At 40.1% G+C, this 576,716-nt stretch overlaps 1 protein-coding gene and 1 long non-coding RNA gene across 6 annotated transcripts; both read left to right on the forward strand.

The window, feature by feature from the left end:
- Positions 1-15,381: 15,381 nt before the first annotated feature.
- On the forward strand, positions 15,382-363,189 carry ZMAT4 (zinc finger matrin-type 4). 5 transcript variants are annotated; one of them, XM_058720583.1, is made up of 7 exons: positions 15,382-15,574; positions 84,821-84,926; positions 136,972-137,061; positions 206,191-206,347; positions 233,189-233,416; positions 311,505-311,601; positions 340,384-350,293. In XM_058720583.1, exons 2-7 carry the CDS (start codon positions 84,825-84,827, stop codon positions 340,712-340,714), a joined length of 1,005 nt encoding a protein of 334 aa, XP_058576566.1. In that variant the 5' UTR covers positions 15,382-15,574; positions 84,821-84,824; the 3' UTR covers positions 340,715-350,293. The 5 variants fall into 5 exon arrangements, with proteins under 5 accessions (XP_058576566.1, XP_058576568.1, XP_058576569.1 ...); XM_058720586.1 differs by lacking the exon at positions 340,384-350,293 and adding an exon at positions 309,906-309,950 and having other exon boundaries at positions 15,391-15,574; positions 311,505-311,605; XM_058720584.1 differs by lacking the exon at positions 340,384-350,293 and adding an exon at positions 358,616-363,189 and having other exon boundaries at positions 15,392-15,574.
- A 78,547-nt stretch (positions 363,190-441,736) lies between these two features.
- LOC131506702 (uncharacterized) lies at positions 441,737-488,341 on the forward strand. Its single transcript, XR_009259100.1, has 3 exons — positions 441,737-441,975; positions 453,947-454,087; positions 485,857-488,341. It is a non-coding gene; the product is annotated as an uncharacterized LOC131506702 (long non-coding RNA).
- Positions 488,342-576,716: the final 88,375 nt, after the last annotated feature.

A 576,716-nucleotide genomic window follows, 5' to 3' on the forward strand; every position in this document is an offset into this window, starting at 1 on the left:
CTCCTGAACTCCTGCCTTACCGGCTCTGGGTCATTTCCTCTTGGGTATATTGCATGGGGTCCATTCCTTAGCACCCTTCACATTCCACCCACCCTCTGCATCCGTGTTCACAGACAGCCACTGAAAGAAATAAACAACCACAATGCCTACCACACACTGAGTGCTGATGTCATGAGGGGGACCTTGCCATGTAGTGACATTAGACAATGTTTGTTGAGCTCCTACAGTTTTCCAGACAGTGTGTAAGTGCTTAAGTCCATTTAACCCTTGGGACAACACTGTGAGTCAGGACCTACTAACATGTCCATCTTATTGACATGGAAACTGAAGTTCAGTGTGGTTAAATAACAGTAGTCCATGTTTTCATGCCCCCATACTAATATATATTATGGAACACATATCACATATTATATATGTGCAATACATACTGTACATGTTACATATATTATCTATTTTATGTACTATGTCTGTTTTACCATCTCTTCCAGAACCTTACAAGGTGGGTGTTACTATTTTCATGTTATGAATAAGAAAGTAGAGGCTCTGACAGCCTGGGGAATGTATGTTTTGTTACTATGTCACAACTAACAAGTTGTTCAACAGGGATTTGAACTGCGGTCATTTGCAAAAAGGCTATGCTCCAAAACATATTTTGGTCAAGTGGCTTAAGTAACTCTCTCTCGAGCTTATCACTAAAGCAGAAAATAGGACACCAGTGTTTTACCAGAAATTACCAAAAGGCAGAGTCAAGTAGGAATAAGGAAAAAGGGCCCAAGTTGATGAGTAATGTCCTGCTGGCTAAATTATCCCCTGCAAAACAGACCCACTTTTTAGAAACCCCTCTGGTGAGGGATGGATGGGCCTGGTTCCAGAAGGGAAGCATGTCCTGGGCCCCACGTGCCTTTCAGAAAAGAGAGCAGAGGATCTTTCTGCAAATCACTTAAGTTAACAGGAGGTGAACAATTCTTTCCTGAGCACTGTCTTGTCTTTTAAAAAAACCTATAAGGGGAAACTACTTTATATCTCCAGTTTAGACATAAATTTTGCTATATTTTAAGTTTCAGTTAGACATAGTTTGAACCAGAAGGAATACTGGCTTTTAGAAAACAGAAAATGGTATAAAGTATATAAATACAAGCTTTGTTAATTAAAAAGAGAGAGACAGAGTCTGTTTGGATAAACTTGGCTTTAAGAGAAAGGTTGATGAGGGAGCCATTTTACTTAAATGAAGAAGAAGTTTCAAGCAATAGTTAGCAGCTGGTAATCCCTAATTTGTGGGCTAATGTTGAAGCAAGTAAATAAAATGACCTTAGGGAAAGATCAGAGTGAGTTTTATAGAATTCTGGAGCTAGAGGGAAGTATCTAGTCCAATGATCTCATTATAAAAACGCAGGTCCCGAGTCTGAGAGAGGAGGTGCACCCTCCCTACAGTCATGAAGATATAGTTGTTATGCACAGAGCTCTCTGCATATTTTGAATAGTTGTGTGGATAGAAGGAAGAAAAGGCAAAGAACATTTGCGTTTCTAGTCTTGGGCCATATCTCTCTAGTAGTATTTGTCTTTTAAACCCTGTTTTCTCCCTATATCAAACTTTTTTTTTTAAAGTTTATTTATTTATTTTGAGAGAGAGAGAGGTAGAGAGCAAGCAGGACTAGGGCAGAGAGAGGTGGGGAGAGAGACTCCCAACCATGCTCCACACTGTCAGTGCAGAGCCTGATGGGGGATTGATCATGACCTGAGCTGAAATCAAGAGTTGGACACTTAACCAACTGAGCCACCCTAAACTTTTCTTTTGATTAGTTGTAAACAGTAAGGTCTTCTTACAAGAACAAAGCCAAGGACTTCAAATATTATTTTATTTTTTATTAAAGTTTTTATTTATTTATTTTGAAAGAGAGAGAGCAGGGGAGGGGCAGAGAAAGAGGGAGAGAGAGAATCCCAAGCAGGATGGGAGGCTCGAACCCATGAAGTTTGAGATCATGACCTGAGCTGAAATCAGGAGCTGGATGTTTAGCTGACTGAGCCACTCAGCTGCCCCTATTTATTTTTTAAAACCATATGTGCATAGGGTACAAAATCAAAAAGTTATAAAAGGTAAAGATTTAGAAAACAATCTCCCACTTATTCTTGGCTTTAGCCAGGCAGCTCTCCATCCTTGAGGGGCTCACTGGCAACAGGTCCCCTAAGTGCCTCTCAGGGAATTCTACCCATGGACAAGCACATATGTAAGTATGCACTTTTCTTTTTCTTTCTGGTTTATGCAAATGAAAGCACACACCTCATCATGTCCTTCATCTTGCTTTTATTACTTAGCAATGATGGTGCTCAGGGCAGGCTGCCCCTAAATATGCCAAAGTTGCATATTGATTATTTTGAATTAAAGTCTCTTTAGAAACAGGCGGTACAAGGAGGACACTCTGACCCTCCTGTCTGTCCCCCTGAAAGCAGGAAATAAATCTCCATGTGAAAGGTACCCTCCTAGAACCAGACATTCTTATCACAAGAGATAGAGAAAGGGCTGAGAAAGAAGGCTGTGTAAACAAATTCTGCTTAGGTTTTTCACTGAAGCCTAAGTTTCTTTGTCTTCTCAGTTCTTCACAAATGTATTGTTTCTTTGTTTAAAAGGTATATAAACAGCCTGCTCTGGTCACTTTTAGGTGTTCTACTATGAGACCCCTATACATATGAAATAAATTTTTTCCCTCCTATTAATGTGTCTTGCATCAGTTTACTTAGACCAGCCACAAGAATCTAGATGAGTAGGGAAAATTTGCTCCTCCCCAGTAGCGACATACTTTGGGGAGTGCTAACATGTCAGATTCTATCCAGTACTTCTTTCTTTTTAAATGGCTACATAGTCTTTCATTGTCTGGAAATACCAGGATTTTTTTTTTTTTTTTAACACAGTTGAAGGTTGTGTCCTCTCTGCTCTTACAAACAGCGCTGTGATGAGTATCTTTATACATACATCATTTTATACAGGCAGGAATAAATCTGTAGTATAAAATCCTAGAAGTTATGGGGACAAAAGGGATATGTCCTGCATTTTGTTGGTTTTCCCGACTTTCTATAGCACTAGAAGAATGGGATACCTGTTTCCTCACCCCATGGCCAACACATAGACCTTTCAAGCTGCTGCTTCTGTTTTGTTTGTTTGTTTTTACTTTTAGGCTATGAGAAATTATGGTAGGTGTAAAGTATCTGGTAGTATTTTTCATTTGCATTCAGAGTCAGGTCCAACATCCTTATGTTTAAGTCTTTGCAGAAATAAATATTCTGTTTATTATTGCTCATTTTCCTACTGGTTGCTAGCCTTTTACTAATTCATTAGAAATCTCTCTATATTAAGAAAATTAGTTGCTCATCTGTACTATTATTTGTAAATATCCACTTTATTACTTGCCTTTGATCTTGTCCCACTCCACCCCACCCCACCCCACTGGCCATGCAGAAGCTTTCTTTATTGTGAGCAAACGTGTGGATCTTTCTCTTTATTTGTGTTTGGATTTTGTGTCATATTTACTAAGATTTTCTCCACGAAAACTATAATATCAAATCTCATAGTATACTTTAAGTACTTTTAGTATTCTCATTATTATATTTAAAGTTTCGATCCACCTGAACTTCTTTTTTTATGGAAAATATGGACTAAAGAATATGTCTGTGTTCTTTCAGATGGTAACACAGCTCTCCCAATACCATTTCTATAAAATAACCCATGGTTAGTGCACTACTTTGAAATACTACTTTATTACATGAGTTCAAATCTATTTCTAGTCTGTTTGGAGTCCTTAATTGGTCTGTCTAGTCAAGCTTACAATACATTTTGATAGTTGGTAGGGTTCTACTTTTTAAAAACATTGCTCACTCTTTTTGCTTGTTTATTTGTTATTATGAAGAAGAAAACCCACTTACCTGTTACCCCTCTCCTTCCAAAAGTACTATGGGTTGCATTATTTTATGATTAATTTAGGGGGAATTGACATCTTAACGATGCTGAATGTTTCTGCTCAGGAACACAGCATACCTTTTATTCATTAAATTTTTCATTTGTGTCCTTCACTGTACTTTAAAGTTTTAATGACTTAGATATTGCACATTTTTTATGTATCTTCCCAAGAATTTTAACTTTACTAGTACTTAACTATTATTTAATTATATATTCCAACTAACTTTTATTTTTATTTATATAAAAATTATTTAGTTTGGTATATTAATTTTATACTCAGACATAGACTATTTATCAATATTTTTATTTGTATTATTTGTAAGTTTATTCTCTTATGTGTTCTAAGTATTCAATTATATCATATACACATAATAATAGTTGTATTTCATTTCCTTCAAAATTCATATCTCTTCTTTCTTTATGTAATTGCATAGGCTAGTGCCTCCAGGTCTATCTTAAATAAAAATTATGATAATGTGTATAATTATTTCGTTTTTTATTTTAATGGGAATGCTTGTTATATTTCTACAGTATGCCTCACACAGGCTTTGTGGTGATATCTATATCCAGACACATGCAAATACATACATAAGAGTCTTATACTTTTTAATGAGGGGTCTGTTTATTTCTACTTCATAAAAATTACCAATAATTGATTTAGTTTCATCAAGTACTTTTTGGAATCTATGGCAATTATTATATGATACTTTCTCAAGCATTTGATTTATTCAACATATGAGCACCTACTGTGCCCCAGAGAATATTGTAATTACAGGGATTATCCTAACAGAAAAGACAGGTCTCTACTTGCTTATGGTCTAATAGTAATTTCTTTTGATATAATAACATGGTAAATTATGTTAATCAATTTTATAATATCAAATCACTCTGATTCTACAGTAAGTCTCATGCAGTCATGTACTAATTGATATTGTTTGTCTTGTATTCTATTTAAGATTGTTGCTTTGGCTCATAAGTAAAAGTAGCCTATAATTTCTGGATGCACCATCTTTTTCAGATTTTGGTATCAGTATTACCTTTTTTCTTTATAGAAAGATTTAGATGATTTCTTTCTGTTTAATGTGCTTTGAGTCAGTTTTAATAATATCAGATTTATCTTTTTCTTAGGTTTGTGGCAGGATTCTTCTGCAAAATCAGCTGGGCCTGCTGTCTCTTGGGGGCATAGTTCTTTGACAATTTTCTCTATTTCTTTTATGTTAACTGGTCTGTTTGGATTTACTATCTCATTTATATTAATTTTAGCCTCTTGTATTTTCCATTGTGTCTGGGTTTTCAAATTTATCTGCATAAAAGTGAACAAATTATTCTCTTTAGATAGCTTCTACTATATTTGAGGTTATTTCCTCCTTATCATTTCTTATTTGGAGCAATTATCCTTCTCTCTTTTGCTTCATTGGGTGAGTTAGCAGTTTCCTTTTGTTTGCTTTTGTCAAAGAACCATTTAATTGTGTATTAATCTTTCTATTTTTAGTTTCCTAATTTATTAATTTCTGGTTTTTGTTTAATTAACCATTACTTCTGTTTTTTTTTTAATGTTTTATTTATTTTTGACAGAGAGAGAGAGACAGAGCATGAGCAGGTGAGGGTCAGAGAGAGAGGCAGACACAGATCCGAAGCAGGCTCCAGGCTCTGAGCCGTCAGCACAGAGCCCCAATGCGGGGCTCAAACTCACAGACCGTGAGATCATGACCTAAGCCGAAGTCCGATGCTCAACCGACTGAGCCACCCAGGCGACCTGCTTCTGTTTCTTTTAGGCATATTTTTCTTTCTTTTAAAAGTTCATTTATTTTAGAGAGACAGAGACAGTGTGAGTGCTGCTGTCACAGAGCCTGATGTGGTGCTCAAACTCACAAACCTGAGATCATGACCTGAGTGGAAACCAAGAGTCCAATGCTTAAACTGATTGAGCCACCCAGGTGCCCCAGCATATTTTACTTTTAATTTCTAACTTACTTCTAGTTTGTTTAATTAGTTTTCTCAGTCTTGATTATTAATATAAGCATTTAAAGCTTTTTTTTTTATTGATACATTATTTAAAAAATTTCTTCAAAACACTATTTTGCTGTTTTCTGTAGTTTCTACTGCATAGTATTTTCATAGCTAAGGACTATTGATGCTGAATTGGCCTATATCCCCACAATGCTAGAGTCAGTACCGTGATCTTGAAGACTTTTGATTAGAGGAGTAAAGATTAAGACTTATAAACTTATTTGAAATAGTTTTCCACTGAAATATTTGGGAGTATAAAATCAGGTCACATTAAAATAAGTGTGATAATTGTTAAAAGTGCCAAACTATCTTTATTATTTGATTTTCTTAATACATTGTCCCCAAATACAATATTTTGAATTAATATCCATGTCTAAAAGGATTAACATATTTTTTTCACTAGGTTACTAGGGGGAAAGAAAAGGAAATTACTATTATCTTTAGTTTCCCAAAGTCCTTTTTAGAACCATTTTAAGAAGAGCTGAGTATTTTATAATATTCATGTCCATAAGGAAGAAACCATAATTTACTTTGTAGCAGTGTACTTCAATCAAGGAGAACTGACTTAAGAGATGTAAATACTCTAGCAAACTTCTATGTGTACCTTAACAAGAAGTAGTGCATTGTTTTCTTGTGACATTATTCAGACTTGAAATACATTTATTGAGAACTATTTCATATCCAGTACTGTGCTGATGGATTCAGATGCATTAGCTCATGTAATAATCCTCCTACCTGTAAGATAGGCATCAATATACCTTTTAATGTTATGGAGAAGGTTGTTTGCTTTGGGTAGGAAAGGACGTAGCTGAGAATTAACACCAGATCCTCTGATTCCTCATCCAGCTCTTGCCAAATTAAAAAGAATGTGCCAAATGTTGATCAAGTATTATATCTTTTTTCTAGTCTGCTCTGAAAATAGCAATTATGTCAGACCAACAAATGTTTCATTCCTTCTATAAGCATTTGTTGAACACCTACTTTCTACAAGACCCTCACTGCACAGAGATCTCCTAGTGGACAAGCTGCTCTGCCACCCAGAACATTTGCTTATGCAAAGGGACAGGTTGTAGGGCTTGGGAGAGTTGAGGTCACCAGGAATCAGAGGAGGAGATCACTCAAGAAGAACTCAGACCCAGGTTTCTGAGGACGCTCCAAAGTTTGAAGGAGCTTGGAGGCCATGGAAGGGAGGAATATAGCAGGCTGGAAGAAAGGTTGCAAATAGTGTAGGACACCATTTATTGTAATGTAAAAATAGTGGGATTTTTGTTTTCTTATGTTTTTTAAAGGTTCTAATATTTAAAATTAGTCAATTTAATAATAATAAGAACAAGAAGAGAAAGAGAAGAGGCAAAATAAAAAGAAAGGGAAAGAAGTTCCCAGCAGCCCCAAAAAATTACAATTTGGGAGGTGTAAGATGTTGGGTTGTCATCCATTCCGTTCCTTTATCTTCAGGCAGAATTAAACTGGCCCAATAAGATGAAAGAACATAACTACAGACTAAATTGTGTCTTCCCAAAATTCATATGTTGAATCCCTAGTGCCCAATGTGACTGTAGGAGATAGGGTTTTGAGGGAAGTAATTAAAGTTAAATGAGGTCATGGAGCATGGCTTTGGTCTGATAGGATAAGTGTTCTTATAAGAAGAGACACCAGTGATCTCTCTCTTCACTCTGTGGGGACACAGTGAGAAGATGGCCATCTGCAAACCAGAAAGAGAGCCCTCACCATAACTCAACCCTGCCAGAACGTGACCTGGGACTTCCAGCCTCCAGAGCTGTGAGAAAATAAAATTTTGATATTTGATCCCGCCCTAATGCAAATATTATATTATATTATATTATATTATATTATATTATATTAGAATAATTCCCTAAACTCAAACTCCTCACCCTTCATTAGCATCTGTGACCTTGACAGTGATCAGCTATAAATAAAGTGTTAGCAATGAGGTGGGGAGGCTTCCAGAGCAACTTAAGAAAGTTTTATTAATCACATATACCCTGCCATCCAGAGGTAATTTTAGACAGTGTTAGGGAGCCCTCAAAACTTGGCGAAGATGTTTGGCAAATAAATTGGAAAAGGTAAGGGTAGTTTTGTGTAGAGCTAGTTGTGTGTAGAGGAACTCACAAGAAAGTGATGGTTAAGGGGCATTCCTAATCTTTAAATGTGAAGTCCAGAAAGGAAATCATTCTCTCCTACAAACATATAATTTGTTACTGCAGAAGATGAAAATCATGGTAAATGGGCCCAAGGTTTAAGCCAGTGATATAATTCATTCATCCACTCATCCATTCTTCAAAAAATGCTTATGGAGCTGTAGTGTGTATCAGACGCTGTGCTCTGGTCAGGTCAGGAAGATACTCTTGGATTTCCTCAACTTCCACTATCATTACATTTTGAACAACAAATATTCCTTTCGTTGATTTTGGCTTTTAAAATGTTTTATTGGTCAGGCCTCTTTGATAAATGTTTGTTTTTGACTCTCCCCTCCCTGTTTCTTTCTTTTTTTTTTTTAAATTTGTTTATTTTTGAGAGAGATAGAGAGACAGAATGTAAGCAGGGGAGGGGCAGAGAGAGGGAGACACAGAATCTGAAGCAGTCTCTAGGCCCTGAGCTGTTAGCACAGAGCCTGAACCAGGTCTCAAACTCACAAGCAGTGAGATCATGACCTGAGCCCAAGTCGGCCACTTAACCTACTGAGCCACCCCTGAGCCACCCAGGTGCACCCCTGCCCCCCATCCTGCTTCTTAACATCTTCAGTATCAGAGTGAGGAGTCCAACAGAATTTTCCCAGCCTAGTTTTGGAGAAGCTTTACATTTACTTCATAACATCAAGAAATATTTTTTTAAACTGTCAAGATGGAGAATCCCAGCTGGGCCTTTCTGTACAACTGATTATTAGCTTCATTAAAACTTCCACTTATGAATCTGCAACATTTGTGCCCTTTTGCTCATGGACTGGGTCATTGCACTGTGCCTATTTACACAGGCAGAAGGGCCATATTTCCTTACAGAAACGCTGCCCTCCATGGAGCCAGGAGGGAAGAACAATGAAAGGAACACCAATTCATAGAAGCTGTAGATCACAGAAGCCCAGTAGTGCCTTGAAAGTTGGGGAAAAAACATTAAAGGCCACTCCTAATCATGGCAGTGACATTGCTATAAATACATTGGCATATCTATTCTTTTCTAGCCCTTCAATGTCTTGAGCTATGGAAACTGTCTTAAGGAGCTTGTGTCGATTTCAAAGCTTTCCTCTGGAAGCTTAAGACTTTCTTAACGGTTCTTTAATAGCTAAAAGTCAGAGTTGGATTCTGAAACTCTATCACCCAGACATTTTGTAAAACCAATGTTAAGAAGATTTAAGCTAAAATGGCGCCATCATTCTTTCCTTCCTCATCTGCCACCCTGCTCAATACTCCAACCCCCTCAGACATTCATGCTGCATGCTTAGAAATGGGGCTGAATGTAGTGAATTTGCTGATTTTAGAGTCATTTGCTGAGGTTACCTGAGAATAATCCCCCAACCCAACTCCTGAGCAAAATCAGTAACATGCTCAATATGATATTATGTCACTCTGCCCTCACAAATACCTTGTAGACTATAATATTTTAAGAACTAAACACTTGTTCTTCTTTTTTTTCCCCCTTTAGGCAATCTATGCAAAGAGAGGGAATCTTATTTATTCCATTTGGTTAGATTTTCATGTCTTCTTTTCTCTAAATGGCTCAATGATCAGTAGAGGTTGGCTGTAAGAGGAAGAAGACAATTTGGGGAATATTCATCCTGAGGGGCTAAGATTAGAAATTAAAAAGGAAAGCAGGAGTCCTAAGGAAAGGAAGAGGGGACAGAAAGAGGCATGAGAGAAAGGAAGGAGGGGATGAGAAGAAATCCACCACTGGAGTTCAGAGATAAGAGGGAAACTTGAGGGATGTGTGGCCCTCACTTTCAGGAGGACTTTCACTGAAACTCTTACAACAAGAGGAGGCTCTTCCTGTTTCCTAAGATTCAGTAAGAGCTAGCACTGTTCTCTAGTCTGGATCCCAAGCCCATCTTTTCATAGCTAGCCCATCTGTCTTGTAACATGGGACAAAGCCAGGCCCTCTGCCCTGGTCTCAGTGGGAATCAGTAATAATTGGTCTCTTCCTTACTCTTCACACAAGTGAAGAGACCTTGTTTAAAATAGGCCTTGATCATCTTACGAACCTAAAATAAAGTCAAAAGAGAAAGTGTCTGGTTCCCTTAATAAACTAGGTGGTAAAATAGAAGTATTCCTCATTGAAGAGATTATTTTTTGTTGTTGTTGGGAGGTGGTAACTAAGAGGAACCTGATGGAATCTTATTGGCTCCCTTTTAAGAGCAGTCAGAGCCTTCAAAGACATAGGATAGAAAGCTCAGAGCTCTGCCAGCAAACCAGTGAGGGTCTTGGTGGGGAGAAGCCAAGGGAAGCTGGTGTTCTGGGAGTTGCTCGAGAGGAAACCAGCACCTGTCTTCTGCAGAGTAGCCCAGAAGGGGAAATTGAAACAGCCAAGTGGACAGGAGCTGAGGTAAGGAGAGATGTTCCTGGCTCTTGAAGGCTGGCTGTGTGTGGTCTCACGAGGAGGCGGCAGGGTGCGAGGAGCAGCCAGGGGATGGTCGGGGGTGGGGGGTGGTTGAGCCTGCTCATGGGAGGGGGCTGTGAAGGGCCTGGGGTACATCAGGATGAGGGTGGAATAGGTTAGATGGGTGGGATCGTACCCTACTTCAGAAGCCAGACAGAGGGCAGGCTGGGAACTATCGGCCTATGTTTCTCAAACCCCAGGCTACTCCTACGTGTGAAGCATCTTCCTGGAAACTCAGTGTTACACAGATACGTGGGGGCAGATCATTCTTTAATTCACATAGTAAAACAAACATGGATATATTTTGCAGTGGAATACAAAATTGGCGTGACTTTAATAATAAAATATGTATATGGGGCGCCTGGGTGGCTCAGTCGGTTAAGTGTCTGACTTCAGCTCAGGTCGTGATCTCACAGTCTGTGAGTTCAAGCCCCACGTTGGGCTCTGTGCTGACAGCTCAGAGCCTGGAGCCTGCTTCAGATTCTGTGTGTCCCTCTCTCTCTGTCCCTCCCCTGCTCATGCTCTGTCTTTCTCTGCCTCAAAAATAAATAAAAACATTAAAAAAATTTTAATTAAAAAAATAATAAAATATGTATATTTATTTTTTTCAATGTTTATTTTTGAGAGATAGAGATGGAGAGAGAGAGAGAGAGGGAGAGGGAGAGAGAGAGCAAGAGAGAGCGCATGCAGGGGAGGGGCAGAGAGAGAGGGAGACAGAGGATTAGAAGACAGCTCTTGCTGAGAGCGGAGTTTCAGATGTGGGGCTTAAACTCACAAACCTTGAGATCATGACCTAAGCAGAAATCAGACACCCCACTGACTGAGCCCCGCCCTCCCACCCTGCTGGTGCCCCATAAAATATGCATATTTAAATATTTGTGGCTTGTAGCAGATCACTCGGGTGACACCCTCTTAGCCTTGTGAATTTCCTTAGGCAGGAGGAAGTAAAGCCTCATTGCCCAAAGCTGTGCCCTGTGCCTGGAGCATGGTTTCTGCCCCTCTGCACATCTATCTACTGGTCCCACTCCAAGAGCTGATCTGACATCCCAGACCAGTGGAGCGAAGTAGTTGTGCATCGCAGTAATAGTAGCCCATGCCAAGACATCACTGCTTTAATACCAAGTGGCAGGACATCTCTGTGGTCCTTTGTAGGTTGCCTTGCCATCCTTTTCTCAGCAGCCCTAGAAATAATTACTATTACTCTGATTTACAAAAGAGAAAATGATGTGTGGCAGGTATTGTGAGCATGTTCAAGGGGTCCTTTCCAGAAGATTTCTATGTTAGGACATGGGTCCTGGCAGGCAGGGGGTCCAACGGTTGTATTCATGTGTGCAGACCCGTATTCTGGAAGGGGGTTTCATGCCACATGTGATCAGCCAGCCTCGCAGAAGGCATGCTGACCTTCTTAATTCAGTTCTCCAACTTCTGTCAATTGGTGCACTGCTGGACAATATTTAATGACAGCTTTCAGCTCCATATTTCTTACAAAGAATTTAACTGAAGCCAAACAGAATTTCGGTGGGCGATTTAATCTTCCAAATCTCTTTCTCTCTCTTTCCTTCAGGTGATTTACACCTCTGTCTAGCTAGTAAATACAATCATGATTTGAGCCACCAGAACCACCTGCTTTTATTTAGCAGGGTATTTTAAATAATCAAGGATTCCTTACTGTCTTCAAACCTCATGGTGCCCTGTCTATTTTAATACCAACTTTCTGAAGACTCATTAGTAATTAATGAAATCATTAAGAATGGCTCATGGTGACTGACACCTTCTTGGCAGCCACAGTCCCCTCTCATACTTAGTGGAAATGTCACTGGCTCCACAGGTTTGATTTGGGGGGTGGAGGGGGCGGGTGGAGAGAGAAGGGATTAGATTACATAAAGTTTCACAACTGCCATCAGCTGGAGGAGAAAGCTGTGAGCCTGTTCCTCCAAGTTTCTCTACTCAGGGAGGTGTGCTGGGAGAAGTTTTCTGAGAAACCTTTCCTTCCTCCAATGCTGGTTTTAAGAAATCCCGCTAATATCATGTTTTCACTAAAATGATATTGTGTGGCTCAATTCGATTAGCAAAGATGTAGTGTTGAAAGTCACCCTCTTTTTTTTTTCTCCTGTTTTCACACATTTCCTTCTTTCTTGGCATTGCCTAGATTTATTCTCCTCTCTTCCCTTTTAGGAACAGAATTTGGCATAAATAAATGATAACCGAGAAAATGGTACAAACACAAGCGTAAACGCAGAGTTTCTCCAGCCTCCCACGGAAGGTCAGGGTGATTTGTTGTAGGAAGTGGTTACCCGCAAGAAAAATGGTAGTTCCAGTGGCTGCTGTTTAATTTGCGTTTTAATAAGGAAACCCACATTCTTTCCTTAATTACTCAAAGTGGAACATGAACCCCTCAAAGCCTTTCAGACGGCTAACGCACCGAAACTGTTCAGTCAAAAATGGACTGCTTTGCCAGAGTACTGGCCACAAAATGGAATTCGGTACATTTCATACCCCAATGCATTTAAATTGTATGAAGCTGATATTTAATACAAATGCAAGTACCAGTGGAAACTGCATACTTAATATGCATTCTCTAACTCTCAGAATTAAGCAGTTGATCTATGGGACACAAAGGGATCATCCTTCTCTCAAAGAGAATATTTTATGACCAGGCAGTTTAAAAGGCACTGACATAAACAACTGTTTGCAGCTCTCTCTCTCATCTTCAAAAGGCAAATAGTACATGTAAGGACAAGTTGTTTTAGACAAAGCATTTTAGAAAATCACTTGGAATGTTTTCCTTTTCCTTTAAGGACAACTGAACTTTTGATAGAGGCCCAGGAGAGTTCTCATAATTTAGTTTATTTCTCGTATTTCTTTTTAGGGGGGACAGAGGCAAAGTGTGAGGGAACAAGTCTGAAGCCTGCTTTTTCTTGGACGTGGAAATCTTACTGCTTAAATCATAAAGGTGTTATTTACGGTTTTTACACCATGACAGAACATGCCAGATTTTCTGGGGCAGTGTCAATGTTAAATGAACAGCTAAGTTTAATTTCATCACTGTGTCTTCATAAGAATTTCACCTAGACAAATGAATAAAATGGAAAACAAGTATTTCGCTATATCCCCTGTCCTAGTTTTTTTAATTCTTAATATTTGGTCACCCTCCTTTTAGCTATACTGATATTCAGAAAGCCATTATGGAAATGACTTAATTTTTGTAGGTATCTGTCTCACAAATAAAATGTGCATCCCATATCTCATTTCCCTCCAATGCTTGAGGGAGAAGGAAGGCATTGATGAAGAGCTGCCTCATTTTCCAGAGAGAACAGAGGCACCGAGAGCTTGCAGGGACTTTCTAGCTGCAGTGGCCACAGTGTCAGTCCTGAATTTTTACCTCCTGGGCTTCAGGTCGGGCCCCCTCCCCATCTGCCCAGCTGGATGAGTACTCACAGTGGAATGACGATTCCAAGAGGCTGGTGCCATGCACACTTTTTGTTTTGAATTGGGTTTTATTAGTCTGTCCACTCACTGAGTGCTAGGTGCTGTCTGTGGAGTTATAAAGATATATACATGATGCTGTCTCTGCTCTTACAGATGATATATTTACTGAAGCCAGGCATGCATGCACTGGACAAGGCAGGGGGAACATGCCATTTGCTTCTGAGGATGCAGATGGTGATAAGGGTGGCTGTTGTTCAAGGCCATGGGGAAGGAACCAGACGGCAGCCTGGGCTCAAAGAGGTGCAGAACCCAGAAGAATGGGGAAGGGTTAGTCTCTAACTAATCTGAAACTGGACATTCTAGGAGCTTTCTTTAAAAGACCCCTTAAATTTTTTTTTTCTTCTTAAAAAAACTCACCTACCAAATAATGTCCTTCCCATATAGTAAAAAAATACGTTAGGGAAATAAATGCCAAAATGTCCGCTTTATGATTTTTTCTTGAATAAGGGGAAGCATTTATGCCGTTCCCACCCCTTGAGTTCTTTTTCCCCCTCTCTCCTTGCTTTGCCTGATGCCACAAGTCTAAGCCATTAACTGAAGCCCGGTCAGAATAAGCAAAAGTGAGGGTTCTGAATGGTTACCTCTGGAATGCCTGTCTCTTTGGACCTCCCAGTGAGAACAGTGAAGAATTCCAGACTTTCACTGACTTTTAGAACAGCTCTTCTGAGACTCTGAATAGGCTGCCAGGGAAATTATCTCCCAGGTTGGGGGCTTCGGTGAACCACTAGGTAAAGAACTGATGGATAAAGTCCAGTGAAGATGCATAGTATTTCCCCCCAATAATCGAAAATGACCTTCACATGCCCTCCAGGGTGGCCCGGGAAAACCAGCACTATATTCTTTCAGCCCTTACCTGCTCCGCTTTCCAGAGCCTGTCTGACACAGGCAGAAACCCCACTGTTACATTTCTCTCTGCCCTCAGGAACATTCACCAGTTGGGGGAAAAAGAAGGCCAGAAAATTGTTGCTATGGGCTCTGTTTTGTGGAAGTTAAAATGCTGGAGCAAGAATCTGATTGCTTGATAGCTCCCTCTCTCTCTCCCTCTCTCTCTCTCTCTTTCCCTCTCACCCCCACCCCTTCTCGAGCTCTCTTTCTCCCCCACCCCCTACTTTTTCTACTCTCCCCTCCTCCCTCCACTGGACTCCCAGTCCTGACTGCGACCCCCCCACCCCCACCCCCGCCAGGCTCGGGGAGAGCCTTACAGGTTGTCAATGAAACATGGAATTATTTCCTTTGATGGCTTAGATAATAGTAGGAGCCAAGGCAATGAGTGAGGTCGGCTGAAACCAATGCAGTCCTGCCCGGGACTGGAGAGCCAATCGCAGGAGCAGAGGGCGGGGCGTCGGCGCCAGCAGATAATTGCTAAGTGCATCGCTAGCACAGTTGGGCCGAGCTGCTGAAAGGTCTGGTCGCAGAGACGGGAACGCGTAATCCTCAGCGTGCTCCATCCCGACAGCATCGTTCCACGGCTCGGCAGGGCAGCGAGCCTCTGGCCACCAGCCCCTCTGCTCCGCGGAAAAGGTACTCCTGTCTGCGTCCCGGGGGGTGCGGCTCCTGCTCTCCCCTTCTCAGTGGCTTGCAGTTTAGCTTATGTGTAGAGGGATTGCAGAAAGAGAAAAGTTTAGGCGAGGAAACGTGACAGATATAGGAAATCACCATCTTTTGTTGGGATGAAACAAGCTGACAATTTGGAAAACTTCTGCGCTGTCTACAACTGGCTTTGTTTACTACTTTCGCAATTAGCTGCACCCAGGTCTGTGGAAATAGGTCTGGTCTTGGGCTAGGGTGACTGCACGGTTGGGGTGTAAATTCAGGTTTGCTGGGTGAAGGGAATTGGACTCCTGGATGTGCCGCTTCCTGGCGGACCCATCGTTGGAAAGCTGACACTGAGAAACATGACTGGTGGTTGGGTTTTCTCCATAGGGTCTGCCCCCTCTCCATTACCTTGACCTGCCTTCCCCCAACGATATGACCTTCAACTTGAGCCCTTCCTCAAACTTCTGCGACCTTCCTCCCTCCTACTCCTTGCCCATTCTGTCTCAGTTCATTTTGCTTGGTGGGAAAAAAAATTTCCTGGGGGTGTGGGAGGCTGTCCTGTTTGACCTGATGGGCATCCGTGTGACAAACAACTTGGGGAAAAACCAACGAAACAGTTGTCAGAGGAGAAGAAATAACTTAATTGATTAGCTCCCGAAAACTGGAAGACTTTCCAGGCTTGGTGTGTCCTGAAATAGAGGGGTTGGAGCTAAATTGTATCCCGTGTGAAGGTTACACCCTTACCAGAGAAGGGCTGTCCAGTGCTAAGCGTGGTAAGGGCTCTGGGAGGTGGAGGCTGGTGGGAGGGGCAGGCTCTGAGGGGTTGGGTCTGTTTAGGTGTGCAGGTCCATCTGTGCCCCAGAGGGTGCTGGAGCCACCGTCTACACTGCTTCTGATCATTGCTATTCGAGCAAAAATGCACGCCATGGTCAGCGGCTGGTTCAGCCTCGAAGCACCCTTGTGCATTCTAAATTGTGGGACCACAAGGGCCTCACTTGTTCTGAGACCCAGTTTTGCGTGTGTGGAAAACTCCTTTCCCAGAGTTTCTGCAAATGGGAGATGTTAGGTAGGTAGGCCTCCCCTAGGAAGTATGGAGAGAAGGTGATGAGCTTGGTCTTGAACTTCCTGCCTGCTTTGGCGCAGGCAGCTCCTATTTGAATGCCCTACAGCACTTCACCAGGTCTGTCCTCTGACCTCCTGGATGCTCTGAAGCTGCGGGTCCGGGACTGATCTTACAAGTCCTTGGGGCTTTAGCGGGGGTCAGGTGCATTGCTTCACCCTGATTTCTATCCTAGACCTGAAGCTGAGGAGTTCGATTCCCAGTCCTGGGAAGGATCCTCCAGCAACCCCTTGTCCCTATGACACCCTTGCTGCTGAGGTGCAGATGACAGTCCCCCTTCTCAGGCTCTCCAAATCACTTTCAGTATTTAATTCTTCTTTTCTTTAATTGCCACAACAGGTCCCCCACCTCCATTAAGCAGCTATTTCGGGTGGCTGCTGTTATTGTGGAAGCTCTACTCACAATGGTTAAAAAAAAAAAAAACAAAAAAAAAACGGCTGCCTGACTTTTTTTTTTTTTTTTTTTTTTTTGGTCAGGATACAGTCAGCTTTCTCTTCTGCACATGTTGTCTGACAGTAAACACAACAAACTTGCAGCCCTGCAAATTATGCCTTTGTGTTTGGGAGCCTGGAGTAAACTCAGAGCTTTTATCTGCTGTTTGGGGCATATTTGGCCACACACCCTCACCCCAGTGGTCTGTCTAGGGCACGTGAGCCCCAGAGAGCCCTGGAGAGGCAGCACCTAGCAGGTGGGGGGGGGGAGTTCGAAAGGGGGCACTTTGGTTTTCAAGAAGGCAGTCATAAAACTGGAAAATGCTTTTGAGTTCAAGGGGGTGCCTGGAACCAAAAAACCGGCAGCAAAATTGAGGGTCCTTTCAATTGATGCTGAGCTGCTAGATTTCTATCATGGTAGAGGACATTAAAAGTAAGGCTTTTAAACCAGCTCCTGAATGGTGACTCATGCAGGGAGAGGAAAAAGGCAGGGTGGGGGAAGGGGGCAGAGGGAGCTTGGAAAGTGCAAGTGGGACACATTGGAACACTTGCCTTCTTCCTCCTCCTCATCCCTCTTCCTTGTAGTTCCCCATTTGGAACAAAGATTATTAAAATAACAACTCTAGACTAAAAAAAGCATAATAGGAGCTGAAGAATAATTGATGAAATGCAAAACACCATCCCTGCAACTTCACCTTGGAAGGGGCATGAAATCCAGGATCCAGCCACACCGCTGTGATCCACTTTGGAGAATTCATTCTCTGGTATCAGGTTGATTAGTTCCTTGGGAAGCCTGGCCCAGGTTTATGTGTGAAGGGACTGATTGGTGCTCAGAAAATTGCATTTGTTACTCATTATTTCATCAAACATGGTAGCTGTAGCCAGAATCCTGGGCAAGCGCCATCCATAGGTCTAGCATTTTCTCCTCTCCCCAATTGGGCAACAAGGTTTTCTCTCTTTTAACTACTGTGCTAAGCAGGGGTTGTCTCTTTGTGTGCCTTTGCAAGCCCTGGGTGACTTACCTGGCAAGTCAAATCCCTTCCTTACTTTTCTGTTCCTCTTTCCTGTCATCTCTTTTCATCATGAACACATCAGTAAATAATCTCTTTGCCAACCTACTTTGATCTCGTCATTTTGTGCCAATTTTGCTGTTAAAGAAACCTGTCCCCTGAAACCCTGAAAAAAGGATTGAAAACATATGAAAATTTTTATCAGAGAAGAGCCTTTTAGTCTTCCTATTTGAACATTTAATTTTGTTGTTTTGGGGAAATCAAATAAGCACGTTTATTGTGTTAGGCGTTTTTGTAAGGGGCCGTTGAGATGTCTTCTTTTTTTTCTTGGGTAGTTGCGTGAACTCCCCGGTTACCCTGGGGGTGTGTGCGTCTGGAGGTTTGAAATAATCTGGAGCATCCCCTGAAAGGTGAGGAGATTGGAGCATGATGGTTCTGTTTATTCATCATGGGGTGAAGGCTGTTTGGAAACCTGGGCTCTGAAATGTACGCACCACACACGGTTATTTTCTCCCGTTATTCTTCACTTTGGAAGATTTCGTGGCCCCAAATGATTAGTAATAGTTCACCTGACTTACTTTTCCTTATGCACATGCGCCCTACCTCCCTCCCCATTATGGAGTTGTTGCACAATTGCTGAACAATCTTACTTAATCTGGTATATGCCTCTCTTTCTTCCTTCCCTTATGATTCTTCCTTCCCATCACTTAAGGGCACCCTAGAGGTTGAGATTTAATTTTAGACACCCTGCTCACCTCACTGCTGGAACACTTAACCAGGGGAAGTCAAGAGTTCTGGGATGCACATGGAGTTGCCCTGCGGGAGCAGTGAGGCAATCCTTCACCACGTTCGATTCCATGCAGACCTTACAAGAACGCCTGTGGTGGTGCAGCCACCCCTTGGGAGGCAGGTGGGGCAGATGTACTGAGCACAGACCTGTTAGACGCATAGGGATTCCACCAGGCATGACCCTCACTGTTCCACTATCCTGCGGCTCGCCCACCCGCAGTCCCCATGCATTGGACTGACCTTGGAGACATTAGCCAGCAGTGATATGTGCCTGTCATTCTCCCAATTTCTTTGTTCCTTGTTCTCTTCTCACCCCTAAATTTCTCTATCAAGAGTGAGAAAGGATCAAATCTACTTATTCATACTAAGGTGTAAATAGTTAAGAGTGGTGCCACTTATGCAGGTATTTGAGTTCTAAATGGAAATCCAAGATGTTTAGAGTGGAGTTGCAGACATCTGCCTTGGGATTTGGAAGATGGAGTTTGGATAGGGAGTGTCTGGGCAGTTGTGAGCCTTTGCTTTTTGGTTAAGGCTGGTCCTGCTCTTACCATGTCAAGGACACGCTACAGGCACTCATAGCCCCGTGCTGGCACTATTTGGGGTCTGGCACCGGGAGCTTGATCCCTCAGACTTGACCTTGGGTGCTGCACTTATTTTCCCTCTCTGACCTCAGTTTCCTTGTATATAAAGTCAGGGGCTTGGCCTATGTCCTCATGATCTCTTTCTGCTCTGACCTTCTCTCTGGATTTTGCCATTGGAGTCCTACATCCAGCTGAGGATGTTATGGCTCTGGGAGGACTTGGAGCTTGCAGAGCATCCTCCAATGTGGGCCACGGTGCTCAGTGATGCTTTCAGAGCCAGAATCCGTGGAGGCAGGTCGGAGGGACGGTGGGTGCTCTGCCACAAGAAAAACAGGCTGAGGGTGATGTAATAACTGATTTTGGTTTAGGAGGGGATGTTATATGGAGGATGGCGACCAGCTGTTCTCCATCTCCAGTAGGATTGAACGAGAGAAAATAGACAGAAATTGCAGCAGATGGACTTAGATTAGGTATGAGGAAGAATTTTCCGTCAGCAAGAGTTGTTAAAAAGGGAAGGTTGTGGAGCCTCCGTGATGATCTTTAGGAAATGGATAAGCAGAAGATTCAGCTGGAGGAGGAGGCGGAAGAAGGGACCCGTCTGGCCCAGGGATCCTGGCCCTTTCCCGAGGGGGGGCCCTTTGTGGTTGCTCAGAAGCCTCACCTTTGCTCTGGGGCTATCAGAGTGGCTGAGAGCCGAAGTCCTTGGGCCAGCAGGGCTGGCCAGGTGCTGCCTTGACTGGCAGATCCTGTCTACTGCTTGAGGCCCTCTCTTCAAGTCTAATCTTTCACTTCCAGGTGTGGCAAATGAGGCCTAGAGAGCCTCGGTGGCCTCCTCACACACTGACCAATGGCAGAGCCAGAACCAGAATCAGCTCCCCCTTGCTTCCAAATTGAATAGCCCATTTACTTTTTCTGGGCTCCTGATTTTTCTCTAAGCAAATGGTGGAGACAGGGGCACCTGCAGTTAAGCAGTATTTATTGAGTGCCTGTTACTAGCATGGTGTACTTACTCAACTCCACCTTCCCTGATTTATACAGCAAACCGTTCAGCTCCAGTCGGTGATCGGGCAGCACTACCATGAGCCCAGGGCTGGACAAATGCCTGCCAGAAACTGCAGCAGAAAAGAGGGAATGAGGGTGCAGCGGGAGGATGAGGAGGAGTGATATGAAAAAAAAAAAATATTTACTCTGCATCTTACGGAGGTGAGAAACTTTAGATGTCTAGTTCAAGCTCCTTGTTGGATGAATGAAATGAGACGTCCCCAGCACACATAAGATCTGGATAAGACCCTTATATCATCAGTTACCTTTATAAAACGAAACAGAATTTGGAATTTCATGCAGATTGTCATTTCTAAGAGAAGCTTCTACAACGTGGGGCTGCAATTCCACATTTCTTCCAGCCAGACTTGATTTGTTTCTGGGCACGTACATCTCTGGGGCATGCTTGGAGCCCCTCCAGGGAGGCCCAGGGCCAGAGCCTACAGCGGCGAGGGGGTGGGCGGTCTCAAGGCCCAGAGGCAGGCTCCCTCTGGTGTCAGGGGAGGAACAGGACGCTGCTGTCCAGCCGGCAGCCTCGGGATGAAAACAGCCTCAAGCTCTCAAGAATCAGGCAGAGAGGCTGTGTGGGCTTTGCCTTGCAGTGGTTTGAGCCTTGTAGGAAGCAAGATGAATTGAAGTGGGCACCACAAAGTAAATTCATAGTTAAGTGCACGTGCGTAGTCGCTGAGTAAAAGGAAGGAAACACGGAGGTCTGTGCTGGGCCAGCTAGGGGCCGGCAGGGGGTGTTCAGGGCATGTCTCTGTGCTAACCAATGCATTCCGAGCGCTCTGCCCAGCACTCAGGCAGGCACTAGGGAGTCTATCAGGAACGACATAAGTGTGTGTGATCCCTGTCCTGTGGGAAGTTGCCTGGGAAGACCAGCAGCCCCTGAGGCAGCCCAGCAGGACATGTGTCTGAGGAACTGCCAAGACAGAAGGTGCAGGGGGAAACGAAGGGGAAGAGAGGACAGCAGGTGCCAGGGGCCAGGCTGCCCAGGTTGTGAGACAGGCCTGAAGGGTGGAAAGAGCTGGGGTAGCTGAGGGAGAGGAGCGGATAGGTAGCACAAGAAACGACAGAAAGCCAAGGGATGTCAGAGCCTGTCTTCAGAAGGTGAAAGTGCCTACAGCCACAGAGAACCTCGAGAGATTCATCAGAGGAGTGGGCTAACCCAGGGCAACCTTGTCTCAATCCCACTGCCATTGTCCCTTTCCATCCAGAATGACACTCAGCTGACTTCACATTTCTGCCCTCAACTTTGGTGCCATAGACTGCACTAGGACACAGCAAGTTGTTGTGGGCGTGATGGTAGTAGGTCCTGGATGCAGGGTACACATGGTTAGCCTTACTTGGCATGGTCAGAGGATTCCTCTTGGGGAGAGGAACACCTGAGAAATAAATAGGATCCCACCAGGTGGATGGAGAGGTGAGAAGGAGGGCAGCCACATTTTCAAGACTCAGAAGCATGAAACAGCACAGTGTGTCAGAGCCCTATGAGTAATACTTGGGTGTTGCTACATCTTGAGCACATGAGGTTTGTTTTTGGGGGTGCGGGAGAGAGAGGGGGTGGAAGTGTCCCCAGGTAGGGAAGGACCAGCTGGCCAGACTGAGGAGCAGAAGGGTTTTAGGCAGGGAAAGGCAGTCACATTTGCATTTAGGACAAAGGAATTGTGGAATGGAGGGTGGGGGTGAGTTTTGGGAGAGGCAAGGCTGGGCTAGAGAGGCTGGTCCTGAAGTCATTTGCTGCAGTTTGGGTGAACAATGATGAGGGCCTGAAGGGAGACTGTGGCAATGGAAGAAGAGAAGGGGACAGCATCAAAGGGTGATGCTTTGACTTCTTAAGTTATACTTGATCAGGCAAAAATGAAGAGGAATTTTTCATCCCTTAGAGGAGACGCTGACAGGTGACAAGGAAAGGTCACATGGGTCGATGACAGAGAGAGCAGTGCTCCCCACTGAAGACAGGACAGGAGCAAATGGGCTTCAACAACAGGAAAAGGATATAAGCTAGACTTTAATGCCTTAATGGAGGGATTGTTAAACACGGGGACAGAGTCAGCAAAGACGGCTATGGACTAATTCTCTTCTCTGTAGAGTATTCAAAAATCAGTCTGTCCCCTGACAGAAAAGTGAGCAAAGGGTGTGAATAGGTAGCACAAACAAAGAGAAAACAAACACAAATGTCCAGAAAAAAGACGTACAGGTATCCAACCTCCCTAATAACTAAAATATTACTTTAAAAACAAGGTATCCTTATCCACCTACCAGCTGAGCAAAAATGAAAATGAAATGCCCCGTGTTGTTGAGATGCCAGGAAGTGGACATTGGCAGACGTAGCTGATGGGAAGATCATTTGCAAACACGGGAGTCATGTCTCAAAAAGATACCCTTTAAACCAGTAAGCAGTTCGTCTTCTAGGAATTTTTCCTACGGAAATAATCAGAGCTGTGCAAAATAGTTCTAATCAAGGATATTCCTTTCAGCATTATTCATTATAACAAAACATTGTATGGGGGGATTAATTAAATCTAATATGGCTCATCCATAAAATGGAAATCAAGGAAGCCATTAAAGTTACATTGAATAATATATAAGGATATGGGGAAATGCTAATAATGTGCATCAAGTAAATATAGGCTTAAAAGTAAATAGAGTAGAAATGCAATTTTGTAAAAAAACAAAAAACAAAAACGCATGCAGTCCTGAAAAATAGAATGGAATGCAATATATCAGAGTGATAACAGTGGGTATCTCTGGGTTTTAGGAAACACGTGATTCTTTTATTAAACTATTCTATATTTTCCAAATTTCTTAGAGTAAATAAATGTGTTATCTTACACACCAGACAAACTTGCTTTTTAAATCAGTTACTCAAACCACAAATGCTCTGGCAGGGACTATATATGTAGCAATGTGTCAGGCACTATGCTGCCCACTAAAAGTCCTAACATGGGGCGCCTGGGTGGCTCAGTCCTTTAAGCATTTGACTTTGGCTCAGGTCATGATCTCACGGTTTGTGAGTTTCAGCCCTGCATCCAGCTCTCTGCTGTCAGCAGGGAGCCCGCTCAGGATCCTCTGTCCCCCTCTACCTCTCTCTGTCCCTCCCTACCCCTCTATCTCAAAAATAAATAAACATTAAAAAAAAAAGTCATGCCAGCCAGGTGTCCTCAATCCATTTGGTGAGATCAGATAAATGCACCTGCTAGTCACATGCTACCCTGCGAAAAGTCTGCTTCAGATGTTGAGGGTGCAGCATCTCCGTGCAGGGAATGGTGCCCACGGGCAGTGGCGACCTTCCGCCTTCTTCTTCACCTCCTCCCCCTTCCACACACGTCCCCAGCCTGTCCCTTACAGTGGTCAGACCTAGCTTAGCCCGCAGCGGGTGTGTTTACATGCATCTGCAGATGTCCTAGGTGGACAAGTTGAGGCTCAGAGAGGCTATGACTGTGTCAGGGTCGCCCATCTCACGGGTGGCAGAGCTTGGCGGCAGGGAGCCCGTGTACCCTTTCTTGAGGGGGCCGTTTTGTAGGGCTTCTTGTGTTATTGGGGACAGCTGGCAGATTTCCAGCGGGAAGGTGTGGAGCCGCCCTCCCCCCTTCCCAGAAGCCATGCCTTGTGCTTGATTCACTTATTAATTGAGACTGAGTGAATGCATCGACGGCTGTCATGCTTAGAGGAGGGACTCTGGGTGCAGGGGTGTCCGGCGGTGCCCTCATGGTTCTGCATCCTGCCCCTCATTTGCTGCTGTTTTTCCAGACCGCCTTTGCCTCCTGAGCTGCTTTCCTTTGTTACATAAACTCTGGGCAGCCCGAGAGTCCCCCTCTCTGTGGCAGTCACAGCCGGCTGGCCCTGCGGTGTGTGCCCGGGCTGCATGGGGGGTGACTCCAAGGGACACATCCTTGGGGCTTTCACAGGCTTCACTGGGAAAAGGGGAGAAGCCTGCTAGAAGGTGGGGCTGGGTGAGGAGTGGTGTGGGCCCGGCTGATTTGCTGCTCTATTTATTTTGATAATAACGCACGTTTGTATGGTGTTTTGTGCACGCAAGCCTCAGAGGCGGATGGGGCAGGCATCCTCATCCTCATTGTGCACAGGGGGGATTGATACTGGGAAGGGCAGAGCCACTTGCCTCGGTTTGGGTGGCAGAAGAGCTGGCATGGAAGGAGCCTGCAGACACCCCCCTACCTCCTGACGGACAGGGGCTTCTTGCTGGCCTGCATGTCCTGGGTGCAGTGATGGGGGGACACAGTACCCTGTGGGGCCCTGGCAGATACTTGATGAGTTGATGGTGGCACACACATGAGGTGACTTCCAAAACATGGGTGCATCTGGCTGAGTCCTGCCCTGAGGCCCAGTCCCGGAGGTGCCAAGAGAAGTGGATGCCAGTGAGAGAACGTGTGTGGTCACCAAAGTCTGGTGGAGGCAGGGGGGCCTGCGCCCTGAAGGATGAAGACAATTTGGACAGAAGGAGGCACATTCTGGGTGTGAGTGGCCATCTGAGGCCAAGAGCCAGCATGCGACATTGGGAGCTGCTGAGGGGTCATGTGGCTCAGTCAGGGGGTGATTGGGAGAGTGCCTTGGCATCCCTCATCCCAGGCTTTGCTTTATTTTTGGGACTCCCTCCTATGTAATAAGCTGGGCACAGTGCCACTGGGCGGGAGGAGGAAATGAGTCGGGGTTCTCATGTGGATTCCCTCCTTCTCGCTGCCTCTCTTGGTTTTGCTCCTGCTGAACATGAAATTTACCTGTAGGGTTCTGGGAAGACAGGAAGGGGGATCGAGATGGTTCCTATTCTGCCAGGCCTCCCCTGCCTACCTGGAACTTCGTTTTTCCAGAATGGGAGAAGGGGAAGGAAAAGTTATGAGCCAACAGGGAAAGCAAGAAAAAGGAAGCAGGGTCGGGGAGTAGGTGGGGAACTTGAGAGGGACGTTTGGAAGTGAGGTAGAATTTCTAGCACACTGAAAAGCAGAAGCATAGCCTCTGTCTAAATTGTAGATTTTTAAGTGTGATAAGACACAAATAAGACAGGAAAAAGAGTCTGAGAGTACCCTTTCAGATTTTTAAATGTTTGTTTGTTTGTTTGTTTATTTATTTATTTATTTTGAGAGAGAGAAAGAAAGAGAACGTGAGCAGGGGAGGGGCAGAAAGAGAGGGACAGAGAATCTGAAGCAGGCTGTGCGCTGTCAGTGTAGAGCTGATATGGGGCTCGATATCATGAACCTGAGCTGAAACCAAGAGTCAGATGCTTATCTGTCTGAGCCACCCAGAGGCCCCTATTTTCAAATTGTTAAGCACTTGGTCCTCAGACTCATTTTGCAGAGGAAACTGGGGCATGGTGTGGCCAGCAGTCAGTGGGTAACCCTGGTGGTGGATTGCAGCCTGATGCCTCTGTCTGCTGTGCCACCCCCTCTGGGCCCAGACCTGGTGACCATGGGGGTCTGTGGGAGAGCAGGAACAGGACTCCCTCTGCCTGCAGAGCGGCCCTTCTCCATTTCTGCATTCTGCTTTCTCTCCATTTCCAGGAGGCTCTGCAGAGAGGTGCTGGGAGCAGCAGGAGGGCAGGCTGCTTGTCGCTGGGGACCAGGGTGCCTGTCCATTCCCTGGGACAGGTCAGTGAGGGATGCCACAGGCTACCGGGCTGGGAGAGCTTGAGGCCATGGCCCTGTTCTTTGATTTCACCATGATGGAAATGATGTGCTTCTCTCTCTCATCCTTCAGTTACCTTAACAGGGACGTGAGCTCCTGAAATGTTATGTGTTCATTTATTCATTGCTCAGAACATTGAGAACTGACAATCACAGTTTTCTAAGCTTTTAGAATGAGTAGTGGACAGAACTGACCCAGTCCCCATCTACTCAGAGCTTATATTCCAGTGGAGAAGACAGATAGCAAACAAGTAAGTATATGTAGGGAGGCCGATATGTGAAAGGGGGGAAAATGAATCAGAGCAAGGGGATGGAGTGTGTGTGTGTGGAAAGGGTATGTCCAGGAGGGTCTCAGTAATAAAGTGACACTGGAGCAGAGACCCAGGGCCGTGGAGGGTGATCCATGCAGATATTTGGGGGAAGGGCAGTCCACGCCAGGAGAGGCCCTGAAGCTGGAGACACTTGTAGTGTCAGATGTAGCATTGAGGTCGAGGTGAGCTTCATTGAACCCCTGGAAAGTTTTGAGCAAAGGAGTAACATAGTGTAGGATTCAAAGGGATCAGTCTGGCTGTCTGGTACATGCCCTGAGAGCATACTATAGGAGAGCTATGTGGAGGCAATGATCCTGGCAGAGTGGGTGGTGGCTTGGATTAGTAGTAGCAGTGGGGAGTGAGGAGCCTCCCCTCACTTCTGGATATATTTTGAAGGTGGAACCAGCTGGATTTCCTGATGGGCTGGTTGAGAGAAGGAGGATTCAAAGATGACTTCCAAGACTTTTGGCATGAGATGGAAAAGTTTGTGGAAGGAACACATTGGGGGAAACAGGAGGTGAGACATTTGTGTTAGGGAGATGTTAAATATCTAAATGAAATGCCTGCTAGTCAGTTGGGTTATGTGTCTAGAGTTCAGAGAAGTTTATGCTAGAGAAAAATCTTGGGAGTTGTCAGTGTATTGATAATATTTAAAATATGGGACCAAAGGAGATAACCTTGAGAGTGAGTATAGATAGAGAGGAGGTATAAAGACTGAATTCTGGGAACCCCAATATTTACAGATCTAGAATAGGAGTTGGCAAACTTTTTGCTGAAGAGCCAGATAGGATTTTAAACTTTGTGGGGCCATGTGGTCTTTGCTGCAACTAGTGCCCTTTGCCTTTGTAGCACAAAAGCAGCCACAGACAACATATAAATGAATGAGTGTGGCTGTGTTCAGTGAAACTTTGTTTACAGAATCAGGCAGTTGGCCCGCGGGCTGTGTTTGCTGACCTTTGTTCTAGGACTCGACGATGAACCAGCAGATGAGACTGAGAAGGAGCAGCCTATGGGATAATGTTGCCTCTGAAACAAAGTGAAGCATTTTCGAGGGGGACTGGTCATCTGATCACAGACTGCTGGTGCGCGAAGTAGGTGGGGACTGAGAATTGAACACAAGTGTGGAAGCCATCAGTATGCTGATGGTACGTGAGGGGAGGCCCTGTCGGTGCTGGTTGGTGGAGAGGCATTGGAGATAGCACATGTAAACAACCTTCTGGAAGAGTGGGGTTGTGAGGGGTGCAAGGAGATGGAAGATGAACTGTAGAGGTGTGTGGGGTCAAAGTAAGGATTACGCCCTTAAAATGGGGAAAATATCAGGGTGTTTGTATGCTGGTGGAAACCATCCAGTCAAGAGCATGAAGGTGACACAGGAGAAGGCGGGGAGGACTGCTGGGAGATGGTCCCGAGGGAGGAAGGGAGGGGCTGGGATCCAGTGAATGGGGCGGGCATGGCCTGGCTGCTGAGGGGACAGCCAAGGGAGGGAAGGACAGCCATGGTCAGAAGGCAGTTGGGTGTGTGGGTGGACGTGGGGTGTGGTGGGGTGGGTGGAGATCAGAGTGGTGACTCTCTCCTGTTGCTTCATTCTGTCAGTGAGTAGGAAGGAACATCAAGGGCTGGGAGGTGGGGAGGGGACCTCGGCCAAGAGCCCTGGAAACAGATGTCCCCTGAGCACAAGGGAAGTGGGACGTGAGATAGTGACAGAGGGTCTGAGTCTCTAAATCAAAATTAAAAGCTTTGTGCCGATGCCATCACTTGAGCTTTTCACTGTAAAAGGGGCCCTGTAAATTCTGAAGAGTTATGACTGAATTAATAAGGCCAAGATGAGGTTGTGGATGGAAAGTCCTCAAAAAATAGTCTCAGATTCCCATGGGCCTGGAGCTGCCTACCCAGGTAGCTCTTGTGTGGCTGTATTTTTTTTTTTAATTGAGCTATAATTGACATATAACATTATGTTAGTTTCAGGTGTACAACATAATGGTTGATATATGAATATATTGTAACATCACTATAATAAGTCAAGTTAAATCCATCATTATGCATAGTTTTTCTTTCTTTCTTTCTTTCTTTCTTTCTTTCTTTCTTTCTTTCTTTCTTTCTTTCTTTCTTTCTTTCTCTCTCTCACAATTGTATTCTCAGAAAATGGAATTGCTTATTGGGGTTTCTGTAACTCCTCCTCTGAAATCAGACAGTTGTGTGAGGTGAGAGAGATCGCTGGCCTGGGGTTAGGGAGAGTTAGGGGAGGCTCTCTGCACTTTTTTCCCTTTTTCCTCCTAAAGATTTTTTATTTGAGACTTCTTATTTTTTTTTATATATATATCTTTTTATGAGGCAGAAGAGAGAGGGAAGGAGAGGAAAATTCTTTCTCTAATTTTTACCTGCAGACATTATTCTGGGGAGAAAGGGACCTACTGAAGGTCCTTGATCTAAACGTGGAGAAGAACCCATAAGGTGGGGGCTGAGCCCTCTGGTGTCTTCTTCTCAGACGCCCTAGGACAAGGGGAGAAGTCCTTGCAGTTTGAGAAGAAACCCCTCATGTAAACTAGGAAGAAATCGAACATCTCCTTAGTGCTAGTTAGATGCCTGAAGGAAGAGAAGCAGGAAAACAGCCCAGGGGGCAAGCGGGATTGGTGGAAGGAAACGGATGTTGGGGGCTTTAGAAAAGAGAAGAATCTAAGATCACAGACCCAGCAGAAAAGCAGGGTGGGTGACTTACCTCCCAGACTGTTCTGTGTGCAGGACGGAAGGGGTAACTTCAGTTTGAGGGCAGCGGGGGGTTGCTCGGGGGACTTCCGGAAGTGTACCAAGGGACCAGGTTTGCCTCTATGTGCTGTCAGGACAGTCCAGGAAGGTGTGTGGCCTTGTACAAAACCTGGCACATATAGGACACACACCTGCCCCCGGGCCCATCTGTGTTTCGGAGATGGCACTTTTCTTGGACGGCCAAAGGTCCAAACACTGTGCACACTTAGGATGTGAGGTTGTTTGTGTGAGTGATAAAGGCAGCAAAGAGTATGTGATTCAGGGCTGACCGAGGAAGAGGACACATTCATCTTTTCTCCAAATCTTATTTATGATGGTCTTTCTGAGATAAGGTAGAGAATATGGAAACACAGAGGTGTAGGTACCCAGAGTCCACCTAAACCCAAGTTATTTCCACAGGCCTGGCTCAAGGAAGTCCGTGTGGCTGTTCCAAACCCTAGTTTCCCCCGTCTCAAATACCTAATGATACCCATCTCATAGATGGGTTGTAGGGATTAAGTGGAATAGCAGTCATCGAGTATCCCACCTAGTGCCTAGAATATAGCAAGGTTGCAGGAATCTGTGGGAATGCGGGGTGACAATGGTGTGGGTGGGAGGGGTGCCTTCTCTCTAAGGCTGGGCCAGGATGGTCCCGGCTAACGGGCTGTGGTGAGCAGCAGCCAGATCACGGATTCCATGTGGTTCTACTAGAGCAGCCATCCCAGGATGGTTAGTTAAAAGGTCGGAATCCCTGTTTCTGGGTTTCAGAGCTCAGATGCTTCTTCCCAACATTGCTGGTCAAGGTACCAGAGAGGAACAATATAGAATTGCCAAATAGTGCAGTGCCTTCAAAAAATAAATCTTGGGGAAGAAACTCTGAAAGCTGCAAGAACCATAATATTGAGAGAGATTTAAAGGGAACCAAAATCCCTGCAACGCTTAGAACAGCAGGAACATAGATTTCTCACACTAATCAAGTGATTTGTGGGAAAATCCTATCCATCTCCCAAACCTGAACTGAATCAAGCAAATGATGGCTGCGAGTTGCAGAGTGAGCTCTGAGGCAGGCTCAAGGCTGGTTTATGACCCTGCAGAACTTTCCTGCGGCATGAATTCTAGGGCAAGCAGGTACCTCCCAAGGAGGGAGCCTCCCCCCTTAGCTGGCTCCCTTCCAGCTGTCAGCGTGAGGCAGTTTGGGGGGTAGGAGGGTGTTCCCCAACCTGCCCGTGGCAGAGCATCTGGGGCTCTCATCCTTCGAGAGGTTTTTGCCTGTGTGGGGGGGATGGGTCCCCGAGGAGTGACGGTGGTGGACAGGTACCGGCCTGTGCACTTAAACGTGGCACTGACTTAGGAGCTGTCAGGAGATACTCCTGTCTCTGTCCGGAGAGAACACTTCTTGCTCTGCCTCCTGCACATAAAGGAGTGGATGCCCCAGTAGAATGGGCCCTTACGAGAGCTGCGTTTTCTGGCCCTTCCATGTTGTCTGGCCCCATGGAGTTGATATTAAGTATCACTTTTTTGACTGTGGATATTTCCCAGTCTGGGTTTAGTTAAACTCCAGGGCGTTGGGAGCAATCTCAAGCGGGTTTAGGTGAGGCCAGTTTAAACTTTTTGCAACATGGAGAAGAGACATTTGATGTGTCACACTTGATGTGCAGGGAGATGGGTGGGTGGTTGGGCTGGGCTGAGGAAGGAGGGGCTGGGGGGTGATGTGTGAATCTTGGCGCAAGCCGGTAGTGTCAAAACATCCAAAATGCTGAGGGCTGTTTTTCTACACAGAAAAATAACATTCATTAGAGTTCAGAGAAAGAGAAATACAGTGGCTAGAAACACAAGAAAAATGTGTGACTCTAGCACTAATCAGCAGAGTCGAACAGATAGACAGATAGGGCTTTCAGGCTTCAATCCTAGCTCTGAAAGTTAGCTGTTCGAGCTTGTGAAAATCACTCAGGTGGGCCTCAGTTTCTCCTCCTGTAGTGCCTGGCTGAGGGGGCCTACCTTGCACAGGGATGCCATGTGGTGGTGACAGAAGGTCCAGGCGACCCTTACCGCTGATAACAATTCCAATAATAACAATAATAAAAGTGCTAATTAACATGGAAACGAGACGTCATTTTTCCAGCTATAAAATTACCGAAGGTTAAAAATGACATTCAGTAATGTTCAGTGTCATGGAGATATGATAGAATGGTATCAGGCCCTATTATTAGAACTGTAGTTGGTGAGGCCTTTCTGGTAAGCATGACTTTGGGGAGTTCTGTGCTTTTGATTTACCTCTAAGGTTCTATCCGAAGGAGATAATCAGAGATGTGAAGATATATGAGTGTATAAAATTGTACACTATGGTGCTATTTTTCTGAAAAACTGGGATCGGCTCCCTCCCATCACAGGAACTAGTTAAATAAATTATGGTACATTAGGGGCGCCTGGGTGGCTTGGTTGGTTAAGCGTCCGACTTTGGCTCAGGTCATGAGCTCGCGGTCCGTAAGTTCGAGCCCCGCGTCGGGCTCTGTGCTGACAGCTCAGAGCCTGGAGCCTGTTTCAGATTCTGTGTCTCCCTCTCTCTCTGCTCCTCACCTGTTCATGCTCTGTCTCTCTCTGTCTCAAAAATAAATAAACGTTAAAAAAAAAAAAAAATAAATAAATAAATTATGGTACATCCATACAGTGGAGTAGTAGGCAGCAAAATAAAAATATGTGAAGAATGTTAGTGACATGAGACAGTGTCCATAAAGCTGTAGGTTAAATATCTTCTAAACTTGCCTAATGAAATACATACCTGTGTGCATAAACGTGAATACAGTGCCCCAGGAGGCTAATAGAGATTCTCTCCAGATGTTAAGACTATGGATGATTTTTGTTTTCCTTTTGATATTTTCTTATGCAGTTCCAAACATCTTACAGTGAGCCTTTATGAATTTTTATAGTAAAAGTAATAAAAATTACAGAGAGAACGTGAACTCCAGCACCGCGAGTGGATCAGGTTCTTGGCCTCTTTGGGAAGTGGTTCTCTGTGGATCCCGCCTGGTGTGGATTCCCCCGGAAGCCTGTTGGGAGGCTGTGTATGGATCCTTCTCTGCCCCCTCCCTGACCAATGTGGAAGAAACAAATGTTGTAGAGATAAAAACAGACATTTAGAAATGAAGAGGCAGAAGTGGGTATGTTGTGAAGACAGAATCAAGCAGAGTGGAAGCCTGCCCTCATGTGCTGTCAGCCCTGAAATCCAGTAGGTTCCCGGGAGCCACAGATGGTAACAACCCACGTGTATAGTCACTACCAAAGCCATAGCCAGACTGAAACCTGCTGCCCTCTTTCCTTACGGTTGTCACTAGGAAACCAGAGAGAGGTTCTCTTTTTTTGAAAAAAAAAAAAAAAATTAACGTTTTAGTTTTTGAGAGACAGAGAGAGCATGAGCTGGGGAGGGGCAGAGAGAGAGGGAGACACAGAATCCAAAGCAGGCTTCAGGCTCTGAGCTGTTAGCACAGAGCCCGATGCAGGGATCAAACCCACTAACCTGAGATCGTGACCTGAGCTGAAGTTGGATGCTCAACCGGCTGAGCCACCCATATACCCTGGGAAAAGGTTATCTTAAAACAGCAGCCCTGCCCACATCATGCTCACAGAATGTGGGGGCTGGACATGCCAGGGGTGACATAGGAAGGGGCAGGGGTGTCTCACAGGACACAGCTGTCCCCAAGCCTGGGCCATGTTCCAGAGGTGTCTTACCTCCTGCATCATGTGTGTTGAAGGATGGAGCAACTGAACAGAACGTTTGCAAATTTTAGAATTCATCAAGTGCACTCATGGAGCTGGCTGTTTAACAAAAATAATTATTTTATTCAACAAATACCTTTAGAGGACACGTCATGTGCCGGGTCTTGGGTTAGGTGCTGGGTATCCCCTGGTGTGTAAAGCAGAGCCTTCAATCCTTGTGGAATTTACTCTTTGCTTTTTTTTTTTTTTTTTTTTTTTTTTATGTTGGACAATTTAGCTCTGATATAGATCTTTAAAAATCCAGAATTTTTAAAATATATTGGTTTTTCTTAAAGTAGGACACACTTGCTTTAGGTCTGCGAAATATTGTAGAAATAGTGAGTTTTTTTTCTCTTAGTGCAGATGTCCCAAGTGTTATATAAGTTTAAATATTTTTCTTTAATTCATCCTTATGACATCTCTGAGAGATGGGGCAGGAACGGGGAGCTGCCTGCCTTCAAGTGAGGTGCAGGAAGGGACATTTTTGGCTCTAACTCTGGCCCTGCTGAAAACATTCCAGGGCAGCTGCTGACTTCAGTTCAACAAGGCTGTCTGTCTTGATTGACTGTCCATGGCCACTGGCCACTTGGAGGCCCTTTGCTGAGGAGATGCTGTGTGTTCTCTGCCCTCTGAAAACCATTCATTCATTCACCTCAGAACTTTTTTGTTTTGTTTGTTTTTTTAAAGTTTTATTTATTTTGAGAGAGAGCGCATGAACAAGCAGAAAGAGGCAGAGAGAGAGAGAGAGAAGGAAGAGAGAATCCCAAGCAGGCTGCCGGTGTCAGGGTGTCAGCAGGGATCACCTGCGAACTTTTTTAAACTTGAAATACACAATGGTTATTGTGTTATTTTTTCATTCCACTCAGCACCAGAATCAGGTTCCCGGAGATCTTCTGAGGAACAGGATTATGTTTAGCAAATGTAAATTGTAACTTTTATAAAGATGCGGCCTTCCTCTGTACAAGGTGTTGTGACTTAGGTTTTTCCTGTCTGATTTGGAATGCACCCAGATGTTTTGCTTCTTTTAAGGATCTGACATGGCCATGGCCGGCTCTATAAATAGTACCAAACATCAGCTATAATGCTGGCGTGATGCTGATATTTTTTCCTGCCACCCACGGAAAGTCTTGGGAGAAAATTCTCTCTCTCTTTCTCTCTCTCTCTTTCTCTACACACACACACACTCACACTCACACACACACACACAACTATAATTATAGTTTATTTTAATATTTATTTATTTATTTATTTATTTATTTATTTATTTATTTATTTTTGAGAGAGAGAGCATAAGCAAGGGACGGGCAGAGAGAGAGGAAGACACAGGATCCAAAGTAGGTTCCAGGCTCTGAGATGTCAGTACAGAGCCTGACATGGGGCTCGAATCCACAAACTGTGAGATTGTGACCTGAGCTGAAGTTGGATGCTCAACTGACTAAGCCACCCAGGCACCCCTAATGATAGTTATATTTAGACATGAGTAAAAACCTGAATGTGTTCAAACACTATGTAATTTTTTCTTTCTTTTTTTTAGGAATTGGGTACAAAGGACTTACAGAGCTTTCAACAACAACAGAAAACAAAATGACTCTCCCTAGTATCTCCGATGTCCAGGCAGAGTACTCCATTAACTTGCTCCCTGTCATCAAAATTCATAGTCCAACAAAAGGACAGTTTTATTAGTAACTAATCCTGCCAGGCTTCCTGGGCATAATATATAAACAATTCCTTTTATTAATTCCTGGAGATTCTGTCTCCTTTCTCACTCATGGCTTGCCTCCCTACAGCCTGACCAGTGGGATCTTATAAGCAATGTGTTGGAGGAGGTCCTGTCCTTCTCCAGCTGGGCGACCCTGAACACTGTGGGTGGACTTCTGGCCTCTGGGGGTAGGAGGGGAGCTCATCTGCATGCGGCTCCCAGCCTAGCTGTTTTCTGGGGCCCAAGCCCTGACTGCCGCCCCCTCTCACGCCCTCTTCCACACCTGGTAAAGACACCACATATCACACACAGCACCTGTTTCTCCATTGTTCTTCTTAAGTTGGACATCCCATAGTTAATAACTAGTATTGTCACTGCCAGGGGGTGCTGCAAACGCCACTATGCTGCATTGTAGTTAATACTTTGCAGACACATGCTCATTCATTTCTTTTTCTAATGGGCTGCAAGCACTAGTGTGCTGTATTGTGTTTAATACTTTTCAGACACATTAGCTGTTTCTTTTTAACCGACCCCCTTGTCTAGACCAAGTTTACATGCTCCTTATTCTCCTCGCTCAGTGTTTCATGTTCTTATAATCACACTCATCCCATCGAAGAGGATGGTGTTGGGCAGAGGCAAGACTGAGACTCAGCGATAGCTTTGTATTAAGTATACCCACCTGGACACCAGATTTTATGTGCATTCCCATAGGTGACATTTGGACAGGGAGCCAAGGGGTGGGATATGTTTGCTGAGGGAGAATCAGGGAGAGCTAGAAACCCGAAGGACAGGCATAGAGACTGGTGTAACAGAGAGGAAAGAATTTAGTTTTGTTCCTGGCTGTCCTGATACCTTCCTAAATGCTGCAGGGGAATATAGTGGCCAGTTCCAGAGACAGATACAGAGTCAATGCACTGATGATCAGCAGGTGCATGTTCTTTCTCTTGGTGCTTTCATCTGCCCTGCTCCTGACATTCTGAGTGGTACAGATGGGAAGTCCAGTAGGAAAATGTGAAGAAGGGGAGACATTTTTCTTCTGTTGAATTATGAATACAGACACCACCACCTTCTTGGGTTTTGCTACTAGGATAAGCCATGTCAGAAGCCACACCTGCCGCAGCCAGTCAGGACAGTTGGGAGTTATAATTAGGGAGGGCCTTGGGCCACTGATCAGATACAAGCACTGAAAAAAGTTCCAGTAGCCAAAAGACATTCATGTGCAAAAGTGTAACCATTAAGAAATTGTGTTTAAATTAAGTATGCTTAGCTGCCCTGGGAAGGGTGTGGGAGGAACAATGCCAATGTAAAGCTGACTTGATGGTTTTCACCTGGGAGTGGGAGTGAAGGGAATGCTCAGAAAAGCTGTATCTTGTCAGCTTGAGGGGGGCATTCTTCTCTGGGGGTGTCAGCCATGGCTGTGGGTCCCTAGTTGTAATATTTAGTGGATAGATCATTCCAACAACACAGTAGGAAACTGCTAGGTGAATGCTGGAGTTTTTTCCTTGGGTCTTCCCAGTAATTTTTTTTAATGTTTATTTATTTTTGAGGGGGGGGGAGGATAGGGGAGGGGCAGAGAGGCAAGAGAGACACAGAAGTCAAAGCGAGCTCTAGGTTCTGCATTGTCAGCACAGAGCCCGACGTGGGGCTTGAAATCCGAACTGTGAGATCATGACCTGAGCCGAAGTCGGATGCTTAACTGACTGAGCCACCCAGGTGCCTCATTCCCAGTACATGTTATTTGTTATGTCTGTTTATTTAAAAACAAATAAAAACAAACACACTTTACCAGTACTTTCCACCCCTATCATCTCAAGGTGAGGTCAGAATGTAACTCTCCCTCTCTCAGAGGTTCTTTTCTTCAAGAGAATGGCAAGCGTTGATGATCTGAGCAGCTGGGTGTTATGGGTGCACTGTTACAAATGCCACAATGGCCTGGATTAATTGTGCTTCGAGAAGAGCACTTGGGCACAGACCTTTAATGCAGCACCTCCTGAGTGTTTAGGAGTGTGCCAAAGCCACGAGAGGCTAAGGCATTGGCCCTGCCCAAAAGCTGAATGTAGATGAGGAGACAGACATACATCAAAAGGCCAGAGAACAAGGAAGGGTTCAGTGGGTACCAGAGGATGCAGTGAACATGAAGAAGAGGGTGACCATTGGGTGGTCAGAGAAGGCTGCAAGTGCAAGTACAAGGAAGAGTTGAGCTGGGGCTTAGTCTTAGGAATAAAGGAGGGGGAAGAAGCCAGGGCCTTGACTGGGAAGGTGGCACGAGCAAAGGCCCCTAGACAGGCATGAATGTGGTAGGTGAGATGAAAAAGAGAATGACCTTAGAGGTCTCTTGGCCCCCAGCCTGTTGAAGGTTGATGATGTTTTGCAGGACAGTCCTAGTTCATGTATCTATAAAGTAGAGTGGTGAAGAGAAGCGACACCCCCAGCTCCTCGCAGGATCCCTAGCAACTGCCATCAGTAAGCCCTTTTCCTGGCCGGCAAGGCTGTGGCTTCTTTTCAGCCCAATTCTCCACCACCTACTTGCCCACCACTTGCTATACGCCTAATTGAACCACCGACTCTTCTCTAGAGGCCCTCTGTTGGCCCACTGCACACTGGCCCCCTCTATCTGAACACTTCCACTCAACTCTACAGGTTCAAATCCTACTCCATCCTTCAAGGTTCAGTTCAAATGTCATGTCCTCCATGGAAACTGCCCTGATCTCTCCTGTTCTCTCCCTGGCTCTAAAGGATACTCATAGTCACTTTCGTATACTTCTCTTAAATGTTCTTGCTACTTACTAGTAAATATTGAGTATTTACTATATACCAGGCACTATTCTCCATACCTTGGATAAATCAATGAATAAATCATAGACTTCTCTCATTGAGTTTACATTCTAGCTGAAGAAAACAGATAATGGATAATACAAATGATACATAAGTAAATTACATGAAATGTTAGACACTGTTAATATTTATGGAAAAAAGAAAAAGGAAAGCAGAATAAAGGGGGTGGGAGCTGGGAATGCTGAGCTAGTGGCATCAGGTTATGATTTCAAAGAGGGTGGTCTACAAATAGGCCTCCTGAAGAGGGTTACCTGGTACAGACTTGGGCAAAGGCCCTGAGGTGGAAGTGTGCCTGATGTGTTCAAGCAACAAGGAGGCCAGTATTGTTGTATAGGCTGAGAAAGGGAGAGAGAATCAGGGAAGGTCCAAGAAGAGTGGGGGCAGGGAAGTCACATAGGGCCTTGTAGCCCAATTTAAGGACTGACAGAGACAAGCAGGATTTTGAACAGAAGAGTGATATAAGATTTATTGTTTAAAAGACTCACCCTGAATGCTGTGTTCAGAATAGACCAAAGGCAGGGAAACGTGGAAGCAGGAGATTAGTAGAGAGGATATAGTAGGCAGTGGTGCAGGTGGCTTGTGCTAGGGGCAATGAGAAAGTGGTCAGATACTGTATGTATTTTGAATTTTATTTTTATTTATTTATTTTAAAACTTTATGAGAGAGCACATGCACATGAGTGGGGGATGGGCAGGAAGAAATGGAGGGAGAGAGAGAATCCTAAGCAGGTTCTGCACTGTCAGTGCGGAACCTGCCTTGGGGTTCAATCCCATGAATCATGATATCGTGGCCTGAGCTGAGATCAGGAGTTGGACGCTTAACTGACTGAACCACCCAGGTGCCTCTTGAATTTTATTTTTAATGAGTAGCTTGTGATAAATGGAAGAAGGAAAGCAACAAACAAAGATCACAAGGGCTTTGGCTAGAACAGTTGGAAGGCTGGGGTTGCCAATGCTGGGTGACAGGACAGGCTGTGAGAGGGGCAGTTGGCAAGTGAGAAGTGTTTGAACTGGTCCCCATTGACTGGAAATGACGTAGGAACAGGTAGGCCATATGATGCATTTTCCTGGTCTCCATAGGGACTTAGGAATTGTAACTGAATGGCGTGTCATATTCTGGGGCTGTTAGGATTGCAAAGAATTCCTGCTTTGGGAGGACATCTATTACTTTCTCAATGATTGTTTAGAGTAGATCTGTATGTCTGGCAGCTTCCCCAGATGGGCATTTTTGCTTCTTTGACATCATCCAGAGGTTTAGTGACAGGTCCAGCAGAGCAGGGGTAGTTTGATGAGGCTTTGATCTTAGGTGGGTTAATCTCATGAGCCACCAGGACACTTGATATAGGCACAGACTATTTTGTTGGAACTAATCTTTTCTCTCCCAGTCATTATCACACCTAATGAAGATGATTAATTGGTGTTAATTAGTATGCCAACAGAGTGTGAGTACTGTTAAAAACTAAATGTTCCTTTTGGATTCTGGAGAGACTAGAATGGGGGTGGGGAGGGAAGGGAGGGTACATTTGGCTTTCTGTATAGCCCCATGCTGCAGAGATTTCTGGGCAGAATCCCACTTCGTGGTATAGAGATTTGGCTGGAAGCATACCCAGGCTAACACTGGGGTGTTCCAGGGTTCCCAGTGGGTTGTACCAGTGATTAGAATTGTTGACATTTAACCTGCTTATGTTTATGTCCTTGCAAGAGCAGACTTTTCACCCACAGGTACTTATGGAACATCTACTCTGTGCCAGCCATCATTCCAGGCATGGGGGAAGATAAGGAGACCTGGCACACTGTCCCTGTCTTTAAATCTCTATTAGAAAAGGCAGATGTGTAAACAGGGGTAGGTAGAGTTGAGTCTCAGAAGAGATAGAGATCAGTTACTCAGCCAAACCCAGAGGAGCTTTTTAGAGAAGATGGCAGTTGAGCTGTGGGGAGAAGGGTGTCCAGAGGTTCTGGCAGATGAAATGGAAAGGCTATTTCAGGCAGATGGGAGCAGTGTGAGAGGAAGTGAAGCTGAAGAGCCAGGCCCAGCCGTGAAGAGCTTTCTAGGCCATAACAAGCAGTTTGGACTTTATCAAATAAGCAACAGATAGATATTAATGGTTTTCAAGCAGAGGGATGATGTAAATTAATGAACTGGGTCCCTAGAGTGTCATGAAAGAGGAATTGGAGAGGTGAGATTCAAGAGTTAGAGAGATGAAAGGCTTTGACAATAGTCTAGGCAAGGAGTGATGGTGTCCTGGATTAGAGCATTAATGGTGGTGTCTAAGTGGAGAGGCACTGGTACCTTGCTGCACCTAGGTTCTTAAAACTTTTGGTTCTTAAAACTCCTCTATAATGATAATAATGGAATTTACTAAGAGCTGGGCACTTTCCTCACTTAATTTTTCCAACCACTGTAAGGTAGATACTATTAAGAACTCATGTGAAGGAAACTGAGGCACAAATTTGGATAAGCTGCCCAAGGTCTCACATAACCAGGGATTTCACAATCTATGCCCTTAATCATGTCACTGTTACTACCCCCAGGACAGGTAAAATCATCCTATGAAAAGAATGAAGAAGAGAGAGTGGTCTTTGGGGAATGAGGAGAGGGAAGAGTCTAGGATGGCTCTCAGTTTGAGGATTCTCAGATCTAGGGAAATATGAAAATTCTGCTACCAAGTCCGAGTGTTCCATAGGGGTAGTGTTTGGGGTGGCTGCTGAAAAGAAGAAAAGTCATGTGAATGTGTTCCTTTGGGGAAAAAAATCTTCTCTATGAGAAAATACAGTTTGGTGGTCATGCTGGCACCAACTTGCTTCACCTGTTTCTCCTCTGAAGTGGGAGCAGTCGGTGTGTGGTGGGAGTGGAATGCCCTCCTGCAAGCCTAGCTTACTCGGTTAATAGTAACCACTTTGACTCTTCGAGTGTCTAAGGGTGGAATCAGGTTGTCCAAGTGGAACTGATATCATCAGAAACAACAGAAGTCGAAAATGGGGGAGGGCTCCACAAGGTTGCATGCCCTCACTCGCAGTGCTGTTAACTAGTTTCAGAGCTTTGGGACTACTTTGTTGGGGGGACCTTGTGTGACTGGTTTGTGTGTGTCCGGATCTCCCAAATGACAGATGGCTCTCTGTGTGGGCCTTCCTTTGTCATTACTCGCCAGACGACTTGGCTTTCTCATGGAGGCCGGAAAGCTGAGGAAACAACCTCTTGAGGAGACAGCATTTTGTCTCCTACGGCTGCAGGGACTTCCTCTTCGAGGATATGTGGACGATCTGGAGATCTGTCACTCCCCAGAGCAAAGGCTAGGGGTCTAGCCGTTGGTGTTCCTCGGCTCCATCATGGAATGCCAGCACTGAGGTATGCCACTTGGAAGAGGGCTATTGATTTGGAAACATCTACCCAGTGACAGGGAAAGGTCAGAGCGACAGCTTTCAGTGACTCATTTGCATCTTGAATGATGTTCTAAAATAGCTTATTTCTGAGAGCCATTAAATACTGATAAGTGGGCATTTTTGCAGACAGAAAAACAAATAAGGAGCGACATTAACATTATCTTTTCTGTGCACATGTGCCTATGTGTCCTGGGAAGACTGATTTGGGGCTTGGGTTGCCAGTCAGGTGACACCGGGGGTTTCTCGGATGGGCCGAAGTCAACACATCCCTCCAGGCTGTGGCTGCCCCCTTCTTTTCCCCAAGGATTCTTCATCTAAATCTCTTTGTCGCCTTGCATGTAGGATTTTTTTTAACCTCTTGGGGCTTCAGAGACTGAGGTTTATTGGTACTGACAGTCCCTGATTATTTAGAATCCTGGAGGCCACGATTTCTGCTGTGCTGGTCCATAGAGAGTTCAGCTGGCCGGCCCCCGCTGACCGCCCTGGTAGTTCACGCTCTAAGGGCCACATGGAATAGCAAACTTCCCTTTAAATTCTAAAACAGGTAACAAGCACAAAAATCAAGGTGTCCCCTGCACACCTCCCTGCCACTGTCAACCGTCAGTACCTCTCTCCTCAAATTCAAACCTAGGTCTCTGATGATCATCTGACAACCTGCAGTGCCAGAAATGTTACAAGCAGTTTACTCTGGGCATTATCCAGGGTGGGGGGGCAGGGACGGAGGGCAGGGTAAGGGGCTGCTGGAGGGAGTGCCATGCTGTCACCACCACCTGTGCATCCCTGCTAGCTCACTGAGGCGGGGCCGGGGGCCTGCCTTCCCAGGAGGGGGCTTGGAAAACACACTGGAGGCATTTACCAGGTTGTTCATGCTCCTGTCCAGGGTGGGAAGGCAGAAGGTGTGGGGGGGAGTCCTTGTTACCTAGCAACAGCCACATCCTGTGACAGGACTTGTGTTTGAAGGAAACATGTTTTCACTGGCACCTGGAGAGGCTCCCTGCACCTCTCCCCGCACTGGCTGGGGAGACCTTCGGTTGCTCTGTGGGGCACCCCTTTCAGAGTTTTCCACTATAGGTGCCTTTCCTGCCCTGAACAGAGGCCTCCCTGCTGAGGTGTGAGGTGTGTATGAGCATGTGTATGCATGAGCATGTGTATGTGTGTGCATGTGTATGCATTAGCATGTATGTGTGGGAGCATATCCATGCATGAGTATCCATGTGCACATGTATGTGTGTGAGCGTGTGTGATCATGTGTGTGCATGTGTATACATGAGCATGTGTATGCATGAGCATGTATGTGTGTGTGCATATGCATGCATGAGCATCCATGTGCACATGTGCACATGTGTATGTGTGTGTGTATGTGAGCATGTGCAATCATGAGCATGGTGGCCGTGCTGAGGAATGGAATGCAAGCACCAGCTCAGTTGGGGTGATTCCAGAGGGCTTGGAGTTGCCCTCGACTTTCAAATAGAAGCCTCCCCCTTGGACCACACTTCCCAAATTTGCCCAAATTGGCCCTAATTTCATATATCCCATTCTTCTTGGAAATCATGTCACATGGGTTTCCCTGAAAGCCCAAAATTGAGATGATTCTTTCACATTAGGCTTTAATCTGAGCTGAAAAACACATATATTTAGGAGTGGTAATTCATGAGTTCTTATTATCATTATACACTCAACAGGAAGCAGTTTATCAAATCCATTCCTGAAAGCACTTCTTTTTTTTTTTTTTTAAGTTTATTTATTTATTTTGAGAGAGAGAAAGAGAGTATGCACACACAAGCAGGTGAGGTGCAGAGAGAAGGAGAGACAGAATCCCAAGCAAGCTCTGCGCCATCATCTCAGAGCCTGATGCAGGACTCCAATTCATAGGACATGAGATCATGACCTAAGCTCAGGTCAAGAGTCAGATGTTTAACCAACTGAGCCACCCAGGCACCATCTGAGAGCACTTCTTTTTTTAAATTTTTTTTTTCCAACGTTTTTTATTTATTTTTGGGACACAGAGAGACAGACAGAGCATGAACGGGGGAGGGGCAGAGAGAGGGAGACACAGAATCGGAAACAGGCTCCAGGCTCCGAGCCATCAGCCCAGAGCCCGACGTGGGGCTCGAACTCACGGACCGCGAGATCGTGACCTGGCTGAAGTCTGACGCTTAACCGACTGCGCCACCCAGGCGCCCCCTGAGAGCACTTCTTTAATGGAGGAGAAAAGAGCACAAGGGAGCTGGGCCACCCAACAGAAAGGCAGGATAGGCTTCTGTCACAGAGGCAGAGAAATGCTTAGTAGAAAACAGGGTGGGTGTAGAGGATGGCCAGGTTCACATCTCAGCATTGTCCCAGGCTGGCTGATGGATCCCACTCATCCTTGGGAAGACTGGTTCACTATGGTGATGTTGTCATTCGCCTCATGTTCAGGTGGGGAATCTCTCCTTTGTGGCTTTTTCCCACCATCCCCTTGCTTCCACTCCTCCCTAACCTTCTCTGAAGTGCCATGGAAGTTTTGAGAATTCTCTTTCCATTACAGCCTAATGCTCTTGATATTTCTGGAGAAATATGGTGGTCTTTTCTCCACTGCCCCTAGTTAACTCTAGTTGTGTTTCCATTCTCATAGATGAGGGAGGAGTAGGCTCTTTTACGAATTCCTCTTCATTTTCACACTCTTTACCTGCCCTGCATCACTCTTAAGCAGATGGTGTAGCAACTCTTATAAAACAGAAATTCTTGCCTGCTATCTCTGTGGGGCAGTCAGACATAAGCTCCATCCTCACCTGACAGTGGAGTAAAAACATACTTCCTTTGAAGCATTCCCATTCTCCTGGGGTTGGAGAAGGTTTCAAGTAAACTGTCTCACTCATCAACTAACCTCTTTGGAAGGTCATGGAAAGCTGATGGGACTTGTTTTACAAATAGGGGAGCTGGTGAAGGGAAGTAGGGGTTGACATAGGTATCCGGATAACTATGCATAATAGGCAGGTGGCCCAACAAACAAAAGCTCCTTAGCAGAGAGAGTGCCTCTTAAGACCATGGCTGCACTAGTATCCTTTCCCTTAGACTGGAAAGAAAGTTTCTGCTTTATTTGTAAGACTGTAGTCTAGACTCATTTCTGCCATTTATTTCTAAGGTCCACAGTTGCAAAATTGGCTTTACTTAATCAATTGGTGCATTCATTCAATTGCTCAACACTTATTTTTTTTCAGCATCTATTATGTATGTGATGTTTGATGGACAAATATGTGCCAGAACTATTGTGTAGCTCTACAAGTCCATCCTCAGTCTGGGAGGAGAACACAGAACATGGAAGGTTAATACAGAGGTCTTTGGTAACACGAGGAAGACAAGGGTGAAATAAATAACTTCTGGGAAGGATAATCTTCCCTTCCAGAATTAGCTAGACTTCTTAATTTTTATCTTGTGTGAAATTAGAAAGATCCTCAAAGATGGGGATGAAAAGATTAGGGAATGAGATCAATGATAAGGAGCTAATGGGTCTGTACTGCCTCATCCAGAGAAAGGTAGAAAGGACCTGCTGATGGCTGCCAGGTGCATGGAAGATTTCTTTAGGAAGAGGTCATGCATTATTCTAAATTTGCTATCAGTCAGTGATAGCTCTGTTTTTTTTTTTTTAATTATCTACCACTCACCAGATTATGTGAGGAATTTTATGCACATTATTCACTCACGGTTTTTATTACTGAGGAGAGCTGTGTGTCAGTTACCATCCTGGACAAGGAGGTGACTAAGGCAAAGTCCCTGCCCTAATAGAGTTTGGGGACCATCTCATTTTGTCCCTATAATAACCTTGGGAGGCATATATTTTTATTCATCTTTTACAAAGGATGAAATTGAGATTAAAGAAGTTAAATCTGTAAGTACTGTGCCAAATTTGGGCATAGAAAGTGGCAGGCTGGAGGTTTAAATCCAAGTCTGCCTGACACTGAAGCCCAGTGTTATGCTCCTTACCCACAGGCAAGGAATAATCCTCTAGATATCAGTACAAAGGCAGTAGGCACCAGTCAGTTGGTAAATATTTATGGGAGGCTTATATATATCCAACTAATAGCATATTATGTAAGACAGTGGTGTCATGCAGACCAAACCAAATATGTTATAAAGTTGTAGGAGAGGAATACATTTCCTTGGTGAAGATGAAGTTTGAGCTGAGTCTTCTAGAAGCACGAGTCGTACTTGTATGGCTAAAGGGAAGGTCTTCCAGTGAAAGGCAATAACACAAACATAAGTGAGGAGAGGTGGGGATAAGCATGAGGTGTGTAAGGTAGGCCAGAATGAAGAATGGTGTCTGAACCAGATGGTTCAGGTGGGGGTGCTGTGGCAAATGGGGTTGGACAGGTGGAACAAAGCCCATCTTGCAGGACTGTGAGGTAGACAAGGAGAGCTTCAGTTTAGTGTAATAGGCAAAACTGTGGACTTTTTATAAGGTGGCTCCATTAGAGTGATGGTGTTTAAAGTTATGAATCTGGTGGTGTGCACAAGAGACAGGATGAGCAGAGCCTGAAGTCAGGGAGGCTGACTGGTGTACCTGCCTTTGGTAGCAATGGAGAGGGATGGACAGATGTTCCTTAAGAGCTTGTTAAAGTAGGAATTCAACCTTAGGTCTCACCCAGTCAGCTTTAGGAAAAGGAGGGGATTGTGATGATCTTTGCTTGAAGATGGGGTGGTGTGGGGGGAAGGTCGGTGACCTTGGCCTCTTTTCTGCCTTAAAAATTCTAACCCAACCTTTTCTTTCCTTTGGCTTTCTTGTCCTGACCCTGGTTGAGCCCTGATAATGTCCACATACAGTCTGTGATTAACAGGCTTTCTTGACCCTGGTCTCAGGGCAGGGAGGCATTGTGTCCTGAGAAAGCCATTGTAGTAAAAAGGCTTCAGATAGTGCAGGGCAGGAGGTGTGGCAGATTGAATTCTGTATCCATGTTTCTATAGCAGAGCATAGCTGTTCCTGCAGGTGGTGTCCTAGAGCGGCTGGGAACGGCAGGTACAGAGGAGGACGACTTGGTCCCCTCACAGAGCTTTCCGAGTTGCTCTGGCCATGGTCGCTTTGCCCACTGGTCTCCTGATGTACCGTGGCTCTCTTGATTTTGTCCAGCTTTATTATTTTCAACATAGGAGATTTATAAATATAAACTTCATGGAATTAAATATGTTTATACAAATACACCTACAAATCAGAACAAAACATTTGTTGATTCTTTATTCAACACATATATTCATAATATATTATTATGCATATTACACAACTATGTTAATATGGTTGACTTTTTTTAATGTTTAGTTTTGAGAGACAGAAACACAGAGCACAAGCAGGGGAGGGGCAGGAGAGAGAGAGGGAGACACAGAATCTGAAGCAGGCTCCAGGCCCCAAGCTGTCAGCAAAGAGCCCGACTTGGGGTTGAACCCATGAACCATGAAATCATGACCTGAGCCAAAGTCAGACATTTAACAGACTGAGCCACCTAGGCATCCCAATATGGTTGACCTTTGAACAACGCCGTGGTTAGGGGCACTGACACTTGCGTGGTCAAAAACCCCAACTTTTGACTCTCCCCAAATTTAACTATTAATAGGCTATTGTTGAGTGGAATGTTGCTGGTAATATAAATTAACACAAATAGTTGATTAACCCATATTTTATTATACACCATATTTATTATATACTGTGTTGTTGCAAGAAAGTAAGCTAGAGAAAAGATGTTTTAAGAGCATCATAAGGAAGAGAAACACATTTATAGTACTGTACTGTATTTATTGCTACCACATTTATATATTTATTGAAAAAAATTGGTGTGTAAGTGGGCTTGTGCAGTTCCCACTTGCAGGGCTCAACTTATTTGTGCCAGACCCTGTGATAGCCTCCAGGGTATAGCTGGGGTGGCCATCCCTGGCTCTCGTGAAGCTCACAGCCTGCTAGGTGGAGACAAATGAGAAAAATAAATAGGCAAATTCCTTAGTACTTTACAAGACGGTGGGTTCAGGGTGGAAAATAAAACAGCATGGGAGGAATTGGAAATGCTGGGGGCAGGGTAGCAGGAGACCGATGGAATTCTACATAGGATGGTTAGGTGACATTTGAACAAAGACACAAAAGAAGTGAGTGAGCCACATGGGTACCTGAGAAGAACCTTCCAGACAGATGAAACAGCAAGTGCAAAGGCCCTGAGGTAGAACTTGCCTGGCATATTTGAGAAGCAGTAAGGAGGTCAGTGTGGCCAGAACTAAGGAGCAATGGGTAACTCAGACTAATGGGCAAAGAGGGAGGAAGGGTGCAGACCAAACACCTAATTCAGGGCCCTGAGCCCCTGTAAGGATTTTGGCTTTTGCTCTGAGAGAAATGAGAAGCCGTTGGGGAGGCTTGAGCAAAATGATCATAGGATCTGATGTATGTTGATCAGGATTACTCTGGTTGCTCCTTTGAGAATAGAATAAGGGGCAGGAGAGGACATGGAGGGATCTGGGATAAGAATATGGTACCAACGTAAATGAGAGATGATGGTGCCTTCTGACAGCATACCTGTAGAGATGGTGAAGAGCTGGGTGTATTTTGAAGTTAGGGTAGAAGAAAGAAGAGTTAAGGATCACTTTGTGAGCACATCTGTTCCAATCTAGTGCTTGCAAACCACAGTCATTCTGTGGGTAGCCGTTGGGCTTACTGTGCACTGAAAGTGCTGCTTAAATGAAGACCAGTAGAAAAAAGTATAAAATTGTTCCTCCATTTGTGTGCCCTATGTGTGTGGATATCTGTGCATGTGTATGTGTGCATGTGTACCTGTGTGTGTGCATGCATATGTGTGCATGTGCGTGTGTGGTGTCTTTCCCGTTGGACACTCACATTCACAGCACTGGATCCATTAACAGACGTCATTATCTCTAGACTCCCAGGCTCTCGCCAGCTATTCACCCACCAGAGAGAAGCGAAAACTTCCCCTTGCCATGGGTAGAAGATGGCTGCACATCTTGCAGGTGTTGCCTTCCTCTTAATTATCCATCTACTTCCTTTCTCAACCCCCTCCTTTCTGGAAGTTATAAAAAAAAACCCACATAAAACAGCCAGATGTGAGCCCAGTCTCATCAGTAATCCATAAAACACCAAACACACCCCACTCATCTCTCATGCTTTATGAAAAGTTAAAATTAAATCAGGGCAGCGTTATTAAGCTAAGTGATTTTTGCTGGATTCGGATGAATTCCTGTGTGTGCCACATCATTTGTTGGAAATGTGCCTGAGGTGCCTGTGGGCTCAGAATGCACATCTACCAGCTATTAGTGGAAATGGATCTGCTTACAGTGGGGCACTTGAGGTGTCCCAGCCCTGGGACATCGGCACTGTGTGTAGAGCCCTCATGCTCAGCCCTGGATGCTCCAGTGCCCACCAACCCTTACAAGTGGGCAAGGAGAGAGGGCACAAACAAAGAGGCGCAGCAGCAGGCATCATGCCTGTGCAGTGATGGATTCAGATTCCAGAGGGAGAACTGCAGGAATCCCCTTCTTTCTAGGGGCCCTGGAAGGTCAGGAACAGCAGCACAATGTTCAGAGAATGCTGCTGTGTTCTGTGGATGCTGTGAAACAGAATTGTTGATCCAAGCTCTCAGCCAGGAGACATTTGGGAACACCACACTGGTTTGGAGCTTGGCATGTATATCCGAGGTGCTCCTGGAGCTGAGGGTTTCGCATACCCCTTTACTTGCTTCACGGCTCTCTTTCTTTTGGAGAAGGTGGAAAGGTAGTTGCTTTGGCATCCTATAATCCAAACATTTGTTGGGAAAATCAGATTGATGCTCAGCAAATGGCAGGAGAAGGGAGGCCATCTTTTAGGACTTGGACTTTCGCGTCCTGATTGGTGCATTGAAAATAGCGAAAGATGGAATCACAGAGTCTGGGTTTGAGGCTTTGCTTTATAAACTGAGGCTGTGGACTTTAGGTGACTAAAGTCACCTAAACTTTCCAAGTTCCAGTTTCCTTCTGGTTCCAGTAAAACAATAATGATGTAATCCCTCCTAGGCTGTTGCTGGGAGAGACAAACTATGTACTTAAATCACCTAGCTGGGGGTTAGCATGGACAGATGCTGGGTCAGTGTTCATTGCTCATCCTTTGTGGACCTGGGAGTAGAGAGCTCTGGGGTCACTGGGAGGTCGCCCTGAGGGCCAGATCGTGTTCTGCCTGAAAGGTCCTCTCTGCCACTAGGCAGTGCACACACAGCTCTCCACCCGTTCTGATGGCAGTGCCAGCAGAGTTGTGTGTGAGATTTTGTTTGAAGCAAACATTTTCTGAGGGATATCCGTTGTGGCATGTATTGGCACATTTGATTCTGCATTCACGACTTCCTTTTTGTCTTGGACCTTGTAGTGCAAAACACTATGTGAAGCTCAGAAGTGGGATAAAGTAGCATTTGTCACTCTTGCCACGAGTCATTGAGAACTTGTGAATTCAGAAAAAGGTTGATTCTTTCAACCCTCGCCTTTGCTGAGAGATAGCCACACTCGCACACAAAGCGACGTTTTTAGGGGAATCTTGAATCAGAATTTGCCAATACAATTTAATCTCGCAGTTTTGCCTGACCCTGTTCAGATTTCATTCAGTAAAATTCTGTGCTGTGTGCAGTGTCGCTCTTTTATTCAAAGAACCAACTTCCTAAATAGAGAAAGAATTTCAGTAAGTGTTTCAATAAAAGTGCTCAGGATTTTATATTTTTAGGAGCTTGGAACTTCATAAATATCGGAATTTCATATAATCCAAATCAGCTTCAGTGCATTTTCAATTTTTGATATGTGGTGACATAGAGTTCAGTTTTTGAGAAATGTAATTTGGTAGACTTTTTATAACCATCTCCTGATGTGCTAGAGGCTGTCTCTATATTTGCTCAGTTCAACTTATACCATCATAGTGCATAAAAATACCAGTCCCTTGGGCAAGTCATGACCCCACTGAGGTCAGAGACCAAGGATTTAGAATTGAGACATTGTGCCACCTGAATGACCCAGAATCATGATGCTGTCACCAGTCACAGCTGCCATCAACTGTGGCAGGTACCCACATGACATAGGGTAAGTGTGGCACTGTCTCTTTTGCCTTTGCCACTAAGATGCCTCAGCCATCAGAGTCGTCCTTTCCTGCCTATGTGGGAGGACTTGAGGTGTGCCAGCATGGCTAACCATCCTAGGTCACCTAGGGCCATCTATTCTAGGGTCACCTCACCATTACAGACGTGTAATTTTTTCTCAATTTTCCTCCAAATTCTTTTGAAATACAAACACTATAAGGTAAGTGATGTCTTAGTGTTATGTTTGATCTGTGTGCATATATCCAGTGTAGTAAGGGGAGAAAAGCAAACTCTCAAAGGGAACATGCAACTTGACATAGCCGATTTGCTGCTGATATCAGGACACTGGCAGCTGGACTGGCCTTTCTGTCCAAGGTGAAGTGGGCCAAATTTCCTGAGCCTGGGACAACACAACTCAGCTATATTTCTATCCAAGCCAAAGTCAGATGCATTCACTTATTGGGGAAGGGGTTTTTCATTTAATCAAGGCATACAATTCCACGCCATGTGCAAACATTGCTTGTGTCCCTTCTATATTTTGGATGTTGTGCAAGGCATAAGAAATACAGAGATGAATAAAATATGAATACAAATATATTCCAGTATTCCAGGATTTTATGATCTTGTTACTGAGCAAGGAATAATGTGTGATAATTATTTTATATAGGTAAATGCTGCAATAAAATTGTGTGTGTAAGCTTTAAATGAATACTTGATCATGAGTACTCGTGATAGATAGCTTTACTTTGGTTTCTGACATAAATTAATGATTTTCACAAGGTCTTCTATAATTGGTATCTCATAAAAGTATACTGTCCTGATTAACTTTGGGAGGAATTTCATCTATTCCCATTTCAGTGACTGCCACTCTATGGATTTCTCTCAAATTTGTTCTCCAGACTAGTTCTTATTCTGAGTTGCTTTACTGTGGTACGTTCAGTTACCTATTGGGCATTTCTATTGAAGTCGGAAGTTCCATAAGAGTTATAAACTTAACCCTCCTCCCAGCCTCACCTTCCACCTACCCCTGGGTTTTTCTCTGCCCCAGTGAGTGGCACCACCGTTCAAGCCAATGTCACATAGCCTAGGTCTAGACTTTTCCTTTTCTTCAACCATTTTCAAAGGATCCTCAAAGCATGCAAATTATGCTTCTTACTTATTTCCTTTGTACCTCAGTTTTCTCAAAATTCTCTTTCAAGGGGTGCCTGGGTGGCTCTGTCAGTTAAGTGTCCAACTCCTGATTTCAGCTTAGGTCATGATCTTATGGTTTGTTGGATCGAAACCAGCATTGATCTCTGTGCTGACAACATGGAGCCTGCTTGGGATGCTCTCTCTCTCCCTCTCTCTCCCTCTCTCTCCACATCTCCCCCTAGTCACATGCACACTCTCTCTCATTCTCTCTCAAAAAAATTCTCTTTCAATTCTAGAGTGGCCCACCATAATCTTTCACATAGTTTTATACATATGTTCTTAACGAGTTTTCTCTTGGGTCTTGGTTCTTTCTAAACATTTTCTACCCCATAGTAAGAGAAATGCCAATCTGATCTCCTCTCTTCCCTACTTAAAGTTATTCCAAACTCCACCTTGTCCTTGTGATAGATTCCAAGATCTTTCATAAGGCTTACATGGCACTGTCTGGTTTGCTCACTGCTTTCTTTTCCTTTCCAGACTCCTCTCTTGCTACTATGCTTGTCCTCCAAAAGATCCCTGGATCACTTGAATGGCTTTCTGTTCTCTGAATGCATCATCTGTTCCCAACCCTCAATCCTTTGCACAGCTCATGCTTCCTGACTAGGACAGCTTTTCAGTCCTAATTCATCCACACATACATGCTGAGCACTTAGCAGGTGCCAGGTCCTGTACTGAGGGCTGGTGAACAAAATAGATATGGTCCCTCCTTTCATGGCATTTTTGATTAGTCAGGGAGGCCGGTGTTAAATATGAATATGCACTGTTGGTGGGAATGCAAATTGCTGCAGCCACTCTGGAAAACAGTGTGGAGGTTCCTCAAAAAATTGAAAAGAGACCTACCCTATGACCCAGCAATAGCACTGCTAGGAATTTACCCAAGGGATACAGGAGTACTGATGCATAGGGGCACTTGTACCCCAATGTTTATAGCAGCACTCTCAACAATAGCCAAATTATGGAAAGAGCCTAAATGTCTATCAACTGATGAATGGATAAAGAAATTGTGGTTTATATACACAATGCAGTACTACGTGGCAATGAGAAAGAACGAAATATGGCCCTTTGTAGCAACATGGATGGAACTGGAGAGTGTTATGCTAAGTGAAATAACCATACAGAGAAAGACAGATACCATATGTTTTCACTCTTATGTGGATCCTGAGAAACTTAACAGAAACCCATGGGGGGAGGGGAAGGGGAAAAAAAAAAAGGAGGTTAGAGTGGGAGAGAGCCAAAGCATAAGAGACTCTTAAAAACTGAGAACAGACTGAGGGTTGATGGGGGGTGGGAGGGAGGAGAGGGTGGGTGATGGGTATTGAGGAGGGCACCTTTTGGGATGAGCACTGGGTGTTGTATGGAAACCAATTTGACAATAAACTTCATATATTGAAAAAAAAATAAAAAAATATAAATATGCAAATGGTGATAAGTCAGGGAAGGGACAGGGCTATATGAGAGTGTGAGAAGAGCCTCATTTGGATTGGGAGGAGAGGTCAGGGAGGGCTTCCTTGAGGCAGTGATGAAATCTGAGACTTGCTCTTCTTCCACATCTTTCCTCCAGGAAGCTTCTCCTGGCCTTCCCAACTGTGTTTAGTGGCCTCCATAGGGCTCATATGGCACCATACACTTCCCTGTTAGATTTTTTGTTCTATTATATTGCAATCACCGGCTCATCTTCAGACTGTAAGCTCCATGAGAGCCTGACTTGCTGTATCTCCAAATTCCAGCACACAAGTGAATGCTCATGAATGTCTGTTGACAGTTTTAGGTAAAGTTGGAAGCTCTTCCCAATAATGGGAGAGACACTGTCATATATGGTCTGTGTTCCCTGCCAAAATTCTCCATGGGCCGAAAAGATTTGGGAGCTATTATTCTAATGTCCAAGGTGGCCAACCTGCATCTCTTGGGCTGTGTGTTACTCTCAACCGTGGCTCTTCTGAGCTTCATGTATGACCCTGGAAGCAAGCTGGAAGTGATATTGCCATTGTCCAAAATAACAATATCATGATCAAAAGAAATAACCTATCCTTTTCAAGGACCTATGAAGATCGTGGATATTCTAATAAGTGAAAATATGTTCTAATCAATAAATCACTTATGCCTATAAGTTCTGAGGGACAAACTGTGACAGTGGCTCTGGTGAATACTGACTCATATCTGGGTTCAGTTTGCTGCCACTCATCTGATGAATCCCCTGTGTCATCTGAGACTAGTACTAAAACCATGCCAATGATCATTTTGTTTGATTGTTCTTATCAACAAGGGGGGATGTTTTGTGGCTAGGGTCATTACCAAACACTGTATATAAACAAATATTATTATCCATATTTTCAGATGTGGAACTGAGCCGAAACAATCTGTGACTTGCCCCAGGCACTGATCCCAGAGGTGGGTTTAATCCTTGATCCAACTGGCCACAAAGTCCTGATTCCTTTCGCTATGCCACATAGAATTATATCGCTTCTCAGTCAGATTTCACGATGTCGTGCTCCAGACTAACCTCGGCATCCTTTTCTGTATTTTAAAGTTGTTTGAGTAGTAAGGATGAAAAGTAGATGTGGGAGATGTTGAAGAGAGTATACGTGTGCCATCCCTACAGAGAACTGTGAAATTCTGTGAGCCTTCCTACCCTCTTCCTCCACTTAACCCTCATGACTTAACTCAGCCGTTCCCAGTTATAGAGGAGCTTGGTTATACTGTTGGTAACTAATATTCACCACTTCAATTGCATGGGTCTTTGCCATTCACCTGCTCTGGGGGACAAAAGGTGGCCACAAAGGATAGCCATGTTTATGACCAATGATAAAGCGTGTTATGTCCTGGCATCTTATCACTAAGATGCCTTTGGCTTGCATGTAACTAAATTGAGGCAGGGTCTCCTGGGGTCGAATGAAAGCCTTTGTAATTGCCCTTAACAATCAACACCTCTCACATGAACACACAGCATGTGCTTTGACACTGGCTGGGGTGTGTGTGGACTCGTGGCAAACTTGTTGCATCTTCCCTTGAGCTTCTTTCTGCTCTTAATCAGAGTTGTCTTGCTTATGTGAAAAGCCCACTGAAGCCAATAGCTGGCCTATAATTCTCCTGATCTGCCAATTAACTCAGAATCCTTAAAATATATGTATGTGTGTGTCACTAGATCCTCCAACTGCCACTGTCAGGGAATTTAGGACATTAAAGATTTGGGTTTCCATGCATGTTCTGCTGCTTGTGGGGACAGGAGGGAGAAAGGAGGAAAAGGAAGGAGTGTCAGTTTTCTCTCTGTGGATTTGTTTTGCTGGTTAAGGCTCTCCATCCTCTGATGAGGGTGGGGTCCACCATCCCGGTCAGGGAGAGCTACGTGGGATTGCTTCCTTACAGCTTCTGAGGCAGAAGGGAAGCAGGGAGGCCTTGAAGGCAGGCATGTGACTTCCCTGGGTATTTTGCATAAATCTAATTTCCCTGGAAAACACAATCCTTCTGAAGTTGCTGAGGTCAGGAAGGCAAGGCGGTCATTGGCAGCCTGGCCCAGCTGGGGAGGAAACGACATTTACAGAGTGTTTATTCTGTGGTCAAGGGCAATTACAAAGGCTTTCTTTGAACCCCAGGAGACCCTGCCTCAATTTAGTTACATGCAAGCCAAATTCATCTTAATGATAAGAAGATGCCAGGACACAACACACTTTGCCCTTGGTCATAATGGCACCTTTTGTCTCCCAGGTAGGTGAATGGCAAAGACCCACGGATAGCGTGGGTGATTGATTTCACATGTTTGATCATGTTGACAAGGACGACAATGGCAAGCAGATTGAAGATGGTGGAAAAGAGCAGGAGAGCTGTGAGGAGAAGGAATGAGAAGGGTTTGCCAGTACCTGGAAAACTCAGGTGAAATCTTCATGGGTGGAGTGGGCAATATGAGCTGAGGGGTCAGGAGAACTTCTTCATGCATTTGCTGATGGCCTATACTCTTCCAGTTAGTTGTTCCTCTAGATCAAGGCATGAGTCTGGACCCACAGAAGTGAAGCCAATTTCTCGGGCACATGTAACACTTTGACCTGTTGTCCGTCATAAATGCTTCCATGTGCTCACTTACTAAACCTGTCGATCCAGAGGAAAGAGACAAAATCACCATCTGATCTCAGTGCCCAGGCAGCACTTAGTAACTGAGGGGCTGTTCTGCCCAATACCTTGTATTGAGGAGATCCCAGGGAGCTTGTGATCTAATAGAAGGTGAAAGACAAAAACCAAATATTGCAAATTATGAAGAGTATGTTTCAAAGGAGGTGAAAATGAGCATCATCTTACCCCTTCATTGATTTCCGTGTTTTATTAGTGGCAAGTTTCTTCTTCCTGTCTGTCCTTTTGAGCTTTCTCTCTCTCTCTCTCTCTTTTTTTTAAAGTTTATTATTTATTTTGAGAGAGACAGAGACAGTGCAAGTGGGGGAGGGGCAAAGAGAGAGGGATAGGGAATCCCAAGCAAGCCAGAGCCTGCCAGTGCAGAGCCTGATGTGGGGCTTGAACTCACAAAACTGTGAGATCATGACCTGAACCAAAACCAAGAGTTGGACGCTTAACCAACTGAGCCACCCAGGCACCCCTCCATTGAACTCTTGAGTCACTTTTTACTTTTCCTTTCTCCAAATTCCTCATGTGAAAGAAAATATCATTGAAGCATATTTTGAAGCATATAGTAAAATGCAAAGATCTTAAGCACACAGAGTTAAGCACAATGTATTTTGGCAAGTGTTTACATTGTATAATTCTCAGCCAAATAAAAATATACTATGTGTCCCTTACCCCTGAAAGTTTGCCCCTGCCCCTTTTTAGTCAATAGCTCTCCCTCCCTAGAGGCAACTATTGTTCTGATTTGTCTCATACAGAGTAGTCTTGTCTGTTTTTGAACCTCATATAAATGGCATCATACATTACATACTTTTTTATTCCTAGTTTTTTTGCTTGCATAATATTTTTCGAGATTGTTCGTTATATCGGTGGTTCATTCCTGTTTATTGTCAAGTTGTATTCCATTGTATGAATATACTAAAATTTGGTTATTCTTTTTCCTGCCAATGGGCATATGAAATATTTCTAGTTTTTTACTTTTATGAGCAAAGTTATTATGTATATTCTTACATGGGTCTTTTCAGGGACATATGTTTTCATTTTTCTTGGGTAAATATTTAGGAGTGAAATAACTAGGTTATAGACCAAGTGAATATTTTATGTTAACAAAAACTGCTAAGCAGTTTTCCAAAGTGGATGTGTAATTTTTCACTTCCACCAGGAATGCATGAGAGTTTGAAAGATTCTATCTCTTCCCCAATACTCGGTATTGTTAGCTTTTTGTTGTAATCATTTTAGTAGATGCACAGTGAATTGTTGTGTTTCCTCATGTAAAATTAACCATCAAGTCCCAGTAAATATTTTGTTAACATTGTCTTTTAGATGTATCTTTTCTTTCTTTCTTTCTTTCTTTCTTTCTTTCTTTCTTTCTTTCTTTCTTTCTTTCTTTCTTCCTTCCTTCCTTCCTTCCTTCCTTCCTTCCTTCCTTCCTTCCTTCCTTCCTTCCTTCCTTCCTTCCTTCCTCTCTTTCTTGCATAGCTGTAGCTCAGTCTTGATCATCTCTCATCTGAACTGAGCGGTGATCTCTTCACTTGCCTCCTTTTCTGAAGGCATCCAGGCTGCTGATATTGCCCTGGTGGCCTCCTGATCACTTCAGGTCTTTGCTGCTGAAAGCCTTTAATGACTAATGCTGATATCACTTTCAAACTTTGGATTAAGTATAATTGTGTTAAAAAAAACTTCAGAACAGAGCTCGTCTGGTTAAAAGGGAATGGGGACCTACTTACTCATGATCTCCATTTGTACTCGCTGCCCAGTCATGGCTCCTGAGGATCCTTTGTGCATCCATTGTGTTCTCTGCAGTATGTGCTGGGAACCTCCAGCTGACCAGACACTCCCTGACCTGCTACATGGCCACATTTGGAGCACTGGCTCCCGCATCTCCCTTACACTCCCTTGCAGCCATGTATCAGTGCTTCTAGTCTTCTGAATGCAAATGCAGTTCCAAGCCATAAGGCCTTGGCCTCTGCCATTCCCTGTCTTTGGAAAGGGCTTCTCTGCCCCTCTCCCAGTGTATGCCCAAGGAAATATGGCGTCCTTTGTGCCAAGATGCTCAAATATCCTTCCTTCGTGAGGTCTGTAGTGTTGATGGCTCCCTGCTCTGTGCTGCTACCTTCCCTTGTGCATACACCCCTGCTGGGCCGCAGCGGTCTTGATCATCTTTGCTTCCCCAGTGCCCAGCCGCCCCACATTCCATTTTCTTTACGTTATGGTCTCAACCTACTTTTCTTAGATTACGTTCACTAATTTCCATACTTTAACCTTGCACTTTAGCCTGAGTACTGCACATACTACATACACTGTGCATAAACATCTCTCTCCACACATTTGCCTGCAATGTCCTTCCTCACCTGGAATACCCTGTTCCCTTTGTCTTCTTTTTCCAACCCTTCCCCCCTTCTGTTGGCCCCTTAATTCTACTTCCTCTGTAAGCTATCCCCAAATTCCTGATCTAGCATAGCAGTGAACTCTTTTTCCTCTGAATTATACTTAGTATTTCTAAATTTCTTTATCACTTATCGTACCCTTCCTAAAGGCCTACCATCTCTTTGGGAGTTGGGACAAAGGCAGAGGAAGAGATAGTAACAGCATGATTTGGACTTTATTGAACCGCCCCCCTGGCTCACCTCGCCTGAGTGGACAATGACTTCCTGCCGCTCGTGAACTGTCCAGAGTGCTAGGGTCTTGCGAGAGGTGATCACTGGGTGGGACCCCTCTTTAAAAAGCTGTGGTGAGCCTCATGATTGCACCCAGTGCCAGAAGGATAGAGCCATTCCTGTAAGTGGTTGAGAGACCTGAAGACAAGTTTTACTGTCATTGATGTTTGTCATTGGTCAATTCTCTTTGGGAAAATGCTCCAGTCTCCATGAGAATTGGCTCTGATTCTACCGCGTGCCATTGGCTCTGTGGTGGAGGGCTGCAGCTCCCTACCCCTACTGAGCCTGTGGATTTGCTGGGAGAGCAGCAGTTTTTATCTCTGCTGAAGGTGTCTCTAGCCCTCTGCTTGGAATCATTAGAACTTAGCAACTGAGAGCCTGAGGGGTTTTGAGTCATTTGGCACCAGGGCCATCAAAGCAGCCAGCAGAAAAGCCCATAACCACCTCTGATGGGCTCTAGTAGGCTCCATTAGGATTCAGGACATGCTGGCTTTGCAGGGTAAAAGACCACAGCTTGTCAGAAAAATAATGCAGGCTCAAATAGCTTCTGGTCTGGACAAACCATTTACAAAGAGCCTAAGTTAAGTGGGCAGGTGGCCAATTTTGAAATCTAGTGTCATTTGAAATGAATACAAACAGCGGGGGATGGAGGCAAACCGTGAAAACCACTGTGTTCAGATTAGCTGTGGGAGTTTCAGATATTGTTGGTGTACAGCATTCATCTGCTATAAACTTCATCTCAAAAATGTCCTACCTGTCCTTGGGTTTTGATCTCCCATTAAACAAACTCTGTGTGTCATTTTGTTTTGTTTTCCCTCAAAAATTAGCCCATTTGGAACATCCTCTAATATGTCCTATCCTTTTTTCTTTCTTTTACCTAAATGTGGAAATTGACCACCACTGGTATCTGGCCAGGCTCTTTTGCTTTTCTGTACCGTTGTAACTTCCAAAAGCCATTCTCACACATCCTTCTGCTGTCCTTCCTCCCTGCCTGTGTTGGTTTCAGTTCCACCTGCCATCTTTGGGCTGAGGCCATGGTCTTCAGAACGCATGTTAGGTTGACTGCTGGAGTGAGGTGTAGGAGAAATCCGGAAGCCTGAGCTAACTGTGCCAGAAGACTGACCTGGAATCCCTACCTACCTAATCCACCTGAGTCTTTCAGCTCCACAGTCTACACTGCCTTAGCACTTTGAATTCTCATTGTAATTTCTATTTTATTATCACAGACATTCCTCAGGGAATATCACTGTTGTTTATATAACTATGATTTAGACTCCCAGGGAAGGGACTTTATATTCATTTCTTTTGTGGTGTCCTAGCCTTGATGTCCACAGATGTTTAGAGCTGTGTCTGCATAGAGCTAGTGCTCCATAAATGTTTGCATTTTGAGGTATCTTACTGGTAAATCATTTAGAACACTGGTTTACAAAATGTGATTCCAAAGACCACTGGGATTTCCTAAGATCCTTTCAGGAATTCTGTGATGTCAGTATTAGTTTCATAATAATAGTAAGGGGTTATTTGCCTTTTCCATTTAGACTGATGAGGCAGAAGAGAAGGTGGGTAAAATTGCTGTTGCCTGCTCAAATTTGGGCGATGGAACCAAACTATACTAGAAGTCAGTGTGACTGCCACAGACTTGCAGTAGTAAACAAAAACAAAAAACAAAAATGCCAGTTTCACTAAAGAATGTCCTAGTTGAGGTTTTAGAAATGATTATTGTACTGTAAATGCCAAGTCTTGAGCATCCATCTTTTAAATATTCTATGTGATCAAGTGAGGATGGTGTATAAGAGATTCCTGTTCCATACCTATGTACAAAGTTGTCTTATGGGTAGGAACCTGTGCAGTTCTTTGGGTTGTGAACTGACTTAAAATTCTTTTCATGCACACTATTTTTGCTTAAAAAAATGGCTGGAAGACAAATTGTGGCTATTCAGATTTAAATATTTGGGGAACATCTTCTTTAAAGTGAATGAAACAAGCCTGTCATTTCAAGACATGCACCAGAATTTTTTTTTCCAGTGATACAATTTAAGCATTCAAGCAAAAATTAGAATTTTGGAAACTTTATGTCTCTCAACAGTGAACTTGACAGCTTTCTAAACCTTAAAGACTTTTCTGATGAGATGGTTGATGTTAATGAATGTTCTTTTTTGACATTATATAATGAAATTTGTCAACATTTTGAAGATCTATACAACTCAGTGATTGTTTCCCAGATGATCAGTGCATGTTGTTACAAAATCATTGAGGGAAAAAAGATCTGTCCAAAATGCAAGATAGGCCAACAGAGTTTAATAAAATGCAGTACAAAAAACTCACCGATCATTGTTTCGTATTTCGCATTGCAATTAACACTTAACCCTTGTCAAATTTTAGTGCAGTATCAAAGAAAAGTACTCATAATGATCTGATAAGGCTAATATATCTTCCATTTCCAACTATATATCTGTGTGAACTGGATTTTCTCCATATACTCAACTAAAAGAACACATCACAACATAGATACTAGAAACCAACTCTCTTCAAATAAGCTAGACATAACAGAGATTTGCAAAAATATAAAACAATGCCACTCTTCACACTAATATTTATAAATAGTTGTAAAAAATAAACCTTTTATTGTGAAATAAATTTACATTTATAGATAAGTTTAAAACATAGTCCAAAGAGTTTCTATGTATTCTTCACTTAGTTTCCCTTAATATTAACATTTTACATTAACATAGGGTATTTTGTCAAAACTGGGAAATTAATATTGATACACAACTATTAACTAAACTATAGACTTTATTTGGATTTCTCTCACTTCCCTACCAATGTCCTTTTTATGCTGTTGGGTCCAAACTAGGATACCATGTTGCATTTAGAATATGATTAATTGTATATAAATATATATGTGAAACTATAATGGTTATTATTTTAAAATACGTTAATAAATATTTTTTAAAAAATCAGTATTAATTTCTAACACAATAAATGCTGATAAATGTGAGCCACCAAAGCCCTTTTGGATTCCCAACAGTTTTTAAGTGGGTAAAGGGGTCCTGAGAACAAAATGCTTGAGAATATACTGTAAGAGAAGAATAATCTTATTTGCAAACAGCTAGCCATAAGGATAGTCATAAGGTTGAGGGTTTATATATCTCAGGAGAGTTTATTCCCTGTTCCCCTTTCCCAGTGCAATCTATAACTACACATGAGTGTACAAAACTAAATTCAGTAAGCAAGAACCTGGATACTGGAGACAACATGAGATCAAGCCACTTAGTTTGGTCAACCCACAAATCTTTACTGAGCATCAACTATGTACCTGGTGGCATTGCAGGCCCTTGGGATACAGCTATCTAAGACAGAGGGAGTCTCTATCTAAAGAGCTTAACTTTCCTCTTTTGAGGAAAGTTAAACAAACATAAATGAAAAAATAACATCACTTTATGTACTTGTCTGTGCTCTAAAGCAGAGAAAATAGGCTGATGTGATAGACAGTGATGTCAGTAGGAAAGGGTTGGTTGGTGCATATGTTGGGCTTGGTCATGTTTGGAGGAAGGCAGCCAGGTGAAGATCTGGTGAATGAACATTCTAAGTATGAGCTTGTCACTTTCCACTGGGTCGAGGGAAGGCCAGTGCAGCTGGAGGGTGGTAAGTGAGGAAGAGATGGGGAAGATGTGGCTACAGGCAGGCAGCAAGCATCCAGCTCAAGTAGGTCTCATGGCCCAGATAGGGGATTTGATGTTATTCTCCGTGCCTGGGAAGCTTTACCAGGCTTTAAGCAGGAGAGTGAGAGTGTCTGGCCAGTGAACTCAGCCCAGGGGAGAGATGCTGATGGCTCCGGCTCCAGGTGTGCTGCCGATGATAGTAAGACATTATCAGATTCAGAATCCAGTTTTGAGTTAGAAGCAGTGTGTCTTGCTAATAGATTGGATGTGGGCAGGAAGGAAAGAGCAATCATAGAGGGATCTTAAGTTTCTGTCTTGAGCAGCTGGGGGAATGGTTGTACCATTTACTCAGATAGGGAAACCTTGAGAGCAGTGAGTTTGCAGATGACTTTCAGTAGTTGTCTTTGGATTCAGGTTGGGTTTGAGCCCTGTTGACTATACAGGTGTATACAGTACAATCTGAGCAAATATTGGTCCAAGATCTACTCCGTACAAGTCATTGATCTGGGTGTTGAAGGAGATCTTCATGAGTCACACACAGAAACACACACATCATGTTTATTTATCTCACTCATTGTAATACTTTGGAAGCAGAGGAGATGGAGTGAGTAATGCCATCTGGGTGAATTCTCCTCTCTTCCCACCCCATAGCAGGGATATGTTGACCAAGGTACAAGTATAGGGGTACCTCTAGAAATCAGGGTATTGTGTGTTCTTCAGGAGACAGGTGGCATATTTGGGCAGGCATTTTGTAATTTTTTGGAACCCAAGAGATATCAGTATAATGTCTTTTATCTCTTTCTCCTTAGAAGCTGAGAGCATTTCATCTTCCTCCTCCTTCCTGTATCTGTGGGAGAGAGGTGGGTGGAAGAATGCCATTACTTATAAATATATTATGAGTAAATAATGAAAGTACTCAGAAAATCAGAAAAGAAGACTGTTCCTTGTGGAGCATCTGGTCATGTTTGTCTGATTTAAAGATGGTTAAATCAGGGCAGTTGTGTGTTGGGAGTGGCATGGGGTCAGCCATGGTGAGTGCAGATCAGGGAAGAGGCTGATAGGCTTAGCTTCTTCCTCACCCACCTCCTCCCTGCCCACATATCCTTTCTAGATTTGCAGGTTGGGTTCTCTGGCTCTTCCTAGACAGCTGTGCTGGTCTGGCCTGGCAACCTGTGATGCTAACATGGGGTGGCATCTGTCAACCAGACAGTAGCTTGTCCTCCCTGCATGACTTGCCATCTGCCAGGAACAGAGAGCACTGACCTCCTGGGGGCCTCTGAGCACCTCTCCCTGGTGCCAGGTTTGGAGTCCTCTCTAAAACAGATTCCTTGGGGATAGCTGGAATGATGTGAGTGCTGACTTTGTGTTTATGATCAGGAAGCCTAGTGAAGGGAGTTTTGAACTGAGGAAGGGATTCCCCTGCCAAAGCAATGACATTATTGGTAGTAATAAAGATAATAGCTACCATTTATTTAATCCCTAATATGCACCAAGAGATTTTAGGTTTATTTTCTTTGTTCTCCTCACCACAATGACATGATGTAGTTGTTAATATCCCTATTTTATTGATGAGTAAACTGAGGGTCAGAGAGTAAATGACCCCCCCAAAGTCATACAACTAGCAAATGGCCAAGGCAGCCATCACACCCTGATGTAAATGTCCCGGTGCTTTTCCTTCTCCATTATATTCTTCTGCCTGACTTGTGCCTAACTCACCTCCTGCTTTTTTTCCAAAAAGTTAAATTGCCTTAGATTCCTCCAAAGAACTACAAATAAATACTATCTTTTTGGGTGGTGGTTTTGGTGGGGGTCTTTATTTAAACACCTTATTGCATTTCTGGGACTGCTCAGTAGAACACCTGACATGATGGATACTGGCCACGGGCATAGAGTCTAGAGTCCTGGAGAGGAAAGTGTGACTTCCATATAGAGATGTTTCACTTTCAGGGTGGCCTTGTTTCTCGCGATCTGATGTTGCTTTGGGACAGAATCGTTTCCCTCTAAAGATCACTGTTTACCATTCAAAGACCTTTCCCCTTGTTTCTCTAGTCTGCTGGATCTCATTTTCCTCTGTTTGGATTAACATTGATTTCCCAGGATAGCTGATGGCATGAAGAGGTAGATGAGAAGGGGCATCTAATCCAGCAGATAAACCTCTCCTCATTGTCAAAATTACACACCGCTAGAAGGTTGCCTGGTCCCTGTTGTTCTGAGGAAAAGTCTGGGGCTTAAATTAGAGGCCATATAGTATGTGCTTTTGAAATAGATTTCTCATGATCCTTGGATAGGTTAGTGCTCTCTGGAGGCCAAGAAGGGCTGACCTCAGGTTTTCTTGTCAGAACCCTGCAGGCACAAGACTTGATTGAAGGGGGTCCAGCCTGCACCTGGTGATGGACTTTCCCTACTACGTACAGGTGATGCCAGGGAACACTCCCAGGACAGGAGTCACCTCTGCAGCTGCCTTCACTTGCCTCACAACCCAATTACAGAGACCATGTAAGTTATTAGAGGAAGGACATTTTTCTTGCAGTTGCCAATAGAGTGGAGCTCCTTGAGAGAGCAGCCTGTGGGATGTGAGGCCAGCCAGATGCCCTGGGTCTAAAGGATCACCTTTTAGAAGTGTACAGGCAGGATGGTCACTTCTCCTGTTACAGAGAGGAAGGTGTGGAAATTGCCCTGGAATGTCCTTTGCTTTCCCACCTCCTCCCCTTCCCTGTCCTTCTTCAGTGCCTGGGCATTAACTAGAGGCACTTCATTGCTTTGGAAACCAGCCAAGCTCTCTGTTTGTGCACTGAGTGTCATGGGGAGGCAAGAATAATGCAAGGAACTTACTGATGTCACAGAGAGCTCTGTGGTTTCTGTGGCACTTTCATGGATAACATGTTATTCAGTCCTCATTACACCTTAGTGTGATCAGCAGGGCAAATTTGATGATGCCCGTTTTCTAGACGGAGACTGGAACAGGCTGCTTTCTCCAGGGTGACTGAATGGCCCCATTTCTCTTTTAAAAGGGGTTGAGGAAGGGGAATGCATTTAAAAGCCAAACAATAGCCTGAACTTATACTTTTAGTTTTCCTTCTGGAACAAAGACCTACCTGGACCCTTTCTATCCTTAAAAGGTTGAAGGGATAGAGCTGGCTCTCCCTGAGGGGCCATCCTGAAACCTGTTCCCAGCAGCTGGTCAGATCCATCCCGCAGAGTCCCTGTTCCTGCGTTCCCACCTCAGTCCCCACCCAGAGGGAAGCAGGGCACACAAGCAGGACACCTGTATGAATGAGGAAGCCAGAATGAGGGAGGCTGAACATAGCTGCTTTTGCTCATCAACACTTTCACAATTTGTCAAAGGAAATGAAAAACAAACAGTGCAGCAATTTTAATTACTCTGCATCAAGGAGGTGATCAAACACCCAGTGACTTTAATTATGGAATCTAGAGGCAGGCAGCTCAGAGGTAGCCCTCACAGAGTTCCATGGCTGCTGCAACCTTGCCTAGGGAACTCTCTCCCTTGCAGAACAGACCTCCATGGTCTCCAGACCTAAGCTTCTCTGGGACCCCTGTTCTCCCTTCATGTCTGAGAAGGACACAGGGAAACATGGGGAATCTTTCTTCCTCGGGGGCTGGAGATTGATTGGGTTGAGTGTGAGGGTCAGGGCAATGGTGGAATGGATTGAGGGGAGAGAAATACATGATGCTCAGGCTGATGGATAAAACAGCAAGTGTTATTTGGGGAGCTGTTGGGAAGGGAGCTCGTGAATAGTTGCTGGCTCCCAAGTCTCAGCCAGAGCCGGCTGGTCTACAGCCTACTTAGGGCAACCTTGGCAGGTCCATTCTCCAATGCTTCAAGAAGGCTATTGTGAAGCTGCTCTCTCCGGGATTTGAACAAGGCTGAAGTCCGAAATTTGGAATTCCGGGATTCACAAAGGAGGAGAGGTCCTGCCTCTTCTCTGCATGGAGCCCATATGTCAGCTGGCTGCTCCCTTCTTTTGACATCTTGCTTCCTTTTGGGGTTTATCCTAATTGATGCCTGGTTCTATCTTGTTAAATACATTTTCACCCTCACTGCCCCCTCCAACCTTAGTTTTCTTCCTTCCTTCCTTCCTTCCTTCCTTCCTTCCTTCCTTCCTTCCTTCCTTCCTTCCTTTCTCTCTCTCTCTCTCTCTCTCTTTCTTTCTTTCTTTCTTTCTTTCTTTCTTTCTCCATGAACTAGCAAGTACATTTAGCCTGTGAGGTCAAAACATTTCAGAACAGCCTCTTTGTGATTCCTCTGCACAGCGAACACAGGTTTTCACCATGTTCTCCCAGCGGTCTCATGGGGTTCTTGCCATGTCAAGACTATCTTGCCTGAACATGAGCAATTGTCTTGCCTTCAGTCAAATTAAAGGATGCTGCTATTTTTTCAGAAGCTGCTCCAACCTGCAGGTCTGTTAGAGCATCTGAGCAATGGCAGCAGAGGCTGCATTATCTCTCAGAAACAGCAGAGTCGCCCAACTGGCACATGGCATCTGGGCAGACCAGAAACCTGAGTGAGGGCACTGTGTTTGTAATTGCCTGGAGACAGCCATTAATAACTTTAAACGTTTTGTCTCCTTCCCTGGGCAATCAGCAGTGTTGAGTCTTGAAACGAGAATATCCTCTCTGGAGAACCAAAGCTTTTAAAAGTAGTAATGAAGATGCTTAAAATGTTCTATTTGATGCTGTTCAGCCATATTGATCTGGGAATAGGTCCAGGGTGTCCACACACTTTCAGGAGAAGATCCAAGTTACAGGGAAATGAGGGAGCCGAACTAATTGAAGATAGGGCTCTAATCACTGGAAGATGTGATCTTTCTTGGTGGTTGATACACAGTCCACAGCCTCATTCAGCATGTGCATTCAGGATAAGTGGGATTGCTTCTAACATAGCCCCTCTCGGAGCCTGGGTGGCTCAGTCGGTTAAGCATCCAGCTTCAACTCAGGTCATGATCTCACGGTTCATGAGTTCAAACTCCATGTCAGGCTCTCTGCTGTCAGTGCAGAGCCCACTTCAGATCCTCTGTCCTCCTGCGTCTCTGCCTTTCCTCTTCCCGTGCATGTGCACTTGTATTCTCTCTCTCTCTCTTTCTCTCTCAAAAATAAATGAGTATTTAAGTAGCCCCTTTCCCAGTGTATAGGGCATTCCGTATCTTTGCTTTTGTTCCATTGACACACAGTCCACAGTACCGAGGTCACCCTGTGCACTTCCTCCCTAAAGAACCTGTGATTTCTGCTCACATCACTGCCACAAATGCCTGAGTGCATACCCTAAACTTGCCACAATCCATGTGACATGAGGCAAGTCATTTAATTTCTCTAGGCTTCAGTTTCTGCTCTGTCAGATGTGAAATGAAGATAATTTTACTACCCCAAGTGAATTTAAAATGTGATGAGGGTATGTGGACTCACTTTGGAAAGTTAGATTTGTTGCTAATTCAAGACAAACTATTATTTCTTTAACTCCTATGTGCATGTATGCTTTTGTTTGCTTGCTGTTTGCTAATGTCCCTTTCTTCATCATTTTTCAGTTGTGAGGCCTACAGGTTATATCCTTGGGTATTTTTCAGAGGCCACGGGTTGGGCTGAAAAAGGTGTTCAGTGTCTATTGGTTGGGCTTTTGCTGAATTGTTCCAATTTTGGTAGTTTGAATCTTGGATTTTTTTGGGGTGCATTGTATACACAGCTTGTAAAACTGAGAGGAAAGAAAGAAGGGATAGATACTGAGAATGAATGCATTGCCCAGCTGGATTCATTTTCCAGTTTTATTCCACATTGCCCAACCACCCCAAAATCATACTTGGCAACAGATCCATTCGACTGATCCTCATTTCACTGGTACCTCTTAAGGGGGGTCTTCATTGGAGCCTCTCCTATCGCCAGGATGTGTTGGTGAGTTGAAGGCACAAATTGCCCAGAAAGAAGACTAGGAACAGTCTCATGTATGACACTTGAGTACATAGAACTGGCAGCTGTTGAATAAATAATGTGCTTTCATGGAATAACCACCGTGGGTGTTGAAGGCTGGAGAAGAGCTAGGGACCTGGAAATAAAAGCCTGAAATATCTCAAACTGCTAATGCTGCTGCTTTGGGAAGGTCAGAGGAGAGTTTTTAGTCCAGCATGTGGAGGGAATGTCCATGCCCTTGGAAAGCCTTCTGCTCCCTGGAAAAACAGGGATTGCATTAGTCTGTTCCTCAGTTTCCATCGTGGTTCTATGCCCTTTTCCAGCATATAAATGCTATCTTGCAGTGAGCTGGACACCAGGGTACTGAAATTATGCTGGGTCTCTGATCCAGCAGAACGTGGTAAATTATATATATGGACCTTTGTCATGGTGCTGTGGAGCTGAGTGGTGATGGGGTAGGTCACCCACATGACATATGGGATGAAGGATCTAGTTTGTATTCATAATCAAGATCCTGGCAGTGGGGGACTTTGAGACAGTGCAGCTTAATGCAGAGGGAAAAGGTAGAGGTAAACCTAATTGTTTCCTGGCCATGACTTCCTGCACAAGACTCGAATTCAGGGCCTCAGATGCTTTGGATAAGTCTTTAGGAAATGTATTTTCTAATATTCTGTAGTACTTTGGTTGACTGAAGACTGACTAAGGACCAGCCAGATTGGAGCTCCATAATTATTACCTTCCTCTTGCAGAGATTTGAAGTGGATTAAGTGATTAGAAGTGCCTAATTGCTTATGGACTCCCTTTATGACACTGGCAGGTGAAGACAGCTTGTAAATTACTGCTTTCTCCTGACCCCCAAATCAAGTGCAGCAACCCAGTCAGGATCTCTGACAAAACTGGGCAGGCAGGAGCTGCAACTGGCTTCGACTTTCCTGCCCATGAGATCTGGAATTCCACAAGAGCCTCAAATTGTTCTCCTTTTGGCAGGTTGGAATTAATGAAGAGAGCTGGAATGTTTTAATAACGATTGGAAGATCCTTAAAACAAATGCCGAAACAACAATTTGATTTAAAAGCTTTGGAAAGATGGCTGGATTTGGAGTCAGGAGACATGGGGTTGAGTCCTTGCTCTATTTATGCTAGTTATAAAGACCTTATATTGGCATTTCCTTGGGCAGGTCACATGGGCTTTCTGGGCCTCAGTAACTACCTTCCAGCATAATTGTGAGGTTTGTGTAAAATCACTGTGTGAGACTACCAAATAGGGCATAAAATGGTTGGTTACCGTATTAGTTCCCAAGAAATTGAGGGGTGGGCAGGAACCTGCTCTCTCTGAAGGCTCTAGGGGAGAAACTTTCCTTATTTATTCTAGCTGATGGTAGTTTCTGATGATCCTTGGGATTCATTGGCTTGTTGATGTATTAGTCCAATCTCTGCTTTTGTTTTCACATGGCATTCCCCCCATTTGTTTGTCCAAGTTCCCCTCTTGTTATAAGGACACTAATTAGGACCAGTCTTCATTCAACATGACCTCATCTGAACTTCATTACATCTGCAAAGACCCTATTTCCAAATAAGGTCACATTCACAAGTCCTGGGAGTTAGGATTTCAACATACCTTTCTTGAGAGGCACAATTCAACCCATAAGTTAGTAAATGTTGGCTATGAAGATGAGTATCTAGTAGCATTTTTCCAGATATCCCACAGATGTGGTCTGATTAGTGGATCAGGCTCAATTTAAGGCCATGAGATGATATGCCTTAGAGATGCACTTGGTGGGAAGAGGAAGAGTTGGTGAACTCACTTGGTCGTTCTGGGATGCCACTGTCATCTGAAGACACATTTGTTTATTTCTCTCAGTGTTACCTCCTGTTCCAGCTAAGACCCAGTGTGAAGGAGGGGCTAGTGATGGTGGAGGGAAGACATTATACTGACCTCTCCTTCCAGACCTATTTCTAATCATAGAACCTCAATTTATACATAGAGAGTGGAGCCCTACATGAAAGTACTAAAACATCTGCACAAGTAGATGTGTGCTGCCTAGGTCTCCCTGGAGAAGGCCCTGTCTGGGACAGCCCGGACATGCCCCGGAGGTGCTTCTGGAGTTGTTCCCTTTGGGACCACCCTCTGGGTTCTTAATAATTTTCTGGATCAAAGAATAGAAACAGAAAGTGCAATTTAGACATGGTTGGCTACAACAGTGCATCTTAGTTTTGCTACTGCAACACTATCTGAAGTGCCTACAATGGTGCTGGGTACTGAGGACAGGGAAGAGCGAGTTCTGCCTCTAAAGGCTCCCAGTGAGTGAGGGAGCACACAGTTACAGGGGCACATTGTATCTGCTATGTGCGGGTGTACGCAGGGAGCTGGGAAAACCTAGAAAGGGGCCCTGGCCCAGCCTGGATGAGGGCAGGAGGAAGTGTCCCAGGGAAGGAACACCCAACACATGGCTGAGTGGGGTGATAAACAGGTGAAAACACAGCATAGCATTGCACATGATATGGAGGGAAGAACAAGCAGGGTGTGCTGTCAGCAAGGCGTGGCAAACCTTGGGAATGGCTGGAATCAGTTGGCAGTGCAGCTGGACAGGAGGGTTGCCTGGTCCCCAGATGCATTTACATTTCAGTGGGAGTTCACAGTTGTTCAGATTTCAAATGGCTTCTCATCAGAAACTGTAAGAGCAGCTAAGGTCCTGGAGGAAAGCCAGCCAGTAACTGGGGCCAGCTCCAATTTGGTGTGTTCCCTGCAAAAACACATAGTAATGTACTGTTTCCCCTAGGGTCACAGTGACTGTGGGTCTAATGACATCTCCAAAGAACATCTCTTACTGTAGGACAAAATAACCTATATTTTTGCTGCTCTTCTTGCCCTCTAACACCAGCATCCAATTGGATTCTATTGTATACGGCTTCCATTTTGTGGGGTTCCATAGAAGATTAGCCAGGGAATTCCCCTGGGTTCCAAGTGGCTTGAAATGTCTCATTAGGAATAACTGTGTGGGAAGAAACAATATTTTTTGTAGTGGGTAGGAAGTGTTACTGAAATATGACTTATTTGACATTACGGAACTTAGAATCAGTTCAAGTCTGATGGTATGATAGTAACTGTAACCACATTGGAGACCGCGAATCAAAAGAATGAGGAAATGGGATTCAACATTAGCCTATCTCTCTTCTTTGTGTATTATTAAATAATGTGGAGCCTGTCTCAGGATACAACATTACCAGAAACAATTCTTTGCCTACTATTGCACAAATGATATACTGGGATTACATTTATGGACTCCTGATGAAGTTCTGGGGCTTTGGGAATTGATTGGGTCTCTGAATTTCTGATGGGGTGAGGTCCATAGTGGAGCCACCATGTGAGGTTTGCTTCACAAGGAGGCAAGTGTGAAGAAATACTCATCCACTGAGGGTTTTCCAGGAGATAGACCCTACAGAGTTAAGTGCTGGGGATGTTAGCTAAGGATGGCTCCGGGGACAGATGCTCAGGGAAGGGAGGAGCAGAAGCAGATCGGACAGCTGGGCTTTGGTGCAGATGCAGTAGTCTCAGCCAGCTTGTGAGGAGTTCTAGGGCTACAGAGGCCTGTCTGGGTTGTCCCATGCTGGGCTTTTCATCCTTGAATTCATCAGCTACTGGGTTCGGGCCACCCTGGGTAGGAGTGTGACCTTGGGTGAGACAGCTGTCCACAACAGAGGCCATTCCTGAAGGGGCAGACAGGTGAAGCCTGAACGCCAATTCCATTGCAGCAGTTAGGACAAGTTCTTCCTCAAAAGGGCATCTGCGCCACATGGGTCCCTGTCCGCCATAAGAAATTCCAAGTACTTACCTTGATGTGGGTCCAGACCACTCCGTCAGTAAGGAAGTCACAGCCCATTGACTTGGGAGGATGGTCTATTACTTTTTGCATGGTGAGAAGTAGAAATTGCTGCTTCAGGTAAGAATTGCTAGGGCTCAGTTTTATGTGAAATCAGTACTGAAATTTACTTCCTGCTCCGACCCTAACATCTTCACATGTCACAGATCTCTGGGCTTTATCATTCTTGACGAAATGCTTGCCTGTAAAATCTGAGGATGTGGCAGAAGAAGTGAGCCTACCCCTACTCAGATGCTCCTCCTCATCTCAGCCCCTCTCCATGACCCTCCTGGGATCTGACCTGCAGATGGTTTTTGTTGAGTATCTCTCCATGACTGGCCCCCACTGGTCAAAGTCACAAATGTCTGGATTTACCCAGGTTTAAATGGTGTCTTTGATTTCCTCCTGGACCAAAATGATTCCTAAAGTAAGAGTGTAAATATTCTGGACCTGGCAGTAAGGTATGAGGAAAGAATGTCATTTTAGGAGTTAGGTACCCCCATTTTGCCTTTGCCTTACAAGGAAAATATGATTAACTCCCATAATCTTCCTGGGTATCTTTTCTGAGTCTCTGTGCATGTGAAGGATGAGGTTTGGTGATCCTTAAGGCCCTTCCTAGTGCTGTGATTTCTTTATACACATCTCCATTGTGGGATGTGGACTCATCCCCTTTCTGGATCTACTCAGTTCTGGATTGCCTGAATTCCATGCCTCTTTACTTTTTTCCTGCCTCAACTTCTAGCTCCATCTGAAGTGTCCATGTTCCATGACACCGATCTGCAGTTGTGCTGAGCAGTCCCTTCCCACTCCCGGCAAGTAGGGCAGATGGGGAGGAGGGAGCAGGGGTGGTGGCATTGATTTAGGGTCAGTCTGGCTATCACAGAATAGCGAGGAGTGCTTTCAAAGGGCATCACCCAGCCTGTACTTGATATGCTTGCTCTTCTCCCTGAAGCCAGAAACTGCCCAGCCAGGTGATGAATCTATATCAATATGGTTTCTTTCATTACCTGGAAACTGCCCAATCTGTTCTCACCTCAGCTGAGAAGAAGAGAAGAATTGATCTGGGGCAGGAATTTGGAAGGATGACCACATTAGGAGCTGGAGTGGTGTGATGGTGTGCTTCCTCCCAACATCAGGGCTGTTGCCAGACAGCCAAGCTGTCATTTCTGGCTGGGTGACAAGACCCCAATACTCTGATGTGAGGCACTTGCTCATTACCTGGCATCCCAGTGGTCATGACCATCTGCTCGGTTTGCCCCCTCACAAGATGGCAAAGCAGATTTTGCAAGACACCAGCACCAACATGCCAGGGGATGGGTAAGTGAAATATGCTCAAAACTAGAGAGAAATGGAGCATCCTTCCTAGAAGGTGCCACTGGTATTTGAAAAGGTACTCCTAGTTCAAATACCTAAAAAGGGGCTCCCAGTCAATGCATCAGCACAAAGGCCATGCCCTGAAATGATGTATGCTTTCTGATAAATCGCTTGGTTGTAGAGTCCCTGTTTTTACATCATATTCCCTTCAAATGAGGAATAGGTTGGTACTGTCCTGAATGAACATTCTCAGTGAGGTCTGGGCTGTTTAATGCCATGACCCGGGGCCCTGAGCAGAAGAGTCAGTGTTAAAATCTTATCCTTAAAATTTCTGAGCTTTGAAAGTCTTTGGCTTCTTCCAGCTGCCTCACAAAGAACGTGAGCTGTAACTAGGTGAAAAGTACACTTGTGTGTAATTGTTGTCCAGATAGTCAAGCTATTAATGTTTGGGTTGAGTTAGTGAAGGCAATGCTAGATAAACGCTGGAATCACTAACCCTGGCTTAGTGCACTAGATGTTTATTTCCCAGTCACATAAAGTCCCTTGCACACCAGGGCTTGGGGACGCGGGGCTCTACTCTGCTTAGTCATTCAAGAGCTCTGGCTTTCAGAGAGCCTGCCTTGTTTACATGGGGCTTCCCATGTTGACCAAGACACCAGTTATCTAACCCACAGAAGAGAGAGCAGTTAGAAGACCATGCAGCAGGCTTTTTTTTTTTTACTTTTTTAAAAAAGTTTATTCTATTTATTGAGAGAGAGAGAGAGAGAGAGAGAGAGAGAGAGAGAGAGAATGAATATATGTGTGAGAGAGTCAGAGAGAATCCCAAGCAGGCTCTGCACTGCCAGTGTGGTCCCCGATGTGGAGCTCGAGCTCACAAACCGTGAGATCATGACCTGAGCTGAAATTAACTGAGCTTAACTAACTGAGCCAGCCAGGCACTCCCCTCCTCTCCTGCCATGCCCCATGCAGCAGGCTCTTAAGGGCCAGGCCTAGATGTGTGCATAGCACGTTTGCCTATATTCCATTGGTCAGAACTCAGTGACCTGGTATACTAACTATAAGGGAAGATGAGAATCGCAGCCTAATGTTTTGGGGCTGGGGAAAAGGGGGAAAAATGTCTCTGTTAGAGTGGAGGATTCGTTTCCAGAAAATCTTCTCTCATCATTGGTGCATACTTGGTATCTATCTTTCTACCTACCTACCTACCTATCCATCATCATCTATCTGGTTATCCTTTACCATCTTTAAAAACAGAATGAGTGCCCCTATGACATTTTCCAAAGCAAAGTTAAAATCTGGCAAGAACTTGTAGTTAGTCAAATGAATTTCTCTCATCCTGCCCTTCCGAGGTAATCATTATCCTGAATCCTGTCTATAAATATTATATATATATAATATATATATTATAATATATATTTTAAAAGTTTTTAAATATATATATTTATATATATATTTAAATATATATATAAATATATATTTAAATATATATATATAATAATATATATATATATATATATTTGCCAAACATTTTTAGAGTTGTATCTTACCTACATGTGTCCCAAGATGTCTATATTTGTATTTTACTTGTTTTGATTTTATGAAAAGGATTTGGTGTATGTGCTCTTTGACTTACTTTTCTCATGTAAACATTCAGTTGCTACAATTTATCCACATTCTGATGTGTTGCTCTGCTTCATTCCTGTTGTAACTCTACCTCCATCTATTTGTCTATGCTCCCGTAGATATGCATTTGGGCTTATGGCACCTTTTGCTATTTGAGCAATGCTACTATCATTATCCTTTACACGCCTGGTGTTGTATGTGAGCAACAGTTTTTTCTTGCCTGTAAACTAGGGACATAGTTGCTGGGTTGTTTAACTTGATGACAATAGTCTCTCTTGTCAAGAAATGTGTAAAAAAATCCTGTGTGTCCATGCCCTTCCTAACACTTGATACAGTAAGATATTTTAGTTTTTACTAATGCCTTTATTTTTTATTGAGCATAATACACATACTTTTAGATGCTTAGCTTCCCCTGACAGTTGAGTTTCCTAAGTTCTCATTGTTTCTACTACTTCTTGCTGCATCCCAATGCAAGAGATGGCACAAGATCTCAAGTATCTCTCTGATTGGAAAATAAATTCTGACCGAGAGATTTCAGGGAAGGGACAGTCCTGCATGCAGGCTTTTGGCAATTTATGGATGGGTAGTCCTTAACTTGGCAACATATGAATTCCTGTGTCTTCCCATCTTGGCCGCTCCAGACGCTTATATGTGGACTCTATAATTTTGCTGATTTTAGGAAAAGCAGCAGACAAATGGAGGCCAAACAGGATTCCTCAGAGAAGCCAAGTCAAGTCTGTATGCTGTAGTGGAGAATGGAGCTGAAAATGTCCGCTGGCTGACTGACAGCCAATGCAGCAGCCTCAAAGTACAGATTGCAATAAGACTAATAGTTTTCCCAGCAGCTTGGTCTGTCTCATCTGTGCCCTCCTCTTAAGTTGGATACAGGTGCAGAACTGTGCCTCTGAGCCCTGGATGTGATAGCTGCATTTAAATCTGCCCTCAATCTGTCTGGTTCAGTAGGGGCAGCCTTGTGAAGATAAATCATGTAAACAAGTTATAGTAATGGAATACTTATTTATGAACGGTATTTTCGAAGGCTTGTAACCACCATTAAAAAGAAAGGCCTTGTTGTCTTTTAGCTTGTTAAGAAAATCAGCCCGTTTTGAGTATGCACCTTCTTCAAACAGGAAGCTAATGTATCAGAAAGTGAGCAATCCAGGTTGCTTTCCTCCTCTGAGTGGTGGGGGAGGGCAGGAGCCTAGTTTTTCAAATATGAGTGGCTTTTCCACACGGGTACACAACCCTTTAGTCTGATGGGATGAGCGACAGAGAACATAAGTGTGCTCTACTCCCTCGTGTTTTCTCCTCCCCTCCTCTCCTTCTCTCTTTGGGCTGGTGATCTTTTTTGTTTCTCTCTGCCTCTGACTTTCGTCCTCTGGTAGGGGTTCTGGTTTTACTTTGGCTTGAAGTGACAAACCAGCAGAAAATCTAAACTCTCCGTGCACAACCTATGTCTCCCCTCTGAAAGTATCAAAAAAAAAAAAATGCTTCTGACCCACTGACCGGCAGAGGTGCTCATGTTTCCCCATTAATATCCTACAAAAACAAATGATGTTTTCCCTGACGAGAGTGCCCTGTCATGCTGCCCAGACTTGTCGGCTGTGTGGAGTTATTGCCAGACACCTCAGGCCCTCCCCCAGAGGCCTTTGAAAAGGCCTTTTGGAAACCCATATAGAATGGCTCTCATCATTTGGAATACCTGCTGGCTCCAGCTGCCTCTGTGCACATCCTCAGCCTCTACTGTTAGGTGGAAGCAAAGGTCCTACACTGGAATCTTAGCAAGGATGTTGAGCCGTGCAGCGAGTGGAGATTCTAGGAGTGGGAGAGCAAGAGCCATTGTCTACCAGCAAAGGCATGAATATTTTATTTATGTGTAGATGGAGACAGATATCCTGTTTGTATTTATGTAGAATGGTGTATGCTGGATCTCACGATGTGAGCCTTTTCCATAAGATCACCCTTGTGGGTGTTGTTCACTGCTGCAAACCTAGTGTCTAGACAGCACCATGCATAGTAAATGCTCTATAAAAATCTATGATGAATGAGGGAGGAATCCCAGGGGCCTGTATGATGTGCAGGACTTGGGTAGAGGCCACTTGGTGAGTTGCCTCACAAAATCTGAGGGGCTAGAGTGGGTCTGAAGCCCTGGACTCTTCATGGCCCTGGGAGCCTACTACTCAGACTTGCACATTCAGACAAAGGACAGGGGGCCATATGGGGAGAAGCGGCAAGGACCCAGGCATTCATGCCTCCTCAGATGCGGCAGAGGCACACGTGCATGCCCATAGGACTGGCCCAGGCTGGAGACATTGCTGTTCTCCTTCCCAGATGTCATCGGGCTAGCCTGTGCCACATGTAAATGAGACCGACAGATTCAGTTCCCTGGCCCCCGGGGCCGAGGGTGACACTTGTGTGCCCAGCAGTGGCAGATGCCTCTGAGTCAGGAATCACAGAGCCTGGTTTTACAAGTGAAGAAAATGGTGCCATTAAAAGGCAATTATTCAAGTGATGTGAGTCAGCGATGCAGCTTCTGGCAATTCGAGGGAAGGGAAAGAAGTGGTGTGAGGAGTTTTCCCTCTCTCACTCTTTTTTAAACAAAGCTCAAGCTAGATAGCAGAGCTTGCACACGCAGGTGCGTGTGGATGATGTACGGGAAGGGCTGTACTGCCAGATTCCTTTATGTGAACAACATCAGCAATCGACCAGAAAGGTCTCCATCCACAGAAAGGGGGGATCCAAAGATTCTTTGGGCTGGTTGTGTCTTTGACCTTTACTGGATCTCAGCTTCTCAGGAGGTTCCAGGTTCCCCTGTCTGGCCATCTGTAGGGTGTGTGGAAATTAAAGGAAAGGGTGTGATGGAGTCTGCAAGCCCTGTGAGCTGGGTTGGGGCATCTGTTTCTTTTGTGCTGCGCTGTGCTTTTCCCTGCCCCCTTTCTCTAGTGTCATTTCACTGAAGACCAGTACACTTTTATTTCTGGAGTATGTTCATGTCTGTTTTCCTTCTAAGGCTGCTTGGTCTGCTGCCGTGGCAGCTAGCCCTGCATTACCCCCTTCTCATGGAGAGAGGTGTGAAGGGGACAGGACAGACCCTGCTCCCACCTCATCATCTGGGTTCCTGGGCCTGAGTGGTGGTGGTTGGTCACTGTAGAGATGTCGACTGAAGCCACAAGTTTGTCTCACAAATCTTTGTCCTTTTATTGTCAGGAAGGCTAGAGGGAAAGGACAGTGGCAGGTTCTGAAACAGGAACAGAGTAGAGACCAGGCTGCAGCCACAAGGTGGCTTCTGGTTCTGGGGCCCTTTTACAAGTGGAGTAAAAACTCAGAAAGATCACAAAGGCTTATCTGTTTCGCGCTGAAAATGGGCCGGCTCTCGTTCTCCTATCTTTCCCCTTTCTGAGCAGAGTGGAATCCCCTCCAGTATTGATAAAACAAAGCAGGAACAATTTTCATACCCTTTGGATATTAGTCATTTTAAAATATGGCTGCATTTAAATAGCAGTGGCATGGCTCATGTCTGTTTCACGTTCCTAACCAGGGGAGGTTTCATTTTAATTGGTGACATTTTGTCTACTGTTCAACTTAATGAAAGTTGAAAGAAGACAGGTCCAGTGTCTCTGCATTAGGCACAAGAAGCAGAGGGTCAGAGCTGCCAGAGTGGTGGCCTTGTGAGGGGTGGGCATGTGAGGATCTTGGACTGGGTGAAGAGGAGTCAGCCAGACTGGACAGAAGGGAGTGGTGTTTTTTTTTTTTTTTCAGGGTATCAGGGTGAGAGGAAAGAAGCAGGTACTAGATGTGTGGGTGAGTTGGGCTGCAGAGGCACAGACTCTCTGGATGTACAGACAGAAGCAGAGTAGAGTGTCTGGGAAGATGAGAAGGTTGATAATGCATCCCAGCTTGGTTCAGATAAACACAGGGAAGAGAGTTTGGGCCCTAAGGAGTTACAGTTTGCATGGCTCCACCTGGACAGTTGGGGATCTCTAGGCCACAGCATGTTAATTCTGAGGAGGATGTCTGCCCTCTATTTTCACGTTAAGTGCTTTTTATGATGCTCCCTAGACTGGCAGTAAGGGAACCAACTGAAGGGCTCACTGCACTGAGTTCTGTCCCAGAGAGTCAGCAGAAGTTGAGGAGGGTTAAGCCAGTGGGCTTGGTCAGCCCCGGCTTGGCAACCTGGTTGCCACTTAGGAGCCTTGCGACCTTTGGGTAATCACTCAACTCTTAAGCCTCAGCTTCCTCATATAGAAAATGAGGCCAATGACTCTACCTGCCTCACTTGATGGGAATTAAATCAGGTGTTAAGGCCATTAACACTAAGCCTGGCTCAGGAGCAACCCTTCCTATGTTTACAATAGTAAAATAAAATATTTATGCCTTCTGGGGCCAGAGCTTTCATGAGGGTCAAGTGCTATTGGGAGCATCTTTAAAGGAGCCACAGTCCCTGATACTAAAGAGTCCACAAAGTCATATGGAGTGGCAGTTTGGAAATTCAGAACTCTGTCCCTATAGGCAAGAGTAGATCTTTGGTTGAAATTGCCACGGGTCTGAAATACTACTTTTTTTTTTTTTTAATTTTTTTTTTCAACGTTTTTTATTTTATTTTTGGGACAGAGAGAGACAGAGCATGAACGGGGGAGGGGCAGAGAGAGAGGGAGACACAGAATCGGAAACAGGCTCCAGGCTCCCAGCCATCAGCCCAGAGCCTGACGCGGGGCTCGAACTCACGGACCGCGAGATCGTGACCTGGCTGAAGTCGGATGCTTAACCGACTGCGCCACCCAGGCGCCCCTGAAATACTACTTTTAAAAAGGCTAGTGTGGTGAGAAAATGGGTGGAAAGTAGGTTGTTATAGATTAGTTTTCTTTTAATATTTTGTAAATGTTATTTTATTCTTAGAGAGAGAGAGAGAGAGAGAGAGAGAGAGAGAGAGAGAGAATATGAGTGGGGGAGGGGCAGGGAAATGGGGGACAGAGGATTTGAAGCGGGTTTCTTACTGACAGCAGTGAGCCTGATGCAGGACATGAACTCACAGACTATGGGATCATGACCTGAGCCAAAGTTGGATGCTCAACCACCTGAGTCACCCAGGCTCCCCCTTATGGATGAGTTTTATAGTTAAAATGCCCAAACCTATGGCAGGACACCCACGGGTGGTGATCACCAAGCCAAGGACTCCTCTCAACATGGGACTGGGGTGAAGGATGCCACATGGGCAGCAGGACTGCTGTGGCCACTTCAGAGCGACCACAGTCAGTGGCTGTGGGTCCAGAAAGCTGGTCTAATTCAGATTTTGGATGGCATGTGCTTTCCTTTGTGTCCCACAGGGGGCAAGTCACAGCCATAAGAGCTCTGGGTGGGTGACAGAGAAGGTGGGAGAGTTCTCATCAAACTGCTCCATCTGCCAGTATCGACACCTACTGGCAACAAAATGGATTTAAATGTTTATGAAGTATGGAGTCCTCATGGGCATATGGCCTGAGTATCAGCTGGCAGTGGAATTTAGTGGAAGTGAGCCATTTTTGTGGAGACTATTGTTAATACAAAAGAGGAGGCTGGTGATGACAATCAAAGTTATTATTTCCACACACCAATTCTCCCTTTAGTCTTTAATGTGGTTCTATTTATTTCTTTACTTAAATATTGACAGAATCCCTCCTGAAAATAAGAATGATGATAACACAAAATTAATAATATTCATTATAATGGTGGTAATATCCAGTTTTCAGTGTCTGCCATATACTGCAGTCTTTGTTAGATGCTCTCTAATCCTCACAATGAACCTGTGAGCATGTTTCCCCTGTTACACAAATGAGGAAATGGTGGCTCAGGGAGGATGTGTAACTTTGCACTCAAAAATCTAGTTGGCAAGCAACGAAACATGGATTTGAACTAATTTCTTTTTCCTCTGAAGAGCCCTGCATGGGTTTTAGGACCTTTGAGTCAGAAGCTATTTTAGCATGATTGGAAACAGAATGGAATGAAGAATATTACTCTTGGCCATGAAACCTCAGGTGTCTCTAGCTTTTCAGGCTGTGTCCCTGAAATCTGTGCTTGAGAAGCAGAAGGAAGCAGAGGGGAAGGCTTCATGTCTGCATCTAAAGATCCTAAAAAAGGCCATTCCTTGTACCTTGAGAAATGTTTTGGGACCTGCTGTTTTCCCTCAGTCTCTCCTCCTTCCATCTGGGTCTTGAGCTTTGTGTACCCTTCTTTCCCTTGAATTTCGCTGCCTCCTTCCCTTATGTTGCATTCCCAGGTAAGTTCCACTGAAGCCCCTTGTATATATCTTCTCATGCCAACTAGTAATATTTTTCTCCATGCCAGCAAAAAGAATTGCAACCTATTGGGTTTAAACCCATTTCCTACTCCTCTACTCTAATCCTATTCATTCTTAAATGTTTAACTCTTATAGAGCCTTCTTAAAGAGTTCCTTATAATCGCCTTGTCTTCTCCAATCCTCTATCGCTTTTTACCAGCCAAATTACGCTTGCTGCCTGTGCCTTAGATATTCTGTGTGCATCTATCTCTTCTCACTCAATAGCTCATAAAGATTTGGAAGACAGGAGTTGTGCCCTCTGTTATTCTTGTGCTTCACACATAGTGGATGCTCAGTAATAATTATTGAACAAACAAAAGCTCTCTCCCTCTATATTTCTTTTGTTTATACGCCTAGCTATACCTCTGAGCCTTACACTTGTCACTGCTACCAGATGTAAATAGATTTATTACTGTATAGAGACCTAGGACAGCAAATGAGAATCTGATCAGACTCCTGTTCTACTACTGCCTCCAACTTCCCTCTGGGCTTCTTTAGTAAAATAAAGGTAGCACTGTCCTCTGTGAATACTGAAGAGTGATAGGTTATTCAAATCATCAATGTTTGCTTTGGAACGTGCCTGGGTGGGGAACACTGAGGAAATTTTCATTCAGATCAGTTTCAAATCCAGGAAATCAAACCGCTTCCTTCCCCTGCTCTTCTATCCCTCCTCAGAATGTTCCAGGGCCTCAGAATGTAGTATAGTCAGCATGTCCTCAGGTTGGAGGTCACTACACCTTGGCTCTGATGAGACAGTGGGTCTGACTGGTTACTAACTGATCAACAGCCCAGCTGTCTCTGCTCTAGCTGCTGATTCAGGACCATGGACAAGGCTAAAGAAAGGTAGTCTGGTTTTCCCTCCTTGTCCTTAACAGTTCATCTGTACTTTTGAAGCCCAGAGAAGCTGAGAATTCTATTCTAAACAAGCGAGAGGAAGGAACAAATGGCAACCCTCTTCCTGGGGAATTCCACTCTTTGAATCGTAAATCAGGCTCTTTAGTTGTCTAAAGTGACCTACACAGAGAGAGTTCTCTTTTCTTAGGGAAAAGGCCTTATACACAAACCAGTCTGACACTTGCCTACTAATTGCTTCCCACTGGAATTTAACTTATTCAGGTTTTCCATTTGGGCTTCCTATGTTTCAGAGGGGTCTTTATTGCCATTTTACTGCATATGGGCTTCTTCAAATCGATATTCTTATATAAAACAGTGGAAAAAGCCATGATATTCTCTTCTTCCTTTGAATTTTTTTTTTAGTATACACATTTTTATATTCTGCCTTTAAAGCTATTTCTGCTGCACAGCTGCTTTACCGAGACTCAGACTCCTACGGGCCCTACTCGGTCCGACACGTACCTTGAATATTCTTTCACAGTGTTTGATTTCTGCAGTCGGTTGTATAATGAGGAAGGAGTGTGCAGTGAGTTTGGAGATTCCTATTAACCAGGTCACCCATGAATCTATTTTTGTGCACTTCTTTATTAGAAATAGCAGGGAACATGATGATATTTAAACACAACTACTTATAGAAGCTTGGCTTAAAAAATACACCTTAGTAAGTTTTCTTTTCCCATTTGACATTTCAAAATGTTGTACTACATTTTCCCATCATCAAAATACCTCTTCTCCATTTGCATTCTGGGATGTGAATAGAGACCGTTATACATGATGATGGATATTTTGGATGGTCATTTGGACTTGTGATCCTCTGCCTGATTTAGACCATCTTTGAAATGGTCATTCTGTTCTTGGCACTGCCTCTGAAGATGGACCATAAAGAAATAGACACAGACCAAGATGGTAAGTCAGGACGGGTTCAGAGTAGATAGAAGAGAGCTATCTTTAGGTACTTGAGAGAGGATATCTCATGAAAAAGGATAGTAGAATTTTTGTATGTTGTACCCAAAGACAGGATCAGTGAGTGAAAGCTTCAGTGGGACAGATTTTGATTCAACCTGAAAAATACCTAACTGCTAGAGTTGCCAGACTCTTTGGAACAGGTTGCCATGTTAGGTAGTGAGTCTCCAGGCACTGCAGGTGCTAGACTCCAGGCTGACTGAGTTTTCTGCCAGGAATGAGCCTTCCAGAAATAACAATCCACTTCAACTATGAGAGTCTATAGTCCTTACTACCTGGCATTACTGTTGGTACTCAGGGCATTGAAAAAGCAGAGTCACCATCATCTCTTAGGAGCAAAATCTGTGAATCTTCTTGAATTTTGGAAATCAAATGCCCCTAATGGGCCACTACAGCCAAGGACAAGGATAGAAAGTGAGTTTGCAGTTGTTGAGTCAGGAAGCTTTTTATTCAGGCAGATACTTTATTTTGTAGTCCAGCTACAAAATTAGATGATTTCAAAAATCACTTAAAACAAACCACTGTCCTTTATTTTGTTGCATTGGTTAAGACCTGGCCAGCATCTAATTAACATTAGGATATTATTAAAAATGTACTGATGATCCCTTTCAAATGAAGAGAGTTTTACAGTTTATATAGTACCTTCTTCTATATTTCTCCTTCTAAGTTTCACCACGGTTCTCTAAAAAGGCATGGATAATATTTTATCTTAATTTGTGTAGGGGGAAACTAAGACTGGAAGGTTTAGTGACTCATCCAACATCACATGGTTGGCAAGTAGCATGAGACCTGGACTGGACCTGGCATGGATTTGTAGTGTGGAAATTGGAGTCATGCAAACCAGACAGAAAATATGGCCATGCCAATGATCAACTATGTGACTTCAAACACTCTCATATATCAAATGAGGGCATGGGAGCAAGATAAGCTCCAAGGTGCTCACCACATCCCTGTTGTCTGAAATCCTCTTGCCTCTCCATACACCTTGCTCTCTGGCATAGTCCTTACATTTTACCTGGCAGGTAGGAGGTAAAATGAAATGGAGTTTCTGTGTTGGAGGAAAGCATTCTGATGCGTCTCTACGGTGGTAACTTCACACTATAGCTGCTATGAGATACCTTTGTGACAGATCACTTTCACAAGTGTGAGACCCTTGGCTGCACTTTGATTCAGGATTGGGGATTCGACAATATGTTTATTTACCTTTGTGGGCTCAATTGTGGTGTGTAATGGCCTAGGTGGCTTTTATGAATATCAGTAACCCTAAATGTGGAAGAGTCAGCATGGATGATAAGAGCTTCTCACTTTACAGGGTATAGGCTTGCAAGAAAAGTTACAGTTTATCCTGATTTTATTTTTTAATTCTGTAATATAGCTATCGAACTCAAAACTAAATTTTATATTGCCTATAAGTTTCTTGACAAAGCTAACTTTTTTCCATGACTACAAAAATAATATATGTTCATTGTAGGAAAAAAATAAAATTACATAAGTAATTACCTATAATCTCTGAAAGATAACTGCTGTTAACACTTTATTAAAACTTCTTGGGATGCTTTCCTATGCACTTATACATATTTTAAAACAAATTTAGTATAATACTGTACATACTGTGTTGTAAACGGTTTTGTTGTTAATGGTAAACTTTGTCCTATTTCATTAAACATTCCTTTAAAGAAGAATTTGATTTCGGGGTGCCTTGGTGGCTCAGTCAGTTGAGCGACCGACTTCGGCTCAGGTCATGATCTCACGGTTCATGGGTTTGAGCCCTGTGTAGGGCTCTGGGCTGACAGCTCAGAGCCTGGAACCTGCTTCAGATTTTGTGTCTCCCTCTCTCTCTGCCTCTTCCCCACTCGTGCTCTGTCTCTCTCTTTCTCAGAAATAAATAAACATTGAAAAATTTAAAAAAAAGAATTCAATTTGCATTTGGATTTGGAAGGCACATCGTATTCTAGAATGTGGATGTCTCAGAATTCATTCAACTTCTTTCTTACGTTGCATGTATTGAATACTTACAATGGTTTGTTAATATAAATCACATATGAAAATATCCTCTCATGTAAATCCTTGGCAGTGCACTAGATAGAAATCTGATTTGTCAGAAAGAGAAAATTAAAGGTGCATTTCCATTTTGTAGGGTACCAGCAGTCTTGCTGGGCATTTATGAGAAAATTATAAACTCTACACTTATTGTGGTTAACTGACATGGTATCACCTAAGGTGTAGGGTGGTCTCCCCCACTGCTACGATTATGGGGTCTGTTACTATGCTCCTAGCTTTTGCACAAAGTTAATGTCCTGCATAAACATCAAGGCAGTGGACTCATTTTTCTTCTGTTGATTCTCCTTTAGCCTGATGAAGTCCTCCGATATCGATCAGGATTTATTTACAGACAGTTACTGCAAAGTGTGCAGTGCACAACTGATATCCGAATCTCAGCGCGTGGCTCATTACGAGGTAAGGACGGCTTTTTCCATTTGATGTTTTCAGTGGAAGAAAGAGTGGTGCAGACTTGGTGTGGGACTTGAGGACAGATCCTTTTGGTCTCAGGGCATGTTTCAAGAGCCACAGGGCTTGAGCCTTTACAGTCTGAGATCAGGCTGGGGCAAATGTGCATGTGTGGGGTGGGGACAGAGGCCTAGGGACATCAGTCTCAGACTCTGGCTGCTTCCCAGATTCTGTCTTTTTATTTTTACTTTTTTTTTTGTGCCTCAGCCCCTGGAGACTCAGTGGGCTTTCTCTACTTGTTAAATCTGTCATTGCTCATCCCTGAAGTTCCTTTCAGGGACACAGGGCAGGATGCATTAGTGCCAGCTTCTCTTTCCTTCTATGACCCTGAAGATAAGCTCAGAGGCCTTTTGTTAATCACTGTCCAGAGAGATGGCAGCATCAGTGATTCAGCATCAAATTCCTTCCACACGATGGCTGCTGCCCTACATGTGTTTATCAGCATAAGGACTTTGCCTGTAAACTTGTAGCAAAGTTTTAAAATCCAAATACTTTTGAAGGACATGATTCAGTGGCTTTGGCTTTTTAGGGTGGAAGAACAAATAGTTGCCTTTTAATCTTCTACTGAGAACAGAGAATGAGAGAAGAAGGGCTGGCCAATGTTCTGGGTGGGGACCAGGTGCCGCACATGGGGACAAGGGGACGCTGGGTGCCCCCAGATGCTGAGTGCTGCCCAGGGCATATTCACCTTCTGAGAGAACATATACCAGTGGGAACACGAGTTTTCAAGTGTAATAACTTGTGAGTAATTTTAGATTGGAGGGCTTAGCCAGCAATTTTCTTTTTGTCTGACAAGTCTGACAAATGCCAGTTGTCACTGTCACTCACCAGACTCCTCTGAGCCTCCGGTTCCTCTGTGCACGATAAAAAAATAAAATTAAATAAAAAATAAAATTAACATGCACATGCACACGCCCAGAAACACAATAAACTGACCCCATGTACTTCCTGGGGTTTTGTGGTGACCAAATGAGACCTATTGAAATAGTATTTGTGAAAATGCTTTGGAAGCTGTAAAGTGTGCTGAACATACAAAATTATATTGCTTTTCATTATTAACTCCATTGCAGCAATATTCTGATGCAGGCAAATAAAGCATGCTTTTCTGAGAAAACTTTTAAAAATCAGAATCTGTGAAAAAAAGTTAGCATATTCTTTTGTCAGTAGGCAATCAAGTGTTACAAGTAAATGTGAGCTCAAAAGATGATCTAAAATGGAAGATATCCATCTTCTGATATTAAGAACTTTCTAATTTTGGTGGGTATTGCTTTATAAACACACATGGTTTTTATTAATATGATTTCCTCAGTTAAGGAAAATCAGGGAGTTCATTCCTACTCTCAAATTCCATAGCTTCCTATTAGCCCTTTATGTTCTCCCTTTATTAGACTTTTTGTGTTCAGTTTTAATCTTCTTACTAGATTCTTGAGGGCAGAAGCAGAGTTTTATTCATTTGCTCTTCCATAATTCCTGGAATAGTGCCTGCACATCACAGATGTATAGTTAGGGCTTGTTGACAAAAATACCTTGGTGACACAGTCCAGCACTGCTTTATTGTTACCTGAACTAGAAAAGTAATGCCAGAAAATTGAAAAAAAAATTTTTTTAAAGAAAAAGATCTTAGCTGCTCAATTAAGGGTTTAGTTATTTGAACACAGGTTTTCCTGTTACCACTCTGTATCCTTGCTGTGGCACAATTTAATTGTTTAGAGAATGGGTTAATATTTGTTGCATGTAGCATAGATGAGATAGAGAAAAGAAAGCAATCAAAATAGATCTGCAATTAACAGTGTTACACATCATCAAAACAACATTAAACACACTTCCATTAAGCATGGATGGGGACTCTAAGTGATGGTTCACTCCCTGCTTCCAGGCAGAGGTGGGGTACTTCTTTCCAAGACAAACAGCACTACACATGGTTGTTGCAAAGCTGCTGGGGATGTGAACAGGGTTCACACCTCCTGAGCAATCCGGTCTTACCAGCTTCCGTTAGGAGGCTTCCCCAATTTTTCATCTCTAAGAGGATGATGGCTTCCATCCGATGATCTTGAAGGCCATTTGAGAATTGATAATCTGACCCTGTTCATCTTCCCCCTCCCGCCACATACACTCTCTCTGCTGAAATTGCATGAAGAGTGGGTCTCTATGAGTGTGAAATCCCACTCAGGTCATTGAAAATGTTATCACACTGAGTCTCAATGCTCTATCACTGATGTATTGCTTTAGCTTGATTTTACTCAACTAGAAAATATTCCCAGCTTCCCTACGGGGCAAATCAAAAAGAATCCACTGTGTACTTTCTGCTGTGTCCAGCACTATTAGTATTAGTTATTACAGGGAATTCTGAAGCTCTATGAGAAACAGTCTTTGCCCCCAAGAAGCTCATAAACTTTGTTGGGCGGAAAAGCCATGGGTGGTTCAATGTGGTATAAATAGGTGTGTGATACTGAGGATGTGATCTGTAGAATTCTGCTGCCTGCTTTGAAGGAGCTGCTGATCTGATGTGATTTAAACAGAGTGTTAATTCTTCTGCCCCTTTGACTTTCTGATATATGCTATGTAGTGCTGTTAACTTTTTAGGTTTTTTCATATTCCAAATTCTAAAGAGCAGGTCACCACTAAGAGCTATTATGGCCAAGAAAGATTTGTTGGGAATGTCATGAATTATCTAGGCCTTGATGGATGGGTTAAGTTTAGGGGTTGCTAGAATGAGAGGCATCTCCAAGGAGCTATGAGGAGGATTTGTGTTAGGGAAGGGAGGTGAACTGTAGTATGTAAGGGTCACGTGGGGTCAGAAGGTAAAGGAAAGGGGACTTCGTACTTTCCTGTGGCTCTTAAGCATTTGGTAACTTGACAGCATTTCTGAACGACAGTCCATTGGTGGTGGTCAAGGCATATTGTTAGGAAACAAACAGCTTTGGTATGACTTTTGCTATGGAACTAGTGTGCCAGCCTTTTGAAGTAAAAGAGAAAAACACAACAGATGGGTTAATGCTTAATAGCTGCATGCCCCATTTAAAAGGCTGAACCTTTGTATAGGAGGACAGAAAAACCTAATATATGTCTAATGGACCAAAAACACTTCCATGCTATACTTTTAAAATCTCTTTTTGCATATGAAATCCTGAAGTGGAAAAAATGGGAAATATAAAGACATTATTATTTTTCTTACTTGCTAAGCATTAATAACATGTTAATCTTTGGGTGGAAAATATAATTAGATGTTGTCTCTGCTCACTGAGTCAATAGAACAAGTAAGCACAGAAACAGAGGGGGAAGAGAAAGCTTTCACGTGTGCCTTTCAACATGCCTGGATGTTATAGAGGTTAGCAATAATTTTCTAGTGAGGCCACTTGAGCAGTTGGTTGTAGTTTTAAGTGGCTAAGGAATAATTTTCTGCAAAAGGAAAGAGTTGCTTGCATGAGTGAAGGAGTGAGTAGTTTTCTGGCGTGTAGGAAGAAGAGGATTTGTATACGGAAGGCCATGAGAAATGAACTAAAAAAGACAGGGAATTTTTTTTTTTCTTGAGTAAAGCTAAAGGAAAAATATGAATGAGTGATCTAGAAGGAAAGAGAGAACTCTTGTCAGGCAGAATCAATGAAGTCAGCATAAATGGGCCAGTTCCTGCTGCTTGTCTCTTCCTGTGTAATTAATTGTTCCTTGCAAAATCAATGACTCAGGTATACTGGCACCTTCAAACAAGATTGTATGCTTCCTGAAGACAGGCAAGAGTCATGCACTGAGTTTCTTCATTTACTTCTACAGTGTCAACCCTAGAGTTTGACCCATTGTGGCTTGTAGGCACTTGTAGGTTGATGAAGAGGCTGAAGTTGGGGACTGGTAGAGGGAAGCAGTGGGTTAAGTTTAATGGAAGCATTGATGGGTGTGGCAGAAGAGGCATTGGTATACATTGGGAGTCAACCTGTACTCAGGAGCTGGCCTCAAGGTATAGGTGATGGCTTTGTAGTTCTAAGAAAGACAATTCTCTAAATTGATGAAAAACCTTTCAAACATTTCTGAGTCTTGAAGTAACGTCAGTCTTGATAAATGAACCCCATTAAGCCACCCAGGAGTGGCAGAGTCCAGGACTGTTCTCTAGTCAGGGAAACAGCAGGCACATAGAGCCTACAGAGGCACACAAACCAATTTTTCTTATTTCACTTTTTTTCAGTGTCATCCAAGAGAACTTTGGCCTTCCCTAACTTCTACTTAATCCAGGGGAATAACCAAAGGATGACCTTTTGGTCTCTGTAAGTCTGGTAGTAGGTGGGATGTAAATGCTTTGTGGTTAGTGATAACAAGGTAAAAACTGAGGTTCTTCATATGTGCTGATTAAAGCAGCATGATTTTTTTTCTACTACTAAGCCTTTAATGACTTTTCTCCCTTCATCTCTCATAGCTTCTCAACTTTGCTTTTTCCTTTTCTTTTTTTCTGAGTAAGCATGCAGGCTGGGCAACTCCTTTTCTATGTATGAGAGTAGTTGGTCAGTATCATGTTATGTTTCTGCAACCCATCAGCCATACTAACTGGACTTGAGTTCTGTCTGGGTTCACTGGGTCAACAGCCATCCTGGGTATTGCAGGTGATATGCTCCTGGAGATGCAAATGCTACCTGGGTGAGGACAATAAAAGATCTTTATAGCAAGATTCCCTTGGAGATGCTTCTTTGCACTGTGCATTGAGAATCACTGCTTCAGTCTCTACAAACCTCTTACAGTCATGACATGCTTAATTTCTCCCAGATGCTGTTAATACCATTATTGGCTCATTTGCCGAGGCTAACACTATTTTTGTTACCCTCTGTAATGTCAGAGGACTTCAATCTGTTCCCCATTGCCTAATGGTCTTTACCTCTGTTTCTTGACCATTTCATTGAAGACTCTGGAGCTTCTGTAAAGTTTCTAACTATTCTCATATTTTTCCATTGTTTTTATTCCAGCAAGTCCAGTCATTTTATCTTTTATCAATTATTACTAGTCAAAATAGTTCACTGGAACACAAAATAAATGGTTAATAGAGAGGCTACCATGAAGCAAACAACAGTAGACTGAAGAACACTCTCAACTCAGGGCAACACACACATTGGCTATGAAATGTTGTCAGATGGTGTGTGCTTAATGCTCATTGGTTAAGGGTTGGTAGAGTGTGCTCTGTAGCATGAGTGCTCATTTGCTGAGAGCATATGATATCGCTTGGTGGATTTTAGGAGCCAGGCTGTCTTCCATTGGCTAGAACTCAATCACATGGTCTCACCTAGCTACAGGGGAAGTTGGGAAAAAGAATTTAAATGTGTAAGAAAATGAAATGAGTTCAACAAACACATAGGATTATCTCTGTTACAGTCTACTCCTCTAGTCACTAGAAATCCATTCCATTTTTCTTTTAACACATAGAGTACATGTCCCTTCCCCATGGAAACACCCGCAAGCCCTACCTAGTCACTTTGTTCAGCTCAAATTTCAGAGTCTCCAGGGAGGGAGTAAATCTCTCCCTCAGATACGATGTGATTCCTCTGGGCTCAGCAGCCTGTGAGGAAAACAGGAAGGTCACCCCTCCTCCTCCTACTTTAGAGTGGTGAGGACAGTGGTAACATTTCTGATTCAGAAAAAGGAAGAAAAGAAGCCAGACTGATCACTGGCCCATAGCAGAGCTGGCATCCTGCAGGGAAGGCATTAAGAAGTGTCTTTTTTCAAGGAGTGGGGGGAGTTCCCTGAATAGATTCTGATCTTCCTTTGTGAGAAGGACTTTCTTGTCCATTTTTCTTAATGACCCCTATATCTACCCTCCACAGTTCTTTCACCATCCATTGTCATCACCACATCTGAAATGGATCTCGGGTCCTATACTATCTTTGGGAACTGCCAGCATTCATAGCCCACTTCCTTCCTGAGACTGATTTAAGGCATGTGGAATATTCAAAGCTTTTCTAATTCAAGATAATAATTGCTTTAGTAATACAATTCTCTCAGTGATATAGAAGACTTCTGATTTATTTTCTTTCAGAAAGTTTCATGTTTTGTCACCACACAGTTCTTCCCTAGACACAATTTCAAGGAGTCTTCTTTGTTTTATTCCTTCCTTGTCTCTGTGCCTGTTTCTATTCTTCAGTTTAATAGTGGCCATCTTGAGGTTATCTGAAAGTAGGTAGAAAGATCACATCCTCAGTCCAGTTTTTGCCAAAGTCCTGAGTCACAATGTGCGACTGAGAAGTCTCACTGGGTCTTCAGCACACAATGTCTTTTAATAGGACATCTTTCATTTCTTGGTGACTGGAAGCAATTAGCAAATAAATGACTTTTCTAAGTAAGTCCATAATTTCTAGAATAACTCTTTTTTTATTTCTATCTGCTAATGTGCCAGTTACACATTACAGTTCTTATAATTTTATGATTCTTTCATAAAAAACCTGACCCGCAATCAATAACAGACAATTAGTAGCCAACAACATATATGCAAGCATTCTGTTTTTCCATCATCTTCTGGTTCTTTTAGAATTGTAACGATCTCCTAGCACAGAACCATCTAGTTCCCCAAGAACTGTAAGCTCAGTAAGCAGGTAGTCTACATTCCACAGTGTTGTAGTCAATAGTTTTTGCCAGTGTTTTGCCACTGAATAACCTGGATCTGCTATATCTTTACCCTCCCTACTTACCATCCATCTCATCTAAGTCAGTGTCAAATATTTAAGTTTTTTGTTATGGGAGAGCCTCCATTTCTATGTTGGCCAAGGTAGGCTAATGGTAGTAATAAAGAAATAAAAATGATTTGTTGCTCACATTATAGCCCACTGTGGGTTGCCAGAGGGGGATTTTGTACTGTGTAATCATTTAAGACTCAAGCTAACAGAAGTTCCACCATCTTTGCTTCTGACATTGCCCTGAGTATCAAAATCCAGCTCGCACCTGAGGAAACGATGGGCAATGTCAGTGATTTGTGCAGGACATTTTTGGGGGCCAGGCCTGGAAGAGGCATCATGTCCACACACATTCCACTAGCCAGAACTTAATTGTGTTTTCTTCTGACTATATGGGAGCTGGCAAATGAGCTTAGCTATGTGCCCAGGAGGAAATGGGAGCCAGTTTGGTGAGCACATAGCATTGTCTCAGTGCACTATATTATGTGTATGACACTACAGGGGATGTGGTGGTTAGAACCTGCTTTGGGGATATTGAGGATGATGTGGGGGTGGAGAAGAAAGAGGAAGAGGGGAAGTCCCATGCATCCCAAAGGGGGTAGGCTTGGCAAGGAAACAGGAATGATTCTGGAAATAAAGTGGCTGGGGGCTGCGATGAAGATGGTGCCTATTCATCACAGTGCTTTGTAGGAGACAGAAACAAACATGTTGTTTGTCTAAAAGACAAGGGAATAAGGGGCACCTGGGTGGCTCAGTTGGTTAAGCATCCGACTTCGGCTCATGTCATGATGTCACAGTTAGTGGGTCTGAGCCCCACATAGGGCTCTGTGCTGACAGCTCAGAGCCTGGATCCTGCTTCGGAATCTGTGTCTCCCTCTCTCTGACCCTCCCCTGCTCGCACTCTGTCTCTCTCTCAAAAATAAATATTTAAAAAAACGAATAAAAGACAGGGGCTAAAATGCTATCAGATAAGGATTTTCTCTCCAATTCCTCTGACTTAATTGGTCAAGCACAGAGATTTTCCATTTGGAATTTGGGACCTGTGTACTGAGTGTCATGTCAGAAGAGTAGGATTTCTTTTCTGCTCTACCATTTTGGGCCTAGGGCACTGGTCCCCCAGGCCCTGAATTCTGCATCCCTCAGCTGTCTGAAGGCCTGCCCTCTCCACACACAGGTGATCCAGGAGCAGCCTCTGCAGGGCTCCAGTTGTGTGCTGAGGCTGAGGACATAATGCGTGGTATCTCAGTGTCTTCTAAAAGATGGATGTTTGAGAGAAATTTCCATGTTCTCTCTCTTGTAGGAAAGGTCATTCCTCTGCTCAGAGGCTAGTTTATTATTGGTACTGGACTCTTTGATCTTGTTTCCTGCTTTGCTTTTGTCACAAAATTCATGGCCATGTCCAGCAACTAGACAGGATTCTTTTTTTTTAAGTTTATTTATTTATTTTGAGAGAGAGAGAGAGAAAGCATTAGCAGGGGATGAGCAGAGAGAGATAGGGAGAGAGGATCCCAAGCAGGCTATGCGCTGTTGGCAAGGAGTCTGATGTGGGGCTTGATCTTAGGAATTGGGAGGTCACGACCTAAGCCAAAAAATCAAGAGTCAGATGCTTAACCGACTGAATCACTCAGGTGCCTCTAGACAGTATTCTATATAGGATTTTTCTGGATTCTATTCTTTTCTTTTCCTTGTTTTACTTTAATCTGTATCTCTTAGTTATTTACTCTTTTGCATTAGATGTAGATGTTACTTGATCTGTATTCTTAAAGTCTTAATAAAGACAAAAATAGTGGGGTATAAACATATAAATATTTAATCTTTTTATTTTAGCATTTTATTCATTTTTTGAAGCGGCAATAAATTCACAAGATTCAAAATTGAAGAAGCATGAAAGAGTGTGTAATGTGAAAAGTCTCCCACCTGTTCCTTAGCTCCCCAATTATCCTTCTCAGTTGAAAAGTGTGCCAATTTTCTTTGAAATATTCTATGCATATAGATAAAACTTAATTTTTCCTTTGATATATTTTCTGCAAATGGCGACATGCTAGACCCTCCGTTTTTTTTTTTTATTTGTTTTAATTGGGGCATAGATATCCATTACATGAATGTGTCATAACTTGTACAGAAATATTTACTGAATTGACTGATGACTCCTTGGTAGCACTGATAAAACTGGTATAAAAAAGACTTTCTCCCTGTGAATGCTCTTTGAGTGAGGCACTTACATGTCTGTTGATTTTCAGATCCCAGTCTGTACTAGTTTGTTATTGACAGTGAGAGTTTTTCCTCCAGCTTTCCATCCCAGCATTCACTTGGAAACATACGCATTCCTGACCTCCTCATCACCAAGCAATCTGGTCTTGTTAATTTTTTTTTTTTAAAGACATTAGCAGACAGAGGATTCTTAAAGGCTAATGACCTAAGTAAGTGGGCTTGAGTGTTGATCTAAGCCTTGTGTCTTTGTCTGTATTTCTTCTCATGATGGGAGAGGGTGTTGAGGACAGCATGCTTTCCTCCTTCTCTGTGATTTTGAGAATTTAATTAGTTTTCTTAGGCTTTTACTAAGATGACTTAATTTGGGGTAGAGTTTTTCTAACTTTGATTTCCATCACTTTCTCTGAGGATCGTATAAAGATGTAAATGCATCTCATCAGGAAATGCCCATGCCACCTCCAAATCGCTCCCTCCTGTGACTATGGCTCCTGTCTCCTTGCTCAATCCTTCAGGTCTCCTTGGTCTCTGGGAGGCCTGGCTGCTGAAAGGGATCTTATGTCCACTCTCTACTGATTCAAATATAGAAACACTCCTTCCTTCACTGTGCAAAACCTACAGGCAGTTTTTAGATTTTACTAAGAAAATAGGAAAACTAGAACAAAACTCTTTTCTATCTGTGCTGCTCATCTTCCTCCGGGCCTCAAGAGGACCTCTTCCAGCCTTGCAGTCACAAACCTTACCCCTGACCTCAGATGTTGCCCTGCATTCTGATCCAAGAAATCCTACTCATTTCGTGTTTGTATCAATTCTTTGGGGCTCTGCGCTTAGTGTTAATAAGTCTATCTTCTGGAAACTAAGCTTCTCCAGTTTCTGCCTAAACAATACCTCCTGATATTACTCCCCGGTGTTCTATGGCCCTAAAGCCAGCCCCCACATTTAACCTCAGAGCCCTTTGGGGTGCCGCCACTTGCTTTAAGCCCCAGAGAAATACCTTCACCTTTTTTCAACTTTATGGAAAAGTTCACCCTCCTTTTTGGCTCACCTGCTACACTCTTTATTTTCTGCCTGTGGAGTAAATTCACTCTCAGCTTTTCCTCAGAGTAGGCAAAGCAGGGCTGAGTTATAAAAAGAGCTTCTGCTGTATTCAAGGTCAGAAGCCTACGTTGTAAGTACAATCTTGGCAAAGTAACTTAACCCTTCTAGAATATAGCTCCTTCTTCTGTAACATGAGAACGTTCAGTGTCTTCTCTCATTTTATCTCCATGCCTCATGCCCATCTCCACAGGTAACCCTTTTATTAGGATTGATGTGTTTTTTACTTATATGTGTTCTTTAAAATATATATTGCTTTGTGGGCATGTATACTTTAATTTTCATTTTAGATTAGTTTTAGGTATACAGAAAAGTTGCAAACATAGTATGGAACATTCCTGTAAACCTTGACCCAGTGTCCCCTAAACATCTTGCATTACTATGGCATATTTGTCACAGCTATTAACATATGTAATGTATAATAATATTTATTATTACTATTATTATTATATAACCTACATTATAAAGTGTGAAGTTCATGCTTTATTTAGATTTCCCTAGTTTTTACCAAATGTCCTTTTTCTGTTCCAGGATTCCACCCTACATGTGGGATCCCAGAGACTGACAGGTTCTCAAACTTTCCTTGTGTTTGATGGCCTTGATAATTTTGAAGACTACTGGTCAGGTAGTCGAATGACCCTCAGTGGAGATTTTTTCTCACTATTCGTATGGGGTTCTGTGTTCTTGGTGAGGAAGCTGTCAGAGGTGAAGTGCCATTCTCGTCACGTCTCATCAAGGGTAGTATTATCAACATGACTTACCACTGTTGATGTTCACCTTGATCTTTTAGCTCAAGGTAGTGTTTGCCAGATTAATCCACTGTAAATTTACTCTTTTTTCTCTTTGGAAGCAAGTCATTATACACAGAGTAGGCATGTATTTTTAATGTATACAAAAGGCATTGTGATGTGAATCTCATTCTTACCTGGCTATTTCAGTCAATGGTGTGTTTCTGAGATGCCATGTTCCTACACGGTGTCAATCCTCTTGCTGTTAATTGCTGTAAGACATTCCATTCATCATATTTTGATTTCTCATTCCTTCAGGGATGGACACTCAGATTGCTTCTGGTGCCCCCTTATAAAAACAATGCTGTGAAAAACATCCTTAAAAATGTTTCCCAAAGAACCTGTGTGAGAATTTATGTGAGATGGATGTAAGGCAAGAGTAGAACTTGTGCATCAAAAGCCATATTATTACTTGCTTGTCTAAGCCTTGTTTAGTAGTGGTGGGTCAGTACATAAGGGCTCCCATATCCTCGTCTCCGCCGGTAATTGGCTGTGTTCAGCTTTCTCATTTTTTTTCTAATCTGCTTGATATTTGATATCTTGTTATTTGAAATCACCATTCTCTAATTATTAGGAAGTTTGAACAGCTTTTGGTATACTTTCTAGTCCTTTTGTTTTCCTTTTCTTGTGATTTCTGTTCATATCTTGTATCAATTTTTCTATTGGTATTCTAGTATTTTTCTTTTTGATTTCCTCATATATTCCTTGTTGGGTTTAGGCATGGTAAATATCTTCTAGTCGGTCCTCTTATTAAAAGTGTTCATGATATCCTTTTTAAATTTTGTTTGTTTAGCTTGTTAATTAATATATATATATATATATATATATATATATATATATATATATATAATCTTTATTTATTTTAGAGAGAGAGACAGAGTGTGAGTGGGGGAGGAACAGAAAGAGAGGAAGACACAGTATCCGAAGCAGGTTCCAGGTTCTGAGCTGTCAGCATAAAGCCTGACGTGGGGCTCGAAGTCACGTACGGTAACCTGAGCTGAAGTTGGATGCTTAACTGACTGAGCCACCCAGGCACCCCAGCTTGGCAAGTTTTATGTGATAAATTTAACAAACTTTTTGCTTTACATGTTGTTTAAGAAGTTCTTCCCATCAATAGATCACAAAAACATTACATATTCTAGCTCCTATTAATTTGACACTTCTATTTATTATATTCACATCTTTAATTGTATTTGGAGCCTGCATTTATGTATCATATAAGGTAGAAATCTACTTTGATTCTTCTGTGTACAGTTCACCAGATTTCCTACCACCATCTACAACCCCTTCTTTCTCATAATTTGTGGTGTCAACTTTACCATATGTTAGTTTTCTTCACGTACTTGACCCCAAATCAGACCTTTCAATACTGTTCTGTGGTTCTATTTATCTTCATCTGGGCCCACCCATGCTATACTTAATTACCATCCCTTGGTGTTATGTCTTAATATCTGAGAGTGACAAGTCCTATCTTTCCTCTTCTGTTGCAGAGTTGACTTAGCTTTTTACACAGTGTATAATTTTGTTGTTTGTATAGATGCTTGAACAAATTCACAAACTCAGTTGAAATTTGTATCGAAAGTCCATCAAATGTAAGAATTAATTTGAAGAGAATTGGTATCTTTATAGTATTGGGTCATTTTGAAGCAGGGATATCTATCCATTTCATTTTAAGTCAATTTCCATATTAAATTTCAGAAAAAACTCTAACATCTAGCACATGAGCACATATATAATTGTGCAATTTAGTTCTTAATAATATATATATATATATTTAGTCCTATTCTTTTGCTAAGGTTTGATCATCGCTCTTCAACTAAACTGTAATTATGTTGAAGACAAGCACCATGTTATTTATTTATTTATTTATTTATTTATTTACTTATTTTTGATAGAGAGAGAGAACAAGCAAGCAGGGGAGGGGACAGAGAGAGAGGGGGACAGAGGATCTGAAGTGGGCTCTGTGCTGACAGCAGAGAGCCCAGTGCAGGACTTGAACTCAGGAACTTGTGAGATCATCACCTGAGCTGAAGTCGGATGCTAAATCCTGACTGAGCTATCCAGGCACCCCACAGGGCCATGCTTTTAATTTCTTTTTTTTCCTTCACTGTATTTCAACCTAGAGGGGTATAATGAATACTGGGGTTGTTTGTTTGTTTCCCCTCTGACTTTTTTTTCCCCTTCTTTCCCTTCCTCTTTACTGATTTGGTTGCCCCTTCCATCTGCTTCCCCTGAGTCAAAATGCCTAATGTGGCTGTGTAACAGTAGCTCATACTTACCTCCATTTATCGAGTGAGGCTAAGCACTTTTTTTTTGCAGTGTGGTGCATTTCCTCTGGGGATGAGCAGTGTAAGTTAAAACTCTGCTGTGTCAATAAGTCAAGGTGAGTTTTCAGCTTTATACAACTGCATTCCCAACCATTAGAAAGATGTTAACATTTATTGCCAAGCTGTCTCTTAAATATCCTGTAATAAAAAGCCAAAATATGCTATCTTTTTTTTTCCAATTTCACCCTTAAGCTGCATTTTCATTACCACATTTTCTTTGTAAAGTGCTCTAACATTCTTCATTGAAATTTTTATTGTTTCAGGTGATCCCTTAATAGTCTCCTTTGAACTAAAGGAAAAAAAAAATATTTTCTTAAAGGAAAGTATCATAGTGGATCCTCTTTATTTTGCTAGTGACCTACCTAACCCCCACCCTTTTGACTATTACTGCCTTGTGTCTGCTTTTCAGTCTACATAAATCTCATGATCCAGAGACATGATTTGACCCGTACCCTATCCAAATGCATATAGGAATAAGCTATATGATAATGAGGTTTTCCTAGCTTAAAAGCTGTTTTAATCTGATTGTGTCATTGTGCAAGGAATTAATCAAGTCAGTGTGCTTTGAGACTTGTGTGCAGTGAGAAGGCAAGACTACGTTGGAAAGAAATCATTAAAAGTCTAATGCTGAATAAGTTGAAGCCACTAAAGAAGCATGAGATCCCTTAGCTCTGGTACTTGAAGAACGCAAATGTCTTTGGACTGGCTTGGCATGCTTGAGATAAGACACTGGTGGGTGATATTTATGGGCTAATCAATATTCTGATTCAGTTGAGGAGGAAACGCAGTTTTGAAGTTAATCTGATGTCGCTTGGTCTTTATGGCATTTAGAATTTTTCATGAAATGATTTCTGATAAAGGAATACAAAGTCATGTTTACTACACTAGCACCTTAAAGACCAAAGCAAGTTTGCTCAGAAAAGCAATCTTCTAGCTAAATATTAATGTGGCAGAGATACACATGCCCTTTTTAATAAAGAGTAGCGCTGAGTCCTGAGGTCCAGGGCCATCCCCTGAATCTTTGAATGATAGGAAGCACCTGGGGTGACCCTGTTCCCCTCTTTCAGCACACTCAGCCTTTTAGGTTCGACTCTGGAATTCAGAAGGGTCTTATCCTGCCCTCTGGGGATGTTCATGTGGGAAACTGCAAGGGTCTCCAGCTTGTGCTGTGACAGTGGTGTGTGCAGAAGGACATACTGGTTAATGTGCTTATATGTAGGTCAGCCAACTAGTGCCGGCTTCTGAGGTGCTGACTTGCAGCTATTTCTGAATGTTTTCTTCTGAGTTAGGAGCGGTGATGAACATCCCTGATGTTTGCCTGCGTTTATTCTCCCAACATATTTTCCTGAACACGTACACTCTGTGAATGCCCCATAATAGATCCCATTTTCTTCTTCTATGGGGATCCCCAGATGAAAAAGACAAAGAGATTGCACTTATTTCGGGTAGGGAGTTAAGGCAGGCACGGAAATGACAGCCATACAAATGAGAAGGGGGTGAGCCGCAAGAGAGAAGCATAGGTGTGTTATTCATCACAGAGATTTAAGATGACTTGGTTAGAAAGAAAAGACAACTTGACTTATTTGTCTCTATTTAATGAAATGTGAAAATAATAAAAATGACTGCCTGTGTCTTGTCTGTAGACTAGATAGGTATTATATTAAATAATTAAAACGGGCAAATGTGATTGCTTCGCATATAGAACAAACCCCTGGTTACAGCAGCACATCTCTAAAAGTTAAGGCCACCCAAGGTCACACTTCAGGAAATCTTGCTTTTTTTTTTTTTTTTTTTTTTTTTAACTTGGACATTTGTCCTGTGTGTGATCATAAGGAACTACTTATCCATGTCTTTAGGAAATAAAGTCATTTCTAATGCCCTGAGTTAAAAAAAAAGAAAGAAGGAAAGAAAGACAGAAAGACAGAAAGACAGAAAGACAGAAAGAAAGAAAGAAAGAAAGAAAGAAAGAAAGAAAGAAAGAAAGAAAGAAAGAAAGAAAAAGAAAAAGAAACAAAACACAACCCTTACAGTGATAATCAGTGTTTGAAGTGTTTGGTTCCCTAGAGTTTTAGGTTGTAGCTCCGAGGATCATCCATGTGTAAGACCTTGGGAGTGGTGTTTCTCAAACTGGGCATACACACACATGGATGTAATCTTGAGATTCTGCATATTCTTTTAGACTTCAAAAATTTTTAATGATATTTTTAATGCCTACATATGACCAGATATAAAGCTGAAACATTCCTCTTTTCTGGGATAACAATTAAAAGACGTTCTCATAAAATAGGACTTTAGATTGTGAAGTGATTGTTTCTCAGACAGGAGTCATCAGATCCTTGAGAATTTTATTCTTGTCCACACTTGAGAATTATCTTTTATTACTTATAGTTGAGAAAGATTGACTTAAATCATATTGCATAGTGGAGTTCACTATTTGATCATTCCTTTTGGGGCTTAATATTTTTACATTGCTTCTGTGCCAATGATTGCCAAAGCTGGTCAGGCAATGATTTATATTATTAAAATGATTACTGGATTGATTCATTTTAATGATCACTATATTAATTTTCTATATATGTTGATGATGTTTTGAAAATTTTTATACTTAAAATTTTTGAATAGCTGCCCTTTTGTGTATTCAAACTGAAAATCATTTAGGAAAGCTCTCAGGAGAAAACTCCACTGTGAAGGGGACAAATCTGTATATTTGGAATAAAGGAAAAAACTGTTTCCCTTCTTGTCTGACTCTTTCTTTTTCTCTCTGTCCATATGTATTAGAGATGTAATATATACCTGTCTCTCTCCATATATTAGAGTAACAGAGTTTTTGATTATCTATCCATCAATCCATCCATCCATCTGTCCATCCATCTGTCCGTCCATCCGTCCATGCATACATCCATCCATCCATCCATGCATGCATCCATCCATCCGTCTGTCCATCCATCCATCCATCCATCCATCCATCCATCCATCCATCCATCATCTACTTTCTATCTATCTGAGAGACAGATGCAGACAGACAGACACAAGAAGAGATAAGCTGGAGTAGATGCTAAGGGAGACAGAGCAGGGGTATGTCCTATTCACATTCAGTTGAAGAGGCTTTGGTCTGAGAAAAAAAAACAAAAAAACCCCGCTCCATGGTAGAGAGTGTTCTGAAGCCTGGGCTGGAGGAGGGGGCAGGGGGTGGAGGAAGGTCCTTTCACTAAAACTGCCTATAATTTTAGTCACTGTTTGGTTCGTTGGTGAAACATTGTGTTGGCCCGGGATGAAGCCCTGGGAAGTAAAGTTGAGAAATTGCCACCACAGCAGTAAAGGTAAGAGGAGATTAATCTCCACCAAGTGCTGCTTTGGGAAAGCAAGTACGCATTATCTCCTTTATCAGGGAAGTTTTCCCGTGTCAGAGTCCACCGAAGTTAGAGGTGATTAGGACTGTGAGGAGCATCTGCAGGGACCTCTGTGGCTCTAAAATAGGGTAGATTTATGCAGCATATGGAAAGTCAAGGCAGCTCTTCAAGTAGAATCGGTCAGGGGGTAGAGAGGTTTATTGGTTTCTAAGTGTTCTTTTCTGCTTTTCAGAACATCTTTTTTCATCTGGCTCACAAGCAGGGTTTGAAAAATAAGATGTCCTGCCCACTGCAGCTTGTCATACATTAACAGCCTGGTGTTAGGACCTTGGAACACAGCCACACAGGTTGGCAAGAACAGATCCCACTATGGGGTTTCATAAATATTTGCAAGGGGAGGAGGAAGAGAACACCAGAAAGTTCTTCCTGAGGAGTGAGGGGGTTGGCATTAACTTGCAGATCAGGTCTCTGGGCACAGCTGCTTTGGTTCATGCTTGGATTTAAAGTTCTTTGAAGACTTGCCCAGACTGAGTGGAGGCAGGGGATGAGCAGCCGATCCCTCAGCCTGTAGTAGAGGCTTATTTGGTGTGTACTGTGTCCTCCTGCAGCCCTGCTATGAAGCCAGGTGGCCATCAAGGCCATGACGCTGCCTCTCTTGGGACCTGCTAGTGCCCTTGATACCCTTGTGTTCACCCATGGAGGGCTTTGGCCTGGACTTAGGGGTCTTACCCCATGTCCAAAGTGCCTGTTCTAGTGTATTTACCAACCAAGCAATCTCAACATGGAGGATGTTGCAGGTGAGGAGGAGTGTGTGACTGGCCAGCTGACTCTCTGCCAGGTGTGCTCTCCTCCTCAGACTTTATTTTATGGCAACAGTTTCATTTACCGGGAACCAGCCCTGTGCCAGTCTTCATAGGCATCATGTCATGTCATTCTCTCACTGACTCTCAAGGTAGGTATGATTTTACACTTGCCCTTTGAAGAAATTGCAGTAAAAGTTACATGATTTGTGCAGCTGTGATACCCAGGCCCTACTATTTAGGCAGTTTCCCCAATACTACCTTGTCTGGTCCTGTCACACTCCCCCTTTCCTCTGTCTGAGAAGGGACAGGTGACAATGCAGTTGAATCCAGCAAACTTGTACTGTCCCTTCAGAATGTGCTAGGCCCTGAGCCCAGGGCCCAAGAACACAGAATGAATGGTGCTGTCTCCATCACTGCATGAGCTCCCTAGAGGGCTGGGGCGAGTGTGTGCCCAATGTCAGATACCTCAGGTCGCCGCCCAGTGTTAGGTCAGAGCCACCCTGGTGTCCCGACAGTTGGCTGGCACTATGTTTTGGTGGGGCTGGCAGCAGAGCGTGGGAGATCATCAGGCTGGATTCACAGAGGAGGGCTGAGCAAGGCTCTGAAGAGTGAGGAAAGTTCCAGTAGTGAGATGGGAAAAGGAGCCTCCACGCCGGTGGCACAGAGCTCCAAAAGCAGAGTTGCGTGGGAATGGTGTGCGTTGTGGCTCTGCTGGAGCCCAAAGTGAGAAGCGTGACCTAGCATGGCCCCAGTACCTGCCTGTCCCTGCCACGCAGGTGGAGGTCCGCTCCAGAGGAGATGGGACGTGGAGCTGGAAGGGTCTGCACTGAAGCTAATCCTGCCTGGGTATCGGTCAGCTCTCCAAACACGGCAAGTGGCTATGTGGCCTAGAACTTCATGAAGCTTGCCTGACACCCAAAAGGAAGAGAGAAAACAAGGTGACTTGTGGCTGAAGGGGGAAAGAATTCCAGCTTGGATTTGATGTAGAGGCGGAAGGAAATGCTGTGAAAATTGCTTCAGGCTTGCAAACCCAGGCACCTTCACCTCTAGGTCTGTGTAGCAGCTACATGGGGTGGGGCCCGGGAGGGAAGGAGATATTCTAATTAGTGCACGGAAGGCAGAACCATAGGTCTGCAGTTTTGAAAGTTTGTTTTGTTTTGTTTTTTAAATACCACAGAGACAATGATAAAGAGCCGGGTGAAATTCACGGGTTGTGGTTAGCGGACAACTGTGTGAATTGCTTTGTGAATTGCTGACTTAAGCACTTTTCTTTGACTTCCTTTCTTCCTCCTGTCCTCCTTGCCAAATGGTACAAAAAGAAACATCCTGAGATGGAATATCAATTTCTTACTTGCATTTTCAGTGCTGATAAGAGTAAACTCATGCAGGGAACATTTCTCTGAAGGGCAAGGTGGGGAGGATTGAGGCTGGTGTAACTTTGGGGCAGGACAGCAGTGGTCGGCCCCACATTTCTCTCAAGCACTGCACCCTGAAGCCTCTGGTAGGTATGTGTGCTCCCCTATAGATACACACCTTCTGCTCAGACCAAACTTCAAGGCAGGTTAAATATGGCCTAAGACTTCCATCTCCATAGAGCCACCCCTACCCCTGACAGCCAGAGAGGGAGGGAGTGAGGTTGTTCTGATACACAGGGATCACAGCATAAACCTCCCCATCTCCTTGCACAGTTCCGGTTGCTATTTAAGACTGAGTGAAAAAGAGAGGTGGGGGGTGCAGGGACAGAGAAAAAGAAAATGTGGAAAATTCAAAAGTCACAGCTGTATTTTTAAGCACTTCTTTTGCTTTTCAGGTTCATTTTGTGATAGGAAGGGACAAAATTCCGTGTAAGTGCCATCTTGTATAAACCCTAAGATACTTGTAGTGATAGTGAATGGAATATCAAACATCACTTTGGGTGCTCGAGAATGCCATCGGTTGGCAATTTGCAGAATGGAAAATGTTTATTGTAAAGTATGGGGAAAGTTTTATATGCGACATTAATGAAATGGGTTATATAAAATAAATCTGGGGGGGAAGGTTTATACCCTGAGTCCCAGAGCCTCAGACCTTTAAATCGATACTCCACTGATGAGAACAGTTTCCCAATTGATGTATCAGTGCAGCCAGTCAAAGCAAATACTGAGCCCCCGGGGAGGAAACAGGTGTGACACTAAATTCTCCCCTCAGCCTAGGGACAGCCGAGACTCTGAATCGAATTTCTGTAACTGTAAATTCTAGAGTTAACTATGTTGGCTAGAAATTGCACTAAAAAAGCAGTCTCATGGTCTGGTGATCATGGTATTTCATAAGGATACCTTGCAGCTTTCAGTTCCTGCCTTTGAATGCCAATAGGTCAGATGCAGTGGCACTTCTGTCTTTGTATTTGGGAATCAGGTGCATAAAGGCCTCTCTGCAGGAGGGCACAGTAGGGGTGTTCAAGTCATTAGCTCTGACTGCACATGGAGGTCCACCCCCAAGTCAGGTGGTGTGACGGGAGGCATGACCATAAATATAGGCTCAAGGTTAGGGCTTTCAAGGCCAAGTCCAGAGTAGATATGTGATTGGACAAGGGTCTCAGAAGTGATGACCATTATGATAGGGCCATAAAATAAAATTGCAGATGAGACCTTAGTGAGCAGATTAGGAAGCAGAGGCCCAGAGGGGGCTTTGGATGGCTTTGTCTTGAGTTTCTAAGCTGAGACCAAGTATTTCTGCTTTTGTTACTCTTCTTCTGAGCTTCCACAACCTTATTTCTGCTCTGCCATCAGGAGGATGAGGTTCCATTTGCCACTATCCCCCAGTTTCCCTCCTGCTCCATCTGTAGGTTCTTGACCCCCACTAATATAACCTTGTCACACAATAGCACCACACCTATGTGATAACTGCTGGCCATGGTACCCAGCTGAGACAGAGTCCCAAGGAGGAGGGGACTGAAGCTACAAGGTTGGGATATACCTGGTGCAGGAACACCTGTGTCCACAAGGTAAGGGAATTGGAAGGGCAGGGTACAGCGAGTATCTGAACCCTGTCACCATGTGCCTTCCTGGTCCAAACCACACACCCTGCTGAAGGGCCTGTTGCTTCTCCCTTAGTTGTGTTTCTCCTATCACTTAGCTGGTCCACAGTGAGGGAGTAAAAAGCCCAAGTAAACACCTCAAGAAGAAGCTTGAAGACAGCTTAACTATCGGACTTCCTTATAAACAGTGCCTGGGGTCGTTTGGTTGGTGAAATACTTTATGAAATGCAACACAGTCTGCGTGTATTTCCTCTCTAGGTGTTCCAGGTCTGAGTTAATATCCACAGTGTAGACATGTAGTGCTCTGTATGTGTTGAACAAGAACGTTTGTTAAGCACTCAGTGTCTCAGGGCAGATCCCAGTGCCTCTCAATGCCAGTGAAGTTTCCTCAGGTGATGGTGCAGGCAAGCAAGCTAGTTCTCATCCATGCCATGGATGATTCCCTCCTTAACGTATCCTGGTCTCTGGAGAAAGCTGGCCAGTTGCATTACCCCAGTACTATGCCATGCTATATACCAATAGGAATAGACCAATGGGATTTATTTAATGATATTCATATTTTAGTTTGAATAATTCTCTTAAAGCTAAAAATAAAAATCCCCTTTTAACCTCTCCTAGATCAGCCCACAGATCACGAATTCCAAGGGAAATTCTTTTTTCAGTGAAAGTGGACATTCTGTTTAACTGAATGAGAACACAGGAGAATGGGGAGAAATAAACATGTTTTGTTTTCCATGGATGGAAGTTTGCAGATGTCCTTGCAGATCCGGAGCAGAACATACACAAATATGTGCTTCTACCAAGATAGCAAAGAGGAGGGGCAAATCTGTCACCCTTTTCCTAAAGAAAGTAACGAGAGGAATCTAGATGGATTGTAATTACAGATGTCACATCTCGGGGGACCCCTCAACCTTGAAAAACCTCAGGGCCAGAATAATGAGGTAGATAAAAATGAGCAGCTTCCGTCCCTGCAAGACTTGCAGGTTTAAAAACATTGAGACTCCGTTTGTCACGAGCTATTCATTTTACTTGGAAATGGTTGCAAGTGTTGGACTTTGAAGCATGACCTGGAGATAAGATGAAACATCGCCAGGGCTTTAGAAACACCCCCCAATGGAAAATTTGTAATGCTCGAAAGGAACCAGCAAATTCGCAAAAGGATTTTAAGGGGGTTGTTAAGTCCTCTTATTAGGAAAGAAAGGTCAGCCTTAGGCAGATTGGAAAATTGATGGAGCGTGTCTTTAGGACTTGCGTGAGCTCCTCGAGGGCCCCTTCTGCGGACACTGATAAACATGTACATTGAACAGAGAGTACAGACTATTCCTATATACTCCCTTACCTCCTGGCTTCTCCTATTATCATCTTGCATTGGTATGGTACACTTGTTACAATCGATGAACATGCATTGACACATCATTATCACCAGAAGCCCGTAGTTTCCTGTTTGTGTTGTACATTCTATGGGTTTTCACAAATGCTTAGAGCCATGTATCCACCGCTATAGAACTACACAGAATGGTTTCACTGCCCTGAACACCCCTTGTGCTCCACCTGTTTATCCCTCCCTCCACTTAAGCCCTGGGCATCCACTGGTCTTTTCACTGTGTCTTTTTCCAGAATGTCAGATAGTTGGAATTGTAGAGTATTTGGCCATTTCAGATTGGCTTCTTTCTCTTAGCAATATGCATTTAAGTTTCCTCCCTGTGTTTTCATGGCTTGGTAGCTCATTTCTTGTTTTCTTTGAATAATGTTCTGTTGTCTGGATGTACCATAGTCTGTTTATCTGTTCACCTATGGAAGTGTATCTTGGTGGTTGATGGTGAGGTTTTTAATCCTTAGATTATATTAGAATGGCTAAAACTGATAGGAGAAAGTGATGAATTCAGGAAAAATATAAATGTTGCAGTCTGCTGTTTTTAATTTTTTTTTAATGTTTATTTATTTATTCTTTAAAAAAAATTTTTTTTAACGTTTATTTATTTTTGAGACAGAGAGAGACAGAGCATGAACGGGGGAGGGGCAGAGAGAGAGGGAGACACAGAATCGGAAGCAGGCTCCAGGCTCTGAGCCATCAGCCCAGAGCCCGACGTGGGGCTCGAACTCACGGACCGTGAGATCGTGACCTGAGCTGAAGTCGGACGCTTAACCGACTGAGCCACCCAGGCGCCCCTTTAATGTTTATTTTTGAGAGAGACAGAGACAGAGCATGAGTAGGGGAGGGGCAGAGAGAGAGGGAGACACAGAATCTGAAGCAGGTTCCAGGTTCTGAGCTATCAGCACAGAGGCTGATGTGGGGCTCAAACTCACAGACCGTGAGATCATGACCTGAGCCCAAAGTCAGTCACTTAACCGACTGAGCCACCCAGGCGCTCCAACAGTCTGCTGTTTTTAAAGACCGTTTTGAAGAATAGTTTTAGATTTACAACAAAATTGAGAGGAAGGTACAGAGATTTCCCACCTACCACTTTGCTCTCTACACGTGCGTACCTCCCCCATTATCAACATCATTCACCAGAACGGTACTTTTTGTTTTCAATGCCAGGATGAACCTACATTGACATATCAGAACCACCTAAAGTCCATAGTTCACGTTAGTAAACCTAGTTTTACCTCTCATGGTTTTACACATTCCATGGCTTGGGACAAATGTATAAGGACATATATCCATCATTAGCATCCCATACAGAGTACTTTCACTGCCCTAAATATCCTGTGTGCTCTGCTCATTCATCCCTTCCTCCACCTCCACCCCTGGCCACCACTGAATTTTTTATTGTCTCCATTATGTCTTTTCCAGAATGATGATATGTCATCTTGGTGGGATCATACTGTATGTAGTCTTTTCTCATTGACTTTTTTCACTCAGTAATAAGTTTCCTGCATATCCTGTTTTTGCATACCTAGATAATTCATTCACTTTTAGCACTAATACTCCATTGTCTGGTTGTATCATGGGCTATTTATCCACTCACCTACTGAAGGACATCTTGGTTGCCTCCAGATTTTGATAATTATGAATAAAGCTGCTTTAAACATCTGTGTATAGATTTTTGTGTGGACATAAGTTTTCAGTTTTTTTTTTTAAATCAATATTTTTTTTCCTGATCATCAAATAAATATAAAATTGAGCCATATGAAATTGCCAGTATTTGACCTTTCTCACTTACAGAGATGGCAGTTTAACATGGTTTCACATAATATATGCTCATAGGATATAGCTCAAATATGGAAGTGTAGACAATTGAAAGTAGAACAGGATTTTTATTATAGGTGAAGGGATATAAAATTATAGAAAGAGTATATTATGTCTCAGGGTCCATCTAGACTTGTCTCACACAGAGAAACCTCATTCAAGCCTGAACCTTCTCTCTAATCCCAGAAGAGGTGAACTCACTGAACATCTTGGCTGGGCAGGAACACTACTGTGTTTTGAAGCCACTTCCTCCACATGGAGATGTCATCTCTCTGCTGTGCCATGACCCTCCCGCTAAGTCTGCTGATGTTCACGGTGATCTCATAGGTGAGATGGCCAGGAGGCACTAAGACACAGGCCTGGCCTTCTACAGTTTCTCTGTATATAGCATATGAAGCAGGGCATAGACTACTCAGGCTGAGACAAAACCTTGTAGGACATACTGTTCAGTGTCATGAAAGGTACACTGGCCTCAGAGTCAATCATTGGTCAACAAATATTAAAAGCCTTTATGTGCCAGGTGTTATTTTGAGTTCTAGAGAGTCAATGAATGACTCCGACTAGCTCTTACCCTCGAGGAGCTTACTCTGAGGAGGTCTGGATGTAGGAGAGGGGAGAGGGGAGCAGGTGTCCTGATTCAGCCTGAGCCACTATGAGGGGCCTATGTGACCTTGGCAGGCTACTCAGCCTCTCTGAGCCTCAGTGTTCTTAGAGGATCAGAGGAGATGGGCTAGTGTATTTGGAATTACTCTGTAAATTATGCATTGCTCTCTCTGGGTCATTTCTGTGGTTATAGGCTTTTAAACTCTGTCTTCTGCTTTGGAAAGGCTGGGCTTTCCTAGGCCAAGGCCCATAGGAACTCCTAATGCCTTTTAGCTTCCATGCTACCTTTAATTCCGTTGTATGGTTTTAGAAACTATCAAATCTGTACTTCTTCCATGCTCTCTGGATATCATCCTGTATTCTTCCTCTCCCCTTCTTGTGCATCCATTTACTCACAGGGTTCTGGCAGGGTCCAGCCAGGCTGCAGACAGGGAACCCAGAAGGTTTGGCTGAAAAGATGATTCACAAAGGCTAGGTAAGAGTTTAGGAAAACCAGCAAGGAGCAGTGAACCTCCCTGGGGTTTACAACTTCAATTTACCACCCCAGGAGACCGAGGAACTGTGTGGTCCTTGGAACCTGGGGGATCTAGAGCTGGGCCAGGTGGCAGGAGATGTGGCCTTTAATGGCAGAACAAAGGAATGCCCTGGAAAAGCATGGCCTAGTAGGAAGATAGTGGGTAGTGAGGAATAGATACCCTGAATTCTTTCTCTCCTGCTCTTCCGTGTAGGACCAGCTACACAATACAATGTATGAGACAGTATTAAAAAATTATTAAGAATTTCAAAATGGTGACAGCAGAGTATTAAACCAAGTGCAAGGCCTTTCTAAGTGCCATGGCCTTTGTGACTGTGTGGGCTGCACTGTGCTATGTTTCTAGTTTCTATAGACTTCATGCTTTAACATCTGCCCTGCATGTATAGGCTGGACATGCTTTGCTCTGGACAACCTAAGAATATGCCCGAGTCACCTTGTCTTGGCCCCCCACCTCCCTCCTCTCCTCCCCTGACCTCAGGAGGGCTCCTCTTCCTGGGGCGCACTTTTCAAATACAAACCATCCAATTTGGAGTCCACATACCTGACACCTCCTGTATTGGGTTCTACCCCGGACTAGTATACACCTGTCCTAATCATCCCAGGGCCAGGTACTAGACAACTAGGGGTAGCTTCTGTGCCCCAGAGCATACTGAAATTAGTCAAACAAGCCAACTCTAAATTTGCTTACTCTGCCTCACCCATTCCTTCTTGTGGAAACCACAATCAAGTCTCTAGCCCCCAGTTGCCCTCCCTCTACATCATGACTGCCCAGGGGATTCCTTGTGTGGTTCCTGAAGGTTTCCTGGTCTAAGAGCTGCTGGCAGGAGAGGGCACAAAACCCTAGGCTTCAAGGCCTGCAGGCTTCCCTACATTTCTACCCAGAAGGACTCAGGAGGGCACTGAGAGAGCATGAGGGTGTAGATGTGGTTGGACCTCAAGCTATAATAAATTAAGACATTGCTCCCCAATCTGCAAAAAAAAAAAAAACAAAAAAAAAAAACAAAAAAAAAAACCCCAAAACCCTAAATACCCCTTTGGTGTACTGTGCCCTCTCCTCCTGGAAACTGTGAATAATAGACTATCTTTCAAAAGTAGTTGTCTCCTGATCTGTTGGCCTTACTATACTCACATCTTCTACTAATAGGCTATATTTAGAACACATACCCAGGAAGCTGGACTGCCTGCATGCTTCCCAGAGGCTGAACCTGACCAAAGGCCAGAGGGCAAGAAGCCTTTCAGGAGAAATTTACACAGATCAGCATCTTGGGGCCCACAGAATAGTGGGGGTGAGGGGAAAGTGGATTTGGTGGGTAAAGTATGTCCAGCACATGCCTCATCTTTCCATGAGGTAGCATGGATTGACATTGGTTTAATAAATGAATAAAGGGTCTACACGTTTCTTATAGAATTTTTACTAGTAATCACTTGGGGACAATTCTGATAAAGGTGTGTCATTTCTTGCCTGACATGGAAATTTTTTTTCAACAGTTTTATTGACGTATAACTGACATACTGTAAAGTGTATATATATATTTTTTTTTTTTAATTTTTTTTTCAACATTTTTTATTTATTTTTGGGACAGAGAGAGACAGAGCATGAATGGGGGAGGGGCAGAGATAGAGGGAGACACAGAATCGGAAACAGGCTCCAGGCTCCGAGCCATCAGCCCAGAGCCTGACGCGGGGCTCGAACTCACGGACCGCGAGATCGTGACCTGGCTGAAGTCGGACGCTTAACCGACTGCGCCACCCAGGCGCCCCAAAGTGTATATTTTTAACATGTATATTTTGATAAGCTTGGACATATGTATACACTTGTGAAACTATCAGCACAATTAAGGTAGAGGCACATATCTGTCTGTCCCAAAAGTTTGCTGTGTCTCTTTAGAATTCCTTCTTCCCAACTATCACTACCCTCAGCTGCATCAGGAAATAATTGATCTGCTCTGTCATAATGCACTTGTTTACATTGTTGGAAATTTTATATAAATGGAATCAAATAATATATAATCTTTCTCCTCTTGTGTCTTTTACTTTAGAATCTTATGTATTGTTATGAATATCAAAAGTTCAGTCTTTTTTATATCGGAATAGTATTCTATTTTGTGAATGTATTACAATCTGTTTACCCATTTACTTGCTGGTGGACATTTGGTTTGCTTCTAGTTTCTAGTTATTACACATAAAGCTGCTATGAACTTCATGTATAAGTCTTTGTATGGACATATGCTCCAATACTGTTGGGTAAATACCTAGGAGTGGAATAGTTTGATTATATGGCAGGTGTTAAGGACTGAATTGTGTCTTCCTAAAATTTACAGATTGAAGTCTTAGCCCCTCGTGTTGTAGAATGTATTTGTAGATAGCGCCTTTAAGAGATCATTAAGTTAGAGTGGTTTCATTAGAGTGGGCCCTAATCTAATATGACTGGTGTCTTTTTTTTTTTTTTTTTTTTTTTTTTTTTTTTTTTTTTTAAGAGAGAGCATGCACGAGTCGGGGAGAAGGGCAGAGGGACTCTTAAGTTCCATGCTCAGTATGGAGACTGACACAAGGCTCGATTCCATGACCCTGGGAACAAGACCTGAGCCAAAATCGAGAGTCAGATGCTCAACCAACTGAGCCACCCAGGTGCCCAAACTGGTGTCCTTATAAGAATAGGAGATTAAGACACAGTATAGACAGAGGGATGACCATGTGTGACATGGGGAGAAGGCAGCCTCCCCCAAAGCTGCCAACATGCCAGTCTTAGAGTTCTAGCCTCTGGAATTGTGGGGAAATAAATGTATGGCGTTTAAGTCATCCAGTCTGGAATACTGGTTATGGCAGCCTTGATGAAGTAGCACAGTGGTACATGTTTAACTTTTTAAGAAATTCCCAAACTCTTTTCCCAAGTTGTTGTACCATTTTGCATTTCCATCAGCAGTATAGGAAAGTTCCAGTTGCTGTACATCCTTGTGAACACTGGCGTGGTCAATCACTATAATTTTAGCATCCTATTAGGTATGTGTAGTGGTGTCTTGTCATGGTTTAAGTTGACATTTTCCTTATGGTGTCAACTGAGCATCTTTTCCTGCCTTTTTTTGACATTTGGAGAAATGTCTGTTCAAATCCTTGGCTTCGTTTGAAAAATCAGATTGTTTTCTTATTGAGTTTTGAAAATTCTTTGCATATTTGTATACAAGTCTTTTATCAGATATGTGATTTGCAGATATTTTTTTTTCTCAGCTGATGACTGCACTTTTAAATTTCTTAACTACATCTTTTGAAAGCAGTACTTCTTAATTCTAATTAAGTCCAACTTTAATTAATTAGTCAATTAACTAAGTCCATTTGTTCACATCCTATGGATTACACTTTTTGTGTCATATGTATAAAATCTTTGCCTCATCCATGGTTTCAAAATTTTCTCCTTGTTTTCCCCAGAAATTTTGTTGTTTTAGGTTTCACAGTTAGATCTATGGTCCATTTTGAGTTAATGTTTTTAATATGGTGTTAAGTATGGATCAAAGTTCTCTTTGTTTCTTTCTTTCTTATTCCTTCCTTCCTTCACCTATGGATATCCAATTTTTCCAGTACCTTTTGTTGAAAAGATATCCTTTTTCTATTGATTGATTTTGCATCTTTGTCAAGAATCAATTGCCCATGTGTATGTGAGTTTATTTCTTTCTACCACTCTATTCTGTCCCATTGAACTATTTTTTTATATTGCTACCAATGCCACACTCTCTTGATTACTGTAGCTTTATGATAAGTCTTGATAGGATAGTGTAAGTCCTCTAACTCTGCCCTTTGTTTTCAAAATTATTTTTGACTATTCTAAGTACATTGCAAATCATATGCATTATAATCAGTTCAACAGTATTTATAAATAAAAAGACTGCACAGAATTTGGCTGGAATTGTGCTGAATGTACAGATCACTTACAGGAGGACTGACATCTTAACAATGTTGAGTTTTATAACCTATGCACATAGTACATCTCTTGATTTATTTGTCTTCTTTAATTTCTCAGTGTGTTATAATTTTTAGTGTATGGGTCCTACACATATTTTGTCAGATTTATCCCAGATATTTCATGCTTTTGATCTGTTATAGTGAATGAAAAAAAATCAATTCTTGATTTCTTAGTTGTAGTATATATACAAGTGACTTTTAAATATCAGTCTTCTATCCTGAAACATTGCCTAACTTGGTTCTAAGAGCTTTTTAAAAAAGATTCTAGGGGCGCCTGGGTGGCTCAGTCGGTTAAGTGACCGACTTCGGCTCAGGTCACGATCTCGCGGTCCATGGGTTCCAGCCCCGCGTCGGGCTCTGGGCTGATGGCTCAGAGCCTGGAGCCTGCTTCCGATTCTGTGTCTCCCTCTCTCTCTGCCCCTCCCCCGTTCATGCTCTGTCTCTCTCTGTCTCAAAAATAAATAAACATTAAAAATTTTTTTTTAAAAAATAAAAAAGATTCTATAGTTTTTTCTACACATACAATCATGTTTTTTTGTGAATAAAAACAGTTTTATTTCTTCATTATGCAGAAATAAATGAAGACCACTCAAGAACAAGCAAAGGCTATTTTTTTTTTCAACGTTTTTTATTTATTTTGCCTATGAGTATGCCCTAATTGGAGGCTCTTGGCAATGGGAAGCTATAAGTGGGTTAACCAGAATTGGGCATTCTATTCTATGTGATTGGTTTGGGACACGTATTTGTCTTTCTCCAGTTGATCTTAAGCTGTAAACAGGGGAAACTATTAGGGAAGCTTCAGTTATTAATCATGTTCTGACAGTTTGGGGCTATTGCTACAGGAATTGCTGTTTGGCTTCTTATACTGGTTGCTACAAATAGAATTTTGACTTTGTGGACCAGTGATGGTGGGTAGTAGGTTGACTTTCAGAACTGGTTGCTACTCTTGTGTATTAGAGATCTATACTTAACATCCAGTCTGGCCATTGTCCATTTGTAGATTTAGTGTTTCACTTTATAATCTGGATTCATTTTATTTTATTTTTTTCCTCACTTTGTACTTTTTCTCACCTCTAGTACAATATTGCATAGAATAGGTGAGAGTGGACATCCTTGCCTAATCCATCTTGGGGAAACCATTCAGTTTTTCACATTAAGTATAATGGTAGCATTAGGGATTTTTTTTTATAGATGCTTTTTTTTTTTATCAAATTGAAGAAGTTCCCTTCTATTCCTAGTTTGCTAAAAGTTTTTATCAGGAATTGATGTCAGATTTTCTCAAATGCTTTTTCTGCTTCTCTTGTGATGTTCATATGAGTTTTCTTCTTTTTCTCTCTCTTTTTTTACTTATTGATTTTTTTTTTAAGGTGTGGTGATTCCATTGACTAATTTTCACATGTGAAACCTACTTTGCATTCCTGGTCATGATGTATTACCCATTTCATACATTGTTGGATTTGATTTGCTAAAAAATTGTTAAGAATTCTTACATCTATGTTTATGAGAAATACTAGTTGAGTTTTCTTTCCTTATAATATTTTTGGTTTTGGTGTCAGAATAATGCTGGCCTCATAGGATGAGTTGTAAAATATTCTCTCCTCTTCAATATTCTGGATATGTTTGTGTACAGTTGTGTGATTTTTTCTTAAATGTTTGGTAGAACTTACTACTACAACCATCTGCATGTGATGTTGCCTTTGTGGGAAGGTTTTTAACTACAAATTCAATGTCTTTAATGGATACAATATTTGGGTTATTTCTTCTTGAGTGAGCTTTGGCTGTTTGTATTTCTCAAGGATTTTTTTTTTGTTTTATGTAAGTTGTAGAATTAATTGGCATAACATTCTAATATTATTTTATTATTTTAGTTATCTGTAGACTCTGTAATGATGTTACCTCTCTCATTCTTGATATTGGTGATTTGTGTCTTTTATCTCTTTTTTGGCTGATCAGTCTGACTAGAGGCTTATCAATTTTACTGGTCACCTCAAAAAACAGCCTTTGCGGGGCGCCTGGGTGGCGCAGTCGGTTAAGCGTCCGACTTCAGCCAGGTCACGATCTCGCGGTCCGTGAGTTTGAGCCCCGCGTCAGGCTCTGGGCTGATGGCTCGGAGCCTGGAGCCTGTTTCCCATTCTGTGTCTCCCTCTCTCTCTGCCCCTCCCCCGTTCATGCTCTGTCTCTCTCTGTCCCAAAAAATAAATAAAAAACATTGAAAAAAAAAAAATTAAAAAAAAAAAAAAAACAAACAGCCTTTGCTTTTATTTATTTTTCTCTTTTGTTTGTGTTTTCTACTTTCTTGATTTCCATTTTGATAGTTATCTTTTCCTGTGTTCTACTTTCATTAGGATTAATTTACTCTTACTTTTCTAGTTTTTTAAAGTAGAAGTTGAAGTTGAAGTCCTTGATTTGAGACCTTTCTTCTTCTTCTTCTTTTTTAATATAAGCATTTAGTGCTCTAAAGTTACAATGGCATTTTCAAATTCTCTATATCATGAATCACAGTGTTAGCGTTGATTGGCATATTAAAAATGGTCATGTTCTACCTTTGCATTTTATAGTTAAGGAATCATAAATTAATGTTGGTGCCCTATTCACTTTCTAGTTTTCTTTTGCTAGATTAAATCAACTCTACACACACATACATACACACACACTCACTCACATACACAAAATCCTGTGGCATAAGGAAAAATAAAATCATAACCATCATCTCAAAGTTAATGTGTGTTGCTCCATTAGTGTTTAAACAATTCAAAAACATTCTCTTGTGAAACCAGTTTTGGAATGTTAACCTATCTTTATGCTCGGGAACAAACTTTAAATTTCTATTCTGTTTTAATCTTTATAAAAGATTTTAAAAGTACATTCTACCTACTCATTCTTGGACCTGGAGTAGCCTTTGCTAAAATGCAGCTCCAATTTTCTTCTGTTACCATGACCTGTGTTTGTATACATCCCTGCTGGGGCCTAGACCCTCGAGGAAGGGGAGTGTCATTAGACATACCAAAGCCAAAACAAGGACAAAAAAAACATCAGGCTGAAGAAGAGTGGCTGAGTGAATTCTGGCCAATAGGTTGAGAGGCACAAGGACTGAATGGGGAGGATAAATAAATGGATGTTCATGGAAGGTGATGTTGAGATTTCACAAGAGAATAACTAGATGGTGAGTGCTGGCTGTACTTTCATTTGGTAGCAATAACTCAACCAAAAATAATCCACATGACAGAAGACTTATGCTGATTTTTGACCCTTGTCTGAATATAATATGCATCAAGGTTTTGGAGAATAAATAAATGAATGGATGATTTTCATGTAATTGTACACACTATTTGCCTGTATCAGTCCATGGCCATTTAACTCCTCTCGTAGCCAAAATTCCACAGGATTTTGTGTATGTGAGTGAGTGTGTGTGTATGTATGTGTGTGTAGAGTTGATTTAATCTAGCAAAAGAAAACTAGAAAGTGAATAGGGCACCAACATTAGTTAATTTCCTCTCTCCTGTTGGCCCAATTTCATAAATGCACTCTAAGCTGAGAGGAATAATATTTGAAATACCAGGAATTGAATTTAAACATGACTTAGAATCAACATATCACCCCTTGTTGAATTCCAGAAGAAAGGACTACATGGAGGAGAAGAGATGGTTGTGTTTAAGGCATTAATTTCTGCTGTATTCCTAATTCAGCAAACAAGAAAGGAACCAGTAGTCACAGCCTTGCCTTGGCTGCTGTGCTTTGTCATATAAACCAGAAACAACTGCATTGGGCTGCTGAGGAGCTGAAGACAGCTGAACCCTCTACCCCTGCCTTTTAAAAAATAATAGTCATAAAAATATATCCTTATTCATAAGTTCTCAAAATTTTGGTACATTTATATGAAAAAGCAATTCAGTTAGCAGGTGAAAAGAAGTGGGGCAGGCTTACTTGAAATCTAGTTAAGAGCAGGGGGCAGGAGGGAAGGGGCTATGATGGTGCTGCATAATCGTGTGGTACCCAATAACGTTACAATGAAGACACTGTTATTTTCCTTGGATGAGAATATGTCCAGCCTGAATGCATGATTACACTGGTTACACACTTCTCAGTAGTCTTGGTCTAGCTTTATATATGCATATTTATCTATGGGTTGACTTTTGAGAAGAGATTCTGGATCAAATTGGATTGTCAAGAATGATGAGGGTAAGGCAGAAATTATATACTAGTATCTGTTTGAGGAAGACAAGCAGAACTGAATTTGACAGTTCTGTTTGCTTTAATTTCAGCCTTAAGCCTGCAAGACTAATTAATACACTGTATTAATCGATTCAAATCAAGAAACATTGGACTGTATATCCTGCCTTGTGAGAATCTAGAAGATTCATATATTGCCCTTTGCAGGTGGTTGTGGTTTGGGGCCACATGAACTATGTGCGAGATAGGCATCAGATATACTGGGGAGTATTTTATGAATTGCTTAAATGAAAATAATAAAGAAGCTAAAATATATGATAAAGACAATGAGAGCTGTGAGGGGTTAGAATAGGATGCAATTAGTGTCTGGAGCAACTGGGAAGGAGTTCATAGAGGGATCGGTCTTGGGACAGGTATAAAAGGGTTGTTACATGTGAGTGTGCAGTGGGAAGTATTGTGTATCTCAGGAATTGGGAAGACAATCAACAAACACAGAAACAGGAATGTACATTTTGTGGTCTTACAATAAATAGTAAGGGGAAATTATCCTGGTGGTATGGCATTGTAGTTAAGACTTAGTCTCTGGAATCACAAAACCTAGTCTCAAATCCCTGCTCTCCAATGAATGTGCACTACCCACTAGTTGTGTGTAACCTTGTACTAGCTAAATTTAATTTAGCATCATGCACGGAGGGATAAGTGAATCAATCACATTTAACATTCTTAATGCATTCTCAAAATTGGTCTATGCAAGATGCCTCTCCTTTTTTTTTTTTTTTTTTTTTTTACTTATTTATGTACTTTTATGCCCATACACTGGGAAGGACTTAACCTTCAGCAAGGCAGTTCTCTGTTGCTGACATGATCACCAAAAGGATTGACAGCTGAGGGCTGTGTGCTGACAGCACTCCCAGTAGCAGGAGCAACAAATTCTCCATTGAAGGTGACCTGAGTGGCATCTCCATGTCCATCAACATGACTAAGCTCTCCTGTGAGTTCTAATGCTCTAATTGATTGCTTCACATTTTTTAAATAAATGTTTTTATTAATATTTTCAAACAATGAATTTTAGCTCTTTCCTTCATATTCTTAGATCTCTTTTTATTTCTTTCTTTCCTTTTTTTCCCCAGTGGTATTAGTTAGGACCTCCAGTGCTATGTTCATCAGCAACAGTGACAGTGATCATATTTTTTGTTGTTACTAGTCTTTAAAGGAATATAATCAGAATTTTTTTAAATTAAGTATAATGGCTGTTGTAGGTTCTTCATATAACCTATTGGAAAAAAGAATATTCCTATCTTTCCCAAGTTTAGTAAGCTTTTTATTTTTATTTTTTATTTATTTAAAAATTTTTTTAATGTTTTTATTTATTTTTGATACAGAGACAGAACGTGAGCGGGGGTGGGGGGGGGTAGAGAGAGAGGGAGACACAGAATCTGAAGCAGTGTCCTGGCTCTGAGCTGTCAGCACAGAGCCTGATGCAGGGCTTGAACTCACAGACTGTGAGATCATGACCTGAGCTGAAGTCAGACACTTAACTGGCTGAGCCACCCAGGTGCCCCAGTAAGCTTTTTAAAAAGTATAACTGGGTGTTGGATTTTATTACATGATTTTTCTGCATTGGTTGAGGTATGATTTTTTTCTTCCTTCAGTCTATTAATGTGGTAAATAACATCGATTTTTTTTAAATGTTGTGCCATGCTTGCACTTCTTAGATAATCCATGATTGATCATGACACATTACCTTTTAAAAAACACAGTGTTGTACTCAGTTCATTAATTTTACCTAAAGGTTTAATAGACTTTGTCTTTTTGGAGCAGTTTTAGGTTCACAGCAAAACTGAGAGGGAGGTCCAGAATTCCCAATATGTACCCTGTCTCAAACAAGCATAGCCTCCCTCATTATCAACATCCCCCACAATATTGGTGCATCTGTTAAAATTGATAAATCTACACTGATATACCATAATCACCCAAAAAGCATAGTTTACCTTAGTGTATCACCATTGGTGTTGTATATTCAACGGGTTTGGACAAATGTATAATGACATATATCCATTATTATAATATCATAGAGTTTTTTCACTGTCCTAAAAATCCTTTGTGCCTTGCCTATTCATTCCTCTCTCTCTCCCTAGCCTCTGGCAAGTGCTGATCTTTTTAGTTTCTCCATGGTTTTTCCTTCCCCAGAATGTCATATAGTTGGAATCATACAGTGTGTAGCCTTTTCAGATTGGCTTCTTTCATTTAGTAAAATGCATTTAAGTTTCCTCCCTGTCTTCATGGCTTGATAGCCCATTTCTTTCTAGAACTAAATAATATTCCATTGTCTGGATGTACAACAATTTATCCATTTATCTACTAAAGGACATCTCAAAACTTGCTTCCAAATTTTGACAATTATGAATAAAGCTTCTATAAACATCTATATGCAGATTTTCGTGTGGACATAAGTTTTCAATTTTTTTTTCTGATTAACCAAGGAAAAAAAAGTTGATCCATATGAAACCACCAATATTTGGTCATTAATATTTTTTTCATTTTATTTATTTTAAAGCTAGAGTGAGTGGGGGAGAGGGACAGAAGGGGGTTGGAGAGAGAGAGAGAGAGAGAAAGAGAGAAAGAGAAGGAAATCCCAAGCAGGCTCTACTCCCAGTGAGGAGCCCAATGCAGGTCTTGATCCCCTGACCCTGGGATAATGACCTGAGCTGAAATCAAGAATCAGTCGCTCAACTGACTCAGCCACCCAGGTACCCCTGGTCATTTTTTTTTTTTTTACTTACAAGAACATCAGTTTCACATGGCTTAGTGTTTGTGAACAAGGTATATTACTTTGGTGGATCTTCATTTGTTACACCAACATACCTCACATGGTCATGGTATATAATCCTCCTATCTCACAGTTCTGCTTTTTATTTTTTATGATTTTGTGTTTTTGTCTCATATTGGTAATATCTTCTCAACCCATTAAAAATATTTATCATTCTTATTTAAAATTTTTGGTTTGTGTATTCCAATATTTTTTCTTCACTTTGTTTTGTGTCTGCCTGCAAGAGTGCTGGTGTTCCAGACAAAGATTGGAACTTGTAAAGGGAACTAGACCCAGGAGAAAAGTTGATGACTTCTCTTGGGAAGTATTGAGTTTGAGTAGGATAATAATGTAGCTAAGGAGAACATTCTGAATGCAGTTAGGAAGACAGTGGATGTTGGGAGAGAGAAGGAATGAGGAGATTATGAGAAATGAAAACTGGCAGTCAGAATCTGAGAGCTGAGAGATGTCAGAGCATTGCATCTGCCCCAAACAGCCTTCTTTCCAGCTCTTGAAAGAAGATTGGCCTTGAGACTGGTTCTTCTTGAGTTTGTCACCCATAGAAGTGAAATCCAGCTGAAGGTGGAGATAGCTTTTCAGTCTGTTTTCTTTTTCTTTCAAGGTGGGCTTAGCAGCCATAGAAGGGGAGGGGAGAAGAGAAGATGAGAAATATGGAAAGTGAAGATGTGGGTTTCAAAAATTCACTTGCTTTCTAAGCATCTGGGGAGCAGATGAAAACCCTAATTTCAGTTTCCCACCCCTAGCAAATTCTTATAAGGTCTGAAACTTTCTTCAAAAACAAAACCGAAAACAAACTCTCTACAATTCTGAATCAGGTGACCCAAAGACCAAATTTTGAGAAAGATTGGAAGGGAAATGACTACTTCAGGTTTACTCCCTATGCAGATGGGTAGGCAATGAGGTGGGACCTAGGAATTCCTGCACTCTCCTCTTTGTTATCCCCAAGAGGGGGCACTCTGCATTCCACAATGTCTAGAAATGTAAACTCCTGCTGTGTGCCTCTCTTGCCCCTCTAGCTGAGGGCAAGGAGTGACAATAAGACTCTGGGAACATCTGGGGAGTATTTATTGAGTAAAATGATCTTCAACTGAACACATGTATCTCTCTGAACCACCCATCTAGAGAGGATGGATTATCTGAGAAATTTCCAATTTTTCTTTAATCATGCTATCAGTTCAAAACAACCAGAAAACAGACTAAAATCAGGGATTTAGAATAAGCAAACTGAAAATCAGGTGGTGGTGGAGCAGCAGGTGAGAGCAGAGTTGCAGCTGGTGGACACGTGCATGTTTCCCCTTAGGGTCTGCAGAGTGGTATTACACAAAACAACTGTTGCTGGAAAAATGAAATATGCTTCTGGTACTTGACTCTGTTTGTGGATTCTAACACAACTTCTGTTTCCTGGTCATTAGGTGAAACAAAGCTACCAGCCACTAGCTGCACAGCTGGACCCTTCCAAATTCAGCAGTAGTGAGGATTTCCACCCCTCCCCCACTTCAGTGGGCTAATTTCATGTGCAAAACTTTAGCCAAACATGGTGGGAAACACTAGGGTGGGGAGAAGTGGATATGCTATTCTGTGAATATTATGTTACTCTGAGAAATGTTCCTAATAAATTTGCTGATTACTTTTTTTTGACATTATATAAAGTCATATTTCAAGTGTACCAGAGGAACCTGACTTTGTTTATTGATTTAATTTATTTATTTTGAGAGAGAGAAAGAAAGAGAGAGAGAGGCAGAAAGAGGGAGAGAGAAAATCCCAAGCAGGTTCCTCACTGTAAGTGCAGAACCCAATATGGAGTTCTAGCTCAGGAACCATGAGATCATGACCTGAGCTGAAATAAAGAGTCAGAAGTTTAACTGACTGAGCCACCCAGGCGCCTCCCCACCCCCCGACTTTAAAATATAAAACTTTTGTAAGTTAAGGGATCTCTTAGGCAGATATTTTACTGTTTTGTTATTTGTTTGTTTATTTATTTTACTGTGTTTACATTGAGACCTAATTGAGTTCACGTTATATAGTCTGAGTCACCTATTTATTTCAGCTTGAGGTAAAATTGACAAATTTATAAGATATTTAAAGTGTATATCATGGTGTTTTGATATACATTGTGAAATGATTTTCCCCACCTAGTTAATAATCTAACACCTTACATATTATATATATAATTAATAATGCATTATATATAAATATAATATACAAAAGTATATTATGTGAATATACATATAAGTATAATATATACATATAATACATATGAAAACATTTAAATTCTACTCCATTATCAAATTTCAGTTATACCATACATTCTTATAAACTTTAGTCACAGTGCTTTAGTTTAGATAGATTCTTAGACCGTATTCATCTTATAGCTGAGCGTTTTTACCCTTTCTCCAACTTCTCATAATTTTCCCTACCAGCCCCCCCCCCCCCACCTACCCAGGCCCTAGCAACCACTCTTCTTTCTGTTTCTATGAGTTCGGGTTTTTATTTATGTATTTATTTTAGATTCCACATATAAGTGATACCATACAATAGTTATTTTCCTCTGTCTGGCTTTTCTCACTTAGCATAATACCCTCAAGGTCCATTAATGTGTCACAAATTGCAGAATTTCCTTCATTTTCATGGCTGAATAATATTCCATTATATACATATACCACATCTACTTTATCCATTCCTTCATTGATGGACATTTAAGTTGTTTCAGTATTTTGGCTATTGTGAATAAGGAGATTATATCACTAATCAAAAACCTCCCAACAAGGAACAACTCAGGGCCAGAGAGCTTCACTGGTGAATTCTACCAAATGTTTAGAGAAGAGTTAATACCAATTCTTCTCAAGTTCTTCTAAAAAATAAAAGAGAAGGAAACAATTCCAAACCTGTTTTATGAGGCCAGCATTTCCCTAATATTGAAACCACACAAGGACACTACAAGAAAATTACAGTCTAATATCCTTCATGAACACAGGTGCAAATATCCTCAACAAAATATTAGCAAACCTAACTTAACAGTACATTATAGAGATCACATATCATGATCAAGTGGAAATTATTCCAGGGATGCATGGATGGTTTAACATCTAAAAATCAATCAATGTGATACCATGTTAACAGAATGAATGATAAGAATCATATGATTATCTCAATAAATATAGAAAAAGCATTAGACAAATTCAACATTCATTTATGATAAAACCTCTCAACAAACTGAGTATTGAGGAAATGTATTTCAACATAATAAAGGCGATATATGACAAGCCCATAGCTTCAATGGTAAGAAACTGAAGTTTTTCTTTTAAGATCAGGAATAAGACAAAGATGCCCACTCTCAACACTTTTATTCAACATAGTACTGGAAGTCCTAGCCACAGCAATCAGACAAGAAAAATAAATAAAATACATCCAAATTGGAAAAGAAGAAATAAAATTGCCTTGATTTACAGATGACATGATATATGTAGAAAGCCCTAAAGACACTACCAAAAAAACTGGTAGAACTAATAAAGGTATTCAAAGTTGCAGGATGCAAAAATCAATATACAGAAATCTGTTGAATTTCTATACATTAATTACAAACTATCAAAAAGAAGTAAAAAAAAAATATTTACAATTGCATTGAAAAAAACAAAATACCTAAGGATAAATTTAACCAACATGTGAAAGATCTGCATACTGAAAACTACAAGACATTGATGAAAGAAATCAAAGAAGACACCAAAAAAAAAAATTAGAAAGGTATTCTGGGCTTGTGGATTGGAAAAACTAATATTGCTGAAATGTCCATGCTACACAAAGCAATCTACAGATTCAATGTGAATGCTATCAAAATTCCAATGGTATTTTTCACAGAAAAAAGAACAGTCCTAAAGTTTATATGGAACCACAAAAGACCCTGAATAGCTGAAGCAGTCTTGAGAAAGAAAACAAATATGGAGGCATCACACTTCCTAATTAAAAAATATACTACAAAGCTGTAGTAATCAAAACAGTGTGATACAGGTATGAAAATAGACCCATAAATCAATAGAACAGAATAGAGAGCCCAGAAATAAACACACAACTGTATGATTATTTAATTTATGACAAAGAAGTGAAGAATATACAGTGAAGACAGGATAATCCCTTTAATAAATGGTGTTGGGTAAACTGGACAGCCACATGCAAGAGAATGAAACTGGATCTCTATCTTACACCATACACAAAAATCAACTCAAAATGGAGTAAAGGTTTGAAGAAGACATGATACCATAGAACTCCTAGAAGAAAACATAGGCAAAAAGCTCCTTGATACTGGTCTTGGCAATGATTTTATTTTGGACAACAAAAAGAAAGGCAACAAAAGCAAAAATAAGCAAGTGAGACTAAAGAACAAAAAAGCTTCTCTTTACCTGACTATGTAAATAGTTAATGAGCATTTGTAGAGGAACTCTTCTGTGCAGGATTTTTAAAGGTGCATTGTGGGGATGGATCAGAGCTATAAAAATAACAAGAAATTAAGGATTCAGTCATAAAAACAGAGTTCTATTTGAGAGTAATTATATGGTACACGCCTAGGAGTATAAAATAATAGGGTAAAAAGAGAATCTAATGTGAAAATGTTTGAGTAAAGAGGCCAGATGTGAGCCTTCCTGCTGCTGTCCTTATTGTGGTTGTCTGAGTGATTGTCCTGCCTTGCTCAGCTAGTCATCCCTTTCATGAGGGCAGGGACTCTAATTTAACTTGGTTAAGTTAAGGCTAAACCTCACTCCAAATAAATAGGTGGGGACTACACTAGTGTATGTCCATGGTAGTGGTAGGGTTAATCTTGGAAGACTTTTCACAGTGATGTTTATATAAAGTGCTAAATTTTTTCTTATTCCAAACATGAATTTTATATGAGAAACCAAAAGACCTTGGGAAATGATAGTCCAAGATCGGCTCATGTTGCTTAAGCTTTCACATTTCACAAGGATTTTATAGCTTTGTTGCTGCAAATCACCCAGTCTTCCTTGACTTTAATTACTGATCACACTGGCTTTATTTTTCTCCTTATCTCTAACTTTAATTTCTTTAAAAAGGGCTTGTGGGTAAATATCATTTTTTCCCCAAACAGCAAAAAAGAGGTCTAGATAAGGTATGCCGTATTATTTATCCTCCAGTGTTTTCTTACTTTTCATGCGATTCTGCTTAAAATGCGCAGACACAATGGAGACATATTTAGCTCTATCCTCACACTACAGAAAAATGGTTCCTGTGCACTTTGGTGGTAATATAATTTTTTGAGTTGCAAGACTTTGATTTAAAATTGTAATGCATTGATGTAGTCACTTGTGTAGGCAGATAAAAGTACAGATTTAATGCAAACATGTTTTTACAGTCATGTATATTGCACATCCGACTATATACATTTTTCTCCAACAAAAATTAATTTTTCCTAATACTGGTTTAAGATAAGCATTCTCATTTCAAATGCTTTCCAAAAAAATTTCAGAAAAATTGAAATTACCTAATTCTAGAAACTTTGCTTTTGAAAAATGGACTGATTACTGTATACAAGAAGAAAGACTCCAAGAGAACATCTGGTTGAAAGGGAGACACATGTCTTACCTCAAGTTACTATAACAAAATCCCACAGAATGGTGGCTTAAACAACAGGTATTTTTTTTTTTTTCTCACAGTTCTCGAGACTAGAAGTTTGAGAGTGAGGTGCCAGCAGGGTTATTTTTTGGTGGTGTCTCTTCTTAGCCTGCAGAAAGGCTGCCCTCTTGGTGTGTCCTCACATGGCCTTTACTCTGTGCATATGGAAAGAAGAAGAGATCTCTGGTGTCTCTTCCTCATCTTAAAAGGATACCAGTTCTATTGAATTAGGGCCCCACCTTTTCTGAACCTGTTCAATCTTAATTAACTCTTTAAGGAGTCTATCTCCAACATAGAGTAACATTGAGGATTAGACCTTCAATATGAATTTCGGGAGAGACACAGTTCAGTCTATACAGAATAAATGCCCAAGATTCTATAATTAAAAATTAAGAGAATATTATCCTAGATCATAACATCTTACATATCTGACCACAGGTTAAAGGAGACTTTACCAAGGCAGCATCTGGTGAGTGGGAAATTCTTAGAAATAGTGGAGGAATTGACTGTGTCCTGTCCCAAACCTCCTCTACCTGAACAAGCTGGATCTATATGTGCCATGGTGTTGTTGGCCATATGACTTACTCTGAATCTTGACTTTTTGACCAGTTGTAGCAATTCCTCAGTTGCTTTAGCATTTATGCTTCATGCACAATCTTCATCAATTCACCTGCTGAGAGTTTTTCCTCCAATGTGCACACTCTGCAAAATGCCTGCAGGAGTTGTTACTTAGAACGCTTTCTGGTCTGCAGGCTCCCTGCTTCTTTCTGACCTACACTGCAGCAGTGGGGTACAGAGATGAAAACAGATGAGTAATGGGTTTGATTTCATTTTAGAATAGAGGGAATCTATAACAATGATGTACACACCACTTTCAAACTATTGTTTTGATTAATCAAGGGTCTTTGACTCTTGTTCTGGGATTGTCTCATTTTTTCATTCATGCCTTTAGTCACTCAGCTGACAAACCTTTTCTGAGCACTGACTATGTGTGATGGTTGATAAGAATACAACAATGAATAAAACACATATAATTCCTATTCTCTGAGAATTTATAAGTTGTCGGATCTTGAGCAAGTCCCTTGATCTTTTGAGACTTATTATACTTATCTTAAGGTAAGACTATTAGAATGATAAATCATCAATGCTGGACTGAATCTTTAAAACTGTGATTCCCCCCTCCCTCTAATTACTGGAATGATTGGGTTCCTTAAAGAATTTGGAAAATTAAAAAAAACACATATTAAAAAATTAACAAAATTAAAAGGCTACCTACTGAATGGGAGAAGATATTTGCAAATGATATACCCAATAAGGGATTAATATCCAAAATATATAAAGAAGTTCTACAAGTCAACACACACAAAACCCCGCAAATAATCCAATTAAAAAATGGGCAGAAGACATATTTATGACATTATTCCAAAGAAGATGTACAGATAGCAGACACACAAAAAGATGGCTCAACATCACTTATCATCAGGGAAATGCAAATTCAAGTCACAATGAGATATCATTTTACACCTGTCAGAATGGGATTAAAAAAAGACAAGAAATAACAAGACTTGATAAAGATGTCTTGGGAATGTAAGTTGATGTAGTCACTGTGGAAAACAGTATAGAGTTTCCTCAAAAAATTAAAAATGGAAGTATCATACGATCCAGTAATTCCACTACTGGGTATGTATCCAAAGAAAATGAAATCACTAATTCAAAAAGGTGTATGCCCCCTATGTTTATTGCAGCATCATTTATAACAGCCAACATATGGAAGCAACACAATTGTCTATCGATAGATAAATAGGTAAAGAAAATGTGGTATACTATAACAGATAGGCAAAAAATAAACAGAAAGGAATCCACATATGTCCTTAAAGAAAGCCATCAAGCTACAAGGGAAGAGAGCAAGAGAGGAAAGGAACAGAGAAGAACTACAAAAACAACCATAAAACAAGTAACAAAATGGCAATCAATAAATACTTTACCTATCTACCTACTTTACCTTTACCTACTTACCTATCAATAAATACTTTACATATAAGGGGCCTAAATGCTCCAATCAAGACATAGGGTGACTAAATGGATAAGAAAACAAGGCCTACTACTTTATGATAAGGAGAACAATCCAAAAGAGACAAAACAATTGTAAGTATTTTTGCACCCAACAAAGCAACACCTAAGTATATAAAACAATGATTAACAGAGGTAAGGAAGCAATTCAGTAATATTGGGGGGACTTTAACACCTCACTTATATCAATGGATAGATCATACAGACAGAAAATAAAAAAAGGAAACAATGGCTTTAAATGACACATTGGACCAGATAGACTTAATAGATATATTCAAAATATTTAATCCCAAAACAGCAGAATACACATTCTTTTCAAGTACACATGGAACATTCTCCAGAACAGATCACATGTTTGGCTGAAAATCAAGTCTCAATAAATTTAAAAAGATTGGCATAATTTCATGCATCTTTTCTGACCATGATGGTATGAAACTAGAAATCAATCACAAGGAAAAGTCTGGAAAGAATACAACTACACAGAGGTTAAATAACATGCTACTAAACAATGAATGGGTTGACCAAGAAATTAAAGAGGAAATTAAATAATACATGCATACAAATGGAAATGAAAACACAAGGATCCAAAATCTTTGGGATGCAGAAAAAGCTGTTGTAAGAATGAAGATTGTAGTAACACAGGACTACCTCAAGAAGCAAGAAAAAAGTCAAACAACCTAAACTTACACATAAAGGAGCTAGAAAAAGAACAAACAAGAGCAAGAGAAGAAAGGAAATAATAAGGATTAAGACAGAAATAAATGAAATAGAAATTAAGAAACAATAGAACAGATCAATGAAACCAGGCTTGTTCTTTGAAAAGATCAGTGAAATTGATAAACTTTTAGCCAGACTCATCAAAAAAATAAGAGAGAAAATGCAAGTAAATAAAATCAGAAATGAAGGAGGAGAAATAACAACTGACACCACACAGGTAAAAATGATTATGAGAATATAATGAAAATTATATGCCTACAAATTGGACAACCTAGAAGAAATGGACTAAATTCCTAGAAACATATAACTTTACAAAACTGAATTGAGAAGAAATAGGACAGTTGAACAGACCAATTACTAGCAATGAAATTGAATCAGTAATAAAATACTCAAAAAGTCCAGGACCAGATGGCTTCACAGGTGAATTCTACCAAACATTTAAAGAAGAGTTAATACCTATTCTTCTCAGATTATTCCAAAAAATAGAAGAGGAAAGATGGTTTATGAGTCCAGCATTACTGATACCAAAACCAGATAAAGACTACACAAAAGGAAAACTATAGGCCAATAATCCTGTTGAACATTGGTGCAAAAATCCTCAACAAAATGTTAGCAAACACTAATTTGAACAATTACAAGCACCCCTGTTTATTGCAGTACTTTTTACAATAAGATAGGGGAGCAACCCAAGTGTCCACTGATAGATGAATAGATAAAGGAGGTGTGGCATTTATACACACACACACATAATAAAAAAGATAAAGAGGATTAGGAGTGCACTTATTTTGGTGAGCACTGAGAAATGTATACAACTTTTGAATTATTGTACATCTGAAACTAATATAATTTTCTATGTTAATTATATGTGAATTAAAAAATGGAAAATGTGGGGTGTGTGTGTGTGCATGTGTGTGTGTGTAATAGAATATTACTCAGCCAAAAAAAAGAATGAGAAGCTTGCCATTTCAACCACATAGATGGAAGTAGAGGATAAAATACTAAGTGAAATAAGAGAAAAACAAGTATCATATGATTTCTTTATATGTGGGTTCTGGAAAAAAAAATGAACAAACAAAAAAGCAGAAACAGACACATAAATACAGAGAAGAAATTGGTGGTTTCCAGAGTGGAAGGGGACAGTGTGATGGGCAAGATGGGTGAAGAGAGTGGGAGATACAGGCTTCCAGGTATGGGATAAATAAGTCATGCAGATAAAAGGCATAGCATAGAGAATATAGTCAATTGTATTGTAATAGTGTTGTATGGTAAAAGGAAAAAAAAAAAAGTGTGTATAAGAACAATTGAAATCACTTGTGATCCATGATAAACAATGTTAATCCTTTGGTATGTTTCTCCCTAGACTTTTCCTATGTCTATGCTAAATACACACACACACACACACACACACACACACACATCTATCTATCTATCTATCTATCTATCTATCTATCTATCTATCTCAATATGTATGTAGATAGATTCTATTGTTAAAAAACTTGGCATCATTTATATTCTGGTTTCAGAGGGACCTTTTTTCTTAGTATGATTTCATAGATTTTTTAAAAATGTCATCGATATTATTACAATAATTTCTTGATGGCAGTTTGGTAATCTATCACACAGACAAAATGTTTATCCCTCTCACTTAGGATACGTAATTTATTTTCCCGCTTTCACTTATAAATAAATGGCAAAACATAACTCTGCTTTCTTAAAATAAATTCATAGAAGTAGAATTGTTGGATTGAACAATTTTTTTCCCTTATGAATACATATTGCAAAATTTCCATCCTGGAATCTTATATTAGTTTACATGCTTAATAACTCTGTATAAGAAGTTTCATTTTTCTGTATCTTCATAAATATAGATATGTTTGTTTTGTAAGTATTTGTCAATTTAATGGTGAAAAAGATACATTTTTTAGTTTAAAAGTTATAAGGTAGAATTTGGGTGAACTTTTTATAAGTCTTTTTTAGCTGTTTGCTTTTCTGCAATTCCTATCTTTTGCCTATTTTAAGCTATTTTTCTTATAAATTTGTTAGAGTGCTCTATCTTAGGTACTAAACCATTTTATTTTACTTTTGCAAATATTTTTCCTACTTTATGGTTTGCCTCTTACATGTATTTCAGATTAAAACACCTATTTTTTATGCTCCATCAGTCCTTCTTTTTCTTCATTGTTCACAAAACTTTCCAATTACAAAGTTTATATATATATATATATATATATATATATATATATACACACACACACGTATACACATGTACATATACACACATATGTATATATATACACATATATATGTATATACGTATACATATATATATATATATATATTTCTAATTTTCTTTTTGTTCCAAATTATTTGTTCTATTCTTGGACTTTTTATTCTATTTGTTCTGATCTTTCATATGTAAGATCTCCAGTATTGCTATTTTCCACTCCTTTATTCTATCCCTCTGCATTCTAAGAAGTGTCTCTATATTGAATAACACACTGATCTGCAGTGTTGATTCTGCTCCTGTTGCTGTGAAAAGACTTTCAAAATGAAACCATGATATTTTTAATGTTCTTTCTTTATTAACGCAGGCAGTACATCTTTATTTCAATCAGCTGTCTTATCTCATCTTTTAGCTTTTACCCTCAGCATTAAACAGCACAAAGACTGTGCCATTTAAAATGTACTTCTATTTATTGTGGGAAATGTTTTGCAAATAATTTCTTGATGTCTTTTCCTTGGGAGTTTTTCCAAAGTCTTCTTTTTCCAATACAGAATTATTTCCTAGGTGCTACTGATCCTTGGTGAACAGAGGTTATGAGGGCCTGTCACTTGTCTCTAGTGTGTGAGGATTGGCCTTTGATCCTTTCATGGTATGTCTGAAAGCTTTCAGGATCTTCTGATCTGATTCCGTTTGCAGGACCATTTCAGTGGCCTGTGTAGGAGGCCTGAAACCCGGGTCCTTGGGCAGTTCCAGCAGAGAACATTTATTTCTTATTTATTTCTTCTGAGAATTTTAGTTGGTTCACTCTAGGTACAGGGAGTTTCTGTATCCAGCCTCCTTTCTGTGATAATAAGGAAAGATGCATCACTCTAGGAAAGAGTCCCAGTCATCAGAGGGAATCTTGCACACTTGTGGTTTTCTCTGTACTGAACCTTGACTTCCCAGTGAAGTTGTGCTCCAGCTTTTCCAGGGCTCAGCCCTGGGGCCCTCAACCTGGGAATGTTAAGTGGGGTTCTGCCAGGGTGCCTTCTTTTTCCTGAGAGATGGAGCCCATCTCACATCAGCCAGTCATTCTTGGGTAGCTGGGGAGTTAGACCCTTGGTATTTGTCGTCCTTCCCTTAAGTGGCTCTTCTTCACCCTAGAATGAGTAGAAACAGCTTAAAATTGGTGGCATGTGAGTATCACTCCTCTGTAATTATCAGTCTGTTCCAGGTTTTCCCTTTTTCTTTTAGGAAAAGGCTTATTTTAGCTGGTTTTTGGAAGAGGTATAATTAGATACCTATGATGAAATAAAATGGTGAAGACTTAACTAGGGAATCAGGAATGGATCTTAAAGCTTATTTGAAATAACACCTCTCCTGCCAGCCTCACAACTGTGATTTGAGGATAAAATGAAATGGTAAATGTCAAAGGGCTTTGAAGGCTGTTTGGAGCATTATGCAAATACTAAGTTGCTTTGTTATCTTCACATTTTATGAGACCAAAAATCAGTAGCCTTGCTGGAAGCAAATTTGAGTTGTGAATTTTTTAAGGGTATGTGATAATGGGAGATGGCTATTTAGGTGAAGCACAAAGCCATTCTATTTCCATGTGGTCCACCCCCTTCTTTCACACAATACATCGGAAATAGAGGTTTGTCTTGTTCTTTATCCCCCCAAAGAGAAGGCTAGCCTGAATTTCCACTTTAGATGATTTCTTTGAGTGCCAAGAGATTGTTTCAGCCAAAGAAACTAATCTGCAGATAGGTCTGCCCCCTGCACAATGCCCAGCATCAGGGGCAAAGGCTTTAATTAAAATGGAAGAGTTGGTAATTTCTGACCTCTCTGGGAAGCTTAAAGTTGATGTGGTTTGAATGAAAGTAATGACTTTTACTTAAAATGCAAATATTAATGCGAGAACCAGGGACTGACTTTTGGTGCAAGCAAAAGAGATTGTAATTTCGTTTTCATGTCTTTTCCCTTAAAGAAATGGCCCTTTTCTTCCCTGACACTCTGTCATATGTACATTTAACATGTAAGGTCCTTTTGTCTCCTTGCATTTCCTTGCAGTTGGCAATTTGTCTTTTTAAACTCTTAAAAGCAGTGCATGTATGAGGTATTAATAAATTTGAAAAAGTCATAAGGATTTGCTTTTGTTGTTCATATTACTTGGATGACATAAATCTGTTTCAGAAGTCGCTTTCCTTCCAGGTTGGTTGTCTGGATGGCATTTGTGCCCTGTCTCCGTAGAGACTCCATTTGTACACAGGAAGTGGAAATGATCGCATTGTGAAAAGGACACATATTTACCATAACATTTGTATGTTCCCAGAGAAAGTTTCAATATTTAAAGTAATGCGTATTGCTCTTGGGCTAAGTAGTCTCATCTAATCAGCAAGTATTGCAGTGAAAAAAATCATGCATTTGAATGTTGATAAGATGTTAACGGGTAGCTGGAAATGTGGTCAATTATGCCAGTATATGAATATATGAGTATAAAAGCATTTCAGATCAGTGTGCTTTTTACTAATTACAATCATTGTGAGTAGAAAGTATACTTATTGAGAAATTACAATGGCTTGAGCATTGTGAAGTTATTACTTTTATGTTAAGGGAAAATTGGTTGTAAAAATAAAAAAATGAAAACCATCCATACTTTCTCTACCCATGCTTGGTTTTCCACCTCTTAGTTGTATACTTACAAATATTTATATCATCTTAATCACAGTACACAAACAATTTTCAGTTTAGCATTTTCCGTTCAACATTCAGTATGTAGGAAGCACTTTTTCAATCTCCAACTGAACATAAGGGCATCGCGTGGCTACTTTAACCAGCCTCTTGTCCAACATGTAGCTACCTCCCTGAGTTGTTGTTTCTAGCTCAATGCTGCAATGAACATCTTTGCTCAAATCTAAGTTTAACATTTTGTGGAAATATTTTTGTTTGCTTGGTTTTAGAATAAATTGAAAGGAGTGAGGTTATGATGTCAACTTTCAACCAATTTCTGTGGGTAAGGGGTTGAGAGGAGCCAAGTGGGGGAAGACGCTGTGGGTTACTCGGTATGCCCCACCTTGAGGTAGAGGTGAGTATGCCAGGAAAAAAGGAGAGGACTCACTAGCAGGGCTAGACCCTGAGCTGAGGCAGAGGAATTATAGGGGGCCTGAGAGCATTCTGGCAGCTGCCTCTTTCTCTTTCTCAACCAACATCATTTGGAAGTGGTGTTGGGTTTGAATCAGTCTAACTGGAAGGGTGGCTCCACACTCTTCTCACTGAGAAGTGGACTGCCTTTGGAGCTTTTACTGTCTGCCTGAAGCTAGGGTTGGCTTGTGGGTGGGAAAGGCATTGGACCCCGTTCAGGCAGCCCAGGAAAAGCTGCAGGAGGGCAGAGGCAATAAGGAAGACCAGGCAATAGAGAAACAGAGAAATGATGAACTAGGATGTCTCTGCCATCATTCCTGAATGAGGTGGGATTTTCCAAAACACTGTTTTTCTTCACCCATACACAAGGACAAAGACAGTACCTGGAGGGCAGTCAGTCCTTCTGTCAAAATTAGAGGCTGGCAGAGCTGAGGAGAAAAACTGGCCTTTAATGAAGAAAATTGCTAATAAGACTCAAATCCCAACATCTCTCATCACTAATGGCTTTACAGCAGACTTATCATTTGCTTCCCTTTTCTTTTTAGCTAATGGGCTCTTACTAGTTTTGTCAAGCTGCAATTAAATAATCCAGTGAGCTCTGCCTTTGCTGGGAAGAATCTTTTGGAAAGAAATGTAGTATTTTAGCAAAGAGAAGAACTCCAACCATGAAACAGGCCACATTATGAGATTTCCAATTTGGCTGTGATTTTGTTGTCTGGGAATCCAGGGCTTTGAGTAGATTGATGGTGGTAGGTAATGTGATACATTCTTCTAAGGGAAAAAATGAAACTTTGAAAGCCCACTTCCACTGGCTTTGAGCTCACACTGGTACTGCTTTGTCTTTTCACTAATTACCTGTCTGTTGTGCTTTTCTCCAGCCCAGGCTCTGTGTCCACATTCAGCATCCTGCAGGTGTTTAATTGTTCTTTTTTTTCTCTTGTTGACTGTAGCAGTATTCTTAACTTTACCACTACTCCTTACCTCCAAAAAACTAACAAAACTGGAAACTGTATACAGATTTTAGTAATCAACATATTTATCTGCAAAAAACTGTACCAGTCTGCACTGCATCATTCTCAGAACCGTGCAGCAGCTGAACAATGCTGTTGAAATCATCTGGCACAGGTCCACATAGGTCTCTATTTCACTGTCCTACCAATCTCCCAGGCAAACAAGACTCCGGGTAACCCGTGATTAAAACTTATAATACAACCTGGAAATGGCTACAAATGTATTTCAAAATCACACTCCAGTACCTTTATATGTCTGTAATATCATTCATGTTCCATTAACAATTTTAAACCCATTTAAAGGCCTTGAAATTGTTCAAGGACTGTTTTAGAAGCATGGTTTTCTTGCTTTGGGCACAATAAGGGGATGAAAAATGTGATAAAGAAGGAAAATGTGACAGAGGGATTTATATCATATCCTGTAAACAAGTTGCAATTTGCCTTGCATTCTCCAAAAATCATTTTGCCTTTGTGGCTAATCCATGAAGGCAAACCATCATTGCAGGAGCTTGGCTGGGCCCCAACTGTAAGTAAAGGCAAAGCAGAACCAATGCCTGGAGAAGAAAGAAATCAGCCCTGAGCAAAGGAAAGGGATAGGTGATGGGAATTAGGTAGTGATAGATTCAAGGAGAATGCACATCAGAGCGGTACAGATTCAGAGTTCAGGATTGGTGCACTTGCTGGTGAGACACGTTAAGCATTATATGGACTGCAGTTTTTCATAGGCGCTGCCTCATTTGATTCTCACAGCAACCCTAATAAATATCACGTTCATTTTGTACACCGAGAAAAAGAAACTCATTTTAGCTATAAACAAATTAGACTGACTTGCTCAATATCACACAGCCAGATGGTGGTGGCTGCACTTGGGATCTGAACTTGTGACTGGTGGTGCTCTTTTCACTCTACCATCCTGCCACAGGTAGCGACTTGGGAGTTAAAACTGTAGGGTTCTTTAAAGGTGTGGGAAGTTCAGGTGGGCTCCCTGTTGAGCAAAGTAGTAGAAGAAAGATAGAACGAAGACGAGCTCAATTCTCCACGCTGGGTGTGGACCATTCAATACAGGCAGCAACCCATAGTCCTGCTGATCCTACAGGATGTGGAGCTTTATTTGTTCAACTGCTTTGCCTGCTTGCATGCAACTTGGGCTCTGATCAGTCCTCAGGCTTGCATATGATATCTTTTGTTTGCTTATGATATCTGACTTGGGAAGATCTCTTTTGATAGCTTATTAAGGAGGCTCTATCTAGCATGGGAGAACCAGAGATAAAGCCTTCTGTTGGAGATACTACGAGTGCCAACTCCCAGGAGGGGGTGGGGGGGGCACTGTCCCAAGATCCTCATGTCAGGGAAGTGGGAGGGTGAGACAAGGCAGGGGATCTAAGATTTCCATCACAGTTGATCCTTGTATTGTTCTCTCTGCTGACCCATTCTTATTTTGAGGACAATTAAATATATTACGCACCCTACGCTTCAAGATCCCAGCGTTTTAACTTTAACTTTCTTCTTTAACTGTGTTTTCTAATCCTGAAATTATGTTGGCTTTGTAACTTTGGGCAAGTCACTAAACCTATGTGAAATTTCACCCCACGTAATTCTCAGGAGCGTGGGGAAGTGTTTTTAATGAAAGTACTACTTTGCACTTACGGTCACTGGCTAAGTTTCCAAGGGCTTAAAATGCTTTCTCTTTCATAGTATTTGCTTCTGCTTTTCCTTCCCAGAGTCGAAAACATGCAAGCAAAGTCCGACTGTATTACATGCTTCACCCCAGGGATGGCGGGTGTCCTGCCAAGAGGCTCCGGTCAGAAAATGTGAGTATCTGGCACTGTCCGATAACCTTAGATGATTTGTTCCATTTGCTAAGAACTTTGCAAGTCTAGGAAGTATAGTCATGTCCACCTTAGCAGAAAAGCTAAGTGAGTAGAAATTATTCTCATTAAATACTATAGAAAATGTTACATGTAAGCAAGTGTTTTCCCTTTTTCCCGCCCAAACTTGCCAGTATGGTGTTGGAGAACTTTGTGATGATTCCACACTAGGGCAGAGCCAAGAAAGAATGTACAGAAGGAACAGAGAGCAGCTGGCTGAGGGAAGGCAGGAGCCATCAGAAGATAAACAAAAGTAGGAAGGATGGCCTAAGGAGAAAACCTGCCAGAAATATCAGATACTTTGCTATTAACATATTTTATTTTTTCTTTGGTGTCTAAAACTGAATGCCAATTTGTTCCTTTGTAAATACTGTGCATATCTTGCAAATAAAAATACTGAGGGTTTTGATCAGTGCCCCTCTCCCTGAGGGAACATTTACTTGGGAATAAAATGACAATTAGGAAGTTGCTTTGAGGATGTAAGGTCAGAGCAAACGGTTTACTTCAGCCAGGCCAAAGCAGGGACTGATAAAATAAATATTCCTTCCTCCCGGTAGGGCTTACTTTTTCTAATGAGTGGAATATTCATATCTGTCCATTGCAGAGGTCCTTTGTGATAAACACTGCAGATGAAACAGAAATCGCTTGTCCTTTGAGCACTGAGGAGGCTGCAGGCATAGAATTTATGCCCTACACTCTTGCTTATGCTTGTGATTCCTTTCTCCTTCTGCTGCCTTATAGATGACAGTCTTCTTTTCTTATTAAAAATTAATATATGATCATTGAAGACACTTGACAAGAACCACACTTGTGTGTTCTTCACAAGAGAAAAAGAGAGAACAAGAGAACTGTGGATGACCATGAGTAGTGAGCATCAGGGCTGGTGTTAACGAATTCCAAGCACGCCTCTTACATCGCACACGAGCTATTCATGCGCAGGCTAATCTGGAACACTGTGGAGTTGTCTTTACTGCCTTGGTGAAGCAGCATTTAGAGCTTATTAGAGGGAAAAGATGTCACAAAAACTTTTCAAGCTGCTAAGAAGTGGGACAGAGACTGGTTCTGTCAGCTCTTAGCCTTATGACCTTGGGCAAATAATTGATCTCTCTCAACCTGTTTCCTCAATGAGACTATAATAATCACCCTTTCCTCACTGGGCTTCTGTGAGGTGTACTGTTATATGCAAAGTACTGAGGAAAGAGAGATGAATAAGGCCCAGATTTGCCTTAAAGAAACTCAGAGTGGAGTGAGGGAGATCAACATTGTATAAAAAAATTCCTGTAATTGCACAATGTAGGTGTTTAAGATTCTACACAAAATCCCATGGAGACAAAGGGCAAGTTATCCATGCCAGGACGAGTTGCTCAGGGATGGTGTTACTGAGAGTTGGCATTTGAGGTGGGGACCTTGGGCTTGAATGGATGGTACCAGTTGGAGGAGGGGTGGGGGAGGAGACAGATGCATTCTTGGGTGTATTCCTATCAAAATAACTTATTAAACCTCAGGAGAGTTGACCTGAGCCGGCTTTCATGAAGTCTAAGAATCTTGTAGCTACAGCAGAGTCCTGATTTCCATCTTTCCATTATTGGAGAGGACAGAATTAGTTCCTTTCTCTGAAATTATTCAGCAATGATGCCCGTGTCACTTCATTCAGTAGCTTTTTCATGTCTTATCATAATAGTCAAAAACAATAGGGTTCATATACATTTGACAATTAGGTCTTGGAACACAGATTATTTTCTATCTGCTCAAGTTCTAATCATGAATGTTGTACTTACTTATGTCTGAGCTCCTAGGGAGGGCTTGACTGGGCAGACAGAAGGGGGACACTGGGACTCAACTGGTGTTACTTGAGGACATGGTCTTTGCCATTCTGGTCAGACCCATGATTTACCCACTCAGGCCCTGGTTCTTCCAGTAGCACTGGGAATGATTTATGGAGGGGAAGATGTTTGGGTTTTTAGAGCAGGAATTATTTGCAAAGATTCTTTACCAAAGACCCCTTTGAGAACTTTTTCCTCTGGTGTATGCTGAGTTTTGAAAACTTGGATCTACTAATGGTCTATTTTTTTTAAATGTTTATTTATTTATTTTGCAAGAGTGGACGGAAGAGGCAGAGAGAGCGTATGTGTGGGTGTAAGCAGGGGAGGGAAGAGAGAGAAGGAGAGAAAGAATCTCAAGCAGGCTCTGTGCTGTCAGTGCAGAGCCCAACATGGAGCTCTAACTCACAAACCATGAGATCATGACCTGAGCTGAAATCAAGAGTCAGACACTTCATCAACTGAGCCACCCAGCCATTCCTGCCAACGATTTATTTATTAAATCATATTCTATAGCTTTCTGTAATCATAGTATAAGACCAAATCAGTAAGCAGGAAAAGCAACATACTGACTCTTTTTGAAAGAGATTGTTGATGATTTTATGAGGGTGTGTTTGTGCATACATTTCATAGGTAAATACATCATTTACCTTAGGCATTTTGACATGCTGGATATAGCATGGAAGCCACCCCAGTCCCTCACTGGGGCTGTGAAAGTTGAAACTGGTAATTATTTGGCCAACTTTCTTTTGTACAGACTCATACCTTAGGGTTGAAAGGCTTAATAGGCAAATAAACAATGGCCAGCCATATGGAAATAGAACTTTGATACACCTGAAACTAATATAACATTGGGTTTCAACTATACTTTAACTAAAATAAATAAATAAATAAACAAACAAACAAACAAATAAATAAATAAATAAATGAAAATAGAACTTTGAACCATAACCTGTAGCAACCATCCTGGGAGTCCAACCCATTAGTATATAGAAACCAGCCCCAGAAGCCTGCCTAGGTTAAACTTATAGGAAGTCAGACCATTATCTCTAGTAACAATCCAGGAAGCCAAACCATAACCCCTGTAACAATAGGCCCCAAATGGTCTGGACTTGATTAATACTTGATAGCTTTCCTAATTTTTGTCCCTGCTCCCTGTTTGGAACCAGCCAGAGAAAGCCAAATAGGCACTCCTAAACAATCACATAGGATGTCCACCTCTAGTTCGCCTACCTACAGCTTCTGCACACAAGCAGTTTCCAATCAGGGCATACCTGAGTCCTCCCCTTTATTCCATTACAAAGTTTTCCCACTTATCCGTTTGCCTTGGAGTCTTCTCCAAGGCAAGTGATGGTGACTGACATCCTTGCTCTAGTAAGCTCTAAATAAATAGCCTTTCTTTTTCTCATTTGGTTGGTCTTGTTTATTTCCACAGGGCTATAAAATGGGGATAAAAATAGCATCAGTGTACAGGTTTAGCATAAGGCCCAAATAAGATAACTTATGTATTCAGCACTTTATTTTCAAAGCTCTTTCTACCTGCATTATTATTATTGATTCCCTCTCCACAAATACCCTGTGTCTTACAAGAATGTAACACTCTGTTCCACCTGCCTCTCCATCCTTGCACATCCTCCCCACTGCCCTGCTTCCTGGGGCTGTGACAGGTTTGTAGCCCAGTCTTGGCTGGAAATAGTTTCATGGCCACCCTGACTACCCAACAAAGTGAGTGACTTCCAAAAACAGAGAAAACTTGTTTCTGAGTCTCCAATCCCTGAATGCACCTGAACCTTGGCCCCACAGTGATCCTTAAAACTGATAGGGCTGATAAGTAATGGCAGCCATCCCTCCCTCCCTACTTCTTAGCCCTCTGGGAATATGCAGTAACTCCAAATCTACATACAGATGAACACAAGTGCCTATGATTATTCCCAGGGTCAATTGACATTTCTACTCCAGGTTATTTGACTTTGTTGTTGCTTTTCAAAAACTTAAAATTCATTTCTGCCTCCTAACCTGGTACTTCCAGCTTTTTAAATTCCCCCTTCGTGTGCTTCAAATGCTCATTCGGATCTTCTATGTTTTTTTTTTTTTCCCTGAAATCTTAGAGCAAGACATTTTCCTCCTGAGGCCACAGAGTAAAATTAAATGCGAAATAAATTGTTATAGTTGATTGCCTTAGAGAAATTTTCTGTAATCCTGTGAGCATTAGAGCCAAAAAGGAACGTAGAGCACATCTAGTTCATTGAGAGTCTCAGGTTTTCAAGATACTTTTTAGTATCTTCTCACTTGCTTTGGAAAAAAAATGTCTACTTAAGAAACAACATTTTTAAGTAAAAGGATGATTTCATTTTACCTTTAATTTTATTCTGTAAGGATAAGTAACTGCCAACAAAAACCACCAGTCAGTATTAAGTACATAGTGTTTTTACATCGAGTTAATAGAATTCCTCCTAAGTGGAAAAACTTGACATTTGGTTGGTGTAATCAAGCTTCTCACTTTTAAACACTTACATGATTTCCTATAGGTCTGGAATATTCAGCAGAGCTGGAGCACCTCCAGGATCAGTTTCATGGGTCCCTAAAATCCTGGGTTCCAGGTCAGGAGGACTATCTAATCTGACTGTTTTGTGATGAAGGTGAAAAAAAGGTCCAAAGAAGTACCATGACTTGCCCAAATTGGTCAGGCCTGAGGCTGAGACCCTCCCTGCTTCCCTAAGTTCTATTCCTAGGCTTCTCCCACATATCTTGAAATTCTGTCTTATATTTAGACATTGAAGCCATTGCTGGGTCCAGAGCCAGAGAGCACTGCTGTTCTGGGGCAAAGTAATAATAGCTGGTGCTTAGCAGGTACCTCCTACTTATATTCTAAATGCTTTACATACATTAACACATTTAATCCTCACTCCTGTATAGGGTGGAAACTATCATTATCCCCACTTTACAGAAAAGTAAACTGAAATAGAGAAATTAAGTCACTTGACTCTGGTCATACCGCTGGCAAGTGGCAAAGACAAGGCTGGGGAAACACAAAACAAAATGAAAGAAAATTCCTCTGGTTCTGCAAACTAGCTCACCATGCCACTTCCTGAGATAGGTGGTAATCAGCTAGTAAGGACATGGGCCCTTCTCCAGGAGAGATCAGGATCTAGTTCAGGTTGGGGGTGATCCAATGTGTGGTCATGTTTTGTAAGACAGTGTGGTGGCTGTGCAGGTGCTCCCATGGATACGGGTGCTCCCACAGACATATCCCAGGGTGTCATCTAGCACACTGGAGGGGTCCCCAACCTTTCCTGGTGGGATGGGGCAGGACAGAGTTGCCTGGAAAAAGTGACGCTGAACTGATTCTTGAGGGATACACGTGGGTGAGCCCAGTGAATGGGGGGGCAAAGTGCTCTTCTGAGTGTGGAGCCAAAATGAGTAATGTCTTCAGCGAAGCAAAATTCAAAGGTATTTCTAGAGTATAAAATGCCGGTGGGAGGCTGTGTTACTTTCCCAGGATGGCTGTAACAAATTACCACAAACTGGGTGGCTAAAAACAACAGAAATTTATTTTCTCACAGTCCTTGAGGCTCCAAGTCTGAATCAAGGTGTAGGCAGGGCCTCTCTCTGGAGGGTCTGATTGAAAATCGGTTCTGTGCTTCTCACCTCACTGCTGGTGGTTGCTGGCAGCCTTCGGTGTTCCTTGGCTCGAGCTGCAACATGCCTGCCCACTTTTGTCATCACCTGGTCTCCTTCTTGCATGTATCTTCATGTGTTCTCTTCTCTTCTTATAAGAACGACAGTCATCCGAGTGACAGCTGCTATAATAATCCAGTGTGACCTCATTGTAACTAATCTGCAAAGACCCTATTTTCAAATGTCTCCTGTTGGAGGTGGACAAGAATTTGGGGGACACAGAATGCACTCAGTAGAGCCGTGGAGACCAAAGTGAAGCGTGGGGTGGTGGGGAAAGGCCCGCACATCTGCTGTGTACAATATTAACATTTACTTTGTCAACATTTTCTGCTTTGTCAAGTGGTCTGCAGCTAAATTCATGAGCAGTTCGCAAAGATAGGTGCATTTACCCATCAAAGCTGTGTGCTTTGGCCTCCAGCTGTGTGTTTAGAGCTACAAGTGGGGATTTTGTCCCTGGCTCAGCTACATATATTAGTTTTACAACTTTGTTTTGGACTTTCTAAACCTTAATTGCCGTGGTTATAATCAGGGCCTATAAACGCTGCCATGCCTACCTCTCAGAGTTGTTCAGGGACTCAAATAAAAGCTTCCTGTTTGTGGAGCCGCATGATAAATGGTAAAGTGTGTGTGTGTGTGTGTGTGTGTGTGTGTGTGTGTAGTATTCATTAATAGAGTTTTACATGTTTTGTCTATTGGTTCTGATCATTAGTCTCTTGTGCGATATACAACTTCTCTAGTCCAGTTAGGGGCAGGCCTGCTGTGTTCATGGAGAACACCTGAGGAAAGATTAGGGCACCAATAAGTGTGAGGTGGTGTTTATTGATGTGTCTTAAAACAAGAGTCAGAAAATAGCTGCTGGCCAAAGGTAGCCATGGCCTATTCTTGTAAAGTTTGTGAACTAAGAACGGTTTTTACATTCTTAAATGTTTTGGGGAAAAAACAAAAGAAGAATATACTGTCAAGTGAAAAATACATGAACTTCACCTTTTAATGTCCATAGACATAAGCTTAGGAACATGACCACGCTCAGTCCTTTACAGCTTTATGCACAGGGCAGCGGCAGAGCTGGGCGGTTGCGATAGACTGTATGTCCCACAAGCCTAAACTGTTTCCCCTGTGTCCCTTCACAGAAAGTGTTTGCTGGCCCCCATATGAAGTGGACAGATTTGGTGAAGGAAGGGGGGCATTATCACTCCTCTTTTTGTGCATCTGTCTACTCACAGGGATGACACATTTTGGTCATTCCTTACTCTTTTTTTTTTAATAATTTTTTTTAATGTTTATTTATTTTTCAGAGAGAGGGCAGCGGGGGTGGGGGGCGGTGGGCAGAGAGAGAGGGAGACACAGAATCTGAAGCAGGCTTCAGGCTCCGAACTGTCAGCATAGAACATGATGCGGGGCTCAGACCCACAAACTGCAGGATCATGACCTGAGCTGAACACAGATGGTCAACTGACCGAGCCACCTAGGCTCGGAATGACCTATGTCATTCCAGACTCTTCAAGCTGCCTTGCCCTCTGTTCCTTTTGAGTTTTGGTTTATTAGGGGCCAGAAAGTTGAAGGTTTTGGCCAGTAGGAAGTATCATTCCAAACTCCTGAGCGAGAACTGACACTCTTGCTGTTCTGCTTTGGTTTTTTTTCAGTGCAGATCGCTTGAAATTTAGGAAGGGGTTACGTTATAAGAATTTGTTTGAAGTCTGCAACACTGTGGACACAATGAGGACACCTGGTTTTTTTATGCCATCGGCACAGTAGCACCAGCTTATGGTAACCCAAGACTCTGGACTTTTTTGAGATAACCCTGATTTAGAATACTTGTTCTTGTCACTACAAATCAGTGGTATGTCCTGGAAAGTCCAATAATTCCTCTCCAAACTGTACCCAAAAGTGGAATCGAGATTCCAAATACACAGATAATAATTTAAAGGAAGAAAACAACAACCCAGAACTGCTCATTAATGTGAATGTTCAGTATGGCACTTGGCTCTACATGACTCTCTGGGCCCTATACTAGGTCTCCAGCTTGGCACTGTGCTTCTGAAACTCATTTATGCTAAAATATATACATAGTTACTACTTCTATCTAAAATCTGATCCAGAGGGGAGGAAAAAAAGGATTCCCCCAAAGGCAGCTATGAAAATAATTTTTCCCCCACAACAGAGGTAGTGTAGTCGGTCTTTGATTTTACTGTTAACACATCATTGGATATATTCTCTTGTTAGCTGGCCACGAATGAAGCCCTCTTTATGTGTCAAGCCCGATACTAAATACTTGATAGATATTTCATTTGAACTTTACAAATGCAAGTAGGAATCTTTACTGCCTCTATTTTAAAAGGGGTGAAGCCTGAAGCTTAGGTCAAATATCTTACGTAAACTCATAGACCTTGTTGTGAATGATACAGCCAAGGTTCGAACACAATACGATTTGGCTCTAGAACTCCGTATTACTATGTATTCTTCATTTATTCCCTTTTTAAAAGAAATGTTAATTGACTTCCTACTAAGAGTCAGGTACTTTGTTGATTGCGAGAATTTAATGGTGAAGGAAACACATGCAGTTGGTATTGACAGAATTTACAGGGTAGTGGGGGAAACGGCCATTGTTTTTTTTAAAAAATCATACAAATACACAAATACACAAAAGCACAAAATGGGGAGATCGTAGGCCTTTGGGATCAGAGAAACCCTCCCTGAACAAATGATGCTTCAGCTGTGTCTGAAAGGTGAGAATGGTTTAACTAGTCAAAGAGGCAACGGGAGGCCGAAGAATGCCAGGCGGAGGGGACGGCATGGTCAAAGGCCCTGCAGTCAAAGAAATCACGGCACACTTAAGGAAGAAAATGAAAGCCAGCGTTGCTGGTGTTCAGAGATGGAAGCAGGCAGTGATGTCAGATGCAGAGAATGGATTAATGGAAAAAGGAGCAGAGGTGAATGGTTGAGCATCAGGCTTTCAATAGGCCACCGAGAGTATGGCTGAGGATGAAGCTAATGACAGCAGCAAACAATGAGAAATACATAAATTCGAGGGATAATTAAGTCAGTAAAAATGGATCAATTGGATAATAGATGTGAAGCAGAAGAAGGTTTCCAAATGGCTTCCAGTTCAGAACTTGCACTGGGTGGCTGTTGCCTCTCCTGCAGCCACAGTAGTCTTCTTCCTCCTTAAGGGCCAGAGAGCAGGGAGACCTGAGCATGGGGAAAAGATGTGAGGAAAACCCTTTCTCGAGGTTGTTCCATATTAATCCAGGCTGAGCGGAACTGAAGTTGCATAGAGGTAAATTTGCCTCCAGTGCAGGGGTAGAGGACAGCAAGTGACTGGTGGACTTTTGTCTTCAGAGTTTCTTCCCAGTGGAGGTTTTCTACATTTCTAATGGGGAGGGTGAAGCCATGCCAGTGGCCAGGCCAGGAGTTGGATCCCACAGAGGCACAGGCTAGAGGTTCTCTACAGGTGGTTCTCTACAGGTGTTGTCCAGTGTCAGGACAGTGTGCTGAATGAATTCAAGGCTGTCACCAAGTGCCAGGGCTGGGGAGAGGATAGTATCAGTACCCTGGAGGACTTCTAGAGAGAGATGCCGAAGTTGTTGGTGGTTAAACCATGTGCATCCAGTAGGAAGACCGGGGCTATTTAAGGAGATGGAACAGCTCAGATGTGGTCTTAAGACCTAGATCCAGTGACTCCCAGTGGGTCCGTCCTATTCCTCCTTAGTTGGAAAGGCAGAGATGGTAAGACCCACAGTTTTAGACTTTATGAGGGCAGGGGCCTTAACTTATTAATCTTTATACCCCTTCCCACAGGGGCATTCCATAAATTACTGTTCATATTTTCATGATAAGATATTATCTTATTTTTTTCTTTAAAATAATTATGATTAAAAAATAGTTTTAATTAAAAAAACTATCATTTGTATGGAAAATCATACAGAGTATTACCATGAAATTATATTTTGGTTATATCCGTATAAAAGTGCCTTTGTTAAAAGAAGATTTTGTGAAATTGGGTTTAAGAAAATCTGAGAACTATGGACACTGTTTCAATGAGAATCTTCTCCAGGTTCTTGGTCTCATGTGGGTGATCTTCAAACAGGAAACACGTAAGGAAAGGGGGAGGATTTGGGAGATCATGCTGTCATAGCACAGGCTGGTCTCCCCAGCAGGTGCTTCTGGTGGGGACCCACATGTTCAGGCTCCATCTGGCCAGTCTGTAACCACCCTGCCCTGGCAGACTTGCTCACTTATTTAGCTTCCTTCTCACTGGCTGCTCTGAGATGAGCTGTTGTCTGTCTTTTCTTGTCTGCCCTTGAGGCTTGACCCTATTTTACCACATATCAAGTCTGTTTGTGCAGAAGTTGAGGCGTAGCTAATGGAGGTAAATGTCCTTCCCGGATCCCCACCCAATTTCAGCCATAAGAAAAAAGGAAACTGATAGGAAGTTCTTCTCTGTAGGATATTTTGGTGTTGCCTCCAGAGTAAACAGGTGGATCATACTTACTGGATGATGCAAAACATGGAAGAGTAGAGGTCAAATGCCTTAACATGTCTTTCACTTTGCACACCAAATGGGCTCTTGAACACAAATCAAAGTATGTTTTTGTTTAGGGTAGTTAATAAAGGAATTCTGGGGATGACAGACCTCTCTAATGTCAGCTCTGAGATGTCAGCCTATATGTTGGGTTTCCTTTCAGAGGGCCAGCAGGGGTTTCCAGAAGCCTCTACCCAGCTTAATGCAGCTTGATGCCTCACGAACATGTGGCAGCTGGGTTCTTGGGCTCTTTGCCCTGTCTGCTGTGTTTCCTCTTTTCAGGTGTCTGCCTCTCAAGCTATCTTTCCTGTGTCAGTATTTTCCCCCGATACATAGATTTCCTTGATTCACATCCTAGAGTCTCACAAAACCTAAGTTTGTTCTTCTCTGAAATCCCAACTCTTTCCTGAAAATTTTTACCACCCACTTTTAATCATTTTAAAATGGGGCCCATTTATCTCCATCTCTTCCCTGGCTACAGGGAGGGGTGTGAGAGGGTGTTCCCTCCCTTCTTTCCTTTGTCCTACACAGCACAGTGAGTCTTTACTCTCTAAGGCTATGTCATAAATCATGCCTGCTGTCTTCCCATTAGGCGACCCCACGTGCCCTCTCTGTTTCTCCTTAGTCACCTATGGGCATTCCTCATGCTCAGAATATTATTCTTGCAGAACAAAGAAGTCTGTTTCCTTCACTACATTCTGGTTTGTGACTGTTTGGCTTTGTTTGGGTTGATATGTTCTTTTAGAAATATATATTTTTTCTTCTTGCCCTAGAAGCAGCCAAGGGTTGTGCCGTTAGAATACAAGATACATTTATAACTTCATGTGACCTGGATTTGGTGCAGGTAATGCTGAGACAATGATGAATGTCCCCTGATACACACCAGAAAGCCTAGAGAAAATACATTTGAAAAATAGGGATGATGCCCTGAGTTCTACTAATTTGAAGTAAAATGTCTTTTTGGACTTGGATCCGGCAAATCTTTCTCATGTACCTGCCCCCGATCACAGACGATATTGGGAGCTCTGCCTATGTGGTCTTAGGTAATTCTCAGAGAATTTTATTGTGTGAGCATTACCAATGCCCACTTTGTAAATGAGATAAAGAACGTTCAGAGAGGAATAGAAGCATACAAAACTAGAGGTCATCTAACTCTAGGGCCTTTTCCACCCAGCCACATCTCTGTGGCTGCCTTTGGTGCATTTCACTTCTGGCTCAGCCATTTCACATATCAGTGACATTAGTAGTTCTAGGTTCCTATAGGACACTCTTTATGGGAGTGGCTCAATGAATTCTTCTGCTCAGGGCTCCAGTGAGCTAGGACAATATTCACTGGGCCATCCTAATCCTGTTCATTTCTTCTCAGGTTCCTACTGAGGGCTGATGGCCTTACAGACATATTGAAAATCTGAGAGGTGGTTACTATGGTGCCACCCAATTCAGTGTCATGTAAAGGAATAGTGCAGGCATTGGGGACTGCCCTGGGATTGAATATGGCCTCCAATTCCTGCTAGTGGGGTAGGCTTTGTCAAGTTCCTTGATCTTTCTAAGACTTAGTTTTGTCATCTGAAAAATGGTGGCAATAGCCCGTTTATCCATGACTACTGTGAAGGATGAAAGTGATCATGTAAATGCAAAGCAGGGAGCACAGGGCCTGGGAGGTGGGTGCCCAACAACTGTCACTCGTTCCTCCTTTCCTTTTTTTATGTTTATTTATTTTTGAGAGAGACAGAGAGAGACAGAGAGAGAGGGAGACATAGAATCTGAAGCAGGCTCCAGACTTTGACCTGTCAGCACAGAGCCTCATGCGGGGCTTGAACTCACAAAACGTGAGATCATGACTTGAGTCAAAGTCAGACACTTCATTGAGCCACCCAGGCACCCTACACTCCTTCCTCCTTTCTAATGCACTGGGTAAGGGTTGTATTTCCTTCTGATACTATATTTGACTGGGAGAAAACACAACAAGCTGATTAGAATGAGCTGGCGGGGGAAATTCATAGGTCTGTATTCTAGGACTAAATAAATGCTGTTGAAAGAGATGTTTTCAATAGAAGCCCTAAGTAATTGCCAAGGAGCCAGAGAAACTGAAAATATTACAGTGTTCAATAACATTCTTGTTTTAAAGAACCTAAACTAATACAAAGAGGGAAAAATATGGTGTTGGCATTAGCACATTGGAGTGTTGCTTGGAGGAATGCGTACGTCTTGTCATTACTTGGCTGTTATCCAATGCCAATATTTCAGTCTGGCTGGAAGAGAGTCAGATATTTGGAGCAGCTCCGGGTGATAGAACGTACTCCCCTCGGCCACATGCACGGTGCTGTTGCTCATATTCCCCTCCCTCCTGCTCACAGGTGGCATCATGCAGTCATGGCACAGTGACTTTAATAGATATTAAAAATGTGGCTGTTTGAGCGTGTCATTCTCTAAACCCTATCGAAACTCTCTATGGAGCATATGTGAGTGACTGTGGACCAGGGCCATTACTTGCTTGCAACAGGAACCGTTCCTCTTGATCTGTGACATTGAATAGCCAAATAGTCTTGTAATCATGTCTAATTTGTCTATTAGTTTTGTCTTTTTGCCAAGTGTAGTTAAAATTGTGTAGAGAAGGAGATGATTTTTATTGTGAATTCCTGGTGGGAAAAAGGCATTTTTCTTCAGAGTTATTAACTCGGTTTTACAGCTGACCTTTAAAGGAATGTCTATGACTTTAGATACTCAAGAGCTCAGCAAATGTTATCATCCATATAGTCATTATAGTTTGGGCTATAAGCACTGAATGTATATCATAAGATACGATGTTGGTTTTCTTTTTTAATTTTTGAGATTTTATTGTAAAGGAAAAAAATCTTGTTTTATTGGTATACTGAGTGATGGTTGACCTTTTTTAATTAAATTTCCTCTTCACATTTCAGCTGTACATAACCCTAGAAGGTCACTGATTGGCATTAGCAACCCCAGAAATGAATGGTCATGATGTCATGTCCTAGAATTGACAAATTAGTTTGTTTGATTTCTCATTATCCATTGTATCCATTGTTGTAATGGGGGATGGAAACATTCAAGATGGATTTATGACCTGAAATTTTCTGGAGACTAAGAAATAAGGGTCTTTAATGTATTTTTTCCTGCCCATCCCTTTCTCCATACAGATTTTTTATTTTTATATATTTTTTGCATTGTGACATAGTGTCCTGGACAGCAGTTCTCTGCTTTCATAGCTAATTATGCAAAAAGGAGAGAAGGAGAAGGAAAGGGAAGAGAAAAAGAAGAAAAAAAAGGCTATCAAGGCAAAAGTAAATTGTAACCAAATATCTGAGCTTGGAAGGGATTTTAAGTCTTCTCAATGCAAGTCTTGTCACCTAGAAATAAAGCAGAAAACTGTTAGTCCTGTCTGCATTTCACTTGGACTTCAAGAAAGTGAAATCCAAGAAAGTTAGTCCTCCTCTGGACTAAGTGATCACTTGCTGCTTTCCAATTTTAATTAACTGTGATTTAAATATTTTCTGGGAACCGATATTTATGATTCATAAATGAGATGAGTGGATTGTTTATAATTTCAAATATTTCTTTTATTTTCTAATGTAGTAATATTTTAGGCATGTAATCCATTAATAATTGCTTTGTGTATATTCCAGACATAGAGTAAGTGGTGAGCAAAGCCAGACCCAGAGTCCTTGCCTTCAGTTGAAATGGCAATTCTGATAAATACTATGGTCAAGAGGGTATGGAGCTGAGAGAGATTGTTCAGAAGAGGTGACTTGTATGGGAATTGAGGGAGGATTTCTCTGGGCAGTGATTCCTAAGTAGCATCTGAAGGGTGCACAGGCATTAACTGGACAAAGAGGTAAGGGAAGACTATTCCAGGGGAGGGAACAGCCTTTGGGGATAGACAGAAGGTGAGCAGGACTCGTGCAGAACACAGCAGGTGTGATGGTAGAAGAGGCTAGAAGGGTCCTGAAGTAAGGGCAGACCCCTTTTTAGGGGGAGGGTGACAATGTAATTTATCATCCAAACCAGGACGTAACAGTGAAAGGGCACTTTCACAGTAATGAAACTGAACAACAGGTGAACTCAATATGTAGGGTGGAGGATTATTTACAAGCCATTTTAAGAAGTTTGAGTTTTTATTTTAAGTGCAACCAAAGTCTATTGAAAGGTTTTAAGCCAGAAGACTAAAATAATCAGATTTGGCTTTCAATAATTATTCTGACCCCTATGTTCTTGCGTATTATTTACAGTAGCCAAAATATGGACGCAATCTAAGTGTCCATCAATGATGGATGAAGGGATAAAGATGTCACACACACACACACACACACACACACACACACACACACACAAAACCATAAAAAAGAATAAAATCTTATCATTTTTGATAATACGGATGGACCTTGAGGCCAGACAGAAAAGACAAATATTGCATGATTTCACTTCTATGTGAAATCTAAACAAAGCAAAACCCTGACTGATAGATACAGAGAATAAACTGGTGATTACCAGAAGGGAGGGGTGGGAGTGGGCAAAATGATTGAAAGTGATCAAGAGGTACGGAGTTCCACAGTTTAGAAATAAATAAGTCATGCAGCTGTAAGTACAGCATGGGGAATACAGTCAATAATATTGTATTAACTTTGTATGGTGACAGATGGTCACTAGACTTACTGTGGTGATCAGTTTGTAGTATATGCAAATGTTGAATCACTTTTCTGTACACCTGAAACTCATATTAAATTATATGTCAGTTTTTCTTCAATGAAAATAAATATGAAAATAAAAAGTACTCTGTTGCCATGTATAGAAAAGTCTAAAGGAAGCCCCAGAATGGAGTGGGTGGACCTGTTAGGTGTCTGTTGTAGAGATTTAGGGAAATAAGAAGTTAGCAGAGATCAGAAGGGAGCAGACATGAGATAATTTAAAGTTAACATCATCAATGGAGAACTGATTGCACTACAGGCCCTAATCTGTTTCCACCTCTTTTGGGTTTAATTTTTTTTAACGTTTATTCATTTTTGAGAGAGAGAGAGAGAGAGAGAGAGAGAGAGAGAGAGAGAGAGAGACAGAGCATGGGTGGGGGAGGGGCAGAGAAAGAGAGACAGAGACACAGAGTCTGAAGTAGGCTCCAGGCTCTGAGCTGTCAGCACAGAGCCTGATGCAGGGCTTAAACCCAAGGACCGCGAGATCATGACCTGAGCTGAAGTCAGATGCTTGACCAACTGAGCCACCCAGGTGCCCCTGTTTCCACCTCTGTGTCCAGACCCTTTAGTATTATCCTCCTAGCCTGACTCAGGGCTTAGCCAGGCACTTTGCTTTCACTGGTGGGCTAGCAGCAAACCCATCACAAGCAGAGCTTTGAAAAACATGTGGGCCTTGCACTTAGGCTCTTGATACACTTGGACTCTTGCAACCAGTCTGGGCTAGCTGAGAGAACATGTGGAGAGAGTAAGCATCATAAATCTCGAAACCTAGCCAACGTCGGCCAAGTGAACAGCTGACTGCAAACGTGGAGAGCAGGCGAGCCTGGCTCGGACCTGGAGAACCACTCAGCTGAGCCCTGCCTGCCTTGCCGACCTGCTGAGTCATGGAGTTAAACAAACAGTTGTGGTTTTAGACCATTAAGTTTTGGCGTGGTTTGTTACATAGCAGTAGATACAAGAGCTGTTCATTGAGAGGAGACTGTGGAAGAGAGCCTGTTTAGTTTAGACATGTTGACTTGGAGAAGCAGTTAGGACAGTTAGAAGATGACATGAAACAGGAGTGTGTTATGTAAGGGAAGCTTAGTTGATTATTATCAAAGTAGTGAATGGGGATAAAACTAGCTATAAAACAAAATTTTGCACATTTTACTATATTATGTTCAATACCACAATAATGAATGGTCTATTTTTGTTTCCCAAGAGGGGAGTTGAGTGATGAGAACTAACAAATATCAAATGTCCCTTGGCTTTCTTACTTTCTGACACATGGGGTTGAGGGAGAGTGGTTCTGGTGACCTTAGAGACAGCATAGGATAAACCCATTCTCTAGCTGGAAGTGGGGCAATGTTGTCTAGCAGCTCATGCTCTGGGCTCAGTTGGATAGTCAGAAGTCTTTTTTCAGTACCTTTATTTCCTCTCAGGGCCACTGTGTTTGACTCTTAGACACTCTCTTCACCTCTCCTCCAAAGCCTTTGTTTGGGAAAGGACCTTATAAGCTAATTCATACTAAGGTGTGAATGACTGATAAGCCTAAGTCTTTTGTTTTGCTCAGAACACTAAATATTTTTTTGTACTTTTTAAAAATTGGGGTATAATAGACATAGACTATTGTATTAGTTTCAGATGTATAATGATAATTCAAAATTTATTACAAAATAACCACTATAATAAATCTGGTTAACATCTGTCACTGCACACATAGTTACAATTTTTTTTCTCTTGTGGTAACAACCTTAAAGATTTATTGTTTTAGCAACTTTTAAATATACAATACAGTATTATTAACTATGATCACCACACTGTACCTTGTATCCCCATGATTTTATTTTATAACTGGAAGTTTGCACTTCTTCACAACCTTTACCCATTTCATCTATCTCCCCCACTCCCTCCACCTCTGGAAACCACCAATCTGTTCTGTGTATCTACAATCATGTTTTGTATGTTTTTTTTTTTTTAGATTCACAAGTGAGATCATATAGTGTTTGTCCTTCTTTAATTTGTTTCACTTAGCATAATGCCTTCAGCGTTCACCCATGTTGTCACAAACAGCAAAATTTATTCCTTTATGGCAAAGTAATATTCCTCTGAGTGTTTTGTGTGTGTGTGTGTGTGTGTGTGTGTGTGTGTGTGTATGCATCTTAATCTTAAGCAAGAAATCTTAAACATTAAATCTTAAATGAGAAATCTCTCTCTGTTCTGGAATATGCAATTGTTTTTAAGTGTATTTATTTTGATAGAGCACAAGCAGGGGATGGGCAGAGAGAGGGAGAGAGAGAGGGTGGAAAATACAATTATATGAGTGTAGGGAGGATGTTTTCATATGCCACTTAGTTGGATTACTACTCTGCAGTTTGCTCTTATATATTGAAAATAGAGCCTATGGACCCAGAATTGTGGACTTTTAGGTGTTTTCAATCCAGAATAACCACACTTCAGTGGACTTATCTTTTATCCCCACAAAAACCTGTTTCCCTTCTTATATGTCTTTTTAAGATTTCATAATACCAAACTTCCTCCATTTCCTCAGGCTGAAAACTATTGAATTACATTTGGCTCTACTCACCTGCTACATCCTGATCCTGGGATTCTGCCCTGTCTGACCCTGTTCACCTCATCTTTGTCCCTTCTTGCTATTTCAGAAGTAGATCAAGCCTTCATCAACTCCCACTTGGCTTGAGGCCTCTGCCTCCTGACCCTTGTTCTAAATCTCTCTTGTCTTCTATCTAGCCTAGAAGTTTTGTTACCGGAATTACCTTTCTTGTATCTAGATCTGATCTTGTCCCCATCCTCTTTATACAGCTTTGATGATGCACTTTCTTATAAGATAAAACCCAAACTTCATGACAGAGCACCCATGGCCTCTTCTGAGGGCTTGCCTTACTTGTTATTTTTGCTTAAGTTAGATAGGAATTGCAGGATACCGAGGGCAAAGACTGGCCCAAGGATTTCCCAGCCGCGTGTTGTGTCCGTAGTTTTTTGTGTCTGTCTGAAGATGCCGTTCTGGAACTGTGCAGGGGACCTATATCCAGGGCTGGTGTTGCTCAGTATCTCAATTTGAGGGACGCTTGTGAGTTAGAATGAAGCAGTTCTAGGTGACTACACAACAGAGGGTGTTGGAAGTGGCAAAGAACCCATGTATTCTTTTACTTAGGACAGAAATGGCAGACCCTTGGATATATCTGATCACATTGATTTTACCTCCCTTGGGACACTGATGAGCAGGGTGTCCCTGTGTTTTACAGAAACATAAAAGAAATCAAGCATTATGATTCAACCAGCTGGGAGCTACAGATAGGTCATGCCCCATGGCCTTTCCTCTATGTCTCTACCCCACTACCCAGTTCCCACCCTTGGGCAGGGCTGTCTTCTATGTCTGCTGGCCAGGGGCCCAGAGTTCTTGGAGAATCTGGGCAAAGAACCCAGGACGATAGACACAATCTGTGAATCAATCCCTTTGACTTCCCTCAAGAGACATCTAATATGCAGTGCCAGGGAACCTTCGGTCCCAGGTATGTGATTTTCTCCAAAGACTCCCTTTATAGGCCTTCATTATTCCATCCCAGTGAACCTTGTGGACTCCATTCCTGGCATTTACTCAGATGGGCCCTAAGATCATGTCAAATCAGATACTCCCCATCCCTGGAAAGATTCACCATTAACCTTGTTTCATTTTGTTAAAGCTCTTCACCCTCCCACAACGAATGCCTGTTCTTCCCTTTCTATACCTTGAGAAGCCCACCTCTCATTCATGGTCCGGCTTGAATAGCACCTGCATCATGAAGACCACCATGACCTATGACCCCTTCTCAGCGTTCTGTTTTGCATTATGTATGTATGTGTGCTTCCTGTATACCAAGGGCTCCCCTCTCTCCATGATAAGATCCAGAGGGCAAGGATTGTATTAGTCCTTTTTCGTGGAGGTACTTAGTGCATGCAGGGTGGGTGAATCTATGAACAACAGAATGGCCCTTGAGTTGCAGCCAGACATCTGTCGGTGTAGAATGTCATTACTTTTAAAGTGGACTTTTTGGTTCTTAGGAAATGCATAGCGGGCAACCTCGAATCAGCTGTCTGGGGTTCCTGCCTGACATCGTGGGACTGTTAGGAAATAATCAGGATGAAAGCTCCCTGCTCAGCTGTCATCTTGGGTTACTGCTTTCAGGTGTTAACTGAAATGACCCAATTAAGCAAGTGTTTTAAAGCCCTGAATTCTTGTGGAATAGAGAAAAAGCTCAATTATTCAAAGGCTCCTTTCAAACAAGTCTCCCTTTTGCAGACGCAGAAACCAGGTTACCATTTTGTCAAACAGAACTATTTAGTTATTTCCATTTCTGATTACAAAATGATATACAATGATTATTATTTCCTATATTGTTTTATTTTAGTTAAAAATGAAAATCTCTTTCTTGAGAGATATCATTGTTAACAGTGTGGTAGAGATCCTTTCTGGTTTTTTTACTTGGATCATACCTGCATATATATGTATATGTTGCATATATATAACATTTCGATCATTATGTTTCTATACGTATGTATACATATATAACATTTAGATATAAGTTATATATAATATTTATATATTAACTATATACATATATACGTATTGGCAGAAATGGGATCACACCATAATAATGTTCTGTGTAATAAAATAGTTTAGTCAAGTTCAATACCAACACTTAATATGTACATCTTATCATTTTTAATCCTTTATCTTTTTAAAATTTTTTTTATTTATTTTATTTTTTTATTTTTTTTATTTATTTTTTATTTTTAACATTTATTTATTTTTGAGACAGAGAGAGACAGAGCATGAACGGGAGAGGGTCAGAGAGAGAGGGAGACACAGAATCTGAATCAGGCTACGGGCTCTGAGCTGTCAGCACAGAGCCCGACGCGGGGCTCGAACTCACAGACTGTGAGATCATGACCCGAGCTGAAGTCGGACGCTCAACCGACTGAGCCACCCAGGCGCCCCAATCCTTTATCTTTTTAATACTATATTGAATGAATATTCTGCAACTTACTTGACCAATCTCTTATTAATAGTTATGTATGTTATGTGAACTTTTTAATTATGTTTTCATCCACTTGTACAGGTATTTATTTAGAATAAAGTCCTACTGGTGGTATTGTTATGTTAAAGTGGATGAACATTTTGCCTTTTGATATATATATATATATATATATATATATATATATATATAATCATATTGCCTTTGATATATATATAATCATTGCCTTGTGATATATATATGTAAATCATATAATATAAATATATATAATAAATAATATATACAAATTATAATATATATAAATATATATATAAATAATATGTATAAATAATATAATAAATATGATATAATAAAATCATATTGCCCACCAAAAAGATTGTACTGATATCTCACTATCAATGTATGAAAATGTCCATTTTAACTCATCCTCAAAAATACTAGATATTATTAACATTTATTTTTTAAAGTTTTAAAAAATGTTTATGGATTTATTTTGAGAGACAGAGAGAGAGAGCACGCACACGTAAGTACACGTGAGGGGGGGAGGGGCAGAGAGAGCTTCAGAAAGAGAATCCCAGGCAGGCTCTGCACTGTCAGCACAGGGCTCAGTCCCAGAACCCTGGGATCATGACCTGAACTGAAATCAAGAGTTGGATGCTGAACTGACTGAGTCACCCAGGCACCCCTAGATATTAATCTTTTTAATCTTTGCTAATTTGGTAGGTATTAATTAATAAGATTTCATTATTTTGTGGATCCAGCTTTAAATAGTAGCAAGGTTGATTATCATGTGCTGTGCATGTTTATCTTTTCTAAAAATTCATCCTTTTCCAATTTTTATATTATATCATTTATCCTTAATTACTGACTTACTTTTGTTCTTTGTCTCCCTCCCTCCCCACCATTTAGGAAATTATCTTCTAACTTTGAGGGGTGTGTGTGTGTGTGCATGTGTATGTGTATTTGTCAAAGGCCAGTACAGTTTGGATGAGGCTTTGCTAAAATAGATGAAACCAAAACCAACTGAAACAGACTTTGCCAGAATGTACGAAGTAGATGAGAAAGGGGAAATGGAAGTTTCAGGGAGTGCCTTTGAATTTGAGGTCCCTGTGAGTCAGCTGGCATGTTTCTGCTCCTGCTCCTCATTTGCTCTGTTCATTTGATTTACAGAAGGGCTAAAGTGTTTTCTTTTTGTTTTTTTTGTTTTAATTTTTTAATGTTTATTTTTGAGAGAGAGAGAGAGAGAGACAGAGACAGAACATGAGCAGGGGAGGGGCAGAGAGAGAGGGAAACATAGAATCAGAGGCTCTGAGCTGACAGCACAGAGCCTGACACAGGGCTGAACCCACAAACCGTGAGATCATGACCTGAGCTGAAGTCAGACACTTAACCGACTGAGCCACCCAGGTGCCCCAAGGGCTAAAGTTTGGGTTCCATGAACTTCCAAGGGATTTACAGGTGGAATTATAGAGATTTGTAAACTTAGATAGAAAAAAATTATGACTTTATGTGCAGTGATGTCTTGAAATTTAGTATTTCTTTCAACTATAAATGTGAGCAACAAACCGTAGTAATTTTAGCAGCTCCTGACAGCTGACAGCAGTAAAAACCACCACTACTTTAAAATTACATGCTATTATTGAATGTGGGAGGGAGGGGCAAGTGGGTGATGGGCACTGAGGAGGGCACCTGTTGGGATGAGCACTGGGTGTTGTATGGAAACCAATTTGACAATACATTTCATATTAAAAAAATAAATTAAAATCACACGCTGTTATTGAAGAGATCCTGCAATATCGTTTATGCAGATCACTATTATGAAATGAAACCCGTCTTGTTATTTTATAAAAAAGCATATATATTACTCTTTTTTTAATCACAAACACATTAAATATTTTGCTAGTTGTGTTTTACTGCAGTTGGTTTCCTTTGTAATCCTGTGTGTTTTGTTTTATACACTTAAAAACATAATTTTGAGAAGGGGTCTCTAGGCTTCATCAGACTATTGAAGGTATCCAAGGCACATATAGTTTAAGAATCTCTGAGCTGGAGAGAGTGGTAAAGTTACTAGAAAATTCTAACGTATTCCTTGATGAAAATTTAGGGTTCCTGACTCCTACTTTCTGGCATCCTTCCTCTCTCTCCGGGGTACCTGTTGTGGGCCCCTGGAAGCTTTTCAAATGTTCTATCAAATATATTAGCATCCACCCATATTCCACATTAAATTCATTTTTGTTATAAACATTCGAAAGAATTACAGTAATTTTACTTTTTAAATTACTTGATTATAAGAAGCTAATTTAATTTACAACTGACTGCGATTTCTTGACAGCCATTGTGCTTACTCAGGGGTTCTTGCAAAGCAGGAAAATCCAACATACAAATTGTTTTCTACACGAAATGAAATTTTTATGAGCACTAAATTTAACAATTAATGAAGTTGACATAATGATACGTTTTATGTACATTTAATTAAACATTTAGTAATATCAATTTTGCCCTTTTGTTTTCCTATTTCAGAGCCGATTTTTTCAAGTCTGTTTTGTAAGTGGTGGAAGGACCTAGGCCCTGAGGCCTGCCTGTACAGCCAGTGGGGTCCTGTGCTGCCCCAAGCGAGCCTTCAGCCTTTACACTCAGCCTTTGCAGAGAACACTTCCTCCACTGCCTTCGCTCAACTGAAAACTCCCTCTCCATGTGGAAGGCACTTTCTGGCCACTGTCTGAAGGAGCAGATGCTGCTGGTTCCCCCATCCGGGGGCCTACAAGCAGTTCAGCCCATTCCTAGCACCTAACTTCTTCCGTTTATCCTGCAAAACCCCTTCCTCCTTCCAAGTTCTTTCCAGCCACACACCATCAGCCTCTAGCTCTCCTTTAGCCATCCTGTAAGGTCTTCTCAATGAATGATCTTGGTCTCCATTCCAGTTCAGCCCCCCATTGCCTTTCTCACCACTCCTTTGTTATTATCCAGCACAGAACCTCTTCTGAAGTGTTAAAAATGCAACATGGGAACTTCTAGTCACAACTTCCCATTCCTCTCACTCTCCAGCTCCTAACTGCAGAGTCACCTTCTCTTACCTTCTCTTTACCTCACCCAGATTTCCAGCCCCTTCGCTCTTTCCTTTCCAACCCATCCAGCACTTACCCTTAGCTTTGTTTTTTTCAGTGTTCTCCCAGACCTGCAGTGTCCTAGCTACAGTAGTGACAGTGGTAGTGACGTTGTGACCAGCTTTACCGAGTACAGCCAGGGTGCCAGACTCTCAACTGAATGTTTTACATGCATTCTTTCTTGTGACTTTTTGAAGTGGGTACTATTATTCTGTCCATTAAAAAAGTTAACCTGAGGATAAAATAGATGAAATAAAAAGTTAAAGAGTTGACATTTTGTCATTCTCCATAATCTGTATCTAGATAGAGATTTCTAGAGAAATCTATGCGTATCCATAGCTATGCTTATAAATATATAGATAACAATCAGATCTCCCCTCGACTTCACTTCCTTCCCTAGAGCAAGTTTACAATGGCTTCTCACCTCATTTACCTCCCACCCATGCGTGGACAACAGGCAATGTTGGCCAAGGTTAGCAGTGGCCTGTTAATGGCCACTGCCAGTGGGACTTCTTAGTTCTTTTCTCACCTGATTTGAGCATATGACAGCAATGACTTCTAATATTACTAAAACAAACTTGTTCCCAGATTCTGTGACTTTTCTTTCATTTCCTATTTCTTTTCTTTCTTTTTCTTTTTTCATTCTCCTCTGATGACTTGCCTTTCATGAAGTTGTTGAATTCTGATATACTTAGAGGTCCCAGCCTCGGCTCCCATGTCTTCTCTTTCTGAACATTCTATCTGTGTTCTTTCACTTGCTTCCATGAATTCAGTCACCACCCTGCCTACTCATGTTCAGCCCTCCCTCCTACTTCCAGATCTCTATATCCACACGCTTCATGGATTTCTCCATATGGGACATCTGGAAGTCCCAGAGCCATGGCTTATGTTCAGTCAGAAATAAACCCATTCCCTGCATTTCCAGTCTTGGTAAATGAGGCTCCAAGCTTGATAACCTGGGGTCGTTGTTTTCATCGCTGCTTTCAGTGCATAAGTAAGTCCCATCTGTGTACCCCGTAAGCCTCTCTGACCTGTTTCCTCCAACCACTGTAATTCTGGTTTCTGCATCCCTCCTTGCTTCACCCCTACTCACCTTTCACATAGCTGGTAGAGGACCTTTCCAAATTAAAAACCCATTCCTTCATGACCTTTTCCTTTGTCCTACTATTTCCTCCAGTCTTACCCTGTTCTCCTCCTTGGGGACTGCTTCCTTTTCCTCTTCAATAACTTGTCATGTACTTACAAAATATTTCGAGCACTTTGGTGGCTCTTTGTTCTTACTGTTTTTCTCTAGTTTTGACTACATTCCTCCTAAGCAGCTGCTATGCCTTTTTGCTCTGTATCCCCAGTGCTTGCACTCTACTTCTCTCATAGTTGGTGCTCAATAAATATTTACTGAATGAATATCACAGGATGCTACTTTGAGATTGTTAGCTAACACTTAGTGCTGGAAGATATAAACATAGCAATGCCAGGAAAGCAAAGCCTTCTGGGTAATATCCAAATTTGAGGGAAAGTGCCTGCCATTTTCTGACTGATGTTGGCTCCTTGTTATTGGTATAACATGGTCCAGAGGGTCCCTCCCTCTATGCATTTTCACTGTGGGCCCCTTGCAATAGACCAGAAAAGGTTAGAGGAGCCATCATCATTTTTACGAGTAGGCTTTATATGTGTTCTTAGACTCAGGCCCCCAGCCCACCAATGAACTCCTCTGATGGCATTCTTCCCCCATATTACTGAGACCATTGTGCAGCCCTAGCACACAGGTGGATGAGTCAGGCTCTTCCTCATTCCACCCAGTGGGCTGTAGGTTTGAACAGTCAGAAGGTGCACAGCTTGTCGTGTTTCTCCTGCTCTGCATTGAGAGGTGATGTTTTTATCAACTTTCTCTTTTTTGTTCTCTGTAATTCATCTGGGATTCTTAGCTATTACGAAGAGCTGACTCCTAGTCTCATCTCAGCTACCAACTTACTATGTGGCCTGGAACAAGTCCCTCAGACTCTCTGTGCCTGTTTCTTTTTCTGTAAAAGAAAGATGCCTTCCAAGCTTGTATCCTGGCACACTGTTCTGGGATTTTAGATACTTTGGTGGTTCCTGTAGTTAAATGCCCATATGCCTTTGTTTGCAGTGTCTTAACAGAGAGATGCTTAGCTCACTGCTTTAAGAGCACTGTTGCCTGCACTGAGCATCACACTTTGCCAGTGATGGTAGCTGGCTTCTCAAATGTCCATTCTCTGTGAGGAGAGTTTGAAAAGTGGCTGAAATAAAAATATATTTCCTCAGGCTTTAGAGTGAGTTAACTCCTTAAAACCAGTTCTAAACATTTTTATCAAGTTTCTCACTCATATCCTGTATTTTAATAATTAAAAAAAAATCTGACACTCTCCTGTAGCCACTTCTGTCTAAATATGTCTCCTGAGGCAAGGGAAACAAAAACAAAAATAAACTATTGGGATTGCATCAAAGTAAAAACTTCTGTACAGCAAAGGAAACAGTCAACAAAACTAAAAGACAACCTTCAGAAGGGGAGAAGATATTTGCAAATGATATAGCTGATAAAGGTCTAGTATCCAAAATTTAGAAAAAAAAACTTATAAAACTTAACACCCCCAAAATGAAGAAACTAATTAAAAATAGGCAGAAGACATGAATAGACATTTTTCCAAGGAAGGCATATGGATGACCAACAGACATATGAAAAGATGCTCAACATCACTCATCATCAGAGAAATGCAAAGCAAAAACTGCAATGAGATACCACCTCACACCTGTCAGAATGGCAAAATCAACAAACATGAAACAACAGGTGTTGGCAAGGATGTGGAGAAAGGGTAACCCTCATGCACTGTTGGTGAGAATACAAACTGGTGCAGTCACTCTAGGAAACAGTATGGAGGTTCCTCAAAAAGTTAAAAATAGAACTACCCTATGACCCAGCAAGAGCACTACTAGGTATTTATCCAAAGGATACAAAAATACAGATTCGAAAGTGTACATACACCCTGATGTTTATAGCAGCATTATCCACTATAGCTAAATCATGGAAACAGCCCGAGTGTCCATTGACTGATGAATGGAAAAGAAGTTGTATACACATACAATGGAATAATACTCAACCATCAAAAAGAATGAAATCTTGCCATTTTCAATGGCATAGATGGAGCTAGAGTGCATTATGGTAAGCAAAATAAGTCGGAGAAAGACGAATACCATATGATTTCACTCATTTAACTGGAATTTAAGAAACAAAACAAATGAGCAAAGGGAAAAAAAGAGAGACAAACTAAGAAACAGACTTTTTTAATGTTTATTTTTGAGAGAGACAGAGAGACAGAGAGAGTGTGAGTGGGGGAGGGGCAGAGAGAGAGGGAGACAGAATGTGAAACAGGTCCATGCTCTGAGCTGTCAGCACAGAGACCGACGCGAGGCTTGAACCCACAAACTGCGAGATCAGGACCTGAGCTGAAATCAGATGCTTAACTGACCGAGCCAGCCAGGGGCACCTAGGAAACAGACTCTTAAGTGTAGAGAATAAATTGATGGTTATCAGAGGGGTGGTGGTGGGGGGGGGAATGGGGGAAATAGATAAAGGGGATTAAGGAGTGCAGTTGTTATGATGAGCACTGGGTGTTGTATGTAAGTGTTGCGTCACTGGATTGTACACCTGAAATGAATATTACACTGTATATTCACTAACTGGGATTTAAATAGAATCTTTAAAAAATCTGGCACTGTCTAGAAATGGACTATGCTAGATGAAAATCATTTTCAGATAATTGAGTATTATCCTTGTGAGCACTAGAAATATTTAACCATGTTGGTGGAAATCCTTATAAAATGTATGTAATATTATCTTATCCTCTATAAACAGAAAATGTTGATTAGACCTTAAATTTCCTGTGTGACTAAGGTCATCTCTTTCATTCCCTTATTTGGCAAATATTTATTGAACTCCAAATATGTGCCAAGCACAGTGTTAAGTGTCAGGGATTTAGTATCTTCATGCACAGATTTATCGCCACCAGGGGTTCCTTGCTATTATGGCTCCACTTATACATCTTGACTATTGTGCTGTGATGTATGAAATCTGGAGTTTTGAGTAATGATAAAGTAGAGTCTCTGCCTAGAACATCCAATTTGGCGAGCAGTTCAGATTGTCACATGCTCCATCAGTTAAAGTGGCGTCAGCGGTGCCTCAGACCAGTCTTTTCAGGCATCTAGTCGTGGACGTTCTCCCAAGAAAGAGCTAGAAATAGTTTATGTTGTTAAAAACCCAAACTCAACCAGCCCTGTAATTATTAGCTCAACATAGATGCTGATTTTATTGTATTATTTGCAATAAAAAGTGATATAGAGCCCATATGATACATTTAGGGTATTTTTCCTTTTTAAAAAAGTTTTAAAATGTTTTTATATTATTTGTTTATTTTGAGAGAGAGAGAGAGAGAGCGAGCGAGCAGGGGAGGGACAGAGAAAAAGAGAGTGAGTGAGAGAGAATCCCAAGCAGGATCTGTGCTGTCAGCCCAGAGCCTGATGTGGGGCTCAAACCCCTGAACTATGAGATCATGATCTGAGCTGACATCAAGAGTCCAGCACTTAGCCAAGTGAGCCACCCAGGTACCCCAGGGTATTTTTCAAATCCTTGTACATTTATTTAATTCTAAAGCCAAAAATATTTGTTGCAAAATTCAAATAAGAAGGCATTATTGCAAAAACATAATTTCTGTGTTAATGTCTTTAGAGACATTAATGTTTTAAATTTTGGACAATTTAGATTCCTTTTGATAGGGGACTTTCAAGGTTGGCCTCTGGAGTAGCTATCTGTAGTCCTATGGAATTGTGTTCTGGAAAAGTTGCTGAATGATGTAAAGTGAATCCTACTTCCCCTTTGACTTTAATTATAAACCTCAAAATGCTTTTCCATAGATAGTGAGGAGTAGACGAATGAATATTTTCTTCTGAGATAGGGTGCTTGCCAGGGTCTTCCTGAATGTAAGACATGCTATCATGCTAGCAGGTCACTCCTGCTTTTTTGTATCTCCACTTGGTAGTACCTTTCTAATTCAGAATCTGGGATGCTGGGTGCTTTCTTAGCAGGAGGTATTTTTCTTTCATATGGAAATCATCAAAGTCTACTCCCAAATGTTCCATATTTTGTTTCCTTTAATTTTTCAGAGTCTCATGAAATTGGTTGTGGTTCATAGACAGATGCCAGTCATTAATTACACATTTCACATATTGGATCTTAAATTGGAACCAGTACCTCCTAGCAAGAGTCAGTTGAAAATGTGGGAGGGTGTTTTGGGTTGTCACAGTGGAGTCTAATGGCATTGAAAGGGAGATGGCCAGTGATCCTGTGTCTTGCGATGTGCAACGCACTATTCGCAGGTGAGAACAATCCCATCTAAGATGACAGAAATGTGTCTGCTAAGAAATAAAAATTTAACTTTGATATTTATTTATTGATTGATTCAGAAAATATTTACTGAACACCTACTGTATGCCAGACAGTGTTGTAGCCATTGAGGATACAATAAATAAAGTCTCTGTCCTTGTGAAATGGAGTAATTTAGTAATCTAGTGGCCTGGTGTTCCCTTGGTTTCAAGAGCTTGTTTAGGTGTGTTTTATTTTATTTTTGAATGCAGAGGTGAAAAACAATTGCACAGATGGCCTTAAGTTCAAGGGACATGGGTGGGCTGCCTTGCAGTATGAAGCACTTTATAAATTGTTTCTAGAGGGACTTAATGTCATTAACTCCAATGGTCAGCACATCTAGGGGACAATGGGGGTGAAAAATCCATAAGACAGAAAAACAAAACATGTCTTAATCCTTAGAATTAGAATTTAGTTCTGTGTTTTCAAATGTCATAAACACCAACAATGTTTCGCAAATTATGGATTCTTAATTTGTGATCAAAAGCACACCTGAAGCTCAGAATGTCTTAAGACATCCCACCTCTATTAAAGATTAAGTTGCTAGCAATTGTTGCATCCAAAAATTTGTGTCATAATGATAGTATTATCTCAAGAAAAGTATTGACTAATCCAAGAGTGAGGAACATACAAGAACAATACAATTCCTTAAAAATAGTTGGTTTTTTACTTACTACTCTAAGATGTATAAAAGGAATTTAAATTTAATATCAAATATGCTATTAAGGTAATTAAAGGTGTGTCTCATTTTAAACTTTTGAGAAAGTTCTAGAAAGTTATACATGTGAATAATTTGCTCCAAGAGTATCTTTTTATTGGTTTGTAATTTATTTTGAGAAATGTTTGATCTTGTGTCCTAAACTTTCTGCTGGTCTTTCATCCTGTCTTCCCAGTGCCTGCATCTTGCTCTGGATTACCCCAACTCAGCATGTTCTCAACTGAAATGATCATCTTAACCAAATAATTTCCCCTTCCTTCTTGCCTGTCATCTGACTGAGAGTATCACTGTTCTCCCAGTCACCCAAGCTCAAACATCCAGTCATACTCGCTCCTCTCCCTCATGTATCCAAGCCTCAAGCCATAACTTCTTGTTCTCCCCTCCAAACATATGTTCTCTGACACAGGAATCCTGGCTTTAAATTTGAGAAGGGTCCTAGTGTGGTCATTCCTCTTGGTACTCTGCAGCCCTGACAAGAGGGTGCCATCTATACACCCAAGAGGAGTAATATTTGGTTTTCTGGATAGCTTTACATGCAACAAAGCATAAGAGTAGACAGTGGATTTTCAGACCAGTCTGCAGTTCCTCCTTCATAAAGAATTGATGAGTAACCTTCACTGGCAAATCCAAGGAAATCGTTTCCAAGCTGATCTTCTCTGAGGCTCCCACTGCTCTTGCCCCAAAGAGTCTGGTCTGCTCTGGAATGTTCAGTACTTGCTTCAGACCCTCATCAATAAGTTGGTCATGGTTTGGTCCGGTGCATCTGCACTACAGTTCTATCTCTCTAACCTGGTGTGTGAGTGTATGTGTGTGTGTGTGTATGTGTGTGCGCGCGCACAGAATCTTCTCAAGGGTAGTTGATGATGGGGCCACTGAAAAACTCTTCTGGCAGGAAGAGCCTTCTTCTCTTTGAAGTCTCAACTAAAAATCTGTACTCAGTACTCAATTTTGTCAGCTCTGTGACATGTCTTGTGTAGCACAATGGAACATCCTCCAGGCAACAGTTCATGTGACATTACTGCTTAAACACACTGAGTGGATAACACTATGAGAGCTCGGGCCCCTATCACTTCTCTACCAAACTCTCGTGACATATTTTTATCTGATATTGCTGCTCTCAATCTTCTGTCCCTATAGAAGATGCACAGCATCTCAGAAGCAAATGTTGTTCTCATTAAAGAAGCATTAATTCTGTTCTTTCTCTTCACAAAAAGCTTAGCGGCTTTTGATTGCTGAACAGAATCCATCACACATTCCTTTCCCTGGCATTTATGGCTCTTCTTGATTCAGCTTCAACTTACCTTTACAATTCTAATTCCCACTCTTGGTCAAAATCCACACTCAAATAGATCTCTTTGCCATGCTTCACACATGCCTTGGAGCTTCCGGTTCTCATTCTTTGCTCACTCCTTTATGCATGTTTAACTTGCTCATCTTTTCTACCTGCAATCGCTAACAGTTAATATCCTGCTATCTTTGAGTCTCTCCCATCTTCTTTGCAAAGCCTTCCTTGAATTTCCTGCTGGAAATGGCCTCTCTTATTTTTTTTAACGTTTTTTTAATGTTTTTTTTTTAACGTTTATTTATTTTTGAGACAGAGAGCATGAATGGGGGACGGTCAGAGAGAGGGAGACACAGAATCCCAAACAGGCTCCAGGCTCTGAGCTGTCAGCACAGAGCCCGACGCAGGGCTCGAACCCACGGACCACGAGATCATGACCTGAGCCGAAGTCGACCGCTTAACCGACTGAGCCACCCAGGGGCCCCTGGCTTCTCTTATTTTAATGTTCAGACCATCTTGTTTATACCTGGTACCTCCTGGATGTAGCTAATTGTTAATATCTGCCTTCAGGGGTGAGAGCTTCTTCAGGGCAGGGATCGTGTCTTACTCATAGCATATCACTCACGGGAAGGCTCTGCATTTATTGGATGAACGAACAAATGGATGGATGGTTTTTGCTGATTAAATAGAAACTCCTTTATTGAAGCAAATAACTTCTTGCTAATTTAGACATTTTATAAGGCTGCCTTTCATAACTAGTATTTCTTAAGATGAAGCCCACCTATAATGGTTATCTGGAATCCATGGATATGTCCTTCTTAATGAAATTCAAAAGCAGTGCCTAAGGCTTTGCAGAGAGTAGCAATTCTTTTTTGCCTGCCCCTGGAGTTGGCTTGACACAACTTGTAATAGGCTGTGACTTCCCAACAAACCCATAAGCTTCTGAATTTCACTAACTTGTTAACAGGCGCCTGAACCACTCCAGTTAATGCTGTAGAATATACAGGATTCACTTTGAAGTGTATAATATTATTAATACTAGTCCTGAGAATTAACATTATGACTAGGCATGCATTACAAATTAGACACAGTTACCATCTTTCTGGCAAAGACTTTTGAAAATGTAGAACATAAGAGAGTTCCAAGGCATTTTGGAACTGAAATATACCAGAGCTTCTGATGTTTGGAAAGACATTAGCAGCGCTAATGGAGGTCCAAGGATGGAGTCTATTCTGCCCACTGAACTCCTGTGATAACTTTCTTCCTGCAAAGGTAGACTCGGGCTCCTATGAAAGAATGTCAATTTCTTTCAACTGTGTTAAGATGTTTTAAAACATTTTTTAATGTTTATTTTTGAGAGAGAGAGAGAGAGAGAGAGAGAGAGAGACAGTGAGAGTGGGAGGAGGGGCAGAGAGAGAGAGGGAGACACAGAATCTGAAGCAGGCTCCAAGCTCTAAGCTATTAGTATAGAGCCTGACGCAGTGCTTGAACTCACGAATGGGGAGATCATGACCTGAGCCAAAGTCCGGCACTTAACCGACTGAGCCACAACGGTGCCCCAAGATTTTTCTTTTTTCTTTTTTTTAATCTTTATTTATTTTTGAGAGAGAGAGAGAGAGAGAGAGAGAGCGAGCGAGCATGGGGGGAGGGGCAGAGAGAGAGGGAGACACAGAATCCAAAGCAGGCTCCAGGCTCTGAGCTATCAGCACAGAGCCCAAAGCAGGGCTTGAACTCACAAACTGGGAGATCATGACCTGAGCTGAAGTCAGATGTTTAACCGACTGAGCCACCCAGGTGCCCCATGATTTTTCTTTTTTAAAACAAAAGGTCACACCCAGCTTGTGGCTTCTGGGTGTCCCTGGTTCCCAAATTCTACATTCCTTTCCTTCCCACAGCTGGGGTGACTGAGTGAGACATGCAAGCCTCAGAACCCTTTTGGGGAAGGGATGATGAATGTCTGTCCCATGACTCTTGAAATCAGCATCAGTCATGCCTGCTCCAAGATTTATCCTGATCTCATGGGCCACTTGGATACTTTAGATAGGTGTTACGTTGTCCTTCCTCCTTTACTTGAGTCCCGTCTTGGTAGCTTAGCTGCTATTCTGAGGCAGGAACCCATTCCTGTCAGTATCCATGCCTCCTGGGCAAAAGGATTTCTGGACACAAATCCAGCCCAATGGCTTGGACCTTGCTTCCACTGATCTACCATCTTAATGGCAGGTGCCTCTCTGCCACCCAGGCCTCTAAGCGCTGCATCCCCCCGTATCTTTGTTGTGTGTGCTGCAGCTCTCTAAAGCCAACTGATGCCTAAGCCTGCTCTCCCTTGCGTGCTGGGCCTTCCTGCCTCCCAGTGCCTGCCGCTGGCTGACCTTCCTCCTTCAGACACACTTATCAGGACTCTTCATCTTTGAGCCAGACCCTTCCTTCAGCGGGTGCTATTTCCCCAGGACTTCCTAGATCTTTATGAGACTCTTGCCAGGCCTACGCCCATCGGACCTTCTATGTACATACTTAGGTCTGAACTATTGTATGGCGCACAGGTTGGAGACATTTAAAAAAATCACTTACATAGAAATATACAATGTGTACAAATCAACTATCTGAAAGTCAATAAAGGATGAAATGTTGTGAATAGGTTAGGGTAGGTAACTCAAAAGTGATCACCATATGATGGCATATTCATGCAAATATGTAAAAAAAATGTCTATTTTTATATGATGCGATAGATATGCTCATCTTTTGAAATGAGGGATATATTTATATCGAGTCATCTTTAATCACAGTTTTATGTACTTTTATTTTTTGTGTATGTTATTCATTAGTAAAAATAAAGCAGAGAATGCTGGTCTGTTTTACTTTTCAGCATTCCTCAAGCAGAAAAGACTACTGTGTTTTCTCACTGTTTTTAGGGTCCCAGCCCTTTTGGTCTGGGAAAGATTTTGTTCTGAAAATATTTATGAAATCATGAATATGTGCTTCCATTCATAGTTAACTATGATAAATATTCAATTTACATTTCTATTATTATGGACATCTTTTTTCTTTTAATTTAAAACAAATATATGAAATTCAAGTTGAGGCTTCTGTGTATCACAGGTCTGTAGATTTTAAACATAATATGGTTATTCAAATATACTACTATTTATACTTTGTCAATCATGTTCTATTCGAGAACAATTTATTTTTAAAATATTGAGCCTTCAAGAAAAAAAGTACAAGAAAGCATTCATATGCATTAGCTGAAAGTTCTCTGTTGCTTTGGATATTGATTGGTTATTTAGTATTTGGTTAGAACTGGTGAATAATTAACTACAATATGAGTTTATCTTGTTACTTAGCATGGTTGACTAGTAAAATGTTTCCAGAGCCGATAGTTTTTTAGAGTGTATTTCAAAACTTACTATCTATGTCATGCTAGAACTTCTAGTAGGTTTTACCTCTTCTAGCCTAAAGGCCAGAAAGCCATACACAGATCTCCCATTTGGATGCTAGATATGACAGAGATAATTAACTGTCCTACAAGATTTATGTTCCAGCTTTCAGAGGACAGAATTGTCACTGACAAGTGTCTGCCCAGTAAAGACGTCGCTTCCCAGGGTTTGTTACATTCAGATAGGTTATAATACTATTTCTCACCAATGAATTGTGAACAGAAGTGACACACATCACTTTTAGGAAAAAATTGTTTAAAAAAGAAAGTGTGCAGCAGTTAGATTAAACACATTTGTGGCATTGCCATACAGTAGAAGACTACTTAGCAGTATGAAGGAAAGAACTCTTGATTCATGCAATAACATGCGTGAGTTTCAGAATACTGTTTTGAGCAAAAGAAGCCAAACACAAAAGAATGCATATTTTGTAATTCTATTTATATTATGGCCGAGAATAAACAAAACTAATCTACGGTGATTGAAATCAGAAAGTAGTTGCCTGAGAGAGGATGATGGATTAACTGGACAAGGGAATTTTCTGGGTATGGGAAATGATTGACATCTTGTTTTGGCTGGTGATTATTATAAAGATGTAACAATTGTCAAAACTCGTTGAACTGAACACTTAAGATCTGATCATGTGTGTGTGTATAATTAATACACCAATAAAAAGGAGATATGTTTTCCCTACTCTTTTTTTATTCAAATTTTTTATTTTTATTTTTTTAAATTTACATTCAAGTTAGTTATCATATAGTGCAACAATGATTTCACAAGTAGATTCCTTAATGCCTCTTACCAGTTTAGCCCATCCCCCCTCCCACAATCCCTCCAGTAACCCTCTGTTTGTTCTCCATATTTAAGAGTCTCTTATGCTTTGTCCCCCTCCCTATTTTTATATTATTTTTGCTTCCCTTCCCTTATGCTCATCTATTTTGTACCTTAATGTCCTCATATGAGTGAAGTCATATGATATATCTTTCTCTGACTAATTTCACTTAGCATAATATCCTCTAGTTCCATCCATATAGTTGCAAATGGCAAGATTTCATTCTTTTCGATTGCCGAGTAATACTCCATTGTGTATGTGTGTGTATGTATATGTATATATATATATACACACACCACATCTTCTTTATCCACTCATCCATCAGTGGACATTTGGGCTCTTTCCATACTTTGACTATTGTTGATAGTGCTGCTATAAACATTGGGGTGCATGTGCGCCTTTGAAACAGCACACCTGTATTCCTTGGATAAACATCTAGTAGTGCAATTACTGGGTCCTAGGGTAGTTCTATTTTTAATGGTTTGAAGAACCTCCATACTGTCTTGCAGAATAGCTGCACCAGTTTGCATTCCCACCAGCAGTGCAAAAGGGATCCTCTTTCTCCGCATCCTCGCCAACATCTGTTGTTGCCTGAGTTTTTAATGCTAGCCATTCTGACTGGTGTGAGGTAATATCTCATTGTGGTTTTGATTTGTATTTCTCTGATGATGAGTGATGTTAAGCATTTTTTCATGTGTCGGTTGAGTCTCTACTCTTTCTTTATCCAAACTCTAAGTCACAAGTCCCCAGCCAGTCCCCCAGAGGACATTTGACAGTATTAGCAGGCATTTTTGATTGTCACGCTCCTGGTATCTAGTTGGTAGTAGCCCAAGATGCTTCTAAACACTCTCCAATGCATAGGACAGCCCTCCACAACAGAACGTTGTTCTAAAATGCCAATAGTGCCAAAATTGAGCAACTCTGCTTTAGCTAAGTGCAGATGGCTCTGAGTCCCTAGAGAAGGGTGAACGGATAATATGGAAAGAAGTGGCTACCCACCAGCCTGAAACACTAGCACTGAATGTTAAATGAGCAAGAAATAATTTTTTACTGTGTTAAGGTATTGAAATACTAGAGTTTGTTGGTTTCAGTGGGTAGCATTACTTTAATATATCATACTTTGAAATGTTGATACTAAGAACAATATTTATTGCAATGTCCTCTTTATTAGGAATATGAATGAAATTTGTCTGAAGTCTTAATATCAAGAAAATCTGAGCTGCCTCTAAACTATTATTGTGATTTTATTTTGTGGATGTTGTCAGTTTTATAACTCACTGTGTTTCCCTTCTTGTTTTAAATTATAGAGAACTTAGAACTCAATTTTTAGGTGACTTTTCCAGTAACTCTCCAGGAACATATGGTTTGCATTTCTGCATGCTCTCCTTACCTCTGTCTTTAATGTTTTCCTTTCCTTATTTTCTGCCAGCACCAATTCCCAAGACTAGTTATGTTCCCTTTTGGTATTTAGGTTTTTTAAGGTTAGCTCCTACTCTTTGTGTAAAAATACAGCTTATAAATACAAAAAACATATAAATAAAATATTTATTCAAATACACAGTGTTCCTTTATTCAAGATTTTGAATTAATAATGGTTTTTGTAGCCCAGACCTTGAAGAGACTTTCATCTTGTCTTAACCTCTTAAGATCCAGAGAGATAAAATGATGTACTCAAGTTCATGGTGATAGTTCATGGAACAGTTTTTATCTTTAAGATAGAAAATATTCTCTACTGTGTATATATAGTTCTGTACTTTATACTTGGCGCACAACTTGTTTGTCACTAATTGGACGTACTGTGTGAGTTATTCTTCTAGTGGTGGAAAGGGACTCATGCCGTTCTATAGCTGACACTGTTGGTTGCCTACCCAACATCCATCTTCCCTTTTCTTTTTCCTTCTGGCATAGCCCACCGTTTCACATGCCCACCGTTGTCGCTAAGCCATCAGCTTCAGGGGAGAGAGATATCCATCTCACCTCCAAGGGCTCAATCTTGATTGGAGTAAGCAGTGACCTGTGTTCTTGTCAGTCATCAGTTTAATATGGTAGCCTGTGATATTGTGCTGGCTACTGAGATACAAAGCAAGAAAGCTAGAGGGTAGGGATGGCAGTTATGAGAATAGTTTCACTCACTCTTAAAAATAGCCTCAAGAAGATTGTTTTATAGCTGCTGGACGTTGCTGTGTCAGCATGAGATGACTGGAACTCTGACAGCCACCTTAGGGCCTTTAAGAAGAGGTACCCTGAAGCACAAATCAGACAGGCTAAGCATGGAAAGTCAGAAAGATCAAAATAAACTGGGTACTTGTTGAGCTGCTAAGCCACTCACAAAACAAACCCAGGTGCTTGACTTATTATATGAGAAAAAAAATCCCTTAGAATAAAAAATTCCTTGATTTAGTGTTTTCTTTTACTTGCAGTTAAAAATATCCTTCCAAAATATCTTTTTCCACATTTTTTCTTTTAATGTTTATTTATTTATTTTGAGAGAGAGAGAAAGAGAGAGAGAGAGAGAGAGAGAGAGAGAGAGAGAGAGAGAGGAAGAAAGAGAGAGAATGCAGGAGAGGGGCAGAGACAGAGAGGGAGAGAGAGAACCCCAAGCAGGCTCCTCACTGTCAGCATAGAGCCTAACGCGGGGCTCGATCTTATGAACTGTGAGATCATGGCCTGAGCTGAAATCAAGAGTTGGATGCTTAACCAACTGAGCCACCCAGGTGTCCCTTTTTTTTTCACATTTCTGTTGGGCCTTAACATTTACAATATTCCTATCAGGGGCCAGTGTGAAATCCAGAAAATGGACTAGAGAATGGAAGGCTTTACTTTAATCACAGCATGCTCTAAGAAACTGAACTCACCAGTCCAAGCAGCTAAAACAAGGTTAGCAAACTGCTTCTCTAAAGGGCCAAGTGTTTGAAGCTTTGAGAGCCATATGACTTCTGTTGCAGTTACTCAGCATTGCTGTTGTAGTCCAAAACGCAGCCGTAGACAACACAAGCAAATGAGTGTGGTCGTGCTCCAATTAAACTTTGTTTACAAAAGCAGGCAGTGGGCCAGATTTGGGCTGAGGGCCATAGTCTGTCAATCTCTGATCTAATGTACATTCTCAACTGGCCACGGAAGATCAGAGCTGATGCGGCCCTGAGCAGCTAACTATGAGACTGCCTGCCTGAGTCCCATCTTCTCTTTGTTCACTTGCATTATCTGTTCTCTGGGAAAGAGCCATCTACAGTAAGATGGTAGAAAGGCTAAAAGTCAAGAGAGAGAAAATTGAGAAATAAGAGATTCATATAATTGACAGTCTATTTAATCAGTTACTGAATAATTGATGGTTGGCTACATTTTTTGAAACCGTTTGCCTAGAAAAGCCCATGAACTTGATGGCACTGAATGAATGAAAAAAATACATCTGGAACAGCTTTGCTCCAGTCCATCACCTTTAACACGCAACCTCTTTGACCAAATAAAGGGAACATGATTAGCCTTCAGAGTTTGCACAAGGGCAGGTGCATCTGGGTAGTCTGCAAGAATGTTGTTCTAATTAGGGAAATAGGAAATATTTTATTTCTGAAAGTACTTGTCTGTCACATTTAGCCAGCATACTACTTGAGGTAATAATGAACTCTGTCAAAACCAATATGGGGTAGTGGAAATCAGATAAAAGGTTTATCTAAGACAGTTCCAAGATGGGTATCTGTTGAAAACAAAGACAAAGAAGAATGGATATTCTTACGTGGCATAATGATAAACATTATCAAAATTATATGATTATAAGGGCACCTGAGTGGCTCAGTCGGTTGAGCATTAGACTCGATTTTGCCTCAGGTCATGATCTCATGGTTCATTGATTCGTGGCCCACATCAGGCTCCATGCTGACAATACGGAGACAACTTGAGATTCTCTCTCTTTTGTCTCTCTCTCTCTGCCGCTTGCTCTCTGTCTCTCTATTTTGAGAGAAACCTTTAAAAAATTATGTGATTATATAATTGTATGTTCAGAAGAATGTTCATTGATTTTATAAAGTCCTTCTCTTATCTCTCATTCTCTCTGTTTCTTTAAATGCAGACCTGTCTCTGACAGTAGGTAGAAATGAAATCATGATTTTAAAGGAGTTCCTTAGTGTACACAGCCCCAGAGCAAGAGCCTCCCAATGGATGGTTGGATGGGTCCTTCCCTGTGATTGCCACTCAGGATCAGTGAAGTCTGAACATTTCTAAATAAGCATTGTGCTTTCAAGCAATGGCTCCTTGAGCCCCATTTAGAAGAGCAGTGTATGTTGTGTCACACTAATACATGCTAACATGAGTTATTCATATCTAGCCCCTTAGTGGATCCTGATGAATACAAACACACACAAGAAGAAAACAACAAAAGAAACTGCCCCGTGAGAAGCACTTTAGGAAAGGTGTTAAGTTAGCTTTGTTTCTAATTAGGTCCTCTTTGCCTCTTTGGGGATTGAGTGAACACAGCCCCTACAAGACATGAATCCCTCTAACTCTTCCATATCGCTCTCCCCACAGCCTGATTGCCACTTTACAATTAATTGAAAAACCTATGCTTTTAAGTTGCTGCCAGGTGACTGAGCAGGAATAAACACACGTACAGGTGTCTCAGGAAGTGCAACTCTAATGCCTCGTGATTCTGAAATGACTTCCCTCTTGAGTGTGCTCCCCGCAGCCTGGCTCCTAGCTAGGCAGCCAGTCTCTTGCAAAGTGGCTCACTTGCAAGTCAGGTGAAGATGGGAAAACAGTTGTTATGCCAGCTTTATTAGTGGGAATATGGATGGATTAAACAAGAAGTGCAGTCTTGACTTGTGATCCTTCAGTGAGAACAGCTATTTTACAGATGAGCATGGAGGGCTGTGAGTACCATCTTCTCATCCTAGGTCTTGAGCCTCTCTTTGTCCTGGCTCCTGTCTACCTGTCCACCTCATTTTCTCCCTTGAGGACCCAGCTCTGCATTTCTTCTCTTTTCCAGATGGTGCCATCTCCTTTCTCATCTCCACATTTTGCATATTTGGCAAAGTCTTATCCATTCTCCAAAATGCATTTTATTTTATTATTTTATTTTATATTAAAATTTATTTTTATTCTTATTTTTATTTCAGACACCCAACCAAAATGCATTTTAAATATTTCTTCCTCTAGGAAAGCCCCAGCTCTCTTTTTTTTTTTTTTAATTTTTTTTTTCAACATTTTAAATTTATTTTTGGGACAGAGAGAGACAGAGCATGAACGGGGGAGGGGCAGAGAGAGAGGGAGACATACAGAATCGGAAACAGGCTCCAGGCTCGGAGCCATCAGCCCAGAGCCTGACGCGGGGCTCGAACTCACGGACGAGAGACAGAGCATGAACGGGGGAGGGGCAGAGAGAGAGGGAGACATACAGAATCGGAAACAGGCTCCAGGCTCCGAGCCATCAGCCCAGAGCCTGACGCGGGGCTCGAACTCACGGACGGCGAGATCGTGACCTGGCTGAAGTCGGACGCTTAACCGACTGCGCCACCCAGGCGCCCCGCCCCAGCTGTCTTAAGCAGAGTTATTCTGTCTGCCATGCCTCCCCTTGCCTATGATAGAACATATCGCATTTTGAAATCAACTGATCCAGTTATGTGTCATTCTCTCTCCTTTCCTGTCAGTTTTCTGAAGGTCAGAGCCTATATCTTATTCATCTTTGATGCCTAGCAATAGTAGAAAATTAATAAATAGCTGCAAATATGTCAGACAACTGAAAAGTTAGATGCCATCTTAAAACTTTGTCCAATGATCTACAAAACAGGTTAGGACAAAATCAAACTTTTTTTCTTTTTCTTTTTCCTAGAAGGCTGACAGAGTACATCACCTGTGTGCAAGATAATAAGCTTTAAATCCTACTCAAAGCCAATGAAGTAATTTTACATCCTGACTTCCTGTGAGACTTAGACCCACCAAAGATATGGCACCTGGCTTTGTCATCCGTTCTTCTCCTGTCCTAATTGGATTACATCACCAAGGGAAATCCCAGAGTGTGGTCACTCTACTTGTTTTCATGTGGTTCTTTATCCCAGGGTGATTCAACTGGGCAGAGAACTGAGACGGAGAGGAAGTGGCTTTTGTATTCAGAAGTTGAAACGCAGAACAGAGAAAACTGAAATATAAACTAAGCAGGGTAGCTAGCCTAGCCTTTGGGAAACAATCTTAGCTGGGTGCAAAGTGAAGGGGCACCTACCACAGGGGCTTTAGGAAGCTGCTCTGCATGTGGGAGGGTGAGAGGCATTTATCACATGGCATTTTAGGATGTTTCACTGCCCACACAGAGCATACCCCCCCCCTTCTCCACCAGTAGTGCCTTTCTTCAAGACAAAGGGGAGAAATCAAGCCCCTGCCCTGCCCCTCCTCAGTAGTCGCCAAAGCACAAATGTATTGTGCTTCAACAATTCCTTTGTGAATCTGTTGTGTGGAGTTTGGAAACTTTTCTCCATAGAAATAATACTCTAAAAGCTGGTTAGATTTCCACCTGGTTCATTAATCCATGATATACCTGAGGCAGAGAATCAATAGAACCTTTCCAACTATACCTAACCCATCTCTACAGTATGATTTCCATGAGAAAGCACAGCTAGGGACTCACAGAGGGAGGCTCATTCTCCCCTCCTTTTCTGTCCTGACTCAGAGGCTTCTAGGCCCTTGGTATTCACAGGAAATGCTCTGCGGGCCATGGTCTGGAACATCAAATGGTTTCCCATGATTTTGACAAGACACACTTGTGCTATTGCATTCAGAGGAGACCCTTCTCCATCTCTATCTTCTCCCACAGCGAAAATGAACTTGCAGGGTCAGTCAGATGGGGGAAGAAATGGCCTTGTCCCAGTGGTGGAGTGGGGCCTCCAACTCTGGAAAACCTGTTCTTCTATGTGGGCCATTCTTGGGTTGAGAGTGTGTATGTTGAGGGCTGGGAGGACTAGCTTATGAGTATATGAGTGTGCAAGTGTGTGTGCATGTGTCTGTGTGTATGCATGGGCTCACAGGTAGAGCTGGGTGGAAACAGTGTTTGCCTCCATTTGCCAGTTTGTTTCTACATGCAGATTCCCACATTCCATTGGTACTTCCTTCAGTCTATGACATTTCTCCCTAGTTTTCTCAGGCCGCTCTTGGCCAGGGAGGGCTGTTTGTTGGTGTTCCAAGTCTGGCTTTTCCTCTTGGGGTTTCATCACATAGTTTTATTTTGGGGTACTACAGAAAATAAAGGAAATATTATTAAATTTTTGAGAATAATCTGCATATGACTTTATTATATCTGATGACATTTTACTTATGGACTCATTTAGGGCTTTTTATAAAGAAAAGCAGAGAGTGCTACCAAAACATTCCAAGCATATGAAGAGAGATGGGGAAGTGGCATTAAAATATTTGTGATCTGACTGTGTACTTACCGGGTTATAAACACAAATTTCCTACCCCCTAAAATGCTTCTGGATAATAGTTCTAAAATGCAGACACATGGTTTGGCTTTAAGATAAAGCTCTATACTTCAGGAAACCTCTACCCTCAATGTCACCTTAAGGCTTAAAAATAGCTTTCTCATGACATTTGCTATTCTGCCTCTAAGTCTGTCTCTCCACCCCCTTCCCCTCATTCAGATTGTGCTGTCAGGAGACAGGGACTTCTAAAAGAGTCTACCCAATGATTCTGAAATTTTATCTGCCCCGTGACCTAGCTGGCCATTGATGTCACACTCCCTGTCATCCTTTTCCTGTGACTCAAATAGATGATGGCAACAGGGGTGGGAGATGATGCAAGTGCTTCTGACCTCAGACGAATGTTTGTATTCATACAAAACAATCATAGCACTTTCTAGAAAATTAAAAAAAAATTATATTAGGGAAAGTTTGGGGACACTTTCCCCAAATGTTGCACTAATCCTAGTGCCATTCATATTCAACAATGCTGATTGACACCATCCATAATAACAACAATCACCCAAATGAGATTGCTTTCATTTGGACCATTAATGGTACTGCTGTTTTCAAACAACTTTTTGAAGCTAAATAATATGGCCAAGAAGCTGATAAGTATGTTCAGATGCAGACATTCCTCCTTACTTTGGAATTATGGAAAGGCGAATCCATTGTTGACCTAAACTCATGAGAGGCAGAGGATTACAGAGATGGTGCTTGGTCTTGCTATTGGAAGACATACCAGAACTGTCTCCAAGGTTTGACACCTGGCCAGAAATAGCCTTGAGGAAGGATATGGCTGCTGAGGAGTGTGGGGGTTTGTGCTCCTTGGGTCATGGAAAAACAGTACATAAGAAGGCTTTGAGTATCTTGCTATGTGTTCAATTGCATTTTTTTCATTGCTTTCTCTAATGTGTTTTCATTGAATTCTTGTGCCAACTTATTCATTTAAAAAAGAAAAAATGAAAAACATCACTTTGGAATAATGCATTTAAGAAGGGCCCTCCAGGCTTATTTCTGTTCCCCACCCCATTTCTCACCTGGGTGGTCAGTACTGAGTGCCTCCAAGAATTAGACCTGAGTATTTGTGGGGTTTTCCCCCTCCATTTCTAAGGGTCCCAGAGATTCTGCTTCAATGCCACAGTTGAACCTTAGGAAGTGTGTGTATGTCAGAGACTTAGAGGAAGAATATCATTAGAAATTAGAACTTGAATTAACAGGAATGTGGAGACTAATGCTTCTGCTCAGGAAGCTGTTATCTTAGACCCCCAGAAACCATATCTTTAGAGCTGCCTTAAGGACCGTGGTGTGGGTCTGCTAACTTCACTTTTGACTAAACTCTTGTTTGTTTGTTTTTCTCTGCATGTGTCTCTTATTCCCTCCTTGTTGTAGAGGTGAATCCACTGAGGAAATGGTGTAGGAGGCCAGTGAGGAGGTAACTTCACAGTAACTGTTGTCAAGAGGGTCCTATCTAAGGCATCATGGGTGATTTTTTTCCCCACCTTGACCCAGGTCTTTGTCATACTGTAGACTTTGAATAAACTGGGAATTACTAAAAAAAAATCTATCCTCTCCTAAACCATTTGTCATTGTACTCATTCTGGGAGTATTGTTACAAAGAATTGCCCTCCCAATAAACTGGCTTACTTTTGTCTTCAAGGATAGGAATCAGTAGGGGTTGGTTACATTGTCCAGTTTATGTGGGCCCAAAATAGATTTCTTGCTCCAATCCCAGGCATAGCTAGGAGGGTGCCAAAGTCTGGGTAAGGCCAGCTGAACCTCTGAGGCAGGCTCGTGATGCTGCGCGATGGGGTCGTCTCATGTGTAGGGCAGAATTGCAACCAGTTATGAAACACGGGGTGCTGTGTTAGTAATTAACAGCTATTTATAAGTGGCTATTCTATATGAAGTTCCAATCCAGGAGCTGGCAGGAAGAAGTAAAAGAGAACTAAAAAGCAACATGCTAAGTGCAATGTGGTATCCTGGACTGGATCCTGCAACAGAAAAAGAACATGAGAGGAAAAACTGGTGAATGCCGAATTAAGTCTAGAGTTGAGGTCATAGTAATGTACCAGTGCTAATTTCTTCATTTTGAAAAATGTATCATGGTTATATAAGATATTAACATAAGGGGAAGCTGAGTGAAGGGTATATAGGAACTTGCTATACTATCTCATCTCAACTTTTCTGTGGATTTAAAACTATTCCAAAATAAAAAGTTTCTTTAAAAATAAAACAAAAAGACACATACCACCCAAGCTCACAGTAACCTTACTTTGCTAAACTCGGTCTCTGGCTGGTGGTGAAAGATTCTCCGAAATGATGACTACATAATTTACATAAGTTTTTTCAAGGAATACACATTTTTACTGAATGTTTTCTTTTGGATATTTCCTGTTAGAAAGGTATTTCCTTTGGATGGCTTGCTTAGTTGAACTGACACGGAAAGGAGTATGTGATTTGTTCTGACCTTTTTGTACGGTCTGCATCAGAGACCAAGTATATATTAAATGGTAAATGAGAATCTCAGAATACCTTCCACCTGGCCCCTTCACATGGGGCCTTAAGGACCTTCAGCGTGTGCAAGGTTTAATAGCAAAGACATGATGCCACCCTGCTGGGAAAAGAAGGTATTACTGAGCAATCAAAGATAAAATTACAGGATTATAAAAGAGATACAGAATGTTTCAGCGAGTCTCCTTATTAAAAGAAAGTGCCTAGAACGTTTTGTAAGAGGACAGTGTGTATTATCCAGAGAGATTAACTTATCAGTGAAACAAATTCAATGATAGATATGCTAGAAGTTGAGGGAATAAAGGGAAAAAAGTAGAGCTGCATGTGGTCTCTTCATGCTGCATTAGAGAAGGTGTTGATGACTCAACTCCAGCCCAGTCAAACTAGCTAAGAAAGTAAATGGGCCTTGGTAGGTGTTGATATCTTGAGGAGATCCTGCTTTTAGAAACCTTCATAGAGGGGGTGCCTGGGTGGCTCAGTTGGTTAAGTGTCCAACTCTTGACTTGGTCTCAGGTCACAGTCTCATGGTCTCATTGTTCGTGAGTTTGAGCCCTTGCATCAAGCTCTGTGCTGACAGCATGGAGCCTGCTGGGGATTCTCTCTTCTCTCTCTGCTCCTACCACTCTCATTCTCTCTCTCTCTCTCTCAAAATAAATAAACTTAAAAAATTAAAAAGAAAAAAAAAAGAAATCCCCACAGAGCAAAAAGCAGTAATGAAGAGCTCCTAATGGAAAACTAGACATTCTGAACCCCCATTCAAACTGTCTTTCCCTTCAGTAAAGGGCAGGAGAGTCTGAGAAAACAATTCCTGCCGAGGACTCAGAGCATTCTGTAGATAGAACAGAATCACCCGAGCTTGGTCCCACTGGCAGAATTATTGATGCAGCAGGTCTGGGGTGGGACCCTGGGAATTTATAATTCCAGCCTGTTCTCCAGCGATGTTGATGCTGTAGATCTGGCTACCACAATTTGAAAATGTAGACTTTCTTTCTGAGTATTCATAGTGAATCCAGTTGATATATTTATTTATTTTTGTTTTAAAACCCTCCATTATATATTTTTTTCTTTTCTTTAGGATCCTTTTACTTCTTTCCCCCGGTGCTGTAGCAATAAAGATAGCAACAGAAATTGGAGTCCATGTGTCTGTTTCTGATTGTCCTCTCTAGAGATACTGAAGATGGGAAGTGGCATTTAGGGAGGTAAAGATTACAAACCATGGGTATTTTAGATTTGGGCACCCCACATCTTGTTGCCTTGGCATTTTCCCTCAGGGCTTGTAGGGTGAGGGTGCTGCAGACCCTACAATGTGTTCAGAAGTCTGCATGGGTAAGTCATTTGACCCACACGGGAACCTGTTGGACAAGGGGCCATGGGTAGGGGACCCAGGTATTAGAGTGTGTCATACTGTGGATGACAGCAGAGACATCCCTGAAGATCTGCTCCATCCAGTGTTCGATTTCCTCCCAAAGAACTGAAAGAGAATGTCATCTAAACATGCGTGATCGTTCCATTTATGAACTTCCAGGATGGTGGGAATCAAGATTTGCTCACTCTTTCTTTTAAAATTTTTTTTTAAAAAATTTTGTTTCTTTTTCAAGATAAAAAAGGAGCACGTGGTTGATAGGGAATGTCTAGATAATTTATAAAGGGCAAAGAAAAAAACACATTTTATGTAATCATATAAGTATAATCTTTTCAATATTTAAAGGCACATCTTTCTAGTTTTTTATTTTTGCTTTTTTTCTCCCCCATCTTATGTACATAAGATAAATAAAATCTAAGCATGCATATACAAATGCCACTTTTTGTTTTGTGGTAGCATGTGGACCATGCCGATTGTTGTCTCTAGATGACTGTGCATCTCATTCAGCTTGGAGGCCAATGAATGTCTTTACTCTGACCTGTGATTTGCACTAGGCCCACTCCCACCTGTCCCCCACTCCCTGAGCTCATTGTCTCTCCTGTAACTCTGCTCAGCTACATGGGGTTGGCAGGAGACACATGGGCTCCCCTCATGCTCAGTCCTTTTCTCCATGCTGTTCCCCTTTGCTCCTAGCACTATTCCTCCAGATACCTGCATGACCAGTTCCTCATGTCTTTCAGGTTGTTAATCAAGAGTCCTCTCAACAGTGAGGTCTTCTTGGCCCACTTCTTCCAGGGTGCCTGGGTGTCTCAGTTGGTTAAGCATACAACTCTTGATTTGGGCTCAGGTCATGATCTCACGGTACGTGGGTTTGAGCCCTGTGTTGAGTGGCATCCATCAGCACAGAGCCTGCTTGAGATTCTCTCTCTCCTTCTCTCTCTGCCCCTCCCCTGCTGGTGCATTCTCTCTCTCTCAAGATAAATAAATAAACATTTTAAAAAACTATCACATACTTCTTCCACAAAGCTCATTTTCCCCTTATTTTTTTCTCCTCCTGAGCAATTGTGACTAAAATACTATGTATTTTACTTATTTATCTTAATTGTTATCAGCTTCCCCAACTAGAATATAAGCTCCATGACAGGAACTGTCATCTCCATTGTTCCCTGCACTGTCCCCAGTCCAGGATTGACACTCCGTGAATACTTGTTTTAACATGTGGAAGGAAGGAATTTAGCAATGCATCGGGAATCATGTTCCATGTCCATTAATATCTTCTATCATGATTTGAATACCCTTGTTTTCATTTAATAACTTTTCTTTCCATTACACCAATATGTAATACACTACAGTTTATTAAACATCAGTTGAATAACTAATATACCATCATTTGAATATTATCCTCAATTCAGTATATAAATTTTTACTTATTTGGCTGCAATAATCAGGGCTTTACCAAACAACTTTGTATATATTTACTCAAATCTTTAATAATTTCCTTAGGATAAATTTCCAGAAAATAAATTTCTGGTCAAGAAGAAAGTGTCTTTAAGTTTTTAAATGCACATTCTCAATTCACTCTCCACAAAGGCTGTATCTTTTTCAAAGCAGTGATCTACAAAGCTCATTTCTCCTCACCTTTGATAATACTATATATTTAAAAAAATATTCCCAACTTTATTGGTAAAATAGTAACATTAAAAAATTTATATTTCTTTCATTACCAGTATAATTGATCTTTTTTTCATATTTTCGTTGGACATGTACATTTCCTTTATACATTTTCAGTTTGTGTTCTCTGCTTAAATTGAGGTAGGTGAGCTTTCTTTTACAGCTTTGCTGGTGCTCTTTATATAAATAAGCATTTTTAAAATGCATATGGTTAATATTGTTTGCCATTTTCTTTTTATTCATTTATTTAAATTTAAGTTAGTTAACATACAGTGTAGTATTGGTTTTAGGAGTAGAACCCAGTGATTCATCACTTACATATATCACCCAGGACTCATCCCAACAAGTGCCCTCCTTAATGCCCATCACCCATTTAGCCCATAACCCATTCTCCTCCCCTCCAAAAACCCTCAGTTTGTTCACAGTATTTAAGAATCTCTTTTGGTTTGCCTCTTTAAATGTCTTCATGGTACTTTTTGATGTGCAGAACATTTTAATGTTCATGGAATGGGATATGTATATCTTTGTTTCAAACTATTGTTTATGTTTAAAATGCTTAACTCATCCTGAGATTATCTGAATATTTCTATTTCTTCTAGTTGTTTTATGGCTTTAACATTCCCTAAATTGTTGTAAATCTTCCATTTCCATTTATTTGATAATGTCATTTCCCTTGCTGACTGGAAATTTCCCTGTATTACATAGTATTTTGAATGTATTCTTTGGTTGTTCCTGCTTTTATTTTGTTTTATAAACCTGCACCTTTCTGTAGCAGAAACCCACCTTAAAGTTTATTAGTTTTATAATATGTTTTTGATATCTGAGGCTAAATTACTTTTAATTTTTAAAATTATATCAACTTTTTACTGTTTTTTTTTCTTCTTTTTTTTGGCTTGCAGAAGAAATTCAGGATTATTTTGCCATTTTTTTTCATTTTTTTCATTTTTCAAATTCTTATATTGAATTTGTAGATAAATTTGAGAAGAAATGACTTCTCTTGGTGTCCAGTTAGCTAACTATCTAAACCATTTTTTTTTAGCCATTATTAAATGTGACTCAGTGTGCAATTCGTAGTTTCTGCAGATTCTTCAAGTTCACAGTAACTCTCTGTCTGTCTGAGCAGCACCTTTTCCTACCCTAGCTGCCTGGTTTTCCAACATTAGAAGTCAATGCCTCACATCACAGCTGTGGTTCCCAAGATGCTGAGTCACTGTGGCCTCCCTGGGGCTGCCTCTGTAGCCCATCTTTGTGCTGGTAAGGTGGGAACCTGTGTCCACCAGTGTCTATGTGTGAGTTTGCATTTCCTCCCCAGCTGGTAGCTAGGAATGAATGCCACCGAATAGATGCAGAAGGACGACAACCAGTAAATGGTTTATCAGTTCAAGAAACCACATGATAAAGGATAGCTGTTCGATGACTTTTTTGTTGGTACAGATCTGAGTTTTGGAGGACAGTGGGGTGCAGACAGTGTCTTTTTTTAGGGGTTTATTTCTTATGAGATGCAACTCTGGATAGGTTTATAATAAAAAATAGCTTATTTCTAAATATAGCTTTTGCTCTAGGTCAGGCACCATTCTAAGTACTTTCCACATATAAATTCATTTAATCCTCACTAGTACCTTATGAAGGAAATCTTATTATTATTCTAGTTTTATAGCTTATCTCAATTGAACTCCTTATGCCTTACAGAAGGCAGAAATTCACTTTAAATCCTGGCATCAGGTGGTCTATCAAATTAATTTTTAGTGTGTGTTCCATCTTTTTCAGCCTTCATTAATATTTTAGAATTTTACTTAGGGAAACACTTAGGGCTGCCAGCTAGGTGCATTTTAAACTGGGATTCATATTTTTTTGTATTAAAAATAAAGCAGAGATACCAAATTCTATGAAAGAAGGATGTATTACTTAATAAATTCTAAGGCAAACACCCTTGTACCACCACCAAGTCAAGAAATAGATGTTAGCCTGTCTTCCCACGGCTTCTCTGTTTGTCTCATCCCTATCTTGAATCTTTTTGTCCCACAAAAAGTAACTGCTATCCTGACTTTTCCAGAACCATTTTCACAGGTTTTTGTATAGTTAGATTGCAAATTGTGCCTTCCTAATTACCAACGTTTTATCTTGCCCAATTTTTAAAAGTTTGATGTATTTTTTCACTTATCTGAGTTTATAGGTTTTTTTCTACATTTGCTTTTTTCCTTGTAAATTACCCCTAAGAGAACACAAGGTCATTTGACCCATAGACTTTTCTAAAGTGCAGGTTTTGGGGTGCCTGTGTGGCTTAGTTGGTTAAACATCTGACTTTGGCTCAGGTCATGATATCAGGGTTCGTGGGTTCAAGCCCCATGTCAGGCTCTGTGCTGACAATTAGAGCCAGGGACCTGCTTCAGATTCTATGTCTCCCTCTCTCTTTCTCTCTCTGCCCCTCTCCTGCTCATGCTCTGTCTTTCTCTCTCTCAAAAACAAATAAACATAAAAAAAATCTAAAGTGCAGGTTGTGCTGATTGTGTATTTGTGGTTTCATTTAATACTTTATTCTTTCTATTCCTTACCAGTTGGCAGGTGGATCCAGAGACTTGATAGGGTTTAGGATAGACGCATTTGGCAAGAGTTTAAATGGTGTAGAGTTCTCTCATCAAAAGGTGCATAGTATCTTAATTTCTCTCTCTCTGTGATGAAAGCAGCTGTTGATACTCAATGTCTAGATCCATTAATTCACTGAAGGTTGCAAAATTGTTTTCTTTTATCATTTCTTTTTCATTGATTCATTGAAGTAATTTTAAACAAGCAGTTTTTCTCATTTACTGTTTGATACTCTGTGCTATAGTTCTTTTAGAAAAGGCAGAAAAATTGCTTTAGTCTGTCCTTTTATTTACCAATTTTCCAATTAAGGGATTGATTTCCTGTCTTTCTGCAAAGGTGACCAAATAGGCTTTTAAGAAATGCTGTTATGAATGTGGAGATTTAACATATTTGATAGGTTTTGATCAATTGCAATTACTACCTAGTTTCAAGTTCAAATTGTCTCATGTTTTGCCAGTGGGAGCCTCTTCAAGTTGCCCCCAGACTTTGTGTCACAACTGTAGTAGTGATCTTTGATAGCTTCCTTGTTAGCTAGTATGACAGGATACCGCAGGCTCATTTGACATACTTCCTGGAATTACCTATTTCTCCCTAAAAGACAGAATCTCTTTTAGTGTGATGGTATTTCAGGATTGCTAGGATTTCTACATGCTAGGGGTGTTGTATTGAGTTTGTAATCATTTTTAGTCTTTTTGATGGGTAGAACTGAGAACTATATATACATTTACACACTACCTCATGAGTAAATACTGATTTTTCCAATTCAATCATGATTACACTTTTGTGCTTACTCTCCCATATTCTTCTGTTTACTCTTTTTCCACGTTGAACATCTTGATTGTCAAAGACTCAGGAAATGACAAAATTGGAATATCCCAAAAGTACTCACTTACTCTATCTAATATTACACATCTAACATCCTACAAAATAACCATATTAATACTAACTGATAAATCTATTTTCACAGCACACACTCTCTCTATTTTTAAATTGTAAAACTATATCTACATTATCTGAGCATATAGGGATTACGTACTATATACCAACGTTCATTTATATATATGAACCTCCAGAGATGCCTGGGTGGCTCAGTCTGTTGGGCATCTGACTCTTGATCTTGGCTCAGATCTTGGCTCAGTTTCCTGAGGTCAAGGCCCACATTGGGCTCTGAGCTGATGGTGAGGACTCTGCTTGGAATTCACTCTCTCCATCTCTGTCTGCCTCTATCCTGCTTGCACTCTCCCTCTCTCTCTCTCAAAATAAATAAATTAATTAAACAAAATTATATATACGAACCTCCATTCATCTTGGTTCTTTCAGTCATTATATATCTATCACCCTATCATTAATTCTTTTTTTTTTTTTTTTTTTAAAGGTATCTATTTTTTTTTAATTTTTTTTTTCAATGTTTTTTATTTATTTTTGGGACAGAGAGAGACAGAGCATGAACGGGGGAAGGGCAGAGAGAGAGGGAGACACAGAACCGGAAACAGGCTCCAGGCTCCGAGCCATCAGCCCAGAGCCCGACGCGGGGCTCGAACTCACGGACCGCGAGATCGTGACCTGGCTGAAGTCGGACGCTTAACCGACTGCGCCACCCAGGCGCCCCCATTAATTCTTATATTGATGTCTCTCTAGTCATTTTGGTTATTTGAATCATATTCCAATGGGCACAACAACAAGAAAGGCTCATTAAAACAATGTTACCTGAGTTCTTGTCTGTTTTCACTTTGGCCTTTTATATTTAAATGTCAGTTTTGCTGGATATAAAAACTTAGGCTCACATTTCTTTTCTTGAGAATGTAAAATATATTACCCCATTTGTTTTTGGAATAAAACATTGCAGTTGAAAAGTCTGAGGGTGACTGAATTTTATTTTTCTATGAATAAGTAATTTTCTCTGAGGCTCAACTAAACTTTAAAAATGTTACTCTAAAATTCAATAGTCATTCTGAATCAACCTTCAGGTATGCTCTTTTAATGTATACTTTTCTTAATTTTAATTTTAGGAAATACCAGTGTACTTGCTTTCTCCCTTTTCTTTGGCTTTCTTTTTCAAGGATTTTTATTATTGATATATTGAATGATGTTTGTCTTTCTTTAATTTGTGATTTACTATAGAATCTCATTATATCTCCTCTTTAAAAATTTTAAATATTTTCCTCAATTTTGCCTTCTATTTCTCTTAGAGAATTATTCATTATGTGTATTCATATTCTGTTTCTTCTTGTTTAGTCTTTATTTCTCAAATGATTTATTCTTTTATTTCCAATTGTTTTTGTGGTTCTTATACTGCCCTTGTGAATTTTCTCATTCATCTCTTTCATCTCTCGTATTCTTTTCTGGAAGTTTACTAATTTTCTTTGAAATAAGCAATGGAAGGTGACTTTGTTATGAGCACTTACTGGCTATTAGAGGTTTTAGTGCTCTGAGGTCCATCAGGTGCCCCATTGCTTCACTTTATGTTCTTGCACACAGGCCAGTATCCTACAATGTCTTTATAACTTTTGTTGGTTTCTATTTTACCCTTGCATTTTGAGGTTTATAGAAATATCTTGTCACCTAGTTTTGTAATGAATATTTTTGTGGGATTCTTCTTTGTCTATCCAGTTCTGTTTTTATTGGGGGATTTAGAGAAATTAAAAAAAAAAACTGCCAACATCTCAAAATCCTCATTTTATTTTGTTTGCATATATATTTTCATCAATCATCAGATATTTATTAAATGACCTATGACAGGTCCCTTTACAGACCCTGAGGATATACCTCTGAAGAAAACAAAATTCCTGCCCTCAAGAAGCATATATTATAATGAATAAAGATAGGCATTACACATGTTCACCAGTAAAAAAGTGAGAAAATTGTCAGGTATAATTAAGCTCCATCAAGAAGATACAAAAAGGTAATATGTACTCAATTTTTAGTCCATTTCAATACATATATATATATATGTTGTATCACTAGACTATATATATGTATATATACATATATATATGTGTATATATATATGTATATCATTAGAATAGTACTTTCTAAACGACAAAGCATGTTTTCATATATTGCATTCTTTTATTCTGACTTTTACCTCACAGATAGGGTAGATTTTGTTTCCCATATAACAGGGAGACATTTCAGACTCAGTAATTGTAAGTGACATGCAGTACATTTAAAGACAGGGCTTCAACTGGTATCTTTTTAAAAATGTTTATTTATTTTTGAGAGAGAGAGAGAGAGATAGAACATGAATGCGGGAGGGACAGAGAGAGGGAGACACAGAACCCAAAGAAGGCTCCAGGCTCCAAGCTGTCAGCACAGAGCTCCACGTGGGGCTTAAACTCAAGAACCATGAGATCATGACCTGAGCTGAAGTTGGCCTCTTAACCGACTGAGCCACCCAGGTGCCCCTAATCTGGTGTCTTTTGAAACCATCTGCTCCTCTCCAATTTAATATTTTATGTATTTCATACCACATGCCACAAAACACTGTGCTGGAGGCTTGGGATGAGACATTTTTAGCCAAAGGAATTAATATTCCATAAGAGATAATAAGATGTATGCTAATGGTATTAGTGTGTGGGGAGAGGGTTAAATGAAGTTCTGCAGGCATGGAGGAAGAATGAGGTCTCCCTTTCTGTGGTGGGGAGTACTGGTGAAGCCTTTATGAAGGAGATGGTGTTTGAATAACATTTACCTGTGGAGAAAGTGGGGGATTTCTGGGTGGGATGAGCCGTATGAACAAGGACACATAGGGATGTACTCAATATAATTGGAGGATAACTAGAGTTCATTTATTGGCTTATTTTTTCCATCATATACTTATTCAACAATTTTGGTAGCTACTAAGTGCCAGGTGCTGTGCTGGGGGAGAGATATAAGGAGAGATAAGAAAGGAGCTTAGTCTAGTAAGCAAGAGTATTGCTCTTTAACCTGATACAAAAATGAGACCTGATGGATCAAATCTTCACTCACTTGCAGTGCGCAACATGGGCAAGCAGCTATGAGCTGAGGAGCAGAGAAATTTAAAGCTGAGATTTTGAGCTACCCTCCTGGCAAGATCCTTTGTGTTCCTGACCTTGAAGAAATCAGTTTTCTTGGAGCATATTATGTGTGAAAAGCAGTGCTGGGGAGAAAGACTAGAAAAGTGTATTGAGAGTTATTTGGTAGTGTGCTTTAAATGTCATGATAAGGAATTTATTTTTCTTTAGTAAAGAGCTCTTGAAAGTTTTTGATGAGAAGACAGACCCAAGATGCCAGTGCAGTATGATGGAAATAGTACCACTTTGAATTTAGCCAGGCAAGAATTCAAAAGTCAGCTCTCCCACATTCTAAAAGTATCACAGATTGGCAAATTTCATTTTCCTGATCTGTAAAAATGGGAATTTATTCATTTATTTATTCACTAACCCTTTACTTCATGTATTCATTCATTTTTAAATTCAAATAATATTTAATAATTACTATATTCTAGAGCTACTCTGTCCAATCTAGTAGCTCCTATCCCATGAAGCCAATGGACATTTGAAATGTTGATAATTTGAATTGATATGTGCTGTAAGTATAAAATATATGCCAGATTTTAAAATCTTAGTACAAGAAAAAGAATATGAAATACCTCATTAATAATTTTTATGTTGAATGAAAACCCAAAAGACTCCACCAAAAAGCTGCTAGAACTGATATATAAATTCAGCAAAGTCACAGGATACAAAATCAATGTACAAAAATCGGTTATATTTCTCTACACCAATAATGAAGCAACAGAAAGAGAAATCAAGAAATCTATTCCTTTTATAATTTCACCAGGAACCATAAAATACCTAGGAATAAACCTAACCAAATATGTAAAAGATCTATATGGTGAAAACTATAGAAAAGTTATGAGAAATTGAAGACACAAAGAAATGGAAAAGCATTCCATGCTCATGGATTGGAAGAACAAATATTGTTAAAATGTCAATACCACCCAAAGAAATCTACACATTCAGTGTAATTCCAATCAAAACTGCACCAGCATTCTTCTCAGAGCTAGAACAAACAATCCTAAAATTTTTATGGAACCACAAAAGACCCCAAATAGCCAAAGTAATGCTGAAAAAGAAAACCAAAGCAGGAGGCGTCACAATCCTGGACTTTAGCCTCCGCCACAAAGCTGTAATCATAAAGGCAGTTTGGTACTGGCACAGAAACAGACACATAGACCAATGGTATAGAATACAGAACCCAGAATTGGACCCACAAATGTATGGCCAACTAATCTTTGACAAAGCAGGAAAGAGTATCCATAGAAAAAGACAGTCTCTGTAGCAAATGGTGCTGGGAGAACTGGACATCAACATGTAGAAGAATGAAACTGGATCACTTTCTCACATCATACACAAAAATAAACTCAAAATGGATGAAAGACCTAAATGTGAGACAGGAAACCATCAAAACCCTAGAGGAGAAAACAGGCAACAACCTCTTTGACCTCAGCCACAGCAACTTCTTAGTCAACATGTCTCCAAAGACAAGGGAAAAAAAAGCAAAAATCAACTATTGGGACCTCATCAAAATAAAAAGCTTCTGCACTGCAAAGGAAACAATCAACAAAACTAAAAGGCAACCAACAGAATGGGAGAAGATATTTGCAAATGACATATTGGATCAAGGGTTAGTATCCAAAATCTATAAAGAACTACCAAACTCAACACCTGAAAAACAAATAATCCAGTGAAGAAATGGGCAGAAGACATGAAGAGAAACTTTTCCCAAGAAGACATCCAGATGGCCAACAGATACATGAAAAACATGCTCAACATCACTCATCATCAGGGAAATACAAATCAAAACTACATTGAGATACCATCTCACACCAGCCAGAATGGCTAAAATTAACAACTCAGCAAACAAAAGATGCTGGCAAGGATGTGGAGAAACAGGAACCCACTTGGACTGTTGGCAGGCATACAAACTGGTGCAGCCATTCTAGAAAACAGTGTGGAGATTCCTCAAAAATTTTAAAATAGAACTACTCTATGACCCAGCAATAGTACTACTAGGAATTTATCCAAAGGGTATAGGAGTGCTGATTCATAGGGGCACATGTACCCCAATGTTTATAGCAGCACTTTCAACAGTAACCAAATTATGGAAAGAACCCACATGTTCATCAACTGATGAATGGATAAAGAAGATGTGGTTTATATAAACAATGGACTACTACTTGACAATGAGAAAGAATGAAATCCTGTCATTTGCAGCACCATGGATAGAACTGGATTACGCTAAGTGAAATAAGTAAGTCAGAGAAAGACAGATGTCATATGTTTTCACTCATACATGAAATTTGAGAAACTTAACAGAAAACCACAGGAGAAGGGAAGGGGAGAAATAGTTTCAAACAAAAAGGGAGACAAACCATAAGTGACTCTTAAAAACAGAGAAGAAACTGAGGGTTGATGAGGGTGAAGAACAGGGGAGGGGAAAATAGTGATGGGCAGTGAGTAGGACACTTGTTGGGATGAGCACTGGGTGTTGTGTATAAGTGATGAATCACAGGGATCTACCCCTGAAACCAGAGAACACTGTATACACTATATGTTAGCTAACTTTACAATAGATTATATTTAAAAACAAATAAACAAATAAATAAAATAATAAATTAAAAAAATTAATATTTATTTATTTTTGAGACAGAGAGGGACAGAGCATGAGTGGGGGAGGGGCAGAGAAAGAGGGAGACACAGAATCTGAAGCAGGCTCCAGGCTCTGAGCTGTCAGCACAGAGCCTGACGCGGGGCTCGAACACATCAACTGTGAGATCATGACGTGAGCCATAGTCAGATGGTCAACTGACTGAGCCACCCAGGCACCCCAAATAAAAAAATTTTTATGTTGAATACATGTTGAAAGAAAAAGAATTTGGATATATTGGACTAAATAAAAATATATTTAAAAATAATTTCAGTAGTTTTTAAATTTTTTTTAATATGGCTATTAGAAAATTTAAATATGACCATATTTATGGCTTAAACTATATACTCTATGACAGTGCTGTTCTAGATACTGGGCATATAGCATTGAATAATTTAGTGGTAGGAGACAGATAATAAATAAGAGATTTTAAATATCAAAACCATATAATCTTAGAATGCAAAATAGGTGTTGTGAAGAGTGTAAAAGAGGGGCATGCAGTGGAGAGGCACTCAGGCTTGAACAGAAAAAAGGGGAAAAGAACATAAAAGTGGGTTGAGAGACAGTTTGGGGATGTAATTTGGAGGACAAGGTTACCAGATTTGGGGATACATTATGTTTAGGAGATGAGGGAAAAGGAGAGAGGAATAAATCTTAAACTTATCTGGGGATGATTATGAAAGCTACATGTGACACAGTTTATAAGGCACCCAATATAATGCTTGCAACATATGACTCTCAGAAAATGGCAGCTGTGCTGATGTTTGGAGTCTGAGGGTGTTCATGATGATGGTGAATAGTGCCGCCATGAAGGACATCTCTCTGGCATGGATTCGATTACAATTTTAAGGTTGCTTCATCACCATCTAAATCTTAAAGTGATGTCCCAAACAGGCAATAAAACTTTTCATTTGGTAGATTTTGATATGTCCAGTGTTTTTAGACATTTGTCTTCTCGTCTTCCCAACTGCCTCTCACGCCATCTTTGTTCTCTCTGGCACATCTGTTGATTGGTAACAATTTTGTTAGCTACTTCTCTTTGTTAGTGGGGCTTATCTAACATGTATTTATCCTCTCTCAGGAGCCCTGGCTAATTTCTCCCCTTTGGGGTCTTATAAGTACTGTTACCATCTGTTTAAATATTTCTTCAGTGACTGAAAAACAAACCAATGCCTTCCAAATACCAAACGCACACAGCGAATTCTATATCCCTCCTGAGTAGAAATCTTCCTTCTCTCTTTCTTTTATTGCCAAAATGACCATTTCCCACCAGTACCATGGAAATGGAGGATTTTTATCCACTGAGTGGGTGGTTTCTATCCAAGTGACAGGGTATGTATCTTTCTAGTTAATGGTGGATGGTGGAAAACAACACTCATGCTGGCTTTAAAGTGGACTCTGCAGATGTAGACATTGCACCTTTTCCATGGGCTATCCCGACACCACCCACTTTTAGCCAGCAGAACACATCCTTATGTGGGCAGAGTCACACTATAACATGTCATTTCCACTATATACATATCAGTATTGGGTATGAACTTTATGCCCAGTGACATTTGTCTTTTCCTGAGACAAAGCAATAATGTTGATAAAAGAGCAAAGGGAAGGTTATTTTATGTGGGATACAGATTTGCATGACTGAGGTAGAATTGGTTAATGGATGGTCACTTCAAATCATTCTTCAGCAACTTGAGAATGTCTTGTTTATCAAGTCTCCTGTATGTATCCAGACCCATGGCAGACAATGGATATGGAAGGAAGTATAATTCCTAAATTAATCTTGTCTGCAAGATGTTTTTGGAGAGATGATTCTAAAAAACACTAATAAGGGGCGCACCTGGGTGGCTTAGTCAGGTAAGCATTGGACCATGGCTCAGGTCATGATCTCATGGTTTGTGAGTTTGAGCCCTGCATTGGACTTTCAGCTCTCAGCACAGAGCCCACTTCAAATCCTCTGTCTCCTTCTCTCTCTGCCCATCCCCCACCCATACTCTCTTTTTCTCTCCCTCTCTCTCAAAAATAAATAAACATTAAAAAAAGAAAAAAATACTCAAAAAACAAAGACCAAGATCTAATCAAAATTTACAGCACAGATAATAAGGATGGGGAGACGTCAACAGTGAAGATGTAGGCGAAGTTCACAGAAATCTTGAAAGGGCTCCTGGATAAAATGGACCTTGACGTCTGGATGTGATTGAAATAGACTGGGAGGAGAGAGAACAGCATGACCTAAATGGAGTAGAACAGGACACATGGGAGAGACAGGGGAAGACAAGAATGCTCAAGACCCTGCAGTCAGGCAAGAAGCATGACTGCTGGGTCTTTAGGTCCCCATAAAGGAGGAGAGAAGGGAAAGAGACATTCTTCCTATTCCTGCCTCTTTTCAAAGTTAAATATCAGAGTATATGCAACAACATGCATCACACTGGAAATATCTTCATGTGTTAGACATTTCATCATACTACAGGGCATGCACTGAGAAGTTCACTTACTTCTGCCTCTAGCAGGGGCTTTCGGATGGCTCTTGCCTGAAGGTGTAGCTTCGTAGCAGCTGCAGGTAGAGTTCCATGATAGCCTTAAAATGCCTTTAGCCAAAATAAACATCAATGACCAGCATTCCAAGGGTAGCCAGCTAGTACTCAGAGGAATTCCAAGTATTACAAAGGGAGCCCACATGAACAAAATGATTCACATTTTTTCCTTTCTCAATGGATCTTCCTCCAAGCAGAAAATGCCCAGAAAAAAAAAAAGTTAGGTTTCTAGTGTCATTTCTTTAGGCTTTTGAAATCATTTAAATGACATCTCTTAGGGTTTTTTTTTCTATAACAGCTTTATTAAGATATAATTCATATATCATAGAATTCACCTATTTAAAGTGTGCAATTCAAGGGTTTTTGTATATTCAGTAGTATAACTATCACCAAATAAAGTTGAGCATCATCATCACTAGAAAGAAACCCCCTTAGTGTTTACTCCCAATCTTCCCTAACATCTCCCTCCCTGCTCTCCTACTCCTTGACAGTCACTAATCTACTTTCTGAATTCTAGATCTTTCTATTCTGAAAATTTCACATAAAGGGAATCATACAATATATGATCTTTTGTGATTGGCTTTTTTCACTTAGCATACTGTTTTCAAGGTTCATGTGTTGGGGGCATGTGTCAGCACTCAAAATTTTTTTTTCCTGTTAATATGCCATTGTATGGATACAGCACATTTTATTTACCTGTTCTTCAGTTGATGGCCACATGGGCTGTTTCCACTTCTGGGCTATTATAAAGTATACTGCTATGAATATTTATGTACAAATTTTTAGGTAGACATGTATTTTTATTTCTCTTGAATGGAATATACATTCATTTCTCATTTTTCATGGTAGTTATGCTGTATAAAGTCACCAACTCGGAATGAGTAAATACTGAGTCATTGCTTCTAGAGGGAATACAGGGTTAAGTGCCTGCAAGTTGCTGGTCACAAGACTTTTGTCCACGGATCAATACATAAAGTTGTTTTATGTGTGTTTCTATTTAAAGATGCCTTATTTAATATATTCCTTACAAATGATTGATTATGCGTACTATTTCTTTGCAATAAAACCCTAGCTGAGAAGACTCTTACACTTTCCTGACTCTGAGTAAGATGGTAAATCCCATTGGCTTTTAGCTTTATAACAATGCTGTCAATTATGCTTTCACTATCCATTATTAGTTCATGAATCCACAAATTTAGCCACTTTTCCATCTTTCCTATAGCTTTGTCATAGAACTTTCTGGAGTGGTTTTACATTCACATCAGCAAATTTCCTCTTCCTTATTCTGGATGTACAGTATTATCAATTAACGTGGAACTCACAGCCAGCATCACCATTACTCATGCCTGAATGAAACTTATTTAACACATGTGTTTACTCTGTAAAGCACACCATGATCTTCCTGTGCTTCTGAACACTAGACAGCACTTCAGCATTACTCTTGGGGATCATTTTAGGCAGTGAAATCACCAACAAAAAGCACGAAAATGCAAAAAATGTGGCACTAAATAGACCATGAAAATAACACTTGTTTATCATATAAAAGATAAGAAGGCAGAACATTGCCTTGTTCAACCTCAGCTGGGATCATGCATGTCAGGTGACTCAAACTTTTGGTCTCTCCACACATGCCCGTGAATGATGACAAAAAAGCCATTAAGTATTGATTTGTGTAACCACACATAAGTATTTGCAAGTAGGTAAATTAACAAATGCCTATGTGTGAATGACAAAGGTTGACTATACCTAGAAATGGAGTTGTTGGGTCATATGGTAACTCTATGTCTCAACTTTTGAAGATGGTTTTCCAGTGTGGGCTGCTGAATTTTACATTCTTGCCAGCTGTGTGAGGGCTCCTAATTCTCCATGTCCGTGCTAATGCTTTTTATTACCTGCCTTTTTCATTCTCACCATCCTGGTGGTTGTGAAGTGATGTCTCCTTCTGGTTTGATTTGCATTTTCCTGATGGTGAATGATGTCAAGCATATTGTTATGTTGTACTGGTCATTTGTATATCTTCTTTGTAGAAATGTCTATTCAGATCCTTTGCAAACTTTTAAATTTGTATTATTTTCAAATAAAGTAAGGAGACCAGTACCACACTTTCAATAATGGGCAGAATGACTAGGCAGAAAATTAATAAGGGAATAGAAGGACTGAAAAGACATAAAACAACTTGACCTAACAAACATGTATAGAATTGTCTAGCTCTCCCTTTGTTTCTGTCAGTTTTTGCTTCCTGAATTTTCTGTGTTGTTATATGCATGCATATATATATATAATTATTGCATCTTCCTGATGGCTCAGCACTCTAATCATTACACAATGTCCCTCTTTATCGCTAGTATAAATTTTGTTTTAAAGTTATACTTTGTTTGATAGTATAGCTGCTACAACTTTCTTGTGGATGCTGTTTGCCTGATATAGCTTTTAAATCTTTTAACTTTTATCCATCTGTATCATTGAAGTTAAAGTGTTATCTCCCCTAGAAAACATATAGATTAGTTATATTTTCCTTTTTATCCAATCTTATCATCACTATATTTTGATTAAATTTATATTATTTTCAAATATAGTGTTATTTTTGCTGCAGTTGGATTTATGTCTATCATTTTACTTTTCATTTTTATGTAGTAATCGTGTCTTTTTTGTTCTCTTATTTCTTCTTTACTACTTTCTTTTGCCTGAAGAAAATATTTTGTACTGCCACATTTTAACTGTTTTAGTGACTATTCCATATATTATTTTGGACTTTTTCTTTAGTGGTTGCTTTAAGGCTTACCCTATACATCTTGACTTATCGGAAATTTATCCTAGCTTAATTGTACCCAGATATAGAAATGTTACTCCTGTATTGCTGTTTTTTCTGTTCCCCCTTTTTGTGCTATTATTATTATGCAAATTAGATCTAGTTCTATTATAAACCCAACATTATATTGTAATATTGTTAATCTATGCAATTTTATATGTTTCAAAGAAGCTGAGAAAAACAACATGAGCAAGATATATTTCAGCGTTTGTTATATTAACCTTCTTATTTATCCTTTCTGATTCTCATCATTTGTTCCTGTGGATTTGAGAATTTCAATATGGTGTCATTGCCTTGCTCTGGCACAGCTTTGCTTCCACCTACTCTCTTTAGTGTTGCTATTATCAATACATTATATTTGTATATGTTATTGGCCCAAATATAAAAAAATAAATATTTTGCATATATACTCTTCAATTAGTTAATAAAAGAAAGAAGAGATTTGCATTTATACTGTTTTTTTTATAACTACATAGTTGCCTTTCTTTTCTTTTCATAAGAATTTAAATTGTTTTCTGATGTCACTTGTTTTTAGCCTGAAGAACTTGATTTAGTATTTCCCATAAAGTGGATCTGTTAATAACAAATTCTCTTAGTTAAAAAAAAAAATTTCTAAATGTCTTTATTTCACCTAAGTTTTTGAAAGTTTTTTTTTTGTTGTTTGTTTGATGGATTTCTTTTTCTTTCAGTGCTATGAATATGCTACCCTTCTGACTTCTGGCCTAGTGTTTCTGATATGAAATTAGCTGCTATTCTTATTGTGGTTCCCTTGTATGTGATGAGTTCTCTTACTCTGATACTTCAGACTTTCCCCTTAGTATTGACTTTCAGCATTTTTACTGTGATGTTTTTGGGTATAGATAATTTTGTACTTATTCTGCTTGAATTTTGTTGCATTTCTTCGACGTGTATATGGATGTTTTTCTTCAAATTTTGGAGGGTTTCAGTCATTATTTCTATCAATATTTTTTTTCTGTTATTTTCTCTTTCTCTTCTTCTGGTATTACTATTTTATGCACATGTTGGTATACTTAATAGTGTTGCACATTTCTCTGAAGATGTATTCAATTTTCTTTATTTTTTTCTCTCTCCTCTTGGATTTCATAATCTCTATTGATATATCTTCAAGTTCACCAATTCTTTCTTCTGTAAGTTCACATCTATTACAAAACCCCTGTAGTGAATTTTTCATTTTATTTACTGTACTTTTTAACTCTAGAATTTCTATATGATTCTTTGATGTAATTTCTGTTTCTTCATTGATATTCTTTTACTAAAATTTTTTAAATGTTTATTTATTTTTGACAGAGAGAGAGAGATAGAGCGCAAGCTAGGGAGGGGGCAGAGAGAGGGAGACACAGAATCTGAAGCAGGATCCAGGCTCCAAGCTATCAGCACAGAGCCTGATATGGGGTTCAAACTCACGAACTGTGAAATCATGACCTGAGCCAAAGTTGGACACTTAATCAACTGAGCCACCCAGGTGCCCCATTCGTTGATATTCTGTATTTGATGACACATCGTCATCACACCTTCCATTACTTCCTTAAGCATGATGTCCTGTAATTTTTTGAACACATTTGTAATTGTTTCATATCTTTGAAGTCTCTGCCAGTTAAATTTAACATCTGAGCCCTTACCATTGTTTTCATGTGTGTAGGTTTCTTGCATTTTTTATAATCGTTGCTATTGTCAAGAACTGAATATTTTAGTTTATATATTTGTAGTAATGCTGGATACTGATTCATTCCCGTTCCAGGGTTTGTTTTTGTTGTTGTTTGCTTATTTATTTGTCCGATGTCTTGGCTAGACTATTTTAATAGTGTATACTTTCCCATGATATGCAGCCATTACTGTCACTGCTCAGAGGCTCAGCCTTAAGAATGAGACAGTCACTGTGGGATGGCAGTGATTTGTATAGGACTCTCTTTGACTGTTTCTTTCTCTGATCTCTATTAAGCTGCCTGCCACTACTGGAATCATACTCCATCTTTTAGGCTGTGCTAATTGCTGGATGATTGCTCTATTGTTTTTGTCAATGCCCTGGAGTGTAAATGCTGCACACTGTGATCTAATTAAATATTGTATTTTTTGTGAGGCTAGTTTTTGAGTCAAGTCTTTGAAGTTTGTTCTGACTCCAGAAAGCCTCCCCTGAGGTATCTCCCTGGTTCTCTCTGGTAAGTTAGTGAGCCTATGGTTTAGCTTGTTGCTCTAATGGAGCTATCAGCTTTCTCTTAATTGCTTACCACCAAAGTCTCCATTATTTTTGAGAGCAACCTTAGGCCTAAACCTTTCAATACTCTATTTCAAACAAAGTCAGTTCCTTTGGAGAGGGTTTAGGAACTTTCTGTTCTTATGGAAAAATTTCTGAGCCTTTGCTGCAGAGTAGGGAACAGGGACAGTGGCTTATTTGTACCAGAATGACAACCTTGCTTTATTAGCTAGGCAGAAATGGCAGGGTCTAGTCTTATCAGTTTGTCTCTCCTGACATTGAACCCCTGTCCTACAAGCAAGTTGAAGCAATTGTAGTCAGGGTCCCAAAATTCTTGGTCTGCTATGCCTAGTAGAGAACTTCTGTCCTAGGAATGAGGGTGGGTAGGGGGAAGAAAATATCTGATCTCTTGGCTACATTGCGAAGAATTTATCTTCTGCATCTTGGAACTAAAGGGTATTAATGTTGGTGTTCTGCCTTCCTGATATGGCCTAACTGGAAGCTGATAGGAGAGGCAGCCCTATTTTCTTGACCACAGTCAGTCAGAATGGAGCTTCTATCATGCTTACCTGAATGGTTGGTAGGGAGGGAGAGGGTTATTTCTAAAGTGCCATAGACTCTTGCTATTCTTACATATTTTTTGAATAAATATTTCTTAATTTTCTGTTTGCTCTTGGTATAATTTCCAGAGACTTCAACAATGTTTTTATTTTTATTTTTTAAAATAATCTTTAGCATTTATGGTTGTTTTGCTGAGAGTAATTGTACAGAATTTCTCACTCTGACATTCTGGAGGTGAAAGTCCTTCTGTTAAGATTTTGCGTGCACCCGAAGGAGAATGAAGACAGTTATCTGAATTAAGTCAAAAAAACTTATAAAACATAAAAAGGACTTTCAAGACTTGAGTTTTGGCCACAGGCAGCCAGGGTTTTCCACCTTGATTGAATCCTCCTGAAAACTTCTAACCTTTGCAAAATGCTTTAACTATGCAGGCTTAGGATACTCCACAAACTTTTTTTTTCTTTCAGCAATATAGACATTACATTGAAAAAAGTCTGAAATTTGCCTCCAGTTTGAAACCCATAATTTAGGACAATATTAGATTCCCCTTCATTTATTTGATAGCTTGGGGCCAATTCTTTAATTCTTTAAGCTAGAAACTCTAAATGTATTCATTGAGGTCATTTCATCAAACTTTATGGAATTTCTGCCCTGAGTCATATATCCATATTGCTCAGAGTGCAATGGGAGACTCCAGTAAAGATGATATGATCTGTACCTGTAAGAAGCCATTAATTTGGGATTTAGATAGCCAAGAATACACAATTAAATTCTAGCACTTTGCAGACATTTATTTGGTTAGTACTGAGATTCTTTCTGGGTAGTTGTGTCTCCACCAGAGTCATTAGAATAGTCAGAGTTGGTGGTCTTTATGGTTGCTTTATGTGAGGTATATTGGATCCTTCAGTAAATATCCAATAAACATGTCCTTCTGGCCTCAAAGGCTGCTTAACTTCTCAGGGTACTATTACAGTTTCTCTGTTGTCAGACACTTACCCTTTCTTGGTCCTTCTTCTACAACTATGGCATAGCTACATTTCCTGATATTTTCTTGCCTAACCATTGGTTCTTCTCTTCTATTATTCTTATTTGATTCTACTATATGATTATGTGAATGAGATTTCCCAGGAGAGCAGAAAGCTAGGAATATATATTAAAACTATGATGAAACTAACAAATTTTAGGACACAATGTTCCCCTACTTGAACCCACAAGTTACTTTATAAATTGCTGATTCCTCTGGTTCTTTTTATGGCCATCTTCCTGACAGTCTGAAAGTTTCTGGCTCACAACGTGACATCCTTGCATTATCTGTCTCCTCTTCTGATCTTCACATCATGCAAATTATTAATCCTACAAACCAACACTCAGTCCTGCTTATTCAGTAAACATCTGTAGGTGCCCCTGGGTGTCAAGTATTGTGCCAGGTGCTGGGGCTTCAGTACCTTCAGAGATGATTTCCTTGATCTTAAAGAAGTTTTGTAGGCTTGTAAGGAGATCAAATATGAAAAAAGACACATGTAATAATTTAGTGTTTTATTATAAAAGAAGTGCGTACAGGACACACAGAGGACTCTAAGGTCGTGCTCAATTTTGCAGGACAACAGAGGGAGGCAGAAAAAGCTTCATCTCAAGGAAGTGATGATTAAACTGAGCCATGAAGCAGATTCTAGAAAGACTGGATTAGACAAGAAGTGATGAGAAAAAGCATTCCAGGCATGAGAAAGGCTTGTTGATGAAAATCTACACAAATAGGCTTAATTTTTGTTAGTGCTTTTTTTTAATTTTGTTTTGTTTTTTGTTTTGTTTTGTTTCGTTTTGTTTTACTTTACAATTGGGAGAGTGTGAGTCTAATAGGAGACTATATTTTCTTGAGTATACTATTTTCCTTTTTATTTTCTGAGTACCTTCTTCAATTCTCCTGGTCTCAACCTCCTTAAGAAGAGAGAAGAGAGTCATATTCATATAGCACAGCATCTTACATATATGGCAGGTCCTTAAAAATGTGTTGAATGAAGGAATATCATAAATTGATTGATCATTATCCAATTTAAATTCAGCTCTTTGCCCTAGAAACTATTTCTGAGTACACTTCACATACTGACACCAGCCACTTTTTTGGGTTTCTAGCATTTCTGTGGAAATGTCTACATCTTAGAACTACAGGGAGAAAGGCTAGGCTTGGCTGACACTTTTGATAGAAACGCAGAAGGGATGCACAGATTGTAAATAGGTGTAAAGTGTAGGTTAAGTTTTGGCTTATGATCTTGTTCCTAATTTTAAGAATAATGATGTGCTTTGACTTATGTGCAAGAAGGTGAAAAATGAGTAATTTAAGTATCCACTTTCACTTTGACAACCTTTCTCCCTTTCTCTCTTTCTTTCTTTCTTTCTTTCTTTCTTTCTTTCTTTCTTTCTTTCTTCTTTTTTTTTTTATATGCAAGGCCAATATCCTCTAACATATAATGTCAAGTACCAGTTGGGTCTTTCAGCCCTCATGAGGTATCCACTCCTTATTTACTGGGCTCAAACCCTTCAGTAATTTCCTGATTTGTAATTTCCTGATATTCCTGGGCTTTACCCCCTGCATGGGTGCTGTGGCATCTCCTAGGCCTGGTTGCAGAAGTAGGTGATGAAAAACCAACTCTTCCTGTACTGCTTAGTCCAATTAGTTCCCACAGTATACACCACAAAGGTGTAAAAATGTTGGTGATTTTTTTAATTTTAACTGAGTGTAAGGGGAAAACTCAAAGTAACTCAAAACTTTAAATCATCAGCAAGGATCACTCAATGGACACAGCCTCATGCCTTACCCAGGTTTCTTGCCCTAAGTGTTTTCTCTGTCCAGGAAAGGACCTTTAGGGGAGCTCCTCGTCTGTATACAGGATCTATTTCCTCAATGGCCCCCCACCTCCGAACGGAACATTTCTTAAATCTCACCCATTAACTCTGATAAAAGGGTTGGGGAGACACACTAAGATTTAATAATCTGAGGTCAAGAGAATAAATGGCAGTAGGTGCCCCCCACGTCCCAAAGACGAACATTAATTATGAGAGCTATTACCGATGAATGCCATAAGGAGGAAGGAGTTAGTTTTCTGACTGCCACTTAATTTGCAAGGCAACATCTCTCTAGCAGTCTGGACATCTTACTGTTCTGCAGAAAATATATAATTCCCTTTTCCCATCCTAGCCCCACCTTCATCCTCTCCTCATGCTATTTTACATTGCATTCTTTGAGCCTGCTTGGAATAAGAGAAGGGGCTATTGTGGGGCCAGATCCTCATCCAAGGCTGCTCTTTAACAAAAAGATGCTTTGCTATGACTGTTCCACTGAGGATTAGATTAACTCCTTATCTGAGTCTGCCTTTCTCTCAGTCTCTAGACAGGAGGAGAGCCCAAATTTTAATTTTCCCCTTGTATAATATAGGCAATTGGTGATCTTTGTGCACAATAACCAGGTCACATGATCTGACAAAGGATTTATTTTTTCTGAATCATGATTCGTTTCCATTGTCTTATAAAAGAATAAAAATCAAGCTGGATTTAAGTATTCTGTGCCATATTTAACTAATCACCTTTCCCAAAGAAAAGGAAATTACACACACTCTCCCAGAAAATTCAGCCAGCATGGTCATCATAGCTTTATGATATACACTCAAGTTAATTATGAAAAATGTTCAACTTCCTAAAGAAATCTTAAAAAAGAAAATCTTGAACATGTGGCCATGTATCCTGGTGAGGCTAAAATTGGTGAAAGACAGAGCTGAATGCCAAATGATAATTTCTGCTAAATAATTCAGGTCATCTGAACTCTGATATTTTACTTACTTTAATGAGCATAATGGGTGCAATTAGAGACCATTTCCCTCATGGTGCCAGACACAATGCGCTCTCACCTAATTGTGGGCCCTGTTTTTCTTTGGACAACTCATCTCTGCGCATGTGTCTTACATTCCCTGTGTCTGGCAAGAGTAGCCACCAAATAAATGTAGGTTGAAGTCAGTAACTGAAAATGTTTGATAATGATTATCATGAACAAAAAAAGGTTGCAGAGCAAAAACTAGACATTTCAATAAGAAAGTTTTTGGTACATCTCATTTGCAACAGAATGGAATGGGGAAAAAAAGAAATTTTAAGATTTCAGGTTCTCGCTAATGTTTTTTTTCTCTCTCTCTTCTTTGCAGGGAAATGATGCTGATATGGTGGATAAGAATAAGTGCTGTACACTCTGTAACATGTCCTTTACTTCGGCAGTGGTGGCTGACTCACATTATCAAGGCAAAATCCATGCCAAAAGGTTAAAACTGTTGCTAGGAGAGAAAACCCCATTAAAGACCACAGGTATGTGTATGAGAATGATCATGGGAGATACTGAAGTCCAGGAACCATGCCTGTCCCATTAATTGTGCTTCTTCTTCAGAAGAGGCTGCCTGAATAGAACCTAATGGTAGATGTCCTTCAAAACCTAAAGGGGTGGGACAGCAGACTTTGCTGTCATCAGAGGGTTATATATAATTGCACATTCTCATTCTCTCACCCTGGCTCCTTCAGATTAATAATTCAGCAGCTGGCATCTTTTGCAAGGCTGTTTACATCCTGCAAGATGTTGTCTATCATATTTATCATATATTATATAAGATACTATACCTATTATGTAAGGAATGCTATTCTTCTTAGCTTCAGTGTGTAATCCGTATGGAATGGGTAGTGTATTGTGTAGAGTGGGTATATTCACTGTCTGTTCCAGTATGATGCAGGATATCATCCTGCTCTTATCTTGGTGAGGGTGTGGAGGAGGAAAACTGTGGTCTTTAAAATGCTTCTTTGCAGACAACTAAGGTATTCCCACCCCACCCACCCCCACCCCCCTGCCGAGGTGACATACATTTTGTTTATGATTCCAGCCTATTAACTTCGACAAGAAGAAGCTTAATTATTGATAAAAGATCATTTGACCCTGTAATTGCTTAACTAAAATAATTCTTCGTAAGTGTATCAAATTATGAAACTAAACTACTGTTGATGTTGAATCAAGTTAGACTATTTGGACAAGGTTTAAATTATGGTGAGGATGTTACTAGCCTGGGTTATAATCCTAAGAAGCTGGAGATATATTTCATGATGTCTACTCATCCAATGCAATTAAATTTTAGCAGTGCATTTTATCTTTTTGTCTAATGAATCATGCATAAATCGTAGGAGTAATTATTTTTTAAATGGTATTTTGGAGATTGGAGAGAGCCTAAAACAATACTTGGCTTTTATTCTCGCCAGTGTTTTCCTTAAGAAAAATATCTTCTTTCACCTAGAGAATAGCAAGGAATCTTTTCACTATATTTTTCTACTTAGTTTAACTGAAGGATATTGTTTTTGTGAAGGTGGCTATGACATTCAGATACAGGACGGGGTTGCGAAACACCTGAAATCTGGAGCCGAACTCAGCTTGTTCCTGGGCACACTCCGTGTGTTAGCATTGTATAAGCAGCCACTCAGTTGAAACTCCTTATTCTTGCTCTCTAAAAGGTTGGATATTCACCTTGTAACCTACTCCCCAACAAATTTCTTAAAATAGACACCTCAAAGAAACCGTCACTGGAAAATTTCTACCTGTTTTCCACGAATGAGTAACTAGCCCATTTGTTCTTTCTGCCTAAGCAGAGAATTGCTGTTAAATTTAATTTTGGAGGTAGTGATGGGAGAGGAGAAGCTGGATCTTTGTTTATCATGTCAATTAGCAAGGGGGAGAGTTATTCTTTCTGTAAGGAAAAAAAAAAAACACCACATGGCACAAATGGTTCTTTGTGAATTTAAATACATCCTCCAGATAAGCAAGTACCAGTTTGTTTTTCTGAATTCAAATACCCTCCGAGCTGGTAAATATAACTTGGGGGTAATTTGTTAGTTCCCAACAGTATATTCCCAAGGAAAAATCAGGAGCACTTAAACTGCACCCTTTACTCAATGACTTTGTCTTGGTGTCCAGAGCTGGCCCAATCCTCAGTATGAGCAAAATCACATTGCCAGTTAGGGAAGAAGGGGAGGGAGGGAGGGTGGGGGGTAAGTAGCTTGATCCACTTGTGGCTTGGGGCTGAGGAAACAGATTTCAGTTGCCTTATGCCTGCATCTCCCTTTCTCAACTAGCTCATGGTTCTCAGGCTGCACATCCCCTTCTGTAGCTCAGGCTCTCACCCATTCTCTCAGAAGCTGCTTACAGCAGAAAGGGTCTTGGAAGATGGCAACACCAAACATAATTAGAGGGTCTGGGAGGCTAAATTGGTCCCTAGGCTTGGGTTAGTGTCAACCGAGCTGCTGGCAGGGAGCAGAGGAAGCAGTGTATCCTTCTAGAGCCAGATGAGTCATTAGGTACAAGTATAAGCAGAGAGTAGGCATTGGGAGGTGTGGCACAGGATAAGGATTTGAGGGCTTAATAGGAGAGTGGAACCTAGCAACAGAGAATCTGGATACAGAGATCCTGCAAGCTGGATACCAGCATCGGGAAAGTCTGGCAGGTGGTAGCAGGGCCCTGGCTGCAGGCTGGTGAAAGTAAAGGCTGTTGAGAGAGTGACAGGACACCATTATTTAAGACAAGAGTACTGAGCTGGAAGTCAAGTATAAGGAACAAATCAGGAACCTGGTTTCCAGACCAAGGATATATAGGTTGAGGCTTGGTCTTACACACAAATTCAGTTACTGCAAGTAAGGATAAGGACCTAGAGGCACCAGAAAAGAATATCCAGTCATGGGCTTCCTGAGCTACTAAGCTCAATCCCTCCAGTTTGTGAATAGAGTCAGGATTGCCTGACGTTTTTTCTTGCTGCTGGAGGCCAAGCCCAGTGGCCATTCTTGAAGGACATCACCCTCGAAGCTGTGGCTGCCCGATGCACATCTAAGAACTTCTCTGCCTACTCCATCAGATTGGCTTGAAATTATTTCTGTAATGAAAATGAAAGGAAAAAAAAAGAACACATAAAACCCAACCAACTGAATTAAGGTGCTAGAGAGAAGCAAGTCCCCTGCTCAGGGATGCTGTGTAAGCTACCCCTCCAAGAATAACAGGCTCTTGAACCAGAGCGATTTCTGGGTAGGGATAATTGAAGCACAAGTCACTGCTTCCCCCAGCTACTCCGTCTGATGAGGGTGAGCAATCGGTATCTGTGAATCATTACCTTTCCGCCTACGCAAGATGTGCTTTGATCAAGCATCAACTGGATATCCTGCAGAATTATTGCAGTTTGAGTTGTCTTCTCCAGATGGGAGCATGTTTACTAGAATTTCTGAAAAGCTTGACAGACCTGCTGGGACAAATACCAGTTCCCATTCTTGTTGCTTAGTGCGTTTCAGAATCTCTTTTCCTGTTCATGCTTTTCTAGGTCCTGCTGCAAGATGAAAGCTTGAGGAGAATTCTAGGCCCACCCTGTTCTCATAGGGTCAGTGGACCTCAGCATGGAGGTCTTGGCCAAATCAGAGGCTGACTACCTGCTGTAGTCAGGTCATTTGCCACACTGTGAGAAGGATTTAGAGGAGGTGTAGGTCAGAGGCCAAAACAGTGAAGGTCATGAAAATCCTCTCTTTAGGGGGAGAATAAAGGAAACAGGGGTGGTTTACCATGGAAAACAGATTAATCAGGGGCAAATCTTTGGAAAGTCATCATGGGAAAAAAGAGATTTCTGGTGTGTGTGTGTGTGTGTGTGTGTGTGTGTGTGAGAGAGAGAGAGAGAGAGAGAGAGAGAAAGAGAGAGAGAGAGAATGTGTGAAAACATGTGACTGTGTATGAGAATATGAGTGTGTGCATGAGTGTGAGTGTGTGAGAATATGTGTGTGTGACTGAGAGTGTGTATATGTGTGTGCATGTGGGAGTATAGAGAGAATTTGTGAGAATATGAGAAAGTGTATATGTATGAGCGTGAGAATATGTGAATGTGTATGTGAGGGAATGTGTGAGGATATGTGTGTGTGTGAATGTGTGTGAGACTATGTGAGAGTGTCTGTGCATGTGTGAGTGTGAGACTGTGAGCATATGAGAGTGTTTGCATGTGTGCATGAGTGTGAGAGAATTTGTGGGAATATGTGAGAGTATGTGTTTGTGCATATGTGTGTGTGCATGAATGTGACTGTGTATGTGAGTGAGGGAGTGTGTGTGAGCTTGGATGCAACAAATGTACCTAATGAGTAGGTAGAACATTAAGGAGTCAGATCCGAGCTCAAGATAAGAAAAAGATTATTAAGATTCAGAGATACTAGATTTCTGTAATGAAACCAAAAGGAAACCCAACCAACCGAGCCAGGATGGCGGAGATGGCAATGCCTGCTCAGGTACTCTGTGTAAGCTGCCCCTCCCAGAGTAACAGGTCCTGGAGCTGACATAGGACTGGGGTGTGATGGGTGACAGGGGGTTGGGGAGGGGTGTTGAAGCAGAAGCTGGCTGATACTCCACAGGGCATTTCCTCAGGGGGGTCCAGCCCAGGACATTGGCCTAGATGGCATTTAAAATCCTTCCAACCAGATTCTCAGCCTGATGCTACCTGAAGGCTTGACCCACTGAGCTGATAGGCAGAAAGAATTTTGGCCTGGGAGTCGGGAGATAGGATCCCAGGCCCCAGCTTGGCCTAAGGTGCCGTGTGATCTCTGCTAGGTTCGTTCTCCTTTCCAACCTCAGTTTTCTCATCTGTCATTTAAATCTAACACTGGATGTGTTTACCTCACAGGCCCTTTTGCAGAGCAAACAATAGATTTAAAGAGCTTTGGAAAGTAGAAGGTGAACATGTGGTAAATAAGTTGATGGGGGTGCAGCCCAACTCCTTTCTTCTACCAAAGACTGACTTCCTGGTTAATGTGGGGTTGTTCAAATACTACCTCGGGAACAGCACACAGGGACATTGTGTGTGTCTCCTTGGAGGCAAGTCTTTCTGGGATGAGTTCCATGAACTGAAGCAGGGCCTGGCACAGGAGCTGCCCACTGGAGTGAAGCAGCGCTGGTGGGCATGGGGGGAAGGGCTGGCCATGGAGCTGAGGAGACTGCTGGGCGGGAAGGGGAGCTATCGGGAGGAGAGAGACCCCATCACTAAGCTGGGGGCAGGACCCTGGATCTGGAACTGGTAACCAGCAAGTAGATGCAATAGTAAATCATTTTTAGGATGAGAACTCAAGATCTCTGGAGGATAAAAGGAGGAACCAGACACCCCATTGAGAGCCCTGAGAGGGCATAGATCTCAGAGATGTGGAAGAAGCTCTGTTAGCAAAGCAAAATGCAAAATGATAAAGGGCCAGAGGCTGATGCCAAACCTTAGAGGTCAGGCTGCATCTGTTTTAGTTCTGCATCTGTAAGGCTGGGATCTGGCCTTGGAAGCCCCTCACAGGGAGCTGAGTCTGTGGGTGAAAGTGAGCACTTCCAACAGAATGAGGAGGACAAGTAACCAGACAGAGCCATGCACTGCCTGATAGCTTCATTCTGGGGTCCTATGCACTTTGCTGTACTTTTTCCCACGTGGCTGCCTGGGTGGCCTACAAGGGTATGTTCGATGACTGCAGATCTGCCAGTGATCAAGCCCCCAGGGCAAGATCACTGACTGTGGGAGACCAAACAGTGGTTTCTAAAGATGTCCACGTCCCAGTCCCCAGAACCTATGAATATGCGTTACACAGCAAGGAGAAATTAAGATTCCCTATGGCATTAAGATTTCTGACATCTAGAATGATAATGTAATAAGGTTGTTGTAAGCCACTAAAATTATGGTAGTTTGTTAACTGCAGCCACAGGATAGACACTGACCTAAGTAAGCCCTTGGCCAAAGAAGGCACTTCCGTATGTACCTCTCACATATCCACCTTGGGGAACCTCAAGTGCAATGTAGACAGCGCTCACATAACTCTTGTCAGGGGATTGCCTGAGGGGCAAAAGGTCTGTCTTTGTATCAGGGTCTATTCCCGAAGCACAATTTAATACTAAACTGTACAAAACTTCTGGTCTATTTCCTATGATGTCAAGGTGAATTTCTTTTTTTTTAATAATTTTTTTTAGTGTTTATTATTTGTGAGAGAAAGGTAGAGCATGAGCTGGGGAGGGGTGGAGAGAAAGGGAGACAGAATCCAAAGCAGACTCCAGGCTCTAAGTGGTCAGCACAAAGCCTGATGCAGGGCTCGAACTCAGGACCAAGAGATCATGACCTGAGCCAAAGTCAGACATTTAACTGACTAAGCCACCCAGGGGCCCCAAGGTGAATTTCTTTTCCTAGCGTGCAGGAGCCTGTACAAGCTAGCTTTTCTATACCTCCAACCTCATTTCTTCTATCTTCTCTACACACAGGCCAAACAGGTCTCCTGTATCATCAGCCCTCTGTGTCTTCCCTCCTACCGTCCTGTATCCAAGATGCCCTTTTCCCTCTACCTGTTGTAGATCTCAGTACATTCATCTTCCAAGGCTCAATTCAGGTCTCATGCCGTCTCTGAAATCTATCACGGCTGCTGGCAATACGAGTATGGCATGGGCTTTGAAGTTGGACATATCTGGGTCCCATCCTTTATTAGCAGAGGATTTCACTTGCCTCAGCCTCCTTTTCCTAATCTGTACAGTGGGTATAATGCTATTACTTACGTCTAGGGTTTTCCGTGATAATTACACAAGCTGATTAATAGATATAAAATGCTTATCACAAAGAGCTCAACCAATCTTAGCTCTGTCCACTGAGGAAATGGAGCTATTTTTATTTATTCTCCTCTGAACTCTGTGCCATATAATTTTGCACTTAAAATATCTTACTGTCCATTGTCCAAGGCCGTGTCCCTTGGGTGAGTTTTCTTTACCCATTGGTCTATAAGCACTCTTCACAGAGGAACCACATCTCCACAGTTATTCTGAATTCTGCCACATTCCTGTACACAAGCTTGTCTGCCATGTTCTTCTCCATGACAGAGAGTGACAGAAAAATGTAACCTGGTGTTCAGTCCATGCTTGAGGACAAGTACAAGCGTACAAGTATGGGCTAGGGTATGAGGTCACAGAAACCTGGGGGAAGAGAGGAATCAAAACAGCCACAGAAATCTGCCAAATGAAACATTAATCCAGTGTGATTGGACAGACAGGAGGAAGGGTAGAGCTAATAGAAGTAAGCAGGAGACCAGATTTGAACAGAGGTTAAATTGGAGGATGGGAGAAATAGTCTGAGTGCCCAAAAGGCTGGCCACTGGGCTTTGGATTGTGTGCTGGGGGCTTTGGATGTGTGTTAGGAGGGAGCTAATAAAGGTGCTGTCCTGGCTGTCCAGGGTGTGGACTAGCTGATAGCAGTGGTATTAGGAAGAAGCACAGCCAGTGCAGAGGCTGGGGGTGGGGGCAGATATGAGCTGTGAGCCCTGAAGATCTCAAGGTAAGGATGAGTGAAGATCAGGAGGTGGGGAGGAAAGTTGAGTTGGGAATCCAAGGGGCATCAGACATGTCAGGTCTGACAAGCAGGAAGAGCAAACTCAGGGCTGGGTGACTCTGCCAAATCCATCATTGTCTGTGGCCTCAATTGCCCTAGCCTCATATAAGGCAGTGCATGAGCTCAACAGATGCTTGTAGGTTTGTCACTGATGCTTCAAGAGGTGGCTGTGGGAAGTCGTGGCTGGCTCACAGTGGAGCTTCTCATTGAGTAGAGGTTCAGACAGCTCCAGTCCTTCTAGGCTTTCTGGCCAAAGGTAGTTCATATTATGTGGAGCGTGGGTCCTTCTGCTGGTGATTGACTCACCCAACAAAGCTGGAATTCTCAAACAGAAAATTTCTACCCTAAGGGACAGAAGTAATTTCTCTGTCAAAGTTGAAATTCCCTCTCTAGGTATCTGCTATAAGAGAATTCATAGCATGGAGGTTTTTTTTTAAGTTTATTTATTTTGAGAGAGAGGAAGAGAGAGCATGCAAGGAGTGGCAGAGAGAGAGGTACAGAGAACCCCAAGCAGGCTCCATGCTGTCAGTGCAGAGCTTGACACAGGGTTCAAACCCATGAAATGCAAGATCATCACCTGAGCTGAAATCAAGAGTTGGATGCTTAACCAACTGAGCCATTCAGATGCCCCATAATATGGAGGTTTCATTTCATTATTTTCTTAGCTTAGTTCCCCTCAACAAATATCTTGTGTCCTGAGAATAAGAAAGTGAATAAGACACTCCTTGTGCTCCGGAGGCTCCCCATGTAGTAGGAGAGAACACAGGCACTGGAAAACAATATATGACACAGTGTGAATGTCTACAAATACAATAGGATATTGAAGAGAGGTCAAATTAATTGTAGTTGGAGATGTCTGAAAAGAATTTATGAGGAGAGACCTTAAGTAAGGCCTTAATAACCATCTAACCAGTGGGGATTGTTAGGGAAAGTTCTCAATTCCTCAAAGGAATCCTTTTTCTAGACCAGGGTTTCTCACTCAGCAGTATGACATTCTCAGTTGGGGGAGGGGCTGTTCTGTTTAGCAGCATCCCTGACATCTACCCAATAGATTCCAGAAGAGCCCCACTAGTTGTAACAATAAAAAAAAAATGTCTCTAGACATTGCCAAGTGCTTCCTAGTGGGCAAATCTGACTCTAGTCAGGAACCACTGATCTAAATCAGGGATTAGCAAACTTTGGCCTGAGGACCAAATCTGACCTGCTGCCTACTGTCTGATCTGATCTGACAGCCAAAAATGTTTGTTTCTAAATGGTTTAAAAAAAAATCAAAAACATATTTCGTGACACAGGGAAGGTATATAAAATTCATATTTCAGTGTCCATAGATAAAGTTTTATTGGGACATTACCATACACATTCACTTACCTTCAGTCAAGACCATTTGGGGGCTACACTGGCAGAGCTGAATAGTTGTGACAGGATACATATGGTCCACAAAGCCTAAAATATTTGCTATGTGGTCTTTTCCACAAAAGGTTTGTTGATCCTGACAGTGAATGATCTCAAGGAAGAGGCAGCACAGAGAAAATGGTGCTGGTGTGGGTTTATACACAAAATGCCAGCATTTTCCTGGGCTGTACACCTGTGAGGAGCAGGGGAAGCACCGGAACAGGGATCAATGGATAGATGTGACTGAGGGCAGAGGAATGTTTGAGACCTCTACGCTGGGAAGGTACTCCGAGAACTGAGAATGAAGAAAACCCAGGGTCTTCCCCTTGTTGAGAGCAAGGAAGGTCTCCAGAGAAGCTATAAGACTTGAGTGACAGCTAATGTCTCCAATAGGTCTAAAATTCTAAGATATTTGTGAAAACTAAACAGATGAATATTACCCAGATTTTGCCGACATCCTAATATAGTTGTAATTCCTGAGTTTTAGTACTTATTTGAAATCTATCATCCAACCTATATTAGTTTTCTAGGGCTTATGCAACAAGTTATCATAAGTTGGGGGCTTAAAATAACAGAAATGATTCTGTTATAGTTCTGGAGGTTGAAAGTCCAAGATCAAGATGTGGGCAGGGCTGTGCTCTGTCTGAAGGCTCTAGGGAAACCTCCTTCCTTGCCTCCTCCTACCTTCTGGTGGCCGCTGGCTTCCCTTGGCATTCTAACTTTGTGGCTCCAATCTCATATGCCCATCCTCTCTGTATATCTCTGTGTCCTTCCTCTTACTTTAAAGACACCAGTAAGGCCCGCCCTCATTCACTATGACCTCCTCTCAGCATAACCAATTACATCTGCAAAGACCTGGTTTCCAAATCAGTTCACATTCTGAAATTCTGTGTGGACATGAATTTGAAATGTGGGGGGGGGGGGGCACTATTTAACACCTTACCCAAGCCAACTTCTTTTAAGTGATGGTACATGACACAGGTCACAGGCCCTAATATTATGCTTGTTAGCTAGTGTTTTTCCCCTTCTTCTCATGATAAACCCATACAAACAAGATAATTGAAACAAGAATGGGACTTTGTTCTTACTCAAAATTCTAAAGAAGACATCATTTAGCTGTTCTTAAAATTTTGTTTTCAAAAGAATATGAATTGTGTAGTAGAAATCCGAAGCATAGGAAAAAAAAAAGTTGTAAACCACAAGTATTCCCCCACCATCTAGCATTAATCAAAGTGAAATTTTAAGATTATCCGTAATCTCAATAGTTAGGTATTGTATTTAGGATTAACAAGAAAATTAATTTGCGTTTGTGGTAGACACGTTAGTCATCCAAAATCCATTTGCTTCCTGCATTCCCCAGACTTTGAGTTAATCGTGTGTAGATGTAATGTGCATTAATTTAAGACCAGGCTACAAGACAGAGGAGGGCCATTCAACCTACATTAGACTTTTCAAGAACAAGAAAGATGCCTTTATTGTGATACTTTGGGGTTGTTTGTTATTGCAGAAGAGCCTAATCTATCCTGGTTGATTCATTGTCCCTTAAAGTTACTGTTTCACATATAAACTTTTATGAATACATCTATCATTCTTAGCAAAAATGGATATTGAGCACTCTCTTTTATGTAATTCTCAGACATCAGTGGTTTGACAGGAAATGGCATTAGAATCAGCAGTAAACTTTCTTTCATTTTTGGCCCTTAAGAGTTTGAAGTTCTTGTGATGTGTGTATGTCTTAACAGTAGAAGATTGAGAGAATAGTTTTGAAGTGTGTTCCAGAGGCATTACAGCATAATGGCTCTGATGATGAGTGCATGTAGACCACTTCATGGCACATAGTAGGCATTTAATAAATATTTGTTAGATGAGTGGAAATTGGAAGCATACATAAGAATAATGATAGGCATTTAAATTCTATAGCTTTGTTTTCAAAGTAAGTTACCTTGGTTATTTAAATTTCAGTTAAATATAATGATTAAAAGCAGTGGTTTTCTAACTTTATAGGAAGTGTCTTGAGTGTCCACTTGCTTCGTTGAAAGAATTTTTTTTTCTCCTGGTAAAAATAGGTGAAATACAGAGTAATGTATTTTAACAATGAGACTACTGCCTAGGTGATTGTCACAAATCCTTTTAAATAGCATATAAATGAAGGCTCTGAAGTCAGACTCAGTTTTACAATCGGTATACCTGTGTGAACTTTTGCAAGTTATTTTATTTCTCCAGCCCTCCATTTCATATTGGAAAGATGATGGTAATAATTAGATACCAGAATTATTATAATAAAGGAGACGGTATATGTAATACTTAATATAGCGCCTGCCACACCAGTAAGTGTTGAATGAGTACATTATTGTATGTAAATATATGTAGGTAGGGACACACATACACACAATCGATATTCATTATTTGCAACTTTTGTATTTGTGAATTCACCCACTCACTAAGATTTATTTGTAACAACAAAATCAACACTCATGGCACATTAATGTTTGTTTGTAGACATGTGTAAAATGGTGAAAAATTTGTGTTGCCCCATGGGCATTTTCTTAGCTGAAGATGAATAAGGCAATCCTTGGCCTTTTGTTTCAAATTTCATACTGCAAATAAATGTCTTTTTTTGCAATCTATTTAGTGCCAGGTTTTACACATTTTTGTGGGTTTTGTTGGTGACTTTATTATTTAAAATGCCCCCCAAAGGTAGTGCTGGAGTGCTGTCTAGTGTTTCTAAATGCAAGAAGGCTGGGATGTGACTTATGGCAAGAATACATACATTTAACTTAGCTTAGTTTAGGCATGAGTTGTATCTTGTTGACTTTGAGTTACATGTTAATGAATCAAGAATTTATATTAAATAAGGTATCTTTAAACAGAAGCACACATAAAGCAAGGATCTATATTGATCAGTGGGTCAAAATGTAACCATATACTCACAGTAACCTAACCCTGAATTCATCCTAAGGAGCAATGGTTTGGTCTTTGCTAATTCAGTGTTCTTGGAGACTTTATGAAGAACATAACTAACTATGAATAACAAGAATTGACTATGTCAAAAGTTATGTCCATTACATTCATATAAAATTTTTCAAGAAGTCTGTTCATCACGAAAAACTGAATAAAAAGATATAATATTTTAAAGATCCTAGTGTGTAGTAAAACTATAGTTCAGAGGGCAGAATCTAAGCTAATAATAGATGATCACAGGGGCGCCTGGGTGGCTCAGTTGGTTAAATGTCTGACTCTTGATTTCAGCTCGCGTCACAGTCTCATGGTCATGGGATCGAGCCCCATGTTGGGCTCTGTGCTGAACATGGGACCTGCTTGGGATTCTCTTTCTCCCTCTCTCTCTGCCCCCCTCCTCTGCTTGCATCCTCACACTCTCTCTGTAAAAAATACATAAAAAGATCATAACTGATAGTGTTAAAGACATTCTATCAGAAACATCACATTCATTGTTTTACTTACTCTTCATAAAAACCATGAGGTCTAAAGTATAATTATCTCCATATTACCAAAGAGGGAAGTAAGACTGAAGGCAGAGTGACGTGCCTGATATTATGTAGTGAAATAATGTACCGGGAGCTTGAACTCAGGGCCTCTGATTCCATGTTTCAGGACCTTCATCTCCAGGTAGTGATAAATAATGCTTCATAAAATGATCTCCAGATTTTTGCTCCCCTAATGAACAGCAGAGTTCACACTCTAAGGCTCTCACTAAGATGATTGGAAGCAGCAAAGCCACAAAGATATGTGTATAAACTTTAAATCAAGCATTTCTCATTTGTAGGAACAGTGAGCAATGTGGGGAAAAGAACAGATAAGCAATGATCTCGTCCACTCTGCTTGTTTATGTGTGTGTGTTTATCATATATTCCTCTTCTGCAATCTTGTTGTTTCTCTCCTTTCCTTCCTTATTTTCTATGGAAAATGAGTGAGATAGAGCTTCAGAACTTTTCCATAAATTTCTATGCCAGACACGGAGTTGCTTATTTGAGTTCTCTGTTGAATGAATAAAGATCAGGGTGTTCTGGATCTGTTTGTAAGTTACATAAATTCAAATTTTAAATAATATATGCACTCCAGGTTCAATCAGCACCTCAGATTTGCATATAAGATTTTATATACTGCAGCAGTTCTATCATCTGAATCAGGTTATTCAGTTTGCCAACATAGCCTGTCTAGATACTTGTTTTAATAGATGCAAACAATACTTTGTCAAACCAGAGGATCTTCATAGCAGTGCATTTTCTTTTAAATTGGAAAAGCTAGCATGTTCTAAGATGTCATCTCTAGATCGATGCATTTGTTCTGATGATGTCTTTGGCTTTTCTAATTCTTACAAATGCAATAAGTAATAGATTCATATAATTGCAGACCTGGAAGGTGCTTACCCATCATTATTTCCCAACCATGTCATTTTCCCGATGAGGAAACAGGCCTAGAGAGGTAAAGCCATTTGCCCAGGGTGATATACCAGGTTGATGGCAAAGAGCTTTCTTTTGTTTTGCAGTAATCTTCCATGATGTCAGCTGTCAAGAGAAAACATACCAATCTGGCCACTGACTGTAGTACAGCGAATAGGGTTTAAATGCATAAGCAGTGTGAGGCTAGCTAAATTCTTTTGGCCATGACTTTTGTACACTGGATCACAAGCGGCTTGGAGCAATGATTCGATCAAGGCTGCTGTCTTTTGATTTTATATTTGATGACCAGAGAAACAAAAGATCAAAGACTGGATGGATTTAAAGATTTTAACAATGAGACTACTGCCTAGGTGATTTTCACAAATCCTTTTAAATAGCATAAACTCACTTTTCTTTTTTGGATGATCAAATAGTGGTATAAGACAGTTGATGATTTCAGCAGCTTTTATGATGTGGTTATACCTTTGTTCCAGAAAGTGTTCTTTAACACATTTTTATGAAGGAATAGAGTAGAACAATAAAATTGTCAGTTTCCTGTGCTTAAGCTGAAAACTGTCAATAGAAGATGTGGTCAGGGCTTGGAATCCATACACAGAATGCAATACTATTCAGAAAAAAACTCTGAGAGATTTTCTGGCAACTACTCTTAAATCAACTATTAAAGAACCCTAAAACTGTCTAGTCTATGAAATTGAGAAGGCACTTGTAAAGTAAGCATCTTACCTAAAATAATTGGTAGTAAGTGTCCCAGACTGTATTCTCATCCTTTGTAATATCTGTATTATTTAAACGTCAGTGTCAAAAGTCTTGTGTAACATTCAGGTTGGTTGAATAATCAGATTTAATGGATTATTGGATTATGATAAATGAATTAATGGATTTCCCTTAAGTACAACAAATATATTTCTTTACATTTTATTTATTTATTTATTTATTTATTTATTTATTTATTTATCTATTTATTTATTAACATTTATTTATTTTTGAGAGACAGAGAGACACAGACATTGAATATGGGAGGAGCAGAGAGAGAGAGGGAGACACAGACCAAAGTAGGCTCCTGGCTCTGAGCTGTCAGCACAGAGTCTGATGCAGGGCTGGAACCCACAAATCATGAGATCATGACCTGAGCCGAAGTCAGACACTTAACTGACTGAGCCACGCAGACACCCCATATTTCTTTACCTTTTAAAAATCAGTGTAAATTACTTCTATCCTCTAGCCCTAAAGACAGGTTAGAAGATCCATCTTGGTCATTCTTTGGGGTGCTCTTTAGGGCCACACAAGGGCCTAGAGGCATGTGGACATCCTCAAAGAGATCTCAGCCTGTGGACTCTGGCTACTTTATGGTCATCTAGGATGCTGTTGTGTTCTGGGCCACAGGCTGTAGGTGAAGTCCCAAGGGCTTCCTCAGAAGTGGATCTCACTTTCCTGTCTCCCTCTCAGGCCTGTCTCCCTCTCCTGTCTTCCTTCAGGTCGGTGACTTCCACTGATGGTTTCATCTCCTTTGTGCCAAGTGATGCTATGGAAAGGAAGGCCAAAACTCCATCATGAACATTTCTGAGGGATGTCCTGCCACCTGAGACACACTGCTTTTAATATGCCCAGGTCTTTAGCCTTACCTGCAACCCTCTTTTCCCTTGCTCCTAACAAGCTAGTTCCTTTCCTGATATTAGTTAGGCACACGCTTCTTTGACACACGGACCCCCTTGTTATTCAGATAGCCTGATGTGCCTTTGTTCATTCCGTGCTTGGCATGGAAAAAACCAGACTTCAAGGCTTAGGCCTCATTTTGGAATGAAGTGGAAAATACCTTTCATTTTTATGAAGTGAGTCCATAGGAATATAAGGCAATTAATTAATTTCTCAATAGGTTATTATGTTATCTAACTTGTTATGTGACACTGACACCAAGCCAGTTTACTTACTTGAAAGCTTAGAAATATGACATTTTGTGTTTTCTTACTTTACTCTCAGCCTTCAGAGAGCCGGCTTCTCCTGTGTGGGTTTTCTAGTAATTGTCTGCTGGGCACACACATTGTTGAGTCTGTAGCTTTAATTATGAATCCATCTAGGTTTTCAAGAGGACTTTGACCACTTTGAGGTATCATGAATTGCAGCCATTCTTATTGTGGGTGATACTGGCTAAAGACATAGTCTGGGAGTTTTGAGTGTAATCATCTAAACTGAGAGTCTTCAGTCAGTCAACAACCTATGCATGGTTGTTGTCTACACCACCTATTGAGGTTTCACAACCAAGAAGCATGAGACTGGGATTGAAGGTGCACTTATGAATTCCCACTGTAATTATATCTTGATTAGTGTAAACTGCTAATGATTATCATCTTCATTTTGCTTTTCAGTCAACAGAGCTGATGAAATCTTAATACCTGGACCTTTCATTTTCAGTTAGTAAAACTCATATATCAAGAATGCTGCTGGACAGGGGAAGCAAGAACTAACTCTGGCAAAAATGGGAACATTTTACTTGCTCTTTCTTAACACAAAGGGGAGATCATTTTTAGTGAAAATGATTAAGAAAGATATCCATAAGTCTGCTTAACCCTGATGATTTAATATTCAAGAGTTTTGCCTTAAAAAATGTTATTTCAGGGGCGCCTGGGTGGCTCGGTCGGTTAAGCGTCCGACTTCGGCTCAGGTCATGATCTCACGGTCCGGGAGTTCGAGCCCCGCGTCAGGCTCTGTGTTGACAGCTCAGAGCCTGGAGCCTGTTTCAGATTCTGTGTCTCCCTCTCTCTCTGCCCCTCCCCTGTTCATGCTCTGTCTCTCTCTGTCTCAAAAATAAATAAACATTAAAAAAAAATTTAAAAAAAATGTTATTTCATCCAGTGCCTAGGATGGAGAGTGAATTATACCTAGAAATTCATAGAATCCCGAGTTACCATCTTATTCATCTCTCTGTTTCCAGCAAGATTCCCTTTATGTCTTAAGTCCCATCATCTGGCATGGTTTAAATGCTCTCCCTTTCACCACTGGGTATTAATAATGCTCTCGTTCTATAAACATTCCTCAGCTACCCACCCTATGGGCAGTAAATGTGTCTTAACATCATGCATCATGTTCTCTTAAGCTCCTTGTCTTCTAAAGGCCTACTGTTCAGGCTCAGTCTGTTTTTCCTTTTTAGAATCTTTGGAAGAACAGCTGGCCATCAGTCTAAATTCCACAATCCTCTATGTGTCTTATGTGTTATTAAGTAATGCTTCAGCTTCTCGTCTTCTGGCTAAGTAATCTTACATCCTTTAACCATTACTCATACACCTGTATTCTTTAAGCCACCTCTCTGGATCTTTCCTACACTTCCTGGCAATCTACAATCCATCCCATATGGCTTTGAAAGGATATTAGATTGCTGTGGTAACCACAAACTTATGACCAGATACATGAACCTCTCATGACCAGTAAGTGAGATTTCTGACTTCCTCTTTCCAAACACTCCCTTGTCTCATGTTCACCACGTTCCCAGTCTCTGTGAGGGCAGCCTCTGTGTCTGCCTGGTAGAACTGATGTCAGTGTGGGACATGGGAAAACATGGAGTAGGAATTAGGAGATCTGGCTTACAGTCTTTGTTTTCTCTATGGCCAGGATGTCTAGGAACTAACTTTTATCAAGCAGGCACAACAAAGACATGAGTTTGAACCGTTACCCCATCTTATTTTAGGAAATATTCTCACTATAGTTAAAGTAACTCCATCCTGAGTTGCCGTGTAAATCTAGTTTAATTTTATTTCAAAACTTTTATTCTCTTTATATCTGTTGCCCCTTATGATTTTTTTTTGAATAAATAGGCTTCTGAATGAGTGCAACTTAATATACTTGTTCTGTGAGTTAATTAAAAGTATTTCTATTCCAGATTTCAAGTTGCATGAGGGCTGGGGTGGTGTTGTGTATTAATGTGGAACCTGATGCCAATGCAGAGTAGGATGAATGAAACATGAAAATACAGATGCCTTGAGAGATTGAAGTGAAAGTAAGGCCCATGCCAGATGCTGTCCCTCCAGTCTAATGCTTCCCAACCCTGTCTACACACTTGAAGCACCTGCAAAGCTTTAAAACCAGCTGTTGCCAGCCCCACCCTCAGGGATTCTAATATAATTGGACTGGGGTGGGGCCTAGAGTCCATAAGCGTTCAATGTCTTACAGGTGGTTCTAACCCTTACCAGACTGGGAAACACTGATCTAACCCAGGGCTTTCCAAATTTAGTTTGCTTATCAGTCACCCTAAGCTCTCCTAAATGTGGATTCTCATCTAGTGGTCCAGGTCGGGACTTGAGATTTGCATCTCCAATAAGCTGCCAGGTGATGTTGATGATCTTGGTCTGTGGAGCACTCTTGGGGTTGCAAATTTTAAGCAGCATCATCTTCATTAGCTGTTAATGGCACCCTTGTTCTAAAAATTCTTCAATAGAAATCATTTACATTCTCTCTCATGCACTCCCTTTTGACTGTGTCTGCATGGCAACAATGAAGTATGCAATTTGTGGTCAAGCCATGGTTAAATGAATGATTATGGATGATACATCTAAATAATTCGGGCTCTAGCTTGGCCTCTGTTCCCCCAGGGACTAAATTAAGCTAATGATTTTCTAACATTGATTTGCAAAGTCTTATCTAGCCTAAAACCTCTTCTTTATTTGCAATCATCCCCTGCCCACCAACTTCATTGCTCAATATCTGAAGCAGTGGTATAAGGCAATGGTCTTTAAACTTATAGGGATTGGAGGACCTTCTTGCTTTAGCATTTGATGCTCTGGATTCTCTTGATCCAAGTGTTGGGAATACCTAACATGAGAGAGGAGAGTGTCTCCATCTGTCTCAGAAGACCTCAAGAAGTTCTAGGGTTGCTTCGAAGTCTGATAGAGCTGACTTAGAATAGCATCAAACCTTCAGATGTAGCAGTTTCCAGTTTTCCAATAAAAGTACTTTATTTCTAGATTAAATCCAAAGAAATACATGCAAAATATATGCATAGCTAATATTCATATTCAGTTAGTTTTAAATATGAAGTAGAGGCAATTTTCTTAACTTGCAAACTGTGGATTTTTAAGGACAATTCGACTTTTAGGGATATATGCTTAAGGTCGCTCAGCACAGAGGTGAAGTGGAGAAACCTGATTGGGGGAAGCATGTTGGTTGGGGGTGAAAAATAGATACACGAATTCTCTTCAGGGAACAATATCAGTACTGACTTCTCTGAAATTATTCCTAAGGGTTCAGCTTCCTTCAGCCCACACCAAAAGGCTATCCTCTCTCTGTGTCTACCTCTGAACTTAGCCTGTACTTTATCTGTGCTGTGTTTCTGGCACCAGTCGCTTTTCTCATCTTTGAATCCTCCATAAATATTCATAGGACATAAGAAATGATCCAGGAAGCTGGCTCTCTAGTTGAATAGCTGATGCTGGTGGATAAGTAAATCATTCCCATCCGTGAGCACGGGGTATGGATTAAGGGAAGCCGGGGATGGTGGCAGTGGAATGAAAGAATAGGAGCTAGGACCCGTCCTCAGGGTTCAGCTCACCAGTCTCCAGCCTCTGGCAATACTGCCTGGGATCTGGGTGATGCCCTCCAGCTCCCCGCTCTAAGATGGCATCTGCTGGCACAGGCATGGGGGTGCCAGTGAGTCAATGAGTCCCCATCAAGGAAACCCACTCTGCCCTCTGGGACTCTGCCTCTTGTCTCAGGTTCATGAGGAAAGACATTTCCAGCAGTGCCCACTTAGCAGGTCATTGATTCTTGTAAGCAATAAGCAAGTATGTAGTAGGGTGATGTCATAACTCCTAGTATCCAAACAATAAGTGTTTGTGTCATAATAACTCAGCCAGCATGTATGAAGGAAAATTTAATATTTGCATTTCATCCTTAAATAATCACATTCAGTAATGGGTGCATTTGCCTGTTGGACACAGCATAGCTTCTCAAACCTTTAGATTAGATTGGACATTGTTAACCTTTGTTTTTTGCTCCTCACAGGTTGGCTAGATAGATTGGAGGTGGACAGCAGTCTCCAAAAATCCAGGTTCACAGGAATATGAACTCATTCAAAGGGTGGTAGCATCCAATGTTCAGACTGTGAACTTCCTCAGGAGAGTGGTTGCCATGGTGTCTAATGGATATCTCTATGCTTTTCTTAGGATTTTAAATAATCCTATGGTTTTCCTATATGTTGACTGCATCATCCCAGGGCACCTCTGCACAGAGTTTGGGAACTGTGGCCATAACCAAAGATTTTGACACTGAACTCAGAAAAAGCAAAGCACCTTTACTGAATGGTGTCTAAGTCTAAATGCTGTGAATGCATTATACCTACAATGCGACAGGTGTTTTTAAGATCAGTCTGGACTGGAAGGATGCCTTCCTACTAGCAGAATTTCCTAAAGTAAAATTCCTTTTCTCACACAGGTAGCTTTATGGGAATAAACTGCTGCCCTTATTCAACAAGGGTTTATTTAACACATACTATGTGCCCTACCTGGTTCTGGGTACCTGGGGTACAGTGGCAGACAAAACAGATAAAGATCCTGCCCTCATGGAGCCTACAGTCTATCCCCCTGTTTTCAACACACAGAAGAATGTGGTGTATCGCAGACTTAGGATTCTTTTGTCAAACAACATGAGAAAATTATAAAAGGACTTTCATCTCCTCTAAAGTTCTGTTTAATGGTTTATTTTCAAAGATTAGGTTTCTGTAGGAAACAGGCATACTTAAGATATTTAGAACTCAATCAGTGACTGCAACTAGAGGGAATTATTCTATATTAATGAAAATCAATGATCTATGAATACTATAATAATGAAGACTCATGATATATGAATGTAGTGTGGATGAGGAAGCAGTTCCTGTTAATAGGCTGATTATAATTAGAGTTTTGATATAAAATTGAATTGGAATAATGGTTGTGATAAGCCATCCTCGCCTTTATTTCTTCTCAGGAAATGTTTATTGGTACATATTTTGGAACATGAAATGTTTTATAGTGTTCTTTAATTTCATTCATGGCATACAAGAAATGGCACATGGCTTTTCCTATCTTGCAGCCTTGGATAGAGGAGCTCACTTCCAAACATATATGAAAAGGAAGAGAGTTGCTTCATTTTATCTAAGTAATGAGAGTGATTTTGGGGATCTGCTATTCAGTGGGAAAACGGCTTTTCCCTGTATCTTTTGGAGAAATACGAGAAGCTGGGGCCTTTACATCATATTCTGACTGAGCCAGCTTTCTCCCAACCTGTTTTCCTCCAAATCAACGATAAATTAATAAATAAATCACCACAAATAAAATCTTCTGCAATTTAAGACCTGGTTATGGTGCCACACATCCCTAAGCAGTGTTTTCTCCACTTTGCACTAAAACAAGTTAGCATGAAATGTGGCCTATGTGTAAGTTGTAAAATAAAAATGTTTTCCCTCTGCATCAAGGAGTGTATATCCACTAGTATAAAACAAATCACTGTAATCTGCAACTGACAAATAACCATTCCTAAGATCTTGATTTATAGCCTTCTAAGTCTTTATATAGTTTTAAATATGTGGGTGTGTATAATTTAATAAGTAATTTGGTTTACACCCTACATATAAACACATCTTTGATTTACATTATATCCTAAGCATTTCTCCAGGTCACTAAATATTAATTTTTTTTCTAAAATGTGTTTTTGATTGCTGCATTGTATTTCAGAATGTAGATGCCCACAATTTATGTAATCTCTCCCCAAATACGAACATCTCACTTGTTTTTAACCCTGTAAAGTTTAACAAAATCATTCAATATTTAAAATTAGCTATCATGAGTCATCTAGGAAAAAGTGAAAATCTACCCAGGTGATTGTGCCTGAAATTAACTAGTCCTTTTCTTCTTTTATTGATCATGTTGGTTGAGCATGTACCATCTAGACAAGAGGCCCTGTCCTCTGGGAGAGATGCATAGAGAGATACGCTTTGAGCCTTGCCTTTGCCTGGTTTGCAGGAATTGAGGCATTTACCTGCAGAAGAGACTGGAAGACTGAGTTGTCCATCCACACTGACAGCTGTCTCCTCAGCCAGGCTGCTGAAAGGCCTAGGCACATTTAATTGTCAATAGCATTTGCAAAAACAAAACACTCTCCCCCCCACCCCACCCCCCGCCCTCAAACAGTGATACTTGCTGGAGGATTCCTACTGTTATTAATTTGATTTAGGGTGGGACAAAAAGAGAAAAAGGAAAGGCAGATGATCATAGGCACTGGGAATTGGAAAAAGTTGTTTTAGGGAAAATGCATATTTCCAAATAATCCCTTCTGAGAACAGATGTTGAAGCCCAGGAAAAGTGTTCTGACTGTTTATTTGGCCTATTGCTCCCTCAGCATCATTGGAAACTAGTTGGCATTAAACTATGGTGCTGGTCTTTGACTCAAAAGATCTGGCCTTTGCCTTTGTCTTTGCCACTTATTAGAGGACCCTGTGATAGCTGACTTATCTCCCTGAACTTAAAGCTACCTTATTGGTCAAACAGGATTTGGGGGCAGCTTAAAGAAGAAAATACATGGAACAGACAGAATGGAATAAACTGCATAATGTCAAACAAACCTGAAGAATTAGTATTATGGATAAGAACACCTTAGGTGAGAAAGCCACATACTTTGGAAGAAGTAAATTCCAGAAAATATTTCAATAGCCTCCAAGTCCTTTGTGAGGATGGACTAAGTTTTGTTAGTCCTAAAGCCTAGAAAGCATCAGGAATGAATGAAAGAGGTAGAAAGGAAACGACAGGGGAGGAAGGAAGAGGAGAGTAATGGAGGAGAGAGAGAAGGGGATGCCAATGAAAGCTGCACATTTGGGGGTTGAAGAGCACCCTGTGCCATGACCCAGAAGGCAGACAGGCAGGTAAGAATACCATTGCCTACTGACTGTGTTATCCTCTTTTCTGGCTAAGGATACCCACATGGTGATCTGACAAGTAAAGCTTTGAGATCTATTGATAAATTCTGTTTGGTTGGTTGAGAAAGTACCTGCTCTAATCTCCCAAGCAGTTATTTCCAAAATTTTTACTAATTGCTTTCTCCTGTATGATGTGAAATCGGGTGTGACCCCAGAAGTTAGAATGACAAACTCATTCCTGTTTGGCTGGAATCGTCCCTGTTTTAGCACTGGGAGTGCCACGTCCTGGGAACCTTCTCAGTTCCTGGCAAACTGGGATGGTTGGTACCATGCCAGAAACTTGGAGTGAGGGTTTAGATGCCGTGTTAAATGAATCCAAGTAACTGGCTTCCTGTTTAAAAGTAAAATTTCCAGGATGATGTGCATAATTTGAACTCTCTAAAATGTACAGAAATAGGCCACCTTGGCAAACAGACACAAGTTGGATACAATACTAACTTCTGTTATATCCAATTGAAACAAAAAGACAGAGGAAGACTGGGCTGTGTGTCTCCACTTTGACAGGTTGCCTTTCTATAATTTAGGCTTCACCTCCCCACCCCCACTCAGAATCTTGCCAGTGATTCTCTAATACTTATATTTATATTGACTGGTACAGCACTCAAGCCCTAAATGATACACTTTAGAAGAGATAAGAAAACTCTTGGTCACCAGTACTTTATTCACTTCTAATACAAAGAGGATCCATCCATCCATTCATTTATTTAGCAAAAGGCATGGGATATACATTGTGCGAGTGCCATCAGGCAAGGTGCCGACTTATGGAGAGTCTGGTCGTATACAATGTTACGTTACAGAGTGAGGAGGTGTGCTGAGAGAGGTGCACACAGGGTGCTCTGAAAATACTTTTGTCCTTAGATCAACTGTGGTTATTCTACCAGGATAAAAGCAAACATAGGAGAGAGATAGTATTCCAAACTATTACTCAGGACAACTTAGCCAACAGTCTGCAAATAGCTACTGAGAACTTGCTCTTTGACAAACATTATGCAAGACATAAAGGGGGTATTGAAAATGGCTTTCACGTCTGGTGGTTCTTAGAAATCAAGTTTTGGAGACTGAGTTGTTTCAATTGTCTCAAGCATTAGAACAAGTTGAGTTTATTTTAGTTACTCTGAACTGGCTACAGATCCTGATCTTCTGTTCAAAATACTGGGGGCTGAATGTGTTATGAGAGTAAGACTTTATGTAATTAGGTCCATATACTATATATTATGTTTTAGCAGATCTAAGCACTCTATACTTAGAGACATTAATCATTCTATTGCAACATGTATGTATGTTTATATAAGTGATTATATATATATCATATATTGCGTATATTTATTTTTAAATTTACATTTATATTATATATATAATATATAAATTTATATGAAAATATATATTTATATAAAGATGACAAATAACCTCTTCTGAATTCTTGTCATGTCTTAATAAAAAATGAATCATGGAGAAAAATTTGAACTTTAGAGGTTCTTTATTTTTTCTGAGTAGAAACAAGGGACTACAGACCTGTATTGGAGAATACGGCACACACCAAAGTGTCCATTATTGATGTATAAGTGTTATGATCTAATTTCCCTTAGCCATGCACACACACGAGCGTGCATGCACAACTAAGATTATAAGGCGCTGTTTAAGAAATGTCCAATGAATTGCGTGGTTAGTAAGTGCTTTGAGTTTAGAGAAGGGAGAGCCACTTACTTGGGTTTCCAAGGCCTCACAGAGCAGAGGGAACCGAACAGCACCCTGCAAGGCAGTGGCTAGCCAGGAGAGGAATGGTGGCCCAGGCTGGGGGGACTGCCAAAGTTAGGCGGTGCTGTGTCTCAGCAACTCAATGTATATATGAGTTTCTGCTTGGGACAAGGGATCGGAATTGTTATTTAATTTTTGTAATATAAATGTATAACATTAGCTGCTATTTTGGAGAAACTTTTATATCTTGGCGAAATGGAGAAATTGATTAGGGGTTTAAAAAATGCCAAGTAATTATTATTTCCTTCTTCCTCATAGATAAAGATGTGGCATTTCAGTTACTGCCTACGAAATAATTGGCTTTATTGCTGTGGGATGTAGTATGTGACTTTCTTTTATGTGAAGATCTAGGAAGACTATTGTGTAGTCACTTTCAAACAAAATTTGGCAATATTTGTGTTAGTGATTCTCAACATTGGCTGTACTTTGGAAGCATGGATCAAGGTGGTGTGGGAAGGGGACATTAAAGCCTCCTGCTTCCTGGCTCCTACCCAGAGATTCAGATATATTGAACAGAATTGGTCTGGGGAACAGTCCGGACACAGAGATTTTTAAAGCTCTTGCTGAGTCTAATACTCGCCCAAGGTTGAAAACTACTGGTTTTGATGAATGAACTGTTGGTTTTAAGTTGTACATAGAGGAGGTGAAGTCAGTATTTAGCTACATATTTTTGCAATTAGAATAAAAACATAAAGCATGAAATTTAAATAAAAATGAACTATACATCAACTAAAGTGTTTTGTTATAAACATGTTTTCAAGCCAAACCATAATCTTTACCCTATTTGTATTCATTTTATTAGAATAACATACTTTTGCCAAAGAACTATGGGTGTTATGGTCCATGCTCACACATAGATTTAGCATTATGATCTGGAAACTGCTCTCTTCCCATATAACCTCGCTATTTGGCATTCAGTCAAAGCCATAAAAGAGAAAGAGCAAGCTTGTACAATTTTGTTCCATCTGCACACTATGGGCTTTAAAGAGATGGTGACCCTGAATTTTAACCTTGTGGAAACCAGAGACATCAGAGATTTGCCAAAGGTGACACAGCTCAGGGGGTGATGGAATCCAATCCAACCTTGATTTCTGACTTTGATCCCACACGGTTTCCACTCTCTCACGCTGCTGCCCTTTCTTGCCTTTACAGGAAATATAAACTGGGTTGGGATTGGTGAGGACAGTTGGTAATAGGAGCATAAGAAAAATTAAACTTTGCAGCCGTACACCAGGTAGTGGAATTATTAAGGAGGAGAAGCTATAATACAGATGCAGCGTTAACCTACTTTCTTGTGTGAGAGATAAGATTATCTTATTTGATGGACATTCTGTTGTGCATCACTCCTGCTGGAAAGTAGTATAAGAGGTATCAATAGATAAAATTGGCTCAGATGTTTTTTTAGGGCCCAGTTTAGAGAAAAGTGAGTTATGCTTTAAGAATCAATGTTCATTCTGATCGCAAGCATTTGATATGTTTTCCTTGCCATAAAAAAAAAATAGATAGCTATAAATCCTCAGAAATTGATAGGGTTGCAGGAAACTTTGGAAGCAAGATCCAATTTCCTTCTGAAAAGTGTGTAGAAGTCCTTTTACATACAGGTCAACTGAGTATTTGTAGCTTTTATTAGCATTTCTAAGTCACAACAGAATGATACTGGGTAACAGCTGGTGTGGTATGGCCCACTTTTCAGCTTTATTTTCACATGGTGATATATGACTGATCTGGTAATGAGGCCTTTAAGAGACATCCTATTTCTCTAAGTCCCTATAGAAATAATACCATTAAGTTTCATCCAAGCTAGCTAAAACTTCCCCATCTGGTGAAATCTCTGGGTTGAGAAGAAAAGACTTTTTCAAGATTTTTCCACAATACAGTCATTCCTTGAATCAAAATGTTATTTAGCAAGTATTTATTTGCATGTTTGTTATTTAATCTGAAAAAAAAAGCCCACACGAAACTGATTTGAAAGGTTGGGGAGCTGATTAAGTATTACTTACTATTGAGGTTCCAGATTTTAGCTTTTCTTTGGAATGGCCCTAATGTTCTTGGTTTTTCCAAGTCTACTCTATATTACAGGAGCAAAGAATGAACAGAAGGTACTGCTATATTGCATTATGACTAATGGGGTATATGAGAATTTAAATTTCTTTTTCTTCTGTAAAATATTTGGATTAGAACCTTTTTCCAAATTTAAATTAAATCCTATGTAAAACAAAGATGACTGAGGTCTAGAAAAGTATCTAAATTTGCTTATTATAAAATTGCTTATTAAGAAGTATAAAAAGAGTCTTTAGAGGTATTGTGAGGAACATTGGCCTTGGAAATTAAGGATTTGATCTGGAGTCTTGCCTTCCCCATAACTAGAAATGTCACTGTCAGTGAATCATGTGGCTTGTGCGAGGTCCATCAGGTGAGAAATGAGATAGTAATTCAAGTCATAGCTATTGGGAGGATGAAAGCACATTGTATGTTGTAGTACAGAAGAAAGTTATTTTTACTTTCTGTTGGTAAACTCCAAGTTAGGTTCTTTTTTTTTTTTTATTTCTGGACCAAAAATAACTGAAGGCTCACAATGGAATGTGTTAAGTTAATAGCTAGGGCTGTGCAATCTCAAGTGATATTATGCCTTTTCAGTTTAGATAAAGCAACATCTGCTCTATAGTGTTTGTCTTTTGGTCTTTTAAAACAATATTATACTTTCAACATCAATTTTAGCAGGTATGGATTGAAAATAACCCATCACAGTAAACAGAAGAAACTGACAATAAAATGAGCACGATTTTGTCAATTGGTACAGTCCTTGTAACTGAAAAGATCTACTTCTATCACTTGGGCAAGTCCTTTATGTATTGGTTATTTCTAGTTATAGCACACATGTCAAATTCATTCATTCAAAATCTTTGAAGCCATAACTGTTCAACGTTTCCTCCAAGTTTTGGCTTCGATTTAATGGATCCCTCCCTTACCTCCAAGAGTTTGTTTTTGAACATCTTTATTTCTTCATAAGGGATGTCTTCTGAACGGTCAGATTTAAGCATAACAACGTGAGAAATCTGATCTCAATAAATTAGGAATTTTCGGTTATATCCCAGCTTCAAAAATGAAGGCTGGCAAAGATCATTTTCCTGCTTTCAGTCAACTCTGGAATTCGAGCTCTAGAATGAACATGAGACCCTTCCCCCTTCAGATATTGAAGACATGGGTACTCGTACTCAGTAATGGACTAACCGGGCCTGTGTGTCCCTCTGGTTGTTTTCCTTCACAGCAACACCCCTGAACTCACTGAAGCCTCCGAGGGTGGACACTGCTCCAGTGGTCACATCTCCCTATCAAAGAAGAGATTCAGACAGATACTGTGGGCTCTGTGCAGCCTGGTTTAACAATCCTCTGATGGCCCAGCAACATTATGATGGCAAGAAACACAAAAAGAATGCAGCAAGAGTTGCTCTATTAGAACAGCTTGGGACAACTCTGGATATGGGGGAACTAAGAGGTAAGAGAAACTCCTTCAACTTCTGCCACAGAACTGGGCTTTCAGAGAAAGATTGTGTTTTCACAAATTGCATTGATTTCTAAGGAAAAATCTAGGCTCATCTAAAAGGAATAGAAGGCAAAGGAAATGAGTAGAAAACTAGCTTAACTTTTGTAATCTCTTTCGTTTCAAAGTCTTTGTTATTTCCATATTTTTATTGACTGTTTTTCAGATTGAAGCCAACCATATATGAAGCAGATTTTCTTCTTCTGCTTTATCTTTAACTCTCTTTGCTAATGACTGCTTTTGTAGATGAGCCGTATGAGAGAAGACGCTAAAAAGACCAAATAACATTATCTTATTAACTATTGTGTTTTATGAATCCAACCCAAACAAAGCAACCTGTTGACTCTATTTCATAGCTTAAAATAAGCCCAAGTTCCTTTAATAGAAATATCTAGGAGGCTGAGGTAAGACAGTTCTACGTGCCACCATATGGCCAATACCCAGCTTCCCCACTGCACTTTGGCAGATGTTTTCTCAAGTGATGGAAAATATGCAACATTTGAAATTCACATAGGGTTTCACAGAAGCTGCTGAGTGGAGACTTGGGAACCACAGGATGAGGATCATTCCTGCAGGTTCTTTAGGAAGACAGTTAACAATTCATGGCACTTAATAGCATATCATCAACAACTATTTAAGCATTTTTGATCACCTAAACATTTTTGATCAATTGATGTTGGCAGTGTAGAGGTAGGACAGAATCACATACAATACTTTTTTCTGAGACAATACATTTTCTCAGAAAAATAATTTTGCAAAGGGTGCTATTAATACTGTACTCCAAGTGCTATATGGGTTAGGTGAACATTGATGGGCTGGCCAAGAATCATTGTTCCTAATAGCTCTAAAAACAAAATTTGCAGTTCAATTTTGAGAATTTTGAGAATGCAATCTGCATTTAATCTGGGTTCTTTGTGTGGAACCTACAGTTCTCTCCCTAACTGGGCTATGAGCCTCCAAGAGAGATCACTGTAGTCAGGAAATGCCCTGGTACAATTCCAGAGCAGATAAGTAGTGGGACTGAAGATCACGCTGTGTGAGCATAAAGAGGGCTGAGGGCGGGTCACTTCTGATTTTGTTGGTTGAGGAAGACTTCACCCAGGAAAGGGATTTGAGTGGGAAGTGGAAATATGGGTAGAATTGCAGCAGGCTTTCCATGTGAGCAGATACCTATATGTATAGGCAAAGAGACAGGAAAACATAAGCTGTAGCTGGCAAATAAACACGTCATCATGGAAGGATCCTCTAATGCTGTATAGACTTAGGATTGGAGGTCCATTAGTACATCTATAGAGCTTGATTAGAGATGGATTTTTCCAAGATATGTAATTAAGAATGGCAAACAAGAACAAACATGAAAAACACTTTATGTGGGGTGTGTTTTTAGCTATAGAAAAACAACATGGGGCTTCGTGTTTCAGAATGTTGGATAATTTCATCTCAGAGGCTTTTAAATTGTTGGTGTGCTATTGCCTTTTTGGGGGGGATTTCTTGTATCCTCAGTCTATGTCTTGTTAAAAACATACAGAGTCTCTTCATAGCTGAAGGCCTTCCCGAAACTCACTGTTACTGGCAGATAACAAGTTGGCTCAGTGACTCCTTCACAGCAGGGCACTGAAGGAGAAAAATAGGGCTTTATTTATGTTTTGTGCCAGATATTATGACTTGTAGAAGAATTATTTCTAGAGCACATTCTTCTTGTCTATTTTGAATTATCAGTGCTGCATCTTTTATGTACAACCACATCTTAATGACTTGGGCGTCTGAATTCTGTAACATTTGAGCAGCTTGTCTTTTATACAGAAGACAAAAAGGGCTGCTCTTTGACTTGATAACTCACTGTGACTATGACTCAGTAGCACATGAGAGGAGATTAGCTTTGAATACAGTGTCCTTGAAACGAACCTTTCCACCCACCCCAGGTGACATCTTGATATATGTTTATTCAGACGTTAAATATTGCAAAAGCTTGAAGAATAAAGCATTGATGATAAACCATCACTTTCTTTTTTTTTTTTTTTTTTTTTTTCCTGGAGGCACATTTTATTATTCTCAGTTACCACAAGAGTCCAATGAAATTCAGGCTGGGAGACATCCTCAAGGTACATTATTAGCAAAATGCAGGGCTGGAATTCAACCAAATTCTGTTTGATTCCAATGTTTGAAACTTAGCTGTTACACGATGCTACTTCTCAGTGTCTTTTTCTTTTGGGTCATTGATTTTCTTTTGACAATAAGCAGTTTCTTCTAGATACACATGTATGCACACAAGTACATACTATATACATACATATATACACACTCATGTATACACGCAAAACCATCACTTTCAAACACATGCATGCACACATGCACACACTCCAAACCCCTATTTCTGGAATACTGGCAATGCACTATCAATCAGTTACTAAGGACAAAGCTACTAATTAGTAAATATAGGTATACCCATAGCTTTTTTAAAAGTGGTGTGATACAGCTAGCGCACAATATGGCAGTGTTTCAAGCTTTCTCTCTTTCATAGAACTTCTCAGTTTTTAAAACACTAAAACATTGACTTATTTATTAGGGTTTTCCTGATTTTCTGTCTTCCTCCCTACTCCCATAGATTGTTAGCAACTTGAAAGCAGGCATTTATGTCTGTTTTGCTCAGTGATGTGTTCAAAATGCCTGGAATGATGACAGACACTTAGTAGGTTCTCAATCATTGCTGAATAAATAGAGGTAGCAAAAACTTAAAAAAATCACCTAAAAGCCTACATTCTTAATCATTTTTACTTCTTTTTTAAAATGGGTTTTTAATTTTTTTTGTGAAAGAGAATGCAAGAGAGCAGGGGAGGGGTGGAGAGAGAGAAAAAAAGAGAGGGAGAGAGAGAGAGAGAGAGAGAGAGAGAGAGAGTGAGAATCACAAGCAGTCTCCACACTGTCAGCACAGAGACCAATGCGGGGCTTGAACTCAAGAACTGCAAGGTTGTGACCTGAACCTAAATCAAGAGTCAGATCTTAACCAACTGAGCTACCCAGACACCCCAATAATCACTTTTACTTCTAAAAGCATCCTGACTGAATAAATTTTACAAGAAATTATTTATGATTTTTTTCTTCTAATTTTTAAAAATTTCACAGTATATTTTATATATACACAGTATTTATATAAAATATACCGTGAAATGCAGGTATATACTATATCTTCTTTTCCTCACAAAATGATCTTGGCACCGTTATTGAAAATCTATTGATTGTGTGTGAGTCTCTTTGTATCTGAGCTATTGTGTTCCATTGATTTGTTTTTCTTTATGCCAGTATCACATTGTATTGATTCTTTTAGCATTATGAAAGTCTTGAAACCAGGTAATTCAAGCTTTCCAACTTTGTTTGTCTTTCTCAATATTGCTTGGCTGTTCTAAATCATTTGCTTTGCTACATAAATTTCAAAATCAGCTTTTCAATTTCTACACAGAAAGCTTATTGGAATATTGAATGGGACTGAATTTAATCTATAGATCAATTTGGGGATATTTGTTTAATTTCTTCACAATATTGAGTCTTCCAATCCATGAACATCTATACCTATTTTTTTATGATTGTTTCAAGTTCTGTCAGCAAGTCTATAGTTTTCAGTGTTAAAGGGTTAGCACATTATTTTAAAATTTTTCCTCAAGTATTTTCTGTTAACACTTAATATAAATTATTTTTTGAAATTTTATTTTTATGTGTTGATTACTGATATAGAAAATGTAGTTGATTTTTCTGCATTGATCTTGATTCCTGTAACCTACACGTAATTTTCCACCCATTATTTGTATATAATTTAATAGCACAGAAAATTACACATTTTTTAATTTTTGGTATTCACACTATTTAGCCATTGAAAACTATAGAAGTGTGTTAGAATTCTTGCCTTCCTTTGCTTCAGGTAGGAAATCAAATTTTAAAAAAGAAAATTATTTTCATACATTAAGAAAGAATTTTAAACGGAATTGGCCTAAATGGTTATTAGTATGCATAACCTGGTTACTAACTCAACTTTTAAAGTTATTTGTTTCAGAAAACAGATGTCTCTACTTCCAAGTTTTAACTTAAGAACAATAGTCATCTTTTTCTGAATATGGAGTCCAATGTAAAAAACAAAAGAAGTCACTGAATTATGAAATTATAAAATTCAAAGATCACAAAATACTTCAGAGGATTTTATAGTTTAAATTCTTCTTGCTAGCATAAAACACAGATATTAGGTAGTTTCTTATTTGGAAATAGTGGACAGCAAAAACTATGAAGTTATAGTTAGGTGGACATAGAATATACATTTTGCAGAACTCTATCATTTATTCTTTTAAAAGTTGTAGAATGGAAAAACGCAGTTATTTCAGTGTCTCAGAGGAAACTAGAAATCTGGTGTGATTCTCCTCCGAAGACACAGAGCAAAGGAACTCATTTGAAAATTTAATAATGTTTCTGAGCATTATGAGCAGATAGTATTGGGAAGGACATCAAACATCATCAAATTATACTCTTTTGTGTGTGTATTGTTTTAATAGAGCAGCGTTCAGAGAAGTGACTTGACTATTTCCCTTCTAGGTTATGGCTAGACCCACAACTCCCGATTCTGTGCACACCAATTTCTAGTGACTCATCATTGACTAACTAGAACTCTTAATAATTAACTTAAAAAAACAGTTGAGTTTGGGGGCTTATCTATTTTTAAATGCATAAAACTTGCTTAGAACTCAAGTACAGAATGGGCACTGTCAACTCTCAGGTTTCTGGGAATGAATCACTTACAAAATGCCTTATATAGCTTTAATAAAGGAGTTTTCCCCACATTCAGAACACTATCTCAGCTGGAGTGAATATAGAAAGGCAAAGAAATCATATTTACTATTCACAGGGGCCTGGTATTGGAAAGCAAAGTTCTGTGAAGAGAAAACATACTCCCAGAGAGGTCACTAGAATTTATTACTCTCTCTATAATGCAGCTTCTGCCTTTATTAGTGGGAATGGAGATTAATTTCCAAGGGATACAAGAAGCTTATATATGACTTCAAAGCATTAAAGTAGTACGTGAATCCGAAAGAGCAGACCTACCTCAAAATAAGCAGACCACTGGAGTGAGAGACTTTTACTCTTTGAGTTACTTCTGCTGTGGTCTTTTGGGTGATAATGGGTTGTCTGTCTCAGATTTTGTCCCACTTAATCTTCCTTTGGCTTTTGCTCATAGCTCAGATAATAGATAGCCTAGCCACCTCATTCAGTGGCACTCCTCTACCTTCAGTTACCTAAGATACCTGTGCAGGGGTACTTGGGTACTGGGTCTGCTCTAAAGTCTGTTCCAGTGGAAAGAAAGGCATGCTAGGTAAATAAATAAATAAATAAATAAATAAATAAATAAATAGTTTTCAAAGGCAACCAGTACAACTATTGCCATTGTAAAAATTATCTCAAAGTATAAAGGCCTAAATCAGCAATAAATTTTTATTCTATCTCTCTGTTTCTGTGGGGGGACTTTAGGAGTGGCTTGGCTGGGTGATTCCAGAAAATGTAAAAAGTTGAATGAAAGAAGAAAGAAAAGGTGACTCACTCATATGTTTGCAGGAGGCCTCAGTTTTTCTCCTTGTGGTCTTTTCCCAGTGTTTAACATACTTCTGTTATGGTGGCTGGCTTCCCACAGAGTGAGCCCTTCCTGAAACAGATCAGGTGGAATGCTTGAGGGTCACATAGCATCACCTGCAACACATTCTGTTATGACATTCTGTCATTTTTTTTTAAAAAAACTAAAATCTAACAGAGATTTCTGCCTATCCTCATGAGAACCAAACCAACAGCATATAGTCTGTCTGTGATCCTCTGCCCAAGGTCTGGGTCTGGCCTGATGGGTGTCATGGCCAGATATCTGAGGTTTGCTTGAGAATATCCATATTAGTTTTAAACAATCCTTTTTTCATCCAACAACCATAATCCCTTTGTGCTTGGCCAATCCAATATGCCTAAGGGATTCCAAAGATTTGGGGACCAAATTAATTGGAGTTAACAACTTGATTGTAGGCTCCCAATCCCCACGTGAGTTCATAGAAACAGAAGATCCAATCAGATGATGAGGTCAAGTTTTTAGGAACAAAAAGCTTGTTATATGTTATTGTTTGGTTTCCTCTCTGACTCATTCACTCATTTATTTATTCATTTTTTGATTTATCTACTAATATTGAACTCCTACCTAATACCAGGCACAGAGTGTTGGAGATACTACAGTGAATGAAAGAAAAAGGTCCTTTTCTTGGGAAGAAGACAGAAAGTAAAGAAGCAAAACATTTTTAGCCTATGGCAAATGCTAAAGGGAAAAAAAGTGGGGCGATATAATAAATAATGAAACAGGAGATAGGTTCTTTAATGGGATGGTTAGTGACAGCCTTTCAGAGAAGCTGACATATTGAACTGTGACCTGACTGAGGGGGAGGATCCAGACATGAAGCACCTGCTCATTCTTTGCAGAGGTACTAGCAAGTGCAAAGGGCCCTGTGTAGGGGCAAAGGGTGTGGCACATCTGAGGACTGATGGCAGGCAGAGTGCCTGAAGCTACTAAGAAGGGTAAACAGTGAGATTGGATTTAGCTAGAGTCACACTGTGCAGATCTTAATAGGTCATTGAGAGGCTTTGATTTATTCTAAATGCACAGAGGGGTTTGCAGCTCCTCTTGCTTGTGAAGCCACATGCTCTACTTTTTCTCTCCTGAAGGGCTTGGTTCATTTCCACTCTAGGTCACCTCTCTTCCCTCTAAGACCTGCTGGTGTTGCTCCTGTCATTCCTGCAAATACACCCTTTACATATTTCCTTTGTTCAAGGAGGCATTTCTCATGCTACTAGCAGAGTTTTAGGGTGGCAAACTTTCTGGTAAGAGATGCATCATTCATTCATGGTTTTCAGGGTTCAAAAACAAAACACAATCCTGGAGTCCCTTTAATGTTTATAGGTAAGAAGAACTGACATGGGTTCCCTTCATGGTTTCTTTCATGGCTGTGGGTGAGTGAGTGCTTTGGAGAAGAGAAGTGTCTTAACGGTCATTGAGTTGAGGAGGAAACTAAGCTCAGGAGCAGCATTTTGGCCACTGCAGGGTAGCTGGGGTGTTAAATGGGAATGTGTTAGGTGCCTTTGACCATGTGAGGGGCAATTTATTCATGAGAAGATGGACGTAACAAGTATCCACTGATGTCTTCATTTTAGAGCAGAGGCTTCTGGTCACTGATTAAGCCTTGTCTAATTGGGCAAGTAGAAGAGCCAGACTGCTCAAGTAAGGAGAGGTGAAGGTGACAGTGGGAATGGAGCAGTGGAGCCACTAGAATTTGAGATCAGTAGAGTAAGGTGGGTCTTGAAAGACAACTAAAAGATATTCAGTTTGGGTGGCTGAAGGGGACAAAGTCACAGGCTGAGGACAGAGCTATGAAAAAGCATGGCAGCAAAGGTTGTGGGGTCCCTTTGAGGAGAGGTATGGTGTGGCTGGAACTTCAGGCCAGGTTTGGGAATAATGAGACAAGTAGCTAGAGAAAGAGAGTCAGATCATGGTAGGAGTTGAATGCTTTCACCTAACCCTGAAGGCTGTGGGAGTGATTTCAAGATTTTTGGCAGGACATTTGTATTTCTGAAAGGAGTCTCTATAGACAGCAGTGTGGAGGGTGGAATAGAAGGGAACTAGACAGAAGACGGGGAGATATATTGGAAGGCTATTAATTACTCCTGTGAGAAATTATGCTAACTTGAATTAAACAAAATACTAACAGTGAGCATAACAGAACAAAATGAGAAAAAAAATGGATGTGAGTTCAGCGGAATTTGGTGGACAGTTGGTCCTTCACAGCCCCTGACAGCTGCCCCTTTGGCATAGACACAGGACCTGTCCGTGATTTACTCTTAAACTTGCCATGCCACATGCTAGATACTGTGAGAGCCTTCTTCTGAAGTGTGAATCCAAGCACTGAGCACTGGGTGTTATCAGTCCTGATAATTTTAACCCAGTTTTGGTCTTGTCAAAATTTCTTGAGGGCAGGGAGGTCCATGTCTTATTCTTTGCCTCACTGACAGAATCTAAAACAATATATTGTTGATAGAAGGTCCTGCATGAATATCCAGGGATTTGAATGGTCTTACCTGGTTAACCAAGTTAAAGACTATGTTCCATATTTTCCAATTTCTAAGTACAATGAGAATTATGGGTCTCAAATTGATGGTTGAACATTTCACAGTGCTGAGTATTTGATTAAAAAAATTACCATGTTAAGTGAGGTGCATTTTTATTGCATTTAATAAGTTCAAACAAAAACATTAGTTCATTCCTTGTACTAATATTTTCAGTCTCTGAAAACTGTATGTATTTTAGCTAGTTAAGAATCAGCAGAAAATAGGACCTTTAAGCAGATATGATAATTATAGAACACAATTCTAAATTGAATGGTAGGGGAAGAGGTGCCAGAAGAAAATACTCAGCTTAGATTACACCTGGTTATTTTTGCATTATTATTTTTAATGTGTTTTGACACTTCAGCTGTTGCATATAGATTCATTTTGATCTTCAGAGCCCACATTTTGGGTTAGATAATTAAACTGCTTAAATGGCTCATGTTCCTGTCATGTTATTGAAGTGGGAAAATAGTGTGATGTAGAAGAGATCATTTTCATTTATTCATTCATTCATTCATTCATTCACAGTTACTAAATGTCTATTATGTGCTGGCTTTGTGCCTGAAATTATCCAGAATATTGAAATGTCTGACTCATCTTCTAAATCTCAAGGGTTTAGAGTCTGAAGAAGGGGAGGAGAGCAAGCTAATAACTTTATGGAAGTAAATATAACACAAAATGTGAAAAAGAAATGAGAGCTTAGGAGTTACCTCATCCCAATGCTTAGGGATTTGAAAATCAAGCAGAAATGATTTCCAACTTGGAGTTAACATCAGGCATGTGGAAATCGGTGACCAGATTCTTTATAGCCAAGAGATCAACATGACCAAAGGCACGGAGAGGTGGGGAAAATGTGAGCAAAATTAGCAATCAAGTTCAGTGAGTATAAAGTGTAAGTGAGATAAAGCTGGGAAGACAGATCAAAACCAAATTATAAATAGCCTTGCCTTGCATGTCAGGCAAACCTGAACTTTTTTTGATAGCCACAAACTTCTTTTTTCTTTTAAGTAGGGAAATGGCTGGTTTCATGTGTGCTTTAGGGGGGTTACTGTGTGATGGACTGGAGTGGGGAGATTCAAGAGGCCAGGAAACCAGATGGACTAATGCAGAGGCCTGTGTGAAGGCCTGGAGAGGACTGGAGGGCGGGGGGGAAGGAGGGCAGTAAAAGATATATTTCTCTCTGTAGCAGTCAGCATGCTCTTCCCCTCAACAAAATTCAAGACAGCAGGAGCATTAGAATTCTGAAAGACACCTTGGCAAGGCCTTGGGAACACTAATAGGAAAAAATATAAATTTAATGAGTAATATGAGTAATAACTTAAATTTGTGCTCAATCTCAAATCCAACAAGGAATGTGGTCGAACATTCACAGTAGTCTATTTACATCCTGTAGGGCAATTCTTTCTTCAGCTGAGACAGACTCTTACCCATTACTGTTATTAATGAAACTAATAAATGGAACACTGTCTAAAGAAGCTTGGTTAACTCTTTATCATCACTGACTATCATCACAGGTTTCAAAAAATATGAGCTTGGCTTTTAAAATGGAATCATTCCGCCTCCATTTATGCATTGTGGGCACACTCATTAAATAGAAAACTATGTACCAACTTGGATTTCTAATTTCAGAGTTGGCTAATACATTAGAAACAGCCTCAGACTTGATGCATGGAACCAGTGTCCTTGGCTGTGAGATGTTGAATGAGAAAAGGACAAAAGCAACATCAAAACACACCCACCAAAATCCAAGTCACTTGACTGATCCATAGGTGCCAATTTGGGCTACATTGAGGAAGCTGACAGTATTATGTGAAGTTATTTTTCTTTCTCAGTAACTTAAGGTCCTTTTTCAGTATTGATTGAAGGTCTCTACTATTTAGTTTAAGCTCAAAAACTAGGGTAGTATTTTGTGAGGGCTCAGCACAATGTTTTCCTAAGGTTCTAGGGATGTGTATCTGTTACGCTGGCTCTTAATAGCTGTGGGCTTTGTTAGTAGCATGCATTCATTTGACAAAAGGAGGGATGTTTGTGAAAAGATGCAAAATCAGGAGAAACCTGTCCTTCAACAAACAGGAAACTATTTTGTTTGTTTCTAAAATCATAGCTTTGACTCCATGCAAAAAAGTGGTCCTAAGTCTTTTATTTTAAAGGTGCTACAGATAGACTGAATTTTTCTGCAGTAGATGGGATTCTATAAAGTTGGTTATAAGTTGATATTAAAACAAATGAAATAAATGTCAGGTTTACTCAAAGTAGAACCTACCTATTGGTGTTTTTATTCACTATCTTATTTTGACTAATTTTTAAGGAGCACTTATCATGTGATAGACATTTTGATAAACACTGGAATATAAAGGTGACATTGTCCTGGAACGTGAAAGAAGACATTCTTCTGTCTTCAAGAAGTCTACAACATGGCAAATGCTGTGGCCAGTGAAATATTACAAAAAGCTTTCTATTTGAAGGGTTTTGGTGTATCTTCTGCATGTAAATTAATAGTTCATGAAAAAGAAAGAAACAGATAAAAGTGTAGTCCATTCTATACTTTCAATCTATTTTTCAAAGAGATTCTGCTATTGACAATTATCATATCCTGTGACTATTTCCCCAAGAAAATGGAGATTTTATATTTGAGGTTGAAGTAAGGAAGGCATCAGCAGGCATCTTGATAAATTGTGTTTGGAACCTTTGTATGGCTGTATGCCCAGGACCAGAGCTGCTACATAAAATGGAGAAATTCAATCCTGTAGATGTTTTTTATAATGGAGTCACCTGTAAGAAAGATCTCTTTCTTTATTCACCCATTAGTCATTCAACAAATACTTACTAGATGATTATTATGTTATAGAAATCATGTTCAATGCTGGAGATACAATATTGAAGAAAGCATAGTCCTTGCCTTCAGGAAACTTTTATGCTAGTAGGAAATGCAAGCATTTTAATATTACTTAAAGATTGTGTTTAAAATCCCCAAATGATTTACATGTCTTTACTGAAAGAAATGGAAAATTTTCCTCTAAAATCTTGGAAAAACGTCTTTAACTAAAAAATATACAGCAATAAAACTAAAGATTTCTTTGGAAATATAGAAGCTGGTGGTCTGCTGCCATAAAAACGTTATTTACCAAAACAGATCTTTTATTTGGAAGGTGTGTATGATGCCTACATTAGTTAAGTGGGTTCTTAGACCTGAATAATGAACAAAAATATGCAATAATTTGAATTTGGAGTCTATTTTTACAAAGTATGACAAATAATGATACATTTACTGAAATAGCTAATGGACCAGTGAAGTGGTAGCATAGCTTTTCACAGATACCAGCTGGAAATCTGTTAAATGATTTGATATGAGTTATCAAGCACTGCTGTTTTGTAAATAAGTCTTGATTTCCTTTGCCTTTACATGTGAAAGAGAGGCATCTATTGCTCAATATGAACCCTTTTGGGGGTAGCCATGGTTTCACAAAATCCTGGTGAATCATTAAGGTTCAGTACAGTGGACTCAGAGTCAGACACCCTGGAGGTGAGTCCCAAGTCCTGTTACCAAGTAGCTGTGAGATAGATCTTGATGAGTCACTATACCTCTCTGGCTGGCCCTCACATTCCTCTCTATAAAATGAAGGTGTTGGGTTGGGTTATCCACAGTGTTTCTTCTCACATTGTCTCCTATTTAGTTTCCATCTGGGTCAGTGTGAACCACAGAGGAGCCCTTCCCTGTGAGTCTGCCTACTAGGGGTATGGATAGTTTCACCTCCAGGATAGGATTTGCTATATCAGATGGCCCAAGCCCCGTTTTAATGATGAACTGATCCTACCTTGGGACCATAAGAAAGAGTTTTATTTTGTCCCCTTTCTATTCCTTTGACCACCTATGGATTTCCACAGTCCAGGGACAATGTAAGAATTGATTCAGGTATCTGGTCATACCAAAAAGCTTTTGATTTCTGTTTAGCTTGAGTCTGAACAGACTGAATATTGACTTGTAGTCCTAAGCAAACAAACAGAGGAGACACTTGAAGTTATTCTCCTCATACCTTAGACTTACTCTTAATCCTCAAAGACAATGCCAACTTTATCTTTTTAACCATCCCTTTATCTGGTCTCTCTTCTATAGCCCTCTCTTAATTTCAAGTGCAAATCTGTAAGTTCCCTATTTTAGTTCTCAGACATAAAAGTTCTTCAGTGGAATCAGTGGTCATTGACCTCTGCAACATACATGCACACATACACACATGTACCCACACATATAAACATGATTGCTAATCATATATATTGTTTATAATTGTCTCTCACTGTCACCAAGTGTGGTTGTCATGTGAATGGAATTCACCATTGTTGCTACCCAGTCATGGAATCCACTATGGTAATAATGGAGTAACTCTTATCAGATTAACCCCTACTGAACATTATAAACTCTGGTCAAAACATTAAAATTGTTTGCTTTAAGGCAACGAGTAATATTCAAAAACAAGCAGAAACTTGAGGAAAGTGAATACTTGGAAGAAGGAAACAACATTGAATGGTTTTCCCAATTTTTATAGCTTTTAAACTCAGGGCTGACCCATGACAGCACCAAGCTATTTAGCTAAAACTCAGATAAAAACCCATAGTCTTGCTAGCTTTAAGAACAGAGGAAAGAGTGCCAAGTGGCCATACAACTGGGAAGTTGAGGGAAAATTCAAGAAAAGAGAAAGCTACAGAGGATATGGCTCAAAGTTAAGTATATACGCTTCCTAAACTTGTATCTGATACTTAAGCAACACATCCAGGATGCCGACTACAAACAGCCTAGCTAAGGCTAAAAGTACTGAGAAGAAAATTTAGCTGCTGTACCCTCCCAACACACACATTACTAAGGAGACAGAGTTAGGAGTATGAGTTCAGCTAAGTTCACTGCCTGCTTTAAAAATAAGACTCTTTGAAGAAATGTAACAATATCTAGAGTTTACACAATGAATCATTTCATAATGTCCAGATATAGTATTAATATATGCATATGAAAAAATAGGAAAATGTAAATCATACTCAAAAGAAAAATGCAATCAATGGAGATAATACTGCGATGATATGGGTATGCTTGAAGATATAAAATAAAATATACTCACAGTGAGTTAGGAAACAGAAAATCTAATCAGTAATAGAAACAAAAAGAACCAAGTGAAAATTTTAGATCTGAAAAATAAAATATTCAAAATTTAAAAAAAAATCACTGGATGTGTTTATAATTAATTGGATTAATGAGTCAATGAACTTAAAGTTAGATCAATAGAAATTACCTGATCTAAAAAAATAAAAGAAAAAATATTTTAAAAACCATCATAACAGTGTGTGACAATGTCAAAAAGTAGAACATATGTGAAAAACAAAAACTTACATATTTAAGAAGCTCATGAACCCTAGGTGGGATAAATGTAAAGAAAACCACACTAGAATCATCATGCCATCATAGTCAAACTGCTGAAAACAAAATATAAGGAGAAAATCTTGAAAGCAGCCGGAGAAAAATTACACACTACAAAGAAAGCATCAACAATATGAATTACAGCTGATTTCTCATTCAAACAAAAAAATCAAATTCAGAAGCCAGTGAAACTCTTCAAAGTACTGAAACAAAAACAAACAAACCTGTAGACCGGTGAAAATATTCTCCAAGAATAAAGGTGTAATAAAGACATTTTCAAGTGAACAAAAACTGAAGAATTTTTGCCAGCAGATCTGCACAACAAGAAGTGCTAAAGAGTTCTTCAGGCTATCCAGAAATACCAGATGGAAAATCAGATCTTCACGAAGGAAGGAAAATCACCAGGCATGATAAATATGTAGATTAGCATAGCAGGCTTTCTTTTCTCTTAATTTCTTTGAAATACATATGATCCTTTCCTATGCCTCTTTTGTAAAAAAAATGAGATGTAATTCAAAACAGACATAATTCACCATTTCAAAGTATACAGTTCAGTGGTTTTTAGTATATTCACAAACTTGTGTAACCATGAACACAATCAATTTTAGAATGTTTCATCACTCCCATAAGGCCCTGTACCATCAGTGGTTATTCCCCATTCTCCACTGCCACAGACCCTGGCAACCATGAATAGACAAGTCTCTAAACTTGTTTGTTCTCAACATTTCATGTAAATGGAATCCTACAATATGTGCCTTCTTATATCACTTAGCATATTGTTTTTAAGGTTAATTCATGTTGTAACATGTACTCTACCAGCGCATCACTCATTTTTATTGCTGAATTATATTCCATTCTGTGGATCACCCTTTGTGTATCCATTCATCAGTTAATGGGCATTTGGGTTGTTTCCACATTTTGACTATTATGAATAATACTACTTTGAACATTCATGTAAAAGATGATGTGTAGATGTGTTTTCAGTTCCCTTGGATTAGAATTGCTGGGGTATATGATGACTCTTATGTTTAATATTTTAAGAAACTATAAACCTGCTTTCAAATGTACTATTTTATATTCCCATCAGCAATGTACAGGTATTCCAATCTCTTTACATACTTGCCAACCCTAATCATTATCTATCTTCTTAATTCCCAACTATCCTAGTGGCTAATTACATGAGTGTCTTATCATGTGTTTATTGGACATTTGTGAATGTTCATACATGTTTGTGTATTTTCTATGCATATCCTTTGTCAAGTTTTTATTTTTTTTTAAATTTTTTTAACATTTATTTATTTTTGAGACAGAGAGAGACAGAGCATGAACGGGGGAGGGTCAGAGAGAGAGGGAGACACAGAATCCGAAACAGGCTCCAGGCTCTGAGCTGTCAGCACAGAGCCCAATGCGGGGCTTGAACTCACGGACCGCAAGATCATGACCTAAGCTGAAGTCGGACGCTTAACCAACTGAGACACCCAGGCGCCCCCTTTGTCAAGTTTTTAATTGAGTTGTCTTTTTGTCTTCAGATTTTTATGGTTTGGATACTAGACTTTTAGCAGATATATGATATGCATTTTTTTCTTCCATTTTTGGATTATCTTTTCAGTTTCTTAGTAGTATCCTTTGAAGTACAAATATTTTTAATTTTGAATAAGTTTAATTTGTATGTATTTTTTGTTGTTGTTTATATTTTTGTTCCTTTCTAAAGGACTACTGTTTAATTGTCACAAAGATTTACACCAAATTTTCTTCTATCATTTACATTCAGGACTTCGGTCCAGTTTGAGTTAATTTTTATATATGGTTTGAGGTAGGATTCCAACTTCATTCTTTTGCATATGAATATCCAGTTTTACCAGCAGCATTTGTTGAAAAGACTATTTCCTTATTGAATTGTCTTGGCATCCTTGCTGAAAATCAATTGGCCATAAATTTATGAGTTTATTTCTGGGCTACCAATTCTATTCTATTGGTCAATAGGTCTATCTATATTCCAGTACCACACAATCTTGATTATTGTAGCACTGCAGTAAGCTTTGAGATCAAGAAGTGTCAGTGCTTCAAATTTATTTTTCTTTTTCAAAATTTATTTTGGCTATTCTGAGTCCCTTCCATTTCCATATGAATTTTAAGGTCACTTTGTTAATTTCTTTGAAAATAACAGCTAAAACTTGATAGTGCTTGTCTTGAATCTGTAGATTAATTTGGGTAATATTGCCATATTAACAATATTAAGTCTTCGATGAGCACAGGATGACTCTCCATTTATTTAGGTCTTTTAAACATTTTTTTCAATAATAATTTATAGTATTCAATGTACAAGTCTTGCATGTATTTTGTTAAGCTTATTCCTAATATTGTATTATCTTTAATACAAGTATAAGTGGAATTGTTTTCTTAATTTTGTTTTTGGATTATTCATTGCAAGTGCATAGAAATACAATTGTGTGAATTTTTTATGTTGATCTTGTATCCTACACCTTTGTAAAACGTATTTATTAACACTAGTAGTTTGTGAGTGTGTGTGTGTATTCCGTAGGACTTTCTATATACAAAATCAAGTCATCTGCAAAAAGAGAGTGTTCTCTCTTCTTTTCCAATATGGATGATTTTTATTTCATTTTCTTTACTAACAGCCCTGACCAGAACCTCCAAGGCATTGTTGATAGAAGTGGTGAGAGTGGGCATACTTGTCTTGTTCCTGATCATAGGAAGAAAGATTTTAGTTGTTCACTAGTGAGTATGATGGTAGTTGTGGTCTTTTCATGGATGCTCTTTATCAGGTTGAGGAATTTCCTTTCTATTCCTAGTTTGTTGAATGTTTTTGTCATGAAAGACTGTTTGGAATTATCAAATGCTTTTAAAAAATTAATGTTTATTTATTTTTGAGAAAGAGAGCCAGAGAGACAGAGAGACAGAGTGAGTGGGGAGCGGTAGAGAGAGAAGGAGACACAGAATCTGAAGCAGCCTTCAGGCTCTGAGCTGTCAGCACAGAGTCCAATGTGGGGCTTGTACCTGTGAACAGCGAGAACATGACCTGAATTGAAATTGTATGCTTAACTGAGCTACCCAGGTGCCCTATCAAATGATTTTTATTCATGCACTGAGATGATAATGTGATTTGTGCCTTTTATTCCATTTATATGATAAATTATATTCATAAATTTTTATATGTTGAGCCAACCTTGCATTCCTGGTATAATTTTAAGTTGGTCATGGTGAATAATCCTTTTTATTTTTTCTAAATTCAGCTGCAAGTATTTTATTGAGGACTTTTATTATAAGAGATACCGGTTGTAGCTTTCTTGTTATGATTTTGTCTGTGTGTGTGTATGTGTGTGAGTGTGTATGTGTGTGTGAGAGGGTACTGTATGGGCCTGTAGTGACATTGAGGTTGAGGAATCTGGGGACTGATCAGGGAAAAAGATATGACCACTAGGTGACAGTAGCACATGGGAGTTTTATTTGGGTGATGCTTTGTCAGGTTTGCATGCTGGGAAAGCCCCTCATAATATAAGACCATCCAGAGGTTATAGCACAGGGACTACTACCCAGAAAAAGAGAAGGTGAGGGGAGCTAATAGGGGAAAAAATATTTGGAGAAGGGACTTATGGTATAAGTGATATCTCTAGGCGGTTTGGCAGGGTGTCCCTGGATCAAAGAGCTCTGAAGGCAGCATGGCTAATATTAGGTCTTTTATAGCTGCAAGATTTATTTTGTCTGTGTCTAGCAGATTTGGGGTATAGTTTCATGGGATGTGCAAAACAGACAGGTCCTAAGTGCCTAAAATCTGCTTATTTGAGCTCTGTTTAAAATAATTAGATATGTAAAAATTCAATATTAGTTTTGGTGGGCTTTGAGCTAATACATTAATATAGGGCTAATATACAGGAGCTATCTTTGGCTCATTTATATAATATGATCTGATAAAGTGAGTTAGGAAGTGTTTTTTTTCCACTTTTGTTTTTAGGAAGAGTTTGTGAAGGATTGGTGCTAATTCTTAAAATGGTTAGTGGAATTTACCATTGAAGCTATCTAGTCCTGAACGTTTCTTTGTGTGGAAAGTTTGATTATTAATTTGATCTTTACTTGATATAGGTATATTTCATATATTCTGTTTTTTTCTTGAACCAGTTTTTGTAGTTTTCTAAGAGTTTATTTAATTTCACTAGGTTGTCTTATTTGTTGTCACACAATTGTCCATAATATTCACTTACAATCCTTCTTATTTCCATGAAATTATTCGTGGTATCCTCCCTTTCATTCCTGATTTTAGTAATTTGTGAGTTCTGTCTCTCTCTCTCTCTGTCTCTCTGTCTCTCTCTTTTGGTCAATCTAGCTAAAGGTTTATTAATTTTGTTGATCTTTTCAAAGAAACAACTTCTGGTTTTATTGATTTTCTTTAATGTTTTTCCATACTCTGTGTCATGTATTTCCACTCTAATGTTTATTACTTTCTCCCTCTGCTCTTTTTGGTTTGTTTTATTCTTTTTCTAGTTTCTTAGTGTGGGAAGTTAGATTATGGGTTTCAGATCTTTATTATGTTTTTTTAAGGCCTGTATTGATAGCTATAAATTTCTGAATATTGCTTTTGCTTCATCCCATAAGTTTTGGTATCTTGGTTTCATTCCATTTAATCTCAATGTATATTCTGTTGTCCATTTTGATTTCTTCTTTAAACCACTGGTTATTTGAACATGTGATTTAATTTTCATATATTTATGAATTTTTCAAGTTTCTTTCTGTTACCAATTTCTAATTTTATTCCATGATGGGTAGAGGATATACTTAGCATGATTTCAGTCCTTTTAAATTTATTGGGATATGTTTGTGGGCCAACATATGGTCTGTTCTAGAGAATGGTCTGTGTGCACTTAAAGAATAGGTATTCTGCTGTGGATGAGCTAAGTGTTCTCTAAATGTCTCTTAAGTCTACTTGGTTTATAGTGTTGTTCAAGTGTTCAATTTCCTTCTTGACCTTTTGCCTGGTTGTTCTATACATATTGAAAATGAGATATTGATACCTCCAATTATTAAAGTTGAGTTGTGTATTCTCTCTAAAATTCTGTCAGTTTTTGCTTCATGTACTTTTGAGGCCCTATTGCTAGGTGCATATATAATTGTTATATCATACTGATAGTTTAACTATGTTATCACTATAAAATGTCCCTTTTTGTTTCTATACTATATTTAGACTAAATACAATTGACAACTACAGCATAAAGAATGGAAATGTAAGTTTCTAATACTTTATGTGAACTGATACAATTCTAATTATAAATACAATAAAAAATTAAAGTATGTGTACAATAATCTTTAGAGAAACCACCAAAAAATACAAAAAGGTAGAACTAAAAGATAATGGATAGGGGCGCCTGGGTGGCGCAGTCGGTTAAGCGTCCGACTTCAGCCAGGTCACGATCTCGCGGTCCGTGAGTTCGAGCCCCGCGTCAGGCTCTGGGCTGATGGCTCGGAGCCTGGAGCCTGTTTCCGATTCTGTGTCTCCCTCTCTCTCAGACCCTCCCCCGTTCATGCTCTGTCTCTCTCTGTCTCAAAAATAAATAAACGTTAAAAAAAAATTAAAAAAAAAAAAAAAAGATAATGGATAAATTAAAATGATCTTCTAAAAAAAAATCAATTAAATCAAAAGAGACATGAAAGAAGAAATAGGGAAACAAAAAATAGGTGGGAAAAAATAGATGAGATGAACAGAAAACAAATGGTAAAAATGGACCCCAAATCTGACTATCTTATTAGTTACATTAAATGTAAATGGATCAAAAGATGGATATTTTCGGAATGGATCAAAAGATGGATGTTTTCTTTTCTTTTTTTCTTTTTTTTTTTTAAAAGATGGATGTTTTCAACCAAACCAGTGAAGACCTAAATATTATTAGCTTAAAATGGAGACACTTTGTGTAAATTTATTCCAGAGAGGATGTTTATCTACCATAGTGTGAATAACTCACAGTAAGAAGATTATAATTCTACTAGTAAAATACATATATTACTGCAAAATTACCCTATTGCATTTCTGTTACATTACTATATACATATTACTCCATATAGCTCTATATATCATACAACCGTGCAGAGTATACTTTATGAATGATTTAAGGGTGTTCAAAGGCAACTTTTATTTTAATGTATTTTGTTTCATATGGAAACTGTGTCTTTCCTGAGTTGTCATTGAACTGTACTTAGTTCACCTTTCTTGTATGAACATCTATCCAGTGCTAGAAATCTTACTGCCACACTTGAAACATTTCAATCATACTGTAAGCAGGCATTTTCTCTAGTATCTTTATCTTAAGGCTCTCCATAGCCCATCCACTGGCCTAAAGAGAATTCTTTTCCCCAAGCAAGAACATAGGTAGACATATACCTATTCTTTCCTATTGATATTTTTTTCCTCCATTTGTAAAGACATTTAACCAAATAAAGACCTTTACTACAATGGACCTACATTTCCCATCTGTTCTATTTGACTCTCTATATTCTCCCTAATCCATCTAATTTACTTTAACTTTTTTTAGAGAGAGAGAGAGAGAACAAGTGAGGGAGGGGCAGAGAGTGAGAGAGAGAGAATTTCAAGCAGGCTCCATGCCCAGCACAGAACCTGATGTGGGGCTTGACCCCACGACTGTGAGATCATGACCTGAGCTGAAATCAAGAGTTGGATGCTTAACCAACTAAGTCATCTATGTGCCCATAGTTTTGTCAAAGCAAAAGATTTATTATGTCGGAGCTCTCCCTAAAACCTTATGTGTAGCTTCAAATGCTAGTTGCTGAGTAAAGTTAGGTTCTTTTTCAACTCAGTAACTCATGATTTTTATTCCTATCTCCATTTTTGTTTATTTATTTTTTTATTTTAGAATTGTTTTAGATTTACAGAAGAATTGTGAACCTAGTAGAGAGAGTTTTTGTATACACCACACCTATTTTTTCCTATTATCAACATCTTATTTTGTATAATACATTTGTCACAGTTTGTGAATCAATATTGATACATTATTATTAACAAAAGTCCACAATTTATTCAGATTTCTTTCATTTTTACTGAGTATACTTTTTCTGTTCCAGAATCCTGTATTCCATTATAATTATTAATCATGTCTCCTTAGGCTCCTTTCAGCTGGGACAGTTTCTTACTACTTCTCTTATTTTTCATGATCTTGGCAGTTTTGAGGAAATTGGTCAGATTTTTGGAGAATACCTCTTGATTGGTGTTATCATCATAATTCAACTGGGGTTATAGGTTTTTGAGGCAAATACCATGATAATAAAGTGCCATTCTTTATCACATCATATTAAGTGCACATAATATAAATATGATTTACAGTTGTTAATGTTAATCTTGATACCTGCTAATGATGCTGCTGCTAATATTGCACTCTTTGGAAGGAAGTCATTATGCAGAGCCCACACTGGAGGAGTGGAGAATTCTCCTCCAAGGACTCATGAATGGAATATCTATGCAAATAAATTGGAATTCTTCTGCAGGAAAGATTTGTCTCTTCTTCCTTGTTTATCCAAACATTTATTCATATTATTTATTTATAAACTGGTAGATATATTTATTTTTACTTTTGACTATAATCCAATTCTACTCTATTTTGTTGCTCAAATTGTTCTAGATTTCATCATCTTAAGGGATCTTTTAGTTAGCTCCTATGTCTGTTTCACATACTTATATATTGCTGGGAGTTTTATTGCATCTATTTATTTTGTTGTTGTTTATTTGTTTATTTTGTTTTGTTTACACCTCCTTACTTGCTGTCATAACAAGATGTGTGAGGCTTATCTTTTAAATTTCCTACCTTGGTCCTAGTATCAGTGTTAGTGTTTTCTGGAAGGTGTTCTGATTTGGGGGGTGTTTGTTTGTTTCTTTGTTTCTTTGTTTGTTTTAGGAGAATGACATTAGAAAACAAGATCCTAAGATCTGGTGCTATGTTTCTTGTTTACTTTGATTTTAACCTTTTATTCTATCTAATCAATTTTTTTCTCTCCAAATGTTTTTCTTTCTTTCTTTTTTTCTTTTTTCTAAATTCCACCTATGCCCTTTAGTGCATCATTCCTCTACATGGTCTCTCTCTTCAATCTAGTTCCCATTTGGCAGCCAGAGAGACTTTTATAAAGTACAAATCTCATTACGACATTACCCTACTTAAAAACCTTCATAAGCTCAGCAGTGCCCTCAGGAGAAAGTTTAAACTTAACATTGCTGGAAAGAATTTTGGGATCTGGTTGCTGTTTTCCTCTCCAACTTCACCTCTAAAAACTCTCAACCTCAGTTTATACTGAAACAATACTAAAATAATTTTAGTTACTTATAAGCCTTGCACAGTTTTATTCCTGGAACACTGCCCTTACTCATCTCTTTTTGCCAAAATAGACACACACACACACACACACACACACACACACACACACACACACTTCCTTGTTTAGATTCTTCCTCAACTTTCAGATCTCTCCTTAGATGATTGTCTTCTAGGAAGCTTTTTCTAAAATGCATCCAGGCTGGGCTCCCTAACTGCTTTCTCCCACAGGGAGAACCAATACCTGGGTTTCTTGCTGCAGCTTCATCACAGTTTTTGACAGTCACCTTTTCACGTGTCTCTTCTCTCCAGACAGAAAGTTATGTAATGGTAGGGACTTTGTACATTTGTTTCATCACTGTATTATTAACACAACCAAATGTCTATCACTTCATATACACTAAAGAAGCATTTGTTTAGTGAATCAATAAGTGACTCATGAGGGTTTTCCTCTCATGCTGCTCTCAAGGATATAGTGGTCGCTGATGTATTTCCAAAGGAATATGGTTGGTCAAGTGTTAGGTGTATATGAATTTTTGTAGGCAGAGTATCCCTTAGTATGTGAGACATCTCCTCCATAATGGAAAGATGTGAACAGTTAATGCAACCAGTCTATTGTTACTCATAATAAGGCAGAATTTCTGGCTTCCTTTGTTATTCATTTCCAAATACAAACAGAAGGCAGAGTGCAGCTTCTGGGCTGCTTGAGATCAGTTCTAATCTAGTGTGTGGGCATGTGCTTGGTTAAACAGACTGGGAAACCAGCCATGGAGAAATGAACAGGAATTCTAAAGCTGCCAAGAAATTTATACCTGCACCTCATGGCTTAGAATAGAACATGGTCTCAAAGATATTTTCTGATAAGTTCCGAAACTTCTACACTTTCACCCTGACAGGTACACACTCACAAAGACTCTAACAAAAGAACAAACAGATACAGTTTGCCATTGCTCTGCCCACAGAAAACTTTGGTATCTTTTAAATATGTTTCCTTAGGAAACTAGGACAATCATTTTGCTCTCATAAAATATGGCTTGAATGTGAGCTTTCCAGAGCTACTCGAATGGAAAGGATCTCTACTCCTTCTGAACATATGCACAGCAATGCTCTTCCTCTAAATCTGATAGTATATTACAGGTGTTCCTTTCAACCCTCTTCTCTTAATTTAGATCTCCCTTCAATAGCAAAATGGAGAGAATATTAATAGCCCTCCACTAACAGATAGTCTTTCCAGCAGAAAGCCTATACCTGCCAAACTTTGCCAAGCTTTTCTCATGAAGGAGATCATGCTGTGCATCACATTTGGAAGGAAAGTCTTTCACCTTGGTTTTAAGTGGAGTTAACTAGATGTACTTGTCTTAAAGGGACTACTCTGTATGGTCAATTGAGGAAGACAGAACAGGTGAATACACTAAAGTATTTGGTTTCTTTAGTCTCCTAGAAGCCAGGTTGATTGTGTATCTGTACTGTCCCTCTTGGCCATGCTGATTAAGATGATGGTTTAATTTTTTTTCTCCTACTCTTTATCTTTGAGAACCTAGGAAAATTATTTTGTCAGTACTGTATATTACTTAATGTTCATCCATTAGAAACAGTGGACCATGTGGTGCAGGTATGACCTTTTTTTTAGTCACTAGGGTTGACAGAAAAAATATAGGATGGTCGGTTAAATCTGAATTTCATATAACCAAATATTTTTAATATAAATATACAAGTATGTAATATCTGGGACATTTTTATACTAAAAAATTATATTTTGTTTATCCAGAATTCAAATTTAACCAAGCATCCTGCTTTTTTACTAGCTTAATGTTATGCCTAATCCTTCAGGCCAAAATATCTTTAAAAGTTTGAATTTCAATCAAAGAATAAAGGACTATTTTAGAAGAGGAAAATGGGTTCACTGCAATTCTACAACAACAGTTTTGGCTTCTTGGGATCTCAAAATTTGCAAAGTCATTTTGAAGAAAAAAGTAAAGTTACCAACACTGTTCTTTTAAATAATTCATTTCTGTGCAAATTATTAGGGGGTTTAAAGTATATAAACATTTCTGAGCTTTTACTACATTCCTATTCCTCTAACAAGATTTGAAAAATGACCTAAGCAAAATAAATGTATATGTTTTTCCACATCAAATTTACTTCTTTTCCATTAAATTGTGACATCAAAGCCTTGGCCATCTCCTCTTTTCTTTTGAAGGGTGTCAATGTCAATTTTGACCGTTACTAACCTTTGCTTTTTTTCAGATAGATTATTTTATCTGCCATATAAACACAGAGCTCCAGAGATATTGGAAATATTTAACACATTTACAGAGTGATTCTTATTGGGACTGAGCTAACGTTAGCCATTCTCTTAAATATTTAAAAAGTTTGATTTGAAAAGTTTATGAATTCTTAAGCAAGTCATGTGTATTCTGCTTTGTTTTTGCTGTTACAATATATGCTGTCTTTTTTAAAAAGTGAATTAAGTTAATAAAAGCTTGTTTTTTTTTTCCAAATAAGAACTCTGCAGAAGTACCAAGAAAAGCCTCTGATATATCTTTAAAATTACTTGGCAACAAACCAAGCCTAGATATAAAAAGAAAAAATGCTTTTGTGAGTTGTTTATTAGCAGGCATGGACTGTTCCATCTTTGTGATAAGATCCATACAAACAAGAAGCAGCTCTTAGAATAAAGATGCTTCCTCCATGCAATCAAGGTAGAGTGATTGTTGGAAAACTTCATAACTGTGCCTCTTCAAGTATCACTTAATATGTGCACATATTGAATTCTGCTGAGCCACCCTCCTAGCCTTCATAGGCTCTATAAAGTTTTCCACCAACATTAAGATGTGTATGAGGGAGGGGCACTTGGGTGGCTCATTTGGTTAAGCGTCCAGCTCTTGATTTCAGCTCAGGTCATGATCTCATGGTTCGTGGGATGGAGCCCTATGTTGGGCTTCACACTGGCAGCACAGAGCCTACTTGGGATTCTCTCTCTTCCTTGCTCTCTGCCCTCCCCCACTCACACGCATGTGTGCACACAATCTCTCTCTCTCTCTCTCTCTCTCAAAATAAATAAATAAGCTTTTAAAAAAGATGAGTATAAGGAAAAAACAGAGATCAGAGTAAGGGAATGACTTGTGTTAACTTGTCATTTTTTCTTCTTTGTTTTAAAAACTTCTTCTCACTTGAGTCCTCTCCTTGATCCTTATGTTGTGTAAAAATATGTGTGAATATAATAAAATCCTTTGTTAGTTTGAGATTAGCACTCACCCTGAAAGCTGTGAGGGTTAGATCCAGGGATGCAGATATAGGTAATTTCATCAATGCATGTGTGTGTGTGTGTGTCTGTCTTCTCTCACTCTTCCCCTCCCCCTCTTTATTTTTGTAGGAAAAGTTTTTTGGGAAAATCCAACTTTACCTTGGTTGAATCATTCTGTCTTTCTATTCCACCTCTGTAGAGGGTCATTAGAAAAATCCCTGTGACCAAGAGAGGTAGAAACTCTGAAGCTCAAGAATCACTGTCCGAGCTGTATCCCTGAATTGGTTTGGTAACCTTACGTAGGTTTGAGGGCTCAGAGCCAGCCTGGGTGCATTTGCCCTAACTGTGTTTGGCCATCTCACAAACTATATCCATTCTCGTTCAAAACCCCATAGGAAACTTTACCAGGGTACAAGTTTCATATCCCTAATTTTTCCATGTAGATCTAAGCAGTCAGAGACCAGAAATAAAGTTAAAGAGATTAGGAAAGGTGAATGCAGGAATCCCCTTTAAAGAGTGATGGGTGCCAGTGTTTCTCCATGCTCTTGTCCATGGCATGAATCACTACGACATTCAGGCTTTGCTCAGCTTAAGAAGCAGGAAGCCCAGGCCCCACCGTCATAGTGCTGGATGCTGGATGGCAGTAGGGGTTGCCCTGTTGTCTGCCAACACAGAATGCCAAAGGAGGAGAGGGAACTTACTGCCACTGGCAGTAATTCCATTATTATATAATGACTTAACAGTTACGTATTAGACTTGTCACAACTATGTAATAGACTGAACCCTTAAAAGGTTTTCTTTTGCATTTAATCTTTATAATGTGCCTTCTATTTATTATCATTTGTATTCCTCCAAATATGAACCTTCTACATTTACTCAGTGCTTCCCTGTTTAATAGAAATCCAAACAGTGTATATATTCATCGCGGACCCTCTTGTTGATGCAAATTTTCTCCAAAGCACCAGAAGCTTTTTCGGAGGCCTTGACATCCAGGCACAGCCTGAGAAATGCAGAAATGAGTAGTGGGTGAAGTTTGACTTTAATGCTCTGATTTGATTCTCTGATGCTTTCTCTGCCCTCGCAGAACCTCTCCTACAGTACCTCTCTTTCTGCTCCCCATACTTCTAACTCTCCCCACATTGTTCCTGATAACACATGTATTCTCTTGTCGGTAGGCAATAAGTTGTACTGCCAAACAGACTCTCAGTGGATTTCCTCCTACGAGAGGTGCTTTTTTGCCCTTACTTCAGCTGTACAATGAAAGGCTATCTCCTATTCTTCTCTCTCTCTCCTTCTTTCTCTGTCCCTCCGTCACTCACACTGTCTCTCTCAAAGAAATAAATAAACTTAAAAATCTATAAAAAGAAGGGGCACCTGGGTGGCTCAGTCAGTTAAGTGCCCAACTCAGCTTTGGCTCAGGTCATGATCTCATGGTTTCATGAGTTCAAGCCCCACGTCGGGGTCTGTGGCTAACAGTGAGGAACCTGCTTGGGATTCTCTCTCTTTCTCTCTCTCTCTCTCTGTCTGTCTCTCTGCCCCTTCCCTACTCATACTGTCTCTGTCTCCCTCAAATAAATAAATAAACTTTAAAAAAATTTAAGACTATCTCCCATTCAATGAGTATAAAGACAAATCAAAGATTTGTGGTTTTTGTTGTTGTTGCTGTCATTGATGTGAACATCTTCCCAGCACCCCCTAAATTGTGACATCCCTAAACTACTCCACACACAGACCTCCCAGGGACTGGTACACAGTGTCATGGTGGGGCTGGAAAGAAAGGACCCCCCCCCCCCCCACAATATAATGGCGATGTGAGTACCTCAGGCATTCTCACAAGGAGCCATTTGCCCACGATGCTGTTATGGCCTGGACTGTCTTGGTGGCTATTTCTGTATACAGCTTCTACTACAGCAAGTGACCCACCTAACAATTATTTTAATGTGGCAATTAGGGGATTTATTAAAATTTTATTTTAATAATTCTCTTATTGAGTCTATTAATCTCTCTCTTTTTGGGGAGACAGGGGGTGGTGGGTGCATAACCTTCAGGAATTGCATTTTAACACCTTTTTAAAGTTTTTTTTTATCCAGACCTTGGGTGATATGGAGACTTCTATGTAGAAGTCACACATTTACTGGTACTGTCAGCCTCATTGTCATTAATTCTGATTTGGCGTTCAGCAATTCCCATGATAACTGTTGACTTTTATTGTCTCTCTAAAATTGGTTCCATTCTGAGAATAATCTGAAACTAATTTCATGTTATTTTATTTTGGTGATATTACTGTGGCGCTCTCTCCCAGCCCTTCTCTGATACTTGCAATTTGGCTGAGAAATGTAGTTTCAAGACAGAGAAGGCATTTCACGAGTTCTGTACACCCTCATGGGGATTGCAGAGTTGTTGTCTTTTTTGTTTTTAAATCTATTTCATTATTTTTTATATTTGAGACTCAGACTGTCTTCCTCTTTTTGGAACCTTTGAAGGAGGTTATTTTTTCAGGAACTACACATTGAAGCTGCAGCTACAGAAGCAATTACTTTTTAAGGATACGTAGCTCTGAGTTTGGCAGCTCTCAGATCACAAAAAGGTACTGTGACTCCCTCTGGAGGGAGGTGTTTGTTAAAAAGATGAAAGGTTTTCATTAAAAAACTTGGCAATTGTAGCTTATGAATTCGGTGAAATTAAAATTGATTTCGGGGCCCCAGTCCCTCATAAAAAGATTCCTCAGTGCCCCAAATGTACCCGTTAGGCTGCTACTTGATTGTCTGAGACACAGACTCTTCCCTGCCCATTGATCCATTGTCAGTGGTTCCTCATTGGTACCGCAAGCTCCACGATTTAATTATGAGCTCCTCTGGGCTGTGCCACTTGCAATCTCCCTCTGTTCTTCTCTTACAGCCCAAGAAGCTTTAGCAGGCACAGCAAATTATCCTCCTTTTCTAAGGTGCTGTTTATTTTCCTGAAAGAATAATAGAAGGCAGCCAAAGAAATATGAAGGCATTTAAAGCTGACCTTCCGAACACCAAAAAACCCCTAAATGAACAGCTACTGGAAGGCAATTTTGATGGTGTTTGTCAGAATAAGTTGAGCAGTGGCTTAAAATAAAAAAAATGAAGGATATGTGCGGGACTCAAGGCAACTGTTTGACTTTGTGTCAGAGACGCTGGTTTTTCCCAAACTGAAAGCTTTTGTGCCCCTGCTACTTGTTGGGGTTGGTTTTTCAAGTGCAATCAGTTCTGTGAGTGCAAACATATTTCTTGAGAAGAAAAGGCGCACAGAAGGTGTGTGCATGTTTGCACACCTGAATTTCTACTAATGAATTTTATGTTCATTAAATCAAAACGCAATGGCATATTGAGAAGTGTGAATAATCATAGGTTCTTGGCACCTGGGTGGCTCAGTCGATTAAGCATCTGACTTCTGCTCGGGTCATGATCTCACAGTTTGTGGGTTTAAGCCCTGCATTGGATTCTGTGCTGACAGCTCGGAGCCTGGAGCCTGCTTTGGATTCTGTGTGTCCCTTTCTCTCTGCCCTCCTCCACTCATTCTCTCTCTCTCTCAAAAATAAATACACATTAAAAAAATAATAATCATAGGCTCTTTTGGAAGTTTCCCCAATTTTGATTGCGGAATATGTCAATTCTGCACAACACATCTTACAGCAGTCAGCCAAGGAGCTTACTCAAATGTCTGTAACCTTTAGAAAAGGGCCTGAACCACTGACATTTTTTCTGGAAGGCAATGATGATGGGGTCCCCAAAATGTTTCAGAATATAGTCTTTCCTCCTCAAACTTTTTGTTAATTAAATTACAGTTTATTTGACTTCATAAGAAGCTCTCCTTTGAAAACATTGCTTTTCAGACCATATGCATAAAGGCTAGGTCATGAGTCACTTGGTCTACAATAGTAAATATTTTCAGGCATCTTTTCATGGCCATGACACCAAAGTTAATGAGGAGGTCACTGAAGATTCAGAGTGATTTTTCAAGGCCACAGCATTAGTAAATGATACAAGAATGCAAACCCAGGACTTTCAACTTGAATTCTGGTGCTTTTTCGGGAATATTGCAGCCACTGTTTCAATGGAAATTCCTTTAAATAAATATGTAGTGAACCTCTACTACCAGGGAATGGGATTTTGGTTGCTTGGTCAGAGGACAGGATATGTTGGGACATAAGTCAGCCTGGGTGCTAGGCTGAAGTATGTGTGGTAGGGTAGAGGTGTTCTTTAAAGAGAAAGAGGTCACAGAGAGCAGAGGAGGCAGCAGGGGTTAGGGGAAGAGAGGGCACAGAATAAGATGGAAGGAAGCGGTAACAAATTTTACCTAGTAATTCTTACCATTTGTGTTTAGGTCCCCAGAGAAAGTAATGATCAAGCTTTATAGAAAATCACTTCCCAAGCCAAGTTGGTTCCTTGGTGAAGGGGGCCTCTCAGGATTCATACAAATGCAAATGCTTTGTACAGCATTTCCATTTGGGAGAGAAAACCTAGGAACACTATCTGTTGTTCATGTGATGTTGGAGAATTGAGTTGTATGAGTGGCTGAGCAGTTTACACGTGGACCGCTGGGAAGTCGCTGCCCTTGCCTTTGAGAAGATCATCCACCATCTAGATGGGGAGACAGAATCGAAACATATGACTGGACTCTAAAAATATCACTAGAAACCCTCTATAAATGTATGCAGATTAATATGCTGCAAATGATGTGCAAGGCGCCGAAGGGATGTGGGAACGGACTCCTCAGAATCTGTAAGAAGTTAGATTGCAAAATAAATCATGCATTAGTATTTTCCCATAACTGTGTGGATGGCTCCATTCCTTAGGAGCTTTTACGCATAAGTTAATCGTGTGAGATTATTGATGTTTGAGTTGTTTTTTGTAAAGTTATCAGAAGGTATTAGGAATGCAAAGAAGGCAATTGAGCTTAAGATCACTGTGCTGAATGATTCCCCTGGAAAGGAAACCTTTAGCTGCAAACAGTGCACTTTTCCTGCCCTACTCCTTGCATACAGAATGAGAACTTCTAGAGCTTCTTAATTACATGTAGACTGACTGCTTGATGCATAACATTATTGCTTTGGCTTACTTTTAAATTTCTGGGTGAAATTAAGGATGTGGAAATAATCTTTCTCTAGGATTGGTGTTATTAAGAGTGTTTCTGGGCTGTGAAAGATAATTTCTTAGAGGTGACAGAAAATAGAAGATATTTCTCCCCAGCTCTTTAAAGGGGTAAACCTGGGGTAAATGCAAGTTTATTTACACAGTTCTTAGCTGCATAGAGGAAGGAAGCTCTTTTGTTTGTCTAAACCTATCGGGTCTTTTCCATGTACTTCTAATTATTGTTGGCCAAAAAGAAATTAACTTTATTCAGTCCAGTGGCATTTAAAGCATAGTATCTGATATTTGAACAGCCTTTAGATAACACTCCACTTATACGGTATTTATTCCAACCCCTCCTTTTACCCCTGTCTACAGCAGAAAATGATTCTAGTCAAATAATTTTATAGATTTTTTTTTCAAAAGCCATGTTATTTTCTCTCTGGCTTATTACCAATTGATAATGTAAAAAGAGTACTAACATAGAGATAAGAAGATAATAAAAGAGAACAATATATCATTATGGTGGGTTGAATAGTCCCCAAAGACATGTCCACCTATAACCTCAGACCTTTGACCTTATTTGGAATAAGGGTCTTTGCAGATGTAGTTTACAGTATAAGCTCAAAGTGAGATTATCTTCGATTAATGGGCACTAAATCCAGTAATGGAAGTCTTGTAAGAGACAGAAGAAAACAACCCAGAAACACATAGAAGAAAGCCATTTGAAGATAAGAGATAAGACAGAGATTGAAATTATGTATTCCACAAAACAAAGAATGCCAGGAGCCACCAGGAGCCACTAGAAGTTGGAAGAGGCAATGAAAGATTTTCTCTTAGAGCCTCACAGGGAATGGGGCTCTGTCGACACTTTGATTTCTGACTTATAGCCCCCAAACTGCAAGAGAAAAATTTCTGTTGTTTTAAGCCATGCAGTTTGTAGTATTTGTTATAGCAACCTTAGGAAATGAATACAGCCAGAAATGACTTCACCACTATAACCCATAACCCATCAAATCTTTGTCTCCATTCTGTAATTGTCATGTGCACACATATCTGACACAGTAGTGTTATAGTATAGGTTCCAGTAAAAAGGGAAGGACAGCTATTACTTATTGAGCATACTCAGTGTGCCAAACAGAGTGGGCACTTGCTGTCATGGGGCTTCCCTTTTTTTGTTGGGTATGGTTTTCAACCATTTAGTCCTAAGAATCTTCCCCGGGTTGGGAGAGTTGTGTTGTAATGGGGAGCAGATTACAATCTGTTGCAGAAGAAATGCAAAGAAAGATAATTAACATTACCCTTTGACATTCAAAATATGTCCAGTAATCCAATGGCCATGAAAGCTAGGCTAATGTCTAAAATCCTTCCATTTTTTTCTCTATCATTGCCCACAAGTCCACGCCCAAATCTACCCTACTGAGTATATAAAAGGCCAAGCCTGGGCAACTCAATTCAGAGTTCTACTAGGGTACAATATCCCTTCTGCCCCAATAGTGAGACCTTTGTCAGTGAAGCATGATGTGTGCTGACAAAGAGAGAATATAGTGTAGGGAAAAGAACTAGTCAACCACTGGGCAGAAGTATATTAAGTGAGAGTGGTACTTAATGCAGAAAAGGGTTTTCTCTACTTCATTACCACCCCATGGGCCATCTCCATATAAGCCTGGTGCAGTAACATCAAAGTGATTTAGGTATAGTGTAAGCAAGCTAAGAGGCCCTGAAGCTTTCACTTTTCCAAGCTTCCCTTCCTTCACTAGTGGTATATGCAGATCCCAGAAATATTGGCAAGCCTGAGCTTCCAGAAGGGATTGCCAAAATAGGGGCAGAATGCTCTATAGGAAGAGCTTCCAAACAGCTCACCCAGGCAGGGGTAAGTGGTTGTCATTGTCAGAGTCTCAAGATGTCTCCAGTATCTGGGGTTGCTAAAGTGAGTCCAAGTAAGCCAGGAGTGCTACTATGATCTGTCCATGCTCAGAAAGCAGCTAGACCATGAGTTACCCCTGCTACCGCTGCAAATGCCATCAGGGAAATAACCAAATGGCTGAAAGACATCACCTTGAAGGTCAGCATTGCTAAAGGACCCTGAGCCCAGGGACCTCCTCTTGACTATGAGTTTACATGAACCAAAACTTTCTACATACACCCAAATGCTACCTTGAAGGGGTAGTTAGGAAGGCAGGATGACTGAGGAGTAAAAAAACAACAAGAACATTTAAGATCTCATCTTGATATCCCTACCTTAACCACATCTGCAAAGACCCTTATTCCAAACAAGCTCACATTCTGGAATTCTAGGTAGATATATCTTTTGAGGGCTACTTACTATTCAAACCACCATCAATTAGCATGGATAGCATGGATTTCAAAAAATCAACAAAACTCTGTTATTTAGATAATTTCCCTTTTTCTAAACTTTTCCCTGCCTCTCCTCAAGAAATTTTGTGTGCCTGGCCATCTTTTTTTACATCAATTCTTGCATCTAGAAATGAGCTCTGTAGAGCTGGTATTGAAGACATCAAGGATCAAATATTCCACCCCAGGAATTTGCAGCCCTGTCTGTTCAACCACTAAACCCTATCAATAGAATCACAGTAATTCTTGGTTCTACTTAACTAGCTGGACAGGCAGAAGAGATTTCCCTGTGGCCATTTAACTTGGAAAGAAGATGTGAATGGAAATCGAGTCCTGTTACTTATAGGCACAAAATGTCTTCAGGGCAGTATTGACTTAAGAGGTTCAGTTTTTGAATTTGAAGAAGGAGCATTCCTGTTGACCTAAGGAATTAATCATCATCATCTCAAGGTTAGGGTGCCAGCTTAGACTTAGGTTCAGGAAACTTCTAAGGGGTATCTCCCCATTCAGAGCCTCAGATTTGTTTCCCCAAATCTTGCAACATGAAACTCTCTTGAAATGTGACTCCAGGGATGCCTGGGTGGCTCAGTCAGTTAAGCATCCATCCCTTGATTTTGGCTCAGGTCATGATCTCACGGTTCATGAGTTTGAACCCTGCATCAGGTTTTGTGCTGACAGTGCAGAGCCTGCTTGGGATTCTTTCTCTCCCTCTTTCTCCTCTCTCTCTCTCTTTCTCTCTCTCTCTCTCTCTGTCTTTCTAAATAAATAAATAAACTTAAAAAAAAGTGACTCCATTCCTCTTTCTCATTTGTGAAATAAGAGATTTGGACTACATGGAACCATTATGCTCCTTTTATATCTGGAAGTTTAAATGACTATGATTTGACTGTCACAACCTATCTCCTTATGCCTCCATTCAAATATGAAACACTGACAGAATAGGCCAGAAAGGGAAATTGAAATTATCTTGCATTATAACTAAGCAGAATTAGGGGCGCCTGGGTGGCGCAGTCGGTTAAGCGTCCGACTTCAGCCAGGTCACGATCTCGCGGTCCGTGAGTTCGAGCCCCGCGTCAGGCTCTGGGCTGATGGCTCGGAGCCTGGAGCCTGTTTCCGATTCTGTGTCTCCCTCTCTCTCTGCCCCTCCCCCGTTCATGCTCTGTCTCTCTCTGTCCCAAAAATAAATAAAAAACATTAAAAAAAATTAAAAAAAAAAAAAAACTAAGCAGAATTAAACAAATCACTCAACCTTTCTGTTCCATAGTGTCTAATCTATAAAATAATGGCATTGGAATTCAAATTCATAATCCCTATGTGCCTTTCTAGCTCTAATTTTCCACTTTTGATACTGTCTAATGTGATAGCCACTGGCCACATGTAGGGAAAGTAATATACATATAAAAGTAATATAGATTTTTCATTAATGTTTTTATATTAATTATATGTTGAAATGATAGTTTTTGGATATATGAGATAAAATAACATTTATTATTAAAATTAATTTCACCTATTTTGCTGTATATTTTTACTGTGGCTTCTAGAATATTTAAATTACATATGTGGAGCACAATATAATTTCTGTTGTATAGTGCTGTTATAGATCTATGCAAAACAGTTTTGAGATGAAGGTCTATATGTTCAGAGTTACATACAGTGATCATGTGCTGCCTGTGCTTGTAATTTGCATGTGTATGCATATAACTACCTGCACATATACATATACACAAGGCATCTTTTAAAAAACAATGTTACTGTTGGAGTGCCTTGGTGGCTGAGTGGGTTGAGCATCCAAATCTTGATTTCAGCTCAGGTCTTTATCCCAAGGTCATGGCATCAAGCCCTGCGTCGGGGTTGACACTGAGTACAGACCCTGCTTGACATTCTCTGTCTCTTTCTCTGCCCCTCTCCCCAAATCAAGCTCTCTTTCTCTCTAAAATAAACAAACGAATAAACAATGTTACTGTAAAAGCATGTTTTATCCCCTTTCTTGGCTATCAGGTGATCTAGTACAACTACCAGTTGGTTATAAACACTCAATTTAGAAAAATAAAGGCTTTGACCTAATATAAGTTATGTATTTATATAGATTACCTTTTTAAACATTACTTAACTTTTGGAAAAAAAATAATACATGCCACTGACAGGTTATTGTTAAGGTATTAAGGAAATGAGAAAAGAAAAAAATTAAAATGAAAAAATAATCAAACTCTATTTTATTTTACTTTGAATTTCATTTTATTTTGAATTTCATTTCATTTTATTTTATTTCATTTTATTTTATAGAGAGCATGAGTGGGGGAGAGGGGCAGAGGGAGAGAGAGAGAATCTTTTTTTTTGACATTTATTACTGACAGAGAGACACAGGCATGAGCAGGAGAGGGGCAGAGAGAGGGGGATACACAGACTCTGAAGGAGGCTCCAGGCTCCAAGCTGTCAGTCCAGAGCCCGACGTGGGGCTTGAACTCACAAACCACAAGATCATGACCTGAGCCAAAGTCGGACACCCAACCAACTAGCCACCTAGGTGTCCTGGGAGAGAGAGAGAATCTTGAGCAGGTTCCACGTTCAGTGTGGAGCTCAACACAGGGCTTGATCTCACAACACTGGGATCATGACCTGAGCTGAAATCCAGAGTCAGATGCTCAACAGACCAAGCTACCCAGGTGCCCCCCAAATGCTTAAGGGTAATAAAATGACCTCATGAACATATCCACAGATACATTCATACAACATGCATGCATTCACAGTGACTGAAGGGCAGTGATGGTATTGCTGCCCTGCTCTGACTCAGTTCCTCGTACCATCTGTGATATATATACCACCGACAGCCCCGTTTCCTCTCTATTCTCCCATCACCAATTATTCCTCACTCCTAAACCTATGTTCTGCTGATAATTTATACTATCCTACAATTACTTACATTCTCAGAAAAAAAAGTTTTCATTATTAAATATCATAAGATTAATTTATCATCTCATTCAGTAGCTAAGTACAGCCCACTATAGGCAAAGCACTGTCATAGGCACTCATGGAAATGCAAAGATAAATTAGACTCACATCTTAACCTGTACTTACTATTTTTTTAACGTTTGTTTATTTTTGAGAGAAAGGGTGTGAGCAGGAGAGGAGCAGAGAAAGAGGTAGACACAGAATCGGAAGCAAGCTCCAGGTTTTGAATTGTCAGCACAGAGCCCAATGTGGGATTTGAATTGATGAGCAGTGAGACTGTGACCTGAGCCATAGTTGGATGCCCAACTGACTGAGCCAGCCAGGCACCCCAACCTGTACTTATTCTTTAGGGAATACGTAAGATTTATGGAATGTCAATCTGTACATATGGTATAGTTTATGACAGGAGTGAGCACAAGATAAATAGTAAGTATCACAATGCCTTTGTTTTAATACTAGGTCTCCTACTGTTTGGTTGTGTGAACTTAGGCAAGTAACTTAAGCTCTTTGAACCTTAGTTTCTTCATCTATAAAATGGAACTGGTACCAGTTATCTCCTACATAGACTATGTATGAGGTTTAGAGAAGATAATTCATTAAAAGGGGTCAGTTCTAAGACTGGCAGGTAATCTCCATGAATATGAGCTACTGTTTTTTAATTTTGGATATAACTGTGATATATACACATATGTATATATATCACATACATATGTGTATATATCATATATATATCCCATAATCCCGTAGGCAGGATAAGCATTTGAAGTACAAATAAAAATGCTGGGAATTTTAATTTATTTTTATTTTTTAAATGTTTCTTTTTTTTATTTTTGAGAGTGGAGCAGTGGCAGAAAGAGAGAGAGGGGCAGAGGATTTGAAGCAGTCTGTGCTGACAGCAGAGAGCCCCATATGGGGCTCAAACTCATGAACTGTGAATCATGACCTGAGCCAAAATCAAGAGATGGACACTTAACTGACTGAGCCACCCAGGTGCCCTAGGAATTTTTTAGAATAAGTAGCATATTCTTCCGTTTGAAAAATGAAGAAAAGCTTTGTGTACAATGTGGGATTTGGTCCAGGCAAGAGAGAATTTACCTAAATGCAGGTGAGGGTTGGATATTCCAAATGGAGGAACCGACACGAGTGACATGAAACTTTCCCTATGGAACAGTCAGTCATCAAGTGTGTGTTGAAAATAAGATTTCTGAGAGGAAGTACAGAGAATTACATTGGAAAGGAAGACTGAGAGTAAGACTTTCTCAAGTAGACATTATAAACATATTTACACATGATCTTTCATAGAAATGTAATCCTTTTATTTCCATTGTATGGTGTTTCCTTACAACCATATTTAGACTCTAAGTAGTAGTGATTCTGTATAGCATAGATTTGTGTTGGCATTTTCTCTCATGGCTACTTCTTAGTTTTATCCTTTCTAAATCCCAAAGAACCCAGGAACAATATGGACATCCTAGTTTATTAATGTCATTTCCAAATTCCCACCTCTCTGCTCCAAATTAGTAATCAAGTTCCTTTGAGTCTCATGTCATTTAGCTACCAACTTCTAGACTTTCTTGTCACCTCCTCCAGCAATCCCCTTTCCATCCAAAATTTCATGCCCGAACCATAGCTTTCTAAACTTTAATTCTCCTATAACTGTTCTGCATGTGGTCTTGTCACGTCACAGATGAGAGGGCTGGGTCCTAGCTCCACCATTTATTAGTCATATGATCTTGGATGATTTGCTTAACTTCTCTGAGCTCATAACAGCAATAAGCATAGTGCATACTTAATAGTTATTATGAAATAAAATGATGTGTATGAAATCCTTAGCATCATAGTTGGTGCATAATGAACCTTCCAAAAATTGTGCTATTCAGTGTTATGACCTTTGTCCTTTAATCCATATACTATCATCTTAACAAGTCTTTCCTATCTTCATTTCCTTTCTTATTTAGCCTAGATGTGGACATATCTCCTAGTCTTTAGTACATCTCTAATTATACCCTGGGGTCCCTTGCCCTTTTGTATTTACACCTCCTCAGACAGGCTGTAACCTGGAGCCATCCAGTGGCCTTCACCTCCTCTGCTATGATCAGGATGTTGAGGCTCCAGTGGGAAAAATCACCTAAAACTTGGGCCATGACAAATTAACACACTCCTTCCTTAGCTCCTAAGTCAGACCTCAGTTCTTTTGTGTATACTTACATCATATTTTTTCTCATTCCTTGTGAACAGACAATTCAAGGCTGACAACTTGTTTGAAGTCTTTAGCCTCTACCAAGTTCTCTCTCAGCAGGGGGCTGCCCCAGTCCTACAGAGACAAAATTGAGAACTTCAAGCGGTAAATCCCATGGCCTCCTGCCTCCACATCTACAGACTTACTTTTACCTCCTTCCCCCATCCTCTCAAAGGATTCGTTCAGAAATAGAGCTATATCAATTACAAAGCCTTATTAACAAACGTATTTGTTGAACACAGAGAGTGCTTATTGCTATGTAAAAATAAAAAAAAAAAAAAGATGCTTCTCTCACTGGATTTAAAGTCTGAATAAGTAAGCTGAAATAATTCAAATATGTAAAATTAGCTTAGAAAGTATTTAAATCTCACAAGTACAAGATGTTTTAATTATATTCCTTGCTCATACATAGTTGAAAATTTTTAAATGGTAGAAGAAATATAATACAAATGATAAATTGAATTATAGAATTGTTAATAAATGTTAATGAATATTAATTTTAGGAGTGTATATGTCTTTCTGGTCCATGGAGACAGTAAAACAATAAATATTCTGTCTATATATACACACACATGTATGCATACACTTTGTTTATATGTATATGTGAGTGTGTATATGTATGCATATATGTTCTTGTTTGTCCTTTGTTTATCTAAGCATTAGATTCTAATGCTTGACTATGCTGTTAGCATATATCTGATTCTGAAATGTTCTAGTTACATATTGCGGTGATAACATTCTTTGTGTGCTTAATACCCTTGAAAATCTGTCTCTCTGATAGAATATTCCACAGCAATATTCTTAAGAGGAATATGTGTTTCAGATTTTCCAGGACAAACCAAGTTTCAGATATCCTGACCCATTAGTTCTTTGATTGTTGATTGGCTTAATGATCACTTATTGACTGTCTGCTAGACCAGGCACCGTTCAACAGGGAAGGTGGGTGCAAATGTAGATAAGAGCAATACAATTTTATAAACAGAATTACTCAGGAAAACTGCAAAGGGAACAAACAATTCAGACGGGGTTATCAGGAAATTGTCACAAGGTCATATGCCTAAACTCTGGTTTGGAAATCTAGTTCATCAACTGAGTAATTCCATAGTTCCTCATTCTATTCTTCTTTTACCGAAATGCCAAAGCCGGTGCATTGTGGCTTCTCCTGTGGAGGGCTTGAGTAAATGGCCAGCAGTAAATGGCTCGCTCCAGTCTACCACCTCTTCTCTATGCTCTTTCATCCCCTCCGTTGCGCTGCTCACTGCCTGTCCATCCAACACCTCTCATTAGCACCTGCAACTTTGCACCCTCTTCATTTGAAAGGCACACATTTTTTTTTCTCAGTCTGACGCCTGCCTGCCTTGACACCAGCAGGATGAAGATCTGTCCTCTCAGACAATGTGCTAGGTGCAGAGCTCAGTCACAAATAGATCTTTAAACAACCAGCTTACCATTCCTCACAAGCCCTGTGTATTTCCTGCTGATGACACGGTGGTGGGCAGAGTGACATCTGATGGGACAGGTGGGGCATGTGGAGGAGGCAGGATTGGCAGTTAGCAGGTAAACTTCATCTTGGGAGGCTAGTCTCGGCCCTACACACAGTTGACTTGTATATCCCTGGAGATTTTTTTTTTTTTTCTGTTTAAGAACTGAAATGTCTTCTAATGCTGCTATTCCTAGAAAGTAGCTACACAAACTCCAACTTTGTCAGAATCTTCATCTTGTTCAACTGGGAACATTTTTATTTCCTATTGGTTTCTGAAATACCACACTTACCTGATTTTCCTCCTCAATAGATGTGCCTTCTAAGGCTCCCTGACTGTCTTCTTCTTGCATATCCAATTCTAGAAATTGAAGTACCCCAGGCCCTTATCCTCACCATTTTCTTTACTCTATCTGTATGTTCTCCCTCAATGCTCTTACCTAGTCCCATGGCTTCAAATATTGTCTTTACAATGATGATTGACAGATTCATTTATCTTACTCTAACCTCTTCCCTGATGTATCCACCTGCCTGTACTATATCTGCATTTGGTGTCTGATAAGTATTTAAACTTAACATGTCTCAGACAAACCAATCACCTCCCTACTGCGGCACTGCCTGTCCTGATTCCCACTTTGTCGCTGTCAGTGGTACCATATCCATGCAGTTACTCATGCTAAAAACCTTGATAAAAGTAATTGCTGATTCTTTTCTTTTTCCCCAAATCCCACATTTCATCCATCCATAAGTTCAGGATTCTCTATTCCAAAATATATACCCATAATCTGGCCATGTTTTTTCTTAAAATTTTTAATGTTTATTTATTTTGATAGAGAGCATGAGTCGCAGGAGTTGCAGAGAGAGAGAAGGGGAGAGAGAAAATCTCAAGCAGGCTCTGTGCTGTCAGTGCAGGGTCAGATGTGGGGCTCGATCTCACGAGCTGTGAGACCATGACCTGAGCTGAAACCAAGAGTCAGATGCTTAACTGACTGAGCCACCCAGGTGCCCCTAATCTGGCTATAAACCACGACCACCCTAGTTTAAGCTATTTTAACTCTCCCTGACCACAGCCACAACCCCCATGTTCTTCCTATCCTGCAGGACAGGGTTGTATTTCTAAAGCATAAATTATTAAGCACCCCTGCTAAAACATCTCCAATGACTTTCCATTGTAACTGGATAAAATCCTATAAGGCCCATATGATCGGGAACCTGCCTTCCCCTGCCTCAACTCTCTCCCTTGTTCACTATTCTCCAGCTGCTGATTTTTTGCACACTGGATACATCAAGCTTGTTTCATTCTCAGAGCTTTGTATTTGTTGTTCCTAACTGCTTGGAATTCTGTTCCCCAGATCTCTTCATGGTTGTCCCCTTCTCATTATGCACACTGAACTCAAATGTCATTATTTTCAGAGATGTTTCTCAATACTCTGGGAAAGGCAGCTCCTGCTCTATTATGCTCTGCTGTGTTACTGTATTTCAACTTCTTCAGAGTACTTGGCAGTATCTGGAATTATCTTATTTTTTCCCACATGTTCACTATCTGTTTCTGTCTACCAGAGTATGAGCTCTTTGTGCCAACAACTCTGTCCATATCTTCATGGCCACATCCTCAGTGACTGGGTCAGTGCCTGGCCAGAGGATATACACAGTCACTATTTGTTGATTAACTGATTAACCACTAGGTTCGACCAGCTCTTACTGCTTTGCATCTTCAGCAACTAGATGAAAAAATGGAAGTTCCCTTCATAGGTGAGAATCTCATTTCTGTCATCCAGTCCCTTTAGTTCAGTCCCTGAGTCAAGTAGGAAGAGAATGTGTATTGCGATCTGAGAAGAAATTTGAAATAAATTTACAGCTATTCATTTTTAATCAAATATTATTCATCAAACATTTCTTTTTTAATTAAAAATGTTTAATGTTTACTTTTGAGAGATTGAGCAAAGAGAGAGAGACTGAGCATGAGTAGAGAGATGGGGAGACATAGGATCTGAAGCAGTTTCCAGGTACAGAGCTGTCAGCACAGAGGCTGACACAGGGCTCGAACTCATGAACTGCGAGATCATGACCTGAGCCGAAGTCAGACATTTAACTGACTGAGCCACCCAAGGCGCCCCTCAACAAACATTTCTTAGGGATCAGAGGCGTGTTGGGCAATAGAAGCTAGGCAACAAAAGCAGGTAAATCATGATCTCTACCCTTAAGGAGTTTATCGTTTGATAAAGAAAATGGACACTGTCTTATTCAACTCAAACTTCCATAACAAGATACCAAAGATGAGGTGACTTGAACAGCAGAAATTCATTTTCCCATAGTCCTGGGGTCTGGAGGTCCAAGATCAGGGTGCTAGATGGTCAGGTTCTTGTGTGAGCCTTCTTGCTGGCTTGCCGATGGCTACCATCTTGCTGTTTCCTCACATGGCCTTTCCTCAGTGAGTGTGCAAAGGGGAGAGAGATTTCTCTTTCTCTTCCTCTTGTAAGACCACCAATTCTATTGGATTAGGACACTATTTTTGTGACCTCATTTAACTTTAATTTCTTCCTCAAGACCCCATCTCCAAATATTGCTACACTGGGTTTAGGGCTCCAACATACGAATGTGGGGGGACTTCAACTCATTCCATAGCAAACACATACCCAGGTCCTTGCAGGGCACCAGCAGAGGGAAATATGGGATGCTATGAAGCACAAGCAAGAAAAGGCAGTGTGAACAGGGGTTAGCTGGTCCAGATGCTTCCCAAAAGGAGTCGGCATGGGCCAGTGATGAGAGCCTGGTGAACTAATGTTCCTCATAAGTCTCAAGTGTCTGTAGGACACAGGGGACAAAGGGCCTTCAGTCACCAAAAGTATCTAGAATCCACACATCAGCACTGTGTTGTTTGGATGGGGCAGGCAGAGACTTTGCTATTTCTGTGTTTATTACTGCAGGGTTAAAACTTGGAGGAAGAAGGGGTCTTGTATTTCATTTTAGGATTGATGTGACCTGTCAGGGGTCCCTGTGGTTTCTAGACCTCTACATGGCTCATGCCCCAGTATGATGGATTTCCAACAACTGAGAGAATTGTTGTTTTCTGGTTGTTGCTAGAATGTTTAATGCAGTCCTTTATGCCCATGATATTTCCCCCAAATCAGAGGTAAGATAGAACTGGGAATCTACAGGCTCAGCGATGATTACTTCATCCAGCCAGATTAAGCAAGGCCAAGCTAAGGCAAAATTGCCAAGTGTGTCTTTTTGATTTCTTGGCACCTCTTTTGAGTAAGTTACCTATTGGTAAAAGTGAAAATAGGTAAAATAATCATACGAGGCACCTACTAGTATTTTCTTATGCATTATCTTAGCTGGTGAGAAAAATAGTATTTAATCTGGTTTCTCACATTTATGGAAGAATGTTTAGAGTAGGGACAGCATTTGCCTGGAGCAAACTCCAAGTCAGCACTCTTTCCTCTGTGCCATATTGTCTTAGTGTCACATGCTGTCCCCCTGCAGCTGCCATGAAGCCAAGCACTGGGATGACCAGGCACTAATCAAGTGACCTTTTCTCCGTCTTGGTAGCAACCTGTGCTGCCTTCTCCAGTCTTCATTCTGCTCAGTGGTTAGCAGTGTCCTTGTTAGTTTCCCAGCTAGCTGGAAGGTTCTCAGAGACCTCAGATGATGTTTTATCTGTCTTGGTGTTTCAGCCCTTAACAAAGTCTGACACATAGTTGGGAGGCAATAAGTGTTTGTCAAATAAAGTGTCAATGCCATATCATCTCTTAGAATCATAACATTTGAGGTGGCCTTAAATACCCTCTTTAGCAAATAAGGCACAGAACTCAGAGAATAGAAGGATTTGTGTAAGGTCACCCTGAGTGCCATTGTTTTTTTTTTTTTTTAATTTTTTTTTAATGTTTATTTATTTTTGAGACAGGGGGAGACAGAGTGCAAGTGGGGGAGGGGCAGAGAGAGAGGGAGACACAGAATCTGAAACAGGCTCCAGGCTCTGGGCTGTCAGCACAGAGCCCGATGCGGGGCTTAAACCCACAAACCGTGAGATCATGACCTGGGCCTAAGTCGGACGCTTAACCGACCGAGCCACCCAGGTGCCCCCTGAGTGCCATTGTTTAGAAGAGAACAGATTCTCAGTCCAGGTTCCTTCCTCTCTATAACCCTGTGTCAGCCACACCAGGTCCTCAGAAGGGCCTCCTCTTATGTGTTTAAGGAGATGGGTATTTGGAGAAAAGGTCCTTCCCAGGCTCCTTCAATTGTGGACCATACACATATATTCACTCTCTTCACTGTTTCCTTTAGCAGATACAAGTATAAACTCTAGATATTTGAAATAAATTATTTTGTTTCCTTTATGTTTCATACACTTAAATGATAAGCATAGTAATCGGTTAGTAAAAAGAACTTCCAGGTCATTTATCAACTGAACTTTCCCTTGTAGTTTTACTTATTGCTGATGTACAGTATGCACGTTATTAATTCCTTTGTACAAACTCTTTTTTTTTAATTTTTAAAAAAATATTTATTCGAGAGAGAGAGAAAGAGAGAGACAGAGACAAAGAGTATGAGCGGGAAAGGGGCAGAGACAGAGGGAGACACAGAATCTGAAGCAGGCTCCAGGCTCTGAGCTCTCAGCACAGAGCCCAACACGGGGCTCAAACTCACAAGCCGTGAGATCATGAACCAAGCCAAAGCTGGACACTTAACTGACTGAGCCACCCAGCTGCCCCTCCTTTGCACAAACTCTTGCTACTAAGCTTATGATAACTTATTCTAGTAAATGAGAGTGGAGTTTCTATTTTTACTAAAATTAAGTGAAAGCTTCAATATGTATAGTGCCCTTTAAATAAATTCCATGACCCTGTAAATGATGTACTAGGTCTAACACAAGTGAATAGGTAAGCAATGGGTAAGCTTTAAAAATATGATTTGACCTGCCTTGAACAATTCATAGATGGTATGAAAGAATCATTAAAATAATTAGGTCTTAGACCCTGCATGATGCTTAGACATCTGGTCCAAGTCATTCATTTTACAGAGGGGAAAATCCAAAGAGGAGACATGCAATGTTTTCCTCATTCCCCATCGCATTTTCCAGTGACCTCGAAAGCTGAGGCTTCTAGATGGCTTCTAGATGTAGTAGGAAGCATGTCCAAGGGCAAGGTTCAAGGACTTAATGCCATTAACTTAATGATGATGTCACATGCATCACTATTGTTGCTTCTTTCACCTCTAATCTTGAGACTTTAAATTCCTGGCCCTGCCTGGTACCACCAGGGTGAATCTTTCTTCCTGTCCTTATTATTTGTTCCAACTCATGAACGCCTGAATCTTTGCAGATTACCAGCTGCTCAGACTTAGACTCACTTCAGGGCAAGTGGAATTATTTCCTGCTTCCAGCCATTCCCTCCAGATTTGAGTACTGGTTTGGGACTGTCTTCAGTCGCTTGCATCTGTATTCATTCTTCAGTGAAGCAAGATCTGGCTTGGCCTGAATATTCCAACATCCTCCCATCCCTCCGCCTGGTGGGTTTTCCCAGACAAGTCGTCCTTGTGTGTGCTGGCCTATCTCACGAGAACAAGCTCTGTCTGGCACTGAGTAACTTTCCCAAAGTGCCCCAAATCCCTCCCTAGTAAGGCTGAGACTAGAATCACAGTGTCTCTCCTCCCATCCAGTCCACTGTCCTCTGTAATACATTACCCACTCATATTAAGCTAGAGACACTAGAAAACATGGCTGTCACTTCTCTAGTAAAATGACATAGGTCCCATTTTTTTGAAATAGAACATTGATAATATTAGGATATAAATAATTCTGTCAAGACATTACTAGTGTTCCAAATGGTCTAAGATGCATTGCAAATGAGTAAGCAGCAGGGGATATGTAATCAAATGCCTCTATTGAAAAATAAATGTATAGCGCGGGCTTAAAAAGAGCGGGAGCAACAAAAAGGCTTGTCTGAAAGTCCCACTAAATACAAACAGATCTTCCTCAACACTTTTGTGCCAGTTCACATACAGATTGTATTAGACACCATTATAGCAGAATTATAACCTAGCAGGGACATTTATTATGGGATGACTCAAATAGAAGCAATAGGAAGCCAAGTGGCTAGATCTTAATGATAAAATCTGTGAAACGAGCAACTGGGAGTGAAGAATTGTTGGTTTAGAAAATTTATGTTATAATAATGTCTGATAGATTTGACACTGGGAGCATCTCAAAATCAGAAACGAATCTATCTCCCTTTGAACAAAATCCTTGCCTTGCTATTAAATGGGTTTTCTGGATCTTATAGAAAGATCTTGAGCCACAAAAACGTTCTTTAACAGAAGAGTGAAGGTGATGTTAATTACATAACGGATCTCCTAGCCCTGGGCAGGGAAGACCTCATTTTGTCCTGGTTCTGTGGCCTGCGGCTATCAGTCCCACGATGCTCTGGGGAATGGTACAGGAGGGAGCTCTCTGACATGTTTCCCACATCAACCTTTGCTCCAACATCGACTCTCTTATTGCTTTAACTTGTCCAGACTTTTATTTTTTGCTTTAAAGTTAGCCTCTGCCATTGTCCTTTCAGGATGGAGAGTGGCAGAGGTGAAATTATCACAAGCTGGGTCAGTACTCACGCCCTCTAGAAATTCTTAGCCTGCTGCGTTCCTAAATAAGCTGAGACACTCTCATATCTTGAGATCTCTGTGAACTCTGTATAGCTAGCGAGAAAATTCGTGTCAAACACCCTCCATACGCTGGGATTTTGTTTGTTTGGTGGCCTAAAAGTTGTGGAACCGAATATTTCTAGTGGGCCTTCTTCTTGCAAGTTAGTGATTCGCTCAGTGCAACGAGAATGAGGTATCTCTGGTCACTGGTCATGAGCTGTGCTTCAAGGAGGGAGAACACATTAATCCACAGTTAGAGAGCGTGCATTGGGCTGTGTGTGGTGGATGTGGTCTACAGGGACCCCTCCCCACTTTCTGCAGGACGTGATTCTTCACTCAGGGGAGTGCAGAAAATGGCTGAATCCCATTTTAATGCCTGTTATTGAAATATAAGCAGTGGATAGCTGGTGCTAAGAAATGGGTGAGATAAAATAGCTACTGGCAAGTACTCTTTTCTAGATGTTGCTGACTGTCTCCAGGTCCCTGCTTATCTCTGGTACCTGCCAACTTGGACCTTGTTTCTGCTGGCCATATTCCCCTTGTGCTACCCCATGACCAAGAAAAAGGCTCCGCTGCAGTCTCTTTCCCTGCTTGTCCCTTCTGACTGTGTCCTTCTGGACTCATAGCTTTCCCGTCAGTGTCTGCCTTAGGAGCACCTCTGTGAGCTGCTTGACAGCAGCCTGAATCCCACCCAGCACAGCCTAAGCATGGAAGGTGCTAAGTGTGCTCCACCCATGTAGAGAAATCCAAATTATTTGTGCTTTTATTTTATTTTATTTATTTTATTTTATATTTTATTTGCCTTTTTTCTTTTACTCCCTTCTCCATGCCCCTAGACATCTTCCTGAACTAGGATAACTCCAGAGAGTTTTAATGGGCATTTGTCCATTTGTGAGCCCTTGTGGGGACAATCCCATTGACGCTCTGCCCATATTACCACCCACCCCCATGCCTCTCAGTGAACATCAACTTGACTTAACACTGTTACCCCCAGCATCTCTTTGAGGGCTTTCTCTGGTCCCCAGAGTTCACTTTCCTGTCCCTGTGGTAGGCTGAAAGTATCAGATAATTAATATCCCCTGCCCCTCCCCACAGCAGCCTATCTCAATGACCAAGTGTTGGTATATAAGACCTTCACCCCTCAGCTGACATTGCCCTGCAACACTCTACTTTGTACTGGCTCCCGAGTCCCCAGTGGGAGTCACTTGTGTTCTTAGAGCTCACCTACTAGAAAACAAACCCCTCATCCGCTGTTTTCCTTACCTGCCTATTTCCCCACTCCCTCATTAGGGTTTCTCGGAATTGCCTCCAGAGTAGACTTCTTGCACTCAATTCCTTGAACCAGTCACTTCTGAAGAAACCTAAACTAAGAAGCTGTTTAAACAATACTAAGTAAGGACATGACTTAGGAAGCTATTTTTCACACTAATGAATGAGCCAGCCCTTTGCTTCTCTTCCCTTTTCCATCTTTTGTGCGGATCTGACTTCTAAAACCTGTATTTTTTTTCTTTTACTAGGAGGATAATGTAATATGCTCAATAATAATGACCACGTAATTTCAATTTTTATATTAAACAAATGAGTGAGTAGCTTGGATTTAAAAGTATTATAGGACAATTAAAAACCTTGTACTGAGCAGTTTCTGATTTTCTGTCAACACAAACTGCATCCTCTTAAAAGATATTTAAACCATGGTTTCATTTTTTAAATCAGGAGCATTGGTTAGACACTATGAAATATGCTTGATGTCAGGAAGTATTATTTATGCCTGCTTTTTTTCCCAGAACCCTCTGACAGAATTGTTTGTAAGCGTTTAGCCTCTTAGAGCAGTGATATAGGAGATAACTACCAATGGCTCCTGCGGGACTCTCTGTTACAAAGAAAAACACTGCCTCATATTGCCTTTGTCCTGGATATCCCAGGAAAATATTTTTTTTTCCTTTTTGTTCTAATTGGACTATATTTTTAAAAATTTCTAAATACCAAATGTGAAAAGTCAGATTAAGATGGTATTGGTTTCTAAAGGTTGTGAAGCTTGTTAAAACACACACAGACTGGAAACCTAGTGCCTACAGGTTAGTGTGAAAAAACAGTCGTGATTCAACAGCCACCATCCAGGAATCTCAATTGTACCTTCTAAAGGTGGAGAGTGGGGTGGAATTTGAGAGAAAATTCTAGTGGTCCGATCTGTGCCATGTGCCTTATTTGCTTTATTTTTAATCTCATACCAATGGTCCATAGCCAAACTACCTATGAGAGAGAAACTTCCTTTTAGAAAAGGGAAAACATTTGACTGATCTTAGGCTTCCTCAGTGGACTGCATATTCAGTAAACAGTTTCTATCTGTAGACATAGCTCACAGTATATCATTGGGTCCTCAGTGATATTTAACAATATACTTAAATATAACAATATTTAGTTGTGTGGCTTTTCTTCGGAATTATGCTATAAGTTTATTGATGGTGGGAACCCTGCTTCTCTTAAGTATCCCACATTCCACATCATGCTATTTTACTTAACTAAGGCATTGTAACCACAGAGGATGTTTTACAGATATTTGCTGAAAGAATATTCATAATGTTCTTGCTCCATAATTTTCCATTTCTTTTTAATTTAATTCACATTCTGAAATTCCAAAAATCCAAAAGATGGTGTCTATTTGTGTGGTGATCTTCCATTTTATGATATCGTTTAGAATATATTCTCAGAAGCTGCCTCTGCTACAAAATGCTAACAATGTTTTAGATAACATTTAGGTTGAACAGTTGGAAATTAGCAATGTTCAACCTTTGGTGAACATTAGATTCATCTTGTCCAAAATACAGATGCCTAGATATTAGCTCTGGAAATTCTGGTTCATGAGTCTGAAATAGGGCCCTGAAATATGTATTTAAAATTTTTTTTATGTTTTTATTTTATTTTTGATAGACAGAGTGAGAGCAGGGGAGGGGCAGAGAGAGAGGAGATAGAATCTGAAGCATGCTCCAGGCTCTAAGTTGTCAGCGCAAAGCCAGACGTGGGACTCGAACTCAAGGGCTATGAGATCATGAACTGAACTGAAGTCGGACGCCCAACCCGACTGAGCCACCCAGGCACCCCTGATATATGTATTTTTAAGAAGCTTCTTGTGTATATCAATGTTTTACTACCATTCCCCTAAAATCTTGCTATTGCTTTTCCCTAAATCCTAGTATTAAAAAACAAAACAAAACAAAACAAAAACCATGAGGAACACTCTATGTGTTTTTAATTTTTTTTTGTAAAAAATTATATAATATAAAGGATATGATTCACTACATTACTTTATGATCCTTGTGTACAGATCATTGTGACATCATGAGAAATATCTCCCAAAGCTCAGGGTCTAGTAGTAGTTCAGATTTTTTTTCTTGATAAGTTTACTTCCAGTTATTATTCACTTATGAAACCAATTATTTTTCTTTCTTCGTTCTGGCTGCTAGAAAAACTGAACCAAAATTTTATGACATTACTGTCGCTTTTCTCCAATAGGCTTTTAAACTATAAATATTCATTTTTCCTTTCCTTTAAGGCTTGATTTAAAAAAGGAAAATGAGCCAAAGGTTCTTATCTTATTGAAAAAGGCTTCTATTTAAAGTTGCATAAAATCCTTTTTAGAAGTTTTCTCAGTCCCGAATTCCCTCGAAAACAGAGCTTGAGGCAAGGATTAAATGTTGATGCTTGTTTGCTAGGTGCAAACCCAGGGCAGCAGAAGTGAGGAAAAAATGGAGGGAATGCAAAGAACGAGATGAGGCAATAAAATGTGATACATCACTGTGTGGGCGGCTGCTTCATGATGAGCTGTGAAGAGACACAGAGGTGATCCAGCAGGGCTCTCACTCAATATGTGGATACTTCTGGACTCTGTAGGGGGAGACTTACCTTAGATAAGCCCATTAGAGGGAGGAACAAAGGGGGAAGTCTTTTGTCTAGAATTCATTCCATTTCTGATTTTTCTTGGGGCAAAATTGGTCCCATGGAAAGCTAACTCCTTCATACTTCCAGAGTAGGTTTTCTAAGCCTTTTGGAGGCTGCTTTGGGATGCCAGATCCCATACTCTGCAGTGTGATGTTTCATTCAAGTTTGGAAGTTGTTGAAGGAGCCAGTAACTCAGTTCATGTGCCTGGCCCACAGCTCTAAGGCCCAGTGACTTATTGGCCCCTAGTGGTAACATCAAGTCCAGCAAACTGGTCAGCTGAAGAAATTCAAGATGACAGATGAGATGTGCATTTGACATGCAAATAGATAAGGAAGTAGGGAACATGTTAAAGGCATAGGGTGGAAAAAAGTCAGGAGGGAATAAAACTCCATAGCTAATAGAGTAGTGAATGTAAGAATGTTGGGAAGAGGGCAAAGCTTATTTAACCATTTTAAATTAGTAAGTGAAGAATTCCTAGCTTAAATAATTGGGTAGAAATACAATTAACAAGAATTTAGAAAATAAGTGAAACCCGTTTATTGGGAGGTAAGAGGATTGAGTTTGTTGAAGTAGCAAGGACACTTTTAGACATGTTAGGGTTGAGGTGCCTGCAGGATTGGATATGTGAGTGGAGCTTAGCGGTGAGGCCTGGACTAACCACATGGACTTCAGATCATCAGCATGGAGGGGGTACTGACATCCTTGAATGAATAAAATTAGTGATAAGAGCAAGGAAAAAAGTGAGCCAAGCACAAGAACTTGAGGAATATCAACATGTGAGGAATGGATATTGTGTATGCATGGGAAGAGTTGGCAATAAGGGACACTTAGAAAGAATTGTCAGAGATATGGAATTAGAAATTTCCTGTGGGTGTCACTAGTAACTTATTTGGCATGGAACCTGCACTCCCACTCTTTGTGTGGACACAGAAATGTATCTTTGGGTCTGTAAATATCATCCTAAGCTTTCAGTTAGCATGCACATACTCATGAGAGAGAGAAAAAGCAAGAGAGAATGTAAATGAGAATGCATTGAGTGTCTATAATAGATCATGAACCATGTTGGGAACTTGATATATGGTGCCACTTTCATTCCTTCACAATAATCCTATGAAGTGAGTGGGTCATTATTATCATTCTTACAAGGCAGGAAACTTGGCCTCAGGGCCTGACATTAGTAATAGTGCTGACATTGGAGCCTCAAGTTTGTTTGAACTCAAAGTCCATGTACTTTCCTTACACTGGACTACCTTTGCCTTTCACCCATGACAATGGGCATCTGGCCATAAAAATCTTGCTGAAAAAGCAGTTCTGGATTGCAGAGAGAGTTCCAGACCCTACTTCCAGTTTAGTGCCGCACTTAAGCTGCTTGTCTGTAAAACTAAAATAGATGATAGTAAAATTTTATTTTTAACCTCTCTTGTGAAACCATTTGAACATTTGAAACTTTTACTTTTCATCTTTACTGATCCCCCTCACTAGTGCTCAGAATAATGAACATCATACAAAACGTTTTCTCCAGAAGGGAATCCTACAATGATATGGTATAGGAGAGAATAATGTTTTTTTAAATGTGATTACATGCACCAGACAATACGTTGAAGTGTGAATTTTAGAGATTAGATATATTCCACAGATAATATGTAAACATTCCAGGCAGACACAATTAATGATGAAACACAGAAGTAGTCTAAGTGGACCACTACCGACATAATGCTGTAGTTGACATGCTGGGCCTGTATTTTTTCCTTGAATAGATTTCCAACATTTGAATGGAATATTTATGCTTTTATGCTAAAATAAAAGAGCATAGTGAAATAAGCTATTACATGGTCCATTAAAACTACTTTTAAGTGACTCTCCATAGCACAAGATTCCACAAATTTTGCATTTGCAAAAGGAACTTTTCAATTAAGCACAGACCACTGTTCTCAGAACTCAAAGGAGAGTGCAGGTGCCATTCTAGGTCTTTCTGAAAATGATAATTCTATATTTGCTATGTGATGATGAAGAGAAATCTCCATAACAGACATCATACACACGAGCCAAGACAAGCCAAGTGATGTAAGAGAGTAAATCTGATTACTTAGTTTGAGAATAGGACAAAGTTAGTCTAGAACTCCTGTGGTTTTACCCACAGCTTGATTTCTCTCTTGCCCACCTTTTTGTTGTTTATGGAGCCTGCAGATTTGAATCAAAGACATATCCAAAGATTCAAAAGTGCATGACACACCATCTCTTTCTTATTTACAGTCTCAAAGAAAACATGGCAAACATACAAACATCAAATTTTTATTTCTGTGTGAAATCCAGGCACTTTTCCCAAGCAAAAAAGATAACAGAATTAAATTGTATTCATGCCATTTGTGAAAAAATTGTTCCTGCTTTTCATCTAAATAAAGCAGACGACTCATTTTCCTTTAAGTCATTCAACTGGCAATCAAGCTTTCCAGACAGATGCAATAAAAAAAAATGTGTATAATTTGATGGATCATCCACTTGATTAGGATATTTTTTTGTGTGATTTTCTTTGGATATCCCCTCATGGGATGAATTATGACCCTGCATAGCTCTTCATCCAACCCATTTTTGCTTTGTAATAGTGTGTCTACCTAAGGCATAACATGCTTACAAAGTTTTGCCTGTTTGATCTAGGATAAGTAAAAATACACTGGGTTTTTTTGTGCAGTGGTATTCTTTAAATTTATTTATGTGTGTTTCTGTGAATGCTTTCTCAGTTTCCTGGACATATTGTATAAAATGGAAGCTTCTCAAGCCCCGGATTCAATAATCAATGGGGATTTATTTGTGGATTCTTTGTACTTTTGCTTTCAATGCTTGGTATTATTGGGAGATACTTTTGTTTTTATTCTTTAAACAAACTCTGTCCAGTTTGCCAATTGGAATCTGTTAAAATTGCAGTGCACTGATTAATCTTGTAACAACTATAATAGTTAAAGATGCTGGCTTACCTTGGAACTGGTTAACTACATCAGGTTAGAATAAAGAAGGGACTAAGGCCTACATTTGACCATTGACACAGCAAATTATGTGACCTGTATTTTCTCTGAGTTAGCAGTCTGTGGGCTCAACTGGAACATGGAGAGTCTCAAAAATAAACTGAAAGGGCTTGAAAACTTGAGGGAAGCTAAGGTTCAACGCTATGGGAAAAATTTGGAGGGGTGACAGACCAAAGGACCTTAAATCGATTACCCATCAAAGAATCAAAAAAAGTGAGGGTATGTGAGAAGAATATTGAGAAGTATCCAGAAAAAAGAAAATCTGAGTGCTCTTTTGTCATACTGAATGTTGGTTTGGCCAAGTTCAAAAGGCAGATAGTAAGTCACATTGGCCAGTATCAGAGCCTAAACTGTGGTTTTGGGGATGAAGTTCTTGCTTAAAAGCAAATAACCAAACCTCAGGCAGTGGTCAGGTAACCAACAGGCTGGTAAACAACCCTGGGGCAGTGGTCAGCATGTTGCTGGCAGTAAAACACACAGTCAGCCACAGGGACGGCCAATGTGAAGTGGGGGAGTGTTGCAGTGGGCAGGAGCAGCGTGGCCTCGAGATCTAGAGGAAATGTGCACACTTCATTCAGTTAAAGCGGTGCTACTCAAAACATAGTTCATGGTGCTGATCCAAAAAAACTGATTTTTTCGGGTCTGTAATGAGGCAAGTATAGAAATTGAGAGTAAACATTTAGAAACTTTTACTGTAACTTTTATAGAGTAATTTTAAGTCTGTTAGATCTGATAATAAAACTTGGGACTTGCATCTTCCATGTCTTTGTTTTTTATTTTATTTTGCCACTAATTTAATTTTTATTGGATTTTACGCAAGTGTGGTCTGCAACATATTGAAAATTAAAAGTCAATAAAAATGAAAAAATCTGGTCCTTTACCACAGATATTTGGAGAAGCACTGACTGTGTAAGAGAAATAAAACAGAGCTCAGCAGGTCTCAGTTTGTTCCTTGCCTTCTAGCTTTGCCTGCTTGCTTGCTTTCTTGCTTTCTTTCTCTCTCTCTCTCTTCTTTCTTTCTTTTCTTTCTTCTTTCTTTCTTTCTTTCTTTCTTTCTTTCTTTCTTTCTTTCTTTCTTTCTTTCTTTCTTTCTGCTGTCTACCTCCCCTCCTTGGGAACTTTAAAGACCTGATAAATCACAAGGCTTACTGAAGCACTTCTTGGAAAATACTGCGCTTATGGTTGTGGGTACCCAGACTGCAGGTTTTGGATAACATTGAGAAGTGGCCACCTAAGTGAAAACTACAAGGATACACACTCAACTTTCCCCTGCCCTATAAATTCTGACCGTGTTTCAGCTGGATGTCACTGGTCTTCAGTGCTCCCTGATAGCACATCAGCTGAACAAAGCCTTTTAGTTCTATTTGCATCCCTTAAATGGTTTCCTTCAACAATTGAATATATTTAAGCACTAAGGGGTGCTAAAAATGACAGCCATTTTTAAGCTGAGGGATGCGGGTGAGTTTTATACTGCTGCCAGTCTATGTTATACACTTGAAATTTAAGTGCTCAGGTATAGACTGAATAGTAGATTTCCAAACTCACCTGACCAGAGGGACACATGTGACTTCTTTTCTGTTGTGTTGGAGTACTGTAATTGAGGAGAAGGGTAGAGCACCTTGTGGGTCTCTTTGTGGACAGTTGGAATGGCACCAGAACAGCAGTGGGGACTGTCATGAGGACGTAAGCACTTTTCAGACATCACGGCCAAGGCAAGAATCTGGTCTCTAGACTTGGCATGATGGGAGATGTATCGGTCTAGACTTTGGGAGCCCCATCAGAAGCCTCACTGTGTGGGGCACCATAGCAAGTTCAGATTACAATGAGTGTGACCAGCTGCTCAGTCCTGAGGTGTGGGACTAGAACTTGCTCACTTCCTCCTGCCTGAGGTTGAGAGGGGCTCTATCTAGTGACTACAAGAGGGGAGGTTGGGTGTTACAGGTATGTGTGTGTATTTGCCTGTGGTTAAGGGCAGTTGGGCCACCTGTGAAGGAAGAAATCATATATGTGGGCTGGGATCCAAGCAGGACTCTGCCAACTTCCTATACTTTCTACACAATTCATATTGAGTTGTGTAGGAATGCTTTAGTCAGTCCAGATTTATCTTGGTAGAACTTGGAGATGAAAATTAACATGGCTTAGGCTTAGGTCAGAATAACAGAGAAAATCTGAATTCAGGGGAAACTTTACCTTCCTTATCTGTTGCTTTTGCCCTAGGAGGAATGACAGATACTCTAATTCACGGAAATAAGGCAAAAAAGAGAGAGAGAGAGAGAGAGAGAGAGAGAGCTTTCTCCATCACCTGCATTCCCTCTCCACCCGCCCTCTCCGCAACCATCCAACTAAACAGCTATTTAGTGAGCCGCTCTATGAGCAGGACTCATGGCAGGTGTTGGGGGTGAGCAAAAAGATGACTGTATCGAAATGCCATTGTTGTTTTGAAGCAGCTTTTAGTTTTAATAGGGATATTCAAACATAGGAAAGATTAAATTGTACTACTTCGAATAGTTCAGGACCAAGATAAGTTGCAAACTTTGCATGATTAGTAGAGACAATCACTGTCCAAGGATCCAGAGGATGACCTGGGCACTGTGCATCATGAAGAAGGACAGGAAGAAAGGACTGGCCCCAGAACTGAAGGCTCAGTTGGACTGAATGATAGGGATCCTCTCTCCCTTCCCACATTTCTCCTTTATATAGCATATGCTTAAGCAATCACCATCCTCATACGTCCCTCCTCCAGATGTCTCCAATCCCATCCCCAACCTGCCTCTAGGCACAGTCCTGAGAGAGGAAGCCTTACTTGGACTACCACACAGCCACACACTTATAAGCCCTCACCATACTCCAATTCTTAGATTCAGAGCAAGTGGCTGGTTCTGTAAGAAGGCATATCATTGTGTGTGAGGTGTTAACCTAGTTTTTACTGAAAGAAAGACAATTTCGGCTTTTAGTGGAGAAGACCCTTATACTAGGGGAGGGTTCCTTTGGTGAAGCCCTTCAACTTTATCTTGGAAATTTAGCTCCTCAACTTCCTTAAAGTTGGTATAGAAAACATTTAAGTCTATATGTGTATGTCTATGTGTGTATGTATGTGTATGTATTTATGTGTGTGTTTGTATATATTTGTGTGTATATTTGACAATTAAAGCCCTCCTGATTAACCTTAATTATAGACCTAAATTGAACACCTACTGTGTGTAGAGCTTTATGTTAGAAATACATAAATAAATCAGAGAGTCCCTGTTCTCCAGGGACTTATAACCAAGTAGGACAAGAAGTCAGAGCATTAGATAATTAAAATGCAATGGAAAAAAGAGGAGGGAAAAAGATGAGAGAAAATTTCTGTTAAGAAGTTTTGATTGATTTGACTTGTCTACTTATTGAATTAACCATTTTCTAGTCCGATTTCCCCACCACATTGTATCTATTGATTAAAGATTAATTATTTGTATTGTCTGATCAGGAAAAATCCTGTGATATTCCACATACCTGGTAATACTTATACCTAGAAACAATCAGTTGGAGCATCAGAAAAGTATTTTGCAGCTATTGGGATTTTATCTCATGGGATTGCAGGCCTAATATTTTATTTTTCTATACATGTTCACAAAAAATTCCACAATAAATTCATTATACCCTTTAATAACATACATTGTGATTTACTTTGATGTTCAAAATAAGCATATCACATAATGGCATATGAAAAAAAATTAATTGTGTGTTCTTTTTTTTCCCAATCTGTAGTTTAATCTTATATCACAAAATCCAGGGAGTTTTTTAAAAATACACATCTCTTTGTCTCTTCAAACACTTCCTTTTGGAAAGGCACATTGGAATCTTGGTGGGAGGAAAACTTATCTTTTTAAGTTTTTATTTATTTTGAGAGATAAAGGGAGAGCGAGTGGGGAAGGGGCAGAGAGAGAGAGGGATAGAGAGAATCCCAAGCAGGTTCCACACTCTCAGAGCAGAGCCTGACGTGGGGCTTGAATCCATGAACTATGAGATCATGACCTGAGCAGAAATCAAGAGTCTTAACCGACTGAGCCACCCAGGTGCCCCACACTGTAGTCATTTTTGACACCCCCTCCCCCATTCACAAACATTGCTTTTAAATAGCCATGAAATTCAAATAATAGTTAAATGAATATTCCCATCCAAGTAACCAAAAAGGAAAGGACCATTCGGATATTTCTCTAAAGATTAATTATTTCTTCAGTGTTCAATTTATCTTTTATCAATATTACCTTTAAATGGTTATTCATTTCATTTGTTCATCCATACATCTATCCATTCAAATATTTATTGAGTGCCTCTTTGTATCAGATGCTCCCCAGAGCTTGGTACACAGATTGTAATGCAGCATTCTAGAAAAAAAAAATTAAGCTTATTTATTTATTTCTTTTAAGAGAGAGGGTATGAGTGGGGGAGGGGCAGAGAGAGAGAGAGAGAGAGAGAGAGAGAGAGAGAGAGAATCCCAAGCAGGCTCCAAGCTGTCAGCATAGAGCCCAACATGCGGTTTGATCTCACAAACTGTGAGATCATGACCTGAGCTGAAATCAAGTCAGACGCCTACCCAGCTGAGCCAACCAGGTGCCCCAGAAAGTTGTTTTAAAAAGTAAAATATATAATATGTTAGATTCTGCTAAGTGCTAGAAGAAAGATGAAGGGAAAAAAGAGGGGAGTGAGGTGAGGGGGTTTGCAGTGTCACCAGAACAGTTAACGAAGACCTCCCAGAGAAAGTGACTTTTGAATGACAATCTGAAGTTGCTGAGGACAAGCTATGCACAGATCTGGCAATGAACAGACAGAGGGGTAAGCATGGGGTGAGGGTGGAGGATGGGGAGGCTGAGAGACAAGGGGGGATGTCAGACCAGTATGATGGTGTGAGGCCATTGTGATGACTCTGACTTGTAATCAGAGTGTGATGGGAAGCCATTGTACTGACCTGTTCACTGGGTCATTCTGACTGCTGTGTTGAGAACTAAGTCGGGAGGGAAAGAACAGCAGCAGGGAGATGGATGTAGACTCCAACTGAGATAATTCACATGGGAAACAAGCAGGGCTTAGGCTAGGGTGGTAGCAGCAGAGGTGTCAAGAATGGATTTTGGATTGATTTTATCCAAATATCCCACTTCTGTGTATATACCCAAAAGAACTGAAAGCAAGTACTCAAGCAAAGAAGTGCACACCCATGCTCATGGCAGCATTATCCACAATGGGCAGAAGGGGGAAGCAACTTGTTTCTGTCAATGGGTGAGTGGGAAAACAAAATGTGGCAATATGCACAAATGGAATAGTATTCAGCCATAAAAAGAGAAGGAGATTCTGACACATGCTCTGACATAGATGAACCTGAGGACATGACTATAGAGGAAATAAACCAGCCACAAGAGGACAAATACTGTGTGAATCCAGTCATATGAACAGTCATTTACAGAGACAGAAAGTAAAATGGCAGTTGCCAAGGGCTGGGGGTAGAAGGGAAGGGGACATTACCATTCAATGGGTGCAGAGTTTAGTTCTGTGATGTGAGAAGGGTGGAGGGCGTCAAGGGCAGTGAAGCAGTGTGGATGTGCTTCATGCCACTGAACTGTACACCTCAAAATGGTCAAGTTGACAAATTTATGTTACTTGTATTCACCATGATCAAAACAATTTTGCATTTTTAAATGTAAGAATAGATTCTGGATGTATTTTGAAAATGGAGCCAACTGAGCTGGATAGGGTGGAAAGAGGATTGGAGGTTGGCTCTAACATTGGAGTCTGGGTAGCCTGGAGAGCAGAGCACTGTGGAGGAATGATTCCAAATGGAAAGCAAAAAGCTTGGTTTTATGAATGCAGACATTTCAGTTAAATCTCTCTTGCCTTTCTTCTTTTAGGGGGAGAAGGTAATATCCTAACTTTATTTTTGGCATTTTATGACTTATGGCCCTCAGATCCTCACACTGCCTCAACCTCCCACTGCAAATATATGCAGTGGATTCTCTATTTACGCTAGTTATTCTATAAATCCCTCTTTATGACTGAGATGCTACTGAACCACTGTTCTTAGAGGAAATATGTACAGTTGTCTGTATACACATCTCATGTAGATTATAATCTTCTTGAGGTGCCTGGGTGTCTTAGTTGGGCATGTGTCTCTTAATTTCAGCTCAGGCCATGATCTCATGGTCATGAGATTGAGCCTGTTGTCAGGCTCCACACTAGGCATACAGCCTGCTTAAGATTCTTTCTCTCCCTCTCTCTCTGCACCGCCCCCCATTCCCTCAAAAAAAAAAAAAGATTATAATCTTCTCAACAAACCACTCATACATATAGAGTCTGTTTTCTTTATATTACGAAAAAGAGAATGAGGTTCAGAAGCATTAAGTGACTTTCCTGAGGCCACCCCACTAATAGGTGCCAGAGTTGGGATTCAAATATCATCAACTGGCCCCAATGCTGGAATTTGTTGGACTACACTGGCTAGTCCCTCCCATCTCCATCCTCTGGTCATCTCTGTTTGAAAGCTGAAACAAGAAGGCAGAAACATGCATGTGGGCTGCTCTGTACATATCTGGGAATGATCACAAAACATCATGAGTTTTGATTCAGGAATTACAAATACGTTTTAGCAAGTAGATAATTCTGTAAATATGAATCCATGAACAATATCATATATCATGTCGTATTGTATTATATATCATATAAGGATATATGGATAATAGAGGGTAGATGGATGGATGGAGAGATAGATAGATAGATAGATAGATAGATAGATAGATAGATAGATATTTAGATACATCAAAGTCTACTGGGAAGTCAGTTTGAGTAATTGGATAGGAATTGCCACTCTCACCAGAGCCGCTGCCTGCTCAGTGTTTATAAGGACTCTAGAGAATAAATGGCATTGTTAACAGAGACTGCTAATGGAAGAAAAAAACCAAGTCTTCAGATGCATCCTTGAGTGTGCTCCTTAAGAATAAAGAAGATGCAATTAGATGACTTCCAATATACCCTTCTGCATTTTCCTTTTTATCTAATTTATGAACTTAGCTAATTACCTATTCAATAGCCTCAATCACTCAATTTAAGAACAAAGCAGACAAAATATATTGAGATCCACTGTGTCAACAGCTTTCTTAGAAGCAGTTCATGTAATGTCATATCTTCCATGTTTTAAAAAAAAATTTAATGAAGAATAGAGATAATTTTCAATTCAACTTTATGCCAAGCAAATATATAGGATGATTAGTATATAAGGAAGCATTTGACCTGTCAAAAAAGATGTGTATAAATAGCATCTGTAGAGAAGGCAGCTTGCCAGAATAATTTGAATATGCCTCAGAATGCTAAAAAAGAGAATTTATTCTGGAATATTAAATTATTTTGACTCTCCTATTCATAAGTTCAGTCTGCATTTTTGTCCAAAGCAAAGGATCATCATTATTAAAAATAACAATTGTAGTTTACCTTTATTGAGCTGTTTGGTTTTTATTCAACTATATTAACTCTTTGATTTTTCCTAATAACTCAAAAATAGGTAAAATTATTTTCAATCTACAGATTAGGGAGTAGAGGTTTAAAAAACAAGTATAGATTGAAAGAGGGAAAAATACATGTTCCTCCCCCTGAATATGATCAAGGGGTACTTGATTCTTCCATATCAGTTGTTTCCCATATTCTCAGTCTCCAATATATTTGAGAATTATTGAGTCCATCTTTTCTAGATTTTTTATAATGTTTTCTTTTCCTAGAATCACATTTCTTCTATCTGTAAATTGTACATTTTGCTATTCTGTTACCTTGTAAATCAAACAAGATCAGTCATGTTTCTATAAATAGGTATGGTTGCTGGGATAATGGTATTAAATAGGGAAATCTCCTGCCACATGTCCTAAAGAAAAGTCACTTCTTCAAATTGCAGGGGGGCCATGTGGGTCAGGGTGTCTGCCAGGGGAAGGCAGAACAGGCCGCTATGTGGCTGCAGTGATTTGAACACTACTGACTTCATAAAGCTCTCTCCCACCCATCTGGCCAAACCTGAAACTCCACTTTTATTTTATATATTTTTTAATGTTTATTATTTATTTTTCAGAGAGAGACAGATTGTGTGGGGGAGGGGCAGAGAAAGAGGGAAACACAGAATCCGAAGCAGGCTCTGAGCTGTCAGTGCAGAGCCCGACACAGGGCTTGAACTCACAAACCGTGAGATCATGACCTGAGCAGAAGTCAGATGCTCAACTGACTGAGCCACCCAGGTGCCCCTGAAACTCCACCTTTAAAGTTCGTTTCTTTGAGTGTTGAAGACTTTTTAATTTCAAACATCCATATTAAAAGGCCAGTCCTGGAGGAAAGCAGTCTATAGCCACAATTTAACACAGAGTTTGCCAGGTTGTCTGCTCAAAGTAAGGTAAGGACCTGGCCATAGTAGATAGATGTCTACAGGCAGTCCAGAAGGACTAACAAAAGAACCAGAAGGACACCCAAGGTTATATTCATGTACCTAACAGTTGGTTTGTGTGTGAATGATAGAGAGAGGGAAAGAGCACAGTCTCATTTATAAAGTGATTAAAAGGAGATAGTGACAATTAGGATATTTTTGCTGTTTGTATTTCACTTTTGAATCTTTCTTGGGCTAGACTTAAAAATTACCACTAATGCTTCTCCTGCTTCTCCTGCTTCCTGGGACTTTTTGACTGACCAGGTAGCTGGTACAGCTCCATAGCAAAGGTTGCTAAAGATGCATTTGGACTTTCAGCAGATGTCTAAAAGAGGTGACAATTACTGTGTCCTCAGCTGATGCAACTTAAAGGTCAATGCCACAATTCTTTGACAGCTGTGGCCCTAAAAGCACTACTGACAGTTCTTGAAGGAAATCACAGCAGCTTGTGATCCCTAGCCCTTGGGAAGACACGAGAGATGGTCTGAAGAGGTACCACCACAAGACAGAGAAATGCATCTATGCTTTCCTACACACCTATTGGGTAACAAACAACTATCTGAGCCTTAATTTAACCCATTGTTTAACTTGATGCCACAGCCCACAACTTCATGTTAGGAGTGTAGTCTAGTTTAGGCATAATGGAATCTGTAATCAGCAATTGTGTTGTAGAAAAAAATATTTTTTTTGAAAACACTTTACATAAAAGAAATCCCCTGCTATGTTATTAGTTGTTTATATCCATAGAGATCGATGGCACTGCTGTGGGACTCAAAGGAAAGAGCATGTTTCATGTTCTGTGAATTTCCATTTGTACCACATCAATATCCAGACCAGGATGAAGGCATTTTGGTTGTAAGTGGTTATTTACTATATTTTTAAAAATCACTTGTGTATAATTCAAATAATGGATTGTTTCAGGGTAATTTCATTTCTGTTTTCTTAACATTTAATTCAACTCATAAAAATAAAAGAAAAATAAATTCAATCCTTTGGATATTACCATAATAGTACTGATAACCTCTAAGGCTAAAATCAAGGTTGTATGGGGCTGATTTGCTCAAAGCATGAAAATGTGTCATCTATTCTCTGCCATGTAGAATATGTCTAAACCTTCTTCCAGTGAAGCAGCTTTTTAAATATTAAGAATAAATTACTCTGTCCCTTCTGAGTCTTCTCAGTAGGGTGACAATTTTCCAGTCCTTTCTTGGGTCAGGCATCCAACATGGCTGAAATGGTCTTTTAATTACTGAGAATAACTTTATTCCATAGCTTTAGGTTTTGTTTGTTTGGAAATAGCTTTTGAAGACGCAAAGCTATTTGCCTCATGATTCCATTTTCAAGGCTGCACATATATACTATTTAAGTAGAGAAAGAATTGTTTTAGATAATGTGTGTTCTTTGTTAATTGACTGTTTGGTACCCCGCAGTCTATGCCCATAGGCAGTGGGATGAATTCAGAAGGCTAAGCATTTAAGCATCCTGTACATTGTCAGGACTCTAGGATTGAGGAATACAGGCTCTTCTTTAACTGGGACTACAACAAACCCTGATCTTAGTGGGGTCACCTTGACTTAAACTCACAGGGAAGAGATATTCCATAGTGCAAGTCTAATACTAGGCATATAAGCATTCCTCATGTTATCTTTGGGAGGGGTAGCATGACAAAATTCAGTGGTTTTGAAACTCTGCTCTGCAGAGCCCACAATCCCTTACTGGGGGTAGCCTAAGTGCTATGCTTAAAGTGTGATGGGAAACTGAGTGATGTTTGAATCCTCTAACCCCCATTTCAATGAGAGCAGTTATGCCTTGTCTATTTCACATATTAGTCTCAAATTAAGTTTTTTTTTGGAAACAGATTTCTTCTACTTTCCTTCCCTCACTCCCATTTTTCTATTAAAAGCCCTAATGTAGTTATTAAGATCATTAGCTTTGAAATCAGAAATAGATTCAGATCTAGCTTTTCCACTTGCTAATTCTGTAGGGTTTTGTTTTGTTTTGTTTTTGAGAGAGAGAGAGAGAGAGAGAGAGAGAGAGCGCGCGAGCAGGTGGGGGAGAGAGGCAGAGGGAGAGAGAGAGAAAAAGAGAATCTGAAGCAAGCTCCACACTCAGTGCAGAGCCTGACATGGGGCTCCATCCCACAACCCTGGGATAATGACCTGAGCCGAAATCAAGAGTTGGACACTCAACTGACTGAGCTACCCAGGTGCCTTGCTACTACTGTGGTTTCGATGTCTTTAAACCGTGGTTTTATCATGTGTAAATGGGTTAATAATGTCCATAAGGATTAAATATGATAGTAGTGATTCCTTCATTCTTCTAAAAAAGCTTTGTTCTCTCTGCTTCCTCAATACCACCTCTACCAGTTAGGGTCTGATCAGAGGAATACAACCACCATGACTAATATAGAATAAGGAACTTATTATAAGGATCCGACCTTAGGCAATTATGGGAACTAGTAAGGCAGTCTAGGTATTGCCATTTCTTCTGTACCTAGTGTTGGGCCTGAAGTTATCAGGGCCGACGGTCAGGAAGGAAAAATGGTTGTGAGGCAAGGAAGAGTGAAGACAAACTACTTGGGAGGCAAAATTGGAACTGAAGACTGTTTCTAAGTGTTGGTGCCCCAGCTTCAGGGATATGGGTGAACTTGAACCAGCTTCCCACACTCACAACTGGCCCAGGATTCAGCAGTACCAAAGGTGGAGATCCAGTGAGAACAGGATATGTCATGGACCTGGCTTCTACCCAGTGCATCAGGGTGAGATAACAGATCATCAATGCTCTGACATCAGGAAGTACTAACTTCTCTTCTCTCTTCCCTTTACCTACACCATCTCCATAGATGATCTAACCATTTCTACAGCTTTAACTACCACTTACATTCAATGACTTTCTGAATTACCAGAATATTCCTTGCCCTGACTTTTCTGTGATTTATGTTAGTGTGCTGGAGCTGGAATGACACAGACATAGAAAGCATGCCACTGGCACTCTACCCCTAACCAACGATAGACATGACTAACAGATGATGGCAGTCTTTCTCTATCACCTGGATGGAGGGCTCATCATCTGGCACTCTGGCAGCCATAGCACTCTACCAACCAATCGGAATTGATAGATGAACTGCATTATATTTGCTATCCCTAGAAGAGTAGATAGAATTCATTGAGATGGAGCTTAATGGAGATAAACAGTAATATCTGAGTTATCAAATATAAAATTAGAGGAAATGAAGATGTGGCTTAGCAGAAACCTGTGTGGAAAAGACTTAAAATTGATTGATAGTGGGTTCAATGTAAGTGCAGATTTCAGGGGGTCAGCGTTTCTAGATACACTCTATCTCTTTCTCTCTTTCTCTCTCTCTTTCTCAAAGCTTTAAATGTATTGTTAGAATTAATGGTGCACAAGGGCTGTGACAGTCCTGCTATGCCTTGTAAATTTTTTTTTTTAATTTTTATTTAATTTTGAGACAGAGAAAGACAGAGCATGAATGAGGGAGGGTCAGAGAGAGGGAGACACAGAGTCCAAAGCAGGCTCCAGGCTCCAGGCTCCAGGCTCCAAGCTGTCAGCACAGAGCCTGACACGGGGCTCGAACTCATAGACCGTGAGATCATGACCTGAGCTGAAGTCAGATGCTTAACTGACTGAGCCACCCAGGCGCCCCCTGCTATGCCTTGTTTACTCATGAAACCACACTACAGAATTGGCCTTCAGTTTCAGGGTCATATCTTAAGAATGTTATCAACAAACAGGAAATGCCACTCAGAAGGTAATGATAGAGCTTTATACAGGAGACTTGAACCTATGTTATAATGAAGAACATTGTCAAAGTGCCAATGACTTTCAGCCTGGTAAATAGAACCTTAGGGGACGTGATAACTTTCCTCAAGAATGTGATGTATTTGGAGAGATGCTAATAAACTTGTGCACAAAGCAGAACTGAGGCCAGTGGTGGAATTCAGCCATATTTAGAAAAGTGCAAGCCTTTAAAAACAATTCTACTTGTAAAAACTTCATGTGTCCTCCATGAGGTTTTGGACCATACCAGTGGTTTCTCCAAAACTTTCACCTTGGGGAGCTTTAAAAAATGTAGATTTCTAGGTTGCACTCTAGATTTACTGAATCTGGGATTCAGTAACCTGGGATTTTTGTTAACAAATTTCAGTTGATTCTCCAGTGGCCAATGTGAGGACCACTGGACTAGATGAGCCCTTAAGAGCCTTTTGTATTTCTGTGATTCCATTCCTAGTCACCTGTCATGGGAGGCAGTATGCATAGTGGTTACGTGTGAATCTTGAACAGAATGCATGGGTTCTAAATCCAGCTGTGTCTGCAGCCAGCTCTTATTTTGTGTAAGTAAGTCTCTGTACCTCGATTTCCTCATCTGTTAAATCAGGATAACAATAGTGTCTGCGCATAGGGTGTTGCAAAGAGTTAATGAGTAAATGGGTAAAGTGAGCACACACAGTGCTTATGTATGGCATATGTAATGTAAGTATTAGCTACTATTTTTTATACTGGAAAATGACAAATCCATTTAGAGGACTGTTTGATTAATGCATGTGTAAGAAGTGGAGGAGAAAGAAATAATTCAAAACCAAGTGTCTTATTGTTTTTACTTTTATATTATTAATAATCTTTCAGAATGGCCCTAGCTTTAGTATAGAACATATGGAAATATTTCTTTGCCTGTTGCAAGGTTATCAAAGCATAAATATGAAAATGAAGTTTACTTTCTAGTAATGTAAAACAGTGGAACGTGGAGGGTATAAATGAGGAGGAACAGAAACTGGCAAAACTCAAGTCTTGCTGAAGTTTTCATGTAGAATCACATCCATTAAGTTTTCTTAACAGAGTGAAATATACATATCTTAGGTATACAATCTGATGAATTTTGGTAAATGAATATATCCTTACCTACCATCCCAATCAGGATATAGAACAAGTACTTTGGTCTGGAAAATTTTCTTGTATCCCTTTCCAGTCAACCCCCACTCCCCAAAGACAACACCTTTCTGAATTCTGTTATTAGAGAATAAATAGTAGCTTTGCTCTTGTTGAACTTTATATGAGTGAAATCATGCAGTATATGCTCCTTCGTGTCTGACTTCTTTACCAAAATGTTATCGTTTTCAGATTCATTAATGTTGTTGCATAAATCAGGTTTTCTTTTTGTTTTTTTGGTTTCTAGGTATTGTTTCATTGTGTAAATATATCATAATTTGCTTATCAATTCTTGTGTTAATGAACATTTAGATTGTTTTGAGGTTTTGGCTATTAGGGATAAAGCTGCTATAAGCATTCTTGTAAGTTTTTTTTTTCTTTTTTTATACTAAGTTTTTGTGTCTCTGAGATAAGTGTGTAGGAGTAGAATGTCTGAGACTTAGGGTAAATATCTGATTAACTTGGAAGAAACTCACAGTTTTCCCAAGTGGTTTTATCATTTTTGCAATCTCCTCCAGAATGTATGAGAATTCCAGTTATTCTACATGGTCATTTACATTTGGTATTGTTTTTTTCATGTTAGCATTTGTAGTGGGCATGAAATAATTTTAGTTTTTCTTTTGATTTTTATTTCCCTGGTGACAAATGATGTTGAGCACCTTTTCACGGGCTTGTTGATCATTTTTATATCATTTTTATGACTAATCTGATCAAGTATTTTTCCTTTGAAAAATTGGGTTATCTTTTTATTATTGACATGTACGTAGGAATTAATTACATCTTCTGGACAAAACTGTTGTATCAGATATAAATATTACAAATATTTTTTCTTAGGATGTGGCTTACCTTTTATTTTCTTAATAGTGTCTTTTTATAGACAGAGGTTTTATTTTTTATAAAATCCAATTTATCATTTTTTTTATGTTGAATGCGTTTTGTTCCCTAAGAAATCTGTACCTATGCCAAGTTCATGAAGATATTCTCCTATAGTTTCCTAGAAGCTTTATAGATTTAGCTTTTACATTTAAATTTATAATTAATCTTAATTTTAATGTGTGCTCTGAGGCATAGGTTGATGTTCATTTTTTGTTTCAGACATTTATCCAGTTGTTCTAGCACCATTTGTTGAAAAAGCTTTCTTTCCCCCTTTGAATTGCCTTGACACCTTTATTGAAAATCAATGAAAGTGGTCAAAAGGTACAAACTTCCAGTTATAAAATAAATAAGTACTGGGGATGTAATGTACAACATGATGACTGTAGTTAACACTGCCATGTATATTTGAAAGTGGCTAAATGGGTAGATCCTAAAAATTCTCACAATAAGGAAAATATTATTTTCTTAATTTTTTTTTTAATCTATATGAGATGAAGGATGTTAACTAAACTTACTGTGGTAATCATTTCACAATATATGTATGTCAGTTCATAATGGGGTATGTCTTAAACTTATGTAGTGCTGTATGTCAATTTTATTTCAATAAAACTGGAAAAAATCAATTGACCCTATGTGTGTATATCCAGTTCTGGAGTCTCTATTGTGTTCCACTCATACACTTTTTCCATGCATATGCTAATGGAACACTGTTATGATTACATCAACTTTTGTAGTAAATCTTAAAATCCATAAGTGAGAGTCCTGAAAACTTTCTTTTTTCAAGTTATTTTGGTCATTTAGTTACTTAAATTTCCACCAAATTTTATTTTTTTACATGGATTTTTTTTTTACTTAAATTCTAGTTAACATACATATAGTGCAATGTTTGTGTCAGGAGTAGGATTCAGTGCTTCATCACTTATATATGATACCCAGTGCCTATCACAAGTGCCCTCCTTAATACCCATCACCCATCTAAACCCATCCCCCACACCTCACTCCATCAACCCTCAGTTTGTTCTTTATCACTAAGAGTCTCTTATGGTTTGTTTCCCTCTCTTCTCTTCCCCCATCCCTTCCCATGTGTTCATCTGTTTTACTTGTTAAATTACACATATGAGTGAAATCATATATTTGTCTTTTTCTGATTGACTTATTTTGCATAGCATAATTCACTCTAGCTCCATTCATATCATTGCAAATGGGAAGATTTCATTCTTTTTGATGGCTGAGTAATATCCCATTGTATATGTAAATACTGCATCTTCTTTATCCATTAATTAGTTGATGGACACTTGGGCTCTTTCTATAGTTTGGCTATTGTTGATAATGCTGCTATAATCATCAGGGAGCATGTACCCCTTCGAATCTATATTTTTGTATCCTTTGTGTAAATACCTGGTAGTACAATTGCTGGGTCATAGGGTAGTACTATTTTTAACTTTTTAAAGAACCTCCATGGTTTTCTCCAGAATGACTGCACCAGTTTGCATTCCTACCAGTAGTGCAAGAGGGTTCCCTTTTCTCTGCATCCTTGCCAACACCTGTTGTTTCTTGTGTTGTTCATTTTAGCCACTCTGACAGATGTGAGGTGGTATCTCATCATGGTTTTGATTTGTATTTCCCTGATGATGAGTGATGTTGAGCATCTTTTCATGTCTTTTAGCCATCTGGATGTCTTCTTTGGAAAAGTGTCTGTTCATGTCTTTTGCCCATTTCTTTACTGGATTATTTGTGTTCTTTTTTGGGTGTTGAGTTTGATAAGTTATTTATAGATTTTGGATACTAAAATTTTTTTGTTTGTTGTTTTGTTTGTTGTTTTCTTCCCTGTGCAGAAGCTTTTTATCTTGATGAAATCCCACTAGTTCATTTTTGCTTTAGTTTCCCTTGCCTCCAGAGACTGTCTAGTAAGAAGTGGCTATGGCTGAAGTCAAAGGGGTTGCTGCCTGCATTCTCCTCTAGGATTTTGATGGTTTCCTTCTCACACTTAGGTCTTTTGTCCATTTTGAATTTACTTTTGTGTATGGTGTAAGAAAGTGGTCCGGTTTCATTCTGCATGTTGCTGTCCAGTTTTCTCAACAACATCTATTGAAGAAGACTGTCTTTTTCCATTGGATAATATAGCTTGAAATCTGGAATCTTGATGCCTCCAATTTTGCTTTTCTTTTTCAAGATTGCTTTGGCTATTTGGAGTCTTTTGTGGTTTCATACAAATTTTAGGATTGTTTGTTCTAACTGTGAAAAATGCTGGTGGTATTATGATAGGGATTGTGCTATATATCCACACAGATTTTAGAAACCACTTGTCTATTTCTGTAAAGAGCCTGTTGGAATTCTGATCAAGTTTGCATTGAATCTATGGGAGAACTGATATCTTAACAGTAATGATTCTTTTAGTTCATGAATATGGTGTATTCTGTCCCTATTTAGGTAGTTCTTAATTTCTTTCAATAATGTTTTGTAGTTCTCAGTCTTGTACAGCCTTTGTTAAATATCTTCCTAAGTGTTTTATTTTTTTATTTTTTTTATTTTTCAACGTTTTTTATTTATTTTTGGGACAGAGAGAGACAGAGCATGAACGGGGGAGGGGCAGAGAGAGAGGGAGACACAGAATCGGAAACAGGCTCCAGGCTCCGAGCCATCAGCCCAGAGCCTGACGCGGGGCTCGAACTCACGGACCGCGAGATCGTGACCTGGCTGAAGTCGGACGCTTAACCGACTGTGCCACCCAGGCGCCCACTTCCTAAGTGTTTTAAAATATGTTTGATACTGGAACGCTTGGGTGGCTCAGTTGGTTAAGCGTCCGACTTTGACTCAGGTCATGATCTCACAGGTTGTGAGTTTGAGCCCTACGTCAGGCTCTGTGCTGACAGTTCAGAGCCTGGAGCCTGCCTCAGATTCTTTGTCTCCCTCTCTCTCTGCCCCTCCTCCGCTTACACTCTGTCTCTGTCTCCCTCTCAAAAACAAACTTTAAAACAATTTTTTAAAAATATTTTTGATACTATTATAATGGTACTTTTAATTTTTATTTTCAACTGGCTTTGTGTATTGTGACCTTTCTAAAGTCACTTATTCTAGAGTTATTTTGTCAGTTCCTTAAGATCTTCTATATAAACAATCATATCTTCTATGAATAAGGACAATTCTACTTCTTCATTTCCAATCTGTAAGCCTTTCATTTTTCTTTTTTTTTTTTTTTTTTTTTTTTTACCACACTGCCTAGAATCTCTCTGGTGCAAGGTTATATACAATGACAAGAGCAACATTCTTGGTTTTTTTTTCTGGTTTTAGGAAACTGTTCAATAGTTCACCATTTAATATAATTAGCTATAAGTTTTTGATAGATGCTCTTTATTAAATTAAGAAAGTTATTTTCTACTGTGCCAAGAATTTTGATCACTGATGGATATTAAAATTGTTAAGTGCTTATTTCTGTATCTATTAAGACTATATTATTTTCTCATTTTATTTGTGAATATACTGAATTATATTGTTTGATTTTTAAATGTTAAACTACTCTTATTTCTGGAATAAACAAACTTGGTTATGATGGAACTGATATATGAATATATGCACACATATATACACACACTTCTATATCTGTAATGTGTTTCTGATTTGCTAATTTTTAACATATTCATGACAAATATTGGTTTGCCATTTTATTGTCTTTTAGAGTATGCAAACTTTTTTATTAGTGTTATGTTGGTTCAAACCAAGTATGGAAGTATTTCCTCCTCCCTGTTAACTAAAATAGTTTGTGTAAGTTGATGTTATGCAATCATTTAATGTTTGATAGAATTATCCAAGGAACTTTCTGGGTCTAAAGCTTTCTTTGTAGGAAAATTTTGGACAAGAAATTCAATCTCATTAATAGATAAATGGCTATCTTGATATTCTATTTCACCGTGTGTTAGTTTTGGTAACTTGAATTTTTAAAGACATTTGTCTATTTCATATGCTTTGTCAGATTTTTTGGCATAAAATTGTTCATGATATTCTTTTATTATCCTTATAAAATGCCTATAGGATCTGTACTAATAACAATTATTTTATTTTTATAATTTAAGTTTCTTGTTTTAATGACCTCCATAAGATTTGTTACAAGCTAATTTGTGCATTAATCCTTTCTAAAAAGCAGATTTGGGGTTTCTTATTTTTTTTATAATTTGTTTCTATTTTCTTGATTTCTTCTCTATATTATTTCTTTTTTTTCTACTTGGTTTTGGTTTAATTTTCTTGTATTTTTCTGGTTTCATAGGATTTCAACTTTGACCATTGATTTTGGGCCTCTCTTCCTTTCTGATATAAAGCTATATGTCTCCCTCTAAAAACTGATTGACTGATTCATATGCAGTATTATCGTTATCATTCAATTCAAAATATTTCCTAATTTCCATTTGGATTTATTCTTTGGTCACAGGTTATTTATAAGTATTTTAGTTATTTTTTATAAATATTACTATTATTTATTTGTTTCAATTATAATAAAAAAACACTCTACAAAATATAATTATTTGAAATTTAGTACAATTTTTTAAAGGCTCAGCATATTCCCTATCTTAGTTTACTTTCTATATACACTTGAAAAAATTGTGTATTCTGCGATTGTTGAGTGTAGTGTTCTATACATACCAATTAGTACAAAATCACTGATAGTTTTATTTAGATCTTTTAATTAACTTTACTGATTTCTTTGTTTTATTGCTTTATCAACTACTGAGAAAGGAGTGTTAAAATCTCCTATTATTATAGACTTGTCTATTTCTTCCTGTAGTTCTACCAGTTCTTGTCTCACGTATCCATAAGTTTTATCATTATCTCAACTGCATGTAGAATTGTTGGATTTCTCCCGTTGTCGTTATAAAACATCCTTTTTATATCTAGTAATATTTCTTGTCTTGAAATCTATTTTGCCTAATATTAACATGTGCACCTCCACTTCCTATGCTTATTGCTTGCATGGTATGTCTTTTTCTATCTCTTTACTTTCAACATATAAGTATTTGAAGTATACCTCTAGAAGATAGTATATATTTAGATCTTGGTTTTTATCTACACTGACAATTTCTGCCTTTTAAATGTTTGGTCCATTTACATATAATATAATTATTGATATAATTGAATTTCACTATACCATTTGCTATTTTCAATTTTTTTCCATCTGTTTTCTATTTTCCTACACCTTTCCTGCCTTCTGAGTTAATCAAATATTTTTTTTAATTTTCCTATTTAATTTTTTCTATAGGGTCTTTAGCTTTATATCTTTTTATTTGTTTCGAGGAGATTATAATATGCATCTTTAAATGACCATTGTCTATTTAGAACTAATATTTACCATTTTGTGTAAAATATATCTTTTAACAGTAATATTCTGCCCCTATACATTCTTGTGCTACTGGTTTCATATATTATACACATATATACATTATAAACACCACAATTCGCAATACAACATTATGGTTTTTTTTAATTGTTTTCTGTCTTCAAATAAATTTAGATGAATAAGCACCACAATTCACAATACAACATGATGGTTTCATTCCTAGTCCTCTCTTCTTGCTATTCATTCTCCTCCTTGATTAAAGATTTAATCAGTTTTTCACATCACAGCCTAAATCTCATCTCTCTGGTTTCATTTCACACTTCTCAGAGAACTCTGTTGATCATTCTGTCCAAAATCACTCTTCTTCCCTGTTTCCCTCTCATTATCCTGTTTACATCCTGTGTGACACCTTCACAATCTTTAATTGTGTTTTATTCACTTACTTGTTTCTTGTCTTTTAACCTGACTAGCTCCATCAAAAAATTATTTTGTCTCTTTTATTCTCTCCTACAATCTTGGTATTCAGCAAAATTGCTTGGCATTGTAATAAAGGTGCAATGATGTTTCTCTAATATAAAATGGATACAACTGAAGTTGCAGGGCATCTAAAGTCTGGCTTTGCTAGACTTGAAAAGACACATTGAGTATTCCCATACTGCTAAACACTCCAGGACCATCTGTTTTACACACTGTGCTAGGAATATAAATACAAAAGTGATGCATCTTCAAGAAGCTTTTCCAGACCCTCTGAGTTAGAAACCATCTCCTCCTCTATTCCCATCCATTCCACTCATCCTGACTGTGGTACTTTTTATGATTTACCTTGCACGATTGCTATTTGTATACATATCTTCTCTCTCCAACTGGACTGTCAGGTCCTTGCAGCAGTGACTATAGTTTCCAATACATATTGGCAATCCTATGGAAATAACTTTCAGGTAGGCAAAGGTTTCAGGATACTCTTAATATGGTATTGTAGTGAAAATGAATTGAATAAGAAAGTTAGCATTTTTGTTTAATAAAATTCTCTAGTTTTCTGAGGAAAAAGAAGCTGTATAATTCCAAACTAATTAGGATTTCAACTGAGCATTAATAAAGCCCTAAGTTCCCACCAAGGACACTGTGTAATGTGTGGGGGAGGACTCCTCTGCCCCTTCTCTGCCTTTGTTCTTGTTTATACCCAGTGCCTGTCTAGTTTATGCTTCGTGTAGTTTTACATCATAATAAAGTACCAGCTATTTCCTGCCCACGCCTCTGTTGGAAGACAGAGCATGAGAATTGTAATGGAAAGCACAGATCAGAATATTTTTCGGATTTGTTGGTGATCTTTAAAATGCCCATTTTAAACATAAATATTTATGCCTGTTGCCAAGCTGAACCTCAATTTGTTATGAGGAGAACTTTGATTAGTCTGTAGTCTGAAGAGGACCCATGTAAATAGTAGTTACCATTTATTATGACAGCATTGGTGGAAAACTCAGGAGAGAGGAGAGCCTGATGCTGGTTTTCATATTCTGATTCCATACATAAAAGAAAGAATGGATCAGCCCTGGGTAAGCATTCAACCAGCTCACATGCTGGTTGTCATAACTTATAGTCTCTGGGTTGAGGGACTGCGGTCATCTTTCTGAGTCATGCACACCTATGAAATGGAAAGGTGATGTAAGTACAGCTCTTCTTTATGGAAGCTTTATTATTATTATTATTATTATTATTATTAATTTTAAGACCCAGTATTGTTCTAACAAATTTAAGTGACCAAGGGGAGTATGAGTATAATGAGCCAGTACTTTTTAAAGTGTGTGTGTGTGTGTGTGTGTGTGTGTGTGTGTGTGGTGGGGGTTGGGTTACAGCTCTGACTTCTTATAGATTCCCAGGCCCAATCCAAAGATTATAGAGTCAGAATCTCTGGAATCTGTGCCTGGGAATCTGGTTTTGAGCACAATAGCTGGAGGATGCATACAGACTCAGAAGTTTGGGAGTCATTGCTTGAGGTAATAGAGTCCGCAGTTGTCTATTGCCTCTGAACTGTCAGCCTGTGCCTGGAAAGCTTTTAGTCCCTTAGAGTGCTTCCCAGGAAGATCCTAGAGATCTGTGGTTATACTGTTTTTTTTTTCCCCATAACTGAATTGACTCTTACCTGAATCACAATTAGATAAATCAGTGTCCAGTTATGTAATTAAACTGAAACGAAAACAATTTAGTCCTTACGATGGCCAGTCTGGCTTATCATATGACGTGACAGATAGGTTTCCCAGAAACATGCATGGGGACCCTAAGAATTTGAAAGTCTCCAGGAATTTCTGCTGTTTTTCACGTTACTAATGATATTGCAATATTCTGTCAGCAGGATTCAAGGGATGTTATCAGAGACCAACCTTATTCTTGCCCTCTGCTGCCTTTTCAAACTGTCTCTGTGGGATTAATGCTTCCCTACTCCTTGGATAAAAAGTAGAGTAAGCTTCATGAATTTTTTACACACTTTTAAGCTGGAAAGAGTTATTTACTCTCATTCCTAGATACATAAAAATTCTATGCCATTAATTGATATATCCAGGATAGAAAAATAATTAAAAATTTTTTAATATTGATTTATTTATTTGTGTGATAGAGAAACAGAATGTGAGTGGCAGGGGCAGAGAGACAGGGAGACACAGAATCCGAAGCAGGCTCCAGGCTCTGAGATGTCAGCACAGATCCCAATGCAGGGCTTGAACTCGTGAACCATGAGATCATGACCTGAGCTGAAGTCAGATGCTTAATGGACTGAGCCGCCCAGCTACCCCTAGAAAAATAATTTTTAAATATCTCCAAATAATCAGGTACCTGGGTGGCTCAGTCAGTTAAGTATCTGGCTCTTGGTTTCAGCTCAGGTCATGATCTCATGGTTCATGAGTTTGGGCCCTACATTGGGCTCCATGCTGATAGTGCAGAGCCTGCTTTGGATTCTCTGTGTCTCTCATTCTCTGCCCCTCTGTTACGCGTGTTCACTCTCACTCTCAGAATAAATAAACTTTAAAATAAATAAATAAATAAATAAATATCTCCAAACTTTATTAAAAGTTACTTTTTCCCCCCTCTCTCAGCTCAGATTTTGCTTGGACTGCCTATTTGCTGTGAAAAAAAGACAGTTCAGTAGGGTCCTTTCTTTTTCTCTGCTCAGGGCCTTTGCTTGTCTTCTAGGGCTTTTGCTTTTATCCCTTTAGCTCAGAAGGCTGCCTCAGGTTCCTCCAGAGCTGAGGGATGCAAGGTGTCAGGTTAGAAGGGGAAAGGGATTGAGGTGCCTGGGTGACTCAGTTGATTAAGTGTCCAGCTTCTGCTCAGGTCATGATCTCACCGTTTGTGGGTCAGAGCCCCGCGTTGGGCTCTGAGCTGACAGCTCGGAGCCTGGAACCCGCCTCAGATTCGGTGTCTCCCTCTCTGCCCTTCCCCCGTTCATGCTCTGTCTCCCCCTGTCTTTCAAAAACTGAATAAAAGTTAAAAAAATTAAAGAAGGGGAAAGGGATAAGAGTTGATTTGATAGATATGCATACAAAGCTGGTATAGATCCTGCCAGATCTGGCAGGGGCTGCAAACAGACTCTTCATTTCATGGAGCAATTTCTTGGCTTTCTCAGGAACTCAGCATTACTCGATATGGGCTAAGTATCTCCTCTGGGGACACTTTAAGCTCCAGGCTAGCCAGCTGAACACTCTTAACCTCTTTCTGATGAGGTCTTAATGCCCCCAACTCCAATATCCAAGACATCACCAAACTAGCCCCACTAATACCCAGTACACACATGGTCTGTGGGAAACTGACACATACCTTTTACTCTGACAAGCTGTGAGAATACAGGCCATGCCCAATCTTGCCACCTTTCTTGCTTTGCTATCAAGGTGGCTGGCTAACCAGCCATAGACTCTAGCATTTTGGATCTTGCAGGTGGTATAGAGTCTAGTACATGGCTTCTTGAGTGCAAGGAGGCACTTCTAAAGTTCTCTAGGGAGTTAGTTCCATTGAATTCTTTTCCCATAGGTTTGAGGTGAGAGAGAAGGACACCCCCAATTCACATGGACGAGGGTAAGTAAAACTTACAGTTCAATATGTCTCCTTTAGGAAATCCTCCACCTATCTCTTTCTTCTCCACCTCTTTTTTAGACTGGTGGTGGGTGGTCAGCTGGGGATTAGAAACTGGTTCTTGACTCTTTTCTTTGGATGTTTTGAAATGGGGTTCTCATACTTCACTTTAGTAATATGGGTGTAGGGCTTCAACTTAGGGCTTCATCTGGGACATTGGCAAAAAAAGTGTTCCATTTTAACATCTCTTTGAAATCATAATAGTAGTTAATTTATATTGATCACTTCTTATGTGCCAGACACTCTTTCATACATGCTTTATCTCACTCTGTCTTTCCCAAAATACTTTAAGGAAACAGAAATCCAAAGAAGTCAAATAATTCATGTAAACTCACCAGATTGCAGGTTACAAAATTCTGCTGACATTGTGCATTATTTTCCTTATAGAAAAATGGGAGTGATTTTGTCTCTTAGAAAGAAAACGGTATGCATTCATCAGAAAAAAAAATTGCTACAGCTGTTTATAATTCTGGCTCTTTTGATAGTAAGACGTAGAATTTTGGAGAAAATTAGTAACTGTCACTTGGTAAACATTTTAATATATTTTATTCACCTAATTCTTAGAACATCCTTGTGATATGAATGGCTTTATCTCCATGTTGAGGCCAGGAAGAAATTATGTGATTTCCTCTAGATCATACAACCAGGAATAATTGGAGCCAGGATTTAAATCCAAAATTTTAGATCCTGCCTTCAAGTTTGCTTTTCTCTCTACTCTGATGGGACATTATAGCAGAAGGAATATCTTTAATGTGGGTCTCTGAACTGTGGCAAATGTTTAAAGTTTTTTGGTTAAAGCTACTTTCTAACATGTTTGACTCTAGATAAATCAATATTATAAAGAAGTCAAAGTTTTTGCTAACATCCTTGAAAGCAAAGAGCATCTTATTCATCTTAGAATCCCTAGAGCCCAGTTCAAAGTTGATACTTTATTAATGAATGAATTGAATGAATTAAACTAATAAGCAAATTAATGAATAACTTTCTTTTAAATTCTTGAGTGGAATGTAAACTTTTATGTGAATTAGATTATCAGCATTCTCTTGGGTATTTACATTTTATAAGATGACCCTGGAAGAACTCAAATGAAAGAGGTCTAAAGCTAAATTTCTGATTCTACCATTGGAATAGGGTTGAAAGAGTAAGTGAGACAGAGTTTTTCTCTGGAGTCTCAAATTTCATTGCAGAGAGAACAGGTTACCCTGTCTCCATGCCTTAAGGAAAAAGTAGAATGCATCCTTTGTGTCAAAATATGTCCAGAAACCTTGTATCTCAAGGAAGCATGTTCTAATACTTTTAGTTATCCAGAAATAGAGCAGCCTGCTTCTAACTTTTGCTAAGGGACGTGTTGGCTGGGCTCTGGAAGGAGAATTGAAATGTTGGTGTGGTAGACCAGATGGCCTCTAATACTCTGTCCTGAACTTTTAAAGATTCTGGGATGCATTCAGGTAGCTGATGGCAAGGACACAGCTAATCAAGTCTGTCTGTTGTCCACAGGTCTGAGGCGCAATTACAGATGTACCATCTGCAGTGTCTCTCTAAACTCCATAGAACAGTATCATGCCCATCTGAAAGGATCTAAACACCAGACCAAGTAGGTACTTTCATGCTCTCACTCTTCGGGCCTTTTGTGTATAATTTATAGCATGGTGAAAAAAGGCTAACATTTTACTTATTTCAAAATAAGTCAATACAAACAGGATCTCTTTATCTTCAAATTTCCCTTGATATTTATGTTGAAGCCTCCAGGGTCTACCTAGCACAACTTAAAGAATGGCTTCTTCTTTTTTGGCACAAGTAATGACAGGCTTTTTTGTTTGCTTATTTTCATTCTTTAATTTTTTTAAGAGCAGCTCAGCATATTTTCACAAACTTCAGGAAACTTTTAGAGATATACTAAGTGTTTCTAAATAAACAATTTTATCTGTGTTTGGAGGATGTGGCAGACTTCGGTGTTGTGAAGTAAAATTCTATGATTTTCTTCTACCACTTAACATTTCTAGATGAATATTGTTGATTAGTATAGATACCCAACAAATCCCCTGCTATATTAAGTTATTCCCATGCATAGCTATTTTCCAATTAAATGGAAGCTCATTTCATTTTTCTCCCAAATTTCAGATAGCCAGAAAAGGCTATTGGGCACAATTTCACCTACATATTTCCCAGTATAAATATACTGTGCATCTTTTAAAAAACAGTGACATTAGCTTTGTAGGCATTTTTAAAGTAGCTGCCAGGACTGCTAATAAAATCTAATAAAATAGGGGAAAAAGCAAAGAATATCTCAAAAATATGCAATTTTCCTGAGTGTAATTGTTTTAATTTCACTCCTATTCATTAGTAGAATTGTTTAACAAATTTAACTATATCAAGACCTTGTGATTAATGAATGATTCATTCAACAAACATTTATTGAGCACCCACTATGTGTCAGATTTCAAAGTGTGCCCCGGGGAAGAAAAGATGAATCAAATTAGGCCTTCCTCTTGTGGAGCTCCCTGCCAGGCAGAGGAAACAGCCATGTGAACACAGGGATTATTCTCTAATACCAGGATGTGTACACCCAGAGCTTTGGGTACCCAAGAGGGAACAACCAGGCCAAGTTTGACAGGGACATCGGCAAAGAGCCTGGGCACATAAATGAGGTTGTGGTCTGATTTTACTCACCATCATAATAACCTCACTGCCCAGCACAGCACTTGACACATATGAAGGGCTTCATAAACATTTTGATCGAATGGATGTGTGATTTTAAAAGATGAGTGACAACTTTCCAGGCAGGGGCATGAGGAAAGTGCATTACAGTCAAGGACTTTATTATTATTATTATTATTATTGTTTGCAAAGGTATCATAAAGATGTAGGTCACAGGGGTCTGGTGTTGGTAAGGAAATTTAAGCCTGGAGTTAGGACTCTCAGTATTCCCTCAATTGGCGCTGTCTCCTGAGTCAAATCCCCTTTCATGACTTGCTTTACTCTGATCTACCCCAGAGGGTTTTGTTGAGGTAATTCTTCAAAAAGACTGTCTCTGATTCGTGATGGAGTACCTAGGACACTTGTATTGATTACTGGACACCTCCCCCGCTTCCCCTAACAGTTTACTCAGTGTGTCTCTAACTAGTATTTTGTGACAGGCACTGAATGCAGTCTTACCAACATGACATCTGATGGACACAAAGACACATTACAAGCAGCTGCAACAATAAATGATCATCTTTTAGAGGCATGCATTTATTGCTCTTAACAAATAAAAAGAAAATGGTAGACAATAGTGACTTTAAGTGGCACAAATTAGGTAAATAAATAATGCAAATAGTATCTCCAGCTCCAGGAAAATCTCTATGTGTACCTATACAACTTCATGTGCCAGAAAGTGTGCTAGGCATTTCCACACCCATCATCTCATTTAATCCCCTTAACTACCTTCAGATAAATGTCATTAACCCATTATTTTACACAAGAAAGTTAAGACTCAGAGGGACCAAAGCATCACCTTGCCAACAAATGACAGAACCAGGGCTGAACCTAGTAGTGTCTGACTCAGGCTCACTGAACTACCACAGTGAGGACTGCCAATAGAGAGTACCAGGATGAACTTTGAAAAAGAGAGCATTCCTTTCCCAGTGGCTTTAATAAATAAATGTGACTTCAGAAGTGTATGTCTCCTACCATGATTTCTTTCCAGTAAAAAAGACATTTGTCTCTACCTCAGAAGTACAAGGTTGTTCTTCTAAAGAGTGCAATGAGGGAAACATGAGGGGAATAATTGCAAAAGCCCTGTCCTATGTGACTGTTTCATCTGCCCTTTTACCTAATTTGGATATTGCATGTGTGCATGTGTGTGTGTGCGTGCACATGTGTGTTTACAAGACAGATTGTTCCATGAGTCTTTTGTAATCAATCCCCTTGTCAGGTTTGGTATCAAGTTGATGCTGACCTCACTAAACAAGGTGAGAGGTCTGCCCTCTGTTGCTAATCTCTGAATGAGTTTGTAGTGAACTGTTGTCACTTCTTACTTAAATATTAGGAAGAATTCATTAGGGAAGCCATCTGGACCTGGAGATTATACTGTGGGAATGTTTTTATTGAAAATTTAATTTCTTCAGTGAAGCCCTGTTCATATTTTCTACTTCTTCTTGTATCAGTTTTAATAAGTTATTTTTCAATTGCTTTGCCCATATTATCTACATTTTTAAATGTATTGGTATAAAGTTGTTCATGGTATCTCCTGATTTTATTTTTAATGTCTGTGGGATATTTTTCATTCCTAATATTGTTTATTTGTCTCTTCTCTTTTAAATTTTTTTATAGTTTTGTTAAAAGTTTATACATCTTTGAATCTTTTTGAGGGATGAATGTTGGGATTTGTTGACTTTTTTCTGAGTACAGCTCTTTTCTGCCATTAAAAAAAAGTGTTTTTCTTTCTAGTCCCTATGTATTTAATTTTCATTTTCCTCCATCAGATTCTTCATAGGAAAGTGTAGATCATCCATTTTCAAGTATTTCCTTTTCTCCTAAAATATGCATTTAAGGTTCTCAATATTCCTCAATAAACTGTTATAGCTATATTCCACAAGTTATTTTTTTTGTATCCTAGAGGTTTTATATGTATTTTAATTATTATGTATTTCAACTTATTGTCTGACTTTTACTGTGATTTCTTCTTTTACTTATGGTTATATATAAGTGTTTTGCTTAAAATCTAACATGTGGGGAATTTTTCTATTTATATTTTGGAGGATTAATTTGTACTGGATTTCACTGGGGTCAGAGGACATACTCCAAATGATTTCAGTCTCCTGAAATTTGGATAGACTTGCTCTGTGCCCCAGGCAAATGTTCAATTTTGATAAAACTCCATGTTCCCTTGAAAAGAATGTGTCTTTTCCAGTAATTGAGTAAGTGGTTCTGTATATCAATTAGGTCAAGTTTATTAATCTTGTTTTTTAATCAAATTTTTTAATCTTCTGTGTTACTGATTTTTTGTCTGTTTTTATATCCATGAGAAATAGAGGTACTTAAAAAACTTCTGACTAAAAATATGGATTTGTCTATGTGTCCTTTTAATTCTACTTCTTTGCTTTATATGTTTAAAGGTATATTATTAGATGCTTACAAATTTAAGAATTTCTAAAAATATTTATGGAATTGGCCCTTTTGTCATCATGAAATGTCCTTTGACTAGTAACACTGTTATTAGAGTACATTGACATCAGCTACCCCAATTCTTCAGAGCTTCCAAAGTTTTTCCTTTAAATTTTAGCCAGCTTTTGTTTTGTTCTCAGGTGGAAGGTTAGTATGATACCAATTACTCTCTCAGAGCTGAAATTGGAAGTCAGCCAAATGGTTCTTAACGACTCTAATCTGACCGATTAAATCACCATAAATATTAAAGTGTCAGTAATTTTCAAGGACTTTTATTTATATTTTCAGTAATAACTTCTAGAGAGGTGTTCAGATGGGTTGTGTAGTGGAAAGAACACTGAATTTTGAGTCAGGGGATTTTATTTCAAGTGCCACTTCACCACTGAGTGACCAGGGGCAGTAACAAATGTCCTTTAGGCCTCTGTTACCTCATAGATAAGTGATTAGTGATGACAAGAACAGGACAAGTACATGTCCACTTCCCATACCTTGCTTACGATCTTGGTATTCTTTCCTGCTGCTACTGAATTCAGCTTAACATTCTCTCCCCAGTCAGCCTATACTATTTTACTGGAGCTAGCAATGTCTTCCAAAATTATGTCCACCCAGAAGCTCAGAATGTGAACTTTTTGGTAAATAGGGTCTTTGAAGATGTAAACAGTTAAGAATCTCAAGATGAAATCATTCTGGTGTCTTTATGAGAGGAAGAAAGGGATATTGGGGCACACAAGTAAAAGGCCACGTGAAGACAGATGTAGAGATTAGGATTGTTTCTACCAGCCAAGAAAATCCAGGAGCCAGCAGGGTGTGGAAGAGGCAAGGAGGGATTCTCCTCTAGAGCTTTTGGAAGAGGCCGCTGACACCTTGATTTCAGGCATATATTCTCTAGAGCTGAGAATATATTTCCATTGTTTGAAGCCACCCAGTTTGTGGTACTTTTTTTAGGGGAGCCCCAGGAAATGAATGCATTGTGAAACGTACTTGCCTTGTTCCACAAGTATCCTTTTAGTTATGTTTTCTAGGCATCTCCTTCTTATGTCTATGCCAGTACTAACAGCAATGATGATGATGTACATGGTGAGGATGCCACCACTCTTAACTGGAGGAAACTTCTGCATAATTGGAGTATAGCAACAAATTAAAACACTTTGAAAGTGTTATTATATATAATATGCACAGCATCCCTGTAATTGACCAGATGTTCACATCTCCATTTTATAGGTTAGAAAATTAAGAGTCTGAGAAGTGACTTGTCCAAGGCCCCAAAAATAATTGGTTGTCAGACCCAAGGGCAGAAGTCAGGGTATCGGTCATCATTACTATCACTGCTATAATAATACTTAAATAATACCATTATTAACATATTGCTCTTTCCTAGTAGTAAAGAGCCTTTTTGTTTTTTTGGCAAATGTCATAAACAGCAAAATGGCAGTCAAATTTTGCTCCATTATTAAATAACAAGAGAAATATTAAGTATCTAATGAGATTAAAGGTTTAGAAATGCAAATGATCACATTGACATATAAAGCAATTGCCTGTTAGTAGATTTTTCAGGCTTTCCAGGGGATATAGTCTGTCAATTAGTACCAATGAGTAGAATGAAATTTAAAGGCACATGGGTACATACCATAGACAAATGAACGTTTCCCCCATAATGTACTTAAATTTGAGTTTAGGGAACACTTCAAGCCCAAGGACATTACATTACCTAGAAATAATGGATATAAAAGTTGTCATTACTTACTTCGATACTTCAGTTGGTTGAAAATGAGACACAAGTGTCTACGAGAATAAATCAGACTGACCAAAAGTTAGTAGTAATTTCTAAATGTACTTCTTCCTTTGAGAAGAAACTTTAAATGGTGATATCCATTGCTTTTTCTACAGTTTTTCCCAACTAGTGTGAATCCTCCAGACAAAGTCTTCATATCATTCATTTTTCCATTATATTTATTTATTTCTTAAATGATTGAATGGATATTTAGCCTAATTTTCAGAGCTGGAATGTATTCATTTGTTTTAAATACCTTGGAGTTCAGTTCTTACGTTTAGGGTAGCAGTTAGTTACCTGAGGAGTATACAATAATAAATAAGATAGTTTTGCAAAGAAACCAACCATCAATAACTGTCTGTACTTTTAGGGGTGCCTCGGTGGCTCAGCAGTTAAGCCTCTGACTCCTGGTTTTGGCTCAAGTCATAATCTCACAGTTCGTGAGTTCAAACCCCACATCAGGCTGTGTGCTGACAGCGAGGAGCCTGCTTGGAATCTGTCTCCCTCTCTCTCTGCCCCTCCCTGGCTTGCTCTCTCTTTCTCTCTCTCTCTTTTTAAAAATTTTTTTTTTCAACGTTTATTTATTTTTAGGACAGAGAGAGACAGAGCATGAACGGGGGAGGGACAGAGAGAGAGGGAGACACAGAATCGGAAACAGGCTCCAGGCTCTGAGCCATCAGCCCAGAGCCTGACACGGGGCTCGAACTCACGGACCGTGAGATCGTGACCTGGCTGAAGTCGGACGCTTAACCGACTGCGCCACCCAGGCACCCTTCTCTCTCTCTCTTAAAAAATAAATAAACATTAAAAAAATTTTAAAAAAGAACCATCTGTACTTTTAATAAAATAAAAGTAGTTTAAAGCCCCAAGAAATATTTGGAAGCAAACAAACCAACGAGCAACAAATCAATGCATGGGCGTCTTCAAAGGCTAAAGATCTAGATATTTTTGGTGGAATTTTCAATATGGTTTACTGGCATATCCAAGAACTTCAAGAATCAAAAGAGTTGGGACTTTGGTATTGTGCAATATTTTTTCAACAGAAAAGGTTTTTCGGTTTGTTTTGTTTTCTGAAAAACAATATATATGTCATCAGTGACATTCTGAGATAAGCAGGGCATAAGACAGGCTTTAAAATAGAGCTGCCTTTCTTGAAGAGCATTAGGTTATTTCTCTTCAGCTGATACTTTGTAAATTGCTCAGAAAGTCTTGAAATAAAGGGTGAAATCTAGAACCCCAGGCAACAGCATTTTGACTCTGGCTGTGCAAAATGGCTTTTCTAGAAGTAGGCTTACAGACTGTCGCCAAGTCTTTCTAGCCAAGGGGAATCCTAGGTGCTGTAAATAGGGTGCCTGCTGTAGGCATGAGACACAAGGATGTGGCAGGGCCTGTAGGTCAGAGGGTGTTCTCTATTTAGCTCTGTTTTTAATAGGCAGAACATTCAAGTCCACTACTGTCAAGAGCCCCCGCTTCTTTGAGAAAGGCCGCTGATGAAGCAGAGTTCAACTTCTCAAAGGAAAAACAGCCTGTAGAGAGAAGAATTCCAGAGAAGCCAGAGCAAAGCTATACATCTCTCTATATATAGCACCAATGCACAGGCAATCCTAACAGCTCTATTTTTCCAAGTCTCACTTGCATGCTTTTGCTAAATATGCCATACCTAGGGATACATTATAATCATAGTATGTGACTAGATTAGGCCTTTGCAGGCTTGAGAAGAACTAAATGGGGAGCACTTTCATTCTTTCATATTACTTCCAGAATTACCAATGGCACCTAATATTCTTTAGCTCACTCATTTACTACCCCCCCCCCTTTTTTGGGGGGGGAGCTGGTAATCATTATTTTGTCTTGCTTGAAATTTGCATGAGTCATGGCTGTCTCCAGAGTAGTTATGAGCTGATGATTTAATGTCTCAGATTTAACTGTGGACCACATTGAACATCTTTCATGTTCTTTGTTATGCTGCTTCAGCTAGTCACCCAGGACCAGTCACCAAGGCTTGGTTCTGAAGAGTGCATCTGCATCAAGGAAAAGAAATGGCAGGAGGGTTGTGGATGCCCACAGGCTTGGCATAGGAGGCACATGTCAGCACCACTTCTCACACCCCGTGCAGCTTTTCAGAGCAAAAAATAATTTTTTAAACCAGTCTGTTGAGACTCAACTTACACACAACAAGATAGGTCACTTTTAGCAGCACAGTGGGATGGTGTCCACCATGTCACTAGCAGCCCAATCAACGTACAGAACATTTTCATAACCGCCAAAAGTTCTCTTGGACCCCCTTTTCAGCTCATACCCCAACCCCCGCACCTCCAGCCAAACACTGATTTCTGTCCCCATAGCTTAGTTTGACTGTCTTGGAACTTAATGGGATAATATTATAGGTATCCTTTTCGGTCTGGTTTCTTTGCCTCAGCTCAATATGATGGTTTGGAGATTCATTCACTTTATTCCATGCGTCAGTAGTTCTTTCTTTCTCCACGTGGTTTCCAACTAATTGTGTCCCCTCACTGAGCTTCATTCAGCGTCTTCATCGAAACATGAGGGGGCTGGAAAATGGGGTAGTCAAAGTCTGTGTTATTTCTAACATTCTCTAATTTTATGACTTTGAGGCTTACCTTCTTTAACTCTTTAATATTTTTCAGCTGGATGAAGATTGACTGTAAACATAATTCTTCCTTAGTGTTTACTTCTCTGCTGCTAGGTGGCCCAGAAGCTGACCAGTCCTTTAAGCGTTAGTCCTGTGAGAGGAGAGGTATCCTGGAGGCCTGTCCTTAAACAAAAGGCAAAGGGTCTTTTCAAGTGCTTATGATTTGGGGCAAAAGGAGTAGAGTTGGTTGTGTAAAAGGTAAAGAAGTTTATTTTTAACTTTATTCCAAGCTATGAATACAGAACCTAATGTTGGTGCCTTCTTAAGCACACAGGAATAGGTAGGAGGGAATTGGGGGGGGGGTTCTAAGGTAGACTTTGGCCCCTCACCTGAGCAGGTCAGGCCTCTGGACTTGCACTCTTTCTGGGTTTTCTGTAAGTTACCATAAGCACTTCTCTCACATTTCACCAGAGTTCATTAAAAATGAGGGTATGTCCATTTGTAAACTATTTTTAGCTGCCATTGACTTTTAGTCCAATCAGACTTAAGTAGAATATTGAGCTTTGCCAACATTTGTCTAATCTCTTAAAGGTTATCCTGGAACATGAAATGCCAGGGAATTGAATTCAACGAATGAAAGATCTCACTTCATTTAGGTCAGTTTTGTTGGGGAAGTGGGGAGAGGAGATGAGATGGAAATGGAAATCTGCCTGTGGTCTCCTTACTGAGTTCAAGTTCTCTATCACCTCTCTGAAGGGTGGAAGAGAAGATTGAGTAGGGTCCATTTGGCTCTGTTTTCCATAGTGTGGATGGGGTAGTGGTGAATGATTGGACAGATCAGCCCCTCACCACATTTAATTCAATCCCACAACCAAAATCTATCAAACATCTACTACGTGTAGGGCATTAAACAGGCCTTAAGGATAACAGAAGGAGATGCAGAGATAATTATACCTCTCTACACGTTTATAATGTAGAGAAGATGCAAAAAGTAGTCAAATAATTACAATTAAGATCAACATAGGATATGGTAAGTTCAAGAAGTACAAAATATTGGGGCACCTGGGTGGCTCAGTCAGTTGAGCATCTATTTCAGCTCGAGCCCCGCGTCAGGGTCTGTGCTGACAGCTCAGAGCCTGGAGGCTGCTTCAGATTTTGTGTCTCCCTTTCTCTCTGCCCCAACCCACTCACATTCTGTTTCTGTCTCTCTCAAAAATAAGTAAACATTAAAAAAAAAAAAGAAGTACAAAGTGTTGCTGAAATTCAGAGGAAGAAATAATTGCATCTGGTTGGGGATCATTGGAAAAGACTATTGTAAAGTGAGTGCAGTAAAATGGTTTGGGAATGAAAATGTCTGGTTTAATCCTTACTCTACCATCTACTAACTGTATGTCCTTGAGCATGTTACTTAAAGGCCTCTCTGTGACTTCGTTTCCACATTAGGAAAATATAGCAGGTTATTTACAAAACTTAAAACTGATTAGAGTGGGAATTAAGTTTTAAGAACAATAAAAACAATAATAGCAAAAAATACTCAAGTGTGTAGATAGTACTTGGCATGAAGTTTTTTCTCAATAGGTGTTAATTATTATTTTATAGTAATGAAATTGCATTTGAAATGTACCTCGAAGAAGAGGTATCTGGATGTTGAGGTAACATTTAATACTTCTGTTCCAGGTACTTCTTCTGCAAGACTGTCCCAGAATTCTTAACAGCAAACTCTAGTTTCTTGCCCAAAGTTGGGGCTTCTGGAATCACACACGAGCTCAGGTCTACTCAGTGTTTAGAACCCAACTGACCTTAATCAGACAATTAGATAAAAAGAATGATCTGAGAGAGGCCTTCAAAGAATGTCCTCATTTTGAGTTTCTTGCAGTCATTTGCTTTCTACCTGCTCCAAGTCCTCATTTTATACAACATTTCAAGCTTGATATTCAATCTTCCAACACCAGAAAGAACATTTTCTGCACATTTCCAATTACATGTGGTCTCTAAACCCCAGCTCCTACTCAGGCTTTCTGCTTTACCCAGCTCTCTGATAACCAGTTGCATTTTGTCAAACATCTGTTATTAACACATTTTTCTCCAAAGACCATGGATTATAAACATTGAAAATAAATAAAATAAATTGAACAATCCTCCTGGCTGAATTTCCTAAAATCGTTGTCCTAATATTCTTTGAGACTCTCTGGATAGAGTATCTTTACCATTTTGATGAGAGGGGTTTATTTTTCTTTCCCATTTGCACTTTTTATTTTGCCATTTAAAAAGAGTATTTGTATTCTTTTTTCTCAAACACCTACAGCTCATACTAGAATCTGGCTAATCTCAACATTAACTGATTAAATCCAGCTTTGAGTCACGGTGTTTGATAAATGCCTAAATCTTCCAAAATTGGAAGGGTTTTCTCAAAAAAACAAATTAACTCTGTGTATAAGGGTGACATCTTTTTAAGTGTTGGCCACTATTATTTAAGTTATAACTTAATGATAAACATTTTGAAGATATTTTGTTTCTTTTCTTTGAGTTAATATTATCTGGACCATTCTGTATTGTGCTAAGAATAGCCAGATATAGCCAGAATCTGGACCTCAGTCAGAATATAAATTTACATAACCATCATTATAGTCATATATATCTGCCACTCTTAATAGTCTTTAACAACAAATAGAAAATGCATGGTTTTCTATAGCTTTTAGGGTCACAGAAAAATCTCAGTCCATTTCATGCTGAGTAGTCAAATACAAATCAAAATCTATAAAGCTAGCTTTCAGAAATGTTGGTGATATTTCAAGCTCAGGACACAAGTAGTTCAAAGCTCTACCCACAGCCTCTGGTGCTATTATCGTCTCCAGAGATACATGTCTTTTCTCTTCCTTATTTAAGTGCCCTTTCTTCTAAAGACACCTAATAGGCTAACATGTGCACTTTACTCTTTTTGAATTCTAAAACCATAACCACCGAACTTATTTCTGTTCTAACAAAAAGATCATATAATAACCTTTAAGTAGATGAGTTTCAGACCTCTAATTTTGTTTCCTTGACAATGGATAAAGTTGAAATAATGGATTTCGTTTTCTAACATCTTTTCAGCGCTAAGTAAGATAAACTTACTAATAAGTAAGATTTTCATGGTCAGACAACTTACTAAATTAGAATCTATGTCCCTGAGTATCTATATCAGAAAAGGACACCTTAAGTGTCTGCCATAGATGGGGTTAGCTCTAACATGGCTCATTTTAAATCCAGCTTTGGATCAACATAATTCTTACTCGGGGCAGCTGTGAGTTGGGGGCTCTTCAGATTTCTCAGCAGCCTCCATACTTGGAAAGTTTGGAAGTCAACTATACAGGTTTCAATTTCTTCATCTTGGAACAGATGTCATAATTGTGTTATTCCATATTAACTAAGGGCCTGAAGATAAAAGTGTGCCTCCCATGAGAAAGGATAGACCAGGTAAAATGTAATCAGAGATGCTCACTATAGCCAGGAAATTTAGTAGCCAACATCTATTGTTCCCTTTAAAAAAGTGACAGGAAAGAGGCCAGGCTCTCTCACACCAGTATGTCAGGAAAACATCAGTACAAGGAAAAGATATGTCAGTGCTTTGCAGTGTATGTATCCATTGAAGAGGCATCTTTCATTTAAAATTTAACTCTCAAGAAACCCAGTATCAGGTACCTAATTAGTCAACCTTCTAGAACATGCAAGTGGTATTTCTATAGTGAATCTAGAGAGTTCATTTCTGTGGATTGAATTGGTTCACTCATGATCTGGAGATTTTCAGTATTATGACACGTTGGTGAAAGAACACCAGAACATTCACTGACTGGGTCAAGGGTTTAACAAATAAGTGACCTACTATGTGATGGATTCTAAGTCACATAGTACAAAATAACAAATTAATAACTTACATTTCCTGTCTTTAAAGTGATAATGTAATTTTTTAAATGTTCAAATGACTCAGTCGGTAAATGACCGACTCTTGGTTTTGGCTCAGGTTTGTGACTTCAAACTGTGCTGGCAACACAGAGCCTACTTGAGATATTCTCTCTCTCTCTCTCTCTCTCTCTGGCTCTCTCTCTTTGCCCCTCCCCACCTTGTACTGTCTCTGTCTTTCTCAAAATAAATAAATGCCTAAACCCCAAAGCTCTGTGATTCTAGAGAGATCCCTTGACTCTTGAGTCCATTGAAATTGCAGGAGAGGACACTGGTGCCTCCACTCCATGGTGAACGTTGGGGAGCTCTCCAAACAGCTGGCAGTGAAGGGAGCTGGGTGACTGGGCACAACATGGACCACACCTCCCAGAACAATGTAGGTTTTAAGTGCAGGTTTTAGTGCCCAAGGTAGCCTGGAAGCCTGAGTTATGAAGTGAAGAAAGAAGGCAGGTGCAGGAGCCATGAGGGATGTCAGGTATAAACAGGATGAGTTACCAAGAAGTGCTTGTTGTTTTGTTGTATGGACTTGTAAGGCCTTACCCCCCAAACTACTTTCTTCGCTCAAAACTTCACATTTTCTGGGTTCTTTTTTTTTTTTTTTTTTTTGAAGAGCCCTCATTACTTATTTATGGTGAATTAAATCTTGTAACACCTAATAGGATATTCTCAATGCTATTAAGTAAGGGAAGAAACCAGGAATGAAAATTAAGTTAAGAATAAATGACATCTGTGATCAAAGAATGATGATTAGAGACATTTATCTGCCCAACTTCTGTTAGAAGCCACTCTAATTATTCTTTCTCCCTTCATGCTCATAACACTTTCTCTAGAGTATGCTTCTAGGAAATGATAGCAAATGATTAGCTCCTATAAGATAGTGCACAGATAAAAGAGTAAGACTGAGTCAGATTTTCATAACAAGAAATGCTTCATTGTTTGAAGGCAGATTTTTTTTTTTTTTTACTCTTCATGTGGGTAATTTTTCTTTTAACCTAGAAGTAGGATTATTCCTGGATCTTTTGATTAAATTATCTCATCCTGGGCCCACAATGGATGTACAATAATTAATAGTCTTTCTCTTCTCAACTGTTTAATTAGAGTTGAGGCCAGCATAGGATTTGAATGACTAAAGTCAATGAATATCATGAATATCATTCCACAATATTCTCTGCTAATTATGAGTAATTTCTTCATTCGCAGGGGAGAATGTGACAGGCTGTAACACTGGGCCTGCCTTCTGATGTGATTTCAGGGAGTTGTTTTCTTCTCTCATAGTGATACCCTTTCCCCCATACACACATGCTAGCTAATGGCCAAATTATATTTTTCCACAGGAAAAAAGTTATTTTGTCTACTTTCCTATAAAAGTCCCAGGGATAATGGCACAAAGGGATGTATAAATAACAAATGTCAGAATCTTACCTGTGAGAAGTTTAGATGGGAGGGGACTGAGATAGAAATATAAAGGGCATCATTGGGTCTGGTAGAGAAGGCAGAGGGAGGAGATGAGACTGCCAGGAACAAACTTGGCCAGTTTGGTCCAGGGTCAGGGAAGCTTGAAGAGATAATATTTGCTCCTTCTACTCTTGACTTACAGAAAGACAAGTGGGAAATATAACACTGAATGAGTTAAATATTTTTTCTATGCAAACATGTTTCTAGATTCCCTTACCATCATAATTTTGTCTGTTATGATTTCTTTGGTTTCTCTAGCTTAGTGCTCGTAAAGCAAAGATTTCAACTATTCTGGAAAAAACACAGATGTACTGACCTCACAACTCACCCATTTTTATCCCTTTGAAAGAGAGGGAATAAGTAGCTCCTTTATCATTTTTAGTCAGAGAGAGGTGGCTAGATAGAAAATATGTGAGAGAGTCGGAGTAGCCTGGTATGAGAAGTGGGGAACTCCTCTGTCAGCCATTGAGTGTAAGGCGAATGGCTACCCTGTGGATAGTCTGACCATGGAAGGAGCTGGAAGGGGCTATGAAACCCCACTTCTGCTTCTGAGCATCCTCCCCATAACCCCAGTCTCTTTCTGGTTTTCAGAGTCAAAGGAACAGAGCCACTATAGACTAAAAAAATCATGTTCATATCATCTCATAGGTATGGATCCAATCAGAGACTTGGAGGTGGAGAGAAATATATTATGATGTCATGCAGAATTATGCAGACCAAACAATTTTTAAAGCATAGTTCTAAGTCAAATTTTATAATCTAGTTTAGAATATTTCCTTTCCTTTTTTTTTTTTTTTACTTTAAAATTATTTCTCCTCTAGTAGTGTTCAAAGACAGTAAATTGCATCCATTACCTTTGGATTTAGACAGCAGATGTTGTCATGATTTTCTGGCATGTCCTCCTTTTCTAGAGCCATGGTACTTGAAAATGATTCAGTTCTGTTCCGTATATTTGCTTGATGTCGAGCTCAGTGTCTGATATCATGTGGATATAAGACCAGTCAGTAGTGTGATCTCTGCCTTCAAGAAGCATAGAATTTAATTAAGAAAACTAATTAACAAACATAATAAAAGAGCATCAAAATGCTCATATGTGATTGTGATTTTACATAACATCATGCAAAGAATCAAGAGAAGGGAGAGGTGAGTGCAGACATGAATAACAAGAGAAATGTGCTTGGATGAGATGAGCCTGGGCTGAGGAACAAGGATGATCAGTCTGGGATGGGCTGAGTTTAGGAGCATCTAAATGGAGATGCCAGTGGGTACTTAGGCTTATGGGTCTGGAGTTCTGAAAATGAATGATGGCTAGAGAAACAGTTTAGGAGTCATTAGCTCATAGCAGGATAATGAAGTAGATGAGATGGTAATAGATGAGATCATTCAAGGAGTGTGTGTAGAGAAGAAGGATAAACACACATTCATGCATGCGTGTGCACATGCACACGCACATACAGGGTGACAAAGGAAGAGAAGTCAGTACTTTTTTTCATGACACATTTAATATTTCTAATGTTATTTAATAATATTTAATATAATTTAATTTATATAATGTTTAGTATATCCATATTATTTTATATTAAGCATTAATATATTTTATATTGAATATTAGTAATATTTAACATAATTTAATATAAATATATTAATAATATACCTAATAATATTAGAAATAATAATATTTCTAAGTAGGAGAACAGGACAGATTAGTGCTTCAGAAGCCAAGGAGGAAAAACATTTCAAGAATGAGGGTGGTGTTGTTCAGATTAACTAAATACGGATGAGTCAAGTAGGAAGAGGACTGAAAGAATCCAGAGACTTTGCCAATCAGGAGGTAGTGGTTGATTTTTGCCAGGGAGTCTTGCTGAAGTTTTGACACTGTGATGACCACAATGGCTGGGGTAAGAACAAAGTAAGGGATTTCCTTACCAATGTTCTCACTGGGTGAGGGAAAGGGCCCTGCAGCCTCAGAGATGACCCAATGAGAAGGGCAGAGGGGGAAGGATTTGCATGAGAACTAAAAATTAAATAGAAGAACCCTCTTTTAAAATAAATAGTATGTGGAGTTTCATAAAAAACAGAGCTCTATTAGAAGTGGACATGTAGGGTCAAAACTACCACCCACTAAACTTTTCCCCTGGGCTCTACTGTTCTCTGGAGGTCTGAAGAACAATTTAATAACATTGTTGACAGGACAACAGAGGAAAGGGTCTCCAGCCTGGGATATGGACACGATTCTGATAGACTGGAAGAGCCTTAGTGAGTTAAGCTTTAGACACATTGCTTTTGAAGTAATGGTACTTTATCCAAGTAGGGTGGTCCTGAAGCAAGCTTGGTATGCAGATACAAGTCAGGGCTTAAAAATGGAGATTTTGGAGTCCGCTAGACAGGTGAAATTTAAGCCTGGACAATAGGTGTATCCTCCAAAGTAGAGAAAGGGCAGAAAGAAAAAGCAGCACCATGAACATTGTATTAGCCAGGATTCAATCGGAGAAGCAAAACCACTAGGAGGTGCCTCCCTCTGCCCTTGCCCTCCTCTGTCATACACACACATATGATCACACACAGATACACACTCTCACACACACACAGACACACTCACACATAGACACATACTCACACACACAGTCTCACAAGCACATAGAGAGACATACACGCAGACTCATACTCTGGCACATACACGCTCACACACACACACACACACACACACACACACACACAGGGATTTGACCTTAGACAATTGTGGGAGCCAGTTAAGCACTGTCTAAAACTGTTGCCTTTACCTCTGCTGCTAGAGCCTGAAGTATGCAGGACAGGCTGTTAGGGCAATGGATATAAAGTGGGGAAGAGCGAGGCCAAACTTGAATTCCCAAGCAGGAGCTGGAACTGTATGGGGGGACAGAAACCATGTTAATGCTCACCACCTTCAACCTCAGTGGAGCGAATGTTCTGCAGGAGGATGTGACACTTACATGTGTGAGCTACAGAAGCACTGACCTTCCGAGTGTAAAGAGACAAAACTAGAAATGGACAGGGAAGGGAATCCCAGGAAACGCCGTTCAGCTTAGCCATGCTCTGCAGCACACGTGTTTTGTAGCCATGCTACGAAACCACCACGGCACACTAAGAAAACTGCTACATAACAATATAAGACACAATAGTCAAATGCCAAATGAGAGGCCAAAACATTAAGTGCCAAGTCATTTTGTCTCTCTTTGAAAAAAATTAAACAAACCAAAACTAGAGTGACTTCAAAGGCTTCCAGTTTTCTCAGGAAGATAAACTTGTTTTATTAATGAGTGCCATTCTGAATCTCTTTGCTTTAGCTATGTATAAAAATTATAAATGAGAAGACCATTTCTTTTTATTTTTTAACTGAACCATATGCCTTTAATGAAAATATTTTAGACTCACATGTGTCAGAAAATTGATATCCACGTAGGAATGAATTATACCCAGCATACTAAAAAATTAAAATATCACCTGGAGAATACATGATTTTATCAGCATACTGAGATTAATTTGAAGGGAGAGATACCATGATTTGTTTTCTCATTGATGAGCAGAAAAAACTCTGCTAGGGCTATGGCTTAGGGATTTATTGCAGAGCTTTCATGGGAAACGGACCATCTGTGGTTGGACACATTATTATTTATATGATGTGTTCAAGACAACAAGTTATGATAAAATATCCAATTTCCTTGGTGAAATTGTCTATTTTACTTTCTATATATGTGTGTGAAGTTTGACAGGGTTGTGAAAAATCATTCTGAAGAAAATAGCTTCACCACTTTGTAATAGGTGGGGCTGGAGATGCATCAGGTGGCACAAACGTTGTCAGTGGCAGGAGGCCACTTACTGAGGCCAACACCAGGACAAGAGTTAATTGGAGAATTGGACAAACATCAGGGAATTAAAATGTATAAACCTTACAACAGATATGGAGTCATCACCCAGCCCAGCACCTCTATGAGTCGTGACTAGGAAAGATGGCCAAAGGGTTTGGTCACAGAGGAGCTTATAGGGACCGTTTCTTGGTGCTCTATTCTTTTCTGTCATCACACTTTCCAGAAAAGATCTAACCCGTTTGATACATACCGTCAAATCCAGCCCTGACTCCAGACTCTCTAGTCAGGCATCTCAAACGTAACATGATTAAAAAGAGAACACTCGATTTCCCTCCATGACCTTATACCTCTGTCTTCTCTAGGCTCCCCACATCTCTAAACAGCACTACGATTTATCCAGTTGCTCAAGGCAGAAGTCTGCAAACTAACCTTGATCCTTTTCCTTCCCTCCATTTACATGTTAGATCTATCAGCCAGTCCTGTGACACTGCCTCTGTATCTCATCCCTCCACCTCCACATCTGAGCCTCTGGTCTCTTACCTTTTCTGGCCTCCCTGCATCAGCCTCCTAACTTGCTGCCTGTGGGCCCATTTTCCTTTCTCTGTGCCATTCCTCCGCAGGAGCCAAAGTCAGCTCTCACAAATGCAATCTAGATTTTATTCCTCTCCACTGAAAATCCACTGAAGGTTGCCCATTGAACTCAGAAGTGCATCCAAACTCCTCTTGCTGGCTCACACAGCTGAGTGCAATCTCATGTTTACCCACCTCTCTGTGCTAGCTCACACCAACCTCCCCCTGCCCACTGTACTCTAGGAATGCAGACCAGCCTTTGTTCTGATTTTCCAACAGCCAAATGTTTTTCTGCCTTAACTTTGTGTTTACTAGCTGGAATCTCTTCCTGATGTGTTTTCCAGCAACCACCATGTGACTAACTCCTTCTTGTCAACCAACTCTAAGCTTAAATGTCTCCTAGGTGTTCTTTGTCACATAATTCTATTTTAACTCTCTACCTAGCACTTATTCCCCTCTGCTATTCCTTCCTCCCTTCTTTCCTTCCTTCCTTCCTTCCTTCCTTCCTTCCTTCCTTCCTTTCCTCTCTTTTTCTTTCTTTCTTTCTTTCTTTCTTTCTTTCTTTCTTTCTTTCTTTCTTTCTCTTTCTTTTCTTTCTATTATCTATCAATCTATCTATATCTATCATCTCTCTATATATATTCATCCATCCACCTATCCACATATGCTTTCATAAATAGGATAAAAGTTACAGAAGAACAGGGATTTTTCTGGATCTTGTTCCTTGCTGTATCTCCAGTGTCTAGAAGGAGCCAGCACACAGAAAACCTGAACTACATTCTAGTATTAAAGACAGAGACAGATAAATTTATTATAATATGGGAAATGCCATGTTAGGGGAAGGCAGAGAGTGCTATAGAAGCACAAGAGGGGCAGCCAACCCAGCCTGTGAGAAGACTTCCTGGAAGAGGTGGTATTTGACTTGAGTTTTTAATGAGTAGATGTACAAGAAAAGTAAGGATGTTGGTCTAAGAAGTGACACCACCACTTTACTAATGTAAAGGCTGATTTGGATCTTTAGAAAAGAGCCTGGTGAAGAGAGAGAGAAATAGGCCTGAGCCATTAGCAGGAGACAAGAGCTCGAGTAAGTAGTCCTAAATGTCATTAATGAGAATGAGGGGGAGAGAGGCAGAGAGAGAGAGAGAGACAGACAATACTTATAGGTAGTGGAATCACATTGAAGGATTTATTTATTTTTTTAATTTTTTAAATGTTTATTTGTCTTTGACAGAGACAGAGAGACAGAGTGTGAATGGGGGAGTGGCAGAGAGACAGGGAGACAGAATCTGAAGCAGGCTCCAGGCTATGAGTTGTCAGCCTAGAGCCCGAAGCGGGCTCAAGCACACAAACTGTGAGATCATGACCTGCACCAAAAGTCAGTCTCTTAACCAACTGAGCCACCCAGGTGCCCCCATATTGAAAGATTTTAAAAATATTACTCTGACAGCAGATTGCAAAAGCCTAGAAACAGAACAATTAAAAGATTAGTAAGGTAGTCCAGGCAAGAGGTGCCAAGCTCCTGAGGTAGAAGGGTGTTTGGAGCACTGGGTGGAAGAAGGGCTAGGGGGTGTCATCTAAGACATTAATGGTGCCATGCAGTGAAGGAAGGACACCTGCAGGTGGACTCTGCAATGGCCTGGACTTCAGACTTGAGTGGTATGGACTGGTGGCATCACTTGAATAAAAGAGGAAAAGTCAATTTGAGAGAAAGAGGAAAATCATGAATTCAGTTTTATCCATGTTAAGTTTGAGATGTCTGTGTAGCATTGAGACAGATTTTCCAATAAAAATTGGATGTATGAGTTGGGACAGGAGGGTTATAAAATTAGGAGTGGAAATACAGATTTAGGAATCCTCTTGGAGGTATTCATTCAAACGATGAGCTAAAGCACTATTGAATAAAAGGACATATAGAATAAAAGGCAAGCAAGGATGAAACCTTGGAAAATAGCAAAATTTTAAGTGTGGGTGGGAGAAATTATGTGAAGGAGATCAGAAAGAGATAGTTATAGAGGTAGGGGAGTCATGTGGCTAGTATCTCAGAACACTGGCCAGATTTTAAGAAGGAGGGAGTGATAGGCAGAGTCAAATGCAGGGAGAGAAATCTGGTAAGATACAGTCTAAGTGTTGTCTGAATAGTCTGGAGTGTGCTGTTTTGATAACCTTAGGGAACGCAACGTGTGGAGTGGTCGGGAAAGAAGATTGGCGTGTTGAAGGGTGAGTGAGAGGTGAGAAAGGGAAGATGAGGGAATAGAGTATTCACTGGGTGACTTAACTTTTCAAAGAGTGTGAGAAAATCTAGAGAAGTTAGGACCAGAGAGCTCCAGGCTTGAAAGAGAAGATCCTGTCCTCCAGTAGAAGGAGGGCCCCACACTCTCAGACTGGAGGAAGAACAGAGGGATCATAGGTATATTATTTATTGGAGGGAAGGAGGCAGGGGGAGTTTCAGCTGCATGAGTTCCATCTAATCAGTGAAGAAGGACTGATTAGGAGGAGAGGCTGTATATTTCATTCTAAAGAACACATGCTCTGACACTTAGTAGTTGTCACATAACTCACTAGTTGTGTGATGTCTGGAAAGTAGCTTAACCTCCCTAAGATTCAGTTTCTTTATCTGTAGAATGGGGACACCAGTGCTGATCTCATCGGGTTATGAGAATCAAATAAGATCATTATCCTAAAGCTAAGCACAGTGCTCCATCTAGGCAAGCTCTCAGTATATGTTAGCTGCTGCTATTGTTGTCACTGTTGATCGTGAAGGCTGCAGGGGATATCTGAGGTGGTGACTAAGAAGGATTTGAGAGGTAGTTGATGAAGAACAAATAAAAAGATAGGCAAATGTTATTGGTAACCCAGCTGGGATGGATGAGGAAGTGGCATGAGGCAGAGTAACATTTCCCCCAAAGATTTTAGTGTATTTATGATTGTTTAACATTTTCAAGTGAGCTCTGTGGAGGCAGAAGTTTGTCTAATGTTCTCACTGATGTATTTCCAAAATCTCAATTCATTTGTTTAGTTAATTTCTGTTTGTTTTAAAAGACAGTGATGGGTTTATAATTGTTGAATGCAGAAGCAGAAGTTGGTAGTTTGATTGCAGTTCTAATGGAAGCCTGCTCTATCCTTGCCTTTTACCCAATTATGAAAGCCTTTAAGTGACAAAATTACTTAAGGATGATCCCACCTTTTCTCATGTCAGGTTATATAACTATAAGGAAATTTAGGGAATTAAATACTAAGATGGGATAGTAGTGACTTTGATATATGTAACACCTGTAATTCCTATACCCCTGAGTGACAGAAGTGGCCATCGGCAATGCTTTCATTAATTGCCCTCACTTTCAAGTGTCCTCCTATGAAAACTGATGTTAACAAGTGCTGTGCAATTGGATATGATGATTATATGAAATGAAGTGTGTGAAATACCTGGTGTACACCTTGGCACAGAATGAATAATCAGGAAGTATTTCTTTTCTCTCCCATATTAGCTAACACAGTCACTGGTGTGGGAATGGATTCATGCAGAGAGTATAATATAGAAGAAATGATGTTAGATTGAAATTGAGGGGTCCTGAATTCTCATGCCATCCATATTACTCATTTTCTATGAAACTTTAAGCAGTTCACTTTAAGTCATCTACCAAATGTATAATAGTAATTTTCCTACTTTCCCAATGGGATTATTGTGAGGATCAAATGAGATCAGACATGAAATGCTACCTGAATGTAAGGTGCCATTAGTTTGGTCCTTAAAACCACCTGAAAGGCATTCTTATCTTAGGATGAGAGTACATCATGGCTTTGGAATTTGTTTTAGCATTTTCAGGCCCCATTTTTCTGTGATGGCACAAGAAACTCAGCAGCCTACTTGAAACACAATGTATCACCTATTATAACTGCAAAACATCAGAACATCCAGATTTCCTCTGTATTAACTATATGCTATTGTATAAGAAATTTTCCCAAAACCAAGTAGCTTATGCAACAAATATTTGCTATCTCATAGTTTCTGTGAATCAGGAATACCAAGACATAGCCTGGGGTTGAAGACATCTTCAGGCTTGAATGGGGCTGAAGAGTATGCTTTCAAGAGGGTGTACCCACATGGCTATTGGCAAGAGGCCTCTGTTCCTCCCACAGGGCTCTCTTCTCATCCAGAGTGAGAAATCCAAGAAGAACAAGGAGGGGGACACAGTACCTTGTGCAACCAAGTGTCTAAAATCACACACCGTTAACTGTATTTTTTTTCAAGAAGCGAGTTAAGTCCAGGCACAGTAAAGGGGGAGTTGGGGTAGAGACTAGTCTCCTTCCCTTGAAAGGAGGAATGTGAAAGAATCTGTGGACGTATTTTAAAGCCACCACACTTTTTCATAGTCAGAGTCAAGGAGTGATCATGTGGAGTCCCCTTGGGCATCAGCGGAGTGTGTGGCTGCCTTACTGGTCAGTGATACATTTAGCATGAGGAGACTTATTCTAATACAAATATTAGTTTAATTTATTGAAAGATCTCTAGTGTAAATGGTTTATTTGATCCTTTCCAGGAGATGGGTTTTAGTAAGTAGACTAAGGAGGATTTGGAGAGGAGGATAAGTACAGGGATGGGGGAGTGGCCAAGTGGGAGAAGGACAGAGAATTAGCCCCTAAAAGCACAGCTTTACAATTACATGTGTTTATGGAGAGCTGGGCTATGAGGCCTGAGGAGGACTAAACTCTTTGAAAAGTGGCAGTAGCAGCAGCAGCTCGATTGGTGGACAGATGACCTAAAAAAGTAGTAACGATACTGGAAATGTTCCTCAGACCCTGCAAAAGAAGAGCTCTCTCCTCAGAACCGGAGCTGGGAATACAGCCCGAAAGAGTGAGTGGGTTCACAAGAGTAAGAGAGGGTTATTATGAGAAACCTTTCCAAGTAGATTTCAACTTTGGAGAAATACCAAGCTGTAAATTCATCTCAGACATTTAAAATGCATTAGATGCCACCACAGCCCTGGCTGTCAATTCAGCCAGCATTTACTGAGCAGCAATTGTGTGTCAGATGCTGTTCTTGTGGCATACACACTTATCAGTTCATTCAATCCTTCAAAACACTGTATGGGAAGTTTAATTATTATTCTCCTTTTATAGGAGATTAGTGCTCTGGAAGGTTATGTTCCTTGTTCAAAGTCACACGGGTAGCAAAGGGAAAAACTGGGATTTGAATCCAAGTTGTTTAAACTTTATTAGCTTTAATTTCTTAAATGAGAAATTGCAAATGCAGACATATCAGGGATTAAAAAATATTTCTTAAAACGTGGTATCTCCCTAACTAAAAGACTGGTATCTGCCTTGTTCCATGAAGAGTACCTTGCTCTTGACAACACAGTTCAAAATGAGGGTGATGACTTTCAGATCTCTTCTGCACATTGATATCTTTCTCATTCAGAGATGAGGCTGTGTGTTTCCCACAGCAAACTGCCCACCCTTATTGAACATTCAGGCTATACCCGATCCCAATGCATCTTCCACTACGTAACAACTAATGACAGCCAACTTTGGCTCAGGTCATGATCTTGGGGTTCATGAGTTGGAGCCCCATGTTGGGCTCTGTGCTGACAGCTCAGAGCCTGGAGCCTGCTTCAGATTCTGTGTTTCCATCTCTCTCTGCCCCTCCCCTGCTCATGCTCTGTCTCTGTCTCTCTATCTTTCTCAAAAATAAATTTAAAAAAAAAAAGTAGGCTTTCACCAGACAGTCATTGCATTAGTCTGGGACTGGATCCCCTGAGATGTAGCTGCCAAGAGAGGATTAAATGTGTAAGTACATCATTAGGGGAAAGAAGTGAAAGAGAAAGTGCAATGTGATGCAGAAGAAACTGGGAAAGCTGTTAGACCACATGTCTGGCCCTGAGTAAGGGAAAGAGGGAGGGGAAAGTCAGGTGGAAGTATCCTAGACCATTGTATGGTCCTTGGAAAAAGGAGCCAAAGTTGGCCTCAGAAGAACTCCCTGCCTTCCAGAAAAGATCTGCCTTAACATCTCTGCTGCCCTCAGGCATGGTCTGGGAGGAGCCCAGGAGAAGTAATCAGAGCTCAGTGTCAGAACTTGCATCTCTGTCTCTCTTGGTCGATACTGTTCCCTGTAGCTGCAGGTCTGGGAGGCACCTTGTCACGGTGAGGCCAGAACTCCAGGCAAGAGGACAGATTAAACAAAGGATTTGCTTAAAGCAGCTTAGTACACTTTAGGAGAACAACAAACTCAAAATGGCTGGAAAGTAAGGTGCATTTTGGTTGGGGAAATGAGGAAGCAAGAAGGGCAGGTATTGAGAAAAAATACTGGAGAGGGTCAGTAGCCAAATTACAGAGTCTAGTGTGTAAACCTAAGGGATTTGGGCAATGAGGAGACATTGGGGAATTTTAAGTAGGGAAGGGAACTAATCAGGTTTTAATAAATCAGCGGATTGGTTAGAAGATATGATAAGAAACAGGGAGAGGAGGTCAAACAACTTATATTCCGAACTATCACAGCCACATTAGAAATACTAGCTCAGGGAGTTGCTTGACAAGTAGAATGAAGATCACTCAATTACCAAGTATGTGTGAGGAGTCTTTGATTCCCAGATTTCTAGACAGGGGAGCCATTCCCTCCGCTAAGGACTGTGTAAAGAGACACTGGTTGGGAAGCTAAAATGTCTTGGACAGTGTGGCATTTGAGGTCTCTCAGCACTGTCTTACCCAGCGCTGAGACGAGAACTCAAGGCTTGAGATGCATGCTGGGGAGTAGTGAGCCTTTCTTTCTCAGGAGACATTTTAATGACACAGCACCGTTGGCCGACTGCCTCAAATCTTGTAAGGAGAGGGTGTTAGTGAGCTTGCTTCTCTTCATCTGTGTCTCCCTTTTGCCCTTGTCTGCTGAGCAGAAGTTAGTAAAGAGAAAAACAGCTACAGATTAATGTAACAACTATGAGATCATGAAATTGCAGAATTAACTTCTCCCAAATGGACAGGTATTCCATCAGCCCCATCCTTGTCTTTGTCTTTCTTTGTTTTGGGAGAACACAGCCTTGCACTCTCCAAACAGATATGTGGAGTGAATCTGCAGACACTGTCAAGAGCACCCCTATCTCTGGACAGCTGCTGATGGATGGGTGGCCAAATGTATCTGACTTCCTTGTCCCAGCAGGGCAGAAATCACCAACAGAAATCTCCAGAATCTCTGATAAAACAGTGTGCTTTGCTTCCAGACCTCCTTCTTATTACTTAAGTTTCATGCCATTAATTCAGGCAACATAAAAATTGCCAACCAAAATTGTATGCATAAATCACACAATCTTGGGGCAAGGGAGAAGAGAAAGAAAGATCAGTGTGATTCTCTGGGGAATGTGAAAAGGGCTTAAGATCTCATTTTTAAAACTACCTGCCCTGGGAGATGTGCAAAGTACTTCATAGCATTTTTTCCTTCCCCTTTTCTCCTCCTCTTTTTCTTCCTCCTCCCCCTCCCCTTCTCCTCTTCTTCATCTTTATCTCATCTTCTTTTTTTTAAAGTAAATTTAAACTTTATTTACTTATTTTGAGGGAGAGGAAGAGAGAGAGAATCCCAAGCAGGTTCTGCACTGTGAGCATGGAGCCCAGTGCAGGGCTTGAGCCTACAAACTGTGAGATCATGACCTGAGCCAAAGTCAAGGGTCAGACACTCAACCGACTGAGCCACCCAGGTGCCACTCATCTTCTCTTTTTTTAAAGTTTATTTATTTATTTTGAGAGAGACAGAGAGAGCATGATCAGGGGAGGGGCAGAGAGAGAGGGAGAGAAAGAATCTCAAATAGGCTGAGTGGTCAGTGCACAGAGCCCAATATGGGGCTCAAACTCATCAAACCGTGAGATCACAACCTGAGCCAAAATCAAGAGTTGGATGGCTAACTGACTGAGCTACCCACATGCCCCTATCTTCATCTTCTTTTAATTCACAGAATCCTTAATGATCAGCCCACTTCTTAGTTCAAAACACACTAATGGCTGTCCCTCTTGTTCATCATAAAAACCCAAGCCTGCACATTGGCCTACAAGGCCCCCACACACCAAACCCTCCTACCTCCAGTTATTTCTTTGCTTCCTCCAGCTTCTCCTCCTCCTTCCCTCAGCTGCAGCCACACTGGCCTCCTTGATGCTCTTGGAGCCCTCAGCAGTGCTCTGGCCTCAGAGTGTTTGTGCTTGCTGATCCCTCTTCCTCCCAACCACCTGTCACCTGGCAAGTTCCTAGCACACACAAATGGCAATTTCCCTGACCACTCCATTCAAAATTGCAGCTCTTGTTTCCACATCATCCACATCCTCTGCCCTGTTTTATTTTTCTTTATAGTCCTTATCACCTTCCCATGCACCGTGCAATTTCGTTATTTTCATGTGTTGCCAATGTCTTCATACTAAACTGTAAGGCATGGAGTTTTGCCGCTTTGATTTCCTACGGTGTCATCATCACATTGCAACAGTGCCTGGCTCTAAAGGGCCAATTCTTCATGATCCCCATTCATAGATGTGGTGACTTAGCTGAGAACACTGAGATCACTTTCCCAGGTCACATGATCACTACACAGTGAAGCCTTAAATTCAAACACAGATTGGTCTGGCCCCAGGATCCACATTCTTTTCTCCACATTGTGGCTTCTTTCCTTTCCAAATTGCTAATTAAATACTTTCCTAGTATCAGGGGATGGCTTCCATTCAGAGAATGGCCACTCTCTAGACTCTGAATTCTTGGTCAGGGAGTCAGACTGTGAGAAAGGCCAAGAAAGAAAAGAAATGACATCAACACTAGCGTAGGGGTTCTCCATGCTCACAGGAGTGAAATGCCCAGCACTTCATGAGATCGCTGGAAACACCCTTCCCCACCCCCAGTCTGGATCACAGGCACACAGGCTGTGGGAAAACTGGTGACACACACGTGCCAGCCAAGAGTTCCACGTAGATTGCATTCACAGATGTCTAATTGAAGCTTGCTGTTTATTAACAGAAGCTGCTTTGCCATTCAGAAATGGGAGTTAATCAAAATATGGCAAATGGCGCACCTTGAGAAATGTCACTCCTTATCATGATTGCATTTCCATATTTTTTCCATGTTTGGTGCGTGTATGAAATGCTTTTAGAAATTATACACTACTCACACCAGCCCCTGGTGGCAGGATGCATCTGAGTCTGTTTGGAGGATCTGGCAGAAACGGTATTGAACCATATTTCAGTGCAGCTTTATGTGCTGCGCATAACCTACATTTCTATAGCAATCGGTTAGAAGCAGAGCAATTCCTGGCACTTCTAGCTCACACAGAGCCCCGGAGAGCCCTGCTCCCTTCTCCCTTCCCTCTCTGTCAGTCATCAGGGAGTAAAGGTCAGGGGCTGGAAGCAGATAATTATGCTGCCTCAGGAATCAGTGTTTCCCTCTTAGAACCCTTGGAATGTAATTCATTTCTCATGTCTTTCTTCTCAGGTATTAACAAAGTCAACAAAAAAAAAAAAAAAAGATTTTTTTTCCCCATCAGGACTTGCCAGCCCTGATTGAGAGCAGCCAGCATGAATTTTAATCACAATGTCTATTTTTCAGCCCTGAATTTTCCATAATCAATTGCTTTTTGTTTATTAATTGAAAGCCAATATGTATAGGGTTTTAGAATTGCTGGATATTGACCCCTAGGAGACTACTCATTCACATTCAGAACCTGGCTGGTGTGTGCTTCTCCATAGAGCCCAAACTTATGTAAGAGGTACATTAGAAGATGATTTTTTCTTGTTGAAGTGATTCACTGTGTGGTTCTTTAAATGGGTTAACTTGTGCTGTAAATTAATTTACACAAAAGAGAGTCAAATCCTCTCTCATTATTTATTTATTTTTTAAAGGAACAAATCTATATCAGAGGTGAGATACAGGTGGATTCTCCTTATATTGACCTTTCTTTCTGACTGTGTGCCTCAGGGCTTTGCTCTGGTTTGTTTTCCTCTAGTTACTCTACCCTGTTTACATTTCTGAGGTGGGTGAAGGAGGTTGTGATGTCAGGGGCATGTTCACATGAGTGTGACTCATTGCATCCCCATAACTTCTCTGAGGGGAAAAGACTATGGTGATGGCATTTGAATAGGCACACATTGATTGTTGTTTGTTTTCCAGGATGTAGTGAGGGGATGTCAGTGTTTCACAGGACTACTGGAATCAGAATAAAGCATTCTTTGATTTCTTTTCTACTTGGCACTCCCTAACACTTCTCCCATTTACTGATTGTATTAGTTTGCTAAGGTTGCTGTAACTACCACAGACTGAGTGGCTTATAAAACAGAAGTTTATTCTGTCACCGTTCTGTAGGCTAGAAATCCAACTCAATGTGTCAGTAGGACTGTGCTCCATCTGAAGGTACTGGGAAAAGATGTTTGAGGCCTCTCCCCCAGCTTCTGATAGTTCCTTGGCTTGTGGTAGCCTAAAGCCAATCTTCACATGGTGTTTTCTTGATAGACATAACTGTGTCCAAATTTCCCTTTTCTGGAAGAACACTGGTCAGGTTGGATTAGATTAACTCTACTGCAGTATTAGCTCATCTTAACTAGTTACATCTGCAATGACTCTCTTTCTAAATAACGTCACATTCTGAATACTGGGAATTAGATCTTTAACATATGAATGGGAATCACATAATTCAGTCCATAACACTGACCATTTTTATCTGTTGTTGCTTAACAAATTATCCCTAAACGTGGTGCCCTAAATATTTACTATCTCACAATGATTGTGGGACAAGAATCTAGGCATGGTTTATCTAGGTTCTCTAGCTCTGGGTTTCTTCTAAAGCTTTAGTCAAGCCTGCCCTAGGGGTGAATCTGTCTACAGTCTCACTCAGGTGATTGTTGGCAGGATCTGGTTCCTGGTGAGTGGTTGGAATGAGGGTCTCCATTCCTTATGACATACTGGCCAGAGGCATTTCTGGGCATGGACAGCTCATAACAATCTGAACAAGCAACATGGCAACAGACAGTGTGGGAGGTAACAAGATGGAAATCACAGTGTTTTATAACCTGATCTAGCAATAATACTGTCCATATTCCATTTGTTAGAAGCAAGTCACTGGATCCAGTCCACACTCAAAGGGAGGGGATCTCAATAGGACAAGGATACCAGGATGCAAGGATCTTTGGAAAGCACTTCTCAGATGCTGCTTACCTTGGTCTGCCCTCTGGGCCATCCTTTTTCATGAAAGCCTGTGCACGTTTGTATCCAGCTAGTTTGGTGGGCTTGCTTCTTGCCAGTAGACTTTCTAGGGTCGGGCAACCTCATTTTTTATTGTCTCTACTCCTTTCAATCCAAAATACCACTGTTTCTACTGATCTAATTTTCTCAAAAACTCTGAGAGATTTCTGTGAATCTTATTGGGGTTTGCTGTACTAGAAAAAAAAAGTCACATCCTGAAATCTCTTAGAGAAAAGCTTTTCTCTAGTTTGGATTTTGTTGAGAAGGCTGAAACAAAAGTCCTCATACTTCCCAGGGGTCCTATTGTTCCCGAGACAACTTGTATGTAGTGCCCTCACTCTCTTCAGCAGCCCCTTGTGTGGGACCCACTAATGGTCTGATCCTTCGATCTTTTTGAAGTCCTAACCAAGGGCAATGCTGTCTCATTCAGCTTTATTTCTAGACCACATTTTCCTGGCAACCTGGAAGCCATTTCTTAATTTTAGCATCTTTTGCTATCTAGAGAAGCTGAGAAGTTTCAAAATCATCAAATCTTGGTTCCTTTTTGTGTAACAGTTCTTCCATCAATCTGTCACTTTTGCAGTTTACTGTAAGCAGTAAGAAGAGGCTGCAACACAGCTTGAAAATCTCCTGGGCAAGATCACCAAGTTCATTAGTGCTGGTCAAGACAAAATTGTCAGGTGGAATATGTACTTTAACAGCCGTCCCTCTCCCCAAACCCTGGGAATAAATACATATGCTCCCTGTGGCATCTCCCTGCTCTTCTCCCCACCCCCCACTCTCCACCCCCTCTGACTTCATTGCCCTTTGTAGTTCCTATGTTTTTAGAACCCCCAGTCTGACAAACATCTTGTTTCCAATAGTTCAAGTATTAGATTCAAGTCCTTGGACACTTAGAGGTCTGTAGTGATAGATTCATCTTACAAGCAAACCATTGACAATGCTATAGTTAGCTAATATGCTATTCCCACTACATTATCTCAATTAAAAAATGCACCATAGACTTTAAAGAGTATTAAAGTCATATGGTTATATAAAGTTATAACTCTAATGATTTACATTTGAATAGTTTTTCCACTAATTTTACCATTTACAAAGGGCTTTCATTAATCCATTTATTTGTCACCAAAGTCCTATGCAGGAGTTGTCTTAACCTCAGTTTAGAGAATAGAGACCTGGGGCTCAAGGAAGATGAGTCATTTTATATCTGTTGCATGATTTAGATGGTGTCTCATGGCCCCAGGACTCCAGACTACCCCAGTGTACCCTACTCTGCATCATAGAAGTCCTGCAGGGACAATATAGAGGATATAGTTATTTGGAGTGGGGATCATGATGGGAGGATCCTTTCACTAGGAGGATTTCTACATGTGCCTCAATTCTCTCTACATCATTGACTTTGCCTATTATAGACACTGCAAGGACTTTTGTAGTCTGTGATTTGTTGTTTTGGTCCAGAACCAACCCAGGTGCTCTGGAGGATGCTGCATCAGGCCACGGCCTCCCAGAGACTTTCTGTGAGCACATGCTGACTTTCTTGATCCCCTTCTTTGGCCTATGTATAAGACAGAGTTTTGCTCTGTTTACAAAATGTACTGACAGCTTTCAGTAGTGGATTTGAGCATCTTCCGAAAGGGTTGACTGTTTATAGTTGGTGCTGGTTAACAAATAAACTCTGAGCCTGAAGGGGGCGGGGGGGGGGAGAAAGGAAAAGAAAATTAGTACAGAATCCTCTTTATCTGTGGATTTGTCATTTTGGAGTTTGCTATAATTTAGATGAGCTGACAGAATACTGCTGAACTTGGAATTGAATGTCTTAAAAGATTGAGTCTGTCTCCATGGCAGCGACGTTGGCCTGGCCCCAGGATTTCAGCATGTTGGAGGTGAAAGATCCTGGAGAATGGCTTTGCCCATTTCTCCATTGAATAGCTGAAGAAGTTGAGGTTTCCCAGATGAAGCTACACTTTCAACATAGCCATTTAGTTGTAATTCCAGGCCTAGATTTTAAATTGAAGGCTCTTTCTGAGTTCACTTGTTTTGGGGTTTTGATAATAATATAATAATTGTCAAATAACTAGTATGAAAATTTCATTATCATTGTAGTATTATTTTTACCACCAGCAGGCCAGTCAGGGTACCTGAGTCCTCCCTGACCCCTCAGTGACTCTTGCATTGGTACAGACCCCATGCCTCCTCTGTCAGCTTCTAGACCTCTTCCTCTCCATCCCAGCCTGGCGTCTCTCCCTGAAAACTGGCTACATCTCATCCCACCATACTTTCCAGTCTCCTTCCTAGCAATCAGCCTCACACAGTATTTCTTTTCTGTTTTTATCATTTCAGTCCCCTGTCCTTCCCTTTCCCATAAGCTCCCTACATACCCCACCAAGCCATGCTTCTGCCAGCTCATTCCTTTGTTTCTACTACTCTGCTTCACGGACTTCAATTCCTATCTGCCCAAGGGCCAGCTTGAGGAGTGGCTTTCCACCTCTACAGTTGCTGACCTGGGCATACTAAGAGTCATTTGGAATTGTTGGCCTCCAGGTTCTCAAAAGGCACATACCCCAGGACATTTGCATATGAGTGGAAGGAAAGGAGGACAGCATCTCAAGGGTTTGGACTTTTCCTCTCTCCTAATTCCTAAACTTACAGTCACTAAAATGTTTGAGAGAGGCTACACATTATTTGAGCATAATAGCAGGCATTCTCTCCATTATTTTTTCATTTTATCTTGCATTTTGAGAAAAATTAATGGAATTTACATGATTGTAGGACTTTTAAAAAAAATGAATTTGGCAGGGAGCCTGGGAAGATAGCAGAGTAGGAGGATCCTAAGCTTACCTTATCCCATGGGTACACCTAGATCACAGCCACAGCAGTGTAACTAACCCAGAAAATAACCAAAAAACTATCAGAACAGCCTCTCTGCAGTTAATCATAGAGAGTAGACCACATCAAAAATGGTAGGAGGAACAGAGACACATTCAGGAGCCAAACTCCCTGTGAGACCAACCACAGACAGGAGGGACACCAAGAGCACAGAGAAGGGTGAGGAGCAGACCACACACCTGTACCCCAGACAAGAGAGACCTCTACTGGGAAGATGAGTCCCTATAATATTTGGCATCAAAAACCAGAGGGGCTTAACTATGTGAGTTTTTACAATGAGTGAGGCTTAACTCTGAGTACTTTAAATTTCAGCAGGCTTAGCTCTGTGAGAGCCACAGAGCAGTAGGAAACTGAGTCCCTGCACTTAAACAGCCAGCATAACAAACAATCCTGTGAAGATACAGCATAGAAGCAGCAGTTGAAAACACTTGGGGTATACTGGAAAGATATTTATTTACTGATCTCAGAACGTGCACTGGATGGGGAGGATCTTTATGAAACTTCTCCAAGAACAAAAGAGCTAGCGGGTGCCATTTCTCCTCACCCCCCAACCTTCAGCCTAGATACCTGGAAACCTGCCAGAACCAATGTGCAAACACTCACACCTAGCTTGCTAACAGCTTACCCTGCCTGTGTGTTCTCCTGTAGATCTGTCCCATCCAACCTGCCCCACTTGGTGGGAGTCCCTCCAAGATGGCACCTGAAATTCTACAAGCAGCCCCAATAGTGGCCAGCACTACTCCAACATGATTCTTGCCCTAGGAAGAGGGGAAGGTAACCACACACATCAGTTTGACTGTACCCCTAGCAATGAGTTAGTGGCAGGCATCTGATCTCACTTTTGGCATTTCCCACCAACAAAAACCTCACAGGGGACAGGGAAATAAGAGAACCCTGTAGTTTGGAGTCACTGCAACCCTAACAGACAGACTGAGGGAAGACATCTGTTCTGACCCAACTACAAGACCAAGGCAGACCCAGACTGGTCTCTTAAGGCACAAGGACCAAACCCATTCTGCAACAGGCAAAGGGGGCCATTGCAGAAGACTGGATTGAAGGCAAAAGCATTTCAATCACAACATAATGGTGCACAAAATATATGAGACACCCCTGAGTCACCTGGTTCTGGTGTACAGGGGACACTGCACTGCAGGGCACTACAGGACCTCTTCTTCATAAGACCACTACTTCCAAGATCGGGGGATGTAGATGACTTTCCTAATACATAGAAACAAACACAGAGAATTAGAAAAAATGAAGATACAGAGGAATATGTCCCCAATGAAAGAGTGTGACAAAATCACACCAAAGGGCTAAATAAAATGGAAATAAGCAATCTACCTGAAAGAGAGTTCAAGGTAATGGTCATAAGATACTTACTGGACTTGAGGAAAGAGTGGAGGACCTCAGTGAGACCTTCAACAAAGAGATAGAAAATATAAAAAAGAACCAATCAGAGATGAAGAACTCAATAGCTGAAATTAAGAATACACAAGAGGGAATAACTAGTAGACTAGAGAAAGCAGGACAGATCAGCAACCTGGAAGACAGAGTAATAGGAAGCAACCAAGCTGAATAACAAAAAGAATAAAGATTAATAAAACAAGAATAGATTAAGGGAACTCAGCTACATCATCAAGTATAATAACATTTGCATTATAGGGATCCCAGAAGAAGAATAGAGGGGAAAGGGCGCAGAAAACTTATTTGAAGAAATAATAGCTGAAAACTTTCCTAATCTGGGGAGAGAAACAGAAATCCAGATCCAGGAAGCACAGAGAGCCCCAACAAAACCTACCCAAGAAGGTTCACCCAAGACATATAGAAATTAAAATGACAAAAGTAATGAAAAAGAATTTTAAAGGCAATGGGTGAAAAGAAAATAATTTTATACAAGAGAAACCCTATAAGACTATCAGCTGATTTTTCAGCAGAAACTTTGCAGGCCCGAAATGAATGACATAATATATTAAAAGTGATGAAAGGAGGAAACTTGCAGCAAAAAAATTATTTCACCCAATAAGGCTCTTGTTCAGAATAGAAAAATAGATCTAGCCTTTCAAGAAATGTTAAAGGGAAGTCTTTGAGTGTAAAGAAAAATAGTGAGAAAATTATGAAAGGGGGACACCTGGGTGGCTCAGTCAGTTAAGTGTCTGACTCTTAGTTTCAGCTCAGGTCATGATCTCACAGTTTGTGAGTTCAAGGCCACATTGGACTCTGTGCTGGCAGTGTGGAGCCTGCTTGGGATTCTCTCTCTCTATCCCTCTCTCTCTGCCCCTTGGCTGCTCACACACACACTCTCTCTCTCTCTCTCAAAATAAATAAATACACTTAAAAAAAAGAGAAAATTATTAAAGGAAAAAATTTTTCACAGGTAAATACAAACTTAATAAAAGTCATAGATTAATGATTTATAAAAACACTATGGAGGAGTGCCTGGGTGGCTCAGTTGGTTAAGTGCCCGACTTCGGCTTAGGTCATGATCTTGTGGTTCATGAGTTTGAGCCCTGCATCAGGCTCTGTGCTGACAGCTCAGAGCCTGGAGGATGCTTCAGATTCTGTGTCTCCCTCTCTCTCTGCCCCACCCCTGCTTGCATTCTTGTCTCTCAAAAGTGAATAAACGTTAAAAAAATTTTAAAAACAGTATGGAGATTAAAGCACAAAAGGAATAAGATCAATTATATGTATAAAAGTCAATCAAGGGACTCACAAAATAAAAGGATAGAAATTATGACATCATATATGTAAAACATGAGGAGAGAGTAAAAATGTAGGGCTTTAGAATGGGTTTAAACCTAAGCAACCATCAACTTAATATAGACTGCTATATGCATGGGATGTTATATGTCAACCTAATGGTAACCACAGATGAAAAGCTGGAAACCTATAACAGATATGTGAAAAATAAAGAGAAAGTAATCCAAGCATATTACTAAAGAAAGCCATCAAACCACAAGGGAAGAGAGTAAGAGAAGAAGGGAACAGAGGAACTACAAAAACAACCATAAAACAAGTAACAAAATGACAGTAAGTACATACCTATCAATAATTACATTGAATGTAAATGAACTAAATGCTTTACTCAAAAGACAGAGGTGACTGAATAGATAAAAAAGCAGGACTCATCTCTGCTGCATACAAGAGACTCACTTCAGACCTGAAGTCACTTGCATATTGAAAGTAAAGAGATAGAAAAACATTTACCATACAAATAGAAACAAAAAGAAACCCAGGTATAAGTATAGCAATACTTATATCAGGCAAATGAATTTTAAAACAGACTGTAACATGAGATAAAGAAGGATACCGCACAATAATAAAGGGAACGATTTAACAAGAAGATATAACAATCACACCCAACATGAGAACACCCAGATACAACCATTTACAGATATAAAAGAACAAATTGATAGTAATATACTTTTAGTAGGGGGCTTTAACACTCCACTTAACATCAGTGGATGGATCATTAGACAGAAAATCAACAAAGAAACAATAGCTTTGAATGACACTTTGGTTTAGATGGATCTAACAGATATATTCAGAACATTCCATCCAAAACAGCAGAATACATCATCTTTTCAAATGTACATGGAATCTTCTCCAGAATAAATCACATATTAGATTACAAAACAAGTCTCAACAAAATCAGAAAAGATTAAAATCATATTAGAACAGAAATAAGTGAAAAAGAGTCTAAACAACAGTAGAATAGATCAATGAAACCAGGACATAGTTCTTTGAAAGGATAAATAACATTGATTAACCATTAGTCAGACTCATCAAAAAGAGAGAGAGAAAAAACTCAAGTAAAATCAGAAATGAGGAGAAATAACAACCAACACAACAGCAATACCAAGGATTATATATAATACAAAGGATTATGCATTATACATGAAAAATTATATGTCAATGTTTGGACAACCTAGAAGAAATGAATAAATTCCTGGAGACTTTAACCTTCTAAAACTGAATCAGGAAGAAATAGAAAATTTGAACAGACTGATTACTAACAATAAAATGGGATCAGTAATCAAAAACTCTCAACAAATGAAAGTCCAGGAACAGATGACTTTGCAGGTGAATTCAACCAAATATTTAAAGAGTTAATACCTCTTCTGCTCAAACTATTCCAAAATTTAGAAGAGGAAGGAAAATTTCCAAAATAATTCCATGAGGCCAGCATTACCCTGATACCAAAACCAGATAAAGACACTACAAAAAAGAAAACTACAAGGCCAATATCTCTGGTGAACATAGATGCAAAAATCTTCAACAAAATATTAGCAAACCGAATCCAATAATACGTTTAAAAAATCATCCACCACAATTAAGTGGGATTTATTCCAAGGATGCAAGGTGGTTCAATATTTGCAAATCAACCAATGTGATGCATCACATTAACAACATAAAGGATATAAAACCATATGAATATCTCACTAGATGCAGAAAGAGCATTTGAAAGTACAAGATACATTCATGATAAACTCTCTCAACAAAGTAGGATTAGCGGGAACATACCTCAATTTAATGAAAGCCGTATATGAGAAACCCATAGCTAACATCATACTCAATGGTGAAACACTGAAAACTTTTCCTCTAAGATGAGGAATAAGACAAGGATGTCCATTCTCACCACTTTTATTCAACATAGTACTGGAAGTCCTAGCCACAACAATCAGACAGGAAAAAAATAAAAGGCATCTAAATTGATAAGGAAGAAGTAAAACTTTCAGTATTTGTGGATAGCATGATACTGTATATAGAAAACCGTAAAGACTCCACCAAAATATTGCTAGAACTGATTAATGAATTCAGTGAAGTCACAGGATACAAAATCAACATACAAAAATCTGTTACATTACTATACACTAATAATGAAGTAACAGAAATTTTGAAATAGTCTCATTTACAATTGAACTACCAAGGAATAACATATGTAGGAGTAAACTGAACGAAGGAGGTGAAAGACCTGTATTCCAAAAACTATAAAACTCTGATGAAAGACATTGAGGATGATATAAGCAAATGGAAAAATATTCCATGCTCATGGATTGGGAGAACCAATATTGTTAAAATGTCCATACTACCTAAAGCAATCTATAGATTTAATGCAATCAATCTCTATAAAAATACAAACAATAGTTTTCACAGACCTAGAACTAATAATCATGAAATTTGAATTTTAAATTAAAAAAACTTTTTTTAATGTTTGTTTATTTTTGAGAGAGACAGAGCATGAGTGGATGAGGGGCAGAAGGAGAGAGAGACAGAGAATCTGAAGCAGGCTCCAGGCTCTGAGCTATCAGCACAGAACCTGACATGGGGCTCAAACCCATGAACTGTGAGATCATGACCTGAGCCAAAGTCGGAGCTTAACTGACTGAGCCACCCAGGCACACCTAAATAATCCTGAAATTTGTATGGAACCACAAAAGACCTCAAAAAGCCAAAGCAATACTGAAAAAGAAGAACAAAACTGGAGGTATCACAATCCCAGATTTAAAGATATGCTACAGAGCTGTAGTAATCAAAACAGTATGATACTATCACAAAAATAGACACATAGATCAACAGAATGGATTAGAAAGCCAAGAAATAAGCCCACACCTTTATGATCCATTAATCTACAACAAAGGAGCCAAGAATATACAATGGGAAAAGTTCTCTTCAACAAATGGTGTTGGGAAAACCGGACAGCTACCTGCAAAAGAATGAGACAACTTTCTTATACCACACACACACACACACACACACACACTCAAAATAGATTAAAGACCTAAATGTGAGACCCAAAACCATAAAATTCCCAGAAGAAAACATAGGCAGTAACCACTTTTACACTAGTCATAGAAACATTTTTTTTAGATATGTCTCCTTTGGCAAGGGAAACAAAAACAAAGTTAAACTATTTGGACTATACCAAAATAAAAAGCTTTTGCCTAGTGAAGGAAACCATCAACAAAACAAAAGGGCAATCTACTGAATAGGAGAAGATATTTACAAATGACATATCTGATAAGGGGTTAATATCTAAAACATACAAAGAACTTCTACAGTAACACCAAAAATCCCACAAACGATCCAATTAAAAATAGGCAAGGACACGAATAGACATTTTTCCCAAAAAGACATGCAGATGACCAAAGACATGTGAAAAGATGCTCAACATCACTAAATCATCAGGGATGCAAATCAAAACACAATGAATGGGGTGCCTGGGTGGCTCAGTTGGTTGAGCATATGACTTCAGCTCAGGTTATAATCTCATGGTTTGTGAGTTTGAGCCCCACATCAGGCTGTCGGCTGTCAGCAGAGAGCCCACTTTGGATCCTCTGTCCCCTCTCTCTTTGCCCCTCCCCCACTCGCTCAAAAATAAATAAGCATTAAATAAAAACAACAATGAAATATCACCTCACACCTGTCAGAGTGACTAAAATGAAAAACACAGGAACAATAACAACAGCAACAAGTGTCAGTGAGGCTATGGAGGAAAAGGAACCCTCAGGCACTGTTAGTGGGAATGTAAACTGGTGTAGCCACTGTGGAAAGCAGTGTGGAGGTTCCTAAAAAGATAAAAAATAAAAAATGCCATAGATGAATGGATAAGGAAGATGCAAAACCATGGAAAAGAATGAAATCTTGTCATTTGCAACAATACAGGTGCATCTGGAGGGTATAATGCTACATAAGTGAAATAGTCAGAGAAAGACAAATACCATGTGCTTTCATGTGTATATGGAACTTAAGAAACAAAATAAATGAACAATGGAAAACAGAGACAAAAAAAAATAAGACTTTTAAATATATATTATAAACTGGTGGTTGCCAGAGGGATGTGGGTGAGAAGATGGATGGATAGGTGAAGGGGATTAAGAGTACACTTATCATGAGCACCTAGTATGTATAGAATTGTATTGTATACCTGAAACTAATATACTACTGTATATTAATTATAATTCAATTATATAAAATATATATAACATAATTGTGTATATATGTATCTATATATAAATATACATAAAAGAACATATAAAAGAAATATGGTTTGTATTTCAAAACATATCTGATTTCAAATACTTTTGGTGGTTCTAGACCAGCACTGTCTGGTAGAATCCCCTGTGATGATGGAAATGATTTGTATCTATTCTATACAGTGCAGTAGCTACTAGCTACGTGTGCCTATGGAGTACTTGAAATGTGGCCAGTGTGACTGAGGAACTGAATTTTTAATTGTATGCAGTTTTAATTATTTTATATTTAAATAGTCACCTGTAGACTGGGTATGATAGTGGACAGTATAGTCTGCACAATCTTAGCCTTTTTTTTTTTTTTTGGCAGGAGGGAACATTGTGCACCCATCAAATATTAGCATTCATCCCACCCCCACTATCTTTGTGCTATATGCCATTGTTTTCCATGATTCTTCACCTGGAAACATGTAGAACTAAAGCTGCCCTTGGGTAGGTAGTGAGAAAGCATATCTCACTTCAACATCCTTTCTTTCTGCCAATTACAGAAGATACAGAAATCTACTTAGCCTAATGCAGAGGCCCATGTAGCCAAGTGATACTAGTACTAATAATTATAGTAAGAGATAACACTGATTTGTTGTTCCATATGGACGAGTATATAATATGTACTAACTCGTTTCATCTCCATAGCAGCCTGTGAAATCTCTACTATTATTATATCATCCCCATCTAATGGATCAGGAGACTGAAGTAAAGACCACAGAGCTACTAAGTGCTAGATCTTGGATTTGAGGTCTGTCATTTGATGGTAGAGCTCACTCTCTGACAACTTCAGTGTCCATAATTTCTATTGTGGATTCGTTACTTAGACACGATTGATTAAATCATTGGCCACATCACTGAACTCTACAGTCCTCCTCCCCTCTGCAGAGGTCATGACAATATCATTTGGCTCAAAGCCTCAACCCCTCTAATCACATGGTGGATCTTTCCGGCATGGCCAGACTTCATCTTGAAATTATGTAGGGACTTACCATGAGTCACCTCATTAGCATGAGCTGTCAGAGCCCACCAAGAATAACAAAGGCACTCCTATCATTTCATTGATGGCTTTCTTCCTGTGCAAAAGCTTTTTAGTTTGATGTAGTCCCAATTGTTTTATTTTTGCTTTTGTTTCCCTTGCCTGAGGAAACAGATCCAAAAAAATGTTTCTATGGCTGATGTCAACATGGTTACTGCCTTTTTTTTTTTTTTTCTGGGAGTTTTATGGTTTCTGGTGTCACATTTAGGTCTTTAATCTATTTTGAGTTTATTTTTGTGTATGGTGTAAGAAAGTGGTCCAGTTTCATTCTTTTGCATATAGCTGTCCAGTTTTCCCAACACCATTTGTTGAAAAGACTTTTTCCCACTATATGTCCTGTCGCCTTTGCCATGGATTAAGTGACCATAAGTGTGGGTTTATTTCTGGACTCTCTATTCTGTTCCATTGCTCTGTGTGTCTGTATTTTGTGCCAGTAACATACTATTTGGTTTACTACAGCTTTGTAATATATCTTGAAATCTGAAATTGTGATACCTCCAGCTTTGTTCTTCCCCATGGTAATGCTATTGCCTCCTTTGTCATACATTAGTTGACTATACTTTGTGTGGTGACAAAAGGTAACTGTTTTTATCATGGTGAGTATTTCGTGATGTATATACTGCTGAAATCACTATGCTTTACACCTGAAACTAATATAACATTGTACATCAATTATACTTCAATTAAAAATAAATAAACACAGGGAAAAAAGCCAAATGTCACTTTGTAAATGTTAAAAACCAAAACCAAAACCAAAAACCAAAAACCAAAGGTACTCCTAATAAGTGGAAAATTCCAAGGGCTTTGAATCTCCACCCCAAGAAGCTGGGACAAAAAAACAAACAAACAAACAAACAAACAAACAAACAACCAATTTCTTATTATATAGTAGATATAGCAGCTACATCAGAAATTTATTTTCAAGTGATTAGGAGCAAGGGTAAAGAGAAAAATCTCTAAATTTTTTGTAGTTACTGGACATATTCATATGTATTATCTCATTTAGTTCTCATGACACTCCTATAGGAAAGATATTATGGATGTCTTTGTTTTATTGATGGATAAACTGAAACCAATAACGTAAAAACACAGTACATAAATATCCAACTAGCAATAGTGTTGGAGTTTAAAATCAAGTTTTCTGACTTTAAATCACAAGCCCTTCGAACCTGTAAGACTAGAAGACAGAGATAAGAATAGAGATGCTTTGAATTCTTAATTGTTTTTCTTATCTGTGAATGAAAGCTGGAAATGGATTTGCCCAAGATAGAGCAGGAACTGAGGAATGTAGTAGCTGGGAGTTAGGCTTTTTCCCAATGTACCAATTGATTCCTTCTCTGGTCTCATGTGTTTCTTTGGAGAAGGATAAGCTTTGACTCTGTCAGCACTTATTGCGAGCATTGAAAATACAGAAGTCCCAGGCTTCTTTGGAGGGAGGACAGATAGTAAACACAAGATGGCAATATGATGTGGTTACAGAACCAATAGAAGAAAGCACTTGGGATGGGTCCTAACTAGGACGGGTAGGGAAGCGGGAGTCAGGAGAGATTTCTTGCAGGAGACAGAGTAGGAGTTTAGTGAGGCTTAGAAGCAAACTGAGACTAACCAGGCCTCCCAATCTATAAGTGAATGGAAAAGGGGTACTGGACTCTTACCTAGATCTAGGAGGCTGATGGGTCCTGGTGATGCCCCAAAGCCTAACTAACACTTTGTAACTTCCTTGTTCTTGCATCTGCCTCAGTTGTGGCTAGCACCCCATCGTAGAAAGAATGGAGTCCCCCAAATTAGGGGGATTGGGATGTGAGCATGCAGGCCTCAGAAATGCTAAGGGTAAATGAGTGTGTCAGGGGTTCTGTTGAATTTTTCATCTATAAAATGAGTACTTTGGACTTTCCTATATGATCCCTGGGGTCCTTCGAACTCTCACATTTCATTATTTTGTGATTTCATAAAAAATGTTTTGCAAAGCAAATGAATAGTGTAAACAAGATTATAGAGAGAATATTTGCCTTCTTAAGGGAATAAATTGTTCTCAAGTACTTCGGGAGCGTTCATTTGCATATAAACAATGCAAATTCTATATAAACAGAGGAGGCTTGTTTTCTTAGGTGTTTTGGTAAGTTAATTACAAATCATTCTTGTCAATTTTGCTAGTCTATGTGTATTAGGAAGTAATAGACCTGCATTCATTTTAAATATCCTGTACTTCTGAATATTCACAGTTTCTTGAATGTTCGTAATAGCTGACTTTTCTCTGAATTAGCCTGATTCTTGAATCTTAAATGATTTATTTATTCAGTGGGTTATAGATACACAGGATTTGTTTTTCCAAGAAGGATTTGGAGAAATTCATCCTGCCAGTGTTTTTAACTCCTGGTGTCTTATGGTCTTTCTACATCTTTCTCCCCCTGTAACTTTGAGTGCTTCTCTCCTCCACCCCCACCCCTATCACTCAGACTACATAAACTTCCACTAACAACTAACATTTTGCAAGTATTTTATTTGTTTAGACAAATTTCAAAGATTTGGGCATCACACAGAGGTAGCACCATGCCCAAAAGTCCATTTTCCTTGTTCCGTTCTCTCCATGCTTCATCTTTTCTCCCACATTTTTTCTCTTCTCCTCTTTCTTCTGCAACCCACCTCATTCCCTGCCATTCACGACTCTCAGAAGCAGGACACGCTGCATCCTTTGGCACAGCAGTTTACTGACCACTTGCTGTGGCTTGGGCATTTTCTTGAGGTTTTGTTCTCTACTCCCTAGTGGCGGCTCAAAATATTCCAAATGCATTTGGTTGGGGCAGGGTAAGTTAGAGGAAGGATATTTAAAGGAAGCATGCTTCCACTAAAAGGAATGGGGAAATCTGGGCAAGGCTAGGAGTGAAGGATGAGCTCCCAGGCAGAAGGAAGCACTTATACAAACTGTAAAAGCACATGGGAGTGTGGCAGGTTCAGAAACGTCCGTGATGGGATTTTAGAATGATTACGGGGTCATTGATGAAAAGATCGAGCTGGAGGAGAAGCCCTGGCCATATCACAAATGACCTTTGTTTATTACATTTTTCTCCAGTAGGAACCTAGTGAAACACTGTAACACCTGTGTGATGACACAGCAGAGCTGGTTGCAAAGGTGCCAGATAGAAGCTGAGTGTAATGTCAAGAGCCCGGAAGAGGCCATGGATGGGAGGTGCAGAGGACATGCCGTATTTCAGAGTAAAATAGGAGGCCAGTAAGACTTGTGGTTGATTTGTTATGGGGTGGGGGAGAAAAAGAAATGGGCCAGGGAGACACTGAGTTTCCTCCTTGAGTTCTTGTTCGCCAAGTTAGGGAATGCAAGAAAGGAAAGAATCAAAATTGAGGGAGGCTTGATTTGGGAAATCTAGTTTAATTTGGTTTATCTTTGCCCTATGGTGATAAACTGAGCAAAGCTGACAGTGCTCAGATGTCATTCATGGCACATCTCAGGCCGCAGATTGAACATCTCAGGCAGCATATCAAAGTCATGATTGTTCAACAACATGTGTGTGGAAAATGTCTGGAACATAGCTCCTCCTCATCCAACAAACCTAACTCATTCTGGCCCCATCATTTTGTAGAAGCCGTGGTCCATGATTTCATGATTTCATTTCTTATTTCCCTGTAAACTTGCTGTCTAGGTGTCAGAAACCAGGCTTCATTATGACTAAGGATACTCTGCTTAGTTTTTTAATTGGTTTGTTGAATAGTTTACATTTCGTGTGAGGTAGTCACATCAATTTTTCTCCAGTACCCATCTCCAAACACTGCTCAGAACACATTCCACACCCCTTTCCCTGACCTTGATAACATCTCAGAAAGACTGCACACGTTTCTGGTCATCTTCCATAGTGAGAACAGTTCAATTTTGGTATTGAAAATTCTTTTCTAGGTAAAAAGAAGGAGATCTTGCCATTTGTGACAATATAGTTGAACCTAGAGGTATTGCTTATTGAAATAATTCTGACAGAAAAGACAAATACCCCCATGTGATTTCACTTATATGTGGAATCTAAAACACAAATGAACAAAGAAATATTTTTTAATATTTATTTATTTTGAGAGAGAGAGAGAGAGAGAGAGAGAGAGAGAGAGAGAGTGTGTGTGTGTGCACGCATGGGTGGGGGAGAGGCAAAGGGAGAGGGAGACAGAAGGCTCTGTGCTGACAAAAGAGAGCCTGATGTGGGGCTCGAACTCATGAACTGTGAGATCATGACCTGAGTTGAAGTTGGACGTTTAACCGACTGAGCCACCCAGGTGCCCCAAAGAAATGTTTTAAAAAGCAGAAGCAGAACCGTAAACTCAGAGAACAAACTGGTGGTTGCCAGAGGGGAAGGTAGAGGGAAAAGGGGCAAGATGGGTAGAGGCAAGTGGGAGATACAGGCGTCCAGGTATGGACTAAATAAATCATGGGGCTGAAAGGTAGAGCATGGTGAATATAGTAAATGATATTGTAATAGCGTTGTACAGTGACAGATGCTAGCTGCACTGTGGGGAGCTGGGGAGCGTAGCATAATGTGTAGAGGGGTTGAATGGCTAAGTTGTACACCTGAAACTAATGTAGCATTGTGTGTCAACTATACTTCACATGAAAACAAAAGAATGAAAGAAATCCTTACCAGTGTACATAAGGCTACACTCAGGCCCAGTCTGGAACACCACCCCCTCTGAACCTTCCAGGTCTGAATGGGCAAAAAGACAACTAGTACAAACAGAAGCTTTTTTTACTTAACTGGTCCTGCAAGAGTGCTTCTCTTTTGGCATGGGGTCTTGGGAATGCGGGCCTACCCTGCAAGGCCATCTCCATGTGTCAGGAACTCCTTCCTACAGGGGCTGGAACTCACGGAAGTCAGATGGAGCCCCATGCTTCACTGACATGGACAGTTCTCTTTTTGGAAAGCGAGGCACCCATTCCAAATTGCTGTGAAGTTTTTCTAACTGCATTCCAAGACCTGAAGAAAAGTACCTAGTAATCTTCTGTTACATTTTTTTAAGTCAAGTGGCAGCTACGTTATATCATTTTTATGATGATAGATGTCAAAACTAAAGTCGGCTCTATGAGTATGTTGGTACATATACAGGGCAATTGAAATTCTCTTCAAATTGAATTAACTCTCAGACTCTGTGAGAACAGACACTGTCCCTCACCACAAATGGCAACTATATAATGAATTCTTTTTCCCTATGCCTTTCTTCAATTTCTATTTAAAGAAATTTCTGAAAATACATGAATTATGCAGCTTATCTCTCAGATGAAAAAGAATTTTCATCTTGGATTGGATGGCTGCATATTTATTAATAGCAGTAAAATTGTCCATGTTCTTTTGTATCAAATGGGATGCTGACTAAAATATGAAGGAGGCTTTTCAGCAATAATAAGAGTAATGGATGAATAATTATAAAAGCTATATGGAATTGAAAGACATTTTAATTTGTCATTACTTCTGTGTTCAGAGAGGGTCTGAATAATTATTCTGACTATAAAAAGGAAGAGGGGATATTTTTGCTCCTTATGGGATTAAGTTCTTAATATACCACTTTTACTATAAGTTTAAAAAAAAAAAAAACACCCACGTCTCTTCTAGTCTCCTCTAATGATGTAATCATAACTACGGCCGCTCAGCTGCGTATGTGTTTGGTCTTTGCACTATTACACGGCGGTGCTGCACTTCAAACTCATTTTATTCTGAAAAGTGTTCATCCTTGCAGTTTATAAAAATGAGATTATGCTTGTTTGCTTAGTGAAAACTTTCAACCTTATGTCACATTAATACATGAAAATGACAAGGATTGTAGAATTTCCTCAGGTCATGATCAGATGGTGCAGATATCAAATATGAGATTCCAAAACAAGATTTTTCTTTTTATAACAACCATTTAAAAGTGGCTGTGCTTACCAGGGTCATTCCAAGGCAAAATTCCAAAGCTATCTTTTTTTACCCAGATATACATGTAGTTTCCATTTTCTTTTGGTCTGTCTTCTACAACAACATTCAAACACTTATTCGGATCCTAAGAATATTCTATGACAGCATTTTTTTTTTTTTTTGAAAATAGAATTTCACGATATGCCGTGTGCTTTTAGGTTAGTGATAGAATTTTCCTTTGTAGCTTGTGAATCTTCATTTACCTGATTTCCACTACCATATTTAGCTCTTAATAAAGAGGGATAGGAAAATCTATGCAAGGATTCTAACCTGCTCCAGCGTTTCTGACACCATCTCCTCTAAGAAACAGCTTTAGGGATAATTGTAAACTACAGGCCGAGACTGTTCTGGCAGCCTCGTTGCAGCCAGAGGACATGTTCAATGCTGTGAGAGAAATTTTCTGCACAGGATGGCAACAAGCCTTTTGCCTTTTGATTCTGATCTTTCCTGGGGTTCAGCACCACCACCCCCCCCCGCAAGCAGCTGTATGAACATGTGTGATTCACTTAGCCAATTGAAGCCTCAGTGTTATCATTGTTAAAATGGGAAGAAATGACATCCAAATTAAAGGTGGGGATTAAGTTAGAAGTAAAATAAGTGTGAAATTCTTGACACACAGTAGGCATGCAATAAATAGTAGTATCTTCTTATCATAAAGAAAAACAAAACCCAAAACCTTTAAGAATTAGTAGGCTGTTTAATTTAAATCAGTACTTTTTGAGACTAAAACCAGAAAACATTTCTCCTGTTTATCAGTATCTATCAGGGAAAATTCTGAATGAATTGAGAATGAGGTTTATAATAGTAATTTGAAATCCAAATGCTATAGTGTTGTTCTCCCTCCCAAGAAGAGAGTTCTACAGGTCGTTCTATCTGAAACTTAAAGATGGGTATATGCAATCCATCACAAATATAAACCAATTGGTTAATTTCATCTTTAGAACTTACAGAATGAATGTAGTATCTGGATTGACAAGACTGAGGCATATATTTTCTTGTACCTACATGGAGATGACATTGGTAATTGAGTTATTATACTTACAGGTTATTTAGAATATAAAAGATTCATCATACAAATCCAGCTTTACTTTAATTTGATGGCTAAAGTGATGTGGGGGAGAGATTGAGACAGAGAAAGGGGGGGAGGAAGGAGAGAGGGAGGTTGGAATATGTAATTATGAAAGAAGGTAAGACTGTGTTCCCTTCTGTCTTATAGCCTGAAGAATAAGTAGTGAAAACATCAATCAAGAGATGAGAAAAAAATGTCAGGATTTCTCTGCCGTGGAGAATTCCTTATCAACTACCAGAGGAGGATTCTCTCTTGAACAATGAACATTTCTTATGAGGATTCACAAATTAACATATGACTAATCTTGGTTTTGGAAGTGAATGAGCTTGCTTTCTTTCTTTCTTTCTTTCTTTCTTTCTTTTTCTTTCTTTCTTTTAATTTTGTGGTAAGTTATGATATATGGATGGATTTTTAAATTCTTTCCTGATAATCTATTTAGTACATGTTCTAAATTATAATCCTATAGGAAACAGTGGGAACATCATTCAAACTTGAAGACAGTGGGAAAATCTAAATGTCCAATTTATTCTAGATTTCTTCAACACATAAATATTCCATGAAATCTTTGATGACTGAGATGTAGAGCACCTCCATCAAGAAAGAAACATTATTTGTTCATCATGCTGAACATGATTGGCAGCAACATGAACAGAAACAGAATGAGTCACTGTTAGTAGAAGATACATAACGGACATAAATACTCCTCCTTCATTTCACCTTCAAAACTGCGAGCCGGGTTTGCCATCTGAACGAGAATAAAGAGGGTGGATAAAGGAAGAATCCCCATCCTTTTTTTCTGATCATTCAAAGAACAGTTTCTCAAGGTTAAGCCAAGTTCTCTTTGCAAGCTGCCAAAATAATAGCTTAGGAAGAGAATTTGTTTGCCTGCATGATGATCCTCTTAGGCAAAAATGTCTGAATAGCAGCTGACCTTGATGAAATGTTTTCCCAAAGGCATCCAAGAGAAGAATTACAAACCCTAGAATGAGAGGGAAATAAATGAACATTTCTTATGAAGTTGGCCTGAATTGTGGTTTTGACGTGGGGTGTTGGCGATTTGGGACGAACTGAGTAAATTGGGTGTGGCGAGTCTCCCTATTCCTGTTTCTCACTGGAGTCCTCTTGCCGAGCCAAGGTTCAATCACTTCAGAAAGAACACCACTGACAGACTGGAAAACTGTTATTCTCTGATGGGGAATGCCTCTGAGTGTAAATTAGAAAGCCTTCTCTGGGTTTCATTCTTCTCTGTCGTGACCAGATCTGGTGTCCTGTAGGATGGCCGCAAAGCCAGACATTTACCTTCTTATTCATGATGCTTCTCAGTTATCTGGCTGGGGTTGCCCTTTGTACATTGTGACCATGCAGGCAATGGGTCTCCTGGTGTCAGGATTTTCTGGACATCCATTGTTTTTCCACAGAGAGCTGAGGTGGTTACGACTCAGTGAGCAATAAATGAAATGACTTAGAAACGCACAGTGTTGTTATTGAGGTGTTTGAAATTTGGTCCCATTCCCTTGAGAGGGCCCACTCAGGAGGGACCCGGGTTGCCGGCTTCCGTGCCTACAGAGACCAGCGGCTCCACCAGCCACGTGCTGTCCCACGGGAAGGAAGGAGGGTCCGATGGGAAGCAATCTATTTTGGAAAGCACACAACAGAGCTACAAACCTCCAATGGTGACTTGTCTGCGAATGTGTGAAATAGTGCTTTTTTTTTTTTTTTTTTTTTTTTTTTTGTCTATTCTGCTGTAAAATAAGCACTGGCCAAGTTAAAAAAAAAAAAACACTTTGTTTCTGTCTGTGTGTAATGAGTGAGCTCATACTCTCAAGCGTTGTTTTTTTTTTTAATAACCTAATATAGATGAGCCCATGAACATAGATCTCTTGATATACAAAGGAGCTATGCCAAACCCTTTACAGATCAGCTTCTGGATATAATAATAATCGGATTACTTCAGAATTCCTCATCCAAATTCTATTTCTCCTTGGCAACCTGTCAAGTGAAAGTGAATATCCTGCCAGAGAGTTTGCTTGTTTGTTTTCAAATTTCTTTATTTATTTTTGCATAAATAAGGGAAATTATTGTTCCAATGTACCATGGAGTTGACATATTAAGTTTTAAACAGGAAGAGCCCATGAATGTTATCCATATTTTGGGAAGTCTTAGACGGAAAAAACCTTCCTTGGAAAGCTAGCTGTTTATTGTTCTTTCTGTTCTGATTTATCATTCGTAGCAATAGTGGTAGTAGTAGTAGAACGACTATATTTGTTTTATTAGGTCATGTCTTACGTTCCAATTCATCATGAACAGATGGGAGTGAGATGCAAGGTAAATGTTTTCAAATAGCCAAATTAATTCTGGCAGAGAGGAAGACACCCAGGGGGACCTGGCCATTGTGGAGCTGCGCTGACAGAGTCACCCTATGACAGCAGAGATTCCTGGAGAGAAAAGAACGAGTCCAGGGGTTTTCTGTAAAACTTCAATTCAGGGGACCTAGGGGAGAACCCTATATGTTTGAAAGAGACTATCCAAATTATCGGTACCTAAAGTACTTTCACTGTTCCTGAGTACTTGGAGTAACGTCAACTGAAGTACTGACATTAAAATTTTGCTCCAATGAGGCAAAAATAATGCAAAACTAAAATAACACACAAGCCTAATGGCATCCTTATATTAGAGGTTTTTTTTTTTTTCCTTTGTATTTAAAAGGATACTTGGCTAGGTGGTTGAAATTGTCTATGTCTTCTTATAGAGACAAAATACTCCTACAGACCCGGTCATGCAATTCACTTAACTTGGTGAAGGGTTTTTCTTCTTTAAGTACAGAGGTCAGCTTCTGGCTAGCACCTGTACCAGTTGCCACAAATGCCATGGTAGTGAAACCCAAATTAATGAGTTTTCATTATATATAACCTCCACAGCCCGGTGCACTAATATGTATTATCATAAAACCATCTGCTAAGTACAGAGGACCGCAGTGATCCCTTTTGCTGATAAAAATCGTAATAAATCTCTCATCTGCAATTGCTTGACCACAAAGACCAGTGTAGGTTTGTTTTTCATTTGTCTCTTAGATAACATATAAACATAAATTGGAACTGCAAGAGTCTTTATACCTTCCTACTGAAGTGAGTTTATTAGACCACTCAGACCAAGAGAGGAAGAATAGGGATAGATGATAAATGCTAATACTTCCAGAGGCAAATTTGAGCCCTGGGGAGGGGCTGTGGCCACACCTCTTCCAAAGCTGATCTTTGAGGGAGGTGTTATGGATGAGTCACTGTGAGCACAGAATATTAGAACTCCAATAACAAACTAAACTTTCTAAACTGTCAGGAAATGAAATAACCGCCCTCTCTACATTCCATCCAAGCTGAATATTCATTGTTTGTTTGACCAGCTTGTACAAAGAATTGATTGTTGCCCTTTTATGACCAGAATGAGTAGGGTTTGATCAACATATTACTGTGGGAACAGATTTTGTTTTCTTTTTTGGTCTTCTTACCTACTTTATTCATACTAAAGTCATGCTAAACTACCTCATAGGTTTGTGGTGTGGATTAGCTAATAAATAAATGTCAAGTGCTTAAAAATATAAATCTCTATATAAATGCTGCCTTAGTTTGCTTTCTAGTTTAAGATTTGCATGTCAAACTAACTATCTAGGTATTTCATTGTAATATTCATGTTGGTAAATTTGGCTTTAAACTTAATATACGAACATCTTGATGTAAAATGAAACTGAGAGTCCCAGCATGGACTCAAACTCAAGTCTGGCAAATGTAGCACCTAAGGAAACAAAAAGCACCTACAAGCAAAACCAAAATGTTTTTCTTAAGCAGATTTTAAAGCAGGTGTTCTCAAAGGTTGGGGGTGGGGGTGGTCAACACTGGTTTTTAAGAGTGTATTAAGTAATTTTGTATCATAATCGTTAAAATGCCAAAAATTGTCAGTGACTTATATTTAAAAATTAGAGTGGGTTTAAGGTAATGCTTATGATCACATAACCCTTCATTACTTCACATGTTGAGTAAAACATAGAGGGAAGAGTCAAAACGAGTTCAGATATTTCTGACTACCTACAAGAGAGGTTGTGTGGCTAGACATCTGTTTTGATTTGTATCTTTCTAGAAAAATGTTGAACACAGTCTTTTTGAAAGGGTGTAGCCTAAACAGAAAAGAAAGAAATGAATATCTCACAGTTTCTTAGTAACATTGTCTGAAGGGTCTATGGCAACTATTTAAGAGCTAATTTTATTGCTGGCTCTACTTTGGTGCCAGTTTTTTCCTGTATGATTAATTACTACTTAGTCACTATTCTGAGTAGCAGTTTTATTTGCTAATTTCAAATGCCTCAACTTAATTAGCAATTCATTTTGACCTTTAAAAACCACATTCTATAATCTTCAAATTATATGAGTAAGGGAAAAAAAATCCTATTTTACCCGTCCCCACCCCCACCCCACCTCCAGCTATCACTAACACTTTACATTGTTTCTGAAGAACAGTCTAACTATTGTTACGCGCCAAACTTTGACATCATCCGTGGTTATTTGAAGTCCCGCTCAAATTTCCTCATTGCACAGGTGGGCACTAGGATCCGCAGAGACTGTTTCTCCTTCAGAATGTTTAAATAATGTACAAATGTAGGACATTTGGCTGCTAAACTTATTCATTTTTTTAATTAAAGAAATAAAAGTGAAACTGATATACACGATAATGAATTCCTGTTTTGCATCCTTGCTATTTTCTTAGCACATTTTCTACTTGAATTGTCACTCTTCAAATGATTAAAAGTCTGACTGTAAGACGACCAATGATTGTAAGGTAAGATTTCCTTGTGTTGGTCAACTCAGTGACCACATGTTCTTTGAAGTCAAAGTTTTTCATGTATATTTTCATATCTCTTGAAGTCGTCTTCACAGCTAAGTGGAGAGTTAATCAGCGTACATGAATAACAACATTAGTGTTCATAATTTTATTCCTGAGAGTCCAAAGAGTTGCCATGTTGGGGCAACCCAACTGATGGGACATGTCCCATCAGTCCACTACTCTGGCTCCAAGAAGCTCATGATGGGAGGAAGTGACTAGCCTCCCTGGTGTTAGTTCCAAGGAAATTATTAATGTTGCATATGCATAAACAAAGTAGTAGGGATGTTCCCCTGTTTTGTCAAAAACATAATCTCTTTGAGCTTGAAAACAATGGAACGAAAGTCATCAAGGAAGGAAGGCAATCTACAGAACTCTGATTCTAGACAGAACTATCAGAACATTAGAGAGACCGCCCCTGTACTGTAGGTGTCCACAGTTGGCTTTAGGAGCATTAATGAACGGTTCAAGTTTTCCCTTTCTTCTTCTGAATTAATTCTTCTTGTCACTTGTCAATTTGCTGTGTGGCTTTCATGTTGATTAGCTCTAAGGAGCACATATTCAGAACTTGGGAATGGTTTGTGCTTTTCTCCACCACCCTTTTGCTTACCTAGAACGTGCTGCTATTTTTAAAAAGTGATTAGTAACGGGAAAATACAGTCAGTATATGGAGACTATTTGCCATTTCAGCAAGTTTCTACTTTTGACAAGGTATCTTTTTTGAAGACTCTGTCTTCATTATCCTCTTCTTTACCACTTAAGGCCAGTTAGAAGCCCATCTCCCACCTCTTTATATAAGGTAGCATCTCTCAGTGTCCTTTAGGTGTAGAGAGTTTAATTGTGATGAAAGCTAATAACTACCCTTTACAAGCTACCCGTGGGGGTATGTAATAAGCAGAGCTTTCCACCTGGGCGACTGCATCAGCCATTTTCTTCTTTGATAGTTTTGAGGTGTAAATGAACCAAGGCACTCCCCCCCCCCCCCCACCAAGGCACTCACTGGTTCAGAAACTGTCCAACTTCCAAGATGAATGGTAAGCCATTCTGGGAGGACTTAAACTCAATCCTTATCCCTTTTTGCATAGTAATCGTGTCTCTCAGCCACCATAGAGCCTTATCTCTATAGATATTGAGTACAAGGTAGTCTGGTTCCTACTTTTCCTCAATTTTGGATATTCTCTGAAGTACTGCTGGGATTTGAAGAAAACAAATCATTTCTCCTTTACAGTGATCTTCTTTTTTTTTAATTTTTTTAACGTTTATTTATTTTTGAGACACAGAGAACGAGCAGGGGAGGAACAGAAAGAGAGAAAGAGACAAAGAATCTGAAGCATGCTCCAGGCTCTGAGCTGTCAGCCCAGAGACTGATGCGGGGATCAAACCCAAGAACCATGAGATCATGACCTGAGCTGAAGTCAGTTGCTTAACCGACTGAGCCACCCAGGTGCCCCTGCAGTGACCTTCTTTAGCCAAAGTTCTTTTGAGAGAAGTGATAGCCACCCCTGAGAGGGAAAAACCGAAACCAAAACCGATTTATCTTTTTCTGCAGACTCTAGTAATCCAGTTTATAACAAGTGCTGAGGAATTGTATGTGTTAAGTTTATCATATATGAATACATTAAATTAGTAGTTATTTATTGAATGCAAAATTTCAGACAAAGAGTATGCTATTGGGGAAATGATATCTGATTTAAAACAAACCTGTATTTAGAATATGGTTCTGCATTTATTTACTCTACGATCTGGGGCAAGTTATGTAAGTTTTCTGAGCTTTAGTTTCTCAATGTTTAAAATGGGACTAATGATACTTTTCTTATAGTTTTGTAAAACTTAAACAAATGACAGCTTCATTTCATCCTCTCTTTTCCACCATCCAATTAGCTAATTGTTCAATGTAAAATAGAGCCATTCAGTGTGAGAGCTGGAAGATACCTGTAAAATTGTCTTGCCTGTATCTCTCATTTCACTCATTCTCATTTCAAAAATAGAGTGAGAAGGTGTGTGAGAGAGAGAGAGAGGGAGGGAGAGAGAGACAGAGGGAAGGTGATCATAAAACAGAATTTTAACTCTAGAGAACACACTGGAGGTGAGGTGGGCAGGGGGATCCGCTAAATGGATGATGGGCATTAAAGAGGGCACGTGGTGTGATGTGCACTGGGTGTTATGTGAAAGTGATGAATCACTAAATTCTACCCCTGAAACTAATATTACACTATATCTTAACTAGAATTTAAATAAGAACTTGAAACATTAAAAAAAAAAGAATATGTGGGGCTCCTGGGTGGCTCAGTTGGTTAAGCATCCGACTTCAGGTCAGGTCATGATCTCACAGCTCGTGAGTTCGAGTCCATGTCAGGCTCTGTGCTGACAGCTAGGAGCCTAGAGCGTGCTTCGGATTCTGTGTCTCCCTCTCTCTCTGCCCCTAATCCACTCGCATTCTGTCTCTGTCTCTCTCAAAAATAAACATTAAAAAATTTTTGAAAAAAGAATATGAGAATATGTATGACACAGTACGTATTTATATATACACTTATACGTATTATTTGTATAGCATTAAAAATTATGTGCTGTAGAAAAAAGAGAACAAAATAAGAAAACCAAAATACGTGAACTAGAACCTTATGTGGGAGAGGGTCGCTGCTGGTGTAACTCCAAGAACAGCTTCCCAGCAGAGCAGAGCTCAGAGTGTCCCAGAAGCTATGTGAATTCCCATGGGGCACCTTTTTCTGTTTCACTTCCTGTGCATGCCCTCACCTCCACCCCAGGCTTGAGCTCTGTCCCTCTGTTGGGCTTTGACTCAGCACATGGACCCTGACACTTTCAGCTAGCAAGGAGAGCCCATGACTGGCTTTGCGCTAACACAGAGAAATGATACATGCGTCTCCTCACCATGTTTCCATAGGCAGGGCGTCGGCATCAGGCGTAATTTAGCACATATATTTAGATAGTATTTGTACACAGTGTACTTGCATGTGTGCATATAAATATGACTATTACAACATGACCTATACATTTCTATACTTTTTCCTATTTTTTGATAAGATGCAGGATGAATAGCACAGCTGTGGATTATTTCCCTTTGTTCCTTTGTCTCATGATAGGAGCTATTTAGCTGTAAAAATGAAGCTGGATTTATGACTGCCAGTCTGTCGAGTGGTAATAAATGTCAGACAGACATTGCTGAGTCATAAACTTTGTGAGTTTGAGCCTAACCCACTACATAAATCAGCTTAGTAGACATGAGCCCCCCCACTCCAAAAGTTAGCTTACTACAATGGACATGAAGTTCAAAGATCTCCCAGCTCTCTAACCACGTCTGCCCTTTGGTGCCCTAAATTCTTCTTCATTGTTAATGGATTAGAATTCCCTATACCGAAATCTGCCCTATGATTCAAGTCCTCCATATCATGGATGTTAGACACACAGGCAGGTGTTAATGCAGAGCCAAAACACCCATCCCTGGGAGTGGAGGAGTGGAATCCTGTATGGTTGGGAGTCACTTTGTTTTTTCCCAGTCTTGTTGGGGATGTGATGGGGTTAGGAGTCCCACATGACCCAGTCTCCAAGCCAATGAGAGCCCTGCGTAGCAGCGAGTGAGGCTTGGGAATATACCACTATCTTCTACCTGGGGCCTGGTGGACCTGAGCTGTCCAGACTAGACATTCCAACAATATCAGGCTGTGTCATTCTGCGCGGTCCTCGTGTGTCTAGCTACTGACTGCTCTGTCCAGAATCTGCTCCTTTGTCCTCATTCCTGAAGCCCAGTCCCCACATAGAAGTGGTTTTTATTTAACCAGCCCTTTCAGTCCTGATGACTCATATTACTGACTCCTCCCTTGAAGAGTTGGGTCCTGCTGTTCTGGTTGGCTGAGTGAGCCATTCCTAGCTTACAACCTTCTTCCTGTTAGCCTCATCATCACTGGATGGGACCTTGATAGTCCTGACAAGTGAACGGGAGAAAGAAGTCATGCATTTACGTGGTGTTATATATAGTGTTTCATTGGTTTGATTATCTAAAGAAGGTAACTTTTATAAATAATCGTGAATTTAATTTGAAACTTTATGAATTAGGAGGTACCAATGTGCAATAGCAACATGGGAGTTGAAATTTAGGAGGCAGGAGGTTTGGCCATATTCTGCCAGGAGAAAAATATAGGCTTTCATAAAGAAGCTAGTTTCCTCTCCCTAGGCCCAGCTTTCTTGGGAGGGATGGGCATGGGCTAGATGGCACCCATTACCATATAACTTGGGGAAGTCAATGGAATACTAAAGAACATGACTCTGCATTTTTACTGTTTGTACACATAATGAAGTAATGTCTCCTGCTTCAAGTTTGTTTCAGTCTTCAGGTGTGTGAATAAAGCAACTCGGAAAAATTCAGATGACCAGATCCCATGAAGCTAAAACGGATGTCACCTGTATCATTAAATGGGGTTTGCAATTGCTTTGCCCAGCATATTATACTATCATAAACTCCCAGGGATGTTCAGAGCATTTCTGGCATTTTACTTTGTGCCCTTAGCAGTGACAGGTTGGTGGCCTGGGAGGTGGTGGGGGGTGTCTCTGATTACTTCTCACATGATACGGCTCTAACTCATTTATTCTTTATTTTCCTGACTGTGTAATGGTCCAATATGTCCCTGGCTTCAGCTTACAGAGAAAGACCTACCTTAGTTTTATAACCAAATATGTCAAAAATTCTAGCAACGAAAACAACTAAAGAGCCTTGAATCCAAGATCCAATCAATGGGCAGCTCAAGGGCAGCAGGAGGAAAAGTCTCATCCCAGCCGCAGTGATGGTTAGACTGTTCTGCAGCCTAGGTGTCATCGAAACCACAGATGTGTAGCTGCTATCAATCATTTCCAAGAGCCATCCCATTACCGGCTGCCTGTCGCAGGCCAAACAGAATACTCTGTTACTGCTCCCAGGCCCCCAAGTCAGAAAGAAACAGCACACACCAAAGTGCTTTGTGAAGAAATGAGGCAGAATTCTTTGGCCTGGTGACAGGCACGTGAGGAAATGGCTGAGAAAGGGAAGAGGCAGGCCACTTGCCACATCGGAAGCCGCAGTGAGAGCAGGGCCGGGGAGCAGGGACCTTTCACACCCTTGGGCACAGCACAGCTGCAGTGGTTCTCCGGCTGTGGCTTCCTCCGATCGATCCCATTTGAATCAGGCTATTGAGAGACGGAAAATCGCTGTCTGCTGTGTGGAGAACGCCCACTCAGCACTGGAGGGACAAAGGGAACAATAGAGATAAGGCTTTGGAACACAGCATACAGGAGACAGGAATCACTTGGGTAATAACACCAGCACTACGTTGCATGAATGCTCTCTGCAGGGAAAAAAAACTCTCCTGTGAAATACCAGTTGTTCAGACGGAGAATGTAAATAAGAGAGAGAGTTTAAATTGAATATTTGACAACACTGAAATCCTGTGAGCGTGCATTGAATTTTTATTTTTTAAAAAAGAGCTTTATTTAAATGGAAGGCCTGCAAAAGCTTCAGACAAATCCCTTGTATTAAGAGGGGAAATATTTTCTCTGTGCCTCACAGTTGGAAGTGACAGGTGCTATTTGCTATGTGGGGGGGAGGGGGGAAGTCCCTTGGAAGAGGATGTTTTAGGTGATTACTTAAGCCAATTTGCTTCTAAAATGACAAGACTGGCAAAGTGCCCATTATCACATTGGCATATCAAATGATAATAATGTTCCCTAGGAATATTAAGGCACTATATTGGTTTCTACTTCCCAGGCAGGAGGGAGGGCTGGCTTCTGCAGAATCACTGTAGCTACATAAAGGTTCTAGATTTTGGGGGGACAGAGAAGGAAAAGAAGGGCAGGAAAATAGAATTCATGTAAAATCAGGGCTCCAGGAAAGGAGAAAAATGTGAGTTTTCAGAAATTTCTTTAGCAATTTGTTGCTAAAGAGGACAAGCTGAAAACTGACCTTCTCCAGTGTCACCTAAAATGGGGACAAGCCAAGAGTTCGCGCAGGGCCTATGGGTCATCTTCTGAGCTGCCCCCCCACCCCCACCCCTAAGGTCTATAAATGACTCAGACACCAGCATTCTAGTTCCGGTCTAGCTGCCAACTCTGAGACTCGCAAAGGCCTTCTTGAAGCCTCATTGTTCTTGCCCGTACAATGTAGGCTTGCTAGGAGATGATCCTGGTAGGTGTTGGTTCTGGTCAGTTCACACCAGCCCGTGTTTCTTACTGTTCTCTGGATGCACCAAGAAACCATCACATGGATCCCCACCTTCTCTGCAAAACAAAGCAAGGGACAGCTCACTCTGCTTGAGCCTAACTTTCTATCCCATGTGGCCAAAGTTTGTCAGATCTAGGCCTTTTAGAAAAGGAGAGGCTGAAGGAGCGTCTGGTTGCCCACTGTTGCTGGTCTGCAGTGGAAACCTGTCTCAGTACAGCCTTGCCTTGACCATGTGGGTCATCACATCTTGGGTGCCCTCCCACATGAGGCATCAGGGACCTCGGCATCACATCTCAGTGGAGTCTGTGCAGAGACTGAGGAGAATGACTAGATGACAAAGGCTTGCTGCAGTCACAATTGCTTGAAAGGCCATTATGAAATTTCCAGACGACCTTGCAAAACTCAGGCGTCATTGGGAAAAGTGTTCCTATCCAGAGGGCACAGACTGAACATGTATGTGTGGCAAAGACCAAGGAGCAGATCCAAAGTGGCCAGAGAGGGGCTAGAAAGAGAGGGATTGGGATTCAGCGTTCTAAGTGAAAAACAAAAACAAAACAAAAGAAAAACAAACAACAACAAACTGGGTAACAGGTGTTGAGGTCAGTCATCGCTCCTCAGCTGGTGCTTGAGGAGGGCTCCAAAGAGGGAAACCCAAGTTGGGTGAATCTGGTGCTGGCAGCAAGGACTAGGTGGCTATAGTCTGCAGCCCCAGACAGAGCAGCCAAGCCAGGGTGAGAGCTGAGAGAGCACACAGATGTGGAGACAATGCAGAGTCAGAAGACAGGAAACAGAATAGGCACAGAACTTAATGGGTGGGGGGAGGGCACCAAGAGGCAGCACCAAAGAGACCAAGTGAGCTGTGTCCAGAGCAGGAGCCCCAAGAGTGGAACCAGTTCCCCAAAACATCTAAAAAATTCTACCAAGGAGTTAGATATGCCTCCAACTTTATTTCAGATTTCTCTTTATATTTCTGAGGGAATTTGCCCCAGGACTTAGTGGGTCTCTGCCTCTAACTGTGTGTGGTGAGTAGATGATAGATTTCTTTTCCAGTCCATTGCCGGTGGGATGATCAGGTTGGCCAAGGTGCTCAGAGGGCAAGACACACAGACAAGGCAAGGTCTGCCTCCACGGAGGCAAAGCTGCTGATAATCAGTGCCCTGCCAGGGACGACCTTGATGAATTAGGGCATCTGAGAGGGACAGGTGGATAACAGCTGCCTATAGGTGCTGAGGCTCTTTTGTTGACTCTCAAATGACTACCTAAAGATTGGCCTTTTTGTGGGTAACATTCTGTGCTATTGTAATTCTTCTATCAATGTACTTCAGAGGCTAAAAATACAATATAGAAACATTCTCACAGGTTAAATAGAAAGCTGGGTTTTATGGTAACAAACTTAAAGTTCTAATTAGAAATACAATTGCTAATCACATAATTGGTATTTGAATTTATATACACAGAGATTATAACTGTTTATTGTACCGAGAGACCAACAGATCTGTGCTAATGTGAAGCTCTCGAACACATTAGTGAAATGCTTTCTATTTGATTAAAGACCAATGTGTTCTGGTGTTCACAAAAAATAACTTGTCATGTTAATTTTCTCTGGTAGTGACAGATTTATGAAAGATCCAAGGCCAATTTAAGACATCAAAAGGAATCAGGCAATACCCTAAATATCTTAAAACTTTAACCATTGTTTTGGGTTATTTACCATTTCTCATTCTGAAAAACTTTCCCCCAAATTTGGGGAAATAGATGAAATCAAATCGGTGGAGTAGAGCAATGAGTTCTTCACACATTTACAGAAAACTATAGATCATCCATGTGCTCTTTCAATGAGGAAAGTCTGTTAAATATAGTAACTTTGGCAAAAGAAAATTAGATAGACCTCATTAATCCTGTTCGAAAAGTAAGCGAAATGACTTCTATGAGAGGCTGAAGGCAGGAAACCAGTTATTTTCATCCATTACTTGGTGGAGTAATTGTCATCTTGGAAACATGATGGCCATCAGACACGGAGAACAGATAATAGATGGGGAGAAGTAATTAACCAGACCATAACTAACATGTGTCCACTGAACTTGCTCAGAGTCTCTTAAAAATGAATCAGAGAGAAACGGAAATGTGTTCGCAGACATGTCCTCACCTGCAGTCTGTAGCATCCTTCTCTAGGACCAGTTCCTTGTGGCATTCCTGTCCCCTTCCAACTGTAGACTTCTTGGAGTGTATACAGCTGGAACTCTCCACCTGAGTAAAATAAGGCAAAGAGAGGAGAGAGGACTCGTCCAAAGCCCCAGCGACTAGTGGCAGAATTAGAGCCAGAACCTCAGTGTTGTGGTCACTCTGCTTGGTGCTTCCCAAACCAGAGCTCGGGCAAGGGCAGCAAACGGTTCAAGCTGTTGCCTCAGCCTCTGTGACAACTCGGGCACTGAGAATGCTTCATGCTCCCCCTGAGGATTGAGAATGTGGTAAACAAGCCCCAAAGAGAAACCTGGAAGAATATGCCAAGCTCCAAAATGTTTGTAATCCCTAAGCAATGATGAGAGGATTTAACTGGTAGCCCAGGGCATCTTTCCAACAAAAAGGAAAGAGAAACCACCCTTTAAAGATTTGACATCAGTGGGGACTTCCCTCCCTTCCTCATGTACACATCATATCCAGCACCTTTTCCTAGAAAATGGCAGTTTTATGCACACTGGCAATGTGTTGATGATCCCCAACGTTTAAGGTTCACCTTAAACCTCCAGGCTGCCGGGGCTCACACAAGTGATGCTTCTGTAGCACTTCCCACATTTATACTGAGCACCTCCCCCCCACAGCTCCTACTCATCCAAACTGACCAAAGGAATTCACCATGTGGCCAGTCACTTTCTTCCACTTTTCCTGGTTATTGCTGTGTAAGATATGCTTGCTGTTTGCACGATTTGTTCTGTCGTGCAGAATCGTTGCAACAGCCCAGTCAATGGCTCATTTCCACAAGCGAAATCGTATGTGGTATTTGCTGTTTTTAGAAATTCACTTTTCATTTTTTCCTGCATTATCTTTACTTTCTTCCCCATCTGAATCAAATGGGGAATGTCTCTTCCTATTGGTGCTTTCAACACGTCTGGTTACTTTTTGCACCTGTTGAGCTTAATGATGTTTGTCAAACACTTCAATAAAAAGTCCAGACACAACTGAACCAACCAACTGAAGACAATGACTGGGCTGTATGAGCACAAGACTGCACCTTTTGGTGGTAACCATAATTGACGGTTTTTTGCTCTAGTGTGTAACCCTACTTGCTCCTCTGAGTGTGTTTTGATGGTTTGTAAGCAGAAAAGCTTTAGTAGCTGAGATGTAAGAAGCAAAAAAAAAGCAAAAAAAAAGGCTCTAAGCTATTTTTTAGCTGTTTAAAGAATAAGCAAAGCTGTTTCAAACTGCACTATCTGGGGCCAGGATACCAGCACAGCAGCTGGTACTAGAATGTAATCTTAATGCTTTTGGTCCTCAGCCTATCTAAGCACCTGGGAGATTTTCCTCATGAGCAGAGAGGGACCCTGTCCTGCAGCAAGCAATAGAGTAGTAGGTCAGAACAGCAGTCTACCCACCCCTTCTCCAGCTAAGCACTCCTCTTGTGGGCATGTGGGACTGCCCACTTCCCACCCAGCCACCTATGCCCTAGCTCTTGGGCCTCTGGAGCAGCCTGGGAATCTTTTGTTATCCTCCCCACCATGGAGTGTGCAGGAAGAAAGGGAATGCTCCTGTCAACCTTAAAAATAAACTCTCCAGTTCTTTTACAAACAAAATGAATTGATTTCGGAAGAGCAGGGGAATTGCAAAATTTGAGACAGGCAAACTATGGCAAACCGTACGCAAGACCAAAAAGACAAAGGGAAGGTCAGCTTTTATTAGGTTTTAGCAGGAAACAGGAGGATTGATTTGAACGAAAGTTCACCGGGGAAGAACACAAGTTCAAGGTTGGCTGCAAGTGATGGTTACTGTGCTGTTGTTGGGGTAGAGAGGAATCTTCCTTCTTTTTCTTAAAAGCAGGACATAAAATTCCTATGTGAAAAATGTCTTCCCTTGTCCAAAACACTCTACCTTCCTTCCTCTCGCTGGGTACATTGCTGCACCGAGGAGTACCTGCATGAGAGCGCCCCCTTCAGGGCTTCCGTATTCCATTTCAAACAAGGTTTCACCCTCCTTAACAGCCATGGAAATGAAAGCTGGCACCTGGCTTTATTCCTGCAGGTTCCTTTGTTTGGGACAACATTCAAAACATGACCCCAGCTCTGCCCAGGTTTGTGTGTGCTTTTTCATCTAGCATTTGCATTTCCAAAGTTTGACCTTCATCTTGTCATCTAAGACCAGGATCGCTGATTTCTACATCTGGAACTTAGGTATAATGATACCTATTTTAAAGAACAGTTGCGAAGATTCAATAAGACAGTACTTGTAAATGTGCTTAGTATTCTATTCTTACCAAAAGCATTTCAAAATGATTTGGCATATAAGTGTCATGGATATTATGTTATGTTATATTTTACCATATCATATTTCTAACATTGCTAACATTATGAACTAACCTTCTTTATCTTGGTTAATATGTCAGGCTTTGTTTTCTATTATGAAAATTGTCCCACTTTTCTTTCTTTTAATTTTAATTTATCTGATTATTTTTGCTCACCCCACCCCACCCCACTACTTATTTAGTTGTGTCTCTTATAAAAAGTGTATTACTATGGGATTCAGTTCTCTCTCTCTCTCTTTTTTTAATTTACTTTGTCTTTTACCAGAAGAATTAAACCATTATATATTTTGGCGGTCCCAGGGCATTTAACTTGAGGTCATTTTGTTTTGTGTTTTGTGTGTTTCCTTTGTATTCCCTGAGTTGCATGTGCTGCATTGCTTTTCTTTTCCTCTAGTTATTTTTAATTTAAATAAAATTTAAATTTTGCAATGATACATTTTAATTTTTTCTAATCCTATACTCAAAAGTATATTTCCTTAATCTTTGATGTTAAAAAATCAATTTTACCTAACATGAAATTAAGAAATCAACATGGTTTAGGTAAGTTCGATCCTTTTTGCCCCCTCCAAGAAAACCCTACTGCGAACATTGTTAAGCAGTATACTTGTATTCTGAGATCTAATATAGATGAGGAAGATTAAGTCCAGTCTGATCTTTTATTAACAATAGTTTAAACACATGGTTTTCTTGCTTGTTTGTTTGTTCATGGATCAGGAAGTTGGGGGGGGGGCAGTCCAGGGCTAGTGCAGCTACTTATGTTTTCAAGGGTCTAGATTCTGACTGTACTTCTCTAGCTTTCCTACTTGTGTCTCTGGCCTAATTTTTTATCTAGGGATACAAAGATCCATAAAGCACATACCTTGTTCTCAGGGCGCTCAGAGAGTACTGGGTACAGAGGATAAAAGAGGCCACAAATTCTTTGACACTGTCCCCCTTTTTGGATCTGGGCTGGCTTTGACCACTGTAATATGGCAGGTGCCATGAGGTGTCAGTTTGCGGTCCAGGCCCTACAGAATGCCACTTTCCAGGTCCTTTTCCTTGCAGCCTTTTCCTTCCCCCATTATGGAGGAAGTCTGATCTGAGTGGTCGATGGGAGACCATGAATCTGTACAGGGAGGAACAGGAACCTGGCTGAGCCTCGTCATCCCCACCAAGAGTGGACCTGTGTGTGAAAGTGTTTGCACCTGCCGGACTGGACCAGCTGTAGGCTGAATACTACCAAGTGACCCTGTGGATGCCACATGGAGCCATGGATTCACTCAGCAAGCCTTGCCTGAATTCCTGGCTCATTATATTGTGAGTTAAAATGATTATTTGAAGCCACTGGATATGAGAATAATTTGCTACACAGAAATGGATTACCAAGAGAGGTACACATATAAACAGATAATTATAAAATAGTATGGAAGTGCAGTGTTAGCTGCCTAGCAGCATAGATAGTAAATTAAACTGTAACAATAGGTACCTCTTTCTAACCAATAAAAGCTTAAAAATCTAAATTTATGTACACGTTTTTTTTTCAGTTGTATTTATGTAGTGATTTCTCAGGTCTCTTTTAGTGGCAAGTGGTGGAATTCTAATTTAAATCAGCTGAACTTCCTGGGCTCCAGGACTGAGAAAAAGTCCCGAGGTAGAGGTAACATTGTGTGTGTGTTTGGAGGGGGGGGCGGGTGAAATGGGAGGAGCTGCACATAGGTCATAGGTCTGTTTTTGGGGAGGAAGCGGGAAGTTGGCTGTTAGACCCCACAGAATTTCTCCTTCCCCACTTTATGTAATGTTTTTATAAACAGTCTCTGGGGGACTGGTGAGGCCTGGCTCTGCTCACCCCTATGATCTGATGTTCAGAAGGGAAAGTCTGTGGGATGAAGGAGAATGGGCAAATCGTGGAGACAGCTTAAAGCAGTGCTGAGAGATGGTTACCACTGTCAGGGAGGCACAGCATTTGAACTTAAATTCAGAAGAATTTCAGGGAAAGAGATATTTGAAAATAAACACAATTCAGTGTATTGCTGTGCATTGTTACTTTGAAAATGCAGATGATAGGGGCATGTTAAAATTATTATGAAGTTCCTACTACGCGCAAAGCACATGTAAAGCACGTGTGTACTCTGAGCAAGATTACCATGGAAGGTTTCACCTTAAGCATCTTCTGATCTAGTTTTATCATGATACATAAAAGTGTAACAGTTTTAACAGTCGTAAAAGGCATTAACTATGAAAAATTATAGCCTCTTTTAGACCAATTTCTGAATATTGGTAAAAATGTAGTTTTATGAGGGTTCAAAATGTAATTGCCTTGAATAGTCTGCGAGATAAATACTGAAGACACGATACCGTCCATATCTGAACAAGGAAAAAAACCCCAACAATATTGATGAAATACTGAGTATTGAGAAAAAAATTAATATCCTTTCAAGTATATTAGCATTTTAATTACCTTATTAAATTATCACTTTAAAAGTATTTTTATTGGGGCACCTGGGTGGCTCAGTCAGTTAAGCATCCAACTAGATTTCAGCTCAGGTGTGATCTCAGGGTTAGTAAGATCGAGCCCTGCATCAGGCTCTGTAGAGTCTGCTTGGGATTCTCTCTCTTCTCGCTCTCTCTCTGCCCCTCCCCTGCTGCTTGTGCTCTCTCTCTCTCTCTCTCTCTGTCTCTCTCAAAATCAATCAATAAACATTTAAAAATATTTTTATTATTTTAAGAGTGATTCTGTTCTATATATTGAGGAAAAGACTGAGGATAAGTGAAAGCTCTGTAGCTAGGATATGCATATATGCCATTGACTACCAAGGGTGATATTAAGGAACGTTACAAAAATTAACTGGGTCATTCTTTCATTTGTTATCCACTTTTCTTTTGGGTTTGGGGAAAGAGAGATATGTTTGAACACGATTTCTAAAAAATTTTTTTAATGTTTATTTATTTTTGAAGGAGCGAGAGACAGAGCATGAGCAGGGGAGGGGCAGAGAGGCGGGGGACACAGAATCTGAAGCACGCTCCAGGCTCTGAGCTGTCAGCACAGAGCCCGACGTGGGGCTCAAACCTATGAGCTATGAGATCATGACCGGAGCCAAAGTTGGAGGCTTAACCAACTGAGCCACACAGACGTACCTGTCTGAACACTCTCGTAGTTTCTAACTCTTGAAATACAAACCTTTTATGAAATGTATGTGTGCCTCTTCATTTCTTTTCACTTGTTTAGCTAGCTTTCAATGGCCTCTTTCAATCTGTGCCTTGGGTCTCTATATTTATGAATGTTTTCCTCTGATTATTTGATTATTGCTTCTGTTCCATTTATTCATCTTAACTTTAGTTGCTTGCATCCCTTTGCATTTTTTTTTTTTTTTTGATCTACACTCATGTGGAGCTTTGAAAGCACATCCTCCAGATTGCTCTTTTGATTTTTTACAATATTGATTATGTCTTTTGGGACTTCTCAAGCAGATTGTAGTTCTATGACTGTATTTTGACGGTTTATAATCCTTCCTTATTTCACCTGACTTTTTTTTTAATCTCCCAATCCTGATTTTTCAGCTGCCTATTTTTTTTTATCTCATTTTGTTGTCTCAACAGCTCATCTTTCAACTTTCCTTTTAGTGAGTGCTCCTATTCTTGAACATTATTGAGAATTTAAGCAACACTAAACAATAGTTTCCAAAATATATTTTTGTTTCCTGCACTACAAGATGAAAACTATGTGTTTGTGCTTTTATGACTCAAAATATATTCTTTGACCTAATGTTTATTTTCTTTTTAGCGCTATTCATCCTTAAACAGAGCAAGAGGCATTAGGGTCTGTTGTTTGCCTTCAAAAATAATGGAATTTCTTAGTTCCCCTGTGTTTACCAGTTTCAATTTGCATGTTAGATCTCAAACAGAAGGAAATATTGAGGTTTAGAAGCCTTAGCTGAATTTCTGGTGCCTGGCATTTATTTGTCCAATTTGTGTCCTTTAGACCTTCCCTGTTTAATACAGGAGTCACTGGGCACATGCAGCTATAAATTAAATAAAATTAAATAAACTTTAAAATGCAGTTGTTCATTTGTACTAGAAACATTTCAAGTGTTTAATAGGCACTAAATGCAGACACAGAACATTTCCATCACTGCAGAAATTTCTATTTGACAGTGGTGCTAGAGAGTGAGGCTCATCTGTGCACACTCCACAGCCACTCCCACTGTTCTTTCTGTCCCCACAGCTTTTATTACATCCTTACTATTCCAGGATGTGAAATGTTCCCATTTATCTACTTGCCATGTTGCCCATTACTGGGAATTTCATTCCTAGAAAAAAAATATGCTAAGAGAGACTGATTCCAAGAGAGAGAGACTAGTTGGGGAATGCATTTATGGGTGGGTGGGTATGAAAGAGTGACATAGCCCTTGGCCACTAAAGAATAGTTGCTTCATATTAGAGGCACAGCTGTTGGCCTTATGGTTGACAAAGGCCCCTTGCATCTTAAGAAGGGACAGACAGTGGGAATAATGAAAGCTGCCTCAGTGTCTACATGGTCAATTGCTGTACCTCAAAGCTTTACCTATGTTTTACTCAGTACAAGACCATCACCAATTTTCCTACCTCCAGAGAGACTGTAAATTACCTTGACTTTTTTTTTTAAAGTTTATTTATTCTTGAGAGAGAGTGTGGGGGAGGGTCAGTGAGAGACGGAGAGAGAGAGAGAATCCCAAGCATGTTCTGTGCTCTCAGCAGAGAGACCAAAGCGGGTCTTGAACTCAGGAACCATGAGATCATGACCTGAGCTGAAATCAAGAGTAGGACACTTAACAGACCAAACCACCCAGGCGCCCTTGACTTCTTTATTTTAAAGGTTGTTCCAGTGGAAAGGTAGGGAAGGGTAAAAAAAAATTGGAATGGAAGTTGTCTTCACCCGAGGGTGTTTATGCAGGCTTGGCTTTCCACAACCCTTTCCCGCCCCTGGGTGCCAATTCCTGTGCTGCTCTTTTCATTTCTTCTCTCTCTGTCCCTTCCTTGTCTCCAGCTTTCTAGGGTCCCTGCAGGATATGTGTCTCCTCTGGCATAATACCTAATTGGAAGCTCAGAAAATATACAACAGCGAACACATTCATTTAATAAGTGAAAGTACAATTTTGGAGTCATCTCTTCTTTTATGAGTGTTTTTACTTGCTTTCAAATAAAACTTCTTTCTACTCCATTGGGCAGAAGAATTATCTGAAGCCCCAGTACAGCATATAGGGAGGGACCCAGCGTGGACTAAACAAAGTTTCATGAAGGCAGTGGTGTCCAGTTTACTCACTGCTCCTTCCCCAGGATCTCGGTGGATTCTTTCAACCTGTAGAAAATTCTTCATGCTTTACTAAGTGGCCAAATAGAACTTTTAGGGGTTTTGGGATCAACAGAATTTATTTTGCTGACAGAATCTTGAAAGGAATTTGCTATAATCTTATTTCACAGATAAGGAGACTGAGGAGCAGAAAGGAAACAAGGTATTTTTTTTTTTTTTATCATAAAAAGAGCACAGTTCTTGGAACTGAATAAACCTGGATTCCATCACTTGTTAGGAAGGCAGTGAAAGGTCATCTTAAATAGTAAATGATTCTCAGCCTCAGTTTTTTTTTTTATCTTTAAAATGAGATTAATGATACTTGCCTTATCGGATTCTTATGAAATAACGAGTTTAGTGGTCATTCGACAAAGAATATCAATTATAATGGCAGTTATTCATTTTCAAGGACACATAGTATCAAAGTGCATCTTCTTTTTCCCAGTCCTGTGCTCACTCTGGTCCACCTGATGCAGTCGAAATCACCTATTACAGCACTAAACCAGAGATATGTGGGTGATCAGGGACTTGAAGATTGGTAGGAGGTCAGAGCTTGGAGATAAGGTGGGATTAATTAAGTAGTCAATTGGCCATCCTCATGCTTATCCTCCTGTTTTCTACAGAAAATCAGAATATATTCAAAATAGCCCGGTTCACTGGCCCACTGAGGAATTCTCATGCAAAGGTAGGACTGTTTCCCGACAATAAGATTGAGTGCCTAATGTTTGTGTAGTTGTGAGCATTAAGACAGCCTTCCTCTCTCTTTTGTTTCAGTGGTAAAAACTGACGTCACCACCTCTTGTCAGATGGAAAGAGCATGCAGTGCAAAGGTTGATACTGGAGACACACAGACTAGACCTGAGGGTCCTACTGGAGAGACCCTTCTTTACACCCCAACCTCAGGGGAATAAAGACAAACCCTCCTCCCATTATGAATTTTATCTATATCTCAGTCTTTTCTGTATATCAGGGACCAGCAAACTTAACTTTTTTTTGTAAAAGGGCACATAATAAATATTAGGGGTTGTGGTCACTCCAGCTACAAAGACCCATGGCTTCAGCAGTATTAAGACAGGCCAGGATATGAGGGTCATACCCTTCCTGTTCCTGGGCCCAGACCACTGAGGAGACCATGAATATCCCCCATGTTCACCGTTGTAACTAGAAATACCAGTTGGCAGTCAAGCCTGGCAGGGGCAGGAGATGGCAGGCCTCAGAGCTGCTCCTGCTTTTAGAACCCCAAGCATGGAAACACAATAAAAATATTATGAGCTGTGTTCCAGTTCCAGATTTACTATTAAATAAAGTTCAACACAGACACTTAACCTCTCTGGTCCTTGACAGGCTGTAATATATGGAGCTGGATTAGATCAGTGGTTCTCCATGCAGGAGGGGGCAAAGGGAAGGGACCATCAGAAACTTGCTGGTATCTACTGAGGATCATGTTCTAAATATAATGCCATCCTCCTTCCCTCATTCCAACCCAAATGTATCAAAATTGGAGTGGGGAATAGGCAGGATGTGAAAAGCTTTGCCAGCCATTCAGATAAGAATATCCCTCCCCAGGCGAGAACCACTGGACTAAATCCCTCCTTAAGACCCCTTTGGCTTTGGCATTCTGTGATTCTGTGAAAGGGGAGAGTCAGCAGCAGTACTATGATTCCATCCTTCATTATTCATCTGCTGCAATTAATCATTAATGGGACACTTACTTTGAAACAATGTCATGCCGCTGTTTCCGATTCTGTGTCTCCCTCTCTCTCTGCCCCTCCCCCGTTCATGCTCTGTCTCTCTCTGTCCCCAAAATAAATTTAAAAAATGTTGAAAAAAAAAATTAAAAAAAAAAAAAAAAAGCGTCCGACTTCAGCCAGGTCACGATCTCGCGGTCCGTGAGTTCGAGCCCCGCGTCAGGCTCTGGGCTGATGGCTCGGAGCCTGGAGCCTGTTTCCGATTCTGTGTCTCCCTCTCTCTCTGCCCCTCCCCCGTTCATGCTCTGTCTCTCTCTGTCCCAAAAATAAATTAAAAAAATGTTGAAAAAAAAAATTTAGAAACAATGTCATGCCGCAAACAAGGCTTATATTGACTTTTTTAAAATGAGTTTGTAGGCAGTCGGTTGCCTGCAACCTCTACCTGCAATATCTACAATATTGAGATAATATTGTAAGAGGTGGCACTGGTCTGGGTTTAATTAGATGCAGGAGAATGGGAACACGTGGATGTCAGGAAGAGGCATCTAGGTAGAAGTTACCGAACTTATGTACCATGGAAGTAGTACCAGCCTCTGGATAGGACTGACCCAACCAAGGGCTAGTTGTTAGGGCAAGCCTGGCCTCTAGTAGCCATGGAGTGTGTGGCTTTGGTGAGATTTAAATCGTTTGTTACTCTACCCCACGCTTTCACTTGAAGGACTTTCTAGGGCTTTTTCCTAATCTCCTAACAAGGTCAAATGTTCTTCCAAATGTATATGCTCCAACAGACTCTTGTACCTTCTGTTTTGTAATATGTATCACACTTGCAGTCAATGGCTTGTTGAATTGTCTGTCCTCTGCACTATAGTGTGAGCTCCATGAGAGTAGGAGCCGTGATCATCATGTTCAACCTTCTGCCTGTGTGGTGCCTGACATATCATGGAAGCTCAATAAAAATATGAACTGAATATGAATGCTACCTTGTGTAAAGATTCTTTGCCTGTAAAGACTTTTCCCAAAGAACTGTTTGTTCTCCAAACCACATGAGCCTGTGGAAATTCCTGGGAGTTCCAGCCACCATCTTACATCAAGCTTCGTTCCTAGGGTATGAGGGAGTTACCCTCTGAGGTGTTTCCTCCATCTTTCCTCCTTCTTTTTCCTTTATTCCTCTCTCATCCTACATCCTCCAGGTTTCCCTTGGGCTCCTGGCATCACAGGCCCAGCAGTGATGTCCCACTGTAACATGTAAGTATTTGCCATGGGCTCTAAGATGTCTCAGAGCTTTGAGACTGAGATAGTAAGAACTGAGAAAGGTACCATGAGGGTTGAACAAAAAAAAAAAAAAAAAAAAAAAAGTAAGGACTTAGAGATAGACAAAAGATAGGTGGGTTAAGAATGACCTGGAAGGCAAATGAGACCAGCCCCCCAAGCCAAAAAATGTCAATATGCCCAAAAGATGAAAAAGGAAACAGGAAAGAACAGCTAGATGGGAGGTTAAGTATTGGGGAGTGGGTTTTGAGTTTTCCTCCCCATTTATTCTTCCTGTTCCCTTCTCTAAGCAATGAACCTTCAGCAAATCATTGCCAGGATCTGGGGTGGGCCAGAGAAGAGGTGAATGTGGGCGCTGATTGACACGAGATCATTCACTTCTGAGGTTTCTGTTCTTGGGCCACTTCACTCCCCATTCTCTGGTGCCTCAGCAGCTAAAGCTTCAGTGTCACCACCCTGACACTCTCAGGGGCTTTTGAGCTGGTAAAAGTCATGCATAAGGAATGCAAGAAGCAACTTTACAGCTGTTTGGAAATACTATGCCCACTGGAGAAAAAAATCAACACAACAAGGAAAAAAGCTTTTTAAGACATGTTGACTTGTATTTATCTGTATTTATCCAAGTTCACTGTTCTCCTAGCAGGTTGCAAATTAATACTTCAGGCCAGATTCTGAATAAGCCACAGGGGACCAACAAGAAACTTCATGCCTGGAAACTAAGAAGGCCTAATGGATCAGCTGTCACTTCCTCTGTTTGGCTGGCAGTTAGAGTTCATGTCAAGCCATTTCTCCACATTATCAAAGTCATGGAGTATTTTACATCTTTCAATAACACTCACCATTTGGCAGGCTAAAGCATGCCTCCTTCCCTGCCAATTTGCAAGATCATGTCTGCTGGTAACCCACACAGTCCTGGTTTGTTATCTCTCCCAGTCCAGCAAGAAAATACTGGAGGGGGGGTGGAGGGCAGAGGAGAAACAGAAGATATGTTTACGTGTTGATGAGGAAAGGAAAGCAGCATAGACTTTAGGAATTGAAAAAGTCTCTGGAGCAGGGGTGGACCAAGAGGGGACAGAGGGAGTCGTATGAGCCTCTTGGGCAATAAGGGTGTACATTATCTGGAAAGAACTTCCAAACAATAAAAAGGGAATAACAGTCTGTCTGCTTTTTATTATCCAGGCACCAGTAATTCTAAACAATGCCAGTGATGAAATATTCCTCCCACTGGGGTGGCCTGTGCCTTGAGGTGCAGTTGTATGAACGTGAATGAACTCAAGTCTGTCATTTACTGATGAGGGAAATGAAGCACCCCCACCACCGTCACCACCCCCACCCCCCCACCCCTGTGTCTTGTTGATGGCCATTCTTTTAGAACATCTTATGGCACCCAGGTCTCTTTGTTGCCCCCTAGGGGCTTTTTGGCTCCATTACTCAGCCAGACACCAGAGCCAGAAACACCAGGTGAAGCCCAGTAACTGGGCAAAATCGGATCATACTAAACAAATGAAGAAATCTAAAAATCCCAGACAAAAAAACAGCATCTCCCCTCAATACCTACCTTGTTTACAAACAGCACTTGAGAATTTTCTGTCTTTAAAGGAACTTTTCTCTATCCCACCTTTGATTTATGTAATATATAACTTTTCATACAGGTTCATTTCCATTTTAAAATAATTGTGGGACTCTTCTGATTTTCTGTTTGAGTGTGGAATGGATATGGATCTCAGTTCTTAAACCCAGGCATGCAGAGAATATTGTATTTTTTAAAGTGTATTTATTTATTTTAAGAGAGAGTGAGCACAAGTGGGGAAAGGGCAGAGAGAGAGGGAGAGAGAATCCCAAGCCAGCTCTGCTCTGTCTACAGAGAGCCCAACTCTGGGCTTGAACTCATGAACCATAAAATTATGACCTGAACTGAAATCAAGACTCCAACACTTAACCACCTGAGCCACATAGGCGACCCTGTATTTTTTTTAATTACAAAATTTGTTTAATTTAGACTCCCAGCTTCCTCCTACCAAGCAGACAGGAAACTCAACCTGAGATATTTAGAAGTTCTCCTACTTCAAGGCTTGAGCCCATCTTGTGGGGAAGTCCCACACCATCTGCCTCACAGTCCCTCTCACGTCACCTTCAGTATCTTAGCCTCCCCTCAGGAGACCCTTCAGTTTATCTGAATAACATGTCTTCCCCAGGGCTACTCAGTAGCCATTGTGCTGTTGAATTTCCTGGCACTGTATATTTTTTATCACATGTGATTTTTTTTTCCCTTTCGAAATGAATTATTTCTCTCCTGGGATTTAAGGATCAGAAACATGTTATTTAAGACCCAACTAGAAAGGAAATTAATCCGAGGAAATATATCCAGAAACCAAGACAAAGGCAAACGTGGGAGTAACTTGACCAACACCCAAGTCAGGAGGGATTTTATATTTGATTTATTTGTATGAGGACAATGAATTCATTACCCTGGGTGTCATATCTCCCTGAGTTATTTCCCATTCTGACCTCCCTCTGCCCGTATCACTCGTTTTCCATGGAAAAGTTAAGATCATTTATTTATACCGAATCTTCGGTTTCACTCTCTTCCCCTACAAGTCAAACACTTGTCAAATGCCAAGCCTTCCCCCACCTGCTTTGCCAACACAGAGAGAAGGAATAGCAAGAAAGAGAAAGGCAGGGCACACAGAGCTAGAAGGAACCAGAACCGGGGCCAATAAGAGTTGGGTGACAGAGTCACACAGGAACTGATGAGTTGCCATCCAGAGCCAGCACCCTGAGGTGTGTGGATCAGGTAGTGAAGAAAATTCTGGTTAATCTCTTCACTCCTCTGCTCCCTTACAGTTCCTATAACACTTTCACATAAATAATCTCCTTTATTCCCCTCAACAGCCTGGTGAGGCAGGGACTTTACAGATAAAGCAATAGGACTTCAGTGGAGAAGTGATCTGCCCTGAGCCTTTCATTACATTAATGGCAGGATGGGACTCCAATGGCCAATCTTTTTCTCTTATGTTCTTGGGGTTGGGACCATACAAGGTGAGAAAACAGGTTTAGAATCAGTAAGACATTAACTTAAATCCTTCCTTTAACACATATCAGCTCTGTGGCTTTGAGGAAATTCTTTTTTTTTACTTTTTTAATCTTTATTTTTGAAAGAGAGAGACAGAGAGACAGAGTGTGAGTGGGGGAGGGGCACAGAGAGAGGGAGAAACAGAATCCGAAGTAGGCTCCAGGCTCTGAGCTGTCAGCACAGAGCCCGACACGGGGCTCAAACTCACCATCCATGAGATCATGACCTGAGCTGAAGTCGGATGCCCAACTGACTGAGCCACCAAGGAGCCCCCAATTTGGGGAAATTCTTTAATGATGCTCGGCTGGGAATTGTCCTCATTTTTCAAGAGTTTTCTAGTGAACAATGCTTGGCACTTAAGAAGGGCTCGATCTCTGAGAATAAGAAGGACCACACTCATGTCCGGATCTATAGACACACAGACACCTGAGAATAAACACACACACACACACACACACACACACACACACACAGATTGGATAAGAAGTAGTGATACATAGCCTATTTCCTACTTCTTCAAACTAATTTAGAAAGCTTTAGCCTTTAGATAAACTGAAAACCACAGCCTGGAGCTGACACAGTCAGTTGCTCTAGTTCCAGTGCTTCAAAATTAGCACTTTCAAAGCCTGACTGTTTTGTATACATGCATGTAGTTATAGTGTAGGATTCAAATTCCAAGAGATCTTATTGAGTTATTGCCATATGTTTGTATAAGCTGCTTTCCAGAATTTGGAATGGAATTGTTGGATCATTCATGTTTTTGTCTAGTCCCCATTTTGGAACCTAGCACGTATTTTCTCTCCAAGCCTCCAGTCCTAAACTGAATATGGCTTTGACCTTGACTCAGTGAATAACAAATTGTTGGGGAGATGAAGAAAAAAGTGTCTTAAGAGTGTCCTGAACCTCAGCGGGGACAAGATAGATTCAGACTTTCGGTTCAGGCAGGCATGAGGACATGCCCTGTTATGGATGTGGTGTTTCATTTCTACACCTGACGTTTCCCTCCATGTGGGGAACCTTATGGAGTAGAACGTTCCTGGATCCTTTCTGCTCCTTCACTTACTCTGCCGCAGGGAAGGTGGAGTGACTAACCTGATAAGAACCTTTGGGAAAAATAAACTGCCTTGCTTACTTCATCGCCTCCCATATTCATGATTTATTTCCAGGGCTGGTCTCTGCCCTAGCAGGGCAGCCGGTACAGCTTAGTGTATCAAGGGTCACTCCCGTCTGGCATGGCCATCACTACGTGTGGGAGTCTGTCTGATTCAAGCTCAAATCTTAGGAAGCCTACAGGCCCACAAATGAAACTCATAGCTCTCCATCTAGACTTTATCCTTAAAAAGTTGATATTTGGCAGCAATTTCCCTTTACCTAACTGTTTAATTGGGTCAGAACTAAGACAGGGGAAAACAAGTGTTATTTATCGACCTTCCTCGGACTTTTACCATTCATGGGTATTCACGGCTTACCTGTAACCCTGCACCCTACAAAGGAACACCTCAAGGGGCTAGAGAAGTTTTAGGGGCTGAACTGCTATATGCAATATAATAATACAGAATAGAGTAACAGAAATGAGCTGTCTGCCTGTATTGAGTGTATTTGTGGGCATGATTGCCCACACTCATGGTGGATTCATTTATATAAATTTGGCTAATTTACACAGAAAATAACTGAACCAAACTGAAATAAACCAGGGCCCATAGGCCTCTGGTGGTTAAAGCATGCTGTTACAGAAGTCAAAGTTGTGGGTTCAAAGCCCATTATGTTTAGTTAGTTCTAAAGAAGCAAAAACCTCTTTTGAGAAGTTAAGAGGCCATCTCACAAATCCACTTTATCGGTCACAGGGGAACCTCATGAAAGTGTGTAAATGCATCCACACAAATCCATTCCCACCAGAAGGAATGTAACTCAAAATACGACTCGTGTATAGGGAAAATGGAACTGATCACGGCATTGTGGGTATTCAATGTAATAGCAGACATCACAGTGTGTAAACATCTGTATTTAAAAATAGAACACTTATTTATTGAGAAAATATTTATTACTCACCTTCTCTGGATGTAGGTGCTCTGGTAGAAATTGATGATCACAAGGTAGGATTTCCAATGATTCTTAGCCACCAGGATGTAGTATGAGAAACATACTAGAGAAGTGGAACTAAGTGTACCAAAATAAAGGAATAGGCAGGAAATTCTAGGAATTTTCCTTGTGGGTGAAGATGGTTAATGGAAATTCAGAGAAGATGTGAGCAGGATGTTATTGGGAGCAACGAGGAAGAGTGCAGGCTGGTAATGCTGCCCAAAATATGTGCAACACATGGCAGAAGTGGTAAGATGATAATTAGTAGAAATTATTTATAGTGGGCAAACTAACCTCAACACAGAGAGTTCTGTTAAGACTGAGTGAGAGATTGTGGCACCTGGGTAGCTCAGTCGGTTGAGCATCTCACTCTTGATTTGTGTCAGGTCAGGATCTCACGGTTCTTGAGATCAAGCCCCAAGATGGGCTCTGTGCTGACAGTGTGAAGCCTCATTGAGATTCTGTCTCTCTGCCTCTCCCCTGTGCTTGTGTGTTTTCTCTCTCTCTCTCTCTCTCTCTCTCTCTCTCTCTCTCTCAAAATAAATAAACTTTTTAAAAAGACTGAGACATGAAAAGAGAAAAATGTGGGGGGAAGAGATCATGGAATGGCTCAAAAGCTGAATGAAAGGACTTAATTCTATAGATAGTGCCAAGACCTTGGGGACTGTTGGAAAGGAGAATAACATGATTGAACAATAAAGATTTTCAGATTTTAAGAAAACAAAACTGGTACCATACAGGATAGGTTGATGGGACAGAAGCTGGAGTGAGAAAAACTTTTAGGTGGATGATACATTATTTTGAAACAACAGGAGCTTAACTAGCATGTTTGCAAAAGCTTTTGGGGAGAAAGAAAAGGTACTAATAATGCAATGGAGGCACAATTATTAGCACTTAATGGCAGCTTAGATATGAAGAAGCGAGGAGTGAAGAGTCAAATCCAACCAAGGTTTCAGATGTCTGAGAAAATGGTGGTATAGGTTTATCACCATAGGAAGCCCATTTGGGTGTTTGGATTCAAGCAGATGTTCCCATTCATCAGTGTTCCTCCATGCCCTGCTCTTACTTGGCCACAAGCACAAAATCCTGCCAACTCAGTCCTGCCTCATTCCTGAACCACAGAGAATACAGACTTAAAGCTCCCCTGGAGCCCCTTCTTTCCAGGGAGCAGGCTTTGCCATTGTCTGCTAGTTTCATGGCCTCTACCAACAGCCTTGACATCTTGCAACCATTCTGCATGGCCCGATCACCTACAATCAGAATTTGATGTTCCTATGTCAGGTCTGCATTGGGTCTAGAACTCATATCTAAGGCCAAGTTCACCTCAGTGACCCTTTGCCAAGGTTCTGCTGCCTTTTCCCCAGGGTTACATCTGACTTCTGCCTCATTCTGCTTCACCTAGGCTTACTTACTTCAACATTCTGCTGTCTCCCTGGTTCTGAGAACTGCTGCCATTCAATCCTCTGTTCTCACCTGAACCAGATCTCTAACCGTAGACACCAGCTTGGGATGAGTTTGAGGCTTCAGCCTTGGTCCTTCTTCTTCAGAGATAATTAGCCCTTTTTGTCTTTGGTATCTGAACATGCTCACTGCTTGGTTTCTTGGAACTCTAGTAAGATGATTGACTGAGGCTGTTCCCCTAGTTACAGTTGGTGATAAAGGGGTGATTCACAATTTAAAATGTTGGGGAGGTAGTTCAACATAAGATATTGAAGCTGACACAAGGGGGCCAGAGTTAGAAATCCAGATTTTGGAATCATATGTGAAGATAAACACATAATTATGGCTCCTTACTGAAGAAAGGGTCAGATACACATGGAAAAATGAGTCAGCAAGTTGCACTAACAGCAAAACTTTGTGTCCAGAAACACTCCAATTCTTATTGTCTTTTTAAAAATAAGACACTATTTTTAAAAGGAAAAAGCAGCTATATTTGGGAGAAGACAGAGCACTCTTTCTCCTTCAATTTTTTTTTTTTGAGAAAAAGAGATTTAAAAATAACTAGAGATTAAAAGCCTGAACATTGAGAAAGTCTACCAATGGGGAAGTAGGAGAAAGAATAGAAAGGTCATAGAGGGAGGATGGCAGAGCCACACGAGGGAGACAAGAGAGGGTGAAGCTGTGGTGGTCAGAGGTGACAAATCCCAAAGGGGTATTGAGGAGACAGAAATCCCCAGAGAAGCTGTGCTTTTTCTCATTCTTTTAAAAAATTTATTTATTATTATTTTTTTTGAGAGATAGTATAAGCAGGGCAAAAGGAGAAGGAGAGAGAGAGAGACTCTCAAGCAGACTCCATGCCCTGTGCAGAGCCCAATGTGGGGCTCGATCCCATGACTGTGAGATCATGACCTGAGCTGAAATTAAGAATTGGACATTTCACTGACTGAACCACCCATGTGCCCCTACTCTTTCCTATTCTTGCAGGGGAAGAATCTGTGATAGCCAAATAATGTAGGGAAACAGCCTTTGGTTTTACATGTTTCTTCTCAGACAAGGGGTCCATCAAGAGGCCCTCTCAGCCTAGTAGCTGCCCTGAGAGAACACGAGTCTGGTGGAAGTGTGATGGCAGGGGGGTCTCAGCCAGGCATCTGCTTTCGTGCGCATGTGCTGCGTCCACGGGACCAGATCACATGGTGGAGAAAGAGAGAACAAGTGCAATGTTTCTAATTTAGTATCAAACAAAAATACATCACAGCCTCGAGCCAGTAGATATTCTGGGAATGGCCTTTTTTCCAGCCCCTTAAATGTAACCAGCTGGAAGTCTTTTTTAAGTGCTGTGCTATTCAACCTCTGACATGAAGGGTTTGCCATTTAATGGGGAAGCTACTTTTCAGTGTTAGAGGTGGAATACCAAATCCTTAGCATATTCTCCAGGGATTCTAATTCCTTCTGATAAGATAGGTTTAATAGATAAAGACTTAAAAGAGCAGATCTGTTGTAAGTCTGGAAGTATGGATATATAGATATGCAGATCTGAGGAGTATGAGGAAGAGTTCTAACTCCCCAGGGAACCAGGCACCTTCAGATGAAAAGTCAAAAGAAAGCATCTGAACTTCTCTATTTCAGAGCCAATCTGGGATTCTGTTGAAAAGCTATAGAAAATAATTGGGATGGGATAGAGTTATTTAATTTGGCTAGGAGTAAAGGAAGTCTCAAGGAGGTTGAGGGAATGAATAAATGGCAAGGTCTAGCACTAAACTTGACCCCATAGGATGTGTGCCCCACTAATATTCTTCTTAGAAAGCCCATGTGGGACTTCAGAGAATGCTGTGCCTGCATTCCAGTATCCATAATATTCAGGGGCCCAAGGAATTTGATAGACAATTACAGTGAAGGGGACCATAATGAAGGTCAAAAAACATGAGTTCAGGTTCTGTCTTGAGTCTTTATTACTTGTATGATTCTGTGCAAATTACTAACATTTTGTGGATCTTGATTTACTGATCTTGAAAGTGAATAGATTCATATATGCTTTAGGATTGTCAAAGGTTTGAATGAGTTGATACATGGGAAAATTTGATAAACTGAGCAAGTACCAGGCCAGGGCCTTTCTAAAGCACAAATGGCAGTAGGGAGGTCTGAGAATTCAGATTCAAACTTCCCAGGAATTCAAATGGTGAAAGTGGCCTAGAGGAAGAAGTAACCCAATAGGTTTCATTTCTAAAATAACAGGGCTGTCCATCATTGATTTTATTGGCAGGTTAATGAACCCTGATGCAAACAGGGTTAATAAAGCTGGCACAGTCTTATGTCTCATAGATACCACTCAAGATTTAGATGCTGCTGATGTTTGCTCGATAATAATGACTGGTCACACGATCTGTGAACAAATGTTTCCTACATAGAAACCTTAAATGGGACTCCTGACAAGAAACTCATATATAACAAGTAGTAAGTAATGCAACCAGGTAGATCATGGTGAGGATTCAATGAAATGACTACACGAGTCAAAGCCCTACTAAGCACTAAGATTCTAGAACATAGAAGAATGTTAGCTTCTATGCCCATTCTCCCTTCATTCCCTGCTCAGAGGTTAAAAATAAGCAAAATAATTTAGAACCAGTTTGATCATGTATACTCTTCTAAAAGTTGCAAAATGATTTGCAATTGATTTCTCTTTTTTATCCTTTTCTTTCCAAGTGCATTTTTCTCCTCTAGACTGACCAGCAAAATTGTACAAATTCATAGTGAAAAGTTTTTCAACTGGGCCAACCACAGTACCTAAGTATTCTACTTCATTGACCGTGAAAATCAGTATTGTCTTTAAGAACCATAGTTAGGGGTGCCTGGGTGGTTCAGTTGGTTAAGCATCCAAATTTGGCTCAGGTCATGATCTCACAGTTTGTGGGTTCAAGCCCGGCATTGGGCTCTGTGCTGACAGCTCAATGCCTGGAGTCTGCTTCAGATTCTGTTTCTCCCTCTCTCTCTGCCCCTCTCCTGCTTGTGCTCTCTCTGTCTCTCAAAATGAATAAACATTTAAAAAACAGAAACAAAACAAGTATGGTTAGTATTTAGGATTTCTTGTGGAATATCAAAAATGTTCTTAATTAGGACATTTCAATTTTTAGTGTGAATATTTAACTCACCCAGGACAAGAGCAACAACAAAATGGTAGATTGACTCCGAGTATCTCAAGCTATTTGCTTACTTTGTTCTACTTGAAAAATAAAGCCTCAAATGGGCTTGAAGAAATAAATTTGAGACAAGTTTGAGGTGAACAAACACTTCCACAAAAAACAACAACAAAAAACCTTTTTATCATCATTCTTCAGTAGCTGTTAGTTTCAAATGAATTAATACAAAGTAAAGGGCTTTGTAGATGTAGAGTGGAATCCCTAGTTCTCCTCCTTCCCTGGTCCACACAAGCCTGAGGGAGAATCTTCAAGAAGCGCATGCAATAACATGAGTGTTCAGTCACAGAATCACTGGGATGGAGCCATCATTTTCTCCCTCCATGGACAGGGGTGTGGTGCTGCTATAGCTAATGTTCTTTGCCCTTCAGTTTTCCATCCTTACTCCACCAACATTGCCACTGAAACATCTGATGTTGGTTTTGACACTCTCTGACCTGCCATTGTTGGCCTGATGATTCTCTTTGAGTAGCTGACAAGGCACTGGTACCCATGACATTGCAGATGCTGCCTTTATCAGGAGATAGAAAGGACTTCCCACTGGTATTATGATGAGTATTGGGCTCTCTTAAAGAGCGGCTTCATCTCAATTTCTTAAAAAGGAAGCCAGATGAAAATTACTTTCAAGGTTAGGATTGAAGATATTGGTAGAACATAGAGGGCATGGCACCCTAAAGTGTTCCTTGGTCTGTGTTAAGTTTTCTAGGAATGCCATAACAAACTTTCACAGACTTTGGGACCACAATAGAAAGATGTTTTCTCATATTTTTTGAGGTTAGAAGTCTGAAATCAAGGTTTTGACAGGGCTGTACTTGTTCCAAAAAACTACAGAGGATGTTTCTTCCTTTCTTCTGGATCCCAGTGACTGTTGGCATTCCTTGTGGCTGTATCTTTCTAGTCTCTGCTCTGGTCTCCACATCACCATCTCTCCTCCCAAGGTCTCTTCTCTGAATATCTCTTATAAAAACATTTCTCATTGGGTTTAGGGCTTCACTGATAATCCAGGATGATTGAATCTCTAGATCCCTTAGATTAATTATATATGCAAAGACCTTTCTCCAAATAAGATCACATTCACAGATTCTAGAGATTAAGACATATGGACATACCCTGTTGGGGGACATCATCCAATCTTCTACAGCGTGCTGCATGGATGATAGACTTCAGAGGGCAAATAAGCAAGGGCCCTTCTCAAGAAGCTGTTTATTAGTTCAGGAGAGAGATGGTGGTGATTTGGACTAGGCAGTTGTGGTAGAGGCCATGAGAAGTTGTCAGTATTCTGTGTGCATTTTAAACATTGAACTGGAGGGAACTGCTGCTGAACCTATGCTGCTAACATAGGTTATGAAGATTAAGAGCAGTGAGGGGTGGCTCCAGAGGTTTGGGCCTGAGTAGCTGGATAATAGGGTTTTCACTTACTGAGTTACCAAAATTTGGGAAGGAACAGGTCTAAGGGGAAAATCAGAAGTTGAATTTTGCACAAGTTGCGTTAAGAGGTCTATTAGATACCTGAATGAAAATGTGAGAGAGTCAGTAGGATACATAAATCTGTACACAGGAATGAATAAGACTTGGCTTCCTAAAGCTCACACTCATGGTTTGGAGAGACGTACATATATAGGCACACTATGCCTTGATAAGATCTATGGAAGAGGGAGAGATGAAGTCCCATGTGGCCCAACAGAGGAAGAATGTGGCTGTTCTGAAAGGGTTTTTGTTGGCAGCCTCCTAAGAGGAGCTCCTCAGTCGTCTGAGAGAAGCTTCAAGGCAAGGAATCACCCTGAAGGACAAGAGAGTGAGAGGAAGAACAGTAGCAGAGAGAGGGCACCTTGACAACGCCAAGGCACCACTAAAATCTGATTTACAGGCAGAGAGCCCAAGGCACTTCTGCTCTGAAGACTTGTCAGTGCCCAGGGAGGAGTATGTCTCCATCAGGACAGAAGAGAGTGTTACTGCAGAATTCACCCCGACCTCACCTGGAACAGCAGAGAATGGCAGCAGGGGCACACAGGAAGAGACTGCCATAGCATCTAGGACAGGAAAATTGCAAACACATGGGAGAAGGCCCATGACTCCCAGAGAACCAGAAGGAAATGACCTATATACAACTCTGCTCCTGGTCAGATGTGAATTCCTGCCCAGTTACTAATATATGTTTCCCTTTGTGGTCTTGGCTTTTGTGAGCTGGGAGACATGATTATCCTTTCATTGGATGGTTAAAGGTGGGAGAGCATTACAGATAGAACAGCACGTACAAACACCCAGAAGTATGGAGTGCCGTGGTATACACAGAGTCATGCAGTGTACTGTATCAGCCAAATTCAAGCTCAAATTCTTTCACTTTATAAAAAGGGATTTAACTTTTGATTGACTTCTCCTAGTTTTAATGAGTGGGTGTTAAGTGGGTACACACATAAATACACATTCCTTTTGATGGTAGCTTTGTATCTCTGTATTTGTGTGCACCTACCTGTGCTTGTGTGCTTGTGTGTAATCTCAATGTATAAGCCTGGGAGTTGAAATTAATTAAGAAAAAGGAAAAGAGAGGAAAAATATATTTGTACCTGTCACATACATGTCAATTTTCTTGGTGAAGTTTTAAGTTTCCTTGCAGTGAGGGAGGACAGAGCTGGGAGCTCTGCTTCTATAACAACCCATGAGGCAGGATTATTGCTTGCAGCCAATGTTAAAATGACTACCTGTGCAATATGAAATCCTGTTAGGATGCAAACAGGACATGTTGCCCAGAGCTTCCTATTTCATTAGAATTTTGGGCTTCTGAAGGTCACATGCAGGTGTAATATGTTTTTGGAGCATTAAGAAAAAATGGACAGAGAAAGCAAAACACTTGCTAGGTGCTCCTTGAGCTATGCCTGTGGGCTGTCCCTGTCTATGATCGTGTCCTATCCTCAGTGACATCACCTTCTGTACTTTGCACCATGTGTTCCTAGTGGTCCACTGCTCAGCCCTAAAACCAGGGAAAGTGCAAGCTTCAAGAACAAAGACTGAGAGCCTCACTCCTGGGTGAGGTTTGCATCATGAAACCAGAGCTGAAAGGTATAAATGTGAGTCCAGCTAATAAGGTGGCTTATTCTGATTTTTATCCAAAGTTTTTTTTTTTTTTTTAAACATCAAGTTAAAGAAATAAACAAGATAGGGGCGCCTGGGTGGCTCAGTCGGTTAAGCATCCGACTTCAGCTCAGGTCACGACCTCACGGTCTGTGAGTTCGAGCCCCGTGTCGGGCTCTGGGCTGATGGCTCAGAGCCTGGAGCCTGCTTCTGATTCTGTGTCTCCCTCTCTCTCTGCCCCTCCCCTGTTCATGCTCTGTCTCTCTCTGTCTCAAAAATAAATAAACGTTAAAAAAAAATTTTAAAAAAAGAAATAAACAAGATAGGTGAGTCTCAGCCAAAATAAGATCTTAAAGTGAACAGGAACCTCTTAGAATCCCACACTGGGGACATTTGTCTTGTTTGTTAAGATATGATAATGACAATGGCAATCTTTCTTGTTAAATTCCCTTGGTATTTCTACCTTTTTCCAATTGCTTTACTCTTCTCTGCTTACTGCCATCAGGCTCAACTGAGTTACACTGACTCCAAAGTATTGGCTAATTCTTTTTTTAAAAAGTAAGAAAAAAGGAAATAGAAGTCCATTCTGCTCCTCCCTTCTGACTGGGGGGCAAGCACGAAGATACTTGCATGTTTTTGCGATGCAACCAAACCCACACATAGTTGTATTGATCCCATGCAGAGTCTGCTGAGTCAAAACGCTGATTGATGAGTAGGGAAGTGACAGTATTACTCAGTAATAAAAATTGCAGATAGATCTTGTGGTTCATAGTCATTTATTGACACATAAATGCTTTGTCTCTTATAATTAGGAGGACAATCCCACAACTGTGATCTTTAAAAAAAAAATTGTAGCTTGTCAGAGTCTAAAGAGTGGCCCAGGTCTAGGAAATGCCCTCAGAGGCACTTGGTGAGGGAATGGGACCAGCGTGCTGGTAGGGTTACGTGTAGTGAATGGTGTTGGGCCTTTGCTATATCACAGTATTCTGACATTCTCAGGTTCATGTAAGTGGATACAGGCCAAGAAACAGGGCCTTAGTGACCAGCATGGGCACTAAGATCCCAGAAACCATTATAGATCCCCACATTGGTGACTGTGGCAGGTCTGCAGCTATTCTCAACATGCAGAGTCAACAGATTCTTGAGAGTGAGCCCTAAACAGGAATCGGGCTGAGATTTCCTTCTAAGAAGATTCTGCTCCCTTCTCTAAGTCAGTCTTTTGGACTCTAATAATTTGGAGATGACAAAGCTAACACAAGAAACTATTAATGAGCATTTGACGACAAGATATGAATATGATGAATAAGACAGCTAAAGTTACAACATTAAGCAAAATATTAAAGAATTCTGTTGTAAGAGGGCTTAAACTATAAAACCGTATTTTATGGATCAGATTACCTATACTGAGATCCATCATATTTGTTGGGTAAAACATCAAGTGAACCTTCTTTTGTCACTTCTCTGCATCTACCACCATCCTCCCTGTCCTGGTAACCTCTCCAATCCTCCTGTCCAATGCCTATCTCCTCTCATTGGATGGTTAGGCAGGGATAAATTGCTTCCAGATTCTGGTCTATTTTTTTTTCCCTCTAGGCTCAGGTCAAACCAAGAGTAGCCTTAATGAAGACCATGGATATTGAACTACACTTCACCAGAGAAGGGCAAGATTTCCTCCTATAAACAGGGAAGGCCACTCCCCATAGCAATTTTATCACTACGGCTGTCCTGCATTTGTTTAAGGAAGTGGGACCCAGACATTTTGAGGTGTAAGGAAGCATACTGCAGTCGATGAAGAAAGGTTTCCCAACCTCTTTTTAAAGGTTATTCTACCCATTGTTTGGAAATATAAACATTGACACACAAGAATTTAATTTTCCCCACTTTGCTTACCAAATCAGTGGTAATGTTCCAGTCCCCAATGCTCAATTTGGAAAGATTCAGTGAACCTGTACACTGAAAATGAATTACACCACAATCAGATCCTGAGCCCTTCTGAAGCTGTTAAGCCTCAATATATATGTTTTTAATATTAGTTTATGTGGATTTAATATAAACCAAGTATCCTAGTTAATTAAACATGTTGCTAGGAATATTTTCAAAACTTAATTCAAAGTCATATTCAATAGCCTTGGGCACCATTTTCATATCACTGGAGTATTATCAGTTCATCCTGGATGAGTAATAAACACTAGGAAATAGACAGTGAATAGTGTGTGTTTTCCTCATTTTCCTAATACTAGCTATTTACAAAACAAAACAAAAACACTGAATCTTTAGGAGTTGTCTTCCTGGTAACCCACATGATTTCTTTCTCTCTCTCTCTTTCTCTGAAAGAACTCTAACAAAAATGTAAGAAAGCACATTTACTGTAGCTACCCTGAGATATTTTGTCTCCCAGAGCAGAACTGGTAATGTTTGGAGACACTTTTGATTGTCATAATCGAGGTGACAGGGTAGGTTTCTGTGACATTTAGTGGGTAAAAACCAGAGATGCTGCTCAACATTGTAAAGACACATGACAGCTTCCACAACAAAGAGCTAACCTGTCCAAAAATGTCAATAGTGCTGAGGTGGGCGACCCCTGCCATAGAAAATGAACTTACTGAACAGAAAGTGTCACACATGTGTAAAAGGCAGCCCATCACAGAGAAAACAAAGGCTTCCTCTCCTTCTGAAATGTAGGCACACACACGATTCTGCACACATGCACATGTGCAAGACTCAATCCTTTGAGAAACAGCTACAGCCCACCATTCTTCATCGGCTTTCTCCTGGTGTTCCTGTGCAGAGTGTTACCTTTTAACCCTGAACTGATGCACTTATTGAAAGGCACTACTGCCATAAAATGTAAATCAGACTCACATTATCAATTTCAATTAACCAAAATAAATACATGTCTAAGTGTACTCAGCTTTGTCTCCCCACTTAGCACATATGCTCCTTCTCTTTCTTACCTACTAAGATATGTGTCTTCTCAGCACACAATAGAAAGCTAGCCTCAAATAAGGTTTCAATGCTTGTTGATGGATGGTGTTTATTTATTTGCTTAAATTTATAATCATTCACTCCTTTAAATAAAGCACAAAACCAAAATAATCAAGTCACAGTGGAAGACATTTAAAACAAAGAAATAAAAACGAAAAACAATTCCATATTGTTTGGATGCATGATCACATGGCATTTGAAAGCCTGGTAGAAGAAACCATTCATTTATCTATCAAACATTCAGAGAACCACTATTATGTGATTGGTTATTGGGAGCATAGTGATGAATGAATAGTTCTCTCCTGTGAAGTCTAGACATATAGAAGGCACACAAACCACCAGTTAGATGGAAGTGTGATAATCCATATACAGGTACAAGGTGGTGGGAAGGGGTTTCCTCTTTGGGTCTGAGAGACATCTGAGAATATTTGGTACAGATGGCTGAGTAAAAATTTTCCAAATGAATGACAACACAAAGGTATTATATTATCGGCAGAGCGAAAACATGTAAACAGAGATAAAAGTGTGAAAGCACATGGTAAAGTCAGGCAGATGTTAGCCTGGTAAAATTGAACTGTCATGAGTTAGGTAGAGGTAGAGCTGAAATCATAAATTGAGGATAAATAGTGAAGGGGCATATAAATCAGACTGAAGTCTTTGGTTTTGTCTATAGTTAGTGTTTACAAAGGGGATCTCTTGTTTATTCAGGTACAAGGTTCTGTGCATGATGGTAGGATGGTTTGGACCTGGAGAGAGTTTTAGAGGCTGAAAAGTTTGATGGGTGAGGAGGTTAAAATTGAAGCAAGAAACATCAGCTTGCTTTAATAGACACCAAATCTACTGGTCTAGATGTAATCATTTTCTATGCAGTTGGGAGACATTCATGCAGTGCCACTGGCCAAGAGCTTTCTTTTAGGAACTGGCACACCCATCAATGAACACCTGTCTTTTCTGAGGCAGGAATTCATGAGGATGCATGGCTGCTGTGAAGTGGCCCTGGGGATGAACGGAAGCCTCCAGAATCTCCTCTTCTGCCAATCACCCCTTGCCTTCTGTCTTCTCCTGATAACGCAAATAAAGGAAAGCAGAAGCTATTGCACCTCAAAGACCTGCAAGAAAATGTAGAACCAAATCACAAGACCATAGACATGGGTGAGAAGTTGGCATTAAACCTGGTCTGCCAGGTGCCTGGGTATCTCAGGCGGTTAAGCATACAACTCTTGATATCCACTCAGGTTATGATTTCGTGGTTTGCAGGATCGAGCTCTGAATCAGACTTTGCTCTGACAGCGTGGAATCTGTTTGGGATTCACCCTTTCCCTCTCTCTCTGCCCCTCCCCTGCTAGCTCATGTTCTCTCTCTCTCTCTCTCTCTCTCTTTCAAAGTAAATAAACTTAAAAAAAAATGGTCTGTCATTTTTGCGCTGTTAGGCCTTCATCCAACAATTGTGGCAATGTCTTGTCAATTTCTTCTTTATTGAGAAGAAATTTCTCATTTCCTCTTTTACTTCCTCACCATTTTTATTAAAAAATAAACAGTTTCTTAAATTATAAAATAATGTATATTTATTAGTTGGAAATTTGGGCTATCCAGAAAATATATAAAGAAATACAAATCAGCCAAATTTCCAAGTTCCAGAGACAATCACTGCTAATATTGGCGGGAGGGGTGCATGATATAGTCAGATAAAAACTCCATGTTCTATTTCATATAGTGTCCAAGACTAATTTGATAACTTTTATTTGGCTTGAAACTCAGTCACTAAATAGGACCTGTGAATTAAAAAGAGAGAGTATCACTGCTCTCTCAAATCTTACTTACCTTCTTTCAGCTAACCTAACACCAGGTAATAATGATTTAGACCCAACAAAACATGCACCAACTCTTTGCATCTGGCATTTAGTGTATCTTCTAATGAGGTACTAAGTAAGTGGGTTGTTACATGAGTGGGCCTTTGTGAAAGAGTATGAGTTGCTGCGTTTTTATTTTAGGCGCTTGGGTGGAATGCAATAGCTGTTGAAGACGACTCTCTAGTCACAATTCCATGTGTTCACTGGCCAATAATGTTAAAAGTCATAGGCCCATTTTATATTGGCAGCCATTCTTTCTTCATTTTACTGCAGCCTGAATAGTAGAGATGCAAGGGATTGATCTTCATTTGTGAAATGGGATTCTTTTCATTCAGTAACTAATGGATTTGGGAGAGTATGTTTCCTCTACAGCTCCTGGTGACATCTGGAGACAAATCTTCATTCATTGTGGTCAAATTATTTCCCCATTAGACACAAAATCACTGAAAAAGATCCACTGGAATCAAATTGAATTATTGCTCTCTTGGCTTCCTGATGGAGAGTTCTGCAGTTCAGTCAATGCCCGGTGGCTCTGGAGAACTATGAACAGCTGCTGGGTAGGGCCAGCTCCTGGCATCAGCAGGGAGGGCAACTACCTTCCCAGTGTCTCTGAGGGCCTTCTGCTGCTGCATATCACCTTAAGTTTATTTACTTAAAATTATTGCTTTGGTGGCACTGGATGTCCCACATTCAATGCCAAGAGGAAGAAAAAAAGTAGAAATAGTGTGGAGAGGGCAGGAGGTAGTACTTTTGTGCCCACACTGTGTGTCAAGGGGCTCTCCTTACCTAGGTTTTTAAAATCAGTAGACTGAGCTACAAACAATGCCCAGGCATTGTCAACAGCAACACTACACTCAGTACTGGGTCATTGTCCTAGATCCCTCTGAGGGTAGCCATGATTTGTTTGCTCTTTAGCTCCATGGCACAGCAGCTCTTGGCCACATTCTCCTGCTTTGCTAACTGATTCTGGCTGCCTCCACTGAAGAACTTTTGAAATTCTCTTTTGGTGAACTGAATTTTGGCTTCTTGCCCTTCTCTATTCTCTTCATTGGTAGACATTGCTTGGTGATATTAGATGGAGAACTATCCACTCCAACCCTAAAACCATACAAGCTGGACTCCAGGGACATATTGCTGTCAGCCAGATGTTTCCCCACCCCATCCCACAAAGCACCCTCAGGACTTTCCACTCACTGACTGAAGGTATCTCAAGTTCCCTTAGCAAGTGAAGTCACTGACTGTGACCCTAGCTCCAACCGTTGCTCTTTCTGTCTGTCTGTCTGTCTGTCTCTCTCTCTCTCCCCCTTAAAATATTTACAGGATATCTAAAATGCTACTCTATCAATTTTTCCCTATCAGGGTGCTGGAAAGGAGGGGTAAGTGCAAACTCCATGATCGTTGCCTCTTATTCTTACGAGACCATGGCATGTCCAACTCTGCACGTGAGACTCAGAGAAAGGCCTCAGAATTTTGCTTTTAATTAGTGACAGAAAATGGGCAGCCAGCTTCTTAGAGCAGGCTCTATCTTTCCAAAGCTGCAAATCTCTTTTCCTGGATGGTTTCTGTAGCCCAAATGTCCAGGTTTCAAAATACTATACTTACTTTCCACTAAGAAAAGGGTGTGTGATTCCAAGAAGGCAGGATGTCCAGCTGGCTAGTAGTCCCGACATTGTCTCAGTCCCCACCCAGCCAAGCCAGGAGGAAGCTGGTCAGGTCAGGTGCTTGACCACCCCTCCTGTTGCCTCTACCCCTGGACTGCTTCCTAAGGTTTAGCCATGAGTTGACCATTCTGTTAGGCTGAACTAAGACTGAGGTTATGGGTAGGAGGTATGTATTCCAACAATATTAAAAGGTAGAATTGATCTGGACTTGGTGACTGCCTGGGAGCTTTGAGTGAGGGAGATGGGGAACAACATGGGACTCCTAGATTCTGGGATGACTGGGAGCTCTGCATGGACTATAGAGGAGCATGTTGGACAAATACTGGTTTGTTTTGCCACCTATTCATTCTTTCAACAAATATTATGTATTTTTGTGTTGTTATTTTAACATAGTAAATAATATTAATTTACCTTTTAATTTGTTTATTATTTTAAAGTTTTTACTCCCATTTACTAATTGTTCACTCTTTGACAGGCACTAATTCAGATGTTGAAGATCTAGCAGTGAACAAGACAGATGAAAACTCTGCCATCATGTAGTTTATACCATAATGGAGGGAGACAGACACTACACAAGAAACCTAAGTAAAATGCAGATTATGTGTTATTGTAAGGGCTCTGAAGAAACATAAATTGGGAATATTGGGTGGGGTGGAGGTGGTGGGGAAGAGAGGCCTCATGGAGAAATGACCTTTGACCCTATACCTCCCAGAAGATGAAAGAATGGCCCAGAGAGGAAGAAGTTCTAGGAGAAGGAAGAGGAAGTGCAAAGACCTTCGTGTGTAGGTGCACTTGGCCTGTAGAGGAAGAAGGAGGAAGACATAGTGGACAGAGTGAAGTAAATGGGAGAGTCGTAGGAGATAAGCTGAAGCAAAATCATCAACAAAATGAAAAGACAGCCTATGGAATGGGAGAAAATCTTTGCAAACCATATTATCTGATAAGGGGTTCACCTCTAAAATATATGAAGAACTCCTATAACCCAGCAGCCAAAAAAAAAAAAAAATCTAAAAAACAAGCAGATAATCTAAATAGACATATTTTCCCCCAAAGAAAACATACAGATGACTAACAGGTACAAGAAAAGGTGCTCAACATCCCTTATCATCAGGGAAATGCAAATCAAAATTGCAGTGAGATTATCACCTCACACTTAGTAGGAAGGCTACTATCCAAAAGGCAAAGAATAACAAGTACTGGTAAGGACATAGAGAAGAGAAGGCCCTTTGCATTGTTGGTGGGAATGTAAATTGGAGCAGCTACTGTGGAAACAATGCAGAGGTCTCCCTCCACCCCCAAATTAAAAATAGAACTACCATATTATCCAGCAATTCCACTTCTGGGTATTTATCCAAAGAAAATGAAAACACTAACTTGAAAATATATATGCAACCCCATATTCAGTGCAGCATTACTTATAAGAGTCACAATATGGGAACAACTGAAGTGTCTGTTGATGGGTGAATGGATAAAGAAAATGTGGTATATATATATATATATATATACACAACAGAATATTATTCAGCCACAAAAAAAATCTTGCCATTTTCAACAACATGGATAGACCTTGAGGGTGTAATGCTAAGTGAAATAAATCAGGCAGAGAAAGATAAATACCATATGATCTCATTTATATGTAGTATAAAAAATGAACTCACAAATAATATAGAGAACAGATTGTTGGTGGCTAGAGGTGGGGGTGGGTGGGGGTGGGGTAGGTGAAATGAGTAAATGGAATCTAAATGTACAAACTTCCAGCCATAAAATAAATAAATCCTGGGATGTAACATGCAGCATGGTGACTATGGCTATTGTAAGCGATAGCTACAATGTGCTATTGCATTGCACCTTTGAAAGTTGCTAAGACAGTAAATCTTAAAAGCTCTCACTATAAGAAAAAAAACTAACTATGTGTGGTGATGGATGTTAACTAGACTTATTGTAGTGATCATTTTGCAATATATACAAATATAGAGTCACTGTATTATATACCTGAAACAAATGTAAATGTAATACGTCAATTATACCTCAGAACAAACCAACAAAAGACAACCAACCAATCTTGGAGCCCTCCAGTGTGAAAAGGTCAGAAGACGAAGAGGAACTAGTGAAGGAATGCGAGAAGCGGGAGGTAAAAGAAACACTAGAAGAATTTGGTGCCTCAGAAGTGATGCTTCAGGGGCAGGTAGTGAGGACAGACTGGTTACCTCCTGGATCATCTGTCTTAAGCAGTCACGGTGGTCCTGATGAGAACACTTTAAGGTATTAGTGGAGTAGAAAATGGGGATGAACACTTGATTGGCATGAGATCAAAAGATAAGAGGAAGGGGTGATTGAGCCATGGTGAGTATATGTAACTCTCTGGGAATTTTCTTGAAGAAAATAAGAAAAATGGGGACTATAACTGTAGCAGGAAGTGGAGAAAATTTTTTTTCTTTCTTACGATGGGGAAATAATTTCATGTGTATAGGAAAATGGAAATGACCCCAGAAGAGTAGGAACATTGGATAATGCAGTAGAAAGTGGTGATTTCTAGATACACGTCTTTGAGTGGATAAGAAGGAATGGGATCATGGACACTAGTGGACAGTTAAGCTTAGTTAGGAGCAGGCACTTTTTGTCCTCATTAACAGGAAGAAGGGCATGGCATATGGGCACCCACAGAGGTGGAAAATTATGGAAGTTCTCTCTGCTCTTTCTTCAGTGAAATGGCAAATAGTAACCAATTGATCAGCAGGAAGAGGGAGGAGGTTTTAGAAGTTTGAGGAGAGAGAAGGAATTAAATAGTCGTCTCAGCAAGTAGAAGAATAAAATGCAGTATGATTAGACAACACTAAGGGTCACATTGACGTCTGTGCTCATAAATTTAAAGTGAGACCAGGTGCAGGTGCCAAATGGAGGTGAGTTGAATTTTTTAACAAAAGTTGAGGTTTTAAGCAACGTGATTACGACAATGGAACAAAGGGTCAAGGCAGTGGAAGGTCAATGGAGGGAGGGATTATTTCAAACTGGGTTAGTAGAGAAAGGAGGACAGGAGAGTAAAGAGAGACTAAAAATATGACAGGCTTGCAGGGAGTAAGTAAATAGGAAATGCTGAATGGACAGTGTGCCACTTGGCATTGAAATTATGGAAGTGTTGCAGTTGCTGACTGTGTGCAAGTCTAAGACATAATGAATTTAAGTTCCTTACAAGATATTCAGACTGAGATCATCAGAACTGGTTCACGAAATAGATCAAGAAGTTCAGGGCTAAAGATACAAGGTTGAACCAAACTACGGGAGTGAAGTGGTCAGAATTGTCCAAGAGACCAGAGAGGGAGGAGATACTGACTTCTGCCTATTGGTCTGGAAAAGAGATCAGACCTTTCTATTGTCATTGAGAAGTAGAAGCAAAATTATTCAACTCCTTTGGACATGCAGCTCATTTGTGTATGCACACAGTGATGTCACATAGTATGATACAAGGTCCCATTTTGGGTTGGGTCCTGGGTCCCTTAAGAGAATCCATGTCTGAGGGTGGGGTAACTGTGTAATGTTGGGGACTCCAAACTTTCATTTTCAAACTTTGCCACTTGCAGAGTTTTGCCAAAAAGCTGCACTGGAGTTCACCTTTCCAGGAATTATAAAATTTATCAGCATAATCACTCATTAAAATTGCCCATCCAGAAAGAGGGAAATGTCTAAGAAGGCTCAAACACGAATGCATGTTCCCTGGCAGAGGAAACTGGAGCTCTCTTTGGGCAATGAGACCCAGTGAGAGTCCTGCAATTAGACAAGGCTTGAAGCACCAGAGATTTTTAGAATATTCTGTTGCAATGGAACTCAATTTTTTATCGATCTCCTTTAGGAAAAGGCTAATTATTTTTTATTCTCTTCACTGAATTGCCAGCAGTGTGGTTTCTCAGGCCCATTGCTTCCATATATATAAAAGTCATTGTGCTTCCTGGTGGGTTCATTGTCTTTCCTCAACACCAGACAGCCTTGGATTTCTAATTTTTAAATGAAGGCACCAATCACAACTCTCTTCTTATGTTTACCCCTTGCAATGCATGAAGAGAATTATAGCAATGTGAGGGGAAACGGCTGAGCCCAGGTCATGGTGATGAAACCCATACCCTACCACTTCTTCCCTAGTGATCCTCAAACATCCATGGGCCTGAGAGTCACATGGAGAGCTCTTTAAAACAGTTTCCTGGGCTTCCAGACATTCTGACTTAGTGGATCTGGAATAGGACCTGTGAGTTAGTATTGTAACAAGCACACAGGTGATACCAATTCTGCCGGTCTGAGGACCATACTTTGAGAACCACTGTCTACACAACAATAGGGAGGAATTGAACCCTAAATACTAATATATGTGATTTGTTTACTCAAGCTTCCATGACAGAGTACCACAGACCAGGTGGCTTACACAACAGAAATTCATTGTCTCACAGTTCTGGAAACTGGCTGGTTTCTTTGGTGGCCTCCCTCCATGCCTAGTAGAGGCCACTTTGCCCTATGTCTTCACATGGTTTTCCCTCTGTTTTTGTTAGCAGTGATACTGGGGACTAAGGCCCACCCATATGGCCACATTTGAATATAACTCTCTCTTTAAGATTTCCAAATACAATCACATTCTAGGGTTCTAGGCATTAATACATCAACAGACGAATTTGGTGGAAGGCATCTAACAACACCCCTCTGTGGTTTTAGCTCCATGAAGACTGAGCCTCCCTCACAAACACTGCTGAGAAAGGGCAGCATTCCAAGGAGGCCTCAGGTGGTCTCTGAAAATTCTAGAGGCCTCGTGTAAAGCTGAGAAGGGTGAAAGCAACAGCAATGTGACTGGGGCAGTGTCTGAGTAGTGAGGTTTGGCAGGCTCAGCTTCCTGCAGAAACCCCACATGGTCATGGACAGCTTGGTGCTCCCATTCTGACTTTTCTGAAGGCCTTGCTTCCTTCCAGCCTGCACTCTGTCAACTTCATTCACTCAATTCATGTTTCCTAAGTGCCCATCACATGCCAGGGCGTATTCTAGGAGCTGAGGAGGCCGTGGTGAACGAAGGTACTTCTCCTAACGTGCAGTCTGGGGGGACAGACTGTACACAAATGCACTAGTAGATATGGAGAGCAGAGATAGACACCATGAAGGACTTGTGTCATAGAGAGTCCTAGAGGCTGTGAGGGGCCGTGTGCGCCCATCCATGCACTTTCAGGAACCTGGGGCCCTCTCTCACTTCCTCAGGCAAAACCTGTTGTGAGGAAAAAGCAAAACAAAACAAAACAAAACAAAACCTACATGTGGAGGGGTACCTGGGTGGCTCGGTCGGTTAAGCATCCGACTTTGGCTCAGGTGGTGATCACAGTCCATGAGTTTGAGCCCTGCATCTGTCTCTGTGCTGACAGCTCAGAGTCTGGAGCCTCCTTTGGATTCTGTGTCTCCTTTTCTCTCTGACCCTCTCCTGCGCATTCTCTCTCTCTCTCTCTCTCTCTCTTTCTCTCTCATATAAATAAACGTTAAAAAAAATCTACATGTGGAAAAAACCTGAGCAGCCCGGTCTCTGAGAAAACACACCCACGTGTAAAGCACACACAACAAAAACACTGAGTGTATTTTGATGCTAAGTCCCCTCCTCCCTGCCTCAGAATCTTCAAACCTTTTATTTTAGAGCAAGAGTTAAAACCATTTGGTAACGGTTCTCTTTGAGAATCCAATGAAACACATGGATGTTTCATCCAGAAAAAATGCATAGGAGTCTATGCGGGAAATTTTATGTGCAGCTTTAGGGGTTTTACAGATTTTCTGAAGTCTTCCATGGACTCAGGCAGGGATCTCTCCTTATGGTCATAACAAGGACAGTTGGAGCTACAAGTTTTGAACTTACCAGACAGTCTTCTAAAGCCCATACTTGCATTATTTCATTTAATCCTCACAAAATAACCGTATATAACTATTGTTATCCTGTGAGCCTATTGAAGATGAGGAAAACATAAGCAATGACTCAAGAATCATAGTCACAGTCACATTCACATTTGGTCTCTGCCTTTTCCTCTTATTTTGAAATGCTTCAAGGCTTACAGAAGAGTAATAAAGTACAGAGACTTCTCATATACCCTTCGCCCAGCTTCCCCTGATGCTCACATGTCACGTAACCATGCTACATGGATCAAAACAACAAAAATGATACTGATCAGCTTAATGAAAAAGAAGGCGAGAAAAAACTGCCAGATGAGCAGACACTGAACAACAAGCACAGCTGTCTTGGTTTGCTGGCAAAATACCCCATTCAACTGAATTGTCTGTGAAGTTTCAGTGAATGATATCAGGGTATTTGGGATTCACCATGATGCCTATGTAATATAAAGAAAAGTTTAAGGGGATTCAGCATTCTCTTTTTTTAAGTTTATTTATTTATTTAGACAGAGACAGAGAGAGAGAATGAGAGAGAGAGAGGAGGGGAAGAAAGAGAGGGAGAGAGAGAGTCCCAAGCAGGCTCCATACTGCCAGCACAAAGCCTGATGTGGGGCTCGAACTCACAAACTGCGAGACCATGACCTGAGCAGAAACCAAGAGTAGGACGCCTAACCGACTGAACCACCCAGACACCCCAAGGGGATTCGGTATTGTCTTTAAGAATTAGTAAGTTATCAGAACCTTCTCTTCTGGTGGTACTACTTTGGGATCCACGATAAGAGGCCTAGGAGTATTTGGGAGAGAGAAATAGAATATTAGAGAAACTGCATAGTGTAGCTGTCAAATGTGCAAACTCTGAAATAAGGCTGCCTGGATCTGAGTTAATTAACTCTATGACTTTTGGCATGTCACTTATCTATCACCTTTGTGACTCTATTTTCTTATCTATAAAATGAGAAGAACAATGGTCCGAATTCAAGCTCTTATTGAGATTAACTGAGTTAATATATATTGGATTTCTAGTAAATGCAGTGGGATAAAACTTGGATGGGTGCCCAAGGTGTCCAACCCACTGGTCCCCACCCCCCCTTTTTAAAGATTTCTTTTTTTCGTTTTTTGAAAAAATGTTTATTTAATTTTGAGAGAGAGCAAGAGCTTGAGTTGGGGAGGGGCAGAGAGTGAGGGGGACAGAGGATCCGAAGCAGGCTCTGTGCTGATAGCAGAGAGCCCGATGTGATGCTCAAACTCTTGAACTGCGAGATCATGACCTGAGCCGAAATCATATACTTAACCAACTGAGCCACCCAGATGCCCCCACTGGTCCCTTTCTCTTTGGTTTACTCCTTCCCTCCTTCTATCAACTCAGGTTTATTCTGCCACAATCCCCAGCTCTAGGGGATTCTTTAGCATGGAACATCAGCAAGATAGACAGAATTTTCCTTTGTTTATGGATTTTTCTCTTAGAATAACTTCAGTATGTTATTAAACTAAAAAAACAGTTTTCCTCAAATAAGGATGTAATGCAATGAAGGGTATAAAGGGTGACCTTTCCACTGTAACCTTCTACTATAATTTTGTGAGCTTTATAACCATGGACTTTGACTCTGCCTCACAGCAGTTACTAGACAGAGCTGAGTGGGAAGGATTGTTATATCAGAGCATCCTCAATGTCAGGCAAGATCAGCCACATGGGAAACATAGCAGAGACAAGGCTCTATCTTCTCCACGTTCTCATCCTAAACACAGCATCTGGGGTTTGCAAGACATTCTAAGCCTCCTAGGTTCAGGTGTGTGGGTAGTGGCTTCCTCTTTTCTGGTGTTATAGAAGGAAGAGTACCAGTGTCCCTTAAAAAGGGGGTTGTCAATTCTCTACATATTCTTGCCCAATTACTGCTTTCACACCAAGGAAAGGATGAAATTCCACCCTGGCTATGCTTCTGGTAAGGACCATGTAGGATCTGAGCTTTTGCTCTTCTTGAAAGCCAACATGTTAAGATATTGGAAAAAGACACAAGACTCCTGGGTCAGAGACTAAGGATTTTATTACTCGTGACCCAGCAAACAGCATGAGCTTCATGTTCACATTGCTTCCTCTTAACTCCAGGTCAGATGTGAGTAACGTGCTGATGGGCCCAGGTGGATGCAGCACATGTAACAGGTTTGTCTCAGCTGAGGAACCTCAAGCTTAGTAAACCTCCAATCTTATAAGGAGGCTTCTAGCAAAGGTGCCCAACCTGGAGGAGATATTTTCTTTATTATGCTGGTCAGGAAATAGGTATTCTTTCTTCCTTGGGAAAAAAAAAGACACTATTACTAAGCTAAAAGGAGGTTTGCTGTATATAGTTTGGAAAATAGTTCAGAAATAAGCTGTCAATGCTTCATCACAAGATGTGACAGAGATACAAGACACCCAGAGAGAATCGTCTTCCAACAGTTATTCAAGGTACTGCTGGCCAGCCAGATGATGATGGTTATAGACTTGGGGTTGTGCTGATCTCCACCAAGGAAGAGACCTCCAGAGGGTAGTAGTGGGATGTGTTTGAGCACAATGAGAGAAACAAACATGTTAAGAAATTCTTATTTCTTAGGCCTAATGTTGAGAACCATTGGATTCATACTGAGTATCTAAAGCCTCCTGAACTTGGGGCAGGGTGTATGAATCAGTCGGAGTTCATCTGTTTGGTGTCCTTCAATCCATACATCACAAATGGGAGAGCCATACTGATTCTAAGGTTTGGCTCTAATGCAATACAAAGAGGTCTTTGATATGACCTTTGAAATCATTGTTTTCTGACAGAATGATTCATCTAGAAAAATTTCTTAACCTTTTTAAAATTATTGCTTCCACAAGGAGTTTTTGGGGTACCTGGGTGGCTCAGTTGGTAGAGTGCCCAACTCTTGATTTTGGCTCAGGTCAGGATCTCAGAGGCATGGGATTGAGCCCTATATTGGGCTCTGTGCTTAGTGTGGAGCCTGCTTAAGATTCTCTCTCTCTCTCTCTCTCTCTCTCTCTCTCTCTCTGCCCCTCCACCCCTCTCCCCTGCTTTCACTCTCTGTCTTTCTAAAATAAATAATAAGGGAGTTTTTTGTAGATTTTCTTTTCCCCTAATTGTCTCTCCTCCATGAAATTTTAATACCACAGATACAATATATCTCTTTATGTACTGTCCATAAACAATTGCAATATCAAAGCTTTCTCGTACATCAATGAACCAATTTTCATTTTCTTGGGATTGTTGTTATCCACATTGAGAATGCATAGTCTAGAAAATTCTTGTATCAGTTAGGGAAGATAGTAGTCTGGACCCTCTGAGAAGCAGATGTCAAGATGGATTAAACATGCAAGTATTTTGTTAGGTGAAATATTGTATGAAAGTATATGTAGGGAGGGAGCCAGATAACATAGTTTTCTAGGCTCAGATCATAGAGGCCCCATTGAATGTGATTGTTCACTGTGGCACAGATATCATCAGAGATGATTGGTATTTGTAAATACCTGATACTTGGTGTCCAGGACTACTTGGCATACCTCTCCCTCTGTTTGCATGAGGTACCACTAACCTCATGGAGAAGGGGCTTACATCCTTTCTGATGGAAGGGATTAGGGGCAGACACATAGAATAAAATGAAGAGTTCCTTGAGGTTTGTTCTCACATGTGGCCCCAGGGCCTTTGACTGCACTTGAACTTCTGACTTTTCTACAATGCCATCTGCCAGCAGTGCTTTCTGTCTCACTAGAAGTAGAATATGGGGCCTCCCTTGACAAAGGAGAGCCCATGAATATGCCTAGACATTTACTCTTCAATCATGAAAGTAGAAGCTTGTAAATTTGCTCCATCACAACTTCTTCACAATCCAGGCACCCATGCTGTTGGTTTCTCTGACCGTGGGCAGCATCACATTCTTCTCTTCCACCTGAATCAACTGATATGACAGGGTGAATCCTTCAGACCTCTCAGAATCGTTAAGATTGGTCAGCAGAGCTGATACTTATGGATTTTCCACCAGAACTTTTGAAATTCTCATGGAACCTCACCTTGTGACATCCCCCTCTTCTCTTGAATGTCATATGTAAAAATAATTCTAGCCTCATCAAAAACTGGGAGTCCTTTCTTCCTTTTTCTGCCAGGTGGTCAATAATTTAGCACATGCTGCCTCAGCAGTTTCTAATCTGCCAAAGAGTTGCTCCAGAGCATGCAGCTATTTGAGTTTCATGACTTTTACTCCATGTGCCACCTCTAAACTCCCAATAATTCCCTGCATTTCCTAACCTCAGAGACATTTTATTCCTTTCCCAATCCATGTTTGATTTATCTATCTATCTATTTATCATCTATCTACCTATCTACCATCTATCTCTTTATCTATATTTTTTTTTTGAAAAAGAGAGAGTGTGAATGAGTGGGGAAGGGGCAGAGAGAGAGAGAGGGAGAGAGAGAATCCTAAGCGGACTCCATGCTGTCAGCACAGAGCCTGATTGGGCTCAATTTCATGACCATAAGATCATGACCTGAATCGAGATAAAGAGTTGGATGCTTAACCGACTGAAACTGACAGGAGCCTGTCCCTGTTATATTTAAACCATAGTTCAAATTCCTTATCCACTAGGACCTACAGTATCTCCCCTCACCCTACCCCTTCCCATTCCAAACTCATAAGCTTTATGGGTTTCAGGTATTTCAAGCACAGTATGGATGGCCTGTCCTACATTTTTCAGACAAATACCCTGAATAAGATAGGTCTCAATCTGATGTGGGTTGGGGTCCTCTCCCCAGACTTATAATATTACTTATGGATCTTCTACTTTCTGAAGTAACACAAACTAAAAACAAATTCTTTGTGGGATATTTACCATCTGCCAGCATAATTTTGAAAATCTACTAATCTCTTCTACATGAGATCAGTATGGGAAAGAAATGTAGAGAAAGAAGGGGACAGAGAACTGTGTTCTATTGTATTACTGTGTCTCTTCCTGAGCCTGGAAATCCCACCTATGAACAAAGAGGGAGATGTTTTGACACTGTATTTTCATAGGACATAAAGGGATCATGTTTCTAGAGGAGTCCTGAGTTAGAAACTGGGGCAGAATGATTTTCTTCCTAGAAGGGAAAGGGTGTTCTCTTGTATTGATTTATTTAAAGAAGTTAAAAATTCCAAGTATTCCAGCCCAGGGGAACCTCTGGGCTTGGTATGGCTGAAAGACAGTTATAATCCCCACTTTGTATAAGATTATCTTGATAATAAATAGGAAGTTCAGCAGCAGAAAGTATTGCATCATTGTATGAATTAGGAATGCATTAAACAGCATAAAACCAAAAATTTGACTAACAGTGGCTCAAATCATATGACATATATATATATTTTTATACTTAATAATAAACCTATAGGCAGTTGGTTTCTAGGTTGATATAGCAGCTCCAACCTAGAGCTGGTGGATATGTGTAAGATTTCCTTAGCATTCCTGTAATGTTGCCAAATGGCTAGTTCAGCCTCAGATAGTAGCTCTTTGTATGACTATGCCCCAGGGTAGGAATTAGGAGGGTGGCCAGGTCAGTGAGCAACAGAGAAAGAGGTAGAGAGAGTTAGGAATAAGAGAACAATTGAGACAGAGTCCTGCTTGTGACCATCTCATACATAATCATCCAGAAACTTCCCAGCAGACATCACCTTACATTTCTCTGGCCTGAACCAGGCCAATACTATCCCTAGATCAACTACTGATGAAGGGGATGGGGTCCTGAGTGCTCGACTAAGAACAACCACAGTTCACCTCCTGAGACCTGGTACATTGCCACCTGAACAAAACTGAACATGTTTGGCAAAGAAGAAATGTAGGCAAATAACAGTGCATGAAGGCAGAGCTGATGATAGTCAGCTGGTGGGTAATGCCGATGTGTTTTTTTGGCAGTGAAAGCTCTCACACTTTGTTTAATATTTTGAAAATTACACCTAAATAAAAGGACTTTGGGGATTATCTATTCCAAATGTTTGTATGCCCTTCCAAAAGAAAATCATTGCACTGTCTTTGATTATAATATATATCCTACTGTAGGAAAAATTGCACAATGAGCTGCTGCCTGGAAATCGGGATTGAACTTTCACCTTCATTTTCCTGTGTTACATTTTACCGTGTTTGGCACATAAAAGACACTCAGAAAACGTTTTCTGCTTGAATTAATGGAATAAACCTTCATTGAATAGGTGAGCAAACATAGGCCTATAGCAGAGAAATGACAAGTCCGAGGTCATTCAATTAGCTATTCCTAGACCTAGAACCACAACTTGGTTCTTCTGACTTGTGCTTTGACTTTAATTTTCCTATTTTCATGTGCTGCTTGTCCAAAGGAGGCACATGAGGATTTTTTTTTTGTGTACCCTAAAAATCAATTGCTCAGAAAACACTATGAAGACAGAGAAGTCTGTCCCTAAGATCATAGGTGGAGCCCAAAGGGAGAATAAAAAACATGACCTTAGAAGATAGAAATGCTCCCAGGAAGCTGAAGTTGTAGATGGGATTTATCTTGGTAATTAAGAGAAATTCTTAAGAAATTAAGAAATTAAGGGGCACCTGGGTGGTTCAGTCGGTTGAGCATCCGACTCATGATTTTGGCACAGGTCATGATCCCAGGGTAATGGGATCAAGATCCCTGTTGGGCTCTGCACTGAGCATGGAGCCTTCTTAGGATTCTCTCTCTCTCTCTCTCTCTCTCTCTCTCTCTCCCCCCCACCCCCCGCCTCTGCCCCTCTCCCCCACTCATGCTTTTTCTCTAAAATTAAAAAAAAAATTAAGAAACTAAGAATTAAGAGAAAGGGAATTTTCTTCTCACATGAAGAGCTCTGTCCCAAGCTCCAACTGTGCTTTGCTGGCACTTTGTGGCCAGCCTCCTGACTCTGAGTTGACCCTCCTGTTTGATATTTTTAAATGATTTCCCTAGAATGTGTGAACTATATTTGGGTTTTCCTAAGCCAGACAATAATGGAGGAGGATGAGAAGGGATGTGGGATGATTCTTCAACAGTCCTGTGTCTTGTCCAAACAGTCCCTTACTGGCAGAACTGTGTTTGTTTTATGAGATCACAGATGATTAGCACGTTTAACATGCCATTGTAACAGTCACAACCTGTAATGGGAGAATGTTTATTGGGGTCTATTTTAGATTGCAATTTGCTTTCCTTATTACATAGAAAACAACTACATTTTACCACCTGTAAGACACTAATAAGCTTTTATCTCTGGGTGGAAGGCTTTATTAAGAAGCCCTTTCCCCTGTCCCTGTCCATATTCTACTTCTTTACCCCCTTGGAACAGGCTGTCTTCTGTGTGAGCCCCAAACTAGGTTGAACCAGGGAAATGGCCCTTCCAGAGTCATTACTTTCCCATTGTTTTCACTCAGTCACTTACCCAATGCTTCTAGAAAATCATGGTGACTGGGAAAGTCAGCGCTGGGGAACATGATGCTGTTGTTGGATTCAGAGTATGGGATAGAATTTGGGTTCCCAGTGGGTAGAGGTCCGTTTACAGAGAAGATTGATTACCCAAGTCTTAGGTCTAGCTTCACATCTGAATAATGAACTATATGATGCATTCTACCCTCATTTCAAATAATGGCTTGGCTAATTAAAATCAAATTCCAATGAGCCAGTCTCATCAGCTAATATTCAGCTCAGAGCTGAATTTTTCTGCACTCAGAGAACTGAGGTATCCCCTACCTTTTCCAAAGCATTTGATGTGCAGTAAGTGCCTTCCCTTATTCTCCTCTAGGCTATCTTCCTTCTCCTTCTTTTGGTCCCCCAAATCCAGTGTTTGCAAGGTACATCTGGTGCCAAGTGTTTACTTATTGTGCTCCCAGGCGCTAAGCATTCCTTAGAGGGAGTGCCTCCAGGGCCTCTGCTCTCCAGGACTTTCCTTTTAAGGGGGTGATGACAGCCATCAACACAGAAGTCTCAGACTCTGGAAAGAATATTATCTCACTTCAGACATCCTTCATGCCCTGCCTGTGGCACTGAGCTACGAGAGTACTGGCAACAGAAGATGCCACTTGGGCCTCACCATTACAGACTCAGGAAAAATAAGAAAAAAATAATCCATTTGGGTTTCAGGTGAGCACCATGAAACCAACCATCAGTGAACAGATGCTTTCGATGCTTTTGAGTCACATCAGAGAATATCAGCCCAGTGTCCCAGCAAGTTTGGCTGGGATAGCATGGACTCCTCAGTCCCAGGAAGGGTCTCACATGCGGAGGGCAGTTTGGGGCTGGCAGGAAGCATGGGGGAACTGGGTAAAAGCATGGTGCCTGTGTCAGAGCCACTCTACCTTCCTATACACACTTGGCACCTGTTAGAAATGATAAAAATAATATATCCAAGAAAACATAGGAAATCGGGACAGAACAATTACCACAGAAGAAAGAAAACTGCCAGAGCTACACGCCAGCTGCTAGCCTCAGTCCCTTCAGACCCAAATGTTTCACAGGCCAATTATTTCACACCTTTAAGGAGCAGGTGATTCCTGTACTATTCATACTGTTGCAACACATGGAGAAAAACGAAGCCTTCCAAACTGATTTTATAGACCCTGCATAGTTTTGATAATAATACCTGATAAAACATGGTTAAAACACACACACACACACACACACACACACACACCAATCAACCTTATGATTATGCATTTATCATAAAACCCCAAAATTCCAAAATAAAATGCTAGTACATAGAATCAAGTAGCATATTAGAAGATTAATATATTACATCAAGGAATGTCAAGGTTTGACTATTATAAAATCTATCAATTTTGTTCCCCATGTCACTACATTGTTTTTACCATATTACCTTAGGTGAGGTATGGTGAGGCCAAATGAAGATCAGGAGAAAAATGAGAAAGAGTTTTACAGCTTTATTTTTTGTGTGTGTATGTGTGTTTTTTCTTTTAATGTTTATTTATTTTTGCGTGTGCGAGAGAGACAGAGAAACAGAGAGACAGAGAACAAGCAGACAGAGAGGAAGACACAGAATCTGAAGCAGGCTCCAGGCTCTGAGCTGTCAGCACAGACCCCATGGGGCTCGAATTCATGAACCGTGAGATCATGACCTGAATGTAGTCGGATGCTCAACCTATTGAGCCACCCAGGTGCCCCAAGAGTTTCACAGCTTTGTAACTCACAGTTCCCTGGGGAACATAGCGTACTCATCAGGCCACTCGGGGGAAGGCCTGGGTAGGTCACAAGGCACAGAAGTGACCGGTGGGCAAGCAGCTTTATTGTGGGATCTGCAGGAAGGAGTGGACAGGGCAGGCAGAGTTGGGGCAGGCTGCTTGAATAACCTCAGCTGGCTCTGCAGCGTCTGGACTGTGTGCGGGTTTCTGGTGCCTGGTCCCAGGGCAAATCACTGTATGTGATGGCCCAGAGTGTAAAAGCCCCCATACAGGAGGTGGTGGGGATGCAGACTTAATTAGCCACTCAAGAAGGGGAGCCAAAGGTCCTCTGGGAAGGGCCTTAAAACTGGGTCAAGATGGCATTTATTTATTTATTTATTTATTTATAATATGAAATTTATTGTCAAATTGGTTTCCATACAGCACCCAGTGCTCATCCCAAAAGGTACCCTCCTCAATACCCATCACCCACCCTCCCCTCCCTCCCACCCCCCATCAACCCTCAGTTTGTTCTCAGTTTTTAAGAGTCTCTTATGCTTTGGCTCTCTCCCTCTCTAACTTCTTTTTTTTTCTTCCCCTCCCCCATGGACTTCTGTTAAGTTTCTCAGGATCCACATAAGAGTGAAAACATATGGCATCTGTCTTTCTCTGTATGACTTATTTCACTTAGCATAACACTCTCCAGTTCCATCCACGTTGCTACTAAAGGCCATATTTCATTCTTTCTCATTGCAACGTAGTATTCCATTGTGTATATAAACCACAATTTCTTTATCCATTAGTCATCTAAACAACTATATTATGTAAGCAAAAGGAAGTAATAAAGTATCATTTTAACAGATCTTAAAATGGTATTTAGGGGCACCTGGGTGGCTCAGCCGGTTAAGCGACTGACTCTTGGTTTCTGCTCAGGTCATGATCTCTCAGTTCATGAGTTTGAGCTCTGCATCAGGCTCTATGCTGACAGTGCTGAGCTTGCTTGGGACTCTCTCCATTTCTCTCTGCGTCTCCCTTGCTCTTTCTCTCTGTCTCAAAATAAATAAATAAACATTAAAAAAGAAAATTAATAAAATATAATACCATTACTAGTGAGAAAATAATAAAAGTGGAATAAAAATTAATAAAAATGATTAAAACCATTTAAATATTCTCTTGTCATGATGTTATGTGCAAAAGCCAGCATTAGACTTGATGAACAGACTGAGTTCTCATTAATGTCAGAAACAAGATAAAGATGTCTATTATCAACACATTTTTAATAATATTCTGAAGTATTATCCAACATATGGAGAAAAGAGAAATAGTGCCAATGTTAAAGTTGCTTTTGATTGGTACACCTGGAAAATCCAAGATAATCATTAAAATATTAGAAGCAATAACAAAGTTTAATAGGAAGTCTGCTTACAAAATTAATATATAAAAACATATATTGGGGCACCTGAGTGGCTCAGTTGGTTAAGCATCTGACTTCAGCTCAGGTCATGATCTCATGGTTCGTGGGTTCAAGCCCCGCATTGGGGTCTGTGTTGACAGCTCAGAGCCTGGAGCCTGCTTCAGATTCTGTGTCTCTGCCTCTCTCTGCCCCTTCCCTGCTCCCATTCTCTCTCTCTCTCTCTTTCAAAAATAAATAAAACATTAAAAATTTATATATATATATATATATATATCCACTGGCAATCAGGTATAAGGTATAATAGAAAAACAAGACATCATTTCAAGTAACAACATCAAATATAGGAGAACTATCTGGGAATTAAATTTATAAATAAGTAAAATTGATATACAGAAAACTAAATTTTACTGAAGTTCATAAAATAATATTGATTAGATTGACATGCAGATGTCAAAATGAGAAAGTTCACTCATGTAAAAATTCTGCATACATGCCCTCTAAATCAATATGAATTTGAAATTGCAGTCAAAAACAAGATGGGAATTTGGGAAATTGATAATGATATTTTAAATTGAATGCGCAGGAATAACCTCTTTAAAAAAAAAAGATGAATAGCAAAGTAAAATAAACTTTACTGAATACTGAAATTTCGAAATGTTTTTATTGGCACAGTAATAGATGGGTAGAGGCCAAACACTGTAATACAATGGTAAGAAATAGACGTTAATGTAACTGCGGATTTTGCGAATGATAAAGATAGCAGCGGGGGAAAGATATATCATTGAAATTATATTAAGACAACCTGTTATTCTTTAGAAAAAGAGATTAGTGGCACATTAATTAATGATTTGAATGTGAAAAGATGCAAACAGATGTGGATTTATTTACACAATTGCGAAATGAAAGATATGACAAAAAAAAAAACAGGCAAGCATTAAAAATTTCATCTCTTTGGGCACTTGGGTGGTTCAGTCAATTAAGCGACTGACTCTGGGTTTTGGCTCAGGTCGTGATCTCATGGTTCATGAGATTGAGCCCCATATCAGGATCTGTGCTGACATCTCTCTCTCTCTCTCTTTCTCTCTCTCAAAATAAATTTAACCAAAAATTAATCTCTTTGATGCCTTTAAGGTAAAGATAAAAAATTATCATATAAGTCAAATCATAAAAGAAGTGACAACCCGAAAAATATTTACAATGCATTAATAAAGGATTAATTTTCTATATATATAATATTAATTTTCTCTATATATACAGATATATGATTATTTTAAGTTGATAAGAGAAAGAACAATCTTTTACAAAATGTGAGTTCAATTAATTCTATTTGTAATAATTTCTTCTGAAGGGATATTCACATGAGTATGCAAAGCAGTGTTTAATAGTAAAATAGTTGTAGTGTTATTTTTAACCAAAGGGAGGAAGGAGGGAAGGAAGGAGGGAAGCAGGGAATTGAGGGAATGGGGAGAGACAGGGACACGGAGATGGGGGAAGAAACTTTAAGAGATTTTCTTTCATTTAGGAATTGGCTCTAGATAAAGTCTTTCTTAGAAAAATAAAATATTTCTTTCTCTTTAAATCCAAATATGGTATCTGACAGGCTTTGGGATTTTTCAAATTTCTAATAAAAAAAAGTTTCTATTTTTATACTCCATACTCCCCTTGTATTACAAAGGTTTCAAAGTAGCATAAAATGATAGGTAAATTCAGTGAAATACATAAGATAAAAAGTCACATCAGTAAAAATAGAGAAAAAAATGAGAAAGCAAGCCCAATGAGCAAATACTATTGGCAAAAGGGCCCATGTTTTTGAATTATTGTTTTACAGTGTAAGAGTTTCTTCATGTTCCAGGAAAAAAAAAAAAAAAAGAGCATAGGAAACAATCACAATATACAATTTTTTTTTTTATGTTGAACAAAGATTATCTTTAGTCTTGAGTTTCTAAGAACTTCTTGCATGGATTTTTAGATCACTTACTTTTGAATCTAGGGTACACTGGACAATGGAGCAAAATGCATTTTCAACAATATTACCCCTATAATATATACCGTAGCAGGTTAAAATTGAATAAACAATTCCAGATATTCCATGACTGTTTTCAAATGCACATATGGCACATATGATCCTGCAGGAATGATGGATACAGAGGAAGTGTTTTAAGCCCTGAGAACCCACAAAGCATAATGATTTAAACATTGAACAGTGTCTGGATCCGACTGCCAGGGTTGAGATCTCCACTCCACCACCTAATACAAGATCTTTGGAAAGTTGCTTAACCCCTTTATGTCTCAGTTTCCTATTTTTTTTTTTTTTTTTGTAAAGCAAGAAGAGGGATACCTGGGTGTCTCAGTCAGTTGAGCATCTGACTTTGGTTCAGGTTATGATGTCATGGTTGGTGAATTCAAGCCCCTCATCTGGCTCTCTGCTGTCAGCGTGGAGCCTGCTTCAGATCTTCTGTCTCCCTCTCTCTCCCTTCCCCTGCTTCAGCTCTCTGTCTCAAAAATAAATAAACATTAAAAAAAATAATTGCTAACTCATGAGATCATGATGATTAAACTCGTTAATATATGTAAAGTGTAGAACACTATATGGTATACAGGAAGTATCAAAGTATCAAAGTAGTGGTAGCAAAGAAATGAGGTATTCTAGCATAATAATTTTAAAATCATATTCAGAATGCAAAAAATTGGAAAAGATTTTAAAAAACCTCTATCTTATTTGCCAAGATGAATAATAGTTCCCTTTAATTTTTGCACATTAAAAAAACAGTCAAATTCTAGATAACAAATATGCAGATAGTTATTGTACATTAATTCAGATTTGTTCTTTCGTTTTCCTTCTATAAATCCATCACTTCTGTGTATTTGTATGATTCATTTTGTGGACAGAAAGGAGCTGGGTGTTTACAGGTGTGGAAAGGCATTTCTACCAGGACAGCAGGAATCCAGCTGGCACATTTAGAAACATGACCTTTCTGTCCTTGGCTTAGAATTCAGAAGAAAGAAAGTTTCAAAGTGAATCACCAAGAAGCACTTTATAGAAACAGAGTAGCTTTGTTACTTAGGGAATAGCTTTCCAGTGGATCCTGGAAGAAATCTTTTCTCTGCCCACTGGATTTCTGGGTAAAGACTAGTTTTCATTAGGAAGTGACCCAGACTGTGTGCCTGGAAGATTCAGGCCAGCCCACCACAGAGACCTGTGGTCCCAGTGAGGTCAGGAAACTGTGTTTAAAGTGGTTAAGTCACATCTGGATAAACATGTGAACCATCCAGCCATTTCTGTGTGGTCCAGAGGCCAGGGCTGAGTTCCTTAGAGCAATTACACATGCCTAGGTCATACTTTAGAGATAATGACTTAGTTGAACTGTTTTGGAATTTTTAAAAAGTCTCCATGAGGTTCTTACATGTTTCTCCCAACTGAGGATCACTGCCTTAAAAAAAATAGAGGCTCCACATTCACATCCCATTGTTGCAGGTGGCCAGAGGGGAAGTTTAGCATTCAGCACTTTTATAGATATCACTCAGATTTTTAGCCAGATACATGCCATCCTTTAAAATCTGGATAGTTATGGGCCACCTGGGTGGCTCGGTCAGTTGAGCATCCGACTTGGGCTCAGGTCATGATCTCATGGTTCATGGGTTCGAGCCCTGTGTCGGGCTATGTGCTCACAGCTAAGAGCCTGGGGTCAGCTTCAGATTCTGTGTCTCCCTCTCTCTCCGCCCCTCCCCCACTCATGCTCTGTCTCTCTCTGTCTCTCAAAGATGAATAAACATTTAAAAAAATTCTTTTAAATAATAAAAAATCTGGATAGTTGTCTCAAATCCTCAGTACAAATCCCACAGAAAGACCATTGTCTCACTGAGAGTTCTTCCAATTTGAGGGATATGATTTTTGCCTGGTGACCTTTGGCCTTCAGCTTCAACTTCTGCTGAAACCACTCAGTCCACAGCTCATGCCCTCCCACTTGCATCCCAAATCAAATCATGTGTACAGCTAAGTTCCTGTCCTTATTTTTCATGGAAAACCCCTCACAGACTGTTGTGTGTTTCTCAGAATTATAGATGTTTTGTAGAAGGTGAGACGGAGTCAAGCTGCAATAAACCAATTACTCTCTGACTGAATAAACATCCCTGATTGTAAGAAATGATGGCCTTCGATGCTTCCCGGACTCTACCAGACTTCCATGTCACTTGTCTTCTTTTCTCCTCTGCCTTGCTCTGACTCCGGATTTACCATTCATTTTTAAAATTAACTTTATTAGTTTATTTCTCATAAACCAAACTGTACTCACCTAAAGTACACAGTTGGATGAGTTTTGACAATTGTATATATAGTAAAACCACTGATGCAATCGAGATGTAGAATGTTTACATCACCCACAAAAGTTTCCTCACCCCCTTTTACAATCCAACCTCTCTCTCCCTGAAGCTTCCTGTAATCGCTACATGCAGGTGACTTCCTGATACTATAGATTAGTTTGGATTTTCTAGAATATTCTAGAATTTTCTAAAAAACATTTTAATATTTTGAATTTCTCTTCTGTGCCTGGCTCCCTTCAGTCAGTATAATGATTCTGAGATTCACCCATGATTTTTGTTTGTTTTTTTGTTAATGTTTAATTATTTATTTTGAAGGTGGGGGGGGGACGGAGAGAGAGGGAGAGAGAGAATCCCAAACAGGCTCTGTGCTGTCAGTGCAGAGCCCAACGTGGGGCTCGACCTTACAAATTGTGAGGTCATGATGTGAGCCAAAATCAACAGTCAGACGCTTAACTGAATGAGCACCCAGGCACTCCAAGATTCACCCATATTTACTCCTGAGAATATGAGTAGTAACCCATTGTATGGATAGACCACATTCTGTCTATCCATTCAGCAGCTGATGAACATTTGGGTTGTTTTTAGTTTGGGACTAATGTAGTACAAGTCCCACAAATGCTGAAACATTTGTGTGCAAGCCGTTGTGTGGACATATGTTTTGTTTATCTTGGGCAAATGCCTAGATGTGGAATGGCTGGGTCATATGATTAACATATGTTTTACTTAAGAAATTGCCAAAGTGGTGTATGTTCTATGACATCATCAGCAGTGTATTAAAGATGTAGTTTTACTATATCTATTCCAATAATTGGTGGTGTCAGGTTTTGGGGCAGGGGGCTTGTTGTTGTTTTGTTTTAGGACTAAAATGGGTATGTAGTAGAATGATGCAGTTTTTTTCAGTTCTAGAGTTTACATTCTATTCTCTTTTATATTTTCTATCTCTTCACTAAGAGTCCTGTTTTGTATTCATTACACGTGCATTTCCCTTTGCCTTGTTATATTCATGTATAATGTGGCTTAACATCCTTATCTGATATTTCTAACATGTGGCACTTCTCAGGATTAGCCCCTGTTCCATGTTTTTTCCCTAGAGAGTGAGTCTCATTTTTTTTTAAATCAAGTAATGTTAGAGTATACCAGACCTTATAAACGTTATTTTATGGTAATTCTGTAGCCCATTAGTTTTTCTTGAAGATTGTTAATATTTTTTCTAGAAAATAACTAATTTGATTAGATTCAGACTTAATTAATATGCTCTCTCTCACCTACAGTGGGCGCAGCTCAAAGCTCACATGACATCTTTTAGCCTTAGCAGAAAGCTGTTTTGAATCTGCTGAAACCTGCACTTGTCAGGGACCAGCCAGAAACTCAGGCAAAGCTTACGGAAGAAATTCGGGACTCTTTTTTGTGTTTTTCTCATTCCCAGGTCCCTCTTTGCTTTTGGTGGCTGGGGTAGCTCCTGTGCTTCCCTTTTGCTGTTCAGGACAGACAGATAGCTGCTTTTTGGTCTCCCTTTCAAAATCTGTCTGCTTTTGTTCATTTTCAGTGCCTTCAGGTGGTCATTTTTTGTAAAATGTTCAATATTTCTTGTTTGTTACCTGTGGGTGGGTCAGTTTGTTAGGGGCGTGTGCCTTTATACCATAAGGAAAATTCTTTTTCATTTGTTATGATAAGAAGATAACTATTCCTCGCAGCATTTTTTTGCATCATTCCTACCCATCCTTTTAAGGTCTTACCTTCCACCCTCAAGTGACTGATGGTGTTTTCCAAAATAAAAATAGTCCTATCCTTAAGACAAATTTGGGTGTCAGCTGTTAAGATAGATGATCTTTCTTTCCTTCTCCTTTTTTTTGGCGGGGGGGGTAACCCAGCCACAGAGGCAATAATTCAAGATGAGAGCATAGATAGGTAAGCTTGGGGCAATAAACACAAGGAAGACTGAGCATGGAACACTATAAAGCATTCTATATTTCTGCATACTGTAGTCAGCTGAAAAAAAGACAAAGAGAGAAGAGTAAATGAAGCTCAAAGAAGAAAGTTAGCAATAACCTTAACTAAGTAAGAGATGCAGCCCAAAGTACAAAGTGGCTGTTCGAGAACTGAAGCCAAGAAAGCCCCTGTAATTGGATAACTGGATACCACGTAAGTGCAGTGGGGTCTGCCATCTATAACCAGGTGAGGGGCGAATGACATAAGCATAGATCAGACACCCTGAGTCCTTTGCAATGAGATGACTATTCCCAACTCTTTAGCAAAAGGAGAGATTGAAATGAAACCAAAATGACATCATTCCAGTATGACTGGTATGAGTCAAAGTGCTGAAAAACTTTGTACATTTTGTAATATGGTCACCTACTGATAGTCTGTATTTTCTTCTTCCTGGCGTTTGAGAGAAATAATCCTATTCCTGTCACTGTCATGCTGTGCATGCAGGCATGTCTTATCCTGGGGGCTCAGACGGTACCATACACAAATGACTCCTGAGAGGTGGTAGAGGGAGACTCCAGGGACACTCCCAGAAAATAAGGTTTCTGCCTGAAAATTAAACTGTTTAACAACAGAAGGTTTCCTGGGCCAATCCAATGATTACTTATATTAGTGATGTTAAAATGTATATATAGTCCTCTTGGACTCCCCGGGTCTCTTCACTGCATGTGAGCTGCTCTCTTTCCTTTGTGTTCAGTCCCTTGGATCTAAACATCTCTTCCCATTGATATTATTCTAAAGACAATATCCTCAATCTTATATCTTCTTCTAACCTAAACTCCTTCTACTCTCATTCCACTTTGTCAAGCTACTTGAAAGAGTAATTTTAAAGTTTTACTTCTTTGTCTTCTAGTCACCTCTTGGTTCATTAAAAAGTATTGTGAAGTATTTCAAATATTCAAAAATAATATGTGTAATTTGCAAAGGAGCTATGAATATTAATACCTGTGAAGCCTCTGCGTATCATAAGAAATAGCAACACCCTGGCAGCCCTTTGTGCATTTATTTACCATGGACTCCCTCTTCTGCCCATTTTGGGGTTCCATTATTCTGATTTTTGTGTTTTTCATTCACTTCCCTATATATCCTTTAATGATTTGATTTTTTTGTAGATTTTCAACTTTATATAATTTATGTCATGTATTTTTCCATCCTGATATTTCCTGTCAGTCTTTTAGTAAGAGTTATTTGTTTTAAGTGGCTGTAGCATTTGTTTTCATTGGTGTATAATACTCCATCCCATGACTATAGTTTAACTCATTTTTCCATTCTTTGAATGACATTCGAAGTTCTTATTTTATCATTTATAAAAATTTTGTCTTTACATGTTTTCCTTGGGAGATCTTACCTACTTTTATAACTTTTAAATACACCCCCAAATTTTAATTTTCCTATTTTTGGACTCAAATAATTCAAATTCAGCTGGAAATTTCTGTTTGGGTATCTCCCAAGCACCCCATAGTCTTAATCTTTGATTCCTCCTTAATCTACAGCCTGCATTTATTTGTTTTTAAAGTTTATTTATTTGTTTTTGAGAGAGAACAAGCAGGGGAGGAGCAGAGAGACAGAGAGAGAGGAAGACAGAGAATTCCAAGCAGTTTCCATGCTGTCAGCACAGAGCCTACCGTGGGTCTCAAACTCACGAACCATGAGATCATGACCGGAGCTGAAATCGAGAGTCAGATGCTTAGTTGACTAGACACCCAGGCGTCCCAATCCTCAGCTTGCATTTAACTGATTATTAAATCCTTAAAATTTTTACCTGCAAAATATTCGGGAGTCCATTCCCTCCTTGGCAACCCTACTATGACTCTTCAAGTTTAGTCTTTCATAGTTTCTTACTTGGACTGTTGAAATAACCACCCAGCGAGTTTCTGTGCTCTGCTGCCTGCTCTCTTAGTTACATGATTGATACACCTACCAGAGTGAGTTATCTAAAGCACAATTTGACCATTTCACTTCCTAATTCTAAATATCTCTTGGCCTTGAGTCACCTCCACTGTGAACAGGCACTTCACAGATTACTCATTCTGATCTTATCCTCTATTCCTCCGTGTGTACGCTTTACACTCCAAAGAACCAAAGATCTTAAGGTTCTTTTAATCCACTATGTGATTGTCTTCCTCCAGGTCTTGCATATCTGTTCCCCCTGTGTATCATGGCTGGCCTGGTGCTTTTCTTCATTAAGAAAGCTTTTGTTAATCAAGATTCAGCTCAGGTGATACCTTCTTACTGTATCCTGTTCCTATGCCTTTCACAGACTTCAATTTGTTGTTAGTGTATAAGTCTATATTTTCTTCCAGAATATTTAGCAAACAGAATACCTTATATTTGTTTTTTATATACTGAGCCCTTGGTACAGTGTCCAGCTCCTAGTATTTTCTCAAAATCAAAATGGGACTGTTGACCTGAAATCAAGGTCAAAGTATTTCATCAGACCCTATCACTGTGGCCTGAATAAAATACCCCTTGAAACAACCAATCTTCTTTACCTTGGTTTTTAAGCAAGTTTCTGATGTCTAATTAGTTTTCTTAGTACCTTAGACTAGATAACAACTGGTCTCTATAAAGAGCTACATACTGTTGTAAACTGAGTGGTACCAGTTTGTTCACCCATTTAGTCAGTGTTTCCAGTTACTAATGGTAAATAACACTCCTGCCCCCAAATTAATGGTGTAAACCAGCAACCACTTTACTGTGCTCATGGATTCTGAGGACGAGAAACTCAGACACAACAATGGGGATGTCATGTGTCTGCGCAATAATGCCATAGTCTTTAGCTGGAATGCTTTAAACAGCTGGGGGCTAGAATCAACAGGGGTCTTCTTCACTCACATGTCTGGTACCTGGCGTAGGAGTGCTGACAATACTGACTCCATCTTTGGACCTCTATGTTGTTCATATTCAACTGATGACATCTTTTGAGGCTAGGTGTTATGGACCCCTTGAAAATTAATATAGACTCAATTAGAAATGCCTGCCAAGGCCAGAATGGGGGGAGGCTTGCGTTGGCCTCACATGAATCTACCAGAGATAACACCGTATTACCCTTTTCTGATGCACAGGTGGATGCCACCAGATCTAATCAAAGGTCATCTGTCAATTAGGTGTGTGTGAACCCTTTGATCTCACTACATTGCCCTTCTGCACATCCTCTTGCTCTCTAAAGTCTGTGGACAAAGGTCTGGACTTGGTGGAGAATAACCGTACAGTGCCTGGATCATCATCTCTGATCCCCTTGTGGCTAAGTTATCCTGAATAAAACTCCATGTGAACTGTATGGAGTAGCCTGCTTCATTTTCTCATCTCAACATGACTTGTCAATGTAGAGGACAGCTCCTCCTCCTCCAGCTTCTAACCCCTAGGCTGGAGTCCTTGAAGTCTCGAAAGACCTGCACATGGCATCTCTAAGTGGCTCAAATTTCTTGCAGAATAGTCACTGAGACCTGAGAGGGAGCCTCTCCAGGAGAATTATGTGGACGCTGCCTCGTCTTCTGTAACTTGTCACATGGAATCATTTCTGCCAAACATGACTGGTTGAAGCAACAGTAACTGCATCAGTCTGATCTTCTGAGTACTAATAAAGTATGGCATCTATACATCTGAGATAGATGACCAGACTCATACATGGAGCTGCTTTCAAGAAGCTCTGAGTGCCCAGCTGGCATCCTTAGCCAGTGTTCCTCTTAAGGAGGAAGAAGTTCCCCAACCAGGAAGAATGAGTGGTTTCTTATTTATCTGGTCTATTTGGGACAGGTGCTGTTATTACACATTAGTAAAAAGAACACATTTCTCAGTTTCAAGGTACCAGGCCTATTTGTTTCAGGGGCATCCCTAACCTTTAAGATTGTTGATCTGGGAATAAACATGACCTTTTGTGATGCATCTCAGGGGCTCCCTGTGGAGAAGAGACTGTGAGGATATTACTCCTATGATCCATGCAGTCATTTCTCATGATTTCATTCTTTTTTCTCTCCTTTTTTATCAGTCAAGTTTCTCTGGGTCTTAGAGAAACAACACATCGCTCCAGAGAACAAGATATTTTCCATAAATGAAGGCTTCACCCTGTGCCAAAAGACACCATGTTTTGGAATGGGTCCTTCACTCAGTTAACACTGGCATTTAGCAGGTGAGATTGCCTGAAGTTTCTGGGCCCAGCCCCTGCTCCTCAGTCCCCACTTAGGTCTTGCTTTGTCACTCTCCACACCTGTTCCCTGTCAACACCACCACTGCTCATTCCTTTCCAAGAGGTAAACACTTAGTGCCCTCTCCACGTGGCTTCCTTCTGGTCAGAGATAAGTGTATTGTCCCGATCCGTAAGAGGATGGATTAAGGGTAGCTCATCTGAAAATCCAGACCATTTTGACATCTTGGAAAAAATTTCATTGTGTACTTCCCAACTCCCCAGATACACAGGCTTCTTTTGGACCTGCACTGAGATCTCTGAGCTTTTCTTCTTGGTGGCTCCTTTGCTATTAAAGGTACATCTGTTGCTTGCCATCCTGCCTCAGTGCCAGGCCTCTGAAGAGGCCACCATGTCAAAGCCTACTCTTAGCCCGGTGCCCTTGTTCTCAATATTCTTCCCTCCCTAGTGACGTACTTAATGGTTTTCCCAGCTGGTTCTTTGGGAACTAGTTCAACAATTATGGGAGCATGGCAGAAGAGGCAAAGAAGAAATATCCCTTCCTACCATAGAAATTTTAGTGCGCCAGAAAGGACAGGCATTCTAGAACTCAGGATGTAAGCCATTTTGTTATGGAAAAGTCCTAATTTGTTTTGATTTTGGTGTGTGTATGTGTGTGTTTCTTTCTTTTCTTTTCTTTTTTTTTTTTTCCTGTTGGTTTCTATCTCCATAGTTAATGTTCTACTTCAGAGCAGGGGTGCTGGTAGTGCTGTGTCGCTTGAAAGGAGGGGGAGAATGACTGAAAATCTGGTTAGCAATTCTTAGGCACCTAAGTGAGCAGATCTCCCCCCTGGCAATTGGCTTCTGCTGTCAGGGGTTGGCTGGGCCTGTGGTGCTGTGACTGCAGGACCCCAGGCCCCCTGCTTTGGTTTCCAAATGGGATCATCTGCGGGCAGCTAAGCTGCTGCCTTTTGTCAGACTCTCTCAGTGCATCCTTTACAGATAAGTGGGCTGCAGCTCAGCCATATGGGCCGCTAATGGTGCAGCTGCCCCCACAGAGCATTGCGCTCAGGGCTGAGGGAAATGGGCGTGTGAACAAATGGTGCCTGACATGAGAAGACAGTGCATTGTTTGTCTGCGGAGCTCCCTGGGGCTTAAGTACATATTGATGGAAGCCAAACAGAATGTCTCAGAAATCCTACCTGCCACGGACCCAAACCTGCCTGCTCTGAACTTAAGCTGTTGAGTGTTTCATGCCACCCTCCCTGGGGATTAAATGCTTTGGCTGTTAAGGAGGGTACTTACAAGCGATGACTCTGGCACAGTTGTGAGTTGGCATACTCCCTGCCATTTCCCCACAGCATGGAATTTTCTGAGCCTCAGTTTCCTTATTTGTGAATCAAGGATGCTAATACCCATCTTAGAGGGTCGTTATTGTGATTACTTGAGAAAATATATGTAAAGCACTTTTCATGATGCCTGGTAAATAATCCTGGGCTTTGTAGTCAGACAGACCTAAGTAGTGATACTAGCTCTGCCATCTACCAGCAGTAGGACTTTGGGAAAGACATAAGGTCTTAGAGGCTCAGTTTATTTGTCTGTTTAATGGCTTAACAATCATTTCTTAGTCAGTTGCACCGGAATTAAATGATAATTTATGAGCATAGGAAAATATCTAGCACCTACTAGAGGCATAAAATGCCGTTTCCCCTCCTTTATCTGCCACAGCCTGCTCGCACTCATCTGGTACCTGTGTAGGAGATGATTTCCCCTGTTCCCATCACCAACTTATCAAGGCCAATGAGGATTTGCCTGTCAGGCCCTTGCTGAAGATTCCATGCATTCAGTTCACAGTTGCAGTCAGGAATGGATTTTTCACCTGAGGTGGCAAGAAGAAAAGGTGCATCAATGTGGAGCCTTCAAACTATACGTTTAGAAAGACCAATAACCATCCCGGAAAGGCACGAGCTGTGGATTTACATGTGTGATAAGTTACAGATTCACCTCCTTCCTTCCAGACCGCCACAGTGAGCTCGAAAAAGAATGTATGAAAGTCGTTTCCCTCTGTTTAAAAATAGGGGGCCTAGGCTGTAGAATATAAACTAGCATGTAAGCTATTCCTAAAGGGAAGAGGCATTTGATGAGAGAAGAAAAAGATGGAGTCAAAACGAAACGGAAACAAAGGAAACCCAAGGGCAGTGACTGAAACAGAATGTTACAGAAAGAGTTCAAGTCTGTGGAGGCAGATAAATGAGCTCTGTGGCAAAGACAGGGCAACAGGGAAGAAAGAGGGAAAAAGCTGGACCAAGTAACACCTCTTTGTACCTGCTAGTCTCCTGCTTAGGTGATCAGCTCTGACATGGAGCAGGATTCCTTCCTCCCCCCCGCCCCCAGCCCAGCCCCAGAGAAGGGGCCCTGCAACCCAGGGTCCTTCATTCAGTGAGCTTCTACCAAGTCAGCCAGGCTTCCTGGGGTCTGGAAAGACCCTGGCAGAGAAGGCCTGAGGTGTCCCATATGTCTCTGTGCCACTGATGAGGTTGAGTGCTGGAAGGCTATGTCAAAAAATTCTGTGGCTCTACCTCAAAGCAGGATACCAGAGCTGGAGGTGCTTGAGGAAGGAGTCTGGTAATGATGAAAGTCAGGACACCGAGCCACCATCTTGGGCATTCCAGGATTGTCACGGTCAAGGTCAGAGCTCTGACCAGGTGCTCCGGGCACCATGGAGCCTTTCACAGCTGTTATTTACATCTGATGCTTCAGTGTACCCGAGACTTAGCAGTTGGGGAGAGAGAGCTGCAGAATTATTGCTTATATTTTTCAGATGGGAAAAGCAAGTATTGGCTTATTAGAATCATAGAGTATTAGAAATGGAAGAGATCTTGGTTATAAATGCTTACCAAAGGGATTTGCAATGGCTCACCATAAACAGAGATATCCATATATACTGAAGCTGTTAACAAAGAGTGAAAAGGTGAAAGGGACAGAACAAAAGAGAGACATAAACAAACTCAAAACCCAAACTCCTCTTTAAAATCTGCAGCAACTGAAGCTTAAGCTTCCTAGCAACCAAGACAAAGAAAAACAAATGACCTCCAAGAGCACCTGATCCAACCCCTCATTTTATGGATTAGGAAATGAAAGTCTATATTATTTTTAAAAGCTTTTCATCAATGAAATGTGTTTCTGTAGTTTCTCTAGCTAAGCATGGAATTATTTCCACTTTAATGTTTCAGATTGATTTTTTTTTCAAATGGGCTTTTTCAGGAGGTACTGCTGACCTCCCAAAAACCAATTATGCATCAGAGCAGTGCAGAGTGCTACATGGAGAGTTAACCTTCAAGGAGCTATAACAGTTCATGCAGCAAGAAAACAGTGTCCTTACCACAAATGCCATTCTCCTTACTGTCTGTGAAGCACATATTCTGGAAGCCCTCTCTGCTTCTTTCAGTCAAATCACCCCAGAGCCCTAGATCCTTTTACTCTCACCATATGGCCCTGATTTCCCCCAGCTCTCCACTTTTGCTCGTGGTTGTTGGACATAGGGCAAAGTGACAGGGGTCTCACAAGAACCATGGCTTGCTATTGATTATCTGTTGAAACTTAGCCCAGGAGTTGGGCAGTCAATTTAGCAGGTCTTCCAGCAAGTCAGAGAACAGAGTCCTTCCACCTGATCCTTGCTGGTACACCGGATAAAGAATGTTGCCTCTGGATGTTTTTGAGGGGCATCAACCAGACTGATGGAGACCTGAAGACTCTGAGGCAGGAGGGAAGAAAATCTCACTGGGAGAGAGCCCTGTTGTATCACTGAGGTGATGGGAACTGTGACCCTCAGCTGCCAGCACTATGAAGAAGACTGAGTAAAGCAAGGACTTGCCATGCATTCTGCACCCATGAGTCTCCTTACCCAAGGCACGGCATTGGATCTGCTCTATCTCACCCACTTCTTACCCCAGCTGGTATTGTAGCAACCAGCTCTGCATGGGTCTCAAACACCTTTTCATGAGTACAACCTAGCAGAATCTCACTTCACCCCTGTTCCAGGTGCGCCTTGCTCCCTATTTCAGGGCTTCTTGGCCTTGTAATTGGTATGTATGACCTGTGGGGTAGAAATTTCACCAGAGAGGGATAGGGGCAATTTATAGCACTTCTTCGTGGATGGTTCTCAATGACACAGCAACCAGTCATGTTAATGATGACTCTTTCATCAACGTGGTTTGGATTGTCTCTCTTCCCTTCCCGTCCTCCTTGTCCTTACTCATCTGTCCTATTGTGTAAAGTTCCCTGGTGAGTTAAAAGCGTGAACACCTCTGCTTCATGCTCCATTCCTTGGGGAATCTGAGCACTGACAGGTACTCCCCTGCAGCCATTTCTTCTTGCTTTCAAGTACACTAGACTGGACTTTCTGCTAAGGATCACTGAAACAAGGAGGTAGATTCTATGGTAGGCTTGACATTTAGTTTTGGCCACCTGGAATTGATTTGCTTTCTTTTTTTAAAAAGAAAGAAATTCTCTTCTAGCAGTCATCTCTTCTCCACTCCTTGTTATGCAGATTTACTGAAGTTCTTTCCAAGTATGGCTCAAGGACATGTGGTTGGGATCCAACCAGTCAGAACACTGTATACCCCTGACTGGTGGCTGATCAAGGATGGTCACATGATCCAAACTGAGCCAATGCCATACCATAAGAACATTTGCCAGGACTATTGGATAAGAGGCATTCTTTCTTTCCACTGAACTGCAAGGCCTGAACCCAGAAAATGTAGAAATAGTGATGCTTCAACCATCTTGCTAACCCAAGGGGAAAGCCATCTCCTGATGATGGATCCAACATAGAGAAAGCAGAGCTCAGAGAAATCAGAATCTGGTGACATAGTTTGACCACAGTCCTCGTTCCTGCCCTCCCCATCAAGCTGTAGTGGAGGCCCTTGACTTTTAATTTATTTGAGTCAATAAATTCCTTATTTGCTTAAGCCTCTTTTTTGTTTGTTATTATTGTTCATTTGCAGCCTAAGGAATCTCGACTGATTGAAGGTACAAATTTGCAACTAATGGATAAATAAATCCTAAAGATCTAATGCATGGTATTGTGACCATAGACAATAATACTGTATTGTAAACATCAAACTTGCTAAAAACTAGATCTTAAATATTTCCACCACAAAAAAGAAATGATAATTATGTGACTTGATAGAGGTGTTAGCTAACATTAAAATGACAATCATATTGTAATATATAAATGTATCAAATCAACCCATTATTCACCTTAAACTTACAGTGTTATATATTGCAGTTAAAAAAAATCTTGACTGATATATGAAGCTCTTCCTGCCTCGTATTCCTTATTTTTATGGCCCATTTTGGTTGTCACCGCAATAATGTTTTCCAAGATTTATTTGTATTAAATGTTGAATATATAAAAAAGAATATTTGTAAGATTTAAAGAATAGCCACAAATACAAACTCTCAATTATTTGCCACCCAGTTTAAGAAAGAAAACATGACTGTTTAAAGTTCTCCATAGAGGGAGGGAGGCAAACTATAAGAGACTCTTAAGGACTAAGAACAAACTAAGGGTAGATAGGGGGTGAGGGAGATGGGAAAGTGAGTGATGGGCAGGGAGGAAAGCACTTGTTGGGATGAGCAGTGGGTGTTGTATGGAAACCAAATTGACAATAAATTATATTTTTAAAATTTTTAAATAAAAAATAAATAAATAAATAAATATAGTTCTTTATAAATAAACTTTATAAATAAAGTTCTCTGTAGCCTCTCCTGGATTCTAAACCTTTCTGTACACCTTAAGAAGTAGCCACCATCTTGAATTTTGTGTTAGATTCCTTTGCTTTTCTTTATAATTTTATCACATGTTTATATCTCTAAATAATTTATTCTGGTTTTGTATAATTTTTAACTTTATGTAAATCCGAACATGGTATATATATTCTTCTTTGACTTGCTTTTTAAACTTGACATTATATTCTGGATTCCTTGGTATTGTTGAATGTAGTTACAATACATTTATTTTAATGTTGTATGCATACACTACAGTTTTTTTCCTACTGTTAGCAGACATTTTTATTTCTAGATTTTTCTGTTTGATATAACAAAAAACTCTGATAAGAACATTCTTACACATGGGTCTTCATGCACATGTACATAGGTTTTTTTAGGGTTTTTATGTAGGAGAAGAAGCTTTCTATCAAATTTATCTGAAATCTTTTATTTACTAGATAAGTACAAATTGTTCTTTAGATTCATTTTACTAGTGTACAAATTCATAAACCATAAATAAGTATAGTTTTTTCCATAATTTCTCCCAAATGCAATATTATCAGAATTTATTGTTTGCCAATAATGATGGCTGTGAAATTGTATCTCTTGTGTGGTTCCAACTTACATATATTTTTTTCTGATCAGTAATAATGCTGAAATAATAGCTACATAATAAGGATTTGATCAATGTTTCTGCTAAAGGTAAAAAATATACATTATCACCTTTTATTTTAAAGTCAACACTTGACAGATACATTTGATTGATTAATGAGAAAACCAACAAAATAATGAAGCTGTTCAAGATAATTGGCGAGAAGGAAGAATTTGTAGTGGTTTATGCTTGGATGAGGTGGTCAGATTTCATGCAAAACTATTTAATATCCTTTGGTGTAATAAAACTCCAATTTGGGGAATTATCCCTCCTTTTATACAGAAATAATTTGCAAAAAAGGTTTTTCGTTGCATTTCCATCTGACAAATATCATTTTCATTGCTATAATTTTTCATAAGTTATCATCTATCCTACAGAGTTGAAAACTACCTTAATCAATAGTAAATAACAAGTCAAACAAAGAACAACATTCCAAGAGAAGACATTGGACCAATTTTTCTGTGAAAAACAAGATAACAAATATTTAGGGCTTTTTGGACCATATGGTCTTTGGTGAGACTATTCATCTCAACCCATGGCAGCAACCATAGAAAATGTGTAAGCAAATGTACATGGCTGTCCCCATCAAATTTTATTTATCTACAAAGAAGGTGATGGCAGTGTCTGACCTGTAGGCAAAGTTTTCAGACTCCTGATCTGGAGAATCAGAATCCACAGGTGGGCCTGACAGAAAACATTCAAAAAGAACATTCAATAATCCTTTGGTCTATTTTTATAGTTTACATAATTGTCTTAAAAGTTTCCCTTTTGATCATAAATAATCTCGAAAGATTATTCTCGACCATGGAAAAGCTGATCTCATTGTGTTGGTGCCTAATTCATTTACATAATTGCAGTAAAAAGTGTTAATTTACATATATAAGACACTTTTTAACGCTGTCAGCAAATCTAGGGTCCCCTGGTGTTAAGCATCTTGTAAGGCCAGAAAATTAACTTTTGCCTGGAGAAATGGGATTGTTGCAGTATTTCACAGATGCTTTTCATTGTTATTTTCTCTTCTAATTTGAAACCATGGAATCAAACTCAAGACCTTCATCTCTACCAGTTTCATCTGCAATATGTATAAATATGGGCGAAATCCCCTCTCCTTTACTACGGTTTCTGGCCAGAGAGCAGCCTTTCCTTACCACCTATATAGATAGGAAGGTTTGAGCCAGGGTCAGAAAACTTTCTATAATGGTCCACATTGTAAATGTTTTATCCTTTGAGGGTCATAAGGTCTCTGTTACAACTACTCAACTCAGCTGTTGTAGCACAAAAGCACCATAGACAATAGGTACACAAATGGATATGCTTTCATTCCAAAAAAGCTTTATCTACTAAAACAGTTGGTGGGTTGGATTTGGACCACAGGCCATAGTTTGCCAACCTCGACTGTAAGCCATAGAACAGGTACTAGCCCAGTTTTCTTATCATCTATCAAGGAAGGTAAGGAAGAACTGACCAATATTCCAAGACAATTATGTCATTGTAACAGAGACAAAAACCTAATTCCAGTTTTACATCAGTATAATATTTGATACTAAAGGAATGGCAGCTCTTTAAAAAGATCTGTTGAATAAACTCATTAAAACTGAGACACCTTTGGCAATATGTTAATACATGTTATGACTTCTTTTCAGACTTATTTGCATATACTATAATTCAAGACAAATAAAATTCTCTTCTGCAAAAGAATTCAGATTTTGTTCTTCACTATCCTTTCACATTTTGGAACAACCATTCATTTTATCGTAAACCAAACTCTCCTCTTTTTTCACGTAAGTAAACAAAGACAACATCTATTTAACAGAAATAGCTAGGAGGTAGGTGACTACTGTTATATCAATCATTTTAACAGAACTGCAAAGCTCATTTACATGTGTAACATAACTCTTACAGCCACCAATATGTATTTTTTGATGTTTATTTATTTTTGAGAGAGAGAGACAGACAGAGTGCAAGTGGAGAAGAGGCAGAGAGAGAGAGGGAGACACAGAATCTGAAGCAGGCTCCAGAGCCTGATGAGGGGCTTGAACTCACCAAGGGTGAGATCATGACTTGAGCCAAAGTGGGACACTTAACTGACTGAGCCACCCAGGTGCCCCAACAAACATGTATTTTTTACAATTTTTTATCTTTTCGAAGAGGCAAAAATGAACAATTTTGTTGACATTGCCCAGGAAAGTATCTCCTCTGTAATGCATCCAAATAAAAAGCTAAGAATCTTCTCTTGGTAGTTTAGCCAAGTATTCAAAGATCATATATATATACATATATATGTATATATGTATATATACATGTATATATGTATATATATATGTATGTATATATATATGTATATATACATGTATATATGTATATATATATGTATGTATATATGTGCCAAGTATTCAAAGATCATATCAACTCAATACTGGTTTAAAAAATTAACTATGGAATTTAGCAATTTTGCTTAAATTGACATACTGCCAAATATAATAACTACTGATATAAAAACACTTGTCAGAGTTATAATTTCAAGCTAAACACATCATTTGATGCTTTTCATAATGTGAAACATTTATGGGAGTAATATAAGTTTCTTTGGTAAGTAAACCAGCATAATAAGTTTAGGAGATTAAATTCACCAACGTCTTCACTAAAAAAATAAAAACAAAAACACAAAATACAAACCTACATCTTCCTTTAAAAAATAAAATAAAATGTGTATTGGTATTATACTCCACACTGGTAAAGCCAGGGAAATACATATCACTATTTTGAAAGCAAATTTATCACACCAGTCTGATCTGCTCAAGGATTCATTTCCATAATAAAAGCATAGCTTCTGATTTAGCAGTTTTATAAGAAGTCTTTTTTTTTTTTTCCTGTAAAAGTTAGCACATCTGAAGCATTAGAAGTTCAGTTTCTTTGTTTTGGGGAAGTTATGAGAATATTATGTTTAAGTAAATGTTTATTAACGTTTGTAAACCGATGAAAACAGGGCTCATTTATTTTAAGGGAATTTATAACTTAACTTATTAATATATTTTGTAGATTAATACACACAAACACAACACAATGAGAGGAAAAGGCTTTTCTCAATTACAGACACAGAAACCTTGCAGTTTATGCTTCACAACTGCAGCCACAGGACAGAATAACATAGAAAACAAAATTGCACTAATCCCAATGTCAAAGATCTGTTCTCATTTCCAGCAGAAGCAAGACATTTTCTTGCACAAACACACAAACAAACAAATAAAATCTAAGAAATCAAATTCTCTGTTATCTAGACTAGATCCCTATCGCCGTCTGATAGAGAGTACCTAATGGTCAAGTCATAAAACCAGCCCCCCAGTCATCCTTGCCACCAGTGAGCAATAGCTTAGGCAACATAGGAAAATAAGAACTACAACCCAATTGAGCCAAGAACCAGAAGCAGAGACAAAACAAAACCCAAACCCCATAGAGTTAAGAAGAAAACACAGAAAAGGAAGGAAGGAAAGAAGGGAGACAGAGAAAAACAGAGGTAGCAAAAGCAAATTTTCATTGCCTCTGAGGATTCATCCTAGAAGTCAAGAAAAGACTTGTTTAGGCTTTACACTGACTTTCAGGGGCACCTTTTGGGTACCACATTAATTACCTATGGAAAGTAAGCCAACTGGGCATCTCAGGAGGACTTCCAAAAGCATCAAAATTAATTTTCAAAAAGCTAAAATCTATGTCTCAAATGCAAACATAAAGTAAGCATGTGTTAAAGATTTATGCAACTCATTAATGATAGAACCAGTTAGAAGATAAGCTTGGTTCTCCAATTTCCATTTAAATATTTATTGGCTCATTTTCCTGCTCAAAACCTTAACTAAGCCTTTATTTTCTATGTTTTTCTTTTTTTCAACATCTGATTGGCATGGAAAAAAGATGAAGAAAATCTTGAATATCATAGAAAGCAACATTCACAACAAATTTTCTACTCCTTTATCAAGACTTTTGACTTAAAATCCAGAGTTCTTTCTACTGCACTGTTACTATCTTTACTGATACATAATCTTTGTCTGCTAGGAGTGTGGAAAAACTTTGCAAACATGAACAGTGAACAAATAAGTAATCCAGGGTGGAAACTCAGTGGCTGCTATGGGATGACTTGGTCATTACAATTCTCAGAGCAGGCAGGTATTGAATAGGTTCTGAAAGTCAAAAGTCCTTCAGTAAGACGTATTCAATGGATATGGAGACTGGGATTTCATTTGTAGTATCTTTGGAGAGCATTGAAGTCAAGGAGAAAGTGAATTGACAAATGAAAACCAAAAAGTTGTCTTTTTGTGTTTTTCACTAGTAGTAGGTTTTATCTTTTTCCAGAAGAACAATTGAATATAAAATATTTCCTGGAGATCTATATTATCTACATCTTGTTTTTATTATAAAAGCTCCAGATATGAGTGGTAAATTAACCCATATGCCCTTTATCCCCAAAGTGGAATAATTTTGTATATTAGCTGTAAGGAAATACAAGAAAAACATTCTTTGAATCTTGAGCAAAAATAAGAAAGAAAAAGAGAGATGAGGGAGGGGGTGGGGAGAGATACAGAGATGAAACTGGCTTGTCTGCAAAACTTTAAAAAACAAAAGAAACCATCTTCTAAATAAATAGCTTAATACCAAGCAAAGTATGAATCAGATTTCTTAGCAGATTTCTAAGTCCAATGTGTAGAAGGTAATGTTGGAACCTTGGAAGAACTTGTGTGTGAATGTCGATCCTTTGATGGGTTGGATCAAGGTAAACAAGAGATGTTTAAGTTGAGTGAGAGTAAGTGCTTGTACAAAATAGTTGCTGATGTGGGAGCCTTCCTTTTGTTGCTCCTACCTTTACCAGAGAAAGAAAATATGGTTGTGGATAAGTCCCTAATGGGACGACCCGCTGTAAAGCTACTCTGGAAAAATACAGAACTGCTCTTTACATGAAAAGTTAATAGCAAGTAGGGTAGAAATTTCTCACTCGAGCAAAATGCCTGAGAATATAAAACAGATAGGACCTGGCAGTTCCTCCCATTAAAAGATTGTAAGTTTAAGTTTAGATTTCATATTTCTGTCATTCTTCCAAGTCCAAATTTGTCCTTCTAGCTATTTTATTTTTATTTCACATTCGTTGTATCGATAATTCCCAGTGGCTGTTGACTGTGGCCCGTAATCAACAGATATACTCACTAAGACTTATGGAGAATTTTTAAACACAGCTGTCCTGTGGCCTCAGGAGATTCTAATTCAATAGACCTAGAACAGGAAATTGGCATCTATTTTAAACCATTCTTTGGAATTTCTGATGATCAACAGGTTTAGGGACCATTACCCAAGAACGTTGGGAACAGAATTAAGGATATAGGTTAGTCTGTTTTCTTGGAACGTGCATTCCAGAAGATTGCAGAGATGAGTTTTAGAGGCAGGGAAGCAATGGGAAGTTGGATCAAGAGAAAGGAGGTGTGCTAAATTTGGGGTATGAGTGTAAAGAAAAATTGTAAATCCCCTGAGAAGCTTATATTTTGGACAATAATGAAGGTAGCAGAGAGATCTTTCAGTTAACCTCAAGATAGCCAAGATCAAAAGTCTGAATATCTCCCTCAGCCTCTTAGGACACAGCTGCAGTCCTGTAGGACAAGCTGGATGTGGTGATGGCTGCAGAATTTCCTTCTCTTCCTCCAGGGGGAGGGATAGCAGACACACTGTATGTATGCTCAATGCAGTGCACATATTCCCTGGCCATCAGGTCATGGTCACTTATCAAATGATATCTGATAAAACATTGTGTCCTACCTGCAAACAGTACCTTTCTGAAAAACAAGGTCAAGTTTGGAAAAAAAATATTTTTAAATAGGGCATAATTTGTTTTAACTTTTACCATCTTGTAATTCAGGACTTGATCAACCTTAATTGAATTTTCTCCATAAGAGAATGTGAGAAACTAAAAAGTGAGATAAGTAAGAGTTACTGCAGTGGGAATATAGACATTAACTAAGAAAACAAGACCTTCTCACTTATTGCAGTGGGTTGAATTGTGCTCCCTCCCACTGCCCTCACAAAGATATGTCTATGCTCTATTTCCTGGAACCTATGAATATGACTTTATTTGGTAAATTTGGTAAAAGGGTCTTTGCAAATATAATTGAGCTGAAGATCTTGACATGAGATCATCTTGGACTATCTGGGTGGACTGTAATCCAATGGCAAGTTTCTTTGGGGGGGGGTTATTTATTTATTTTGAGAGAGAGAGAACCTGGGTGACCAAGAGTGCATGTGTGTGGGAGGAGCAGAGAGAGTGGGAAAGAAAAATCCCAAGCAGGATCTGCCCTGTCAGCGCAGAGCCCGAATTGAGGCTTGATCCCAGGAACCATGAGATAATGACCCGAGCCAAGATCAAAAGTCGTATGCTTAACCGACTAAGCCACCCAGACACCTCCAATGGCAAGTGTCTTTAGAAGAGAAACACAGAAAGACAACACAGGCAGAAACTGGAGTGATGTGGCCACAAGCCAAGGAATACCTGGAACCACAAGAAGCTAAAAGAGGTAAGAAAGGATTCTCCTCCGGAGCCTCCACAAGGAGCACAGTCCTATCCACACCTTGATTTTGGACTTCTTGCCTTCCAAACAGGGAGAATAAATTGCAGTTGTTTTAAGCCACTCACTTTGTGGTCCTTTGTTACAACAGCCCCAGGAAACTATATACCCAGAAAACTCTTTCATAACAAGGGGAAGAGATAGTCTTGTGTCACCAATGTTTTGTGCAACACGTATGTGATAAAGAGGGAAGAAGAGATGAGGCCTATGAAGAGGTACACAAAGGTCTCTAATTCTTAATAGTATCAGGTGGTCAGAACGATGGTGGAGGGGTGCGCTTCAAGGACCATGTTTGGATGTGGGACACCAGCAGTGCGGTGGGTGTGCTTGTCCTGCAGCCAAGAAAATGGCCAACAGTGGACAAAGACAATGACAGAGGAAGTAGAAATTGGCAGCTGCAGAGAATTTCAGTAGCCAATTGAGTGAGTAAACCTATTCTGGGTTGTTCCTTGAGAATGGAGAATTCACTGGGTTATGAACCTCCCATGATTCTTCTGGTGGGAATTCCATGACAGAGATTGTTGTTATTGAACCCCTGGTCTCAAATACCAGGTGGGTACAAGTGGTGACACCATATTTGTGCACTCAGTGCTTACTCATTAAATGGTAGGTTCCATTTTTTTCCTGAATTATCCTTGGCCAAAATCACTGTTTCACACAAAACCAAAAGGCTTCCTGAAGGGATAATTGCTAGAAAAAGACAAGTGGCTTGGGAGAAGTCTACATTTTTGAATGTACATTCAAATGTACATTTTGAATCTACATTCAACCTTTCTCCTGTGTAGATTGAACAGAAAGAACATTCCTCCAAACATCATATTAGAAAAATTAAGGCTCAGTTCACACCAGATAAACACAAGAGGGTATCCTAGACACAATACCATCTTCAAGCTAATAGTTCCTAAATATATGTTAACTGTTTATTTAGTAGAGGGAGGAACAAAGGGATTTCTGTTACTAGCTATTTTGACAGAATTTGATATCCAATTTTTAAGGAAACTCTTCCACTTATTAAATTTACTTGTATTTGCTAAAGCAGAGTCAATATGCATGGAAAAACCAAGAAGCGAACTTTGTAATGTGCTATTTTCCCTTAATTCTTTATTCTCCAGTTTACTTTCATTATTTTCAGGAGCAGACAACTCCCTGGGACACATTAATAGTTTACAATGTGCATAATTAAAAGAATCATTAAATTTTGGCAAGCCATGTTACATCCTGCATTGTTTTATTCAGAACTTCAGTCAACTAGGATTGCCAACATGAAAGATACAAAAATCTCAACAGACATAAGCAGCACTACAGAGGAATATTTTAAATGTCTGCTCCAGATAAGAGAAAAACAAATACCATATGACTTCATTTATATGTGGAATTTAAAAACAAAACAAATGAATAAAAGAACAAAAAAAACCCCAGAATCAGAAACCTATAAATATAGAGAATAAACTGATGGGTGCCAGAAGGAAGGAGAGTAGGGGGATAGGCAGAATAGGTGAAGAAGGGGTGTGGGAGATACAGGCTTCCAGGTATGGAATAAGTCACTGAGATGAAAGGTAGAATATAGGGAATACAGTCAATGATACTGTAATAGCCTTGCATGGTGACAGATGGCAGCTACACTTGTGGTAAGCACAACATAAGGTACAGAGAAGTTGAATCACTATGTTGTACACCTGAAAATAATGTAACATTTTGTGTCAACTATACTTTAAAAAAATGGTAGTCTGCTCCAGACTTGTCTATTTCTACTGGTTTAGAAGCAATTTGTGGTTGACCAGTTACATGAGAAGTTCTGCCTGGAAATTAGTAAAATGATGCCACATTTATTTGAGTTTGTTTTTTATAGACAGACATCTGGGGCAATTGCCTTTCTTTCTGCCCTTGATTCTGCGTCTGGGCCTAATGCCAGTGTCTCTCTATCTGCTTTCAACAAAGACTTACACTTCCCAACAATTCAGAACCCATGGAACATGGTCTGCTAGTCCAAATTGTCTCCATCCTCCTGGGACAGTGACTGTTCTGTGCTTTCCAGTAAGCGTAGTTCTTGACACTGTAGGTCACACAAAACACTTTCCTTCCAAACCATTGCAAATATTGCATATGGGTTAATTTGGGAATTTAGCTAATTAATATTTTCTATTAACTCTCAGTTTACAAAGTGCTTGTCATAAGTTATACATTCTAGTCATTATGAAAAACCTTTGAGGTAAGTTTTATTATTATTATTATTTTTTCTAATGTCAAGATAATGAAACTTAAAGTGATTTGCTCAGAATCCCACACACAGTGGGTAGCTGCCCCAGGATTCTGACTTGAGTCAGTCATTCATTATTCATGCATAAATACTGTCTTTCATTAATTTTAAGATACATTTTTTTGTTTAAATTTTAACATTTCTAAAACTGGTATGATGTATTTAATTGGCACTGCTTTTGTTTCTTAAGAGTATAAAACATTATCAAAATAGAATGGTGTTCCTTACAACAGTGCTACCTTAGACAAGATGGCATAGTGTGTTTAACAAGGGCTTACCAGATGCCAGGAGTTGGTGGGGTAGAAGGGGCACTAGAAATAAAATTGTGAGCAACAATCATATTTCCCACTTTTGCAGTTTCTAGTGTTTTACCTGCATCATCACACCACCCAACCCTAGCCTGTTGTAAATTGTTTTCTATTTTGTCCCATGTGTTAGAAGCAATAGTCTTAACAAGATTACAAGCCACTTGAGGTGTTGTGTCTGGCAGAATTGCCTTCCTTATATGCAACCTATGATACTTTTCCAGTGTATTTTTTCCTGATGCTTATTTTGACCTTCCACACCAAATAGAAGGAGTCCCAAGGTGGTAGAATCATTATATTGATCCATATTTTTAAAATATTGTTTCTAGAACTTGGGAAATCACAGACATCTGTATAGTTTTGCTATGCTGTAATTTGCCAATATTTAGGATCTGATTCCTCAGGAACAGAGGAGTAGTTGATAGGTAGTCCCCCCCCCCACCCGCCCAGGTGCATTGCCCTCAAACTCTTACCATCACACCGCCAAAAACAAAACAAAACTGAAACAGACTCTGTTTCTTTATAGCAGGCTTGGTATTAGCAGCTGCCACGTGATCAAATGCAGTGAGGTTCTGAAAAACAGTGCAGCTGAGAAACCTGAGCTCCAGCCTGGCCTTCTTGCCAGCCAGCCATCAGCCTCTGAACCTCCATTTACTTGTCTCTAAGATGAATGTATTAGCATGAATGATCTCCAAGTCCCTCCTGGCTTTAGCAGTAGGAGGAGTGGAGGCCAGAGAGGGCTTGATTTTATTTTTCCACTATGTGCTTTCAATTAAGGGTTACCATTCAGCGATGCTGGTGGCTAATTACAGGCACGTGACAACAGTTGGATAGGAACTGGCTCTGGAAGATCCCACATCAGCGGAAGTAGTCATGGCTCTCACAATAATTTATTAATCATTGTAGTAGCATGGCACAGAGAAGGCTGGTGACTAAACACTTCGGTGATCCCCTGTATCCTGATGAAAGAAAGTACTGGAAAACCAGGAAGGATTATGGTGGACAGACAGATCTACTACAGAGATCTGGGCACTGTTTTGTGCCTGTATTCCTACCCAGGCCATGTCTCATGGCCACGTAAGTGACTAATAGGAACAAGCATCCAGTATCATCCCAGGGATCTCAGGGGAAATCACTTCCAGTAATCAGAATTGAAATTCAGGCTTGCAATTTTACTGCTTTCTTTTTATTTTAATTCTTTTTTAATTTATTTTATTTTATTTCTTTCTTTTTATTTATTTTCAAGTTACTTAACATACAGTGTAGTCTTGGCTTCAGGAGTGGAACCCAGTGGTTCATCTCTTACATATGACACCCAGTGCTCATCTCTGCAAGTGCCCGTCACCCAGTTAGCCCTCCATCCATCCACCTCCCCTCCAGCAACCCTCAGTTTGTTCTCTGTATTTAAGTCTTTTATGGTTTGCCTCCATCTCTCTTTTTTCTTATTTTTCCTTCCCTTCCCCTGTGTTCATCTATTGAGTTTCTCAAATTCCACATACGAGTGAAATCATATGATATCTGTCCTTCTGATTGACTTATTTTGCTTAGCATAATGCCCTCGAGTTCCATCCATGTTGTTACAATGTCAAGATTTAATTCTTTTTCATCACCAACTAGTATTCCACTGTGTATATACACCACATCTTCTTTATCCATTCATCAGCTGATGGACATTTGGGCTCTAAAAAAAACAATCCAGTGAAGAAATGAGCAGAAGGCATGAATAGAGACTTTTACAAAGAAGACATCCAGATGGCTAACATGTGAAAAGATGATCAACATCACTCATCATCAGGGAAATACAAATCAAAACCACGATGAGAAACCACCTCACACCTGTCATAAGGGCGAAAGCTAATAACTCAGTAAATAAAAGATGCTGGCAAGGATGTGGAGAGAGGGGAACACTTTTGCACTGTTGGTAGAAATGCAAACTGGTGCAGGCAGCCACTCTGGAAAACAGTATGGAGATTCCACAAAAAATTAAAAATAGAACTACCCTACAACCCAGTAATTGCACTACTAGGAATTTATCCAAAGGATACAAAAATGCTGATTTGAAGGGGGCACATTCACCCCAACGTTTATAGCAGTGCTATCAACAATAGCCAAATTATGGAATTCTTTTTTTTTAACTTTATTTTTTATTTAGAGAGAGAGAGTATAAGTGGGGTGGGGGAGAGGGAGAGAGAGAATCCCAAGCAGGTTCCTCATTGCCAGTGCAAGCCCCAGTGTGGAACTCGAACTCATGAACCATGAGATTATGACCTGAGCCCAGGTCAGACGCTTAACAGACTAAGCCACCCAGGCGCCCAGCCCAATGCTACATTTTAAGAATGTGGTGATCTGACTTGCCCAAGGTTGGTTAATTCTTGAACCTGTGATCCTCTGCAATCTGTTCTGTTCTGTCTCCTCCCACCAGCCCACCTCCCAGAACTCACGACTGTGTGAAGTGACGACGTACAGATTTCTGGAATCACACAAGCCTCCCCAGGATGTACACTCAGCCGTGTGTGAGGTGCTGAGCTAGGAGACAGCGAGTTTGCCCACGATATTATCTCAGGGGCAGACTCAGGAAAGGGAGGTGGAAAATGTGGCACATTATGGAGAAAACATTTTACTCAGTAGAAATACAAAGTTAGAACATCCCCTAAGACTTCCATTTCATGTGTTTTTTGTTGTTTGTTTGTTTGTTTTGGGTTTTTTTTGTTTTGTTTTGTTTTTTTATCTTCTCAAATTAGAAGGAAGGGCTCCTGAATGGGGCAGTGGGTTAAGCGCCTGACTCTTGATCCTGGCCCAGGTCATGATCTCCCAGTTCCTGAGTTCAAGCCCGGCGTTGGGCTCTGCACTGATGGCTGAGCCTGCTTGGGATTCTGTTTCTCCTTCTCTCTGTCCCTCCTCCACTTGTACTCTCTCTTTCTCTCTCAAAATAAATAAATCAACCTAAAAACATTTTTAAGAAAGAAGGAAAGGTGACTATGTTGCAAAGGAAAGCAGGGCAAACACATATCAGAAACCCGGGGTGCGGTACCAGTTCCTTCAGCGACTGCTGAGCGCTATAGAGGAGTGGGGACCGCCATGCAGTTTGGAGGGAGATTGGAGAGCCACTGTGCGCAGCCTGCCACAGACATGCAGACACACGTCTCTAGTGGGTCTCCCTGTAGCGTGTGGTAATGTGTGGATTTCTTTTCTTTACCCTCTGTCTCTATGTCTATATATATTTGGGCTTTTTTGACAAAGAAAACATATAACAATTTGAGCTCAATCACGTATTGGTAGCTCCAAGCACCTGTTTCCTTACCCCTTTCAAACAGGAATAATAGCGTATACTTGCAGAAATATTGGCATAATTGAAGGAGATGATACCATGTGCTTTGTGCACTGTAGTTGCTCAATAAACAGAGTTTCATTCCTCTGACCTTGCAGAATTTATTTATTTTTGTGGCTTTCATCTCATCACATAAAAGGGAATGATGATAATAAGAAGCCATAAAGCAGTCAACATTGAATATGATAAAATATGTGAAAATGCTATGGAAATGAAAGGCAATACTGTGGGATAGCAATTCTGAATACAATGGTATAAAAATTATATACAACCACTGAAATTACAATGTGGTGCTATATAAATTGACATAAAATCATGCCTACTCCACAAAAAGGTATAACTATCTATGCACCAGAATGGCTAAATTTTTTTTAAATGATAATACCAAATGCTGACAAATGTATAGAGAAATTGGATCACTCACACTGCTGGCGGGAAAGTAAAATGCTACAGCTACTCTGGAAAACAGTTTGGCAGTTCCATACAAAACTAAATATGCAATTACCATATGAACCAGTAATTAGACTCTAAGGCATTTATCCCAGGGAAATTAAAACTTCTATTTACACAAAAATCTGCACATGAATATTCCAGAAGCTTTATTCATAATAGCCAAACACAGGAAAAACCCATGTCTTCAGTGGGTGAATGGTCAAACTGTGGACATTGGTACCATGAACTACCACTTAGCACTAAAAAGGAAGGAGGTACTTGATATAGGCAACAACTTGGTAGCATTTTAGGTTGAGCGAATATATACTGTGTGGTTCTATTCATTAAGCATTGTTGAAATGACATGGGGCGCCTGGGTGGCGCAGTCGGTTAAGCGTCCGACTTCAGCCAGGTCACGATCTCGCGGTCCGTGAGTTCGAGCCCCGCGTCAGGCTCCGGGCTGATGGCTCGGAGCCTGGAGCCTGTTTCCGATTCTGTGTCTCCCTCTCTCTCTGCCCTTCCCCCGTTCATGCTCTGTCTCTCTCTGTCCCAAAAATAAATAAAAAATGTTAAAAAAAAATAATAAAAAAAAAGAAATGACAAAGCCACTGAAGTGGAGAACATGTTACAGATTGACAGAGTCAGAGATTGGAGAAGAGGTAAGGGAGGTGGGTGTGGTTATAAAAAGGCAACATGAGGGATTCTTGTGTTGCAACTGTTTTGTACTTTGTAGTGATGGGTACATGAACCTGTGCATGTAGCTACACGCTGCGTTTACCTAGACATACACGCACACACACGCACACACACACACACACACACACACACACAGGACCACAAGTAAAACAGTGAACATCTGGATAAAATCAGTAGATTGCATCAATGTCAATACCCTGATTGTGATGTTGTACTACAGTTTTCCAAGATGTTACCATGGGGAAGCCTGCGAAAGGTACATGGAGTCACTCTGTATTAGTTATTACAAGTGAATGTGAAACAAACATGATCACAAAGGAAGTTTAATTTAAAAAGAATGCCTACATTATTTACTATATGAAAGGGAGCCTGCTTTTTGAAAACACGTATAAGGAAAGCTGGAAGAATACACTGTTAGTCAGGGTTCGGTTGCACATAATAGAATCTACTCTAGCCATTTAGGCTCAGAGGAATTTAACACAGGGAAATAAGCACTTACAAAGTCATTGCAAAGGGTTGTGAGCTCTAGTAATGACTCTCCAAACTCCACTGTAGAACCGGCCCCCCAGGAAGCTGTCACAATCAGAGGTCTTGCTGGCTCAAAACCCACTACTACGGCTGCTATCACGCCTACAACACGGGTGCTCTGTGCCCCGCATGGACTGAACGCAACACGGGCCCTGTGCCATTGCCTTTACTGAATGCCTTTACTTATGCTGTTGTCGGGAGAAACTGCAGATGCATCAGAAACTCCAGCTTGATCTCCTTTCCACCTTCCAGACCTCGCACTCTGCTTTGGCTTGGGGGCAGGTGGATTGCATGGGAAACCTGAGGTTTAAGGGAGTCTGAGAAATATGCAACTTACATTTCCATCTTCTAAAATGAAGTAAAACTACCTACAGGAATTTGAATAGAGCTTAGGGAGCCATCTGCAGTACGGGCCACAGATATGTATCGAAATTTCTAATGCATCTCTATGTCAGGTGATAGATAACATGTTTGTGTTTGTTTTTTAATTCCTTTCTCTATGTGTGCTTTTTTTTAACCAAGAAAATATATGACAATATTAATAACATCAGAAAGCTATTCCACTTTTGAAAAGCCAAACCAAACAAGTATTGAATGAACAAGTTTGGGGGATAGAGGTGGGGCCACAGGGACTGGATCAGATCATTTTTTAAAAATTTTTTAATGTTTATTTATTTCTGAGAGACAGAGAGAGACAGAGCATGAGCAGGGGAGGGGCAGAGAGAGAGAGAAGGAGACCCAGAATCCAAAGCATGCTCCAGGCTCTGAGCTGTCAGCACAGAACCCGAGGCGGGGCTCGAACTCACAAGTGGTGAGCTCATGACATGAGCAAAAGTTGGATGCTTAACGGACTGAGCCACCCAGGCACCCCTAAATCGTTTTTAAAGTACCTTTGGGAAAAAAAAAAGTACCTTTGGAGTGCAAGAGCCTAATTTTTCATGATAAATGGCCATCCCTGTCCAGAAAACTTTAGGTTCAGGGTTGAAAACTGGAACGTCTACAATTAAAAGTAATGTAAATGAGTGAAACTAGCCAAATAAGACAATATAAAATGGTGATGACTATGACAAATATTCCATGTCCGAAGTGGAAAGTCACTATTTTGCTCCAGCTAATTATTGTTATGTGGAAATTCAGGCCCAGGCCTATCCAACTTCTGGTTTGTTTTTAATTTAAAAAAAAAAATTATTTATTTTTGAGAGAGAGACAGAACATGAGTGAAGGAGGGGCAGAGAGAGGGAGACCCAGAATCCAAAGCAGGCTCCAGGCTCTGAGCCGTCAGCACAGGACCCAAAGTGGGGCTTGAACCATGAACAGTGAGATCATGCCCTGAGCTGAAGTCAGATGCTTAACTGACTGAGCCACCCAGGTACCCCAAAGTTCATGTCATTTTTAAAAATATCTTCTCCTGGGGCACCCGGGTAGCTCAGTCGTTTAAGTGTCTGGCTTGATTTTGGCTCAGGCCATGATCTCATGGTTCATGGATTCGAGCCCCACGTCCAGCTCTATGCTGACAGTGTGGGGCCCACTAGGGATTCTCTCTCTCTCTCTCTCTCTCTCTCTCTCTCTCTCTCTCACCCTCTCTCTCTCCCTCTCTCTCTCTCTCTCTCTCTCTCTCACCCTCTCTCTCTCCCTCTCTCTCTCTCTCTCTCTCTCTGTGTGTTTCCCTATCTCTGTGCTCCTACCCTGCTCACTCTCTGTCTCTCTCTCTCTCAAAATAAATAAACAAAAATTAGAAAAGAATAAAAATAACTTCTCCTTATCCACGGAATATATTGCGGCAATTTCCTACCTTTCTACAAAGTTAAATCGAACCTTTACTAAAGGCTGGGCGCTGGAAGTTTCCTACATAAACTGCTAACCTTGCTTATTCTATATCGCCCAACTAAAGCATGCCAGCTCTTAGAGGGCACCATGTACTTGACTGCAGTGGGAGAAATCTCATAAACTTGTAACATAAAATCATTTAATGATGATCACACACCTGTGTTTTGGAGAATAGCTTTGTTTAGGTTGGGAAATTATCCCAACATTTCTAAGAAAAAAAAAAAGTACTGTGTTCTTGTTGTGAACCAGGTACAAGGCCAAGTGCAAAGACATGCAACTGGGTCAAACACCCTTGTGCTCATAGAAAGCTCCTTCTAGTGGGAGGACAGCTATATTAAGAAACAGGTTCAGGAGTGTGATCAAGTGCTATACCTGCATTGTCCCTAATGAAGTTTTTTTTTTTTTTTTTTTTTTTTTTTTTTTTTTTTTTTTAGAGAACTTTGTCTTTGTTTATTTGCTCAATTGAAAAACTTCACGTAAATAAGTAATGAGGGTGCTGATATTTTTTGAAACATGGGACCTCCTGGATCTGTGTAGGGCACAGAAAAGTATGGGCTATTCAGAGAGAATAAGCAGAATCACAACGTATTGGATCTTATCCACAGGTAAGTCACACTCAACTACCAATCCAGTAATAAAGACTGACATCTATCCAGTTCTTGCTCAATGTCAGCCTTTGCAAAGCCTTGACCTGTTTTAACTCCCTTGAATCTCACAAGGGTAGGCAGTATTAATTCTTCCTCATTCTACAGGTGAGAAACTGGAGCACAGAGAGGGTAGGTACTTAGTCTAAGGACACACAGAAAGCAGGCATAGAACCAGCACCTGGGTACTGTGAGCTTGGCTGCAATCGCCCTGAACTCTCATGCTACCTACCTCCCTTCCTGAGATCTTCAGTGGTTGGAGGTCTTCTAACTCCTCTTAAGAATGATTTCTGGCTTTCTTTTCAAAACTAATCCATTAACCTTTCAGAAATAATTTTGGATTTCTTCACACATAACCTCTTGAGGTGATGAGAATAATATTGAGTGTCTAACCTGGGACACTTTTGAGAATAAAAGGGCAACACTATTAATAATTAAGCCAGGACAACAGGTGAGACCAAGATTGTTTCAAACAAGCCAAGATGAGGAGTTACCTCAACATAAACATTTGCCCCCAGAGAGAAACAGCAGAATTCGTGCCATGCCACATTAATAGTGTGAAATCCTGAAAACATGTCAGACTATTACAGAGCTAGTAGAAGAAATCAAGGAATCCATTCCATAGAATGGAATCCTTCAAAGTCTTTCCATTTCTTTAAAGATATTTGAAACTTCTTAGTATGTCACAAAAGGTCCCTCATTATCTGCCTCCTTTCCCACCCCATCTCCAAATTCTTTCTTCCTCCTCGATCCCTTATTCCAGTTATGTTGTATTATGTTTAAATGTTCCATTCTTTCTACTTCTATGTCTTGTACATGCCATTGCCTTTTCTTAGAATGCCATTTACCTTGCTGTCCAAGTGGCAAACTCTTACACACCTTTGAGAAACCAACTCAGAGCTGACCTATTTTCTTTTCTTTCACTAGATAGAATCTTGCATAAAAGCCTGGATCCAAGTTATACAAATAATATGCAGTAGAGTCAAGAGGTTTACTTGGATTTAACTGGCTTCAAAGTCAGGTGACCTGGCTCTCAAAGGATTAGGAAGAAGGAAGTTTTTCAGGCAGGAAAGTTGGGGAAGGAAGGAACAAAATCCAGGCCAAGGGAACAGGATATAAAAAGGTAGGGAATTCAGGGGTGTCTGGGTGGCTCAGTTGGTTGGGCATCCAACTTCAGCTCAGGTCATGATCTCGCAGTTTGTGGGTTCGAGCCCCGCATTGGACTCTATGCTGACAGCTCAGAGCCTGGAGCCCGTGTTAGATTCTGTGTCTCCTCTCTCTCTGCCTCTCCCCTGCTCATGCTCTGTCTTTCTCTCTTTCTCAAAAATAAATAAACATTAAATCAAAAAAAAAAAAAGAGGTAGGAAATTCAGGAACACTGTGATAGAAAAAGGACAGGAAACCCAGAGAAGCAGAAGATGGGGCTGGCAAGGAGGAGGGGGCCAGGTTATGTAGGGCCTTGCAAGCTGTGCTAACCCACCTCACCAGAGTAGTAGACTGACCCACACACTCTGCCAAAGGCGATCCTACACTAGACTGTTACAAAGATGTTGTTTCTCAACTGAATTCCTAAGAATATCAGGTCACTCCAGAGATGGAACTATCCATCTCTCTTGTACACCATAAAAAGGAAAATAGTCTCTCCATCTCCATTATTGCTTTGATTAGAAAAATGTTATTAACCTTTCAAAAACTTACCATTTTGTTTTCTTGGAGTTTGGTTAAGGTCCTGCACTTATCTTGAAAATGCTAGTTTCTGCACTTTTTTTAATTGAAGGGCTTTAGGGCAAATTCAATTAAGTTGTGGTATATGAACTGAAACTTGCAATATATTAAAAATATTCCACTGCACAGTTCACCAATTACCCAATTTCTAATTTGAGTCCCATCATCATTCCAAATTTGCGCTAAAACTCAGAAGTTATACTCAGAAGCAATGACTGAGGGCTTCAGCAATTACAAATATATCCCAAATGCACTTGGGCTTACTTAAAGACAATCTGTCTAAAATAATTCCAATCCCCACTTTAACTTAGAGAATCACAAGGCTCCGAGGGGCCTCAGATGTTCTTTCAAACTCTTCCTCTTATAGATGAGGAAACTGAGGCTTAAAAAGGATGAATCACTCAACAAAGATAACAGAGCTAAGGATGGAAATGGATCCTGAGCATTTAACTCACTCTCTAGGTTTGGTTGGCTTTCTACATCTGTTCCGGGGTGACATTCACTTTCTAGAGAACCTATAATAAGGGTCCTAGTGTTTTAGGGTGGTGGCGCAGTGAAGGAGAGACAATCAGGGAGCGAGTTGTCACAGCCCTAATCTGAGCGTGGTTCTCTATCCCCAGCTCCTTACAAACTACACTATCTCTGTCATAGGGTTCATATCTTATTATTGCCAGCCAGAGCAGGATCCAGGCCCCTCCCATGCAACATGCTCCCAGATTGCCTCTGGAACTATCTCCCCACAATGGCCAGCCCAGGTGGATGGAATCTGAAGAGAGGAAGGGGGTGAAGCAGGTATGAGCTCTAGATCTGTATTTAAGTCACCATGTACTGGCAACACCAAAATGCAATTCAAGGCTAAATTGGAATTATCTATTAGCAATTGTTTTTCATTAACCACTGTTGTCTGCCTCTTGTTAGCAGAGCCAAAGCTGAGCTGGTGAACAGCTGCTCCATATCTCCACACAATTGTTAGGGCAAATGTCCATAAATTATTATGCAAATTTGCTGACTGTGACTATGTTGATATAATGGTTCTCAATTGAATGTATTAAATGCCATGTGTCAGGAAATTTTAGGCAGGTGTATCCATACCTCATCCAGAAGAATGTCTTGCAGGAATTACTAGGAAGAACTCATAATATGGAGGGCAGTAGTAAATTTTCCTCTGTTTAATAAATATTATTGCAATTACATATTTTTAATTTAGATAAAATGTTGAGAAAGAGAATACAACACTGGTAATCCCATCATTTGACACAACTATTCCATTTCTGTCATCTGCTTTCCAGGCTTGAATATTATGCTTGAAAAATTAAAAACCATCATGAATTTGCTCTTCAAGTTTCTTTTGTAAAACTTAATACATAAAGAGCATTTGTGCTAATTTCTAGATTTTACTTATTAGTTTTAAATAACTCTAATATTCTATCGATATAATGTACTATAATTTAATGTAATAATTTTTCTCTTTTAACTTTGTCACTATTATAAATTGCTGCCATAAGCATATATATGAATTTTCTTGTTTGTGTACAATTGTTTCCTTAGGAAACATTTTCATGTTTGGACTAGAGATATGAACATGTTTTTAGCACTTGCTGTACATTATCATATTGATTTCCAAAAGGGATATACTATTTTGCAAGACCACCCACACTCTCTGTGTTTACCAGTTTTTCAAGAACCTCACCGTCTTGTCTGTTATTTATTTACTTAAAAAATGTTGCTAATTTGCCAAACCCTAAAATGCACTTAGGATGCTATATGGCATTTATTTCATCAACTGATTGATTGATTGAGCTAGTCAGATAAGAGTAATTTATCAAATGACTGGCTTGCTAGAAGCTGGAGAAAGAAAGACAGGTGAAGTCCTGTGCCCTAAAGAGACCTCAGCATGTAAGTTAGTGGCACAGCACAGCATTTATAACAGCGTTTTAAGAATAATGGTACAGGTACACACAGGACACTGTGAGAACGTGGGGAGAGACATAACTTGAGTCAGAGGTATAAAAAAGGATTTCAGAATTGAAGAGATGAATAGGGGACATGGAATTCAGGAAAAGAACCCCAGAGAATCATGGGCAAAGTCCTGGATGGGGGCTTGAGAGGGAACATCAGCTTGGAAGAGCTATGGATCCAGCTGGAGAGATCTACAGAACCATGGCATCATATGCCCACAGCATGGGCTGCTTGGAATTAAGTGGTGAGAGAAACAACAGGCATATTAGTTAGCGCTATTTTGGTTTCAACTGCCATGTCAGGTAGAAATAACTTAAGCAAGAAGGAGGAGGTGGAGAAGAAGGAAGAGAATTATTTGTCATAAAGAACTGTGGTATCTCAGCAAGCCTAAGGACAGCAATATATCCAGTCTTAGAAACAACTATTATCAGAAAATTTAGACCCTGAAAAAGATTTCTCCCCTCTCTCCTCTCTGTTTCTCTCTGGACCTCTCTCTCTCCCATTCTCTCTCTCTCTCTCTCTCTCTCTCTCTCTCTCTCTCTCTCTCTCTCTCTCATCTCTCTCCTTACCAACATTCTTGCTTTTTCAGTTCATATGGCAGGAAATTCAACCTCCAGCAGTTTTACAGCATACAGTTTAGACATTTAAACAGAGACTGACATCCTCTCTTGATTCTAGTTTGAAAGTTCACAGGGAAGTCCTCTGACTGCTCTGCTTGAATCAGAGACCATGTCTGAAACAGTTTACTGAGGCTATGAATGCAGGGCATCAGGGTTCTATATGAACATGAAGGGGTAAGTGAGTAGTGAGATGCTAGGAAAAAAAAAACAAAAAAACAAAGAGTTGTCCATCATTACTAAAGAGAAAGTCTAAGGTACCATCATTAATAACATTGAATGATATGCCAAGGACTTTCAATTTTCTATAGGCAATACAACCTTATTAATTGGTCAAAGTTTTTATCTCCTACTCATATATTTCTCTACTCTTTTGTTTGTTCTGGAGGATTTGATTTGCATGGTCCACTCTTGGGGAGCTGGTGGAGAAGAATGAGGGAGTGGAGTATTCCTAAGTCTTCAGTGTTGGCACAGCAAGATGTAGATAAACTATTGCATTGTAATTGGACCATGCCTTGACCTTGATGTTGAAAAAGACACTGTGGGGTCCACATGCCTTAGCCTCTGACCACACAGTCTGATTGAAAGACCTACTCAAGTTGGACCAGAGTCATTCCAAGGGGGTTGTTATAACTTCTGTTCTTTTGGGCTTGTCTCAGCCTCTCTCTTGATCTGGAACAAAGTTGACCCCTTCCTCTTTCTCTAATCCCAGCCTTTTTTAGTGCTTTCCAAATAAGTGTAAACCATAAAGCCAATTTGCATTAATTGGTGGTTAAAAAATGAGAAAAGAAAAAAATCTAAGGAAATTTTGGGCTGGAGTTTGAAATAAATATTTCTTCTCCTTCCTATTTCTTCTCCTACCTTTTCTCCGCCTCCTCCTCCCCCTCTACCTTCTTCTTCTTCTTCTTCTCCTTCTCCTCCTCCTCCTGCCCCTCCACCTTCTTCTTCTCCTTCTTCTCCTTCTCCTCCTCCTCCTCCTCCTCCTCCTCCTCCTCCTTCTTCTTCTTCCTCTCCTTCTTCTTCTCCTTCTCCTTCTTCTTCTCCTTCCTTCCTTCCTTCCTTCCTTCCTTCCTTCCTTCCTTCTTTCCTTCCTCTTCTTGTTCTTCTATGTTAGGATGATCACTCTGGCAGCTGCAGAGAATGGATTACTGCAGATTGAGGTTACAGGCAGCAATACCAGTTAGGAAGATTGTTCTATTAATCCAAGTGAGAAATGATGAAAGTCTGAACTAAGACAGTAATCTTGAAGATGGTGATGAGGAGATAGACATTAGATATTAATAAGATTTGATAAATCATTTAGGAAGCTTTTTGCAGCAAATGATAGGAAAATAAACAGTACAAACTAGCCTCAACTATAAATAAATTCCCTTGCTGATAACATATTAAGTTCAGAAAGAGTTTAGACTTCAGAGATGCTTATCATCATTCTTACTCTGTATGTCTACTTGATTTTCTGTGCCCACTTGATTTTCTGTTGATTTTATTCTCAAGATAGTAGCAAGATGGTTATAACAATTGTAGGTTATCCTTGTATGAAATCATTCATATAGAGACTTATTTCCAGAAACTTGCTCAGCAAATAAGGACAAACTTTCCTAGAAGCTCCTAATAAACTTTTCCTTCATTCTCATTATCCTGGATTGGGTCATGTGCCCATCCCTGAATCAATCAGTGGCAAGGAAAATAGGATTACTGTTAGGCCAATCAGGAACATTCCTGAAGTTGATGGGATTCATTTCCCCAAAAACACGTGGGCTGAATGTGTGTTTGTAGGGGGAAGGGGGCTGGGGTGAGAAGCTAGTAGTTAGAAATCTGAAAACAATCAGAGTTTTCTAGAAAAAAGGAGGGAAATATATATGTGTAGTAAACAACAAACATTTTTCAATGCAACTGGGTCATTGTTTTGATGTCGGGAAGTGGAGGGATCTGCCACCATGATTTGCAGATTTACTAAACTGATTAGGTAGATTTACCAGGAAAAGAAATGAAATAGGATAAACAGGTTTTGGCAGAAGATCAGTTTTGAAGGGTATGAGACACATCCATGTAAAAATACGAAGTAGGCAGCTGAACATATGAGTTTGAAGCTAAGGAGAGAGTTTGGGTGACAGATATATATTTGGAAGTTATTGGCACATGAAAGTTATACAGCACACAGGTGCATTGTGAGGTCATTGTTGGACAAGATTACCCAAGGAAGGATGCAGAGAGAGGACAAAGATAAGAATTCATCCCTGGAAAAGGCCAAAGTATAAGGCTGGAATTAACTAAATTCATTTGCATATCAAAGAGGTGTTTCTTGAATTTGGATAGCTGGTGCAGTGAACAGTTCTACAAAACTAAATGATTTCTAAGCTCCATTTGACAGCTCATTATTTTTAAGGCAACATTCTCCCTCGCAACAAAATTCACTTACACTAAAGAGTATGGAAAGGATTTTGGAGTTAGCAGCAATGAGATTTGACCTAAAGTAATAAATACTTCATAGATTGTAAAAGTGTTTAGAATCCTTTTATGACACAAATAGTCAACTATGGTTAATAGGCCAGTGGCTTCTCTTGGGATGAAGAAATCTTTGGTGAACTCGTACTTGGTGTCTTTGCTTTTAGCTGTAACAAATTAAGTTTGCCAATCTTATAAGAGGGGCTTAGCAAAAGCTCAAAGAATATTAAGGTCAAATCCAACTGAAAGTATGGGGATCTCATTCTACCAAACCCAAAATTAAAGAATAAACATGTGTATAGAGAAAAATCATCTGAGTTTGCTAGATTTCCAGGGGTATGAGGACTCTAACCCTACCTTCACCCCCTGCCCCCTCCAATAGTGTTGGGGTGAAGAAAACCTCTCTCCTCAGTGTGCATGCCCAGATGCAGGAAACAAAGCCCTGCCTACTAGCTAACCAGCCTGTGAAGAGGGCAGGAACAGCAAAACCCTTACTGAGAGAAAGTTAAGTAGTTGTCCCAACTTTAGACCTTTCTAGCTCCTTATTTAGAGGACATTTCCCAACCAGAAAAGGATCTCGTGAGCAGTGCTACTAAGCTAAAAGGAAAACATTGTTTCAATGCTAGATAGAAGCAACCAAAAGGTCAGTTCTGACAAATGCCTTAAGAAATTTAGAAAAAGTTTAAAGATGAGGACTTTCTACCTCCTTGGGTTGGAGGTAGAGGCAAGATTCAAGGAGCTCCAGGCTTTTCTTTCCACCCCTGGAGTTCTGTGTTTTGGTTGTTGATAGGCACTGAGCTGGAGGGTAGGAGAAAAGGACTGGGAAGCCCAATGTCACTACAGCTCATCTGCTCTCTGGCCATGTGACCTTGTACACCACATTTCTGTGGGTTGGGTTTCTCCATTTGGAAACTAAGTGGGTGGGATGACTCGCTGAAGGAGAGTTAGTGCAAGGATGGAGCAAATCACCCCTGTCCACAACCTGGCTTAACTGCCTCTATGACCATGAGGGATGTTAGTTAACCTCCTTGTACTTGAAGTTCTATTCCTACCAAAGTATTTAGAGCCTCCATGACCCCAGAATAGTGCCTGGTCCAGAGTGAACATCATGTAATGTTGGCTATTTCTAGTCCAGCTCTAATTTTGTGTAAACCTGTGACTCTAGACCCAGAATTTACCATGGCTCTTTTAGTTCGTGTCAAGATTCCTAGGAATTAAAAATTCTTCTATAGACGTGGACACATCTTGGGAATGTTCCACAACCAGAAGCTCATGTTACTAAGCTCCCTGTTTATTACTCTTAAATATTTCTAAACCCTTTTAGGCAAGATTGTTTTCAAAATAAGGCAAAGAATTTCAATTAGGCTTTGCAATATCTTGTAAAACTGTGCCTGAAGGATTTATCTCCTTTGTATTAAATGTTGCTATATTAGAATTAATTATCAGAAGAGACAGATGAGAGTCCACTAGCTGCTTGATGGGAATTGTCACTGCTCCTAGCTCAGTAACCCCCATATCCCAAAGTGAGGCCTACTCTAATAGCAGGGGGATGTGAGGAAGGTGGTAAGTTACCTCCAAGGGACAGAATGCTTCTTAAACCTTTCCACCAGCAAGAAAAATGGCATATTAGGTGCTATCATTCATTCATTTTCATTCATTCATTCTTCCCCCTCCTTCTTTAATAACCCTTTAATTACTGATATAACAACCCTTGAGATCAGGAGTATGCATGAGAATTACTTGTGGGGGCTTAGTAAAATGTAGATACCCATCTTTTCCTTCTGATTTAATAGAGCTAGATTGGGGTGGCCATCTGCTGTTTAACGAGTACAGCAGAAGAGCCAGGCTTCCACTTGGAAAACACTTCTTAACTGTGAGGCATGGTGAAACCAACACAGGACAGACCATTGGCAACACACACAGAAAAAGTGTTTCATGAGTCTCTAAATCAATTTTCTTTAAACATTTATTCAACATTGAATCTATGGCATTTATTTGGTGATATAATTATTTGGAAGCATGTGCAATTAATATTTTTATTAACACTCAGGGAAGATTTACCTAATAATTCATTTCTACTGTCTAAAGCCAATTTTGTGCTGTGAAGAAAGCTCAGTGGACAGGATTATAACATGCATTATTCTGATTTGGAATTTAGATTTTGAATGCTAATTTCAGAGGACTATCATCTGATTTATCTTAGATTTGCATGTGCAACATGCAAGTATTTAATTTATAATTTTTAATTTACCTTTGAAGGCACTCTGGCATGCAAAACCAATTAACACTTCACTAGTTATCCAATAAGTCCCTGTGGAAACCTGAGTTAATTGGCATCGTAATTCCTATTTATTTCAGTGATATTTTAATATTCTTTTCAGATTTGAATGAGTGGTTGTCCATCTTTTCTTCCCATAATCCAATCAGGTGGGACTACTGGATATGAGTAGGAAAGAGGGTAAAAGAGGAAAGTCTGGGACTCAAACCAGACTGTAAATATTGTCAAAGGTCACAGTCAACGACTCAGAATGGCACGGTTATCCAAGTATATCCAAGGTGTTGGATGTCAAAACATGCCACAAGGCTCTCAGGAAAATATGGTGGCAGTGGGTTCATTATGGGCTCTTCACTTGGGAAAAAAAAATCTAGTCAGCAATTAGTATTCTAAAGAAGCAAGATTTTCAGAAGGGATACTTGCAAGAGTCAGGCAGGTGTCAGGTCTCCCTCCATTACTGGCCTTAGCTCAAGGCAGAGCCCAGTCCTGACATGACCAGTGGGAGCTCACATGTGGATGGTATGTATCAGGGTTATAGAACAGTGGGTATCTAGGAGTTCAGTGTTCAATCTAAGACCACATTTGGGTGTCTGGCCAAAGACCACTCACAATCCCCTTAAAACTCTTCTATCTGGATCAGGATTGCCTCAGGATATAAGAAGAACTGTCTTAGACTTTAAACAACTGCTCCTAATTCCAATGGCTAAGAAAAGAATAAATGGGTAATCCCCAAGAATAAGATTATGTGAAATCGTTAACCTGTTTGGAGGATAAATGCTGATCACAGAAATAACTTCCAAAGCTCAAGTGTTAACGGAGTGGTGTGATCTTCAGGTTTACATACAGTTACATTCTCTTTAGAAACCTGGAAATGTGTATGGAATTGAATTCTGGCTCCCACACTTGCAGTGTGTCTCTGCACTTCAGAGCAATAACTCTTATTGAGGCTCTGTGCTAAGTGTAATGTGTTTGTGCATGCATGCGTATTTCTGACTTACTCCACATGATAACCCTAAGACTTAGCACTGGTACTTCATTATATGGATGAGAAAGATGAGTCTGTCAGAGGTTAAGTAACTTACCAAATCACAAATAAGTGGGGTAGCTGGGATCTGGACTCTCAGTCTGACATAGCTACTGCCACTGGCCACATTGCTCTGCTGTTGAAGGTTACACTATGTATAGAGCATATAGTGAAGGCTCTATCATATATAGAGTATATAGTGAAGGTAATATCTTGTGTAGAATATATACTATAGTTAAAGGAACACAGGAGTGGGAGAAGATAGAATTCTAAGTGGCATATCTGCCTTAGTAAACTTTCTTAATTCACTTATCTTCCATTCACACACACACACAAAAAGTGGCATGCCCTCTTTGCCCCAAGCATTGCTTTTGTGGATGAAACAAGCAAATATTTCTCTCCTCATAATGTTTAAATGACAGCACACTGTACAGACGATAAACAGTGAACCTAATAAATATATTGTGAAATATAATACAAACTATTATTACAAATTACAAATTAAATACAAAAGTAAATTTAATAAAAGCAACATTATATTGTTTGTTAACAAGTGATAAATTCTATGAGAAAAACAAGTGCAATGATAGAGCATCAGGAATATGAGAGTTTTACATGGCAATTTTAAAGACTGTGATTAGGATAGACTCAGATTCATTGAGAGGGTGATAATTGATTTAAAAAAAGAGACAAAGGGGCGCCTGGGTGGCGCAGTCGGTTAAGCGTCCGACTTCAGCCAGGTCACGATCTCGCGGTCCGTGAGTTCGAGCCCCGCATCAGGCTCTGGGCTGACGGCTCGGAGCCTGGAGCCTGTTTCCGATTCTGTGTCTCCCTCTCTCTCTCTGCCCCTCCCCCGTTCATGCTCTGTCTCTCTCTGTCCCAAAAATAAATAAAAAACATTGGAAAAAAAAAAATTTAAAAAAAGAGACAAAACACTTGGAGGAAGTGAAGGAAGTTGTGAAGCAGATATCAGAGAAGAAAATTCCAGGCAGAGGACCTGGACAGTGCCAGAGCCTTGAAACTAGACTCATCTGGGACATCTGAAGAGCAGCATGTGGCCAGTGGCCAGAGTAGCTGGAGAAGAGTGAACTCAGAGATGGTGGGCATGGAAGTCCCGAAGAGCCTCTCTTAGACTGTTGTAAGGGATTTGGCTCTCACTTGGTAGGAAATGGGTAGCCATGGCAGAGTCTCAAGAAGAAGAGTGACATGATCTGATCTCACTTTTTATTTATTTATTTATTTTTTTTATTTTTTTTATTTATTTATTTTTTTCTGATCTCACTTTTTAAAAGGATTGTTCTGGCTGCCATATTGAGAATAGACAATAGAGAGGAAGGAGCAGAAGCAAGCAGATCCATTCTGATGAGGCTTTCATCATATCCAGGTCAAAGTGCACAGTGGCTTGACCTGAGATAAGATAATGGTGGGGTGGGATCGGGGTGGGGGGGGGTTGCAGAAAATTGGTCAGATTCTGGATTATTTGAAGGGTTGAACCAGCAAGTTTTCTTGATGGAGTCAATGTGGGATGTGAGAGGAGAGGAGCCAAAGATAACTCCCAGGATGTGGGGATGAGACTCTGGAAGAATGCTGTTAGTCATCTGTAATAGGAAAGACAATGACCTTAGCAGATTTGGGGTCAATATTACATACTCACATTGGGTCACATTAAGTTTGAAACAAACAAAATGTTTTTTTTCAGTTAAATGTTTTTATTTATTTATTTTGAGAGGGGTGGGGGAAAGAGAGAGAGAATCCCAAGCAACCTCCACACGTCAGTGCAGAGCCCAATGCAGGGCTTGATCTCACGAACCACAAGATCATAACCTGAGCCGAAATCAAGAGCTGGATGCTTAAGTGACTGAGCCACCCAGGCTGTCTGAGACATTCAAACAAAGTTTTGAACTATCCCATTTGATATATGGGCCTGGAGTTCAGGAGACACCTGAGATGAACATATGAAGTCCAGGACTCATCAGCTTATGGATGATGTTATCAGGAAAGCACCCGCAGGAAAGAGTGAAACATCCAAAGGCTTTAAAAGAAAATAATTTAACAATAAGCTATTTACAGAGATGTTGGAAGGATTAAAGGGATTTACAAGGTATGGTGTGCATCAAGGGAGCAGCAAAGATGGAAAGCCACTACCACTTTTAGGTCTGAGGGAGAAACCAAGAGGGCACAGTGTGCCTAACCCAGAGAGAGGGAGACCCATGAAAAACTCCATCTCCTACAGTTATCTTATACCAGCCAGAGTCAGAAAGCCAGTCTGCAAGGGGGAAATGTCTACCATGGCCTGCCTCTTTGGGCAAAGGAGGGTGGAGAAAGGAGGTGGGATTGAGACAAAGTAAAGAACCAAAAGCACAGATTATGTATACAGCCTTAGGCTAAATGAAATCTTTAAGGGAGTAAGGGAAAATAGAAGACGAAAAAGGACAGAGCCTCAGGCTCTCCATCATTAACTGGTTTGGAAGAAGAGGAAGAACTAGCAAAGGACGTTACACAGAAATAGCCTTGGGATGGGATGAACAGCAGACAGTATGCAATCCTGGAAGCCACACAGTGTACGATCAGCTGGGCCAAATGCAGTTGATGTGTCACCTGAGATGCAGGCTGATAATGGACCATTGGATTTAGCAAATGGAAGTTATTGGTGTCCTTGACAAGAGCCACTTCAATGAAGTGGCAGAGGTGAACACTTAATGGCATGGCTTTCAGGGAGAACAGGATGAGAGGAATTTCGGACAGGAAGGCAAACTTTTTTTTTTTTTTTTAATCTAGGATTTTTGATGCAAAGAGGAGCAAATCCATGGGACAAAAGATAGGGGGAATATTTCAAGAGAAATATTTTGGAGATGCATAAGTAACATCATACTTCCATGATAATGGGAAATATCCAGTGGAGAGGAAGAAATAGATGATTGGGAAAAAGAGTCGGGTTGATACCTAGAGTGATATCTTATCTTTGCTCATGTTCCTTCTGTGGAAATGGGGCCAGAATATTCCTGAAAAATCTTCCAGATTCAACCTTGAGGGGTTGTTTGGAGAGTGAGTGAGAAAAGGGACTATGAGGCAGCCTCCACCAGTGCTGGGGACTGTCACTGTTAGCATTTCCAATCTCCCCCCCCTGGATCTCAGAGGACCTTTCCTCTCCCCTCCAGGGCAGCAACAGCCAGTTGCTAGGCACCAGGCACTGAACTTCAGAAACATTAACTTAAATCTTCACAACAACCAAGAGATCTATCTTTAATTTCTGGGTTGGAAAAGCTGTGTGGCAGCATCTCACAGAGATTAAGAAATTTACCAGCCATAGCTCACTGGAGACAGAACAAAATTGAGAATCCTAGTCTTTATTACAAAGCCCTTATTCTATTCTGTCTCCTTGGCCAGACTTATATTCTATTTTTCTTTCCTTGTATCACTTTTTCTCTTTCTTCCATCTCTCTGGGCTCCTCACTATCTATTCCTTCTTCAAAATTTCAACCTCCTCACTCCCAGTTGCTTTCTCCTCGATTGAAAATCAGTTCTGGTAACATTAATACTTCAGAGCAAGTAAGCTCCCCATCCAAGAAGTACTGTTTTTCTTCTAAAATGAAACAGTCTTGCAAAGACAGAGCTCCCTCCCCTTCTCAAGATGAATTTCTAATGGTGGACTTTCATGTATGGCAACCATTGGAGAAAGAACAGAGGCTTCCAAAAGCTTCTGAAATCTAGCTGCATCTGCCAGTATCTGTACCTCTGAGAGATTGCCTTGTTTCTTCATGCTGTTCGTTTAGACTACTACTTAGTCTTCAAGTTCTCAAAATTTTGGCAGGTCCACACTGAACTGCTTGTTTCCCTGGTGAAAAATTGATCAGTTCCAAATACTTCCACTCCATTCCAAATATCCTCCCTCTCTAGCTCTTCTCTACTGTTCTGTCTCTTAGAGGGAGACCTCTCCCTGTCTCTGTTACCTGTCCACACACACACAGCGCTCTTGCTTGGAGCTTGGGGAGGATTTGGGGAGAATGGAGTAACCTGTCACTGTTGCTAATAGGTCAGATCAATATCACGAAATGTGCCACATCCTTCTTCATTTTCTCATCATGTAGCAATCGATAGCCTTGCTTTCCCTGTAAACCTTCCTCAAAGGTCCCACACTTTTCATTTCCCCTTCTTGTTTCCTGGACTGGGTCTGCTCTCTCTGAGATACTCAGGACAGAGAAGGAAGAGCTGGTCCTAAATGTGCCTAGTTCACGTGGCTTGTATTTGCTGCTGTGCTGCCCATGGTATGCGCACGTTCACAGATGTACAGTGTGTACAAATGAGCATGTGCATGTGTGTGCGTGTGCATGCATGCACTGCGTGCAAGTAAAAGGATCAATAACATCCACTTTCCTTTACCCTCAAGGAACTTAACCTATCAGAGGGGGAACAAAGTGCAGAAGGATTTATTCTTTCCTAGAAGTTAATGTCATATGGAAAAACTCCTTCACTCTAATGACTTGCTGCAGCAGGCCGTTGGAGCAAACAAATAACATGACCTGGTTTCCAATAATGCTGCTCAGCCCCAGTTTATGATGCCTACTCTGGATCCCAAAGCCACATGCTCTGGTAAAGGTCTTGTGGGACGTGTATCTAAGGCAGAACAAGCAAATGTCAATATGTTGTGGTTTGAAAAGCCAGAACATTTTGTTTACCCCATGGAAATGGCACCTCCCTGTGCCCACCAAAGTATGTCAAACTCCCATATTATAAACTACCTAGGGCTAGGTATTGAAGACTACAGCTTAAAAGTAAACACAATGTATTCGTGTGTGGGGGTTATAAACCCATTCACTCCTGATTGTGAATTAGCATATCAAATTCGTGTTAGGCACTTGGAATATTCCCAGGGAATGGGGTCAGGAAGGGTGTCGTATGCAAAATAATGGCATCACAAAGATGTTCACATCTTAATCCCTGGTACCTATGCATGTATTACCTTACATGGCAAAAGGCTCTTTACAGCTGTCAAGACGTTGAGATGGAGAAATTGTTCTGGATTATTTGGGTGGGCCCAGTGAAGTCACACAAGTCTTAAAAGTAGAGAGGAGGTAAAGAATGAAAGGTGATTACTGCAAGTAAGAATGATGTGACAAGGTGAGAAGGACACAAGCTGCCATTGTTGGCTTTGAAGATGGCAGGAGGGAGCCATGAGCCAAGGCATGGTGGTGGTCTCCAGAAGCTAGAAAAGGCAAGTGAGGAAGATTCTTCCCTGAAACCTCCAGAAAGGCACTCAGCGCTGCTAATATCTTGATTTTAGCCCAGGACACTTGTGTTGGATTTCTAACCTGCAAAGCTGTAAGACAATACATTTGGGTTACTTCAGGCAGCTACATTTGCATTGTTTCATTATGGCAGCAATAGGAAACTGACAAAAAAGGACAGTTTTTAAAGAGAGAGTCCAGAAACCTAGGAAAGAGGCTGGAAGGGCAGCCTGGGTTGATGAAGTAAGCCCTGGGAAGACAGGAGGTAGAGCCAAGGAACTCACAGAGAAGAGATGGCACAAATATGAGCCAAGACAAGGACAGTTCTTGCTTGAGGCCTTCAGTGTCATTTATGCAAGAGGTGCTTCTGTGAGAAGTGTGGCTCTAGGCAGTACTGGTGGAGGCAGGGGATCCGGGAGAGACTGGTGAAAAGGGCATGCTCATAGCTCCTGGCTAAGCACAGAGGAGTGGGCTGGTGGCCATGGCTTCTCTTCTAGATTATCCCAAGGTGTTTTACATTCCTGTTCCAGTTGCCTCCATGTTCATTCTGGACTCACTGTCAGATGTAGGCCAGAAAGGACTCTCCATCACCTCAAGACTCTTAGCTATTCAGGTGTTGAGATTCTGTGACATGTGATGTGAGACTTGTCAAATACAGCTTCACAGATGAAACCAAAGTAGGGGAAATAACTATTTTCAGAGAGCAACCTGGCTGGGATAGGGAAGAAAATGATGTTTCAGAAGCATACTGCATCTTTTTTGGGTTGCTGAAGCCAAAATGCGCTGGCATGTAATGTTCAGTGACAAAGGACTCACAACTTGTAGTGTCAAGGAGAAATTTTACTTCCACTTGTTCCTGGGTCTTAAGTACCATCTACAGACTGAACACTTGGTGTGAGGTGGTAGATAATGATGAATAAAACTAGCAATGTTGGTCTTTCTAGAAATTCTCTTCCCATACATCCAAACCTGTTGAACTGGTATGAAAGTTAGATAAAAAGAGGGGCACTTGGTGTGTTTTAGACAGTGATAAGCTTTATGATCCAAGCAAGAGACATCTTTCTCTTCTCATCCTCCTTAAAAATGCCAGAAGTGTCTACCATCTGAATCAGTAATGGTGTGACATGAATTTCTACAGGTGATTGGTTTCATGGGCTATTGCCAGGGAGCATCCCTCACCCCATCCCTACACTCCTGAGAATATCTGAATGATGGACAATTGCTCTTATCACAGTGTAATATTAAGAAGTGTAATGAACAGAAAATAGTACACTAAATGCCAAGAGAATAGACTACAAGAAGAATGTGATAATTTCTAGTTATGTTTGGCTATGAAACCCATTCACTCCAGCCAACTCCATGGATAATGTAGTTCTTTCCAGGTGGCCATTCAAAACCCAGAGATGCACTTCACTCAGTTTGTAGGTTCCCACCTCTCAAGACCCACATGGACGGGTCCTAGTACTCTGCCACCATATTGCTTTTTCTATTTCCACTCAATCCCTGCCATTCGTTCTTTGCCTTCCAGAGGGATGCTTTTCATTGAAAACCTCACTGGAGCGCTTCCTGGGCTGACCTCTACCTCTACAGTTTGGGCTGACACGTTACTGAGTTCAGCTACTGTCATTTTCAGTCTGTCCATCCTAGAACTGCTGGTGTGGAGACAGTAATCTGCATTCCCCATCCTCATGTACCCAAAGATTTGAGAAATTCAGTAGATTTTGACGAACAAGCTTAAATATCATAGATCATAAACTTTTACACTGGCCCACTTAGTTGGATATAATGAGGTGGAAAAAAGGGAGCAGGAAATGGAGGAAGAGAGAGAATGGAGGGGTCAGAAGAAGAGCAGAAGGAATAAGTAGAGAAGGAAGAGAAAAAGGACGAAGAGGACAGGAAGGTTTTTGTTTTTGTTTTTGTTTTTAAGTGTTAACTTCCAAATTTGAAGAGGAAAACCTTGTAGGCAGAATCATAACCAGCAAGCAAATATAATTGGAATTGGTCTTTCAGTCCCTCCACAGGCTGATTAAGAGCACACAGTAGGGGGCATCTGGGTGAGTCAGTCCATTAAGTGTCCGACTCTTGATTTCAGTTAAGGTCATGATCTCATAGTTCTTGGGATCAAGCCCCGCATGGGGCTCTGTGCTGACAGCATGGAGCCTGCTTGGGATTCTCTCTCTCTTCCTCTCTCCCTCTGTCCCTCCCATGTCTGTACACATCCTCTCTCTCTCTCTCTTCCTCTCTCTCAAAATAAATAAATACACTTCTACAAAACTAAAAAAAAAAAGAAGACATGTGAATATTCCAGGTGTCTGTTTACCAACAAGGGTTTCTGCCTTATGAATGATCAGCTCCCAGAGACACACAGGTCACCTTGCCACTCACCATGGCCACTGGAATCAAAGGGAGACACTCACAAGTGCCAAGAATGCAAAGCCATCTGCAGCAATCCTAACTGGCTAGGTTCTCCCTGCGCGGTGCTGTCACACGGCTCATGTTCCCTTCACATTCACCCCACCTCTACCTGTGCCCTTCCTCTGTTCTCACTGGAGCCTGAGGCTGCAGAAAACCCCAAATATCATCATCAAACGGGGCTTTCAAGTCTGTGGGGAACTGATGGGTAAATGAACCACTGCAAAAAAAAAAAAAAAAAAAAGCCATAGAAAATAGACATTGATCCGAACTTGGAGGTGAAGTGTGTGAAATTGTTTATAAATTGTCTGGATAATTGTAGGCACTGAAGTGGGACGTTAGAACTTCCATCCTCTCTTGTTTTTTGCACAGGCTTAATTAACTTTCAGACAGGAAAGCGCATACTGTTTAAAGTAAAACAGGGCTGGATTCAGATCTTGCCTTGTAATACTTACCAGTCTGGAGTTAAGAGTAGTCGCATTTTCATCAGGTCACATGATCTGTAGTCCCATTTTCATCAGGTCACATGATCAGATACTGATCTGTAAAATGGAGAGAATGTTTCTTTGAACTATTGTAGTAAGACTTAAGTGAGGTAAATTGAGCAAAGCATGTAGAATGGGGTCTGGCACATGCTAGGTGCTCATCCAATTTTGACTTCCTGGCATTCCTTGGATCCTGTTGGAAATAGGACCTCACATCTCCCAATCTTCATCCTATGTGAACTAAATGTGTTATTTTCTCGTGTCAGCCTGCTCTTCCTCCCTAACTACTGACCTGTTTGAAGGCTCTTGGGCTGGAGATCTTAGACTTACCATTTTTCCTAGCATGAAATCTTCCTCCACTCTTTTCCACTCTGTTTTCTGTCCCCTGGAGACTTGCGTATAAAGACGACATCAACAGGTTCCTAGGCACTTTGTTTCCAGTTGGGCATGTTAGCAGGGGACCTGAGCAGGAGGCTGAGGGAGTGTGTGTGTGTGTATGTGTGTGTGTGTGTGTGTGGTGGGGGGGGTGGGTAATGACCTTATTATAAGTATCTTATAAGGACCTTATGGCTCCTTCCCTGGGGGGTCAACTTGGGCTGGCAGTATCCCTTAGCAGAAGATTAATGCTGCTTTTAAGGTTGTCTGCTCTATAGGACTTGCCCCCTTGATTGGATAACTGTTTCATTCCCTGTCCCTTTGAACCTCACCCTAGTTTCCTGTACAGCCCCTCATTATCAACCTGCACCCTGTCAATACTTTTATAAGTAGACTTTTTGTAAAACAAAACAAAACAAATAAAACAAAAGGAAAGCCTCCTCAAAATATCCTGATTGGAAAAGTCATGCGTTTTCCTATAAGAATTCTAACAGACTCAGGGCCAATATCTCTCCTGCTGCTCAATCAAGAATCTACAAGTCATGGGGGCACAGGGGTGGCTCAGTTGGTTAGGCATCCACTTCTGGATTTCGGCTCAGGTCATGATCTCTCACACTTTGAGGGTTTGAGCCTGTGTCAGTGGGGAGCCTGCTTAGAATTCTCTCTCTCCCTCTGTCTCTGACCCTCCCCTCTTCTGCTCTCTCTCTCTCTCTCTCGAAATAAATATTTTTTAAAAATATAGAAGCCATTTTAATCCACGTCTAGTACCCATAATCCCCACCATCCCCAGTCATCCAGTCCTGTCAGATACACCGCACAAATATTTCTGGAAGTAGACATTTCGTTTCTATTCCAGTGATTGTCTTATTGGCTGAAATCTTGGTTATTGCTAGTTTGGGTTTCCCAGCTATTTGCCAAATGATTTCCCTGCCTCCGTTTCTACCTTTCTTAGATCCATCCTTTCTGCCCCAAACTGGATGGTATGCAGACCCTTTCCTGGGTCCCTAGTTTTTAAAAGACAACAGCCAAAGTACTCAGCATGATACACAAGACACATGACATATGGCACTTGATCAGCTCCCCGACCTCCTCTTTGATGCCTCCTATCCTACTCCCAGCTCCCACCCCTCAGGCCAGGTATAAACCCTGCAGTCCAGCCATTTTTGGCCACACCATAGGCAGATTCAGTGGTACAGACTTGCCATGAGAGAAATGGGAAGAGTGAGAGGAAGCAATAATTTAATGGGTGGTGCTCCTCATTCCTGTTGTGGTAGATAAGTATTTGTCCTGAGATATGTTGGGAGATGGGAGCTGTAAACCTGCCAGCCCCTTCCTTCTTCTCTTCATTCCTTTGCCTCGCCTAGTGTGAGTGCCACCACTCAGCCTAAGGTTTGAAGATAAATACATTTTGTTGAACACGACTTGGAAACTCAAGCCAACTTCTTCATCTGCTGCTTGAAGGAAGAAACACAATCTTGTTTCAATATTGGGAAACAATCTCTGTTGGATTTAGTAAGAAATGCTACATCAGTCTCCTAAGGAGCTTCCAAGAGTACTTAGACTGTTGCAGTCTTCTCTTTGCATGGAGACTAGCTGCTTGTGGCTTTGGAATGTCCTACACTGCTTCACAGCAAGGTGCTTTGTCATGCCACTCATTTTCTGGGAGCATCCTTCCCACCCTTTTCTTATTAGATAAAACCTACACTTTCTCCAAGAGTCAGCATGAAGCAGGAAGGTGCTCCTTCCTTTCATCTCTATAAGCCTTTAGTAGAGACTTCTATTTTGATACTCATTGCACTGTGTAACTGGTTACCTGCCTATCTTCCACTGAACTGTAAGCACCTTGAGGATAGAGGTGAGTTCATTTCTGTAGCTCTTATTGCAATTTGTTCTTCCTTGTCACCTGCCATTTGGTCTGCTAGGGTTCCAACTATGGATCACACCACCTCCCCAGAGCAATGTTAATAGCAAGGCTATAGAGTTATGGTCATTTATCGACCAGGGATGCTACCACTGTTCCATGGCCTGAGAGACACATGGATGCATCAGGGACCACCAGACACAGTTCCATCTCATCACAGGAGAGAGTTTTGTCATAATGTCATATCATGTTAACCCCTCAGAGAAGCTGGAGTGGCCAATCACTTACCTTTTTTTGTGTGTTTTTTTTCTTTGCAAGAAGCTCAGTCAGTAACATTGGATAGCTCCACTCAGCTACTGAGCTGGAGCTTGATTAGAACTTTGCATTGTTGCTATATAAATCAGAGTCCAGCCATGCTCAAAGGGTTTAACTGAAGAGGGCTTAATGGAGGGGCTTTACAGAGGTGTATCCAGGTTTATTGGACTAATAAGTGACCAAGAAATACCCAGAGACTAGCAATGACATCAGCATTATCACACCTAAGGTGAAGGGGCAAGAGGAAGAAGCTATTACTGGGCCCCGGAAAGTGGGTGTCTGCCCCATCAGAGGTGTGGCTGTCAATAGAGAAGGAGCAGGAAGACTAAATGCCTCAAACCGTCTTACTCTTTTCTAATTCTGCCAGTACCTCCTAATGGATGAAACTTGTTAGAAACCAAAAGGCAATGAATCTCTGGATGAACACCCATGGGCATCACTCCATGGGGTGGATCCAGACCTGGGAGAGAAGGCTGGAAAACAGATTTGGGGGGCCAATAAGTAATAGTGAATGGTTATTTGGAACATTCTGAATTGTTTGTCATACTCTGCAGAGTGGTCTGAAATCCTTCAGGTCTGTTATTAACTGAACTGTGTCCCTCCAAAATTCATGTTGAAACCCTAACCTCCAAGGTGATGGTATTTGGAGATGGGGCCTTTGGGAAGGGAATTAGGATTAAATGAAGTCACAGGATTGTTATGGGCCCTAAACCAATGGAATTTGTGACTTTATGAAAAGAGACATTCTCTTCCCCTCCTCTATCTTTCTAACCTATCTTTTTCTGTCTTCCTCCCTCAATTACCCTCTCTTCCTCCTTCCTCACATGTACACACTCACACAGAAGGAGAAAAACAGTTGTCTATAAGCCAGAGAAGAGACCTTATCAGAAACTGACCTTGTTGGCACCTTGATATCAGAATTCCAGCCTCCAGAACTTTGAGAAAATTAATTTCTGTTGTTGAAGCCACCTAGCCTATGACATTTTGTTAGGGCAGACCAAGAAGACTAACACAGAGTCCTTAGAAGGGTCTGACAAATTATGGCAGAAGAATCATTCCTTTTTCCACCTACACCAATAAGTATGACTTGGCAAAAATTACTCTATGAGATTTCCTAGGAAACCCAGATTTCCAGCATATTGATTGTGATATTAAATCTTAATCCACAGATGGATAAGAAACCCATCCACAGATGGATAAGATGGATAAGAAATAAAGAAAGTAAATGTCTTTATTTTCTGTAACTGAGATTAATTGCTACTTTGAGTTCCAATTTTGCCAGGTAATGAAAACTTACTTTTTACATAATGGATTATATAATGCCAAGGTTTGAAGGTGGGATGTGGTGTTGGTGTCTTCTTTTATCCACACAGTTCCCCCCCTGTAGCCCCTCATCCCAGCTGCAAGTCCTCCTGTGGGCTCTGACCCCCTGTACCATGTGCACATGGGATCCATTTTTCTGTTCCTATTCTTTCTATGCTGTGAGAAACTGCAAATCTGTCTTAGATCCATCTCCCTAGATGCACCACATGTTCATTTGTTTCTCCTTGATTTTTCCACATTGCTGAGCTCTTCTCAAGGAAAGACAGGGGCTGCAGAAGGATGTCACCGATCCCCTCTGATCTTAGAGTCTCCAAATGTTCCCCGAGACTCAGTCACCTCCTCCTCAAGGCTTAGGAATCTCTAACATAAATTACCTTGGCTTCCATTCTGATTCCTTCTCCTCCCTCAACCAAGAGAATCATATATAGTCTCAGGAGTACAGAAAACTTATTCTTTTTTTCCCCATGTTCTTCCAAAGTCAAGAATTGTCTTCCTACCTTCATTGTGCTGTGTCATTCTTCTACTGGGATAAGAAAAGGGGAAATGAAACAAATAGGAAAATTGGGGGGGGGACAGGAAGAGGAATCATCACCTATTTCAAAATACTATCTTCCCATACAGATGCAATGCATGAGAGCTGGTACTTTGTAGGAAAGCCCAGAGTGTCTGGAGTCATTTCTCTGGTGTTGCTGGGACATGGAGCAGGGGCCCTGGTGCACTGCCACCCCTCGCCCCTGCTCTACTAACTCTGATGCCAGCTTGACCCTCCATTCTACAGTGCAGCCCTGCCTCCCTACAGGCCATGAGTGTGGGGAGCAAGAGCAACTTCCTTCATTTTTCCCACGTGGGAAACCAAATCCCAGAGTGGCTAGGTTTCAGGAAAATGAGTTCTTCTCCCCAGTCTTAAGAAAAGAAAGGAATGGACACTAAGTCATGCATAGCTAATCAGAGATGAGATAATGTTCAGAGTTGGGGAGCAGGCTAGCCCATACAGCATCTGGGAAACAGTTTAGAGCACGGAGGGAGGGCCCAGAAGGCCACTGAATCTGGGCAGGCCAGATTTGGCAGACAGAATGGGGATAAGAGGCCAAGAGTTCAGGGCCAGTTGGCCAGAAGAACAGTCATACCAAGAGGACTGTTAGCTGAAGGCAGTGTACCACTCTGACCAGTCTGTCTTGGGCCCTGCTGGGCAGCAGTGGTCTAAAGACGCAGTCTATGGGCTGAGTATAGGGAAATCACCCACACTGTGAGTAATGCAAGCTTTTGGTAAGCATGCTCTGCTCTAGCCAAGCATCTGTGGTTGGAGCAAAATATTTTGTCAAAGACAGAGTAATATTTTTATATATTTATGATATCAAGTGTGGAAATGAACAGACATTGAGCTTCTGAGGAGATACATATAACAGGTCTCTCCATCCTGGGAGGCATTTTATCTCTTGTTTTTATGAGCCATCTGGAAGGGCAAGATACAGAGAAATCCCCCCCAGTTGCAAATGCCATTTAGCTTTTCAGCATTTTCTGGATGTAAACTATTAAGCAGACAAATACAGATAAACTTTCCAAAAGTCTCTCCCCACTTTTCAAGGTGAGGGGTCTTGACATGAAAGCTAGAAGGCTCTTTCCCAAGTCATCTCAGAAGGGAGTATTACCTTGATGAATGTACCGTGCCCATGAGATCCAAACTTTGTCATTGTTCTGAAGTCAGATGGAAGCAGGGACACTGACTCACACTAACCAAATTAAAATCAAAACACATCAGGAGATTGAAAACTTATTAGTACACAGTGAAAGTTATTTTGATCCAATGAAAGGAATTCTCATTTCTCCTCCTGGGGACAGTTCCTTCCTGGAGAGGTCAAGATAATAACTCTCAAGTTGCATGGTAAGCACAGAATCAGAGCAAAGGGAAGTGGAGAGTTTGAGAGATTTTATCCAGACCATGGCATGGTATGATGAATCATTCTTGCCCTTTGCTACAGAACACCTCTCTAGTAATTAAATTAAGGTGTCTTGCAGATTCAGTGTCTTCTCAGCTTGGATGATGCTGGAAAAACACTGCCAAGTTTTGTCCTGTTGAGTTATACTTTCTGTGAGCCAGACTGTTCCTTTATGCTCATGCATTGCAATACAATTGATTGGGTTTTTGCTTACTAAATACTAACCACATGCCTGTCCTACATCTCCAACACCCAGGTCACCTTGTGTGGAATTGGGGGACAAGGCAAATCCCTTGGTCACATATTTACAGACAGGCTTTTATTTACCCTCCCAGATTTCTAAACATTGTGTGTGGATTTTACTAGTTGAATTCTTAAAAGCCAATCTTATTTCTTTTATCTCCAAGTTCCTAGGGGACATCCCACACCTCCTTTCTACACCTACAACATAATATTCTTCTAGAGGGCTGATAAACTTTAGTGTAAACAAAGGGGTACATTTTAGGAAAGAATGCCTATATGTTACCTATAATGTAGGTAGGGCACAGGGCACTGTTTATAATCCATTATAAGTAGAAGATACCCCTTAAAGTTTGAAAGGGGTTTCATTTAAGGAAAATTATTTAATAAACTTTATAAGGCAAGATTATAGAATCATTTAAGGAAAATTATTTAATAAACTTTATAAGGCAAAATTATAGAATCAATTTCCCAAATAAGAGATAGAGGTTGAAAATGTAATGGGCACACAAGTTCTCATTAAACTATTGACAGATCTTTATAGATTATTAAAGGGAGCAATGGGATCCGGAAGTCATCTATAGCACTAGACACTGTTATCAGGGAACATAACCAGGCACAGCCATTAAAGGGATGCCACAGGCCCAGGTGGACTGTGACCAACAAAGGCAATTTCTGCTTTGTCTCCTCATTTCCCAGGTGTTTGCAGATCAGGTTTCTTCAAAAACGGACTGAATCTTCAATTTGTGTGCAGAATTTTTATGGTAGAAGCGCTTTCAAAAGCACTCCCTAAAAGAAGTGAGGGAAGCAGGACAAGGCAGCGGGAGAGGTTGAGCCATCATTTGCAGCAACAGAGACCACCCTGTGTCTTGCTAGAGACTCTGAAGCTGGAATGGCCCTTTGCACTTGTCTTGCTCTGAGGCAAGGGAATCTGACCTTTATTAAACCTCCCACCCCACAGGGAACAACTGCGACCTTGTGTCAAGTGACTTTCTTTGGCTGAAGGCATATTCTGGAGAGGGACCCAGGGGAGAGCCTTCAGCCACTAACACTCCCAGCAGCTGAGGAAATGAGCGTCCTAGGCCTGGATGGTGCACCAGAACTTCCAAACAATGGGTGCTCACAGACTCTGACCATTTAATAGTATCTGGTCATGCAATCTGGGGGCAAATCCATTGTTGGAAGGAACTGAGATATTCCAGGTCTGGTGTATTGTTTGCTAAGAGATGACAGCACTGTGTGAGAGACATTCCTGGAGTACAGTGACCATTTCATCATAAAGGCAATATGTTTCCTGGGTCAAACCACATCTCCCTGACAAGCCAAGAAGGAGCTAGACTGTGGCACTGCCCAACATGCCCCTTGCCCCACTCCAATGCTTAGAGGCAAGATGGTGCAGCAAAAGTGATCTGGAAGGCTGCTTAGGGAGGGGTGATGGCAGGAGAGAAAACATGCTTTTCAACTGTGACCCAAATCGTGGTAGGAAGACGTGAAAGAAAAGCTCAAGGCCAAGGCATGAGGACACCTGAGAAAAACTGATGAGATGGACCCTAGTATCCATTTCCTATCCCTTCCTCTACTCTGGTGGTGGAGCCCTTATTGTAGCCTCCCCTTCACCTCTGTCCCTCTCTTACATCACACCACTATCAGGAAATGACATGAAATGCATTAGCATGAGGGTGCAGATGACTCACAATCATTGTTCCTCCCCCAACTCATGAAATATTTAGCTTAAGTCTCTGGCAATCAGCTATAATGCAGATGAGGCATTGGCCATCTCCCCAACAGGACAAGGCAGGGGAGCACATAATTTCTGGAAAACGTGGAAAGAACAGATAGTTGACTGCCCATTATTCTTCTCTCTTTCTCTTTGCTAACAGAAACCCAATTTTATTTTGAATGGCCGTGTGCTAAGCTGTTTCCCAGGCTCCCATGTAGTTAGATGTCACCAAATTGGTGTAAGTAAGAGTCACTGGCGAAACCCAGAGGAAGGAATTTTAAATCAAGCTGACTCACCTGGCAGGCTTTACTTTTGTTTAGCACCTCTCTTCCGTTCTCCTTCCTCTTGCTGGGAATGTGAAGGTGATGGCTGGAGAGCCAGCAAACACTTCAGGCAATAATGTAACCTTGAGGATGATGGAGAAGAAAGGAACAGGCAATATAGTCCCACGAAATCTCCGGAGCTAGTATATCGATCCTAGACCACCAAGTTCCTTCACGTGAGAGAAAAACGAACGTCTATCTTCTTCAGATCGCAGATGTGGGTTTTCTGCTGCATGCAGCTGAAACATATTTCATAATCGATACAGAATTTGATTGCTAGAAAGAGGATGCTAGAGACAACAGAACCCAAAATACCAACCCGGCTGAATGGAGGAAGTGGGGAGGCAGATATTAAGGAGTCCAATATTGTAGTCTGAAAACCATGCTGTCTTTGTTACTGCAGTAAGGAAATTTTGTCAATCTGTTGCCTACTGTACCTTGGAAATCAGACCGCATGCTGCCCAAGGTTGAAGTGTTGGGAGCACGGTAGGGCAACTTAAAATGTTGATATGTGCTAGTCTCTTCTGCTTTCTGCAGAGTCCTACAAAAGAGAAAAAAAGCTTAGAATGGAGCTAGCCACACTATAAACACAGATGGAGAGAAATATCAATTTACTAATGGAGATAGTCCTGCCTATAGTCTGCAATATGGGTAGAATAGGAGTCTCATAATTTAGATCTTTCAGGGTTGAAAAAGCCAAATGGATTTGTGCCTCAAATTGAAGGAGTTATAAGTAGTAGCTGTAAAGTTGCTGTATTTATAGTACATAAGACTGATATCCTTTCATAGGAAGTTAGAAACCTGCTGAAAACATAGGATTAAAGGCATTACACTCCTGTCCAAGCTCATTATTTCAGATGAATCCAGGAAGTGACCATTAATTTGGAAAAGCAAGGCATAGCAGAGCACAGAGGCTAGAAAATAAAAGATGAGACCTTTCCTGCTTAAAAGCTCTTTTTAGCCTACAATTACTTTGTGTACACCTGAGTAGAAGTGAGAAGACTGGGAGCCTGGTCAACCTTAGAGAAAACAAGATAAGAAACATAATATACCTAAACAGGATCAGCAGCAGCCTGAGACTTTTCTATCTTCAAAGCAATCTCTGGCCTCCAAAACTGCACCAGCAGCAAGTGGGCTAAGAGAGACACACAGCCCCCCGCAAGGGAATACTATCCAGCACGTACTTCACAGTTGGTCATAAAGGATAACGAACAATAAGAAGACTCCTACCATTCCAGGCTAGGGCAACAGAAGAAGAGGGACAGGGAAGAGAGTTTTTCCCAGAGAGCAGAACTGAAGCTGCCTCATAAACTAACTCACCACATACTCCACTGAAATCCTCCGCTGGTGGGGCTAGGAGTCCTTGCTATTTTTACCCCAAAGATTTAAAATTGCTATGGACTGGTGTTTCTCATTCTTTGCTTTTCCAAATAGAGGGTTTTTTTTCTTATTATTTGTTTATTTGTATTGCAATATCCCATTTCTTCTTCATCCTGGTGCATCGGTAGAGAAGATAACTTGCTTTGTTGTTTATGTGCAACTGGACCACAAGAATAAACACCCATATATGATGGGAAGAATTGCACATTGTCTAGGTACCCTGAACTTTGACCTAGATAGAGCAATTTGATAAGATTTTGGAACTGGCTCTTTCATGGAAGTGGTAAATGTCTTTTACACATAGTCTTTATGGATATTGATTGGATAGGGATGGGGTAGACTATGCCAGAAACAGTTCCCTCACCAGTATTCATTCTCCCCTTCTTTCTTTCTAACAGAACTTGAATGTTCTTCTTTCAGACAATGCCCTATTGAGAGAGAGAGAGAGAGAGAGAGAGAGAGAAAGATTATTTTTTTTTTTTAATTTTTTTTTTTCAACGCTTTTTATTTTATTTTTGGGACAGAGAGAGACAGAGCATGAACGGGGGAGGGGCAGAGAGAGAGGGAGACACAGAATCGGAAACAGGCTCCAGGCTCCGAGCCATCAGCCCAGAGCCTGACGCGGGGCTCGAACTCACGGACCGCGAGATCGTGACCTGGCTGAAGTCGGACGCTTAACCGACTGCGCCACCCAGGCGCCCCGAGAAAGATTATTTTAACAAATTTCCTTAAAGCTAAGGGTAGCTAATGAAATGTAAATGGTGGTCATGGGGGTATTCCAGGTAAGCTAATTAAAGGGGGAAATGATTCCTCTGAGAAGCATGCTCTTTTGCATTTCCTCTTTCTCCTTCTTCCTGCCAAAAAGATGGAGATAATGGCTGGAGCTCTGCCAATCAGTTTAGCCAATAAATCAACCTTGAGTATGATGCAATGCTCTAAGATGGTGAACAGAAAGAAAGAGGTTGCCTCTCTACTAACCATGCCTACATATTAATCTTCCTTACGTGGGATCAGTTTTTCTTTTCTTTTAAAAGATAAAGGAAGTAAATCCATTTTATTTCAGCTATTTGGTATTTTCTATCATCTTTAGATTAATCAAGTCTTACATGGTAGCAGCCTTCACACTTCACAAATCATTGCTTGCTTATATTGCCTATCCATAGTGCAGAGCTAAGTGGTCATAGAACTTCCAGCGTGAGCAGGCCCTGAGAATGAAGATACTAAATGTTTTTTTTTAATTTTTTAAATGTTTATTTATTTTTGAGATAGAGACAGAGAGACAGAGTATGAGTGGTGGAGAGGCAGAGAGAGGGGGAAACACAGAATCTGATGCAAGCTCCAAGCTCTGAGCTGTTAGCACAGAGCCTGATGTGGGGCTGGAACTCACAAATCATGAGATCATGACCTGAACTGAATCCAACACTTAACCAGCTGAGTCACTCAGGCACCCAGAGAATTAAGATTCTAAAAACCCACGTTTAGAAGAAATTAGGAAACAGATCACATGGGTCATGATATTTCAAGCAAAGCAGGCTATGCACAGGTCCTCTAGGTCTGCTGGGCTGTTTTTAGGCTGAGACATGGGACAGGCAGACATTAGGAAAGTTTGTGCTTAAGCCAGCTTGCTAGCAGTCTATGGTGCCTAGATGCTTGGTCCCCTAACTCTTTATCTTATCAAAAGCACAGGATCAGTGTCATTGATGAAAGGTGTAAGTCTTATGGCTCAACAAAGAGAAAATTCTAGTTCTTTTCCAGTTTTAGTTATTACCCTGTGATAATAGATACTATATAGCCTATTTCCCAGTTTCATTTTTCCGAAGTGATGGGAATCCTGTAGTTGCTGGAAGAAATTACCACAAACTTACTGATTATAAATAACACAAATGTATTCTCTCATAGTTCTGAATGTCAGAAGTACTAAAAGGGTCATGAGAGCAGTGTTCTCTCTGACTTTAGGGAAAATCTATTTCCTCACTTCTTCCAACTTCTACAAGCTTCCTGCATTCCTTGGTTTGTGGCCCCATCCTCCATCTTCCAAGCCTGTCATGTGACATCTTCCCATTTCCACATTTTCCCATCTCTCTCTCTTTCTCTGTCCCCTTACTTCCATCATCACAATGCCTTCTGTCTAACTCCAATTTTACAACCTTCCTCTGTAAAGATCCTTCTGATTACATTGCACCCACCAGAAAAGCTAATCTCCCCCATCTCAAGATCCTTAACTTAAACACAACTGCAAAGTCCCTTTTGCTATATAATGTAACATATTTGCTAGTTCCAATGATTAATACACAGACACACTACAGTCAACATGATATCCTCTTGAATGTACTTATTGGCCCACGTTTCCCAGACCCCTAAATAACTCCCTCTGCAAGCCTTTCATAATGTCTGAATTTTTGGTCATTAAAAATTTTATCAAGAGACCTCTATTAAAATAAATAGACCACTTGCACTGTTCATGTATAAAGCTGCCAGCTTTTCTTCAGATTCTCTGTCAACTTGCACCTATCTTGGAGAAGAGGAGAAATGGGATGTAGGCCAATTAAGTATCATTGGGGGAAACTTTGATATGAGAAATTGTATTGCCAGTGTCAGCCTGCCTGGTCACTGGTATAGAGGCCCTAAACAAGATGGAGCCATCAGGGTGTCACTTCATAACAGCCAGTAGAGGGAGTATATAAAGGCAGGACTCAGGAAGAAAAAGAGGGTATTAAATAGACATAGCAGAAAAACAGAACCTCCTTTCAAGATTGTCTAGGAATAATACTACTAGAAATAGCTAATATTAATTATATTTTTATTGTATGCCAATGTAGTAGACTAAATTATTGGTCTCAATTCTTCATACTTCCTCCCATGTCCTTTACCATGTAACTTCCCAGTTCCTCCAATAAAGAGAGAATATATCTTCCTGGTTCTTGATTTTGTGGCTCATCCATAACAGTTTGGCCAACAGGATAAGAAAGAAGCAGATAAGAAAGAAGCAGGGGGTTAGTGTGTTTAGTTGCTTGGGCTTGCCCTCTCATGCCATAAGCATAGAAAAGTATTTCTGCCCAACTGGCCCAAGGCAGATGAGAGAAACATGGAGCACCCCAATGTAACTTGAAGCTTGGAGTTGCCCTAGTTGATCCACAGCCATATGAGAAATGAATGCTTATTACTTATTGCCTGCCACTGAGATTTTGCAATTGTTATGTCAGATTACTTACTTCCTGAGCCAGTCAGAAATGTTCTGTTTTACATGTATTAATTCATCTAAACCTCACTTTGATCTCACAAGGTAGATATATTTATTTTGCAGATGATGAAATTGAGGCATTGGGCCATTAAGAAACTTGTTTAAAGTCATGCATTGGAGCTACAACTTGAATTTAGGTAGTATGTCCACTTAGTTCTTAATTGTGGGATCAGATCGGGTCAGAGCCATAAGTACATTTTCTTTCCTTCTCCTTTCTATTATTACAGTCCATTTTCAATCTGTTTTAAAATACTGAGGTTTTAAATCTTTTTGTGAGCACATCACATGAGAAATCCACTGAGCTGAGTCTGAGTTTCTGGGTTCTTCTACTACCAATAAGAAATGCAAGATTGTCCAGATATAAATAAATATATGCTTTGCCAATTCATTATCCACATTTTCAAGGCCTGATTTGGTGAACAATATGCTGGAAAAACAAGGATCTGTGCATAGAAATCAACCACAGTGTGATTCAGTGGATAGCCAGGGGACACCTAATTTCAGATGAATGTTTCAGATTTTCATAAATAATATCTTCTTTTTTTGCCTCAAACTCCTGAAAAGGAGAATTTTATTCTCTTTGGTAACTTTTGGAAGCTGAGTTTGTAAGAGGATGAGAGAGACCTAGGAGGCAAGTGGTCATCTACAGATGAGACATAAGTAAACCAAAATGTGAACTGGAACATAGATAAAAGTGGATACTGGAGAGTCAGATTCTCAGAGGCAAAAAATTAACATATACTGGAAGGAGAAACAAGGACATTCTGATGTTTCCAGATAAAAAAAAAAAGAAGACAGAAAGTGTCTATCGAGACCCAGAAGAAATAAGAATGTAGGAATTACTGACCAGGGATCATGAAAATGAGGACTTTTTAAGAATTTTTTTTTTCATTTAGTGACCAATATGGCACCTGCTATCTTTTGTCCAACAGTGATGTGTAAAAGCCATTAAAAACAAGCTGATAATGCTATTGTGGGACTTATCAAAGGAGTGGAGAGCCAGGAAGACTAGTTTTACTGCTCAGTCTTGGATGGTGGTGGTGATAATGATGATGATAATATGGATGATGTCAATCAGCATTTACTGTATTAAGTTCTTTATGGAATTGCTCAATTTAGGTGTTTTTAGAGCAACCCTGTAAGGGAGATTATATTTCTCTTACTGATGTGATTTGAGTCTTAGAGAGGTTAAATTATTCTCTAAAGTCACAGGGGTAGTCAATGATGGTATTTAAATACAGAAGGTTTGAATTAGTGCCTCTGAACAAACAAAGAAACTCCTGAAAACAGAGGAAGTAGTTGCCATTTTGGAAATGAAAGGGTACGTGACAGATTTCCTTGGATTTCTGGGGTAGATGAAGAGGCACACATATCACTGACTGATGAGAAAACCTGTGATATATGTGGAAAAGGATAATCTGTTAAGCTTTGACAGCCACATTTCCTTAACTGACCAGGATGAGTATATTAGGGACCTCAGTCTTGCATGGCCTCTACAGTGTTTTTTTCAGTCTATACAACAGAAACTTTCTCCTCTCTATGCCTGACATATTGCTTCTTTGCTTTTCAGAATGCACCCTCCCTCATGCAGGGTGAGGGCTAGCCATAGCTGGGCAGAGGATGGGCATTAGAACGGGGGCAGGGGAAGCATTCTGTAAGCCAAGGAACCAGGACAGAGTTCTTCCCAAGACAATGGGAAGTATTAGGGTGACAGAGGTGGACTAAGCCAGAAGCAGCAGAGAAAAGAAGTCTGAAGGCCCAGAGGTAGATATAAAAGTCAAATCTTGGAATCAGAAAATGAAGACCAAGAAACACAAGTTAGGGGCAAACCACGTAGACAACCTGGACAGTTGTTTTAACGCAGTTTGTTCTTTAAAGCTGGCTTCTATTGTACATGAATGTGTTGGTTTGGTATAAAGGACAAGGCTTGGGTTGGCACTGCAGGGACTGGGGCCAAGGTTTAAGCCCTGTCTGTTTGATGGAGGCCAAAATTCTGGGTTCACAGCATGCCAATCCCTCCCTCAGGAAACCTGTTCCTTAAACTACTAGTTGCTAGCTGGAATCAAGCCCAAATATGATCTGGCCACCAGGAAGCACAATGTAATCATGATGTCTGATCATAACAATCTTCTATAATTTTTATTTCTGCTGCAGCCTCTTTTTTTAAACCAATACTATTGGTTTGTATCCCCAGATACCAAGACAAGTCCGTGTGCCCCCTGCCTCTCCACTGCACACCTCCGCCCCCCACCATTACCTACACCCAGGTTGGTAGGTACTTCAGTTTCTCTGACTCTGCTTCTGTCACCTCGGGTCATAGGCACGACATGTGCAGAGGGCACTTTTCCCAGGACAATGAAGAGTTTTTTAAGGGTCATAGCAGTTGACAGAATGAACCTATGTCTAAAGTACCCTTTTTTTCCCTGTTTCTCTTAAATTAATTCTCCCACCCCTTTTCTACTATGGCATGATTCCAAGAAATGTGAAAACTACATTTCCAAAATTCTCTTGCTGATTTGTTGAGTTCATTAATGGGAGTCACTAGCAGAAGACTGGAGCGTAGAAGGAAGGGAGAGGCCAGGGAGTATCTCTCCCCATGTCCTCTGCTTTGGGTTGTATCTCTGGAAGTGACTATGTGTCCACCATGGTACCACCACGCCACAAAAAACTCCACGGTGGTCCAGCTCCTACATGTGGCCCCGACATGGATGAAATTTCCCTGAATAGCTTTAGCTCCAAGTTCTGATAACAGCATCTCCTCTCTGTGTTTCTCCAGCTCTAGGGTTGATGGTAGTGTCCTGATATTGCCAATCTCAGGGTTACCTCACAGTACCCTCTGTGAATTTTAGCTTCTACACTATTTTCTATTTCCCTGTACTAAAATATTTCTATTGGCTAACACCTGCCTGATACAAACAAAAAGGCAAATTTAACCGGATTGACCCTGATGCTGCCAGGCGGGCAAAGGGCTGAGTGAGGCAATCAGAAGCTCCAAATGTAGTGCTCACTGACTTCCACAGATTTCCCAGGGCTCCCTACTGCTGAGGGGACCAGACCTACCCCCAACCCAAATTCCCAAGAAGGGATTGGTCTGGACCACCTTCCTTCTGTTATAACTGGTAAAAAAAATGTCTTGTTTTCAGGATTTTTTGTTGTTGTGGGGATTCAAATACTGTCATAAAATATCTTCATCACAATAAAAATGCAAAGTACAAAGTTGTCGTTCTGCACCACATCACAGAAGGATGCAGAGACATTATTCAAATGTGTTCAGGGCAATTGCTGCACATGCACTTGCAGGCTGACGGGGACTTAAAAATAGCACATTCCATTAAAAGGAAAAAAAAGAAAGACTCTTTGGTAACAAAACAAGTGACTGTTCTCTTTGTCCCTTTTTTATACAGACGCCAGCCCCCTCACCAGACTCTTTGCAGATTTGCAGTTTTCCAGGAAATGTAAGAAGACCCAGAGAAGGGGGAAGAGACAAAGCTAGGGGAAGAAAATCCTAGGACCACCATCCCCTCCTACTATCCACTGCCTCTGCAGCCCTTGCACAACTTACCCACTGTGTGGGTACCAGGCATTGCTGGCACTATGAGACACCGTGTAAAGAAATGCTGTCGTACATGGTAGTAGAGAGGGAGATTAACTAGGGTCCTTTGTAGTAAGTTCAAGTTGTCAGTGATTTCAAGATTTTTTTTTAACTTACCTCCTTACATTATAGATGGATAACTCAGACTCAGAAGAACCAAGTGACTTAGCCAAAGTCTCTCAGTTAGCTAGAGGTCGAATAATAATTTAGATTCCCAAACCATGTTCTTTTACACTGTAGTTTAGGACAGGTCTAATAACTTGAATTTGAGTTCTTCATCTCTATGTATCTCAGCAAAATGGAGATGTATGATAGATGAGATGAGATGAGATGAGATGAGATGAGATGAGATAGATTATTCACCTCAAGCATACATAATAGAAAGGCCCCCATTCAGAAGCTGATGTGGTGTAGGAGTGCACAGAGGACTGAGAAATAGTTCCAGTCCCTCCTGGCTAGTTCTAGATGATAGAACGGGGGCAAGCCATACAACCTCTCTAAGCTTCATTTTCCTCATCAGCAAATTGGGTGTGAAGACACACACAACTACCTCATTAGGGTATTACACTGCTAAAATGAATCAAAGTATAGAACAATGTGGAAAATATGTCATGTTTGCAGAAATTAGGAAAAAGAAGGGGTGAGCAAACTATTTGGAGAGCCAGAAAGCAAATATTTTAGGTTTTTAGGCCAAAAACAGCCTCTATTACAACTACTCAACCCTGTTATTGGAGCACAAAAGCAGCAATGGACAATATCTAAATGAATGCAGGTGGCTGTGGTTCACTAACACTTTATTTACAAAATAGGCAGAGGGGCAAATTTAGCCTGCGGGCCATCAGTTGCCAATCCCTGGGACAGTCTTCCCACTTTGTTAAGTGCATCCTCACTGAAAAAGCTTCCCTACTCTTCCTCAATCACATCCTCTCCCTAACTCAGGGCTTGATGACTCAGCCCCAGCCTTATTTTTGGAGCACCAGCTTTTTAAGGCAAAACATAGCTCACTTGAGGGGTTTAAGACACATAGTCATCTGCACCAGGGAGATAAAAAAGCTAAAAGCACATTTATAACCACAGTCACAGCCATCCTTCTTTATGAATATGTTTATGTCTGCATTTAGACACACAGCCACATACATAAAGTGATATACAAAAAGGAATGTAGCTGTGGATGGAAAAATAGATCAGTGAATTTCATTGAAGCTATAATATTGGACTAGATATAAGCATAAACAACAACACTTGATATTTATATCTCAGTTCTAACTTTTTAAAGCACATTCTCATTTACTTTCACTCATCACTATGAGATTATGAGGGCGTTTGACAGATTGGAGAGGAAACAGATACTTAGCTAGAGTCACAATCTGACTGGTTGCAGATCATGGGGTCAAACACACTCAGAGGCTCTGTCTTGCAAACTCAACAGAATACTTTTCCTCTCACGCTGAGGCCTGGTTGGGCACAGAGCATCAATTTAGGCATGGTCCTGCTTTACCAGAGTATCATGGAGACAATCTTCTTTGAGGAAGTTACCTCTTCTCCTCTTGCTTAAAATTGTATCTGCTAACTCAAAATGAAACTATTTTAAAAGCTATGGGATGGGTGGGTGAACACATAAATCAATCCTCAAAAGGAACTGGGGATTGGATCAGGCTGGATTGATTGTTTCTTGGACCATAGACAGACTAATCATCTGTGGGTAAGCTGGAATTAAGAATGTTCCTCAGGCTGAGAGCATGAAGTAAGATATGACTGTCATTTCCATTGAATCTATGGTGGGGGACCCCAACTCTGAAACAGAAGAGGTGGACATCTATAGTTGGTTTCAGGGGAAGCATAGGGAACACAGGGTAGCTACTGGCTTCATCTTAGAACAATGAAGAAGCTTCACAGTGGGGTGAAACAACTAAATCATGTAGCTGATTGATATGTTTCGGATGACTACACAGGACACCAACGTGGAGACCACATTTCTATGGCTGGACCTGAACTAAGTTGCCTGAAATTCAAGTGCAGGATAGTTTTGAACCCAGAAGAAGAGCAAAGGGCCGTGTATAAAAGTGCCTCCTTATCCAAGGGAGCCTGATGTTGAGGGACCATCTTGAGGATCACACATATAAGAGAAGAAAAGTTCTAAAAAGAAACAAAAAATTCCCTTTGAACTATTAACATAACATCCATGTCTATAATAAACAATATTCTTATTTTTTTGAAAATTTTTAAATGTTTATTTATTTTTGAGACAGAGACAGAGCATGAGCAGGGGAGGGGCAAAGGGAGACACAGAATCTGAAGCAGGCTCCAGGCTCTGAGCCATCAGCCCAGAGCCCGACACGGGCTGCCAGCACACGAGCTGCCAGCACAGACCCTGATGTGGGGCTCAAACTCACAGATTGTGAGATCAGGACCTGAGCCGAAGTGAAATTCTTAACTGATTGAAAGACTCAGGTGCCCCTATAATAAGCAGTATTCTTATACCTCTTTCTGGCCTCCACCTGAAGCCAGCCTTCATTGAAGTCAAAGCTGGGTATCACAGAGGAGGGAGGACAGGCTGTGGTCAATTTATAATAACGTTTGGTCAATGAACATTTATTGGAATAAATTAAATTTAAATCCAAAATTTGTCAAACACTAATTGTACTTAAAATTCCTCATGATTAGAATTCTTTTAACATTTACCACCTTACTTAAACACTGTGGTTTACAAGTAATTAGTCCTTGCTGAAGGCATTTCCCTTAGGGACACTGTAGCATATCACAAGAACATATGTGTTTTATAACATATGAGCTCAAATAGGACCGTACGACTTGTGCCAGCCAGCTAACTGTGCTGTGGAATATTGTTTCCATGAAAAGTTGCTCCAAACACTGATTTATATGCAGCTGGCATCTCCAAGTTCATTTTTAAGTTGAGAGCTGCTGGTCTCTGCACACAGGTCTGTGTGCTTGTGTGTTTATCCAGCACCTCCCACATCCCCTCACTGTCCCACAGAGTGAATATCCACTCTTTCAAAAGCCTGATCCTCAAATCATTATTTTGTTTTAAAGGCCTCATGCAAATATATTCACTTATTTCCATTTCTTCCCATCCCCCATCAAATGAAGAATTGTCTGCCAGAAATAAATGCTTCCAGCAGCACCTTCTACTCTCTGCTGATTATATTCCCTGAAGAAATCTGCCACCCATGGGCTTTATCTCTATTGTGTAGAGTAAATAGAATCATTGAAGCTGTATTTCTTTTCTATTTTAAACAGCAACAGAAAAGAAACGGGGGAGAAGAGGGCCCATGTGGTTATTTCCTGATTAAACTCACAATCAGGGGGATGGAAAACCCTCAGTAAAGTGAGTGCAGGACTTCAGTGCACGTCTACACAGCATGGCCCTCCAAACTCGGGTCATTCAGGCAACAGCTGATCAATTCAGTGGGGAGAACATCCCAGTAGAAACAAAAGTCTGACAGACTTTACCCCCACCTCTTCTCAAAATTGTGAATCTCAGCTTCTGGGAGGTAAGGGGAAGAAGGAGAGGCTAGTAGAAAACCATGTATTAAAAATACACATTTTAAAGTCATTAAAAATAACAATAAAAAAGAAAGTGAAGGAAAGAAAGAAAAAGGAAATTCAGCTTCTCTCTTCTATTTATGAGTCCACCAAGGAGATAGATGCCAGGAATTAGCCTTCCTTGCTACTCTCTTTGGTCGTGTCATGGGTTTACAGAATCAGTCCTACCAGCTACAGATGTATTTCTAGGACCATCCAGGTACCCCTGCTCCTTGAAGCTCCTGGGGCTAAATTCATTTCCACACCAGCCCCATGGAATACTACAAATACAAATGCTACAAATAGTACAAAGACTGGGGGCACCACAAAGTTTCCTTTTGTATATTTAGAAAGAAGGAAAAAAAGCTAGTATGATTTGCAAAGGTTTCTCAGTTCAGACTTGGCCAAAGGGAACTTAGTGAAGCTTTCCCCGTGGGCCAAAATGAAGTGGAGATTTAAGCCGATTTGCTGAGAGAGAAGAGATTGTGTGTTTGCTTGAGATGCCAGGGTGGGAAGAGAAGCTGAACAATCAAAATTGCCCATCCATAGAGTTCACAGTATCTGAGGTATAATAGAAAGGATATGGAACTTGAAGTGAAAACCTGAGGTGAATTTTAGCTGAACCAGTTACATAATAGTTGTATGACCTTGGAATGACATTCATACTTCCTGAAGCTGAATTTCTTCACTTACACATACATTGGGGATAAGAAGTGTTCTTGTTAGCTTCGGAGCATTTTATGATAATCAAATGAGACAACACATTATAAGTGTTGTGAAAACTACATGCAATGCAAATAAAAAGGTTGTATACGTTTTAACACTGTGTCTAAGGAGCCCAAGCAACCCACATGTTCATAATTCACTCATTTTCAGTCTTTCAAAAAATGAATTCTGAGTAAGATTGTTTTTAAGAGTTGGCTAAAATATAGATAGTGGCTTTAGCTATATAACAAACTCATTATTTTGGTCTTTTCCTGTTCATTAGGTACATTCCATAGCATTGCTATGTTGATACTTAGCATATAAATTGACAAATGAACCATTGTTCTAATTTAATTAGGTTTGGAACAATATTTTTAGCACATAATGACTTCTTAATTTGTAAATTTACATTTGGGTTTTTTGAATTGGTATGGGTAAATAATAATAATTCTTCATATTTATATAGTATTTCATAGTTTATCAAACACTTTCACACAATTTAAACTCATTTCATTCTCTTAGAAACTCTATGAAGTCTGAAGAGCATGGATTATTATATCTATTCTACAGATGATAAAGCTAAAACTTAAAGAGACTATATGACTTTCCCAAAGTCACATAGTAAGTGACCAGATTCAGGCCTGGAACCTGTAAGGGCCAGCACTCTCCCCATTACACATAACAGTACTTGCACCCGATCACAAGACCCTACCTCTACCACCAGACCTTCTGGCACACATGAAACCTTTAGTCTATCCATGGCCAGCACTGGAATTGTTGGCGTATGAATTTATGAATTTGCTGAATCACTGCCATTCACACAATGACAGCAACCACCTCACTTCTTGATGAAGGGGAAAGTTTGTGTGAGTGGTAGTCAGGCACCTGGCTCTCTAGTTCCATTTGGGTAAATGTTCGATTCCCACCGTGGTCCCTTACCAGCAGGCCCCAGGACACTTTTTTTTTTTAATGCTCTACAGCTCTCTTCCTGGGGTCATGACCATCCTGCACTCGCATGGCAAGAAATTTATTTTCCCCTTGGTGGGTTGTCTGGTGAAACCATAAAAGGGAGAGACAGCAATCAAAATGGAAGCCATGTGCCTTTTATTACCTAATCTTAGAAGGGACATACCATTATTTTTATTGTGTTTTATGGGTTTCACAGACCAGTCTTGAAGCAATATGGGAGGGGACTACCCAACTATGTGACTACCAGGAGACACAGATTATGGGGTTGCCCTTAGACGCTGGCTACCACATGTAGCATAAGATGGGGTACTAGGAGCTTCACATGTGTTGTGTAGTTCCATCAGAGTACAAGCTGTCAGAGGAGAAATAATTGTTCTCTCTGGATCCCAAGAAAACAGCCACCATTACAGTCCTCCTCCTGCCACAATAGCAAGGAAGAATAAGAGAAAAATTCTACAGATAAGGTCCCACATGCCCATGGGGAAGAGTGGAATCATTTCCGATGTGTCTGAGACAAGCCATGTTACAATCCTGGGCAAGCGAGGGCCTCAGGCAATTCCATGGTTGTGGTAAGAGAATGTAGCTGCAGTTGGTATAAGGACTATTCTTCTTCCAGATCCAGACCTGGTGTTTTGACCCTCCCTAAGCCAGTCTGGGTTATTTCTGGGGGATAGTGGTAGCCACCAAAAAGTAGGAGATGGATGAGGATTATCTATAGCTCCACAATCATGCTATGGGATTATAATGAAAGAAAGTCTTAGACTAAATTCTTCCCCACATTTGCACATTCACTAAATAAACACTTGTTAGCAAGTAGGCATAAAACAGTGATAATTTCCAGCTTTCTGTCCTTAAAGCTAATCAAACCAATTCAGTATTAAGTCCTAATTAGAGATAGGATTCTGTTAGTCAGTAAAGTAGGTATTACATAACCAGAATCTTCTATCCTAAAGCTGGTCACAGGACCATAGAGAAATCAAGCTTCAAGTGCTCTTTCTTACACAAAAGATTGCAAAGCTGGTTGGTTAGTTGCCTAAGCAAAAAGTGAGGGGTGTCGCTATGATATTCTAGCTAAATTAAACATACATATTGAATATCACCATCTATGAGAATCCATTATGCTAAGTCCTAAAGCTTCTGATGTTGATGGCAGATAGAGATAGTTAAACTGTGTGTAGTATTATTTATGCATTAATATGACTTGGTGTTTTCAAAATATTTTTCCCAGTACATGGCATAAAGTTAACATGGATTTGTTCACTTTAAATGAAAGAAAAAACTAACAACCTCCCCTAAACTGCACCAGCCTACAAGGCTAGGAGTGTGAGCTCAGAATAAAGCAACTGTCTGTTCTAAAATGTTTTAACTAAGCACAAATAATATCACACGGTTTAGGCTGATGTAATTTTAAGTAAATTACAGAATCCATGGAGGTGCTAGCATTCTGAACAAAATTTGCAGATGACCAAAGATCAGATGCATTGAGTTGCCTCTCAGTAGATGCTGGCAAGGACAGAGAACAGGTGCAGACCTGGCTCTGTGCAACCTCCCCCATCCCACCCCGCGCCCCCCCACCCCCCAGGGCCAAACACACAAGCTTGAGGCCACAGAAGTCCCCCTGAAAGTCTGGAGAGAAGGATGAGTCTGACAGGATGAAAATTACTTGAAAGTGACTAAATTATGTTCTCTGCTCCACAGCTTAAGGAAACAATGAAACAATGGCTCTAACATGTACATTTCTTTCTTAAATCCTTTCTCTATAGTGGGATCAGTCACTACTTTAGCAGTGTGCTCAACGTTATGGATACTCTGCATTCCTTGCTCCAGTATTCCTAACCTTCAGGCCATGCATTTTTTTGTTTTTGTTTTTGTTTTGGTTTTGGTTTTGGTTTTGGTTTTTGTTTTGGTTTTTGTTTTGATAGACAGAGTGAGCAGAGAAGGCTCAAAGGGAGAGGGAAAGAGAGAATTTTAAACAGGCTGTGGAGCCTGACAGGGGGCTCAATCTCAAGACCCTGAGATCATGACTGAGCCAAAATCAAGAGTTGGATGCTTAACCAACAGAGCCACCCAGGCACCCCAAAGCTATGCATTTTAACAGCTTGTAATTCCTGTTCCATCACCCTGAATCTGATGTTATAATCTCCGTATTGAGTTTTAGGTGGGAAGTGACTATTTATATTCTTCATGCCCTGAAACATTCTCCCCAAATAAATTCTCATTGCCCCTTATCTCTATGGTAATCAGCAAGTCTGTTCCCCCCCACCTCCCGTGACAGCAGCTGTGTCTAAACCACCCATCTGCTGTCTTTCTGGGGCTCTGCCACGTTCTGCTTCATGCCCACTTGCAAGTGTATCACATTTCTATTTAGAAACATTCTGCCTGCCCTGGTTATTTTGGGCTGCTTATCAGTGTGCACATCCTTGGCAGTCAATGGAACTGTTAACTGTCCTGCCCCTAGCATGCCCACTATGTGTAGGCTGTGCCAGTGGTGGGTAAAGGTTGTGAAGATGGGAGGGTGAGTTGATGCACTCCCACATGGGAACTGGGGCCAGCAGCAACGTGGCAGGGCGTTCTGAGTCCATTCTGGCTGTTATAACAGAATACCATCACCTTGGTGGCTTATCCACAGTGAAAATGTATTTCTCACAGTTCTAGAGATTGCAAATCCAAGATCAGGGTGCCAACGTGGTTGGGTGCTGGTGAGAGCTTTCTGCTGGGATGTTTTTTCTCCTTCTATCCTCACATGGTGGAGAGGGCTAGAAGATGAGAGAGCTCTCTGGGGTCTTTTGAGTTGGTTGAGGTATAGTTGACCTATAGCATTATATTACTCTCAGGTGTACAATGTCAAGATTTTATATTACTGTAATCTTTTGAATAAACTGCCAGTTGTTTTACCAGCAAAAGGTGAGTTTATTCAGGAATAGCAGAGAACTGTAATCTGGGACAAGCAGGCTATGGCAAAATCATAGGCAAGGCCACAGAACAAAGCAAGGGAATGCTCTTTTATAGGAGGGGGGACTGTTGTAAAAAAAAGTCCATTGGAGTAAACTAGGAGTTCAATGTATAGGGGCATAGGGGCTTCTCATTGTCTGAGTTGTGACTATCTCTTATTGGCTGGGCTGTTGCTGGGGGAAGAAGAAACCTTCCACATGTAAAGTGGTATCTACATGTAAGGTCTCTTTCCCTTTTGGGCCTGCAAATTGAGGGGTGGTGGTAAGGCATGAAAGCTCCCTGTGCTGGCTTCCCAGGCTCCTTCTGAATGAGGTTTCTTTTTATTAATTTTCACAATATGAATTGCAAAATGATCAATCACCACAATAAGCTGAGTTACCATCTATCGCTATACATAGTTATAGTAATTTTTTTCTTGTCATGAGAGTGTTTAAGATTCACTTTTAGCAACTTTCAATGCAATTGAAAACTACAGTATTATTTCCAATACTGTCCAATATGCAATACACTATCATTAACTATAGTTAGTTTGTCGTATATTATATTTTTGTATTTTATAGCTGGAAGTTTGTGCTTTTGACTTCGCTCCCATTTCATCCACCTTCCACCTCCCACCCCTCTCCCCTCTGGCAACCACCAATCTATATCTATGAGTTTGGATTTTGTTTTATTTTTTAGATTCCATATATAAATGAAATCATGTAGTATTTGTCTTTCTCTGTCTGGTTTATTTCACAAGCATAATGACCTCAAGTTTCATCCATGTTATCACAAATGACAAGGTTTCATTCTTTTGAATGACAGAATAATATTGCATTGTGTGTGTGTGTGTGTGTGTGTGTGTGTGTATCTTCTTTATCCATTGATGATTCTTAGGTTGTTTCCATATCTTGGCTATTGGATATAATGCTGAAAAGAACATGTGAGTGCATACATTTTTCATTTTCTTTTTCATTTTTCATAAATATGCAGGAGTAGGATTGTTGTATCATATGGTAGTTCTATTTTTAATTTTGGGGGGAACTTCATATTGTTTTTCATAGTAGCTATTCCAATTTACATTCCCACCAACATTGCACGGGGTTCTCTTCTCTCCACATCCTCACCAACACTTTTTATTTGTCTTTTTTTTAAATTTTTTTAATGTTTTTATTTATTTTTGAGACAGAAGGAGACAGATCATGAGCAAGGGAGGGGCAGAGAGAGAGGGAAACACAGAATCCGAAGCAGGTTCCAGGCTCTGAGCTGTCAGCACAGAGCCCTACCCCGCCAGACTCACTGTGAGATCATGACCTGAGCGGAAGTCCAAGTTGGACAACCAACCGACTAAGCCACCCAGGCACCCCTATTGTCTTTTTGATAATAGCCATTCTGGCAGGTGTGAGGTGGTATCACATTGCAGTTTTGCTTTGCATTTCCCTGATGAGGAGTGATGTTGAGCATCTTTTCCAGTGCCTGTTGATCATCTGTATGTCTTCTTTTGAAAAATGTCTATTCAGATCCTCTGCCCACTTTTTTTAATTGGTGGTGTCCTTTTTTATTAGATCATTCATGGGGACTTTGACTTCATGACCTAATTATTTCCCAAAGCATCCACCTCCTAATACCATCACATTTAAGGTTAGGATTTCAACATATGAATGGGTGGGGGTGGGGCACAAACATCCAGCCTATAACACACAGGAAAAGGAAATGTAAGTGTTGGGAGATCTGGTCACATAGCATCAGAATAGAAAAATTCACATGGGTTTGTGAGTATACACGGGATCCCTTTTTTTTTCCAAAAAAAATTTTTTTAATGTTTACTATTTTTGAGAGAGAGAGAGACAGAGACAGAGAGGGAGAGAGAAAGAGAGAGAGCTTGAGCAGGGGAGGGGCAGAGAGAGAGGGAGACACAGAATCAGAAGTAGGCTCCAGGCTCTGAGCTGTCAGCACAGAGCCCAATGTGGGGCTCCAACTCACATACCATGAGATCATGACCTGAGCTGAAGCTGTATACTTAACCAACTGAGCCATCCAGGAGCCCCAAAATCTTTTTTTTTTGAAGTTAAACTTGACTGAAAGATGAAATAAAATGTACTCATTTATGTGAAAGTGTTTATTTTTTTTTTAATTTTTTTTTTTTAATTTTTTTAATGTTTTTTATTTATTTTTGGGACAGACAGAGACAGAGCATGAACGGGGGAGGGGCAGAGAGAGAGGGAGACACAGAATCGGAAACAGGCTCCAGGCTACGAGCCATCAGCCCAGAGCCCGACGCGGGGCTCGAGCTCACGGACCGCGAGATCGTGACCTGGCTGAAGTCGGACGCTTAACCGACTGCGCCACCCAGGCACCCCTATGTGAAAGTGTTTAAAATGGAGCCAAGACCCCAAGGAGGTGGGCCTTATGCATGTCCTCCCTGGGGGAAACAATTAACTTTTGAACTGGCCCAAACCACAAATATTCCAAGGGCTCTGCAGGAACACACCTGCAACTTCCTACAGTAATGGCCTTTTGCTTTGTGACAGCCTTAGCAAGCAATTATGGGTAGCCAAAATTAGTTTTCTGATACCAACACCAAACAAAATTTGTCCCTTCTTTGTCCCTTTTTGTCTTTAAAAAACTCTTGACTCTTGCTCCCACATAGGAGATGATTTGTGTTGATACCCGAATCCGTGCTTCCTGAATTGCAGTTCTAAGACCTCAAATAAATGCTTCTGTTTTATTTTAATTCTGCCTCTTTTTTTTTAGGTCGATATTTCCATAACATGTAATTATCATTTAAAATTTTACAATTCGGTGATACTTCATGAGTTCTTAGTGTTGTACAACCACCGTCTCTATCCAGTTGCAAAATATTTTCATCCTCCTGGAAGAAAATCCCATACCCATTAGGCAGTTTGTTCTCATTCTCCCCTCCCCCCCAGCACCTAGCAAACAGCACTCAGCATTCTGTCTCTATAGATTTACCTATTCCGGGCATTTCATATATAAATGGAATCATACAACATGTGGTCTTCCATATCTGGCTTCTTTCACTTAACATAGTGTTTCCAAAGCTCATTCATGTTGTAGCATGTAACAGAACTTCATTCCTTTTTATGAATGAATATTGTTCCATTGTGTATATAAACCACATTTCATTGACCTCATCCAGTCATGGACGTTTGAATTATTTCCACCCTTTTGGCTATTGTGAATTATGCTGGTATGAATATCCATGTATGAATATTTGCTTGAGTACCTGTTTTCAATTCTTTTAGGGTATATACCTACAAGCGGAAGTGCTGGGTCAAATGGTAATTCTGTGTTTAATTTTTTGAGGACCCTTCATACTGTTTTCCATAGCAGCTCCATTTTACATTCCTACCAGCAATGTATAAGGGTTCCCATTTTTCCACATCCTTGCCAAAAGTTGTTATTTTCTTTTTAATTTTATTATAGCCTTCCTAGTGAGTGTGAAGTGGTATCTCGCTGTGGTTTGAAGTTGTTGTTTAAGATTGCATGTCGGTGTTTTCTCCAAATTCACATGTTGAAGGCTTAATCCCCAGTGTGATGATATTTAGAGATGGGGCCTTTGGTAGGCAATTAGGGCATGAGGTTGGAGACTTCACCATAAGAAGACACAGCAAGAAGATGGCTGTCTGCAGGAAAGGGCTGTACCAGGAAACAACCACACTGGCACTCTGCTCTCAGACTTTCCAGCCTCTTAGTTCTTCAGAGCAAGGATATTTTTTCTGGGGGGAGCAGATAATTTTAAAGATGCATAACTGCTCTGGAAGGGGGAAGACTCTTTTCCTTGGGTTCTCTGAGCTTTTATCCTTGGGTTACCACATTGCAGGAGTCAGAGGGCCAAGCTCTCCTTCTCAGGGCGAAATATAGCAACAGAGAAAGAAGGTTAGTGTCTGGGGTATTCTGGAATGGGTGGATGACATGATTTTCTGACAGAGGACAGTAAAATGGGAATGCCACAGACCTCTGTGGACTCAGATGAAATCATAACCTCCCTCCATGACTGAAAGTGATGCAGAGGATAGCTTCTTAGGAGGCTCGAGGGGATGGCAGGAATTTCCGTTTCTTTACTTCCTAGTGCTAAACAAATTATGCCATTTGCTTTTCCTGTCGTTTAATTAAACTTCCCTTTTTCTCCTGTAGAGAAGGAGAAATTCTTCCTTTACCCTCAAGGTCTTCCAGCTGGACCAAGAATTAAATTTACATGAGACAGATAAACAAGAGGAAAAAAAAACTAGTTTTATGAGGTGCACAGGGAGACCCAATAATGAAATGGAGACCTAAAGAAATGACCAAGGTAGGCAGTTTTTACACTTTTTAGACAAAGAGACAATAAATCGTGAGGGATCAACAAGACAAAGAAAACTTAAGTTTAGGAGGTTCAATTAGGAAAGAATTCTAAACAGAATTTGGGCTGGGGTAGTCAATTTACACAGCCTTCTTGGCTATAAATTTCCTGTCTCTGGGTGGTAAGGATGTCTCTTTACCTCCTGGTACAATGAGGGTACCTTTCACAGGGGAGACTTATTTCCTCCTTTCAGGGGGACAGAGGGCAGTCTGAGTGTCCTTCTTCCACAGGCTGTCTCTCAAGCAACTTTTATTTAAAATTACCATATGCCAAGGTGGCACAAATTTGAAGCAGCCTGCTCTCAGCCCCTACAGAGGCCAGAGTATCTGGAGGTCAAGAAACAGTATGCCCTGGAGTAGATGTCCCTATAGTTTGGGTGGGGGCTTGCTCCTGGAGAATAAGGATAAATTGCCAAAATCTTACCAGTTTTTTCCTTCTACAGAGGCCCCAAGATAGAGCTTACATAAGACAGCCATCCAGCTCTTCCCTTCCTCTGTGGCTAATAGAGAGGCAGCTGTGCTAAGCACATACCATGTCTTAGGGGGATGTTCCATGCATGAAAAAAAGACATTGTGTGAGGAAGCCAAATCCCAGATGTATTTACAAATCTTTCCAATAAACTGAGGCTAAGGTGCTGTTCTTCCTGGAAGAGTTTAAAAAGAAAGAAAAATCTCAGAAGGGAAAATTAGGTACCTGGAATATCTTCCTTTTAAATGAGAGTGAGAAACTGGTTCCTACCTTGAAGTAGAGAGTTTAAATTTCCAAGGTTCCTGTACCTACTGCTGTAAAACAAACATGGAGCAACCAGGAGCAATGGCAACAAAGAGACACATCCTGTTGGGTTGCTCATCTAAAAGCAATGGGCTAATGACCCTTAGCAATGCTACATTATGCAGTTGGAAGAATGAAAAGCAAATACCCTTAATTTGGAGGCTACACAATTTGTTCACCCCCCGCACTGATACCAGACCTTGTTTTTGCTGAACTAATCTGTCTGCTGCTCTTGAGCCATGAAATTATTTGTCATTTCTCTCTAGTGAACTGTTAATGGGGAGCACTAAAATTCAATTTAAAAGTGGGAGTTACTGCATAATACTACTGTTGATGATGGATTATGGGATTTAAAGAAATGTCCACATCATAACTTTTTTAAGGTTATAAACTATCTGAAAGAAATGACCTCTGTAATATGCTAATACAGAAGAAGCCAAACATGTTCTTGAGAAAATCATTATTTATGAGACTTCATCATCATCCTATGGACAATACTATCATCTAATTTCAAGGACCCACCTCCACTCCCACTCAGGAAGAATCCACTGGATCCAAGTGAGTAAAAATAATTACCACATATCAGATGGGAATAGTGACAGCCAAACCTCTGTGGCAGAAACTTCTAGATGTTTACCAGCCACTTTCCTCTCCTTTCTGGGCCATAGATGGGTTACATTTCCCAGACTCCTCTCTTGCTCTGTGTGGTCATGTGACTGGATGTGGAACAGGGCATGTGATAGGAAGTGAGATGCATGACCTCCAAGCCCTGCCCATAAATACTTATGACTTGATATACCCTGTACTCTTTTCCCACACTCCCTTCCTTGGAAACAACATATAAAAAATAAAGACAATTTAGAAGAGAAAGAGTCAGGTTTCTGAATGATTGAACAGAAGATATCCACTCATCAGATACATACCTTTGGTTTTTTGGTGTTTTTGTTTTTGTTTTTTGATGTTTATTCATTTTTGAGAGAGAAAGCCAGAAGGCAGGAGGGGCAGAGAGAAAGGGAGACAAAGGATCCAAAGCAGGCTCTGTGCTGTCAGCACAGAGCCCGATGTGAGCTCAAACTCACAAACTGTGAGATCATGACCTGAACTGAAGTCGGATGTTCAACCAACTGAGCTACCCAGGAGTCCCCATACCTTTGGATTTTATACAAGTGAGAAATAACCTCCTACTTGGGTAAGTCACTAGATTTTGGAATTTATCTATTATACCTGTGGCACATATTACTTTCCTTTCTTTGGTTGAATTGACATGTAGTTTTAAAAAGTGGTCAAGCACATGGGCTTTGGTGTCAGATAGATCTGAATCTGAATCCCTGATCTGCCTATCTTGGCTGTGCAAACTTGGGCAAGTTGCTGAACCTTTCTGAGTCTCTGGTTTCTCATCTGTAAAAGGAAGATGACAAAGCCCCCTGAAGGGTGCTTGGTACCAATTCCAGGGTGTTCGTTTCTCTCCCACACCACCAATTCTTGGACACCAACTGGGATCCCACAATTCAACTCAGTTTTAACATTATTTCCTAGAGACAGCATCAGCTCCCACAGGTTAAGGGCTCAGTCCAACAAGTCTGCCTCCACTTCAGATACCAGACACAAGTCCAGGTTGTCACCAGTGCTGCTGATGGACTGGTGATAAGTCAGACATTCCCAGGATCCCCTTTGTAGGTTAGTTAGTCCTCTAAAGCAGCTCTTGGAACTCAGGAAACCCATTTACTCACTAGATTACTGGTTTATTGCAAAGGACATTAAAGGATATGAATCAACAGCTAGATGAAGAGACACATAAGGCAAAGTATGGGGCAAGGGCACAAAGCTTCCATGCTCTCTCAGAACCACTATCTCAGCACCTCTGTGTGTTCACCGACCCAGAAGCTTTCTGAATCTTCTGTTTTTTAGGTTTTTGTAAAGACTTCATTTCATAGGCATTATTCATTAAATCTATTGGCCATTGGAGATCCATTAAACCTCCTGTTTGTCTCCCCTCCTGGAGGTCTGGGGTTGGGACTGAAAGTTCCAACCCTCTAGTTACATAGCTGGTTTTCTTGGCCCCGATCTTTGGGAGCTGTCCAGAAAGTCAGCTCATTCACTTGACAAAAGACACCTTTATAGCTCTTAAGATCTGAACACATGGGAAATTCCAAGGGTTTTAGGAGCTTAGTACCAGAACAGGCATGATGACCAAAAGTATATTTCTTATTATAAATCAGTATCACACCACCACTCACATTAGTGTGAAAAGGTAATAAAAGCCTATTTGTCAAGTGCTGGCAAAGAACTGGCACGCAATAGATACTTTCCTCTTTCCCACACCAATTTACTCCATTCAAGATCTAGGTGCGGCCCTGGCTCAAGTCAACTTTTCCAAGGATTAGGGACCCAGAATTGGGGAATCATTACATGAAATTATATATCTACTATAGGTATGTCTAATTCACAGAAAAGTTAGAGGCCTATAGGCTGAATTCTACCCTCAGCCATATATTTTTGGTGTGTGTTCAGTGTTCACGGTTTCTAATGAGGTGTCAATATTTCAAACCACAATGAAAACCCAACATCTAGCTTTTCTTAAATAACTGAATCATCTGGAACATTGGGCCCATATTCCCACTTCAGCTACAATGGGGTGACAAACAGAAAATCCCATGCAACCTCACCATGTGCCAGGCACTGTTCCAAGCATTTTGCTTATAAAGTAATGTAATCTTTACAACAAACTTATGAGAGAGGAACTCTTATTGGTAGGAACTCTCATCAGTCTTATTTTTTAAAAGAGAAAAGCAAAGCATGAAAAAGATTAAGTGACTTACCCACGGTCATGACAATTAGAAGTGGCACAGATGAGATTCAAAGCCAGACATTTCGGTTGCAATACCATATCACCTTTCACATAAACCAGACCAGCCTTGGTCCTATGAACATTAGGTGCATGTACAATACTCACTTCTGTTAAGTCCTTTTGGTGAGCAACTTGCAGGAAAAGCTAGATGGAGCTTCATTTCTTTTTTTAATTAATTCCTGAGGAAATATTGCATAGGACTTCAGTGATTTGGTGGATTGATGTTAATTTGCCGTGACTTTGGTCAGGTAGTGAGGTCACCAAATGAACTGAAGAGAAAGCCTGATGCAGACAAAAGGAAATATCTGCCAGATGCCTCCTTTTTCCAGCTCCATAGGAGGAAATAAACTGCACTGCAACAAATATCCAGATTCTTTTATCCTGCAATAAGGAGGCAGTTTCTGAACTAATTTATCTATTCCCTCCCCCCACTGCCAATTATACCACTAGCTATGTTCTCAACAGACAGGGGAAAAAAAGTCAAGTGTCCATGTGAAAGCTTTGTTTGGGGGTAGTGAATATCCTAAAACTCTGAGGCAGATGATATTAATAATATCATTATTTAGCTATTGGAGGCTCTGAAGTACCAGAAGGTTAACTGACTCCTCTAGGCTCACAGTTGCTTCGGCATTCTGGCTGCCACCCAGTCCTCTGGTACTGTATCTCTAAGATTCCAATAACCCCTAAATTAGTATGCTGACTGTGGAACAGTTTTTTTCAAAACTGAAAACATTTTTATTTGATTTTGAATCTCATAACAGCTTTATTGCATAGGTAAAACCATTTATCCCATTTTTTTCATGGTAAAACTTGACCCTAAGAGAGATTATTAACTTGCCCCTGGTCACAAAGCAAAAAGTAATAGAGAAATAACCACACATTGTCTGATTCCAGCTCCCATGAGTATTCTACTCCATTAACTGGCCATGTTCCACTTTCTTCTTAGAGTCTTGGCTTCTGGAGCCATTTCAGAGGACTTAACTCAAAGGAGGTTTATCAGAAAGTATCCTGGAGTCAACAAAAGGGGTCTAGTCCCTAGGTGGTTGGTCTGAAAATGCACAGATTGGGGTACCTGGAAATAAGCAGAAAGGAAGGATAATCAAAAACTAGAAGTTGATGAACAGTTCCAAACCTGAGACATTGGAGCAAAAAAAAAAAAAAAAGTCAGGATGATTATATAAATAGCCTGCATAAAGCAAGCAGAATTGGAAGCAAGTGCTACGTATCAGTTAGGATGCATTGGCTGCATGTGACAGAAACCCTACCACAGTGACTCATCCAAGTGTGGATTTACTTTTCTTATGTAACAAGTAAGGTGGAAATTGGAGGTTCAGGGCTGGTGCTGTGACCACTTCAGTGTCTTAAGGTTCCCAAATGCCTTAGCTTTTTGCTCCTCCATCCCTAACATATGGTCATGCTCAAAATGGGGCATGGTGTCCACTGTCCATGAAGGAAGAAGCTAAAAAGCTAAGGAAACAGAGAGGCAAACCAGCTGAGTCTATCTCCCTTTAAAGGACATTTCCAAGAGTCTCTCACCCACTCCCAACTTTTGGTTGCCTCTCATTGGCTTCAGTGGTCACATGACTACTCCTGACTGAAAGAAAATAAACTGAGTTTGGGGGTTTGGTTATGAGATCATCACATTGTTATCCTGAACAGCATTTGGCTCTATAACTGTATCAGTCAGTATCCAGTGGGAAAAAGATGGCACATCCAAATGAAGATGGTAAGACTATAAACAGATTGCACACAATAGGATGGCTAGTGCAGGGCATTCTGAAGGATTGATACAGTAACCTGGGACTGGTTACAGATCATGCGTAGGTGTAAAGGGATGAAGGGAGAGTGACAGAAGAACCAGGAAGGGTTGGAGTAAGTCAAGAATTCCACCTTGAAAGAACCATTAACTTGGTTAAAGGACATAATCAGCCCAAGGCAAACTAAGAGAGAAAAAAAGAAGGGACTGATAACCTGCTCTTACCTTCCACCCTTCCTCTGGTATCTGCCCAAGCTCCCTATTGGCCAAACCAAACAGAAGCCAGAGGACAAACCTTTTGCTGTTGTCCATATAGGTTAGTATCCTGAGGCCTGTATCACAATGGAGACAGGAGGAGAAAGGATCTAGAGGGGCAGACGGAAGACATTTGTCATAGTTATCCTAAGGTAGAAGGGCAACTAAGTTTTGGGTTAACTACTAACAGTATTTATCAAATGTAGAGAGGTTTAAGATCCAGCTGGGGATGAGGCTGGAGAATGTTAAATTCTAGGTAATATTTGCTGAAAGCAGTTTGCAGGTAGGCCCTGAATGCTTTCTTAAGACGGAAATGCCATTGAGACAATTTTCCTTAATGTTGCTCATAAAAGGAAAGGACTACCTGCTACTTCCTGCTTCACTTCCCAAGAGAGGTGCCTTGATTTTTCTTGGTGTCCAACTCCCTTAGTACCAGAGTAGCACTCACTCTTGACCAATGAGGGGCACTTGGAAAAGAGTTTCTCTGAATAGTGCACAGATGAGAAATATCCCGGGATTTTTACCCTCACATTTTAGGGTTCCCTCTTCTGGTCTTTTTCCTGTTTGATGCTGGGGATTTCCTGTATTTCTTTTCAGGGTTTTTTTTTTTTTGCCCCATTTTCATAGAGTGAAAAGATTCCCCTGGTCCTATGTTTTATTCAGCTAAAATTTAGATATTTCTGCCTCTGAGGGAGATTTGCCATTGGCAATGATTAAGAACAAGCAGGTTCACTGAGAAAAGGAGAATGAAGTACAGGCTGGCTGAAGAAGAGACTTGGATAAACAAAAGGGATGCTGCCTGCAACATATTATACAAATCCTCATCCTACTCTTCATAAGTCCTTGTGCTAAAAGGGGTTTATTGAAAAATCCTTGCCATGTCATCCCTAAAATATGACTGAATTTATGTACACCTGATCAACCATCACTTCTTCCAAATGAAGACATGAGGAAAGATGAAAATGCCAGCCCACTGATGCATGCACATGGCCACTCAAGCAGTCAACCAGGACCCCGATCCGACTCTTGATGGTCAGCAGCTCAGGGATAATTGAGCTGGAGAATGTGTTCATGATTACCAAACTCACAGGAAGTGTATTTATAACCAAACAAAATCCTTCCTCGAAATGAAATATTTGAGTAGGGCATCTCCCCAACCCTCCACCTTTGCTCTTGTCCTCTGTGTTCCCTCTGCTTGGAGCACCATTATCCCTGCCCTCTGCCTTTCTCTCAACTAAACTCCTCTCATCCTGCAGCTTGAGAATCACTTCCACAGGAAGGCCCTTCTTCACTCCCTAGACTGCAGCATCCCCCTACCATACGTTCTCAAGGCATTAGGCACCCCTCGTGTGAGGCACCCTCTAATTACCTGCTTGAAGGGCATTTTCCTCACTAGGGTGCATGTACCTTGGTTTATTTCTGTGCTGTTTGGTGCAAGTATAACACTGGGATATATTAGATGTTCAATAAGTATTTGCTTGGATTTATAATTTGAAAGTAGAAATTGCTTGGGGAGCATGGAATATATAACATACACTATTGGGTTGCCCTGTGGACTATTTCATCCCAGCCTGGAAGATTGTCCCTACCTATCTGATGTTGAGAGAACCAGTAGGCAATGCTGGAAAGACATGGAAAAATTCCTGCACGGCGTCACACACAGTCCTATCCTTTTGTAAGGAACTGAGGACTCTTCTGTCTTTTGCCTGTGTTCTGAAAGAGGGTGTGGAGCAGTACTGGCACCAGAATAATAGAAAGCTTTGGGGTGTGTGTGTGTGTGTGTGTGTGCGTGTGTGGGCATCCAAATGGCCATGAGTAGGAGGTGTTAGAGAGCGGGGGATGGTCAGATGGTCCCTGCAAGTCTCTCTGGCTATGCCAGAAGGACACATGTGAATGACACAGGTAAGCCTGGTTGTTAACATGGTCTCATCATAGCCAAGTTGTCTCCTGGCTTCCTCTCAGAAAAGAGCGGGAGGATTTTCCAATTGCATGGGTGGTCATAGTTGTTATACTAATGAACCCTTCACTCACTCTGCACCCCCAGGAGAAACAGGGGCCTTCAGTGTTCTTCGTGCATCCCTCTCACACTCTACAAAGGTGCCATCCACTTAATCATGTAAGGCAGGATTAAACAACTGGGCTGGACATGTGTTTATTTCTACTTTGTTCTGGATCTCAATCAAGTCACATAGTAAACACTGATAGGCAGCACATAAATATGAATATAATGCATTATCATGACACTTGGGGATCCCAGTAGAGCCCCACTCTCTTTTATGTTAGCACTTCAGCCCATTCTCTTCTTCAAGATGGCCCTTAGGAGTATTATAATCATTTGTCACACAGCCCCTCTACTACTTCCTATACCACTGCTGATACCTTCAAATGATCCTCTCTCTGGGTATGCAATTACTTCCAAATCTATGACATGATGCAAGTATTAAATTACAGCCTTATCTTATCTTAGTTACATTTTCGCATGCTTGATTACATTGAGAACATCCGGACAGATTTTAGGATGCAACCTAGTGTTATTAAAATCAAATGTTCACAATTATTAGATCATATTTTTTCCTTGACCCTGAAATCTTGGGCAGAATGTGATTTGGATCTGTTAAATGATATGCATTTTAAAGTTAGGACACTTGTGCTTATGTGGATGCATGTACAATAACAAGAGTATAGGGTCTTTCCAATAACTTAACTTATGCAGGATTACAGTCATTAGGATATTCTGTGTGTACATTTCTATGGCACCTTTAACATTAGTGGGAATACATAAATATTCACGTGTAAAGTAAACTGATACTCAAGCGACAGTCACAACTTACCATTTTGTTGTGCTCCATCTGTCTGTCCACTACCCAGTCATCCTCCCAGGTCCCATCCAACTATGGACTCCAGGCCCTACTGACGCTTCTCTTACTCAATTCTGTCTTTATGTTTTGTCTATTTCACACCAGGAAAACCCATTCCAACATATTTCCCTTATTTTCTACTTGCTATAATGGGTAAGGTATTATTTCACTATAGAATTTCATTTGTTTTATGTATGTGCACATCTTCTATCCCAACTGATTATAAAGGTTAACAGTTATTGAGCACTTTTCCTGTATTAATTCATTTAATCCTCCCTATAATTCTAAACACATGCATTATTATTATCCCCATTTTATCAGATGAAGTAACAAAAGCAAAGAGAGCTTAAGTAACTTTCCTAGGTCATATGCAATTAGACTAATCCATCTGTTCTTTCCACAGTCATTAAATATTTATCGGTATCAATATTGTATTAGATGTTAGGCACTGCATTATAGGTTGTTCCTGGGGAGGGTCAGGAGCCTGCAGCTTTGCAGTTATAGCTATATCCGGAGCACTTACCACAGGTGCCAGACACAGCACCTGCAAGATATATGCCCATTGACTGAGTGGTTTGGATTTCAATACTGTACATGACATGATTTTTAACCTATTGTAAGAAGAACCTTGTCATAAATTTAATGTTAAATGTTATGGGAAACTCTAAGAAATCACATATGCTCTGAGATCTGTTCTTTCCCACTGAGTAGGACTGGATGGCCACACACAGCCCAGTCACCTAGCAGAATGCTGCCTTTGGGACTCTGTTCCTCCATGAAAAGTCAAATTTGGGATTAAGAATCCACTTTTAAACCAAACTGTCCACATCCTGCTGTTTTGTTTTGTAATTGCACATTGACCTGAGTGCAGTGAATCTCAGGAGGCCTCTGTCTGGCTGCCTGCTACTGAGAACCTTCTCCCTGGGGTCTGACCCAATTGGTCAAGGGCTGATGCTGCTGTCGGTTTCCCTACAGACAAAAGATTTGTTTCTGTAAAAATTTTTAGTGGAGCAAAAGGTAGTATATTCTAGAGTTTCACAAAGCAGCTCTCCAATGTTAGGAAGCAAAGTTTTGGTAATATTTCTGCTCATGGGGTGGGGTGGGGGGGATAGGTGAGTTCCCAATTCTAGAATATATGCAAAAACGATATAATTTAGGCTTGGTTTTAACACACTCTCACATTCCTCAGCCAAAACTCATTAAATAGGTATGCACTGAATGCTTTGTCAAAGAATTTATAAATCTGGATAGAGTCTAGTTATCAAAACTTCTTATTTCACCCTTAATTAAATAAAGGCTATATAGGTTATCACTGGTCCATAGCTAAGATTATGTAGCCAGGTAGTGTCAGAATGGATAATAGAATACAAGCACCATAATTTCTATTCCAGAATTATTTTCTCAGTACTCAGATACTGTTAACTGCTTATTGAGTATTCCATCCCTACTACTTTTAAAATATATTTCAATTAGGGAAATTCTGATGCAAACAGAAGTTCTTTGAAACACAATCTGTGAGGCAAATTAAAGCATGCTTCTAACATAAACCAAATATATTGTTATATAGCCTGAGGATTGGTTCATTACAGAATTGGCATTCTGCTTGCAAGCTATGGAAAAACAAAAGAAAACCATAGAAGGTTTTGCATATGGCACCACAGTGAAATAGCTCAATAAAATTTAAGCAGATGCCCATTGATTATATCTGACTTGCAAGCATTGTTTTCTTGCTCCTGACTTTATTTTTTATTTCTTTGGACTTTTATTTCTTTAGAGGCAGGTCTAGAACCAATATATATATTTGGAAGCTCCAGAAGCCTCACACTCTTGCAAGCCTCAATGCAAGTGTCCATGGCTGGGCAACATAGAAAGTGTATGGTCTGCTAAATGAAGTTGGGTATAGTGAAGAGAGGAAAGCCCCATTTATGCTCTACCTGCTTATACATCAACTGGAGACCAGATCTAGGCTATAACCAGAAGACAGACTCCTTCAATATATTTTCTGTAAAGGACAAGCTGTTATTTTTCCATGAGTCACAAAAGCAAAACAAGAGAATAGAGGTCAAAAACATTGGATTCCAACCAAGAAAGGCTAGTTTGAAAGCTTTAAAAGGAAGATTTTTTGTTTGTTTCCCACAATGTAACTTGTCAGAAATCCCCCTGGGCAGGTCATGCATATGAAGCAATGTTTCTTAAACAACTAAACAAGGTGATTCAGAAAAACAAACAAACAAACAAAAAACAACAACAAAAAAAGTTACAAGTGATTTTTTTTTGAGAGAGAGAAAGAGAGAGAGAGAGAGAGAGAGAGAAAGCACATGCACAAGCAGGGGAGGGACAGAGAGAGAGAGAGAATCTTAACCAGACTCTACACCCAGCGTGGAGCCCAGAGCCTGAAGCGGGGCTTGATCTCACGACCCTGAGATTATGACCTGGGCCAAAATCAAGACTCAGATATTTAACTGACTGAGCCACCCAGGCGCCCCAAGAGATTTTTTTAAAAATTGAAGTATAGTTGATGTACAATATGATGTCAGTTTCAGGTGTAAAACACTGATATACATTAGGAAGTAATACCATCATAAATCTAGCTACTATCTGTCACCATACAAAGGTGCTACATATTATTAACTATATTCTCTATGCTGTACTTTTCACCTCCCTGTCTTATTCATTCTGTAACTGAGACTTTGCACCTTCTAATCCCTCTGGCCTATTTCATCCATTCTCCCACCCCTCCCATCTGACAAACACTGGATTGTTCTCTGTATCTGTGAATCTGTTTGTTCTTTGTTTTTTTTCTTTTTTTTTTTTTTTTGGATTCCACATATCATACAAAATCATACAGCATTTGTCTTTCTCTGTTTGACTTATTTCACTTAGCATAATACCTTGTAGGTCTTTCCACGTTTTTGTAAATGGCAAGATTTTATTCTTCATGGCTAAGAGAAGAAAAATTTTAATGCTATTTCATCTGATTTTTTAAAGGGAGATATAAGTCTTTGAAATTTTTATTTGCCATCATATTAATATGAATATTTTAGTCCATTTGAAATAACTTTCCCTTTTACTTTGCATTAATTATAGTATCTTAATATTAAAGACTGATTTTCCTAAATATGATAATTTTCAGAAAGATAGTTTCCTTGGTTGGGAAATAATTATTATATTACTCAAAAAATAGTTTAGACAAGGTCAATTTACCGTGTGAATGCCTTTTTATAGCTATGCACCCACTTCAGGGGAAGCAGGCTTCTGGTTCATATAGGCTTGACTTCAGGATATGCACAAATTCTCCATCCAGTCATCTTTGGTTAGAATAGTAGGGCGGTGTCCTTCCATTTAGGTGTCATGAATGTTAATCACTCCTGATCAAAGTTACTCTTCTCAGAAGGGCGGAATGTGACTGACAGGTGTGGCAAGGCCTTATGGACTTCACTGCAATCTGCAATGGAGTGAAGAAGAAAGACAATTTGGGTTGGGTTATGTTTGCTTTGAGAAGCCATTGGGACCTCAAACTGGAGCCATTCAACAGGTACTTGTAGAGACGTGTGCATGTATAAAGGAACTCAGGAGGAGTTCGTGGACATGAGTTGTGCTTTAGGCAGAATGCCACTTTAGAATGTCTCTAAGATGCCCACTTCCTGGTGTACACATCCTGTATAAGCCCCTTCCTTAAGTGTGAGTGAGACTTGTGAGTCCACTGGTATTTTAAGTCCATGACTCGATTACTAATTAGTTAACTCTGAGTTAATCAAAAGGAGATTAGACTGGGTGAGCCCTGAAAAGAGGAACTGGGTCCTTGCTGAACGGAGAGATCTTCCTGCTGGCCTTGAAGAACTAAGTGGCTATTTGGTGAGAAAAACCTATGGAGAAGGCCACAGAGCAAGGACCCGAGGATGGGCTCCTAGGAGATAACAGTGGTCCCTGGCTACTGTCAGCAGGAAAATAGGCACATCAACCACAGCTGCAAGAAATCAAACTTAGCCACCAACAACCATGTGTACCTGGAAGAGGACACCGAGTCTCAGGTAGGACCACAGCCCCAGCCACCAGCTTGACGTCAGCCTAGTGAGAATCTGAGTCAAAGACTGACAAAGGAAATTCTCAACTTTCAATATTTGTGGGCCCTACTCCTGGGATCCCAAGAAGCTATACTTTAACTTTTCCCAAGATTGGAATGACTTCAGCAAACTTTTTTTAAAGATTTTTTTAATGTTTATTTGTTTTTGAGAGAGAGAGACAGAGCATGAGCGGGGTAGGGGCAGAGAGAGAGGGAGGCACAGAATCTGAAGCAGGCTCCAGGCTCTGAGCTGTCAGCACAGGGGTTAGAACTCATGAACTGTGAGATCATGACCTGAGCCAAAGTCGGAGGCTTAACCGGATGAGCCACCGAGGTACCCCATGCTGGGAGCACACATTGTACATTGGCTTCATTAGCAAATAACCTATAGGAAACAGTTCAAACTAAAGAGTAAAAATCTCCCCAAGTCCTAGTCCCATAGCTCCGAACCTGCAACCTTGCACATACTAAAAGCATACTATAAAACTTGTAATTTTTGATATATCCTTTGTCATGATGGTTTGTGACTTCTTGATGTAACAACAACAACAACAAAGCCATCTATAACCCTGTATTAAACTCTCCTTCTGTGCAGCACTCTCTTCTTTGTGAAGATTGTGTATCCCGGGCAGCTGTCCTCACTCTGGCTGGATTAAGACTCTCTTCCCTTTTTTCTTTTTTGTTTTTTAAAGAAATCCTAAAAGGTTTGTGTGTCATTTTGTGTCAACGGGACCCAGCTAAGCCACATCCAGAATTCTGAGCCAAGAAACTGCTAATAAATTGTGTCACTTTAATGAATAAATAAATTTGTTACACAAAAATAGAAATGTAGTTTTTGGAGTCATCAGAACACTTGTGATCATTGGAACCACGGGGTGTGTGAGATTAAACATGAAGACTGCATGCACCCAGAAATGAGGAGAGGGCCTGAGCGAATTCCTAAAGAAGACTGATGTTTAACAGACAAAAGAGGAAGAGAAGCTGAAGGGGCTGGCCAGCAAAGGAGGAAGAAAACCAGCAGAATATGATCGGATGCACTGCTTTGTTCCTCTCCTGGCCTCCTTTTTCGTCTAAGACAGGAACCTCTACACCCTTACTCATTGTTCTGTTGGTGAGATTGGCAAAAGTAAGCTCATCTCAGCCTTCTGGACTTTGTCTCTTTCTCAGGATTGACATGACCACAGGCCAAGTGTCTTCTCTCCATCCTACCTTGGCCAAGCTGCCTGTGATGAGGCAGAAGCAAGAGGGGGAAGGGTCTGCAATTATAAACTGTTAACTGGCTGAGACAGAGGGAGCTATGATTTCACGTGAGTTCAAACTTTGGGACCTTGAAGAAAGTAGTGAAAATCTCATGTTAGCCATAGTAAAGCCTCCAATAGTTTTCCCACAGTAAACCTAATGTATTGATTCTGATTTGATTCCTATTATATTTCTCATATTTTCAAACCTCATCAGGGAAGTACGTGATTAACACTGCAGGAACAACTCACAGCACTAGACATTGAGGGAAAATAGAAGGTCAAGGAGGAAAGCACCAATGGGATCAAAGCTACAGACATCAACAATAGCAAGCTTTCAGTAAATGACAGCATATTAGGATCTGAGCTAAATTCATTATATGTATTCCCTCATGACAGTCTTCTGATGAAGCATTTCCTGTATTCATTTTACATAGATGGAAATAAGGCTTAAAATGAGGTAACCCCAGAAGGTCAAATAGCCTAGAAGGAGCTGGAATTCACATCTTAGAGTACCTAAACCCAAAGCTCCTTCCCCCACCCATGGAATTTGACCAAAGAAGAGGTTTTTATTGACCTTGAGAGTGCTATTTACTGTTTCAGGGGAGGGTTGATGTCATGAGTCAGATTGCAACTGGTTAATTAGATAAGGGGGAGTAAAGACAGAGAGAGATAAAGCAAATTTTAGCTAAATTTTTTATTCATTTTGGCAATGAAGCTCAGAAGAGGTAGAATAAGAGAAATGGGATACAGGATGGAGGAACTTCTTTTCACTAAGAAAGGAGAGGCTTTGAAACTCTTTGAATGCTGTTAGGAGAGAAAGCAGGGTGGGAGAGGTAAATATAGCTGAGAAATCGAAAATAATCTGAGGATAATTGAAAGAGGGAATGTCTCTGAGGAGGCAAGAGGGGAAACAGAGCCACGTAATGGAGAAAGTTCTTTTTCTTGGTTTCAATTTTCGTGGTGAAGCAAAAGTGTGTTTATCTGCCCAGAATAAGTTATGGAGAAGATGAGGTGGAAATGATTGTCCTTTGAGAGGTGATTATGAATCATGGGCCAGTATCCAACCAGACATGACTACAGAGGAAATGACCCAAGAACCAGCTCTTTCCGACAGCCTGGGCTGTCAATCTTTTCTCTACATAAACTATGTTTGCAAAAGAAATTTGTTTTTATCACTACTTGTACTATGATTTTAATAATTTAATTTAGTGTAATTTCCCTCTAGTTTTCCTTTTATAAGTTGGCGTGTGTGTGTGTGTGTGTGTGTGTGTGTGCGCGCGCGCGCATGTGCATGCATGTGTATTTTCTTTAAGCCAACTTTCTTTTCAGGACTGCTGATTTTGATAAGCATTCATCTCATTTAGTCTTGTATCATTCACTTTGTTAACAGAAGACATTGACCGAGGTCTGCTCTCTAGGTCGTGACTTCAATACAATTCACTTTAACTCAGACTCCTGATATATCTTGGCCTTGAAGTATACAGTATCAAAACTTCTAACTGATTCTGTAAACTCTGAATTTTCCCACTGAGTTTCCCCTTAAATAAGCAGCAGATTTTTTTCTAAAAAAAAAGAAAAAAACACAATCAAATGTGAATGAACTCTTATACTATGTCCATGATTGTGGTGCATGCTGTAGAACATAAAGCAAAACAAAACAAAAAGCAAAATTCATAGTTTGCAAACTTAAGGACCTTACACTTTAGATGCCAACACAAAACAGCATGCAGCAAACAACTAGAGAGCAATAGAAAATGGAAAGTGCTACATCCTTGAGGGCAAATGATGACTTATGTAGGCTGTTGTGTCCTTCATAGGAAAAAATAGAGCTGAGATGGCATCTTAAAGGAGAATGGAAATGGGGAGCCAAGAGAAAGAAACAGGGTGTTTCAAAATGGGAAGACACAGCGAAAAGGGATGGAGGTACAATTAACTACAGCGTGCATGAAGGACAGTGTGGAATCTCTGCAAGAGTGTGTTTGTGCTGGAGAAATAATGGGTAAACAAGGTGGGTAGCACATAGAACCATGGGGGAAAGAAACTTTCAAGCTGGCCTAAATATCCCTCATTTTAAAGTTTGGGAGACTAGAGTAAGTGATTTCCCAAATATGCCTTATGTGGTAGAACTAGATGAAGGATTCAGTTGTTTTTTTTCCTTTTTTATTTGAAATTCATGATCTCAGGGTTGGGGGCTTTGCCATACATACTGCTATCCCTTATAGGACCATTGCTAGGGACACAAAATAGCATAGGAGTTAAGCTTACTGCTGTGTGATAGCTTCTGCTATAGAAATACTGTTTTTGATCATTACAGTCACGCCACCTCAGGGAAGGTTGCTTTTTAACCTTTCTGGGTGTCTTTCGCCTCATCAGTATAGTGGGGGGTGCTAATAGTATCCACCTAAAATGGTGTGCTTGTGTGTAATAGAGGTAATGTGCTTATCACAGCACATAAAACATATTAAGTATCCAATATATGTTATCTGTTGTTTTATTAGTTTTCATGTCAACATGATTTGAATGTTGGCCATGTTTGGTAAGGTTATTTGAAATGTGTAAAGGTAGATTAACTACAGAACTTAGTGCCTAACAGGAGAGATAAGACTCAAACAAAACATTTATAATAAAAGGTCAAAAGTGATCAGGGTTGTCAGTAAGGCATTGATAAAATAGACAAAGTACTGTAAGCATTAAAAAGCAAGAGAAATTTCTTCTATGTGGATATAGCTTTGTGGGAATTGTGAATGGTTTTTCAAAATAAACCTGCTGGAAAATAAACAGCCAAATAAATACTATTTTTTCAGTCATCTTGGGAGGCTATATATTTATTATATATGAGACTTCACTTAATAGTCAACAGATATTGGGACACACCTTTGGGAACTACCTCCATGGTCCGTTTACACATCCACCCCCAGAGACTCTTGTTCCAAACATCCTTTCAGAAGGATGTGGTAGATTCTTGGTGTGGGAGCTTGGGGAGGGGAGGGGAGGGGATGGAAGGGCAGGGCACGAAGGTGTGCGTGAGAGGGCACACAGTTGGGACCCCTCAGAACAGTTGTAGAGGGTGGGTGTGCAGAGAGAAAGAAACCATCTTCTGGTGGGGATGAACAGTCCTCCCTGACTGCCCTTGAACATCACTGAGAGCCCAGAGTGGTAAAGTACTTGGGTTCAGCTGGTAGGAGGAAAGTTGAGGAGAGTCATAGAGGAAGGTCTGAGGCACCCAAGAGTGAGAGGGTAAATCCATGAGAGCCCATGTCACCCAGAGACCCCTGTGCTAGAATTCTAGCCCAAAGGCAGTGGAGAATGGGTTTTAAGCTGAGTGACCCTCATGTTGACCAGAGTATTGCAAGACCCAAGCTTTCTTTCCTGTCTTTAAAGGGACTGTTTTAAACAGTTTAAAATGAAATATGGCTTTTGCTATTGCTTTTTTTATTTAAGGCCTTATTAGGTTAAGGCAGTTTCTTTCTTTTTGCTTTTTCTATTCAAGGTTCCCTGATAGTTTTGTTTTGTTTTGTTTTGTTTAATCTTGAATGCATGTAGCACTCAATCGAATAATTTTTTGGCTCCAGTTGAGATATTTTGTTTTACTCTTTTTATCTATTAATGTAAGGAATTTTATGGATAGATTTTCTAACATGATTCAACTTTACATTACTGGGATAAACCCAACTTGGTCATGATGCATTATTTCTTTCAAACATTGCTGGATCAGGTTTGCTAATGTTTTGCTTAGGACATTTACACCTATGTTCATGAATGAAATAGGCCTCCAATTTTCTTTCCTTTATACTGTCCTTGTCTGGTTTGCTTTATGACTATAAGAATCTCACAAAATGAGATTGAGATTATTCCCTCCTTCCCTCTGGAAGAATTGTTATAGGGTTGGAATATGTTCCTTGAAGGTAGCATTTGACAATATTGCTTAGATGTGATATTTTCTTAGTGTAAGTAATCTTAACTCAGAATTAAATATATATATAGTTTTTATGGAACCATTAGTTAAGTCAGTTTTGATTAGATCATTTTTTCATATAGTGTGTGTATTTTATTTCTGTTCAAAATTATTAACTTACATTATTCAATTATTATTATTACTTTTCTTTTAAATTTCTGCTGTTTCCATAATGACACCTTCCTTTAAAATCCTAAATTCCTAATTTGTGCCTTTTGTTTTCTTAGTCATATTAGCCAATGTTTCTTTCTTTTTCTTGCTTCCTAGCTTTCTTGCTTTCTTTCTTCTCAGAGACTGAACTTTGGGCTCTGTGTCTCTTTCTACTCTACTGTAACTGGTTTCTATTTTATTTATTTTTGCGCTCATCTTTATCGCTTCCTTTCTTTCCACTTTGAGGAATTTTTTCTGCTTTTTTGTCTTTTTTCTAACATCTTAAATTGAACACTTACTATCTTTTTTACCATTTATATTTCTCAATAAAAATACTTTAAACTACAAACATTTCTCTGGATTTTGCTTTTACAATATATTATAAATTTGGACATTTGGTATTATTATTTTTCAGTTTGATTTTATACTTGATCCATAGTTTACATATAGATACTATTTCTAAACATAGGAAGTAATTACTTCTATGATATTTTTATCCAACTTGTCCACTGGTAAAATGACATTGTTTAACTCCAAATGGATCACAGACTTAAATATAAAACATGAAACTACAAAATTCCTAGAAGATGACATAGGAGAAAGTCTGGGTGATGTTGGGTATGACAGTGACTTTATTTTTTTAGTTTTTTAAAATACTTTTTGACAGTGACTTTTTAGAAACAAGATGAAAGATAAAATCCATGAAAAAATAATGGATAAACTAGATTTCATTAAAATTAAACACTTCTACTGTGTGAAAGGCAGTGTCAAGAGATTGAAAAAACAAGCCACCAACTGGGGGAGAAAATATTTGCAAAAACCACATCTGATAAAAGACTGTATCGGAAATATACAAAGAACTCTTAAAACCCAACAATAAGAAAACAAAACAAAAAAAAAACTGATTAAAAGATGGGCCAAGGACTTTGACTCTCACCAAAGAAGATACACAGGTGGAAAATATACACATGAAAAGATGCCCCACACCATATGTCATGAAGGAAATACAAAACAGAACAACAATGATATAATACTACATATACCTATTAGAATGGCCCAAATCCCAAATACTGACAACACCAAATGCTGGTGAGGATGTAGAATCAAGGAAGGTACTTCCCCCAGCCCCTGGTAGCCATTGATATTTGTACTGTGTCTTTAGTTTTTCCTTTTCCAGAATGTCATATAGATGAAATCATACAGTATATAGCCTTTTCTGATTGGCTTCTATCACTTATTAACATGCAGTTAAGGTCCTTCTATGTCTTGATCATTTCTTTTTAGTGCTGAATACTGTTCCATTGTTTGGAGGTCATAGTTAATTTATCCACTCACCTGTTGAAGGACATAATATTTTCATATTATTGTGTAATGTGTGAAAGATCTTTGGTTAGGTAGCCTCTTTCATTTTGATATTAACAATTCACAGCATCTTACTTTTTTCCATAATCATTCTAAATAAGGCTTTATCCATTTCATTATTATTTCAATAAAGTGATTTTGTTTCATTAAGTTTTCTCTAACTTTTGTCCATTTTCTGTTTTATTAATATTTAAACTACTCTTTATTATTTCCTTTACTTTTACTTGTTTTGAGTTTAATTTGCTCTTCTTTTCTTAGCTTTTTAGGTGAAATTTAACGTCACTGACTTTAAACTCCCTTATTTTAATATAAGAATCTAAAGGTGTAAGTTTCTCTCTAAACATGCTTCAATGGTATCCACAAAATTGTTAACACTTTATTGAGATATATCATATAATATATCCATATAAAGTATACAGTTCAGTGGCTTTTGATATATTCACAGTTATACAATAATCACCAAAATCTAATTTTGTAACTTTTTCTTTACCTCCAAAAGAAAGGTTATACCTGTTAGCAGTCAATTCCCATTCTTGCATTTCTAACTCCAGTCCTAGGCAACCACTAATTGACATTTGGTCTCTCTATATTTGCCTATTGTAGATATTTAATATAAATGAAATAAAAACTATGTCGTTTGTAAGTGGCTTAAAGTTTACAAGGTTTATTCATGTTGTGGCATGTAGCAATAGTCATTCCTTTTAATCGCCGAATAATATTCCATCGTATGCATGTGCCAAATGTTATCCATTCATCAGTTGATGAATATTTGGGTTATTTTTACTCTTTGGCTATTACGAGTAATGTTGTTATAAACATTCGTGTCCAAGTTTTGGTGCAGATATATGATTTCATTTCTCTTGGACATATACCTAGCAGTGAAATTGCTGTCAAGTGGTCATTCTATAGTTAGCATTTTTAGGAATTTCCAGACTGTTTTCCAAAGTGTCTATATCATTTTACATTCCAAACAGCAATTAATGAGGCTTCCAAATTACTAGCATCTTTGTTATTACTTGCTACTGCCTATCTTTTTAAATTTTAATTATTCTAGTGAGTATAAAATGGAATCTCCTTGTGGTTTTGATTTGCATTTCCCTAATGACTAATGTTGAACATTTTTTTCATATACTTATTACTAATTTGTATATTTTCTTTGGAGAAAGATCTATTCAGATAATTTTTCCATTTTTTAATTGGTTTAGTGTTCTTTTTGTTGTTGAACTGTAACACTGCCTTAGATTATTTTGGATACTGGGCTTTTAACAAATAAATGATTTGAAATATTTTCTTCCACTTCCTAGGGTATCTTTGAAGTTTCTTAATTGTATTCCTTTAAAGTATAAACCTTTATAAAGAAATTTTGATATAGTTCAATTTATCTATTTTTTTATTTGTACTTTTGGTATCATATGTAATAAGACATTACTTAATTCAAGAATATGAAGATATGCACCTAAATTTTCTATTAAGAATTTTATACATTGAACTTTTACACATAGGGCTTTAATCCATTTGAGTTAATTTTTGAATATAGATCGAGGTAGTGGTTCAGTTCTTGCGGGTGTCCTATAATTGTCAAATTCATTGTTAATTGATAAATTTCTTTTAATAGTTCTTGTGCTAGATCCATAATGATAAATTTTCTCAACTTTTTTCTGACATTGTTTTAATTTTGCTTTGATTTTTGAAGGTTATTTCATCATCTAGTTATAGAATTCCAAGTTGATGGACTTTTAAAAATTATTTCATTACTTTGACAATAGCACCTCATTCTCCATCCGTTTGCATTGTTTCTACTGAAAAGTAAGCAAATATTCTTATTATTGTTTCATGTGCATCTTTTTTCTCTGATGCTTTTAAGATTTTCTTTTTTTGTTTATTTTCTGTTTTTAACACTGTGATGGTTTTCCTTGTGTTTATGCTTCTTAGATTTCTTGAATCTGTTGGAATACATACACATACATACGTGTGTGTGTGTGTGTGTGTGTGTGTGTGTGTGTAATCAGATATGGGAGTTTTGGGCTATTATTGCTGCACAAATTTTTGCTTCTGGGACTTAAATTATATGTAAGTTATTTAGCTTAATGACCGACAAGTCACTAATGCTCCACTGATATTTTTTCCTATAGTTTTTCTTATGTGTGCTTCAGTTTAGAAGGTTCCTATTTCTCTGGCTTAGTTTCCATGTATCTATTGAGATAACTCATCTCTTTTCTATTATACTCATATTTTCCTTTAAATCTTTAATTACATGTATAGTAGCTGTTGAAAAATCCTTGTCTCCTTAAGTCTATGTTTGTCAGCAGGTATGTCATCTGTAGGTCCGTTTTTATTGATGACTTTTTCTTTGCATATATAGCATTTTTTGTATGCAAATGTTTGTTTGTTTATTAATTAATTAATTTATAATGAAATATAATTTATTAGCATACAATGTTATATTACTTTCAGGTGTCCAATGCAAAGATTCCACAATTTAATCTCTGATTCCATCTCTTTTTAAAATTTATTTTTATTTTTATTTATTTTTATTTTTTTTTAATTTTTTTTTTAACATTTATTTGTTTTTGAGACAGAGAGAGACAGAGCATGAACCGGGGAGGGGCAGAGAGAGAGGGAGACACAGAATCGGAAGCAGGCTCCAGGCTCTGAGCCATCAGCCCAGAGCCCGACACGGGGCTCGAACTCACATACTGTGAGATAGTGACCTGAGCTGAAGTTGGAGGCTTAACCGACTGAGCCACCCAGGCGCCCCAAACTTTTGAGACCATGTGAGAGACAAGGTGCAATCAGCAGAGGGGCAGACAGAGGGAGACTCAGAATCTGAAGCAGGCTCCAGGCTCTGAGCATGCCAGGCTCTGGTCTGGGGCTCAAACTCACAAAACCATAACCTGACCCCAAGTCTGCCACTTAACTGACAGCCACTCAGTCTGCCCTCTCTGATTCCATCTCTTAATCCTCTTTATCTATGTCACCCATTCCCCACCCACCTGCCCTCTGGCAACTACCAGTTTGTTATCTGTATTTAAGAAACCATTCTTTTGTTTGTCTCTTTTTTCTTTATTTGTTTTGTTTCTTAAATTCCACATATGAGTGAAATCTTACAGTTTTGTCTTTGTCGACTTATTTTACTTTAGCATTATACCCTCTAGGTTCATCCATGTTGTTTGCACCTCCATGTTTATTGAAGCATTATTTATAATAGCCAAGATATGGAAACAACCCAAGTGTCCCTCCATAAATAAAGAAGAATATATATATATATATATATATATATATATATTCTTATATATATATATATCTTATATATATTCTTATATATTCTATTATATTCTTATATATATATATATATCTTATATATATATATCCCTATATATATATATAAGATATATATATATATATATATATATATATATTACTCAGCCATAAAAATGAATGAGATCTTAGTATTTTTAATTTTTCTTTGGGCATCATAAATACCAAATTGTTGAAGGTTAAGATTTTGTTGTCATCCTTTGTGGAGTGCTTAATTTTGTTATGTATTATTTTGGTTATCTTGAGTTTGGTAAAGCTTTACTAGGGAGAATCTAGAAAACCTATTGGACTATAGTAGTCCTATTTCAAGGGTGTGACCTTTCTCAAGTATCTACAAAATGCCTGGGTAATTCAGCAAATCTCTCTGCTTAGGCCAGTCAGAACTCCAATATCTCTTAGAATCCTTATTTGGCTCACATCTCCGCAATACCTACTGTTTACCCAAGATCATAAAATCTTGCCCTACACATGCAAAGCTTAGTAGTTATCAAAGACTTAAGGAGCACCTAATCAGTGTTCTTAGGTTCTTCTCTGCAAAGTTCCCTCCTCTCTGATTATCTGACTTATAAATTCCATCTACCTCAGCTACCCCAAACATTGGTGTATGTGTTCTCAATCCTGCAAGACCATCACAGTCTGTATGACAGTTTTTGTATGGACCTATATGGAATCCAGATTTGTGTGGACTACAAATTCCAGAGCTGCTATTGAGAAAGGGGCTCTAGACAGAAATTCAGGACAATTATTTGGCCACTTAATTCTTTTCTTTTCTTTCCAGGATCACAGTCCCCTGCTATCTTTTGTCTGAAATCTGAAAATAGCTGTTCCATATATTTGGTTCATTTTTAGAGTGCTTATGGTGGGAGGGCTGGTTTGGTGCCAATTACCTTGTAACAATCAGAAACAGAAGTCCATCATATTAAAAAAAAAAACAAAACTAACACACTATCTTTTTATTCCTTTTATTCATTTTATTTCAAAACTCTCTAGAGATTCCCTATCTTATTCAGTATAAAAGTATAAGCCCTTCTCAAGGCACTTATAAGGTCTTGAATCATCTATCCCTCTGTTATTTCTCTGACTCTATATCTTATTCTAGCCCCCATTCCCTCATCCCTCAAATCCAGATGTGTTGGCCTTCTTGATCTTCTGTAAACACACCAACTTTATTTCTCATATGTTTACTTATAGTTGTCTCTAAATATGCTTTCCCTCATTATCTACATGATTAATATCCTCACTGCTTCCAAGGATCTGCCTCAAATTAATCTGTAAATATAGATATTCCTCACAATCCTATATACAATTATATACAATATATACCTCACCCTTCCCCATCACTTTCTATTCCCTCTTATCGGCCTTATTTTCTCCATAGCATTTAGCAATACTTAATACACTCCATAAATCCCCAGTCCTGCACAAGCTCTGGAACCATTACTTGGCTTACAGTTTCCCAATAGTTATTGTGTACCCACCATCATGGAACCAGGCCCTATATATGAGCAACTTAGAATTCAACCAAGACTCAATGAAACTTCTTTGCAGTTTTATTTATTTTTCTGTTTACATTCTTCCTACTAGAATCAAAGAAGACAAATATTTCATTTTATCCTTGGAACCTGGAATAGTACCTGGTAACACTAAGTGTTTAATTCATAGTTGTTGACTTTGTACGATGACATTCCTCATGTATTTGGAGAAAATGACATCTAATTTTTAATCATGAGTGAAAGCAAGATATTGATAAAAATAACAAATGTTTGGGTTTATTATTATGGGGAAGCCAACTAGGAATGATTAAGAGAACTTCTGAGGAGCACAGAGAATCTTCTTGTGAAGAAAATAATAAATTTGAAATAAGTCCAATTAGTAGTGCTAAATCTCTTGTTTTTTCCATGAAACCTTGGCTTCTCAGGAATAGAAGACTAAACCCAACAAATATTAGCAACTAACAAAGTTCATGTGGCAGAAGGACAAGGAGATAAGAGCTCTGAGAATACTGATGAGCAGTGTAGGCTTGTCAGTCTAGGAAAATGACATCCCTAAATAATAAGAAAGAATCAAAGACTGGAGGTCATGGGGGGGAAAGAACATGCAAGATGGGAGTGAAGATGAAATGTAGTTGGAAGCTAGTGGTTAAAATTTGAATTTCTCTGGTTTATTTCTGAAAGGTTGGAGAGATCTCACTGATGTCACTCATTTTATCAATGAGGAAGTTAAGCCCCAAGCTGGAGAAGTGACCTCTGCAACATTTCTAGTTCAAAAGCAGTCTACCTGAGTCCAGTCCAAGTCCCCAATGACCAGTGGAGAACAAATCTGCCACTGGGCAGCTTCTCCCACCCAACTGTCCCTCCACATGGGGTGCCAGCTATAGTCATTTATTCTCCCTAGATTTCAAAACTTCAAATTTCCCAAAGACAAAAGAAGGAAATATGTAGACTACAGTTCTGCACTGTTTTCTTTGTGGTTCAATAAATTTTTTGGCTTCAGAGCATTTGTTGTTAAGACAAGTTGAAATGTAACTGCCTCAAAGCGTTTAGCTTGCCAGCAGGATGCCTGTCTCTAGCTGACAGGACTGGCTGCCTTGTGTTGTTTGGGTTTCTAACCAGGTTGTCTGACAGCAGGGAACTTCTCAGTTTGATCAAGGACAGTGGGCTCTAGATCAGTGCTCATCATTTGTCAGGCTTTCCTCTCAGACTGGGAAAAATCTCATGGCCACATTGGCTGTTGGCTCAGCTGGAGCTCAGAGAGAGGCAAACACCACTCACCTGAGTTATGAGTTATAGGGGAGTCTTCCGGTTTCGGCATGGTGTGGTGGAAAGGTCAGTGTGGTGGGCCAGGAAACCTGTGTTCCAGTCCTCCTTCACTATCTACTTGAAACATGTAAATAAAATCACTTCACTGCACTAAGCCTTGGTTTAATCATCCCCAGAGTAAAGGAATAGAAGACATCATCTTTAGGGCTTATTCCTGTTCAAAAATCTGGAATTGCATGGAAACAGATAGGAATCTTTCCACATGAGGACAAATGGGATAAAAGATGAGTGAATGAAAGTCTCCTAAGAGATTCCTATTACTGTTTTATTACTGGTTAATGATCATAATGCAAAATGAGTTAAGGATGAACCAATGACCCTTAAAGTGAATTCCAGCACTTGTAAGAAAATCTGAGATATCCTGGCCATGAAGGGGTGAAGCTGCTTCATAGGAAGCAGGGAGGGGTAGTGAGGTCTGAGTCTGGACAGTCAGTAAGCAGAGTAAATTAGCCCCAGTGCTAGAGAGGAGGTATTTGCTGATTTCTCTGCTTTATACCCGAGATGAATTGCTTTGGGTTCCCAGATGTTAATTGTAGCCAGAAAAAAGGCCAGAACACTGCAATTGTGTGAAATATTCAGAAAAACACATGATTTGGAATTGAGTAGACCTGGAGTCAAATCCAGTTCTGGTACTAACTTTCCATCTTTTCTGAAATCAAATTCTGACATTAGTAACTCGGGGATAATTATATCTTGCACGGGCTTTACAACGATTAGAGATAATATATGCAAAATGTTTGACACATGGTACACACTTGCTAAATGGTATCCGATTTTATCATTGAGACATGAGGAAAGGGACAAGAATTGTAGCCCAAACAGCAACATAGATACACTCCAATTTTGGCAAACTCAGGACATCTGGGGATACTCCCAGATCCAAGCATGATTTTGTGGAGAGGTCCTCAATACTACCATATAAGTAAGGAGAGGGATGTTTTTAGGATGTGTGGTAGCAGCTACGGAAAGGTGCATAGTCACATGTCTCTGAGCTTCCTTTTGGGGACTACAGAGCATTGTGACCCCATAGAAGAGCAAGTTGGAAATAGGGATCTAGGAACCTGCCTTCAAATAAAGTTTATACATACATTTATGAAAGATTGAAAAATGTCAATTGTGCATTTCAAGGAATGGAAGGCTTATAGAGTGGGGGAGGGGATGGGGAGACAAAGCCCCATCCTCACCACACTTTTTGATGCCATCATAGCAAACAAAGTATAAAAGCAAAATTTCCACTTATAGAGTTTCATGCTAACTGGGACATTAGAAATTGCAGCCAGTTCTAAACACTTAGCATGGAAAACAAAAGCTATCGGCCAAATGCTAATCAGCGTAAAGGGATAAATGCCTATAAAACTTGATGTTTGGTTTCAATCTCCCTCTACCCCAATACATATGCATGCATGTATAATCACACACACACACACACACACACACACACACACGCTCATTAGAAATAGGAGTAATACCCAGAAGGCAACAGGGTTTCCACTGATTGTCCACTCATATACTATTCATTTGATAAAAATGATGACAAAGAGTCTCTCCTTCACCAAACTCTAGTCAGGCTTATCTGAGCTCTTTTTCGTCTAGTTCCTGTGGTTGGACATGCCCTCAATAGTCCAGTTTTGGCAAGAATCCTGTCATGCTCATTTAGCCAGAACCTTTCATCCTCAATCTGATCATTCCTGATACCTGATCAAAGGTCTCATCCTGCATCATCCCCCAGGTGATGTCTGATCACTTTGACCTGCCTTCAGCAAGAATCCTATTAGGTCAGTTTAATAAAGAATTACCCTGCCCTCTGTAGTAATTTTCCATCTCTAGACTCTCCATCTCCTCCCACACACCCCAACCCCTGCCCAATTCTGCTCCTTGGCTCTAAATTCCCACTTCTCCTTGTTATATTCAGAGTTATATTCTCTTCTACTGTAAAACCCCATTGCTATGGTCCTGTACCTATCACAATAGTTATTTTTTTTTTCCTTTTTTCTTTTTTAAATTGTTTTAAATAGACTCCATGCCCAACTTGGGTGTTGAACTCAGGACTCTGAGATCAAGAGTTGAATGCTTTACAAACTGAGCCAGCCAGGCACTCCTAACACAATAATTCTCAATAAAGTCTGCCTTACCCTTTCAACAAGATTCAGTCTTTTTTCTTCTTTTTCTCTAACAATTGTTGCAGGATTCTTTTTACCTCAGTACCCAGGATTCATTGTCTCACACTTCGCAGCCTGAAGAGGTGGACACAAAATGAGCAGAAAGCAAAAGTTTATTAGAGCATAAGATCAGAAAGTAAGAATAGTATGAACTCTCCCTTTACAGATTGGGGGCATTAGAAAGTGAATACCCACAACAATAGTCAAGAGTCCTTGTTTTACAAGGTTCTGGTCAGTCCTACTTTCCCTTCCCCTTTGTTCCTTCTCAGCTCCTACCCTTACTGGCTGGATAACTCTAGGTGTTGGGTTGTCCATTCCTGATTGGCTCCATTCCATTGTATGAAGAGTCAGACTGGTCATAGTGTCCCTCATGTAACACAAGTTTTATGGTTTGCTGTTTTTTAGTTAGGTATTTTTTATGGAGTTTTGGGGTGATGGGGCTTCAGAGAGACGGCCAAGAAAGAATTCTTGAAGATGTCTTTGGTGCAAAAAGGTGATTTTATTAAAGCACAGGGACAGAATCCAGGGGCAGAAAGAGCTGCACTGGCTTTGTGAGGAATGACTTCTTACATACTATGGGGCTGGGGGGAGGTTAAGTTGGGAGCAAGTTTCTTAAAGAGACTTTCATATGCTAAAGACTCATAGGACACTGAAGGCCTAGCTATTGTCAAGCTAAGGTTGTTTTACCTTCTAGCAAAGCATTATCATTAAGACAGTAGGGGGTTCCTGGAAAAACATTTTACTCTGTCTGCCTCAAGTATTTGTCAACAGGCTGCAGGTTATAAAGAAATTTAATTTTATCTGCCATTTCCTTCTTGCCTTTGTTCCTCACATCACTTATGGAGGGGAGGGTGATATTAGGGCTCCAGGAAACTGAGTCTGTAGGTTTCTGGAGATTAGGCTATTGATAAGATTGCCTTTTTGTTGTAGTTTACTAAGATATTCATAAACTGATGGAGACTCTATCAGTTTAACTATTTGTTTTCTGTCCTTTCCTTTTTTCTTGGGCAGCCAGGGGGGCCTGAGGGATGTCACACACATCCTTCCTGAGCCTTTGTGGGTGGGTAATGCTAGCTTGTGTTCTGCCCTCAGCTTGCCTTATGGTCCTTCTTCATTTTGATTGTCAAATTCCCGATGGGAACCTGAGGTGCTGTCTCTTACATTCTTAAGAGGGACCTTATGCCCGATGGGGTTTACTGTGGGCAGACGCTCCCAGCACTGTTCCCAAAATATGTGTTTTTCCCTATCCAGGCACCTCAGGTCCTCACCTTTCCCTCTCTTCCTATTTTATCATATCTTTCCCTATCATGCAATGAACACAGAAAAAGAAATAAACTAGACTTCAAGGCAAAGAAGGACAGAGAATATAAAGCAGCCTCTCTAAATATATGTAAGTGTAGTAACCAAAACATCATGTTAAATGTAATAAAGTAATCAAATATTTGCTAATTATGTTTACAAAGGTCCAGAGACAAAAGTTACTATTCTTACTTTCAATGACCGCCAGTCCAATATGCAACTTAAGTGTATACTTCTATAGGACTTTATGCCCCTGATAATGCTACTTCAGGGAAGAGAGGGAGCCTGGGATGTGTTTACATTGTTCTAACTACTTAATAGTTAAGTGACCTTGAGCACCTAGGAAGGTGCTTTGAGGCTTGGTGGTTTCATCTTTAATAGAAAGGTAATAATCCCTACCTCACTAGATCGCTGGGAAGATCAATTGAGTTAATGTAAGCAAAGGAGCTCTATAAACTTTAAAAGCCCCATACAAATGCTAATTGTAGCTATTTTCTTCTCTCTTAAGAGTTTAGTTGGCCTTCTTGATGAAGCTTTTCAGAGAAAGGCAAAATTGACCCTGAGCTTTCAAACAAATGCCCTTTTAGATATAGTCTATAAATTATGATTTGAATTAAAAAAGAATGGATAACTTTAAAAATTCACCAGTTTTGAAATACTCTGTCCATCCTCCTTCTTTCCTGTCTCATTGGCACCCCATGCTGTTTCCCAGAGTTTGGCCCCTTGTTCTCAACTCTCCCTGGTGGGAATTTCTTCCTCCTTTCATTTTCTCCTCTCCCAGTCCAAAACCTTTGAGAGAACTGGCCAGCTAGTGTTACAGAACCAGGCTGGAGCGCTGGCGGAAAATCCAAGCAGCACTCAGAGATCTTGGTGGATCGGGGATTTATTTAACCCTGGCGGGCTCAGAGGAGACCGTTTCTCCAAAGATCTGAGCGCCGAATGCAAGTGGGCTGGGTAATTTGTAGTGTCAGCTTCCATATCTGTGGAGGTTTTCGCGCGCACAGCAAACGAAGGAAGAACCTTGGAGGGGTCTCTAAGCTAGAGACCAGAGCTTGTTTTAGCCCCACCGGCCATCTTTGGCATACTTTAGTCACTTCTCCAACACTAGGACATCCTCAGCGGGCACTTCCAAGAGCTTGACAATTATGAAACTCCACTAAGAAAAGATTTAAGTTGATCTTCAAGACAAAGTTATCATCTGTTGCAGAAATGACTGTAACATGACACACTTCTTAGACATAGATCTTATTTGATGGTAACTGAGTATCATTTCTAAAAGCACACCAGTATCATAAAATTGGAGACAGGAAAATGACTGCAGGTACCAGGTAGGAATCTGAGGAATGGGGCAGGATTGGGAATGCTTCCCCCACCCCAGCCCCTAACCTCCCCCCAGCTCTGCGCACTGACCTGGAGAATGTAAACCCTGCCGCTACTTCTTCCTTCCAGACAATTAGGCTAATGAGGAATTGAGGCTCCGTTACAGTCAGAGCAGTGGATGTGGGGTTTTTTTTGTATGTGTGAAATTCCTTGATTTTTAAATATTGCCAATTGATTAACTAAGGAAAAGAGATAAAGACCTAACAATGCAGGCACCACAGAAAATACATTTATAAGACATCACGGACCTATGTTTTGGCCTAATTGAACTAGAGCTAAAGAATAGAAATCCATCAACGCGGATCCATCCTCACTACCAGTATTAAAATAATTCAGAGTATATGTCTTACTGAAAGGTGTGTGAAGAACAACAACTTTGGGTTTTCAGGGTCACTTGTTATTATCTTATGTGAACATTTATGTTGTTAAACTACAGAAATTCAACTGACTAAATTTCAAAGGTCTAATTGGCTTTATTAATTGATTCATGAATTAGGCAGCCTCCCATTTAGCAAATAGGAAGAAGCTCCACTGAGCTGCAGGAAAGGAAAGGTTTTTAAAAGCAGAGAGGGAGTGGGAAGAGGGGTTTGATTAGCAAAGAATGCATCGTTTTAGGCAAGGCCTCCCTCCTAAGGGGTAAGAAAGGGGTCTGTTGGTTAATTTCCTAGTGCTGACTAGGAAATTCCAGATTGGCTGCTTAAAGGTTGTAGTCCTGTGGGGACTGAAACTGCAGTTAAGTGTTAAGTCTGGGTTTGCGGATGTGGGGTCTTAACAGAAGTGACTCCATTTGGTTTTCTTTGTAACAGTGTTCATTCATTTATTCCACAAAAGGTATATATTGGGCCATAGATTTCCAAAGAGTGCTGGGCAAAATGTAGAGGTCAGGGAGGTAACATCTGGGTTTTAAGGAACATATAATTTGAATAGCAAGACAAGGCATTTACAAATGAAAACAAATTATGGTATGAGAATTCAAATGATATAAAAGTCAACATAACAAAGGGATTAGTAGCCTTGGCCGTGGAGTCAAATGGGCATGGCACCAAATCCTGGCTCTTACTCGTTGTTTGTGATCTTGGCAAATTACTTATCCTCAGTCTTCTTGACTGTGGATTAGGAACACTAACAGAATCTACCTCCTAAGAATGCTGTAAGGGTTAAATAAGATAATACATGTAAAGTTCTTTGGACAGTGTCCAGCACTGAGTTGATCAAATATGCAAAAACAGTAATAGCAATGGTAATAATCATAATAATATTGGAAGTGTACAACTCTGATACCACAAAGCAGCAAGGGATGAGGTTCATTGTGAGTGGCATGGCTAGTATGAGTTAGACTCTTGCTATTTAAGGGGGGTGCTGTATGCATAAGAGACACTGACACATTCTGGGAGCCTGTTAGAAATGCAGGAGCTCAGGCCCCCTCCAGATGCATCAGAATGTGTGTTTTATTGGGCACTTTCCCCAGGTGATCTGCATGCATATTAAAGTTGGAGGATCATGTTAGAAGATACCAGAGGAAGAGTGAACTATGTGTACTAGAGATGAACAGAAGCCTCCAGGATGAGACAGGATGGACAAGTTTTTCAAACTTTTTGGTCTCAGAACTCCTTTACAGTCTTAAAAGTTATTGAGGAACTTGAGACCTTTATTTATGTGTTTTGCTGATCTGTTTAGTGTCTAACAATAAAAGACAGCTGGCTTTTCATATGTGCTTCAACATTCAATCTGTCGTACTATTTTATTTTGGTTGAAGTACATGAAGAAAATTTGGCTTCACATAAATATGTAGCTTGGAAAGGCAGGAGTATTTTAATATGCTTTTCAGATAACTATGTATATTCTCTTTTGCTATTTCCCCTATAAAATTCTATAAGTCATAGTATCTTAAATTTGTGAAATATCAAATTTAATGAGTCACCATTTGGAAGACGTGGATAACTCAGTTAATGAATATTTTCCAAGTGACCAATGCATGCTGCTACAACCAGAACATGTGAAGATCCATTCAAGGCAGACTAATGGATTTAAAATTTTGTTTTGAATATTTATTTATTTTTGATAGAGACAGAGCATGGGTGGAGGAGGGACAGAGAGAGAAAGGGAGACACAGAATCGGAAGCAGGCTCTAGGCCCTGAGCTGTTAGCACACAGCCCAACTCCAGGCTTGAACTCAAAAACCATCAGATCATGACCTGAGCCTAAGTTGGACGTTTAACCGACTGAGACACCTAAGCACCCCCAGACTAATGGATTTTAATGTAACACTATGAATATAGACTAATGGATTCTAGCCTATATGGACTAATGGATCTTAATGTAGTAGTACCAGAACTTCATTGCACAAATGCTTTTCCTCCTGCAGAAGACCTTTACATGTACTTCCTATTTCTTTATGTAGAATATTAAAAAGAAATAAATGTACTTAAATGTCAAAATTAGTCAAATTAATAATTTACTCTTTAATTAAGGGCATTCATTAAGTGAAACAGTGCACAGCATTGAGAAATGCAATGGCAATGATATGGTTCAAGACCACTGCACTGATTAACTCTAGCCAGTTCTACCCACCATTGCTTTCCCACCATCAGTGCAAATGTGAACACAGTGCAAAAAGCAAATAAGATTTTAGCATTTTTATAAAAATTTTTAATGTTTATTTATTTTTGAGAAACAGAAAGAGAGACAGAGCGTGAGCCGGGAGGGCCTGAGACAGAGGGAGATACAAAATCCAAAGCAGACTCTGTGCTGTCAGCACAGAGCCCAGCACGGGTCTCAAACCCATGAACCATGAGATCATGACTGGAGTCAAAGTCGGACCGTCAACAGACTGAGCTACCCAGGCAACCCAGATTTTAGCATTATTATAAAAATAATTTTGACCTCCCAGATGGCTTTGAAAGGATCATGGGTATTATAAGAGTTTTCGGACCATATTTTGAGAACTATTGTAATAGAATACTGTAAGACAAGGGTTAGGTAAGAGGTTAGGGGAAATGGAGGAGCATTCTAGAAAATGGAATTATGCCAGTGGATGTCCGGAAATAGGGGTAAGCAAAGTAGGTTCTACTGGTCTACACAAAGCAGAGTTCATACAATTCAGAAGCTACTGCTTGACCTGCTTTGTTTGCCCCTAAAAATAAAGCATATACATAAAGGACACTTTCCTTTTAGCTTGCTTATTGAATCAGCCCCAGTGAAGCAGTCTCAACTTCAACGGGTCTACATTTTCTAAGTGAACTTGAAAATCTGGGCAATTGATTAAAGTTCAAAATTCAAAGATAAGACAAACATGGATAAATCTCTTCTGCCATTATGTTTACCTGAAAAAAATTCACTTTTTTTAAAAAAGAGGAAGACATTATTTTTATTATTTTTAAAGCAAATTGCCATATTAGTCTTATAATACATTTTATTTTTTCTATATGAATTACACTCCCTCCCCACTCCCAAGGGATTAGAAATATTATTAGTGATTTTTATTTTATATTCTTAAAAGAAAATGTTTATAGCTCGGTAAACTATTGGTAAGGTATTAGATTCAAGATGGCAAACCACCTTTATTTTTAAATGTATAACAATTATCATCACATATTTAGGGGTTTATTCTGTTGACCATGGGGGACATAATAGTAGATTAGAACACAAATCCCAGTGCCTGGGCTTTTTTGTCCCTAATTTTTACACAAAGATAGGAGGATACTATAAAACACCAACAAAATGAAAGCTATCTCTTAAAGAGTCTATGTCAGGACTAGGAGTTAGCCATTGACATTGATTAGTACCTATGAGGTCTGCCATATGGAGACCAGCAAACAGTTTAAACATACAGTAGCCTGAGTCACTGAGGATCCCTGGGATCTCTTACTCTGTAAGGCTGTGACCATCTTCCACAGTCAGGTAGCCTCCAATGGGAACCCTCCAGGAACTAGGTTTAGTACATCTTGATCTCCCATGCTCCTCCACTAGCCAAACTCTGCCACTCAGCCTCACATCAGTACCTGATTTACCTGTGTGATTAGTCCTGGGTCATCTGGCTTGATAGCTACTCGAGAAAGTGTGTTACTCAGAGAAATGTACAGTGAGGTGCCTTCTCATCCAGATTAGGCTTTCATAGCTTACGCCTGGGGCTGCTCTCATTTTCTCTGAAATAGACTTTAAGAGATGCTTGGCTGCTTAAAATCATTAGTGAAAATAACTCACAGGAGGACTTTAGAGCTCACATAGCTGAACATGCCATTAGAGCCCTATTCTAAATCCTGCTCTGGGTGCTTTTTATTTCCTAACCTGACTTAAGTGTTCTATTCCTTCTATTCAGAGGGATGTAAAAAAAAAAAAAATCTTTTCTCAGATTATAAAATCAATGTTTCTTTCTTTTAGATATTTTGTAAAACTACCAAAAAATGAAGAAAAATTAAATGACCTACTTTTTTTACTAATAGAAATTATTCAAAAGTTGGAAATGAGACATAAATAGGGTGGCACATCCTTTGAGGGCAATGACCTGCCCAAGGATTATCTAGAACCAAAAATAATAGTGTAAAACACTATATAATTTCAATTTCTAATAGCCATATTAAAAAGCTAAAAATAGGGGCGCTGGGTGGCTCAGTTGGTTAAGCATCCAATTTCAGCTCAGGTCAAGATATCTACCGCCTTTCAAGAGTTCGAGCCCTGCATCAGTCTCTGTGCTGACAGCTCAAAGCCTGGAGCTTATTTCAGATTCTGTCTTTGTCTGTGTCTTCTGTCCCCACCCCCCCCCCACTCATGCTGTCTCTCTCTTAAAAATAAATAGTCATTGAAGTAAACAAAATAGGGGTACCTGGGCGCTCAGTCAGTTAAGCATCCAACTTCCATCAGGTCATGATCTCTCAGTTCTTGGGTTCAAGTCCCGTGTCAGGCTCTGTGCTGACAGCTCAGAGCCCAGAGCCTGCTTCAGACTCTGTGTCTCCCTCTCTCTCTCTCTCTGCCCCTACCCCACTCATGCTCTCTCTCTGTCTCAAAAATAAATAAATGTTAAAAAAATTATTAAAAATAAAATAAAATAAAAACCTAAAAATAAACAGGTAAAATTAATTTTATAATGTAATTTATTTAATCCAGTATGTCCAAAATATTGTAGATTTTATACAAAATCCATATAAGAAATTATTCATGAGATGTTTTATATCACTTTATTGTACTAAGTGACATCGGCATGTATTTTATACTCACAGTACATCTCAGTTTGGGCTAGCTTATTTCACATGTTCAAAAGCCACATGTGACTGGTGACTACCATACTGGACAGCACAGATTAAGGGAAAGTTGCTTTGTTCAGCTCACTGTTTCCTGTTGATTCCAATTCCCAGTCCTAGTGAAATCACAAGTTAACTTGTAGACTTTTTCCCAGTAGAGATCCAAATAATTTCTGTCCCATAGGAAAAATAACATCACTAACCATATTGAGCTGTAGAATATTAACCAGTTTTGTATTGAGTCCAGTGATTATATCCTACATTCTTTTGTTAGATTGCCCATAAATATCTAAAACATTCCTCTTAAACATCCTTTGAACCAGTCTTAATATCCTACTTGTTCCCTCATTACATCATAAATTGAACAAAATGTTGTTCATGTGTTCATTTTATGTTTTTATGAGTCATGAATTTTACCTTGTTGAAATTCCTACTTTAGCAATTCTACTACCCAGAGCCACTATTAACATGTTGCTGTCTCTTGTTCTAGATAACATCTATCTATGTAATATATATTTCACATACACCTCTCCATCATCTCACTTTCTGCCTGGATAAGGACTGAAAACACTACATTAAGTAAGCATGTGTCCATCTTTGCTTCTGTGAGATGCAAGAATTTTATATATATGTTGAAGATTTTTGATATACCCTTTACCAAATTATCCTTCCAAAATGTTTTATCACGTTCTTATTACTAGATTATGTAAGTGCCTGTTTTCTTAACCATCTAGAAAACTCTTTGAAAGAATTGATATATCTGCTCTCCCGTTCTTGTCCCTGCTAATTGACATACGTTGTTGTATAGCTCTCCCTTTATTTAATCTAGAATTAATTTATCTTATTACTGTGACTGAAACTTTCATAATAGTGACTAAAATGTTCATCATCACCACCATCATCATCATCATCACAATGATATAATAGTACTAGTAAGAGGAGCTTTTCCTGGTTTTATGTCTGACTTAGGAAGAGTACCGTTAACATTCTTACAATGAGGTAAGATGCTTCTGTGATTTTTTTTTATCATATTAAGGACCTATTTCTTTACTCCTGTTTTACTATTTAAAAAATTGGAAAAAAATTTGAACTCTATCAAATGCATCCTTTTTCCTTTGATATACTAATATTATGAATTATGTCTATAGGTATTCTAATATTTAATTAACCATGTAGTCTTTTATTAAATCTAACTTGACAAGTGTATTATTCTTCTAATCATTGATTAGATTTGTTAATATGGTCTAACACACTGATAAATTTAATAAACTATTATTGCTTAGTATATTTGGCTTCTATATTCATAAGTAACACTGGTTTAAATGTTTTATTTTTAAAATTTTTTTAACGTTTATTTGTTTTTGAGACAGAGAGAGACAGAGCATGAACGGGGGAGGGTCAGAGAGAGAGGGAGACACAGAATCTGAAACAGGCTCCAGGCTCTGAGCTGTCAGCACAGAGCCCGACACAGGGCTCGAACTCATGGACTGTGAGATCATGACCTGAGCCGAAGGCGGACGCTTAACTGACCAAGCCACCCAGACGCCCCTAAATGTTTTATTTTTAAAACATTTTAACGAGATTTTAATGTCAGAATCATACTAACTAACATGAAATTTAAACTTTTTTTTTTTTTTTCTTTTATCAGGGCACTTAGGTGGCTCAGTTGGTTAAGTGTCTGACTCTTGGTTTTGGCTTAGGTCATGATCTCACAGTTTGTGAGATTGAGCCCCGCCTTGGGGCTCTGCACTGACAGTTCAGAGCCTGCTTGGGATTCTCTCTCTCTCCTTCTCTCTGTGCCCCTTCGCCACTCGTTCTCTCTCTCTCTCTCTCTCAAAATAAATAAATAAACAAACAAAATAAAAATAAAAAACAAAATAAAATCTTTCTTTTGAATCTTTAGGAACAATTTAAATGGGAACAGATGATGGTAGGGATTGTCTATTCCTTAAACATTTGAAATAACTCTCTTGTAAAACCAACTGGCATCTTTCCTAGAGGTTGTTCTTTCATAAACCTCAAAAATTTCCGTCATATTTTTAGTCTACTTTAATTTTCTTCCTGTTCTTGAGTCATATAAAAGTCTTAAATATAGTTAAATTTTATTAAGATTTTTAATTTGAGTATGGAGATCATATATATATGTGTATATATATATATATATATATATATATAATCTCTATTTATATGTATGTATAAAAAACTATGTGTAGGGGAGCCTGGGTGGCTTGGTCGGTTAAGCGTCCGCCTTCGGCTCAGGTCATGATCTCACGGTCCGTGAGTTCGAGCCCCGCGTCAGGCTCTGTGCTGACAGCTCACAGCCCGGAGCCTGTTTCAGATTCTGTGTCTCCCTCTCTCTCTGTCCCTCCCCTGTTCATGCTCTGTCTCTCTCTGTCTCAAAAATAAATAAACGTTAAAAAAAAAAAAAAAACTATGTGTATATATGTGTATATATTTATATATAAAAATTATCCGTGTAAATGCACTTTATAATAGTTTTATATTTTTATTTTCTTTCTTATTTTTTAAATTAAATTGGACAGATATATGTTATTTTTATTTGATAGAACATCTACTTATCATCAAAATTGGTTAGTTTTTAAATGTTCTCTGATTTCATGTCTTTGACTGCTTTTCCTTCTGAGGGCAATAGGAAGCCACTGAAGAGTTTTCAACAGGGGAGCAGCCAGAGGAGGTTTGTGATTCAAAAGATCATTCTGCCCGCTGTGGGGCCAGGCGGCGGGAAGAACAGCACAGGCGGCTGGGCTGCCAGTCCCCCTGTGACCTCCAAGGGCCCAGCTGTTGGGCAAGAGAGACTTGGGGACTGGATGTGGGCCAGACCAGGAGAACCGAGTCAGCTGTGGTGTAAAGCCGTTCCTGATGGGAGCTTGCAGTGTGAGAAGCAGCAGTATCAGAGGATTTTGCCTGATGATTCTGTCCAAGCTCAATATCCTAGATGTGCCCAGTATAACTGGCACTTGTTTGAATAAGATGAGGCCGACATAAGGGTTTTTTGAGACGAGAGGTTAGCCAAGACCTAGGATTAAGAGACAAAACACTCCCCCCAGCAAAAGGGTGCTGGGACATGACAACAGGACTGTCAAAGAAGGTCATATAGACTGTGCGTACACAGCCTCAAAGAGTCCAATTCACATGAAGAGCATTCCTTGGAATTCTGCAGTTCTGTGGGCACCACTGTCTGGGAATCTGAATAGGATTCCAGTCCCATTAAGCAGCTGAAAACAGTAGAGTGACCTGAGGTAGAAAACTGTGCGTATTAACTGGGTCAACTTGGTGAGGGTATGGAGGAAAGTACAGAACAAAAGGTGTCAAACATTCCTGGGTTCATCCCTGGAACACGGTCCCACAAAATTAATCCTAATTCCAGACTTCAGCTATAATCATAACAATTACTAGTGTACTCTAAGGAAGATAGACCAGGGATAGACCAGGTAATGGGTTCGGCCAGTAAACCTGAGTGAGAAGGCCCTGAGCGATGGCACTGAGACAGAGGACAAGATAACACTTTCTTCAGGGTCACACTCCTCCTACACTTCAATAAGCCACAAGCCTTCTTTTCCTTCCTCCTTCCTCTCTTTCCTTTCTTCCCATCTCCTCTCCCATTCATCCATTTCCTTTGCCTATGTCTTCGTGTGACTTCTAAGGTCCCCGGCTCTGTGGTTGTGTCTGAGTGCTAATGAAGTCATCAAACTCTGGTTACCACCTGCCCCTGGCCCAAGCAGGACCGCCAACCTACTGTGCCTCTGCACTCCAGAGCAGGGCTGCCTGGAGACTCACTGCAAGACATTTATCTGCCACAGAACAATGGCATCTGCTGCTGAGAAGAAATTAAAGCTACTGCTAAGTAGAGCAGCACAGCACGTAATAGTCTTGTTGAACAAGGGAGGGTGTTTGATGGTGATGGTTGGGAAGCTAGGACTGATAAAGGTCTTCACCCATATTGCCTGCAATCCCCAAGCAGCTGGCTGTGCAGCTGCTGTGGAGTCTGGCACACTCCATGCTGCTGGACGCCGAAGAGCACATTCAGGTGTTGGGGAAGATCCAAAAAGGCAGGAAACAGCTTGACCAGGACAAGCTCTCCCTGCCTATCAACATGGGGCCACGAAAGGAAAAATCTGGAAAGGGACAATATGGAGGGCAGGGGAACAGTTTAACCAAATTTGCTGCAGTGAGATCAAAAACAGGATGTGAATCAGATGTGACAACCCTTCCCACTACAACAGGACCCTTGTCAAGTAAAATAACCTTCGTGAATTGGCTAAAAACCCCATGGCAGGACAACTGACCTCTTGGTCATTTGGCAGTCACAGAAGCTAAAAACTAGCTCCAATTAAGTTTCAAAACAAGACAAAAAGCATTGTGAGTAAGAAACATTATTATTTCTCTGAGGCAAAGGCTTCTATTTTTCCTTTGATGACCTTGGAACAATGAATTACTGAGTTCCCTCTGCAGAGGGTAAACTGTGCAACTTCCAACTTTTCTGCTATGGCTCTATTCCCTCCAGGCCTCCGGCCGGGGTGGAACAGCTGGGAAGGGCACCAGCACCAGACCGTGGTGTGGGAAGAAGGGCAAAACCTGGGTATGAATATCAATTTCCCTGCATATTAGCTAGGTGACTTTGATCTAATCACCTAATCACCCCAAGATCATTTTGTTGGTTTAAAAAGATAATAACAAGGATATATATATCAATAGGCTTATGTAAGGGTTAATTGAAAAAAAATCTATGTGAATGCACTCTGCACAATGCCTGGACAATTTCAGGGAGTTAGCAAACATTAATTCATTTCATGTTCCCTATTAAAAATCTCTCCATATCCCCAGAAACTAACAGAGCACTTGGAATACAGTAGAGATTCAATGCATGAATGTGTAGCTTTGTATCCTGGACAGCACGAGCAGTGTTCTCTCACAAACCACTATAATTTCTGAATGTGCTGTAATTATTTGGCCTTCTAGGAAAACAAGAGTGCACAATTGAAGTTTACTTATTCACTCAACAATATATCTTAGTTGTCCACTTTGCATTAGAAACTGTTAGGCCTTGGAGATGCAGCAGTGAAAAAGACAAACATGATCCTTACCTGTGTCACTCAGGATGCTTTTGGTTCCATGTCACAGAACACCTGGCTCAAAGTGACTTAAATAATAAAAAAGGGATATTGCCTTATATAACTGGAAAAGCTGAAGGCAAAACCAGCTTCAGGCTGGTCTGATTCATCAACGTACTAAGGTCACTTCGGACTCCGTTTCTTTCTATCACGGCTCTGCCTTCTGCAGCAAGCAGCCATATGATAAGGCTGGTTGCTATCAAGGTTGTAAGATGGCCGCCAAGGTTACATACTTTTTCTTCCATATGCAGAAGTTTCCATGTTCTGGAGGCGCCTTGTCAATCTCTCTTTGTGTCTCACTGGCATTAATTGAGTCATACACATTCTTGAATATACCATAGATGAGATTGGATCATGCTGATTAGTTGAGGCCAGAGCCAAACACCCCACTCTAGAGCTAGAGTATAGTCACCCAAAGACAAAATCCATGAGCTGAGGGCAAAGATCGGAGACATCCAGTAAACCTGGGTGTGGGCAGTTGCTGGAGATAATGACCAGTCATGTTAGTGTCCCCACAGAGCTTCCAGTCAGGTTTGGCAGCTTTGAAAAGTTGACTTTTTAAGAGCAAATATTAAAATTTTTGTGCTGCTTTCCTGAGGAGAAATGTGTATCAAAAATGAATAATGTCACTTCACATTTAATAATAGAGTCACTTAATAAATTGAATAGCTAATATATTCAATAAATGGTGCTAGGCACTGTATGACATACAGCAAAATGTACAATTAAAGCCACTATGATTAAGAAGTCAAGCGTACTTAAATAAATGTAAAAAAAAATTAAAAAAATGATGGCTCAGAGCCTGGAGGCTGCCTCTGATTCTGTGTCTCCCTCTCTCTCTGCCCCTCCCCTGCTCACGCTGTCTCTCTCTGTCTCTAAAAACCAAATAAATGTAAAAGAAGCCAAGTGTCTTCTTGGCAAAGAATAGACAATAGACAAAATATTTTATTTACTTTTGAAATGACAAATAGCCATGTGGTAAGAGCACAGTGAATGGAGCTGACATTCATTTGTGTAGGCGTGTGGGTTTCAAATTTTGATGTGCCTGAGAATCACTTGGGGTACATGTTAAAAGGCCAGATTTTTAACCTAGCAATTTGATTCAGTGATCTGAAATGGAGCCCAGGAACCTGATTTTTTTTTTTAACCAACACTCCAAAGATTGCAGTACAAAAGAAGGAGAGATTGACTGGGTTTACTGTTGTAGGGAGAGCTCCATGAAGCAAGCAACAGAAGGTATAGAATAGTTTTGTGCAGGGAATGTCAACAGAGATCTCAGGAGTCTGTGAGGAAAACATAGGTCTTGGTGTCTTTATTATTCATTGCAACATGCCCAACACTTAGAACAGTGCCTCCTCCGGGGTAGACATTTGCATGGAAGGGAATAAATAGTTTACCATGGGTATCTTTCATGTTGAAATGGAGTGGAGAAAGCAGAAGTAGGAAGATGAGTTCCTTGTCATGGTCTTTGCATTAAATAATATGGACTTGACCTAGAGAACATAAAAAGAAAGGAAGAAATTTTTACCAAAGCCTTTTAACAAAAGCTATGTTACTCAGCAGGTAACTTACACTCCATAGAAAACTTAGCAGAATGTTTTAATTTATTTACAGCAAGTGTGAATGTATGAGATAAAGAAACCCAGTCTCTCCCATTAGAATGTTACCATATTTCACTCTGTGTCAATGTAAGAGAGGAAAGAGAATTATATGGGAAGACAGGAGATCAGGATCAGCTTTGCTTCTCAGCAGCTGTGTGACCTCGAGGAAATTCCTTCCCTTCTTAGGAACAATTTCCTCATTGATAAAATAAAGGGGTTGAACCAGATAATCTCTGACGTCCTTTGTGGCTATGATGGAGTATCACTGCATGCACCTTGATGAGAACTGTATTGTAAATTTAATTTACTCTTTAAACTGTTAAAATAACTATGGCTAAAAATCAAAATGCTCATTGTACTCAGTGTAGGAGTAATGGTGTGCTTTCTAATTATCTGCCCAAGCAATGTAACCATATTTAAATTTATGATGAGAATAGCACATCCATTGGGCTGATCAGGGTGTAGTAAATTAAAACTTACAGCTGCCCTTTATATTAATTTAAAGGCAACCCTTTGCCACCAGCTAGAGGAGCCTTATCAGCATATGAATGAGGTGCATTAACACAACAAAAGTTGTATTACATAATGTCAAAGTCCTGTGCTAGACATCTAACCTTGTAAACACTGAACTTGTATCTAAGGAGAAATTCATGTTTATTGTCCTTGGCACCAGCCCAGTTTCTTCTCTCTCTGTAAATAAATTCAGTGTAAAAGACCAGGAAAACTTTCCTTCTCTTTCAGTGGAGCACAGGTCTCCAGTGCTGGCATGGAGTCTTTTACTCCAGTGAAGGGCAACTTAATCTTTAATATCTAGACCAACTCATTGGTCATTTGAAAGTCATGCTTTCCTTACAGAAAGATCATTCTCTTTAAAAAATTTTTTAACAAAGGATTTTACTACAGGCAAATTCTTAAGTATATTTTAAATATGATTTAATATCTAGAAACTTTATTCCCAAATTTTCAGAGATGGTATTGCCTCACTAACAATAAAAGCTAACTTTTTGAGCCTCATAAACTGACAGGACCTATGTTAATATCCTTGCTAAAATTCTTTCTAATATTTCTGATTAACCTGCAAGATAGGTATCACCCCCCCACACCCATAGCTAAAGCGAAAGGAATTTAAGTCACTTGCTCAAGGTCAAACACAAGCAAGGCTTCAAAACATCCATTTGACTTCAAGACACAGAATCATGCTACTAAAAGCTGGTACTTTAAAAAAAGAAATTCACACCACTCTTTAACATTCCTGATCATTCCTTGAATCATTCCTAATTGTTAATGAAATAAGTAGCTCTCACTGCTTCCATATTTTCTTTGTTTTCACTGTGATAGTTATAGTTAGTGATGTACATCGTTGGACTGTAAATAAAGGTGTGATAGCCTGGAAAATTTCAGAACAAAGACTTCTAGCATTTTCAAGGAGTTTTTATAATTAAACATATTTATATCTTGATTGTTTTTATAATTCTTAATAAACATTTAAGATTTACTAATTCAATGTAGTACTTTTCATTTATGTCTAATATCTATGCAATAAAACCATTCTGTATAAAACTCCCTATAGCAGAGTCTTCATTGGAAATAGACTGTACTTTTTCTAAGTGACTTGGATTAAAATAAGTGATTTGATAACTTAGCTGTAGACCTACATACAGATAAAAAACAGCAATAACAACAACAAAAAGAAGTGTAAATTATACCAAACCTATAATACCTTCTCCACAATCCTCAGATCCAAAGTCTTGAAAAAAAATTAATATAGGTTAATTTAAGTTAAAAATTTTTTAACTAATAAAAATATTCATGTTTTACAGAAAAAAAAATTAATGGATTTGAGGATGACACTCTCCCCAGATCATTTTTGGGGCATTTAGGAGCTATACAGTTCATATACATGGTGTCCTTCTAAATGATACATTCAGGGGACCCCAGTGGCTCAGTCACTTAAGTGTCCGACTTCAACTCAAGTCATAATCTCAAGGTTGGTGAGTTGGAGCCCTGCATCAGGCTCTCTGCTATAAGCACATAGCTTGCTTTGGATCCTATCTACCTTTCTCTCTGCCCCTGCCCTGATCATTCTTTCTCTCTGTCTCTGTCTCTCTCTCTGTGTCTCTGTTTCTCTCTCTCAAATGTAAGCAAACATTTAAAAAAAAAAAAGCTACATTCAATAAGGATGACCTATGTAACCATTAAAATACTGCAGAAAAGATGGATTTTGACTTCCAAAAATAGATTGTAAGAAACATTACTGTTCTACTTCCCTCTTTCTTATATTATTCACTCAGTGGAAAGCCAGTTGCCTGGTCATGAGACATGCTGTTCACCTTTTGTGGAGGTCCAAGTGGTTGATAACTGCCATGTGAGAGAGCTATCTTCAAAATTGATCCTCCAGCCCTAGTCAAGCCTTCAGATAATTGTAGCTCCAGCTGCCATCTTGACCACAACCTGATGAAAGACCTGGAGCCAGAAACATGTCACTGAACTATTTGGACCTACAGACATTATGTGGGATATAAACTTTTATTGTTATTTAAACCAAGGAGTTTTGGATCAATAACAAGTACATCTGTTTTTTCCAGTTGTTGCAAATTACCTGATCCCAAGATTAAAAAGAAGAAATGTGGGTGAATATGTTAATCGGGTTATTAATAACTGCTAGTGGATCAGCCAGGAAGAGAATGGGATTCATTTGCTCCCCTACCTCCTTACTGACATGAGCAGGACATTTTTGTATACCATTAGATCTCAACTTTGCATGACTTTTTTTTTACTTCAGATTTCTCATTTTCTACAAATGAGGGATAAAATTAAGGATAATTGGATTATTCAGTTCAAATCAAGAAACACAACATAATTGAAAGGTAGAAAATCTGTTTGTTTTAATTTAAGCAAGCTTCACCATTCAGATGAAGCCAAACCACTATCAATGCCTTCCATTTTTCTAAATAGCTACAGAAAACACATATTTCAAAAAAGATACCAAACAAGTAAAGAAGAACACACCTTCTTAATTAAACTTTGGTCACATATAATTTACTATAATCTCTAATTTTCTATGCTATTGGTAAATTCTTTTTTGACAGCTATTTCTAGTTTACAACAGGCAAGCAAAAATGTGATGGTAAAAGTATAATCTTACACTCTTTAAAGAAAATTCAAACTTCATTGTAGCACAATGTGATCTAAAAGAGGCTTCTAAACATCTTGTTTAAAAGTACCATACTAAATTTGGTCATTCCTTGAGCAAATAAAACTAATTATAATGTTGCCTAAAATTCTTTTGGAACAGGGAAGAATATTTGCATTCATATAAATATATAAAATTTTATGTATTTTTATATAATATATATTCTTTAAATGTTCATTAGTTTAGCCAGTGCTTATGTAACAAATTGGCCTAAAACTTGGCAACTTACAACAACAAACATTTATATTCTCATAATTTTTGTGGCTAAGAAATTCAGGAGCATTTAACTGGGTGGTTCTGGCTCTGAGTCTCTCATGAAGTTATTATTAACATGTCAGCTAGAAGGGGCACTTGGGTGGCTCAGTCAATTAAGCATACGCCTCTTGATTTAGGCTCAGGTGACCTTGCTGTTGGTGACATCTAGCCCTGCATCAGGCTCTGCACTGTCAGCCTAGGGCCTGCTTGGGATTTTCTCTCTCCCTCTCTTTCTATTCCACCCCCCCATCCTCTCTCTCTCTCACACACACAGACAATAAATAAACATTAAAAAAAAGATGTCAACTAGGGCTGTAATCATCTGAAGACTAGCACTTGATGATTTGTTTTCTTCTTCTTCTTCTTCTTCTTCTTCTTCTTCTTCTTCTTTTTAAGTAAGCTCTAGGCCCAACATGGGGCTTGAACTCATAACCCGAGATCAGGAGTCACATGCTCTCCCAACTGAGTCAACCAGGTGCTCCTGAGGATTTGTTTTCAAGATGGTTCACTTACATTGGCTGTTGACAGGAGGGATCAGTTCCTTGATTATAGTCCTCCCCCATGGGACTGCTTGACTGCTCTCATAACATAGTAGCTGACTTTCTCCCGAGTGATCCAAGCCTCATAGCAAGCAGGGGGCTGCAATGTCTTATATGACCTCTTCTTAGAAGCCATATATCTGCTGATGAGCAAGGTAAAGCTATGTGTGTTGAATAGACCAGAGGCTTCCTCACAGGTCATTTTCTGATGAAAATAGTATGCCCAGGACAGGGGGATACCTGCTTGAGAATGGGATAGGATACAAAGCTCTCCCCTGTTTTCTGCAAAGTTTCTTCCTCATCAACCAATTGGAATGCCTAATCTGCTACACTTGAAGACTCATTTCTTTTGACTAAGGAGAATTACCTTTAAAATGGATGAATCCCTTGTGTTGATATATTTATTTAGGTATTATTCTGTCCAATAGCTAGTTGAAAAGAAAGGTACAAAGCAAGCTTATTTAATGGGGAAGTGGACACAATTGATGAGAAAACATGGGTCTCGAAGGGTGGTTTAGGAAAAGCATTAGGCCACTTTGGTCTCTTAGGAGGGATATCCAGCAGCTGAGAAGGGAACTAAACAGGAAGGTGGAACAGAGTGCTAAAGTGGCTTTCCACCTCTGACGCTGCTTCAGTGATAAAAAATGTGAGAACTCTGTGGACTCTTGGACCGCCAGTCTGACACTCTGGTCCAGAGTCACAGGGAGATCACCTTGTCCTTTGCTGCATCTGTTACACTGAAAGACTTGTTAAGGCTGGAATGCTGATTTCTGACTCTAATGCTGACAGACTCTACCTTTAAAGGCTGCCTTTTCTAGTTAGCTAAATCCACTTAGTAACTATGCTACTGACCTATGTGTGACGGCACTTGTGTTAAACACCACCACATTGCTCCCCCTTCCTCTTGGTTTTTCTTGCTTCTGGCCTCTACTGTTTTCACATCAACATTATATTTTCACTAGACCGTGATATCAGCCCTGTTCACTGACTCAGCAGCGAATGAGTATGTTTGTTCCAGTCATGATGGTGGATAAAGCTGAGGAAAGAAATGGATGGCAAAGGGAAACAAAAGTTTTCTAAAAAGGCACATTTCTATGTTACATACATTACCAAAAAGCAGTGCCCTTTCAAATGATCTTCTCCTAAACTGCGAAGTAGGAATCTATATTGAACTGTCCCAGAAAATTCAAATTTGCTTCTGAGAAATACTATTCAACCCCTCACCTTCTTATGTCTGCCCAAAGTTTTGGACACAGGGTATGATGAGACCAGTATGTGTCATGTGGTAGTGGCAGGCTAAGGAAGCCAGCAGAAATGCACAGTAGGCAGATTCTAGGATATGTAACATTAAGATTGTCTTTCATCAATAATCATCATGTGGTATTACTAAGTCTTAAGCAAAAACTGCTGGGTGCTAAAGGAATTTAAGGGAGGGATACATTTCCATGCTTAGAATAAACAAATGGGCTGGGGGCTTCCTGGACTGCTCTTCCTCTGAGGCCAGTGTAGCCATACCAGCATTTGCAGAGGAGCATGGTGGTCTCAAAGGCACAGATCAACATGACAATCACTATAGGATAACTGTCCTATCTGCTGTCTCCAAATATTGAAAGGAAGGAGATACTGAAAGGAGAAAGCTAAATAGTTTGTAGGGGAAAGCTATGTAGCCAGCAGCTGTCTGGGCTATGCATGCATGCTTTGAGTCACTGTCCAAAAATGTCCTTGTGACGTAGATTTCCAATAAGTCTGGATAGACTAGACATGGCTAAAAAGCAAGACCAGTCTGTGACCGACCAATGAGAGAAAGAAACTGTGGCTGAGATCCATAAATCTAGAGAGTTGTCAGGAAAATCCCAATCAATTTTTAAGCCTGGAGGTTGCGTCTTCTCTGCTGGTTAAAAAGTTAATTCGTACGTGCCCCTTTCATTTCATTATCCATGCAACACAAATTAAATGGCTTAGCTGTTTCAATAGAGATTAATTACATTAGGCATAAAGCACATTTCCAGTTCGGGCTATGGTTTCTACTTCATTTAATTCATTATCTCATGTGCAATCCAGTGGCATCCTGCAGATAGCAGCTAATTTCAATCACATATGTCTTTTTCAGCATTTTCTTCTCTGTATTTCAGGTTTCTCCAAGAAAATTGCTAGCCAGAAAAAAAGGGAAAAATACATACTTGGACCAAAGGAGTTGTCTCCTAAAGGTTTTTTTTTTTTTTTTTTTCCTGCTTTTACCTGATTGTTTGTGCTTGTTTTTCATTTTGGTGTCCTCTAATTGAGGTGACAAAGGCATCATCTGGCTACTTTTGCTCTGGCAGGTGGGATGCAGCGAGCTGGAGGGGGCACTGGGTGTGTGTTGGGAGTGGGGTCTGGGTAGGGCTACCAAGGCTGCTAAGGATGGAGGCCACTGTCTGTGACCATGGATGACAGGAAAAAGTTTAGGCCCTATGTAGATCTGTTTACCTTGGCCTGCTCCTTGCTGGGTATTTTTCACTCAGCAAAAATGTTGGATGCGCTGTATGCATCTGTATGCATGTTTTCCACAGAGTTCTTTCAAAAGAAAGCTCTTTGAAGATTACCGAAGATACTATAATTTCCTTGCAACAATGAGCAAAGGTTTATAGTACAGAAGAAGAGACTGAAGTCCAGAGTTAAATACTTACACTTGCCCAAATTTCTTATGAAAATGGAATTAAAATTCCAGACGCATGGAATGTTCTTACTGAAAAACAACTTAGAAACTGTCTCAAGGTTTAAGTCGTACTGAAGGAAGGAAGAAAGAAAGAAAGAAAGAAAGAAAGAAAGAAAGAAAGAAAGAAAAAGGAAGGAAGGAAAGAAGGAAGGAAGAAAGGAATGAAGGTGAAGGGAGGGGAGAAGGGAAGAAGGAAAAAAGTGAGCCTGGTCTGTGACTTAAGCCTTAAAAGATTTGTTAAGAATGAAATACAGGTTATAGCATCCAGCATTCTGCAACTGCAGAATATGGCCAATATAGGGAACACAAGATCATGAAAATTTTATTTGTACTCAGCTTTATCAAGGGGGAAAAAAGAAGAAAAGAAAGAAAAAGATTATTTACCTTTTTGTTTCCAAAAAAAAAAGTTTGAGCCTTGTAGATTAATCCAAAAAATTCTTCATGTATGTTCATTTCTCCAGCGCAATACCAGTTTATTCAAGTAAGTGTATTTGGAAATGAGAGTGCAAAGTTGATACCATTTAGGAAATTATAATGAATTTTCTAGAAAACTTTTTTTTTTCCTGTGGAGGGGGAGCTAACATTTCCTCCCTGATTAAGTGCTTTTCCACCCGCCCCCAACTTTCATATTACACATTCCTAAGGAGGTCTGTAGGAACAACATCCCGTGCTTTGTTTGCACATCCAAATTAGATTACTTAGATGCCTGATCTTGGGGCTTAGGTTTCTTTTTGTAACTTCTGTCAAAACATCGCAAGAGAAAGGGAAAGATAATAAGAAACCATCTAAAGACAATCAAACAACCATTAATCCCCTACTCTTTCCACACACGATAAACATTAGCTGGAGCTCAATTAAACTCTACAGTTCACAGATGTTCACAATAATGACTGGCCCACAATAGCACTCTTCTTATTAAGGTGTTTTGGAACTGCACATACGCCAACTCACCCCACCAGGGAACTGGGGGATGGAGGAAAACACAGGTAACCAGATATGCCTGGCATATGAAGCAGAAGACAGCTGCCTGCTCTTTCCAGAAAAGGTGCATCAGCAGGATTTATCACCGTGTTTTTTGCCAACACATCACCCCTAACCCCCCTTTGAGTCATCAACAGTGAAAATACAGAACTTGACAGAGGCAGAGGCCAAAAATGTGTCCCTGGAGCCTGGAACCATCTGGAAGAAACACAAGTTTTCCCTGCGCCTGGGTGCTGCTTGCACAGAAGCCAGCTTGGCTCTCACACTGAATGTGCTTTTTTGCCTGGTGCCTTCAGATGCCCCAGACACTTCAAACTATGTTTCCTTTGGGGAAATTAGTTGCATAACAGGGATATGGAAGGGACTGAGAGGAATTTTAAATAGTTCATTAGATATAAAGTGTCAGTAGCAAGTGGTATCCATTTCCTTGAAAAGCAAAGAAACTCTCAGGCTCAGGGAGGAGGGGTGTTCCACTTTCCCACCATCAGACCTGAGCCTGAGGGTTCCCAGCCGTGGCGCCCTGTCCCCTGCAAATCAGCCAGGACACTGCTGTGCAACATATACTCTTCTCTTTCTGGACTTGGCCTTAGTTGCTATCTCAGAACAGGGTTCTTTTTTTTCAGTTGGTGATTTTCATGCTAATAAATGTCTCTGTCTCTGAAGACTTTGGCAAACATGACACAAGAATCTTTACCTTTAAACAAGTAACAAAGCTATTGTGAGCCCTGGAACCTCAGCTCTAAAAATCCCAGAAGCTCCTGGTTGGGCCAGATCCTTGTTGAGAAGAGTGTATTTCTTGTAATGAAATGTTGTGCCCCCAAAGGAACACATTTGGAGAAAGAACTTTGCATCAGTGATGCACCCACCTGGTCTCTGGTGAGGTCCAACGTGACAGGATCTCCTGTGACTGACAGGCAAGACTTTCCTGAAGGAGTGATGAGCCATGAATAGCTCCAGCTTCCTCACATTTTATCAGAGGCTGTTGTTGAGTGCAAGGGGATCGAAGACCTTCCAGATTCTGGAAGATCAGATTTGCAAATCCAGTATTGGAACTATTATCTAGGAAAGAGAAAATACTAGTGCTGAATTTGTTTTAATTAGGGATGAAATGTGTCTTCAATAAAGGAAATCAATTTCGTTACACATTTTAAAAAAGTTTTATAATATAAGAAATTTTAATGGTAGAAAATATCTAAATGTAGTCCATTCCACAGTTTTGTCAAACACTTATCTAGGTAGTATTATTTTAATAATTATCCTGCCTTTCAAATACCTGGGGGTTACAAAGTTATAAGCACTATTTTAAAATGTTTTATTTTTTTAAGTTTTTATTTATTTATTTTGAGGGAGACAGAGTCAGCACAAATGAAGAGGGGCAGAGAGAGAGACAGAGAATCCCAAGCAGGTTCCTTGCTGTCAGAGCAGAGCCTGATGTGGGGCTCAAACTCACAAACAGTGAGATCATAACCTGAGCTGAAATCAAGAGTCAGAAAGTTAACCAACTGAGCCACCCAGGTGCCCCTATCAGCACTATTTTAATTCTATGCGAAGCATTTCCCATAATGATTGGCATTAGGCAAAGCTTGTGTTTTAGCACATTTCCCTCAACCTCTGCACCCCAATTACCTGCACCCCCATCCCCAGGATGACACACACTATCATACACATTTACAGCAGAGTCCTTCCTGGTATGTTTGCTTCCTAGATCTGTCTTCCTCTGCCTTCTGCTCTTGTCTTTTTCCTTACATCAGAAAACACCTCTCCTGCCGGAGTCCAGCTCCAGCAGGTCCAGGGGTTCCCGAAGGATGAACGGCATCGGAGAAAAAGTGAAAATAAAACAAAACTAAAATAAAAATAAAAATGGACGCAGACAACCACAGTGTGTTGATCTGGATGATTTATTGTAGCAAACGTGGCATTATATTTGCTAGTGATTTCCTTGTAGCATACGTCATCTATGTTTTCTGGCATTGCCCAATTTTGAAGTTGTTCCTTTGTGTAATCACCCAATAAGGAATAACATGATTGTTTTCTCGTAACGTTCCCTCCTACCCTTTGCTTATTGATTAATTTCTTTCATTGTTTTTATTATGTATCTATGTTTACCTATAATCTATAAAGTATTTGCTTTGCTGTTTTCATGAAAGGTCATTTATCTCTCAACACCTCAAGTGGAACAGTTACAGGGACATGACCTCTTAGTTGTGTCCCTGAACCATTCATGGTTTTGAAGAACAAAGTGTTCGCCTGGGTCCAAGGTGCTAGGAAGGGGCCAAGAGGGCCTAAAAACCCACGCCTTATACACTCTCAGAGAGACAATGCACCTAGCAACCAATGAACCATTCTGTACTTTAACCGACTAGGTTCAGTCATCATCTGAATGCCTCCTGGGGGCCAAGTGGGCCCAGGGGTTAGAGTGACCTCTGTCCATAGATACACTCCTTAGTTACTGGAGTGGAGCTTTCAAATCCATATGTCTCTCCTTTGTTGGCTGCCTTTGCTGGCAAGTGCATGAGGCTATCCTTCCTGTAAGTAGAGGAGTCTCCATAGGGGATGGCAAGGGCTAAACGTAAGGCCACAAAATTTCTTGTGGAACCTTATTTTCTTCCCTAATGGTTCTTTTCCCAGGAGACCTGTTGAGGGCAATTCCCCAACAAACAATACCCCAGGTAATTTTAAGGTCAAATTACCTAAAAGCGGGAGTACAAGAAGCTTCACTGTCGGTGGACCGCCTTGCAGTCACCAATCTGTCCACAGCCCGGGCCTTGCCACTCAGGCTGGGATAGCTCTGCTTTCAGCATTCTCCCCTGGGCCTTGTGCTGGAGTTTCTATGGACTGCAAGATCATGATGACAGTTACTCTGTGTGTTGTCCATACTCTATTTTTAATTGTTAGTTAACTTTGGATGAAAAGTACAAAGTACTGCATGCAACAGTAGAAGAAAACCACAAAAGGAGAAGTTGCTGGCCCATCAGTATGTGCAGACTGAGAAGGACTGGTTCAGGACTGTACCTATGTGACCTTGGGTCTCAGGGACTCGCTCAGGGGATCTGAGAGGTCCAAACATTCTTGCGTAAAATGAGCATTTAAACTGAAAGATAGATGACTGGATATTTTTAATGTTTATTTATTTATTCTGAGAGGTGGGGGGAGGGGTAGAGAGAGAGAATTCTGAAGCAGGCTCCACATTGTCAGTGCAGAGCCCATGCAAGGCTCGAACTCACCAACTGTGAGATGTTGACCTGAGTCAAAATCAAGAAGAGTCTGATGCTTAATAGACTGAGCCAAGCAGGTGCCCCAAATGGCTGGATTTTAATGTAACAGAGTGAAAAAAAATACGTTGTAATTATTTCAGTTTGCATATCCAGGGGGAACTTTCTTTTAAGAAACTACCACTTGTCAAGTTTTGGGCATAGTATCGAAGAAGAATATTGACAATTAACTGAAAAGATGGCAAAGCAAAGCAAAGAAAAAAAATAGCTTTGACAAGTCTGGAGAATTCTGCTTTCCTCAACTTCAAAATTTATTTCATTTTTTAAGCTTTTTTAAAAAGTTTATTTATTTTGAGAGAGAGACAGAGAGACAGAGAGCATGCACAGGAAGGGGAGAGAGAGAAGGAGAATCCCAAGCAGATTCTGCAGTCAGTGCAGAGCCTGACACGGGGCTTGAACTCATGAACAGTGAGATCATGACCTGAGCCAAAGTCAAGAGTCAGACACTTAACTGACTGAGCCACCTGACAACCCCCAAAATTTATTTTAAAAAACTTGCTGCTTTTACTAATAGAAAGTGACAATAAGGGGCACCTGGGTGGCTCAGTTGGTTAAGCATCCAACTTCAGCTCAGGTCATGATCTAACAGTTGGTGGGTTCGAGACCCAAGTCAGGCTCTGTGCTGACAGCTCGGAGCCTGGAGCCTGCTTCAGATTCTTTGTCTCCCTCTCTTTCTGCCCCTCCCCCACTCATGCTCTGTGTCTGTCTCTTAAAAATAAATAAAAATGTTAAAAAAAATATTTAAAAAAAAGTAAGAAAGTGACAATAAGAATGCTGGGCATGACATGATGATTCTCCTTCTGAGCTTCTGGAAGCTCAGAAACTTTGAGCTCACATACAGTAACTCTATTATATGAACTACATACACGTGTATAGTTTTCTCCTCTCCATCTATAGTTTTCATTATTTTATCATCATTGCAGTTTGTACACTTCTATTGTAAGTCATGATGGCTTCTTCTTGAAAACAAACTTTTCAGACAAATTTGATGAATTCGTCCTTCTTAGGGCACCGATTCTCATGAAGAAGACAAAAGTGCCTTGACACTGAGACCCCACTTCATCACAGCCTGCCTGGCTCCCAGGCACATCTTTGACCAGGTGTCCCATCCAGAAGAGACAGATTGGAAGGACAGTGGAACGTCAAGTCTAATATGAACCCAATTGTTTTAACTGTTTTCCTATTTGAACCAGATTCCCTTTTAAAAGTTGGAAAGATATCAATCCTCAAGGTCCTTGAAACTCTAGGAAATGTCTTGAAAAAATGCACTTGCACTTCTCATCTGGCGTGAGGACCACTTATCCAGGGCAGAGCCAGGTCTAGACGGGGTTCATCCAATTCAGTTAGATTGAAATATCCTTGAACTCAATTTGGTACTCCAGCTTTTGACCCAGCACAAGCCAAGCACCAAGAAAAGAATGGCTGGGGGCTCCTGGTCCCACAGGGGTGGCTCATCTCTGGCTACGTTAAAAGCATTGGCAGTTCTAGTTGCTGTTTTTCCGTACAGCTCTCTTTGTTTTGGAAAATAAAACAATAGTGATAAATATTTACATTCAAAACAAAAACATTTTGACAACAATTGCAGCTGCTAAATGATTTATGAGGCTTGTGTGAAATCAAATAGAGAAAGGAGAGAGATAAACACGTTGCTGCTGAGAAAGAAGGGCTCTCTGACTTTGATTTAGTAGACGATGAAGGTTTCCTAGAGCAGAATTATACAGTAACACTTCTTAAGGGAGTTTGGTGTAAAAATATGATACACTTAATTGCCATTTGATCATTAGCATTTTTGCTATCATTAACCTTCAGCTGACAAATTACCTACTTAAGAGAGCTATATTTCAATTTAAACTGTTACAAGGGATGGTATACTCTGTGTATTTGGGTCAAAAGCCAGATCCCTGGATGAAAACCCAACTCTGTGACTGTAGGAAGGAAATATCTCAATGTGGCTTAAGTTTGCCAAATACACAGGCAATTCTCAAATAATGGAGTGTGCTAATCAACAATATAGCACTTCTTTTTGTAAATGTTAACATTTTTGGTCAAAGTGTGCAGATAACTGGGTAGCTTCTGTTCAACATTGAGCCCTCACCCTGTAGAGCTGAACCAGTGGCCTTACAAACTGAGAATTACAAATTTAATCCTCCCTGGGGATTTTGCTCCTCAGCAGGGAATAGCCTGTCAGAATAGCAATGGTGAGCATACTACTGAGTCAGAAGACTTGAGTTTGAATCTCTTCTCTGACTCTTATTAACTGAGTGGCCTGGGGCAAGTTAATTAATTTCTGAGTCTGTTTCCTCACATATAAAATAGAAAAAAAGGAATATCTGCCTCATGGTAATGCTATAAGTATTTAATGAGATAATTCAAGTAAAGAACCTGGCAGCCCAATAGAAGCTGAATAAATAGTCACTAATTGCTGTGATTGTTTGGAGAGAGTTTTGAAATGATTGACCTCAACTCATATTTATCTAGAGTCTACCAGGCACAGGGACTTACAGAGAGCAAAGTGGGGACTCTTTAGTTAGTGAGCTAGACGTTTGTCCACACACCCCTTCCTCCCACAGGGTGAGTGTCCATCTCTGGGGCCACAGATATATGCATGGATCTACAAGTCCAGGTGGAAGGAAATCTGGCAGTGGCATAAAGATAAGGAAAGCAACTGGCCCCCAAATGGAAAGGAAGGACAAAGATGGTAGAAGAAGAAACCTGCATGCCCGGTCTAGTGCAGCAGGCATGCAGGGTACTCACGAAGAGGACTGGGACAGAACCCCAGCAGTGCCTTACTAGCTAGAAAAAGAGGAGCAGTGATAGTCAAGGACAAACCTGGCAGAGGCCCCAGGTGAGCCACAGAGCTTGGTGTGCCCTGCATCCCCAAAGGTATGGAACTGCAGGCCTGGCCAGGAGCTGTACCAGAGCAATAGAAGAGTCTGCTGCATGGTGTGTGGGTGGAGAACAGGAACAGACAGGAACAGACAGCCTGCTTGCCTGCAGCAGTAAATGTAAGTAGAGCTCCAATACAGCAGTGGTAGGCAACGGTGAAAGCCAAAAAAGTTACAGAGAATGACCTGATAAGGGGACCTGAAACCCCTATCCCAGGCTGCTTGGCCTCTGTGAGAGTTAAAACCAGGCTGCCCCCTCCCCAGTAATAGTCCCCAGGAGCCGAGGAGCAGACAGCAAACCACGGTCATGGAGAAAGTATATGCATTGAATTACTGAGTGTCTTTCTTCCTCTGCAGGTTGGTGGCCCCAAAAATGCTTTTGATGAACAGATGATGAGTAACAATGCAAGATGATCTATGATGAACATTATGTGGGCTTGTCATTTGAATCAAAGTGCAGGAGAAATCACTTTGGGGTCTGCTGAGGTCTAAGATGAACTTTATTTCAAACTGAGTCCTGAAGATGAGTGGAATTTAAACTTAAAAAAATAAATAAATAATTAAAATTAGCATGACCACAAACGTGAGGGCTAAAACACATTTGCTGTATTCAGAAGTCAGCAACAGTGCTATTAGATCAGGCAAATAGTCTGGAAAGGTAGGTTTCCAGACATGGACAGCTTTTGGAAGGCACGTGATCCAAAGCCAGGGAAATACGCAAATGTCAGTTTTGACTGTCCATCAAACTCTATTATATACAAGAAAATTTCCTAAATATATTATTTTTTAATGTTTATTCATTGCCTTTGCTGGCAGCAATATTTTCACAATCAGCAAATACTGGTTGTTAAAAAATACACAAAAATAATAGTTATTAAACTTGATTTCTATAAAGATTACTATTGCTGGTTCCTTCCCAAATGTCTGGCAGTGGGCAAAGAAAGATACTGTTAACATTTAGTATCTGCTGTGGTAACCTTGGCATAATAGAGTGAACACAGACTTTAATGGCAGTTTAGTTAGATTTACCATGGGGAAGATGTCACATAGGAGATGTGGTTCTTCTATATTTGGAAACCTGTATGATGACATTAATAGCTAAAAAATGCACAAAATAATAAAACACTGGGAAGACCACAGTTATTTCTGTCCTTTTCTCCATGTAGTTTAAATACATATGCTGTCTCCTGTTGTGCAAGTGTCTAGGTGCCTTTAACATTTATGGGAGCTGACTGCATATGGAGAGGAGGGTAACATTCTATGTTTCACATTTTGTGAGCAGGCAGCATACCTCCAAGAAAGATTTTGTAATTGATTCTACATTTTGTTGAATGAGAAGAAAAGGCGGTTTTATCTCAAGTGTGAAAAAAACATAGAGGCTCCACCAGAAACCCAAGATGTAGCAAATGGTCTCCATCACAAAGAAAACTGATGATATATTATAATTATCATTTTCTCCAACACCACAGAGACTAAAAAAATCAAGAGATCTAGGCATGTTTTTTCTTTCTTAACCTGTTACCATAGAAAGAGGCTAAAACTTGCTTTAACAGAGACAAAGGAGAGTATGTAGAAGGAATATTTTCTAAGTCATTTCTATACTTTTCACATAAAACTATGGCTGGATGCTCAGCCACCATGTCTACACCTGCAGTGAGAGCCAGGAGTCACCTTGCAGCATCCAGGTGCTTTCTACAGGACTGAGTCATGCCAGCACCCAAACCCAGCAGGTGGCAAGGCTCTGATCTGAAGATCCTGGAAAGTTGTTGACTCCCTCTGAGCACTTTGGAAGAAGACCCATGGATTCTGAAATGATGGCTTGAGTATTCCACTGGGAATCTTCCAGAAAAGTTAAGCAGAACTGAGAACTACCCACACACAAGCTAGAAATTTTAAAAATCTCTTTAGGGGCGCCTGGGTGGCGCAGTCGGTTAAGCGTCCGACTTCAGCCAGGTCACGATCTCGCGGTCCGTGAGTTCGAGCCCCGTGTCAGGCTCTGGGCTGATGGCTCGGAGCCTGGAGCCTGTTTCCGATTCTGTGTCTCCCTCTCTCTCTGCCCCTCCCCTGTTCATGCTCTGTCTCTCTCTGTCCCAAAAATAAATTAAAAACGTTGAAAAAAAAATAAAAATAAAAATCTCTTTAAAGAGCATGGAAAGTACAAAGAGTTCTCAAGACATCAATTAACTGAGAAAATCAAATTTTGTAGCAGTTCAATAAGATTGGTGAGTTTATTGTCAGGTCCTAAACTACAGGTGACCCTTGACAACACAGGGGTTAGGGGCACCAAACCAAGGGCAATCGAAAATCTGCATATAATTTTTGATTCTCCCAAAACTTAACTATTAACCTACTGTTAACCAGAAGCCTTACCAATAAGATAAACAGTTGGTTAACACATATTTTGTATGCTCTTGTATTATATACTGTATTCTTACCATAAAGTAAACTTGAGGGGTGCCTGGGTGGCTCACTCAGTTAAGCATCTGACTTTGGCTCAGGTCATGATCTCACAGTTAGTGGGTTCAAGCCCCGAGTCAGGCTCTGAGCCTGGAGCCTGCTTTGGATTCTGTGTCTCCCTCTCTTTCTGCCCCTCCCCTGCTTGCATTCTCTCTCTCTCTCTCTCTCTCTCAAAAATAAATGAACATTAAAAAAATTTTTTTAAGTAAACTAGAGGACAAAATGTTATTAAGAAAATCATAAAAGTGGCTGAGTCAGTTAAGCTCCCCACTCTTGATTTCAGCTCAGGTCATGATGCCAGGGTCATGGATTTGAGCCCCACTTTGGGCTCCGTCCTGGGCATGGAGCCTACTTAAGATTCTTTCTCTCTCCTCCACTGCCCCTCTCTACAACTTGCATGCTCTCTATATATAATAAAAAAATCATAAGAAAGATAAAATATGTTTATGGTACTGAATTGTAAAAAATCTGCATTTTCAGCCCACACAGTTGAAAGCCATGTTGTTCAAGGCTCCACTATAGATTCTAAGGCTGTGCTCCAGAAGAATGTCCTGTGGGTCACCTGCAAGAGAATGGGGGTTGAAGGAGATGCTTAACACATTTTCCTGTACCCCTGCCCAAGTCTACTGAATAATCACTTGGGAATGGGGACAGATTTTGATAATCTGGATTTTCACCACTCCCGCTGCCCCTGCCTCCAGGTGATTCTCATATATGCAAAACTCAGGAAGCACTCCAAATCTGAAAAATGAATAAAAAGAAATAGGAAAAAATTGCAAGGTCTCCCCTTCTCAGGCTTTCAGTGAGGAAATGAGGAATGTACACTTTGATAATTGTTCTTAGTAAAATCATTCTTTAAATTGATCAGAAATAAGTAGGTCTTGGATTGATGAGTCATCAACATTTTTAAGAACTTGCTATGCAGTAGTCAGTGCTCTAAATCCTTTCCATATATTATCTCATTTAATCCTTAAGGCAAACTAACTTTCAGGAGATACTTTTATTATCCTTAATTGATAGACAGAATGTTAAATGAGATATACAGATAAAATTACATTAGAAGTCAGATCCTTTCCAATGAAAGTAGCGATCAAGGAGAAGACAAACTAGAAAGGAAGCAAAAGACCATTGGGCCTTGTCCAAAGCAACATGTGTCCTAATTTCCCTCTAAGTGGAGAGATGAACAATACAAACTACAAAAAAAAAAAAAAATGGAAATCAATGTGCCTTTTAAGTCCTAGAAACAAAGATAACAACTCCTTCTGGATCTAATAAAGATCTAACATTCTGTGTCTGTTTTTCATTCATTTTTATGTATTTAGGAATGTGAGTTACTGTAAGGTGGTCAAACTGCCTTTGGTTACTTGTTTCTATGTATAGAATAAAACATCGGAGCATTCCCATAAAACACATGTGACACTCCTCTCCATGGATTTATTAAAAAGACCCCCAGAGAAGAGAGTTATAAAATCTGATCAAGTCAGCACTTCCAGCTGTGTAATTGACATCCATTATTTTCTATTGACTGCTGTGCAGAACTTCAATTTCTGTAGCATAAACAGAATTCCCATTTCTTTTGCAAGGAGACTGTCATAGGGTAGAGCTAAAAATAAGGTTCATCAGCAAAATCCTTTTATAAATTCCCAGAAACTTTGGGGAAAGCTCCTAAGAAAATGGTTTCCTATGGACGTCTTCTTCTCTGTAAATCATTTCTATCTTTCAAGTCATTACATTTGTTCTACACAATTTTTTTTCTACGTGTAGCATATAACGTAGAGTACAAACTTCCTGAAGAATCAGGTAGCAGCTAAGAAAAAATTGAAATGTTGAAAAACATCTAAGGTTCCATTCTTCCTTCTTTTCCTTTGGTCGATTCCTAAAGGTAAGATACTGTACCCTGCCAGAAACAAAGCAATACAAATATTCCACACTTTGCAATTATTATCGCTTCTGTGACATCAAAACATAGGTTCATGTTTTATCTTGGTGTTGAAGGGGAGCAGAATATGCCACTCCCCAAATATGCCTCTTTGGCATAAGGATTACTTTGAGAAATTGCAGACACAGGAGAAGCTCTGAAGACAAGAGTAGAAGTTATCCTTTTGTAAGAGAAGTTTGTATTTGTGAAAGAAATCTCTGTGAATAAGGGTGTCTCCTTTCTGTTATCAGGAAGAGAAAGATGACTAAATCTCCAGAGAATTTTATCAGTGGAGAAAGCACCTATATAGAGCTACATAGCTATTCTTACCATTGTTTACCTGCTTTTCTGGTTACCTCCCTTACATGTTCTGGCCCCATCCCCTGCTTTTCTTTCTTTCTTTCTTTCTTTCTTTCTTTCTTTCTTTCTTTCTTTCTTTCTTTCTTTCTTTCTTTCTTTCTTTCTTTCTTTCTTTCTTTCTTCCTTCCTTCCTTCCTTCCTTCCTTCCTTCCTTCCTTCCTTCCTTTCTTTCTCTCTTTCTTTCTTTCTTTCTTTCTTTTTTTAAATTTTTATTAACTTATTTATTTTTGAGAGACAGAGAGAGAGACAGAGACTCTCTGTCAGCAGATCCACACTATCAGCAGAGCCTGATGCAGGGCTCTAACTCACAAACCGTGAGATCATGACCTGAGCTGAAATCAATAGTCAGATGCTTCACCTACTGAGCCACCCAGGCACCTCACCTTGCTTTTCTTTCTTTTGCCTTTAGCTAAAGATGGTATTTAAGGTGGTGGCTTAGGTTACCAGCAAACTTAGCTCATTTTTCCTGGGTATCTCTCATGTACATGGGGTATAAGTGTTAATAAACTGTTTTTCTCTTATTAATCTTTTATTACCTGTATTTCAGTCAAGAACTCAGAAAGGTAGAAGGAAAATTCTTTTTTCTTTTTTTTTTTTTAAGTTTATTTATTTGGAGAAAGAGAGTACAAGCAGGGGAGGGGCAGAGAGAGAGAGAGAGAGAGAGAGAGAGAAAGAGAGGATTCCAAGCAGGCTCCACACTGGCAGCTTGGAGCCTGACGAGGGGCTCAAACTCAGGAACCCTGAGATCATGACATGAGATGAAACCAAGAGTTGGATGCTTAACCGACTGAGCCACTCAGGAACCCCCGGAAACTTATTATTTTTTTTTTTACCCTATAGGGGAAAAAGGGTAAAGTATTTTCCTGATAAGGTTTACAGAACGGGAGAAACACCTAGAAAGACCTACCTGTTCCCATGTTAATTCATTTCAGAAGACAGTCATGGTGGTACAAAAAAAAGGTTTCAAGCTCCATATGGGTCATAAAAGGTTTCATGAATTCCTCTGAATTATGAAGATTAGTTAACCCCAGCTATGACCTATGACCCCTTCAGTCCTAACATTTACATTTCTTATGGTTTGACATTAAGAGTTATATTAGGCAGAATGGGAGATATCTGGGCTCTTCATTCAAATCCTTTGTGCTCTTATTTGTCTTCTTAAAGCCATTCACCTATTGCAACTTTAGTTTCCTTGGTGGAGTGTTAGTGAAATTACTTCTGTAAACTTTTTTTGGGGGGTGGGGAAAGTGTGAAGTCAGCACACTATAAAATTCAGGTAATATTATTCAAGCCTTTTGGCAGTAAGCACTGATTGTTGCTCGTGATGACTATTTCTCCTTGAGCAGAAACTATTCCTTGGCTAAATGACTGGTTTCCTTAGCTCAGTATCTTCAACAGCATCAGCCGTCTGGAGTGTGGCTACGTTAGTTGCTGCCTAGTAGATGTGATGAGTAACAGGCAGGTTACTGTGTTTTTGTTTGTTTGTTTCTTTTAAAGATGTTGGAGGTGTTTGAAGAAAGGGCTTGGAATTCCAGTCATAGGATTCGTAAAGCCTCACCCCCCAGGGAACATGTAAAATCGAAAGTGCCAACATGTGTACATATTTGACTGATTCTCATCTTTCACGCTTTGTCTCTCTTAGTCTTCATTGCTATTCAATCAATGTCTCTTTTCCTGGAGAACGGGCATCTTACCTACTCTTCCCAGTTGTGGTGCCAGATATAGTGTCCTCTGCTGTCCTACATGTCTCTATTTCCCTCACCCCACACCCCCCACCCCAGCCCACTCCTCCACCCTGTTTCCCCCCATTGCCTATGCTCCTGCCCAGATGCCCTGCCTCACATCCCACATTTCCCACCCAATATATTACCCCCCATCTTTCCACTGTACCACACCCAGTTAAAAGATAAACTTGGGCATATTTGAATCCCCAAGAGAGGCAAAACTGTAACTGTCAAGGTCTCGGTTTGGTGACATGAGGCTTAGCAGAAGCCTATTTTGTGCCTGTTGTCATTTTTTTTAACAACAGTTTAATACAGCTCGTAATACAGTTCACTGTAGTGAACTGTAGCATTGTAGCACAGTAGCATTCCATAAATGTTAATTTAACAACGATCTCCAAGGATCTTGGGATCCTAAGAGATGATACACAGACAAGGCAATCATGAATACAAAAGAAAGTTACCCACAATGGGATAAAAGGCACAGCCTAGGGAATATAGTCAGTGGTATGTAATCACGTATGGTAACAGATGGTAGCTACACTGGTGGTGAGCACAGCATAAGGTGTAGACTTGTCAGATCACTACATTGTGCACCTGACACTAATGTAATGTTTGCCTAGTGTACTAGAAAGAAAGAAAGAAAGAAAGAAAGAAAGAAAGAAAATGTGGAAGGAAGGAAGGAAGGAAGGAAGGAAGGAAGGGAAGAAGGCTACCCAAAGATTGCATTTCAGTTCCCGGGGAACCTAGATTTTGGTGGGGGAGAGAAGAAGGATATGTTAAAGTCATTAATTTCTTTAAGAAATAAGGCTTTTGTATTTCTTTTATTGGAGTGCAAAAAATTATGTGCACTGAAGGGGAGCAGAATATACCACCCCAAAATATGCCACTTTGGCATTTTGATTATTTTGAATTAATAAGAAACAGCTAGCACAAGAAGGACACTCTGACCTCTTTTGTCTGTCTGAGCACATGAAATAAATCTTCCTGACGGAGCCTGTGAAAGGTACCTTACCTGTAACCAGGAAGCACCAACAGAGTTAAGGAGATTAAGGACTAGAAGGCTGTATCAACAAAACTTGTTACTTCTTCACTAATTTGCTACCTCAAGCCCAAACCCTTCTTTGTCAAAGCTTCACAGATGTATTATTTCCTTGTCTAAAAGGTATAAAAGCTTCCTGCTTTAGCTACCTCTTTGAGCCTCATATTTTTTGTCATTTAGGTTTTTTTTAACGTTTATTTATTTTTGAGAAAGAGAGAGACAAAGCCCTAGCGGGGAGGGGTAGAGATAGAGGGAGACACAGAATCCAAAGCAGGCTCCAGGCTCTGAACTGTCAGCGCATAATCTGACGCAGGGCTAGAACCCACAAATCACGAGATCCTGAACTGAGCCATAGTCGGACGCTTAACCGACGGAGCCACCCAGGCACCCCTAGTCTCATATTTTTATGGGCTCCCAAGCATAGGAAATTAAATTTGTTCTTCTCCTGTTAATCCGTCTTATGCCAATTTAATTATGAGACCAGTCAAAGAAACTGGAAGGGAAGAAAGGAAATGTCTTCCTCCCCTACAACACTTTTAATTTTCATCTTGCTTTATTATGTTGACAATCCAGGAATCTTCAAGGTCTTACATAGTGTCATCTGGAGCATCCGTCTGTGTACCTAGTGGGGAGCCAGTCTCTTCTCCAAGCTGCTCCTTGCCAGGGTGGGAACAATAGCAGAAGTGTATTTTTATATAGGTTGCTTATTTTCTATTTGCCCAACACTTCACACAGTCGTGTGGAATGAAATATTTTATATTTATTTCCACATAATTTCCTTTTCTTCTAGGCCTCTGGCTTGCAGCAGAAGAGCCACTCTTAAGGTATGATAAGAGGTATAAATTGTCTTCTTTTCTCTCAGTAAAAGCAAGCAGTGTAATTATCCACTTCACTTACTCCCATGCTGTTAGAGGATTTCAAAAGCTCTTCTGAAGGGGGCAAGGAGAGGACTGGTCAGGAGGATGTTCTTGTCTGCCCAGACACTAGCTGCAGTCAGAAGAACCATGCAAGACCCAGCCACTGCAATTTGCTTATACAACACACTTCTCTTATGCTAGGCTCCTGAAGGGGAGCAAAGATACCCAGTTGGTTAAACTTCAAGTAAAATACCAGAGGAACAGAAGAAAAGCGCGAGAGCAATGAACTATTATTTAAGGTCTCCCCACTTCCCCTATCCCTCCTGATTCTGGTCTCTGGAGTCCCATTTTCTTTTTTTCCTTAACTCATCATTAGTTAGGATTTCAATTGTCTGAACCTCAGTATATGCCACTCTAGTGGCTTAAACATATGGAGATGAATTTTTCTCTCCTAACATATAGTTCTAAAGCAGGCCACCAATAGTGTTGGTGACTATCATTTGGTGATCTCATCAGGGCCCTGGACTCAAACTCTCTTCTTAATTTCTTGTTTCATCTTTAGAAACTTGCCTTCTGTCATCATGTGCCACCCTTTGTAGATGATAGATGGCTGTTGCTACTTCAGAGTTTGCATCTGCATTCTGGAGAGAAAGAAGAGACAGGATGTGCAGGGATGCCGCTTTGATCAGGAAAATAAAAACCAGTTCCAGAAAATTCATTCTTTCATTTCATCGGTCAGAACAGTGTTACATGATCACTGCCGAGGGTAAAGTAAACTGACAAGGGGACCGTGTGCTGGGTTTTCTCCATCTTTATTGTACTAGCTGACAAGGGAGTGGTAGCCACCACACTATGCAGAATATGATCTGGTTTTGTGCCCTTGTTCCTCGTCAGGGGGAACAATTTTTTCCTATGCCCTCTGAAGTTATCTAATGGGGGAATTGCAAATTAAACTGAAAAAAGCCATATTAGCAAGAGAAAAGACAGAGTTTTTATTCATATACATGTGCATGAGAATTTACAGAAAAATGTGACTCAAGGAGACAGAATTTGGGGCACTTACACCATCTTAAGTGTGGCAGGGAGGGGAATGGGGCCATTTCTGGAAGGTGAAATGACATTTGAGAAGGGGAGAAGGCAATTTATTTTGGAAAAAAATGACATTTAAAACATTTTTTTAATGATTCTTTGTTTTGAAAAAGAGAGAGAGAGGGAGAGGCAGAGAGAGAGAGAGAGAGAGAGACAGAGAATCCCAAGCAGGCTCCATGCTATCAGTGCAGAGCTCGATGCAAGGCTCGATGCCACAAACCTGTGAGATTGTTACCTGAGCCGAAATCAAGAGTCTGGTGCTTTAACCAACTGAGCCACCCAGGCTCCACCCCACCCCCCCAAAAAAGAAACATTTTTAAAGTTTATGTATTTATTTTGAGAAGGGGGTGATGACTTTTTAAAAGACAGATAAGTAGGCCCCTAGGAGACTAGATGGGAGATAGGAGGGTCTGTGACAATGTTTGGGTGCAGTGTCCACTTCATATCTTGCAGAAGATAAGGTTAGAGTTCGTCAGGAGATTTATGATGACTGAGTGCTTCTGGGAGGCTCTGTTTTCAGTCAGATTAGTAATTTTAGGAACTCAAGTGGCTTTAGTTCAAAATAATTTTTATGCCCCAATGACTGATTCTGGACCCCCAATCTTCAATCCCAATTTCACTTTCTCATTTCAGACAATTTATACCACATTTGCTTAGTGACTCAGCATTCTTTTTTTTAATGTTTATTTATTTTGGGAGAGAGTGTGCATGTGCACTTGAGAGAGCAGGGGAGAGGGAGAGAGAGAATCCCAAGCAGCCTCAGCACTGCCAGTGCAGAGCCTGACTTGGGGCTCGATCTTATGACCATGACATCATGACCTGAGCCAAAACCAAGAGCAGGACACTTAACCAACTGAGTCACCCAACTGAGTCACTGAGTGCCCTAGTGACTCAGCATTCTTAATATTAAGCTGGCCTCAGACTCCATCAAACCCCACACTAGCATATTTTTAAGAAGGATCAAGCCTCCCTCTGATACACTGTGCCATTTAGATTAAAATAAGTACTTTACAGAGATTAAATAAAAACTTGCTTTGGTGAGGGCATCCAAATAATTAAGATGATCTCCTCCATTAAAGAAGAATCATATGTGTAGATGGATTAAAGGGGAATCATACATAAAGAGGGATTCATTTCAGTGTTACTATTTCCTTCCCTTACAAATAATTATCCATGGACAAACTGAAATTTAAAAAAAGTGACTTGTTACTAAAAGTCACTTGGCACTAAAGTCATGAACCTAACTTACTGCTTTGCCCTGTCCACTGCTGAATTCTGTCTCCTGATTATGTTTACCTTTGATGGTTCCTTGAGTATCAACAGCAGGACCTGACCGGGAGGGATTGCAGTTTCCCTAGGCCTTTGGTTCAGGATGCCTACCTAGGAAAAGAGTCAATTCCATTAGGAAAAAAGTTTCTGACCATTATTTGCAAGTAATTGTTCAATTTTGTGGCATTTTACTCTTCTCTAATAATCACACAAAGTGCTTTATTAGCCAGCCTTTCCAGTGTCGAGCTATTTAGGAGACATTTTATGGCAAAGCTATTATTACAAAACTAGAACACAAGTGAAATTTATGCTTCTGTTTCAAAATGGAGCAAAGGTGATTTTCCTTAAATGTATTATCCACTGCTTATCTAAAATGAATCATAACTCAAGGTCACAGACGCAACAGCCTGTGTTCATAGTCTGGAATCTTCTAGCAGCCCAAACTGGTAAGGTGTATACCTTAATTTTACAAGTCTTATCAACTCCCTGTGGCTTCCATGTTATGGATCATCCCCCAACAATTTGTGAATCAGTTCTCAAATAGTTTGTGACCTGGGGCAAGGGGGATGGGGACAGATGGTGATACTGCCTGATTATAGCGTTTTTCAACCAGGGTTCCTCCAGAGAATTAAAACCTAATATCCTAAGGCATCCATTGAATGTTATTACTCTTATTACTCTAGAATGGTACTATCCATGTATCATCCTTGAGAGTAAATAATCAGACACAATATTTTATCCTTTTTGTGGTTCAGATAAGTCCTCGTTGAGAATGGCTACCTGACATTGGGCTCCAGCTGAGCCTGTGAGCAGCAGCCTCAAAACCTGAGGCAAATCTTTCAATTCAGTAGCCTAGTCTCCTTATCCAAAACATGAATGGATTTCTTCAGACTAATTCTAAAATATGCCTCACAGAAGGTTGTTCTAGAAAAGTTTGGGATCTTAGGAAAGCAAATAAAATACTGTGTTGAGTCATAGGTCCTTCCTTTTGCATCCCACCAATGGATAGGTAGGGTAGAAATTCAAGAAAAATATTTTCTGTGTAATTCGTCTCCTCCCACCCAGTGATCATCATGTCTTCTACACTGCCCTTCTTTTCTGCTTTGAAATAATAGACACTGAGGGTACCAAAGTCTTTGTTTAGTTCAGTAACCTCTGTTCTTTACACTTCAATGCTGACTCAGTTGAGAACAAATTAAGTACCTGTTTTTCTACATCCACTGCTTATCTATTTCTCTCCTCAAGTCTGTCTGTCTCTACATTTGCTTAAATTTGGAAATATGGAGCTGTCAGTCCCCCATGACATTTACTAAAATGTAAATATATGACTAAAGACATGAAAATGCCACACACACACACACACACACACACACACACACGAAGAAAATAAGCAAATAGGAAAGGAAAGAGCATGTGATTTCAGAATTACATGTTTTGTTCAACTATATGCATATTGCCTCTCTATTTCTTTTATTTCTCTTTATTCTCAAGGTTAGTAGAGATTGATTAATAAAAGAAGCAAATAGTGAGAAATTCTACAAATTCTCCTGATTCCTGTGCTGTTTTGAATTAGTCCCTGTTCTTTGGTAAATGAAGGTATACAATGATGAGGGCGGCTTGAGACTAATCAAATGGATTCAGAACCTGACATCACAATCTGATCTCTTGCATAACCAGTGGGGATAAGTATATACAAGGCTGGCAGTAGTAGAAAGACCTCAGATGTTCATAAAATCTTTCACTCTCCACTCTGAATATAAACTCTTAGGAATAATATAGGAGAATAGAGAATATGTTTTGAGAAAGATTCTAAAGCTGAATATAACCTCTGTAGGAAAATGTCATTGTTGTTCACTGATGTCTGGTATGGCTCAGGTTAAGTGAGGAACACTATGGGTCTTTTCTGGTCTTTTAGACTCTAAGTAGCTGCCCTCAAATAAGTTAAGCTTAGCCTACAAAGCAGAAATAATCAAATCCTGACAGTGCACAATCTTTCTGGTATGCAACTGATTATGATTTTGCATTCTGAATCTTAAAAATTTCATTCATATCACTGGAATCCCTGAATAAAATATTCACATCCTATTAGCCAAAATGGTTGTACAAATGACCTTTAATGTTCCTTTGAGTTTAGAAATTCTATGGTCCAATGAAACACTGATTTTTTTTTTAATCAGTAACTCACTTTTGTCTCTTTTATTTTTATCTTAACATATTTTTAATAGGACAATCTGTCTGAAGTGTATCAATAAAAATATTACCTACTTTGGGCACCTGGGTGGCTCAGTTAACTGTCTGACTCTTGATTTCAGCTCTGGTTCATGAGATTGAGCCCCTCATTGAGCTCTGAGCTGACAGCATGGAGCTTGCTTGGGATTCTCTTTTTCACTCTCTGCCCCCTCCCCAACTCATGCTTATGCTCTCTCTCTCAAAATATATAAATGTAAAAAAATTATGTACTCAGTAAGATTAATAGCCAATTCCTCGTCATAAAGAGTAGACATGATATATTTAAAAAGTGCTAAAAGTAAAAAGAAAAAAAAGTCTTAATCAAGTATTGTATATCCAGCAAAACTACCCTTCAAAAAAATGAAGGCGGAATAAAGTCATTCCCAGATAAAGAAAATTTGTGGGAGTTTGCAACTAGTAGATTTGCCCTATAAGAAATGCTGAAGTCCTTCAATCTAAAATCAAAGTATACTGGAGTGTAACTGGAGAATAACAGTAAAGGTAAATACACAGTTTATCACAATTTAAAAAATAAGGGGGAAATTTATCTGAAAATAGTTTTCCTTTGAAATATAGATTGTTAACCTGTCACTTCAATTTTGGCAAAATTTTGTTGGGAAATTCTATAATTTTTAGAGAAAAAAATGTACTACATTTAAAATAATTCTTCAGAGCAGAGATTTGGATATTTTGGAAACATTTTTAAAAATTTTTTTTTACATTTATTTATTTTTGAGAGACAGAGAGAGACAGAGCACACGCGGGGGAGGGGCAGAGAGAGAAAGAGACACAGAATCTGAAGCAGCCTGCAGGCTCCAACCTGTCAGCACAGAGACTGATGTGGGGCTTGAACTCACAAACTGTGAGATCATGACCTGAGCTGAAGTCAGATGTTCAACCAACTGAGCCACCCATGCGCCCCTAGAAACATTTTTTAAGAAATAAAATTTATAGGGAAGCATTGTATCAGATATAAAAAGTCTCATGTTTTATCACATTAATTACTAAATTACTAAATTTAATACTAAATTACTAAATAATTACTATTTAGAATTTATAGATAAATGGATTCTGAATCTGTGTTTCTTTAAACATATAGATTTCTGTTGCTGTGTCCTTGTTTGTCTATCCTCTTCCTTACATAAAAGCACAAGCCATCAACCAAAACCCTAGGCCTGGCAATTAGGGAGAGAAGGTCTCAGGACTGATAGTTATTCTTACTTTTATCGAACCCTTAAGAATAAACAGAAAGGCTAATTTGCTTGGTGGTGACAGCTCTGTCATGTCTGTCATGATATATGAACAGTGAATACATGACACAATTTCAATACATCACTCTGTCAGTCTACAAATTTTTCCTATCAGTATACATAAATATATCAGTATATGTATTCCAAGAGCTGGGCTCAATATTGTGATGAATACAATGAGACATAAGGCCAAGATCCAACTTTTAAGAAATATATACTTTAAGGAGAATCCACAACCAGCAATAAAAAACATATGTAAATTCTAAATAAATATTCTACATTACAACACTAAAATTCTCATATTCATTGTGTGTAAAATAAGAGTAATTTTCCTTAAGTATCAATAAAGCTTAAGTTTGAAGTCAGAATCTCTTGAGTTCCAGTCCTGTTCCCAACATTTATTAGTTGTGTGACTTTGGCATTTAATCTCTGTGTGGTATTTTCCTTGTTTTAAATGAAACTAGTAGTATCTTCTTTACAGAATTGTTGTGAAGCATGTGTATTAGTCAGGGTCTGCTGAAATAATTCTGCATAACAAACAACTTTCCAACTTCAGTGGTTTATAGAAACCAATATTTCTTTCCTATTCATATTTTGTGGGTGGGCTCTAGCTCAACCAGGCTGGATTGGCTTGGGTTCAGATCCGTTTTACATGTCTCTCATTCTGGATCCAGGCTGAAGGAGTCTGTTCATCTCATGTTTATGACAGTACTATAAAAGGGCAATCAGAAATAGGTAATGCTTTCTGAAACCCCCACTTAGAACTGACGCGTGTTAGATTGGCTGAAGCAAGTTACATGGCCATGCCCAAATTAAATAGGGTAGGGAAGTATAGATTATCCCTTGGGAAACCACACCAAGACTGGAGAGAGAATGGCACTTTAGGAACAAATAAGATACTCTGTCAGAGTACGTAAAGTGTGTTACACAGAGTTGGACGTTCTCCCCTCAAGTATTTCCTATCATTGTTGCTATCAGGACTCTCTGTCCATCATCATTATTCCTTCACTCACCTATTTGCACAGCTCCACATACCAATTCTAAAATTAACTAATGTAAAGCAGGGATGGATCACATAGTGATTATTTGCTTGGGTATGTTTCTCCAAAGTGGTGTTGGGACCTCAGAAGTGGGGTTTCCCTTTCTATATATGTTGCAAGTATTTTATACAGTGTCCTCTAGCATGTCCTCTGTTAAGATTCCTTGGGTCACTGAGGTTGAAAAATATATCTCTTTTGTCTTCCTCTATGTCAGCATTGTCCCACAGAAGTATCATGTTGGTTACATATGTGATGATGTAACATTTTCTAATAGTCACATTAAAAAGTATTCAATAAAATTGTCCAAAATATCATTTTAACATATAATCAATATAAAAATTGAGAAATTTATTATAAGATATTTTACATTTTTTCTTTATATTAAGTCTTCAAAATCCAACATGTATTTTACATTATAGAACATCTTAATTAAAATTCTTTATATTTCAAGTGCTACTTATAGCCACTGGCTACCATGTTGGAGAGTACTGGCCTACATCATACCTTACCTTTATCATTTATGATTGCGTGGCTGAGTTTCTTCTTTCAATTAGAGTGAATGTCTTTAGTTTTGTCTTTCCTATGGTACCTCTGATGTTTGTTTGGATGCTGATCTTAATTCAGATTTGACCAGGCAAATTAATTAAGTAAATAATTAAACACACACACCATTGAGAGTAAAAGTTAAAGGAATGAAAACACTGAGGTACAGATTAAATATTTTGCACACTAAACCTCAAGTCTTATCTGCAAATGTGTAATCTTATCTTCAGCTTCCTCAGATCATCTTAGATACCATTTAGAGAATAGTGTATCTTCAAATATAACACACACTCAAATGATTTTCTTAAGTCATTAATTTGACCAACCTATGAAGCCAAAAGTTCTCTCTATTACAAGGTAGCTGAGGTTTACTGAAGCAATTCAACACAACTTATTTTTTATAGATACTACTTAACGGAAATGACTGCAGGGATGTTATGTGCCTATAAATAAATCCATAAGAAGCAACAGTGCATGTAAGGCAGTAAGTTCTGGGAAGAATCAGTGTAGTAGCTAGTAAGAATAGATACAAAAAAAGGAAGGCAGCTCATGACCTATAGGCTAGGATGTATTAGGTATCAAGGACAAATGGTTGTCTGTAGCCATTTGGTTATTGATGGTCACGATCCTAAAGTCCTTCATTTCATAGTAAATTACCTATACATATTTTGTGAAGGGCTGGTTAATTACTGTGTGATGAATGTTATGGGACATAGTGGAGTGTAATGAAAACATACTTTGTATATTTCCTATGTCTGTTTTCTAAGTTTGAAATTTGATATAAATTTATCTCATGGGGAACACACAACAATGTACTACTAAATATTCGGGGGCAATGTTAAAACTTAAAAATAAATATATAAATCTGCTCATAAATTGAAAGAATATCCCAATTTTAGGATTTGTATGAACATAACATGTAGACACACAGTTTCCTGTGGATACATGTGAAGTCCTTTCCTGTGGAGAGGGCATGGCAGAGCACACTGGCTTTGTTCAGGCACCCTGAGCCTCAATACTGGTTCTTCCATTTATTAGCTGCTGGTCCCTGCACAGGCAAGGTAAGCTCTCTAAGACTTTTTTTTTAATTTAAAAAATTAGTTTAGAATAGTAAGTCCTCATTGGGATGTTTAGCCTTTCATATGCTAAGTGCTCAATATATATTAGCTGTTGCTGTTAGTGATTCTAGGAAATGAAATATCTTTGGCTATTCTTGAAAAGTCTGTAAAATCTCTCTATTCCTGAACAAAAGAGAATACAATACCTATTACAGTGGAAAGCTGGACAAGATGCCTGAACAAAGAGCTTTCTTTATACTTTATTTCCCCTTGATTTCTAAAACTTCTTAAATTGACAGACCCATGGAGATATTAGGACCTATATGGCATATTTCAATTAACTCCTTAAACGTGTTGAAACTGAGCAATATTATTTATCATCTATATTTTGCGTTAAAAGTCTTAAGAAACGAGGGAAAAAAGATGGCTGTGAAAATTCAGTCATCCCTCATTTGTGTTCTTAGTGTCTCTCTCTACAGCAGCAACTTCTGATTTCTGCATCTTAGAATTGTTTCTCAGTTATACTGGAGCCATTACTTTGTTGGAATCACGCAAAGTTGTGTTTAAAGATACAGATGATGATCGTATCAGCTTATATATATCAAATACATCTCAAATTATAAGGGGCCAAGAAAGTTGGTCTGATAAGGTAATTAACTGCTTTCTGTATAAATTGGATTAATCATCTAGTTTTCAACGTGTCCAGTCTAGTTGATTGTTTCTATTTGCAGCCTGATACTTTGTTCTCAGGTTGCTATGTAGTGAAGGATAATTAAAGACATTTACACTTATCTTTCCAGCAAGAACATTGCTCTTGCTGTTAAGGAAAAATTCTGATCTGGTGTGATTTATATTTACATAATATCCCGTTACAATATCAAAAAGAAAAAAAAGAAAACCACTTTGCTGAAAAACAAAAGAAGGTATTGAAATTGAGGTTTATAGAAGAGAAAGTAAGGTCATGAATAATCACTGTCAAAGAAAACAGCTTACTCTATCAGTTACAGCTTACTCTATCTCCAACAAAATTAAGCCTATATTCTCTTGGAAGTGGTTAACACATAATGGAGGCAACTCTGTCAAATTTGTGCTGCATGGCATTAACCAGACACCCAACTGGCTTCTTAACTTTGTGTTCCACTTTTCACCTGGTTGGGTGTAATGCCAAGGAGAAACAGCATTTTAAAATTCAATTTTGCTTTCTTTACCTCCTGTGAATCAAAAGTCAACCAAAACAAGTCATAAAAAAATGCTGTTTTCACAAAATAAAGTCAAGTTTCCACAGGAAAATAAAAATGAAATTTATAATAATCATTTATTTAAATTGAAAAGTTTGAAGACCTCTACATCCCAAATTAAAATCATGTTGACAAACTTCATGACTCAATTATTATCATTTGGTTAATTTTAACTAGCATCAGCCTTACAACTTAAGAAGTATATCTTGAGTCACACCATTTTGTTTCCATTTTAAACATTTAGATATTACCTGAAAAACTATAGGGTGACCAATGATCCCAGTGTGTCCAGGACTGAAGGTTTTGTTGGAGGTGAAGAATGAAACCAGAGCAAACCAGGATGGTTGTTATCCTATAGCATAAAACTCAAAGAAATATCGTAGGATAGGTCAGTATTCAAAGTGAAAATCTTTTGTACAGGGAAGAAAGCCTGATGCAGTTACACCTTATTAAACACCTTCTATGAATCAGGTATTGGGCTGGACACCAGAGATTCAGACTCAGTTTTTGTCCCAGATATGTGTATATAAAGAGAGAAGTCAGCAAACAGAGAATTCAGAGTAGAGATATGTACAAGGTTCTATAGGACATAGAGGAGTATAATAAGAATATAACTTGTTCATTTCTCATGTCTGGGTTCTAAGTTTGAATTTTTATATTTATGCCTATTAAAATTAAATTTCACATATTTTAAGTATATAAGTAAGCTTAAGTTCCAGAAACCTTTTAAAAAATGTTCTGCTTTTGTCATCAATAAACTCACCCACTAAATCACATGAAAAATAAATAATCCCTGAAATAAATCAACTTTGGGGTCAGTATATAACTGATTTTATTATACAAACAACTAAAAGTTTATGAATCTTAGCATTTTGACCGACATTTCATACTGATAAAGGGTCAATTTACCAAGATGACATGCCAGTTCTATGTGGTAGCAATCTAACAAAAGAGCTTAAATATATATGAAACAAAAACTGATAGAATTGAAAAGAAAAAATAGACAAATTCACAATTATAGTTAGAGAATTTGCCATTCTTCTTAGTAACTGATGTAATGGGCAGACAACATCAACAACAAAAATCAGTAAGAATAAATAGAGAAGACTCGAACAGCACTGTAAACCAACGTGAACTGAATGACATTGATAAACCAGTCCATATTCACCCAACAGCAGCAGAATACACACATTCTTTTCAAGTGCACATGGAATATTCACTAAGGCTATTAATGTTTTAGGCTTTAAAATTATCTTTAATAAATTTATAAGAACTCAAATAGTACAAAGTATACTTTCTGACACAACAGATAGAAATCAATAGCAGAAAGATATCTGGAAAAACTCAAATATTTGAAAATAAAACAACACATTACTAAAAAACATGTGTCAGAGAGGAACTCACAAGCAATCTTGGAAAACATTTTGAATGGTATACAAATCTGTGGGATACAGCTAAAGCAATGCTTAGAGGGAAATGTGTATCTTTAAATGTTTTCATTAGAAAAGAAGGCACATTTCAAATCAATGATCAAAACCCCTACAGTATGAAACAGGGACAGTGTGGGAGGGTGGTAGAGAATTAAACACAAAGTAAACAGAGAAAAGAAATTATAATGCAAAAATTATTAAATTTAAAAGAGAAAAACAGTACAAAGAGTCAACGAAGCAAAAGCTGGTAGTACAGTTGATAGAGCTTTAGCTAAATAGATCAAAAGAAAAGGAGAGAAGACACAAATTGCCAATATAAGAAATAAAAGAAGGGACATTACTATAAATTCTACAGACATTAAAAAAATATTATGATGAACAAATGTTGCCAACAAATTTGTTGACACTCATTTAAGTGAATGAAATTTAATGAAAAAATCCTTTGAATTCCCACCAAAGCTCACTAGAGGAGAAATAGATAAATGGAAAACCCCCTTGTTTATTAAAGAAATTGAATTCATAGTTAAATACCTTTCAACAAAGAAAACTAAAGGCCTAGGTGGCTTCATGGGCAGCTTTTATAAAACATTTATGGATGAAATAATACCAATTCCACAGAAATTCTTCCAGAAAAATAGAAGAGGAGGGAGCATTTCCCAACTTATTTATGAGACCATCCACTTTAAAGTGCCCTTAATCTCCATTCAGAAAATGTACGAGCAGCGCTAGCATCCCATTGATACTCTTCAGAATTTCAGAATAATCACACAGTATGTTTCATCTAAAAATTTTGTGGTTTTCCCTTAATTTCTCCAAATTCCCAACTGCCTTAAGCTAATGTCGTTATGCTCAAAAATGTAATTTGTGTTCTCTTCTCCATTGAAAGAAATATGGCCAATTGCATTATAGGCCATACTCCCTGTAGAAGACTATTTCTCACAGACCCATATAAGTCACCTTATGGAGGAATTCTAATTGGCGCAGAGCCCTTGCAGTTGGGCATCTTCCTCTTCTACCCCATTCAAACGTTTCTCCCTCAGCTGGAATCCAACCACAATTTTCAGTTTTCAAGCTCACTCCTGAGCTTCTTTCAGAAAGTGCTTTCATTCAATACCCTGGCTTCAATTATCAAATTAATACTGATAATAATTCCTCTATTATCTGACCTCTCACCTGTTACACAAGATGAAATTCTGTCTTCTATGCAGCTCAGAGGACATATACTTTAAGGTATCTGCCCATCCATCCAATTAAAGAAGGTATTTTTTTGGAAACAAAACACAGTTCTCTTGTGTCTTTCCAAATATCTGTCAAAGGCAAAAATTTGAAATTGACGTGGCTTATTTCTCTTTGTATCACTTACATAGTCACTTAATCTTACTTACCTTTGTTTCTTACTTTCTAAATGGACATCTCTCCATCTCCATTGATTGCCAGACAATCTAATACATTCAAGTTTAGATGAAACTTTTTACATTGGGCTTCAGTCCCTTGCAAGTAAGAGTCTGTTTACTACAAAATTTCAGTGTACTCACTCATTATTTACTTTATTACTGCAAGGTTATGTATGGAATTCAGAGATGAAGATGAATCTGTGCCATTTTGGAGTTTATAGCCCATTTTGAAGAAGATTTTATTGTATAAAAGACTATTATTGTATAACAAGACATGTATGTTTATGTTTGGCAAATGTTTCAAGAGAAGCAAAGATAGCTAAAAACATTTTATAAAGAACAGAAAATGGGAGTGATTCCTTCTGATTAGGTAGCTTAAGAAGGCTTCTGGGTATAAGTGCTTTTTGAACTGGACCTGAAAAGATGAGTAAATCATCAATACTCTTCACTTTGCTCTCCAGGTATAATGTATTATTATTTTCTTTGATCAAGTTAATTTGTGAAATCCATTTCAATCCTATTTGTTACTCTGAAATTGTTTATAAGGTCTCAGTTTATAGATAGCTTTATCTTCTTCCTTCTTGCCTTGATACTGGCTTTCACCAGTTTTAGTTACTTTGTGTATACGTGCCACTCCTCCTAGTTAGATCATTACCTGCTGAAAGCAAAGATCATGTTTTCATCTCTTTAATTTCTACCATAGAACCTAATTCAACACTGGGCACAAAGTGCTTAGAAAACCAGACAGAAATACAGATGCCAAGTTTTCGACCATTTGATTGAGTGTCTGTATATAGTAGATTAATTTCATTACTGGGTGATCTTGAAGGCTTCCTATTATTTTCAAGTAAGAACTTCTAGTAGCTGGTAGAATTCCTTTATCTTCCATGAAATTATTTCAAGCATGCAAAGAAAAGTAGATTAAATTGTGTTTCACTGACAGGTCTAAATTGAGATTACTTTTTCACCTGCTTCCACCTCTAAGCTTTTAACTGGAGTCTGGGATTAAGGCCTTTAAATAACTTAGTTATTGGGAAATAAAATATTTGTAAAGAAGATGATGAAAAGGGAGAGAAATAGAAACAAAAATTATTCAGTCAAGATGATTAGACTGAGTTAGAAGTGAACTAAAGTAGCAGTAAAAACAGTTGAGGACATAGAGAATTATTTTGCTGTAGAATAGGAAGATACCAAAGCCATTAAAACACAAGAAGTCAAAGACTTAGGAGTTTGGTATTACTA

This window comes from Neofelis nebulosa, chromosome 3 (genome assembly GCF_028018385.1).
Source record: "Neofelis nebulosa isolate mNeoNeb1 chromosome 3, mNeoNeb1.pri, whole genome shotgun sequence".
Lineage (NCBI taxonomy): Eukaryota > Metazoa > Chordata > Mammalia > Carnivora > Felidae > Neofelis > Neofelis nebulosa.

Excerpts from the sequence above, each read along its gene's own strand:
- ZMAT4 (XM_058720583.1), top strand. The coding sequence starts at position 84,825 with ATGAAGTCCTCCGATATCGATCAGGATTTATTTACAGACAGTTACTGC. Across the intron at positions 84,927-136,971 it reads AGCGCGTGGCTCATTACGAG|AGTCGAAAACATGCAAGCAA; the intron begins GTAAGGACGGCT and ends TTTCCTTCCCAG. Across the intron at positions 233,417-311,504 it reads GGATATGGGGGAACTAAGAG|GTCTGAGGCGCAATTACAGA; the intron begins GTAAGAGAAACT and ends TGTTGTCCACAG.